Source organism: Hemiscyllium ocellatum, chromosome 7 (assembly GCF_020745735.1).
Source record: "Hemiscyllium ocellatum isolate sHemOce1 chromosome 7, sHemOce1.pat.X.cur, whole genome shotgun sequence".
NCBI lineage: Eukaryota > Metazoa > Chordata > Chondrichthyes > Orectolobiformes > Hemiscylliidae > Hemiscyllium > Hemiscyllium ocellatum.
In genome coordinates, this window is record NC_083407.1 from 74,906,973 (window position 1) to 75,483,688 (window position 576,716).

Consider the following 576,716-nt stretch of genomic DNA (forward strand, 5'->3'; position numbering starts at 1 on the left):
TATAGGATTTTTGGCAACTAAAACGTTTGCTAAGAAGTCCAGATACACCCTTTTCAGAATAGTCCCCATTGTGAAACTCAAGGAACATTCTAAACAGAAAATATGGGCCTTATTTGAAAGCAGAAGTGAGATCACATTTTCCTGTTGGTAGAAAACCATAACATCCATGTTTAACTCTAAGAAATGCCGTGATCAAACAATTCATTCAAAGCCACATGAATCTTGTTCCCAGTGCATCTGTCACACTGTAAGGTGCTATATATGTGTATATGATCTTTAACTTAATTGGATAAAATGGTCCATTTGTAAAGCAGCAATAAGTCACAATTGGAGAGAGGGACTAGTATTAAGAAATATATTTTAAAAATGACAAACCAGGCCAGCAATTTTTAATTAGCTTATGTTAACTTGATAACCTGAGGGTAGAAGTTTCACAGATCACATTATTAGGTGATTTATGTTTAGTGGACTAGGTGATTCACCATTACTATTACATTTTGCTGATGCTGTCACAGAACCTAGAGAAATATCTGATGTAGATAATCATGAAGCATGACGGATAAGCTCAGCTGATTGTTAGCTAAAGTGCTGTACAAGCCATGACATGTCAGGAAGTGAGCAAAAGGACTAATTTAGGCCACAAAAAGATCCTTTCTTTCAAAGTCCTAAGAAGGCACATAACCACAGAAATACGTAATCAGTAAAGTCTGTACAAATGCCTCGCCAAATGTGTGAAATGAGACAAGCACTTATCAATGCCATAAGTGGTCACTGTTGATGAAAAACAGCAAGGGAGCATTAATCTGAAGTCTACCAATCTGGCCTCACCCAACAAGATAAATTACCTTTAAATCTTTGATCTGTCAGCACAACTTCTTTGAGGATGTATCCAATCTCAACAATGGCTACATCTAAGGAGCAGTTTTATGATGCAACAGTCATTGACCATTTGATTGGCTTTCAACTGCCAGAGGTGAAGCTTCCTCCTCAAAAGTAGTAAATATTCACCCTCAAGCCAATTAAAGGCCCAATGGTTGTTAATTTCCTGTAGTAGAACTTACTGAGAACAATTGATCTTTTCACCAGGCAACAGAAATCCAGGTTGCTCAGGTAAAATTCTACTCAAAACGTCTGTAAGAGGAGATTTGAAACAAACACAGAAATTTCTGGAGAAGCTCAGCAGGTCTGGCAGCATTTATGGAGAGAAAACAGAGTCAACATTTCTACAATTCTGAAGAAGAGTTAGACCAGACTTGAAACATTAACTATATTTCCCTCTAATGATGCTGCCAGACCGGTGAGTTTCTCCAACATTCTCTGTGTTTGCTTTATATCTCTAACGTTTGCAGTATTTTGCATTTATACAAAAGGGTATAGACGGGTTAAGTGAGTCGATAAAAAACATTGGATGATGTACCACGATGTGGGAAATATGAGATGTTCACTTCAGTAGTAAAAATACACAGAGTATTATTTAAAAAGAGAGATACCATAGAATGCCTTGTTACAAAGGGATCTGGTTTTCCTCATATAAGAATCACAAAATGTTATCAAGCAGGTGCAGCAAGTATTGGAGGGCATTTGGAATGGAGGTCATTATTCCAAGTGGAGAGAAGTTGTTATGACATGGAGTAAACTCTCCTGCTTAATTTAAACCAGCAACACAGAAAAGATTTATCCCATGCAGAAATCTGTCAAAATTCAAGAGGCCAAGAACTACTTAAAGTAGAAATTAATAACTTTATTTCTTAAAATACAACAGAGAATAATTAGCTAACAACTATTTATGCTCCTTCCTCTAACCTACCTTTCACCTTCCCTCTCAACAAGTCTAGTCTGATAAAACCCCCGATTAAGATTTACAAAACAAAACGTCTTATCTCAAAACCAGGCAGTTTTCGGTTCTTCTCTGAATTCTGGTCTACTTTTCTTCTTCTTGGGTATTCTGCTTCACAGGTTAATGATTGATAAAGGTACTTTTAAGAGAGCTATTTCTTGGGTAGTCTCTACATGCTGGCTTAGCAGCTCTCCTCCCAATTGTTCAATATTCCCTGGTCTTATACGCACAAAGCATCGGATTGTGTCATTGGCTTTTAAGATTGTCAATATGCTAAATTCAAAATTGATTGGAGTTTTGTATCTTTTTTTGTTGGGGGTGTATAATTTAAACTGTTTGGCCTAATTCAAATCTGTTTTTGTCTCCAGGCAACCAGCTACCCTTGCTACCCCAGTAGCTGGACCACATGTTACATCATATCTTATTCAGAATACTTGGTGCTGTTACTGCTAGCTTTTAACTCACTTAAAGGTACAGTACACCCACATTTTCAGAACACCTCCTCCCTTAAGAAAAAAATGAACCATCATAATGAAAAGACTTTTTTTTCTATTTTTTAAGCACATTATCCTAACATTCAGATAAATTTAATGTAAGTTCACCATAACGTCTTCCCATGTACATATATATATATATATGTAATCACAACTCTATCAGTTAAATCCACGATAATGCATCTGAGATTACATTCTTATGACCAGCAATAGGTACAATTTTTAAATTAAAAGTCTGTAATATAAGACTCCAATGAAATAGTCTCATGTTCGTGTCTTGAAAGCATTCTAAGAATGTACGCAGATTGTGATCCCTGTACACAACCGTCTCTGACAAATTGTTTGTGACATACACATGAAAATGTTGTAAGGCCAGTACCAACTCAATAGTTTCTTTTCAATGTGGTGTATTTGCTCTGGTGGATATTGATCTTCTACGAAAAGTAACCAACTGGCAGTTCAATCCCATCCTCATCTTCCTGTAGGAGTACAGCTCCAACTCCTCTGTCATGAGTTGTGATAGTGACTTTGAAAGGTTTTGAAAAGTTTGGTGTAGCTAAAACTGGTTAGGTGGTTAATACTGATTTCAAATTGTCAAATGTCTCCTGGTATTGTTCTATCTACTGAAACTTTGTGTTCTTCTTCAGCAAATCGGTTAATGGTGTCACTATACTGCTGACATTTGGAACAAACTTCTGATAGAATCCGCTGAGTCCTAAGAATCAAAGCACCTCTTTCTTCAAGGTTGGTCACGGAAATTCCTCGATGGCCTTCATCTTTACGTTCCGTGGAGTCAACTTCCACGACCGATGTGATGTCCCAAGAACCTCTGCTTTCGCGAATTTAATTTTATTTAAGTTTATCACTGGTTTTGCTTCTTGTAGTCATTCAAGGAGCTCTGCCAACTGTACCATATGATCTTTTCAGGACTGACTAAAGATCACTACATCGTCCAAATAGACTGGACAGTTTGTTAACCCATCCACAACTCTGTTCCTGAGTCTTTGCAATGTAGCGGGTGCATTCTTCATTCCAAAGGGCATCACTTGAAACTGATATAGCCCATTTGGGGTTACAAATGCAGACATTTCTTTTGCCGTATCTGATAAAGGTACCTGCCAGTAACCATACATTAAGTTCTACTTGGTGATGTAACTCGCTTGTCCAACTTTCTCGATACAGTCCTCCGATCTAGGACTTGGCTATGAATCCGATTTTGTAATGGCATTGACTTTCCAATAATCCATGCAGAATCATTGAGTCCCATCTGGTTTGGGAACTAAAATGATTGGCGAACTCCACTCGCTCTGGCTTGGTTTGATGATGTCCTCGACGAGCATGGCCTCCACCTCCATCTGGACCAGTCTGGTTTTGAAAGGATTATGCCGATAGAGGTGTTGTTTTATTGGAGCAGTATTCCCTACATCTACTTCCTGTAAGCTAGCATTGGTCCTCCCCATCTGATACTTACATCTGTCCTTATACTGCAGTAATAAATCTTTCAACTGTGTTCTATGCTCCTGAGGCAAATTGCTTACTAACCTATCCCACTCCTCAAGGATATTTTAAATCTATTTTGAGGCACATCAAAATCCATATCATCGGGATTTGATTCCTCACTCTGCAGGGCAGTAACTAGCACCTGTTTTGTTAGTTCTTTCTCTCTAGTGTAATATGGTTTCAACATGATCACACGCCACACCCTTTTTTAAATCTGGCTTCATTCCTAAATAGTTCACCTGTCTCAACTTATTCTCAATTTGATAGGAACCACTAAACCTGGCTTTGAAGGGATCTCCTATCACTGGTAACAGTACTAAGATATTATCCCTTTGGGAAAACATCCGAGTCTCAGAGGTTTTACCTGCCATATACTTCATTCTATACTGTGTTCTCCTCAGGTGCTGTTTAGCTAACTCACCTACTTGATTTAATCTCTCCCTCACCTCCGATACATAATCTAAGTGTGAGACCTCTGACTTTGGTCCTGTCAATTTTTCTTCAATTAATTTCAAAGTGCCTCTCATTTTATGATAGAATATTAACTCGGAGGGAAGGAACTGAGTAGATTCATTTGAGGCATGCCCAATGGCAAACAGTATGAATGAGACTTCTTTACCCCAAACATTCAGATAATCCTGACAGTATGCTGTCAACCGGGTCTTCAAGGTCTGATGCCACCTTTCTAAGGCTCCCTGGGATTCAGGATGATACGCACTGGATTTAAATTGCTGTACACTTATGCTATCCATAACCTCCTTAAACAGCCTAGCAGTAAAATTTGATCATTGGTCCAACTGAATCTCTCTGGGTAGCCCATACTGCATGAAGAAAGCTACGACCTCCTCTGCCACCTATTTTGCCTCGATACTCCATAATGGAATTGCCTCCAGAAATCTGTAGACACATCCATTAAGGTTAATAATGTTTAGTTATTGGGAGGGGGCCAACACAATCAATTATAAGCCACATGAAAGGTTCATCAAATGTGGGAATTGGCAACAAAGGTGCTGGTTTTATTACCGCCTGTGGCTTACCTACTATTTGGCATGTATGACACATATGGCAAAAGTTAACCACATCCTTGTGCATTCCAGGCCAATACAAATGTTTTTGGGCCTTCGCCAGAGTCTTTCATACCCCTAGGTGAACTCCTACAGGTAGTTCATGTGCTACCCGTAACACATCCTGTCTGCTACCGGCAACACAATCTGGTACACTTCAGCCCATTGCTCCTCTGCACTAACCTGCCATGATTTCCATTTCTGCCTTAGGATTCTATCTTTCAGATAATAATCCTCCAGGATATTCTCTGCCTCCTTTTCATTGTATGCATCGACATTTTTAAAAAATTGTCTTGTCTTATTGTTGCAAGTCTCTTAAACTTTCAGGACTAAACACTTCTGTCTGACCCTCTACCTGGGTTCAGGTTGTTCCTGCACCATTACATCAAACAGGGTATCTGTCAACTGAACCTCAACTCCTTCATCCTTCTCTTTACTTTTCGCTTTGTGCAGTGACTTATGATAATGGGATCTGGTTACCACACAGTCTGGGAAAATATATTTCTGTTTCAATCATCAGTTTCTTGGTCTTCCTTGGGCTTCTCCACAACATTGGATGTTACTCCCACCTTGGGTCCTGCCAAATCACTTCCAAGAACTGAATTCCTGGAACAATCACTTCCACTGTAACTTCCCCAGTCTTAAGTTGGCACACCAACCTGATCTTACATAGGGGAACCCTAAACTTCTCTCCATTTATCCCACAAATTACCACACTTTCAGGTAACACCTCAGAAAGAGTGCATATTCACTCATCTCTTACTGCCAGCAACTGGTTAGATCCTGTTTCTCAAAATTATAATTTCTTATCCTTCTCCTCCTGCTCTTTCTGAGTAAACTTTACCCACAGAGGCAAATTCTTTGTAGAGATCAGGTACTAACTCCATATCCAGCCCCTGCCTAGGCTGTGCACTCTCCTGCAGCTCCTGGGCTCTTCTTGGGGTCTCCTTTACTACCTTCACTAATGCGAATGGCTTAGCTTCTTTTACCACATCATTTCCCACGCTGCCTTTCTTTAACAACAAGCACTGTGACTTTATGTGTCTTACCTTCTGGAAGTGAAAACACTTTTTCCCAGTGCCCTTCTGAAACCACCAGCACTGTAATTTTCTGTGTCCCACTCCATTACAGTGAAAACACCTGAGACCTTTCACCTCCAGTCTACCCTTGTGGATTTCTTTTTTATCCTTGATAAATTCTTACCAGTGCTCTCTGCTCTTGGTTTCATAGTGTAGGATCTCCCTTTCTGCCAAGTTCTATCCCTCACAGAATGAAATTCTGGCTGGAAGCTTGTGTTTTGTATCAACATATATTCATCTGCTAATTCTGCTGCTCTTCTCACTTGCTGAACTTTCTGTTCCTCCAAGTAAATTCTTACCATCTCTGGAAGTGAGTTTTTAAACTCCTCCAGCAGAATAATCTCTCTTAGACCCTCAAAGGTCTTACTTATTTTCAAAGCACACACCCATTGATCGTTATGATTATGTTTAATTCTTTCGAACTCAACATAAGTCTGACCTGGCTCCTTATTTGTATTTCTGAACCGCTGTCGATATGCTTCTGGTACCAATTCATACACAATCAAAATAGCCTGTTTAACCTATTCATAATCTCTTGACACCGCATCGGATAGTACAGCAAATACCTCACTAGTTCTGCCTACCAGTTGAATCTGATCTAGCATTACCCATAAATCCTTGAACCACTCCATCTGCCTAGCCAATTTTTTCAAATGAAATAAAGAAGGCTTCAAAATCTTTCTCATCAAAATGTGGCAGATTTTTTGACATATTTATATATGTCACTACCTTCTCTTTAAATCTCCATCCTGTTAACTTGACTTTGCTGACTAAATCACAACTTCTCAAGTTCAAATTCTCTCTCTTTTTCTTCAGCTAAGAACCTTCTCTGTTTTTCTCTTTTTCCTCTCTCTCCCTCTCCCTTTCTCTTTCCCTTTGTTTATCTTCTAACTGCATTTTCCACAACTGTAATTTAAGTTTTTCTACCTGTACTGCACTTGTCTGTTTCTCTGACACACCTAATTGTTTGAGTCATTCCCTGACAATTTCAGCTTTACTTTTGTCCTTGGTTAAACCCAAATCTAACTTATTTGCTAATTCTAAATGTATAGCCTTTTTCTTCCTTCTAACCTTTCTTGAAAAAGCTTGAGAATCATCTTCAAATCCCAGAATGTCTTTAGCAATTTTAAGAGTCATTTCTCTCACTTTTAATTTAATCAATTTAAATTAAGACACCGAAAGTAAACAAATTGTCTCACCTACATTTTACTTAAAGATCTAGGACACTAATCTGCAAGTGTTTAAATCTGCTGGGAATTTTCATACCCCAAATTTATTCAAATCTGTCTAAACCAGTTCAAATTCCAACAACAAGCCCCCAAACTGTTATGACATGTGGTAACCTCTCCTGCTTAATTTAAACCAGAAACACAGAAAAAAATTATCCCATGTAGTATTTTGTGAAAATTCAAGAGGCTAAGAACAATTTAAAGTCAAAATTAACAACTTTATTTCTTAAAGTATAACAGAGAATAATTAACTAACAACTATTTACAACTCCTTCCTCAAATCTATCTTTTACCTCTCCCTTCTGTAATGCTAGTCCGATAAAATCTCCAATTAAGGTTTACAAAACAAAACAAAACTCCTTCTCTCAAAACCAGGCAGCTTTCGATTCTTCTCTGTATTCCGGTCTACTTTTCTTCTTCTTGGGGATTCTGCTTCACTGGTTACTGTTTGATAAAGGTACCTTTAAGAGAGCCAATTTTTGGGCAGTCTCTACATGCTGGCTTAGCAGTTCTCCTCCCAACTGTTCAATTTTCCCCAGTCTTATACACCCAAAGCTTCAGATTGTATCATTAGCTTTTAAGATTGTTAATATACTAAATTCAAACTTGATTGGGGCTTGGTATTTTTTGCTTTTTTTTTGGGAGTGGTATAATTTAAACTGATTGTTCTAATTCAAATCTGTTTTTGTCTGCAGGCAAACAGCTACCCTAGCTTTACTAGTAGCTGGACCACATGTTGCGTTGTGTTTTATTGAGAACATTTGGTGCTGTCACTGCTAGCTTTTAACTCTCTTAAAGGTACAGTACACCCACATCTTCATAACAGAGTGGAGTACAAAAATAGACCTTTATTGCTACAACTATTGAAAATATTGATCAGACTATATCTGGAGTGATATATACTGTTATGGTTTCCTTATTTAATGAAGGTTGAGAGTGTGGTGCTGGAAAGAGACAACATCTGCAGTCCTCACTTTCCCTTTTTCTAATGAGGGACATGTTTGCAATTACTTAATTCACAGCAAATTTGCTTTATTGATTTCTAGCCTGAGGGGTTTGTCTTTTGGGGAACATTGAGCAGGTTGGACTGATACACTTTAGATTTTCAAAAGATAAGGATTGATTCTTTTAAAAATTATAGAAATTCTGAGAAAGCTTGGTAAAATAACATGAGAGGATGTTTCTTCCCCCGGTAAATCTAGCGTAGGGGATACCATTTTAGAATGTTTTAGGATAGGCATGAAGAAGATTTTCTTCTCAGGATTGTAACTCTTCGAAACTCTCACCCCAGAGTACACTGGAGGCTGTCCCACTGAAAGATGAGTATGATAGATGTTTGATCTGTAATGGAGTCAAGAGTGATGGAGAAAAGGCTTGAAGTTGAAGTTGAAGCCTTGATCAGATCAGCACTGATCTTGTTAAAATGCAGATCAGGCTTAAGCGGCAATGTGGCTTGGCTTTTTATTATGTCCTCATGTCTAATGTCTTTATGTTTCACATTGGAGCACCATTTTTTACTCTTGGCTTCAATAGGGCACATCTGAGCTATAATCCAAAATGTGCGGCCTGCTGTTCAAATTCACCCCAACCAGATCACAGGAGTTTCATCCTCCAGTCTCTGCCGAAGGGGATCGGTACATGATCTGCAGGTTTCTTTCAATGCATAGCCACATATTCTCCAGCAAAAGATTCTCAGCTGAACTCTGGATGTGCTGGTTGATTTTATTTGAAAGCAACATTGCTCTATTTTAACAGACGAATGAGTTGTGCATTCCAGTTTATGCTGGTCCTGTCATCATAAAATATCATATCCCTGATGACTTACTTTGAATAAAGCCATTAGAGATCAGTTCATATTTTAGTATGTTTCAGGCATATCCTAGTTACAACAGAACTGAAATATTAGCTGTTTCAGCTAGGGTGGGAAACTAAGCAATTCAGATACAAATGCTTCAGGCTCTATTAATTAATAGCATGGTTATATCCATGAAATTAGTTAACATTGGTACTGGGATAACAAATAATGAGAAACCTACTATCATATTGGGAGGACATTATAGACCACCAATAGTGGTATGGCTGGGGATTTTAACTTTCCAGATACAGACTGGAACTGCCATAGTATTAAGGACTCAGATGTCGAGGACTTTGTTAAGTGTGTACAAGAAAAATTTCTGATTTAGTTAGTGGATGTGCCTACGAGTGAAGGTGTAAAGCTTGACCTACTCTTGGGAAATAAGGCAGGGCAGGTGAATGAGGCGTCAGTGGGGGAGTGCTTTGGGGCCAGCGACCATAATTCTATGCGTTTTAAAATAGTGATGGGAAAGGATAGACTAGATCTAACAGTTGAAGTTCTAAATTGGAGGAAGGCTCATTTTGACGGTATTAGGCAAGAACTTTCAAAAGCTGATTGGGAGCAAATGTTCAGAGGTAAAGGACAGCTGGAGATAACAAGATTCCAGAGACAATATATTCCTGTTAGGGTGAAAGGAAAGGCTGATAGGTATAGGGAATGCTGGATGACTAGAGAAATTGCGGGTTTGGTTAAGAAAAAGAAGAAAACAAAGTCATGTATAGACAGGATAGATTGTGTTAATCCTTAGCAGCGTTAAAAGGCAGTCGGAGGATACTTAAGAGGGAAATCAGGAGGCCAAAAAGGGGACATGAGATAGCTTTGGCAAGTAGGGTTAAGGAAAATCCAAAGGGTTTTTACATTAAAGACAAAAGGGTAACGAGAGAAAGAATACGGCCCCTCAAAGATCAGCACGGTGGCCTTTCTGTGCAGCCGGAGGAGATGGGAGAGATACTAAATGAGTATTTTGCATCAGTGTTTACTGTGGAAGAGGGTATGAAAGATATAGAATGTCGGAAAATAGATGGTGACATCTTGAAAAATGTCCATATCACAGAGGAGGAAGTGCTGGATGTCTTGAAACACACAAAGGTGGATAAATCCCCAGGGTCTGATCAGGTGTACCCTGGAACACTGTGGGAAGCTAGAGAAGTGATTGCTGGGCCTCTGGCTGAGATATTTGTATCATCGATAGTCACAGGTGAGGTGCTGGAGGTCTGGAGGTTGGCTAACGTGGTGCCACTATTGAAGAAAGGTGGTAAGGGCAAGCTAGGGAACTATAGGCCAGTGAGCCTGACGTCAGTGGTGGGCAAGTTGTTGGAGGGAATCCTGAGGGACAGGATGTACATGTATTTGGAAAGACAAGGGCTGATTAGGGATAGTCAACATGGCTTTGTGCATGGGAGATCTTGTCACACAAACTTAATTAGGGTGAAATAGCCATTTGGATACAGAACTGGCTCAAAGATAGAAGACCCAGAGTGGTGGTGGAGGGTTGTTTTTCAGACTGGAGGCCTGTGACCAGTGGAGTGCCACAAGGTACTGGGTCCATTACATTTCATCATATACAGAAATGATTTGGACGCAAGCATAAGAGGCACAATGAGTAAGTTTGTAAATAATACTAAAACTGGAGGTGTGGTGGACAGTGAAGAAGGTCACCTCAGATTATAATGGGATCTTGATCAGATGGGCCAATGGGCTGAGGAATGGCAGATGAAGTTTAATTTATGTAAATGTGAGGTGTTGCACTTTGGGAAAGCAAATCTTAGCAGGACTTATACACTTAATGGGCAGGTCCTCAGGAGTGTTGCTGAACAAAGAGACCTTGGAGTGCAGGTTCATAGCTCCTTGAAAGTGGAGTCACAGGTAGATAGGACAGTGAAGAAGGTGTTTGGTATGCTTTCCTTTATTGGTCAGAGTATTGAATACAGGAGTTGGGAGATCATGTTGCGGCTGTACAGGACATTGGTTAAGCCACTGTTGGAATTTTGCATGCTATTCTGGTCTCCTTCCTATTGGAAGGATATTGTGAAATCTGAAATGGTTCAGAAAAAATTGACACGAATGTTGCAAAGGTTGGAAGATTTGAGCTACAGGGAGGGACTGAACAGGCTGGGGATATTTTCCTGGAAAGTTTGAGGCTGAGGGGTGACATTATAAAGGTTTATAAAATCATGAGGGGCACAGGTAGGATAAATTGACAAGATCTTTTCCCTGTGGTGAAGGAGCCCAGAAGTGGAGGGCATATGTTTAGTGTGAGAGGGGAAAGATATATAAGAGACCTAAGGGGCAACGTTTTCACACAGTGGGTGGTACGTGTATGGAATGAGCTGCCAGAAGAAGTGGTGGAGGCTGGTACAATTGCATTATTTAAAAGGCATCTGTATGGGTATATGAAACGAAGGGTTTGGAGGGATACAGGCTGGGTGCTGGCAAGTGGGACTAGATTAAGTTGGAATATCTGGTCGGCATGGATGAGTTGGACCGAAGGGTCTGTCTCTGTTCTGTATATCTCCATGACTCTATGACTCTAATTGGAAAGAAAACAAAGATGAAACTTGCAATAAGTTATATCAGTTTACAGTGATAATTGAACTATTATAAAAGAATGAGCTAATAATCATACTTTAGACTGAGATTAGACAAATATTTGGAGTAAAATAGGACAAATGTTTCGGAATGTACCAATGCATATCTAATAAATTGCACATCCAAGAAGAAAGGATAAAGTACCGTAATCCAATTCTGAATATCTCACAGTGACTTAAGCACTGATTATTCAAAATAAATATCTATACCTCATTCAAAAAACTGGCTATTGCACACACTTATTGTTCACAGCAATAGGTTTTGATATTGGTTTGATTTCAAGATTAATGTTGAAATTGCTTGTGCAAACATTTACATTTTAAAATGTTGATGTGCATGTTAATGTTTATGCACTTGCATCAAACTGCCCCACTGCCCTGTGGCTGCCCACTTCAACTCACCCCCTACTCCACCAAGGACATGCGTGTCCTAGGCCTCCTACACCATCAATTCCTAGCTACCTGACATCTGGAGCAAGAATGCCTCATCTTCTGCCTTGGGACCCTCCAACCAAACAGCATCAACATCAATTTCACCAATTTCCTCATTTCCCCTTACCCCACCTCATCCCAGATCCAATCCTCCAACTCGTCACTGCTCTCTTGAACTGTCCTACCTGTCCATCTTCCTTCCCACCTATCCACTCTACCCTCCACTCCGATATATCATCATCACCCACACCTGCATCTTCCTATTGCCTTCCAAGCTACCATGCCCCTCCCCCCAGCTCCATCTCCCACACCCCACTCCTATTTATCTCTCGGCCCCCTTATGCTCCCCCCACTCCCCCTACATTCCTGATGAAAGGTTTATGCCTGAAACATTGACTCTTCTGCTCCTCGGATACTGCCTGACCTGCTGTGCTTTTCCAGCACCACACTTTTTGACTTTGTGTCTAAGTAGCCTAGTGTTTTCTAAGACCAGATGCCCAAAGGTGAAAGGCCAAAGAGTCAAATGCTGCTACGCTGAGAGTGATTGCATTAGTGTTCACCATTCTATTAGGCCTTGGATTTATAAGCAGACTGATGTATAGGAGGGATCAACTATCAGAAGCTGTCAGGTTCCAAATTCTGCTTATCCCCTTACACGCGTCCCACCCCCTCTCTTCAGTGTATCTATCTCCTTTTCCCCAGCTGACCTTTGAAGGAAGGTCACTGGACCCAAAATGTTGACTCTGGTCTTGCTTCACAGATGCTGCCAGACCAGCTGAGTCTCTCCAGCAATTTGTTTTTGTTTCAGTGGAGTTTGGGAATTGTTTTGTCAGATGCTAACCATTCACTCTTCTATTCCCAGCAGAGATGCAGTCCAAGGATCTATGAGTTTCTGGTACTGGCTATTGACCATACCTTTGGTGTGGCTTTACTACAGACTCAAATAAAGGTGTTATATTCTGCACACATCTCCCGACTGATGGAGAAAAAAGTCTCTAACTTTTGCTGCGAATGATCACTGTCGAATCAAGGGTTGCACTTACCAGTTGCTGTAAATCTTCCAAGACTGAATAATTAGAATAATTCATGAATTACATTTATTAAAGGGTAACTTTCATCATCCTCTGCTCAAAACAGAGAGTTGTACTCAGTGGATCCTGAGTCCGACGTTAGAGTTTCCTGCATAGAGTTCCACCTTTTTCAACCTGAACTCACATCATAGTGTTTCTCCTCTGGGACCCTGGAATAAGTAAATGCCCCCTTTAATGCAAAATACTGAAATGAAAGTAAAAGTGCAGGATCTGTTAGAAGCACAGATCACCTCCCCATTAGTATGATTCTGAAGATAAACTTGTGTAAAATTCATGGTGCACAATTGTTTCCACTATCTAAGTGCTAAGGATTGGGTCTGCTCATAACAAGCTTTTAGTGCTGATTGTGGAACTGATTTGAAATTTACCAGGTTCCATCTTTACTGTCTGTTAGCATGTAGTTACACACTGACATGAGAGATTACCCCACTATTTATTGCTAGTGGTTTTCCTGGTTCAATTGTTCATTGACAGAAAAGTCTGATTGCTCTAGTGTGCAGCCTCTGGCTCCCTGCTAATGGATATTAGGGTGCTGCCGCTCACAGAATAGCAGCTTTCTGTGCAGATACTTATTATCTCATGTACAGTTAAAAAGGGAGGTCATGGCCTTAGGAATTAAGACTGTCTGCTTTGGCTTAGATTTATTGATCACTTGCACATGCACTTCGATTTCTACAGGCAAGTTTCATTATCGCTTAAGGTATCAGTTCACAGAAAAATGGAGTGATCATGTTTTATGTATTTTTATTCTACATTTGAAGTTCGATGATGTCTTCTTCTCTTGATGGGTTCTGGAAAAACTGAATGATAACGTTGCAAAGCTATCTTTAACAGGACAAAGGTAGATATTTTCTCTCATCCTGATCTCAAAAACATGAAAACATGAGATCTTACCAGAAATTGGATGATTATCATTTTCATTGAGTTTCACAAAGCATTTCTCTCCATGAGGCCTACTGAGTTTTCTTACACAATATTCCAAAGCTCACCTTATTAATTAAATATCATGATTCAACTTATCCAACGCTAATGGATTGTCCCATTTGCTGTAGCTGGGAGTACTCATCATTGTACAGATACCCCAAAATTCTTGGTAGTGGAACCATGTTTAAAAGGCTGTTGTGTACCCACTCAATCAAACACTATCCGTCCAAAGCTGTCCTGTAGGTTTGTGCCATTTTTCCCAGACATGACAGACCAGGGGAAACTGGCAACTTGTTTTGAGGATAGTGTCATGGAGGCAGTACAGAGGAAAGACATCAATTTTCTGGAGGATCAGCAAAGGAGGCCACAAGACCATATACTGCCAGCTTAGTCCAAGGTTGTTGTCCATGTCAATGTCATATACATGTTCTGGCACAATGCAGGATGAAGGTGATCGACTTTCTCATCACCGCCAGGGTAAGGGCCACTGTCTGCTGTCTGGTTTGGCCACATTCACTCTATCTTGCCCATCTACCATCAAGGCTCATGTACCACTACAATCACTTTTGCATGCAACATCTCCCCTCATTCTGATTAGATTCCCTACAGTGTGGAATCAGGCCCTCTGGCCCAACCAGTCCACACCGACCCTCTGAAGAGTAACTCACGTAGACCCATTTCCCTCTGACTAATGTATCTCACATTATGGGCAATTTAGCATGCCAAGTTCACCTGGCCTGCACATCCTTGGACTGTTGGAGGAAACCGGAGCACTCGGAGGAAAGGGGGAGAATGTGCAAACTCCACATAGATAGTCGCCTGAGGCTGGAATTGAACCTGGGAACCTGGTGCTGTGAGGCAGCAGTGCTAATCAGTAAGCCACCATGCCGTTCCACCCTCTTTTACCCTTCCCAATCCTCCCACAATACTAATGCTACATGGCCGTCTCACTCACTCAGGACACTCCACAATCTCTCCCCTACCTGCACCACCTTCAACAGCTGAGCCACCCACTTTCATGTCCAGTGTCTCCCCGTCAAACTTTGATGAACAATGGACTCAACTCCCTTCAGTGTAGCTGAAGAACCCAGAATTTCACTGAGATGTCGTGAGAGAGAAAGAAAGAAGACCTTTGGGTGGCACATTGGTTGTACTGGTGACGTGTCAATACAAATAAGTTGTCCCATTTATATGTATATGTCCAGTTTTCCCTTGCATCTCTGTGTGTGTGAGTCTCTGCCCAGCCATAATTGCAACATTGAAGCTAGCCAACCCATCCTTAGTGTTACATGATGTTCGAGGGTCCAAGCTGTGAAGTGAGTAGCTCCTGTACCATTTGCAGGTAATGGGTACATTACAGGTAACTGCTACTTTGTCAACAGGCTCTGTCTTTCCAGGTTGTCTTGCATGATACAGTCAGGTATGTCTGCAGGTATGTTTCAGCATCAGTGTAAGGGTAGGTGCATTAATGTCTTTCCCTTTGAATAGCCTCGCATCATTCAAAAGTGAAGCCCCCACTCTCACAGACTCACCCCACTCTGGATGTTGGTTGCAACCATTTTTATCTTTATTTTGCATTTGTTATTTACACTGAGATGGAAAGAAACGGGCTACTCCTCAATCAGTAAATCTTAGATTCTGTCTCTCTGGCTTGGTAGACTCACAAATGTAAACTTTCCCTTCCTGTTAGCTTTACACCTCAACCCTATAGTTTTTTTGTACTTTCCCATTCCCCATCTGATCTGCCTAAGTCTTTATCTACCCACATTACCCCTGCTAAGTCTAAGTCATATCAAAGTAAGTCCACGCCTGGCTGCTGCCACCACGTCAAGCTGCCTGGCTTTGTGACTACACAAACAGCAAGGTAAGACAGAAGTACAGCAAGCTATTAAAGTGCATCAGACAGGAAACAATACTAAAAGGCAAAATAAGGCAAGACATAGATGCTGCAAGCATATAGGTAGATATAAAGTGAATGAGCAACTGACCCAAAGGAGACCTCGGCTGTGCACACAGATCTTGCATGTACAAACTGGTGAGAGTATCCACAGAAATCTTTAACCTCTCCTTACTACAATCTGACATCCCTACCTGCTTCAAGAAGACCAGCGTCATCCTGGTGCCAAAGAAAAATTATGCACTGTGCTTCAATGGTTACCGCCCAGTGGCTGTGACCTCCATCATTATGAAATGCTTCTAGAGGTTGGTCATGGCTCACATCAACTCCAGCCTTCCAGATTGCCTTGAATCTTTTCAATTTGCCTACCGGTCCAGAGAAGACACCATCTCCTTGCCACTACACACATCCCTGGAGCATCTGGATAACAAGGATACCTATATCAGGCTCCTAACTATTGACTACAGTTCCACCTTGAACACCAACATTCCAAAGAAACTCATCTCTCAACTTCGAAACCTAGGTCTCGGCTTCCCCTCTGTAACTGGGTCCTCAACTTCCTGACCGATAGACTGCAATCAGTAAGGATAGTCAACAATATCTCCTCCTCCTCCTCCATAATCCTCAACACCAGTGCCCCACAAGACTGTGTACTAAGCCCCCTACTCCACTCTTTATATACTCACGACCATGTGGCCAAACTCTGCCCCAACTCCATTTACAATTTTGCTGATAACAACACTGTTGTCGGTCAGATTTCAAACAAATGATGAGACAGAATACAGGAGAATGATTGAATGCTTAGTGGGATGGTATAAAAATAACAATCTCTCCATCATCAGCAAAACGAGGGAGCTAGTCACTGAGTGGAGGCCACGCTCCTGTCTGTATAAATGGTGCAGAGGTGGAGATGGTCAAGAGCATCAAGTTCCTGGGAGTGATAATCCCCAACAAACTGTCCTAGTCCAACCATGTCAATGTGACGGTCAAGAAAGCTCAACAATGTCTTGACTTCCTCAGAAGGTGAAGGACATTCGGCATGTCCAGGACCACAAAAAAAACTACAGAGTCATGAAGACAGCCCAGTCCATCATGCAAACCAGCTTTACATCCATTGACTCCATCTATACTTCCTGCTGCCTCAGGAAAGCAGCCAACATAATCAAAAATCTCTCCCACCCCAGTTATACTCCTTTCCACTCCCTTCTGTCAGGCAGAAGATACAAATGTTTGAAAACACGTAGCAACAACTTCAAGATCAGCTTCTTCTCCACTGTTATGAGACTTTTGAATGGACCTCTCAGATGTTAATTCTCATCTCTCTCTCTCTCTCTCTGCACCTTCTCTGCAACTGTAACAGTGTACAGTAGAGCTTCGATTCTCCAACATCAATTATCCGAATTTCAGATTATCCAAACAAGATCTCAAGATCCCGTAAAAACTGCATTAGGCAACTCAGCATTCAGTTATAAGTTAAACGGCATTACTGCTGGATAACCGAGAAATGTTTGCAAACTGACACTCAAATTACTGCTTATTTCCAGTTATCGGATCGGTCAATTAACCGAACAAAATACTCTCCATCTGTCTTGCTTGGATAATCGAGGTTCTACTGTATTCTGCACTCTGTTCTGCTACCCTGATGCACTTTGTATGGTATGATTTGCCGGTATAGCATGCAAAACAACACTTTTCGCTGTACCTCAATATGTGTGACAACAGCAAATCAATCAATTGTTGAGAGTGTAACTGAGGGGTCTGGAGATGCAATGGTATGGTCTGGTCTGTTAAGCTGGGTGCCTGTCTCTGCACACCATGTGTCCTTGTAATAGCATTGCAATAAAAGATGCTTCAAAGTGCAGCATAAAAATGTAGATGGTTACTGGAAGTGGATCAGAGATCTGCCATGATGATGTGAAGAGGATGCCACGTGCTGGATGCCAAGGTCCATGGATATGGGGGCAGTTGCCCATGGAGCAGTCCTGAGATGTTGGTGCTGAGTTTTCAGAATGAAGATCCAGATGAGCAAGCAGTGAACTGGAGTTGCCAGGTTCCTGCTCTTATTCTAATGTTGGAAATATTCCTGGCACTTAATTTATATTCAGCAGGTGGTGCAATGAGAGAGTGCATATTAATAAGTTGAAATTAAATAATAAGGGTGATAACATGCGCTAATTTCCACTAATAGGCCTTTCATCACTCACTTGCAAGAGACTCATCTCAATATTTGGAACTTTGTTGAATAATGCAACATGTTGTCTCGACATTAAGAAAGGCTTTGCCTGATTGCTCACGTGATTCTGCCAAAATTTTGTCAAAGCACATCTCATTCAGGCCCTGGAAAGATTCTAAAAAGTCCTAAATCTCATGTGTTAGTGTTGTCAAAACGCTAATAATGGAAAATTCAACAGAATTACATTAATGGTGCAAGATAGCAATAGTGTAATTCTTTTGGGCAGACTTGCCATTCAGAATCTTGGTGGGTGAAATGGCAATGTTGAAGATTTAGCATTGTGATGATGGAAGTGAATAATGCAAAGTTCTATCTTGAAAGACGAGTTCAGCAAGTTTCGAAAACAACGGAAGATTTGAGAAATGAAGAACTTATGCATTGCCTAAGCCTGTTCTGTGCTGTACTGTTCTATATTCTATGTTCTGTTATATTCTTGTCAGATATTGTCCACAGTTTACATCATGTCAGGAATTGTCAGCTCCTAATTGGATACAAAATTGCCTGAGTAAAATTGCCTGAGTGATAGGAAACAAAGTAACAATCAATGAGTAGTTTTCAAGCTGGTGGAAGGGTTGTAGCGGAATTCCCTGGGGTACACTATTTGGACCCTTGCTTTTCTTGCAAAACTTGCAGATGACATAAACTTGGAAGAATTGTTAACTGTGAGGATGACAGTGTGGAACTCCAAAAGGACATTGACAAGTTGGTGAAGTGAGCAGATAAGTTGCAAATGAGGATCAGTGCAGAAAAGCGTGAGGTAATATACTTTGCTCAGAAGAATGTTGAAAGACAATACAAATAGAGGGTAGAAACTTGAAGGAGCTGCAGGAGCAGAGGATCTTGGCAATTTATTTGCATACATCATTGAAGATGGTAGGATGGGTATAGAGAGCAGTTAATAAAGCATATATATGGTGTTCTTAGCTTTATTAAGAGGAATATAGAGAACAAGATCAAGGAGGTGATGTTGAAATTGTACTAGCATTTATTAGACTCAGCTGGAGTATTATGTACAGTTGTGGGAGCCACTACGTAGGAAAGATGTGAATGTAATGTAGAGAGTGCAGGGTTTAGATGAAGAGGAATTTGTCAAGTGTGTACAAGACAATTTTCTGATTCAGTATGTGGCTGCATCTACTAGAAAAGGTGCAAAACTGGACAAACTCTTTGGAAATAAGGGCAGGGCAGGTGACTGAGGTGTCAGTGGGGGAGCACTTTGGGGCCAGCAACCATAATTCTATTAGTTTTAAAATAGTGATGGAAAAGGATAGACCAGATCTAAAAGTTGAAGTTGTAAATTGGAGAAAGGCCAATTTTGATGGTATTAGACAAGAACTTTCAAAAATTGATTGCGTGCAGATGTTCGTAGGTGAAGGGACGGCTGGAAAATGGGAAGCCTTCAGAAATGAGATAATGGGAGTCCAGAGAAAGTATTTTCCTGTTAGGGTGAAAGGAAAGGCTGGTAGGCGTAGGGAATGCTGGATGACTAAAGAAATTGAAGTTTTAGTTAAGTAAAAGAAGGAAGCATATATCAGGTACAGACAGGATAGATCGAGTGAATCCTTAGAAGACTATAAAGGCAGTAGGAGTATACTTAAATCAGGAGGGAAAAAATGGGACATGAGATAGCTTTGGCAAATAGGGTTAAGGAGAATCCAAAGGATTTTTGCAAACACATTAAGGACAAAGGTAACTAGAGACAGAACAGGGCCCCTCAAAGAACAGAAAGGTAGTCTTTGTGTGGAGCCGCAGGAGATGAGGGCAATATCAAATGAGTATTTTGCATGAGTATTTACAGTGGAAAAGGACATGGAAGATATAGAATGTAGGGAAATAGATGGTGACATCTTGAAGAATGTCCATATTACGGAGGAGAAAGTGCTGGATGTCTTGAAATGCATAAAAGTGGATAAATCCCCAGGACCTGATCAAGTGTACCCTGGAATTCTGTGGGAAGCTAGGGAAGTGATTGCTGAGCCTCTTACTGAGATATTTGTATCATCAATTGTCACTGGTGAGGTGCCAGAAGATTGAAGGTTGCCTAACATGGTTCCACTGTTTAAGAAGGGTGGTAAGAACAAGCCAGGGAACTATAGACCAGTGAGCCTGATGTCGGTGGTGGGCAAGTTGTTGGAGGGAATCCTGAGGGACAGGATGCACATGTATTTGGAAAAGAAAGGACTGATTAGGGATTGTCAACATGGCTTTGTGCATGGGAAATCATATCTCACAAACTTGATTACGTTTTTTGAAGAAGTAACAAAGAGGATTGACGAGGACAGAAAGGTGGACATGAACAATATAGGCTTCTATATAGACAATATAGAACTGGCTCAAAGGTAGAAGACAGAGGGTGGTGGAGGGTTGCTTTTCAGACTGGAGGCATGTGACCAGTGGAGTGCCAGACGGATTGGTGCTGGGCCCACGACTTTTCATCATTTGTATAAATGATTTGGATGTGAACATGGGAGGTATAGTTAGTAAGTTTGCAGATGACACCAAAATTGGAGGTGTACTGGGCAGCAAAGAAGGTTGCCTCAGATTACAATGGGATCTTGATCAGATGGGCCAATGGGCTGAGGAGTGACAGATGGAGTTTAATTTAGATAAATGTGAGGTGCTGCATTTTGGGAAAGCAAATCTTAGCAGGACTTATACACTTAATGTTAAGGTCCTAGGGAGTGTTGCTGAACAAAGAGACCTTGGAGTGCAGGTTCATAGCTCCTTGAAATTAGAGTCACAGGTAGATAGGATAGTGAAGAAGACGTTTGGTATGCTTTCCTTTATTGGTCAGAATATTAAGTACAGGAGCAGGGAGATCATGTTGCGGCTGTACAGGACATTGGTTAGGCCACTGTTGGAATATTGCATACAATTCTGGTCTCCTTCCTATTAGAAATATATTGTGAAATTTGAAAGGGTCCAGAAAAGATTTTCACAAGGATATTGCCAGGGTTGGAGGACTTGAGTTATAGGGAGAGGCAGAATAGGCTGGAGCGTTGGGGGCTGAGCATCGGTGACCTTATAGAGGTTTATAAGATCACGAAGAGCATGGCTAGGATAAATAGACAAGGTCTTTTCCCTGGGGTAGATGAGCATAGAAATGGAGGCCATAGGTTTAGGGTGACAAGGTAAAGATATAAAAGCGACCTACGGGGCAACTTTTTCAAGCAGAGGGTGGTATGTGTATGGAATGCGCTCCCAGAGGAAGTGGTAAAGGCTGATATAATTGCAACATTTAAAAGACATCTGGATGGGTATATGAATAGGAAGGATTTGGAGGGATATAGGCCGGGTGCTGGCAGGTGCGACTAGATTAGCTTGGGCTATCTGGTTGGCATGGACGAATTGGACCAAAGGGTCTGTTTCCATGCTGTAAATCTCTATGACTACTAATGCAGATACCTCGGGCTAATGCTCCAGAGGCATCAATTCAAATCTTACTAGGTCAGCTTTTGAAGCTTAAATTCAACTCATAAAGTATGGAATGATGCAACTGTCAGTAATAATGGCCATGTGAACATCTGGTTTGTTAATGCTATTTAGAGAAGAAAATTGGGCGCCATCTTTACTTGGTCTGATTTACAACAGACAGCAATATGGTTGACCATTAACTGCCCTCTGAAATGGCTTGACAAGCCACTCAATTTGACAGCACTTCGGGATAACCATCAAACATTGCCCACAAATAAAAGAGTATAAAACAAAAGTCAGAGATATTAAGACAGCAGAATCCAATTGCTGGAAAATGAGATTAGAATAGATACCTCACTGTTTTTTCTGTGCTTTAGACTTCTATTACTCTATGAGAATCAAGCTGCTGGAAGTATTAGATTCCCAAATGGAATAAGAAAGAAATCAGGTATTTTAATTTGAAGGAAGAAGAAAAAAGTTTTTTTATCACTTGTGAAATGATAATATTTTTGTTACACTCAAACTGGTGTAAAGAACAAACTTTTTAACAGGCAAATTTCTTCAGGTAGTGGTTATGGATGCTTTGTTTGTGATTATAAATGAAACCAAGCATGTGGTCTAAACTCTTTCATTTTCAGGTGTTATTGATGTTGCATTATTCATATTAGATTCTGAGGAATTATGCACATGTACCATTTTCAATTCAAATCTACAATTTTTTTTGGGGGGGAGCGGCAGTGGAGTGGGTGCAGCATATACCAATATTTGCACAATTTGTTATGCAATTGTCCCTAATGCCCTTTCTATTGAAGAGGTGTAGATAAAGTTAGTTCATAATACCCACCTGCAATTAACCCCATGTTGCTCTCATTCAGTACCATACACAATATTTTGCAGGCTGCATTGGAGTGATTGCCAAATATTGCCAAAATGACCACCTCTGCATGTGCAGACATGGCACATGATGTCACCTGCCCACAACAGGCCACAGGAAATGCCATTGACATGATCATAGGACTGTAAGACATAGTAGCAGAAATAGACAATTCAGACCATTGCTCTGCCATTCAATAAAGATCATGGCTGATCTGATACTCCTTGTCTTCACTTTCCTGCCTTTTCCCCATAACTTTTGATTCCCTTACTAATTAGAATTTTGTTTCTCTCAGTCCTGAATATATTTTGTAACCCAGCCTCAACAGTACACTGTGGTAAATGATTTCACACGTTCACTACCCCCTGAGAGAAGAAATTCCCCCTCATCTCTGTCTTAAATGTGTAACACCTTATTCCGAGATTATATCCTCTGGTCTTAGACTGTCCCACAAGAGGAAAAATCTTTTCGGCATTAAGCTTGTCAAGTCCCCTAAGAATCTTTAATGTTTCAATAAATTTGCCTGTCACTCTTCAAAGTTCCAATGAGTATAGGCTTAAACTAATCAACCTCTCCTCATCAGACAGTCCTTCCACACTTGATATCAACCTGGTGAACCTTCTCTGGATTGCCTCCAGTTCCAGTATATCGTTATTTAGATTGGGGGTCCAAAACTGTTCGCAATATTCCAGGTGTTGTCTTACAGTCCCTTATATAGTTTTAGCAAAACCTCCCTACTTTTATATTCTCTTCCCTTTGAAGTAAAGGCCCATTTCCATTTACCTTCCCTACTTCCTGCTAAAATTGATACTAGTCTTTTGTGATTCATGGATGAGGACTCCCAAATCTCTCTAGTCTGTAGCTTTCTGCATTCTTTTGTAATTTAAATAATAGTCAGCTTGCTAGGATGTATCTGTGTATGAACTGCTGACATCACCAAATTGGAGGTAGGAGATGCTTGCGGGTAAGGTGGAGGGGGAGGCAGAAACTGACAAAGTGGAGCCTTCCTTACCCAAAGGTGACTGCAGAGCAGCCTTGCTCAGTTGCTGCTCCTTCCTTGCAGTCAGCCCACCACCCAGTCCTCTGCAACTGCTGCAGCTCTTGGGTATGGGGGCTAGAAGGGTTGGGGGTGGGGTGGGAAAGCTTCCTAGAGTGAGGGAGGAGTGCCTGAGGCCAGGCTTGCTGTTGTATCTGATCCTACCCATCTATTGCTGCCACTCACAGTTCCTGCTGAAGGAAGAGTGGGCCTCCACATGCATGAGTATTCATGATCATATGTTCCAGCCAGAGACTACACTGTGCATGCTCCAGTTTCAGTGATATGGTATACCTGCGCAGAAAATTCCTGTCATGTGTATGGGACTGTTATTAACATTTGTAAAGATATCTTTCATTGACAAACGATGTCAGCTTTCTCTTTGCACGTGTGTGCTTCTTGTTTATATAATTCGAAGCCTGCAAGCAAACACAAGAGATGCAATACCTCCCTCTTTGATGGCAAAAGTGTCCCTTTGCTCAAAGTCATCTTTATTCATTACACACCAAAAAAACTTCTTCCAGGAGAAACATTGACTTACATGTCCTTTCTTCATTTCATTATATAGTAGAACTGCTGTACACTGAAGGCTGCTTTACCTTGGGGAGACCAAATGCATACTGCATGACCGTTTTGCTGAACATCTCTCTGCCGCATGACACTGAGTTTCCAATTCCCTGTCATTTTAATTCTCCATTTGTTCTCCTGCTGGCCTCTCTGTCCTTGGCTTCCTGCAGAGTTCCAACAAAACAGTGTTTCAAGGAACAGTACCTCATCTTTTGATTAGACACTTGATACATTTTGGGAAAAAAGAAAGATGTGTTCAACAATTTCAGACTCTAATATCTGCACCATTCTGTTTCCTTTATTTCCTACAGGTTTATCTTTTCCATTAATTTTGCTCTGGCTTCTGCATTTTGCCTGCAGCTGTAACCATCCTTTCATCCACACCTTCTCTAGGCACATTTCTTTTTGAGACTTCTCCCATTTGCACTGCCTTAGCACTACTCCACCAATGCTTTTATAACTTAATCTCTCTTGCTTTCCTCCTTTTTGCAAGCTTCCCCCTTTGTCGCTTTTTTTTTACCCTCGCCTCTTTTATTTGCTTAAAACTTCTGCTGAAAATACTTATAGCATTTCCCAATTCTGATGAAAGGCCAGTGACGTGAAATGTTCTCCCAGCACAAATACCATCCAATCTGCTGAGCATTTCAAGCTTTTTATAATTTTCCTCATCCCAGGGATCAGCCTACTGTCCCTTCTCTGAACTGCCTCCAATGGATGTATTTCCTCCCATCAATATGGATAGATACTTTATTTTTAATTGCTACATAAATCTAGGACGAGTATATATGGTTATTCATTTTGTCCTTGACTCACCAAGTCTCAGTGACTGCAACTATTCTGTGAGCCAGTGACCTGTGAGTGCACCTATTCTGGCAGTGCCTGGGTTGTGAGGCAGATGTGCTACTTGCATTTGGTCATCTTCATTTGGAGAACACTGTCTCACAGAGCTTTGTAAAACCAAAGTAAGATTTCATTTTAAATTCACAGGTTACTAGAACTGGATGTTTTGTGCATGCTCAGTAGCTATTCTTAGAGCAATGGTGTATTTAACATCTCACTTCACATTTTCCCCCAAGTTCTTTTATCATTTCTCTTTTAACCACAAACAACTAACTGCAAATGTTTAACTCTTTATCCCTCCATTCTCAGCCACCCCCTCCTCACCGCAGAAGTCTCTCTTTTTTGAGGGATAATCTCCAATAGCGTTCTCAGTTGTCTTGGAAGACTTACAGGATGTATGTGCTTCTTAATCATTGTCTTGGAGGGTAATCATGCGGTTGGATTGGATGGGCAGTTTCTCTGCAGACAAAAAACATTTCTGGACTCCATCGGGAAGTACACTCTGCCCATTTGTTTCTTTTTCAGCGCTTTTCAAAATATAGCTGGGCATGTGCACGATCACAATTTTTCACAATAAAGGGATGTTTAAATTCACAACAGCATTGTGCCTTTCCATTGCTATGCACTAATAGAAAAAGATCGTGAGTCATGCTTTCAAAAAGACTATAAAGCCTTTTGACATATAATATCTTGAATTATGCGAGACGTTTCTGGATCTAAGTAGTTTCCTTTTGGCAACTGTTACATGAGTAATGATGGAACAGAACATTATAAAGAAACATCCGATGTTTTTGTGTCATTTTATAATTCAGATTATACATGAGAAGAAATATTGAATTTTTTGAAGCACCTTATCAGCAGTAGATCAGCAGTTTCAAAATGCTTTTTAATCATAACTGAATCAAATCATAAGATATTTTTAGCTCATAATATTTTTCTTCTAGACCTCAAATTGATATCTCTCCTCACAGAAGATGGTAAAATGCAGTTAGTTGACATCTGAAAGTTACAAGGTTAACATTGTGGCTAGGATTCTTCATCAATAATTTCTAGCATTTCAGATACAGTTTCTCTTCTTCATCCTAACTCTGAATGGGTATTTATAAAAGACTGCCTGTATATATGATAACATCTTTTAATCAGTATCCAATTGGTATCTTAAAATCAATTGACTGGAAAGTAGTCCCATGTTTACAAATAGTTTCAACTGCTGACTGCTAAATCACCTTCAGTGGACAGAAGTGAAGTACAAAGATGATTACCCTCTGATTTTACACAGTTTGAAGTGTTGCCTGCTGATGTTCTCACAGCATAAACTGTAACTTTAGCCCAAGGGTATGACAAATAGTAACTGCAGATTTCGTTTTATTTTTGCAGGCAAGTGCTGTTTCTTTTCCATCACAACACGATGTCTACAATGCAATACTGATCATAGGACTCAATTGAAGGTGTTGTTCTTTGATCCTTGTTCTCAACAAATTCCCCCACTTTCCTTCTGAGTGCATTGACTTCTTGTGGGCAGCTCCATGAGCATGAGTTCCTTTGGATAATTTGCCCACTTCATTGCTAATAGTGAGTGTTGAGCTGCTATTCCAGCACAGGAGGCATCACAGTTCAGCCCAATCCCTTCCTTTGTGATACATGCATGCTCACTCAAGGCATAGCTGACTGAATAGTAAATTTAATTGGACCATTAACCTGATATTAAAATTAACACTGGCCCATTGTCTCATCCTTAAACCAGAGGTGTGCTGAAGCAATGAATTTTTTCATCACCTCTGGAAAGACCAAACTTAATGTGTGTCATAACATTCCACATTATTTAGTTAATTCTTCAACTATACCTCCAAGTTTAATTTCTTTCTATTCAATTTTTAAAAGTGTCTCATTATGTGCATTGATATGTGTGTGCATGTTTACAAATGTTTGTTTATCACCATCATTGTCATTTCAAGTTTTGATCTGTATCTGATTATTCTTCAACAAATAGTACCATGTTAAGAGGCTCAGTGGTTAGCACAGCTGCCTCACAGCACCAGGATTCCCAGGTTTGATTCCACCCTCGGTTGACAGTCTGTGTAGAGTTTGCACATTCTCTCCGTGTCTGTGTGTATTCCCTCTGGGTGCTCCAGTTTCCTCCAAAGATGTGAAAGTTAGGTGAATTGGCCGTGCTAACTTGCCCGTAGTGTTCAAGAATGTGTGGATCAAGTGCATTAGTCAGGGGAAATGTAAAGTTATAGGGTAAGGGGATGGGTTTGGGTGAGATACTCCTCAGAGGGTTGGTGTGTACTTGAGCCAAACGGCCTGCCTCCACACTGTAGGTGCTCTATGTTCTAAGACTAACCTTCATGTTTGGTACTCTTTCGTTGACTGAAACTTATATAATCATTACACAAGAAGACAGAAGTAGTCAACTGTGATTTGCTGCAGGAGGGCATTGACCAGCTTCAGCCAATGCTGAAACTTATACATACATCCTTCAAATCAAAGCTGTTTTGTTCAAAGTTACCGAAAATAAGAGCTGCTAATGGTCCAACAATAAGGAACCACAACATTAGATAACTGAGTGAACAAAGCAACCAACATTATCTCTTTGTCCAGTGAGATTGCAGGATTGGGAAATAAGCGGAGGAAGGACTCAGAAAGGGATTAAATTAGATTGGGTAACATTAATGCCAGATCAGAAAGAAAAATTAATTGAATGTCCTAATCCAGTTCCTATTGCTTGTGTTCTTATGAAAAAAAAACAGACTGCATAAGAGAGAAAAGGGTAAGTAAAAAGACTTGGACTTATCTAGTGCTTTACATGGCTGCCAGACAATTTGGTGATAGCAACCAATTTAGAAACTGTTGTCTAATTGAAGACGGTGATCCAGCGCTCAGAGTTGCCAGCTCATCAGACAGCGAGCAGTTCAGCAACCATAACAATAGTTAAGAGTGTAGTGCCTTCATCAGGAAGGCTTATGCCTGACCTACTGTGTTTTTCCAGCACTACACTCTCAACTCTGAGCTCCAGCATCTGCAATCCTCGTTTTCTCCAACCTTAACAATATCACTGCTGATACGTTTAGTGAGGCCAGGGGCATGCAGGTTGGGGAGGTGTTAGAACTGGTCCAGAGTACTCTTTGGACACGGGGGTGACCAATGTAGATGTGTTACCTTTCTATGGGCACCAAGGAAGGTCTGCTCTTTAGATTAGATTAGATTACTTACAGTGTGGAAACAGGCCCTTCAGCCCAAGTCCACACCGACCCTCCAAAGAGCAGCCCACCCAGACCCATTCCCCTACACTTAACACTACGGGCAATTTAGCATGGCCAATTCACCTAACCTGTACATTTTTTTTGGACTGTGGGAGGAAACCGGAGCACCCGGAGGAAACCCACACAGACACAGGGAGAACGTGCAAATTCCATACCGACAGTTGCCTGAGGCGAGAATTGAACCTGGGTCTCTGGTGCTGTGAGGCAGCAGTGCTAACCACTGTGCCACCGTGCTTTACTGGAAACCAACTCAGAGGATGCAGGTAAACGGTGGCAAAATGCCTGTTGGGCTTCAAATTAGTGCTTAATTTAGGTTTTAAGTGGCTTGACTGATCACCTATTGGCCAGCTATGCCACGGAGGTTCCTCTTCTGGCAATATGCCATGTATTGGGAAGTTGTCAGCACTACCCTCCCCCACTCCTAATGCTTCTCCATTATTAACTCTCTTACCTCACAAGCTGTCTGCAATGTGTGGGGAACATTCAGCCTAATGTCTTCAAATTGTACATATGCGTGTAATTACTTGCCTTAAATATTTATGGAGAAGCTATTTCTCAAAAACAATGCAAAAACAATGAGTTCACACCACTCATTGCAGGTTAAAAGCAAGCAGATAACTAAATACCATTTTCGTGAAGCTAACACTAGGGCAACACAGTTCAGTCAGCAAAATTTGTATATTTGCTTTTAACTAAACATCTGCCCTTTACATTGAAGCTGCTACATAAATATTGGTGTGCACCATTATCTTAACTGTTATATTGATAAGAAAATCTCGGGGTGGGACCATTCACCACAGCAGGTTCGCCACTGCTGATTAGCCACTGCCCTTTCACCGCCGAGGACGCTTAGCCACCGTCCATTTGCCACTGAAGACAATTCGCCACCGCAAGTATTTGTAACTCATTTTTATATCAAAACTAATAAAATGATATTTATTTGACCTCTTTTCTTTCAATATGTAGTATGTAGTTGTATAAATAAAGGGGACTGAGAAGTATGAAAGGACATGCGGAGGGAAAACAGTCAGTACATAGATATATTTCCGGTGGTGAATAGTCTCCAGAGGTCAAACTACCCCAGTGGAGAAACGCTGGTGGTGAACCGGCAGTGGCTAATTGGCAGCGGTGAATGTGCTGTGGCAAATCGTCACCAACCTGAACATCTGGCCCAGGATTTTCTTATTGAAGCTGCAGAGCATAACTGAAGTTATAGATGTAGCTAACTATATGACTACATACGTGGCTAAACAGAAAAGGCAATCGTTCTCTAAACAAGTAAATAGTTTTGAAGATGACAGGCCCTTTGGGTAGTGTAGTGCAACCATGACCAATGCATCTGAGCTATCTCTACATGCCACATGTAATGAGACACATAAGGGAACCAGGTTCCACAAGGTACAAAGATTTACTTTGTTGAACAAATGTAGGAAATTCATTAATGCAATATCACTCCGGTAGGGCTCCACTTCTAATCTCTGATGAAGTGAATTGGATTAAAATAATAATTCAGTTACCTGTTTATTATGGCAGTGCACCAGTCAGTGGGTATTTTCAGGATGCCCCGAGTAAGTTTTGAAAATCATAATAGCCTGTTGCAAGCTGCACAGTAATTCTGTAAAGTGAAAACTCCATTAACTAAGAAATAATACATGGCATGGGAGGATTGACACAAATGCAAGGTCTTGTCTCAAGCTTTTTTCAGGTACAGCAAAGTTAGTTATTCCCTCTAAATAGTACATTTAAAGGTGTGCACAATAGCCCAATATCTAACAACGCAACAATGTGACATAAGGGAAACACAATAGCATATGTCGTGATTTTAGTTTGATAATTATAGCTTTGTTATTTACAAGTTGGATTCTGGGTAATCCAAAATGGAGGACAGGAAAAATTTCTGGCTGTAAGAGCTGCTCCTTTTTTTGAGGTATTTTAGATGCTGGAGGTGATTTTCTCGAATCCCAGGAGCAGCAATTATTGTTTTACATGCTGTTGCATTGTTTTGGAACTTTGGGAAAAAAAGTCAAAACAACAGCAGTTTTAAAAGGGAGAAGAACAGACAAAGGAAGCACATGGTGAGGACAGTGCAAGAGAGAGAGAGAGAGATAGAGAGAATGAATGAATGAATGAATGAACGAACCTGCACAGTTACCGCCTGTGCTGTTTGAATTCGTGTATCGCTGGACACCGGAGTGCTCCTGGGAAAATTAACAAACAGTGAAATTCACAACTAATCTTGGAGGAACTGTTGGGTGAAGTTCACAGCACAGAATCAGATAAGTTAACTGTTGTTTTAAGTCTGTCCAAGAGAAAGACTGCAGTAGTGAGTATAGTGGATTCTTTCTTGATTATATGTTTTTGGAGATAAGTCTCTTGATTAAACTTAAAATATAAGCCCACAGCTATTAATTTAACCTGGGGCAGTGTTTGTAGAGGAATAAGACGGTGTTATTTTCTGGGTCTTTAGATTGTGAAGGAGCAAAAATGGCCTTTGCAGTGATATGTACCTCTTGTCAGATGTGGGAGTTTAAAGAGAGTTTAAGGGTTACTGCCGATTATATCTGCCATAAATGCTGTTGGATGTGAATCTTATCAGATCGAGTGGATTGGTTGGAGAGACAGATAGAAGCGATGAGGAATTTGCAACAGCAACAGTATGTGATGGATGATAGTGATAGGAAGGGGGGGGGGGTAGTCTCAGATACAGTCACATAGATGGATTAACTCCAGGAAGGGTAAGAAAGGTAGGTAGCTAGTGCAGGAGTCTTTTGTGGATGTACCCATTTCAAACAGGTGTGCTGTTTTGGAAAATGTAGGGGGTGATGGATTCTCAGGGGAACGTAGCACAAACAGCCAACGTTCTGGTATTGAGACAGGCTCTAATGCAATGAGAGGTACGTCAGCTTCCAAGAGATCAATTATGTTAGGGGATTCTGACTAGTACAGACAGACGTTTCTGTGGCCAGCAGAGAAAAGCAAAATGGTGTGTTGTTTCTCTGGTGCCAGGATCAAGGATGTCTCACTCAGGGTGCAGAACATTCTCATGGGGGAGAGGGGTCATATTGGAATCAACGACATAGGAAGGGAAAAGGTTAAGATTCTGAAGGGATATTACAGAGAGTTAGGCAGAAATTTAAAAAGGAGGACCTCAAGGGTAGTAATATTTGGATTACTCCCAGTGCTATGAGCTAGTGAGGGCAGGAATAGGAGGATAGAGCAGATGAATGCATGGCTGAGGAGCTGGTGTGTGGGAGAAGGATTCACATTTTTGGATCATTGGAATCTCTTCTGGGGTAGAAGTGATCTGTACAAGAAGGACGGATTGCACCTAAATTGGAAGGAGACTAATATACTGGCAGGGAAATTTGCTAGAACTGCTTGGGAGGATTTAAATTAGTAAGGTGGGAGGGTGGTGAGGGGAGGTGGGACCCAGGGAGAGAGTGAGGAAAGAGATCGATCTGAGACAGGTACAGCTGAGAACAGAAGTGAGTCAAACAGTCAAGGCAGGCAGGGGCAAGGTAGGACTAATAAATTGCATTTAATTCAATGCAAGGGGCCTAACAGGGAAGACAGATGAACTCAGGGCATGTTTAGGAACATGGGAGTGGGATATCATAGCAATTGCAGAAACATGGCTCAGGGATGGGCAGGACACAAATGTTCCAGGATACAAATGCTACAGGAAGGATAGAAAGGGAGGCAAGAGAGGAGGGGGAGTGGCATTTTTGATAAGGGATAGCATTACAGCTGAGTTAATGGAAGATATTCCCAGAACTACATCCAGGGAAGTTATTTGAGTGGAACTGAGAAATAAGAAAGGGATGATCACATTATTAGGATTGTATTATAGAACCCCCCAGTAGTCAGTGGGAAATTGAGAAACAAACTTGCAAGGAGATCTCAGCAATAATAGGATAGTTATGGTAGGGGATTTTAACTTTCCAAACATTGACTGGGACTGCCATAGTGTTAAAGGTTTAGATGGAGAGGGATTTCTTAAGTTCGTACAAGATAATTTTCAGATTCAGTATGTGGATGTACCTACTAGAGATGTTGCAAAACTAGACCTACTGTTGGGAAATAAGGCAGGGCAGGTGACTGAGGTGTCAGTGGGGGAGCACTTTGGGGCCAGCAACCATAATCCTATTAGATTTAAAATAGTGATGGAAAAGGACAGATGTGATCGAAAAGTTGAAGTTCTAAATTGGAGAAAGGCCAATTTTGACGGTATTAGGCAAGAATTTTCGAAAGCTGATTGGAGGCAGATGTTCGCGTAAAGGGACGGCTGGAAAATGGGAAGCCTTCAGAGATGAGATATTAAGAATCCAGAGAAAGTATATTCCTGTCAGGGTGAAAGGGAAGGCTGGTAGGTATAGGGAATGCTGGATGACTAAAGAAATTGATGGTTTGGTTAAGAAAAAGAAGGAAGCATATGTCAGGTATAGACAGATAGATCGAGTGAATCCTTAGAAGAGTATAAAGAAAGTAGGAGTATACTTAAGAGGGAAATCAGGAGGGCAAAATAGGGTCATGAGATAGCTTTGGCAAATAGAATTAAGGAGAATCCAAAGGGTTTTTACAAATATATTAAGGACAAAAGGGTAACTAGGGAGAGAATAGGGCCCCTCAAAGATCAGCAAGGTGGCCTTTGTGTGGAGCCACAGATAATGGGGGAGATACTAAATGAATATTTTGCATCAGTATTTACTGTGGAAAAGGATATGGAAGATATAGACTGTAGGGAAATAGATGGTGACATCTTGCAAAATGTCCAGATTACAGAGGAGGAAGTGCTGGATGTCTTGAAACAGTTAAAAGTGAATAGATCCCCAGAACCTGATCAGGTGTACCCGAGATCTCTGTGGGAAGCTAGAGAAGTGATTTCTGAACCTCTTGCTGAGATATTTGTATCATCGATAGTCACAGGTGAGGTGCCGGAAGTCTGGAGGTTGGCAAACGTGGTGCCACTGTTTAAGAAGGGCGGTAAAGACAAGCCAGGTAACTATAGACCCGTGAGCCTGACGTTGGTGGTGGGCAAGTTGTTGGAGGGTATTCTGAGGGACAGGATGTGCATGCATTTGGAAAGGCAAGGACTGATTCGGGATAGTCAACATGGCTTTGTGCGTGGGAAATCGTGTCTCACAAACTTGGTTGAGTTTTTTGAAGAAGTAACAAAGAAGATTGATGAGGGCAGAGTGGTAGATGTGATCTATGTGGACTTCAGTAAGGCGTTCGACAAGGTTCCCCATGGGAGACTGATTAGCAAGATTAGATCTCATGGAAGACAGGGAGAACTAGCCATTTGGATACAGAACTGGCTTAAAGGTAGAAGACAGAGGGTGATGGTGGAGGGTTGTTTTTCAGACTGGAGGCCTGTGACCAGAGGAGTGCCACAAGGATCGCTGCTGGGCCCTCTATTTTTTGTCATTTACATAAATGATTTGGATGCGAGCATAAGAGGTACAGTTAGTAAGTTTGCAGATGACACCAAAATTGGAGGTGTATTGGACAGCGAAGAGGGTTACCTCAGATTACAACAGGATCTGGACCAGATGGGCCAATGGGCTGAGAAGTAGCAGATGGAGTTTAATTCAGATAAATGTGAGGTGCTGCATTTTGGGAAAGCAACTCTTAGCAGGACTTATACACTTAATGGTAAGGTCCTAGGGAGTGTTGCTGAACAGAGAGACCTTGGAATGCAGGTTCATAGCTCCTTGAAAGTGGAGTTGTAGGTAGATAGGATAGTGAAGAAGGCGTTTGGTATACTTTCCTTTATTGGTCAGAATATTGAATACAGGAATTGGGAGGTCATGTTGCGGCTGTATAGGACATTAGTTAGGCCACTGTTGGAATATTGCATGCAATTCTGGTCTCCTTTCTATTGGAAAGGTGTTGTGAAACTTGAAAGGGTTCAGAAAAGATTTACAAGGATGTTGCCAAGGTTGGAGGATTTGAGCTCTAGGGAGAGGCTGAACAGGTTGGGCTGTTTTCCATGGAGCGTCGGGGGCTGAGGGGTGACCTTATAGAGGTTCACAAAATTCTGAGGGGCATGGATAGGATAAATAGACAAAGTCTTTTCCCTGGGGTCAGGGAGTCCAGATCTAGAGGGCATAGGTTTAGGGTGAGAGGGGAAAGATATAAAAGAGACCTAAGGTGCAATGTTTTCACACAGAGGGTGGTACGTGTATGGAATGAGCTGCCAGAGGATGTGGTGGAGACTGGTACAATTGCAACATTTAAGAGGCATTTGTTGGATATATAAATAGGAAGGGTTTGGAGGCATATGGGCCGGGTGCTGGCAGGTAGGACTAGATTGGATTGGGATATCTGGTCGGCATGGACGGGTTGGACCGAAGGGTCTGTATCCATGCTGTACATCTCTATGACTCTATGACTCTAATTTTGTCAAATACAGGCTGAGGAAATGGTGAGATAAGGTCAGATATGAGTTGCTAAGTGATCTCATGTCACACAAATTAATGCACGGTGAAACAGTGATGATTACACCACTGATTTCATTACAGTACATTTTGCCTTCATGTAATAATGCAATGTAAAGAATAAGCTGCACTTAACCATGTTATTAGATTCCATGCATTATTTAAACAAAGTCAGTTCAATCATTTAACCAAAGTGAAAACTTGTCCTTGTGCTTTCTGTTTTAAATCCTGTCTGTCTATATCTCTCATTAATTTTTACCTCTTGTCTGCGAAGAGGATTGTGGGACTGGAAAGATCTTTCTGGAAGGATAGTTTTACATTCCTGGGATACTTGGATTGGCTCCGGGGAAGATGGCACCTATATGTGATTAAGAGGTTACACTTGAACAGAACTGGGACTGAATTTCTTGCATGGTGTTCTGCTAGTGCTGTTAGGAGGATAGTAAACTAACTCAGGAGAATCGGTTTAGCTCTGTTGGCTGGATTGTTGGTTGACAGAGCAGTGTGATGCTAACAGTGAGGGTTCAATTTCCATTTACCGGTTTGAGGTTACCATGAAGGACTCTCCTTCTCAATGTCTTCCCTCACCTGTGGTCTGGTGGCCCTCCCGTTAAGTCACCACCAGTTGGTTCTCTCTAATGAGAGAGCAGCCCCTATGGTCTGGTAAGACTATGGTGACACCACAACAACAAACTAACTTACAGGGGATGGGAATCAAGACAGACTATTGGAGAGGAACACCAGGGTGCATAAAATATTTGATGAGACAGATAACACTAGAATAAAGAATAGAAAAGCAGTAGGTGAACTCAGAGTAATTGAGGAAGTAATGAAAACTAAAGCAAGATTTCAGTGAATGTATGTGAATGCATGATTTAGAGATGCTGGTGTTGGACTGTGGTGTACAAATTTAAAAATCACACAACACCAGGTTATAGTCCAACAGGTTTAATTGAATGTACTAGCTTTTGGAGCACTACAGTAGCGCTCTGAAAACTAGTGCTTCCAATTAAACCTGTTGGACTATAACCTGGTGTTGCATGATTTTTAACTATGTGAATGCAGAGAGTTTATTAAATAAGACTGGGGAGTTACAGGTGCAGATTGCTATGTGGAAATATGATTTTGTGGTGACATCACAGAATTAGCTCTATTAAAATTTGATGCTAAATATTCAGGCATTCAGCAAAGAAAGATAAGGAAGTATAGGAGCAAGGTTAGTGGCATTGGTTAAGGAGAGTGTCACAGTGCTGGAGAAAGAGGAAGCCTGGGACGAATCAAGAACTCAATCAATCTGGCGAGAGCTAAGGAACTAAAACTTGTTCTGCTCCGTTGCTTTGTGTATTCTACAGATCATCAACTAATGGAAAGGATGTAGAGGAACAAATTTGGAGGGAATCAAGGTTACACAGGGATGCTTACATTATAGAGTGGTTACTTTTGGGTTTTTTAATTGGTACTGCAAAGGGTGGAGAGGGCCAAATATTCCTAGATTGTGTTCAGGAAACAATTCTATAGCACTATATGTCCAACCTAACAAGAAATTATGCAATGTTAAGTCTGTTTCTTGGAAATGAAAGAGGCCAAATAGATCCAAGTGTCAGTGGCACTCAGTAAGGAAACAGTGAGCATTATACCATTAAGTTCAGGATGATGATAGAAAAGGCAATCTTAAGTAAGCAAGAATAATTGACGAGGATAGAACTGGCTTCAATGGGGGTAAGAGAGAACTGGGCCAGAGAGACTGAAACTAATAGTGGACAAATAAAGCTAAAGATGAACAATGGGTTGCAGTCAAACAGGAAATGGCTTGGGTCAAGACATATTCTCTCAAAGATGAAAGGGAGGGCAAACAAATCCAGAGTTTCCTGGATGACAAAGGAGATTGAATTTAAAATAAAGAAGAAGTTGTGCACTTATGACAGGTACAATTGAGAATCAAGTGAAATAAAGAAGGTTCAAATGGAAGGTCAAAGGCATATCAGAGAAGTAAAAATTATGAAGAGAACAGACTGGAGGCCATCATAATGGAGAATTCCAAAGTCTACTGTAGGCACATCAATAGAAAAAGAGCAGTAAAAGGAGAAGCAGGATACATTAGGTACTAAAAAGGGGATTTATACATGGTGGCAACAGACACAGCTGGGATGTTAAATAAATACTTTGTATCTGTCTTTATCAAGGATATGGACCCTACCATGATGAAACAGGAGGAAACTCTGTTACTAAAAGAATTTAAAATTGATCAGGATGAAATGATGGATAGACTATTGATGTTTAAAGTTGACACGACACTGGGATCAAATGAGAAGCATCAAATAATATTGAAGGAAGTGAGGGTTGAAATTGCATGGATACTGACCATAATCCTTCAGTCTTTCCTAGCCTTTCCAAGACTGATGAAGTGCAGACTTTACGACCTAAAACAACAAAGTTTGTCAGGATAAGCCCTGCGATTACAGGCCAGTCAGTTTAGTTTCAGGAATGAGAAAGCTTTCAGAAACAATTATTTAGGATAGAATTAAGAGTCACATGGAAAAGGGTGAGTTGATTAGGAAGGAGCAGCATGGATTTCTAAAGAGGAAATTATGTTTAATTAATTTACTGGAATTTATTGAGGAGCTAACAGGACAGGTTGATGAGGATCATGTTGTTAATGTGGTGTACATGAACATCCAGAAGGTGTTTGAATTAAGGTTATACAACAGACTTGCGAGTAAAGTTATTGCCCATGGAATAAACGGAACATTAGAAAGTGGAATCAAGATTGGCTGAATAATAGGAAACAGAGAATAGTGAATAGTGGTTAATAGCATTTGTTCAAGCTGGTGGAATGTTTCTAGATGTTGGCATTGGGAAACTTACTTTTCCTATATATATATATAAATGATCTAGATATCGGTATGCAGTTTGGTATAGAACTTCTAAAGGAAAGTCAGTAGAGTGGGCAAATAAGTATCAGATGAAGTTCAATGCTGAGAAATCAGAGGTGATACATTGAAAGAGTATGAAATAAGGGCTACAATACTGAAACGAGCGCAGGAGCAGAGGGACCTTTGTGAATATATGTCAGATAGAGGTGACAGTTAATAGACAGCAGGACAGGTAGAGATGACAGTTAATAAAATTTACATTGTCCTGGTCTTTAATAGGGCATAGAGTACAAAAGCAAGGTCATGCTGAACTTATAAAGACACTTTTTATATCTCTGCTGGAGTATGGTGATAATTCAGGGAACCACACGACAGAAAGCATGCAAATACATTGAAGTGAATGGGCTGAGAGATGAAAATCTTCAGTTATGATGATAGGTTGGAGAGGGTGGGATTGTTTTCATAGAAAAGAAGGCTAAGACTTGATAGATGTTCTTAAAATCATGAGAAGCCTGGACAGAGAGAAAAAACTGATGCACCTCCCCCCCCACACCCTGAAAAGGAATCAACAACAATACCCTGATTTACTAGGATATAATAGTCATTAGGCAGACATTACAGATGCAATAGACTGAATACAGTTCCTCCACACCATAACAATTCCGTGTTGGGAAGATAACACTAGACAAACAGTACTAAGTGACAGAGATCTTCCAACATCATGTATATAATGTGTAAACAAAGAACAAGGCTAGGCATTTTACCCACTCAAGCTTGATCTGTCATTCAGTTACATCATAACTGCTATGTACTTAGCTATTTTGACCCATCTTTTGCTTCACATCCCTTCATGCAGTTGCCTAACAAAACATATAATTCAAAGCCATGACAAATTCACAGCATGCATGGCTTTTCTAAGGAAGATTATTCCAGTTATCTGCCATTCTTTACATGTGAAAGATGGCCCACTCTAAATTCAAGATTATGCCTTACAAATCAACCCTGCCAACCATCTACACAAGTGTGTGAGAGAAGGGTAGTTGGTTGTCCCAGTAAGTTCTGCAAACTGGGCATTATATAATAAAGAAGCAATGGTATATAGATATTGCCATACATGCTTTTAGATTCCTCATACTTCTGAACTGCTTCTGTGCCTGAGGGTCAGGTTGCCTTTAAAATGCTATTAAAATCCCATCATATATATCTGCATTGCTAATACATCAGACAACAATTCTTTCATTGCACTGTTTGTGACTTGGTGACCTTCTGAATTTTTAAATGACTTTTAACGGTGCGGACAGACAGGAGGGAGAAAGAGAAAACTGCTACAGTACGATCACAAGCTGAGAGTAGTTTAGTGAAAGTTGCATGTTACCCACCAGCAAGAGCATGGAGACAGAGCAAGGTTAGCTATGCATGAGGACCCAGGTCAGTCATTACCCACAGCAATGCTGCAAAGAGAACGAGACAAACAATCTTGGTTAAAGGCTGGGATAAATGAAAGCTTTACAGGAACCTAGTCACCAAGGTTACCATGTATGTCCAATAAAAATAACATACCTTTGAGCTGTACCTGATTATAGTCCCATGGTCAAAATAAGAGATGCCAGGAAGTCAGAAGTTTAAAGTATGAGCAAACATCAGACATTGTGTGTGTGATTTTTCTTTTCAATTAGACAATAATGTGATGGGTTTAATAAAATACTGTGATTTTGAACTATAGAAAAAAACACACAAGAATAAGTTACAAACCTGCAGAAGGTGTAGAAGACTTCAGAGAGAATTCATAGAATTCAAAGGATATTCAGAATCAAGGGTTTGAAACTGAGAATTCAGATACCTGTCACCATCATGATTTTCTTCAAGACTTGATAGAGTAACATAATTCTCAATGATACCTTCAGCTGCCACAATATATCATTTTCCTTGTTCTAAATAGCTTTTGATCACTGTCATCATCACAGATCAATCTTGAGTCATTGGCTAGCCAGGCTTCTTAAAAAGAATATCCAACACACTTCAGTTCAGAATTATCATTGGAATTAAGGGATGTTTTCCAGTTTAATCCTAATGTGCCGATATTTATCTTGCAAGTCTCCATGGTCTATTACTACATTAAGTAAAAAATGAGGTCTGCAGATGCTGGAGATCACAGCTGCAAATGTGTTGCTGGTCAAAGCACAGCAGGTTAGGCAGCATCTCAGGAATAGAGAATTCGACGTTTCGAGCATAAGCCCTTCATCAGGAATAATTACTACATTACCAATTTTTATCCAAATATGACCAGCTGAGTGCCAGAAATTTTAATTTGAGACCCATCTGATTATATTTGATTTGATTTTATTGGCACATGTACTGAAATACAGTGAAAAGTATTATTTTGTATCCTATCCACGCAAATCATACCATACATAAGTACATCAGGGTAATAGATCAGAACGCAGATTGTAGTGTTAAAAGATACAGTGAAAGATCGACTCCAATATATAAGAGGTCTGTTAAAAAGTCTGATAACATTGGGTAAAAGCAATTCTTGAATTTATTAGTACGTATTTTCAAACAGAAGAGGGTGATTAGATTAGATTAGATTAGATTAGAATTGCAGTGTGGAAACAGGCCCTTCGGCCCAACAAGTCCACACCGACCCGCCGAAGCACAACCCACCCATACCCCTACATTTACCCCTTACCTAACACTACGGGCAATTTAGCATGGCCAATTCACCTGACCCTGGAAGAGCATATAACCAGGGTGGGAGGGGTCTTTGATTATATTGATTGCTTTCCTGAGGCAATGGGAAGTGTAGACAGAAGCAATGGATAGAAGGCTGGTTTGTGTGATGTGCTGGGCTGTATTCATGACTCTCTGTAATTTCTTGAGGTCTTGGGCAGACCAGTTGCCATACCAACCTGTGATGCATCCAGATAGGATGCTTTCTATGGAGCATCCCTAAAAATTGGTAAGACTCATTGTGGACATGCTGAATTTCCTTAGCCCTCTGAGGAAGTAGAGGCATTGGAGTTCTTTCTTAACTGTAGAATCCACATGGATGAACCAGGCCAGATTGCTGGTAATTTTAACACTGAGGAACTTGGAACTCCTGACCATCTCTACTTCAGTACCAGAACGTCAGATCAGAGGAAGGAGTGGTTAGAAACTGTGAGTACGCTCACCAGATGGTGCAGGATCCAAGTGCATGGCCAGTGACTCCATCTGGGACAGTCACTTTCTGCGGGTTCACCCTCAAGAAGGCTGATCTGACATCTGAGTGGAGACTGTTGAGTACAGAGGCACCCAAGGCTGTTGGAGCAGGTAACATCATTTCACTGGCTTTTTGCTCATAATGACCATAGAATAGAGTCATAGTCATAGAGATGTACAGCACGGAAACAACCCTTCGGTCCAACTCATCCATGCCGACCAGATATCCCAACCTAATCTAGTCCCACCTGCCAGCACCAGGCCCATATCCCTCCAAACCTTTCCAATTCATATACCCATCCAGGTGCCTTTTAAATGTTGCAATTGTACCAGCCTCCACCACATCCTCTGGCAGCTCATTCCATACACGTACCACCCTCTGTGTGAAAAAGTTGCCTCTTAAGTCTCTTTTATATCTTTCCCCTTTCACCATAAACCTATGCCCTCTATTTCTGGACTCCCCCAACCCAGGGAGAGACTTTGTCTATTTATCCTATCCATGCTCCTCATGATTTTATAAACCTCTTTAAGGTCACCCTTCAGCCTCCAATGATCCAGGGAAAACAACCCTAGTCTATCCAACCTTTCCCAATGGCTCAAATCCTCCAACCCTGGCAATATCCTTGTAAATCTTTTCAAGTTTCATTACATCTTTCCGATAGGAAGGAGACCAGAATTGCACGCAATATTCCAACAGTGGCCTAACCAATGTCCTGTACAGCCGCAACATGACATCCCAACTCCTGCACTCAGTACTCTGACCAATAAAGGAAAGCATACCAAACGCCCTCTTCACTATCCTATTCACCTGCAACTCCACTTTCAAGGAGCTATGAACCTGCAGTCCAAGGTCTCTTTGTTCAGCAACACTCATTAAGACCTTACCATTAAGCGTATAAGTCCTGCTAAGATTTACTTTCCCAAAATGCAGCACCTCACATTTATCTAAATTAAACTCCATCTGTCACTCCTCAGCCCATTGGCCCATCTGATCCAGATCCTGTTGTAAACTTAAGTAACCTTCTTCGCTGTCCACTACACCTCCAAGTTTGGTGTCATTTGCAAACTTACTAACCATACCTCTTATGCTCACATCCAAATCATTTATATAAATAATGAAAAGTAGTGGAACAGCACTGCTTCTTGTGGCACTCCACTGGTCACAGGTCTCCAGTCTGAAAACAACCCTCCAGCACCACCCTTTGTTTTCAACCTTTGAGCCAGTTCTGTATCTAAGTGGCTAGTTCTCCCTGTATTCCATGAGATCTAACCTTGCTAACCAGTCTCCCATGGGGAACCTATACATTGAGCTGATCAAGGAGGGATGTATTGTTACCAGCGATTCTACCTGACTTCACTTTGTAGCCCATTATATTGTGTAGGCCTTGCCACACTGTGGTTAGTCTAAGACTCTAGTTTAGTTTGGTATTGTCTCGTGGTGTCCTTGATGACTTTGCAAAGATTGTACCTAGATTTCCTGTGTAGGTCAGGGTCACCTGACTTGTATGCATCAGATCTGAACTTGTGGATCTCCTGGTTCATCGGTGGTTTCCAGTTGGGGAACACTCATATTAATTTCTTTGGCACTCAGTACTCTACACACTTAGTAATAAAGTCTGTGGTGGTAGTGACATTCTCATTTTAGGTTGGCCTCTGAATTCTTGAATATGGACCAATCCATTGATTCCCAGCAGTCACGTAGGAGCTCATCCGTTACCTCACACCAGCAATGTATGACTTTCTGTACCAGATCCTCACACTTCAGTTTCTGCTTGTAAGCCGGGAGAAGGAGCACAGCCTTATGGTCTAATTTACCAAAATGCAGGCAGGGAATGGAATGGTTGGCATCTTTATATCTGTATCAGTGATCCAGGTTGCTTGGGCCGCTGGTGGGACAGGAGATTTGGTGGTGATATCTTGAAAGCACACTTTTGAGGTTAGCTTGATTGAAGTCACTGGCTATAGGCCTGAGGATATTCTGTCTCAAGGCTATAGGTAATATTTCATATTTCATTCAATGCACTTTTTACTTCCGCATGGGGTGCAATGTACACTGCTGTCAGGATAGCCGAAGTGAACTCCTGTGGCAGATAGTAGGGATGGTTAGATATTCCTGGGGAGCAGTAAACTTGCCAGGATTTGTCATGTTCAAGCATCAGACCTTTCACGCTTTGCCTTGCCCTAAGATGCTTTTTGGCCCAGCTGGTGGATCGAGATGTAAGGCACAGTCAGGTGAAGCAGGAGTGAGCCATGTCTCTGTAAAACAGAGCACACAGCAGTCTCTCAATTCTCTTTGGTAGGTGAGTCTAGCTTTAAGTTTGTCCAGCTTGTTTTCAATAGCTTTGATACTTGTCAGGAGTATGCTGGGGACTTGAAACCACATTGTTTCAGTCTCACCTCCCATGCTTCCTGGGTAAGTGGCAGTGTCTGGTCAGGCCTGTGAATTGGTGTGGATAGAGTGCCATTCTGAAAGCTATTTGGGCATGTCAGGTGGGGTTTTGCCCTCATAGTGACCCATAGTTGACACTTTTTGGAAGTTGCAGGGGAGTGATCCTTGATATTAAGACTAATATCATTGTACAAGATTATTTGGTCATTAGGAATTGCAATTTGTTGGAACACACAATGAGCAAATTGCTTGCAATGTTTTCTATGTTACAACAACATATGCATTTCAAAAATATTTCATTAGCTATAAAATGCTTTTGGTTATCCTGAGGTTATGAAAGGACCAATATAAATGCAGTGTGAAACACAACAAACATCATAACCTTCCTGCTGTAACACAGGCATGGCAAGATGAGAGAACTTAAAATTTAAATTTTCTTGCAGGTGTGATAGATGTTGCTTATTATACTTCTGAAAAATTCAGATGAAACTAAAATACATTCTTCTATTTTCTCAGAAACAGCCAACCACATTTTGCAAATCTGAATGGTTTAATTTGTCTGTCAAGGTACAACATTCTGTGCTCTTGTTACTTCCCTCCACAACAATGCGTTTCTGTGGCATTTTTCTAAAGACTCTCAACAATTGTTCTCACCTTTGCTGCATCTCATTGGGAAGGTGGTCATCTAATGACAAAGTCACTGGACTAAAGTTCTCCAGATATGGGTTAAAATTCCACCGTGACAGCTCATGGAATTTCAAACTAATTCATAAATCTAGAATATGAGGTTATTCTCAGCAATGATGTCCAGGAAACTATCATCATTAGTGGCAAAATCCACTTGGTTCACCAGTATTTATTTGGGAAGGAAGTGACTGTCCTTCTCTGATCTGTGCTACATGTGAATTCAAACCACAAAGTAAAATGGTTGACTCTTAACTGTCTTTTGAAATAGTCCAGGAAACAGTTGTACCAAACTGATTAAAAAGAAAAGTTTAAAAGGAATAAAATTGGATACATCATTCGGCATTGACCTAGGCAGCAAAATAACATCAGTACACATTGTCCTGTGGTGACACCTGGGGACTTACACCAAAACTGGAAGAGCTATTTCACAGACTAGGAGAAAGTGAGGACTACAGATGCTGGAGATTGGAATCAAGAGTGTATTGCTGGAAAAGCACAGCAAGCCAGGCAGATTCCGAAGAGCAGGGGAATCGACGTTTCAGCCATTCCTGATGAACGGCTTATGCCCGAAACAACAATTCTCCAGCTCCTTGGTTGCTGCCTGACCTGCTATTTCACAGGCTATGCAAGCAGTAGTCTTATGTAGTCATATTTACAAAATTATACATTACAGTCAATGATCCAGACACCACTGTCACCATCCATGGGTATGTCTCACCCATAGAAGAGACCACTAGAGGTAGTGTTACAGTGGAATACAGGTGGGAAGGTGTCACACTGCATGGTGTCAGGTCAAATGTGGGTAAGGAACCTTCTACTGATTACTTGTTATTGCATCTTCACCTTCAACTGATGAATATGTACTCTTCCGTGGTGAATACCATTTGAAAGAAGCACTGAGGGTGGCAATGAACTTTAATATCCATGACTAACAGTGGCTCAGTAACACCACTACTGATTGAGTTGGGTGAGTCATAAAGGACATAGTTTCATCAGGCAGTGAAAGAAACAAGAGAAAAAAAACCTACTTCTTCCTGACCAACCTCAGTGTGGCAGATTTATCTGTCCATCATACTTCTTTGCAGCATTGAACTCGACACAGTCACTCTGAAAACAAAGTCCTGTCTTAGTCATCGAGTTTCATGCAACATAGAAACAAGCACTCCTAGAAATATAGGCCATGAAAATGCTGACCAACAAACGCCAAACTACACTAATCCCATTTTCCTGGACTTGGTCTATAGCTTACTATGCTCTGGCATCTTAAGTGCTGATCTAGATGCTCCTTAAATATTGTGAGAGTACTTCTGCCTACCACTGTCTCAGCTAGGACAGCCCATATTTCTACCACCCTTTTGGTGAAAAAAACCTTTTCCTCAGATCCCCTCTAAACCACTTACTTCTCACTCATTTTCACATTGGGGATAGATTAGATTAGATTAGATTACTTACAGTGTGGAAACAGGCCCTTCGGCCCAACAAGTCCACACCGACCCGCCAAAGCGTAACCCACCCAGACCCATTTTCCTACATTTACCCCTTCACCTAACACTACGGGCAATTTAGCATGGCCAATTCACTTAACCTGCACATTTTTGGATTGTGGGAGGAAACTGGAGCACCCGGAGGAAACCCATGCAGACACGGGGAGAATGTGCAAACTCCACATCTTGTTGTGTGGAAGAATTGCCAAGCTAAATGGCATAGATTTCAAACAGATATATCAATTCAACACTGAACTTTGAGAAGGGATTGGAGTATTTGTGAAGCTTCTTTCTACTTTTTAGTTGTTCATCACAATTCATGACTGCACTGCAGTGCTTAAGTTTGAATTATTGGTTGTGGGACCTCATAATCCTGACAATCACACTCTGCTTTTGCTGTTTGGCTTACAAATACTTCTGTATTGTAAGTTCAGTATTGTAGGCTGAGATCTCAGTTTTAGATACGCCTGGTGCTTCTCCAGGCATTCTCTCCTGTACTCTCTGTTGAATCAGTGTTGATACCCTGGTTTGATGATATTAGTAGAGTGCAGAATATGTATGAGAGATTGTGGTCTTCAGTAGCATCAGATTTGTATTTAGCCAAAATGGATAACTTTATGGCATGGCATATTCTGCACTCTACTAATGGTGGGAAATAATGCAAAAAGTCTGTCACTGTAATGGTGTATACCAACATGGACAACACCAAAAAGCAGCTGATTCTTAGGAAAGTCCAAAAGCTATATTGCTTTGCAAATGACAACCCCACACAGAATGACACAGTATCACCCTAATGGCCCAGAAAAACCCAATGAATGTCCCATTCATAACTCTGTTTCCCCAGCTGATGCCGCAAAGACCTTTGGGAAGCTCATGGAAAATGCACTGCAGCACAAAAACACAGAAAATGTACTTGACTGTCTATGTTGACGATATGCAAAGTCTTTCAGAGATGGTACTGCAAGCAGAAAAATATTACTCAGTTTTTTTTCAGATCTAGCTCCCAATTATTTACAGTTCCTTTTTATTGTATGATTGTAAAATTAAATGGTAGAGTGGAGAATATGCCATGCCATTGTAAATACATTTTTCATATATTTACTAGATCATTGTGTTTACATACTGTGACATAGAGTGCACATGTATTCAAATTGGTCTACATAGGACATCAAAGCTATCTTGAAGCAACGTGTAACAAATTTGTGGACAGGCTCCCTGCGATTTAGTCTTTATGATTTTACTGTACTTTTTTGGGTGTCTCTGCCAGGTTCTCCATCGTACAGTATGCATAAGAGTATCACAAAGGCTGATGTGAGTCAACATTTCCTCACACCAAAGCCTGTTTGGCACAATGTTAGCTATTTGTATGGACTGTTCCCCTCCCTGAGGGGATATGAGCATCAGCAAGAACAATGGAAAACTGGGAAGAGATTGAAAAATATCTAAATGCCGGTATTTTTGCAATTTTCTCTTCAAGATTTAAACAGCAACTTCAGAATATCACTATTGAGTAGTGAGCACTTTATTTCCATGGAGTAGTAACCTATTAAAGCACAGCCTATCTTATTTATGCACTACTTTAAATTCTCCTCTGTTTCCTTAGGGAATTGAACAGTGCAAAAACCTGACATCTTTATCAGAACAGCTACCTGGTGGCTGCATGTCCTGTTAATCATCCAACTCTTTCTCCAACACAGTCCTTCTGTGCTCCATGGCCACTATCCTGCACAACTCTTCATTCATGTAAGTTGACATCACCAACTATGAGCCTCACCACATCACCGTTTCTACTGTCAGTGCAACTCTCATACTATTTTGGTCCTTCAACACTTACATTTTGAACTCAGAGACACCTAAAACCTGTACACCTCTGCCAGGTCACTTGTCCACAGGGTACATCTTATGGCTGTTGTCTTGCTGTCTTTGTGCTGCCAGTCTCTGTAGGATTCACAATGCTTTCTTGGAGTACACTCACTGACTCATGAGCTTTGTGAGGCCTTTGTGTGGTCTGTACTGCTTCCTTAGTGCATAGAGTGTGACATGCTTAGTTACAGGTTGCAAGCCTCTGTAGTTTACGATGCTTTTTAGAACAGGGGAGAGGCAGATAGCTTGTGATAGTAAGGAGTAATGAACAGTCAATATATCAGTCACATAGGGAGTGAAGATGTCGCTGTATAACATCAACCTTGTAATATGTGCCAGCAGTTTATGTGGCAAACACACCACATGCACTTCAAACAACTGTGGATGCATGATAATCAAAGAAGACCATTCCTTTGACTTGCAATTTCTGTTCAGTTCATAATTTTGATAGTTCTCTACGTGCTTGCTGGTCATTTTTATTCGTTAATTTCCTCTTGTTGAAGAAGGATGTCTCATGATCTTGGAATTGTTAAATAATTGGTTGGTGGTCACTTGTATTGTCTTCTAAGAATAGGTTGTACATGAGATAATAGTCCTTTCTTTACTGTGGCCAGATTTATTCAAAACCTGACCCAAAGTTGACTGATATTATTATATTATTCAGCTTTGTGGGTATAGTTTGTATTTGCTGCACTGTAACTACACTTTGACCTGTATGTAGCCATGGCACCTTTTGGACCATTGATACCTACCAGTAGAAGATTCAACAAGCCAGAATGAAGTTGGGTATTGATACTGCAGTGTGATTGTATTAATTCATGGAACTGGTAACCCATTACATGCTGAGAGACAGTCTCAATGTGTCATTTGTTATGGTACATGTCTTTTAGAAGGTGTAATAGTAATATGCCAGTTCTAGCTTCTATGTCAATTTTAGCTTTCAGGGTTGTGAAAGATGAAAAAAAGACTGTAACTAAAATGTTTCGAAAAGGGAATGAACCTCTGAAAGTGAGAATTGTTGGTGCACACAAAAGACTTAGGAAAGTGACAGATGTGATCGATACTTCCAATTGCAGGAAGAATTGATTACATCATGTAAATATAGGTTAAAGTGATATTATCATAGGGAGGAAGATAAGAAAGAGCAAATATGTCAGGTGATAAGGGAAATGAATGATGACAGGGACAGAAAAGGTGAGTTAGAAGGAGATGTAGACAATTCACCAAGCAAACCTCCCACAATTTGACTAGGCAATACTGAACTACTGGGACAGTTAGACAACATACCTTTATGTTCTGCGGAAGAACATCAGGAAGGTCTAATAGAGTTACTTAGGAAATTCAAATAAATCTGTAGAGATATACCTGGTTGTAACATGTTAGCCAGACATGATGTTGGGATATTAGTTTTGATAAAACAATGGCCTTATCAGTTAAGCATTAAAAACATGAGCAGAAGGAAATAAAGGTTCAATACATTCTACAAAATCACCTGACTGAATCACACCAAAACAATTGGAGTTCATCAGCATTGTTAGTTCCTAAACCAGATGTGTCAAGTAGGCTTTGGAAAAGAATTGAGAAAAGCAAATGCAGGCACAAAAACTGATTCAGAACCACTTCCTTGGTTTGAAGATAACTTACTTGAGCTACACCACAGGTTAAAGGCAATGTTGCCAAGAAAAGCAAAAGTGAAGATTCTACTAGAATTGCTCATTTCTAAAGCAAAAGAGGAAATCATGAACTCACTGAGAAGAGGTTTTCAGAGATTTGTGCCTAAGCTCAGCACAATAGCTCTACCTTTACAAGATTTGTTACAAAGATAGCAAGGGTGGTATAGGCCACAGAGTGCCTTTGAACAACTAAACACAATCCTAAGAAATGAATCGGTTTTAGCTGATTTTCATTGGCAATTGATGCTAGTAACCTGTGGGTGGGCACAGTCTTGTTGCAAAAAGATGAATCAGGAATATATTAGCCAGTGTGATACTTTTCTTAGAAATAAAACAAACATCAGAAAAAAATAGTCTAAAATGGAAAGAGAACCTATGGGACAATTATTTTTCTTCAACATTTTGAAATCTATGTCTGTCATGGTTGAAATGAAGCACTGATAGAGACTGAACACAGTCTGCTAGCTTTTGTTGAGAAATTTATCCCTTAGATGCAAGATTGCTCCGGTGGAGTTTATTAATTGAACCATTTAATGTAAAAAATGTTCACTTTGTTGGAAAAGATAAGGCAATTGCTGATGCATTATCAAAAATAAGACTGTGTTGGAATAGATTAAGTATTTGGGAGTAACATGACAAGAGGTTCTTTAAATTGTACTAGGTATAAGTGATTTGTTTTCCTGTGTTATATTGGCTCTGTGTGTCTGATTTTTATTGATTCCCTAGCTTTTCTAGGACTCCTTGACACTTCATTTGAACAAAATGCTGCTTGGAGCTTCATTTCCCCTCTTGGAGATGAGTCATTTTTCCATGTTTGGATCAAAACTGTTGTGATAGAACATAGAACATAGAGTAGTACAGCACAGGAATGGGCCCTTCAGCCCATAGTGTTGTGCCAAATGTAACAGTGAATTAAACTAATCCCTTCTGCCCGCCCTTGATCCTTATCCCTCCATCCCTTGCATATTCATGTGTTTATCTAAAAGTCCCTTAAACATCCCTATTGTATCTGCCTCTATCACCGCACCTGGCAGCATGTTCCAAACTCCCATCATTCACTGTGTAAAAATCTTACCCCTCACATTTTCTTTGAACTTTCCCTCTCTCACCTTATATAGACTTCTGTTAAGTCTCCCCTCAACCTCTGCCGCTCCGGAGAAAACAACCTGAGTTTTTCTGGCCTGTCCTTATAGCTCATACCTTCTAATCCAGGCAGCATCCTGGTAAACTTCTTCTGCGCCCTCTCCAAAGCCTTCACATCCATCCTGTAATGTGGTGACCAGAACTGAATGCTATTGGGAGATATTAGGAGATCAATGGGCCTGGAACAACTCAAACTGATCATCAGTAAACTGATTAATGTGGAGTAAATGCCATTTGATAATACATTCAATGACATGTTCCATCAAGTTGTTTGTGAGTCGGAGACTCATATTATAGGTTGGTAATTGGTTGGGTTGATTTGTCCTGTTTTTTATGACTAAGACATCTTTGGGCAAGTTTCCATACTGCTGGGAAGGTGTCAGTCAATCTACAAAAGTGATGGCAAGCTAAGTCTACAAGTTCAGTCATGCTCCACAGAGCAGTGGATGCAACATTACATTAATATTCAATAGAGTCAACAAAGGAAAGTGTTCCTTAACCTCCCTTTAACCATCAATATCTACCCATTGTGAAGTGAGTCAGTTCATTTGGGTTTCACATTAAGATAGTCTCGATAAATAATGATTAATTAATACAGTGAAACTAATGTAATTTTGAAAAAGATCCATGCCATCTTATTGCTCTCAAGTCTTAAGTTAATGACAACGGATTTCAGCAGGAAGGAGATGTACATGATGCAGAGCCTCCATGTTTTTCCAAAAGGCTTTTTAATATGTCACCCATTACTGCAGCCTTCTCAGCTATTGGCTGGTCACCACTGAAAAGCCTACCTTGTTGCTGAATCACACATGGTTCTCAACCAAATCACCAAATAAAATTATACCAAAGATTATGCCTTTATCAGTTAGATCAGCACCTTGTGGAAAGCCATTCAACTTACCTCCTTGAATCTTTGATAGAATCAGAATTGAAGAATTGAAAGTAGTAAAGATATCTATTTGGCAAGTAATGTCTCTTTTCTGGATATCTCTTTTTTTAGCTGTCTCACTGAAATTTAGTTAAAAATCACACAACACCAGGTTATAGTCCAACAGGTTTAATTGGAAGCACACTAGTTTTCGGAGCAACAAAACCTTTAAAAAAAAGATTTTGTGATTTACACATGAAAGAAGTGAAACAATCACTGCATTCTGACAGATGAAAGGCTTAACAGACAATCAATTTTTCAATGTATAATTTCAGTTACATCACACTGCAAATTTTTGCTGTAAATTCTGTGTTACGATCGAGCCCTGTACTATCACCTGATGAAGGAGCGTCGCTCTGAAGGCTAGTGTGCTTCCAATTAAACCTGTTGGACTATAACCTGGTATTGTGTGATTTTTAACTTTGTACACCTCAGTCCAACACTGGCATCTCAGAATCATCACTGAAATTTAGTTCATTTTAATACAAAAGTATAAAAGCCACTAATGATTCATTTTAGAGGCACAGTTATTTTGTTAGTAAAACTTGCAGGATAGCAAGATGCTGAAAAAAAGTGCTGAACACATCTAATTATACATGTACTTGTAATTTAATCAAAATTCAATACATTTGCAAACCTTTGAGATCCATAATCTATATAATTTTCAACCCTTTATTTTATCTATATTTAATCATGTACAACTGAATCAATGAGAAAGCAATAATCCTAGTTAGTGAGAACAATAACAAAGTTTTGAATGAATAATGTCAATTATTTATGAATAACTTGCTGCAAAGATAAACATTGGATCAAAAGTACTGAATAAGCTCGCACATATCAGCCATTGTCCTCCAATTATAAAGTAACATGAGAATTTGCTTTTTTAATTTTTTAAAAGGTTATTTTTTCACATGTAATATGTAATTTTACATGGCATCCATATGTTTGTCTATTTTGAATATATGTTACAATATAACTTAATGTCAGGTGAAATGAATCATACATTTTCTTTAAAAAGTAAAACACCTCCAAAGTGGTAGTCATTGATTATAGGAGCCCTTTTGCAAGAGAATTCAAAATTAACTAGTATATCATATGAAGATCAAAGTACATTTAGCCTTCAAAGTAAATGTTGTTTCTGTATTTAAATTATGGAAATGTATAATGCATTAAGCTAAAATTGTAGCTAATTTTTTTTCTGTAGAATGGCAAATTTCCCAAAGCACTTTTGTATGAGGATTTATTAATTCAATCCACTAATTGGTAAATTTTACAATATGCCTTTTATATGATGAATCACATTTCAACTGAAAAGAGACAGTAGGCAATTATAAAAAATGTGAATAGGAATGTGAATACTGTTTAGATGAGGTGTACAAAATATTACATTTAATACAAAATCCAGATTTAAAAAAAAATATAGATTTGTCATTAATTAAAGAAATATATAACATATTTAAGAGCCTTGGGTTGTCTCAAAGGACCATACAGTCATTGACGTTCTTTTTTCTGAATTTAAGTAAGGCAGGAAATACAACAACATTCCACAAACCGAACTAAAATAATAAATGATCAAGTAATCTGTTTCTAATTGATGCTGGCTGAGGAATAAATGTTCATCAGAATACCACCAGGTCCACCAAATTTCTTCAAAGTGTTGTATGAGATCTTTTATATCCCCCTGGGAGGGTAGGTAGAGCCCCAGTATTTTTGTGACATTTGAAAATAGTCCTTGCTCAGTCAACATAGATCATGTGCTGAAGTCCCTGCAGCTGGGTTTATATATTGAGTTTTCTAACTCAAAGGCAAGAGTTCTGTCACTGAATCCAAGATGCCCACCATTAAGAAAGATGCCAATTCATCCGAACATAAGTTTTCTGTTATCTAATTGGGTCTGGCTGATTGGAAACCTGCCTTCATGTACTCACTTCTGATTCATATCCATGAAATCATTTGACCATCAATAAATTGTCAATCTCAGATTTGGAATTGGCAATTGATCCAGCAGCAATTGCCAATTTGTGGAAGAGATTTCTCATCTGCCAAGCCATTTATATTTATAAATGTTTTCCAATGTCATTCTTGAAAGTTCTGATTCTAAATTTTCACAAATAGTCACCCATTATGCTAAACATGGTGCTGCCAACACCTCCACTACCTCCACAGATAAATGGCTGGCTCATGTCCTCTGAGAATAAAAGTACCAAGAACTCAAAGGTAGAATGGACAAGACTGACTCCTTCACCTCCAACTAGCTCTAACACTGACACCTCAGTGAGAATGGTAATATTAAAGAGTGTGTGACAACAATCTGGTGAGCACCTCACTGTGACATTGCCACAGCTGGCTGAGGAAGAATCTCCCCTGGTCTCTGGCACTTGGAGAACTACTGGAGACCAGGCACCAGCTCAGCCCCAGGCTGGAGGGGCACCTCTGGTGTCAGCAATCAGAGACTTTGTCCTCACGCGCAGGGAAGAACAGAAGCAGCAGGCAGGGAAATGGGTTGTAATTGCCTTCATATTCCAAAAGCTGCAGCAGTGCAATGAGTCATAGGATCATCTTTCTGCCTCCATAGACCAGTCGGTGGATGCCATGGAGAGTCAGGTCCAGCATTCTCACGGTCTGATGGAGAGACCCTGCAATCTATTGTTCAGTCATTAGTCCTCAGCAACAAGGGCATGGCAACAGTGGGATGAGGACCCTGACCTGCACTCCAGATTTCCCATCCTCACAAAGAGACAGGCTGGTACCAGGAGGCATCCAGAAATTTCTCCTCATCTCAGCCGTAACATCCTTTCTCAGATAAGAATGACAAAACTACATACAATATAATGCAGCGAGATGCTCCTGACGGCAAGATAGGCTTCACTGGATGTCTCATTTGATTCTGTCATAAATCTTGCCATAGCCACATTGCTCAGATCTCTATAAGATTCTGCTAATATGTATCACACCAATGTATTTTGTATTCATTGCTTCAGCTTACTTCAGAAAAGAGCCTCTACTCATTAGGCCATCAAGTCATTTCCTTCTAGACCAGTCAGACCTTTTAGATTCCAAACTAAAAGGGGAATGATGGCAGCATATGTATCTTAGCAAGGTGACTGTGACAATCTCTCACACATTACCAATATTGGAACCCACACAGTTTTGCCCATTCCCTTAATCTATTAAAACCTCTTTGCATTTATGATTTGGAGATGCCGGTGTTGGACTGGGGTGTACAAAGTTAAAAATCACACAACACCAGGTTATAGTCCAACAGGTTTAATTGGAAGCATATTAGCTTTCGGAGCGACGCTCCTTTATCACTTGATGAAGGAGTGTCTCTCCGAAAGCCAGTGTGCTTCCAATTAAACTCTTTGCATTTAATTTTGCTTCATTGACATTGCTCGCAATAATGCCCAATAAATTATGAACCAGATCTTCTGGTGCTTGGATTGCTGGATGCTGGATGTTCCTCCAAAGATCTGCTTTGGAATCCTCATACTGTCTACATATGGAGTGCCTGGGAAATTTATACTTCTGATGGGAAATTACCATGCATGCATCTGGAACTCACTGAGAAAGCCTCCAGCTCTGACTTAGAGTTAGAGACTTTGGAGGGTGCTGACTCACTCTCTCTAATAGTTACAAAAGATATGCTGGATGCATTCAAACCCTGTTCTCTCCTGAATATCTGTACCACATATCACACTGTTTCTCCACTGGCCTACCCCTGCTCCCTCCAGCCCTCGTCCAACCTCACACCTGAGCCTCTGGCTGTCTTTGAAATTCCTGCTGATCCCTAACCCAAGTAATACCTAGCTCAACACCAATGTCCCCCACCATTCAATCACCCAACAACCTTGTTGACAACTTGTCTGTTCACTCATCCATCCATTGTCCTGCCTTTCCCTCCATCTGTTACTCTATCCTGTCAAGTGCCCAATTGCCAGCTTATCTCCATAACTAGCATCAACCTACCCCCTCGCTTGTCAACCTATTCTTGACCCGCCTGCCTCACCAACCCCTCTTATACCTACCACCCTATACCCTCACTGACCTCTCTGATCCCTATTTACTTACCCACCATCTGCCACCCTTACTCCATCCACTGCCAACATATTTCCCCACCCATTCAGCTACCTCTCACCTACCTCCCAACCTATCCCTTACACATGATGTCATCTTACCTCCACTAACCCACTTACCTTACAGATTTACTTTATATTTCTCAGAGGTTTTGGGCATTTAAACAACGTATTATGCCACAAAGGTGGGTCTTTTGGCATCAATGAAGATTTTCTTCACTGCCTTTTCTTTGGCAGACTGGCTCAGAACACATTCAGAAATTCTCACAAAATACAAAGAGGTAGATTTTATCATTCATTTTCCCCCTCAATTTTATAGAAAGCGTTCATAAAAACTGTACATAAGTTCAAAAACACTTATTTTCACAAAAGTGACCTTACTGATTTAAAAATCTATTGAATGCTTAGAATGAAGAAATTTGGCATGGCATGGATTTAAAGTTATCTTTCTAGAATCAGACAGGTAGTTGGGCAACAATTATAAACAAGTAAGAAATAAAAGCAGGAATAGTTCATTCAACCCTTGACCTTGCTCCATCGTCCAATATGGTGGCCTTAATTCCACATCCCTGCATGTTTCCCATAATCCTTGCCTGGCGTGATCATCAAAAGTTGATCCACCTCAACCTTGAATGTCTTCAATGACACAGCCTCCACTTCTCTCTAAGGAAGAGAATTACTGAATCTCAGCTTTATCTCTGGAGACACTTTATTTTGAAACTGTGCCTCTGAGTTCTATATTCTCACACAAATGAAAACATCATCTCAGCATCTCCCATCAGAAATTATCAGAATCTTACATGATTCAATAAGATAACCAACCAATTCTTCTAAATTCCCATGAATATAGTCCCAGCCAGCTTAAGTCCTCCTGACAAGACAAACACTTAATCCCAGGAATCTGCCGAATGAAACTTTGAACTAGTTCACAAGCAAGCATGTCTCTCCTTACATACTGAGCAAATCTCTACACAATGCTGTAGGAATGGTCTTACCAATGTTTTGTACAAGCAAGACTGCTGTAAATTAATACTCCATCTCCCTTGCAGAGATAAAGTTGACAAAGCCTTACATCCCCCTTACAGTAAAGGCCAGCATCCCATTTGCCTTCCTAACTACTTCCTGTACCGAGGAGAAAATTACTGCAGATGCTGAAATCTATACTGAAAACAACAAATGCTTGGAGATCACATCGGTTCAGACAGCATCCATGGAGAGAGAGCAAGCTTATGTTTCATTCTGATGAAGAGTCATCTAGACTTGAAACATTAGTTTGCTCTCTCTCCATGGATGCTGCCTGCTCCTCTGTGATCTCCAGCATGTGTTGTTTTCAATACTTGCTGTGGCTGCATGTTGATTTTTACTGATTCATCCTCAAGGACAGCCAGGTCCCACTACATTGCAACATTTTTCTGTTTTTATTTGCATAATATTCATAATTTCTATCCTTCCTGCAAAAGTGAACAACCTCAGATTTTCTCAAATTACACTCAATGTGCCAACTTTTTGACAAATCAGTTATCCTCTGTATGTATCATTTTGCAGACTCTCTGCATTCTCCTCACGAATTGATTTCCTACCTGCATTTGCCTCATCAGTCAATCTGACTTGGCAATGTTGGTAATTAACATATATACAAAATAATTGAGACTTTAGCATTGATCGATGTGGTATTCCACCAGTTAAAGTATGCCATTTTGAAAAAACAAACAATTCATCTAAAAGATCTGATTTTTATTAGTTAGCCAGTACTGTGTCTATGCTATTATGTTACATCAGACACCATAAGCTTTTATGTTTTGCAGTGACCTTCCCTCCATCATGAGATCAGAAATGGGGATATTTGCCAATGATTGCACAATGTTTGGCACCATTCACAGAGGCAGGCATGATAGCATCATTTAAGATGTATCTAAACAGATACATGAATGGGCAGGGAGCAGAGGGATACAGATCCTTAGAAAATAGGCTTCAAATACTGAAGCAGCCATGTTCAAATACAACAAATCCTGTTCTGTATCCAAGCTGGGATTGACAATTGGCAAGTTACATTCACATCACACAAATGTTAAGCAATGACCACCTTTAATAAGAAACAATCTAATTACCGTCCTTGATATTCAATGATTTTACCATCAATGAATCTGCTACTATCAGCATCTTCATGGTAATCATTGATCCGAAAATCACCTGGACTCATCATGTAAACACAATGGCTACAACAGCAGGTCAACGGTTAGGAATGCTGCGATGACTAATTCACCTCTTGACTCCCCAGAGCTTGTCCTCCATTTACAAGGCACAAGCCAGGAATGTGATAGAATACTCTCCATTACCTGGATGGGTGCAGCTCCAACACCAATCAAGAAGCTTGACACCATCCATGATAAAGCAGCCCACTCGAGTGGCTCCACATCCACATGTATCCACTCCCTCTACTATCTACTATCTACAAGACGCACGCAGAAATTCACCAAAGATCTTTAGACAACACCTTCCAAGGTCTTGTCCACTTCCATCTCGAGTGACAAGGGCAGCAGATACGTGGGAACACCACCACCTACAATTTCCCCTCCAATCTGCTCACCTGTTTGACTTGGAAATATATTGCCTTTTGTTAACTGCCCCTGGGTAAAAATCCTAGAATTCCCTTCAAAGGGCAATGTGGGTCAATCCACAGTGCATAGACTGTCGTGGTTCCAGAAGGCAGCTCACCATCAAGGGCATCTAGGGTGGGTCCTATGAGTAAATATGTAAAAAAATTACGTTTTATCTTGTTGAATACCTTGTGGAATTTAAAATATGTTACAGCGACTGGTTCGCCTTTACCCTCTCCATTTGTTATATTGCTAAAAAAAAATACATTTTTCGAATCTGCTTATCATTTCACAAAACCATGTTGAACCTGTCCTTTGGTTTTCCAAGTCCTACTCTCTGCCTTATAATGAAAATTCTAGCATTTACCCAACAACAGAAGTTAGGTTAACAGGCCCATAATTTCAATTTTTTTTTCTGCCTCTTTTCTGGAACAGAAGAGTGGCATTTAGGGTTTCCAACCCATTGGTATGTTGCCATAGTCTGGGGAATTTTGAAAGATGACAAACAATGCATTATGAGTCAAAATGCTATTAAAAACAAACTTGCATTTCATTCAATAATACTTTTTCAATAGTTTTTACAATGAGAACAATAATATAAGAAGTGACAGTTCATGTTAATGTGGGGAGGAGTAGGGAATCACTGCCAGTAATTTCAGCACTTCTGTCTTTCATTATGCATGTATGGCCACTGGAAGTTGGTTTCAGCTTCAGATTAATGACAGCCAAAGCTGATAATTTCATCACTGTGACAAGTGCAATCAGAACCCATTTCTACTTTCAGAGTTGCTTTGATAATGTCGACCTAATGTTGTACTTGAATGTATTAACAATCATGGATGACAAATATACACCAGATTCCATTTTTGTAGTGCTTGTGAGGGTTACCAATGGAGCCACTTTTTATGCTACTATCATTTCTCGACCTCATGCTGGAACATCTGCAGGCATCAGTAAGTCAATAGTGCCCACAATCATTTCTCAACTCATTTATGTTTTCCACAGCAGGGAGACTCCTTTTAAAAGGTTCCCTACATTCACAGAACAGCAAAAGAAACAAAGAAACATAATTCACCACTGCTGATTTCAAAATCCATCAACCATACCCCACAATAACTATACATGATAGTTCTGCATATATAAGAAAAAAAATTTCTTCTTTGAGTATCTGATGGTCCATGATGTCAAAACCATTATTACATGCATACATGTGTTAATGACTCTGCCAGTACCCATGACTGATTTATTTTAGAGCAGGAAGAAACCAATGGTTGACAGATGGTAGCTACTACATAAAGTATTAACCTATAGACTTCTCAGAGACTTTGCTTTCTATTTGCGAAGTTTTATATAATGCTGCTTTTTCTTTTGAAACAAATATGCGTTATCACTAAAGCAGAAACTGACAAGTGCACTGCTAAATCATTAACAATACAAAGAAACAGAATAGGATTTATATTAAGGTTTCTCTTTTGAATTGACTAGCTTCCTATTCCATTTGAGTGTCAGTTTCATAGCCCACCTACTTCCTTTCACTGCTCTCGTCTGTCTTTCTTTTGGTTCCTGTCTGAGATGCCAGAATATAAACCTTCCACATCTTTTTTATTTGCTATTCAAGGTATTCCTGTTTCAGTTTGAGACTGTTATGTTTTCCTCTAAATAGATCATGCCTGTTAGTACACAAATCCTTGAAAGAGGTGGAAAAATATTGGAGGAGGGCAATTGATTGTTAGGAACTATTAAACGTGTCATCATGCTAAAGTAGCTGGAGTATTCTCTTGGCTCGAATATGTATTCAACTTTTTCTAAAATTGCATTTAAAATGGTGGGTGCTGCCTTAGCACAAAGGAAGTGGCATAAAGAATAGACCACACAGTCCTTTGGAAACATTTTACCATTCAGTACAATATGGCTGGTCTTGGCATCAACTCCATTGCCCACTTGCTCACCATATTCTTTCTCCCTGAAAGGCCAAAATTCTATCTCAGTCTCAAATGTATGAAATGATGGATCATCCATAACTCCCCAGGTTGGAGAATTCCAAAGATTCTCAGGTATTTGACTAAATAAATTTCTCGTCAAATGACCCATTATCCTGGGGCTGTGCTCTCATGTTCTAGATTTTTCAGCTACTGGAAGCCATACTTCAGTGAAACTCCTCAGAATCCTGTGTGTTTCAGAGATAATTTCTCATTTTTTCTAAACTCTGGAGAGTATAGGCTGCATTCATGCTAGCTTGATACCAACTCAACTTAGGATAGCCTGATATTTCTAAAATATCCTGAAAAAGACATTAAGGCAGTCATCAGCTTATGAAAGGCATTTAATGCTAGTTTTTGAATGTTTATTTTTTTTAATTTAGTTACCATCCTTGATAACTGGAAAATAGTTCAAGGCAATCAAGTCAGGCATTCTTTCAGCTGTTTTATTGAAGCCGCCAATTTTGTTCATCCCAAAATTCAAGATTGTACACTAGTTCTAGCCCAGAAATAGCTGCCCAATATCTAATAACACAATAGCAAAGCCCAGAGGGGTTGCAATAGAATCACCACATGACCTGAATTAGATATTGTTTCTTTCTCACATGCCTTCACTTGCGTTTTTTTAATCCAACTGAACTTGGTTTGATGAACACTTGATGACACAAGACACCATGGAAACCACTAAGCTGCTTTATTTTGCAGACAGCAAATATACAGATGCACAAACAATCAAAGCAAGTTCCCTTGACTTACTTCAACATCAGGACTGTCCATTAAAGATGCTAATAAACCTTCATTCCTATATGCATCCTGCCTTTCTGTCGGTTGAATTTTTGTGTTTTCTTCCTTTCAAGACACAGTCTAATCACAAGATCTGATCTGCTTCATTTTTAGTTACCAGGAGTGGTATACAATCTGTGTCTTATTTCCAGTCCTTCTGTTGCCATATTTACTATGTTTGTATTGCTGGAAACTTCATGGCCCTCTGAGCAATGTGTGCCATTGTGAGAAATTAGTCAGAAGTGTCCAGCAAAGCACTTTTTGACATAATGACCAAACCACCCTATTTCTCAACCAAATGTTAAACGTTGAGATGAGTGACAAGAGGGCTATGGCAAGAGATAATTGCTCATTATCACCCTGTTACAACAAAAACCTACCATATTTATATGTACTCTTTTATTCTATCACCCGCTGAATAAAAACTAGGTACCGAGAGTTCCCGGCATGAACATTAAAGCAGTTACTTGGTGACTCCATCGAGTCACTTACTCCTTCAAACCTTGACTTTGGATACCTGGCACTAACATCTCAGTGAACTCTCCATGGACAGTGACTGCCCACATTCATAGACAATGTCATCTCATAGATACCAGCTTTGACATCATCATCAACTTGACAGATACTCTGGACATCATCATGCCCATCTCCGGTCTACTTAGTCACAGAGTCATAGAGATGTACAGCATGGAATAGACTCATCCACCCTAATCTAGTCCCATTTTCCAGCACTTGGCCCATATCCCTCTAAATGCTTTCTATTCATATACTCATCCAGATGCCATTTAAATGATATAACTGTACTAGCCTCCACCACTTCCTCTGGCAGCTCATTCCATACACACACATCTCTCTGTGTGAAAATGTTGACCCTTGGGTCCCTTTTAAACTTTTCCCCTCTCACTCTAAACCTATGCCCTCCAGTTCTGGACTCCCTCACCCCAGCAAAAAGACCTTGTCTATTTACCTTTTCCATGTCCCTCATGGTTTTATAAATCTCTGTAAGATCACGCCTCAGCCTCCGATGCTCCAGGGAAAACAGTCTCAGCTATTCAGCCTCTCCCTATAGCTCAAATCCTCCAACCCTGGCAACATCCTTAAAAACCTTTTTTGAACCGTTTGAAGTTTTTCAACATCCTTCCAATAGGAGGGAGACCCAAATTACACACAGTATTTCTATTGGATGGTTTTGTATTTCAACCTGTACTTTACCGAACAAATTGTGGGGATGGGTTTTAGGGGGTAAAGGTGAGAGCTGCAACCAGCACCTTTTAATATAATGTCGCAGAAAGGACACCTTACGCACAGGGACAAGCACTCAGCACACAGGTTAGATCAGGGTGTGTCTCAGAACTGCAGACTTGCTCTCTTAATGCTCACTCACTTTGTGTTAACTTTGATGTTCATGTCATCCTTGCCTCCCCTAACTTTCTGGTGTCGTTCCCCCAAACCCCATCCGCAGACAAACTTTAAAGATTCACAACAATTCTGTCTTGCTGTTTGGTATAGACATAATGCCAGGCAGCTTTTGATGCTTGAGGGGGTGGTCATGTTGCTATTTGGCACCATGCTATTTCAGTCTCACTTACAGCATGTACCAGTAACCTATGCAGCAAATACACTGCATGTGCTTCAACCACATGGCCATGCCTTGGGGTCAAATGTATACAGTCCTCAGAAATCAGTCACAAGTACAGTAAAGGGCATGCATTACTCACAGCCCAAAGGCTTCGGCACAGTAAGGGCCGGGAATTCATCTCACTACTGTCTGGGAAATGGACCATGGTCAGTCCTGCAGCTTCCAGGCAGGAAGTCAGGGGATTTGTAGATCGTCATTGCACAGAGAGCAGTCAGGGATCTTGTCAGTCATCAGTCGAGGGTGTTCCTCTATGTTGGTCAGGAGAGGGGCACGGTCAGTCATGGGTGTGAGTGGACTCCGAGGTATTATGAGAGACACTGCTATGTAGGGAAATGGAGGGCTAAATGTTGGGGATTTGATGCAGCTACCTGCGATAAAGAGAGATAAAAGATGGCAAAGGAGGGGACAGTTTGACATATAAAGAAGAATAAGGTAGTGTATTGCAGGACATGGGATGGCCTGAGAACAAGGAAAAAGAAAATTACAACACAGGACGGGCCCTTTGTCCCTCCATGCCTCTATCTAAACCTGTCGCCTATTTTCTAAAGATCTGTATCCCTCTGCTACCTGCTCATTCATGTATCTGTCTAAATACATCTTAAATGACATTATTGTGCCGCCTCTGCCATAACGCTTTCCAGGCATCCAGCACCCTCTGCATAATGAACTTGCCATGCATATCTCCTGAAACATTTCACCTCTCACTTTGAACTCGTGACCCCTAGTAATTGAGTCCTCCACTCTAGGAAAACGTTTTTTGCTATCCACCCTGTCTACACCTCTCATGATTTTGTAGTCATCGATCTCCATCTTCCAAATGAAAATAATCTTAATCTATTCAACCTCTGTTCATAGCTGGTGCCCTCAATACCAGACAGTATTCTGGTGAGCCTCCTCTGCACCCTCTCCAAAGCATCCACATCCTTTTGGTAAAATGGCGACCAGGACTGTACACAGTGTTCCAAATCTGGCTGAACCAAAGTCCTGTACAACTGTAACATGATCTGCCAACTCCTGTACTCAATACCCCATCTGATGAAGGAAAGCATGCAGTATGCCTTCTTGATCACTCAATTGACCTGCGTTACCACCGTCAGGGTACAATAGACCTGAACACCCAGACCTGTCTGTGGGCGGCATGGTGGCACAGTGGTTAGCACTACTGCCTCGCAGCGCCAGAGACCTGGGTTCAATTCCCGCCTCAGGCGACTGACTGTGTGGAGTTTGCACAATTACCCCGTGTCTGCGTGGGTTTACTCCGGGTGCTCCGGTTTCCTCCCACAGTCCAAAATGTGCAGGTTAGGTAAATTGGCTATGCTAAATTGTCCGTAGTGTTAGGTGCAGGGGTAAATGTAGGGGGAATGGATTTGGGTGGGTGTGCTTCTGCGGGTCGGTGTGGACTTATTGGGCCGAAGGGCCTGTTTCCACATTGTAAGTAATCTAATCAATTCTCCCCAGGGCTTTTCCATTTACTGTATAGTTTGCTCTTGAATTGGATCTTCCAAAATGCATCACCTCACATTTACCCGGATTGAACTCCATCTGCCATTTCTCCACCCGTCTCCACTCTATCTACATTCTGCTGTATTCTCTGACAGTCCCCTTCACTATCTGATACTCCACCATTTTTAGGTTCATCTGCAAAGGCCATCTTTATCTTCCTCTAGATTATTTATACATATCACAAACAACAATGGCCCCAGCACTGATTTCTGTGGAACTCCACTGGTGATGGTTCTCCACTTTCAGAAACTCCCTTCCATTACTGCTCTCTGTATCCTGCTGCCCAGTCAGTTCTCTATCCATCTAGCTTGTACACCCTGGGCCCCATGTGACTTCACTTTCTCCATCAACCTACCATGGGGAAACTTATCAAACACCTTACTAAAGTCCATAGATATGACATTTACAGCCCTTCCCTCATCAATCAACTTTGTCACTTCCTCAAAGAATTCTATTAAGTTGGTAAGGCATGACCTTCTCTGCACAAAACCACTGATAAGCCAAATGGGAATAAAACCTTTCCCTCAGTATCTTCTCCAGCAGTTTCCCTACGACTGACATCAGGCTCACTGGTCTATAATTATCTGGATGATCCCTGCTATCCTCTTCCTCTGGGACCACAACCATGTTCAAGGATGCTGCAAAGATATCTATTAAAGCCCCAGCTACTTCCTCTCTTGCTTCCCTCAGTAACCTGGGCTAGATCCCATCTGGACCTGGGGACTTGTCCACCTTAATGACTTTTAGATGAGATTAGATTCCCTACAGTATGAAAACAGGCCCTTTGGCCCAACAAGTCCACACTGACCCTCCAAAAAGTAACCCACCCAGACCCATTTCCCTTCCCTATATTTACTCCTGACTATGGGTATTTTAGCGTGCCCAATTCACCTAACCTGCACATCTTTGGATTGTGGGAGAAACCCTACACAGTCAGTCACCTAAGGCAGGAATCGAACCTGGTCCCTGGTGCTGTGCTAATCACTGAGCCACCGTGCTACCCCAATACTTTAGAATACCCAACACTTCCTCCCTCCTAATGCTGACTTGACCTAGAGACATCAAACACCTATCCCTAACCTCAATATCCGTCATGTCCCTCTCCTTGGTGAATACTGAGGCCAAGTACTCATGAAGAATCTCACTCATTTTCTCTGACCCCACGCATAACTTTCTCCTTTGTCCTTGAGTGGGCCAACCCTTTCTTTAGCTACCCTCTTGCTCCTTACATATGAATAAAAGGTTTTGGAATTTTCCGTAACCCTGTTTGCTCTGGAAATCTCATGACCCCTTTTAGCCTTCTTAATTCCTTGTTTCAGATTGGTCCTACAATCCCAATATTCTTCCAAAGCTTCATTTGTCTTTAGTCACCTAGACCTTATCCCTTTTCCTCTTTGCTAGTCTTACAATTTCACCTGTCATCCATGGTTCGCTAATCCTCCCATTTCTATCACTCATTTTCACAGAGACATGTCTGTAATGCGCTCTAATCAACCACCTTTAAAAACCTTCCATATATCAAACGTGGATTTACCTTCAAACAGCTGCTCCCAATCCACATTCTCCAGCTCCTGCTGAATTTTACTATAGTTGGCCTTCCCCCAGTTTAGCACTCTTCCTTTAGGACCAGTCTCATCTTTGTCCACAACTACACTAAAGCTTATAGAATTATGATTATTATTCCCAAAATAATCCCCTATTGAAACTTCAACCACCTGGCTGGGCTCATTCCCCAACAGCAGATCTCATATGGCTTTCCCAAGTTAGACTATTTACATACTGCTCTAGAAAGCCCTCCTTACAAATTCTGCTCCATCTAGACCTCTAACACTCAGTGAATCCCCGTCAATGTTAGAAAAATTAAAACCTCCCATCACCACCACCCTGTTGCTCCTACATCTTTCCATAATCTGTTTACATATTTGTACCTCTATCTCACGCTTGCTGTAGGGAGGCCTGTAGTGCAGCCCCAACATTGTTACTGCACCCTTCCTATTTCTGAGCTCTGCCCATATTGCCTCGCTGCTTGAGTCCTCCATAGTGCCCTCCTTCAGCATAGTTAAGAGGTTTCAGCAGGCACCATCATCTTGGCCTCATCAGTGGTTGCATTCAAAACAATGAGCCAAGAAACTGTTGAGATGGAGCTCAAGGGTGTAAAGATGAGAACTGCAGCCGTAATTCCAGGTGGTGGGTGGGAAGAAGTGGGGATCAGTGGTGATAGGCTGTCGATGGAGTGCCAGGTGGAAAGGCACTTGGATGTTGGTGGCAGTACCTGATGACCAGTCGAGCCTGGGACTCAGCACACAGCATGATCTGCATTATTTTCCATAACCTCTTGGTTCCTAAATGTGAAATAGATTTTCTGCCCTAACATGCAGGCCCCACCTCTGAGTAACAGGTTTCCATTTAATGGGCAATTGCATCAATCATGCATTTGCAGACCACTTGTAGGTTGTAGCCATTTGGAATATCTCATTGTGCCCATAAAATTAATGTGGTATCAACTGCGTGTGGTACAAATGCTGGTCACAGGCAATTTTGACCATTTTGTTGATTCTTGAAAATTGAAGATAGACATTTCTGTGAGGCAGAAGAAATCCTGGGTGACATTAAAAGTGGCATCCATGGGGCAGAAACACAAACCTAATGCAACACCTCATCAGTTGCATGTGGATATGAAACTGATTCGCTTTTGAACTGAAAGTATAATGTAAGATGATTCTATCTCAACTATTGATTGATGTGGGGCTGGGAGGAGACAGTGTCAGCACTAATTCAGCATTTATAATCTCCTACTTTCTCTTTGCAATATGACTGGTTTTATATTCAGCGGAATAAGGTCAAATGTCAAAGTTCAAAGTTAAGACTTTCCAAGCTTCTCCTTGTCAGAGTTCGCCACTATCTCCCAATGTATGGAGAAGTATGTTGAACTGTTATTTGTGATTGATGTGAATACTGAGTGCTCACATTATTAAGGACCTGTTCTGTTTGTCACATTTACACAGATTCATTATAAGTGTGATTGATGGATCCAGACACAGCAGGGTTTTCCCCTACTGTCACTGCAATACAACAAAGATGTAAAGAAATTGAGGAGCAACAGATGCACCCAGTATGCCCAGAGCCAGCAGCAATTTTCAACAGATGCCTAATGGCCTCCAAATGAAGAGATCACAGATCATGGTTCCCAAGAATGTGTTGGTGATACAAGATTGCTAGATCATTCCATCCTCATGATCGGGTGTAGTGTGGGCTCAGACTAAGGCTGTCCAAGATATTGTTACTGAACTATACCCACTGCAAGAGTGGGTCCTGTTATCCAACCACAAATGAATAAAGATTTAGATTTCGATTTCATTGTCATGTGTGCTCAAGTACAGACATACAGGAGTACAATGAAAAATGTATAATGTCGCCACACAAGGTGCCATTGTAGGTGCCAAGGTACTAAGGTACCTAAGTACAAAAAACGTAGGCACAATGTAGTATGAGAAACAGAGTCATAAAGCTAAGCATTATGACATAGAATAGTAGAAAAATAAAGACATGAGGTAATAGTTACCATTAAAGTCTTTCTTAATTTAAACTATGAAAATAAAGGAATAAGTTAAAGTTCAGAAGTCTTTGATGAGTTCTCCACTTAGTATGCTCAGCGGGAGACCTCAACCCTCTGTTCTTGATGCTGCCGCCACAGATAATGCTGCTCCTGCTGAAGCTGCCACCTATCTGATCTCCCCTGCTACCTTGGGAACATGCCCGGGTTTGACCCACTCGTTCGCTGAGCCGAGACACCATCAGGAGTCACCAAGGACCCAGGTTGAGAGCTGCCAAGAGAACTAGGCCAAGACCTGCTATAGGAGGAACACCAAGAGGGGTAAAATACCAGAAAATGGGAAAAAAAGAGAGAAAGGGTGGAAATGGGGGGTAAGGAAGGAAATGGCTGTAGTCAATGTCATTTATGCCAGATCAGACCATATCAGCTCATTTCCTTATGATGAGGTCAATGCTGCAGCCTGGCCAGTAGAATTCAGCGACAAAGCTGGCTATACCTCAAAGTACAGGGCACAGTAAACTGTGTCCATATCATGTAGAGAGGACCAGTTCATTATGCAGCTAAGTTTATTAATAGAAATGAGTTTCATTCCTTCAATGTGCAAGTCATCTGTGATTGTCAATAGTACATCTTAGGATTTGCATCAGGTGTTATGATACCTGTGTCCTTGAAAACTCTTGTGTTCCTGCTGTGTTTGAGAGGCCAGGTGCCTTCTAAGGATGCCTGTTATGGGACAAGGGATATGGCTGATGACACAGTTATTCATCTCCCCTAAATTAATTTAACAGTAAATACAACGCAGCTCATTTGTTGCCAAAGGCTATGGAGGAAGATGAGGTTCTAATACTTGTTCAGTCCTTTCAGTCCACTCTGAACAGAGTGTGCTACATTCTCTTAGCATGTTGTGCTCCACCCATCTCTAGAGGATTTGATAGAGGGTGATCCATTGGGACAGTAAGATGAGAATGAGGACAATGAGCAGGAGCAACATTATCTTGTGCATGATAAAACACAGCAGTACCAGGCACTATAAGCCGGATAGGACTTAATCGTCACCCGGTTTCAATAGATGAGAACTGATTGCAATGATCATTCATTGACCGCAAAATAGTTAGTGCTGAACAGGCAAGCAGTTCATTTCTGTTCCAAATGCAAATGCATTCTAATTACTGTTCACTTTTGGTGTTGGTGACTTTCCTGTACTTGGTTGTCCCACAGTGAACAATGATAAGATGCTGGGTGTCGATGAGCACTGGGGAAAGAGTTTTCGAGCAGATCACCACCCTGAGTAGGGTCACGGCTGGTATTGGAGGCTGCCTTTGACTTACTGTGTTGGGAATCCCTGTGTGAAAGCTTGCTGACAACTATAACAAGCTTTCTGTCTTTGTATCTGCATTAAATGCAAAGCAGGACCACAGCAATATGGATATGTTATTTCAGGCTGAGGGGGCAAAATGCAAAAGGTTAGGGCAAGGTAATTCAAGACACTATGCTGTGAGCATCTAGGTAAGGTTGAAGCGAGTGAGCACTAAGAGAGCAGACAGAGGCCTGAAGGTGAAACCTGGCCCAGTCCATGAGCTTGATACATGCACAGTGTGTCCTTGCTGTATAGGGAGTCCTTGCTGTAGCACAGCAATCTTAGTTGATTGAGCAGCCCATGTTGCAGTATTGAAGTGCAGGAGCATCATGTAAGTGGATTAGAAATATTCTGTAATGGTTCTTAGAGGCTGGCAAATGACATATGTCAAAGTCTGTGCCCATGGTGTTACCCTGAGAGGTTGGTGCCTAGTTTCCAACATGGTACTATTTGGAATAAGCAGGGACCTGAATTCACTAGGTACATGCTCCAGTTTCCTGGTTGAGTTTCCCACTGTCTAGTTTGTTTGGAAAGCTTGATAAGACTGAATAGTTATGAGGCAAGTTACAGCAATAACAAGGTGTCTAACTTACGATATTTGTTCATTGGCATCTCATAATGATTAGCAAGGCACCAAGGTGCTCGTGAGAAACATACAATGTGGGGCTAGATTATCTCAGTGTTCAGATGAACCTTGCTGCACCAATTTGTGCGTGTGTGTGTGTGTATGTGTGTGTATTTATTTCTGCTGTAGGTCAGGCTATCACTCTCACATATAGGATGTACAGAGTGATGAAACATGAGTGCCAAATTGTAAGGCTAAAATATTTCACAACATAGTCAATTACCTCTACTTACCAACAGTGCCAAGAATCTATTTGGCTAGAGCTAAGAAACAGAGAAGGTGCAATTATATTGCTTGGTGTAGTCTATAGACCACTGATTAGTGGGAAAGGTGTAAGGAACACATTTGCAAAGAAATTACAGAGAGGATCAAAAATTATAGAGTGCCTGCAGTTATAGTGGGGGACTTTAATTATCCAAACTAGTCTGCGATGGTACTAGTTAAAGGGCAGAGAGGAATAATAGTTCTTTTGATGTGCAGGAAAATATTTTACAGCAGTATGTTTTTAGACTAATGTGAAAGGAGCTAAAGCTGGACCTGGATCTTGAGAATGAGGTGAATCAAATGGATCAAATGTTAATTGGGGAACATTTAAGGAAACATGACCATTGCATCATAAAGTTAAGGCCCATTATGGAAAAGGATAAAGAACAACCCAGAATAAGAAGAAAAAGTGTGCTTACAACAGATATAAGGGAGATCTGGGCTGAATATAAACGGTTCAGATGACTGGATGAGATGGAGATCAGGTTTAACGTTCAACCCTGATGTTAAACCTTTACTACATTTGACTAATGAATATTAATCCATCTCCTCAAAATTGTTCAATGACTACCTCCATTGCCTTCTGAAACAGCGAATTCCAAAATCATACAAACCTCAGAGAGAAAAAAGAAACCCCTAATCTCTGCCCTAAAAAGGTGATCCTTGATATTAAAACAATGCACCTTTTTTGGACTCACTCACACTAGTAAACAACCTATCCAGGTTCACCTTGTCCAATCCATTCAGGATCTTATAAACTTCAACAGATCACTGCCTCCTCTTCTAACATTAGTGAAAGTAAGCCCAGCATGGCCAATCTTTCCTCATAAAACCATTTGCTCATTCCGGCATCAGTCTAGTCAACCTCTGAACCACCTACAATGCTTTTACAGCCTCTCTTAAATAAGAAGATCAAAACTGTAAATGGCATTCAAGATGTGGCCTCACCATTGCCTTGTAAAACTGAAGTATAATATTTTTAGGTTCAATTCCTTTCTTAATAAAGGATAGCATCCTATTAGCCTTTGTGATTATGTGCTGTACTTGCATCCCAACCATTTATAACTCATGAACTAGAATAGCTAGTTCATTCCGTGCTTTGATTTTTTTTATGCTTTCATTCTCTGTTTAAGTAATACTCTATTTTTATTCTTCCTGCTGAAGTTAACAGCTTAAAATTTTCTCACATTAAACTGCATCTGCCACATTTTTGTCCACACATTTAATCTATTTATATTGGTCTCAATCCTTGTTATGTTACCTTCACAACAGGTTTTCATGTCTATCTTTCAGTCATCTGAAATTGTAGCTACTGTGGCTCCAATGCCTTTATATAAGTCATTGTTTTATATTGTAAAAATTTGGGAGCCCAACACAGACGCCTCCGAGATCCCAGTTGTCATATCTGTCAATCTGAAACAACCTGAAGCACAATGGCTCAGTGCTTAGTACTGTTGCCTCACAATGTCAGGCACTCAGATTTGACTCAGGCCACTGTCTGTGTGGAGTTTCACATTATCCCCATGTCTATGTAGGTTTCCTCTGGGTGCTCCGGTTTCCTCATTGTCCGAAGATATGCAGCTTAGATGGATTGGCCATGCTAAGTTGCCCTTAATGTGTAGGTTAGATGAGTTTGCAGGGTTACGGGGATAGGGTGGGTCAGGGTGGGATGCTCTTCAGAGGTTCAGCGTGGACTTGACGGGCTGAATGGCCTCCTTCTACACTGTAGGGATTCTATGAAACACCCCAAAGTTTTTGCAAACTCTCTGATTTATGCCAGCCAGTCAGCCATTCTTCTATCCATTCTAATATGTTTCTTCTTACACAATGAGTTCCTATCTTATGCAATAGCCTTCTATGTAGCATCTCATCAAATGCCTTCTGGAAATCCAAAGACAGTATATTTATGAAATTCCGTTTATCCACAGTTACTTCTTTGAAGAATTCCAATAAGGTAGTTAAACAAAGCCACGTTGACTCTTATTCCCTTGAGTTCTTCCAAGTGCCCAGTTATAATCTTCTTAATGATCAATCCTAACAGCTTATTTTAACTGATGCCAGGTTGACTGGCCTAAAATTTCCAATTTTCTGCTCCTTCCCATTTTGAATAGTCTAATGGAATAACTCTAGAATTTAAACATCTTGGTTAAATTAACAATGATGCATCTACAATCTCATTAGCTACCTCTTTTATGATTCCAGGATGAAACTGTTCAGGACCCAAAGACTTATAAACCTGTGACTCCATCAGTTTGTTCAGTATCACTTTTCTAGTCACGATTTGGAGATGCTGGTGTTGGGTGTACAAAGTTAAAAATCACACAACACCAGGTTATAACCCAACAGGTTTAATTGGAAGCACACTAGCTTTCGGAGCGACTCTCCTTCATCAGGTGATAGTGGAGGGCTCAATCCTAACACAGAATTTATTAGCAAAAATTTACAGTGTGATGTAACTGAAATGATGCATTGAAAAAATGACTGTTAAGCCTTTCATCTGTTAAAATACAGTGATAGTCTCACTTCTTTCATGTGTAAATCACAAAACCTTTTTTTAAAAAAGTTGCACTCTCGGTTTGCTGTTAACAATGGTGATAGCTAGACAATATGTTGAAGGTGTTAGCCCCCTGTGTTCTCTGTCTATGCCATGATGTTTAGATTGATTCTAATCTAAAAAGTGAGATAACAGAGTTTTACATAAATTCATGCAGTTTTTGAGCTCAGAGTTCTACATGAATGTATGCAGTTTTTGAGCAAAGTACAATGTAACTCTGCAAGTACAAATTCACCCCACAAAATATATGTGTGCATGTGGGTCTTTGTCTGTCTGTGTGCATGTGTCTGTCTGAGTTGGGGGTTGTGAGTGTGAGAAAGTGTGTGTGTGTGTGTGTGTAGTGAGTGCAGAGTGTCTTAAGTCTGTGAGGGGATGTGTGTGTCTGTAAGGGTGTGTGTGGGTGTTTGTGTGCGCGTCTGTGTGTGTGTGTGTGTGTGTGTGTGTATAGTGCAATGGTGGTCACCTGTAATGTGACATGAACCCAAGGTCCCAGTTGAGGCCCTCCCTATGGGTACTGAACTTAGTTATCAGCCTCTGCGCGGCCACTTTTCTCTGCTGCCTGTCCTGAAGTACACCTTGGAGGATGGTCACCCGAAGGTCTAGTCACGATAGTTTCACCAAATTCCTCTTCCTTCAATCTCTAGATTGATGGGTCCGCCTATTTTTTTAAATTTCATCTATAGTGAAAATGGAAGCAAAATATTTATTCCTTTTACCTATCATTTCTTTATTACCTACTAATGATTCCCCATTGGTACCATCTAGAGGATCCCATGCTTCAATTTATTTGTTCTGATTAACCTTTCAGTCAATTTTGTTGTTCTTTGTATTCTGATCAGGTATCTAACCTCACCTCCACACAATCAAATGTTTTGTTCTTAAGTTTGCTGTGCTCCCTAACTTACCACATTTTTTACCGTGGATATGAGTTTTTTGTGAGACTTCCAAAAAGCTTGAGGAGATTGGTTCCTGTGACAATAAACTTTAATTATGAAAGTAGCTTGGAGATGTTGGAACAGTTTTTCTTCAAGGAAAGCAGGCTAAGAGGATCTAATAAGATATTCAAAATCATGATGGACCTGGATAGAGTAGAAAGGAAGAAACCATTCCCACTCAGGAAAGCATCGAGGACAAAAGGACACAATTTAATTTATTTAATGAAAGAAGCAAAATCAATATGAAAAGCAACTTTTATCACATAATGAGCAATTAAGATCTGAAATACAGCCTGAGAGTACAGTGGAGACAAATGCAATCAAAGAGCTCAAAATAGAATTTTACTGTTCTCTGAAAAGGAAGTGCGTGCAGGACTAAAGAGAGAAGATGGGTGAATTGCTCATTTAGGGAGCCAGTGCAGACATGACAGACTGAACGGCATCCTTCTGCACAATGTTGCAACTGTGAATGGAAGCTATGTTCTAATTTCAGTTATTATTTTAAGGGAAACTTATCCAAAACAAAAATTGCATCAGAAAAAGATGGTGCAGTAGCAGGTGGAGGTAGTGGAGTATAGGTTAATTACTGAGAATGCACATAGCAAGCTGTGCAATTGATGACATGACAACCATATGAAAACAGACATAGTGGAGAGAAGACTCCCATGATGAGGCATTAGAGTACAGTGTAATGTATATAATTAGATTGAAGAAAATAAGTAATTGTTGAAAAGGACCTAATAGGCTGACTATATGTTTACCTTAGAGTAAGACCATAGAACATCAACTAGAACTCAAACCAAACACGACTAGAGTGATGGGGATTAGTGAGCAGAGGGAATGGCAAGGCGATGGTGTAATTGTTGATGATACAGGGTAAATGGAGGGCATTGGTCCATCATGCCTTTTTTGGCTCTTTGCTTGAGTTATTGAATTTTTTGAACTCTGCTTTTCTCCAATGGCTTGAAAATGTTACCTTTTTCATTTTATAGCTTAATACTATGTCTGTTTTCACCATCTTTTCAATCAGTGCATCCTGGTCACAACAATTTGTTGAGAAGGTAAATCTCTCCTCCCCCTCATGATTATTTTAAATCTGCACTACGAGTTATCAACCCCTAAATTTATCCCTATCTGCTGTATCAAAACTCCTCATAATTTTGAACACCACACTTAAATCTCTCCTTAATCATCTCTAAGGAGAATAGATTCAGCTTCTGAAGTTTTTTGAGATAAATAGAAACCTTTCATTCTGGTACCATTCTAATAACTCTACTCTGCAAGTACTCCAAGTTTTTCAAATTCTTACTAAAGTGTAGTTTGGAGAATTGAATTCATGATTCTCATTTTAATTCCAATCAGTAATTTATTAGGATTCAACGTAAAATTCTTTTTACTGTTTCCTATGTGTCTATTGATAAAACCGCATGGTTTTATTGTTTAAATCGTGATTTATTGTTCACAGTTTTCTTATCTTGTCCTGACACCATCAAAGATCTGTTTTCTTAAATTATCTATGGAAAATGAGCTTCACTGGATGAGCCTGCATTTATTGCCCGTCCGTCCCTAGATGTGGAAGGGCCTCAAGTCCTTCTCTTCTTGCATTCCCAATAAAATTGTGTTATTTATGGAATAACACTCTTTATTTTTCCTTCCGAAAGGCATTACCTCACACTTCTGTGTTAAGTTTCATCAGCTATTTCAGTGGCCATTTCACCAGTCTGCCTGCATTCTCTTGAAGCCTGCTATTATGTTTCTCATGGTTTACGATATTTCCAAGCTTTTCCCACATGCTAACTTTGGGGTCTGTCTTTTTTTAAATATGGGTTCAGGTCATTAAAATATATCAGAAAAGATAGTGCTCCTAATAACTTGCAATTGTATACTCCCCTTTAACTGGAAAAGCAACTGTTCAATACTATTCTTTGTCTTATGTTTTGTAGCCAATTTCATGTGCATCTGGTCACTACCCTTGTAGTCCCAACTATTTTGATTTTGTTAAAAAGCATACTTTGTGATACTTTATTAAAATTCATATACACAACAGAAACTGTGCTACCTTTATTGCCACTTTGGCAAAACCACGTTCTCTGATAATGAGAGTTTACTTTTAATGAGCTAAAACAACAACAGAAGTGAGACTTTCTGCAAATGTCTTATTATTTGTGTTACTATCGTTAGGAAGTATAATTTCAAATAGGTAGCATTTAGACAATAGACAATAGGTGCAGGAGGAGGCCATTCAGCCCTTCGAGCCTGCACCGCCATTCAATATGATCATGGCTGATCATTCCTAATTAGTATCCTCTTCCTGCCTTATCTCTATAACCCTTGATTCCACTATCTTTGAGAGCTCTATCCAACTCTTTCTTTAATGAATCCAGAGACTGGGCCTCCACTGCCCTCTGGGGCAGAGCATTCCACACAGCCACCACTCTCTGGGTGAAGAAGTTTCTCCTCAACCCTGTCCTAAATGGTCTACCCCATATTTATAAGCTGTGTCCTCTGGTTCAGCACTCCCCCATCAGCGGAAACATGTTTCCTGCTGCCAAAGTGTCCAATCCTTTCATAATCTTATATGTCTCAATCAGATCCCCTCTCAGTCTTCTAAACTCAAGTGTATACAAGCCCAGTCGCTTCAGTCTTTCAGTGTAAGGTAATCCCGCCATTCCAGGAATTGACCTTGTGAACCTACGCTGCACTCCCTCAATAGCCAGAATGTCTTTCCTCAAATTTGGAGACCAGAACTGCACACAGTACTCCAGGTGTGGTCTCACCAGAGCCCTGTGCAGCTGCAGAATCACCTCTTTGCTTCTATATTCAATTCCTCTTGTTATGAAGGCCAGCATGCTATTAGCCTTCTTCACTACCTGCTGTAAGTAAAAAGTGAGGTCTTCAGATGCTGGAGATCAGAGCTGAAAATGTGTTGCTGGTTAAAGCACAGCTGGTTAGGCAGCATCCAAGGAACAGGAAATTCGACGTTTTGGGCCAGAGCCCTTCTTGATGAAGGGCTCTGGCCCGAAACGTCGAATTTCCTGTTCCTTGGATGCTGCCTAACCTGATGTGCTTTAACCAGCAACACATTTTCAGCTCACTACCTGCTGTGCCTGCATGCTTGCCTTCATTGACTGGTGTACAAGAACACCCAGATCTCTCTGAACTGCCCCTTTACCTAAATTGATTCCGTTGAGGTAGTAATCTGCCTTCCTGTTCTTGCCACCAAAGTGGATAACCATACATTTATCCACGTTAAACTGCATCTGCCATGCATCTGACCACTTACCTAACTTGTCCAGGTCACCCTGTAATCTCCTAACATCCTCCTCACATTTCACCCTGCCACCCAGCTTAGTATCATCAGCAAATTTGCTAATGTTATTGCTGATACCATCTTCTATATCATTAACATATATTGTAAAAAGCTACGTCCCAGCACGGACCCTGCGGTACCCCACTGGTCACTGCCTGCCATTCTGAAATGGAGCCGTTTATCACTACCCTTTGTTTCCTATCAGCCAACCAATTTTCAATCCAATCTAGTACTTTGCCCCCAATACCATGCGCCCTAATTTTACTCACTAACCTCCTGTGTGGGACTTTATCAAAAACTTTCTGAAAGTCCAGGTACACTACATTTACTGGATCTCCCTCGTCCATCTTCAGAGTTACATCCTCAAAAAATTCAAGAAGATTAGTCAAGCATGATTTCCCCTTCATAAATCCACGCTGACTCTGTCCTATCCTGTTACTACTATCCAGATGTGCCGTAATTTCATCCTTTATAATAGACTGCAGCATCTTTCCCACCACTGAGGTCAGACTAGCATTGATACATGTTGTCTTCATGTTTGATATTCTCATTTGCAACTTTATAATTAGGGCTTTTCCTGCTCTGATTCCAGGATCCATTCAGTTTGAAAATTCCATAAGACAGTGACATCACTTCTTTAAACAGAAACTTCATTACATTTAATTGGAAGTACACAAGCTGATGAAGGAGCGGCGCTCCGAAAGCTACTGTGCTTCCAATTAAACCTGTTGGACTATAACCTGATTTTTAACTTTGTACACCCCAGTCCAACACTGGCATTTACAAATCTTCATTACATTTCAATGACTTGTTTTAATGTCTCTAGAACAAATGCATGCCTTTTGTTGTGAATGCATTGATTTGGTTGCTCTTTTGGAGAAATTGACTCAGTTTAAACATTGTTTAGTTGTTTGTAATCTAGCAAAGACTAAGAGCTTTTTATTTTAAAACAAAGCAAACCAAGTTGAATAAACTACAACAAAATGTAAAGGAAAGCTGAACTTTAAAGTTATCCCATTCCAGGATGTGAGCGAAAAAAAAACTGAGCTGACACTTTAGTGCAGTACTGAGGGAATATCACATCAAAAGAGATAAAATGTTAAACAGGGCTCTGACTGCCTTCTCATCTAAATGTAAAAGATACTAAGAGCAGGGGGCTACCCACCCCCATTCACCCAGACAGTTTCTTTGCCAAACATCACAAAAACAGAATCATTAGAGTGGATTGTACTTACTGCAATCGTCTTTCTTAACACTTTCTTACTCATAAACAACAATTATCATGGCAAATTGTTGCATGCAAAAGGCTACCACATGCCACTGGCTATGAAAGGTGTTATCAAAATTCAATTTATTCAAGTCGTTAATTATGTAATTTTAAATGAAGAAGTATTGTTAAAGTTATGGCTGATGAATAACGTCAGTCAGCTTTCTTAACATGTGATACATCTTTCCTTGTCACTAGCAATAACTGAGGATTTATTTCCCAGATCTCAATGTGAGTGTTTTTGACCAGTACTTAAAACCAGGTCAGTAGAAGTGGGACAAAGTATGCAATTGTTAGGATTACTGGAACCATCTAATTCAATTAGGTCTACTCAGCATAGACTTAGAAATAGAGAGAAAGGGAAAAATAATTCCAGAGGTGGGAATAACAGTATTAATGCAGGGATTATTTACATAGTCTAAACTGCACATGGCCATGCAGATGGTAAAATGTGGATAGTTAGGGCAAAACGTTTACCTTTGGGACCACTTAAATGGGAGAGACCAGAAAGTGGTTGGGCAGCTGAAAGGCAACAGAGTTTGCGTGCTTATGGTTTTTAAACTCAACTATGGAATTACCCCCCCAAACCATGTTGCTCAATCAATTGGAAAGTTCAAGTGTGACTGTGAATGATAATGGATTCATTTTGGATACACATTCTGTTAAAAGGACAGGCAGATGGGCAGAGAGGGCCAGGTTGTCTTGTTAGTAGGAAATGAAACTAAGTCAGTATTAAGAAGTGATAGAGTTGGAAGCTAGAATCTGTGTAGGTAGAGTTGAGGAACCGCAAAGGGAAAAAGACCATGTTGAAAAATATGTACAGGTTTCATGGCAGTAGTCTGGATGCGTGGGGAAAAAAATAATTAGGAGATAGAAAAAGCATGTAAGAAAGTTGTTATTACAATGATCATGGGGGAGTTCAATAGGCAGGTGGACTGGCAAAAATCACTTTGATAGCTGATCTCAAGAAAAGCAATTCATGATATATCTGAGAGATGGGTTTTTTGGAGCACTTTGTGATAAACCCCACTAGAAAACAGGCAATTCTTGATTTGGTGATGTGTAATGAGGCTGACTTAATTAGGAAGCTCAAGCTAAAGGAATCCTTAGAGGGCAGTGACCATAAATCTCCATGCAGTTTGAGAGGTATAAGCTGGAATCAGAGATAACTGTATGACAATTCAATAGAGGAAAGTACAAAGATGTGAGTGAGGAGCTGGCCAGAGTTAATTGGAAGGAAAACCTAGCTGGAAAGACAGTTGACCAACAATGGTAGGAGTCTCTGGGGATACTTCAGCATGCAGAGCAGAAATTCATCCTAAGCAAGAAGAATAATACTAAGGGAAGGATGAGACAAGAGAAATCAGGGACAGTTAAAGCAAAAGAAAAAGCATCCAATGTAGTGAAGATAAATGAGAAGCCTTTAAAAACCAGCAGAGGATAACTAAGAAAAGGAAGATGAAATACATGAGTAAGCTAGCCAGTAATATTAAAACAGATTGTAAGAGTTCTTTTTTTTAAGATATATAAAAGGTACAAGAAAAGCAAGAGTGAACATTGGACCACTGGAAAATGAGGCTGGAGAAATAATAATGGGGAATAATAAAATGGTGGAGGAAATGAGTACATACTTTGCATCAGTTTTCACAGTGGAAGACACCAGTAACACGCCAGAACTTCAAAAGAGTCAGGGGGCAGAGGTAAGTATAGTGGCCATCACTAAGATGCTGAGGAAACTGAAGGTTTGAAGGTGAATAAATCACCTGGACCAAGGTGGACCACACCCCAGAGTTCTGAAACAGATAGCTGAGGAGATATTTGCACCATTGGTGGGGATCTTTCTAATCTATGAAATCAGGGAGGGTACCAGACAGCTCAAAAACGGCTAATGTAACAACCCTGTTTAAGAAGGGAGGGAGGGAAGAGGACAGGAAATTATAGGCCAGTTAGCCTGACCTCATGAAGTGGAGATGCTGTTGAACTGGGGTGTACAAAGTCAGGAGTCACATGACACCAGGTTAGAGTCCAACAGGTTTATTTGAAATCACAAGCTTTTGGAGCATTGCTCCTTTGTCAGGTGAAGTCACTTGCTAAGATTAACATATATGTACAATTGGCAGCGAAGAAGGCAAATGAAGTGTTAACATTTATTTCAAGAGGCTTAGAATACAAGAGCGGAGACATACTACTGAGGCCAAATAAGGCTCTGGTCAGATGACATTTTGAATATTGTGAGCAGTTTTATGTGCCATACTGAAGTAAGGACGTGCTGGCATTTGAGGGGATCCAGTTGAGGTCTACAAGAATGAGGCAGGGGATGAAAGTCATTCGAGGAGTAGTTGAGCATTCTGGATCTGTACTTGATAGAGATTAGGAGGATCAGGAAGGATCTGACTGAAACCTACAGAATATTGAGATAGAGTGGATGTGGAGAAGATGTCTCCAGTAGTAGGAGAGACTAGGACCCAGGAGCAGAACCTAAGAGTAAGGGACAATCCTTTGGAATTGAGTTGTGAAGGAATTTCTTCAGCCAGTGGCTGGTAAATCTGTGGAACTCATAGTTGCTCATTGCTCCAGAAGCGAAGTCATTGAAACTTTAAGTCAAAGATGGATAGGTTCTTGATTAGTAAGGGGATCAAGGGTTTTTTTTTAATTAGATTCCCTACAGTGTGGAAACAGGTCCTTTGGCCCAACAGGTCCACACCAACCATCCGAAGAGCAATCCAGCCAGACCCATTCCCCTGCATTTACCCCTGACTAATGTGCCTAACACTACGGGCAATTTAGCATGGTCAATTCACCTAACCTGCACATCTTTGGACTGAGGAAGGGAACCAGAGCACCTGGAGGAAACCCATGCAGACACAGGGAGAATGTGCAAACTCCACACAGCCAGTTGCCTGAGAAGGAATTGAACCCGTGTTCCTGGTACTGTAAGGCAGCAGTGCTAACCACTGAGCCACCGTGCCATCCATTATGGGGAGATGGCAGAAAAATGGGTTTGAGAAATATATCAGCCATGATCGAATGGTAAAGAAGGCTTGATGGGTCAAATGGCTTAATTCTGCTCCTATTGGCCTTTGGCTTTGATATTTGAGTCATCATTGTCTACAGGTTTAGTACCACAGGACTGGTGGATTGCAAATATTGTGCATTTGTTCAAGAAGGGCAGTAGAGATGACTCAGGTAATTATAGACCAGTGGGCCTTACTTCTGTTGTAGGAAAGGTTTTGGAAAGGATTATAAGGGATAGGATTTATAATCATCTAGCAAGCAATAGTTTGATTTCAGATAGTCAACATGGTTTCATCAAGGGCAGGTCATGTCTCACAAACCTCATTGAGTTTTTGAGAAGGTGACCAAGCATGTAGATGAGGTAGGGTAGTTGACTTGGTATACATGGACTTCAGTAAAGCCTGTGAGAAGGTTCCATGTGGTAGGCTGTTGGAGAAAATGCAGAGGCATGAAATTGAGGGTGATTTAGCAGTTTGGATGAGAAACTGGCTTTCTTAAAGAAGGCAGCGCGTGTTGGATGATGGAAAATATTCAGCCTAGAGTCCAGTTACTAGTGGTGTGCCACAAAGATCTGTTTTGGGACCACTGCTGTTTGTCATTTTTATAAATGACTTGAACACAGGCGTAGGTGGATGAGTTAGTAAGTTTGCAGATGGCACTGAAGCCGGTGGAGTAGTGGACAGTGTGGAAGAATGTTGCAGATTGTATGGGGACTTGGATAAACTACAGAATTGCGCTGAGAGGTGGCAAATGGAGTTCAATGCAGCTAAATGTGAGGTGATGCACTTTGGGAAGAATAACAGGAAGGGAGAGTACTGGGTCAATGGAAAGATTCTTGGTAGTGTGGATGTGCAGAGGGATCTTGGAGTCCAGGTACATAGATCCCTGAAAGTTGCCACCCAGGTAGATAGAGCTGTTAAAAAGGTATATGCTGTGTTAGGTTTTATTGATAGGGGGATTGAGTTCCGGAGCCGCAATATCATGCTGCAACTGTACAAAATGCTAGTGGGGCCACACTTGAAATATTGTGTACAGTTCTGGTCCCCATATTTCGGGAAGGATGTAGAAGCATTGGAAAAGGTGCAGAGGAGATTTACCAGGATGCTGCCTGGTCTGGAGGGAAGGTCTTTTGAGGAAAGGTTGAGAGACTTGGGTCTGTTCTCATCGGAAAGAAGAAGGGTAAGAGGGGATTTGATAGAGACATACAAGATGATCAGGGGGTTAGATAGGTTAGACAGTGAGAGTCTTTTTCCTAGGATGATGACGTCAGCTTGTACGAGGGAGCTTAACTACAAATTGAGGGGTGATAGATTTAAAACAGATGTCAGAGACAGGTTCTTTCCGCAGAGAGTGGTAAGGGTGTGGAATGCCCTACCTGCTAATGTAGTCAACTCAGCCACATTAGCGAGCTTTAAACAATCCGTAGATAAGCACATGGATGACTTTGGGATAGTTTAGGAGGACGAGCTGAGAATAGTTCACAGGTCGGCGCAACATTGAGGGCCGAAGGGCCTGTTCTGTGCTGTGTTGTTCTATGTTCTATGTTCTATATCTTATGGTCTTCTGCAAAAGTAGGACAGACATCACAACTGTTTTGGTGGAACAACAGTCTGGGATTTCAGCTCCTAGGCCTTAAAGACTGTCTAGGAGGCAATGTTGAGAATTGTAAAAGTTAGTAGAGAAATGTAGGGGGTGATTGGCAATAGTGAGGTCCTACACTCATGGTTACTACATTGGAAGAGGTTCAATGACCTGTTTAGGACAAGAATGGTATCACTTTTTAGGTGTTAAGCCCTTCACAGTATTTTCCTACTCTCCAGAAATTAAATGGCAGTCTCATTGGATTTTCTCTCTGTCAAGCCACCTTCTCTCCATTTCCAACTGAACACTCAACACTTACACCAATCATCATCCTATTGCTGTTGCACACCATTGTGAATAGCGCCCCTCCACGATGTTGTCATTACAACTCCACAAAACATTCTGGCCCAAACCTTCTCACCTGGGTTGGAATTCTTATTTCCAGCCCAGATTCAGTGCAGAGTTGTACAGCTCCTAACTGTAACTTTTCAAGCTAATCTTCCAATGGAGGATCTTACAAAAGTCTTCAAATGCAGAGACCTTTGCAGAAAAGATCTTTATTACAGAACTAGCTGCCACATGACAGTAAGTAAACATGGTTTAAAAATCCAAAGCCTCTTTGAAAGCCTACAGACAGAAGATTAGTGTTTAAGACAAATGAGTGAGGGGCTGGGATAGTAGATGAGAGGGTAACCACACTTGTGAATGGATGACCATTTTTGTATTCATGTGGCTTCTGTTGTATCTTGCCTTTGCAGGAGTAGTTGAGTCCTCCACAGGTGTCAACCCCATCGTCTTAGAGAGAAGCCATTTTCTCGAGGAACCATCGTTGTCCATATCTAAAGGTTCACATAGCTCTGAGAGACTTGACTGATGCAAAATAATTGAAACATCACATCAGCTTTTTGGTTGCCTTGCATGATACACGCATGCTGATCTTCCAGTGATGACATAGCAGCTGAACATTGAGGGAGTGCAATCCTTTTCAAGGGTGGCACGGTGGCTCATTGGTTATCATTTCTGCTTCATAGCACCAGGGACACGGGTTCAATTTCTGCCTTGAGCAACTGTCTGTGTGGAGTTTGCACATTCTCCCCGTGTCTGTGTGGGTTTCCTACGGGTGTTCTGGTTTCCTCCCACAATCCAAAGATGTGCAGGTCAGGTGAATTGGCCATGCTAGATTGCTCATAGTATGAGGTGCATTTGGCAGAGGTAAATATAGGGTAGGGGAATGGTCTGGGTGGGGTTACTGTTCGGAGGGTTGGTGTGGACATGTTGGGCCGAAGGGCCTGTTTCCATACTGTAGGGAATCTAATCTAATTGGTAATGATTGCCGATTGAGCTGAGATGATGATTGCTATGTTAATGTCCCATGTATCTGTGAAAATCTAAATACTGCAGAAAAACAATGAACCCTCTGTATATAACTGTACTCTATTATAGTAAAGTGGTTATAAGTATCAGCCTTGCCAAAAATGGAATGAGTCACCAAGAAGCTGCATTTGTTAGCTGGATTGAATTTGTCCTGCATTTTTTGAATGGGAGCAACTTGCTAATTTTCCACATTATTGGATGGGTGCCAGAAATGTAGATGTACTGGAACAGCTTGACCAAGGTGTGACTAGTTCTGGGGTTCTTCAATATTTCAGTCACAATGTTGTCAAGGCCAATAACCTTTGCCTTCAGATATTTCTTGTTGTCACATCAAGTGAATTAAATTATTTAGAGAATGACAACAATGATGCTGCGGTCTCAGGAGAAGCAGATGAATGCTCCATTATTCACCTCTGACTGAAGGAAGTTGTATATGCTTTTACAGTAATGTGCTGGTCACTCATCATTGAGAATGGAATACTCATGGAGCCACTTTCTCCTTGTTGTTATTTAATGGTCCACCACCATTTACAACTGCATGTGATAGGACTGCAGAGTTTTGATTTAATCCATTAATTTTGGGATTGCTTAGCTCTAACTGCTGCTTCCAGTGATTAGCATGCATGGAGTGCTGTGTTGTAGTTTCATCAGCTTGACACCTTATTTTTAGGTTTGCATTGTGCTTTATCTTGTATTTTAAGCAAATGTTTGCATACTATTTCTGAACGTTGTGCACTATACCTATACACACAGTCTATCTGAAGCTGCAAGATTATTATCACTAAGTAAGATTTTTTGAACTCATTATATACCTAACACCTTTCTTTACATCTGTAGGTACTCAAATACTGCTCTCTGGTGCAGAATCTGAAATCACCCTCTTCACATGCTCATTTTAGATTGGCATCCTTCTCTTACGGCTGTCAGAATCATGTGATCAGTTATTATCATGATTTACATGAATCTCATTATACCTCACCTAGAGCTGTACTACAATGCTGTCCGACACTCCTGATTGAACCATGGCACTTTATGAATGCCTTGCTCTGAGCTGCTGGATCTTTTATGAATCTATCCTTTTTAGCATGGTGATAGCGACAACCAATTTGCTATCCATTTTGGCCCCAAAAAAGACCTGTAATTGTCTACTGGTATAACCATGGTATTTGATCAAAAGTCAAGTTGATCAGGACAATGCTTAACATGAATAGCAGTTACTGTGTAAGCCACACTACTGTTCAGATGCAATTTGTTGAAGAATTTGAGATAATTTCAGGTTAAGTATACTTCACACAGTTATTTTAATTTCACTATTCAAAAACAGCACAAATGTTACTTTTTAAGTATATTGCATCATGATGATAGTCCTCATTGAGATTTTTCACAAGCACTAATAGGAATAGAATGGTTACATTCGATTGTAATGTAAATTATAAATTAAACTAGCTGTTTAGGTGGCAGAAAAACATTAGTGTAGACAGCTTGGACTGAATGGTCATTTGTGTTGTGTAACTTTTGTTCAACTCTCTACATTAATGTGTTTTTGTTTGCCAATATCCTGGCATCATGTAGACATGCCCAGTCTTAGCAGAGAGCCTGAATTAATTTAACTATCTTATTTGTCTCTGTTAGTGGGATGATCTAAAGGTGATGCCAATACATTTGGGAAACTACAAATGAGAATGAATAGGAACAATGGGGATAATCTTCATTTTGTCCATGGGCAAGAAGTGCACTTTGCCCATTAGTTGCCTGCTTTATTTGAGAATTGGGAAGGGGAAAGTGAGGACTGCAAACTATCTAAACTGAAACATTTCCTCAGTATATTCCAGAAGCCACTCAAATGAAGACACATCTCGAACCTCCTTCAGAATTCCTCCCAATTAGCCACTCTCACTTTAGTGGATGTGTAATGGAAACTCTCCATCCATGTGTAAAAGGGATTTCCCTCACACTTCTTGCAAAATTACAATGGTAGAGCAGGGCTGACTCAGAAAAATCTCAGAGTAAAAGCCCATGTTTGTCTATGGCATATTTATTGCACACTATGTAATATAACGGAACAAGCAAATGATGATAATGTTATGATGTATCTGGAATATCAGTCACAGAATTTGAAAGAATACATCAGAATAGAACAACAATGGAAACAGAGAGGTTGTAGAAACTACTCTAGAGGTTTTTACTCTGTATTGTAGATATATAAATATAAGGTTGTTTGAGTATAGCAAAATGGAAGAGCCTCACTCAAGGATAAGGAGCCAACAGCCGAGTGGAACGTATATGTCGGCACCCACTGCCCTGACATAATAAAGAGAAGTATTTAACTATGTTAGTAGCAGTATTAACTTAAAGCATAAAATAAAATACTTTTTATACAGAATAAACATTTCACATAGCTGGGAATTAAACAGCTTTCAGTTTAAAAGTCAAATTACAGGATTCTGGGTAATCCAAGATGGAGGATGGGGAACATTTCTGGCTGTAACAGCTGCTCCTTTTTTTTTAGGTATTTTAAGTGTTGAAGGTGATTTCCTTGAATTCCAGGAGCAGCAATTACTGTTTTACATGCTGTTGTTTTGTTTTGGAACTTTGGGGGAAAAGAAGTCAAAACAACAGCAGTTTTAAAAGGGAGAAGAACAGGAAAAGGAAGCACATGGTGAGGTCAGTACAGGAGAGAGAGAGGATGAAACTGACACCACAGTGTATCTGCACAGTTACTGCCTTTGCTGTTTGAATTCATGGATCACTGGACATCGGAGTGCGCCTGGGAAAATGAACAAACAGTGAAATTCACAACTGACTTTGGAGGAACTGTTTGGGCGAAGTTCACAGCTCAAATAAGTGAATTGTTTTTAAGTGTGGCTTACAGATAGTCTGTAGTAGTGAGTAGAGTGAGTTCTTCCTTGATTTTTTTTGAGATATGTCTCTTGATTAAATTTAAAAAATAAGCCAAAACTATTAATTTAATCTGGGTCAGTGTTTTGTAGAGGCTTAAGACAGGCATAGATAGGATAGATCAAGTGAATCCTTAGAGGAATATAAAGACAGTAGGAGTATACTTAAGAGGGAAATCAGGAAGGCAAAAAGAGGACATGAGATAGCATTGGCAAATAGAATTAAGGAAAATCCAATGGGTTTTTACAAATACATTAAGGACAAAAGGGTAACAAGGGAGAGAATAGGGCCCCTCAAAGATCAGGAAGGTGGCTTTTATGCGGAGTCGCAGAAAATGGGGAAGATACTAAACGAGTATTTTGCATCAGTGTTTACTGTGGAAAAGGACATGGAAGATATAGACTGTAGGGAAATAGATGGTGACACAAAAAATATCCATATTACAGAGGAGGAAATGCTGGATGTCTTGTAATGCATAAAGGTCGATAAATCCCCATGACCTGATCAGGTGTATCCTATAACTCTGTGGGAAGCTAGAGAAGTGATTGTTGGGCCTCTTGCTGAGATATTTGTATCATCAATAGTCATAGGTGAGGTGCCGGACGACTGGAGGTTGGCTAACGTGGTGCCACTGTTTAAGAAGGGTGGTAAAGACAAGCCAGGGAACTATAGACCGGTGAGCCTGACGTCGGTGGTGGGCAAGTTGTTGGAGGGAATCTTGAGGGACAGGATGTACATGTATTTGGAAGGGCAAAGACTGATTAGGGATAGTCAACATGGTTTTGTGTGTGGGAAATCATGTCTCACAAACTTGATTGAGTTTTTTTGAAGAAGTAACAAAGAGGATTGATGAGGTCAGAGCAGCAGATGTGATCTATACAGACTTCAGTAAGGCATTCGACAAAGTTCCCCATGGGAGACTGATTAGCAAGGTTAGATCCCGTGGAATACAGGGAGAACTAGCCATTTGGATACAGAACTGGCTTAAAGGTAGAAGACAGAGAGTAGTGGTGGAGAGTTGTTTTTCAGACTGTGACCAGTGGAATGCTACAAGGATTGGTGCTGGATCCTCTATTTTTTGTCATTTACATAAATGATTTGGATGTGAGCATAAGAGGTACGGTTTGCAGATGACACCAAAATTGGAGGTGTAGTGGACAGCAAAGAATGTTACCTCAGATTACAACAAGATTTTGATCAGATGGGCCAATGGGCTGAGAAGTGTCAGATGAAGTTTAATTCAGATAAATGCGAGGTGCTGCATTTTGGGAAAGCATATCTTAGCAGGATTTATACACTTAATGGTAAGGTCCTAGGGAGTGTTGCTGAACAAAGATTCACAGCTCCTTGAAAGTGGAGTCGCAGGTAGATAGGATAGTGAAGAAGGCATTTGGTATGCTTTCCTTTATTGGTCAGAGTATTGAGTACAGGAGTTGGGAGATCATGTTGCGGCTGTACTGGACATTGGTTAGGCCACTGTTGGAATATTGTGTGTAATTCTGGTCTCCTTCGGAAAGATGTTGTGAAACTTGAAAGAGTTCAGAAAAGATTTACAAGAATGTTGCCAGGGTTGGAGGATTTGAGCTATAGGTAGAGGCTGAACAGGATGGGGCTGTTTTCCCTGGAACGTAGGAGGCTGAGGGATGACCTTATAGAGGTTTACAAAATTATGAGAGGCATGGATAGGATAAATAGGCAAAGTCTTTTCCCTGGGGTCAGGGAGTCCAGAACTAGAGGGCGTGGGTTTAGGGTGAGAGGGGAAAAATATAAAAGAGACTTAAGAGGCAATGTTTTCACACACAGGGTGGTACATGTATGGAATGAGCTGCCAGAGGAAGTGGTGGAGGCTGGTACAATTCCAACATTTAAAAGGCATCTGGATGGGTATATGAATAGGAAGGGCTTGGCGGGATATGGGCCTGGTGCTGGCAGGTGGGTCTAGATTGGGTTGCGATATCTGGTCGGCATGGACGCGTTGGACTGAAGGACCTGTTTCCATGCTGTACATCTCTATGACTCTATGACTTGGTGTTGCTACAGATCATTGACTTTGATCAGATTAATGTCTGATTTTATCTTGCGCTAAGAGTTTAACTTTCAACAAAAAATGAAACAAAAAAAACGTAAATACTTCCTCTGCTGCCCACACCTACTAATTTTATCTTGTTTGCTTCTTTCGCCTGTTGGGTGGAACCGTGTGAAACTCTCAGAAGAGGGAAATGACGTGAGCAGAGATATCTAACTAAGCAGCTTTCCAATGATGGATATAAATCTGGCAGCAGACTGGGGTTGGCTGAAGCTTCCTCATGGCAAGTGTAAGGAAACTCTTTTTCACACATTTGCATGTCATGCATCCTCACTCAATAAAAAAAACGCTTGTGAGAATTGAATTTGAATCAAGAAATCAGAAAATGAGAAACACATGCTTTCAAATTCACAACTGCTTAAACATAGATTGGAGGAGGCTCCATCGTCTTCCCAATAGAACTGGACTGTGTCAGAGTTGCTTATTCTTGTACAGTGAGAATGGTTCAATCACTGGAGAGGTGGCACTGATGGTTGTGATCGGGTGGTGGCAAGGCTAACAACGAGAGGGATACAGGGACATGGCAGTGAAAATAAACTGAGGCTGACTGAGGGATGGAGGGAGGTGGCAGCCCTACAAAGTCTGACGCGCTGTAGATGAAGGAAGCTGGAACAAATAGAGAAATCCAACATCAAAAAATGTGATTATGCAGGCATCAACGGTCATTCAGGGAAAGTGAATGAATATGTTTTGAGAGATGGGTGAAACAGCGAGAAGTTCACGGATGACAAAGGGAGGCCTTAAGATGATGGATAATAGGCAGTTCAGTTCCAGTGTGTCAGGGAGCCAGCAAGTTGTGATGAGGGGATTCCAGGATGAATAATGATTAGTCAAGGAAGGCATGGATGAACCATAGGTCACCAAAGGTGAGGCAAGAGTCAGTGAGTGCTGAGGGAGAATGAGAAAAGGTCAAAGGTAATTAACAGAGGGGTCAGGGAGATGGCTTCTAGTTCCAGGCTCATGGAGTGTCCACAGACATGGTTTAGGAAACAAAAGTTGTTATGTGGACTCGAACTTGAGGATGGAATTGTCCGTGGTGAAGTAATGGAGAACGGAGTATGACCACTGTTAAGTATGGGCTACATAATCAGTCAAAAATGATAAGGAAAGGGGAGGGAACGGAATGGGCTCAAATACTATGCAAAGCAGATTTTTAACTTTTGTTAATCGTTCACCTTCAAGATAGGACATGTACACTGAGTGATTCTACCAGTGCAGCTGCAGAGAAACTGATCAAGGATGGCCAAGGGACAGGCACAGCAATGGCAAAATCCCCAATAAGGAGTACAGGCACATAATGAGACAGCTCAGAACCTGGCAACCAGAGACCCATGTGACATTGCTGCTCAATGAAATACACCACAAAAACTAGTCATTACAACTAGTTGCTAATGTCAGAGAGACAATGTCTGAGATGGTTGATGATGTCATGGACCTCTGACACTCACCAGCTTCCTTAGGGAGGCCTACTTACCTGGGGAATGGGAGACAATTCTATGATTTAAAATTCACTGTGAATTTCCCCATCAAGTCTTTCCAGGGCTCTGTAAGGAGTACATGTGGAACCTTGCAGGCTGCCACCTACAAATGTATCAGGGTGATCACCAATGGCCTGTTTACAAGAGTGAATGAATTTATATATTTTAGCACCAGTTCTGAGAGCCAGGCATACAGTTCTGGGTTTGCTGCCAGAACTAGATACCTACATGTACAAGGAGCTGTTGAATGCACACAATGGACATTGAGATCCCTGGGACCAGCCAGCAAGCCTTCATAAATCCAAAAGCCTTTTGCTGTGCAGCTGGTGTGTGATCATCACAAATGAATCCTGTGTGTGTGCATGCATGTGTGTCTGTGTCTGTGTGTGTGTGCATGCGTGTGTGTCTGTGTCTCTGTGTGTGTGCATGCATGTGTGTCTGTGTCTGTGTCTGTGTGTGCATGTGTGTGCACATGTGCATTCACTTCTCAAGGCACTTCCATGACTCATACATTCTCACTCACTCTCAGGTGCCACCTGTGTTCCATCTCCCTCAGCAGCTTCAGGAGAGACTCCTAGCCGATAGGGCTGGCTCATGACATCTACATGCAGCCCATAAATCCCAGCAGAGGAGTGGTACAATGTCTTGCATATTTCAACAAGGGCAATAATTGAACAGCACATTGGCCTGTCGAAGATGAGTTTCTGTTGCCTGCTCCACTCGGCTGGAGTGATGCAGTACCCTGCAGAGAGAGTCTCCAGGATCATTGTGCCCTGCCGGGTCTTGCACAACTTCCCGCAGAGAAAAGGTGAGGAATTCACAGTGGAAGAAATGGACGAACTGGGGAGGCAAGATGGGGGTGGGGGGCTCTCAACTGAGGAAGAGGTGAACAAAACAAATGTTCATGTGGGAATGGATAGTGCAGCTGCAGTTGAAGACATCAGTTTGATGAGATGGTGCATCACACAGTTCTTTGATGCTCTTCCTGCATCCAGGTCCTAGCCAGAATGACATTCCTGAAAGATCTCTTGGTGTCCTCCTCAATAAAAATCACAGTGGAAATGACAGAAGAACTGATGCGTTCTTTCTCGTTCAACCTACTTTCCCACCAATCCTTGTACCTAATATGTTGCAGATACATGACATGAGAAAGCCCAAATGCTTGTTTTTGTGGAAGCTACATAAACTTGTGATTTGAAAGGAAATTACACAGGACTTATTAACACATGCTCCAAATGCAACAACACCTTGCTGAAAGCTTCATGCATTCATATATATGAAATGCTGTAGCTACAGACACTGTTTAGGAAACAACTTCTGTTGGATAGTTGGATAAGCCCTGATGGCTTGCCAACTATATTCCCAAGGACCAACTTTAGATCTCTAAAATAATAACCTGCAAGATATTCAGATACTACTACATCTGATGCCACACTATAACCAGTGATTCTAAAGGCCCAAATCACCCATCATTGATTGTCCATAAAATACAATACATTTAAATGCAGCATTAATTGGTACGATTCACAAAGTTATGACGGTCCAACATAAATGGAAATAAAAAGACTGACCATGGAGTACAAAATATGGAGTGGACAGAAACAAGTACCTGGTGACCTCCAGAAATAATAAACATGAGGTAACCATTCATACTGTTCTGTTTCCAAAACAGTAGATCAACCATCTTTCTTCTCAAGGCTAATCCCACAATGGAACAAATTGGGAAATGAAATAATCACAGGCCCATCACTTGAAATCTTCAAAACCCGCCTTTAGGTTATTTCCATTGAAAAGTTTTGATTATTATCTTAGCAAGTTATGGCTGATCTAACTAACAGCACCGATATCTCCCTCCCTCTTAGTTCCTGCAAGTAAGGAGGATACTTGTCATGGAGTATATTTTGTGGACATGGAGAGGCCGGTGCACTGCAGCTTTGCATTAGTTGTCCAGGAGATTCTCTTGCTCTTAGCATCTGTCATTGACATATCAAAAAGATACATAATCAGTTTAGTTATGTCCAGAAAACACTTTCTGTGCCCATAAAGTCTCAGGCTGGGACTTGAACCTGGAGGTACTGGCTTGGAGATATGGAGGCTACCCATTGCACCACAGGATCTTATGCTACCCATGTAACTGTTGGCTGATATCAGTCTGTGATACTAACACAGTAAAAGCAGGAGAAGCCACTTGGTAAAGTCTTTCAGTATATATATTTAAACAATCGTTTTTATATTTTTAGCTGAACTCTTGTGAGCAGGCTCCCACACTACCTCTGTGCCGTTACAATGCTTTAATCTTACATTTCCTAAAACTTTATTTTGATGCAAGCCTGACATTTATAGCTGACATGCAGGAGCCGGCTGAGTGCTGTGCCTATGGCCTGAGATGATGTTCACTGCTTCTGATGGTCTGTGAATTAGGTTCTACTGTGCAGGTACAGGTATACCTTTTGCATCCTGACCTGCTGGATGTGATGGGGCCACTGAGAGAGAGGAGAAGAAGTTGCAGAGCACATTAGATACCTTGAGATGACACTTCCCAGAGGTAACTTTCTGTGCACCTCCTTAGTGTGGATACATACTACAACCTACATAAATCTCCCTACCACTAAATACAGTCCATGACCAGAGTGACAGAATGCAGTTCTGAAAACCAATCTGGAAGAGTCTGTGTGTGCCCTAGACCTGACCCTCCATGGTTGTCACCAACCTTTCTTATGGAGATATCCAAGTGCTCACACATTGGAGGCTTGGCAACGCCCAGAACCTGGATGCATACTCCATCTTTCAAGGATGTGCTTGGCCCGGCATCTCTAACAGATGCTCCCCTACCTGTATCTTCATCTCCAACAGGGTTTCTTAGCCTGATTTCATAGACACATGATTAGCATAGGACTTAGTTTGAGCCTGATCACTCTATGTCTAATGTTTAACACCAGACAGGATGCATCCTCCCTTAGAAGCTTGCAAACTGCATTTTCTCTGTCAGAGCTGATCTTCTTTATTTCATTCCAGGCAATGCCTTAAGTTCCTTTTTGACAGGGACTCAGGATTCTAATGTTGGGACCAACTACACCAGACTTTGAGAGGTTCCTCGAGTGGTGAGATCTTTTGTCCTGCTGGTAGACTAGATTGTGTCATCCCAATGGATGCATAAATGCATTATGGACGTGCAGGCCTGCGATTGCTCCTGTGCTCGCCCTAGTAATTTTCCACACACATCCACTCCTTTAGCACAGCTTTCAAGCGTGAACTGTCTTCGACGCATCAATCTATATGTTCCTTCTGGTTCTGAGCCCAAACTGCTGCCTGGCATACCTCTGCAGTTACTCACTTACATTGTTTTATGCCATTATGAGAGCCATTTTAGAGGTGATTACATGTTGCTACTTATCCTTATAGAGGGCAGCAGATGATTCATCCTATTTCAGTAGTAGATCTGGTTTCTATAATGGCTCAATGGTTGTTAACCTCCAATGCCAGCTCTGTCCAAGCTGCCCTGAACAGGTAGGAGAGGAGCTGTAGCTACTGCTGGGAAACAGGATCTTCTGTCTTTCTCTTAAAATCTGCAAGAGAACCTGCAGGGCGTGCTCCTGCAACACAGGGGCACTTGGTATCGGTTCTGAGCAATCACTCTGGGAGCACCAGTTGGTCTTCCTTGAGGTTGGAAGGTTGAAACATTGCAGCAGCAACTGTCATGCCAAGACCTGCAGTCACACAGAGAGACTGATGCTGTTGTTTTGCAAGAAACAAACATTTGTCTGATGCCCTTTACAAATGCGCTAGACCTTTAATTCTGTGTCGTCCAACTTCACATGCTTTCCCAACTTCCTCATGCATGAATAACTAATTTGTGATCATATGTGGCTCTCATTTCCATTTAATACCCAAGGTATTGAGCACTTTCAGTCCTACTATTGAGACACTGATTTTGGCAGCATCCCTGGACAAAGCAGCCTACTTGACTGGCGTCACAAACCTTCACTTCCTTCATTGACCCTCAGTGACAACAGTGTGCACCATCCATAAGATGCAGTGCAGTAATTCCCCAAGGCTCCTTAGACAGCACCATCTAAACCCATGACTACTGACACCTAGAAGGGCAATGGCAGGTACATGGGAACAGACCACCTGCAAGCAATGTTCCCTCTACTCAATTTTGCTGCCATGTAAACCTCCCCAAGTCTGTGCAGAGTAGCGGCTTTCACATGGATGTTAATGCAACAACATGACAATTGGCATGTGGAGAACCTCCCTGAAAATTATTGCAACCATGAGAGAACTGGGAGATTTGGAAGTATCTTGGAGACTTGGAGAATTGGAAGCTCTTCCTTCAGTGCTATTGAGTGAAAATCCTGGACCTCGGCATGGTGGTTCAGTGGTTAGCACTGCTGCCTCACAGCACGAGGGTCCCAGGATCGATTCCAGCCTTGGGTGACGTCTGTGTGGAGTTTGCACATTCTCCCTGTGTCTGCGTGGGTTTCCTCTGGGTGCTCTGGTTTCCTCCCACAGTCCAAAGATTTGCAGGCCAGATGAATTGGCCATGCTAAATTGCCCCATAGTGTTAGGTGCATTAGTTAGAGTGAAATGAGTATGGGTGGGACACTCTTCGGACGGTCAGTGTAGACTTGTTGGGCCGAAGGGCCTGTTTCCATACTGTAGGGAATCTAATCTAATCCTTTCCTAATTATGGAACCTCCTATAGCAAATGGACTTCAGAAGTTCAAGAAGGCAGCTCATTGCCTCCTCTTCGAGGGTAACTGGATATGGACAATAAATGCTGCCCTAGTCAATGATGCCGACATTGAATGACTGAATGAAAACAAATGTCAAGAAAACATTAAAATTATTCAATATTAAATCAATAGATTGACTTACAGTCATCTTTCTTCAAACAGCAATGTTTGACTACTTGTATTTCCGTATGTCTAGCATTAGATGCTTAAGATATTTAAAATGTCATTTGCTGCTGTGTTGCAGGAATACCTGGAATTTCAATGGAAATGGCTGCCATTGTCTACAGGACACAAAGCAATGCACACACAACACTGTAACATGAAGTCAGTTGATGTTTTACTATTACATACCAGAGTTGAGATTCACCACTTGTTTTCTTGTTTTGACAAACTTGTGATGTCTCATCCATTAAAGCGGATGGGCATAATGATAGCCAACAGGCACATGCAATGTAGAAACTCCTGCCTTGGAAAAGAGATGTATTCTAAGAGTGAAGAGAAGTACAGTGAAGAAATACAAGAGAAAAGAATTTAGAAAGGGATATTTCCTTATCCTGCAACTGTAACTTTGCTCAATTTCACTTTCATTTCCCCCCACTCCAGTGCACACTAAACAATTGGGAATGAATTATCTAGTTCAGAATATAAGGTTCCACCTTTTGCTATTGAAATTGACGTGGGCTGTTAAACAAAGATTTGTATCAGATTGTTATAAGTGGGCTGTCAAAAATCTGTAGTTTCCTAGTGAAGTAGAAGAAGAAGTAAATGAGTCAAGCTGGTAATTTAATACACTCTTGAGCGCAACTGACTGGACACTACCACTGCATAATTCCCTGGAGATTCAATACCACTCATATATTTGATTTAACCTGAATATGATATTTACTGTGACCTGGGGCTATGCAAAACAGCAATGATAATGGAAGGAAAGCGCAACAAAATATTATTCTTTAAAATTTGAAAATTAATAAATGCATTTTAATAAAGCTGGGGAATTCTTACAAGATCATAAACCCTGTGCCATCTAAAACTGGCAAAGGAGCAGAATACATTCAGGATCAAATTGGGATATAAGAACAGAAACAGCACTGTATCTTTAAAAGGGGTTTTTCCTGGCAATGCACATTTGTAATCACAAAAGGCAAAAGAGTCAAACAAGTTATCAATATTTGTTTTCTGTGGAATCTACCATCAAAGTCTGCAGGAAATAAATATGAAGCAAGATCGCCCTTTTCTTGATTACACTTGAATCAATTTGCATAATAACATAAAATAAAAGCAAATTACTGTGGATGCTGGAATCTGAAGTCAAAAGAGAAAATGCTGGAAATCTCAGCAGGTCTGGCAGCATCTGTAAGGAAAGAAAAGAGCTGATGTTTCAAGGCACAATAATATCTTGTACTTTAAAATATTGAATATTATATACAAAAGGAATTTGAACATATTCAACATTTGAGAGATTATATCATAAATATTATTCAGCCAATGCACAATATCCTGAGTAAATATGGACTGGACTAATTGTGTCACGATTAATACTGCAATGTCAAGGGAAATAAATTTCTGCTTTCTTATATTAATAAAACTTTTAAGAGTTTTAAATAAGTCAGATAACAAGTTCATTAAAATACCAAAGAGATGGATTTCACTAAACATGTTAACTGGCTGATTAAAAGTAGCACAGATAAATTTCTATCCCCAATGGATTTATAATTAGGCACACAGCAAATGAGAATTCATGCGGAAGTGATTGCTACGGCTCTACTGTGATGCTTATCAGCAAAGTAGTAAGTGTTAATAATATTGCTCAACTTTTACTTCAGACATGTTGAATATTCCTTCTTAAATTATACAAAATATTGTGCACTATACAAAATCTAACAGATGGATTAGATCATGTTAATTGAAATCCCCACATTTCACACAACTGATAACTGAGCGAAAAAAAAACTGCTGTTAGAGGCTGCAGCCAGAGATGAATTCAATACAAGACCCATATGGCTAGCTGTTTGGCAATTCATAGACTTACTTCCAGGATATTTCAGACACATCAGCCAAATTGCATGAAGAATTCATGTTTAATCAGAAGAAATACATAAGCCGTTTGTAATAAAAAATCAGGTTTTATGAAGACAATGGCTTGTGCTTTGAATGCGAGTTGATTCATAGGAAAATAAAACACAACTATGCAACGGTAAGAATGAGAACTATGATCAAGCATAGTTCACTGTGCAAACAGTAACAGCACACTTCTACTGTGAGTGTCAGTTGGGGAAACAATGTTTGCAGTGGTTGCTCTCTAGTGGCCCTTGTTATGGTAAATGAGATAATTCTATTAGACTTTGCCCAAACAGCAGAATATTTAGTAACAGAAATTATGATTTGCTATTCCTCCTGTGAGACTCCAAACTTAACAGTGCCCACTTTATTATTATACTGATTTGTCAGATCTGAATGTATTAATGTGATTCTGATGTGAAAAATAATATTGTAAATAAATCACCAAATAGAGTGACATACAGTAAACAATGAACTACTAAAAGGTTGTCAAGTGAGCTTTGCCGTATGTTGGCAGCTGTCAAATGATGCTTCAGAAATGTTCTCACCTTGATCTATGTGAAACTATTTTCACTGCACTGATCTCCCAATCATTCTTATGAATGCTGTTGCAGCTGTCTGCTGGTTGGACGAGACTTGCCATGTGCAGGGCTCTGTGAGGCTGAGTCAGTAATGTGTAGAAGCAGCATGTGACATATGTACTTCTCAGACAGCTTTCAGTATTAGGCTAGTGGCTTTCTGCCATTGGCCCAGTGCAATGGACCAGCAGCTCTTTATGATGTATAATGTTATGCCTGTGAGAGACTGAGGTTCAGAACTCACATTCGTGCAGCAGAGATGCAAAGAGATTGGACACACTGTTTTAAGCAGGACGAATCAGCAGCAGACGGAAGAGCTGACTAGCTAATACCTCATTTGCTTATGCTGATGTACGAGTGTGAAACAAGAGAAACGAGGAGCGGCATTCATTGAGTACTGTGTGTTCTCAGCTCAGATCATCAGGAGGCTTCTCGTTTGCAGTCCACTTGAACTGTATGCACTGTGTGCATGGGAGCTACAGCATCATATGGCGTGTTACTATATTGTCATCAGCTCCACACACCTTAGCAATGGCCATTTCAGAAATATCAAGGGAGTTTTTCGGGGACCTCTCTGCAAGAATGGAAACAAGACACTGGTATTTAACTTATTTTAAGCTTATTGCAGAAAGTTAATTGATTGCTGATAGTTTCAACTTTTACTTGCTTATATAGTTGATAAAATAAAATTCAGGGACATATATAATGACATTGACGTACATGTTTCTGTGTGCCGGATGAAATTTAAACAATAGCAATGGTCTTTATCTATAATTTTCCTCAGTACATTTTGGGTTAATGAAGTAATAAAAAGATGACGTACACATTGATTACTTGCTACGACTTTAGATATCAATAGATTGCTGCAATCAAATATGCAGGGTGGCTTAAGAATGCTAGTAATATGCAGCAAAATGTAATTACATGTCTTTCTATTATTTACATTCTTTAGTTGAATTGCTCTTTACTTTAGTGCTTTCCGAGTTCGCCAAATTACCTCGGACCACCTGTCAAGATTGCAGGAGTCTAACGATTTCATGGCAGGCTTGTGTTTAACGATTTGTGATTTTATTGTTAACTAACTAGCAACCACAAATAATTAATACTCAGATTCCTCGCTATTTTCATCTCAACTCTTTCTTTAATCCTCCAATTTGTACCACTAGTAGGCTGCCTGTCAAGAGCAGTATGAAATGAGTGCAAGTTGCCACACCGCCTCATCTGCTCCGGTCCTGCCTGTTCTAAATTTATTTCATCCTAATTACTGGATGAGCTGCAAAGGAATGAGACGTGAAAGTAAAAGGCTTCTGGGTGATCGCTTGAACAAGGAATAATCATCGGGGAAGTCTGATAGCATTCTTTTAGAAACAGCTTTAAGGGAGAATTTGACTCCTAGATGTCATGGCACCAGGGTTGGTCAGTTCAGTCTGTGGAATATTATGTACTAGCGTGTACACAAGCACAATATTTGTTTGGGAGATTTATAAAGTTATACATGAAAGCATCTTAAGACTGCTGGTCTTTACTTTGACGATGTTTCATCAAATTAACAAATTAAAAAGCTAGCTTTCAAGTTCAACTTTGTCTGGATCAACCAATATTGTTCCAAACTTAAACATGAATTTAGTGGGAAATTGGACTGATTTTTCACTAATTTTTCCTAGTTAGGATATTTACTTAAAACTTAGGAATCCTGAAAAATGGTGAAGCCATGCTAACATCAAAACTAACAGTTCTAGTTCATTGTCAGCATGGCAACTGCAAGAACAAACAGAGCAAAACTTCTATAAAGCTTTCAAATGATTTTCTGCAAGAATAGCATTTAATTAAAGATAATGCTGATGGATATTAAATTGATAAGCTATTTAGAGGCATATGAATTGAGTTCCTCACTCTGCACAGCAACTGTTAAGTATGAGGTTCATGGCTACCAATTGTATCAGAAGTTTCATTCGCACTTCAGACTGGTGTCTAGATATCATTAATGTAACAGCCAGTGGAAAAACAATGTGATTGTACTGCATTGTTTTAGTTCTTTAACTTGCATACATATTGTATAACCCTATAGCTCTGATGTACAAGTTCTGAAAACATACCAGAAAGTAAATAGCTTGGAGTGCGGAACATGTTGAGAAACAGAGTGTGTGAATATTTTCTAAACTTGCAGTAATAGTGGGTCAGTAGCATGATATAATAATGACTAGCTGATCAAAACATGTTATAATTTAAAAATTTGGTAATCAAATGTGAAATTTTATGTATTCCTGGAACTTTCTGCTTATGAGGTTGGTGAAAGCAGAACAATGAATGTTTTGAAAACTGAATTGAATGGATACTTTGGTGGAAATAAACTTGCATAACCGCAGGGATAGAACAGAGAAATGGGACTGATTGACTTCATTCGGGCTTTCTATAGAGAGTGATCCAATGGGCTGGCTGTCTTCCTTATGTGCAAGAATGTCTTTGTCTTTGAGTTGAACAAAGCTACAAATCAAAAGGATACAGATTTGCTTCCTGGATGTAGCAAATTGAATGTATCAAATGTAAATATGAACAGTTTGAACACAAGAAGATCTTGCCCAAAAAGTTATCCTGATAGAAATCCTGATTATGCATAAACATTTTAAATAGTAAAAATTGCCAAAAAATGAATATAAAATATTACAAATGGGCATTCTAAAAATAAAAGGCAATAAATTTCCTTAGGTAAGAACAAAGATATTGAAAAATACCCTGAAACGATACATTAGCTTCTGTAATCTTCAAATCTGTTTCAACTAGAAGATGACAAACTAGGAAATGAAACATTGCCTTTATCTCAAGGGGATTGGAATACAAAGGGAAGGGAGTTGTCCTCCAGTGATGCCTCACCCAGAGTACTGCCTTCAGTTTTGGGTACCACATCACATGACAGGGAGTAGCTGACTCACTTGAATTCTTAAAGCATTGAAATTGTGAGGATAATTCATCTATGTTTTTATTCACTTGGGTTTACACAACTAAAGGGCAATCTAACTGATTAAAACAATACAAAAATGTGATAGGATAAATACAGAGATGTTGTTTTGTCATTTGAGGTGCAGTAGAATAATGGGGCATAATCTTAAAATTTCAGCCAAACTACTTAAAAGCATAATTTGGAAATTCTGCTTTAACATAAAGCTTAGTGGAATGATGGAAGGTGTTGCCCAAAAGATTATTTTGCTGGATCAATTGCATATTTGAAAACTAAAATTGCTCAAGAGTTGCTTAGAAAGCATGTGAAGGTGTATGAGACATAGTTGGGAAAATAGGATTGAAGTACAAATTAGAAACAATCTGATTGAATGGTGGTGCAGATTTGAGTGGCCAAATAATTAATTCCTTTCCTACGCTCAAAGAATTTTTAATTTCCACCATTACCTTCACTGAGTAGATAGAGGCTAAATGAAATTAGCATTTCAAGCCAGTTTTGTGTTATACATGCGTTGTGTTATTATGAGGTTTCCATTCACAACTTGAATATTAGACATTTCTACAATTACTGGATATATTCACACCTAAACTATTATATAATGCCAAAGTATTGTATTGGGAGAGCAATCCGGATAAGATACATGGCATAAGGAAGGTTCTATGCTAATGATGTTTTGATAATACACAAAAGACTTGTATCAGCTTCATCAGATCAAAGGGGTTAGAGGTATGGATTCTATGGAAAAGATTAAATTTAATACCAGTTAATTAGTTATTTGTATGTGTTGGTAAATGAAAAAGAAATTAACATTTACATAAAGCACCCATTCTGTGATTTTTGTTATTTAAAAATGAACAGAGAAAGGGGTTCATGATTGAAAAACAGAAGCTGGCGCTTTGAAAAGCAACCAGGCTGTGGCAGCAGACAGCAAGATGAGATGTTTCTTGTGGCCATACAGAACATTTTAAAAACACTGGAAAATACAGGCTGATAAATTACATTTTTTACCTGCCGCAGTAAAGCACATAGAATTCTATCTCGACTGAACAGAGCACTCTTGGCTAACATTCCTCGTAATGATTACCACAGGAATATTTGGCATGCTTCAACAGTTTACAAATAACATTTATTCAAAGAATTGTTTAATTGAGTGTAATATCTCATAAGAGAATCTGCAAAATGTGTTTCCTATAAAAACAAAACCAAGCATTGGTGTATGGTTCATTAGTTAAACTATTTGAGAGGACTACTTTCAGGTAGAAGATAGAACATTCTAGATTTGGGCCATTCACAATAATTTGTGACACTTGAATGAAATTCCTAAGTTTTATTTTGAGTTGCTAGGTGGCGCATCACATAGACAAAGAATCTCATTATACTGAAAGGAGGGAACGTATAATATTGGCCAACTCATCTTGACAAACGATTGGTGTTAATATTGGTTATAGTAAATTGTTACTACCTTTCTATTTGAGGACTACTCAAGATTTCAGAAACTGGGTAAAAATGAACGAAAGGAAAACGGAAGGGGAAAGATTGATACTAATACCTATAATTCTTCTGTACTAAATTATTTGTCTAACTGCGTTCAGCAATTTGGTTCCTTTGAGACATCAGGAACTTTTGATACAGTTAAGAAGGCATCCAATTTGGCATGACTTAAGAGTATGTCCTAAAATAATAATTTAAGAATGTTTTAATCAATATTGTTTAGCTAATCCTTCTTACTCTCACTGGTAATTTCATAATCTTGTGCAACAATATTGCATTTTGTTTAGATAAAAAAAATCAATATTTTTTAAACCTAAGGGTCTAAATTACTAGACCTAAACTGCTAGAAATGTTGCTCACTTGTTTTCTGATTTATTTGAATCCATCGTGATTAAATTTATCAAAATATTTTGGATAATTGCTTCCAACAATGCTTTTATAAAAATTAAGGTCATTAATACTAAGTGAACCTTCAAAGTGGTTGAATTATCTTCAGTTTGAAAACTTGACTTACACTATCTTTCAATTTGACTGTCCATTGACGTAAGAACATTAAAACTTAAGGGCAATGAGCACACTTAAGCAGGACAGGGATCTTGGAACCTTTTTTAAGTAATTAAAACCAGTTGAGGTTGTTAAGAAGGTACATGTGAGAAGCTACAGTCATAAATCCTGTTTTATCTGCCATGGAACCTGTTTCCCAATCTGTTGATGGTGACATGCCAGAGTCACCAAGACAAGTGGACAGCAGAGATTCATCAGTGAACCTAACAAACTAGGAATACTTTGATCAGTTACACTGATGAGTTCCAGCTACAGTCATTGAGAACTGCTATATAAAGAACTTCTTCTTTCAGAGAGTGCTTTCATTGCTTCGCAGCCAGTAAATTCACAGTCCACAGACAGACTAGCAGCTCTCTTGACATTTCTGAGCACCAGCATCTCAAAATGCTTGGTTTCCCACAGCAGATGATCCTGACTGATATTCTTCCTGGACAATTCAGACTGAAATTTAGCTAGCTGGTTCATATTTTGTTTAGCTTTTGGCTTTAATGAGGTAGTGTCACATTGATATAAATGCACACAATGTTGCAGATTTGATTTATGAATAAAGTGGAAGTTATGACACAAAATACATCATATAACTGAGCTGGTACTTTTCTCAGCTTCGAACATCCCTTCAATGTTTTAGAGTCATAGAATAATGGAGATGTACAGCATGGAAACAAAACCTTCAGTCAACCCATCCATGCTGACCAGATATCCCAACCTAATTTAGTCCCATTTGCCAGCACTTGGTTCATATCCCTCTAAATCCTGCCAATTCATGTACCCATCCAGATACCTTTTTAAGTGCTGTAATTGTACCAGCCTCTTCCACTTCCTCTGGCAGCTCATTCCATACACGCATCACCCTCTTTGTGAAAAAGTTGCCCCCTAGGTCCCTTTTAAATGTTTTCCCTCACGCTAAACCTTTGCCCTCTAGTTCTGGACCTTCCCGCCCCAATGAAAAGACCTTGTTGATTTACCCTATCCATGCTGCTCATAGGGTCACCCCTCAGCCTCCGATGCTCCAGGGAAAACAGCCCCAGCATATTCAGCCTCTCCCTATAGCTCAAACCCTCCAACTCTGGCAACCTCTTGAGAAGAGCTGGTTAATTTTTATGATGGAGCCTTAAAGCCAGAAAAGAGGAGGCTTTCAAAGATTACACTCACATACAGAGAGAAAAGAAACCTATTATAACTCCATCGCTTAGCGCCAACTCATACTTCAGTTGAAAACCTACTGGCCCTTTCACATGGATGAACTTTCTGAATGTGTGAGCTTTAGATGTAAATATTATTGCACCAGTATGCCCATTGTAATTGTGTCCAATTACATCTACTTACACATCTAGTAATGATCTTCTGATAATAATCACACTCGCCTCATTAGTCCAAACACCAAAAACAAGTTAACATTATGACTATCTGACTGATATTAGTCCATCATTAAAGTTAGGCATCAAATCTTAGGAACCTTCCTGGTTGGTGTGTGTGGCTAAGACCCATACCAGGCAATGCACTGGCTGAATATCGATTATTCAAATAATAAACCTGTTGAATTTAAGCAAACATTTCTGGTATGGAACTTATACTAAATTCCTTACACATAAGTAACCGTTGTCTCCCTTTCTTGCTTTTTCTCCCTCTCCCTGCTTTACACATCCAGCTTCAGCCAAGAACCCTGCAGAACTGTCCTGTTGAAACCCAAAAACATTTTGTTAAGTTATGATCTTCCCCGTGCCCCCCCCCAAAATTCCAGAATCTTCTCTCTGACAGCTCAAAAAATTACACTGTTCACATTGCTTATAGATTCTCCTAATGGAAGCAAAGCAAACAAAAACAAATCTCTAAAACTATCCCTGTTACATTTTTTATTTGAAAGAAATGGCTGCAGAAATACTTACGAGCTAAAACTTAACCCCTTCAGACACATAGAAAACCCGTATGTCTCTAGTTCAAGATGTAAAAATCTGGACTCAAAAATAAATGATATTGAAATGTATAAATCACACACCTTACTTCACTGTGAGTACATATTGCCAATGCCATCAGGGGTGTCTGTCATTGGAGGGCAACTGCCATCCCAGCACCCCCATTCACACTGTGTCTCTGACCCTCACAAAATGATGTGCTGTCTCTTGCAAGGAGAGAAAGCTCAGAAGTTTGAGTAATTTTGATGGCTGTTGAGTGAGGCATAGCAATGAGAAGGTAGTAGGCACAAGGTCACTGTGAGTGGCTGCTAAGATGGAGATGTAAGGTGCTGGGAGAGGGAACAGAATGAGTGGAATGATACAAAATGTTGATGTGAGGAGTGCTACCTTTGAAAATGCTGGAAAATTGAAAGTGTGGGGTTTGACATCTGAAAGTATCATGTTCTATGTTTCCTGCTCTTTTGAGGTCCTGGCTTATGTTTCGGCTTCCGTTTGGAGGGGGGGGGGGGGATGCTCCTGCTTTTGACTCTCTCAATCATTTCCACCCATGCTGTTTAGTTGATGAAATTGTTCTCTTCCGTTCATCCTTAGCAGTGCTCACCTCACTTCAGCCCTTCAGATCTCATAACAGCACCTGTCTCTACAATAGTGATTATATCAATCCCATATATTTCTATTTGTGCACCTAGTTTACCTATGTGCTCACAAAACTTTGTGCATCTAAATAAAAATAATTTAATTTTCTTTTTTACTGCTACTCATTACAAGAATTTTATTCACCTATATAAAATACTACTGGTAAGCTCTATTTCTTCCTGTCCAACTTTGCATATCATTAATCATATAGCCACACATAGTATTGTTTTGAGATTTCCCTTTTGATTTATAAATTCCCTTTTTCTGATAATTCCCTTTTTAGTTTAAAGCTCTTTCCATTCTCTTGGATATGCCAATTGCCAGGTCATTCATCCCAATTTTAATTGCAGTAGAGGCTATCTCAACTGACCACCACCATCTTTCTTGGGTGCTGATGCCAGTGCCCAATGAATTGAAACATTTTCTTTCCATGCCATTTTTTTTTTGAGCCATGCATGTAATTTTCTAATCTACAAAGCTCTTTACCAGTTTGTATGTTATTCATTTAGGGAGTGTTGCTGAACAAAGAGACCTTGGAGTGCAGGTTCATAGTTCCTTGAAAGTGGAGTCGCAAGTAGATAGGATAGTGAAGAAGGTGTTTGGTATGCTTTCCTTCCTTGGTCAGAGCATTGAGTATAGGAGTTGGGAGATCATGTTGCATCTGTACAGGATGTTGGTTAGGCCACTGTTGGAATATTGTATGCAGTTCTGGTCTTCCTCCTATCAGAAGGATGTTGTGAAACTTGAAAGGGTTCAGAAAAAACTTACAAGAATGTTGGCAGGGTTGGAGGATTTGAGTTATAGAGAGAAGCTGAATAGGCTGGGGTTGTTTTTCCTGGAGTGGCAGAGGCTGAGCGGTGATCCTATAGAGGCTTATAAAATAATGAGGAGCATGGATAGGATAAATAGACAAAGTCTTTTCCCTGGGGTGGGGGAGTCCCAGAACTAGAGGGCGTAGATTTAGGGTGAGAGGGAAAAAGGGACCTAAGGGGTGATTTTTTTTTCTTGCAGAGGGTGGTATGTGTATGGAATGTGCTGCCAGAGAAAGTGGTGAAGGCTGGTACAATTACAAAATTTAAAAGGCATCTGGATGGGTACATGAATAGAAAGGGTTTAGAGGGATACGAACCAAGTGCTGGCAAATGGGAATAGATTAGGTTGGGATATCTGGTCGGCATAGACTAGTTGGACCAAAGGATCTTGTTTCTATGCTGTACATCTCTATGACTTGAAGTAGTAATTCAGGGATTATCATCCTTGAGGTTCTTTTTTATTAACTGCAATCTAAGGGATGGTGCATGCTAAAATGCCCATAGTGTCCAGGGATATGCAGGCAAGGTGGAAAATGCTGGAACCGGGATGTTCTGCTGGGGGTTGGTATAGACCCGATGGGCCAAGTGGCCTGTTTCTACACTGTAGGGATTCTGTGATTTAGACTTCTGCAGCAAGCTGTTTAAAATGCCTTGCACTCTCTGATCATACTCCTGGACAATTTTTGCATGTTGCAGTATGTCATCCTTGGGACACATGATACCTTGAAGACTTTTTGTAAAACATTGGACAAAGTTCAATGAAAATTCTCTGGGTCAAGACAATTTTGAAAGCCAGTCAATTGAAGCAAAACCTCCCAATGGAGTTATTAATGTGATAAGGAATATTAACTGTTCACCCAATCATATCCATCAGAATTTACTGTTTGCATTGAATTTCATGAAAACTCTACTTTTGGATAACTTGGTTAAATTCTAATTAACTGTAGACCTAGGATGGATTTCTCTTACCATTGAGTTGTGTGAGCTCAACACAAATTTGGCTGGACACATTAGGTTGAGATACAGATAAATGCCCAAGCATTAATCAGTGGTTTTATTTCAAGGGAAATGTTACACATCCTAGTCATCTCTTTAAATTGTTTCTCAACTTGTTTCATTAAAGGCTGCAGAAACTTTCTGGTGTGTAGAGACATGATGATCAATTATATTTATTTAGTGTAATGCTGTATTCAGTGTTGAGTTATCCTAATCTATTAAATAATTTAGGGCAACCCTGCACAAAAAAAGCTCCTTACCTTTTGCTGTGAGATCTATATGACACATTTCTTCTCAAGTATGAGAATGTTACATGGTCAAATATGTATAAGTTCTCTTCTATCTGAAATGCTTTATGTCAGCGAGTTGCTTGGAGCATAGCTTTAATCTTAAAGGCTCCCGGATATTCTAATTACATTGACTGTAGGGAATGTTTCTTCAACCATTTTATACTATACAGTGATACTTGCTCCTGTATCAAACTTGAAATTAATGAAACTGCAATTGACATAAATGTCTCCCTGCAAAAAGGCTAGGTCATCTTTTCTCTTAAGAATACCTTTGGCTTTTATCGAGCCAGTGTCATACGGCATTGAAAGCGACCCTTTGGTCCAACTCCTCCTAAACTGATCCAGTCCCATTTGCCAGTATTTGGGCCATACCCCTCTAAACCATTCCTATTCATGTACCCATCCAGATACCTGTTAAATATTATAATTGTACCTGCTTCCTCTGGCAGCTCGTCCCATATGTGCGCCACTCTGTGTGGAAAATATTGCCCCTCAAGTCCCTTTCAAATCTTTCCCCTCTAACCTTAAGCCTATGCTCTGTAGTTTTGGACTCCCCTATCCTTGGAAAAAGGTTTTGGTTATTCACCTGTCCATGCTCCTCATCATTTTATAAGGTCACCCCCTCAGACTCCAACTTTCCATGGAAAAATGCCCCAGCCTATTCAGCTTCTCCCTATAGTTCAAATCCTCTAAACCCTGGCAACATCCTTGTAAATCTTGTCTGAACTCTTTCAAGTTTAACACCAAACTTCCAATAGCAAGGAGACCAGAACTGAATGCTGTATTCTAAACTTGGCCGGATCAATGTCCTACACAGCCACAACATGACAATCCCTACACGTCAGGCACTGACCAATAAAAAGCAAGTGTGCCAAACCCCTTCTTCACAATCCTGTCAATCTGTCATTCCACGTTCAGGGAAATATGCACCTGCTCCCTGAGATCCCTTTGTTCAGTAACACTCCCCACGGCTCTACCAGTTACTATATAAATCTTGCTCTGGTTTGTCTTACCAAAATACAGCAGCTCACATTGATTGAAGTTAAACTCCATCTGCCACTCCTTGGTCCATTGGCTCACCTGATGAAGGTCCATTGTCCATTGCATCACCAATTTTGTTGTCATCTGCAAACTTATGAGCCATACCTCCAATATTCACACCCAAATTATTTATATAAATGATGAAAAGCAGTGAACTCAGTATCGATCCTCGTGGCATACCATTAATCACAGGCCCTGCAGTCTGAAAAACAACCCTCTATCACCACCCTCTGTCTCCTACTTTCAAGAAATTTTTTTTAGATCCAGTTGGTTCGCTCCCTTTCTACTGTAGCTTATTTTAGTTCATGGACTTCTTTTTCTGAATAACTATTTGATTTCTTTATGCTCTGTGTCTATTGTCCCCTTCAGAATCTCAATGTTTATCACTGCTGCCTCACAATTCCAGGGACCTGGGTTCAGTTCCAGCCTTGGGCAATCATTTGTTTAGAGTTTGCACATCCTCTTCCCCTCCACCCCATATGTCTACATGGGTTTCCTCCTGGTCCTAGGGTTTCCTCTTACGGTCCAATGATGTGCTAGCTATGGGAAATGTGGGGTTACAGGGATAGGGTTCGGGGCGTGGATCTGTGTGGGATGGTTTCCAAAGGGTCGGTGTGGATTCAATGGGTCGAAAAGCCTGCTACCACACTGTAAGGATTCTATGACTTCCTGAAAATTACATGTCCTTTTATGGATTAGGTGTTCTTCTTGAATAGCTGGACACTACTTGTGCCTGTGAGATATCCATGCTGCAAGCCCTGACAATGTTGGTTAATATCTGATGTCTTTATACTTACTGTGCTAATTTCTCATGTGATTAAGAACTGAATGGATTCTACTGACTGCCTGTGATAAGATACATCTCCCCTCTTAAGATACATAGAACATAGAACAGTACAGCACAGAACAGGCCTTTCAGCCCACGATGTTGTGCCTACCACTGATCCTCATGTATGCACCCTCAAATTTCTGTGATCATATGCATGTCCAGGAGTCTCTTAAATGTCCCCAATGACCCTGCCTCCACAACTGCTGCTGGCAACGCATTCCATGCTCTCTCAACTCTCTGTGTAAAGAACCTGCCTCTGACATCCTCTCTATACTTTCCTCCAACCAGCTTAAAACTATGATCCCTCGTGTTAGCCATTTCTGCCCTGGGAAATAGTCTCTGGCTATCGACTCTATCTATCCCTCTCATTATCTTGTATACCTCAATTAGGTCCCCTCTTCTCCTCCTTTTCTCCAATGAAAAAAGTTCGAGCTCAGTCAACCTCTCCTCATAAGATATGCCCTCCAGTCCAGGCAGCATCCTGGTAAACCTTCTCTGAACCCTCTCCAAAGCATCCACATCTTTCTTATAATAAGGCGACAGAACTGGACACAGTATTCCAAGTGCGGTCTAACCAAAGTTTTATAGAGCTGCAACAAGATCTCATGACTCTTAAACTCAATCCCCCTGTTAATGAAAGCCGAAACACCATATGCTTTCTTAACAACCCTGTCCACTTGGGTGGCCATTTTAAGGGATCTATGTACTTGCACACCAAGATCCCTCTGTTCCTCCACGCTGTCAAGAATCGTATCCTTAATCCTGTACTCAGCTTTCAAATTCAACCTTCCAAAATGCATCACCTCACATTTATCCAGGTTGAACTCCATCTGCCATCTTCCAGCCCATCTCTGCATCCCGTCAATGTCATGCTGCAGCCTACAACAGCCCTCTATACTGTCAACGACACCTCCAACCTTTGTGTCATCTGCAAACTTGCTCACCCATCCTTCAATCCCCTCATCCAAATCATTAATAAAAATTACAAACAATAGAGGCCCAAGGACAGAGCCCTGTGGAACACCATTCACTACAGACTTCCAGGCAGAATATTTTCCTTCTACTACCACTCGCTGTCTTCTGTTGGCCAGCCAATTCTGTATCCAGACAGCTATATTCCCCTGAATCCCATTCCTCCTGACCTTCTGAATGAGCCTACCATGGGGAACCTTATCAAATGCCTTGCTGAAGTCCATGTACACCACATCCACAGCTCGACCCTCATTAACTTTTCTAGTCACATCCTCAAAGAACTCGATAAGGTTTGTGAGGCATGACCTGCCCCTCACAAATCCATGTTGACTGAATTTAATCAAGCCATGCTCTTCCAGATGGTCATAAATCCTATCTCTCAGAATCCTTTCTAACACCTTGCAGACGACGGATGTGAGACTGACTGGTCTGTAATTGCCAGGGATTTCCCTATTTCCTTTCTTGAAGAGAGGAATTACATTTGCCTCTCTCCAGTCCTCAGGTATGACTCCAGTGGAGAGCGAGGATGCAAAGATCTTCGCAAGTGGTGAAGCAATTGCATTTCTCGTTTCCCAAAGTAGCCAAGGACAAATCTGGTCCGGGCCTGGCGAGTTGTCAATCTTAATGTTTGACAAAATTTTCAGCACATCACCTTCCTCTATCTCTATCCATTTCAGCATGCACACCTGCTCTTCAAAGGTTTCATTCACTACAAAGTTCGTTTCTTTCGTAAAGACAGAAGCAAAAAACTCATTTAGGGGTTCCCCTACCTCCTCAGACTCCACACACAAATTCCCTCTGATCAGCCCTACTCTTTCTTTGACCATTCTCTTATTCCTCACATAAGTGTAAAATGCCTTTGTGTTCTCCCTAATCCGTTCTGACAAGCCTTTCTCGTGTTCCCTCCTGGCTCTCCTCAGCCCATTTTTAAGCTCCTTCCTCGTCTGCCTGTCATCCTGTAGAGCTGAGCTTGACCCTAGCTTCCTCCACCTTATGCAAGCTACCTTTTTCCTTTTGACATGAAGCTCCACCGCTCTCGCCATCCAAGGTTCCTTTATCTTATCACTTCTTGCCTGTCTCAGAGGGACATATTTATTCATTACTTGCAACAACTGTTCCTTAAACAGTCTCCACATGTCTATAGTGCCTTTACCATGGAACAATTGCTCCCAATCCATCCTTCCTAACTCATGTCTAATCGCATCATAGTTTCCTCTTCCCCAATTAAATACCCTCCCATTTTGCCTAATCCTCTCCTTCTCCATAGCTATGTAAAAGCGATCTAGGTTGCATTAGGTTTTCTGTTTTATATATTAATTGAATAGCTTTCTCTTAAGTCAAATCATCTTTTCATTGCAATAAATTTGACAAAGAATCATCAGCAATTCCAACAACAGTTCTATCTCTGATGAATTTTGACTCTGAATCACCATTGTCCTATTTTTCAACTAATGTGAAGAGATCATATATTTAGATGACCTGTCACAGTTAAAATCTTGCTCTTTCAATAATTTCATTTATTTAAGGTGAAAAGGTTTCAATCCTTCTGCAAAAGCTTTTGTTACACCTTTGTATAACTTAGTGAGCTACAACAGCCTTTGTGATACCCTTAATTGTATATAGAATCGATCTTAGTATGTAATTTGGAAGTTGCTTTTTGTCTCAAGAATTGTTTTCTCCAAGATGTCTGGCTGTATGTTTGTTTTTTTTTTAACCATTTATGAAACTAAGTAAACTAAAGTGAATTTCTGAACCTGTGTCTTTCAGTTATGATTATTTATTCCCCTTGCTTTAAAGGTATTTAATTTTGCAGGAGTGCTGCTGCTATGCTGTACCAACAGGCTCTCCTATGTTTCTGCAGTCAAAATGAAGAATTGCTGTCTTCTGCAATTAAAATGGAGGATTACTGCTTTTTTGGACATAAAATGGATGTTTCTGTGGTTTCTCTGGATGACACCTGCTAATTATGGTCTTAACAACCAATTCCTGTTTCCTTAATAGCTTTACGGAGTGAATCCCACTGCCTGCAGCTTCAATAAATTTAGTTCTTTCTAATCACTGTTTCAATAAATGACTCCCATTATTCACCCCATTACATGATGAATCCTATTCCTTTAATAGTTTTTTTCTATGTGATTCCTGCTGTTTGTGGTTTGAATAAATGCTTCCTGTCTTCACTGTGGTTTTATAATGCATCTCCTGTCGTTCTGTGGCCCTGACATTGTCCTAATTTTCTTATTCCATTAGATACTATCTGCTTAGGTTTCTAAAATATTCCTTTTATTGTTTGAATTCTGGCTTTGTGGCATTCCTGGGTTTATGACCTCATTGTTTATATTGCCGGTAATTTCCTTTTATTGTAGCTTTGGCTCATGGCTCTTGCTTGTTATGGTGGCAATGCTTGATATGAGCAGTACTTTTACAATCTGTTCATAAGATGTAAGAATTGATGATTAGAATCTATTTCCTGTCCTTACTTGGACTGGTGAAGATGATCGTGAACTGCCTTAGGATTTATGGACATCACCAAACTGTAAGGAAGAGGGCTCCATGATTTTGACTCATTGACAGCAAAGGAACATCAATGTAATTCCATGTCAGGATGTTGGTCGAGAGACTATTGCTGGAAAAGTGCAGCAGGTCAGGCAGCATCTGAGGAGCAGGAGAATCCACATTTTGGGCGTAAGTCCTTCATTAGAACCCTCCTGTTCTTCGGATGCTACCTGACCTGCTGTGCTTTTCCAGCAACACACTCTCGACTTTGATCTCCAGCATCTGCAGTCCTCACTTTCTCCATGTCAGGATGGTGTATGGTTTGGTGTGGTTTACAGATGTGATGTTCCTATGCATCTGATGGCCATGTACTCCTAACTAATAGAAGTTTTGAGATTGGATGTTGCTGTTGAAGGAGCGTTGTTGAATATTGTATGCATACTGGTTCCACGGTCTGTTGATAGAGAAGGAATTGAATTTTGAAGATGGTAGGTGGGCTGCAAATCAAGCGGGCTGCTTTGCTCTCTATGCTGTCAAGTTGGAGAGTATTACCTCCCACTCCTTACTTGTGCCTTTGTATATTATAGACAGGCATTGGGGATTCAGGAAGTGAGTTATTCATCATAGAATTCCTAGCATCTGACCTGCTCTTGTAGCTAAAGCATACAGTTCAGTTTCTGGTCAATGGCCATCATCAGAAAGTTGTTAGTAGAGATTTAATGATGATAATGCCATTTGACTTCAAGGGGTGTTGGTTAGTTTCTGTCTTATTGAAAATGGTCATTATCTGGTACTTATGTGACGTGAATGTTACTTGCCAATCATCAGTCCAAACCTGAATTGTCAGGTTTTGCTGCGTATAACAGACACTGCTTCAGTAACTGGTTTAAAAAAAAAATCATTGTGTAGTCATCAACAAATAGTCTCACTTCTGATGTTGTGATTGAGGAGTGTCATTGATTAAAGTAGCTGAGGATAGTTGAGCACAGGGGACGACCCTAAGGGATTCCTGCAGTAATGTCCTTGGCGTGAGTTGCTGGACCAACAGCAACCACAACTGTGTTCCTTTTCTGCTGTTTGATTATGACCAATCTTCTTCCTGATTCCCTTTTGACTACTGTTTTCCTTGGGTTAATTCCAGGCTTGGTTGAAAGTTGTCTTGATGTCAAGAGCAGTCACTCATTTGGAGTTTAGCTCTTTTGTTAATGTTTGAACTAAGGCTGCAATGAGATTATGAACTTAGAGGCACTGGCAGAGCTCAGACTGAGCATTAGTGATCAGATTATTCCGTTGCAAGAGCTGTTTGATAGCACTATTGAAGATCCCTTCCATTATTCTACACAGTAATAGTAATCAACATGGGACGTCAGGGGCTGAAAGTCTTCCCTCACATCTTGCTTTCTCAGGCTGTTAATCTAACAGTTTCCCCTTGCCCATAGAGGATTTTAACTTTATTGACAGAGCCTCCACTATCTGCTCGCTCATGGCTGAACCCCAACTTAGCACTGCTCCTCCACTACCAGTCCACAATGAAATCTGTAATTCCCTTCCAGTGACTAATTTTACAGTTGTAGGGAGTTCAAATATTCTCCCATTGCAGTGCATCTCTGACCAGGTCTGAAATGCCTTTACAATTGATTGTTGATTCTGCCTTGATGAATCTTGCCACAAGGTTCTCTTTTGTGGAGTTTATGAATTGGAAATTGTGAAGAGTTTCCACTCTACCTGCTGCTGATTATCTATCCATTATGTATCCATCATAAAGCTCTGTCTGAAGGACCTTTAAAACTCCACTACAGCCAGGGTTTTAAAGGCCAGTTAACTGGAGCCATTACTTGCCACACATGAGCAATCTATACCATGGCTCATCATATTATAGGAGTTCTCTGTACTATAACTCACGGAAAGGTTTATTTGCCACCACCATCATCTTTCAGGGTAGGGTTAAACACTGATTAGTCCAGTGTGAAAAATTACATGGCAGTCTAACAAGAAGAGGCTTTTTATGAGAAGTTGTTTATTACACAATAGCAACTATATGCACGTTAAGATATGATAGACATAGTTTCTGTAATAATGGGGAAGACACAGATAATAGGATTTCCTCTTTAGTGATCCTAAGGTGTTCTCCTATCAAGACCATATAACGTCATCATAGTGGATGGTGTTTAAGGAATTCTTCAGTATTAACCCAGACACTCTTAAACAACAACACACTCATGACTATCCATTAGCTAACGCTAAAATATTATTTATCTAAAGAGTTCGACTGCATCACAACGCAAATATGCAACTGAATATGATATAAAAGTTCAGGTTTTACAATTCTTTGAGTATGACATTAATCTTGAAATGTATTATTTGTATCAGTTCACAGCTGTTACCATTGTTGGATTTTTGCCATCTGAAGTAATTAAATGCTCATGTCACCAACTTAAGTGAACGAGAGAAGAGCTATGGACTGAATAGTATCTGTTCATACTTTTACACATATATCTCCATTGGTGAATAGTGCCGAGAGTTAGAATTTTCTAGGCTGATTAATAACCAGCTTTCAGTCATGAGAATGTTCCTTCCCCGGTTACTAAGTCATAGTGTGGGAGTTGAACCATAGGCTTACTTGTTCAGAAAGAAGATAACTAGCAGCTAAGACACTCATGGCACAAAGAATAAAATTGTTGAACATTGTTTGTAAAAACCCATTATAACCATAAGCACTTTAAAACAATTAACTAGACATAACAATGGAATACAAATCACTTTAAATTCAATGGAACAATCCCTTTAAGGCTGCCTTAGCCAGAAAGTTAGAAATGTGTTTCATGGATAAGGCAGTTGTTGCATAATCTTCTTCTAAATGTGGATTAAACTAAATCCCTCTTTATACATGTGTTAATAATCTTAAATAACACATGTTCATCATTTAATTTAGTCAACAGTAGCTACATTTTAAAAATATTTTTACACGAGCACCAAAACCCATCCTAGATGTATGAGGCATTGATGACAAAATGTTGAAGCTCAAATTAATGAATAAAAATAAGCAACCAAAGCTCAGTTTTTTTTTAAGTCATACAACATGGAAACAGATTCTTCGGTCCAACCATGCCACGCCCAACTAAAATAGTATTAGGACAATGAAATGAACAGCTTAGCTTGTGAATTATATCTATTTATATCTGTATTGTTGCTTCTCTGAAATTTTGGGATTACATCCAGAAGTTTGTGTCTCATTGTTCAGCTCATCCATATGTTATTAAGTCTAGTATAATTAATATTCATAGCATTTCTTTTCTCATCAGCTATTATGGAATCCTCTAGTTTTGAAATTTTTATTCACAAATAGCTTAAAATCTCAGATGTAGTAGTGACATTCTCTGTGTTCAAAGAAAGAAAGCCTCTCAGGATCTTTTAAGTTTCAGTTTAATTGATAATGTGAATCCCAATTTTAACAAATTAAGATCCAATGATTTAAAAATAGCAATATTACATTTAAATAGAAAGTGCCTTTCATGATCTCAGGACACTCAACGTACTTCACAGCTAATCAAGTGCTTTTGAGGCGTAATTGTTGTACAGTATAGGGAAGTGTAGAAGTCCATTTAAACTTATCTATGTTCCACAAAACAATGAGATACTTGAAAGCTATTTTGTTTCTTTGGTATAGGTCAATGGGAAAGAGTTGGTTCAGTAAAACAAAAGAACACTCTCAGACTTCTGTCAATAGTCCCATGGGATGTTAGCTTTTGTCAAGATGAAGGTCCAGCTATTCACAGGTTCAGGCTGATGTTGGAGACCTTTGAAAATGATGGTCAGGACCTAGATGTGATAGTTCTTATTTTTGTTGGCTGACAGAAGAGGGCAGACATGAATCCTTCAAGAGGGAAAGCTGAACTCCACAGTGCCACTTGAACTTAGCGCTGAATTCAATAAGATCCCATTTTGGCTGTTACAAGAAGTCATGAGTGTGAATTACAAATTGATGAAGCAGAACTTAATACTTTTTGAAGGGAGGATAATGTTTGTTTGACTGTCATGCCTATAGAAATAAAGTCAGGCATAAGATGTCAGTGGGAGTGAAAAAAAAATTGCACGCGATTGCTTTGATTTACTGGTCATCTGACGTAGGCTAGAAAAAAAATCCATCAATTCATGAGATCAGCTTTGTTGACATTGCTTACGACTAATATTTTGTTTGTATGAATTTTGTGTTTTTCAAAGACTAAAATTGTCATAGTGAGTGTTCTAAATTCACATTTTAGTTGGCAATTTACAGAAAGTTAGCCATTTTGATGTGGGGTCAGAAGAGACACCTGTCTATTTATTTTCATAAAGAATTAACCACTGGAGGAGATTTAAATCTTTGAATGGGTTTCATGAGTAGACATTTATTTTCTAACAAGTGTGTAAGGATGGCAGCTGTATAAGAACTTTATTTATTTTTATTATACACCGTCCCTGATGTCTTTCCGTGGTGGCTATTGGGTAAGTGGCTGATGGGAGGTGAAGGTCATTAGAGTGGGTGGGATCATCAGTTTGAAAGAATGGGGCCTGTGGGAGAGTGATGTTTGAGTGTGTGTGAGTCGTAAGGTTGAGAGGATCTAAAAGAAACTCTTAAGTAACAGAAAACTGAGGCAGACCTTTTAACCAGCCTTCCTTGGCACTCCGTCATCCCCAAGGTTTATGTTAGGCAATGATAGGCCCAAATGTGTCCTACTCCTACTTCTCAAACCAACTGAAGCTCCCTGTCTCGGTAGCAGAACTCTGGCTTGTATTGTTGGCTTAACAACTTATCTGAAAGACAGTATGTCTGACTGTGCAGCATTCCTACAGTATTAGATGGAAATGTAAACCTGGTCTCAGATCTCTGTAGTGGGATTTGAACCTATAACCTTTTGATTGTTAGGTAAGTGCCATCGCTGCAGCAAGACTGAACAGTTAGATTTGAATTAACTACCATACTTGGGGGGTACATTGCATTTTGGTTGAATGTAAAATTTTAAGACATAATAATACCTCTGTATAGTGATGATGCCCTTACATAACAACTTGTTACCACAGGAGGCAGTGCACAGAAGTAGGCCTAAAAGATTGAAGCCAGCTAATGCAAAGTCTCCAGGTTTTTCCCTTCATTGAAAGGGACAGAAAAGTGCTAAAAAATGGTTGAATTCATTCAATGATGTGCTAAGGTATTCATGCAAGGCTATAATTTTATGGCGCATCCTACTTCAGTCAATTTTAGAGAGCTATACAGTACATATTACTATAAATACATTGTGTGCTGAAGTCAGATGAAATAAATAACATCAAAAGGGGGATATGCCATTGGGAACAAGGCAACCCTCGACACATAATATGTTTGCATTTGTTCTTGTTGGTTAAGTGACATTAGTTGCATCAATTAAAGGACTCATTTTGTGACTTTGTCTTTCAAACAGATGACCTATTCTTAGCTCTTTAGCAAAATGCAAACATGTGTCTGTTATTGCTTAACTATATTAGTTGTTTTTGATAGATGTGATTATTCTGCATTATGATGCTGAGGTGATGAAAGAGCTGTCAATAACTAAGTACAAGCAATTATAATTTCAACAAGTAAAAAAATTATAGAATTTGGAACAATTTTGCACAGAACATAATGAAGCATTATTTGTAACTGCTGTTAGATCACATTGGTAGATGAGGGCTGTTCAATCTTCTATTTAAAAGAAAACACTTTTTTATCTAGATGTATTCATCAATGAAGAATAGTTTAAAAATGGATGACTTTTTTTGTGGATCCTCTTAAAATAGAATTGCATTGGCAAACTGATTTAAATTATTATTTGCAATGAAAACAGAACTTGGTATTCCCTCGTAGTATTTGTGCGTAATGAAGGATAGGTAGTGTTTTGAGTGGTTCAGCAGGAATTAGGATCATAATAAACACAGCTATCTTGTTGAACATTTGCTTTGTTTTACACCTACACAGCATACATAAAAAGGAATAAAACACAGCCATTGTAGACATGAGATGATTGGCCCTACCATTTTAATTAGGAAACAGCAGATCCCTTGATTAATGACATGAGGAAATGCTAGCTCCTTTCCATCAACATTTAAGTTTCCTCCTCTTTCGGAGTACGAATGTAGATATTTGAATTCATATAGCTGTTTCATGCATTCAAGTAACATACTTTTGCCATCATATAGTTAAGATGCTGTTTAACACAGCCCACTTTACTGTCTTCCTCCTCCAAATCCTATATAATGCAAAGCAATCTCTGCATTTTTAACTTTATATCCTTGTTCAAATGATGAACTCCTTTGTGCATGTAAAACAGGCACCAGTGACACTCCAGATTTATTTTTCATCTGAATACCAATACTGATGTCTTCAATGACGTAAAAAATACTGATGTGCTTTCAGAACATCACAATGCCACAGCTGTCACTGCTTTGAAATTTCACAGGAGAACATTACAGGGAAATGTCTGATGACAATGACATCTGCTCCCCCCTTAGACTTTACAGTACTCTGTATTTCATTTGTAAATAAATAATGGCTTTAAAGTGATTATACTGTAAACAGAGGGCTTTGTTTATTTCACTTCCCACTTTCACACCGTTTTAATATATAATTTCTAACGGTGCCACCCACTCATTGAGGAAGCAACTTCAAACTGTTTTCCTGTTTAGGAGCAGTAGAGCATTTAAAACAAAACATTCAAATTCCAAATTAGCAGAGGATTACATTAAGTAGTCCAGTTTCTAGCAGAGAATGAACTGTGTTGTTTGATTTGAATTTCTGAATGGCCTAAAGTCCAGTCAAATAGCACTTTTGATCTCAACTGCATGAAGCGAGCTGTGGATGACATTTGTCCACAGGAATTAAACTAGAAAAATATTTTCTTTTATTTTTGGAGTCAACCTGTAGTTATCTCCTCAAAGCTGATCTACCAGTTCAACCAAACTTGCAACAGGGTCTGCAATTGGCACTTAGACCTCAATTTGCATGTTTATGGAGTTTAATACTAGTCTGGGCTGCTGGTTTCCAACATACTTGAATGGAAAGCTTTGTTTACATTCACAGGGAAGCACAAAGACATTCAGGCTGTCCCCATTCCATATTCTGTGCCTCTGCATTCTTTGGATTTTTCCTTTGAATCACGGTCTAGCTTCAGAGGCTTGGCCATCACATTCAAATGGAGGTTAGAAGTCTGTACAAAGTAGAAAACAGCATTGCTATACCCAGAATAAATCAGATTTTGACCAAAGGTGAACTTGCCATTCAGCTAAGGGCAGTGGGTGAAATCTTGAGGCAATGTGGAAAGAACAGCAAGATGGCGGACATCTAAGTAAGAAAGTGGCGTCTTTTTAAAATGGAAATGTCTTCTGTTTTGCTTTGTCAATGTGAGAATGGCCTTTGCTGAGCCATCACTATGGTAGGGAGTGATGTAATTGATGGAATCTCTCCATTGTACAGCCTGTAGCTGTTAACTCAGGGAGTGCGTCTATTTGTGGAGCTTTGCACTAGTTTGCTACTAATTGCCACCTCTAGGCCGCTAAACTGTCCCAACCACCCAGAAAATCTGATCCAGCTGTTATACAGAACAAAGATCAGGCCGGTTTGGTCCTCCCAGCCTGCGCCAACATATTTTGCTCTTCTATATAAAACTGTCTTCACTTACAGGATCTGTATCCCTCTACTCCAGGGGTGGACAATTAATTCTTCCAAGGGGCCACATGAGAAACCTGAGTTGTGTTGGAGGGCCAACCCAACAATAAGTTGAACATAATTCTGCTTAGTATTAATTTTCTCCCATTGCAAAAAGTACTAAATTATATAGTTTTGCACTGAAACTTATAATCAAAAGAATAAGGATATTCTGTGACAGTAAAGATATGAAATTGTGGAGTTGGTCAAATATAGAAGAAATAAACAGTAAAAACAATTTCAGTATTTCATTTTATTTTTAATATGTTAATCTCACAACCAATAATGAAAAGTTGTTTCATTATTGTTCAGTATTACAAACAATAAACAACTCTATACAAAAAACAATAAGTGCTTTTGATATTTTTCAGTTCATTTTACTTGTTTAGTGAGAAAAATCCAGTCTGTTTTGAGCTTGAACAAGTGCACTGAAATCTGGTTGAATGTCTGAGGTGGATATGCGAAGGATAGCTGAGAGGTGATCAGCAGTGATCGAGGATCTGTATTTTGATGGTATTAGGCAAGAACTTTCGAAAACTGATTGGAGGCAGATGTTCGCAGGTAAAGGGACGGCTGGAAAATGGGAAGCCTTCAGAAATGAGATAACAAGAATCCAGAGAAAGTATATTCCTTTCAGGGTGAAAGGGAAGGCTGGTAGGTATAGGGAATGCTGGATGACTATAGAAACTGAGGGTTTGGTTAAGAAAAAGAAGGAAGCATATGTCAGGTATAGACAGGATAGATCGACTGAATCCTTAGAAGAGTATAAAGGAAGTAGGAGTATACTTAAGAGGGAAATCAGGAGGGCAAAACGGGGACATGAGATAGCTTTGGAAAATAGAATTAAGGAGAATCCAGAGGGTTTTTACAAATATATTAAGGACAAAAGGATAACGAGGGAGGGAACAGGGCCCCTCAAAGATCTGCAAGGCGGCCTTTGTGTGGAGCCACAGAAAATGGGGGAGATACTAATGCATATTTTGCATTTGTATTTACTGTGGAAAAGGATATGGAAGATATAGGCAAAATGTCCAGATTACAGAGGAGGAAGTGCTGGATGTCTTGAAATGGTTAAAAGTGGATAAATCCCCAGGACCTGATCAGGTGTACCCGAGAACTCTGTGGGAAGTTAGAGAAGTGATTGCTGGGCCTCTTGCTGAGATATTTGTATCATCGATAGCCACAGGTGAGGTGCTGGAAGATTGGAGGTTGGCAAACATGGTGCCACTGTTTAAGAAGGGCGGTAAAGACAAGCCAGGGAACTATAGACCTGTGAGACTGACATTGGCGGTGGGCAAGTTGTTGGAGGGAATCCTGAGGGACAGGATATACATATATTTGGAAAGGAAGGACTGATTTGGGATAGTCATCATGGCTTTGTGCGTGGGAAATCATGTCTCTCAAACTTGATTTGAGTTTTTTGAAGAAGTACCAAAGAGGATTGATGAAGGCAAAGCAGTAGATGTGATCTATATGGACTTCAGTAAGGCATTTGACAGGATTCTCCATGGGAGACTGATTAGCAAGATTAGATCTCATGGGATAAAGGGAGAACTAGCCATTTGGATACAGAGCTGGCTCAAAGGTAGAAGACAAAGGGAGGGTTGTTTTTCAGACTGGAGGCCTGTGACCAGTGGAGTGCCACAAGGATCGATGCTGGGTGCTCTACTTTTTGTCATTTACATAAATGATTTGGACGCAAGCATAAGAGGTACAATTAGTAAGTTTGCAGATGATATCAAAATTGGAGGTGCAGTGGACAGCGAATGTGGTTACCTCCGATTACAACAGGATCTGGACCAGATGGGCCAATGGGCTGAGAAGTGGCAGATGGAGTTTAATTCAGATAAATGCAAGGTGCTACATTTTGGGAAAGCAAGCGTTAACAGGACTTATAGACTTAATGGTAAGGTCCTAGGGAGTTTTGCTGAACAAAGAGACCTCGGAGTGCAGGTTCATCCTTGAAAGTGGAGTCGCAGGTAGATAGGATAGTGAAGAAGGCGTTTGGTATGCTTTCCTTTATTGGTCAGAGTATTGAGTACAGGAGTTGGGAGGTCATGTTGCGGCTGTACAGGACATTGGTTAGGCCACTGTTGGAATATTGCGTGCAATTCTTGTCTCCTTCCTATTGGAAAGATGTTGTGAAACTTGAAAGGGTTCACAAAAGATTTACAAGAATGTTGCCAGGGTTGGAAGATCTGAGCTATAGGGAGAGGCTGAACAGGCTGGGGCTGTTTTCCCTGGAGCGTCAGAGGCTGAGTGGTGGTATTATAGAAGTTTACAAAATTATGAGGGGCATGGATAGGGTAAATAGGCAAAGTTTTTTCCCTGGGGAGTCCAGAACTAGAGGGCATAGGTTTAGGGTGAGAGGAGAAAGATATAAAAGAGACCTAAGGGACAGCTTTTTCACACAGAGAGTAGTACGGGTATGGAAGGAGCTGCCAGAGGATGTGGTGGAGGCTGTTACAATTGCAACATTTAAAAGGCATGTGGATGGGTATATGAATAGGAAGGGTTTGGAGGGATATGGGCTGGGTGCTGGCAGGTGGGACTAGATTGGGTTGGGATATCTGGTCGGCATGGACGGGTTGGACCGAAGGGTCTGTTTCCATGCTGTACATCTCTATGACTCTGTTGAACTTCATCACTAAGAACGTCTGTTTGCATATATAGGTAGATCCAAAGATGACTAGAATCTTCTGAGCATGCCTGCTCATGTGTGGAAAGGTCTCCGCTGAGGGAAGAGTAAAAATCAAGCAGTGAGACTGACCTAAAGTACTCTGCCAGAAGTTTGTCAGACTGCAGGTCAATGAGTTCAAGCTGAACATCACTAGGTGCATTCTCCACATTGCATGTAAATGGGGAAAAAAATCATGTGCATTTTATTGCCAACCATTTTAAAGTCTTGAAATGGCCTTGAAAATTCACCATGCAGTGCTTCGAACATAGATGAGTCCCTGTGGAGGTGATCAGCTGAAGGTGCGGCTTCCTTCAGTGTTGGCAAGTGGGTGAGAATGGTGTACTCCATTTGGCTTGAGAGAAACTGCAACTTTCTCATAAAAGCCTTCATCAAGTTGTACATTTCATGCACAAAAAAGGCCCTTGCACTACAGTTTCACATTTAGCTCATACATAAGTGCAGTCACATCAACAGCAAAACCAAGGTCTGCAATCCAGTCTGCATCTGAAAGCTGTGGAATGCCATTCCATTTCTTCACACAGAAATCTTGAATCTCTTCTCTCAGGTCCCATATACTTTTCAGCATTTTGCCCAGGCTGAGCCACCTGACAGCTGTGTGGTAGCCTATGTCACAATGTTCAGTCTCATTTTCCTCCAAAAGTGCAACAAACTGCCTGTGATTCAAACTCTTGCCCTGATGAAGTTAACTATCTTAGTTACAACATCAACCACATGGTTAATTTTTAACACTGACTTACACAACACTTCCTGATGTTTAATACAATGCAAAAATACCAATTTCTGTTCAGGTTCAATTTCTGTCACTTTATCCTACATTCTCTTTAAGAGTCCAACGTTTTTTTCCCATTAGATTTGGACAACCATCCATTGCCACACCCACCAGGTTGTCCCATTTTAGTCCCAACATGTCCAAACATGCATTTACATCCGTGAACAAATTATTACCAGTTGTTGTTCCTTTCATTGACTGCATGGCTGCCAGCTCCTCCGTGATTTTAAAGTCCGTAGTTATCCGACGTACGAAGGTGAGTAGCTGAGCTGTGTCACGTATGTTGCAGCTCTCACCCAAAGCCAAGGTCAAAAAATCAAAGTTGACCGCTCTGTGCTGCAGCTGAAGTTCCAGATTTCTCACCATGTTCCCAGTCCTTCTCATTACAGTGCGTCGGGAGAGGGACATTCTCAAATGCCTCCTTTTTCTCCGGGCATATTAGTTCTGCAGAGTCCAACAAGTACTCCTTAGTAAACTCTCCATCAGAAAATGGTTTACTGTTGCTGGCGATTTTGTGGGATATGACATAACTTGTCTTGGCTTGAGCTGACATTTTGAGGACTAGCTAACAAGCATCACTTTTAGCTGTTCACGCACGCACATACACATGCATGTGCGTCCATACATAAATAAAAAAAGCATCATTTTCAAAACAAAAGCAACACAGTCATGTTGCGTGCATGGCGTAAATACTTTTTCATTTATGCTCTAATTTAAGATTGACCTCATGTGGGCTGGACAGGAATGACCAAAGGGTGGGATATGGCCCACGGCCCATAAAATGCCGAGGTCTGCTCTATTTCCTTCCTATTCATGGATTTATCCAGGTGTTTCTTGAACACTATTTTTGTATCGGCTTCCGCCACCTCTTCTGGCAACGTGTTTCAGACACTCACTACCTTTTTGTGTGAAAATCTTGCCTTGCACATCACTTTTAAAATTGCTCCCCTTGCACTTTGAACTGTGTCCCTTAGTAATTGATCCCTCCACCCTGGGAAAAAGCCTCATTCTTTCCACTCTGTCTATGCCATTCACAATCTTTATAGACTTCTGTCAGGTCTCTCCCTCAGTCTCCTACATTCCAGTGAAAACAAACCCAGTATTCCAATCTTCCTTCATAGCTAAAATCCCCATACCAGGTATCATCTGAGTAAACATTTTCTCTACCTTCCCCAAAGCATCCACATCCTTCTGGTAGTGTGGTGACCAGAACTTTACACACTATTCCAAGTGTGGCATATAAAAAGTACTATAAAGCTGCAGCATAGCTTGTCTATTCTTACAGCCCAAAGATGTGCAGGTCAGGTGAATTGGCCATGCTAAATTGCCCATAGTGTTAGGTGCATTAGTCAGAGGGAAATTGGTCTGGGTGGGTTACCCTTTGGAGGGTCGGTATGGAACTGTTGGGCTGAAGGGCTTATTTCCACATTGTAGGGAATCTAATCTAATCTTATAGTCAATGCCCCTTCCAATGAAGGCAACAATGCAGTAGGCCTTTTTCACTACCTTATTTACCTGCTCTGCCATCTTCAGTGATCTGTGGACCTGCATACCCAGATCCCTCTACAGATCAATACTCCGAAGGGTTCTGCCATTCACCGTACAACTTTCATGTACTTGATCTTCCAAATCACTGCACATTTGTCCAGATTAAACTCCATCTGTCGTTCGTCTGTCCATGCCTTCAACTGAACTGTATCCTCTGATAATCCTACTCACTATCTGCAACTCCACCAATCTTTGTATCGTCTGCAAATTTTCTAATTAGACCAGTTACATTTTCCTCCAAATCATTCATGTAGATCATGAACAGCAGAGGTCTCTTCAGGATTAATTGGTCACCAATGGGGGCAGGAGCTGGAGAACTGGCACACTGAGTCAATGGTGCAAATTTTAGCACCTGCCTGCCTCTGTTCTCTAGCCTGGAGACGGCAGGAGGTTCTGCTCCTGCCGCAAGAGATGAACAAGTGTAACAGTGATGTATGTTATCACAATTTTCTTATACTGACACTTCTGAATGATCTGGCTGATGTTGGGTTGAGGCTTTAGAGACATTAGCCATCTGACAAATCTTCTCAGTGAGTATTCATTACATGTGAATCAGGGACAATGAAGTGAATTACTGTTATCCCACAGCTTCCCTGTCTGAGATTACACCTAACAGGGATCAAACCTGCGATTTCTCTGCTCTACATGACGCAGTGCAACACAATGCAGTATACTTCTCCATTGGCTCTGCTTTCTTTTTCTATTGTGTTGTTATTTCATCAACACTACCATTAGATGACAGCAAGATGAGGATATATGAAGAACAAAAGATTAAGATTGCTCAAAACAGAGGCCAACAAGGACAAGCAGTAGAGGCATTCACAACCTAATAAAACAAACTCATTAAAGCTACTTGTGTTCAATGGAAGCACATTGTGGAGAACTAAGATTTTAGTTTTGGAATCCCTTCTCCAATCTTCAATCCTTTTATGCACAGCTCCAAACAGGAAGATCAGAATTAATGAATTCACTCTTATGCATCATAACTTTAAATAATGATGGAAATTGACTTTGATTCACACAATAGTTATAATTTCTATGTGGCCCATGGATGTACTTAACTCACATTTAAGAAAGTGAAAATATGAAAGAAGCTAACACTAATGAATGAATGATCTTGACTTGATTCTGCATAAAATACTGCATAGCTTTTAGACTGTGCTATTTTGAAATCATACATTACTCTGTGATAGCTTGAATATTTGCTGGCAACCATCTCTTTTCTATAGAAGTAATAGACTACTTTGTTTAAACTAATAATGCCACAAATAATAAAGACACTATGCCAGTGAAGATGTGGGAATAGTGAATAAAATCCCTCCACTTCAGGCATAAAATGCATTGAATGTCTGAAGTAATGTTCTAGCTGGCAAACAGGGGTTAGATGTCATTAAAGCCACTTGCACTATCCTCTCTCTGTTATATCATTTGTATCTTTTAACTAGATTATAGCCTTTTTAAACTGATGCTGGTCATCGTATTACCATTCTGAGTTTTTTGGAAAAAGACGTTAGAAGCATCTGCTGTCAAACTACTTCAATATGAAAGGGTTTTATACTTCTACATTTAAGAAAATCAGATGGATAACATAAACTGAAGTATGAGTCAATGCACTTCAATTATACAAATTACACTGGCACATACTCCTATTAACAAAATGCTCATGTCAAAGGTGGTATGAGTTTAACAAATCTGGGGGTAAACATATTTACAATATTAACACATGATTGTGTCAGTAGCTTCCATCAAGTATTTTGTCAAGCATCTATGAGTGAGAGAAAACATCAAAAATTGTTATGCATTTCTGGACTATTGGGAATTATTTGAGTATGTATAATTTGGCTGCTTGTTTATATTAATTAATCTTAAAATTAGTTTAATTTTCACCACTGCAAGTAAGTCTCATTTTAAAATTTGCAGGAAAGCCTTTCATATTCTAATCCAGAGGTGGTGAGCTGTTTTACCATAAGCTCTCCTTTGAAAACACAGAAATCTGTGAAATAGAACTTGTATTGTTGCTTTCTTGAGCCCATAAAAGCCCAATGATGTTACTTGTAGTCCATGATTGCACCATAGTTATGTTGTGTTTGTACTATGGCCGATCGTGATACTAGTATTGTACAATCAACTTAATATTTTTCTGCAGAATAAAGAAAAATACTTCTAAGAAATATCTGTTATGGAGATTGTGGACGCTGTATAAATATGGAATTAGAAATATTGGTTTCTTATGAATGGAATCTTACAAGGGCCTAGGCAAAAGTGAGGACTGATGATGCTGGAAACCAAAGTTTAGATTAGAGTGGTGTTGGAAAAGCACAGCAGGTCAGGCAGCATTCGAGGAGCAGGATTCTTGATGAAGAGCTTTTGCCCGAAATGTTGATTTTCCTCCTCTTCGGATGCTGCCTGACCTGTTGTGCATTTCCAGCACCACTCCTTACAAGGGCCTGAATGACGTGGACATGGTCAAGATGCTTGGAAGAATCACATGAGAAGGTGGCTCACTGCTGCCTCAGCTCCAGGGAACAGGGTTCAATTTGCACCTCGGACGACTGTGTGGAGATTGCAGGTTCTCTCTGTCTGTGTTGGTTTCATCTGGGTACTTTGGTTTTCTCCCACATTCCAAAGATGTGCAAATTATGTGGTTTGGCTATGCTAAGTTGTCCATGGATGTATAGGATTAGCCATGGGAATTGCAGGGTTACAAGGTTGGGCTGGGTCTGGGTGGGATGCTGTTTGGAGTGTCAGTGTGGACTTGATGGATTGAATGCCCTGCTTCCGCACTATAGGGATTCTATGGTTCGAAGTCGGGCAAGGCCTATCTCAATTTTGGGAGCAACTCGTTACTATTTTCAAACAGAGTTCTAGATATCAAGATGGGATTCACACAAGGCAGTGCCAAGATGCCTAGTAAGGGGGCTTATTGTCTGTTGTCAACCTAATTAATTCACTCATTATGTATGTAGCTCCTTATCCTTCCACCTACATGAGGGAAATAGATGCTGGAGAATACTCAACATGGAAGTCTTGAGTGGTTGCCTAGTGGTTCCAGCTGACCACTTGCTCCTAAGAACCTTCACCTTGAGCATTTTAGTATCAGCATTTCCAGACATGTTTCATCGGTGGCGATTGCATGTCCCCTCACATTCACAGATCTTGGCATCAGACACTTGTTAGTCTCCTATCATGGCACATCTACAATTCACAAGTATACTTAGGGCACACCAGCAACTGTCATTGTAACACTCCTGCAAAGACATTGTATGCTTAGGTTCAGGCACCCAGCTGATGGACTGGACCAGGCTGCATCTCCGAACTGTTCAGTTACTCTCTTAGTACTCACTCAATATGAGCCTACTTGGATACTTGAGGCATCCCTACCTTGCCGTGTGGTACTTTACCCACTCAGTGTTGACTCCTATAACGTTGACTCTGATTTCTTGCCGCAGATGGTGCCAATCCTGCTGAGTTTTTCCAGCAATTTGTTTTTGTTTCAAATTCCCAGCATCTGCTGTTTTTTTTTGTTTTCTGAGTATGGGAGACAGGAAGGTATTAAGTGAGGTGAAATTGGGTGGCCGAACTGATAACACTGCTGCCAATGGTGGAGAAGTTGTTCCGAGTGAGTGAATAAGCCATGTAGGGTGTGTGGTATGTGAAGTTGGCATGGGTGACAGTGATTGGCAGAAGAGATTGCAATCAATAGTGAGAGTGATAGAGTGTGAATCTGGGTGGGAATAGGGTACAGTTACACAGGCGGAAGGTGTGTGAGTAGCAGACAGAAGATGGTGGCACCTCCCTTGGTGGAGCAATGAAGGTCAACGACCTTTGTGCACATTGCTGACATTCGTCAAGATGGCTGATACTGTGCTAACCTGGGTGGTGGTAACCTTGGATCAGGCTGGTGAGGTCTGGTGCTGTGCCCTTCACTGATGGTCCTGGAGGATGAGAACAGCCCAGCTCTGCATCACCTTGTTCACTAGAATCTCCAGGTCCATGTCCATGTCCATAAAATTTGGCACTAATTTCCCCTTACCCAGGACAAATGTCATAAACTGTGCAGGGCAGGTATGGACCGATTAGTGCTTGTTCGAGCGTGCAACAGCCTTTCAAAGATGGCACCAGTGCCAAGGATGCTGGTCATTCCAGGAAATTCAAGCTGGAGCAGTCTTTGCATTAGATGAACATTTTGTCATAGGCCAGGGTAGGTAGTAAATAAGGAGGGATTGATGTGAGTGTGTGTGAAAACTTGCTGAGCCTGATGGAGAGAAAACCCTTCATGAACTTGACAAAATTGACAATTAGCCACAGTAATGTAATATTGAAACATTGGTCTTTCAATAGACGTTGATCTGAGCGCTGGGTAACTACAGCGGGTCATTCCCTAGAACCACCAGTGAAGGGCACAGAACCACACCTGCATTTTTCTCTAAACCCCATCCTTCTGAAAAGACCCATCCAGGATTTCCAACAGGCTTAAGACTTTGTTTTTGCAGGAGGATCTCAGGACCATCAAATTATTTTTCAAATCATTTGATCCATGTATATTACTATGAAGTAAAAGAATACACAATTTAAAAAAAAGTTTCATTTTAAATACAATATGTTCTTAATGGAACCTAAACACACACTGTTGACATTTTTGCTGAATTTACTTATTGGGTTTCGCATTTTGAAAGAAAAGCATGGTATGTATTTGTGCACTTTATCGAGCACTGGTTAACATGCATCAGCAACCAGTGAGCATTTGGGGGAAATGATGTGTGCCCACAAACCAGTATGATATATCATTGATTGAAGCAGCTATTATTACTAAGGATCTTAAGACATGGGGCTTCTGTGGTTTCAGTTCATTTTCTTCGTCTCAAAGTTATGCTACTTCCATTGTTCTTTTACAATAAAAGGTGATAGAAGGAGTAATCATTTCATAATGTGCTGTTTGCCACAGGCACTATTATTATTATAGTCACAGCCTCCTGTAATTAGCAGTACAACCATTGTGATTTTCTTTACCTCCGTGGGGTTCTGAGATAAAAAGACAATCTGATATCTGGAAGATGAATTCAAATAAAACTGTAATATCTGTTCTATTTGCAAAATAATCCTATTGTGATGTAAACGGATTCTAGTATTTCTAAATGTTCCTGTTGTTAAGATGTTGCTGTCTTACTGCATTGTAAGATATAAAGAAATGTCATGAATGTGGGCATTCCAAGGTGGAGGCCATAAATTGTAGAAGGGTGGGAGTGGATAATATTTAAGACAGGTGGTAAACATATGACATTTTAGCTGGTAAGTCCTATTCTGTATGGAATTGGTCCTTATCGCAAAAGATATCCACTATTAGGCAAATTAAAAAGGCCAACATTCAAAGCAGTCAAGAGACTCTAAAAGCCTCCCAAGTAAGGATATTTAATTATAGGAAGAACATAGCTAATGAGTATCTTTTAGTGACTGTGTTTAATTACTACTTGGGAACGTAAGGCTTTATTTTCAGGGAGAAACTGGGCCAGTATTTTTATTAACACTGTATCCATACTGTCACCATGGAAGACACATCAGTAAAAAGCAATGCGTCTCGAGACATATGAGAAGTGACACTATTCAGTTTTCAAGACAAATTGCTGTGTAACAGGAAGGATGCTACAATGAGTATTGATTATTTGGCAAAGAGAATTCATTTTGCTGCACTAGGAACATGCTGTGAATTGTCTCTGTGAGTTGACATTTCATTAAAATTCACCTGGTGTGCCCTCAGTTCCTTTTGCTTTTTATTGGAGCTTTTACACATTTCCCTGCTCTCCTCATTTGTCCTCGGAATATTCCACAAATTATCCCTGATAAATTCAAGCTTGAAGAATGCACTGACCCTTATTAAAATAGAATGGGAGCATTTGTAACGATCATACATACTGATACTGCCCATACAGGGTACTTTGGTTTAACAGTTGAAATGTATGTGTGTTTCAATATTTTGGTTCTCAACCTTGGCTTGCTACTGGAGGCACTTACTACGGCAGTGAGGCAAATTCTAACTTTTAACTTAAATGGATCCCTTATTACCGATCCACTGTCGTCTTTTTATTAAATGAGGTGATCATCCCATTAGATGTTTCCAATTTAAAGTAAGTGCATTTGGTAGTAAAAAAGATGGCAAATTATAGATGTTGTTCATGATTTCCTTCACAGTTCAGCAACATCAAAACAATGTGGACAATTATTAGAGTCATTGAACAACCAATGTTAGTAATTATTATAGTTCCATCATTGATGTGGGTTTTACCTTCAGTCGGGTATTTTGCCAGATGTGAAAGTGCTTATGATATCCCTCATAAGACAGGAAGTTAGTAATGATAACCTGGTATTGAAAGTTTCAAAAGGTATCTTTGAATTAGAAGGCTGTGAGAACAAACCCCCCTCTCTAGAGACTTGGAAGCTGAGGGAGTGCTGCACTGGCAGGAAGTCCATGTTTCACATGAGTAGTGAACCAAGACCAATCTGCTGACTCAGAAGTATAAAGGGGAAAGGTTTAGCTGGAGGCAATCACTGAGGCAGACGATGTAGTTGTGAAAACTAGTTTTAACAAATCTTAACAAGCACTAAGGGCCTGAATGATGATTGCTATCATAAGATTTGTTGCAGAATTGGGCAAAAAGTCTGTGAAGGCCCATCTCCGTGGCAGGAGCATCTCACTGCATTGTTTAAGCATATAGCAAGAGACAAGGTGATTTTATAATTGTTAGCAGCAAATTAAAGATTTTGGGTGATTAAAGTTGGTTGAATGTCTTATTAATGCCACAACTCACCTCATTTTTATTCTGCTTTCTATCTTCCCACATGCACTGAACAAGTTAGCCATCAAAAATTCTCAGTATGGAAGTCAGAGTAAGTAGCTGATGACACTAAAGGGAACCATGTGGAAGACTGGCCTGAGATATTAGGGCCATTCTCCATGGGTACTAACATTATATGCTTCTTCACTTTAATGCTACACCTCAGCACAATAACAACTTCCACTGTAGTGCTGCCACAATGATTCTTTTGCTCATGAATACGAATCCAGCTAATGGACTAGAGCAAGCTGTATCCCCAGCTCATTGTCATACTATGTCTTTTTGGATATTGCCCCCTCAGCAAGAGGTACCAGGCTCACATTACTTTGCCCTTTATGCTGTTTAGGGCATATGTTCAGAACATCTATTCTCCTGGTCCTTGGATACTTCCTGACTGTCTGTGCTTTTCCAGCACCACACACTTTGACTCTGATCTCCAGCATCTGCAGTCTTCACTTTCCCCCTTTTCTGTCAGCAGCCCTCAGTCCAGTCAAGGGGGATAGTCTTTGCTTAGGGGATCCTAGTATAGTAAATCAAGATTTATATCTGATATCAGTCTAAGGGCTGGGACACAGCCCTTGGGGGCAACCAAAGCTAGGATCCTCTCTCCATAAGGGATGAGAGGCTGAATGTTGGGTCGCATATCACTCTTCTTGGAATCTTTCTGCCCTTTTGTGGCCTGTTTTTCACCTGGAGTAAGAGAAAGATAATTGATACATGAAGTGAAAAAGGCTCACATAGTTATTATTTCCTGTACTTGAAGGAAGGTGCCCTGAGTGAATAGGCAGTGAAAATGACATGCAGGGTTATTGTTGTCAAAAGGGTGACATCATGTGAGACCAAGAGAGGGAAGATATTGCAGAAACAGTAAGAGTGATAAGGCATGAGACTTGGTGGAGGTGGATACATTAGCAGAGACAGTGTGTGAGAGGTGTAGGAGAGACAGTAGTCTCTATTGGCTTTCTTTCTAGACTGCTGGACGTTCCTCCAGGTGGATGAAACTCACAGATCGAGGTGGGTATTTTATTTTAAATTCATTCACCGGATGAGGGTATCACTGGCTAGGGCAGCATTTAGTGCCCGCCCTAATTGTTAAGGATCCACCATATTGCTGTGGGTCTTGAGTCACATGTAGGCCAGACCAGGTAAGGATGGCAGTTTCCTCCCCTAAAGGATATTGGTGAACCAGATGGATTTTTCCTGATAATTGATTCATGGTCCTCATTAGATTTTTAATTCCAGATATTTATTCATTGAAAATTCCACCTTCTGCCATGGTAGGATTTATACCCAGCTCCCCATAATATCTAGGATTAACAGTCTATCAAAAATACCACTAGGCCTCCTCCCATGTTTGTACCTGTGGTCTCCATTCTGGTGCTTGTCCTTGGGGAAAAGAATATCCTGCGTCGTCACCAACACATCCAGCAGGAACTCCAAGACCATGCCTGCAGATTGGGGTGCCAATTTTCCTCTGTCTGCCAAGTCTGAAAATAATATCAGGAAGTGTGCAAAGTGAGTCAGAATGGACAGTCCTTGTCTGGGCAGGCAATGGGCTTTTAAAGATGGCAGACACTTGCCAGATATTCGATGATATCTCACTACATTCCCAGATCAAAGAATTCAACATGGGTCGCGCCATCAAATTTTTCTTCGAATGCACTGTTTCCACCCACTTGACCCTCATGGTGTACGTCACTTCCTTTGGTGACATCATTCATGATACCATGACCACACCCACTCCAGAGACAGTCTCCGCCCTCACTGCCAATTCCAGCCCCACACCAGGTCCTAGGCCCCAGCCCTGTCATGTTTTAACTACTCCCCCCCCCCAGACCTCCCCCTCACTGAGGATAAATGGTCAGTCCTCAGTAAAGGCTTCACCTTCAACCGACTACGCTCCCAGATCAACGAATTCAACACACCATTGCAACATCAAATTTTTCTCCTTCTGCCTCCATCTCCGCGGTTACTTTTTCCATCAGGACTCCGTCCCAGCCACCCTCTGAGGACCCCTTCTCCTGCTTCCAACATACTCCATCTATTTGGACACCCTGTGCTGGTCTGTTATCCACCCTCAATCTTTTCATCTCCAACTACTGCCACAACATTGATTGCCTTAACATGTCCATCCCTCTCACCCACTCCAACCATTCGCCCTCACAATGCACCCTCCAGTCCCTCCGCTCCAACCCCAACATCAAACCAGCAGACAAGGGGGGGGAGCGCAGTGATAGTTTGGTGCACTGACCTGTACACCGCTGAAGCCAGGTGCCAACTGATGGACACCTCATCCTACTGCCCCCTCAACCATGACCACTTCACCCATCACCAAATCATCATGTCCCAGACATCCACAATCTCATCACCTCAGGAGATCTCCCATCCACAGCCTTCCATAGTCCTGGAACCCGCACCACCTGGTTATACCACTTACCCAAAGTTCACAAACCTGGCTATTCCGGTCAATCCATTGGCTTAGCTTGCTCCTGCCCCACCAAACAACTCTGTCCTGTCTCCTTCGTTCAGGATATCCACACATACATTCGGGACACCACTCACACCCTCCATCTTTTCCATGACTTTCGGCTCCCTGACTCCCAAAGCCTTATCTTCACCATGGATATCCAGTCCCTATATAATTCCATCTACCATGACAAAGACCTCCAAGCCCTCTGTGTTTCTTTCTCTCTCGCTGATCAAATCCATCCCCATCCACTGACACATGCATTCGATTGGCTGAACCAGTCCTCACCCTCAACAATTTCTCCTTTGAATACCCCAACTTCCTTCAGACAAAAGAGGTAGCCATAGGCACCCATGTGGGCGCCAGCTATGCATGCCTCTTCGGGTACATAGAACAGTCCATCTTCCTCAGTTACACTGGCACCATGCCCCACATTTTTTCCCTGCAACATCGATGATTGACTGTATCGGTGCCACCTCGTGCTCCCACGAGGAGATTGCAAAGTTAATCAACTTCATGAACACCTTCCACCCTGATCTCAAGTTCATCCTGACCACCTTGGACATATCCCTCCCCTTCCTGAACCTCTCCATCTCTATTTCTAGTGACCGACTAAATATGGACATCTCCTTCAAATCCATGGACTCCCATAGCTACCTGGATCATACCTCCACCCACTCGCTCTCCTGTAAAAACACTATCCCTTACTCCCAGTTCGTCCGCCTCTGCCACATCTGATCCCAGGTGGACCAATTCCACTCCAGACTATCACTTGTGGCCTCCTATTTTAAGGTCCACAATGCCTCCTCCCACCTGGTCAACAATGCTCTCTGGAACGTCTCCTCCATTCCCCGTACTTCAGCCCTTGAACCCCACCCTTCCAACCACAGCAAGGACCGAATCCCCCGGTCCTCATCTTCCACCCAGCAACCTCCAGATACAGTGCATCATCCTCTGCCATTTCTGCCACTTACAGTCAGACCCCACCACCAGAGATATATTTCTTTCCCCACTCCTTTCAGCATTCTGCAGAGATAATTGCCTCCACAAATCCCTCATTAGATCCACTTCCCTCTACCAACCCACTCTCCACTCCTGGCATCTTCCATTGCCACCACAAGGGGTGCAAAACCTGTGCTCACACCTCTTCCCTCACCTCCATGCAAGGCCCCAAAGGATCCTTCCACATCTGACACAGATTTTCCTGCACCTCCAAACACTTCATCTCCTGTTTGTTGCTCTTAATGTGGTCTCCTCTACATTGGGGAGACAGGATGCCAACTTGTGGAACGTTTTAGAGAACATCTCCAGGACACACACACCAAACAACCCACCACCCTGGGTTCAATTCCCCTTCCCACTCTGCTGAGGACATACAAGAGCTGGGCCTTCTCCACAACCAAATCATAGCTGTCTGGTGCCTGGAGGAAGAATACCTCTTCTGCTGCCTTGGAACCCTTCAACCACACGAATAAATGTTGATTTCACCTCACATCCCCTCCCTCCACCTTATCCCAGATCCAACTCAGCACCGCCCATTTGAACTGTCTTTTGTGTTCATCTTCCTTCCCATCTATCTGCTCCACCCTCCTCTCCAACCTATCTCCATCATCCCCCAACCCTCATCCACCCATCTCACTCCATGCTACCTTCCCCCAGCCCCGCCCCCTTCCATTTATCTCTCAGTTCTGCCTCCCCCACCACATTCCTGATGAAGAACTTATGCTTGAAACATCGACTCTCCTGCTTCTTGGATGCTGCCTGACGGGCTGTACTTTTCCAGCGCCAACTTCTTGACTCAGATATCCGGTGAATGGCATGTTATTTTAGTAATGATATGTGGTAAGATGGTGATAGAATCAGACATGAGGGATGCCACAGGGCAGGGTAGATAGTTAATGAGGTGCTTTTGTAAAATACGGCGAGAAATCTTATCAGGCGTTATGTCAAAAATCTCAACACAACTTCGGGCTTCATCAAACGAAAAAAACAAGGTTCAGACCTAGGAGGGATACAGAAAGTAGTGTAGATGAACAACAGAAATATTTAAGTGATAAGCCCAAAGAAAAGAGCAGAACTTATTCAAGGTGGGCATACCTGGAAGAGAACTGGCAATGAAGTAAATAATCAAATGAAAACAAAATACCATAGAAGCTGGAAATTGGCCATAAAGATAAAAAGTGCTGGAAAAACTTAACAAGTCTGACAGCATCTATGAAGAGAAAAGGGAGTTGACTTTTCAAGGGCAAAGACTCATCGTCTTCTTTTATCTCTTCTGAACAAATGTCTTTAGATTCAACATTAACTGTGCCCTCTCACCATGTTAATTAATCATCGGAATACCTCCAAGCAGAGATGGGGAACAACAAACTTTATATTTAAAGAAAAAGTTTGCATCTTCTATGTCTCCTTTTGTATACTTGGTACATTCGAAATCCATTACAACCCACAGGTTATCTTTGCTTGACTTATGTCCCTTCATAAAAAAAACAAGAGACAATTTGGTTGGAATTAGTTCCAAAAATAGTCCATAAAAGAATGATCAAATAACTGCCGGGGGTATGTTAGAAGGAGGAACGTTAATCAGGGCACTGGGAGGTTTCCCTGCTGTTCAAAATATTTCCATGGGATATTTTTTGTATACACCTGAGCTGACAGACAGTTTTCATTTTAGCTGAAATTTAGGACGGCGATGAAAGATTTGAAAATGGAACGGGGAAATGTGTGCAATCAGAAGTGTGAAGCAAGAAACAAAATCTTCCATAAATATCAGCATAGACTCAGAGCATTTATAGCATGGAAAGAGACATTTTGGCCCATTGTTTCCAGGCTAATCGTTAATCATTCATATATTCTCACCTCAGTATCCAGCACTTGGCCCATAGCCTTTGTTCAATGGCATTTCAAGTGCTCATTGAAATACTACTTAAATGTCTTGAGGACCCTGCCTTTATTACCCTTTCAGTTCCAAATACCCACCACCCTCTGGGTGAAAAATCTTTTCCTCAAATCTAGTCAAAAGCAGGATGGAGATGGCTACCCAGATATTAATTTTGGATAGGAATGAATGTCATACAGTGAAATAATTTCATGGAGCCATTAAGGTGTACAGCATAGAAACAACCCCTTTAGTCCAACTTGTCCATGTCAACCAGATGTCTTAACTTCATCAAGACCAACTGACAGCATTTGGCTCATATTCCGCTAAACCCTTCCTATTCATATACCCCTCCAGGTGCCTTTTAAATGTTGTACCATCACTTCCTTTGGCAGCTTATTCCATACTTGCATTACCCTCTGTGTGAAAAAATTGCCTCTTAGATCATTTTAAATATTTCTCCTCTCACCTTAAACCTATGTCCCCTAGTTTTGGATTCCGTTACCCAGGGAAAAGACCTTGACTATTTACCTTATCCATGCCCCTCATGATTTTATAAACCTCTATAAGGTCACCCCTCAGCCTCTGATGCTCCAGGCAAGATAGCCACAACCTATTCAACCTCTCCCAATTGCTCAAACCTTCCAACCTTGGCAACATCCTTAAATCTTTTCTGAACCTTTTCAAGTTTCACAATTTCCTTCCAATAGCAAGGAGACCAGAATTGAAGGCACTATTTCAAAAGTGGCCGAACCAATGTCCTACATAGCTGTAATGTGAGCTCCCAAATCCTATATTCAATGTACTGACCAATAAAGGAAAGCATACTTAACACTATCTTCACTATCCTATCTACCTGTGATTCCATTTTCAAGCAATTGTGAATCTGCAGTCTCAAATATCTTTGTTTAGCAATACTCCCCAGGACTTTTCCATTAAGTGCACAACTTGCTGTACCAAAATGTAGCACCGCACTTTGTCTAGATTAAACTCCATCACAGGCTGGTATGCCATCACCAAGTCACCTTTGTTTTGGGGAAAAGTTGTAAACATTGGTCCATCTCCCTCAGAGTCAGCTCTGAGTGTCAGAATGTCTGATATTCCTCGTTTTTATTTGTCAGCCAAGGCTCCCTGATTGGGGTACGTTAATCAGGTTCAGTCAGTGAACTCCTATTCTACGATGTCCACTTGGCTGACATCATTACAATCACTACACATAGGAATAAAATGAGTGAGTCTGAAAGAAAATTTCATCTTAATGGCTTTAAGTTAGTTCTGATTAGAGAAACAGGCTAGAACCTGAGCATAATTGGCAGCTATACATCTTCAGATTTAAGAACCTTAGAAATGACAAAGCAGATAGAAAGGGAAGAAGAGTAGCAACATTGATAAGATTCTTGAACAAGAAGTAGAGATTTCTAAAAGTGATCATGTAGGAAAAATGGAATTGTTTGATTTAGGAAGAACAGACTTAGGAAGTGCAACAGACTTCCACTACAGTGAAATTAAAATGGAAACCAGGGAAGCATTTGCAAAACCAATGTGCCAAAACATGGGCTTATAATATTCATATCGGCTTGAAGATGCCAGACAGTTCAAGCATGTGACTGTCTAAATTTATTTGAGATGCGCATGGAACCAACCATGGCCTGTGTTGCCTAGCAACCAGCTCCAAACCAACCCATCATCCTTCATTAGTGCCTTCTTCTCTCATGTTAACTCTGACTAGGTGCTTCTTTGCCTAAACCAAACCGGTTAACTATCAACCTAATTAATTAATAAAACTAGGTACTCTAGAGAAAGAGGAGTATTGGAATACTACATTCCGTTCTCTTCTCACTGCTATAGGAAAGATGTTGTTAAACTTGGAAGTGTTCAGAAAATAATTAGTGATGTTGCCAGGGATGTGGAGGGTTTGAGCTATAGGGAGAGGCTGGATAAGATGGGGCTATTTACCCTGTAGCATTGGAGGCTAAGGGGTGACCTTATAAAATCATGAGGGGCATGAATAGGGTGAAAAGGTAATGTTAAAAATCATATAGCACCAGGTTATAGTCTAACAGGTTTAATTGGAAGCACACTAGCTTTCAGAGCGCTGCTCCTTCATCAGGTGGTTATGGAATACATTATTGTAAGACAGAATTTATAGCAAAAGTTTAAAGTGTGATGTATCTGAAATTATACATTGAAAAATACCTTGATTGTTAAGTGTCTTTTCTGTTTGAATGACCGTGATAGTTTCACTTCTTTCATATGTAAATCACAAAACTTTTTTTAAAAAAAGTTACATTCTCAGGTTAACTGTAACAATTGGTGTCAGGCCAGATAAGATGTTGAAGGTGTTAGCCACATGTGTTCTGTTGTTTGTGCCATAATGTTTAGACTGATTCTAATCTAAAAAGAGTTAAGAGTCTTACATAGATTCATGCAATATTTGAGCAAAGTACAATGCAACTCTGCAAATACAAATTCACCCCACAAATGTATGTATGTGTATATGTGCATGTAGGATTTTGTGTGTATGTGTGTCTGTGTCTGAGGTGCGGGTTGTGAGTGTCTGTGAAAGAGAGTGTATATGTATGTGTGTGTGAGAGAGAGAGTGTAACGGGGTCTAAGTCTGAGAGAGAGTGCATGTGGGAGTGTGTGTGTCGTAGGAGTATGTGTGTGTGTTTGGGGTGGGGCGGGGAGTGTATATGTGTCCGAGTGTAAAGGGGTCTAAGTCTGTGAGAACGTGCATGTGCGAGTTTGGGAATGTGTGGGAATAGCACTGTCAATATTAAGAACACCCAAGTTGAAGATCGAGGCCCCAGTGTATGATAAGTGGATTAGGAGGGAAGTTAGTATTTAGGGTCGACCCCAGGTCTTGTCTCATGGATGACCTCTGTCTCCGTTGATATCTTCCTTGAGAATGGACCACCTAAGTAGAAGATATATCACCCCTCCATCAGACTGCAGAATGCCTATCAGGGTTAATTTGGCAGGTTGTGAAGGTGGTGTGTTAAACTATCAGCAATGGCAGGATGAGTGTCTTAGGTAAGAGCCTCAACTGGCTTTCATGTTGAATGGTTTCCTTAAGTCTTCCCCTGGGTATAATCAGAGAGATTTGGGATGATGATAGTGTCTCCACCCTGCATCTTCCTGACCAAACAATGCCACATCCCTACCTCCCCTCCAGGGTGAATAAAATTCTGTTCAAGAAAACTACAGATCTGTCTGTTTAACACTAGCAGGAATTTATATTCAGCCTGACTAGCCTCTTGGATGAGTATTAGCTGATTAAAAAGAATTAGCATGGATTTATGAGTCCTAGCATGTCTGAGTAATCTCATTGAATTTTTTAAGAAGATTGTGAGTGTAATATGTAGGGGAGCATCTATAAACGTTACTTAATAGACTTTTAGAAGATCAAAGTTACAATAGGTTATTAATAAAAGGGAGACTATGTGGAAGTGGAGGTAAAATTACACAGTAATTGATTAGGAAAGTGAAAGTAGGTATAAAGGGGTCGTTCTGCGATTGTGCTCTGAAGTGTTCTTGAGGAGTCTCAGCAATGTATCCTATATTTTAATGCATTGGATGATGTAATAGAGATATGCAAATCCAATTTGAAGAAATTGAAGAATCTAGTAAAATTGGAGGCATGGTGAGTTTTGAGGATAGGAAAAGAGTTAAAAAGGGACACATAGTTTTAATGAATGGATGGAATTATGCCAGATGAAGTTCAGTGTGGGTAAAGTGTGAAGTAACCACTTTGAAATTGAGGAATACAGTCAGAATATTTCCTTAATGGTGAAGGACCCAGAACTTTAGAGGAGCATAGAGATGTAGGTGTGTTGTTACACAAATAACAAAGGATTGTCCATGGATATAAAAAATAAATCAGAATCAGATGGTTGTTTTTTTTAATCTTATGGGCAAGAAGGTAAAAGTGGGGAACTTATGATTCTGATAGTGGCGAGACTGGTTATGCAATTAGTGGCAAAGTTAAAGAATTTAGAATGGGTTTTCCTTGCATGAGGTAAGGACAAAAATCTGTAGATCTGGTCCTGTACAAATGCTGTCCTTGACTAGATATCCACCTGGAAGTCAGGTGAGCTGGGAGAATTCCTGGATGTGTTGAAATCCCAGGTAGGGAGTGTATTGAAGCTACAAGTATTTGTTGGTGATCCAAACTCCAACCCTGGGCTTATTTGTATGCAAAAGGGACAAAATAGGGGAACTGGAAGGAAATGGGTAAGAGCAGGCATGCTACTCCTGGCGTGTAAGCAATGCTGTAAAGGTACTTCAACAGCTTTGGACAGAAACACTTTTTGTCTTTCTTGAGCAGTCAGCTTTTCTGAGGTCCAGAAAATCAGGACAGCCATTGTTAAACCTTTCCAATGGGTTGATTCAGAGACTATCCGCATGATCAAAATACGTACGTTGTTAATAGGTCTCCTGGAAAAGGCTTGAAAGTCTACCTCTTGTCCCATCTCTGCTAAACACCAGGGTTGCTGTATTTGAGACAGACTGTGCTCAGCTTTGAGATTTTCAAACACTTTCACATCTGACTCACTCCAGTACACTCTCTGTATTAAAGTTCACACCAATACTTCAGTTATTCAGAACCTTGTCCAGCTTTATCAGATTCTGCACTCAGTTTTAAACACCAAACAGTAGAAATAATAAAGAGGCCGTGCAAGTATTTCCATGGGAGATTTACTAGAATGTTTAACGAATTAAATTATGACGACAGGTCACACAAATGTAGCCCAAATGCCATGGAGTTCAGATGAATGGGTACTATCATTGAAGAATTTAAAATGATTAAATGTAAATACAGAGAATCAAGAATAGGAGAGATTTGGTTTAAAATTAAACATCAGTTCCACAAAGGATGGGGACACCCTGGAACTTCCTCTCCCCAAAACATTGGGATCAATGGAACTTTACAGGACCAGATCTACAGATTTTTGTCAGACAACAATTTGCAAAAAGAAAGTACAAGGAATAGACCAGTCAGGATAGAATTAAATGATAGAACAGGCTAGAAAGTTGAAATGACATATTCCTGCTTTGTGTATAAAAGTGAGCTCTGCAAACATCCAATTCAAGCATCAGGCAACAGTATGTGCTCAGCTTATACTGGAGCTTGAAGCTATAAAAATCTTATTCAGAAGCAGAATACAATTAACAAAGTACCTTTGCTGCATTTTTCTCACTGCACTCTTTCATAGTATTAATCTGGTCTTAATTTGATCCAATTATATAATATTTTCCCAGTTTCTTATTGCTTAAAGACTTTGATATACAACACATTACTTAATGGTTACCTTTCCTCTTCCATCACCAGAAGTTCTTGCTAACATTTGGAACTCAGTTATCAAGATATGCTGCACCCCACGAAATTCATCCATTCCTCTATAATTCATAGTTCCATTCACCTGGCTGAGTCATTCACATCAATGAAAGGGATTGTGAGTTGTTAGCAAATGTATTCATTGGTCAATGTTTACATGTTCACACATATAAATCCGTTTGCATGATATGAAACTAGGTGCTACTGTCTTTTAATTAGTAATTTGTGATTAGGGGCTAATTGAAATTAGCATTATGAGAAGAAATTTGGGGATTTTGTTTTCAGTTATGTTTTCCTTGGTGGCCAAATCTGATTTGATTCGAGTAAGGCATTATGAAGCAAAAACACTTACGAAGCAATTTTTTCAATTGCAGAACACTTACTTTGATTATCCATATGGTGACTAATAACTCTCAGCATCACTTAAAGATTTATATTTATCCCAGCTTTGACATTAAGCTGATTAAATGCTTTTAGAGCAACGAGTTCCAAAGCATATAAAAGCAAGTATTCAGAGAGTTGCTCTTTGGATATCAGTTTAACAGATGATTTTACTTTCTGGAAGGCTCATTGTTTTCCATTTGATACTATACTATGAATTTAAAAAATTAATGCGTTTTGTATGGTTTATTGGCAAAAAATTCCTAAGTTATAATCAGATTCCTTGTTTTTTTTAGCCACGTGATGCCAGATGAAGCTTTTGACATGTACTGCAGTTTAGGTATGCATTACGTGAAAGATTTGTTTGTTTTAACTTAGTGAACTAATGGACTCTGTGAGGTTGCTAAATAAAGCACATTACTTTAATAAATTAAGTAAAGTAACTTTGCTTTATAATTAACAGTATTGCAGGTTCAGATTCTATGTACTTTTGCTTAGTTAAATACAGAATGGTCTCTGGTGCACTAGTAATATACAATGTGGAATAATTTATTCAAAGGTGTCCACTTTCCTTCTTAGTGCCAATTTTCTTCAAAGTTTCCTATTGCTCATAAGTGCCCTACCTTCCTTATTCCAGCAAAGCCCCATTAACTGAGTGCAATGCATTCAGGTTTGCTGATGAAGCAAAACAAGATGTGAGATTAAATTGTGAAGGGGACATGATCCTGGATGAAACCACTGAAATTATGTTATGATCCAGTTAGAAATTGGTACTTCTGACTAAAATAAAAACAATATTTTAAAATTCAGGATTCATGCTAAGAAAGTAAAAACACATTATTTCGCAGTTTTAAGATAAAATTTATTGTACAAAGTCAATAAAGTAAAACTGTTTATAACATTTCTCTCTTTTTCTGAAAGTCTAGAGTTAATGAAAGTTAAATTTGAGTTGACAGGCAAACTGTGGCAAAAAATATCACATCTTATATTGAATGGCACACACGACCAAGACAGATCCTGTGGGTTTGTCATCCAACTGATGGATTGTATCTCCTTATCTACAATGAGCCAGCCTTTGAATTTCCTTCAACTTTGACTTGGACCACCTCTATACACGCTCACTCCTGGTGGTATAATCCCTTCTTCTGAAAGTACATTTCCCTTGAGTCTCAAGACTACACTTCAGTGCTGACTCCCTGGCATTAATTCTATCTCAGTCAGCATCCTGTGTAGAACACCACTCTGTCTGTCCTAATCAGCAGCACCGAGGTAATGAAGTTATGCCATCTTACAGTTGTTTAATCGTTAACTACTCCTTAGACTGAATATGGCAGGACTGATCCAATCTGTTGGTTGTGGAAACCCTTAGCTCTGTCCTATAGTATGGATGTAGTTCTAGAATGTAGCTTCACCAAGTTGTTAACTCATCTGGAGGTTTGCCTAATGATCCCACTTTTTGCATTCCAATTGCCTTTGAAAATGAGTTCACGGAAAGTTTTAGGACATTTAGTAGGGTATGATCAGAGTGGAAACTGATCCACAGAGATGGTGATGTGGTAACTATCTATTAGTGGGCGGCACAGTGGTTAGCACTGCTGCCTCACAGCGCCAGAGACCTGGGTTCAATTCCTGCCTCAGGCGACTGACTGTGTGGAGTTTGCGCATTCTCCCTGTATCTGCGTGGGTTTCCTCTGGGTGCTCTGGTTTCCTTCCACAATCCAAAAATGTGCAGATTAGGTGAATTGGCAACGCTAAATTGCCCGTAGTGTTAGGTACAGGGGCAAATGTAGGGGAATGGGTCTGGGTAGGTGCGCTTCGGCAGGTTGGTGTGGGCTTGTTGGGCTGAAGGGCCTGTTTCCACGCTGTAAGTAATCTAATCTAATCTAATCTAATAGATGAGGGGTGGAGGCAAAAACATACCATGAGGAAATCAAGGGGCAGAATCCTAAATTTGCCTGAGCCATTTGCACAGTGGTGAAATTTGTAGCGGAATCATGACGTTGGAAGCACCTTGCTCCACCTTTTATACTTTTGACAAGCATCTCGGCATGTTTCTCATTGGATACTAGTGAGTTGCAAATTAAGGAGGATTATTCTCCCTGTCAGTGCTGTATTTCAGGTATTACTTTTTCTCAGAGGGTCAAGAGTCTTTGAAACGTTCTTCCTCAAAAGGCGGAAGATGTAAAGTCTTTTGAAAATTTTTTAAAGGCAGAAGTAGCTAGATTCTTGGTTAACAAAAGGGATTCATGGGTTAATCAGGAGTGGAGAGTTGGATCAGCCATGATTTTATTGAATGCTGGACAATCGTGAGGGTCCAAATGGCATTTTCCTGTTCCTCATTCATACATCCGGATGTTGTTTGATTTACTAGAGCAATTGGAATAGTAACAATTGATGATTTTCTCATCCATTGGACAAATTTGTATTGTTTAATCTGCAAAATATTAATACAATGGGAAGTGTCATGTTTTGTGGTAATGTCTGATCACATTATCCAAAGTCAGTACAAGTTCCATTTGCTCTCCTCAAATCTAATGTTTTTAGATCAACACCCGGTATAAACCTTGGATGCTGCCTGAACTACTGTGCTCTTCCAGCACCACTAATCCAGAGTCTGGTTTCCAGCATCTGCAATCATTGTTTTTACCCGGTATAAACAGGCAAGCTGGGTAACAACCAGTTAAGTTTGTGTGTTTAGACAATGGTGTTGCAGTAAGGCACTTGTCTCTGTTATCCTCAAAACATGCAGCAGAGAGGGACGCCATTCATCTATCATGTCAGCACTATCCATATTGTATTGCTCTAGTAGTAGTTTCAAAATCAGGCAATTGAATTTGGACCCAATTTTAACTGCCCCTATTTCGTGTATCCTGGTGAGGGGACAGTTAAAATACAAAGAGTCAGTTACACCCACTGATGCTGCTTCCTACCTGCCAGATCTTCATATGAACCCACTCTTGACCAGATGAGCAGGATGGCTGTAGGAAAGGGAAGTGGGATCCAGTTTTAAAAATGCAGTGAGCATCCAGTACTATCATATGGCTCCCAAGCCAAGGCTGGTCCCCTCCATTGCCTTCTTTCCAGACACTCATATGGTCCAGAGGTTCCATTCTCCACATCAGACTATTCTTACTGAAGCTTGCCCAGTCTTCCTAAGCCAAGATCTTCTGTCTCACTACATTACATAAAACTAAATTAACAAAACATATCATAAATAAATCATCTAGATTCCCAGTGATGTGGCAAAGAACCAAATACAGCAGATTCTGTTCTTCTCCTGATTGCTTTAACATAAAGTTACAAAATATTCCCTAACTGTAACCCTATATGCAGCTGATGTATTTTTGCCAGAGGCTATGGGGAGCTCACCAATGGGTACTACATTGTCATGGAATGTGCAAAGTCAGAAGATCATGTTCCTGGCCATCAACTGGAGGAGCATGTTCTGTGGTGATGAGGATAGGGAGATCCAAACCATTGACATGTCCCGAGTTGGTGGCAGGAATCAAAACCCAAGCCAAAATTTGAAACAAATTAGAGTACGTCCCTTTCATTGATTTACATACCCAGTAGCTATGCAAACAGTTACAAAAAAAAAACATTTTACATCCAGATCCTATGATCCCAACTACTTTATTGTCATAGAATCCCTACAATGTGGAAACAGGCCATTTGGCCCAACAAGTTTACACTGACCCTCCGAAGAGTATTCCCCTATCCTATGACTCTACATTTACCCCTGACTCATGCACCTAACCTACGTATCCCTGAACACAATGGACAATTTAGCACCAATTCAAATAGCACAAACCAGGAACTGCCATTTAAAGTCTGTTATTCAACATCCAGAGGATTCCACAGAGTCAACCAAAGTTGCAACGCCATTTCATGGACTATGGCTTGAAGCTCCTTCTGGGCTTGCTGCTGTGGAAAAGAACCATCTTTCCTTCACAGGACTGTCAATGGAGACCACAGTACCAGACCATGTCAGCATGGAACAAGTTAGCCACATAGGTCAGCACAGAGTCCATGGTCAGAAGAAATGCATAAAAAAGCCCTACTAAGGTCAGTGACTTTCTATACATCTCAACGGTATTGGTTCCATCTTCCCTCTGTTACTTCACATTCAATCTAATCATGGTATTGCACACAAACTGTACCAAGGATGATGTCTGTGATCACAGTTGTTTCAAAGGGATTAATTTGATATAATCAATGACATATTCATTACTTGTGGCCAAGATTTATATTATAAATTGTTGATTAATACACATGCAGAGTAATTAATAGCAGGCATGTGTCATCATTGCATCTAAGGATACCTAATTAACGCAACCACCCCTTAAAGGACCTGACATTGTCCACAAGTGCAATCAATCCTTGAGGCTAAACTAAACAAATATGCAGCATGCACTGAGTGTGCTGACAGTCATTTTCCATCCTTTTTGATGCAATTAAGATTTGATTGAAGATAGAACTCTGTTGAAGGGTTGTGTCCCCGAGAGTGAGTTCCAGGCCCAAGCTGGAAAGTCAAGTTTCTGTCTTAACCCTTCATGTACCCTTTTGTCTAGTTGTCCCTATGAATCCCATGAGCTTTGACACTCCCCAGCCAAGCCTTTTATTTGATGATTAACATCCTTTATTTTCTTCCTCAGCCCCTGGATTACCACAAAGCCATGCCTAATATTGAATTGACTGACCACCTCCTGTCAGGTCCCCATTGAATCCAAGGTGGTCGTGACTTGTGAAAGTTTCCTCTGTCATGCCCCCTGCCTTCCTAGGTTATGTCAGACCCAACCCTTTGAATTTGTCTCCCTTCACAGTTATTATTCCTTATGCATCCCAGAACATTGCTTCTAATCCCAATATTGAAGTTCCACTTTCCCTGACAGTGTTTTCTCTGATAACCCCCTTAACTCTTTGGCCTAAATCCTCATAACTGACTGTAGCCCACCTCACCAGACTAACTTGTGAGGCCAGTCCTGACTCTTAACTGATTTTCTGTACATTCGTTGACTGACTTAGCTGTAATTCATGGACTGGTTGAACCTGGCTTGCAGGACTGAACGTGGCCCTATTCCAAGACTGGAAGAATAGGGATCCCAGATACTGATGACAGAAAATGCATGACTGACTGTGAACACTCACCTGGAATGAGCTGGGAAGATACCCTGGACTGAGGATGATATCTCCAAATGACTAACCATAATCCTTCATTTGATTAGGAATTGTTCCCCTTTTGACTTTTAGACATTGATACTTGCAATGTTTGCTCTGGCAGTAACTGGTACATACTGTAGGAGTAACATTGATGTTGTACAGTAACATGACCATCTCCTTGCCTGTGCTGCACTCACAATCATGACAAGCTGCCTGCCATTCTGTGCTAAACAGTGAGTCAAACTACAGAAGCTGTGAGACTGTAAGGTCTGCAAGAAATAGCAATGCATTAAAGCACAAGGTTGAGCAGAGACTCTTTGAGCCTCCAGGAATGCATTAAGCGTGTGAGCACAAAAACGGCAAGTAAACTTCACTGTGAGATGACCTCTGCATTTGCATGAGTTGGCTATATACTCCAGCATACAGACTGACCTGACAGGAGCCGGAGAAAGAAAGGAATCAGTGAGCCTCCAAAGTGCTATGGTGAAGTATCTTTAGCCAGTCTGAGAGCAGCCAGGAAGGATTTGGTGAGGTTGGTGCTTTGCTGATGCCATCTTCAATTAGTGGTGGGAGAGGTGGTCTCTGCCATGAGGCATTGGTTAATTAAGGTCAACATGGAGGCCCAGAGAAGAAACTCATGAGGTTCATCCTCTCACTTTCAAGTCTGTAATTGGCACTGAATTGTTTCTGAGCAATACCTGGGATATATTTGTACTATATATAAATGAGTGAATTGAGATTAACTAATAGTGATATGTAAATGAATGGAAATAAGGTCCTCACCACTTGCAAGTGAGATTCATATCTAGCCATTTAAAACTTAAGGATTTCCCCTTAAGCAAAAGTTTTCTGAACATCAAGAATTAGATTATTTAATTCTCATTATATTCCCTCAAGTTTCTCACCATTGTTCACGCCATTAAGGGCTGAGAAAATTCTGCTGAACATATCCCTTGGCAATAAAATCCTTTGGACTGCATGTGTATATACTAAATGTAAAACAAACCTGAAAGTTCAGTCTGAATGATTTCATTAATTGCATTATCTAAATAGAATCTTTAAAAACAAATTTCTGTTTAGTTAAAGAATGTGCTTGTGAATTGTAAAAACAACAGATCAGCTACATTCAGTTCTCTTACCTTTTCTATGATTACCTGCTAATTGTGTGATTGAAAATTCTTTCCTTCTCCATGCCTATGAAATCTCTCCTGTTATTCATTGGCACAAAATCCTCTTGGGTTCCAGACTTCTGGCATCTGCAGTTTTGTAATCCCACATGCTCTATGCCTCAGATGTTTCTCAACTTGCTACTTGGTTGCAAACCTCTGAAGCAAATGAAGTTTTCTATTCTGCAGGCAATGTTCAACTAGATCTAAGTTTGCTCACTGAGCTGGAAGGTTCATTTTCAGACGTTTCATCACCATACTAGCTAACATCATCAGTGAGCCTTTGGCGAAGTACTGGTGATATGGCCTGCTTTTTCTTTGTGTGTTTTGGTTTCCTTGGGTTGGTGATGTCATTTCCTGTTCTTTTTCTCAGGGGGTGGTAAATAGGATCCAAGTCAATGTGTTTGTTGATAGAGTTTCGGTTGGAATGCCATGCTTCTAGGAATCCGCACGCGTGTCTCAGTTTGGCTTGTCCTAGAATGGATGTGTCGTCCCAGTCGAAATGGTATCTTTCCTCATCTGTATGTGAAGAAGCTAGTGAGAGTGGGTCATGTCTTTATGTGGCTAGTTGATTTTCATGTATTCTGCTGGCTAGTTTTCTGCCTCTTTGTCCAATGTAGTGTTTGTTACAGTTTTTGCAAGGTTTTTTTAAAATAGGTAATGGTGAGCATCACATTGAAGTGGAGATAAACTTGCATTGGTTAAAATTGAATATATGTATGAAGTATATCCTAAACATTCTGCCATATGATAATAGTTATCCAGAGAAACGTATACAAGAAAAACCAGGAACAATTTGTTTTACACCCTATTTTGGATTTTCAGTTTATTTGTTCAATTCGGCGTGAATGAACAACAACTTTAAACAAGAATAGCAATGAATGCATTGAGTGGGTGCTCTTGCAGATCACTAAAATCATTCAAAGTATCTTAAGTAGCAATGGTATTAAAATATGAAGAGCAAGTCTCATTGATACAAGCATCATACCACTACATGCTGCCTCCTTACATGAGACTAGTATGTACTCCAGCTGGATTCAAGGTCTGCACTGAATGTAATAATGATTTACTCGCTACAAAGGCTGCAATTGGAGGGAAGGGTGATGGATTACCAGAAGAGAAAGACGATTTCACTATTTGTTGAATCATTCTGGAAAGAATTGCATTCATTAGGTCAATAGGGGTAGAGACCTTGAGGATCTCTGGGATCTAAGAGAGTGCCAAAATGAAGGAATAATCAAGTGGCTAGGGAAATGAACTACTTGAGTTGAACTTCAAATTCCTGAAAGACAATCTGGCATCTTCCCCTTTACTAGTCAGCAGATTTCAATCGTCCATGCTGTAGCCACTATGGCAGTGCTGTTTAAGGCAACAAGTTCAGTCAAGGTCACCAACAAGGCAGGCACTAAGGAAAAGCATAGGGATGAACAGTTCATTTCTGTTTTAATGTGGCTGTATTTTTGGATGAAGAAGTTACAGAAGAGCTATTGTTGTGGCTTTTTATGGTAGTTTGTCAGTCAAGATGACGCTGTAATTGTGTGTCCCAGATGAATTGTCAATGGGGACAGTGAATCCTTGGTGGCAAAGGGAAGTAGTTTGCTGAGAAGTATAGTGTGAGCAAGTGCTCTCAAACAAATCCCAATAGAAGATGTTCTGATGTCTCCTCCTGGCTATCTCTTCTCCCACAAGACCTCTTCATCCTGTGTGAAAAAGTACACCGAATAATACAGGGATTGAGTGCTTCATGAACTGCCTGCCACTTTGGTAAACGTAAGTTAGCTCAGTCTTTGTTCCTGACTCAGATTGAGGTATGAGAAATAATCTCAGGAAACCCATGTAGGGTAGCCAATAGAAAGCCCTCCTCCACCTCCCTCTTTACAGAGCTTTCTCTTCTTGGAGCCTTTGGTCAATTTCTTGGTCATTGAAGATGCAGAGACACCAACTATAGTCCTTAAAACTTCCATTCTCCCTAAATGCTCAGGCCCACCAGCAGACTTGCAGAAACAAGACATTGTATTTCCATTAACCTCTTCACAGCAGAAGTTAGGCACAAGCACCTCACCTATGTGCTATTTATTTGATAACTAGTGTTATTGGGAGGACCCTCATGCTGTTGGACACATGTTCAACTGAGATTAACTGTAACAAACATTTAATGGAATGCCATGATCAAAGTTTCAGCAATGGGCCTCAGATCAAAATACCACAACTTAACCTTAACTGGTACTTTTGGTATATACAATAAGGTAAAAGTTGCATAGACCCAGTGGACCATAGGTCTGTACTTCCATTTAGAGAGAGAGATGATTGGTGGTGGTCTAACCTGAGGGTCACCACACCTCTGCAAGGTCTTTTGTGGTAACTTCAGCCAGTGCAGGAATTGAACCCACACTGTTAGTGTCACTGCATCACAAACCAGCCAAATGAGCTGACCCCCAGCATATGTGAAACACCCATGCTGGTGCACATCCTCGCATGTTTAGCTACTTTACCTGTAGCAGACGTAGCCGAAAGCACAGGCCACACCATTTTATGTCTTTTGGGTCATCTGCAGTGCCAGAACTATTGGTGCTTTGGTACATAATTTTGCAGCCTTTATTGTCTAATATAAGTAATATGCACATAGCATGAATACATTGAGTCACTATAATAGGCACGCTCACTGTGATATACTAGAATAGCAACAGTGTCCTTATGATAGGGATATCTGAGTATGTGCTATAAAAGGTGAACTGTTCTCGCATGACTAAACTTGATTGCCAATTTTAACGTGTATCTTTTGAACAGAAATATCAATATATGCACATTGGCAAACTCTATTAAAAGAATGATTTTAAAGTCTCAATTGAATCTTTATTGTAAATTAGAAAGAAAGTTTGCCTGAAGCACAATGTTATTAGAATGGTATTGCAATTTTCAAACCAGTTTTGGTTAGATATTCTTTTTGTATTATGATGCTTTACTCATGATTTCTTAATATTCATACAAATTTGCATAAATATGCAATGTTAAATGAGCATCCTATGACTATACTGAAATACCATATTTGTAATCAAATTTTCAAACTAAAAGACTGCTTAGCTTTCTTTTTTTAAATGTGTAATATATTTTAAATAGGAAATTAAGACATAGATTATGTCAGGGAAATTAAAACAAGGTGTTAATATTGAAAGTCATTTCCATGTTAACATGGAATCTCTGATGTTCAATTGCCCAGTGCAGATTCTCAAGGCAATAGGCTAGATCTTGTTATAGCAGGACCTCTAGCAGAGCTCGCCATTATTTGCATTTGTACCTGCATCCTTCGGGTCAAAACTATTGCCCTCAAAGTTCATGAAATTGGGAGCTAAAAGCAGCACATTGGGGAACAAGGACAATTAAAATCTTTTATTCAGAACAACAAATAAACCTGACTGAATGAGATTTATGGATTGAAAGGGCTGGTAAAGAATTTGAGATCAAACCAGGCACAGAAAGATAAGATTGAGAGAGATAATAAAATAAAGACAAAGAAATGTGTGACAAAAAGTGACTTTTTAAAGTCTCACTAAAAGATTCAAAACCTGAAGGAATGAGACTCCACTTGTAATAGCTATTTTGAAGTTAGCAATGCTGATGACAATTAACATTCAAATTGGCATTAGCTTCGAGAGCCTCCATGCACCTATCATATTTCTTTATATCTAAAATATATTTCTTGCAACATTTAAAATGATTTAATTGAGCTAGCGTCCACAGCTTCATTGTTTAGCGCGAGGAAGTATTTCCACTCGCTTGAATAGTCCGGCACTGATTTAAAGATTATATTCCACTTGCTTAGTGGAAAATATTTTTTCTCGATCTACCATATCAGTTAGTATGGCATATGAACATAGGAATGTACAAATTAGGAGCAAGAGCTGATTTTTCAGCCCGTTGATGCACAGCAATTCGATAAAGTCATGGTTAATCAGATTGTGGTCTCAACTTTCACAATACTAAAAACCTCAATCCAATCGTCTTTTAACCTTTTGTATTCCAGGGAATATAAACCTGATTTGTCTGTATAATCTCTCCGCATGATCAAACCTTCCAGCTTTGATAATATTTTTGTGAATCTGCACTGCCCTTCTGTTTTTTTTCTTCATTTGCTTTTGAACAAGTAAAGACGTGGATCATGCTTATGAAATTGGTTAGTATTGCAAATATATGGCTTCATTTACTAATAAGTTGAGAATTTGATTCAGTATTACAAAGTTGGAGAACCTATACATATATGTGACCTGTTTACTTTCAATTAGCAAACCAAAGCTGTGTTGGAGTTATTTGATATACTTATAGAATTTTTCTTCTGGTGATGTGCACAGAACACTTAACCATACTTCATAAAATTATACCACAACTTCTTCCAAGTTCAGTACAATGTTTTTTTGGACTACTATATTTAGTAATAATATACATGTGGACCTCTAAGTCTCCTCAAACTTCAACTGATTCTAGATTTTATCCTATAAAATTAAACTCAGAACAATCTTGTTTTAGCTCAACTTTGATGATTTCACATTTACCTAGGTTGAACTCCATCAGCTACAATTTTGTCCATTCACTTTGTCTGTATAATTTTGTTCTCCCATATCCACTCCTATTTAATCTGTGATTGGCAAACTTGTGTATAAATTGCTCTTTATAATGTTGTTTTAGTCATTAATAAATAGAGTTGAAGCTCAAGCACTAATCTATAATCAGATGTTACTAGTCACTTCAAACCAATTTGAGCACATATATCGAGTGTCTTTTACTGTCTTCCAAAACTCTTAACCAGATCAATAATCTATTTCAATTTTTACTACAGTCTTGCAGGGTTACCTGAGCTAAACTGAAGCAGGATACAGGTGATAATTAGGTGTTATTTTGGGGATAATTGGGTGAGAATTTACAGTGTATATAAATATGATGAACAAGTAAACAGTGATATTGAAGTTTTGTGATGCATCAGTTGGAATGAAACTCTAACTAGAAAAGATATATGCCTGAATGCTGTCTAAACAACCTTTAATCTGTGTCAACCATTCAATTTCATAACCTGTAACTTTAGTTCTGAATGCCCGATGAGAAATCTTATTTAAAAAACGTTTTCTGGTAACTTGTACAGATAGTTTCAATATTTAAAGATGTTCCCTTATTTGCTACTTTAAATGCTTCCTAAAAATAAAATCAATTAGCTTCATTGAACATGACCTATTCTTTATAAAAGTCAAAAAAAGTGTGGCGCTTGAAAAGCGCAGCTGGTCAGGCAACATCCGAGGAGCAGGAGAGTCAATGTTTTGGGCATAAACCCTTCATCAGTAATTACTGATGAAGAGCTCATGCTAGAAGCAGCGATTCTCCTGCTCCTCAGATACTGCCTGACCGGCTGTGCTTTTCCAGCACCACACTTTTTGACTCTGATCTCCAGCATTTGCAGTCCTCACTTTCTCCTACTCTTTACAAATCCACCTTGGCTGCCTTTAATCTACTCAAATTTCCCTAAATTGGCAGCCATTCTGTCCTTAATTAGAAACTTCAAAAACTTGCTTATAAAGATGTCTTACCAATATATCTATAATTTCCTGGTTGCTCTCTCTCTCTCTCCTTTTCTGAATTTTTTTTTCTCAAATTTTCCAATTTAAAGAGAATTCCTGAATCGAAAGAACCTTAGATTATGGCTAAGCCTCTGAAATGTCTTCTTTTAGTTTCTTTTTTTTGGGTAGAAACCAATAGGCCCTTATTCCTTAAATGATTAGGAATGTATTAGTCATTATTGCCATTATTTTTATGACCACTTTTTATTTTAATGTTATTTTTAGTAAGTTCCAGAACTTGATTCATTATTGTTTTCCCTTGAATGAATGAACCTTTCTCATCCTCTACTGGGAGACCGACTCAAAGCAATTCGTAACAAATCTGTAATTTTCCTAACTTTCACTTTCAGTAGTACCAACAGTATCAAACCTATTCATGAAGGCCGCATCAAGACCTTTCCAGGATGGACGTAATCATGTTGCAAGTGAAAAGGAAATGGAGACCCCACACTTGTCCCCTAGACATCTAACTCACCAACGTTAGTGTAGGGGCATTAAATTCCACTCGCTGTTTCCTTCAGTTTTATCTTTATTGTCAACCATGCCTGTTCGATGTTGTAAGTACAGTCAGTTCCGCTATAACGTGATAGTACCATTCCCATGCAATCCAGTGTTATAAGAAAATCATGCAATAACAGCACCATTTAAACTAATGGGGACAGAATCATGTTATAATCAATGTACACTTTAAAACTTCACGCTTTAGAAACACGTCCCCAGTTCGTCAATCATCTTATAGCAAATTTGTGTTAATGAAATGTGCATTGTAGCAGAATGACCTGTAGAGTCCCTTAATAGCATTTGTTAGGCCTATATGAACAAAATTCCCACTGTCCATCTACAGTTAATAAGAGTTTTGAATTGTTTGCTGTCATCAGTCTCTGTTCCTTCCTGTTAAAATTAGCCCTCTCAAATTTAAAACTCTTGTTATATTTCTCTTTTTACATTATGTATCAATTATGATATAAATAAACAAATGTCACATGTGGAAAATGTACTTTTTCTACCAGTTACCAGGTTTTCATTACATGTGAATGATGAGGTAAATGGCAAAATGGTGTTTTTGTGAAGCTTTCAGTGGGATGGTGGAATGATGCAATGTAGACAGCAATGTTTAAAAATTTGACCATGAATGTCTTTCGCACAAAATGCTGCTTCATTTACCAAGAAATAACAGCAAGCTTAATTAGTACAGTGATACTGTTGAGGTAAGTTATTGATTTTGATTTCTCTAAATCACTATTATTTTCTAATTATATAGAACCAGAGAAATGAGAGAGCTCAGAAAGTGGCCATTTGGTCCATCTTGTCCATGCTGATACAAAGACATCTAGGTGCCCTCTCTAATCCTATTTTCCTGCATATGGTCCATAGCCCTACAGTTTACAGCATTTAAGGGAAATATTCCAGCTATGTTTTAAGAGAATAGGGTTTCTGCCTCTACCACCAACTCAGGCAGCAAATTCTGGACACCCACCACCCTCAAATCGTTTTGCCACATAGCTTGAATCAAGAAACCATGGTTTGTGAACTCTCTGCCAAGGGAAATAAGTTCTTCCTGTCTGCTCTTCCTCTACCCCTCATAATTTTGTATACCTCTATCATGTCACCCCTCAGCCTTCTCTATTCCAAGGAAAAGAACTCCAACTTCTCCAATGTCTCCTCTCCAGCCCTGGTAACATTCTAGTAAATCTTCTCTGCATTCTCTCCAGAGCAATTAAGTCCTTCCTGTAATGTTGTGACCAGACGTGCACAGAGTACTTCAGTTGTGGCCTCACAAGTGACATATACAGTTTCATCATTATATCCCTACTTTTGAATCCCCAAAACTGCCAATGAAGGAGAGCATTCCATATGCCTTCTTTACAACCTTCTCTACCTTTAGCAAGCCAAGATCTCCCACTTCATCTATTCCTCGTTGTATATTCACATTTAGGTTGACCTCCCTAAAAGTCTATCTCACACTTGAATTCTAACTGCCAATTTCCTGCCCACTTTGCCAATCTATCTATATAACTTTGGATCTTACAACTATCCTCCACATGGTTAATTTGTAGATTAGATTAGATTACTTAGATTAGATTACTTAGTGTGGAAACAGGCCCTTCAGCCTAACAAGTCCACATCGACCCACAACCCACCCAGACCCATTCCCCTACATTTACCCCTTCACCTAACACTACGGGCAATTTAGCATGGCCAATTCGCCTAACCTGCACATTTTTGGACTGTGGGAGGAAATCAGAGCACCCAGAGGAAACCCACGCAGACACAGGGAGAATGTGCAAACTCCACACACAGTCCCTTGAGGCTGGAATTGAACCCAGGTCTCTGACACTGTGAAGCAGCAGTGCTAACCACTGTGCTACCGTGCCACCCACCAGGGCTGGAGAGGAGACATGGAGGAGCTGGGGTTCTTTTTCTTGGAATAGAGAAGGCTGAGGGGTGACATGATTGAGGTATGCAAAATTGTGAGGGGTAGAGGAAGAGCAGTCAGGAGGAACCTGTTTTCCTTGGCAGAGAGTTCACAATTTGTGTCATCTGCAAAGTTCCCAGTTATGACCCCTACCTTCAAATCTAAATTAAGTATAAAACAAACAGCAGGGGTCCCAGCACTCAGCCCTGTGGAACACCATTGAAACAACTTTCCATTTGCAAGGTCAGTCATTGACACTTTGTTTCTTGTTACAAAGCTAACTTTAGATCCAATTCAACACATTACCCTGTATTCCATGGACTTTTGTTTTTACCAGTCTGCCGTGTGGGACCTTGTCAATGAATTACTAAAATCCATGGAGACAACATCCACTGCACTACCCTCATCGAGCCTCCTTGTCACTTACTCAGAGAATTCAATCAAATGTGTAAGGAATGACTTTCCCTTAAAACCATGCTGACTATTCCTTAATAGTCTATGCCTTTCTCAGTGACAGTTTATTCATTTTCTCAGGATTGATTTCAACAATCAATAGAGAATAGAGAAGGCTGAGGGGTGACATGATTGAGGTATGCAAAATTGTGAGGGGTAGAGGAAGAGCAGTCAGGAGGAACCTGTTTTCCTTGGCAGAGAGTTCACAATTTGTGTCATCTGCAAAGTTCCCAGTTATGACCCCTACCTTCAAATCTAAATTAAGTATAAAACAAACAGCAGGGGTCCCAGCACTCAGCCCTGTGGAACACCATTGAAACAACTTTCCATTTGCAAGGTCAGTCATTGACACTTTGTTTCTTGTTACAAAGCTAACTTTAGATCCAATTCAACACATTACCCTGTATTCCATGGACTTTTGTTTTTACCAGTCTGCCGTGTGGGACCTTGTCAATGAATTACTAAAATCCATGGAGACAACATCCACTGCACTACCCTCATCGAGCCTCCTTGTCACTTACTCAGAGAATTCAATCAAATGTGTAAGGAATGACTTTCCCTTAAAACCATGCTGACTATTCCTTAATAGTCTATGCCTTTCTCAGTGACAGTTTATTCATTTTCTCAGGATTGATTTCAACAATGTATCCACCAGTTAGTCAGACTAACCAACATATAATTATTTAGTATTTCCTTTTTTGCCCTTGAATTTGGAAGACTTTTTTTGGATTCTTTAGAAGATTTTGTAGTCAGTTTGAAAAGGACAGTTTAAGGCTTGAAGTTGCCTTTCAATCCAAGCATTCCGTGGACTGAAGTTATAATAGTCAGTGTGAGTGGCTCTGAGGAAGTTGGACATGGCAGTTCCCACTGCTGGTTGAAGTGGCCATTTTTAGTTCAGCCCCAACATTGATCCATTTAAAAAAGGAGCTAAGGCAATTAAAATGAGTTCACCTGGGATGACTGGAAGTATTCAGTCAGTAGAAAAGAGTTCTTTGTAAGGGAGAACATGGCAAGTGAAAGTAGGTGACCCCATAAAGCAATATGGGGAAGCCAGCAGTCCAGATTCTTTTAAAACCAATGACTAACTCTGCCCCCATGCATGCCCCTACTTGGAACTTTTGGGCATCATTTTCGGTGATGTAGCAGCTCCATCTTCTCTCTGTCACACTCTCTCACATACACACTCTGTCTTTCTGTCTGTCTGTTTGTCTCTCACTCTCTCTCTCTCTCTCTCACACACGCATATACTTCTGCGTTCTCTCTTTCTCTCTCTCTTTCCGCCCTCCAACCCCTCTTCACCCACATGCTGTACCATGTAGGGCCTCCTATTGATCATCCAGCCACTGAACTTCATTAGACAATGAGTAGTATCCTTTGGTCATTCCTGTGATCTCTGGCATGGTTTCAAGGCAGAACCAGGATTTGATCTCCGAAACAAAGATTCTGCTCCAAGACTGCTGTCTGAAAGACACTTGAAATAATACTTAGGGTCAAGCAGCAACATCTCCAATGATTTTAGTAGTATTATTAATAACTTGCTTCTGATGGCTAAGCAAGGGTAATCAACAGTTTTGAAAATCAGCTCTAAATGTAACCTTCTGTGTCTTTGGCTGGTATTAGCTTTCAAAATTTATATTAGTCATCTTCAACATGCACTTTCTAACAATCAGATCTCTTGTGGCACAGCAGTACTCCTGGATCAGGAGGCCTGGCTTCAAGTCTTACTTGCTCCAGAGGTATGTGATAGCAATTCTGAACAGGTTGATTAAAAATACCATTCGAACCTTGAAATATATTGAATTAATTTTTAGATGCATGAATATGGTTGAAAGTGTCACTAAACATCGTGAAATATTTTTCTTGCACTGTTATTACAAATTGTTCTTTTTTTGGAGCTTAATTTCAATGTAGTTGTTTCCTCGGCAAACATCGCCTCTTTTTTTATATTTGACTTGCAATTTTGTAGTCACAAGAAATGTTCTATATTTCTTTTTGTAAAGTCACTGATGATAATGATGCTTGTAGCATATTACTGCAGCATAGTGTACAACGGAACATTCATTATAAGTAAAGAAGAAATTTAAAGATTAAAATAAAACAAACCTGATTCATGGCATGACTTCAAGCATTTCTATGATACTGACATTCCATCATATCTGTGCACGAGGAAAATTTTTCACACTAACTCAAAACACCAGGGGGCCTTATACATTACAAATACTTTAATTTGATATATACTTTGACAGCAATAACATTGATGTCTGATACTGTCATGGTAATGACCTAATAGTAGATTGATGTTCATATTTAAAATTGCTAGTTTCAATCAGCATTATCTTACGTTTCTGAACATTAAAAGCCATTTGCCAATCATTTATCCAAGTGCCAACTTGCTCTCAAGCCATTTTGGATAATAGCTGCTTCCGTGGAACAATTTGCATTCCCATATTTTAATTTTGCACAATCAGCAAATCATATATCTGGCTTTGAATCACATCAAGGCCATTTGTGAAAATGAAGAGCAGCAGCAGACTTTGCGCAGGCTGGTAATTATTACAAGCCTGTATGTAATTTTCAAATGGCTGTTTTAACCAGCTTTTTAATTTTCTGGAATATGTTACATCTATCACATGCATTTGTTATATTTGATTGCAGCAGCAGATTCTAAGCTATTACAAAGATTTGAGTGTCAGTTTAAAAAAAAAATCCACCCCGTCCCGGACATCAGCCTGTACAAATGCAATAAATCAGTGATTCGTTTACTCTTAAACTGTCAAAGTAGTGTCAAATGCCAAAGATTTATAATGCATGTTGTCATTAGATGATCTAATGGATGTGTGGCACCAACACCCTAAAGTAATGGACAATCAGTCAAACTATTTACTGTTCATTACACCTTCTCAATGAAGTATGCTCATGCTCTTATTTTTATGAAGTTGAAATTTGACATAACCTTATATTCTATAAAGTAGCACATGCTGTTGTGCACATTTGACATACCTGCAATTGCCTTTGATAATAACATAAAACTGATATTGCAGAACTGCAGTTCAGGAACATTCTTCAATAGAAAGACTAGGGGAAGAAGACAGACACAACAAGCTAGTCAGTCAACCTATGCAATTCATTTTTAAACAAAATGTGGGCTATTATATTGCTTTTAAGATGATGACTACCAAATGATTATTTGATTATTTATCGATCTATATCAGAAAATAGGAAGGATTATAGAAATTGGTTTAAGAGTTGTCTAAAGCACAGTGCAGTTGCCCAGATATTTGTCACAATTAAATGCCAAAGAATCACTTCTCTTATCAGTTGTTGAGCATTGTGGCGAGGAGTCACACTGACATCGGACAGTTTTTAGTTTCGCACTTGAATGCTTTCCATACAGTAGCTAATCAGGAAGATTGACGTCTCTCCAATCCAATGTGATGAGTAAGCTTAACATGTGGCATTTGATAAGGACACCTGTGACATATAATAACAAACAGCTAAATGAAACTCTACATAAGCTGTTTATTTGCTGAAAGTAGATGTTGGCATTTACTAAATGATAAAACATCCTGCCAATTATGGATACCTTTTCTTGGAGGCCAATTATATGAATAGACTCTTGTATATCTAAGTTAAGATAATCACCAATGTCCAATTACAGGAATTAAAAAAAAATTGAAGAAGCTGAGTATCTTCCATTTTTGGAATTACTGTTTCATAAGTTCCTGTGGCTCTTCACATCCTATAGGAAAAAAAGAAATGTGTACAGTGTTAATGGGTTGGGGAGCTACCTCACTGCTCATAAGTTCTTGACATCTTTTGTCTGACAAGTAAAGGCCTGTACCCATGTTTGTCAGTTGTCAAATGGATAAATATTGATGATCCTCCTTTTGAGATGCAGTAAGATTGGTCTCTTCAAAAACAAGGTGACTACAAATGGACATATGTAGTGATGGAGGAATGGAACTGAGCCTGGTGCCCACAATATCTAATCGCACTGCTGGTGACTGACCAGGCAGACTGGCTCATTAATAGGACCTGAAAGGATAGGCTTATTTCTGAGAACTGGAATTCTTCTCATGTAGCTGCAAATAATTCTGTCAACCAGAACTTCTATGATCAAATGTAAGCTGTACAAAAAAAAGGGGAAAAAAATTAAATTATTCCATTCCACTTATTCCCTTGGCATCCAATTGGAACTCCCTAGGAATTGGGTAGCAACAATCTGTTCCTCAATTCTACAGATATGAAATTGTGCAGTTCAAACTCTTATTAGCAGAGGCACAGTAACAAATTCTGCACATGTCAGAAAGAAAACAGTGGATTTTACATCTGAGCAGCAGAGGAAACAGTGAACAACTTTAACCGCTTCCCTTCATTTCAATGCTATCTATCCAGCTCCCACTAGAACAGGCATAGAGTGCAGCTGCCTGCACGTCAATATAATGGAGGCCTTAACCATCCATTTTACTTCCAAGTAAGTGGCGTTACAAATGTGGGGTTTTGTTTGTGCCTTTTACAAAGTGTGGACTGCAATGAGACAGAAGTATTTGAAACCCAAAGATTTACACGGATGGCTGCACATTTTGAAAGTCAGGAATTGTGAACACTGTTTGTACCACTGTGGTTTTCAATGCTCTGCAGATGAAAGTGGAACCAAGGGATTGTTTATATAAGAAGCTAACTGGTTTGTGGACTAAAGACCAACTGTCAATGAGGAATGGACCTCAGCTCGCCAAGAATGAGGTCTCAGTTAGTTAAATAGCTTGGGCCATGAGCAAGATAGAGAGAGAGACTTTGTCAGACCAAAACAGAAACCAACGAGTCTCTGGGGTAAAAATAACACACACTCTCTCTGTCTCTCTCTCTCTCTCTTACTCTGTCTCTCCCTCTCTCTCAATTCTCGCAGTAAATCACATTAAAACTGGGTGAAAAAAATCAGCTTAGCAGTCCTTTTGTGGATGCTAATTCTTGTCACTTTGAATTAGGTAAGTAAGAGACCTTTCATAAGTGGCCCAGCCATCTTGTGCCTCTTGCAAACCAATGGAAGCATTTAGAAAGGCTGAGGGAAAAGCAAACAGATCAACCCCAGTCCAAAAGATGCTCACAGTTTTTCCCCATTTATGTTTGTATTTGTAAAGGGGTTTAGAGTTTTACTTTGTAGCATTCACTTAATTTAATTTAATTGCTTACCTGTGGCGAGAATCAAATAACCTGGAATAAACAGTGATTATTGTCAAGTACAGATACCTAGTCTATGCTTTCTATCTGAGTTTGAAAATCTGGTGGTCTGGGGATTTTGCCTATTTCTTTTAAAAAGCTTTAAACTTTTGAGACAACACTGGTAATAACAGGTTTTGGTTGCCGGCGCACTACCCTAATAAGTCTTGACTATGTTTGGTAGGAGGTTTCAATAAAAGAGAAAAGAAGCAGGACCTAAGACTCTAAGATCCAGTTAAAAATGCATGAGTATCCTAAGATATAACATAACATTAAATTATATATATCTGTGCCATTTCAGCAATTAGTTTTTTTGACCCCAAATAAATAATGTTTAACTACTGTTCATGTGGAACCCTTCTACTAAAGGAGATGTGGGAATGTTGAGAGTATGCACAATCATGAGTCCTCAATGTTTGGTGGGTACCCCAATTCACAGTACAATCCTATAGACTATAATTGAAAATAATTGGCATTAAAGAGAGTAAATAGTCTGTTCAGGTTCTATCCAATGGATAAGGTTAAAATTGAGACACAAAGTGACCAAGAAAAATGATCAATTGTTCAATTCCTGATTCACCAAAAGACTGAATTTCTTTGACTAATCCACAAAGGTCTCACCATTATTCCAAATGAAACATTTCGGGTTCTGATTAGAACCAAAGAATCGGTTGACATTTCTGGTGGTGCAGTGTCCATCTTTTGCTTATAAAGCCAAATTAGTCAGAGGTTTAGAGGTAGAAACTCTCTTTATGGTTGCAAAGATTCAATATAAAATTAGAAATTGTTTCACATAGGGTTTATGGTTCCTTAGGAGGGTGCAAGGAGATCCAACTGGAGATTTATTTTTCGATGTTTAGTATTTCACGCCTGCCAAAAGGGCGCAGAGTGGAGTCCTCAGGGAGCTGCTTGGACATGAAATCTCAAATAAATAATAGGCACTGGAGTTTCCAAAAGCATAACCTTTGTGGGCTGCTGAACTGCATAAGTAGCCGCAAGTATAACTGCTGGGCACAAGCAGGTAAAGTGCCTGCTCATAAACTCCTGAAATTACATTTAAGTATAATCTCACTGATTATGCTAGGTGCAGCCAATCCTGGGATCATCATATCTGGATTTTGGTCCTGTAGTATCTCCGGCTAAAAGAATATTTCGGTGAAAGCAACTGCTGTCTTACTTTTTGTATATTCCACATCAATTATGGGAATGATGCAGGAGTGGCTCTGTAGGAAGCTCTCCTGCCTTTGAACCTAAAGCTCTGGATTCAATTCCCACTCCAGGAATTATTTGGTATGGACGAACTCAGACATTCAAGCAGGTAGGCCAATATATAATAGTACTGGCCTTTAGCCTGGATGGTTGATGGCAGGATGGGCATCTGGCAGCAAAATTATGTGCCAAAACTATGGGTAAACCGTATAAACCCAAAATAATGGATGGCGAAGGTGAAGACTGGCATTGTGATGATCCCATGTTACATGGAAAAAGAGAAAGGGAGGACATCAGTTATAGAAATATTGCATAGAAATGAAAAGCAAAACCTTTAAATAAGTGAACTCAAATTTATAATTTTATGCAAAGTATTATTCATTTGACATTGTATTAGATAGTGACAAACAAATAAGAGTGTTCATGTATGCATAATATTATGTAATGGTAAAAGAAGCCTTAGGAAAGTTGAACTTATTAACCATAGCAGATTGTTCTGAATCACAGCTGTGCAGCTTCCATATTTGAGAATCAAATTTCCCTAGCTCAGAATAATTAGGACACCAATATGGTTTTGGTCATAAGATTTAGAAATATGTAATACAACTGACATTAATTTGCAGAAATCTAGATTCACAGTACAATTAAAATAGTTATATCTAAGTCTTTAATTTCAGCACATTTAATAATTTTCTTTGGTAAAACCTAGCATATATATTTTGAGACAGACTAGCATGTTCAAGGATGAAGGCTGGTGTACAGCTCTAATAAGGCTATGAATTCTAATATGAAAATGAAAGAATTCTGATGCTGGTCTCCACTGGGACTGCCCATCTGCAGTCAGAATGAACTCTTCACAATTTTGGTTTATTACATTGTGTGAAACACATTCTCTAGTTCTATTTCATTCTTGCAACTCGAGGTTTTCTTATTCCCACAGTCTCCCTTAACAGAGCTTTCTTTTGGGTGACCCTTATTGATTTTACTTTGTAGTCAATGAGATAGACTGTGTTGACTTGAAATGGTGCACAATGAGTAACTATTAGCCAGTTTGTGCAGATTTACTGTCTTATTTATAGCTGTTTCCCTGGGGCAAGAGTTGGAAATGGTCAAAAAGCAGGTTCTCACTCCTGATGACAGTGGCAAATCTTTTCTTTGCCTTGTTTCACTTGTCAATTATTACTTTTTGTGCTGCTTTGCAATTTTATACATAGTGTGTAATGTATCATAGAGTTTGTGGTAAGCTAACTTTTGTCTTCTAAACATGTGATAATATGCCCATGAAGTTTAACTTTGAACAAAACTATGGACATTCAGAAAAGAGAATCTGTTGTGCACAGAATAAAATCAATAATGTACTCTGATGGTATTGTAGGTCAAAAACAGTAGCCTATCGCTCCTGTTACACAATTCTGTTCCAAAGTCACAATTTACAGAGGAAGAAAATCTCATTTACAATGAAGAGTTACTATTTGTTAATACCCATATTAAATGTAAAAACTCAGTAAAATTCTCATCTCCATTTGGATACATATGTTAACAGCAAGATAGCATTTCTTTAATATTCTAGTTCATGAATGATGTATCCAGCACATTTTATGCTGTTCGTTGGCTACATGCAACAGCAGACAGCTCAGTATCATCATTGGCTTTAAGTAGTGCTTGACAATCTGTCTTTTAAAGAGATTATGCTTTATGGCTATTGGAAGAGCTGAGGAATATTGGGTCGAAAAAAAAATGATGAGCAATAATCAACAATGGCTGACTATAGGATAGAGTGGGCACCCAAGAATTTTGGGAGCTGAACTGAAGATCTTGATGTTGAGGATAAAAGAGCATTTGCAGGTGGATCAGAACCTTCCCAATACTTGAGCAGAAGTCCAATGCACAGGTGTCAAAAGTACAGACCAAGGAAATAGATTCAGTGCAGGAGAAGGGTTAATGATCTCACAAGTGGTCAAGGCTCATAAATTCATCTTTCAATGATACTAACTGAACAACTACTGCCTGCAGCTGTTCAATTGACTATACTCATATGGCCCATCTACCAATTTCCATACACACGTCTCTCTCTTGCAGGAGAAGGTGGCATCAGAAATTAAATGGAAAGGGAAAAAGATACCTTCAACTTAATAAAGAAGAGATCCATTTGGAAGTGTCACTGCTGAGACTGTGACTATGGCTGAGACTGGAACCATGGAAGATGAGGGTATCCATTCATTAATCCACTTGCTTTCTGCCCTCACACTTCAACCTCACCCCATAAAACTGAAGTTTTGGATCACATACACATTAGTTTCCTGCTTACCACAAACCAACATTGTCTCAATTTCCTTTTACATTTAGAGCAAGGAAGAAGATTAGGCTGAAAGTGATAAAGACACAATGATATTTAATTTCACAGTTGCAGCCACCAGCTCTGATAATGATATTGTGTGTATCTCAGGGGTTATCATAGCAACAAGATGTGCATGTGATGAAATATCAAATACAATATAGGAGGGCAAGGAGAAAAGATAACACAGGGTGCCAGTTCGCCAGAGGTCAATGTTGCACATTAGTTCTACCCCAAGGGACACAGATATTGACTTTGAAGCAAATTACAGAGGAAGTCTGATTAGCACTTACACCCACGTGCATAGTCTACTACAAAGCTTGAGTTCAAGGACAAAGAGCATGAAGGAGTCCAACCTCCAACTTGTAACTGGGCACAGGATCCTACCCCACTTAGCTACAGTGTACATGTGGAACCAATGAAGAAGCAGCATTTTATGGCTGATGTTTCAATTTCCATTGCAATGCAAACAGCCTGTAGCCAAACGGTGCTGCTAAGGAAGTTCATACTGCTGCCGCTGCATACCAATATATGAAGAAACTTCCAGGGTATCACAGCACTCCTACAATCAATAATTCAACACATTGATTCTTTATGCACACTGTGGACATGAGTCCTTACACCACCCCACCATCCCCTGCTGCTTCATCCTTCTCCCTCTTCAAACAGTTTTTTTTTGTTAGTCCTGGCCTCTACACATTCTCCCGGTCATGCTCAATGCCAAGAAGAAGAAGTCAGCTCGTGTCAGGAAGGAACCAATCTATACAAAGTGACAAGAAAAGACTGCTGCCTCACCATTCCCTGTAGAGTACTGAAACTTTAAACAACTATTGGATGCACCAACTAGAGGGCAGTTAACAGTGCTGTGGGCCTGGAGTCACACGTGGGCCAGACTAGGTAAGGGTAGCAGTTTCCTTCCCCTAACAGACATTAGTGAACCAGATGTTTTTTTTTGCTGACAACAGGTATGGCTTCATAATCATCATTAGACTCTTGACTCCTCCATGGCAAGATTTGAATCCAAGTCCCCAGAACATGACTCAGTCTCTGGATTAATAGATCCCGTGATAGTACAACTAGGCTATTACTTTCCCTAACTATAGTTGAGATATCTAGTGGCTTCATAATTTTATATCCCAAATGGCAGAACAAATAAAAAGACTTTCAGCAATGGAGCAACAGTGACACCATTGTGTTGGGAATGGAAATTCCTAAAGCAGTTCAGGAGTGTATAACACCTCAAAATGCGGGCAATATTGGAGATTTATTAATGTGTTTGGAGGATTCATCTGTTTGGAAAGAAGGCCATCATAGTCAACCTGCTGCCAAGTGGGCCTTTTGCTGGGCTGGATCTTTGCCTGGCATGAATGGTGATCCACACTGAGGAATCAGCTACAGGACAATTGCACAGTTACCTGGCATACCTTGATGCAGCATGAATTTGCTGGCTTGCTTATCTTCAAAGCTGTCCTGATCTGTGGCAAAATCTAACCCTTATAGTCTTCCAGCAGCTTAGAGAAAGCAGATTATGTTGTCAAGCACTGTGCAATCCTGATTTGATGCCAATGCTATACTTTTGGATTTCAGTGTTCCATCTAATGCTGTTTCTCAGCCTCATGGAGCTGACTATGATATCAAACCACATGCAAGACAACACTCCAGCTTCCTTTAAAGGAATCATCAATTAGTTACATTTTTGTTTATTTTTTCTGGCCATGGCCTTTAATTAGAAGACAAATATGGAAATAGTCTCTGAGTTAACTTATCTCCTGGAAGACTTCAACTGTGAACCCACCTTTGACCTGTGAAGGGTCAAGACTCACAGATGGTCCTGATTCCATTGGGAAAATTCACCGAGGTATTTTTGTGCAAATTCCTCTGTAAGAATGGTGTCCAGTATACTCTCCAACTTAGGGGCTTTGTTGCACACAATAAATGGGCATTACTGAGTCTAAATATTACCCTTGGTGGTTGTAAGATTGCATCTGGTATAAAACAAACAGATTTAGCATTGAAAAACACCACATGATCTTGGAAGACTAGTAGATTAGCAGTTAGTTTTACGAAGTATGTTAGTTTCAATCAATATGGTCAAAAATCTAGTCAAATACACACTGGATATGAGCTATATGCAAATTAAATAGCTTTGTTGTTCTTTTCAAAACCAAACATATCAAGCACTGTAGGTGGCATGGTGGCTCAGTGGTTAGCACTGTTGCTTCACAGCACCAGGGACCTGGGTTCAATTCCAGTCTCAGGCAACTGTCTGTGTGCAGTTTGTATTCTTCCAAGGTTTTCCTCCCATGGCCCAAAGACATGTAGGTATTGTGAACTGGCCATGCTAAATTGTCTGCAGTGATCAGGGATATATAGGTTATGTGTATTATTCTAGGAAAATGTAGGGTAATGGGTCTGAGTGGGATACTCTTCCGATGGGTGGTGTGGACTTGTTGGGCCAAAGGGTCTGTTTCCACATTGTAAGAATTCTAATTCAAATTTAAAGGATAGTGAGGTGATATTCATCTTTTTATGTAGTTCTAGGTATCCATGACCGTATTGTACATGTTGCTCTGGATTCTCATCACTCCATGATCATTTTTGGCATATTTTCCCTGTTTGTGAAAGGATTTAATTTGAGTATGCATTATAAACAAAACCCCCCCAAATATAACAGACCTTAACCTGATACAGTGCAAAATTAGCTCTGACCTACATTCGTAATGGTCGAATATAGAGTAGACTCATTGTGGCAAAACAAAACTGTCTTTATTCATTCATGGGATGTGGATTTCTCTGGCTGAGCCAGCACTTATTGCCCATCCCTAGTTGCCCTTGAGAAGGTGGTGGTGAGCTGCTTTCATTCCTATTTCAGTATAATACAATGATTTACTGAAATTACAAAAATGCAAATAGCTACGTAAAACAAAATCAACATGAAAGAAGTCAGAAAATCCAGGCAGTGTGAGAATATTACCACTTTTATATCACACATATGATTTGGAAGAAATGAAAATTTTGTTAGTGTCATCAGATTGTGCTACCATAGACAAATAAACTTGTTCCTAATTTAGGTAATAAGAATAAGGGCATAAACAGAGGGAAAGCAAATGACTAGGTACAATACAAGTGACAATGAATTAGAATTGACTGTTTTTTGTGAGCTATTTCTCCAATTTTAATTGTAGAAACACATATTTCTCACTTCTGGACATGACATACGCTCATAGCAGCACTTAAAAGAAATGCAGCTGTCTGCAAGCTATTACTAAATATTGACTATATTTTAAAAGGGAAGAATGGGAATTGTCTTTTTAATAACGCTGTGGGATTATTGGTGTGATTATTTTAGGGTCATATTTAACCTTGACATTAAACAAAATGGGGGGAGTTGGGTAATGGATTGGCTGCTCATTATCTACCCGATTCAATTTTCCTCTCTATTGAAGTTGATAATGAGCAGCTGATCTCCCATCTGTTTTGTGACCCCTGACCAAAGCTGAAATCTCCCTCTTGAGATTCAAACAGCAAAATCACTCTTACGTCATTTTTTTTAGCAATTAGTTTAAAGTGAAAATTTAATTTATGTTCCGTCTGACTGGAAAGTGTTCACTACCTGGAACAAATCATAATTTCATTCTTTATAAATGTGTTTATTATTTCATTTAAAATAGCAAATGATGGAAGCCTTGCCCCAATATATGTTCATTTGCACTTGACTATAGTAACTTTGATAGTCTCAGTGGATCATAGAGCTGCTCTCTCATTAGAGAGAGACAACTGGTGGTGGTTTAACCTCAGGGTCACCAAGCCTCAGGCAAGGGGGGTCAGTATGAGAAGATGGGACCTTCATTGTAACCTCAGCTGCTCTGAAAATTGAACCTGCATCATTGGCATCACTCTGCATCACAAACTAATGGTCTCATCAATTAAGCTTGACTGAACAAATTTTGCAGTAGATGATTCCACATTACTGCTTCTTATTTACAGATTAGATAGCTATTGTGAGTTGAATCTTGCATAATATTCCCTATTTCGCTGAAATTCATAGGCAATGCACCAGTGATACCTGCTCCAGGATACCTATAACAAACTTTTGGTTACTGTGGAATTTGAAAAATATGCTTTATGATAGGTGACAGTAACTGTGTTGTGAGGTTATTTGAGGCGGTGATGTTCAGTGCTTTGAACACATGTACAGATGAGGAAGAGGAGAGCCTTGTTAGAATTTGAGTGGCATTATCCAGAAGTTATAGAGGTTTACAAAATTATGAGGGGCATGGATAGGATAAATAGACAAAGTCTTTTCCCTGGGTTGGGGGGAGTCCAGAAATAGAGGGCATAGGTTTAGGGTGAGAGGGGAAAGATATAAAAGTGACCTAAGGGGCAACTTTTTCATGCAGAGCGTGGTGCGTATGACTCTATGTATTGTTGATTGGATTCGGTCAGGAGTGGAACACCAGGAGATAAGTTTCAAGGATTGAATGACTTGGAACAAAATTAAGAAATAGTGCACTGCTGTTAGTGTTACAGAACGTGACCCAGACCAGGGCAGTCTCCATATTGCCAGTTGATCAGAATCCAGACCAAAAATAGCTGCACTAAGACTTTCAGAAGAGGTACATGGCAATGATGCATTTTAGGGTCTCAGAAAAGAAAAAAAACAGTTAATGATGGTATGCTGTGAATGACGGATGAATGAAGCATAGCTTATTTGAGGTGGAATGTTGACAACAGCTTTGAAAGCAAGAGGAATCATGTTTGAGAAAAGGGAGTCATTAATCATTTTCACTCATGCAGCAGCCAGGGAAGTAAATTGAATGCTAAAATACTGAATGGAGCATCAATTGAAGGAGGAAGTAATTGGTCTTATGGAAATGATTAACTTAGATTGGACAGAAGGTAAGATGAGAAACTGCAATAAAGCAGGTGGGTGGAAATGGGAAAGTCAGAAAGGCAAGAGCAAGACTGGCAAATAGTAACTGAGGTGGATAGTCATGATTTTAAAACAAGAAATTAATTAGCTTTTTACTTAGCACTGAAAATACAGAAATCATTTTAAGAATATACTTGTCTTTGGAGAAACATAGACCTGGATTATTCTAGGAATAATGCTTCTCAGAGTAGAGCGAGATGTGGTAATAAATCCTGGTGAAGCTAAATCTCAGAACAAATTATGGCCAGACTGGCAATGTGTCAAATGCAGGTGAGTTTGCAGCCCTTTGACTTACAGAAGTACTGGCTGTGTGCCAGAGGTGGGAGGTGTAGGGTAAATAGATAAGAATGAGGGTGTCAGTGACAGGGTAGGTCATCGGGTCATTTTTGGGAAAAGGGAGAAATGAGAAAGAAGAATTGGCAGTTTGACAGTGAATTCCTGTGACAGATGGTGGAACTTTTTCTCCCCACAGATAAACAATAAGGCCCTAGTTGACATTAGGGAGGTCAAGAAACTTTATAACAGATGCTCTGTCATTGGTTGGTTGTGAATTTTTAATTAACTGTCAAAAATTATACTATTTTAACTTTGTGGAGAACCTGAAATAGAGGATGAGGAGTTCAGTAGAGTACCGGAAACCTCAGAGAAAATGTACCACATTTAAGCAGTGGCTTTTTAATACAGACACTGCATCTTCATGTTATTTCTGGATTTCACTAACTGTTTGTGTGAGTTGATGTGATGATGGACATATCTGTGAAAAATCCAAAATAGATACTGTATAATGACATTTGTAGTTATGAAGAGGGCATAAGGAATTGGTGGAATAAAGTCTAGGATGTCCAAAACTGTTCCTTACGCGAGTGACCCCCACCCTCTTGGATGTGCTGCTCAGGACTGTAACAGCACGAAGATGAAGTTACCAACAGCTGAGAGAATATGTTTGTAGGTGACACAAGGAAGGCATTGTTCATTATGACAACAGCAGAATTGTGGCATTGTACTGACCGAAAGAGAGCAGAAAGGTTTAAAAAACACATGAAAATCCAATGTAAATATCACTCTGACCTTCTCAGAGGAGTCGTTTCTGGAAATGAGAAGAGTATTTATCGGCTGAATTGTACTGGTATTTTGACTAAGTATTGGTTTATTTCTCTGATCACTCCAGACCGGCCTCATTAGCTACCTAACGCTACCCTCTGGTACCCCTCATGTTCGATGCCAGCCTTATTTCCAGTCTTTCAGTTGCCAGAAATTCCTGCCACTGCAATGGCAATCCGGGACCTAGTAAACAGGATGGTATAGAAGAGAGCAGTCCTTTTCCCCAACACCCCATCCAGGCAAGTGGGAAGTATTCCATTACTCTCAGGACTTGCGCTTTGTAGATGGTGGACAGGCTTTGGGGAGTCAGGAGGTGAGTTAGTTACCACAGTATTCCTAGCCTCTGACCTGCTCTGAGAGCCACTGCATTTACGTGGTAAGTTCATTTGATTTTCTGGCCAATTATAAACCCCAGGAAGATTCACTGATGGTAACACCTTTTGACTGTTGTGTGGTTAGATTTGTTCTTATTGGAGAAGGCCATGGCTTGGTATTTGGGTGTCACAAGTGTTACTCGTCACTTGTCAGCCCAAGCCTGGATATTGCCTAGATCTTTTGTAATTGAACATGGACTGCTTCAATATCTAAGGAGACATGAAAGATGCTGAACATTGTTTGCTGATGATTGCACATCCTCACTTCTGACTTTATGATGGAGGGAATATTGTTGATCAAGCAGCTGATGATGCTTGGACCTAGGACACTACCCTGAGAAACTCCTGCAGAGACGTCCTGGTGCTGAGAGGTGACTGACCTCTATCCTCCTATGTACCAGGTATGACTCCAACCACTGGAGAGTTTGCCACCTATATCTATTGATTCCAGCTCTTCTCTGGCTCCTTAATGCCACATTTGGTGAAATGCAGTCTTGAATTCAAAGACAGTCATTTTCACCATATCTCTGGAATTCAGCTCTTATCTCCATGTTTGAATCAACCTTGTAACAAGGTCAGGAGCCAAGTGGCACTGACGGAACCCAAACCCCATAAAGATTATAGTGGTCACTGTTACTAATATTATCATGGACAGATGCATCTGCAGCAGTAAGGATGAAGTTGTTTTTCCTTCTTGGTTCCCTCACCACCTGCCGTTATGTCCAGTAGGATCCAAACAACTCTAACAGTAATGCTACTGCCTAGTCATGCTTAGTGGTGGACATTGAATTTTCGAACCTAGAGAGCATTTTGTGTCCTAGCTATCTTCAATACTTTCTCCAAATGTTGTTCAACATGAAGGAGTACTGATTCGTCAGATGAGGAAAGATGGTATGTTGTAATCAAAGAGGTTTCTTTGCCTATGTTTGACCTGAAGCCATTAGACCTCATTGGGTCTGGAGTCAATGTTAAGGACTCCAAGGGCAACTCCCTCCTGACTGTATACCAATGTAGCACCATCTCTGCTGGGCCTGTCCTGCCGGTGGGACAGGACATTTCCATGGATGGTGATGATGGTGCCTAGGAAATAGTCAGATTCATGGAATTATATATTAAAGACAATGTCAGGCTGTTGCTTGATCAGTCTGTGAGACAGCTCTCCCACTTGTCAGTAAGGAGGATTTTGCAGGGTTGACAGGGCTGTTTCTACTGTTGTCTTTTCCAGTGAAAACATGGAATGGGGAGTTTAATGGGGCTACAAAAGAGATGTCTGGTTATCTTTAGTATTGCTTTGTGCTAGTGTTATTGTGTAGGGAGAGTAGAGGAAGAAATGATTTTTTAAAATTCATTTCCTCTGCCCTGAAGCTCTTCAACCATGTCCTGAAACAAACTCGCCTCATTTCCCCTTCCCCACCTCACCCCAGTTCCAAACTTCCAGCTCAGCACTGTCCCCATGACTTGTCCTACCTGCCAATCTTCTTTTCCACCTATCCACTCCACCCTCCTCCCCCGCCCCTCCCTACTGACCTATCACCATCCCCTCCCCCACTCACCTATTGTACTCTATGCTACTTTCTCCCCACCCCCACCCCCACCCTCTTCTCACTTATCTCTCCACCCTTCAGGCTCTCTGCCTGTATTCCTGATGAAGGGCTTTTGTCTGAAATGTTGATTTTATTGCTCCTCGGATGCTGCCTGAACTGCTGTGCTCTTCCAGCACCAGTAATCCAGAATCTGGTTTCCGGCATCTGCAGTCATTGTTTTTAACCTGGATGAACTATAGTGAAGAGTAGTGTACCGTGGGCAACCAGGGCAATAATGAGAATTGCCAATAGTGCACTGGCTCAACAATGTGCCATCTCCTTCTCCTCTTCAGAAACCTTTGAAGAGGTTCCATGTTCTGAACCTCATTCTTCCTGTGGATCCAAACCTTACTACCTCCCAAAGAGCACGGTACCATCTCCGTTCAGGAGACCCTGCTTGCTGAAGACTGCATCCAAATCTGTCCAAGGACTGGAAGTACATTTTCAGCATACCAAAGACTTGTTCAGTGACACAACCTATTGTTGAATTATCTTTATTGTATAATCCTAATCCTTATTGGTCAGATCCCTAAGAGCGGTCACCCAAATATTTTAAATAATTGGTCCCAAGGTATTTATTAATTTTTTCTAATTAACATGTTCAGTGATATTATGTCACACCTCTGGAATAAGTGGGACTTGAACGCAGGTCTTTTAGCTCATAGACAGGGAACACTACCACTGCACTATAATAGCAACTCCAGCCTTGTCTCAGCCTGTTTTTCTAATTAGTCTGTGCAAAGATATTATTACACATCTCTGGAGCAGGTAGGACTTGAACCCAGGCCTCCTGGTCCAGGGCTAGGGACACTGTCACTGTGCCATAAGAGGGCCTGAGCCTCGTCTCAATTTTTAAACTTTTTTTTCAATTGACCTATTTTTCCTCGTCAACCTGTTCAGAGATGTTATTACACACCTCTGGAGTAGGTAGGACTTGAACGTGAGCTCCTTGGTGCACTACACTGCATCACAACAGCCATCCAAGTCTTGCCTCAAGACAGTAGATGGTAACTGGTTTCAGGAGCAAATGTTTTTGACAGTACAGCCTGCTGCGGGATGAAACGATCTCTGCAGATGCGCAGCAATGCTGCAAACAGCAATGCAGCCACCTTTGGGTGGCTGCACACCAATTGCACATTAATGGGATGGAAACCCTTGCAGTCGGCAAACACTCCTCAGTGATCATTATTAATTCCCTCTTGGAGACAATTGTTAATACCCTCATTCTGACTGGCATCACTGGGTATATAGAGTTGCCAGCACATAACATTAGTCTTTGGCATTTGTAGGATATTAATCATGGGCTCCTGCAAATGTCTCCAGCAGAGCCTAGAAGGAGGGAAAGGCAAAGAAGTCAAAGCCAGTTGTGACTTTGACAGCCAGTGATGAAGGGTGGCCACCAGGTCCACACTCAACACATTTTTGTTTTAGGAGGCTGCAGATATCTGCTACCATCTGCTGCTGTCACCGGTGTTCCCATGTTGGAGAAGGTTATATTCAGCTCATGGAGCTGTGTGGTGGGTGTGGCATCCAGCAAGCTGATTCCCTCTCTCCAATGGAGCTGCAAGTCCATGTTTAGCAAGCAGTTGCTGGTCCTGTTCCTGCTGGCGCTTTTGATGTTGATCATCTTGCTCTTCATTTGAGGTCTGAAGTATCACAACTTGAGTGGCAATCATGCTGATCTAAAAGACCAGAGCTCCAAAGTGCAGTTCAGCTGTGCAGACTTCCAAAGTACTGATGGCACCTTTTGAAATTGTAAAAATCACCTTTCAGCAGTAACACAATGAACAAAGCCTTTTACACTAGTGAAAGTAAACAGCTGAGTGAAGTCAAGGCTTGTTGGTTTGTTTCCCTGACAAATCTTCAGTCCGATGAATCATCACTATACTCTTTGTTTATCTTCATTGCTGAGTTTCAAGAAACCCATGGAGCTTCAATTAAATTGCAAAAGCCATGATTATATCTCTGTAATTGAATGATTAACACATTGAAATTGACACTTCTCCTCCTCTGAAGGTGTCATAGCACTCAGCCTAAAGCAATGGACTGGAATGTATAAGTCATCAGCTGGAGCTGCTTCCTGACAGAATTGATCTTTTACAGAATTTGAGACTGCGCACAGCCAAACCAACAAATGCAAACCACAAGCATTACCCAAACGCAGACACACAGCCATCTATGTTAAAAATCTCCTTGTTAGTTCTTAACATGAAAATAACAACACCAGAAAAATAATTAATTGGCTGTAGCAAATGAAACCAAAGACAGGAACACACTGAAGAAAGGTCACTGGACTCAAAATGTAACTCTGTTTTCTCTCCACAAATACTGAATTTCTCCAGCATTGTCTTTTTTTTGTTTCAGATATCCAGAATTCTTTGCTTTAGATTAATTGGCCATGGTTGGCATTGGGGCATTTTCCAATTATAAGATTCCTATGTAAATACACTTCTCATGTTTGTAAGAATTGTGAGCAAACCAAGCAATGTTTAATACAATCTAGAAGATTCTTACTGCTTCCCATTAACCTTACTGTGGCACATGCTAGAAAATTGGTGTCAAATCACACTATTGAGAGGCAGGTATACAGAGTACAGAACTGAATACAGTTTTTTTTTAAAGCTGCAACTACTAATACTGTTTTTTCATTTAATTGAGCAGAACATCTATTAAAACAATATTTCTAAATTAATGCCAGTTGCCCAAATTACCCACAATACAATTTTCACATCACCATGCTCTCATTTGGAAATATCATCTCGTCCTAAGGGCAACATAATTCAGATGAAGATGACATTTCACTATATTGTTCTGCAATTAGAGCGAGGCAAGTTTTCACAATGGAGGTCCATGTTAACAGATTTGGCATGCCACTTGACATAAAGGGGAAATATTTGTATTTTGATATTTGTCCTTCATCAATATAATGAACACAGAAAAGATCAGAATGCTTTATAAATTACCATAGTTTAGGAATTACTATGTCAGTGTATTACTTTGTATTTTGAAACACACTAGATCATTCTGTCATTTAGATTCTATGCATAAATTCAAACTCATGGGATTTTTGCAGCATAACTGTATACCAGATGAGCTGAATTCTTCTTCACATCAACACTTGTTAGGCAGCCAGTGAACTAATGAACACACAAGAGAGACAATTAATGCTAAAGTTAAGATAATTTAGAAATATTATGAAAGGGTCATGTTCTCTTTTCACATGGGAAATGTAAACATTGCAGATTAAGGGATATTAAAAGACTTGTTAGCAAATTTCAATTTGTGGTATGGTTATTATTATGGTAACCTCTCCTGAAAAACACATTGGCCTTCAGCATGGCTATCTTAGCGTGGTCCTTGCTGCATATTTGTCTTTAATTCTGTAGCTGCTATTATTTTAATAGTGAGCAACTGTGGCAAGTCCAAAGAAAATGTCTCAATAATAGTTTAAATATTGGAGTTTTTTTATATATGTTTTGACTTTGAACATACGTGCTTTAACATAAAGGTTAAAAGTCTGAAGGACAAGGAGAGAGAGGGATTGACATAAAAAAATTCCAACATTATACTAAAACTTAACGATATTCTAGGTGATTGCATTAAGTTAAAATACAAATGGATCTAATTATATATGAGGAAAGAAAATGGTGCAATTTTGGATGTATATAAAAGGGAAGATTTGAAGATAGAAATATGGAAGTGCATTAAAAAAATTGTCAATGTCAGTAAGTTTAAAATAAACTGCAATAAAAATAGAATTAATGCATATGGCTAAAGTAAGTCGGAAGGGATGTTAGCTTGCATTCACAACTGCTCCTTAAAATAGAAAGTCCATGGGCTTAAGCTCTGTAGGCCCCACAATTTCAGTATTATGGAGCAATTTTGGTATCTTTTGACATATGTCAAATTATCATCTTGTTATTGGTATCCAAGCAAACATTCAGAATGCAGCAGAAGTATATGGAGTGGGCAAATGATTATATAGTCAGCATGGAATACTGTTTTGATATCTGTGCTGTCATCTTTGATCTCAGCACTCCAGCTAATACTAATCATAAGTGTGTACAGCAGCCAGAATTACACCTTAAAGACATGAGTTTTATAATCATTAACAAGTTGCAATTTAGTTGCTGATTTATCTTTGCAGGCTGTATTTGGGGTTTTAGTACTGTTTAGTGATGTACACAGGGTCATAGAAACAGGAGCAATCTATCAGTCTCTTAAACCTAAACTGCTATTCATTGAGACTCTGGCTGTCTTTTGCCCCTATCCCTTAAAACATTTAGCAAGAAAAAAAAATCAATCTTAGTTTTTAAACAGATTTACAATGAGCAACATTCTAGGAAATTAATTCTGGACATGTTCCAGCATGAGCACAGAGGTGTTTCTTAATTTCACTCCTGAGATGTCCGGCTCCAATTTTTGACTACATCCTCTAGCCTTCGACACTCCAACCACAGGAAATATTTTTTCCACACACATCCTATCTGTTCCCCTTATTATTGTGAATGTTTTTATCAGATACCCATCCCCTTAATCTTCAAATTCCAGGGAATACAGTCGTGACTTGTGAAAACACTCCTTATAATTTGATCCTTGGAGTCTAGATATCACCTGAGTAAATATATTTCATTTGAGGAAAATGAACCCTTCCTAAAGTGCAGTGGCATAGTATTCCAAATCTTATTTAATCAGAGCTTTTGATATAATTGTAGAATGACGCCCATCTGCTTGTATAGTAGTCCTTAAGCCATTAAGCTTTTTCATTGTTTTCTGTTCCTATTTAAGACATTTTAATGATCTGGCATCAAGATAGTTGTGGAATTTCACTGTTTCCAGCTAAAAATAGAAAGTAATCTGTTCTTTCATTTTTAGGTTTAGAGTAATTACTTCACATTTCCCCACATCAAATCCACGAATGATATGTCTGACCACTTACTTAATCTAGAAAGTTAGTTTTGATATTTTATGCATCCATTTGCATTGTCTATATTATGGCCTACTTTGGGTTCATTGGCAAACTTGGATAAGTACTTCTCTGTCCCATTATCTAAAATGAATAGTGGAATCCAAATCCAGATCCTTGCTGGACATCACTAGTCACATCCTACCAGTTTGATCATTTGCCTAATATTCCTACTGTCTTGCTGTACACCAGTTTCCAAACTAGGTCATGAATTGGCTTTAATTCCATGAGCTTGAACTTTAATAACCATTTCTTATAGAACCATAGAAGCACAGGAAGCCAGTTAGTCCATTGTGTCTATATCCTCTCTTTTGAAGATTAATCACCTTGTTCCAATGCCAATCTCCTCTTTTCTCCAGGGCTAGGTAGATTTCCTTGCTTCAAATTATCCAAATCTCTTCTGAAAACCTTGATTTGAATCTGTCTCCCTAAGCTTTTCCTTGTGTAACTGTTGTTTCTTTATCAGTCACCTTAAATCAGTGTCATCTGGTTATGGATCCTTCTGCCAATGGAAATAATGTGAACCTATCAACAGTCTGTCAGACCCCTGGTGTTTTTATGCATCTATATCAAATCTGCTCTTAATCTTCTCATTTCCAAGGAAAGCAGCCCACGTTTCTCTGACTTGTCTACATAACTGAATCCCTCATCCCTGGGAGAATTCTTGTGAATATCTTCTGCACTGTCTCTAATATCTTCATATGTTTCCTAAAGTGTGGCCAGGAGGCAATGGTCTAGTTGAGAATGGACCAAAACTTTAGTCCACAAATAAATCCAATATTTTCCTAATCAGCCACTTTCTCAATCTATCCTACCACTTTCAATGATTTGTGCTCATATACTCCCAAATTCTGTTCTGTACCTCTTTTGAGATTGCATGCTATGTTTTCCATTGTCTTTCCTACTAAAATTAGTCACTTACGTTCCCATGCATTAAGTTCCATGAACAACTTGTCCCTCAATTTTGCCAGCCTATTGTACCTTTTTTGAAATGCAATGCTGCTGCCTTTGTTGCTTTTTTTTTATTTCTGACATGTCTGTTATCAAACCTTAAGATTTTTCATGTATTCATCAACTGCATCACTCCAGCAACCTTTTCCTCTACCTCACTACAAACCCCTCAAGCAAATTAATTAAACATGATTTGCCCTTAACAAATCTCAGTTGGCTTCCATTAATTAATCCACATTTGTCGAAGTGGCTGTTAACTTTGTCCCAAATGATTGTGTTTCTAAAAGCTTTCCCAACTGGAGCTCTCTTGTGGTACAGTGGTAAGGTCCCTACCCCTGAAGCAAAGCCCCACCTGCTCGAGAGGTGCAGAACAACATCTCTGAAAAGGTTGATTAGGAAACTACCTAAAATTGGGGGAGAAAAGAGATTTTTCCATTATCAAGGTTAAACTTACTGGCCTGTAATTGCTAGACTTATTTGTCATTCTTTAGTCCTCTTGCACTTACGCGGTATCTAAAGGGATCAAAAAATCATGACTGGTGCTTGCATAGTTTCCACCCTTGTTTCCATCAGTATCTTTGTCACTGTGTCATCTGTTATTGGTGATTAATCAATTTTGTGAACTTTCACCCTATCTAATGCAGCCTGTTCAGGTTTTGACCTATTTAGTATCGCAAATACTTCCTCTTGTACTATGATTTAGGCAGCACCTTCGTTCTTGGAAATGGCAAGAAAAATATTCAGTTTATACTTCGTTACCAACCCTACCTCAATGAGAAAAAATACTAAGCTGTGACCATATCCCTCTTACTGCTACTTTAACTATGTATGCATATAGAAGACCTTGATTCCCTTTTGTCTGTCAATTTCTTCTCGTGATGTCCCTTTCTCTCTTTTTTTCCTTTCCTTCTTAAGATTTCATATTGAACCTAACATCTCTCTACTTGTTCTGCTTCGTCCACATGTCTATCTCTTCCAAAAAGGGTTCTGGATTTATTTACCTTACTTTTTTCCAGTGGGAATGTAATTTGGCTGTGCTGTACCTAGCCTATCTTCTCCTTGCAGGTATAACATTGTTCTGTAAGAGTCTTAGATTTTGGTTTATCAGGGCCAAGTCCATGAATGCAGGGTTGGCAAACATTGAAACATGGCATATGTACTGAGATCTGATACCATTATTGCAGCTTCCCTTCTTGCTGAGGTTCATTTGGTTGACCCCTGGTCCTCCCTACACTAATTGGCTGGCTGCTCTGAGACTATGCTTGGACCACTGCTGAACTGCTGACAGAAAATGTCACCAGCTTCCACTGCTGTTGTCTTAAAATTTAGCCCATTGCGTACAAACTCTCCAGAAGATGGCAAAAATAGTGCTCTGAGCATTTGTTGATAGATGCCTTTATGTATTCAGGTTGCTGTAACTGTATGTTTGTTTGTGGTCTTAATAACCTAATTTAAATGTTAGTTAAATATTATATGAAAGAATACTTAAAAGCACAAATACTGTTAGAATGTGGTAAAGATAGTACAAACAATAAATATAACATGTTTTTACTCTTTATATTCTTGGGAATCAATATTAAGGATGAGAAAAAGCCTGAGGAAAGTCTCATTTTCACACGTTCCTTAAAAATCATATCATACGTTTTGAACGTAAGGAGTATCACATGCATGATTACAATTCTAGAGAGAGTCCAATAGATTTATATCACTTATTTTATTGGATAATTAAATTGTGTGGGGGTAGATTTCTAGTATATATTTCAGAACAAATTATTGTTATGCAGCACGAGGTTTGCCATTTATTTGAAGTATTTTGTTAAATTACCTTTTGTTGTTCCATCCAAAATGCTGATTAGAGGACCCCCCACCATAAGATTACATTTTCTGCTGAAATTAAAATTACAGGGACAGTGAAGGAAAGAGATCCTAGATGATGATCACAGAATCCCTACACTGTGGAAACAACCCAATTGGTCCAACAAATCCACTGGTTCTCTGAAGAGTATCCCACCAGACTCACCCCCCAATCCCTGTAACCCTGCATTTCCCATGGCTAATCTGCCTATTCTACAAATTCCTGGACACTACGGTGCAGTTTTGCATGGATAATCCACCTAACGTGCATGTCTTTGGACTATGGGAAGAAATTGGAGCCCCCAGAGGAAACCAATGCAGACATGGGGAGAATATGCAAACTCCACACGGACATTGCTTGAGGCTGGAATTGAACCCGGGTCCCTGGTGCTGTGAAGCGGCAGTGTTAAACACTGACCCACAGTGCTATACCTTACTCCCCCAAACATTTCACAGTCTGACAAATACCCTTCCCTCTATCTATTTCTGTCCTTCTCTTCTCCTGTCACATACTCCTCCCCCCTCCCTTACATTATTCTAACCTCCCCCACCTGTTTCACATCTTCCTCACCTCTATCTCCCTCCTCCTCAGGTCACTCTCTCTCAGACTTATTTGAAAGAAGCTACTACCAGAGGGACAAAGGTATAGGACTTGATCAGCATGTAGCTCTTAGTGTGACAGTGATGCTATGGCGACCATAGCTCTGTTAGTAATACTCTCAACTCTGAATCAGAACAAAATCACCTAGCCCTTCAATTCTGCTGAGTTCAAATGCTGAAAAGAATTGACAATATCCCAAGAAATTTTAACAGAAACTGAAATGATATAAAATGCACCAATTGCTACATTACAATCAATAAGTCATCTTGAATTAAATAGAGTGGTCCTTCTTTTTTTGGAGGAGATAAGTTTTAGAAATATCGGCTGAATACTGAAAGAACGAGAAATGGGGATTTCTTTCTCATAAGAGTTAATTAAGGAATGTTCAGCAACATACTGAAAAAGCAATGTAAGAACGAAATAGCTGAACGAATACTGAAAATTGTTCACGAATGAAATAGGAAGGCATATGGAAAACCATGATTAGCACAGATCATCTATTTACTCTTAAGGTTATTTTCAACATTATGTATATATTAAAACTTAAAACTTATAATTTCAGAAAGAAGGTGATTTCAAAAAGTTTAAAATCCAAATGAAATTTGGAACCCAGGTGGGCAATACATTTATTATTAATTGAACAGTGAATGTTGATCTATTGCAAAGAGAAATAGCACAAAATGTGAAAAGGTCAGAACCCACTAAAATCAATAGTCCATTTAACTTAATACCATTTAGATTGTTTATAGCACTATTCGTGTATTTTCTGACTGCTGCCTATCCTGAAGTACAGGTAACTGGGATCAATAGGGAACTCACCTTTAATTATTAGCTTTTTAAATATTGACTGAATAGACAGGTCATTCAGCAAGACAGTTCTTGCTCAGTCAGCACCCAAGTGAGCTTCTCACTGCAGCCCTATCTGAAGCTTTTTGCACCTAATCACTGCTTTTTCTCCCTTTTAGTTTTCTCTTCTATCCTTTATATTCCTTTTATTTTAAAAGTAGGAATATTTTAACCCAAAGCCAAGATAACTCTTTGTTTATGTGGCCTCCATCTGAAAGTTCAAATTTCAATCTCATGACCTTACTTTTGTGCACTCTAAAACGTTCACCCTAATTACCTAGAAATAAAGCCACAGTGGGTTGGAGTTTTACAGGACCTTCAGGAATAGACTAGGAACTGATAAAATGATATATAAAAGCATTTGTTTAGGTTGGAGTGGGGTGGGTACCCATCATCTTTCTGCCACAATCCCATTTTGCTGGTGATGGAAAAAGTGATACTGCAGCCTAATTGGACCAATTGGGGGTATCTTCCTGTTTCTGCTGGCGTACCAACTGTGTATGGAGACCACTTGGTAAAACTGGCAGAGGTGAACCTGGCATTGATGCATCCAAACTGCAAGCCTGTCCTTAGTGATGCTCTCTGCTAAGATCTGCGTGACTGGCACCAGAAATCTCAGACCTTATTGAACATACTTTGAAGGTACATGTTTCTCAATCCATCCTCTTTATCTAGTATATTCCCAGCACTAACCAGCACTTGGTATTATGTTTGTAGCTACGGAGTTCCCGGCAATCTGATTTAATAGCTCTTTGGAATCATTTAATCATCTTTAATAGTATTTTGGAACTGTCCCAGCAGATGGAGGGTGGCAACTGTAACTGCACTTAGGAAGGAGGGAGAGAACCGGGAAGTGCAGACCAGTTGGCCGAACATCAGTGGGAGAGAAAATGCTGGAGTCTGTTATATAAGATGTGAATAACATGGCACTTTGCATAATTCTAGTGAATTTTTCTGAGTCAACATGATCATATTTGACCAAACTGGTCAGAAAGTAAACTCCTATTTGTGACTGTAACCAATAGAATACATGAAGGATATGCACTGGGTGTGGTGTTTGGATTTCAGAAAGCTTTTGATAAAGTCTCTTTTTTTAAAAAATTACATTGGATTAGTGATAATCTATGGACAAGCATTGAGATTTAGTTAGCATGTGGGAAACGGAAGGAATGATTAGATTACTGTGTGGAAACAGGCCCTTCGGCCCAACAAGTCCACACCGACCCTCCAAAGAGCAAACTACCCAGACCCATTCCCCTACATTTACCCCTTCACCTAACACTACAGACAATTTAGCATGGCCAAATCACCTAACCCTTTCACATTTTTTTGGGACTGTGGGAGGAAACCAGAGCACTCAGAGGAAACCCGCACAGACACTGGGAGAACGTGCAAACTCCACAGCAGCAGTTGCCTGAGGTGTGAGGCAGCAGTGCTAACCACTGTGCCACCCATAAGACCTGTATGAATAAACAGGTCTTTTCATGATAGTAAGTGATGACTATTGGGATACCATAGGAATCAGTCCTTGGCCCCCAGTGACTCACAATATATATCAACAGTTTGCATCAGGGAATCATGTAATATTTACAAGTTTGCTGATGACACAAAATGAGGTGTGATTAAGTATTAAAGAGGCTTCGAGGTGTTTTAGATAAGCTCAGTGAGTGGGCAAATACAGAAAAAACATGGGTAATTGTGATGTGAACCACTTTGGTCGGTTCAGAATATTGGTAGATTGGCAGAATATTATTTAAAGGGTGATAAATTGGGAATTCTTGATGCATGAAGGAATCTGGGTGTCCTTGTGTACAAGTCACTGAAAGTAAGAGTTCAGACTCAGTTAGCAGTTAGTGAGGCAAATGATATGTTGGCCTTTGTTGCAACAGGAGTTGAATAAAGGTGAAAGGATATTTCAGTTCAGCTATGCAGGACCATGTATGACACCACACCTGGAACACTATGTCCAGTTTGGTATCCTGACCTAAGAAAGAATATACTTGTCATAGAGGAAGTGAGTGAGGGTTCCTGAGATGGCAAGATTATCGTCTGAAGAGAGATTGTACTAGCAAGATTTCTATTCACAGGAGTTTAGAAAAATGAATTGAGAGGGGACTTCACTAAAATGGACAGGAATCTGAAAGGGCTGGCATTCTGGATGCAAGGATGATATTGGAAAAGTGCAGCAGGTCAGGCAGCATCCAAGGAACAGGAAATTCGATGTTTTGGGCATAAGCCCTTCATCAGGGCTGACCTGCTGCGCTTTTTCAGCAACACATTTTCAGCTCTGATACTCCAGCATCTGCAGACCTCACTTTCTCCGCAAGGATGATATTCTTTGTTTCCAAAACCCTTGCAACTTCTGAAAAGGTTTATTATATTGAAGTAAACCATGAAAGCTATGGTCTGTGATCTGCTACAATTCTTGGCAATTTAAGTTATGGAAGAGGTCAGGAAAAATCAAGGTCTTCCTGTAAACTTGGCTTCAAATTCCTAGCTATCTTTTGCCATCAAGAAGATGCTTTTGATTGCAGTGACTGTATTGTAAACCCAACTGCTGCCTCTGTGATCTGCTGCTATGTGGATTTTTTTTTTAACAGTCAGCTAATAAGCCTTTCCTATCATTTCTGTGATTGATCTGGTGAAATCTTAATGGAGGTTTGAATAACATTGGCTGTGTGTGGGGAGTTTTGTGGCAGAATCCAATTGCTTGCCTCTGTTTCCCTATTACATAATGACAATCTGTAGTTCTGCAGTGGATACTTGGGACAGGGTAGTGCTGACTTAATGGTTTTTCACTAGGGAAAATGAATAGAAAACTTGCTATTAAAACTCATATTATAATCATTGTTACTTGAAATAGATGCTAGTGTATCTAACTTTCTTCAAGATGTATCCTGTTGTGATATGCCTCACAAATGGCCCCAATTAGTGTACAGTATACCTTTAAGAGACTGCTCCTGATATAACCGTATCATTGCATAAGACTGGAGGATATAAACATCTCATTCTCCATCTTAACTGGGACCACTTGAAGCCTGATAGGCTAATGAAAACATGCTACTCTATATAACTGAACTAGCCCAGTTACTGAAGTGACTATAATATGTGCACATATCAGAGGCTGTAATATTAACCACATTTAGTTCTTAGATTACTGGTGATGCCATAAGTAATGTCTCAGTGGACACAAACACTCCTCTAGAGGCAAAAATCCACACTTCCGTGGTGGATCATATTCACAATAACATAAACAGACTCAGTAGTTTTAAGGACTTCTAAAGATTTTTACGTCACTTTATACTGTAGATTTTTTTCTCTTTAAAATTTTAACATTCAAGATAATTAAACAAATCACCTTTGCCTTTTAAGTGCAACGCTTCTTCTACATTTACATCACTTGTGTGTATATATTTGAACTTATGCCTGATTTGTTCAGTGTAGCAGAGTATCTCTCAGACAATAATGCAAGATCTTTGCTCCTGGTTGATTTTTTGTGATGAGATACTTGTATCAAATGTGATTAAATTGCATTGAATTTGGAATCATAGAATGGCATAGCACAGAAGGAGGCCATTTGTGCCTGTATTAATGCTTTTAAAGCATCTCACTCTGATGTTTTTTCTCCATAACCCCATATTTATTTTCTCCATCAAATATTTATCCTTCAAATATTTATCCAAGTTCCTTTTGAAAGCCATCATTGAATCAACCTCCATCACCTTTTCAGAAGATCATGTTACCTTACTGTATATAGGCACAAAGGCTTCCTCACATCACCTTTTTTTTGACAATTACTTTAAATTTATTTCCTCTGGTGACTAAAATTTTGCGATGGAACTTTTTCTCCTTATTTACTTTATCAACACCATTCATGGTTTTGAACTAATGTCAAAATTCCTAATCTTCTCTTCTCTTTGGAATAATCTCAAGTTCACCATTCTCTCCACTTAACTGAAACCTCTTGTCTGAGTACCATTGCAGTAAATCTACTAAAATCCCATCAAAGTCTTGTCATGCCTGATAACATATTATACCAGAATTCATCATAATACCCAGGCTGAAATCTAGCCAGAATTTTATAAAGATTTTAATATAACTTCATTATTTTGTACACTGTTATCCTATTAAGAAAGCCATGTGCCTTTGTAAAAGCAATTATTATGTGTTCTTCAAAGATTTGTGTCTGTATAAATGTAGCCTTCAAATATTTGTGTGCAAACACCCCCAGGTTTCTGTTCCTGTGTATCTGCTGAAAGACTAATGGAGTTTAAATGACCTTTCTTCAGTCTTCCTAATAATATTTTTTGATTGGTTCATGGGATGTGGGTCTCACTGGCCAGGCTAGCATTTATTGTCCAACCCTAATTCCTCAGAGGACAGCTAAGAATCAATTACATTGCTGTGGGTCTGGAGTCACAAGTAGGCCACAAGAACAGCAGTTTCCTTCCCTAAAGGTCACTTGCAAACCAGATGGGTTTTCTGACTTGGTTTCATGGTCATCATTAGACTTTTAATTTTCGATTTTTATTGAATTCAAATTCCACCATTTTCCATGGTGAGATTTGAATATGGGTCCCCAGAATACTACCTTGGTCTTCAGATTAATAGTCTAACCTTATATTGTGAGGATTCGACCATTACCTTCCCCATGGAAAAGCATGATTTTAATCAATTAATCTGTGGGTAATAGGCCCAGCCCACCCCCCCGTGCCACTCTGCTAACATCCATCATTTCACAACTTTGTGTTAAACTTCATCTGACATTTGTCTTCCCATTTCATTTTAGTTTATATCCTCTTGAAACTATCCTTCACTTTATCTTGACATTTACCAGTTTAATATCACTTGCAAACTTTAAAATGCTATCAATGAACAAAAGTCAAGGTCATTAATGTACAAGTAAAAATGCAATGGTTCATTCACAATATTAGAACACTAATATGAACTTCCTCCAGTTTCAAAACAACCCATTCTCCATTCTGTGCTTTATCCGGGTTTATGTTTATGTTGCCAGTATCCCTGTAATTCTGCTGAGAAGCATATGGTATGACCTTTGACCTTTGAAAGTTCTACCTCTGCACCAACAACCACACTACTCGCATCAACCTTTGCTACTACATCAAAGAACACAACCTAGTTAGTCAAACATGATATATCTTCAAAAAATTCCTATTAGCTTTAATTTATTGGTCCACATTATTTTGTTCCAAATCATTGTTTCTAAAAGATTTCCCCATCACTGATAATAAGCTTATTGTTTTGTTGTTGCCAGGTTTTTGATGTTCCTCTATCTGAAGCAGAAGTCTAATATTTGCAATCCTCCACTCCTCTGGGAAGGTTGAGGTCAGAAGTTTCTCAGTTTTTATACTTACCTTCCAAGTATCATAGGATGAATCAGTTCTAGATTGGGTGTCATTTCTACTCCAAAATCTGCCAAACATTCAAATGTATAGTTTGTTTATTTGTTGATGGGATGTGAGTATTGCTTGCAAGGCCAGTATTTATTGTTCTCCCCAAAATGCTGTTGTGAGATCAGTGGGAATCACCTTGATCAGCTGCAGTTTATGGGGAAGTCATAGAATCATAGAGCAGTACAGTATGGAGATCGATCCTTCAGTCCAACTCGTTCAGGCCGACCACAAATTGTAAATTAATCTAATCCCATTTTCCAGCATTAGACCTATATCCCTCTAAACCCTTCTATGTACCCATCCAGATGCCTTTTAAATGTTGTAACTGTACCAGCCTCCACCACTTCCTCTGGCAGCTCATTCCATACACGTACCACCCTCTCTGTGGCAAAAAAAAACTCAAGCCCTCCAACCCTGGCAACATCCTTATAAATCTTATCTGAAGCCTTTCAAGTTTCACAAATTCCTCTAATAGCAGGGAGACCAGTATTCTAAAAGTGGCTGAACTAATGTCATGTACTGCTACAACATGACATCCTAACTCTTATACTCAGTGCACTGACCAATAAAGGGAAGCATACCAAATGCCGCCTTCACTATCCTATACATCTGCAACTCTACTTTCAAGGAACTATGAACCTGCAGTCCAAGGTCTCTTTGTTCAGCAACACTCCCCAGGACTATTCCATTAAGTGTATATGTCTTGCCCTGGTTTGTTTTTCCAAAATGCAGCACCTCGCATTTATCTAAATTAAAATCCATCTGCCACTCCTCGGCCCACTGGCCCATCTTATCAAGATCCTGTCGTACTCTGAGGTCAACTTCTTCGCTGTCCACTAACCATCGACTTTGGTATCATCTTGCAAACTTACTTACCATACCTCCTATGTTCACATCCAGATCATTTTCATAAGTGACAAAAAACAGTAGATGATACTGTTAGGAAAGTAATTGCAAGATTTTGCCCCAGTGACAGTGAAGGAATTGTAGTATAGTTCCAAGCCAGGATGGCATGTGAGTTGGATAAAAACCTGTGGGTTGTTGCATTCCTATACATCTACCCATATCCTTCTAGGTTGTAGAGGACACGGACATAGTAGGTGCAACTGAAGGATGTGTAGTGAAATGCTGCATTGTGTTTTGTGGATGATACACACTGATGCCTCTATGGTGATACATGGATGCTACTCAATGGCTGTTTTGTCCTGGATGGTGTCCAGCTTCTTGAGTGTAGTTCGAACTGCACTCGCCCAGGCAAATGGAGAATGTCTCATTATACACCTGACTTTTGTGCATTATAGAGAGTCATTTGTGATGAGTTATTTGCTGCAGGGCTCTTAGCTTCTGACCTGTTTTTATATCTGTAGTATTTCTGTGGCTGTCTTCAGTTCAGTTTTTGATCATGGATAATGCCCAGGACGTTGTTAGTTGGAGATTCAGCGATGGTAATGCCTGAATGTCAGGAGGTGATGGGTAGATTCATTTTGTTAGAAATAGCCATTGCTTGTCACTTGTGTGGCACATATGCAACTTACCATTTGTCAATCAAACCTGATGCCATCTGGGTCATAGAGTCATAGAGATGTACAGCATGGAAACAGACTGGTCCAACCTGTCCATGCCGACCAGATATCCCAACCCAATCTAGTCCCACCTGACAGCATCCGGCCCATATCCCTCCAAACCTTCCTATTCATATACTCATTCAAATGTCTTTTAAATGTTGCAATTGTACCAGCCTCTATCCCATCCTCTGGCAGCTCATTCCATACACATACCACCTTCTGTGTGAAAAAGTTGCTCCTTAGGTCTTTTTTAAATCTTCCCCCTCTCACCCTAAACCTATGCCCTCTAATTCACGACTCCCCAACCCCAGGGAAAAGACTTTGCCTATTTACCCTATCCATACCCCTTATAATTTAGTAAACCTCTATAAGGTCACCCCTCAGCCTCCGACACTCCAGGGAAAACAGCCCCAGTCTGTTCAGCTTCTCCCTATAGCTCAAATCCTCTAGCCCCGGCAACATTCTTGTAAATCTTTTTTGAACCCTTTCAAGTTTCAAAACATCTTTCCGATAGGAAGGAAACCAGAACCATTCTGCATTTGGACACAGACTGCTTCAGTATGTGAGGAGTAGAAAATTTATCCTGTCCAATAATGTCACTGCCTGCTGATTTAGATTAGATTCCCTACAGTGTGGAAACAGGCCCTTCAGCCCAACAAGTCCACAACAACCCTTCAAAGAGAAACCCTGTACTTACCCCTGACTAATACATCTAACACTACGGACAATTTAGCATGGCCAATTCATCTGGCCTGCAGATCTTTGGACTAAGGAGAGCTAAGGAGCACCCGGAGGACACGTGGAGAATATGCAAACTCCACACAGACAGTTCCTGAGGCAGGATTTGAACCCTGGTGCCTGGCACTCTGAGGCAGCAGTGCTAACCACTGTGCCACCCACAATTTACATTATGCAGTGAATGGAACTTGCATGAGCTCCCATTCCTAGATTTGTCAGAGTTAGAAAATTCGATTTTCTTAGTGAAAAATCAAAATGAATCCTCTCTCACTTGATGAAATCCACATGGTAGCAGTTGCAGCAGACACGCCTGAAAACCACAAGCCCTAATTCTTCTCAAATGCACCCTTCCTTCAAATTACAACAAGAATGTAATGCATTTCACAAGTAAACAGCATGTGGGTTTAAATCTTCAATATGACTACAGCGAGGTAATAATTTCATAAGCAGATCTGAGAGATTTGTTCTTTTCTTCTTTTGTTCATCCTTGCCATCTGCACCAGCTTTAAGACAAATTAGTATCCTGGAATGACAGTAAAATTAGGGCCTATCTGTACTATATACAGTATTGCACGTTGTTTCACAATTGTTAAATATCTATTGTGCAAATAGTACTTAGTATACAGTGGTATCAAAACTATTCAAAGATGCATTTCTGCTTCAGCCAGCACATACTCAAGAGTAAACAAAGAATCAGTGACAGTGAGTTACTGGGAAAGTTTGCGATGAAATGCTGCTATCACAGCAGGTTAAACTTCTGAAAGAAAAACAGAAATTTCTCATATTACACCCGTGTTTTGTTATTTTAAAACACTTTTCTTATTGCAAACAGCATGGAACACATATTTGGAAACCTTGCAAAGATTTGCTTACGATATATTCTTGACAAATGGTAGTTGATTTGTTGAGTGTTTCTAACATTTGCTTTTTATTGTGACTTAGTGTTCTGCTTAAACCCTGGTTCTTTACCTGGTCTGCACAGAAGATTAAACATTTCTGTTGGAGTGATCTTTGTTGTTTATTTTTCTCTCTCTTACTGAAAGTTTACCCTGAGAGAAGGCAATTTCAGACACTCAAGTGTTTTGAAAACATATTTGAACCTCCAAATTGTACATGTTTCAGATTCCAGACACAGGCTTAGCCTGTCTTACCTTTTCTGATAATACCGTCTGCTTGTTCAAAGTACTTAGTCTGGTAAGCTTCCTCTGAACTGTTTCCAGAGGTTGAAACTCGTTCATGTTGCAACATCTGAAAACGTTAGAACCTAGATTGATTAATAATTTGTACCCTCCCATCCCCACTCCAAGAATGTGAGCTTGATTCTGAACAGAGTGGAAATTGTCACATCGGTGATGTGAAATAGGAGATATTGGGTCAGACATAAATTCCACACAGTACTGATGCTAATTACATTAACTGAAATGGAACTGATTAACAGGTAGTGTGGATTTCTTATATTCATGTCCTGTCAGAATTGCTGACTCCACTCTGTTATGATCCGAGCTGAAACTACTACTACACTCATCAAATTCCAGAATGAAGCCTGGCTTGATATAACGCATCTTGTTCTTCTTTTCAAAATTTAAAGTGGCAGCCTCTCACAAACATAATTATGTGGTTTTCGCGATAAAAAAGTAATTCATTGTGCAAAAGAAAGAAAACTGAATTAGAACAAAACAAGCCAAACAAAACAGTTTTAAAAGATTACAACCATCCAGCAAAACAAAATTCCATCTACTCGTCACCACCACTTTAAAGTTAATCAAAATCCAAGGTAATTTTCCTTGCCTATCAAATCTTCTTGCATGAGTCATTGAGGATTCTGATTCATCCCTGGTCAGTATACAAATTCATATGTTAACTGTCTTGTGCATTCAATACTCATTTGGCCTTGATGTAACATGGACAAGATATCTTGGTATAATGCTTTGGTATTAGTACTTGTTTGACCTCGAAAATGACTTATCATGACATATCAGCTTCATCAGTAAATGGCCAAAATTGAACAAACTCTCTCAGATACATCTTTAATATTGTCATGCCATCCTGAATAACAATCTTCTGATCTTTTCTTGTGGTTGCTCATCTTTGGCAGTTGCCGACTGAAACTGTTCACACTGGCTGTTTCCAAGGGTAACGCATTGACACTGAGAATACCTTCAAGTTCATAGCCAAGAGCATCAGTGTGAAGATCCAGTGAATTTCTTGGTCTTTATGTGTGTTTGATTATCTGCTTAATATATTAGACTTAAATCATCCAGGTACGTGACTTTTATATTCCAATTCAAAGTCACATCCTCTGACCTATAAAAGGTAGACACTGCAAACATTGTAGTGCACTTGTTAGCAGTTTGTGGGATATTATTTCAAAACACTTATGATCTGTTTTGCCTGCAAATTTCTTGCCAAATAATTGTTTGTGGAACTGCATGGTGTGAATGCCATAAACAATGTCTCATACTCTATATCAAAATGGTTGTCTTGCAAACATAACAGGGCCAAAGACATTTGATTTTTTGCTTTGCAAGTGACACACGCCGAGAACCTTTTTACAATGCATCTACTGAGAGAATCATAACTATCCTGAGGTTGTGTAGTCGGTAAGATTTTGTTGACAGAACCTGCTTGAAAGAAGGAAAAAAAGACATATTAATGTCTTTCTAACGTATCTCGCCACACCTGGAGGAGACAACCTTCTTGAGCAATTCTCTCAGCAAAGATATATTCCCAACTTTGCAGATAAAATATGGCAAGAAGAAATATAAAAATCTGAGGCAGTGTCACAGATTGTCTTTGTCTTTATCCTGAGGCTTCAGCATTTGTTTAACATCCTTGATCTTCCCTGGATTAGAACAGACTGCAAGGGTAGAGCAAATAAACCCAAAGAATCTGGCTTTGCTGATCGAGCACTTCATGATGTTAAACACCAATACTGTTCATCGTGCTGCTGTTATCAAGAAGTGAAAATTGTGATCATACTCTGTTTTACCCACAATTGAGATATCATCAGCATTGGCAATATGAGGTATGTTTTAAATAATCCTATCCATGCTCGACTGCAATAAATCTTGGCTACTGGGGATGCAAATAGCAACTGTCAGAAATGGTACTGTACAAATGACATCCTAATACTTGCAGGCTCTTGGAATTCTTTTGCTAAATGGATAAACCAGTACCTATAATTTATATCAAGCTTGGAAAAGAATTTTGCTTTGGAAAATTTAGGATTTAAATCTTCCAGCATTAGCATTTTGAAAGTTAACCTTTTAAGTTAGAGGTTGAGACACTCAATCCACAATACTCTGCTGACCCCATCTTTCTTTAAGACACACGTGATCAAGTTACGCCAACCTGCTTGTCAGTCAGCCTTCTGAAATATGCCATTATGTTCCATTTCATTCAGTTCCACTTAAACCTTCTGCTGAATGTGCACTCTGGGCTCTCTTGAGATCAATAAATGGAGTTGTAATATCTTTGAAATGAAGTATTTCAGCAAACGTAACATTGTCAATTGTGTGAGATTTGTCTGGTTTGGTTTTTTTTGAGATTGGTGACTGTATCATGTGAAGTCTTGTTCATCACAGTGGGTATGTTTCGAATCCTGTGAATTGTGACTGTGCTGAGATCTTGGGACCTGTGCAGAGTGGTAGTTCTACCACTGCTGGAGCATTTGTACCTACCAGGAAAATACTTTGGGAAGTTAAGATGAGTTTACAGATTAATCGTATCACAGAATGATTTTTCCAATGCAAAGAATTGTTGATCCATTATTTGATGTGAGATGGTCTTTCATGGACTTAGCCATGGAGTGCCACTTGCTGGAGTACATATCTCACGGTGGCACAGTGGTTAGCACTGCTGTCTCACAGCGCCTGAGACCCGGGTTCAATTCCCGACTCAGGCGACTGACTGTGTGGAGTTTGCACGTTCTCCCCGTGTCTGCGTGGGTTTCCTCCGGGTGCTCCGGTTTCCTCCCACAGTCCAAAGATGTGCGGGTCAGGTGAATTTGCCATGCTAAATTGCCCGTAGTGTTAGGTAAGGGGTAAATGTAGGGGTATGGGTGGGTTTCGCTTTGGCGGGTCGGTGTGGACTTGTTGGGCCGAAGGGCCTGTTTCCACACTGTAAGTCTAATCTAAGTCATGGCATTACATTGTCTCTAGCTCCTATGTCAATTTTAACTTCTAATGTATATTATTTTGCCATTTCAAGACATATGATATTCAATGTAAATGGTTTTAAGCATCGTATACTATTGACATGGTGTACAAGGCTATTGATATGTAAAATGTAGTCTTCTGAAATTTCGTCTTTCACTTGATTGACTTTCAACCTCATTGTTACATATCTGTCAGTGTATCTTCTTAACACTTTCCATGCTGTCAGTGTTGAAACGTTGTGCCATCCTGTTGGTCACTTGTTTCTGTTCCAGGACGTAGCTTGGTCTTTAGACCCAGATTTCCTGCGCATATATCATTGGGATGGCCTTTTCTTGTTCAAAAGATTCCTAAAGGATTTAATTGGTGTGGAGTCATTGACCAACTCCATTAGCTTCTGCTCCTTTTCTAAGGAGGATCTTTTGAGAACTTACAACTTTTCTTAATCTTTCTGATAAGTCCAGAACTAGAGGGCATAGGTTTAGGGTGAGAGGGGAAAGATATAAAAGAGACCTACGGGGCAACTTTTTCACACAGAGGATGGTACGTGTTTGGAATGAGCTGCCAAAGGAAGTGGTGGAGACTGGTACAATTTCAACATTTGAGGCATTTGGATGGGGATATGAATAGGAAGGATTTGGAGGGATTTGGGCCGGGTGCTGGCAGGTGGGACTAGATTGGGTTGGGATATTGAATTGGCATGGGCGGGTTGGACCGAAGGGTCTGTTTCAAGCTGTACATCTCTATGACTCTATGATTCTATGATCATTTATGGAGAGATCAAATGTGCTACTTCTGCAAAACATTTCTTTGCCAATGGTAAGCAAGCATTTTAGAGCTATTTTCTTAGGTTCATCTATCGCTTAATCTGTGAAATAAAACTGCATATATTGTGTGAGCAACTATAATTCAATAAGGGTGTTATAATTATAACAATTATAATTCATACCCATAAAGAGGTTTCTAATTTAAAAACTTTATAATGTACCACACACTAAGACCATGTAATCCTGTCATTGTGTCAATGTAATATTAAAATTTGTTCTGAACAAAGACTTTCCAGGTTATTGCCAGGAATAGAACAGTCTAGCCTTCTATGCAGCATTGCATTGTCCTCCTGTCCCAGTTCAAGATTTCACTTTAGCTTTTCTTTGTAAATTAAAATAAATTTGTGAGATTGTTTTACCTTGAAAGAATTTACATTTTTGTTTTGCAAAAGTGAATTAATTCTGTTTTATTATTTTGGTAGTTAATGCCCTATCTATGGGTTTCTATGGCTGTCTGTACTCACAAGTGGTGCTACTTGAGGAAGACTCCTTTTGTCTGAATTCTCTTGTTGTCCAAAACTGTTGTCAAACTGACCTTTTAATTAGTTTGCCAAATATCTTCCACAAATGTGTTGGAGTCTTTCATAGATTGCAACCACTACTATTCTGGTGAGTGTTTACCTCTTGCAGGATATTTTATCTGGAACATATATACTTAAGAAATGGTGCATAGATCCTGGTATTGAAGTGAGATAGACACTTATTATAATTAACACTTATTTACAAATCTTACATTCCTCAGTCACACAAGTGTCTGGCTAACCAATAACTTACAGAGAAGCCTTCTTCCAGTGGAGTATCGTACTTCAGGTGATCAGAGGTTAGATGGAATATGATCTATTTATAACCTTTGGTCACATTCTATGTTACAGTGCATGATATCATGATATGCCTCTTAATGATTGTGAGTCATAACAGTAATCGTCATCCTCAAATCTATTTATCTGTCTTTTCCTCTATGTTCATTGATACTCTTAAAAACCAAATCCCTATCTGTCTCAGTCCTTCAATTATTCAAAAATCCAGTGACTGTGGGGGCAACTGATTTCCAGATTTGTGCTATAATAAAAACAATGTGTCAGAAATATTCAATAGAAGAATCATATCAGACTTGGTTTCTCTCTCCACAGATGCTGCCAGACCTATTGAATTTCTCCAGCACTATTCAGATCTCGAGCATTTGCAGCACCTTTCTAGTTATTCTAGATTTCTTCCACCTTTTCTATTTTCAGCACTATTAATTATTAAAGGACAGTTCTTTTGAATGCTTATAATTAGTAGTAACTGTTCCACCCCTTTCAAAAATATTGCAAATTGATGACTTTAGGTGCTAGTTGTTAACCTGGAGTGTTTCTGTAAGGTAATTGCAGCTAATAGACATATCTCAGTAGTTGAAGTTATTTATAAACTACAATTGTAATTGCAGACTTTTCATACTGTAATCGAATTGTTTTTAATCCTGAATATTATAAAGCCTGCCGTGCAACATAGTTTTGCATGCAGCATAGATCAAACTGTTAGACTACTTAATGGATAAACCTAGGGTATTGAGTATAAACTTCAAAATGCACATTTTGCCCTGTGACTGACAATATTTTTATATAAATTACTAGGTATATTATTTGGGTATTTAAAAGAATAGCTTAAAAAAAACTAACCAAGCTAACAGCAGACCAATTTGTGGCTTGAAACCGTCTATGTTACTGACACCAATTATAGGTATGACTTTTGTAAATATGGCAAAGTGATCAACCTGCTAAGAATGTCCATTATGATCACAAAAAACTGCTACTTTGATTTTGAAAGATCCTGCATAACATTTATTTGTCAATCAGATCTTATTTTTTGGACAAACTACTGAAGCTGGTCAATTATACTTTGTTTGTTTTAGATTTGTTGTGACAGTAATAAATACTGAATCTGCATTCCGGACTCATGTAAGATTATTGCAATTCCTGCTCTTGTGAAAATGCCAGGCTGTATCTTCTTTCCAAATATATACAGACTGAGCAGAGGGAGAAAGTAGAACAAAGAACAAAGAAGTACAACTAAGGAACCGGTCCTTTGGCATTCCAAGCCTGCGCCAATCTTCAAATCATTTAGTTAGGGTAAAAACAAACTTTTGGTCCATATCCCTCTATCCCTCCCTATTCATGTAACCATTCAGATGCCTCTGAAATCTTGCCAACTTCCATGCTTTCAACACCTCTTCTGGAAGTGCATTCCAGGCTCCTACTACTCTCTGCCTGAAAAACGTCCCTTGCACATCTCCCTAACCTTTCCTCCTTTCACACTGAACCTGTGGCCCCTTGTAATTGAAACTCCAACCCTGGGAAACAAAAACCTCTGACTATCTATCCTATCTATGTCTTTTATAGACCTCTATCAGGTAACATAGCAATTTGCAGTCAATATGTTTGCACTGTAAATGACTTATTTTAAACAGTTTGTGTAAAGACATTCAAAAGTAGTGACAAGCTTTTCACAAAGATTTCTGCAGTACCCTGAAGATCTATTTCAAAACATTACTGACATCTAGTTTGGCGATATTTTGCATTGAAGACAAGAAGATTGTCCATTTATTAAAGTATAAGACCTATTTCTATTTAGTAAGGAATAAGAATATTATAGATAAAAAGTCAGAGAGAAATTGCTCACCCAGTTAAAGGGCAATTTTGTCAGTAATAAGCTGGTCATTTCACATAAAGTTGTCCATAACATCAGAATATTTTCTTCACATTTCAGGTGGTATATTGGACAGCATTTCCCTGGTGGACAGAACATAGTATAATATGGTGTTTCAGTATCTATAACTTGGCAATTATTACTTTCAATGTTATTGAGTCTTCCTGACATGTGTAAATTTTTCGACATGTATTCCAGAATAGTATTCAAGTTAGTTTCTAAAATATTTTTTGCATGAGTTTAGATTTACCTCTCTGCTTTTTCTTTAGGAATTACAGCTGGCCATATTTTATGAACAACAAATTTTGATACAAAATCTAAAACAAACATATAAATCTGAACCATCTAAACTATAGATGAGGTTGAAAGTGGCCATTTGCTTCCTTATGTACATTTTTTTTCAAAAAAACTCCAAACAAAGCTTTTAATACTGTGATTTCATTTATCACATAACTGCTATGAAAATAAAGGAACTGAACATTGGGAACTTTTAGGTAAATTTTGAATATTGACAAAGCAGATCCTCCTATCAATGAATCTTGACTAAAAAAAAACACCAGTCTTTTATTACACAAGTGACTTATATTATTGGACTATCAGAAGTTTATCTAACTTAGTCCAAAGCAATTGACTTCCTGAGCCAAAGTATAAAATAACAATGTCACAAGTTGCCTATCAGAAGGATGTTGTGAAACTTGAAAAGGTTCAGAAAAGATTTACAGAGGTATTGCCAAAGTTGGAGGATTTGAGCTATAGGGAGAGGCTGAACAGACTAGAGCTATTTTCCCTGGAGCGTCAGAGGTTGAGGTGTGACCTTATTGAGATTTACAAAATTATGAGGGGCATGGATGGATAAATAGACAAAGTCTTTTCCCTGGGGTGGGGGACTCCAGAACTAGAGGGTATAGATTTAGGGTGAGAGGGAAAAGATATAAAAGCGACCTAAGGGGCAACTTTTTCATGCAGAGGGTGGTTCTTGTATGTAATGAGCTGCCAGAGGAAGTAGTGGAGGCTGGTACAATTGCAACATTTAAGAGGCATTTGGATGGGTATATAAATACGAAGGGTTTGAGGGATATGGGCCGGGACTATTGGCAGTTGGGACTAGATTGGGTTGGGATATCTGGTCGGCATGGACAGGTTGGACTGAAGAGTCTGTTTCTGTGTTGTACATCTCTATGACTCTATACTGATTTTCATTTTGTGTATTGTTCACTTTGAGTGAGTTATATATGGCATTTCCTGAGTTTGCATGTCTCCCATGTCAAAATACAAGTGAAATGCCTGTGTTATCAATTGTCTCAAACTGAAACGGTAACAGGAAGCATAGACTTCTTGAAAATTTATATCAGTTCTTACATTTACAGTAATTGCCTGGGGCATATGAGTGCACATGAGAATTGGTTTCGTTTTGCAAAGTTACCATTTATCAATCACTAATAATTTACACACTATGTTAAACAAACATCTGCACTTCTAGTTCCACAGTTCTTTTTAAAGTATTTGAATGAATTAGGATTGTGGCAGTGGAAGCACAAGAATATCGTCTTTAATTTTAATTTTATTCTCAATATTTCAATCTGTTTAAAGTACAAAGTAATTACCTTCCTTCACTGAGGACTCCGTACCAAATGTTCTCTAAATATTAACAGTAAAATGCACCGATGAAAATATACTGAGCAAATATAAATGAAATAACACCTTTAAACTCATCCATCTGTTTACATGTAATGTAAAAGTTATCCACAGAGTTCAAACTTGTATTTTGACTTAAAAACAAAATTCTATGTTGTTGAATCTGGTTTTACAAGCTCATTTCAAATCTATTTATTCTGGATATCATTTATGATGTTGTTCGAAAGTAAAAGTCATTGAAATAACCTCAGTTGTTCTTCAGCATAAAAATAATTGTAGTATTTTACCAGTAATTAATCAATCCACAGAAATAAAACTGATTTTCACAAACCACATCTCCTGGTTAAAATTCTGAATGGAACTTGAAGTCATTCCTGTATATCCAGAGACCCATTAATAATTAGAATTCTCAGAAATGAAACAAATAGTTCTCTCAAAAAGTGCAAATTTATGCATCTATTTGGACTTTAGCACAGCCAAAGTACTTTCATGTAATACATAACTAGCTTTCATTGAAGCACTTACTGTCAAAATAATATGGTGACAATTTTGCATGATGTGCAAATTTTCAGATGGTCAATATATTTAAAAATATATGATAAGATTGTCTTTCTATTTATGGTTCTTCTGTTTCATAATATATCTTGTAGTTTTAGAAACTCAAGTCTGAACTATATAAAATATCTTGTGCAGTAGAGTGATGTGCTGTCCCTGTTTGGATGTGGGAAACCGGGGAGCATTTCAATGTTCCTGGAGTCTATGTCTGCAGGAAGTGTATTTGGTTGTGAATCCTATCTTAACGCATGGATTGGTTGCAGCAGCAGTTAGAGGCAATGAGAAATTTACAGGAATTGGTTGAGATTATGGCAATTTCAGGAAACTGGAAACATTGCAGATATAGTCAGGTGGATGGGTTACCACTAGGAAAGGTTGGACAGATAGGAAAATAGTACAGGAGTCGCCTGTGGCTATACCCATCTGAAACAAGTATGTGCTGTTTTACATAATGTCAGAGATGATGGCCTCTCAAGGGAATATAGCACTGAAAACCAGGTTTCTGGTATCCTGACTGGCTCTACTGTAAAGAGTGGAATGTCAGATTCTAAGCGATCAATTGTGATAGAGCACTGGATTCTGGATCAGTGGTGCTAGAAGAGCACAGCAGTGCACTGTCTAGTCAGAGGAACAATTAGACTTTTTGCAGCCAACAGTGAGACATTAGAATGGTGCTTTGTCTCCCTGGTGCTAAGATCAAGGATGTCTCTGAGTGGGTGCATAATATATTGAAAAGGGAGGATGACCAGCAGAAGGACATTGTAAACATTGGTATCGACATAGGTAGAGAAACAGATGAGCTTCTGCAGAGAGATATACGAAATTAGGCTGTAGATTAAAAAATAGGTTCCTGAAGTTAGTAATATCTGAATTACTTCCAGCACCATATGCTAGTGAGAGCAGGAAAAGGAGGATAGCGCAGATGAATATGTGGCTGAGGAGCTGGTGTAAGGGGGAAGAATTCCCATTTTTGGACCTTTGGGATCTCTTTCGGTGACCTGTTTAAACGGAATGGGTTTCATCTGAATTGGAAGGGGACGAAAATCCTGGTGGGGAGATTTGCTGGTGCAACCCGGGAGGCTTAAAACTAGTGAGGGGGTGGGGGGTACCAAAGACATAGTGAGATGACTAAGGCTGGTGCAGTAAGTAAGAGGAACAAGTCAACTAGTCAAGACAGGCAAAAACACGGCAGAGAACAAGGTAAGACTGATAAGTTAGTCTGTATTTATTTTAAGGAAAGAGTGAGGTCTGCAGATGCTGGAGATCAGATCTGAAAATGTGTTGCTGGTTAAAGTGCAGCAGGTCAGGCAGCATCCAAGGAACAGGAAATTCGATGTTTTGGGCATAAGCCCCCTGATGAAGGGTTTATGCCCAAAACGTCGAATTTCCTGTTCCTTGGATGCTGCCTGACCTGCTGCGCTTTAACCAGCAACACATTTTCAGCTCTGTATTTATTTTAATGCAAGGAGCCTGACAGGTAAGGCAGATGAATTTAGGGCATGGTAAGAAACATGGGACTGGGATGTCATAGCTATTATAGAAATGTGGTTCAGAGAGGGGCAGCTTAATGTTCCAGGATATAGATGCTACAGGAAGGGTAGAAAGAAAGACAAGAGAAGAGGATGATGGTTTTTGGTTAGAGATAATGTTAGGGAGGGACTGCTAGGAGAATGTCCAGTGACATTATATAGATGGAACTGAGAAATGGGAAAGGAATGATCACCGTATAGGGATTGTACTATAGACCTTCCAATAGTCAGTGGGAAATTGAGAAGCAAATATGTAAGGAGATCTCCAATATCTGTAAGAACAACTGGGTTGTAATGAGTACGGGCTTTTAACTTTCTGAACAGAGATTGGGATTGAAGAGAAATCTAAGTGGATGTACTGACTAGAGATGGAGCAAAACTTGACCTTCTCTTGGGATATAAGGCAGAGCAAGTGACTGAGGTGTCAGTGGAAGAGCACTTTGGGGCATGTGATTATAATTCTATGAGTTTTAAAATAGTTTTGGAAAAAGATAGACTGAATCTAAAAGTTGAAGTTCTAAATTGGAACAAGGCCAATTTTTGATGTCATTAGGCAGTGACTTTCAAAAGTTGATTGGGAGAGACTATCCGCAGGTAAAAGGATGGTTGGAAAGTAGGAGGCTTTCGGTTATTAGATAACAAGAGATCAGAGACTATGTTCCTGTTTTTGCAAAGGCCAAGGTGTGAGGAATGTTGGATGACGAGAAAAATTGATGCTCTGGTTAAGAAAAAGGAGGAGGCATATATTGGGTATTGACAGCCACAAGACCTGGATGAGATACTAAACAAATATTTTGAGAAAATAATTCGCAATACCTTGAAAAGTATCTATATAACAAAAGAGGAGGTGCTGGAGATCTTAGAATGTATAAAGGTGGATAAGTACCTGAGATCTGATCAGGTATATCTCAGAATTTTGTGGGAAGCTAGGGCATTGATTGCTGGGCACCTTGCTCCGATATTTGAATCATCAACAGCATGAGAGAGGTGCCAGAAGACTAGAGGTTGGCTAACGTGGTAAGGACAAGCCAAGGGGCCTGATGTCAGTCGTGGGTAAATTGTTGGAGGGAATCCTGAGGGATAGGATTTATGTGCATTTGGAAAGGCGAGGACTAATTAGGGATAGTCAGCATGGCTTTGTATGTGGGAAATTGTGTCTCATGAATTGATTGAGTTTTTTGAAGCAGTAACAAAGAGGATTGATGGAGGCAGAGCAGAAGGCATTGTCTACATGAACTTCAGCAAGACATTTGACAAGTCTGAGCAGGGTTGGATCACTTGGAATCCAAGGGAAACTAGCAATTGGATACCATTTTGGTTGAACTTAGGAGACACAGGGTAATGGTGGAAGGTTGTTTTTTTAGACTGGAGGCCTGTGGCTAGTGGTGTGCTGTAAAGATGAGTGTTGGTCCACTGGCTTTTCATTATTTATATAAATGATTTGGATGTGAACATAGGAGATACAGTTAGTAAGTTTGCAAAATTGGTGGTGAGGTGGACAGCAAAGAAGATTATCTCAGAGTACAATGAGATCTTGATCATATGGGCCAAGTAGCGACAGATCGAGTTTAATTTAGACAAATGTGAGGTGCTGCATTTTGGTAAGGCAAACCAGGGCAGGACCTATGCAATTAATGGGAGGGTACTGGGGAACGTTGCTGAACAAAGAGACGTACGGGTGCTGGAGCACAGTTCCTTGACAGTGGAGTTGCAGGTAGACAGAGTGTGAAGAAGGTGTTTGGCACACTTGCCTTTATTGGTCAGTGCATAGAGTAAAGGAGTATAGGATCTCCTGTTGTAGCTGTACAGAACTCAGCTGAACTGAGTCCACTATTTAAATATCACATTCAATTCTGGTGTCACTGCTATAGGAAAGATGTTGTTAAACTTGAAAGGGATCAGAAAAGATTTACAAGGAGATTGCCAGTGTTGGAGGGTTTGAGCGATAGAGAGAGGCTGAATAGGCTGGGACTTTATTCCCTGAAGTGTTAGAGGCTAAGGGGTAACCCTATAGAGGTTTATAAAATCATGAGGGGCATGGATAAGATAAATAGAGAAAGTCTTTTTCTCAGAGTAGGTGAGTCCAAAATTGGAGGGCATAGGTTCAAGGAGATAGGCACCTGAGGAGCATTTCTTTTCACCAAAGGCGAAGTGTGTGTGGAACAAGTTGTCAGAGGAGATGGTGGAGGCGGATACAACTACAACCTTTCAAAAGGCATCTGGATGGGTAAATGCATAGGAAGGGTTCAGAGGAATATGGGCCAAGTGCTGGCAAATGGGATTGGATCAGTTTAGGATGCCTGGTCAGCATGGGACAAGTTGGAATGAATGATCTATTTTCGTGGTGTATAACTCTATTGCTGAGAAACTGGTAAAAACAGCCCTGAAATAAACGCAATTAATAAAGATTGATGTTTATTATACTTAACCTTTAAGTTAACATTGCTTAAAGTTTTAACAGCTGGAAAGGAAAAATCATAAGCCAGTAGATGGGCTTATTTAGTGCAATTACTGAAGACATTTCTTCGTTGATGTTTGCAGCAAGAATAGTCAGATGAACATTTTTGCTTTGGGAGTGAGAGCTAAACTAGTTTGAATGAATAGTTAAATTTTGAAGGTTTCTAAACTCTATTTCTCTAATCAGAAAGTAAAATGAGCAAGCTTTAACCTAAATGTCTGTTCATGGATGTCTCAGAGAACACTACCTGACCATTGGGGTGTTTGGAACTTAGTGAGGTTCTGCAGTGTCAATTTATGGGGGTGTTGCTGGGACAATTGGTAACAGCTTGTTCTGGTGTATGCAATTCGCAGCCGACTGCGAGAGAATAGCCAATGCCAATAACATTTCATACACCTGCACCATAAGCACAGAAAAGACTAACTTCTTCATTCACTGTTTGGAATCTCAGTATTACTTAATCTTAGTCTGGATCTCCTGAGGAAAAAGAAGCTGAAAGATTGAAGTTAGCAGAATGTCTTAGTGATCGTTAAAGAGTCTTGTGGCAAATAACATCAAGCAGACAAGCTTGAAAGTACTGAGAAGACAACCCGAACAATGGATTGAGGCGGCAAGTCAAGGAGCAAATGCAAGTCGTAATTTTGAAGAACTATCACTGAGGAGTTAAAATAATTCCAAGAAGGCTTTATCATACTTTTGAGTGATCTTGACAATATTAAATAATAAAGATATCATAAAGTACAAGAGAGTTCTTGGGTGAAGTAAGAAGTAAAATTGAATGCATAACATACATTATAAACATAATACATAAAAAGGGCCACAACACACTGCAGTACACCAGAACTGCAAAAAGAGGAAGAAGAACACCTATACAATGTATTCGCCAAAAACGGATACCCGTGCAATTTCATCAACAGATGCCTGAGGGAAAGACAACGGAATGAGGACATACCACAATCCAAAGGACTAGCCACACTATCATAAATCAAGAGCATGTCTGAACTGACAGCCAGACTGCTGCGATCACTAGGACTTATAACAGCACACAAACCAACAGCCACTCTCAGACAACAACTCACCAGAACAAAGGACCCGATACCCAGCATGAGTAAAACCAATGTAGTGTACAAAATCCCATGCAAGGACTGCACAAAACACTACATAGGAGAAACAAGAAGACAGCTAACGATCCGTATTCATGAACACCAACTAGCCACGAAACGACACGACCAGCTATTCTGAGTAGCCACACACACTGATGACAAGCAACATGAGTTCGACTGGGTCAACACTACTATTATAGGACAAGCCAAACAGAGAACAGCCAGGTAATTCCTAAAGGCATGGCACTCATCCACAGATGCAATCAATAAGCACATCGACCTGGACCCAATATACCAACCATTGCAGCGGACAGGTGGAACTGACAACCGGAAACGGCAGATTCACACCACTATAAATGCCGGAGGAAAGATCACAGAAGCGCTTCACAGGAGGCTTCCAAGCACTGAGGATGTCACCTAGACATGGGACGAAACGTCTGCAACACAAATTCCCAGCTCGGCGAACAGAACCACAACAACAAGCACCAGAGATACAAATCTTCTCACAAACTTTGAATTACAAAACAAATCAAATTCAGATTGTATACAATAACATTTGTTTTGTTTAGAGATGTAAAATCTTGGTGTTAGTTTGTTGTTTCGAACTAGGGACTGGTTTTGCATGCTACACACACTTTGAGAGGGGTGTAGTTTATGTAAAGTAGGACACATGTCCATCCCACTTCCTTTCTTCAAACATTCAACAAAATCATGGCTAATCTGCCTGTGTTTCAAATTCCACTTTCCCATCTGTTCCCACTAGTTTTGGATCCAGTTGCCAGACTAGAATCTACCCCTGGCTTCGAGATATTCAGTTACTTTGCCTTAGCCAGCTTTTTGAGGCAGAGAATTTTCAAGTCACACAGACTTCCTTCTGGGGAGATCAATTGTCATTGCTGTGCTAAAAGGAAGACCCTGATTTTAAAATTGTGCTCCACCCCCGCCCCGTGCTGATAATCCAACACTGCTTAAAACCAGACAATCCCTGCCGTTAATGACTGCAGGATAGACTTGTGTCTAAACTCTGGTTTCCAGCATCTGCAGGCCTCACTTTTGTCTTGTCCTTGTTGGCCTGTTGGTGTGCCAATAATATTTCTTCTGGGGTCAGGGGTCAGCACCACTCCCCTGTAATTTCCTGGCCTACACTTTTGAATTTCTCTTTAAATGTTAATGGTCTTTAACTGAATTGTAACACAGACTTCGTAATAATGTAGTGAATTACATAGACAATCATTCCCTGTTTTCAACTTTGTAATGTAGAAACTAAGAATGGCAGTCGTGCACAACACCACAATTTTGTAAAAAGACAGCAATAAACCCCAAAATAAGTGAATTCTACATCAGAGGTTATCACAGGAAAAGACCGAAGGAAGTAATTATGTTTCATAATATAAAGACTAAGGGACCAAATGAGTGACTACAGATGACTGCGCTCGAAGTTTTATTTCAATTAAATGAGAATCAGTAAGAGTAGCAGTAGATCAAAAGTATACAAATGTACATTGTGTGCAATAGAATTGATTAAAAAGTGGGTGGTGGGAAATTGTATGATCAAAAAATAGATTGGACATGAGAAATCAGAGAAGGATAATGAAGTATTCAGCTTTGCTTATAGGTTTTGCCTACAAGTGAGAGAGGGAAATGCTCAAATGCTTCTGGAAACATACGAACTGAAGTCAAGATATGGATGACCTTGAACTTCTCAGAAAGGTAAAAGGTTACTGACAGGTCAAGTTGTGGAAATTATAAAAAGAGAAAATGAGCTTTTTTTGGAGGAAGCTTGATCAATTGAGTGAGGGATACATTGAAGATGGAAGAGAGATTGAGACCAAGAATGTTGATGTATGAATTACTCAGTTTGCACCTATCATTCTCTTGTTCTCTCAATGGATTTTCCTTGTGCTTATAGCAGAAGGATAGATTTCATAAATATAATGAGCCTCTTATCAATTGCAACTTTGTAGGTTGCAAGTAAAATAGTATGTAAATTGCTGACATTTATTGCTTACTCTTAACATTTTAAAGAAATTACCCAGTGAGATGTATTTAAAGATGATTGAGGGACGAGATATTACATGATATAAATGATAATAAAATATAGAAAAAAAACACAAATCATTAAATGTCACAAAAAAATAACAGCTTGTTTTACATTGCATTTTTAAACTATTGAAATGTGTCAAAGTGCTTCACTGGAATGTTATAAAACAAAAGTTCACACCAAATCACTTAAGGTGATATTAGGGTAGTTGGTCAAACACTTGACCAAACGGTCATGTTTAAAATGGATTATGTTTAAAACTGAGTTAGAGAGAGATGGAGTGGTGTAGGGAAGGGGCCCTCAAATGTTGTGCCGAGATAGCTGAAGGTGTGGCCTGTAATGGTTGAACAATTAAAATTGTTGAAGCTTAAGCCCAGAATTAGACGAACGCAGGTAACATGGTCTGTAGCACAGCTGGAGAAGATTACAGAGACCAAAAAGTAGTTGAGCCCCTGAAGATATTTAAAGTTAGAATTTTAAGATTCCACCGTACTTAACTGAAAGTCAAAATGAGTGAAGAATCAGCGGCGGTAAGTAAGTGGGATTTATTGGAAGTTAAGACATGGACAGCAGAATTTTGGATGACTTCAGGTTTATGAAGTATAGAATGTAAGAGCCCAGCAGGAGTCCATAGGATGAGTTAAAATTAGAGGGAACAAAGACATGAATGAGGCAGGAGTAGTGTCATGTAAAGCCACGGAAAGGGAAGGTGACACTGTCGGCCTGTGAGCAGAAGCTCATTTCCGGGTCAAATAAACAAAAATTATGTACCGTGTGAATCAGCCGTTGGCAGTTACTAAGGAGAGGGATGAAGTCAGAAGCTAGGAAGCAGATTGAAACAGGGACTGAAAACAATGGTTTCAGCCTGCCCAATGTTTCATCACATTAAATTTCTACTCATTTAATATTGGATGCCAGAAAAGCAGTCTGATAACAGCAATGGTGAAGAAGTGGAGAAAGTGGTGATGGGGTTGAGCTGGGCGTGAGCGGTTAGCATGTGGAAGCTAACTATATGTTTGGGTGATGTCACTGAAGGCCAACATGTAGGTGAGGAGGAGGAGGGGCCCTCCCTTGGATCTCTGAGATGTGCAAGGCTCATAGTGCAGGAGCAGCAAGAGAAGCCATTACAAATGTTCTCTGGATCTGATCAGATAGACAAGAATGAAACCAGGTAAGAGATTGTAACAAACTGTATAATGATAGGTAGATATTGGAGGAGGATCTTGTAGTCAACCACGTCAAAGAATACATACAAAGAATGCATACAAGTTGAGAAGAATGAAGTGGGCAAGTTCAACATTGCCATAGATGCAGTAGGCTGTCAGTTAAGGCTTTAGAACATAGAACATAGAACAATACAGCACAGAACGGGCCCTTTGGCCCACGATGTTGTGCCGAACATTCCTCCTAGCTTAAGCACCTACCCATGTACCTATCCAATTGCTGCTTAAAAGTCACCATTGATTCTGACTCTGCCACTCCCACAGGCAGCACATTCCATGCCCCCACCACTCTCTGGGTAAAGAACCTACCCCTGACATCCCCCCATACCTTCCACCCTTCACCTTAAATTTATGTCCCCTGTAACACTCTGTTGTACCTGTGGAAAAAGTCTCTGACTGTCTACTCTATTAATTCCCCTGATCATCTTATAAACCTCTATCAAGTCACCCCTCATCCTTCGCCGTTCCAATGAGAAATGGCCTAGCACTCTCAACCTTTCCTCGTACGACCTATTCTCCATTCCAGGCAACATCCTGGTAAATCTCCTCTGCACCCTCTCCAAAGCTTCCACATCTTTCCTAAAGTGAGGCGAACAGAACTGCACACAATACTTCAAATGTGGCCTTACCAAGGTCCTGTACAGCTGCACCATCACCTCACGACTCTTGAATCCAATCCCTCTGCTAATGAACGCTAATACACCATAGGCCTTCTTACAAGCTCTATCCACCTGAATGGCAACTTTCAAAGAGCTATGAACATAGACCCCAAGATCCCTCTGTTCCTCCACCTTACTAAAAACCCTACCATTAACCCTGTATTCTGCATTATTATTTGTCCTTCCAAAATGGACAACCTCACACTTGACTGGGTTGAATTCCATCTGCCACTCCTCAGCCACCTCTGCATCATATCTAAGTCCCTTTGCAGCCAACAACAGCCCTCCTCACTATCCACAACTCCACCAATCTTCATATCGTCTGCAAATTTACTGACCCACCCTTCGACTCCCTCTTCCAAGTCATTAATAAAAATTACAACAGCAGAGGACCCAGAACTGATCCCTGCGGAACACCACTTGTAACTGGGCTCCAGGCTGAATATTTACCATCTACCACCACTCTCTGACTTCGACCAGTTAGCCAGTTCTCCATTCAACTGACCAAATTTCCCACTATCCCATGCCTCCTGACTTTCCGCATAAGCCTACCATGGGGAACCTTATCAAATGCCTTACTAAAATCCATGTACACTACATCCACTGCTCTACCCTCATCCACATGCTTGGTCACCACCTCAAAGAATTTAATAAAACTTTTAAGGCAAGACCTACCCCTCACAAATCCATGCTGGCTGTCCCTAATCAAGCAGTGTCTTTCCAGATACTCATAAATCCTATCCCTCAGTACACTTTCCATTATTTTGCCGAAGTAAGACTAACTGGCCTGTAATTCCTGGCGTTATCCCTATTCCCTTTTTTGAACGGGGCACAACATTTGCCACTCTCCAGTCCCCTGGTACCACCCCCATTGACAGTGAAGATGGAAAGATCATTGCCAACGGCTCTGCAAGTTCCTCTCTTGCTTGCCACATAATCCTAGGATATATCCCGTCAGGCCCAAGGGACTTTAGATTAGATTAGATTACTCACAGTATGGAAACAGGCCCTTCGGCCCAACAAGTCCACACCGGCCTGCCGAAGCAGAACCCATACCCTTGCATTTACCCCTTACCTAACACTACGGGCAATTTAGCATGGCCAATTCACCTGACCCGCACATCTTTGGACTGTGGGAGGAAACCGGAGCACCCGGAGGAAACCCACGCAGACACGGGGAGAACGTGCAAACTCCACTCAGTCTGTCGCCTGAGTCGGGAATTGAACCCGGGTCTCAGGCGCTGTGAGGCAGCAGTGCTAACCACTGTGCCACTGTGCCGCCCGACTTGTCTAACCTCAAATTTTTCAAAATGCCCAACATCTTCCTTCCTAACAAGTGTCTCCTCTAGCTTACCAGTCCATTTCATACTCTCCTCTTCAACAATATGGTCCCTCTCATTTGTAAATACTGAAGAAAAGTTCTCATTCAAGACCTCTCCTATCTCTTCCGACTCAATACACAGTCTCCCACTACTGTCCTTGATCGGACCTACCCTCGTTCTAGTCATTCTCATGTTTCTCACATATGCATAAAAGGCCTTGGGGTTATCCTTGAACCTACCCGCCAAAGATTTTTCATGCCCTCTCTTAGCTCTCTTAATCCCTTTCTTCAGCTCCCTCCTGGCTGTCCTGTATCCCTCCAATGCTCTGTCTGAACCTTGTTTCCTCAACCTTATGTAAGCCACCTTCTTCCTTTTTACTAGACATTCAACCTCCCTCATCAACCAAGTTCCCTCACACGACCATCTCTTTCCTGTCTTTCAGGGACACGTCATATCTGTTCCTTGAAAAAGTTCCACATTTCAATGACATCCTTCCCTGACAGCCTATGCTCCCAACTTATGCTCCTCAGATCCTGTCTTGCAGCATCGTATTTATCCTTCCCCCAATTGTAAAACCTACCCTGTTGCACGCACCTATCTCTCTCCATAACCAAGGTGAAAGTCACAGAATTGTGGTCACCATCACCAAAATGCTCACCCACTAACAAGCCCATCACTTGTCCCGGTTCGTTACCGAGTACCAAATCCAATATGGCCTCTCCTCTGGTCGGACAATCTACATGCTGAGTTAGAAAAGCTTCCTGCACTCACTGCACAAACACCACCCCGTCCAATCTACTTGATCTAAAGAGCTTCCAATCAATATTTGGGAAGTTGAAATCGCCCATGACTACTACCCTGTGGCTTGTGCACCTTTCCAAAATCTGTTTGCCAATCTGTTTCTCCACATCTCTGCTGCTACTGGGGGGCCTATAGTAAACAACCAACAAGGTGACTGCTCCTTTCCCATTTCTGACTTCAGCCCATACTATCTCCAAAGGCAGATCCCCCTCGAACTGTCTTTCTGCAGCCATTATACCATTTCTAATTAGCAACGCCACACCCCCTCCTTTTTTTACCACCCTCCCTAATCTTACTGAAACATCTGTAACCAGGAACCTCCAACAACCATTTCTGTCCCTCTTCTATCCATGTTTCCGTGATGACCACAACATCGTAGTCCCAAGTACCAATCCACGCCTTAAGTTTTCCCACCTCATTTCTGATACTCCTTGCGTTGCTTTGGTTAAAGTTGTTTTCGTATTATGACTTGGAGGGATTTTAACCTGGATTTCTGGGAAATGTGGGATGGACTTGGGAGATGACAATCCGTTCAAGGAAAAGGAAAGAAAGCTTGAAAATGGGGCAACAATTTTCAAAGATGATGGAGTCAAATAATCAATGCTTTAATAGATACTGCAGAGCAGTCAGTTAGTGAAGCATATTGGACTCTTTTATCAAATTGCTCTGTCAAGGTCCTATCATGTATAAACAACAGTGCGATGGTGCTCAACCATCTGACCCAGTTTACTGAAACTCTTAACCCTAAAATCAGCAGAAACAGAGTTGATGGACCTCAGGGCAATTGTAATAGTCACATGATGGCTTCTTTTTAATCTGGTTCTTAGCTGTTGTACCAGCCACATTGTCCTTGTTGGAAATTCATTAATTGTACATTGTGAGCCCTGGACAAGGAAATGATTGGAGATCATGGCAGGATGAGAACGGTGCACAGAAAAGTGGAAATGCAGCACAGTATTTCTTCGACATTTCATTAATGCTTTAGGATGAGAGAGTTATGGATGTTTCCTATTTGACAATCGGACATGGATAATGAAAATTCCTGCTCATCACACAAAGGCCAGCCATCAATTAGTTTGAAATAGAAGAAAGCACATCTCATATAATTCCTGAGATTCTAAAGATAAGTTCTGTTACCTCAGAACAAACACATTATATTAAAGGCTACTGCACATCATAATAATGACCAAGTTGGCATACATCATCTTGGTTGACAATGGGCACTTCTGAACTTCTCTGAGAACAAAAGCCCTATTTCTGATGATTTCCATCAAACTAGCCTCTTTCAGGCAAGAGAAAACTCCTTGACTGGGTCATCAAAAGTGGCAGCTGTTCTGAGAAACATTGAACTCAACTCCGAGTTCGTTCAGGTGGGGAAAGCCAATGTCAACTCTATTGCTCCAATTTCCAGTAACCCTTGACTGGGTTCAATAGAAATCAGACAGACTGAGCACCTGCTTCCTGCTGTCCTGAGATCCACCCAGACCCATTCCTCTACCTTTACCCCTTCACCTAACACTACAGGCAATTTAGCATGGCCAATTCACCTGACTTGCACATTTTTGGACTGTGGGAGGAAACTGGAGCACTCGGAAGAAACCCGCACAGACACTGGGAGAAGGTGCAAACTCCCCACAGTCGCCTGAGGCAGGAATTGAACCTGGGTCTCTGGCGCTGTGAGGCAGCAGTGCTAACCACTGTGCCACCGTGCTGCCCACTCAGGCAATGTTCTGAGGACCCAGGTTCAAATCCTGTCGTGATAGATGGTGGAATTTTAATTCCATAATTATCTGGAATTAAGAGACAAATCATGACCATGAATCAATGTTGATTGTCAATAAAAGCCATCTGGTTCACTGATGTCCTTTAGGGAAGCAAATTGCCATTTTAACCTGGTCTGGCCTACATGTGACTTCCGAGAGCAATGTTGATAGGATGGGCAATAAATGGTAGCATGGCCAACAAAGTTCTCATCCCCTGAAGGAATAAATAAAAATTCCACCAACTCAATTGAACAGTCCATCTCTCAGCATGTTCCAGTTTGGGCAGGTTGAGGCACTAAAGTTTAACATATTTGGTTAATATGAACTACATAATTTTGTATTATTTAATACCTCAATGGTCACATGATCAGAGGTATCAGATGAGATTTATCAAGTTGTTGACTATTAAAATACAAGGTCATTTAAGTCACCTATCTGTTTAATTTTCCTTCATTAATTTAATGAAACTCAAATTTCCCTTCCATTGGTATTAATGGAGATGTACTGAATGAGTTCCTTTGCAAATGCAAGCTCTTGTCTCATCAATTTTCTGATATGTGCTGTTCTTAGATGATCCTGATAAACAGACCCATTAATTTGCAATGGCTGCAGAATAAAAGAAATGGCAAGTCCTAGGAAAATCTGGAGAAGAACATAGTCAGTAGAGGTGCTCAATGCCACCTTGTGTAGCACAGCGCTTCACCATATCCACCTTCAGCAGGATGGTGCTCTGGAGATTGTACATCATGTCCATGTGGGTTTTCAAACTGCTACATTATAGGGGAGAGAGACTTACCCAAGATCACCATTATCCTTGGAGCATACAAACACCATGTGCCACTACATGCTGGGGTTCTATTTGACCCATTGTCATGAAGGATGGGTCCAGCAACGTTGCCAAGGAATGCAACATGCAGTGGTGTGGAAAGATTTATGCAGAAAAGCACCTTTAAACACCCCAGTCCAATCCAGTTGTCAGCATATAAATGATCTTGAAGCCTTGGTGAGGAAAGGAGATGAGGTTCCTGTCAGATGGTTCTCTGGGCAAGCAGATAATCAGGCAAACAGTCATTTGCAGAATTCCACAATGGCAGAACTTTTGAGCAAATACCAAGAGATGGTTCATGTTCACCTTTTCCCTCCTTAACTTCCCTGTGACAACTTTAGCAATGTGATTTCAAATAATAAACCCACTGACTCCCACTGCTAATTTGACTGTTATGGTGTAGCATAGGTTCCAGATCAGAGAGGCCTGTGCTTTAGGACAGGTAGATAACAGTACAATATGCAATAGTCCAGTGTAAAAGGTACCTCCCTCCCTTTCAGTCATTGTGTAATAGGCAGTAATATAGAATAGAGTGTAAGTACATTTGTATTGCTGATGGAATACACAACTCCCTCTCTATAACACAACAATAGCAAGTGAGGTAGATACTTTTTACACTGTACATTCATATCAGTAAATACAGAACCTGGACTGTGTGCACAATTTTGTGATAATGCAGATTTGTAAATAGTTTATTTTGTACATAAACTTAAAAGGCATCTGTCTCTTAAGAACTGCTTATAGTGTATGCTACATGGACTAACATTTAAAAAAAACATGAATTGCAACATGGTGGCAGTGAAAGCTGGTCATGACAGCTAGTTTGTGTCTGTAAGCAGAAACTAAAGCTTGAAATAGTGACATCACAATAGGTAGCTGCATAGTCTTTTATCTAATAATTATCCAGTGATCTCGCCAAGTTCAGATCTGAAGTTAGAATTACAGCAACTGTACAGTGCTAGAAATAGCAATAGAAACCAAAAGGCTACAAACGTGGGCAAAAGCACACTGAGCACTTGACCTCTCTCAAAGAAAGACAAACATGAGGTGTGACAGCTGGTGAAATTCAAAGATGTCCATAAAATGTGCTGAAGGATAGCTCCAATCTAAGGAAATGCTCCTCAAACAAAGTACATATAAAAACACTTAAAACATTTCCTATGTTAACATGATCTTGCCTGAGTCCAGACATTAGTTGATTATGTAACTTCTTTTTTCTGAATGGGTTGGAATTTTGTTTTTAAAAGACCTGTGATGTCACCACTCCTTTTATTACCAAGAAGGTCACCTATGGGCCAAAGAAAAAGGCTGCTATATACTTGCACATTTTAAAGGTTGAACAAGTAAAAGGTAAGAACACAGCTATTTTAAAGCCACAGTAAAAGAAAGAAGAGTCAACCTTTAAATCTACAACAGAAGAAAAGAAAAAAGAATTAAAGCTACCAGCAGTAATTAAAGAAACAGACAAATTACTACTTTACAATTTTCTGTTCTAACATTTGAAGAGCATGATAAAAATATTGAAAGCAAATGGATAACAATGACTGGCACACCTTTGACATTCTTGCAGAACTTCAGTTGTTTAAAGAAAGAATCAATCTTACTTTATGGATCAACTGCCAGCTGACAGGCAGTCAAATATCATCTTAATCCTTTGGGGCCCAGCGTGAGAAAAATAAAATCTTCCAGTATTTCTGACAAAAGCCTCCTAGATCTTGACAAATTTTCAGGGTTTAGATGGACAACTTAGTTAGAATCAATTTCAGTACATACACATTTCAGTTCTTTTCTTATTGGCAATAGCCAGCTTTCAATGGAACTATTCAAAATGTGAGTTCTTTGAACTCAACTTTGGTGACCACTTTCGGAACAATTCTTTGCATCTACACCCATCAATTCCTTCCAAGAGGTCGTCTTTGACAAGCCTAGAAAATATACCATTGATAGTCTGCCAGAGGATACAAATTAAAAGCAATTGCTGCAGATCACCAACATCTGCAAGTTCTTGACTGTGGAACAGCTATTTCAACCATCAACATCCAAATCATGTGCAAAAGTGCCTTGTCTCGCCCATCAAGACAATGTTCAGCATTTCATGGCATAAGACCATAAGACATAGGAGTGGAAGTAAGGCCATTCGGCCCATCGAATCCACTCCGCATATGTGTGCTTTGTTCTGCAAAAGAATATCAGATTTTCCACGTGTTCATGTAATCGCCCAAGAAAACGAAAGTCCACCCCGATGCTGGAACACTTACTTCCAGCCAAGTGATACATCCAAAAGACCTGCTAAATCAACATTGATACCAATGCAAATACCATCTTTTATTCTTCTTAGATGAGATATATTCAGAAAATTGGCAGAGTTTGCACAAGATAGGCTAATTGTTTATGATAGGTCTGACATCCCATGCATTAGCATTATCCATCATAACTGCTAATATGAATCCTAAGAGTAGACCATTTGAAGCTTATCTTGTCGTTGCAATACCTCTATCATCAATCTAATATGTACAGTTCAATGTATTTTTATAGTCCAATCCAGTCAGTTGCAGAGGTCACAATATTGTTCTCATACATTTTGCCCAAAGCCAGTAATTCAGATTCAGCAAGCCATGTTAAAAGATGGAACAGTTGAAGATTTACCACTGGGTGGCATGAACACATCTGTCAGATCCCTGAACTAGTACATTCAATCCAGTCAGAAATAAACTACTCCCCAAATGCAAACAAGCTGTTCATGTCAAATCATGCTAGACCATCTGCATATTACAAACATGGACACAGAAATAAAACAAAAAGAGATTATCACTTGAATCCAACCGCAGATGTCTTTTATTATTGCTGGGCAATCAAATAATCAAGTCAAAGATTACGGATTGCAACATATTGTGCCAGTTTCCCGAGTAACTGTGTAAATAGTTAGTGTTGCAGAACAAACATCAACATTGTCAGGGCCTGTAAGGACTCCAGTTGATTTTCCCAGTTACTCTATTCCCGTCGAATCTGTTTTGATGATGCTACCTGTCACACCTACGTTTCTGAGTTGTCATCTTTTTTGTCTGATGTGCATGCACACTGCATTCCCCATTGTAGTTGTCAGGATCCTTAACTGAGTCCAATGCATTTCTGCTTTCTCCCCTGCCACTCCTCCTTTCCAGTACCACAATTTGGTTCCCCTTGCCCTCATCATCCACCTATATTAACAAAGCACTTTGTGTGATTTACAATACTTCCAACCTGTGCTGCCAAACATATCTTCCCATGCCTTCCTACTTCATATTCTGATTGGACTGTTTTCTCAGTCCAATCGTCAATCCATTGCCCTTCCCAGAGCATCCTTCTCTCAAAACGTAGGAAATGTAACATCTGCCCTGAAACTTCCACACTTTTTACTACCCATGACAGTAAACACTCCTTCCACAAGCAATTTATGTGTTCTTCTTTCAACTTAGTACACTGTGTTCAATGTTTACTGTGTGATCTCCTTTACATTGGAGAGACCAATCGTTGATTTGGGTGATTGTTTTATGTGATACCTCTGTTCAGTTCACAGTATGAGCTACCAGTGCTCTGTTTTTTTAAGTCTCCATCTTGCACTCTTGCTGACACCTTGGCCTTCTGTACTCTTTCAAGGAACTCATGTAAGCTTTCCATGAGGCACTTTTTCAGTCTTCTAGCATCGATATTAAGCTCAGAAATTTCAGATCATACTCTCTGTTGCTCTGCTTTGTTTCTATTACTTTGCACATTTCTGATTTTCTCTCTCTTTTTTGGATTCGGACAGGAGAACATGTGCTGAAGGCATATATTCGGATCCATTTCCACAATTGCTTTGAATCTAAGGTCCAACTTTTTTCTCCTTTTAATTTTCCCTGTCTTTGACCTTTAAATAAAGTTTAAGAAATAACCATAAGACCACAGGAGCAGGAATTAGGCCATTCAGCCCATCGAGTCTGTTCCACTGATCGATCATAGCTGATAAATTTTTCAACCCCATTTTCCTGCTTTCTCCCCATAATGTATGATCCCTTGGCAATCAAAAACTTGTCGATCTCTGTTTTTAACATACTCAATGACCTGGCCTCCATAGGTAACGAATTTTACAGATTCACCACTCTCTGACTAAAGACGTTTCTCCTCATCTCCGTTTTAAAGGGTCTTCCCTTTACTCTAAGGCTGTGCTAATTGATGAGGGTGAGGAGTAGTGAGGGAAAAGGTACAGTATATATTGTAAAACAAAATTTAGGTAATTAATTTTCATATTAGAACTGGCCTATATTATCACATATACTCAATTAATATAGTGAAAAATATATACATAATCAATTACAGAACCCACTTAGATACAAACGTACATCAGCACAGTTTCTTTAGTTACAAGATCTTTAGAAATAACATGTCTAACATTGCAGAAATAAAAGTTCAGTACAATAGACCGTTTGTCACCTAGCTTCCATTCCACACCACAGTTACATGGATATAACTGTTACCCCATGTTTATAAATGAGGGAAATGATTTGTGAGGGATGTTGTGGAAGCATATCAAGACCCTGGAGCAACCATGCAATGATGTTGTGGAGCTGCAGATCAGAGTCTTGAGGGAACCTGGACATGAACATAGAACAGCCCATGGCTATTGTCTCTGAGCATATCTATGACAACCATAGAAACAATATTTAGGATTAATTTGTAATAATGCCACTTTGATGTGTAAGCTTGACTTTGGTTTCTCATGTTGCCTTGGGAATAATTCAGTTTGTTGCCAGGTATCATACTCAGAGTGTAGCGTATCTTGGAGAAGCGACTTGTTTGTTGCTGGATCATTGGTGGAAAGGTTGTGTAGTTATGCCTTCACTGATCTGAAGTTTTGGAATCACACCAGTGACAAGATACTGTGGTATTAGATGCTTTAGCACTTTATGTGAATTGTTGTGCAGACAAGAAGTCTGACTTATCCAATCAGATGGTTTATTGTGCTTTTAAGTAGTCAGACTGTAGAATTTTTAAAATGAAAATTGAATTCTTTTGGTAAAAATAATTCCTGAATGATTTTCTTTACTTTGTATCCAACTGTATGTGGACTACTCAAGCTAGAGTCCAAGTTAGATGATCTTTTGATTGATGATCAGGAACTGGTTTTATTTTTTCAGAGACCAAACAATGCTGGTGAAAATGAGCTCAGTGTAAAAATTTTCATAGCCCCATAGTTCAGATAGTTTCATTAATGACCTGCATGTACGATCTACAGTCTCCCCTGGGTGTTGATATCTGCTCTTGAAATGTAATCTTGCCAGTATCTTATTTGGTCTTGAAGTGAAATATTACATTAAAAGCTGTTGTGAGGTTGTCAAGCATAATTTGTTTCTCATCGACCTGTTGTCAATGTAAGACATGGTCTGATGTTATTCCCATGAAGAGTGCTAACCTTTTCTGCATTCAATTTGTTTTCCAATGCTGAATTTAGTTGAAATCTTGGGAATGGTGCTCTTCACATTTACCAATTCACTGGTCTAGCAAATGGGTATGACATCTTGAATTTATCTTGTGGAAGTTTAGTCCAAGAAATGTTGTTTTCTCATTGGCTGTTTTTGACAGGCATTTGATATTCATTGATTTCTTGCTTTAGAAGATGTTTAGGATTTTGATCTCCCTGTAGTACATTCATCTTCTTGCCTTGTTGTAGTCTGTTTATTAAGGTTGTTATTGAACCTTTGTAGAAAAGATTGTTGCTGTGGTCCTAAAACTCAAAACTGTTAAATTTTCAGCTATTTTAAATGCTGGTTTTAGTACAAAGTTGGGTTTTTCTTTACCAAAATGATGTCTTCATCAAGATAACTGAAGATATTCCTTTTCCAAGATGGCTGAAGGATTTTTAGATTAGATTAGATTGGATTAGATTCCCTACAGTGTGGAAACAGGCCCTTCAGCCCAACCAGTCCACAACAATCCTCCAAAGAGTAACCCACCCAGACCCATTTCCCTCTGACTGATGCACCTAACACTATGGGCAATTTAGCATGGCCAATTCGCCTGACCCACACATCTTTGGACTGTGGGAGGAAACTGGAGCACCTGGAGGAAACCCACGCAGACACAGGAAGAATGTGCAAACTCCACACAGACAGTTGCCCAAGGCTGGAATCAAACCTGGGACTCTGTGGGTAGAATGATCTCAATATGGCTTGATTCAGTAGGATTTTAAAAATTGTATCAAAGATATTTGTTGTGATGGTCATTGGCACCAACATTTTCTGCTTCTGAGATAGTTTTGTGCTGAATTCAAGACCTTGTGATTGGATTTGCATTGTTTTATCTGTTTTGCATTTTAATTAATATTCATTCATTGCCAAATTTAAAAAAAAGTATATGTGTCCTTCAAATTCTTGAAATAAGGATTGCCCTAGAGTTTTGAAACTTTGAATTATGACGATTTCAATTCATTTTTTCCCCAATTTTAATCAATGTTATTTAAGCCGATATCTGAAGAATTATCACAACTTGCTGTTCTTAACTAACTACTCAATGTCAAAGATATGAAACAAACAGAAAATGCTCAAAAAAACTCAGCAGGACAGGTAATATCAGTGGAGAGAGGCCAAGTTAATGTTTTGTCCAGTGTGGTTCTCTTTAAAGCAACATTATTAATGTGAGAAGTTTAACATTGGTTTTGCAGATCTTGTTTCCAATTTAACAGGTTGAATGTACATGAATTGAAAATTATTGCATTTGTGAACAGCACATTATTAGTGATTAGAAGATTGTTGTCAATTCATTACATGACTTGAGATTTGGTACCAATGTTGCTTGGCTAACAGAAAAGGTCAAGAGAAGTGTTTCTGGTGGGTCATTACTGTAAATAGTTAAACACCAGATGTGAAGTTGGAGTCATTGTGTCATCTAGAGGGCTCTTTGGCCCACCATCTATAAGCTGGCCAACAACAAACTACCATCTATTGCACTTGGTCTGTAGACTACTATGCCTTGGCACTTTAAGTGCTCGTTCAGATGCTTCTTGGATATTGCAAGTGTACCTGCACCAAAACCAGCATCTTCCATATTTCTACCACCCTCTGCATGAAAACAAAATCTCTCATCTTCTCTAAACCATTTTATCCTCACCTTTAAACTTATTCCCTCTGGTCTTAGGCATGAATACCACGGGGAAGAGATTCTCACAAACTATCCAATCTATGCCACTCATAATTTTGTATATTTCAATCAGATCCCCCCTCAGCCTCCTGTATTCCAAGGAAAATCATCTCAGCAAGTCCAGTCTCTTCTCAGAACCGAGACTTTTCATTTCAGGCAACATCCTGGTAAATCTCTTCTGCACTCTCTCCTGTGCAATCACATCCTTGAAGTGTGGTGACCAAAACTGCGCACAGTATTCCATCTGTGACCTAACCAATATTTTTAAAATGGTAACAAAACATCTTTGCTTCTATATTCTAAACATCAGCAAATGAAGGCAACCATTCTGTATACCTTCTAAATCTCCCTATCTATATATGCTGACACCTTCAGAGATCTACGGACTAGTACCACAAGGTCCCTTTGTTCCTCAGTTCTCTTTAAGGTATCCCTAGGACACCATACTCCCAAAATCAACAACATCACCAATTTTAATGTGATCTGCAAATTTGCTCATTTATACCTTCCACATTCATATCTAAGTGCATAACAAACAGCAAGGGCCTCAGCACTGAACCCTGTGGTACATCATTGGTCACAGGCTTCAAATCATAAGAACAATCCTTTTCCATTACATTTTGTCTCCTACTTGCAAAGCAATTTTGGATCCCATTTGCTAACTTGCCTTGGATTCCATAGGCTTTTACCTTTTTGGACCAGCCTTCCCTGTAGGACCTTGTCAAAGGCCTTACTGAAATCCATGTGGTTCATAGTAGAGGTTTCCTAAAAAAAAGTGACAATGCAATTTACAGTATATTTTAAATATTACGTTGTCATTGATCAGCTTGGAAGAATCATGTCAGAATCCACACTCTTATAGTGTGGAGTTTGATTGAGATTACACCAAGAATCAGCTTTAAGTTGGCAGAGAATTCCAGATATTTGAGGCACGGTCAGAACCATGTGAGAAAGATCAACTTCTATTGATTTTGAAGGCATATGTTCACTCATTCATTTGAATGGTCTTTTAAAAATGTGTTCAAATTTAGTTAGAATGCTTCGTGCGAACGCTCCCAAAACATTTTTCCATTTAGTGTAAATAAAAAAATCTACAATGAAACAAACCACTATAAAATCTTGTAAAGCATGTTATCTTCAATACACCAAAGTCCGTTACTGATCTGGGAGCTACAGATGAGTGACTTAGATTTGCCAACTAAAGGCTAAAGAACGTCTTGATTGGAGAGAAAGGGTATGATCCCATTCGGACAATCTTCTTTAGAAGATTGTCTCCGCCCAATTTGGATGGAATATTCTCCAGCTAGCACTGCATAAAAGGAAAGTTGAAATAAAGCAGGCTGTGACAAGGACTGGAATTCAAAAGATGAAACCTGTATTGTGTATATGACTTTGCGTAATATCCACTAAAAGAAGACACTTGGATCTTGGATTATGCAATTATTTGTAGAGTTGAAAGGACCTTGGAAGAATAAGTTAAACTCAAGTTCATGTGAATCAACCAATAAGTTGGCATTCATTGACTTGCAATTCAAACAGTGATAGGAAATGTTCTTATTACTTGTAAATTAGTTACCTAGTTCACTGAGCTACAGTATTAATTTTGCATCAATACTATTTTCCAGAGCCAGTGTTACATTCTAATGGATTGGAATCTCTAATCTTTCAGAATCTTGTGTCATGGCTTCCCTTAATTGTTTGTTTAGCAACTCTGATCTTCAATAAGTGAGATGTTAACCACGGACATGATTTTAGAAATGAAATCCTAATATTGTAAACATTTATAATATATTCTTTTACATTAATAAACTAATCCTTCTAATTAACTATTTCAATTGAAAAAGTCTGATCATAAATTCATACAAACTTTCAGTGAAGTCCATATGAAAATAGAAAACCTTTTTGTTGTATTCAATCCTAGTTCTTCTCTGTTTAATGTCCTACCAGGAGATCCTCCTGATTGCTTGGGATTGGTACAATGATTAATACCTACTCCTTTTAAATGGCTGCTGTGTGTGCTTCCCAGGTACTTGCTTTATTTTTTTGTTCACACAAAGTAATTGTCCCTTGGCAGAGCCAGTCTCTGAAATTCTAGCCAATTTATTTGCAATATTCACAAGCACATTCAAGAAGGGGTTGATCAAGTAAGAATCTTCCAATTAACAAGTTAGCTGCTGTTTTAAAAGTCTCACAGTGCTTCATTTCAGATTGGAACACTATCCATCTTATGTAGTTCATAGGAAGAGAAATGGATTATTTAACCCATTAAGCTGTTCTATTTTATTAATCAATGGTTGATGTCTAACAATTCCACATTTGTTCAATGTGTATGGATACCCTTTTCCAAAAACATTAGTAATTCCAGCTTTGAAACTTCCAGATGACTTAACATCAGTCTTTTGAGGGATAGAATGTTCCTGACTATATTCTTAAATGGCCTTGATCTGACTTTGAGTATAAGACCAGAAGACATAGGAGCAGAAATTAGGCCATTCAGCCGATCAAGTTTGCTCCACCATTCAATCATGGCTGTTACGTTTTTCAAGGAGAAAGTGAGGACTGCAGATGCTAGAGATCAGAGTCGAAGAGTTGTCGTGCTGGAAAAGAACAGCCAGTCAGGCAGCATCTGAGGAGCAGGAGAATCAACATTTTAGGCAAAAGCCCTTCACCAGGATGCTGCCTGAACTGCTGTGCTTTTTTAGCACCACACCCTTAGACACTGATCTCCAGCATCTGCAGTCCTCACTTTCACCTAATTGATTATAACCTTATTGTGAAGCCTCTTCCAAGCATGCGTACCTTGAAGAAGTTCTCCTTCTCCCTCTATTAGGATCTCAGTGAGTCTCTCCCTCACTGCACCCCCAGGTCATCTCCTCAGCCTGGAAGCTCTTCAGCCACGTCCTGAAGCAGACTCGCTATCGCAGCCAGATCTCCTTCCTCAGCGCCTGCCTATGGAGCCGACTGATCCCACGTGGACTCTGGACTATATTCAGACCAACACAGTTTGGACCTGAACAGGACAACCAGTACCTACAACAAATCCAAAGCCTCTAGAAATGGTTTTCCTTCCGGATCCTCCGCTCCGCACTCGCAGCTGTGCGCCCCCACCTAGCCTGATGAAGGGCTTGTGCCTGAAATGTCGATTCTCCTGCTCCTCGGATGCTGCCTGACAGGCTATGCTTTTCTAGCACCACACTCTTCGACTCTGATAAGTTTCTCAACCCCATTCTCCCCTTTTCTCCCTGTAACCCTTGATGCCCTTGATACTCAAGAATTTATCTATCTCAGTCTTAAATATACTCAATGACCTGGCCTCCACAGCCTTCTGTGGCAATGAATTCCATAGATTCACCACTCTCTGGCTGAAGAAGCTTCTCCTTACCTCTGTTCTAAAAGGTCTTCCTGTTACTCTAAGGCTGTGCCTTTGGGTCCTCCAAATGGAAACATCTTCCCAACATTTACTCTGTCCAGGCTATTCAGTATTCTGTATGTTTCAATGAGATCCCCCCATATTCTTCTAAACCCCGTCAGGTATAAACCCAAAGCCCTCAAACATTCCTTATCTGTTAAGCTTTTCATTCCTGGGACCATTCTTGTGAACCTCCTCTGAACCCACTCCAGGGCTAGTACATTATTCTTGAGAATGTGGAGCCCAAAACTGAGCACAATACTCCAAATGCAGTCTGACCAGAGTCTTATAGACACTCCAGACGTGTCTCCCTATTTTTCTATTCAAGTCCTCTCAAAGTAAATGCCATCATTCCATTTGCCTTCCTACCTACTGACTCCACCTGCAAGTTTACCTCGAGAGAATCCTGGACTAGAATTCCCAAGTCTTTTTCCACTTTAGACTTCTGAATTTTCTCCCCATTTAGAAAATAATCCATGCCTCTATTTTTCTGACCAAAGTGCATGATCTCACACTTTCTCACATTGTACTCCATCTGCCACTTCTTTGCCCACTTTCCTAACCTGTCCAAATCTTTCTGCAGTCGAGATTAGAGTGGTGCTGGAAAAGCACAGCAGGTCAGGCAGCATCCAAGGAGCAGGGAAATCGATGTTTCCTGCTCCTCAATGCTGCCTGGCCTGCGGTGCTTTTCCAACACCACTCTAATCTTGAATCTGATCTCCAGCATTTGCAGTGCTTACTTTCACCTAAACAAATCCTTCTGCAGCCTCCCTGCCTCCTCAATGCTACCTATCCCTCTATTCCTTTGTTCTAGATTTCCCACCAGAGATAACAACATTTTTTCTAACTATCCTATTAAATCTAAGTCAATTTACACAACCTGATCATCACTCAAACCACTGCCTTATGTGAATACAAGTAGGTTTATGCAATGCGTCCTCATTTTTTAATTCTTTAGATTCCTGCATCATTCTGGGGATATTGGCTGCATACAGTCCGAGACTAATATTTTGTTTGAGTTTCTGTGACCAATATGGTCTGATTAAGGTTCTGTGTAATAGAAGCATAATTTATTCTCTCCATTTTTCAAATACCTTGCAATGCTAGGCAGGATTCCGCTTAAAAAAAACTTAACCTGTTCACAAGCTTTTAGATACTTGTGAATCTGGACAGCTGAATCACCTTGCCCCTATCTGTGATGTATTGTAACATTTTCCTCCCATCTACACAAGTAATTGTATTTAATTTAGTCGGATCTGAAAGTTTTTGGAGTATTTAACTCTCTAATCTTTGGACTGAATTTGGTTAAAAGAGATTCTGAGGCTCCAGTGAGATGTAAATGAAATACCATTTCTCACCAATGCCACAAGGATCCTTCAATCCCTGTACTTCTACTTTTGTTAATAATCTTGTTGTGGAACCTCATCAAATATCTTATGAATTCAACAAATGATATGAACGCAGACACTCCACAAACACTGTCCTAGTGACTCAAAAGCATTCAACCAGAACATGACCTACCCATGAGAAATCCATGCTGACTCTTTGATCAGCTTGTATTTGTTCAACTGCTCAGGTCCTTTGTCCCTGGTAATGTATTTCAGTAACTTCCCTACAACTGAAATTAAATTGACAGGTTTGTGGTTTCCTGATTTCTTACTCACTCCTCTTAAGTAACGAAGTTTTATAAAGTAGCGCCTCGACTTACGAACTTAATCCATTCCGGGACCCGTTTTGTGAACCGAAAAGATTCCAATTTTTTTTTTCCATTGTTCGGATAGCGAAAGAATGCTTGGACAGCTGTTCACAGCGCACGCGCCAAAGACGAACTGAATGAGATCGCGTGGGGTCCGAGAGCTTTTGCGTTCAACAAGCGCGTAGCAAAGCAGAACAATGAAACCATGTGGTCGCACACAGGCTTTTTGCATTTGTACCTTTGTTCGTATCTTGAATTTCGTACGTACATTGAAGCAAAATTTTACGTACAATCCTGTTCGTAAACCGATTTATTCATGAACGGGGTCATTTGTATGTCGAGGCGCTACTGTATATGAATTTTTCCAATCTGAAGGTACAGATCCAAAACCTAGACAGGATTGGAAAATTTGGAATAACACATCTGTAGTTTCTTGTACAATTGCTTTTCCTACCCTGGGGTGGAAATCATCAGGATGTGGAACAGTCTGTCTTATTTTCTTCATCAATTATCATTTTTAAAATTTATTAAATATTAAATCCAATAAGCTCCTATTTGGCTTATTTTTAAGTTCCCCAACTGTTAGTATTTTGACCTTTTCATCCACAATGAAAATATTGATTGAACAGTCTGCAAGTTCCATATTTCATATAATCTGTTGCAAATCAACTACCCCTCCCATTTCTGACTTCCCCACCCCCTTTCATGTACTCTAAATCTTTCCAAAAAGCTTCTATTGAAACATTTTTTATACATTTTGTTTTCAAATTCACACATCTTTACTTTCTTTGAACGTATGTGTGTATTATAAATATAAATCTTTTACATCTCCGATTTTTCATACATCTGAGTAAGCCTTTTAAACCTAGATAAGGTTGAGACATATGGAATATACAGTACAGCAAAAGTGAAAAATAACAAAATGGGTAAATTGACAAAGGAATACATTGATAAACAGGGAAATTGAGAAAATATTTACAGACAAGAAATGTGAAGCAATAAATGATTTGGAGAAATGATTTGGAAAATATTTACAGACAAGAAATGTGAAGCAATAAATGATTTGGAGAAATGATTTGGAAAATATTTACAGACAAGAAATGTGAAGCAATAAATGATTTTTAACTTTGAAGCAACAAAAGCATTTAAACTGACAAAATAGGATAGAAATAAAGAATGAGCCACTGAAATATAACTTCCATTCCCAAAGAAATTTGCATTTAGGCAAGGTTAAGATTTGAAAACCTAATTACCAGTTGCTGGTATTAATTAATTATTTCTGTCCTCTGAGCCTTGCATAATGCATGTGTCCATATACCTTTCAATCATTGAAAAAAGCAATCTGAAATAAGAAAATTTAAACAATCTGAATACCTTTCAATAGAGAGTTTAGAATTTTGTCTCTAGAACTTAGAGCATTTTCAGCATTTCCTTCTTATATTTCAGATTTCTGGTATCTTTGATATTTTCCTTTTCAGATAATGTTACCCTTGATGTTTAAGTAAACATTTTGTATCTCTGTTATACCTCAGAATATTTATCTCTTTTTTTGAAGATGGTTTTCAGTATGTAGGCAAGGCAAGATAACAATTACATTTGTTGTAGAAACAATTTGTTTCATTAGCCATCCTATCATATGAGTTCTCTGTATTTTTGCTCACTCTAAATTAGATTAGATGCTACCATCTTGTTGCCTGGAAGGGATCTACAGGATTTGCTTGGTAAGTAGGGTAAGCTCACCTGGTCGTGAAAAAAGGCTCTAATTTTAAAAAAAGATGTTGTTCATTATCTGTGTATATCAAAAGTGTACAATTACACTAATAAACTAGTTATTTTGACAAAGACAAGGAGGAAATAATGGTTCTCACTCCTCTCCGAGTGCCTAAGCTGTTCTCTCTTCAGGCTTACATGAAATCAGTGAGTAGTATTCAAGGCACTCTTCAACATTAACCCTGTCAGACCTCTGTGCAACGATAACTTTTCCCTAGTTGTCCTGAAAATGAGGTAACAGCTGTGATACAATTGAACGAAATGCAAGGCCACTTGAGATGGAACTAGAATCAAGAGAAAATTCCTGAAGGAAAAAGACATCAGTGACTAATTTGTGTGTTTACAAATATCTAGCAATGTCTGTCCATAAATTTAAGAATCTAGTGCAATAGCCAATAGACTACCTGTGTTATTCCTATTAAGACCAGTGTGTTCACCCCAACAAAGGTACTCCTCTACTTTAAACTCTGAAAATAGTCTCCCAAAATTGTGAAAACAGCTGAAAAATATTAATTTATTTTTCCAGTCAGGCTGCGAGAACAATGAGCTTTCCTTGGACTTCGTAAACAACTGACATTTCCGATCTCCAAGGTTGTGCCTCATTTAGTATTCATGGCAAAATCCCCAGCCTGAATTCAGTTTGGAGCATTATTCTCAGTGCTTCTGTGCAGGAGACTGACAGGTCTATTCATCTGAAACTCAAAAGTAATACCTTACAGGTCTCACACTGTTGAAGTTCAGATGTATGCCATCCATCTTGACCCAAGTCAACATCCAGATTTAACTTGCTGAAAGTGGACTTCTATTTCAAAGGATGGTTTATGTTACAGCTTTGCAAATTAAAAATGATTTGCCCCTTTGCTACCTATTACAGAAATAAAGTTTTTCACTTCCTCCTGGAGAATGGCTTCAGTTCTGTGGATTCTGTCACCTTTTGCAAAATTGCTTATTTTGGGGCAGATGAACAGCAACAACCACAAACTTCTTTTACGTGCTGATGAATCCGACCTGGGCTTCTCCTCAGCTGTTAAGTTGTTTCTACCTTTGGTTTCACAGAACAATCATTCCCCTCCTCCTTGAATGAAAAAAAACACTCACCAATTATAACAGAGTGCTTTTCTTTTTCTTGCAGATTATCTTCATTTCTATACATAAATACCTTCTCTAGACTATTAACTCCCTTGTGGCGAGGATGTTATTTTTACAGACAGATTGTGAGTGACAAGACTAATCTCATTTTCACCTCAAGGCTGTATAGAGACTGAGAGAATGCACTCTCTCTCCATTTCTCCTGATCGGGGCATTAGCTTCCAAGGTTTTGGAGGATGGTGCTTGGGGATGTGAAAGTGTAGGTTTATAATCCTCGTTCACATTCGGGATTGGGTCATCCTGGTGTCTCTGAATAAAACAATTGACTTGTTTGTTTTCCAGGAAAAGGTATGATGAACCTGTTCCTGGGAGAACAAAACTCGTTTGGCTTTCAAGGAGTTTTACCTGTGTGGGCTGCATGTTGAGCAAAGACTCAACTGGCTAGAATTTGCAGCAAGTGTTCCTCTGGGGTCTGCTATGTCCGCTGCTGTGGTATTTCTCTCAGAACAGATGTGGTAGATGTGTTCAATTTCTACCAGCTTTCATTTAGTCTCTCGTGTTTAGACATACAGGCTTGGGATGGGCTCTTCACACTTTTCCTTGTATCCCTTTCCCAAGTGTTGCTCCTTTTTCTACATGTCTTCCATCTCAACCTACTTATTTTGGGACAAAAACCGAAATTGTTGGAGAAAATCAGCAGGTCTGGAAGTATCTCTGGAGAGAAAATGGAGTTAATGTTGCAGGTGCATTGTCCCTTCTTCGGAACTGACAGGAACTAGGAAATGTTTATATGTATGCTGAAGATAGGGGCAGGGAGGAATGAGCAAATATGGGGAGATGGAACAGTGTGAGAGAGAGAGAGAGAGAGAGAGAGAGAGAAAGAAAGAAAGAAATAGTATGCCAGGGAGTAAGAAAAACTGCTAATGGCAACCTTAAGTAAGTGAAAATGGGATGAAAGCAGCTCATGTCATGATGTGACCTGGGTTGTGGGAATGGGAAAAGGTCATAGAAAAAGGTTAAAAATCACACAACACCAGGTTATAGTCCAACAGGTTTAATTGGAAGCACACTAGCTTTCGGAGTGACGCTCCTTCATCAGGTGATAGTGGAGGGCTCAATCCTACCATAGAATTTGAAGCAAAAATTTAGTGTGATGTAACTGAAATTATACATTGAAAAAATGATTGTCTGTTAAGCCTTTCATCTGTTAGAATACATTGATAGTTTCACTTTTTTCATGTGTAAATCCCAAAACCTTTTTTTTAAAGGTTTTGTCGCTCCTAAACCTAGTGTGCTTCCAAATAAACCTGCTGGACTATAACCTGGTGTTGTTTGATTTTTAACTTTGTACACTCCAGTCCAACACCGGCATCTCCAAATCATAGAAAAAGGTGTTCAGGTTCTAAAATTATTGGACTCAATATTGAGACTTGAGGCTACAAAGTCCCCAATGAGATGCTGTTCTTCCATTCACATTGAAACATAATTGGGCAGAAAGACTCCAGACAAGTGGCAAGCTGCCCAATATTCAGCTCCTTATCCCTTTAGAAGGAGAGAATCTTGATTCTGCCTAAACAAGTGGTGGATTGCCACAAGTTGGTATCGGAGGCTGTTCTTGACTTACTGTGCTAGCACTCCCTGAGGAAAGGTGCTCTTCAGTAACTTGACTGAGGACTGCTAACAAACATGATAAGTTTCCTGGTTTTGTGTCTATGCTCAACAGCACTGCAATACATCGTTACCAATACTCTGTTATCTCTGGTTGAGTAAGGAAAGCACAAAAGGGAAAGGCAAGTCAATGGAAAGGAGGGATGCAGTAAACATCCAGATAGGCTACTCTCAACCTACATCCTTAGGAGAATTCATACTCTCAACAAACAGTATTTCAATTCCATCTCAAACATCAAAAACTCTAAGTACAACAAACTTTTATCTACCCACCTCCATAACCAGCCATCCTCAACCATTCCAGAAGATTTCCCCCCTGGCCTCGGAAACGACTCAGACACCATTAGCCATGCAGCTGATGCAGCTACCACCCCCACGCTGATTGATGATTTCACTTCCACCCTCATCATGGCCATTCCCACAACCACTTCCGCCACTCACAATTCCTCATGCATCACACGTGATATCACATCCGCCCCTCACATTATCGCTGATGCCACACGTTCAATGACTTCCGCCACCCCTACTGCCGTGGTCACCACCACTTCCGCCCCCACCAGCGCCACTCACCTGTATTCTGCTGACACGCCCCCCCCCCACAGACCCCACCTTCACTATACCCACCCCCAAGAACCCCGAGGGGAACACTCCCCCTGCTCATGACTCCACCACCATTCCCCCCACCACCACACCCACTCCAGTTACTGGCTCCGACCCCACTCCCAGCTCCACACTCACACCAGATCCCAGCTCCCAGCCCTGCCGGGTTTTCACCATCCCTCCAGACCTCCCCCTCACTGAGGACAAATGATCAGTCCTCAGCAAAGGACTCACCTTCATGCCCCTCTGTTCAGGCATCAATGAATTTAATACATGCCTTAACGTCGAACAATTCTTCCATCGCCTCCGTCTTTGAGCTTACTTTCACAATCAGGATTCCCACCCACCTTCCGAGGACCCCTTCGCCCACCCCCAACACACTGCATCCACCTGGACACCCCGTGCTGGCCTATTACCGGCCCTCGACCTCTTCATTTCCAACTGCCGCTGGGACATTAACCGCCTCAACTTGTCTACCCCCCTCCCCCACTCCAAACTCTCACCCACACAATGCGCAGCCCTCCAATCCCTCTGCTCCAATCCCAACCTCACCATCAAGCCAGCGGATAAAGGGGGCGCAGTGGTAGTCTGGCGCACTGACCTCTACACCGCTGAAGTCAAACGTCAACTTTTTCCTACTGCCCCTCGACCATGCCCCAACCCCATCACCCAACCATTATCTCCCAGACCATACAGAACCTCATCACCTCAGGAGATCTCCCACCCACAGCTTCCAACCTCATAGTCCGGGAACCCCGCACTGCCCGGTTCTACCTCCTTCCCAAAATCCATAAGCCTGACCACCCTGGCCGATCCATTGTCTCAGCATGCTCCTGCCCCACTGAACCCGTCTCTACCTACCTCGACAATGTCCTATCCCCCCAGTTCCAGGAACTCCCCACATGCGTTCAAGACAACACCCACACCCTCCACCTCCTCGAAGACTTCCGTTTCCCCGGCCCCCAACGCCTCATCTTCACCATGGATATCCAATCCCTCTACACCTCCATCTGCCATGACCAAGGCCTCCAAGCTCTGTTTTTTCCTCTCCAGACATCGCCAACAGTACCCTTCCACCAACACTCTCATTCGTTTGGCCGAACTGGTCCTCACCCTTAACAATTTCTCCTTTGAATCCTCCCACTTCCTCCAGACCAAAGGGGTAGCCATGGGCACACGTATGGGCCCCAGCTATGCTTGTCTCTTTGTTGGCTACGTAGAACAGTTGATCTTCTGTAATTACACCAGCACCACTCCCCACCTCTTCCTCCGCTACATTGATGACTGCATTGGCGCCACCTTGTGCTCCCGCGAGGAGTTTGAGCAATTCATCAACTTCACCAACACATTCCACCCTGATCTTAAATTTACCTGGATCACCTCTGACACTTCCCTTCCCTTCCTGAACCTCTCCATCTCCATTAATGATGACTGACTTGACACTGACATTTTTACAAACCCACCGACTCCCGTAGCCAGCTGGATTACACCTCTTCCCACCCTACCTCTTGCAAAAATGCCATCCCGTATTCCCAATTCCACCGCCTCCGCTGTATCTGCTCCCAGGAGGACCAGTTCCACCACAGAACACACCAGATGGCCTCCTTCTTTAGAGACTGCAATTTTCCTTCCCACGTGGTTAAAGATGCTCTCCAACGCATCTCGTCCACATCCCGCACCTCTGCCCTCAGACCCCACCCCTCCAACCGTAACAAGGATAGAACGCCCCTGGTGCTCGCCTTCCACCCTACAAACATTCACATAAACCAAATCATCCGCTGACATCTCCGCCACCTCCAAAAAGACCCCACCACCAGGGATATATTTCCCTCCCCACCCCTTTCCGCCTTCCGCAAAGACCGTTCCCTCCATGACTACCTGGTCAGGTCCATGCCCAACAAGCCACCCTCCCATCCTGGCACTTTCCCCTGCCACCGCAGGAACTGTAAAACCCGTGCCCACACCTCCTCCCTCATCTCTATTCAAGGCCCTAAAGGAGCCTTCCACATCCATCAAAGTTTTATCTGCACATCCACTAATATCATTTATTGTATCCGTTGCTCCCGATGCGGTCTCCTCTACATTGGGGAGACTGGACGCCTCCTAGCAGAGCACTTTAGGGAACATTTCCGGGACACCCGCACCAATCAACCACACCTCCCCGTGGCCCAACATTTCAACTCCCCCTCCCACTCTGCTGAGGTCATGGAGGTCCTGGGCCTCCTTCACCATTGCTCCCTCACCACCAGACGCCTGGAGGAAGAACGCCTCATCTTCCGCCTTGGAACACTTCAACCCCAGGGCATCAATGTGGACTTCAACAGTTTCCTCATTTCCCCTTCCACCACCTAACCCTAGTTCCAAACTTCCAGCTCAGCACTGTCCCCATGACTTGTTCGGACTTGTCCTACCTGCCGATCTTCTTTTCCACCTATCCACTCCACCCTCTCCTCCCTGACCTATCACCTTCATCCCCTCTCCCACTCACCCATTGTACTCTATGCTACTTTCTCTCCACCCCCACCCTCCTCTAGCTTATCTCTCCATGCTTCAGGCTGACTGCCTTTATTCCCGATGAAGGGCTTTTGCCCGAAACGTCGATTTCGCTGCACTTTGGATGCTGCCTGAACTGCTGTGCTCTTCCAGCACCACTAATCCAGAATCTGGTTTCCAGCATCTGCAGTCATTGTTCTTACCTCGTAAGTGAATGAGTGCCATTACAGAAAGCAAACAGGCAGAGATGCAGACTGGTCCAGACCATGAGCTGGGTGCAATGACCCTGAGCACACAGTATCCTTGCTACAACATTGCAATGAAAGATCCTTGTGCAGCATTGAAGTATAGAAATGCATTTGAGGGTATCAGAAATGTACCTCTAAGATTTATTAAAGCCTAACACATTCCAGAGGCTAATGTCTGTGGGCATAGGGTGCCCACACTCTCTCAGCCCCCCAACTCGGGAGGGTTTAAGCTAGCATGGCAGGGTGGTGGGAACTAGAGCAGGAGAGATTGGGGAAGCGCTTGAGACTAAGGCAAATGTAAGTGAGAGGAACAGCAGTCTGGGAGAGGTTGCTGAGCTCAGCAGAACTGGAAGTGTAGACTGTATTTGCTTCAATGTCAGCAGTATAACCGTAAGATGGATGAACTTTGAACCTGGATTAATGCATACAATTACCATGTTGCTATCTCAGAGACTTTGGTGAAAGAGGGATAGGATTGGCAGCTTAGCATTCCAGGATACCGATGTTTTAGATGAAACAGAGGAGAAAGCAAAGGAGATGGTGGAGTTGCATTACTGGCAAGGGAGCATATTACAGCTGTGTTGAGGGACAGTACCCTTGCAGTGAAGCATTATAACTAGAGCTCAGGAATAGGCCGGGTGCAATCACAATGCTGTAAGTGTACCTCAGACCTCCCAGCTGCTAGCTGGAGATAGAGGAAGAGACATGTAGTACAATTCTGGAAAGATGTAGTGGGTGATTTTAACTTGCCCCATATTGACTGAGACTTCCTTACTGTGAGGGATTTGAATGGGGAACAATTTGTGTTCCAGGAGGGTCTTTTGAATGTATATGTGGATGGTCTAAAGAGGGAGAGGGTAATATTGGATATAGTTTGGGAAATTAACCTGGCCAGGTGATCAGAGTTTCAGTGGGGGATAATTTTGGGAATAGTGACCATTATTCTGTAAGTTTTTGATACTTATAGATAAGGACAAGAGTGGACCTCAGATGAAGGTGTTAAATTGGAGGACGGCCAACTATAACTGAATTAGGCAAGATTTGGACAATGTGGATTGGGAGTGGTTGTTTGAGTCTTTCAAATATCAATTGATTAGAGTACAGGAAAGGCACGTTCCTGTGAAAATGAAGGACAGGAATGGAAGGATTCAGCAACTTGGATGACAGGGAAAATTACCTTCTTAGTCTAAAAAAAGGAAGCATGCTTAAGGTCTAAGCAACTAAAAACAGTCCAAGTCCTTGAAGAATATTTGAAATACGAAGGATATTTGGCACTTGCTACCCATTCCAAACTAATGCACAGCTTGTAATACGGCTGATGTACAAATATCTTTGTATACTTTTCATCAACTACTTGAAAAGCTTCACATAAGCTCTTGCCAAATGGACTTTACACAGCAGCATTCATAATATTTTATTTAGGCTCTCATATCCAAACTCATTATCTGCAAATTCTCTTCCATTATCTGAAGAAATTTCATTGGCATTCCAAAGCTATGCCAACCACTATTGCCTGTCTGTCCATATCGATTACTGTGGATATGCTGTATGTAGTTGCCATCTCTAAGTGTAACAGATAAAAAATTCTATCCTTTTCCTATAGCGACCACTTCATTAAACTGCAGATTGATTTAACACTTACAATATTTAATACATGTATCACCATTGAAAAGCAATTTGTTCAGCCAGGGGATTCGTATTATTTATCCATAGCTCCAGCATCTTTAGCAAAAGCTTGAATTTTTCTCATGAAGAATAGGAATATTGTTTATTCAACTTCCAGATAACATTCTGTTAGCCAGAAAAGTCTCCAGAGGTCGATAACACTTCTTGAATTTTTCAATGACAGACACTAGGTTTCCTCAATGGAAAACAATACAATAAATTCTGATCAAGTGAATTACAAATTTACAGCTTTGTCATTTTCCAATCGAAACATACATAGCAATGATGGTGAGTCACTCAGGGCCACATGATGAAATGATACATTCATACGTTTCCACATGGGAAGGACGCTCTCTTTAAAGGCATCAATTGTTATTGTCCCTGAATCTAAAACAGGTAGTTTTTTTCCCCTATTCTTTAACTTTGACCTTATCTGAATTGTCAAACGGTTTCCAAGTAACAGTTTGGAATATCTTCATTCTATTCATTCTCATCATACACAGAATCATATGTATCATAAGTTATAGAAAATACATTAACCGTTTTTTGAATAATTCCTTGCATAATGATACCATGACTCACTGTAAATGTTAATTATTCCCTATGTATTTTTAGGGTTCATTTGTTTTCAGTTGTGCCCCAATGCAGTATTTTGTCTTGATCCACAAAGCTGTTAAGAGTACAACTCTCAACATCTTTCAGCAACACCCTTTATGTACATACACTTGTGATTAGGCCCTTGGCTGTTTTCATAGTCAGTAATCATGGAGTTCCCCATTCTCTGCATTACTGCGGCATTTGCCATTTGTGTCAGAAGGCAGCTGGAAATGTTTTCTCTAAAGTTCCTTCGGGCAGCATAGTTATTTGTTCTGAAAGAGAATTTTTACCAAAAATGGAACCATTGTCAAAACAAAAGATCTGAGAGATTTGCACAAAATAATATAAAATAAGTTGAAAGCAAGTACACTTTGGAATTTGTTTATTAACATTCATTCAGTCTTTTCCTATAAAATTATTAATATTCATGTTATATTGTTTCATGGACTGCTTGTCAATCTTAAAATTTACCAAAGGTCATGTCTATACACCATGTTTAATAGGCCTTCAATAAGTTATCGAATTTTTACAAATTTTGTCAATAGATTGTATTAGAATTGACAATTCCTTCTCCGTTTTAAGTTATATCCAATCTGAAAAAGCTTTACTTCTCAAGTCTGCTTGGGGTGGCACGCTGGCCCTGCAGTTAGCACTGCTGCCTCATAGCAGCAGGGACCTAAGTTCAATTCCAGCCTCAGGCGATTGTCTGTGTGGAGTTTGCACATTCTCCATGTGTCTGTGGGTTTCCTCTGGTTGCTGGAGTTCCCTCCCACAATCCAAAGATATGCAGGTTAGGTGAATTGACCATGCTAAATTGCCCAAAATGTAGGTTATCAGTCAGGGGTGAACATAGGGTAGGGGAATGGCTCTGGGTGGGTTATTCTTCAGAGGGTCAGTGTGGGCTTGTTGGTTTGAAGGGCCTGTTTTCACACTGTAGGGTTTCTAAATCTAATATGTCCTGGTAAAGCCAAAGCCAGACTTTGCTTTCTCTTGGGTAGGGAAGGAACTCAAGTCCATATTTCCTCCTTATTTTTCTGTTGTTTGTATGATTCAAATTCTGAAAAATAAATGCTGGAGCATCATAAGGAGACAGCCTGCAACTTGATTCGACATCCATTGGTCAGAAACAGAATATGACTTAGCACATAAATACTGTGGCTACAACAACAGGTCAAAAGCGAGGAATCCTTCAATGAGTAACTCATCCACTGACTCCCAAAGCCTGTCCACCATCTACAAGGCACAAGTCAGGAGTGTGATGGAATACTCCCCACTTGCCCGAATGAGTGCAGCTCCAATAACACTCAAAGAGCTTGACAGCATCCAGGACAAAGCATTATATTTGATTGTTTGTGAATATGGTATCATTCACTTTCTCCACTATCAACACACACAGGAGCAGCAGTGTTCACCATCTATAAAGTGCACAACTAAAATTCATCAAGGGTCCTTGGTGACAGCACCTTATAAAACTACATCCAATTAAATCTGGAAGGACAAGGGTAGCAGATACATAGGAACACCACCACCTGCAAGTTTCCAAAGCATAGACCATTCTAACTTGGAAATATACCACTGAAGTGGTAGAGGTAGGCATGGTAGATTCATTTAAGATGTGTCTGGACAGATGCATGAGTAGATGGGGAGCAGAGGGATACAAACGCTTAGGAATTGACCGACAGGTTTAAACAGTACATTTGGATCGGTTCAGGCTTGGAGGGCCAAAGGGCCTGTTCCTGGGCTGTAAATTTTCTTTGTTCTTTGTTCTGTTCCTTCACTGTCACTGGGTCAAAATCCCACAACTCCTCCCTAATAGCATTAGGGTTATACCTACACCAAGTGGACTGCAGCAGTTCAAGGAGACAACTTCCTGCCATCTTCTAAAAGACTTTTAGAGGTGGGCAATAAATTCTGGCTCAGCCAGCAAAGTTCACACCCTTGAATGAATGAAAAAGTAACTTTTTCACACAAGGAACTTCCAAAAATATTGGTTTTCTTGCAGACATGAAATTCTTCTTATCTTCCCACCTGAAGAGATTAAATTCTCCATTATAATGCTACACCACTCATCATGCAGTGACCAACGCAAGAATCAGTCTCTTTTCTATAATTGTTTATTTTCATTTCACAGTTCAACACAAATACGAGTCTGCTGTCTCCTCTTACAAACTAATTTCCCACTAAGGAAAAGCAGCCCTTTTATTTTTTTTAATTAAGTCACCACCAAATCATTTATGTCTCTAATAAAAATTTCAAATTGACAAGCACAACCAATAATGAAATGCTGTGGGATACTTTTTAATCAACCTGATCAGAGATGCTATTACATAAAATGTGGGCGGCACGGTGGCACAGTGGTCAGCACTGCTGCCTCACAGTGCCAGAGACCCGGGTTCAATTCCTGCCTCAGGCGACTGACTGTGTGGAGTTTGCACATTCTCCCCATGTCTACGTGGGTTTCCTCCCACATTCTAAAGATGTGCAGGTCGGGTGAATTGGCCATGCTAAATTGCCCATAGTGTTAGGTGAAGCGGTAAATGTAGGGATATGGGTGGATGGCGGGTTGATGTGGACTTGTTGGGCCGAAGGGCTTGTTTCCACACTGTAAGTAATCTAATCTAATCTCTGGAGCAGCTGGACCTTGAACCTGGGAATCCTGTCTCAGAGGCAAGCATACTTTCACTCTATCAACTGCAATTTATTATCCATGGAACATAATCATATTAAATCTTAAAGGGACCTTAAAGGGACTTAAAGGACATCTGAGAGAGTTTGTGGTATAACAACATGGCTCAGACTGTGAACAGTAAAGGGGGGCAGATATGGAGGTATCCAATACACCCACCCCACATCCTGGCACTTTTAAAGTTGTGCCTCAGGCTAGACTACTTCTTCCCCCGCCACTCCTCTGCCTATCCTAGCAGCCTTAAATTGCAACTAGACAGGAAGTGACCCATAAGTGACCAATTAAGTGAGTCTTATAGGCCGTGCCTGCTCCTATATAATTGCTGACAGGTTAAGGATGGGTGGGTAGACAACACCAAGGCTGTCTGGAGATCTTTACCCACTGGTAGGAACTTATAAAATGTCCTTTAGATTCTGAAACAGTAATTTGAGTTGGGCTGTCTTCTCGCCACAGTCTCTCCCATTCTTCAATATAAACATGCTTTTGTCACAACTGTCTGTTCCAACAATGTTCTGTGCTTGCTTCAGATTTTCAACATCTGCAGTATCTTACTTATATCCAAAACCTTTAATTGGTTATCTTGTCATTATTTTTCTAATTTTTTAACTTTTTGAAAGAGACTTTAGAATCAGGATTATAGAATTACTCACATTTCCCCAGTTAGTGGATATGCTGATTTTAGTTAATAATTTCAAGGTTTGATGTTTGATTCCTTTACAAACTATTAATTACCATCCACAATGAAGAAAATAATAAAGTAATTTTTGGGGAAAGTGAGAAAAGCTGGTTTGAGTAAGATAAACTGTCATCGATAAACCGTAGTATAGATCATAAGACTATAAGACATAGGAGTGGAAGTAAGGCCATTCGGCCCATCGAATCCACTCTGCCATTCAATCATGGCTGATGGGCATTTCAACTCCACTTACCCGCATTTTCCCCGTAGCCCTTAAATTCTTGATGTCACAAGGAATTATCAATCTCTGCCTTGAAGACATTTAGTGTCCCGGCCTCCACTGCACTCTGTGGCAATGAATTCCACAGGCCCACCACTCTCTGGCTGAAGAAATGTCTCCGCATTTTTGTTCTGAATTGATCCCCTCTAATTCTAAGGCTGTGTCCACGGGTCCTAGTCTCCTCACCTAACGGAAACAATTTCCTAGCGTCCACCCTTTCCAAGCTATGTATTATCTTGTAAGTTTCTATTAGATCTTCCCTTAATCTTCTAAACTCCAATGAATACAATCCCAGGTTCCTCAGCCATTCCTCGTATGTTAGACCTACCATTCCAGGGATCATCCGTGTGAATCTCCGCTGGACATGCTCCAGTGCCAGTATGTCCTTCCTGAGGTGTGGGGACCAAAACTGGACACAGTACTCCAAATGGGGCCTAACCAGAGCTTTATAAAGTCTCAGTAGCACAATGGTGCTTTTATATTCCAACCCTCTTGAGATAAATGACAACATTACTTTCGCTTTCTTAATCACGGACTCAATCTGCATGTTTATCTTTAGAGAATCCTCGACTAGCACTCCCAGATCCCTTTGTACTTTGGCTTGACAAATTTTCTCACCGTTTAGAAAGTAGTCCATGCTTGTATTCTTTTTTCCAAAGTGAGCAATTGGACAATTAGTCTATTTTGTATTAGACGTGCTATATAAACTAATATATTGGTGTTACTCTTGAAGTATATGTGTGATGTAGTAAAGATGTTCTTGAATCATCTGATCATCATCATAGTTTACAGGAGAAAGTAGAATTACATGCTCTATTTTACAGAAGAAAGTGAGGACTGCAGATGCTGGAGATCAGAGCTGAAAATATGTTGCTGGAAAAGCACAGCAGGTCGGGCAACATCCAAGGAACGGGAGATTCGACGTTTCGGGCATAAGCCCTTCCTGAAGAACGTCGAATCTCCTGTTCTTTGGATGCTGCCTGACATGCTGCGCTTTTCCAGCAACTCATTTTCAGCTCTGCTCTATTTTACACCCAATATACCAGGACAAATAAAAACTTACATAACAATATGAACATGGAATATCACACAGCAACAACAAATTGTATTTGTGTAGTGTATTTTACCATTATAATATATTCCAAGGTACTTCAATGGAATGCAAGAACTGCTGTTGAGATTTGGGATATCCACTAAGCATCGAGCTGTCCTGTGTGATAAACTGGGGAGAAATCAGACATGGAGAATATCATAGGATCAGGGTAGGTAATCAAATTGCAATATTAAGCCAGATGAATGAAAGCTTGATCAAAGCGGTAGGTTTTAAGAATGAGGAAAGCAGGCAGAGAGGTTGAGAATGTAATCATAGAGATCTGAATCATTGAAGACTTTCTAGATTAGCACTTAATGTTGACTTTTTGCAACACTTGTTTTTTCTTCATTGCAATGAAGTAATTTCCTAAGGTTGAACTGTTTGCAATTACTACTATGTGTGAAAAAGATTAGATGTTTGCTTACTTGATTAAATAAGTTCATACCTAACAACTGAAGCCACCTGTCCAAAACAATAGCTGATCTAATTATTTCTGTACATATCCATGCTTAGAAAATCAATCATTGCTTCTTTATGTAGATCAGTGATTTTGAAAAATTTAACCATGGTTAATATTAGATGGTAATAATTCATGTGAACAGTTTTAATTATATATTAATGTTACGTAGGACAATAGAAAGCTGAGCATTCATCACTTAAGAGATACTTATTAGTTTCACTGTGAGATACTTGATTACTGTCCTGACTCATGACCTTGCCACGTTGGAAAGCAGAACTTTGCTGACTAAAGATGGGAGGCATGTTATTAAAGACAAATAATAGCTTAATATATTTTCACAGTTCACTGCTTGATGAAATCTAGAGCAAGATTAAGAACTAAGTTTTCACAAATGTGAAGAAAATTATAACATGTAGCATGCATCAGAATGTTTCTTTCACATTTTAGTAAAAAATATATGTTAAAAATTCATGACATTTTTATATACACATGGCACAGGGAAATTTGCAATTTTTTCTGCTTTTGCATCTGAGGTCATAAGTTGATGAGATACAATTATTCATGGTACACATATTGACTATGTCATTATATTTTTATGAACCAATATAGATAAATGAAAGACAGCTTGTTTTAATTATGTGCATTACAGCGACGTTAGAATGTGAATAATTTTCCATTAGGAAAGCAAAGAAATCAATGCACTAACATAGATTAGCTATTTGGAATTTTTGTATTGAAAATAAGTAATTGAAACTAAGAAATAAATATTATCAGGTATGAAATTCTTTTATAATGAACCGATAATAAACAACAAATTAAATTCCTCCCAAACTCTGGGGGTCATCTAGAAATTTTAAGACAAAGAAGATTGTTAGCTAAATGAAAGTCAAAATGATTTTTCAATTTGTAGAATACAGTTTTTCCTCTTGAGAATTCATATGATGGGCAGATCCAAGAATAAATTATTTGCTGAGAGCTGTGGAAGATCAGAAACATTTATGGAATGAAGCATTGTAACTGTGTACCAGTACTGCAGAGGACTGTTAGCTATTGGATGGATACATTCTATCATAATTAAACATTATTATGGGCTGAATCTTGGGTAGTTTTGGCAAAATCCAAGTTGTGTCAAGTTTTCTGGAGGGATTTCCACCATGAGGCTTAGTTGATTTTTTCATTGTGCCTTATCAAAATTGATTAAATGACTCCCTACCCTGATCCTATAATATTCTTCATGTCTGATTTCTCCCCAGTCTTATCACACGGGACAGCTCGATGCTTAGTGGATATCCCAAATCTCACCAACATTTCTTGTACCTTTGTTGTGGTTCTGTTCGCCGAGCTGGAAGTTTTTGCTGCAAACGTTTCGTTCCCTGGCTAGGGAACATCATCAGTGCTATTGGAGCCTCCTGTGAAGCGCTGCTTTGATGTTTCTTCCGGTATTTATAGTGGTTTGTTCTTGCCGCTTCCGGGTGTCAGTTTCAGCTGTAGTAGGTCTGGTTGAAGATTTGTAGCTCGGGTGTCCGTTGTTGTGGTTCTGTTCGCCGAGCTGGAAGTTTTTGCTGCAAACGTTTCGTTCCCTGGCTAGGGAACATCATCAGTGCTATTGGAGCCTCCTGTGAAGCGCTGACACCCGGAAGCGGCAAGAACAAACCACTATAAATACCGGAAGAAACATCAAAGCAGCGCTTCACAGGAGGCTCCAATAGCACTGATGATGTTCCCTAGCCAGGGAACGAAACGTTTGCAGCAAAAACTTCCAGCTCGGCGAACAGAACCACAACAACGGACACCCGAGCTACAAATCTTCAACCAGACTTTAAATTTCTTGTACCCATGCCATCTTTAAAAGTCTGTTGTGCAACTGCACAGGCACTGTCAGTCTGGAGCTGCTCTGCATACTTCCTTACATTTGCCCCAGAGATGGCAGGCAGGGTGAAACCAGCAGTACCCCTTGTAGACGAGGCCTTGGGGTTAAACATCTCCTTTCCAAAGGACCAGCAGTGGAGGCCATGACACCAGCCTGGTCCAAGGTTGCCCCCTGGGTTAAAGCAGTCTCAGCCATCTGGACAAATGCGCAGCATTGTAGGATGAAGATCAATGAGCTCTTCCACTTCACCAGTGTATGATCCACCAACTTCAGTGCATACCCATCCTATTTTTGATATAGTCCCCTCCTCCCACTAAGCCTCATGTTCTTCCATGCTCACTGATACCTGTAACAACTTCACTGACATATTCTCATCCAGCCCAGTTTCCCACACCACTACCCCTGTGTGCCCTTTGCTCTGCTTGATCACTTGTTTGGGACATTTCCCCATCCACACTCAGAGCAACAGCTGAACCAAAGACTTTCATTCCAAAAAGAAAACAGTACACAATAGAGCAAAAAAAGAGTCAGGAGGAGTGGTGGGCTGCCCAACACACAGCTCTTCACCACTTATTCAAAAGCATCCTGATCCTGAGTGGCAGACTGACTGTGTGTTGGCCCCTTGAAATGCTATAGGTGGCAGATCTTGACATTTTGTACTGGGGCTGAAGGCTATCCTTTTTACTTGACTGACGATTACTGGCAACTATGACAAACTTTTTTTCTTAGTCTCTGCTCTATATGGCAAGACAAGACAGAAGTAAAATGAACTTGGTATCTCTGGTTGAGGGGGAAAGCGTAAAAGTACGAGACAATGAGGGGATGCTGTGGACAACGAGGTAGATTCAGCATGAGTAAGTGCTATAACAGTGAGTGAAGAATCCCAAATGCATTCTGAAGCAGTCCCTGAACACAGCAGGACTACAACAATAGTTGCTGGCACCATGTTCACTGGCACACATTATTAGAATGCCCTCTCTAAACTGCAAAAGCCAATGAATGTTGTAACTACAGAGTTTTCACACAAGGAAAAGAAGAGCTAGGCAGCCGCCATTAGTACACAGTAATATATTAAAAAAAGGACATAATATTCATTTATTTAAATGACTGTCTCTGTTGCTCCAGGCAGAGATAATAACCATTCATCTGCCACATTCTGTCATAATGATCACTGTGTTGATGTGAAAAATACAGTTAGCTGATCTGTTTGTGACAATGTCATTTTTCAACATGGTCACAATTATTCCTGACTAGTCAACATTCATATTCCCAAAGTAACTCTTCCACCCACCGTTGCATCCAATCTAATTTCACTTCAACTGAACCTACAGGTATATTGAACTGTGAACAACAATTTCCATTTATGTGGTGCTTTTGGTGTAGAAAACTGTCAAATGCAGTAAAGGTGAATTATCTTTCAAGAAGTAACATTAGTTAAAAATGAATCTAACCAGTAACTTTGGAAATCTATTAAATAAACTGGAGAGTTCAATTGAATCCAAATTAATTACAGAGGGACCATGTTTGTCTATTTACATAAGTGCCACCCCATTTGAAGCATTTATTGCAATTAAAAACAAGGAGATCCTCCCTCCAGCCTCATTGGATTCAGTTTTCAAGTGACTACATCAAAAAGACAGGAAGTTGATAGAATATACCCACTACTTGGGGTAGTCACTTCAAGATGAGCACCAAATTAGTGATGACACAGATGTCAACAGGAACAGGGTATTAATGTTGTGCTACAATTTTTGTTACATTACAACTGATTTCTGTCTAACAGAGTGACATTTTGCATTCCCTCTACTCAGCTGATTTCATGGAATGGAAGTTCCATCTTCTTCTGCTGGGTGAGTGATCGGGGGAATGAGGGTTTCATAGTGATAAGCAGACATTTGTAAGGTGAAAGAAGCAATGCCTGTCAGGAAGAGTTGGTTTCTCTGTTGGTAGAATGTGCCATCCTTATTTTGATGGGCTCTCTCTGTGACTCCAGACACATGTGATTGACTCTTAACTGTCCTTTGAAATGGCCTAGCAAGCCACTTAGTTGTATCAAATTGCTATAATACCTAAAGAAAGATTAGATTAGATTAGATTAGACCAGATTAGGAAAGAAAATAGTCAAACGAACTGGCACCAACATAACTACCAAAGAGGATGACAACAAATTTAGTCCGATCAACACTTTTAATAAGTCTTTCCTTCTAATAACAAGAGGCTTGTGCAAAAGTTGGGAGAGCTGTCAACAAAATAAGGATGGCACATTCTACCAACAGAGAAACCAACTCTTGTCAAGAATCAAGCAACAGCAAAATAGTGACACTTACTGAATTACACCTGACAGGTAATGTCTCAGACACCACAATCACTATCCCTGACCTGTCCTGACTGCTGGCAGACCAGATTGACAAAAGGTACCAGTGGTGTACAATCGGGAAGGAATATTTCAACATTGAAACTGGAATGCTTGAAATTCTTAAATGGACAAGGAAACCTCCTTCTGATTACTCTTGGTACTCTTTGCTACCTTCTCCCCAGCAAACCTCCTGCCCCTCAATAAGAGTGAAAAATCTACTTGGCATTGTGCTACCTATAGGAGATGCTTCCATCAAACATAGTATTAGGAGGAATGAACCCTGCACAGTTCTCAAGGAGGCAAAGTCCTGCCTTCAGGGCATACCCTCCATCATGCTGAGTGGCATTATGCGTGTGCAAATTGGTACAACTTTGAAAGTATTTAACAATTCAAACATGAGCATCCATTAGGCACTGTGGACCATCAGCAGTGGCAGAGTTGTATTAAAATGCGAACTGCAACCTCACGACCCGACAGATGCCCCATTCTCCCATTAAGGTCAGCCTGAAGATTAACTTTGGTTCAGTGAAGAGTGCAATTGGGCATGCAGCACCAGAACATACCTAAAGATGAGGTGTCAACTGGATCAACTTATGAAACAGGACTATTTGGGCTGAATAGCAAAAGAAGCATGCAACAGATAAGTATTAGCACAATCAATGAATCAGGTCTAAACTGTACAATATTGCCACATCCAGTCATGAATGGTGGTTCTGGTTGTAAGTTTGCTTGCTGAGCTAGAAGATCACAGCAGTTCAGGCAGGATCCAAGGATGCTGCCTGAACTGCTGTGCTCTTCCAGCACCACTAATCCAGAATCTGGTTTCCAGCATCTTCAGTCATTGTTTTTACCTTGCTGAGCTAGAAGGTTCATTTTCAGATGCTTCATCTCCGTACTAGGTAACATCATCAGTGAGCCTCCATTGAAGTGCTGGTATTATGTACCACTTTCTATTTATGTGTTTAGGTTTCCTTGGATTGGTGATGTCATTTCCTGCGTTGGTGATGCCAGTTCCTGTTCTTTTTTCTCAGTGGGCGGTAGATAGGGTCCAAATTGACGTGTTTCTTGACAGAGTTCCAGTTGGAATGCCATACTTCTAGGAAATCTCGTGCATTTCTCTGTTTGGCTTGTCCTAGAATGGATGTATTGTCCCAGTCAAAATGGTGTCCTTGCTCATCAGTATGTCAGGATACTAATGATAGTGGATTATGTCGTCTTGTGCCTAGGTGATGTTCATGTATCCTGGTGGCTAGTTTTCTGCCTGTTTGTCCAATGTAGTGATTGTTACAGTTCTTGCAAGGTATTTTGTAAATGAAGATCTTTTTGCGTGTTTTCTGTATTGGATCTTTTAAGTTCATTAGCTGTTTTTTAATGTGTTGGTAGAGTTGTGGACTACCATGATGCCGAGAAGGCTAAGTAGTCTGGCAGTCATTTCTGAGATGTATCTAATGTAATGGAGAGTGGCTAAGGTTTCTGGGCATTTTTGTTTGCTTGCCTGGGTTTGTTGCTGGGGAATTGGTGGACCGTGTTCATTGGGTACCCGTTTATTTTAATAAGTGGTATTAGGTGATTTTCCTCTACTCTTCACAGTTTCTGAGCTGCAGTGTGTGGTGGCTCATCAAAGTGCTGTTCTAATGCAGCTTCATTTGTAGGTGTTGGGATGATTGCTTCTGTAGTTTAGTATTTGGTCTGTATGTGTTGTTTTCCTGTGGACAGCGGTTTGAAGTTCGCTCTACTGTGACATCCAGGAATGGCGGTTTGTTGTTGTTTTCCTCTTCTTTAGTGAATTTTATGCCAGTAAGGGTATTATTGATGGTCTTGAAGGTTTCCTCTAATTTGTTTCGTTTAGTGATGACTAAAGTGTCATCCAGGTAACAGACCCAAAGTTTGTATTGGATGGTTGTTCAAGCCTCTGCATTACTGTGTCTGCTAAGAACCCTGATATTGGAGATCCCATGGGTGTTCTGTTGTTTTTCTGAAGTTTTTGTTATTGAAAGTGAAGTGAGTGATAAGGCATAGGTCCATTAGCTTGATGATGTTGTCCTTGCTGATGAAGTTAATGGTGTTTGGTGTCTTTGGTTCTTCTCATAGTATAGTCAGTATTTCTTTAACCAGGTTGATGTTGATGGATGTGAACCAGGGCTGTTGCATCAAAAGAGACCATTATTTCTTCCTCTTCTTTCTTGGTGTCTTTGGTGTTCAGGAATTCTTGAGTGGAGTGAATGGAGTGACATGATTCTTCTACTAAGTGTTTTAATCATTGGTGTAGTTCCTTGGCTCCTCTTTACATTGGTGTTCCAGGTAGTGAACTATGGGTCTAGGAGTGGGGTGGGGGGGGGGGGGGGGGGGGCGAGGTTCTAGGTTTGTGAACTTTTGGGTAATCCGTAGAAGCATAGTGTGTTGGATTTGTCTGGTTTCATTTTTTGGAATTCTGTCTTGTTTAATTCTCCAGATTTCTGAAGTTTTCTGAGTAAGTCTGTGATTCAGTTCTCTAGATGTGGTGTTGGGTCTATTGCCATCTGTTGGTAAGTGTCGGTATCTGCAAGCAGTGCGTTTGCTTTCTCAATACAGTCTATTCAGTTTAAAATGACTGTCGAATGTCCTTTGTCTGCAGGTATGATAGCGATGTTTTTATCTTTTGAGTCCTTCTAGAGCTTTCCTTTCTTGTGGATTGAGTGTGTTTCCTTCCTTTTTCCTTAATGCTGGTGCAAATGTCTGATGGTTTGCTGGGTTTTGTCTGTGAATTGCTTGTCTTTCAGTGTTGTTTCTAATGCTACTAAGAAATCCTCCTTGTCTGCATCCTGGAGGTTGAAAGGTGGTCGACAATTAAGCAACTAACTGGAGGTGAGGCTTTACAAATATTTCCATTCTCAGCAATGGGGGAGCATTGAAACATCAGTACAAAAGGATGATGCTGAAGTATTTTGATTCATTTTCAATCACAAATGCCGAGTGTTGATCCATCATGGCCTCCTCTGGAGGTCATTGTTAAAGGTACATAACTTCAGCCATTCAATTCACACCATGTGACACCAAGAAATGACAGGCAGCACTGAATGCTGAAAAGACTATGTGGTCTTGACAATAATCAAGCAGTGTGCTTGAGCTCTTGGTGCTCTAGAACTAGGTGTGCCCCCAGCTAAGACTCTGCCATTTACCAACAATGTGGAAAATTGCACAGATAGGTCCTGTCCACAAAAAGTTGGACAAATGCAACCTAGTCATTTATTATCCAGTGTACCTTTGATCATCAGTAAAATAATGGCAAGTGTTGTTGACAGTACTATCAAGCAGTACTTGCTAACAAATAACTTGCTCACTGATGCTTAAATTTGGATTCCACCAGGGCCATTCAACTCCTGGTCTCATTACAGCCAAGGTCCAAACATGGACAAAAGAAGGGAAAGTCATTACATTTGATATCAAGGCAGCATTTGGGTATGTGTGGCATTAAGAAGCCCTAGCAAAACCAGAGCCATTGGGAATTGTTAGGGGTGAGGGTTCCCTCTGTTGGTTGAGTCATACCTGGCACAAAGAGAGATTGCTGTGGTCTTTCAAGGTCAGTCATCTCCGCTCCAAGGCATTGCTGTAGGAGTTCCTGGGCTTAACCTATCTTTGTTGCTTTGTCAATGACCTTCTTTCTATCATGAAGTGTGAAATGGGGATATTTGCTGATAATTGCACAAAGTTCAGGAACAGTCATAACTCCTCAGGTACTGAAGCTGTCCTTATTCAGATGCAGCAAGATCTGGACATCCTCCAGGATTCTGCTGATAAGTGGGAAGTAATAACTACACCAAACAAGTGTAAGGCAACACCACATCCAACAAGATAGAATCTAACCATGGCCCATTGATGATTTGTAGCATTACCATTGTTGAATCACCAACTATCGACTACCTGGAAGTTACCATTGAACTGGATCTGCTGTAAAAAAAATTATAAGAGGTCAAAGTCTAGGAATCATGCAATAAGTAACTCACCACCTGACTTTCCAAAGCCTTTCTACCATCTACAAGGTATGAGTCTGCAGTGCATTGGAATATATCCCACTGACCTGGTTAGATACAGCTCCAACAATACTTAAGAAGCTTGACAACATCTAGGGCCTTATTGATAGCTTCAACATTCACTTCCTTCATCCCTGATGTACAGCAGTTGCATTATCTACAAGATGCATTGCAGTAACACATTTAAGCTTCCTCCAATATCGTCTTCCAACCCCATGACCACTACCATTGAAAAGGACAAGGACAGCAGATACATGGGAATACCAGCACCTGAAAGTTTCTCTCCAAGGCATTCACCATCCAGACTTGGAAATACATCTGAAACAAAAACAGAAATTGTTAGCAAAACGTGGAAATATATCGTTGTCTCTTCACGCTTGCTGGGTGAAAATCCTGGGATGCTTCACCCCAAGGATTATGGCATTTCAAGAAGGCAGCTTGCCACTATGTTGTCCAACAAATTAGAGATGGACAATAAATGCTGACCCAACCAATGATGCCTGCATACCAAGCAGGAATTAGAAAAACGTAGCATGAAATTAGTTTTTTTATTTACAATTTGTGTGTTGAGATCATAATTTACAGTAACCTAAAATAAATAGTAACAAGTTGGTAAACTAGTTCCTCATTCATCTAATTCTTATTTCTGTGGGGGAAATAAATTATCAGAAAAGAGAATAACGAGGAATGTAAACTGAATTTTGTTGTGGTGATCTTAAAACAGATATTTCTGAATCTTGGTTAGAGTTAATATAGATGTTTTTCAGCATACATTTGGAGATATACCTGCTGAAAGTCCACCAAGGTCTCACCTTGAAACAGTCAGATAAATTAACACTCCAACATTTTTATAGTTCACTTAACATTGACTATCTTACATCACATACCTTTATCAATATACAAAGTGTATATACATATGCACAGTTATATAGATATGCCTTTCATGTTCTTACTAACCATGTGAAACATTGTATTCGATGTACATGTAGCGCTACTTCACCACCTCCACACCCCACCCTCCACTTCCTTATCACTTCAAATGTGCCAAGAAGCTGTGTGAAGTTTGTTACTTTTTTACTTCCATTCTTAGTTAGATTTCCACAGGTAGAAAAACATATCACATCATTCCTATAGTGCTGGCAAATTCCCATCATGCTTTGAAAAAGTGTTCATAGCTCCATTTGTCAGTTCTAAGCCATTTAGTATATACTAAGAAACCAATCTTTATCAATTATCTCACTTCAAGTTCAGACTTTTTCTTTTGTAACCATCCAAGCCAAATTTTATCTCTAAGCAGTTTACAATTAGTTATTTGCTGTCCATCTCAAAATTAGTTCCAGGTTTCAGTCCATAGGAGCACCACTGTCCATGGTGGGCAGGAACCATAGGACAAGGCATCTGCACGCTCATATGCGTTTATTTTTTTTAAAGCAGTTTTATAACAACTTGGAACTATACCACAAATCTTGTTAAGACAGACTATATTGATTCTTTAGTCAAATCAGGATTGGAGTTCACAATTAAACTGTTATTTTTTATAGCTCTCAACACTCAAACTCCTTTTCCAAAAATTGATGATTTTGGAATTGAAAATGCCATACCGATATGAAAAGCATGTCATTGTGATTTTGGCTATGGGTTGGAACAGAAAAGAAAGAAGTTGACTTGACATTAAAACTTCACGATAAACTAAAAGAGTGTTTGATGTTGACAAACATATAAAAGGATTTCAATCTCAATTTCTTTCTGTCCTCAATGATTTACAAAGGAATTTCACAAAATGTAAATGTCATTGTGAATAAGTGCCAATACATGGGTTAGCAGGTTTGAAGAGAGGCTGCAGCATTAAAAAAAGCTATTGGGACTGAATAGGAATGACTGACAGTAGAAAAACAATTTGTTTGTTGTACTGGACTTGTTTTACACCATAAATGTGATTTATGTTTGTTCAATATTTGACACTGTATCAATCTCAATATAATAACGAGCAGGAGCACAATATTTTAATCGACAAGTTGGCATTGTCCCACCAGGTTTTAACAAGTCTCATACTGAGATTGTACTTGCTATGTTTAAACAAATATATGCTCTATGTACCAGTCCAAACAACAATTTAATTATCTTCATCTTGATGTAGAACTAATACATGTGCACTGACTGGTACCACAGCTTGGCAGGGGAGGGGATGGGGAGATTTGAGCATGAGGAACCTACTCAGTAGTGAAGCCCATTGGCCCCAGAGATAGGGTCAGGAAACCCTGGACCCACTTGTGTCTGGATGACCCTGACGTGATAAGGTTTGCTATATTCAACTTGACTCTCCTCTGCATGAATTTCTGAAGGTCATGGGGGGATTGAAGGGTAGAGATGGTGGTCCCAGCTATCTCTGGAGCATCCTCAATGTAGACCTCTGAATGGGATCTGTGTGTTTACTCCTTTGTCTGGATGCCTGTTAACACCACCCTGTCTCCTTATGAAATGCATAAAATTCTGATAGGGCTGATCAGTGTGGGTGCAGGGATGATATTTTGCCTTTGCCAGGAGATCTTGAGACATCATGGTCTCAGGATATGGAATATGCTATTTAAGACTGAGATGAGGAAAGTTTCTTCATTCAGAGTGAAGTGAGGCTGTGGAATTCTTCACAACGTATAGCTATGACTTCCAAATCACTGACTATATACAGGATAAAAATAGATTTCTAGAAACCAAAGGTGTCATAGGTATAAAAGAGAAAGAGGAAATATAGTGTTGTGAGAAAGGATTAGCTGTGATTATGTTGAATGATGGAGTGCTAATCGCATGAAAAACTCAACAGAGTTTCAAATACGCTGTCAGCAACTCTATTTTTATGATGTGATGTTGTGATAGGGGTCTTTTTGCCCCCATCCATCCAGGGGTCATAACTGGTCAAGTACTGCATCATGATGATGACCAACTGGCAGCAGTCAGCTCTTTTGCAAAGGGGGCACCTAAATTCAGTCCCAATGTTGAAGCCCACAGCAAGCTGTTAAAATTCAGTCCATGAGGACCGAGGGCCAGTTCTGTCCGTCAATAAAAAACAGTCTACCTTGAAAGACCTCCCACTAGCAACATCAGGTTATCGAACTATACATAATGTAACAAGAAAACATCCATTACTTTCTCTGCCTGTTTTGCTGTGCATTTGGTAGTTTTGCCTCATGAGCATTGTTCAATTGAAATTGAAACACATCTTTAGATTCCATGAGCACACATGTCTCTGCTTTTATGTGTCAAACATTTCTTTTAACTGCAGTTATTGTTGTGAAACCTGAGACAATTCTTTTGACATGTAACTTCATGCTGTTGATAATTTTGGCGAACTCTTGTAAACCCAGTGAACATGATGGAACATCTTTATCCTGATTTCTTTTCAATTTCTTCTAATCTCATACTGATTAAGGTTATTCCTTGCATCATTTTCCAAACAACATTTCTTTCTTTTGTCCTCTGTTGCTGAAATGAGTTTTGTTGTCAGTGACACTCAGCCATTGCTGTTCAAGCTCAGCTTTCTTTAGACCCCAGCTGTGCTATAGATTTTCTTCCTGTTTAAGCTGGTTCAGCAGTTTCTTTGTTGCCTGAGATGAGCAAAGGTGCTGCTATTGCAACTGTGTCCGATTGAAAGTCTACAGTTAGATTTACTATATTTACAGCTGGCAGCAGAAACTGTACTAGGAATTTACTTCAAAAGGGCACATCCAAACTCTTGTCAGTGGACACTTATTGAGAAAAAAAAATGGCTGAGAAAAATGTGGCTGTAAAGCTTAATAGGTAGACACCAAAACTATTTTTGCAGACATCATGAAAATCGCATTTTTATTTTAATAGCTTAATGCTGGCTAATATTGTTATATTTTGTCATTAAAATTAACCATAAATGTCACCTTGATTAAACAAATATACGACATGGTTTGTTTCTATTCTCCAATCATCATTTAGACTTATTTAAATTAAGGAGAATACACTCTAACAAACTGATTATGATATATCATATGCTTTAATATACTTTTATGCCCATTAACATGAAACAGAACTGTAAAGAGATATATGATCTTAATTTTGATATAAACTTAACAGTGACTATCTTTTAAGTGAGGTTCAACTGTAGCTTTACCATTATTGCATTTCCCCCCAGATCAATCATTTAAGCAAGTGTCCAGCAGTAAAAAAAATTACTCTGCAATATCCATCAAATGAAAATTGAATTTTTAACCCATTAGAGAAGAGATACCTCTCCTGAGTGTTTCACTCACCAATTTGCAATGAAACCACAGCAAACATTAGACAGGCAAATTGTTCGTTACATCTGAATTTTCTGCCCCTATTTGTGTCAGAAAATGATAAATGTATTGCTCCTAACTGTTCGGCAGAGGGATCTGGAAAATTGGCAAACACACATTAATCTCAGAAATGATCAGCTCCGCTGGAGGATATTCCTTTATTAACTCTGATGTGTCTTATTCAGCTGGGGATTTGTTATGTTTATCTTGAAGTCACGGGGAAGTCCTTTAAATACTTTTTTTGCACTTCTATGTCAATTTGTGAGAGCGAATTATTGTGCTTTTTCTACTTAGTGTGTTATGAGTGGACATATTTTTGGACATAACTAAAATATGATGGAAGAGAATACTTAGTGTAATTAGGGAATAAACAACTAAGACCAAAAAGCTGTCTTCTTTACTGATTCACATTGAACACCGTGAACTCCAGAAATATATATTTTGATGATTAAAATTGAAATAGACACATTGCAATAAAATTAAATAGCATAATCACACACAATTTAACAGGTAGTTTCAGTTTAACAGGTAATATCTATACAGACCTGTTTCAACAATTTATGTTCTAAACCAGTGATTCTCAACCATTTTTTGGCCTCTGCCTACCCCCACCCCAAGGAGCTCTTCTCAGGTTCGGCCCCCCACTTTCAAACAGGGGTACAGCACAAACAGACAGACAGAAAATCATTTACTTTGGACACCAAGAAAACTTGATCATTTTGACATACCGGACAATACTTTAAAAAATTGTATGAAATTAAACACCTATCAGGCATAATGTGGGGCACCTTGGTGCTTTTCCGCAAGTTTCATGATATCGGGCTCCAAATTAGACAATGACAGAGGTCACCTCTTGTTGCAATATCAATTCTGTTCCTGGATTTTGTCAGGGAAACTACCTTGAAGAATCTGCACTCAACCAAATATGTTGAGGGAAAGGCAACAAAAAATATTTGGGCTTTTCCCCAGTGCTGTAAATTTATTTGGCAGATCACTCTTGATCCAACAATCTTTTTGAAGCTGAGTGAACTGACGACGTGCAGTTATAGCACTCTGAAGATCAATTAACCTCTCTTGAATTTCTGCCTCAACTTGGGTGGGTTGTACTTCAAGTGGATTCAGAATCCAATCTGGGATACCAAGATTTAACAGACCATTAAATCTTTCTTGCATATCCTTGTGTATCTGCTTTAGATGTTTCAAATAAACGGTAAGGTCATCATCCTTCAGTGCCTCTGCGATCATCTTCAGTTTGGAAACTGTAAAAATTCTCGGTGTTCCACATTGTGCCAATAGACTTCGAGTTTCTTAAGGAAAGAAACAATGGCTTCCTTATAATCGACAAGGTTACTGTTTTTGCCCTGGAAGATCTTTTTTTAACAAATTGTGTTTCTGAAACATTTCTGCCAGATAAAATATGTCCACCTTAGCATCAACGAGTCTTTCTCCATGCTCTTTACCAGATATGAAGGAACCTATGGTGTCCCAGAGTGTAACAAATTGTTGAAGACAGTTTCCATTGGAAAGCCACCTCCTCTCTGTGTGCAGCAGCAATGTCAAGAAGTCGTCTTCATCACACAGCTGACGGAAAAGACTATCCTGAACAGTATGGGATCTATAGAGTCATAGAGATGTACAACATGGAAACAGACCCTTCAGTGCAACTTGTCCATGCTGACCAGATATCCCAATCCAATCTAGTCCCATCTGCCAGATGCCTTTTAAATGTTGCTATTGTACCAGCCACCACCACTTCCTCTGGAAGCTCATTCCATACATGTAGCACCCTCTGTTGAAAAAGTTACCCCTGAGGTCTCTTTTATATTTTTCCCCTACACCCTAAACCTAAGCCCTCTAGGGAAAAGATGTTGTCTATTTATCATATCCATGCCCCTCATGATTTTATAAATCTCTATAAGGTCATCCCTCAGCCTCCGACACTCCAGGAAAAGCTGCCCCAACCTTTTCAACCTCTCCGTATAGCTCAAATCCTCCAACCCTGGCAACATCCTTGTAAATCTTTTCTGAATCCTTTCAAGTTTCACAATATCTTTCCAATAGGAAGGAGACCAGAATTACATGCATTATTCCAACAGTGGCCTAACTAAAGTCCTTAATTCTACACAATCTGATCTGCCACTTATCTTTGCATAATTAGATGTCTTTGATTAAGTTTACAGCCTTTATGACCACTGAAAGTGAAAGATTGAGACATCCTCCTCAGTTTTTAGCTCCCTGTGAATTACGCAATGAATAGTAAATACCGAAGGTATAGTTTTTTGATGGATGATGAATCCTCTGTATTGATCAAGCATTGGAGTGGCACCATCAGTTGCACAAGCAATTATATTCCCCATTGGAATATTGTTCTTGCTTACGTAACTTTTGACTTCTTCAAAAATAGACAGTCCCTTAGTATCCATTTTAATCCTCCTGGCAAACAACATTTCTTCTATTAGTTTGTTTCTGTTCCAGTATCTCTCATAAGCCATGAGAAGAGCATTGTTATCTTATGAACTAGTTTCATCTAGTTGTGAAGCGAATTTCTTGGGTTGTAATGAACTGACCAATCCCTCTTCATGTCCTGTGCCACCTCATCGATTCTTTTGGCAACAGTAGAATTAGTCAAAGGAATTGCCTGAATTGCTTCTTTGGTGCTCAAATTCATGACATCAGAATTCATGAGAATCTAAGCTGTTGGGTTAATTGGTACTTTCACAGCTGTAAGGCAACATGATTCTCAAACATTTGTATGTTTACTGTTCCACCACTTTCCCAAGTTATAGACTTTGAACTTTGGATGGAGAAAGTTGTTACTTAGCAGTTTACAAATTTTGCTGGATTTTGGCAGTGATCCAATGTATGTATCTAACCAAAAAAAAGAGATGTGGGTGCATACAAACCATAGACGATAAAGTTTACAAAAAGTTAAATGTCTTAACTTACATAAATTTATAATTGTTAAGCGATGAAACCATGAACGTTTCAAATGCTAACGCTAGATGGAATTCACTGTAACTGGGTCAAAATCCTGGAACTGTCTCCCTCATTGTTCTATGTGAATGCCTTCACCACAAGGACTGTAAAGATTCAAGAAGGTGGCATAGCACCACCTTTTCATTTGGCAATAAATGCTGTCTTTGCCATTAATGCTCAGTGTTTACTTCAGAAGAATGAATTTTAAAATGAATAAACTGTTCCTCTACTGGATTCACTGTTGTAGTATAGTTTTCACATATTAATTATTTCTGCATTAGTTAACTTGTCATTGATTTAAACTGGCCAGAGACTAGGAGAAATCAGTATATTAAGCCATGACTATTTCTAAACAGCTGTTCTGGCACTGAAAATGAATTTGCTAACTTTGGAGTCTATATTCCTTAGAAGAGCATTTAAAAAATCTCAGACCTCATTGGCCCATTGGATACATGATTTAGAATTCATTTTTTCTGAGTTAGTCTGTCATGTAGCCATTATATTGCCTGTATACCCATTCATTTAAATAGGAAATTTACATACCCAGCAATCCCCGGCCCCGGTTCTGGAACGTTCCCTGTAATGTGTTCGGACTGTGAGTAACTGAAGCCATGGAAACTGACTCGGCGGATAAGGCGGTCGCCCTATACTATAGTACCACTACAGTAAGTCTGAAAACCTGGTACAGAGTGTGACGGCAGTCAGACTAAAAGATCTGGAAAGTTGGAGTGGAGCACAATGGGCAGGCACACTGACTCATTAAATGTTGATCTGTAACTATGAAGTATACATGGGATATATGGAAAATACAAGATTTTTGGCCAAAAATAAAGGGTCGACTTATACATGAGATCAACCTATACATAAGTATATATGGTATCAACTTATAGACATTGTATTGTAGAATTAATGTAATAAGAGAGGAATTAGCTGCCAACATTGATTTTATATTTGTTTCCTATATATTTAAGTAAATACCTTAAGGTAATGCTGGAAACTACTTACATTGCTCATGGATGAAATAATACAGCACTGAAAATTCTGTACCAACGTAGCTATCATTAAAGGTGCACTTCTCCCATATCCTTCAATGTTATGATATTTCAAGTGTTCATCCAAATTTTGTTTCAATGTTGTTGTGTTTTCGGTTTCTACCATCTTTCTAGGCAGCGCATTCCAGATTGCCACCATTCTGAGTGAAATATTTTCTCTCAAATCCTCTCTGAATCTTGTGCCCCTTCCCCCAATACTATGCCTCAACTAAGAAGAACAGCTCCTCTCTATTCACTCTATCCATACCCCTCATACTCTTATCATAGTCTTCACTGCTCTAAAGAGGACAACCTAAGTCCCTCTAATTTGTCCTTAAAGTTCAATTTCTCCATCCCAGGCAACATCCTCGTGAACTTCCTCTGTATCCCCTCTAGTGCTATTACATCTTTCCTGTAGTGAAGTGAGCAGAACTGCAACAAGTACAGTGTGGTCTAACCAAATCTCAGTACAATTCCAACATTACCGCCTTGCTGTTATGCTCTATGCCGTGACTGATGAAAGCAAGTGTCTCATAGATTATCTTAACTATCCTATTCATGTGCTCTGTCAATTTCAGGCTTTTGTGAATAATTATCCCAAGATCTGTCTGTTCCTCTAAGCTACCCAGTGTCCTGCCATTCATTATATACTCCATCATCCTGTTGTTTCTTCCAAAGTGCATGACCTCACACTTGTCAGCTTAAATGCCACTGCTCTACCCATCTGATGAACCCATCAATATTTTCCTGCAACCTACAATCACCTTCTTCAATATTAAGCATCCTTACAATCTTGGTGTCATCTGCAAACTGGCTTGACAGTTCTTGCACATTTTCATCTATATCATTTACAGTACTGATCCTTATGGTACACTATTGAACATTGGCCTCCAGTCACTCGAACAGCCTTCTACCACTATGCTTCGTGTCCTTTAGCTAAGCCAGTTTCTGATCTATCTCATCACATTTTCCTGAATTCCATGTGTTTAACCTTCTCAATCAGTCTCCCAAGTGGACCTTGTCAAAATCTCTGTGAAAATCCACATAAACAATATCAACTGAATTTCCCTCACCAACACACTTGATCATATTTTGGAAATATTTTAACATATTTGTTAGTCATATCCTCCCTCTGACGAAGCCATTCTAACTGTTTCGAATGAACCCATGCTTTTCCAAGTAAATATTAATTCTCTCCTTCAGACTTTTCTCCAATAGTTTCCCTACCAGTGGCATGAGACTCACCAGTTTATAATTTCCTGGTTCATCTCTCCCACCCTCTTCGAAAAGTGACACCACATTAGCCAACCTTCAGTCCTCTGGCACCTCTCCCATGGTCAGAGAAGCATTAGAATTTTGTGGCAGAGCCCCTGCAATTTCCTGCCTTGTGTGGGATGCAATTCATCTGGGCCAGGGTATTTATCCAATGTTAAGCCCAACAGAACCACTAACAGCTCCCCATTTCCTACCTTAAACTGTGCAAACACTTCAGAGACCTTTACCTGAATTCCAAAACTTATATTCTCGTTTTCAAGAGTGAAGGCCGAAGGGAAGTATTAATATAACACCCTTTCAATATTCTGTGGCTTAACACACACACTGCCCTATTACTCCCTAATAGGCCCTACTCTCTCCTTAGTTAACCTTTTCCTTTTGATATGTTTATAAAATACCTTAGGATGCTATGTAATCCTGTTCTTTATCATGCCCCTTTTATTTTTTCTCTTCTAATTGCTTTCTTATGTTCCTCTTGAACTTCCTATATTCCTCTAGTGCTGCAGCTGAATTATGCTGTTTGGACTTGCTAAAAGCCTCTCACTTCTTCCTCATCTAGTGCTGAATTACCCTGGACATGCCAGACATCTCTGAAATTATTGTTGCTATTTTTCCCCTAAAGGGTATATGTCGGACATTTTTGAATGACACCGACAGCTCCGCTGTAGGCTTACCTGCAAGGAGCAGTTCCTAGTCAACTTTGGCCAAATTCTGCTTTATTTCAATAAAATCCTCCCACCCCCCCACCAATCCAAAGTCGTCTTTTGCATGGCATCTTTTTCCTTGCCCAATTTGAACCTTAACGTGTTGTGGTCACTATCACTAAAATGTTCCCCCACTGGCACATCAAACAGTTTCTGGAGAATGAAAGCAAAAGCAAGCTACTCCAAAAGCTCAAAATATGAAATGAAAGCAGGAAAATCAGGAGACTTTCAGCCAATCAGCAGCCATGGAAGGAGAAAAGATGAGGTCTAGTGAATAGTGATGGGTATGAAATGTAAAGCTTTTTTCCTCCAATGTTATCTGACTTGCTGAGTATTCCCTCTTTTTAATAGCATTAACAGAGGCAGGGTCAGTAAATATGACTTCTAATTTTTTTTATTAGAAATGTTCATGATCCTGTCCAAAGGTATGAAAGATAGCTTAATTAATATACAAAAGGTGAAAGTATATTTGTGCAGGGATCATTCACAGTTAAATATATTTATTCTTTGTATTTCCACAGTCACAATGTGAGACTTCCAAAATTAACCAGGTAGGATTGAGTTTTTCAAAGCAATGGGTGCAACCAATTATGATCACAATGTTAAACATTGAAATCAAACATTGTAAAAATTATACAGCAATCAGCCATGGGAGCAAAATTCTATTCCAAATCTTTTTCAGTCATCAAGAAAAGTATGGTAAGCAAGCTGAGGCAGCAGTACGACATTTGAAGCAGATCTTTATTGTACTGTATACTTATTATCAGAAGCAATCATTGATCACGGCTTGAGATTGTACAATAATTTGTTGATTTCTAAAAGGCAATTGAGAGTCTGAAGGAAAGCACTTTAGGAAACCTTTACAAATTGTGGTTGTACTCATCAAAAGCTAAATGCACTCTGTCAGTCAAAGGGTACTCAGTTCTCTTCTGTGAAGAGCAACCTGAGGTGTTTTAGTGAAATACTAGATTTGGACAACTCACTTGTTATTTTGCAATTTATTTAATATCATCTTACAAGACATAATGGCAGAAGCATTTCTGAGGTTTGCAAGTAAAATGGCAGTGAAGTGAAAAGATTATTTCAAATCTCTACTTTCTTGACAGTATTAGTCCACATCTTGAAATGGAAGAAGCACCAGAGGATAAACAGGTCAAGTAAAATGTTAGGTGGTGATGAATGTAAAATGGAACTAAATTATGATCAATAACAAACAATGTTCAGTAGTAAGATCAAACCGAAGATCTTAAAATTTATTCCAAATTTTAGTGAGAACAATCAATCATAATAGTGGTCAGGAGAGTAAGACCAGAGCAACAATTGTCTTAATTGTAAAAGGTGGTAACCTGCTCTGGCACAATGGTACTTTGTGGGACTGGGAGGTCCAGGTTCAAGTTCCATCCACTGGGAGTGCTGAGTAACCCTGTTTTTTTTAATCAACTGAGTCTTTTCCTGGCACTACAATTATTGGGGCAGCACGGTGGCTCAGTGGTTAGCATTGCTGCCTCACAGCATCAGGGACCTGGGTTTGATTCCCACCAAGCAACTGTCTGTGTGGAGTTTGCACACTCTCCCTGCATCTGCGTAGGTTTGCTCTGGCTTCCTCCCACAGTCCAAAGGTGTGCAGTTCAGGTGAATTGGCCATGCTAAATTGCCCATAGTGTTAGGTGCAATAGTCAGAGGTAAATGTAGGAGAATAGTTCTGGGTGGGTTACTCTTCGGAGGGTCAGTGTGGACTTGTTGGGCCAAAAGGCCTGTTTATACACTGTAGGGAATCTAATCTAATTATTGTTAAATGATATAATGAGCTGTATTCAGTTTTTTACAGTGGGTTCATCAAAGGTACCTGACAAGACCATGCGATATCTTCTGCTAGTTGCAGAAACCGTGTAGTGTACACTTCACCCATTGGTAGATAAACACGGCACTGGGAACTACAATTGATATTAACGAATTGAAGTAATATAATAATGCTCAGAAATATCTGGGGAAGAGTTCTAATCACCCATTATGAGGCCCTTTTGTAATTCTTATTGCACAAATCATGGTTGACATACCCTTATGATTTTTCCATTTCTTTTCTTTTTTTTATCAATTTTGCATGATGAGCAGGAAATGATTTCGAGGCAGCTTGAGACAAAAGGAAAAGAACAAACCAGATTTGTTTGTTTATGAGGCCAGGCCTGGAGATTAATTGAAGGCTGAGTCTTGATCAAAAGTGTCCCAACAGACACAGCAGCCCTGAGAAGAGCATTATGTTTAAACAGATAGCGGAAGTTGGCTATTAACGAAGTCAATACCTGGGAATTGTTTCTAATGATTCTAGAAGAGTCACTTTGTTCATGCAGATGGCAGTTTTTGAATGGTAATTGAGGCGTTGGGAGGAGTCGATCAGTCTGTCAGGTGGAACTAGAATAAGTTATTCTTTTGAACTATATTTTCTGTTAGATGGGTCTGGGCTGTTGCTGAGACAGCATGAAGAGTTGAAAGTCCCCTGCCTAATCTGATACACCAGCTTCTGGAAGACAAAAGACTCGAACATTGAGTTGAAAATATTGCTGTCTTTGTCTGGCTGAGCTATAAAGGTGATCCTGATCAGTGTTTCAGAAAAAGCAACCAAGGAGTCCCCATCTATGCCTGTGAAACATTGCTTTATGAAAATCATTTAAGTAATCTGTCCAGTTTTGTTATTTCCTATTTATCCCATAACTTTTTTTGTCTGTCTTTTGAGTGAATGGGGTTGAAAACAAATGTTTTAGATTTAAAACAGACATTGATCAGCTTTGCAGGTTGTTTAATTCTTCCCTTTGCTAAAGTGATTGTGTATTTAACAAATCGATTTTGTATCTTAACCAAAAAAAAATTACTGGAAATTAGTTATTTGCAAAGTCTGGAATTGATTATTCCAAATTCGGGTTAGGAACCACTGACCCTAACTGACAATTTTGGGGGGAAGGGGAAGGGGAATGGTCTTTGACAGTGTAATTTTACTGTGTTGCAAGTACAGAAGTAGAAAGGCTGTTTTGGTTTTGCTGTCTGTCTCCATGCTGTAATGATACATTAATAGTTAGAGGAAATCAGGTTCATACTCTTTAATGTAAAAAAACTATGTTTTTTGTTTGCTTTTATTGAAGGCTTGTGCTAATGTCCAGTTTTGCACCCACCATTCTATAGCATGTGTCTGAATTTGCAGTCTCAGCTGGTCATCCCTTCCATATTGTCTAAGTTACTTGAAATATTGTAGGTGAACTCAAATTCCTAGAAGGACTTGGCCAGCTAATATTCTGAGATGGCCCTACATTTGGAGACTAATGACATGTCTCTTGACTGACTATTCCCATCATTGTTGCATACCCACTTCACCGGGACACCAGGCCATTCTCTCTCTTCACCTATTCAGGTGCCTGACTGCATCTGCTGCCCTCCTCTATATTCCTCCTTCCCTCCTCCATGTCCATTATTGCACTTCATAAAAGACTCATGCCATTCTTTCATCACTGATCACTCTTACTTGCTGGATGTGAATCTCTATGAAAGCTACAATCTCCAGCTCCTCTTCTTTTTGCCAAGAGTAAAAGTGGGAATGCAGCCAACTTATACACAATCACAGAAAGGCAAATGGTACATACCAGCTTCAAGCTATTGTGAACTAAGCGCCATGATATTCTTGCATACAGCAGACTTTATCTTCATCCAAGGTGTTTTGGAGAGCATTTACCGCCACCTTAAATATAAATATATCTTCTGTGAGCTGCTTGAATACCCATTGCTTTTCTTTTTTCAAGACAGTATATCAGCTTCTTGTGATTTGCTTCTACATCTAGACTGCAAATCCCTTGAGCTAGCAAGTAGGTCATGCATCTTGAAATCTATCATTCCCCTGACAGGTGGTGGATCTCCCAGTGAAGAAAGGAAAGGTGTAGAAGTAACTAAATCTCACATTTTCTCTATCATCCTCATTGCATTGTTGACATTTGTGTTATATGCTTGACACACACTGTGTAGAGGTGACACTGCGTTACGGTTATGATTCACAGTGCTTTAAATATATGCTCCATACTTCCAGCAACTTCCATCACTTGTTTACTTTGCTCTGAGTGTACACTCAACATTAAGTGTGCAAGCACAGTGACCATCAATAGTAAACAGACTCACATTATCAAACACAATGCATTTCCAGCATTGAAAAATTAAACATAATTATGGGCATCCACTCTTTTCCTAGGTTGATGCCGGAAAAGAAAATTCAGTTGTGGCAAAGATGGTTAAACAATATAAGAAAATATCAAAATATATACACATAGAAAAATGACAAACGTGAAAGGGCCTCCTGGTTCATTAAACCTGATGCTTGAAGAATTGTGATTAGAGGCATCCTGCCCAGTAGCCATGAAATCTCTCTAGAGAGCTAAACGCAGTCAGAAATGCAAGACATTTAGAGAGATTCTTTTAAAAAAAAAGCTGGAATGTTTCTCCTCTGATCAAAACTAATCAAAAAGACCACAGGAACTTATTGCTTTGAACTCTATTTATCCATTTTTTTTAAGATGTGATCTTTTTCTCCAATTATTTACCTTTCTTTTGAAGAAATGTAAAGTTTTAGCACTCACTGCCCACTATACAAGTTGGCATCTTATTCACTGGTCTACAATCCTTTGGGGAAAAAAAGAATCCACCAGCTTTCAGCCTATGTTTGCTGAACCTCTACAAATCTCTGGTCTTTCCCAATCTCTCAAACTGAAAGAATCAGAAGGAGCACAATGTAGTCCATTAATTATTTTTGAGACAAGTGTGACATCACCCCAAAATCTGTACCTATTTAAAGTGAATACATCTATCTTTATATGTCAAGGTCTACATTTAAAATTGATTAAGTTGTGAAGCATTCTTGTTGCTTTCATTTTGAAGTTTCCCAGACCTCTATGTTACATACTGGGACTGAAACTGGGTGACGTACTCTAAATGTGGTGCAAATAAGCTCTTTTACAAGGACAAAATTACATTCTGTTTTACAGTGATATACAGTCTTGTTCCTGAAACCTAGTACCCTGTTTGATGTGGTTATGACATATTTTCATTAATCTTGATAAGATAGAAATTTGCTTTTGTAACTGACTTTAGTTTTGTTCAACTTAAACGTGCTGAAATGAATAACGCTGCACTTAATTAGGTAATAATCCTATGTCAGAATTTTCCTCATTCTCCCAGTGTAACTGAATCAGCTTGCAGAAGAGGGATATGGGTCAAACACAAGCAAATAGGACATGTTTAGTTTAGGAAACCTGGTCGGCATGGACAAGTTGGACTGAAGGGTCGGTTTCCGTTTTCTATGACCCTACAAGGAAGTCAGGAAGGACCTAAAAAGAGAGCTCAGAAGAGCCAGGAGGAGACATGAGAAGTTGTTGGCGGATAGGATCAGGGTTAACCCTAAGGCTTTCCATAGGTATGTCAGGAATAAAAGAATGACGAGAGTTAAATTAGGGCTAATCAAGGATAATAGTGGGAAGTTGTGTGTGAAGTCAGAGGAGATAGGGGAAACACTAAATAAATTTTTTTTATAGTGTTTACTATAGAAAATGAAAATGTTGGTGAGGAAGATGCGGAGATACTTGTATTTAGACTAGAAGAGATTGAGTAGGAGAAAGTGAGGACTGCAGATGCTGGAGATCAGAGCTGAAAAATGCGTTGCTGGAAAAGCGCAGCAGGTCAGGCAGCATCCAAGGAGCAGGAGAATCGACGTTTCGGGCATAAGCCCTTCTTCAGGGCTTATGCCCGAAACGTCGATTCTCTTGCTCTTTGGATGCTACCTGACCTGCTGCGCTTTTCCAGCAACACATTTAGAAGAAATAGAGGTTCACAAGGAAGAGGTATTAGAAATACTGCAGACTGTGAAAATAGACAAATCCCCTGGGCCAGATGGGATCTATCCTAGGATTCTCTGGGAAGCAAGGGAAGAGATTGCCGAACCTTTGGCATTGATCTTCAAATCATCATTGTCTACAGGAATAGTGCCTGAGGACTGGAGGATAGCAAATGTGGTTCCCTTGTTCAAAAAGGGTAGTAGAGACAACCCTGGTAATTACAGACCAGTGAGTCTCACTTCAGTTGTTGGTAAAGTGTTGAAAAAGGTTATAAGAGATAGGATTTATAACCATCTAGAAAAGAATAATCTGATCAGGGACAGTCAGCATGGTTCTGTGAAGGTTAGGTTGTGCCTAACGAATCTTATTGTCTTTTTTGACAAAGTGACCAAATAGGTAGATGAGAGTAAACCGGTTGATGTGGTGTATATGGATTTCAGCAAGGCGTTCGATAAAGTTCCCCACAATAGACTAATGTACAAAATGCGGAGGAATGGGATTGTGGGAAGCATAGCAGTTTGGATCAGTAATTGACTTGCTGAAAGAAAACAGGGTTGTAGTTGATGGAACATGTTCATCTTGGTGTCCAGTTACTAGCGGCATACTGCAAGGGTCGGTGTTGGGTCCACTGCTGTTCGTCATTTTTATAAATGACCTGGATGAGGGCTTAGAAGGGTGGGTTCGTAAATTTGTGAATGACACTAAGGTCAGTGGAGTTGTGGGTAGTGACGAAGGATGTAATAGGTTGCAGAGAGACAAAGATAGGATGCAGAGCTGGGCTGAGAAGTGGCAAATGGAGTTTAATGTGGACAAGTGTGAGGTGAGTAATTGGAATGCAAAGTACTGGGCTAATAGTAAGATTCTTGGGAGTGCAGATGAGCAGAGAGATCTTGGTGTCCATGTACACCGATCCCTGAAAGTTGCCACCCAGATTGACAGGGTTGTTAAGAAGGCATACAGTGTTTTGGCCTTTATTAATAGAGGGATTGATTTCTGGAACCAGGAGGTTATGCTGCAGCTGTACAAAGCTCTGGTACAGCCACACTTGAGTATTGTGTACAGTTCCATTCACCGCATTATAAGAAGGATGTGGAAGCTCTGGAAAGGGTGCAAAGGAGATTTCCTCGGATGTTGCTTGGTATGGAAGGAATGTCTTACTGAGGCTGAGGGCCTTGAGGCTGTTCTTGTTAGAGAGAAGAAGGTTGAGAGGTGACTTAATAGAGACATACAAGATAATCAGAGGGTTAGATAGGGTGGACAGGGAGAGCTTTCTTCCAAGTATGGGAACGGCAAACATGAGGGGACACAACTTTAAAGTGAGGGGAGATAGGTATAAGACAAATGTCAGAGGTAGTTTCTTTACTCAGAGAGTACTAAGGGTATGGAATGCTTTGCCTGCAATAGTAGTGGATTCGCCAAGTTTAAGTGCATTTAAGTCGTAATTGGACATGCAGATGGATGTACATGGCATAGTGTAGGTGGGATGGGCTTCAGATTAGTATGACAGGGCGACACAACATCAAGGGACGAAGGGCCTGTGCTGCACTGTAATGTTCTATGTTATCAGAAAGCCTGGTGGTCAAGGTAAAACAGGAGTCAATCATCACATACTTCCATAATCTCAAAATACCACCAGACCAAGATGGCCTGGTCCCAAAAATATTCACATCATGCCCAATAATACAAAATATCAATACTCATTTTTTTCATATATAGACAGGATAAAGCAATAGCTTCAAGACCAAGATGGGAATGCTGCCAGTTCTAAATTTATTGGAATACCTTCATATCGAATCTACAAAATACTTCCTAGAATTGATTCTAAAGTAGATGGTGGAACAAAAGTACTAAAGGAAACAATTGAGATCAGTGGATTAACTTATTGGCAGAGCTTTTCTTTGGTCCTGAGTATAAGAAGACTTGATCATTTACTTTGGCTATGGTTCACATCAGTTACCAGACTGAGGTCTGACCACTCAAATCAATCATAATGGGCAACAGATAAGAAAATAGTTCAGAGTGAGACACTGTTTGCAAAACTTGAGCAAACATGTGGGTGACAATTAAATTTTAATGCAATTAAATTTAGCAAACATTTGAACAACAAAGTTGGAATACAAACCAAAATATTGACAATGCTGGAAATCCGAAATCTTTCAGATGCAAAAGAAATATTTCACCACAGATACAAACTGTCAAAAGAGGAGCTGTTATGGAGCCTTACTGATGAAGCGAATTAGGAAATCTGCAAATGGTTGCCAGTCTTCATAATTTCATAGTTTTATTATCATCCATTAATATAACAGCCATCTGATTCACACATTCCTTTGCAGGAAAGAAAGCTCCCATCCCCACCCTGCCTAACATACATGTGGCTTCAGTCCCATAGCAATGTGAGTGCTCTCGAAAATAGATCAGCAAGCCACTCAGGATAATAGGAACACACAACGTATGATGACTTTGTCAGCAAAGCTGCACCATCTGAAATAAGAGAGAAAAGATAAAATGTAGCCTTGCTTTCTTTCATTCATTCTTTTGTGGGAGATAGGGTGTTATTAACAAGCCAGCATTTGTTGTCCATCCATGACTAAAGCCGTGGTTAATGGACAAAATTAAACAATTCTTTTTTATGTGGTGGATCATTTTTGACTGCTGCGGTGAAAATTAAAATTCAAAGAGCATGAACAAGAATTACAATTCCATACTTGCAGAGTATGTCATGTAACAATGAGTCATAATATTTTCATGCTGATGGAGGGTTTAATGTTTTTCTTTGCCTAAGTCTGAGCATAATACTGCATAGTTGTAGCAGAATTGGGTCAGTTTGAAAACACCTCTTCCAATATAATTACCCTGGTGGATGCAGAGCAGACATTTACAAAATAACATGCCTATATGAAATAAAAGAACCACACTTTTTTTATAAATTAGGATAAGCGTAGATTTTACCTATGCACCACTTGTGTCACACTAACCAAAACCACACTCCCCATTTGTTTCTGTCTTATGATTTTAATATTGTCAAATCTGTAAAAGATCCTTATTTATATGGTGTTTTACATGAACATTAGATGTTTCAAATACCTTTACAACAATGACATAGTTTTGAAGTGCAGCCAATTTATACACAGCAAGCTCCCATAAACAGCAATAAGGTAATGGTCAGTTTTAATGATGTTAGTTTAGTAATAAATATTGGTCAAGACACCACAGATACCATGCTTTTCTTCAAAATACTGCCATGGGGTTCATTACGCTAACTTGAGAGAGTAGTTAGGGGTCAGAATTTTACCAAAAATTGACGAAGATTAATTTTGGGCAGTTTTCTAGAGGGTTTCTCTCTGACCTCTGGCAAGTCGACACAATTTTCTGCTGCGCACCTGCATATCTGCATCACATCCCAACAGTGTCTTCCCCCCACTATCACAAGCACACTAACAGCAGAAACGCTCACTTTTACTGCAAGCTATCATTATTACACCACTGCTATCATTATTAAAGCCCATCAGCCCCAGGTTAAATGCTACTCGTACACCCAGTGGGAGAGAAATGAAAATCAAAAGCTTCTGAGGGCAAAAGTTGCAAAGCTCTCAGCCATAAATGCATTGCCACTTTATATCACCATCTGTCTGACTGACTGCTGTTGGTACAGCAGCTAGAAGAATGAAGCTCCAGAGGCTACCCATCTTCTTGTTATAACATGTCTAAAGGAGTGCGATGCTTTTCCTAACACTCAGTGTAGCATAACATCTTGTGATTGTTCAATGTGGGATTATCACTTCAAAAAATTTTTTTTTAAACATTAACTTCTATTGAACAACAGGAAAAGCAAAGAAACAAACAAACAGAAAAGCTTACTTTCATCTGGGAATAAACAGGAGCAGCTTATGTTTTAACCAACAACAAAGTTGCAGTCCATGAATAATGACTTCACCGAACTTACATCAACTGGAACTGTGTGTCATGAAGTCTTGTCTGGCTTCTGACAGCAGATGCTTCACCATTCTATCATGCTGTAGGCAATGTTCTTTCAATGTCCTCGTCTTCTTTCTCAGAAGACTGCTACTACTCTCCCAGCTCTTCAGCTCCCATACATCCCCTCTTAACATACTCCCAAGGTGCAGAGCACAGCAAGCAAGGATTATATGGCATACTGTGTCTCGACTGTCGTGCAAGTCTCACCACCCCCATACCATCCAAGCATCAGCAACCTCACCATTGGAGGCCTATTGTCTGCTCCATGGTGGCCCTAGTGGAAGGATGGGACCAATTGTATCTATGCTCAGCCTCAGGAGTTTGCAAAGTAGAGTCAACAGCATGATTGCAGAATTTAGCCTTGTCTCTCAGCAGCTATCTTTGTAAAGCATATGGCCCCTGCAGCAGAAAGCCGAGAGTTATCAAGGATATGAGCATCAGAGTAACTTGCAGGATACATGGTGTACACATGGTATTGATGATCACAGATGACTTGCTCATTGATCAAATGAAACACTTTTCTATGGACAAAGTAAGCTGCATCATGATATGTCACTCTCAACCAAATGTGTGTACAGTCTACAGCACCTAGCGCCTGAAGGAAGCCAGCCACGTTGGCAAAGTCTACTGTCCAGTTGCAGCAGCATTGACCTTGTCACAGGGAAGGGAGATGAAGTGGTGTGATCTGGTACCAACTGTACTGCCTTGATACATTTGTGGGTTCAGGATTGAGAGATACTACACCAGTTCTCAGTGGATCTTTGGAAGCAGTCACTTGAATAAAACTTCAGTACAGCTGTTACCTTGATGGCCATCAGGATAGGATGGCCAGCCAGTCCAGTTTACAAGCCCTGTTCTAATTGAGGACATCCTGGGAAAGCCTCAGTCTCCAGAGCAATGGGTGTCACTCATTTGGAGGAAATAGGATCAAAGACAATAGATCTGGATCTCCTACACCTCCTCTGCATTCTGAGGAGATGTTTGCTGTGACATCCTCATGGGGTGGCTGTTAGTTGACCATCATCCTCAATGTATTGGGGCATAGAGATCTCCAACAAAGAGTGCCATGGAAATCCTTTACATAGATCTTTGACATAATGGACTTTATTCCAATGTGTGCAGCACAAGCCACACTAAGCAGAGACAGCAACTGCAGTAGGATCACTGAAACCTTGTCTCCCAGTATCCTCACCCCATCCACCACATAACCCAAGAAAGGCAGCATTGCATATAACAGCACATTGTCAAATACATTCAGTTCAAGGTGAGATGAAATCAGTTTTGTGCCTTTATACAGCCTCTGAGCATTTGAGTTACTTTAGTGAATTATGGCCTGAAGGTGATACTTCCAAGGTCACTTGTGTTTACTCCTGCTCTACAAAGATAACGATGATCAAATTGTAATGATCAATGACATGTTCAACACTGCTTATATTTAATGTTGAAAAATGTGGTGCTGGAAAAACACAGTAGGCCAGGCAGCATCTGAGGAGCTTTCTGGCCTGCTGTATTTTTCCAGCACATTTTTCAACTCTGGTCTGCAGCATCTGCAGTCCTCGCTTTCTCCACTGCTTGTATTTAACATAGTTGGTCACATGCAGAATTATCTGTTGACAATTTGCTTGTATGAGTGCCCGATTAATGCCATTGCTCCTTGAAGGTCCTCACAGGTGCAGCCTGCTTCCTCGATGAAAGATGTTAACTTCAAAGAGCAGTACTACATTGATGAGCTGTGTTGCAAGTGAAATGGAGATGTGCCCTGATGATGAGGAGAAGCTGGTGCTTTGTCAACATTGATGTCCATAGATGGATGGTGCAAGTAGTGGCTGCTCAGGAAGTGTGCCCTGAGGTGTTGGGGAGTGCTTGCCAAGGTGGAGGTGCAGAGGGGCAAGCTGCAACTGCCAGGCACCTGCTCAGACTTCATGTCAAGAATTGTCACCCTGTCTCGTTGAAGAAAGGCCAATTTTGATGGTATTAGGCAAGAACTTTTGAAAGCTGACTGGATGCAGATGTTTGCAGGTAAAGGGACAGCTGGAAAATGGGAAGCCTTCAGAAATGAGATAACAAGAATCCAGACAAAGTATATTTCTATCAGAGTGAAAGGAAAAGCTGGTAGGTATAGGGAATGCTGGATGACTAAATAAATTGAGGGTTTGGTTAAGAAAAAGAATGAAGCATATGTCAGGTATAGACAGGATAGATCGCGTGGATCCTTAGAAGAGTATAAAGGAAGTAGGAGTATACTTAAGAGGGAAATCAGGAGGGCAAAAAGGGGACATGAGATAGCGGTGGCAAATAGAATTAAGGAGAATCCAAAGGGTTTTCACAAATATATTAAGGACAAAAGGGTAACTAGGGAGAGAATAGAGCCCCTCAAAGATCAGCAAGGTGGCCTTTGTGTGGAGCCACAGGAGATGGGGGAAGATACTAAATGAATATTTTGCATCAGAATTTACTCTGGAAAAGAAAATGGAAGATATAGACTGTAGGGAGATAGATGGTGACATCTTGCAAAATGTCCAGATTACAGCGGGGGAAGGGCTGGATGTCTCTGAAATGGTTAAAGGTGGATAAAGCCCCAGGACCTGACCAGGAGTACCGAGAACTCTGTGGGAAGCTAGAGAAGTGATTGCTGGGCCTCTTGCTGAGATAATTGTATCATCGATAGTCACAGGTGAGGTACCGGAAGACTGGAGGTTGGCAAACATGATGCCACTGTTTAAGAAGGGCGGTAAAGACAAGCCAGGGAACAATAGACCAGTGAGCCTGACATTGGTGGTGGGCAAGTTGTTGGAGGGAATCCTGAGGGACAGGATATACATGTATTTGGAAAGGCAAGGACTGATCAGGGATAGTCAACATGGCTTTGTGTGTGGGAAATCATGTCTCACAAACTTGAGTGAATTTTTTGAAGAAGTAACAAAGAAGGTTAACGAGGGCAGAGCAGTAGATGTGATCTATATGGACTTCAGTAAGGTGTTCGACAAGGTTCTCCATGGGAGACTGATTAGCAAGGTTAGATCTCATGCAATACTGGGAGAATGAGCCAGTTGGATACAGAACTGGCTCAAACGTAGAAGACAGACGGTGATGGTGGAGGGTTGTTTTTCAGACCGGAGGCCTGTGACCAGTGGAGTGCCACAAGGATCGGTGCTGGGTCCTCTACTTTTTGTCATTTCCATAAATGATTTAGATGCGAGCATAAGAGATACGGTTAGTAAGTTTGCAGATGACACCAAAATTGGGGATGTAGTGGACAGCAAAGAGGGTCACCTCACATTACAACAGGATCTGGACCAGATGGGCCAATGGGCTGAGAAGTGGCAGATGGAGTTTAATTCAGATAAATGTGAGGTGCTGCATTTTGGGAAAGCAACTCTTAGCAGGACTTATACTCTTAATGGTAAGGTCCTAGAGAGTGTTGCTGAACAAAGAGACCTTGGAGTGCTCCTTGAAAGTGGAGTCGCAGGTAGATAGGATAGTGAAGTCTGCGTTTGGTATGCTTTCCTTTATTGGTCAGAGTATTGAGTACAGGAGTTGGGAGGTCATGTTGTAGCTGTACAGGACATTGGTTAGGCCACTGTTGGAATATTGTGTGCAATTCTGGTCTCCTTCCTATGGGAAAGATGTTGTGAAACTTGAAAGGGTTCAGAAAAGATTCACAAGGATGTTGCCAGGGTTGGAGGATTTGAGCTACAGGGAGAGGCTGAACAGGCTGGGGCTGTTTTCCCTGGAGCGTCAGAGGTTGAGGGGTGACCTTATAAAGGTTTACAAAATTATGAGGGGCATGGATAGGATAAATGGACAAAGTCTTTTCCCTGGGATTGGGGAGTCCAGAACTAGAGGGCATAGGTTTAGGATGAGAGAGGAAAGATATAAAAGAGACCTAAGGGGCAACTTTTTCACGCAGAGGGTGGTAAGTGTATGGAATGAACTGCCAGAGGAAGTGGTGGAGGCTGGTACAATTGCAACATTTAAGAGGCATTTGGATGGGTATATGAATAGGAAGGGTTGGGAGGAATATGGGCCGGGTGCTGGCAGGTGGGACTAGATTGGGTTGGGATATCTGGAGAGCATGGACAGGTTGGACCGAATGGCCTGTTTCCATGCTGTACATCTCGATGACTCTCTACCAATGATATAAAAATGAGACAGGGTTAGTTGATAATGAGATGTTAATGGATGTAAATAGGTGTCTCACTGATTACTAGCAAAATTCTCATCTGGCTGTTAAAACCGCAGGTGAAAATTCTTAACATCGAGAATCTCATTTCTCCATTCTTCCCATATTTCCACAACTGACTCGTCATTGCCTATATTTTCCATGGGGCTCTGGTGGTTCCAGCCAGGATCTCCGTTTAGTGTGTTATCCAAAATGTCGATAAAGGTGTTGCAATCCTTTATGCTGAACTGAAGATCAGCCTTAATTTTAATTTGGAACCTGTTCCCAGTAAGCCTCACTGACGCTTAAGTTATAATACCTCTCATTTATTTGTAAACCCTTTGTGAGAGCCAGTTGTCAAGAATTTCCATCTTGGACAGAATTCATGATCTGCAAGCAAATTTAGTTTTCTAAATGGAAATGCTGCTCCAGATCTGTTCAAACTTCATCACATGTCAGCAAATGTAATGTTTTCTGTACAACAATGCAATCAGATAACAATGTAAAAAAAAATTGTTTTAAATTTTATAACAAAAATATTCATAGAACAGTACAGCAAAAGAACAGGCCCTTCAGCCTACCATGTCATTCTCAATTATTCCCAAATGCCTGAATATAGTCCATATCCCTCTATTCCCGGTCTGTTTATGTATCTTTTTCAATGCCCCTTAAATATCGTATCTGCTTCTACCACCTCCACTATCACTGCTTTCCAGGCACTACCATTCCCTATGTAAAAAAGCCTTGCCCTGCACATCTCCTTTTAATCTTTCTCTGTCAAACTTTAAACCTATGCCCTTGAGTATTTGCCATTTCCACCCTGGGAAAAAGACTCTGGCTATCCATCCTATCGATGCCTCTCTTAGTTTTAATTACTTCTATCAGGTCACCCTTCAGCTTCCAATACTCTCACCAATCCAGGTTTGTCCAGACTCTCCTTGTAGCTAATACATTTGAATCCAAGCACCATCCTGGCAAATGTTTTTGGAGAGGGTTCAAGGCCTCCACATCCCTCCTGTAGTGTAGTGACCAGAACTGCACACAGTACTCCAGTGTGGTAGAGGTAAAGCTTTATACAGCTGCAACATGACTTGCCAACTGTTATAGTTGAGAGGGCTTTTGCCCGAAACATCAATTTTCCTGCTTCTCAGATGCTGCCTGACCTGCTGTGCTTTTCCAGCACCATGCTCTCAAATCTAATCAACAGCATCTGCAGTACTCACTTTCGCCTTGCCAACTGTTATATTCAATTCCCCAACTGATGAAAGTAAGCACTTCTTCACCGCCTAACCTACTTGTGTTGCCATTTACAGGGAGCTATAGACTTGGACCCCAAGATCTTTCTGTATATCAGTGCTCCTGATATTTGTTGTATACTTTCTTCTTGCATTTGACCTCCTAAAATGAATTACCTCACACTTGTCTGGATTAAACTCTACCTGCTATTTCTTCAACCAACTTTCCAACTGATCTATATCCCGCTTTATCCTTTGACAACCTTCCTTACGATCCACAATGCTACCAGCTTTTGTGTCGCTCCACAACTCCATCAATTTTCATGTCCTCAGTCTTCAATATATTTGAATGGTTACCTTGGAAAGTATTTCGATAGAAATGAAAATTGATTCATTACATTTTGATCAAATAAATGATGTGGGTTATATTGTGAAATCTGGGAGAATTCTGTTCAGGGAGAGCTTCAGTCACCAGCTACACACACCCCACGTCCATGGGCACTGGAATTGTCACCTGCCAGCCTCTCTGGACCCTTGTGGTAGCTTTCTACTTATAGGATGCACTTGAAAGCTGCACTTCAAAGTGCATTGACAAGAAATGCTGCTGGCCTGACACTTTGCGTGCAGGCATCCAGCTCATGGATTAGACCAGACTGTATGTCAGTGCTGTTTGTCTGCTCTGCTCACTCACCTTGAGCCTACTTGGATGCTGACAGCATCCCTGCCTTGCATTGCATTGCTTTGCTTTTAACACTTTGACCCCTTAGCCAAAGCTATCAGTCTCACATTACTTCTGAGTGGCCTTGCCATTTAGCACAGATAGAAAGCCAGGATTCTTGTCAGTCTTGTCAGCAGTCTTCAGTTAAGTAAATTGTAACAATCTCAGTCAGAGAGCATCAACACTGCAAGTGACGAATCGACTCTGACATCAATCCACAGGCTTGGTCATGGTCAATTGGTATCTGGGCACCAAGGTACAAATCCCACCACAGCAGATAGTCAAATTTGAATTCAATAAAAAAATCTGAAATTAAGAATCTAATAGTGACCATGAATCAGTTGTCAGTTTGTCAGGGAAAAAAAGCCCACCTGGTTCACGAATGTCCTTTAGGGAAGGAAGTTGCCATCCTAACCTGGTCTGACTTATATGTGACTCCAGCAATGTGGTTGACTCTTAACTACCCTCTGGGCAATTAGGGATGGGCAATAAATGCTGGCCTAACCAGTGATGTCCTCATCCCATGAATGAATTTTTAAAAATTGCTTAATGTACCACTTGCACTTTGAATTAGGTAAAGGTCGCACACGTACAAAATAAATTTGTGTGAAACACGTGTTCATGAACACATTTGGAAATTCACAGCTGGAATCAACAAGGCATCTCTACCTTAATAGTAAAATGTTTAAAGGACTTTTAATAGAATAAAAAGTGGCAGATTCAACTTCACATTCAGTTGCAGATCCCCCAAAAGAAATGTGAAATGGTGATTTTTACCCAAGAACCAAGTCAGGGAAGTTGGTTTTCAATAGGAGAAGTATTGGGAACATAGATTTCTTGTGGCTAGCAAACGTGTTTTGGAACAAGCCAATTATTATATAAAATAGAACATGATTTTCCTTGTGTCCGTCATGTGTTTCTGATTAATCCATAAACCACTTAAGCCTTATTCTAAAATTTAAATCGTAATCAGGAGTCGGTGAATGCATTTCTGTCTGTAACGCTGTTCTTGTTTTATTCCCATGGAAGTATTTGTGAATAGAATACACTAAGGAAAGCAATAAAAGATGACTTTTATTCCTGTTTGTGAGACACACCATAACTCGTTACAAAAAAAACCTCCTTGGTGTAATCATTATCTATTAATCTTGGATCTTCAATTAATTGTCATGCTTAATTATACTTGAGATTCAATTTGTAAAAGGACAAAAATATTATTCAACAGGTAACTGTCAATAGCAGAAAACATAAATGGTTTATGCATGGAAGACAGAGAGAGAGAGCATAATAATTTGGTATTAATTTTAACACCCACCTAACACCATGTAATGATGTTCATCTCAGTTTCAATGTGCAGATGGGTGGTGGTAGCTACTGTCACCTTCCATGACATAACTTTAGCAAAGCATTAAAATTATAGCACTCATGGATTAGAAAGACCAATTAAACCAACAGTTGGGGGCAAATCCAATTAACATTTTTCCAGAATTATTAATCACATTCAGGCCAAGTTTTAATTAAACACCAATGGTAGAAAATCACAGATGAAAGTCATTTTTCATCACACAGAATACAGAAGTGAAGAGTGATTATGCTTTATGATTGTGTACAGTAGCATCATCATTAATATGTAAAAGGGCAAATGCATTGTCTGATGCTGCTGAATGTGCTTTGCTTGCATTAGATAAATGTAGCACATGCATAAAACAGATTTGTGTGAAACATGTATCTGAGAATATAATTACACGTTCACAATTAGAATCAGCAAGGCATCCTACATGAATTCTAGAATGTTATTAGGATTGTTAGTGGGGAAAAAAGCACCAAATTAAACTTCACACTCTGTTAGAGTTTCACCCAGATGTGTGAACTGATTAACTACACCCAAGAACTAGGTCTGAAAGCAGGCTTTGAATAGAAAAAGCATTGGGAACAAACATCTCACATATGTCAGCAACATTTTGCAACAGGCAAGTTTAAAGGTGATAACAGACACCGATTATCCTCATACCCAGATAACTTATTTGCATCATACTAAAGGCAAAATTTTCCATGAATCAATGCAAACACACAACATTTTGAAGGATTTTTTAAAAAAAATTCTTCATATTTGGAGGTCTGTTAACTTAGTAAAACATGATTAATATAGCTGAAAGTGCTGTAATCACAAACAAATAAACATTTAAAATCACACTCACTAACCACTACCTGTGAGTGAATTGATTTTAAATAACTGACAATGATTCTGAAAAAGCTTTGTTTCTGATTAAATTGAAATATAGTGGTCACTTTATTTTTTTTTAAAAATATTAAGACAAGTTTCACTCAAAACCTTTCAAAATGCTCTTACTGGTTTTCCCTTTTATCCCCCATGTATTTTTGGAAAACTTTATAAAAATCTCAAACAGTTAGCAGAAACTTCCAGTGGTGATTAATCCATCCTTGGTCTGCAGCTAGTTTTATGGATGGGAACTGCTTTCACCACCTTAAATTAAACAGGAAGATCATGAAAACTCAAAGTGCACTGAAAACAATTTGCTGTAAAAATATCATAATCTTCTGCGCTAATGATTCTATTATTAGGCATATTTCAACAAAAAGAAGAGTCGTAACTCTATATTCACTTCAAATGTCTCCTCAATAAACCGACACATTGAAAGAACCAAATCAGGACAGGTGAACTGTCTACACTCTCCACTTCACTCTTGGTGACAGCAGGAGTTAACCTGAAAAGAGAACTGACATTGCCGATTAAGTAAATAAATAATGGGCATAATTTTGGGGAAGGAATCTTAAGTTAACATGCAAAGACTTAGTTTTACTCCTAAAACCTACCCAAATGAAGATATAGAATTTATGAACAAAAGTTTTAAAATATATAACCATATCCAATTCCAAACAAACACACACACCCCACAAGCATACATAAAAAAAGTCAATGAATTTGATGAAAGCCTTATAGAATCTGGACAGAATTTTTCCATTTGGAGCTCAAGTATTTTCTCAAATGATTTTCAGGGAATCTGGTCCAACCTGTTTCAGAAAGATTTTTTTCTCACACAATTTTCTGCTCTTCATTTCATCATTTATGCGGTGGACTCTTGGATGCCTTTCTCATGGAATAGAGCATCTGGTGATGTGGAAGTGTTCACCACCACTGAGATGTTCTTGTTTCCATGCCTACTAGTACCATATTAAGGCCTAACTGCTTGCCACTTCAGTACTGCAAACCAGGAATGACCCTTACATTGTTGTACTCAACTGTTCTGACCAAAAGCATGGCCCAGGGGAAAGCATAGCTCATTTTCTGCCTTGTGGACTGGGGTGCGGAGGTATTAGTGGAGAGAAGGTCTGTCCTTTCCCTGGAGACCATAGCATCAGACAAAGTGAGGCTGGACCTGGATTTTCTGTGCGCCAAAAGGTTGAGTGACAACATTTTTGCTGTTCCCTCACACCCACAGGGCCACCACTCATTTTGACTCTGCCCTTGCACACACACCTTACCAAGGCTCATGCACTACAATTCTCACTATTACGTCCATTGTGTCCACTCAATGGCTTTCACCCATGTCATCCTTCCAAACGACTCACTCTTCCTGCCCCAGGTGCTTCTGGTTCACTCACCAGGGATGCACTCTTTGACAGTAGTGCCCTTTCATCCTAATAATGACTGCTTCTCTTTGAGTTTCAAACATTACAATATTTTGCTGAAAGCACATGCAGTGTTGTATAAACTACTGATACATGCTGCAGATTTGACATTGACCTAGCATGTACTGTATAGCTATCTGACTGATGTATTGATTGCTTTATGCTTCCCTTCATCATAAGCTCGCTGTGTCTCCCTTTGCATTAAGAAGCAATGCAAATCACAGAGGTTGACAGCCTGTATCTGTGATGTGGAGGTGCTGGTGTTGGTTTGGAGTGGACAAAGTCAGAAGTCACTTCACCTGATGAAGGAGCAGTGCTTTGAAAGCTTGGGATTTCAAACAAACCTGTTAAACTATTACCTGGTGCCATTTGACTTCTGTCTTTAGCCTGTAACTGAGCACTAAAGACTATGTATGCTAAGAAAGCATATTGAACAACACAGAGGCTGGTGTTCTGTAAGTCAGTGCTGAAGCCAATGGGTATGCAGTACAAAAACAATGTAAAGTACACATGTGCTGGCTGCTAATTAGTATTATTGTGAATAAATGCTGAGAAAGTAAGCAAAGAGCCATATGAAGCAGCCTGTGCCATTGCACCTCCCTATATGTACAGTGACCTGGCAGAAGCATGCAAATTACAGCTGTATAGTTAGAGCTTCAAAGTGTCGAAGGACTGAAGTGTTGTCTGAGTTGGTTGAAGAATCAAAACAATACTATGGTGAGACCAGCACCATACTGATGCCAACTTGTGGTGTTGAAGAGGGAGAATGGCGGCCATGTTGTGAATAAATAGTTCCACGATGGCCAGGATAAACATTTTCAAACTGCAGCCTCCAGACACCTGTTTTGATTTACTTGTCAGGAATTTGTATCATCGGGTTTATTGGTGAAGGTGGAGAAAATTGGAAGAGTTGCATAAATAAGGCAAGTTGCGATTTCAGTGACCTTTGGATACATGAATAGGAAAGATTTGGATGTTCATAGGCCAGGGGCAGGCAGGTGCTACTAGTTTAATTTGGGATTATGTTTGGCATGGACTGGTTAGAATGAAGGGGCTGTTTCGGTGCTAAATGACTATGACACAATGGAAATTAAGAAGACGCTGTTCAATGATGAGATTCTGAATTCATCATTTACAGCTTGAGGAGAGAATCAGGAAAACATTTCTTGATGTTGAGATCAGATTTTCTTCTTGTTGTATTTTACCCATTTTCTGACCATCACCCACACTGTATCAGGCATGGAAACATTCCGCCCTCCAACAAGCAGCACAAACACTTCCCATGCCCAACAGTTCAGGGGCTGCAGTTAGTGAACTTTGCTTTAAAAAGTGATCTTTCCAAATCAGCTGATTTTATATCCAGCAAATTACACTCTAAGTTAATATTTTAAATAATACATCTTCCTAACAAAATGAACAATGAAATGGATTGTCAACCAACTGTGTGAATAATTGGAGAGGCCAGTCTGTGGTCAGCAACAAAAAATGGGGTAACAGATTTAGTGTTGTGCATGAATAATTAACCTTTGGTTGTAAAGGTGAGTAATTTAAATCACTTCATATTATATTATAGTGTGATGTGACCAAATGATTTATTTGCCATTATTTTCAATAAACATGTCACTTAGTAAATTCAATTTATATCATATAAATCAAGTATGTATTTAAATGTTTATTAACTGTTCGGAAACATTCCAGCTCTATTCCTCACTATACAGTGGTGCCTTTAGAACACAACTGGCATTAAACAGTCACCCGAAGTAGACTTAGTAGAAGTGTTCTACGTAATTGGGTATCCAACCACATTTCAGCAAGATACCGATGCCAATGCGACAGCTATCTCAGATGGCATCCCTGGTTAGGGAAGATAAATATTGTACCCTTTGATTTAAAGCTGTGTACAGCCACAGGTACTGTTCCTATTTCATACTGACATTCAAAGACCATACAAGTGAGGAGGAAGCAATTCCCATCTGGAACCAAGAATTTCCTCTTTCTTCTCAAATCATGTCTTGCCTTCAATCTGCTACACAGAGCACAGGAACTCTCACATAGCAAGAAAAATATCTTCAGCACCAATATTCTAACTTTTTTATTTGACTGTAAAAACTCTAAACTCTTTATACAATCACTTTAAAAGTTAACACCAAACACCAAACTCTGCAGGCACCTGCCTCTAGTCCTGATGAAGGGCTTTTCCTGCTCCTTGGATGCTGCCTGACCTGCTGTGCTTTTCCAGCACCACTCTAATCTAGACTCTGGTTTTCAGCATCTGCAGTCCTTGTTTTTATCAAACATCTTTTTACACCTGGGAAAATACTTCACATGCTAACAGAAACAGGAAAGAATCAATCAGAGACAGGGTCAATATGGAATTCACAGAATGGTGCTCAGGAATGGCCACAGTTCCTAAGCCGAGTATGAATTGAATGAATCTCACTTCATTCAGTAAAGCAGTTGTGAGAGAAATCATCCAATATCTACAATTGAGAAACTTTGGTGGAGTTTCCAAACAAGAATATTTAGAAATCTGGATGCCAATAGTAGGTTTTAGTAGTTCAATCTTGATTAGAAGTCTTGAATTTCATCACCTTCATCACCCCTTTGGATCTCTCCGAAGTTAACCAACTGCCCCTTGTGATTGTTTTTGCACCAGAGGATTTCCAATGCCCCATGTTCAATATTTATTAGGGACTACATGACATTGTATGCCACACAAATGATATCCTGATACATGCTGAAACTACTCAGCTCCATGAAATAGAATTAGATGATATCCTGAGACATTTTAAAATAGTAATGATTTTTTTGGGGACTCCATTCATTTCCTAGATCAACAAGGATGGGTTTCAACCTAATCCCAAAACAGTCAAAGACATCCAATCCCAAAGTCAGTGCATGACCTATCATGAATTCTGGATGTGCTGAATCAATTGGTGAAGGTTTGGCCATACCTCATCTCTGTTACAGAAGCCTTGAGAAATCTTAAAGAAGTCATGAACATGGTATTGGTGTATATAGCATTAGATAGGCTTTCTGAAGATAATGCATATACTGATCTCCACTGAGGCATTACACCATTACAACCCATCACATAGCAAGGTTATTGCTGCTGATGCGTCAGTTACAGTTATTAGACAAAGTTAAAAATCACACAACACCAGGTTATAGTCCAACAGGTTTAATTGGAAGCACATTAGCTTTCGGAGCGTTCCGAAAGCTAGTGTGCTTCCAATTAAACCTGTTGGGCTATACCCTGGTGTTGTGTGAATTTTAACTTTGTACACCCCACTCCAACATCAGCATCTCCAAATCAGATATTAGATAGATCCTTTTCAGGAACAGCCAGGATGATATCGAAAGCCCAATAGTATACTTCAAGGGATATATGTTTCAGATAGGGAAACTGGTATGCTGTCAGTGAGGAAGATGCTTTAGCAATTAGGTGGGTCTGTAAAACCCTTTCTGATTCTGGGTCTTAAAATCGTGATCAAGACCAATCATAAACCTTTGCTGTCCTTGTCTGATGAAAAAGTGTTAATGAAAATGCTATAAATATTTTGGCCTCAGATTTTTTGAGTTTTTCATACACATCTCATTATTTCGAAGGCAAGTACCAGACATCAGCAGATGCTCTTCTCAGAGTCACAGTTGTACTTAAATAGGACCATGATGTTTGTGGGTCTGAAGTACCGTCTTATGCTCAAACATCCTCACTATCCTGGCCAGTATTGATAAACAAATTTATCAGGGAGGAACAAAACAAAGATTCTGAGTATGTTTTTGTGTACGAGTACTGCACCCGGGATGGCCTGGAGCTCAGCGTGTGGACCATGCCTTGATGACTTACTTTGAACATATACAGCATTTCTTTATTGTTCAACACTTGCTGGTTTTCAGTAATTGATTGGAAATTGCCCGTTTATTGTAGAATGCCATTTTACAGATGATTCACCAAGGACATTGAGGCAGGTGCAGAGTAAGAGCTTATGGGGCTAGTTACTGGGAAGGATTCTTAAAACAGGGGACCTGGCTTTTAAATTTAGTACATATATATGCACAGTAGTTCATGAAGGGAGCCGTTTGTTTCCACAGAATTTCCTGATAGACCCTGAGCCTATTTTGTCATGGATCTATTTATCTAGGAAGATCACTCTTACCTCATTGTAGTCAATTATTCAACAGAATTTATGGTTTTAGAGAAACCATTACTGAAAAGGTTGTGCAAGTGCTGCAGGAGAATTTTGTCACCTATTGTAGTCTGGATGTTGCTGTATCCAACAACAGCCGACAGTTTGCTAATGAAATGTTCAAAGCATTTGCAGACACCGGACTTCTAATGTGTCAGAGGCTGACGGGTGACCTTGGATAGATTTATAAAATCATGAGGGGCATGGAGAGTGTGAATGTCTTAAACCATTTTCCTAGCTTGGTGGAGTCCCAACTAGGTTTAAGGTGAGAGGGCAAGATTTAAAAGGGATCTGAGAAGCAACCTTTTCAGCAGAGATGGTGCATGTATGGAATGAGATGCCAAAGAAAGTGGTAGAGGTGAGTATGATTACAACATTTAAAAGGAATCTGGATGGGTATATGAATAGGAAGGGATATAGGCCAAATGCTGGCAAATGAGACTAGGTCAGATTGGGATGTCTGGTCAGTACAGATGAGTTCCACCAAAGGGTCTGTTTCCGTAATATACGACTCTGTGATTCTATGTCAGCAGTCTGCCTAGACATTCTCAGTCCAATGGAGAGAAAGATGAACTGAAAATCTGCTGAAGAAAAATCCAGATTTTCTTATATCCTGCTCATTTATCCCTCCAATCCACAGCTCTATTTCCACCAGAACTGCTGAAGCTCCTTAGACTGCTGAATAACTCAATCCGAGAGACAGTGCTGGGAAAATCAGAGCGTAGGTGAACACAGAACCTAATAAACATAGATACCCAAAATGTTGCCTACATTGGAATGTGAATAACTGCTCTGGATAAGGGAACTTCATTGGAAAGGTGCTGTCAGCGAACAGTTGCCTGGGAAGCATTGATTGTAATATATAGAGATAAGTAAAGGCCTTAATCCATCACAAAAGCTGTCTCCCAATCTCATTGTTCCAATTTATCCAATTACAATCCTTTTTGCAGGAATCAGCTGATCAACTGGAACAAACTCAAACACCCCTGGCATTTTGTCATGAGTTGCCAGCACCTACAAAGATCGCTGGCTTCATCCCATCTGTTTAGGGCAATGGTCAGGCCTCCGGATTGATTGATCGAATCTCTGATTTAATGGAAGCCAGCAGAGAATAAGCAAATTCACTAACTTTACCTTGCCCAGTCTGCATTCTAGAAAAGCAGGTAAAGCAGCGATTTAGCCACATTTTACTTAACTAGTCTACTGCATTTGCTGCTCACGATGTAGTCTGCTGTACACTGGGGAGGTGAACTGTAGGCAGGATGACCACTTTGCAGTCCTATGTTCTGCCTGCAGAAACAACCCTAAGATTCCTGTTGCCTGCCACTTCAACACAGCACTGTGTTCCCTGGCCAACGTCTCTCTTTCGGCCTTGCTACAGTACTCCAGTGAAACTCAGCACAAACTGGAAGAATAGCATCCCAATTTCTACCTGGTGTCCTTGCGGTCTTCAGGACTCAGTATCGAGTTCAGTAATTTTCAGGCCTGAGCACTTCTCTCATGTCCTTACCACAATCCCCACAGCCGGGCCTTGTCATCATATCGGCTGCGACCACAAACAACTCATTGCTAATTATTAATGGTCCACAATAGCATCTGTTGATTCTGCCAGCCTGAGCTTTACATATTCGGTGAGCTGCACATCATTGAGTTTAATAGACAGAGTGGGAACACCAGACTAAACTACTATTTAGACATCAATACACAAAGAAGGTAGATTAGTTTTTACCTAATGTAACTGTGGGTGAGAATCTGGGATGGTTACCTAGTATGGTGAGAAAATATCTGAAAATGAACCTTTCAGCTCAGCGAGCAAACCTACATCCAGAATCTGGTATTTCTTTGATTATCATGCAGAGCATAATTTAGTATTTGTACAAGATAAATAAAATTACTTTGATTTCTGAGCCTAAAGATGGTCCTTCACTTTGCTTTCTCCTTGACCAGTCTCTAAAGAACTCTTAAAGAACCCAAACACTCACGAGCATGGCATCAGACCACACAATGAAAGTCAAAGGAATACATCTTCAGGGGATAGTAGAACACAACAGTGGCACAGTGGCTAGCACTGCTGCCTCACAGCACCAGACATCCGGGTTCAATTCCTGCCTCAGGCAACTGTCTGTGTGTAGTTTGCATATTCTCCCCATGTCTGCATGGGTTTCCTCCCACAGTCCAAAAATGTGCAGGTTTGGTGAATTAGCCATGCTGAATTGCCTGTAGTGTTTGGTGAAGGGGTAAGTGTAGGGGAGTGGGTCTGGGTGGGTTGCTCTTCGGATGGTTGGTGTGGACTTGTTGGGCTGAAGGACATGTTTCCACGCTGTAAGTAATCTAAAAAAACAGGGAGTCAGGCAATCTTTCCTGTGCAGCCATCCCTGGAGTAGCACAGCTACTGTGAGGTGGTGATGAGCATGACAATGCTAGACAGTTAACATGATCTTGAATACCTTAGGTAGGTTCTTTTTGCTGGCAATAGTCAATCCACTGAAAGCAAATGGGGAAGGATGCCTCCACATCTCAGGCAGAAAATAGGCTGAATCTTGATAAACAGTAGGCAGGGTTAATTAAAAAATACTTAATAGCTATTTACATTACATATAAGATACACAATTGTCTCTCATGAGACATCAGACTCAACTTAAGAGTAAATTCACATTCCTACTTTGACTACATATTATTAACACTAGGCACAATCAATGAAGTACACTGGAGATTATTTAAATGGTAGATTGGGAATTGTTGATGTACAAAGAGACTTGGGTGTTCTTGTACACTGGGCACTTAGAGCAAATGTGCAGGTGCGTAGCAAGCAGTTAGAAAGGCAAATGGTATGTTGGCCTTCATTGTGATAGTGTTTGAATTTAACAGCAAAGAGATCTTACTGTAGTTATATAGGGACTTGGTGAGATCACAGCTGGTGTACTGTGTGCAGTTTTGGTATCCTTACCTCAGAAAAGATATACTGTATTTGTCATCGAGGGAGTGCAGCGCAGGTTCACCAGACTGATGAGTGGAACGACAGATTTCTCTTCTGATTTAAGATTGAGTTGACTGGGCCTGTAGTCACTGAAGTTGAGAAGAACAGGAGGGGATCTCATTGACAATACAACTTTCAGACAGCACTAGAGAGATTGGATGCAGGGATGGTGTTTCTCCTGGCCAGCTGGTTCAGAACAATGGTCACAGCCTCAGAATAGGCACTCAACCAGTTTGGACTTAACATGAGGATTGATTTCTCCTCTTAGAAGGTGGTGAACTTGTGAAATTACCTGCTAAAGCAGTCTGGAATCTGTAAATACTTTGAAGAAATAAATAGATTTATAAAGGTTGAGGGTTCAAAAAGAATGTGCAGAAAGCAAGAGTATGGTCAACTATCAGTCATAATCATATTAAATGGCAAATTGGAACAGATGGCTAAATAGCCTGCACCAGATTCTATTTTCTATGCTTCTATTAGCTGACAAGTACTCAAGCTGGAATGTAAGATGCACAGGAGCAAAACTTTAAATTATAAAAATTTGCACCGTCTCAGAAATGAAAAAGAAATCAGTCAACAGTTAGCTGCAGGAGGCTGTTATCACAGTAGATTGCTTTTTCATGCAGAGAAGAAAATTAAAGTTCTAAAAAAAATCCTGTTCTTCAATCAGCCAGAGTTTTCATTGACAAGATGTCAACATCATTCAAATAATTAACAAAGTAATATGGCATGAAAGGAATTTACAAAATAATCAGTATTTAGCTTTCTTGGACACATAAGGTTCAAAACTACTTTTTAGGTACTAATCAATTATACCTTGATTAATTAAAAACACCAGACATTTCTTAACTCAAAAATGTTACATTTTATTGGAAAATAATTCTTTCAGAGTTGATTATTGGCATTTATCGATATGTCCTCCTCCTGTCTTTAGATAAATAAGGTGCATTTTTGCACAAAACTGACTTACTTCCTGCTAGCTTTGCCATCTGGGCACTTGGATTTCATGCCTAATACTTTACAGTGTAATCTTAAATTGATAAATCCAGCAAACAGCAGGTGAATTGCTGGGTAGTATTGAGCACTGTTCAGCACTGTGGTTTCAGTATGCATTGCCCAGATGGAAGAGAGTAGGTGGTTAAAATAATTGACAAAAATTGGGAAATTAATGCAAAACATAACATCTTAAACCAAATTCAGTATGTGACTTGAATAGGCAAAGCTACATTGATAACTTACATAAAACAGGTATTTCTCCCATGGAAATAATATATTTGTGAAAGACAATGTCAATTCAGAAATGAAGGTCAGTGTTGATTTAAATCACCTCGGGAATCATTGAAATTGCATTTCCTGCGGTGGAATTTGAGTGTGTCTGTAGAAGACTGGAAATGAGTTGAAGTACAGCTTTAAGAAAAATTATATTTTCTTTATTATTGGTGAATATTATTGAATTTTGCTCACTGTGTAGTTTCCTGCAATTTCAGGGATCACTATTGTTTTTGTACATGGTGAAAAATAACTAGAAAACTGCATAGATCAGCTGGACTGAGCACCTATTCAAACGATTGTTGGAAAATCTAGGTATGGTTATAGTTTGAAAACACACTATGAAATTCATTCCTGATGAAAGGCTTATACCTGAAATATCGATTTTTCTGCTCCTTGAATGCTATCTGACCTGCTGTGTTTTTCCAGTGCCACACTTTTCGACTGTGAAAATCATTGTCTCCGATTGTGTGAATGAACCACATTAAATGTTTAAACTATATTCAATAAGAAACGTGGAATATGAAATACTTCTCTTAAAATTATTAGTGATAAACATCATAATAGAATAGCAGAACAGAATGTTATTCAAATAGAGAGAGACTACAGATTGCTAGGGTATGAGATCTGTGTCCCCTTGTACATGAATCACAAAGTGTCAGCATGATAGTACAGCAAGTAATTGGAAAGGCCAATGGAATGCTGGTCTTTATTGAAAAGTGAATGCAGTGCATAAATCGAGAAGTCTTGCTACAATTGTGCAGGGCTTTGGTTAGTACTGTGTACAGTTTGGTTGTCTTACTAATGAGAGGATATGCTTACATTGGAAGCAGTTCAGACAAGACTCTGAATGATGACACTGATTAGCTTTTGGAGCTGGTTGGATGAATGAAAGTGAAATTGAGCTTGGATTGTGATTGGGTTTCAGGGGAAAGCATTTAACTTGCAAAGATCTGAACTCTTCCATGTTACATAGCTCCTGAATTTTAAATGGCTTTAACATTTCGACTGTTCTAGTGAGATGCTGCAAAATGTGACTGATTGATTGCTTTTAAATTAGAATCTAGATGTTGTGATAGTGGCCCATATCCTAATTAACTTTGTAATAACTTTGACCAATTGAAATGATTTTCCCATGACTGCTGATGGTTGCAATATTTCCTTACGTTCAATGGGTTACATTGGAGTAAAATCATGGAATCAATGAATCATTCCCTGATCCTCTTAATTTTCCTCCAACGCAGGCTAACAACACCGCAAGATCAACCGAACTGTACGTAAAAAGATATATTACAGGGGCAAGAAAAATCAAATTTATTGAGAAGATGATCTAAACCTGAATGTTACATCATTCAAAAACTTTAAAGCCTCTGAATAGATTAGCTGGTGATTGACTGGTAGTCTAAGGAATGGACAGCAGTGATTAATATTTTATCAGCTGACTGACAATTCCTCTGAGGTATCTGATAATGAAAGTCATGTTACCAAAATAATTTCACACTTGTTATCTTTTGTTATCTTTTATCTCAACCATGTGAAATTATTCAGCAACACTGCTTCTTATTAAACTAAGCCTTTGCTAATATTAAAGCATCCATTGCTGCATCTAGTTTTGTTAGATGCAACTCCCTTATAAGTGTCAGTTCCATTAAAACTGAGGTCAAACTCATGATGAGAAAGTGAAAAATTTAACAATTTGATGACAAAGCAACAAGATAAAAGAAGGCTACAAATGACAAATTTCAGTTACATTTTAAATGCTATGAAGAAAGTACAGTTCTTATGAATCATTCAAGTGTAACCTAGATACCGTAAAATGAATTAGTGACAAATAAAGTTGCCAGGGAACCAAGAGATCAAGTTTGGAAACTAATGAATAACAGCCACAGTAAAGCTTCAGCATAATTTGGCTGTGAAACTCCTGGTTTAGAGGCAAAAAAGCATGCTCTATCCAATTATCCAGTTGTCATAGAAGTGAATTCAATTGAGGCCTTCTGGGTAGAGCTTACAAACAAAAAAGTAATGATTACCTTGCTCTGCTTATAATGCAGGCCTCCTAACAGTCAGAGGAGCAGATATATAAACAAATTACAGAACAGCATGAGAGTAACAGGTTTATAGTTATAGGGGACTTCAAATTTCCTAACAGTCATCTTACAGCGAAAGGATTAGACGGGGTGAAATTTTTAAAGTGTATCCAGAGAGATGTTTTGATAGATAGTCTTACTAGAGATGCAGCAGTGCTAGACATAATCCGAGAGAATGAAGCCAGTCAAGTGGTTGAACTTTCAGTGGGTGAGCATTTTGTGGACAGAGACCATAACTCTAAGTTTCAATTATGGAAAGGCATAAGGATAGTGCAGAAGTTAAGTGTCTAGATTGAGGGAAGGAGGATTTCAGTATCATTAGAGAGGATCTTACAAACAGAGACTGGGAGCAGCTACTTGCAACTACATCTGAAAAGTGGGAACCTTCTAAAGTGGAATTGTGAGAATTCAGGGTCAGCATGTTCCTGTAAGAGTGAATGCAAGCGCAACTAGTCCAGGGAACTCTGGATGTCAAGGGATATTGCGATTTTCATAAAGAAAGAAAAAGGGTATGTCAGGTACAGTGCACGAAAAAAGGGGGAGACTGTAAAATGTATAGAGAATGTAGGGGATTGCTTAACAAAAAAATTAGGAGGGCCCAGAGGGACTATGAAATTTTGTTGGCAGTTGGGATCATGAAAAATCCCTAGGCTTTTTATAAGTATATTACGAGTAAGGGGAGTTCCAGGGAAGTGGTGTGGCTTATTAAAGACCAAATTGGAAACCTGTGTATGGAGCCAATGGATGCAGTGAGGTATTAAATAAATCTGTACTCACAGAAAAGAAAGACATTGTAGCCGGGAATATCATTTGGGATGGTAAGGTTCCAGAAAATGTTAAGATTAATAATGAGGAGGTATTAGATGTTTTAGCAGGCAGTCATGTGCACAAATCGCCACAGCCTGATGAAATGTATTCCAGGCTGTTATGGGAAGCAAGTGAGGAGCTTGCTGGGTCCCCTGGCAGACAATACTTCATTGGTCACAGATGAAATGCCAGATGACTGGAGGATAGCTAATGTGTTTCCATTGCTCAAGAAGGCAGAAGTGATAGGCCAGGGTGTAGTTACTGACAAGTTAGTCTGAAATCAGTGATCGGGAAATTATTGGAAAGAATTCTAAAGGATAGGATTAATCAACAATTGAAAAGGCAGGCATCGATCAGGGAAAGTGAGCATGGATTTATTAAAGGGAGATCCTGTTTGAATAATTAAATTGAGTTTTAAAAAATATATTGATGTGATGAAAGTAATGATATAGTGGACTTTAGAAAGGCCTTTGACAAGGTCCCATACAGAAGGCCAGTTCAAAAATCTAAGAGGCCATGGAATCCAAGGCAAGTTGCTAAACTGGCTTGCAAATAGGTAGCAAAGGATAAGAATGGAGGGTTGTTTTTGTAATTGGAAGCCTGTGACCAGTGATGTACCACAGCGATTTGTGCTGGGACCCCTGCTATTTGGTATTTACATGAACGACTTGGATATGAATGTAGAAGGCTTAATTAGTAAGTTTGCAGATGACACAAAAATTGGTGGTGGTATTGATATTGCGGAGGATGGTCTCAGGCTGCAGTCTGATATTGATCAGTTGGTAAATTGGGCAGAGCAATGGCAGATGGAATTTAATCCCAACAATTGCGGGGTGATGCACTTTGTGACGTCTGATAAGGGAAGGACATGCACAATAAATGTTGGTGAAGAAAGCATATGGGATGCCTGTCTTCATGAGCCAGAGCATAGAATATAGGATTGAGGAAGACTTTGTTACAACTTTAGAAAAATTGGCTAGGCCTCAGATGGAATACCTTGTGCATTCTGGTTGCCACACTATCAGAAGGATGTGATTGCACTGGAGAGGGTGCAGAAGAGATTCACCAGAATGTTGCCTGCGATGAAAAGTCTCAGTTATGAGGAGAGACTGGATAAGCAGGGACGGTTTTCCTTGGAGTAGAGGTACAGTCTATTCTGCTATAAATTGTGTTTTTTCAACGCGATTTGGCTTTAAAGCATTTGAAGAATTTAGACTGTACTTTGTAGAACATGAACTTTCCTTACCTGTATTGGGTACACTGCGATTCCTGCCTCATTAGTTTAAATGGTGTGGCTATTGCACGATTTTCTTATAACACAAGATCACAAGAGAACGGAACTATTGTGTTAAGTCAGAACTGACTGTATATAAAATTATGAGAGGTATTATAGAGTAGATTGTGAGAATCTTTTCGTGAGAATCAAACGTGTCTAGGAGCAGAAGGCATAAGTTTAAGGTCAGGAGCAAGTGGTTTCAAGGAGGTCTGAGAAAGAATTGTTTCACTCAGAGGGTTGTAGAAATATGGAACATGCTTCCAAAAGGGTGGTGGAAGCAGGCACTCTCTCAACATTTAATAAACATCTGGGTGACTACATAAAAAGCGAGGGCACAGTAGCCTATGGACGAATGGTATTAATTTAATTTGGTGTTTGTTGGTCAATATAGATATAGTGGGCTGAAGGGCCTGTTTCTGTGTTGTATTATCTTATGGCTTAATTATGTGAGATAGCAAAAGACAACCTGAGTAAATGAGAATTGGCTGTTTTTTATTCTTTCACACTGTCATGTTGGGTTTTGAATTCTAATTGTATTTAAATGCTATCTTTATGCATCATACATTTTCAGAAAATTTGCCTCATTGCAGTAAAAGATAGCAAGCAATTTCTGTAACTTTGGAGGAATATTTTAATCTATACATAGATGCAACTCAATGTGGTGAATTGTAATACATATTCTTCATTTTGCTGAGCAGACATTGCTCGGTTGGTGCAGGAATCACTGTGACAAGTGCTATAATGTTTAGATATGACAAGAATTCAGGTCAAAGAGAAGCTGAATGGTTGTTATTGCTATAAAGTGATGAAAAAATCCAGCTAATCCTATGGTCAATGTTTAATTACTATTATGCAAATAAATACTGCGTTGTGACAAAACCCCTTCCAAATCTTATGGTTGCTGTGTTCTGATCAGTATTCGATGGTCCAAGTTTTAAATAAGCGTGTCGAGGTTTGTGCATGTTCAAATGAGTTAATGTATGAGTGAGTGAAGAGGTAGGCAGGAGGATGAGTTGGTGAGTGTGTGGGAGGTGGAAACACAATGAGTTTGTATGAGCTTGCCTTCAGCAGGGTACTTTACCTGATGTGGCAATGCTTGTTATCTATGTTAGTGATGATATCACTATCAATGTTATCAAACTTAAGTTTTCCGACCATGAAACTTAGCACACAAGGTGAGCAGGGTAGACAGATGAATGGCTTGTCAGATGAGGAGTGGTTGAGGACTCTGAGTCTGTACTTAATGGAGTTTGGAAGGTTATGGGGGGTTCTCATCGAAACTTACAGGAATTTGAGAAGTCTGGATAGAATGGATGTGGAGAAGATGTTTCCAGTAATAGGAGAGACTAGGACCCAAGGGGACAGCTTCAGAAGACATGCCTCTTTATGACTGAGATGAGGAGGAATTTCTTCAGCTGAAAAGTAGTGAATCTGTGGAACTCATTGCCACAGAAGACTGTGGAGGCCAAGTCATGGAGTGTAACTAAGACACAGAGAGAGATAGGTTCTTGATTACTAAGGGAACCAAGGGTTGTGGGGAGAAGACAGGAGAGTGTGGTTGAGAAACATGTCAGCCATGATCAAATTGTGGAACAGGCTTGATGGGAAAGTGGGGAGTATTTATTCTGAGTCCTGACTTGTGCCTTATAGGTAGTGGGCAGGCTTTGAGGAGTCAGGAGGTAAGTTACTCGCCGTGGTATTCCTAGCCTCTGCTCCTATATCTTATGGTCTTACAATCTCAAGGAATTGAGAGAGATGTTAAAATGTATCCACATGAGCAGTAAAAAAATTCAGTCAAGTTTGAAGAAGTTAAGTGATGTGCTGTCCTGGCCAAACATGAGCACAGAAATCAAGGACCACAATGGCCAGTGCAGTGCTTGTAGTAATATTTTCCTCAGTCATATATGGGCTGTGGGCATCACTGGTTGGGCCAGCATTTATTGCCCTTCCCAATTGCTCTTGAGCTGCCTTCTTGAACTACTGCTGCAGTCCACCTGCTGTAGTTGATCCATAATGCCATTAAGGATGGAATTCCAAGATTTTAACCCAGTGACAGTGGGAGAAATTGCGATATATTTCCAAGTCAGGATGGTGAATGGCTTGGTGGTGAATTTGAAGGAGGTGGTGATCCCATATATCTGCTGCCCTTGTCCTTCTACATGGAAGTGGTCAAGGGTTTGGAGGGTCCTGTCTGAGCATCTTTGGTGAATTTCTGCAGTGAATCTTGCAGATGGTACACATTGCTGTCACTGAATGTCGGTGGTGGAGTGAGTGGATGCTTATGTAGTGCCAATCAAGTAGGCTGATTTGTCCTGGATGAATTGCATGCAATTCTGGTCTCCTTCCTATCGGAAAGATGTTGTGAAACTTGAAAGGGTTCAGAAAAGATCTATAACGATGTTGCCAGGGTTGGAGGATCTGAGCTACAGGGAGAGGCTGAACAGGTTGGGCTGTTTTCCCTGGAGCATTGGAAGCTGAGGGTTGACCTTATAGAGGTTTACAAAATTATGAGGGGCATGGATAGGATAAATAGACAAAAGTTTTTTCCCTGGGGTTGGGTAGTCCATAACTAGGGGGCATAGGTTTAGGGTGAGAGGGGAAAGATATAAAAGAGACCTAAGGGGCAACCTTTTCACGCAAAGGGTAGTACATGTGTGGAATGAGCTGACAGAGGATTTGGTGGAGGCTGGTACAATTTCAACATTTAAGAGGCATTTGGATGGGTATATGAATAGGGAAGGATTTTGGAGGGATATGGGCTGGGTGCTGGCAGATGGGACTAGATTGGGTTGGGATATCTGGTCGGCATGGACGGGTTGGACCAAAGGGTCTGTTTCCATGCTGTACATCTCTATGACTCTATGTCAAACTTCTTGAATGTTATTGGACCTGCACCCATCCAGGAAAGTGAGGAGTATTCCATGAAATTACTGACTCGTGTCTAGTAGGTGGTGGACAGGCTTTGGGGAGTCAAGAGGTCAGTTACTTGCCATGGTATTCCAGCCCCTGAGTTGCTTTTATAGCCACTGTCTATGTGGTGAGTCCAAGTGAGTTTCTGGACAATGATAATCCCAGGATGTTGACTGTGGGGGATTCAGTAATGGTAACACCATTGAATGTCAAAGGGCTATGGTTGGGCTGTGTTTTATTGGTGATGATCATAGCCAGGAATTTGTGTGGTGTGATTGGTACTTGCCACTTGTCAGCCCAAGCCTGGATATTACCCTGATTTTGTGGCATTTGAACATGAACAATATCCAAGGAGTTGCGAATGGTGCTCAACATTGTGCAAAGATCGGTGAACATCCCCATTTCAGACCTTATGATGAAGGGAAGGTCATTGATGAAGCAGCTGAAGATGGTTGGGCCAGGACACTACCCTGAGCAAGTCCTGCAGAGATGTCCTGGAGTTACAACAGCCATGATCATTTTCCTACGTGCCAGAACGTTTTCCCCCGACACCCATTATTTCCAATTTTGCAAGATCTCCTTCATGCCACTCAGTCAAATTCAACATTGATGTCAAGGGCTGTCACTCTTACCTCTGTATTTCAGCTCTTTTGTCCATGTTTGAACCAAGGCTTTCATGAGGTCAGGAGCTGAGTGGCCCTGACACAATCCAAACTGGGTGTCACTGAGCAGTTTATTTCTGAGCAGGTGCTGCTTGATATCATTGTTGATGACACCTTCCATTACTTTACTGATGATCGGGAGGAGACGGATGGAGAGGTAATTGACTGGGTTGGATTTATCCTGCTTTTTTGTGTACAGGACGTAACAAGGCAATTTTCCACATTGCTGGGTAGATGCCAGTGTTGTAACTGGCTAGGGGAGTGTTAGGTTCTGGAGCACAAGTCTTCAGTACTATCGCTGGAATGTTGTCAAGGCCTATAGCCTTTGCAATATCCAGTGTCTCCAACTATTTCTTGAAATCATGTGGGGTGAATCAAATTGGCTGAAGACTGATATCTATAATGCTGGAGACCATTGGAGGAGGCTGAGATGGATCATTTACTCAACACTTCTGGCTGAGGATTGCTGTGAATGCTTCAATCTTATCTTTTGCACTGATGTACTGGGCTCTTCAATCATTGAGGATGGGGATATTTGTGGAGCCTCCTCCTCCTGTGAGTTGTTTAATTATCCACCACCATTCATGACTGGATATAGCAGGGTTGCAGTGCTTAGGTCTAATCTGTTGGTTGTGGGATCACTTAGCTCGGTCTATCACTTGCTACTTATGTTACTTGGCATGAAAGTTCTCCAGTTTGGTGGCTTCACCAGGTTGACACCACATCTTCAGGTATCCCTGGTGCTGTTCCTGGCATGTCCACCTGCACTCTTCATTGAAACAGGGTTGATCCCCTGGCTTGATGGTAATGCCTGAGTAGGGAATATGCTGGGCCATGAGTTTTCAGATTGTGCTGGGGTACAATTCTATTGATGCTGATGCCCCACAGTGCCTCATGGATGCCCAGTCTTGAGATGCTGGATCTGCTCAAAGTCTGTCCCATTTAGTACAGTGATAGTGCCACACAACATGATGGAGGCTATTCTCAATGTGAAGGTGGAACTTTGTTTCCACAAGAACAGTGCAGTGGTCAATCTTAATAATACTGTCATGGACCGCCCGATCTAACAACCCCATCAACCTCAGAAGCAAATTTGTTTCTTCCTTGAATCTCCAGTTGTTGCGAATTGTCTTATTACAGCGTGTTCACTACCCAGGAAGCTGTCATGATGGTTTTGTCATGTGACAAACTGCCATACTAGTCTCAATAACTAGGAAACATATATCAGGATGTTTAATTAGTGATCAGGGATATTCCCTGCAGACATGGTTTATGACTCCAATTAGACATCTGCAAACAACGGGTGAAAACAAATATAATGAGACTCACAGGACTCTAAGATATTTTAATAGTGCAAGCCATTGGCATTTTGTAGATTTGTTTCAGGTGCTTGAATAAATCTTGATAAATCCAGCCGTGTACCCAGCAAGTCTCCAGAATCATTATTGCTTGATGTATTCTGCATAACATCATCATACTAAAAGAATTCACGCCTCAGAAAACTGAAGAAAATGATGGTGAAAACGTTCCCCCGTTTTCCAATAAAATGTATTCACTTCAACCTCTCTCCAATCACAATTGTATTCCAAATTCCCGCTTTCTCAATGGGTTTAATCTGTACCTTAACTTCCAGAAATCACATTTCATGTATGATATAAACCAAGCCCACTCTAAGTGCAAACATAGAAATGAACAGAGATGGTTGTGTTTTTCTTATTTGGAATAACAAAATCCACCACTCCAATTATTTCTCACCATCCTTGTGCCACAAAACTTGATGTACCTTGTAACCAGTTACTTTTGTGCGATGATGCATGGTGATGTAAGGTTGATAGTTGAGTAGCTGGATCTTTAAGAACTAAGGAGATTCAGTGAAGTTGCTGACCCTATCAGAGAAATTTGTTTCTTGTACCATTTTCTTGGATTGTCCAAGGAGAACCTTGATCCAACTCTGAATCACCAAAACTGCAGACCATGAAAGAGTTATAGGCAAGGCAATGGCCAGACTTGCTAGTCGTGTTGCCAAGTGAACAGTTCGAATAATCCTCACAAGGAACCCTTGTGAATGTGCCATGTTTAGATCTATGCTCAAGGCATTTTGGAAAGAATTAAGTGTCACACTGGTAGCATCAGATGTCCATAGAAGCTGGCTTTGTTGCCACACTAATTTCCTGGACTGATACTCTCTCCAGGGTGTTCTGCAAATCAGTGCAATACGCTACAGCTGAATGTATTGCATTCCTTCCACATATCCATCACAGGAACATAAGAGCAGGAATAGGCCATTCATCCCTTGAGCCTGCCATCCCATTCTAGATCCTGGCTAATTATCTACCTCAATATCGTATTCCCACACTATTCCTTTGATGTCATCAGTAACTAGAAATCTTTCAATCTCTGTCTTGAATTCACTTAATGACTGAACTTCCATCATCTCCTATGGAGGAGAGAATTCCAAAGATTTACTGTCCTCTGGGTGAAGGAGTTCCTCCTCATCTCAGTCCTAAATGACTTGTCTTTTATTCTGAGGCAACCATGTTAAAATTAATCAATGTTTAAAGTTAATATGGATCAGTTATTACTGACAGCACAAGTAATGAATTTTTAGGAAAGTTGACATGTTGTCTATTAAATTGAAGCATTGACTGAAGTTAGCAATTGATTTGCATGACTAAACATACACTTGAGTGGGAAGAAAAATAATTAACGAACATTCTTATAATAATGTCACAGATGGCAAATAAGTCTTAATACTATAGTCTCACGCCTTAATTGTCAATTACTACAAGTGCATTATTGTTGCTGCTAACTTGAATGCGATTGTCATGTGTTATTCTAGAGGGGACGAGAGAACAACAAGAGATTTTAACCAAGTTAATATGGCACTCTCTTTGTATGATATTAATTTAGTGATGCCTTGTCACTTGTTCTATGATAAATCTGTAATTCAAAAAGCAATAATTGGGGTCACTTACTCATACAAACTCGGGGATGATTATTTTATTATGCAGGCACAGAATCAATTCATAAACCCCATAAAGATTGCTAGGGCAATGTTTAAATCCATTCCGGATGTGACCTGAAACTGATATTTTCTGTATCAGAAAATAACCATTATGAATCAGGGATACATAGGTTGAAAAGCAAAGCACTGCAGTATTGAAAATCTGAAATGAGAATAGAAAAATTATGATACGAGGAAATACTGACCATGTCAGGCAACATATGTGACAAGAGAGAAAGGGTCAAAGATTCAGATTCATTATTTTTCATGAAAACTTGAGAAAGGCAGTGATGTAACAGGACTGTGATTGGTCAGAAGACAGGAGAGAACATAGGCCATTCAGCTCATTGAACCTGTCCTGCCGTTCAATATAATCCTGACTGATTGGAATATTCAATGTCTTTTATCCACACAATCCTTATAATGCTTTATACCACTGATAATCAGAAATCCATCAGTCCCTACCTTAAACATACACAAAGGTTATGCTTCTACAGACCTCTGTGATCAGAATTCCAAAGGTTCACAACCCTTTAAGTAAAAGAAAATCCTCCTTATCTTGAACGTAAGTGCTTATTTAAAAATTATGCCCCCTTTCTAGATTCCCCAACCCAGTGAAACACCTTACCTGCATCTACCCCGTCTATTCCTTGGTATTTTGTAGGTTTCAATGAGATAACCTCTCATTCTTCAAAACTCTAGAGAGTATAGACTCAATTTGCCCAATCTTCCCATCATCAGTTCCCGGGAAAAGTCTGGTGAACCTTTATAGCACTTGCAATAAGGAAATTATAACTGCACACAGTACTTTAGATGTGCTCTAAGTTACAAATGAAACTTCATTCCTCCTGTCCTCAAATCCTCTTTCAATAAATGCTAATATTCCATTAGCTTTTGCAATAACTTGCTGAACCTGCATGTTAGCCTTTAGTAGCATCTAGGCCCCTTTGTACACTTACATATTCAAATCAGAAAGAATTGAATGAATGAAAAAAGAATGTGTGAATTGACAACCCAGCTACCTACTTTTCTGGTCCCAAAAAGAAGTGCACATCTGAGTTGTTGCACCTGAAATTCATGGCACATTTTGATAGGCAATATAGAGGTAATGTGAACAAAACAGTACAATGTTAAAGAAAGTGTTTCCCTTTGTTCTTTCATGGGATGTGGAGACACATGTAAGGCCAGCATTTAATGCCCAGCTTTAATGTATGCTAAACTAAAGGTTTAGCTTGGTTCATTTAGAGGGCAGTTCAAATTCTTAAAGAGGATGCAAAAGAGGTTTACTTGAATAGATCCAAAAATGAGGCTTTCCAAAGGCATGAATAGGAGTGAGAACCTGTGGTTATTCGCTTGATAACAGATTAGGAGGACATTTGGTAGAGGTGGTCAAAATTATGAGTGTTCCGGAAAGAGCAAAGAGTGAGAAACTGTTATCATTCACACAATTATCAAGATTACACACAGGATAAAAGAAAGATCATTCTGTTTTATTTGTTTTTATTAATTCAAGTAATGTTAGCTTCATTGGCTATGACAGGATTTATTACCCAATGCTAATTCTACTTGATCAGGTGGCGAAGAGCTGCATTCTTGAACTATTTTACTGTAGGTACACACACAATGCTGTTGGGTGTGGGGGGGGGGGCGCGGGGGAAGGGGGGTGGTGTCGGTTCCAGGATTTTGATCTAGCTAGACTGAAGGAATGACAATATACTTCCAAGTCACCATGATTTTGATTTGATTTATTGTTATCAAATGTACCTAAGTACAGTAAAACACTTTGTTTTGCGAGCAGCACAGGCAGATAATAGCAAACAAGAACATATAGGTCATAGGGTGTTTAGACAGAGCGAGGAGTACAAGATTACAACTGCACAGGAAATGCACAAAGCAAGGTCAACATGAGATCTGAAATTAGAGCGGTCCATTCAGCAGTGTAATAACAGCAGGAAAGAAGCTGCTCTTGTGCTTATTGGTGCATGTATTCAAGCTTCTATATTGTCTGCCTTGTGGAAGACTTTGGAAGAGAGCATTATTGGGGTGCGATCGGTCTTTGATGATGTTGGCAGCCTTTCTACAGCAACAAGAATTGTAGATGGAGTCCATGGATGGGAGTTTGGCTTCCATGATGGTCTGGAGTATGCACACAACCTTCTGTAGTTCCTTACGATTCTGGGCAGTACAGTTGCCATACCAGGCCATTATGCATCTGGATAATATGCTTTCTATGGTGCGTCTGTAAAGGTTGGTGAGGGTCTTTGTGGACATGCTGAATTTCCTAAGCCTCCTGAGGAAGGCAGGGCATTGTTATGCTTTCTTGACTGTCGTATCTATGTGCGAGATCCATGATGAGTAGCTTGGAGATGAACTGACAGGTGATGTTGCTTTCAAGTATATGCTGTCTTTGTCCTTCAAGCTGCTAGTGGTCATGGGTTTGGAGGGGCTATCTAAGGAGCCTGGCAAAATTATACAGTGCACCTTGCAGATGGTGCACATTGCTGCTACTTAATGTCAATGATGAAAAGAGTGAATATTTGTGGATCTGATGCCAATTAAATGGATTGTTGTGTTTTACTGTCAGTACTCATGAATATTAATTTTATTGACATTTACATTCACATTTATGTCCTAGCCACACAAGGTTTGCAATGCTGCTTCTGGTTCTTGTTATTTCTGATCAAGTAGGTTGCTTGTACCCCACAAATTGTGGCATTGCCCCTGTTAAAACATTCAGTGAACAGTCTTTTTATGTATTGAGTGGGTTGTCAAGCTGTGTCTTTGAAAAAGTGAACTGTGTTTCTCTTTCCCCTCCTGTTGTTTGATATCATCGACCCCAGTCTGCAGCCTATTCCTCAATGCCAAGTTCTCCACTTTCATAATGAGGTCCTTCAGTCATTTCCTCTTCGCCTGAGTTATCTGCAATATCTTTCTCAGGTTTTCAATCTCATAATGGAACTGCACCATGACTTGGTTCATTCCCAATTTGGCTGCAGTTTTTTTACAGTTTCTGGAACTGGGCTGTTTTTTCTGGATAGTGTAAAGGTTGTTGAATTGGCCATGCTAAATAGCCCACAGTTTTAGTCAGGATAAATATAGAATAGGGGAATGAGTCTGGATGGGTTACTCTTCGGAGGGTTGGTGTGGAGATGTTGGGCTAAAGGGCCTGTTTCCATACTGTAGGGAATCTAATCTAATCTATTCCTAGCCTCTGACCTGCTCTTGTAGCCATTGTATAATATAGTTAGTTCAGTTCAGTTTTTGGTCAATGGTAACCCAGGATCTTTTATAGTAGGGGATTCAGTAAGATAAAGTCATTGAAAAATCAAGAGACTATGGTTAAATTTTCTCTTATTGGAGATTAGGATTGCCTGGCATCTGTGATACAAATATTGTCCAGTTCTTGCTACATTTTGACATGGACTTCTTAAGTATCTGAGTATTCATTAATGGTGAGGACCATTGTGCAAGCATTGATAAACTTCTCCACTTGTGACCGTATGATGGAGGAAGGTCATTAATGAAGCAGATGAAGATAGGTAGGCCTAGGATACTTTCCTGAGGAACTCTTCCAGTGATGTCCTGGAGCTGAGATGACTGACTCCAATGACCTGAACCATCTTCCTTTGTGTGAGATGTGGCTCCAACCAGTAGAGAGCTTCCCCCCCCCCGACAATTCTCATTGATTCCAGTTTTTCTAGGACTCCTTGATGCCACACTTGATCAAATGTGGTCATGATGTCAATGACAATCAATCTCACCTATGGAATTCAGCTCATTTGTCCATGTTTAAACCAAAGCTGTAATGAGATCAGGAATTGAGTGGTACTGGTAAAACCAAACTGCATATGAATGAGTAGGTTACTGCTAAGCAAGTACTCTCTGATATTTAATAGCACTTCGATCCACCTTTCATCATTTCACTAATGATCAAAAGTAGACTGATTGGGTTGTAATTGGTTGGGTTAAATTTGGTCAATTTAGATCAATTATCTCAGCTGCAAGACATCTTGGTAGGAGTTTGTCAGGGTAGTGTCCTAGGTCCAATCATCTTCAGCTGCTTCCTCAATGATCTTTTGACGATTGTAAGGTCAGAGATGGAGTGTTTACTGATGATTGAATAATGTTCAACACCACTCACAATTTCTTAAAATATTGAAGCAGTTTGTGATCAAGAGCAACAAGACCTGCACAACATTCAGATTTAGGCTGACAAATGACAAGTGATATTAATGCCTTACAAGTGCCAGGCAATCACCATCTCCAACAAAAGACAATCCAACCATTGCTCCTTGACATTCAATAGTATTGCCATTGCTAAATCCCTTGCAGTCAACATCCTAGGATTACTATTAACCAGAAACTAAACCAAACAAGCAATATAAACACTGAAGATACAAGAGCAGGGTCGAGGCAAGGCATTCTCCAGACTCCTCAAAGCCTGTCCACCATTTAGAAGCCACAAGTTACAACCAATATATGATTTTGCATGAACAACATTACAAAATTGTAGAGATGGGTATTACACCAGGTTTTTTTTCATATTTACCATTTCGATTGCTAAAACAAAACATGAAGTCTAATAACCTTAACCTAACCTTGATATTCTGTTAAATATTTAGTTGGGTTATCTTGAAATTATACAGTTAACTGGATGGCTAGTTGTTAATAAATGTTCATATATCTGATTCAATATGAACCTGACTTGTTATGGCATACATTAGATTAACTAACATGAAGAAAAATATAAAGTACATAATGTTGACATAGTAGCAACAAGTGGATAATAGAAAGTGGTGGCAGCAAGCTAAAAGATTAATGAAACTACTTGTTGCATCGATACTTACCAAATTTTTCCAAAATACACTTCCAGACAAATCTAAAGATTACACTATCAATGCATTTCTGTAAGAAGGCTGCAAGTACTAAGCAATTGTACCAGCCCAGAAGCACCTTAAGGTGCTTGATTGTGTAACAAATATTGTAGCTGTCAACAAGAAGAATCCAACTTTCAAATTTGTATAAGATGTCTCATCCACCAAAAAGGTGGCCTTTATCTCATGGTACATGAAGACATGCAGAGAGGTGTGTGTGTGTATGGAATGAGCTGCCAGGGAAAGTGGTGGAGGCTGGTACAATTACATTTAAAAGGCATCTGGATGGGTACATGAATAGGAAGGGTTTAGAGGGATATCAACCAAGTACTGGCAAAATGGCACTAGATTAGTTTAGGATATCTGGTCGGCATGGACGAGTTGGACTGAAGGGTCTGTTTCCATGCTGTACATTTTCCATGACTCTGTATGATAGACATGAGGACAATGGCTAAAATGTGCAAGAAATCTAAGTGCTCATAGAACCCTAGTCTATGTCAAGGGAAATATACGGTTACAGACATAGAGCAGAGGGGTGGATCAGGATGGGATGCTCTTCGGAGGATCAGTGTGGACTCAATAGGACAAATGGTCTGCCTCCATGCTATAGAGATTCTATGATTCTATGAATGGATAACATGTGCTATATGCCAAGATTGACATTGGTGCAAGTACAAACATTATCCTTTTATACATCTCACAGGAGATATACTTAAAAACATGGCACAGTGTTATGTAGTCCATGCATAATAAGCTAACTGCTTGCAATAGGTCTGACATCCAATACATTGGTATTATTTATCTTAAATGTCAATATGTCAATTCCAACACCAGGCTGCAACTCCAAGCCTGTTCATAACCTGATTGATCTCTATCCACACCAACTTTGTTCTTTTGGAAAATACAAACATGAATATGATATATGCAGTAACAGTATTACATCTGAAAGATGATGCCCAAACTAGCACTGACCGTCATCATGAGTATAGTATTCACATTCAAACTAACTGTAAAGTGGAAGTAGATCCCATGATACAAAATGATATCATTCAAAAGTAGAGCAAAAAAACTGACTGGTGCAAGCCCATTACTTGTGTTGTGAAGAAAGGTGACACTCTGCCTGAATGTTTAAATCCGCTGTGATTGAATAAAGGACTAAAGAGACGTCCACACAGATCGAACCCTGAAAGAGCTTAATCCCAAGTTTTCAGATGCAAGACATTTTTCCAAGCACAGTGCTAGGAGTGGGTATTGGTCCATACATCATTCCCCAAAGTCAAAGGAACTAATAGCTTTTAGAACTTCCCCTGGTGGATATTGTTTCTTTCAGATAATCATTTAGATTATCTGTTAGCTAAGACATTTTACAACAAGGCATGGATCATATCATGAAGAATCCACCAGGTTGTCTCCCTATAGTGGATGACATTGCAGATATTGGGAAAACTAAAAAGCAGCTAAACACAAAACCTCATCAGCTCATGAAAGAAGCAAGAAAACAAGGCTTAGTCTTCCACATTTTGAAAAAAAAGCCAAATTAACGCAAGTCGAATCAACTTCCTGACTTATTGCACAAAACAAAGGTGACTTGTAAATGAGTAACTGTTTCTTCAACTTTTTAATCACTGTCCATTCTGAGTTTTGTTAGCAATGCATCTCCATGAGATTTGTTTTGCAAAGATAGACCAGAAAGATTACCAACACATCTTACAATTTCTTGAAAAGATGCTTAATATTCCACAAAATATATTCTTCAATATTATTATCCCTCTGAGCTTATCATGTTGACAGTAGATCAATCACAGGAAGGCCACATCGATTTTGAATTCAAAGATTTCACTTTCACCTACTTGGCAAATATTTCAATGTTCATACAAAGCACGAACTGTTGGAAATAATCTATTGAATTCCTCTCGCAAGTCACTCCATTATTATTCCATGTTTACTTGTGAAGATCCAAGGGTACAATTTAGAAGTACTTTGTAAACCAGGCCAATAAGTATTCCTATTGCTTTTAGCAAACTTTCAAGTCTAGCTAAGAACACTAATATTGTATTAGATTTACAAGTGACTTTGCCACCTTGAGGTTTGAAGGTTGTCTCTAAATTCATCTAAGTCATTTTTGTTCTAGCCAAGCAAAGCAACTTCAGCAAACTACTTGATATGATGACAATCTGTAGCAACCCCAAAAAAGTATCATCATCAGATGGTCTGATCAAACCCAACAGGTCCCTGAGCAAATATGTTCATTCTAGCCATTCAGAGTTCAACTAGCACACATTTAGAATAAAAATTTCAAAGGCAAGCAAGTGATTATACTACCAGCCCTACTTCAGGATATGCTTGAAGTAGCATACAAACATAGGTCACATGGACGCGGGAAAAAAAGAGATTGTCGCATGAATCCACCTGGTGATCCAACATCATTTAGAACATTGATCAACTCATCAAGTTGTGTGAAACTCCAACAACCTCAATAATTGATTGTCTCTCATTCCATGTGAAATTAGATTTGAACATTGCAGCATGTCTACAACTGATATTTTCCATGACCAACAACATGACTACATTTTGGTCACTGACTATTTCACTAAATACCCTTTCACAAGAGAAATCAGAAATCACTCGAACAACAGTTATTGACACATTAACTGGCATGCCTATCAGAGCTGATGTCATATCCTTCAAATGAAGAAATTGAGTACTGTATTATTACAGATCTCAGAAAAGCACTGCACATTTAAAACAACATAATTATTAGTGAACTCCCAGATATCTGATGGATACACATCCAAATCCCTGTGGTATGCATGGACTAACCTTTAGTAACCAGAAAGCACGGGAATGGAGGAACTGAATTGAAGTGTACTGTCACTTGATGAGTAATTTGGATGCAACGAAGACCATGATCCTGCAACAATAACTATGTTTAGCAAATTCTCAGAATGCAAACAAAGGTATTTTTTATGTGAAATCCAGTTTCAAAATCTGAGATGCTATCTGCTAAGTCAATGACAAGCTGTCAGGATTATAATTATAGCTTTTAGCTAGTTCCACTGGAGATGTTATTACCTTGATGTTATCATTAGCCATTACCAGGGTAATGTTTACGCTTCTTATGAGGCCTGTTTTTCAATCTTCCAGTTTTTGTTGAAAAGCAGAGCAGCAGAAAATTCCACCATTCTGAGATTGGACATAACAGGCAAATTGTTTGTTCAGATGGCTGCCCAACTATTATGTGTTAATTGCATCCTGAAAACAGCACTATCATTTTTCTAATAAATTTTTAGCAAGCATTTTAAAATAACAGGCTTTACAATTTACAAGACATCGTAAATGGGAAGGATATTCCTCCCATGTTTACCATGTTGTGAGTACACAACAAGCAGAGAAAACTTTTATCCTCATGTTTGTCAAGTTGGTCAAAGAATTCACATGAAATTGAAAAAGGTATTACTGACATTTTGCTGATGTTTTTCAATTCAGCGCAATTATACCTGAATTATTTTCTAATTTCTGAAGTTGCTAGATAGGTGGCATCCCACCTCAGGCAACTATCTGTGTGGAATTTGTACATTCTCCCCATGTCTGCATGGGTTTGCTCTGGTTTCTTTCCACAATCCAAAGATGTGCAGGCCAGATGAATTGGCCATGCTAAATTGCCCATATTGTGAGGTGCATTATTCAGAGGTAAATATGGGGTAGTGAAATGGGTCTTGTTGGGTTACTGTTCAGAGGGTCAGTGTAGACTTGTTGGGCCGAAGGGCCTGTTTCCATACTTGAGAGAATCTAATCTAATCTAGTATGAATGCAGTCTTAGGATCGTTAATTTTGTCTCTGATGCTGTTATCAATGAAAATACTTTTAATTTTGCAAGCATCTGTCACATTTGGCAAGTCTCATAACATTAGTACAATCTACACTAATGTCTTTTACTGACTTATACCTTTATATTGGGAAATGTATTGATTAAATTTCTTGCCTGATGGATCTTCACATGTCACTTGAGCAACTAATGCATTTTGTTACATTTTTCCTCTAAACTGGTCATTCAAAAAGTAAGTAAAAGCAAGACTAACATTGTCTTCATTGATATTAGAAGTCAAATTGTTGTCGATTCTTGTGAAAGTGGACCAAGAACCAAAGTTCAAATGAATTAGAATTGGTGTTTATTTTGAGAACATTGACTAAATGTGATAAACTAAATATCAAAATTCTGAATGTAAACAATGGCCTACAGCAGGCTACACTTGGACATAGGCCCTTTCATTTTTTTAGATTCTTCCTTTCAATCAATCAATATGAAAATAACATTTCAGGCATCATTTGGTGTAAAGGAAGTTACTTGTACTGCAATTATAAAGATATTAAAGAGGTAGTATTGAAGTAGTTCCATTTCCAAGGATGCCTGAGATGACAAAATGAGAAACAGGAGACCTACTCACTTCAAAAGAGTTTCAATAAATCTCATATCGATTGAAAGTCTGACTAAGAGGCTCTGAACAATAATGGAAATCAAAGTAGTCTTGATGCAGAAATGCAACCGATAATCACAAATGCACGATCAATGTAATTTTGCATGATGTAACAGTAATGACATGCAAATGTCAGGCAATGATCATTTCCAACAAGGGCAAATCTAATATTGTCATGTGACATTCAGTGGCATTGCCATCACTGAATCCCCCACTATCAACATCCTGGGAGTTACCATTGACAAGAAACTCAACTGGATTCACCATAGAAATGCGATACCTACAAAAGCAGGTCAGAGACTTGGAAAACTACAACAAGCAACTCATCTCTTGACTCCCCAAAGTCTGTGTACCACCTACAAGGCACAAGAGTGTGGTGGAATACTCCCCACTTGTCTGGATAAGTGCAGTTCCAACAACCCTCCAGAAGTTGACACCATCCAGGACAAAGCAGCCTGCTTGATTGGCACGACAGCCACAAACAATCAGTCACTCCACCAAGGTGCTCAGTAGCAGCAGTGTGTACTATCTGCACAGCAGAAATTCACCAAAGACCCTTAGAAAACATCTTTTCAAACCCATGACTACTTCCATCTAGAAGGACTAGGGAAGCAGTCACATAGTTCAGCCACCACCTGTACTCACCATCCTTACTTGGAAATAGATTGCTGTTCATTGCTGTTGAACATACATTCCATACATCCCACGCATTCCATACATCCCACACTCCCATCTCCTCACCTCCCCCCCCCGCCCCCCACCCAAACTCAAATGTTCTTTTGAGTTTATAAACAGCATGTGCACTGCAGCAGTTCAAGAAAGCAATTCATCACCACCTTCTCAAGGGCATCTAGAGAGAGGCAATAAATGCTGACCAGCCAGCGACATCTGCATCCCACAAGTGAAAAAAAAGAGAAAAATTACAAACTTAGCCTAGGAATGCTGTGTCTTAAATAATCAATTGATTTAGAAAGATTGTTTTGCTTAACCATTCAAACTATTTAGAATCATCAATAGTCACAGGTGAGGTGCTGGAAGACTGAATTCAGATTGGCTAACTTGGTGTCATTATTTAGGGAAGGTAGTAAGGAAAAGCCAGGGAACTATAGACTGGTGAGTCTGACATCAGTGCTGGGCAAGTTGTTGGAGGGAATGCTGAGGGACAGGATTTACATGTATTTGGAAAGGCAAGGACTGATTAAGGATAGTCAATATGGCTTTATGCATGGGAAATCATGTCTTATGATCATGATTGAGTTTTTTGAAGAAGTAACAAAGAGGATTGATGAGGACAGAGCAGTGGATATGATCAATATGGGCTTCATGAAAGTGTTTGACAAGTTCCCCATGAGAGACTGGTTAGCAAGGTTGGATCTCTTGGAGTACAGGGAGAACTAGCCATTTGGATACAGAACTGGCTCGAAGATAGAAGACAGTGGGTATTGGTTTAGCTTAGATTAGATTCCCTACAGTATGGAAGCAGGCCCTTTAGCCCAAAAAGTCCACACCGACAATCCGATAAGTAACCCACCCAGATTCAATTCCCTCTGACCAATGCACCTAACATTGTGGGCAATTTAGCATGGCCAATTCACCTAACTTGCACATCTCTGGATTGTGGGAGGAAACCGGAGCACCTGGAGGAAACCCACGCAGATATGGGGAGAATGTGCAAACTCCATACAGACAGTCGCCTGAGGCTGGAAATTAGCTGGGTCTCTGACACTGTGAGGCAGCAGTGCTAACCACTGAGCCACCATCCACCCACACGGTGGAGGGTTGCCTTTCAGACAGGAAACCAGTGGTGTGCCATAAGGATCGGTGCTGGGTCCACTGTTTTTCGTCATTTATATAAATGATTTAGATGTGAACATGGGAGGCATACAGAATAAGTTTGTAGATGACACCAATTGGAGGTGTAGTGGACAGTGAAGAAGGTTACCTCAGATGGGCCAATGGACTAGAAGTGGTAGATGGAGGTTAATTTAGATAAATGAGAGGTGCTGTATTTTGGAAAGGCAAATCAGAGCAGGACTTAGGAGCTTAATGGTAAGGTCCTGGGGAGTGTTGCTGAACAAAGAGACCTTGGAGTTCAGGTTCATAGCTCCTTGAAAGTGGAGTCTCAAGTAGATAGGATAGTGAAGAAGGTGTTTAGTATTCTTTCCTTTATTGGACAGAGCATTGAGAAGAGGGGTTGGGAGGCCATTTTGCAGCTGTACTTTGGATGGCCACTTTTGGAATATTGTGTGCAATTCTGGTCTCCCTCCTATCAGAAGGAAGTTGTGAAACTTGAAAGAGTTCAGAAAAAGATTTACAAGGATGTTGCCAGGGTTGGAGGATTTGATCTATAGGGAGGATATAAAGAAGTCAGGAAACTAATGAAGCAGATGGCTATGAAGTTCTCTGCACTCAATGGCTTGCATCCTAGGATATTAAAAGAAGTAAAAGAGACCTTAGAGTGCAGGTTCAGAGCTCCTTGAAAGTGGAGTTGCAGGTACATAGGATAGTGAAGAGGGCGTTTGGTATGCTTTCCTTTATTGGCCAGAGTATTGAGTACAAGAGTTGGGAGATCATGTTGCGGCTGTACAGGACATTGGTAAGGCCACTTTTGGAATATTGCATGCAATTCTGGTCTCCTTCCTATCGGAAAGATGTTGTGAAACTTGAAAGGGTTCAAAAAAAATTAATAAAGATGTTGCCAGGGTTGGAGGATTTGAGCTATAGAGAGAGGCTGAACAGGCTGGGGCTGTTTTCCCTGGAGCGTCGGAAGCTGAGGGGTGATCTTATAGAGGTTTACAAAATTATGAGGGGCATGGAGAGGATGAATAGACAAAGTCTTTTCCCTGAGATCGGGAAGTCCAGAACTAGAGGGCATAGGTTTAGGGTGAGTGGGGAAAGATATAAAAGAGACCTAAGGGGCAACTTTTTCATGCAGAGGGTGATACGTGTATGGAATGAGCTGCCAGAGGATGTGGTGGAGGCTGGTACAATTGCAATGTATAAGAGGCATTTGGATGGGTATATGAATAGGAAGGGTTTGGAGTGATATGGGCTGGGTGCTGGCAGGTGGGACTAGATTGGATTGAGATATCTGGTCAGCGTGGACAGGTTGGACCGAAGGGTCTGTTTCCATGCTGTACATCTCTATGACCCTATGCTCTATGACTTACTTAGTAGGCTGCAGCTGTTTTCGCTGGAGTGTCAGAGGATTTTGGGTGATCTCATAGAGGCTTGTAAAATCATGAGGCGTATGGATAGGGTAAATAGACAATGTCTTTTCTCTGGATTGGGCGAGTCCAGAACTAGAGGGCATAGGTTTAGGGTAAGAGGGGAAAAAGTTAAAAATGACCAAAGGGGCAACTTTTTCACACAGAGGGTGGTATGTGTGTGGAATGAGTTGCCAGAGGAAGTGGTGGAGGCTAGTACAATTACAACGTTTAAAAGGCATCTGGATGGGTATATGAATAGGAAGAGTTTACAGGGATATGGGCCAAGTGCTAGCAAATGGGAGTAGATTAGTTTGGGATATCTGGTCGACCTGGATGAGTTGGACAGAAGGGTCTAGTTCTGTGCTATACGTCTCTATGATTCTATCAGGTCTGTCATTTCAGATACACCCTATTTAATGCAGGCACTACGTTGCACTGGATTGAATTCTTGGAACAAGCAAATGCCCTCCCTGCACAGATGAATTACACACGCAAAGATGCAACGGATTATTGATCGTCCAAGCAGATTAATGTTAGGTCCTACCATTTGATCATAAGACCATGAGATAAAGGAGTGGAAGTAAGGCCATTCGGCCCATCGAGTCCACTCCGCCATTCAATCATGGCTGATGGGCATTTCAACTCCACTTACCAGCATTCTCCCCGTAGCCCTTAATTCCTCGAGACATCAAGAATCTATCAATCTCTGCCTTGAAGACATTTAGCGTCCCGGCCTCCACTGCACTCTGTGGCAATGAATTCCACAGGCCCACCACTCTCTGGCTGAAGAAATGTCTCCGCATTTCTGTTCTGAATTGACCCCCTCTAATTTTAAGGCTGTGTCCATGAGTCCTAGTCTCCTCGCCTAACAGAAATAATTTCCTAGCGTCCACTCTTTCTAAGCCATGTTTCCAAGAGTTCACTAATGAATACAACTACCAAAATAAAATAAAAAATCACATGTCTCTGGATTATAGCCCAAGATGTTTATTTGAAAGCACTGCTCTGAAAGCTAGTGCTTTTGAAGAAAACTGTTGGACTATGACCCAATGTCAATTTTTGACTCTGTACACCATGGCCCAACACCAGCACCTCCATATCATGATTACCAAAATAGAAATAACATCCTTGTCAGATTTTTTTATTAGTATTCTTGAAGGAAATTTGCTTGGTGTAAACGTAGGGCAAAATCAAATTAGTTTCACAATGAAAATCTTGAGAAACTTCCACACATTGTTGTTAATGACATACAGAGATTAAATACATTAACATTTCTACACCTAAGTAACTATGTCAATTTGTTGCATATTTTCCTATCTTAGAATTCTTTGCCCAGTGATACTATAAGAACCTGTACCACATGAACTAGAAGAAGGCCCTCCTGTACCAGCTCTTCAGACACAACTATAGGGGTGCAATAAGAACTGACATTTCCAGTATTGCCCAGATACCAAGAATTAATAAAAATATTACAGACAAATGATAGTATGTCATAGTAAGAAAGCAAGCACACACATCCAGTATGTCTGTGTGTGAAATGTTGGAAACCATAATATCATTGGTACCATCATTGCAAACATTGTTCAGCAAAGTCCAGAAATCATTTTAATAAGGAAACATCAGTGGTCACTGATCTAAGTTCGCCAAGTACAGTATATATATATATATAAAAAACAATCAATGCCTCAGGCTTTTGATTTATAATGGATTGAATGTAAAAGTATTTTGTTCAACTGAAATGACAATGCAACAATGCATCACAGTGGAAAAGTAGTTGGAATGTCCATTGTTTATAAAGCTTTAAATTGGTGAATGCTAAATTTTTGTTGATATCTTAGCAATGCTGAAATTTAATGTGTTATGTAGCAAAGTTGTGACAGTAATACGTGACGATAATAAATCAAATAAAATCAAAGTGCGTTCTTACTAGAGTGAGCATGTTATTTTCTCTTGACATTTGTGAACAGAAATTCGTTAGAAATGCCATAAATTTGACATAGTTTGTAAATATCGAAGTCTACAATGAATTTAATTTAAGGCAACTGCCAAAAGGGGAAATGGTGCATGATAGGAATCAAAGTTTACTTTCAGAATTATTGTTGTGCAGTTTCCTCCAATAGGATCATTGCAGCTTGGATGGGATACAGACAATACATAATATAGTTATAAATGTAACAATAAGTTATATCATAAATTAGAGGTAAAAATCAGTTCATTGAGGTTTTGCATATACAATATATGTGGCTGTTTATTTGGCCTCAGACCGGAGCGTTTGCTCAACTTAATGACTTATGAGTGCTTAAGCGCATGTACTTTGGAATTAACATGAAGCCTCATGGAATGCAACACTCACTATTGAATGCATCATGCTTACTCAACAGCTTTCAGCTACTTCAGTTTGCCAACTTACTAACCCTTCCTGCCCAGGCACTTGCAACTCTTCACTGTGATACCCTCATTCGTCTACATCACCACTTACTGTTACTCTATCTACTTTCATCATATTCAGTTCCTCTCTTTGTATTATAGCAGGAAAGATGGACCCACCCCTTGACTGATGTCTCCACAGTACTTTGACTGACATCTGTAAGCCTCAGATTGTTTGCATTTGTCCTGTAGGACTGACTGTGGCCCATTCCTCAGATTAAACGAATATGGATCCCTGGACTCTGGTAGGATCAACTGACTGGCCAACTCTCTGGACAGGAATAAGATGAGTGACTGTGGTGGGACCTCCTGACCAATCATAATCTCCCTTCACCACACAGTGGGCAGACCTCATTTATCTTTCACTTATGGCCATTTACTTGAAGTACATGCTGCGTCTTTTTCATGCAAAATGTTAGTTCATTCTGAAGGCATAATGTTAATTTAGCAACACATCCACTTCCTTTATTGTTCAGTGTTCCTGTCAATGACAAGATGCCTGTTTTTCTATTTGCACTGTAAAGCAATGCAAACCATAGTGACTGGCAGCCTATAACTGAGCACGAAAGGTTTTGCACAATAAGAAAGCAAGAGCTTAAGATGCATCCTGTGCAGATGCATGACTTAAGTGTGGATCCTTGGGCACAGAGACGTGGCAGAAGCATGCAGCACACAGATGTCCCTCTGCTCCAAAGTAAAGTGTTGACGGGCTGAACTGGTGCATGAGTTGGCTTGAGAATGGACATATGGCTGTGGCAAGGTGAGCAGTTTGTTGCTGCTGACTTGTATGTATGAAGAATTGAGGAGGATGATGGCTATGAATGCAGGGACATTGTGGTGAAGATGCAATGGATGGTTAGGTCAAAAATTTGGTGAGCTGCAGCTGGCAATAACCCACTCAGATGTGCATGCTGGGAATTTGTGCCCTGTAGTTTCTCGGAAAGAGGAGTAGAATTGGAACTGGAGAGTAAATCAGCAAAATTGAAGCTTTAATAACATGAAAATGCATGAATATATGGTACTCGCCACTTAATGGCAAGAGTCTGATGTCGCCATTCAGGCTGTAAGGGAAAATTGTAAAACATTTTCTTAACACTAAGATTCTTAATTTTCATTCTCTCCACATTTTCTTACTTTTCTTACCATTGGAAAAGTCTTTCAAAGAGATATGAAAAGCCAACTACATAATTTCATGTGGGAAGTGGAACTGTCTTCTACTTTATATTAGTAATATTACTTTGCTATCAGGAGGAAGGTTGCAAGGTATTACTCATGCAATCAGTTTCACATGACAAGTACACCATAAGAACTTATTCAAAATTTATTTGCTCAAATAAGGATCAGGTGATCGTTTCACACCATTATAATTTGACTTCAGATCCTGGATTGCTTAATGTTAGCTGTTCATAATTTTAAGAATAATTTTGGAAACAACAACAGGATGCAAAAAGCCTTTCAACATTGGTCAACATAGGTTTCCATGTGGGTATGAATAGCAAGAGAAGATATGGCTTCATCACAAGATGCAAGTAAATTGTCCTTGCTCTGAACAAATAAAATGAGCCACATTGAAAAGGCTATCTTGAATGTAGGGCAATTCATACCCATTGTACATTTGCAGGAGAGACAATGGTAAAGGGAGAAATTTGTGGAAAAATAAAGTTAATAGAATAGCATTACAAGTTCTCCGAAATTTAATAGACATTGGAGTTGAATCTTACCAGGCATTGGCCAAGTCAATTTTGGTGAATTTCATGGACGGTTTCTCTCGGTGAGCCCTGGCATGATTTCTGACAGTATTCTCCAAAACTCACCCCATTTCCTACCCACCATGTATCAATGGCATCCCACTCTTCCTATCTCCCCCCTTGCCACATGCAGAAGCGTTGGTCATTGTTGGGACTTCCCAAGATTCATGGTACTTGTCCTCTCTATATAATCTAGTCATTCATAGATTCAAGCATGGCTAACCCGGAGCTGCCCTTCACCATGTATTTAGTGAGAGGGGACCAAAAGTATTTTTTTGCAGGGCTCATAGATGGCATGGTTAATACCTTATTCCATATACAAGTGCACATTCATAGCTGTATTATTATATAGCTACACAGCTACCTTCCTGTCATTCCATCCTAGAATCCTGCCTAAGGGAGAGCTACTCTTGCCCCAAAGCCTCGTATAGCCTCCAGCTCAGTCAGGCCAACAGACCTTCTATACAGGAGCCCCCTGATTAAAGGTTGTCTTCCTTGGCCTGACCATGGACTACTCCATGTATGGTTTTGACGTAGGCCTTTGGTTTAAACACATGCGATGGTTTTTCCCATGTACATGCTGGCAAATGGTGCAGTTGTGAGATTGATGTAGAGTGGTGTATATTGCAATGTGTCCACCCCTTGACTTATCACTGCAGATGACAATGACAGCTACTTGTGTTTGTGCTAAACAGCAAGGCAAGCTAGACATACAGTGAGCTTCTTGCTGATGGAGCAAAATATAAAAGGCAAAGCAGAGATCCTGTGAGTGTCTAGCTAGGTGGCAAGTGAGTGAGCACTAAAAAAAATATGAGACACACCCTGACAGTGGCAGTCCTGGCAGCAATGTTGTGATGATAGATGCTGCTGAGCTCCAAAGTAGATTGAGGTGCAGGATTGTATTGCAAGTGATTGTAAGTTAGTATAAGCAATTAGGAATATCTTGGAGAGATTCCATGAGGGGACAAAGAGGCTGGCGTATGCCTAATGCTAATATCTGTGGATAGAGTATTTGTGTGCAGTTATGCCATGGAGCATGCCCTGCTGATTATGACTGAGGATGTGATGTTGAGTAGGTATTGCCAAGTACCTGCTCTAATTTGCATATCAGGAATTTTTGCTGTCTAATTTCCAAATGGTGAATGGGAGAATCATAGAATAGGATCATGCAGTAGGGAAGCACACCATTCAGCCCATCGAGTTCACACTGACCCTCCAAAGAGCATCCTACCCAGACTCAACCCACTACAACTCTGCATTTCCCATGGCTAATCCACCTAGTCTGCACATCCCTACATACTGTGGGCACTCTAGCATGGCCATTCCATCTAATCTTTGGACCGTTGGAGGAAACCAGAGCATCAAGAGGAACATCAAGTGCAAACTCGACACAGTCACCCATGGGTGGAATTGAATCTGGTTCCCTGGTAACCTGCTAACCACTGAGCCACCAGGACATCCACAGTGAGAAAGGTGAACTGCATGAGTGAAACCAATGAGGTTCGGTTTGGAATTATAGCATGCTAATAAATACAATTGGATCTGACTCGGTTATTTGATGCTCAGTAGCAAGATTCTTGTTTCACCATTCAAAATTTCATTGGAGAATTGGAAATGTTCCTCAAAACATTGAGAATCTCCTTCCTGCTAATTTCATTCAGTTTTCCCAAATGACTCATTTGTTCACCGAATGCTATGAAGTTTGGGGTTAAGGCTCATGTGATACAATGGTAGTGTCCCTACCTCTGGGCTATGGAGGCCTGGGTACAAGTTCCACTTGCTTCAGGAGTGTATAATAACATCTTTGAACAGGCTCATTTAAAATTTGGGGTTATATATTTAAACAAGTACTTAGTAGTAGAGAATTTAAATATTGTTATAAGGAGAAAAGAAGCTAAAGCTTTTCATCTTGCATTCATCACAATTAGGATACAAAAGCCAAATTTGGGGGAAAAAAATTCATACAGCATGAAAAGAGATTGCTGATTGGCTGGGCCATCATGGAGATACCTCAAGAACTGTTAACAAGAAATCTTAATTTCCAGACCAAAGGTGAATGCTGATTGGTCAAGGCATTGTTGCAGGTGAAGAAGAAATCCAGAGATCATAATGTACTTAAATGTTTCTTTAATCAGTTGAATTGCTTTCCACTGTAGCTAAGTTGATTCCCACAGGGATTAGAATCATCATTCGAGAAGGTAAGACGGGGTAGGGATCATGCTGAAGCTTTCTACTCAATGTTAATTTAAGGAGATTTTACTCCCCACTCAGTGACACCCACCTTTACGTAGCTGGAAAAAACGTTCTTCCCTTTTCTTTGAACATTCTAAGGTATTTGCAAAGGATTCTTGAGATCCACTGCCAATAGCTATACTATAGTCACTAATTTCTGTTATCCCACTGTTGGAAAGGAAGCTTTGAGTTTCAGGAGTTCAACTTCATCATCAAAAGCCAATACGCAGGGAAAGTGCAGAGACAATCCCCTTTCAAATTGGTCAATTTCTTATTACCACGTATCAGAAGTACAATCCAAGTGAAACTTAATAGATCGCATCACTCATGATGTGTGGTACTTTGCTAAAAGTAGGCAATGTTCTTAATGTCAAGACAGTTTCTTGAGAGGAAACAGGAAGGTGAAACCTCTTATTCAAGTGCTTGGCATTGAGAGTTGATAATAATCATATTGCCAATCGCTGGCAATGATACTGACTAAAGTAGAGAAATCCATTAGCTTCTGCCCCCACTCCATATTAATGGAAAATAGACTGATGGATTATGAGGGACATAAAATCTAGCTTATTGCTGTGAGGTGTAGTTTCTTGAAATAAAAGTTTGTAAAAATAATTACTGTTATGAAATTAAAATTAAATCAAGGATACTACAGAGTATTTACAATATATAATGCTTAGTTACAATTTGGAAAAAATGTGAAATTTTAAACTTAGTGACAATTAAGATAATGCAAGTCAAGGAATTGCTAAAATTAGGTTGCAAATTTTGTCATGATTGACAGCAACACCATATTTAAAAATCTTTAAGTCTCAATATATTTATATAAAATTTGAATACCGTATAGTCTAGAGATTATAGCTGATTTAGAAGATGAATTGTTAGCATTTTTATGTAGCACCCTCTGTCGTATATTTTAATGAGGTAATTAACTCAAAGTTTACATAGTTCAATACCTCTGTTAAAATGGTAGTGAAAGTAATTGCTTAGGCAACTTTTTATTAATGTACGTAGCAGATACTACTTTTTGGAAAAAGCAATACAAGATGAAAAGCTAAAGTGTATTTTTAAATATTTGTGCTGCTAGTTTCTTTTGAGATCCTTCGAAAGGATGAGGGCATTTCTGGCTATGCCAGCATTTATTGCCCGTCCCTAATTGACCAGAGGGCAGTTAAGGGTCAACCATATTGCTGTGGGTCTGGAGTTACTGGTAGGCCAAACCAGGTAAAGATGGCAGTTTCCTTCCCTAAAGGACATTAGTATGCCAGTTGGGTTTTTTCTGACATTCATGGTCATCATTGCGTTCTTAATTCAGTTTTTTATTATAGAATTCAAATTCCATCTTCCATGTCTGGATCTCTGGATTAACAGTCCAGTGGTAATACCACTAGACCATCACATTCCCTTATAATGAGGAAGGTTCAAACATTAAATAAGGTGCAGTAATAATTCTCTTAAAAATGTTGCTATTTCACTATCCAAATGAATGAATACATCTAATTATATTTTGCAGTTTTGGAAAATGATTAGCAGACTCAGAACTAACTGTGGTTTTTGTTGGTACAGTGTAAACTTTATGGACTAGATAGGGACTAGCAGCTTTTTTAATCTGGGAAATGGCAAAAAAAATGGGAGAAAGTTGAAGCAAGTATCTGACAATATGATTATGTGGTGCAGACAGGAAGTACGCATGTTAGATTTGAATGACATATTAATCTGGAATTTCTTCATAGATTCTCCTGATCCACTGTACAATTTCAGTGATAAATCTTTTTAAAAAACCTGACAAATCTTTCTTGCAAATTTTTGATATATAAATAGATAAAAATTAAACATTTCAAATTCTCTGATGTTTTTATCAGGGAACTGGCAGCACTACCAGGGAAAAAGGAGCAGTAATCATTTATAACATTTTGCTAATAGGTAGCCTGGTAGAGCTCCAACCGAATTTCAGGTGTATTCTTTTTAAATATAGTTTTTGTTGGAAATCTCAATTGTATTGATGGAGAAATTCAGTTGACAATGGCCTAATTAATGTTTCCCTTAGAGGCACAGCAAATTTATCTCAGCATTATTTGAGTCATTCAGTGAGGTTTGCTGCCTGTTCCATGCTGAGCTGGTTCATCTCATTTGAATGGTGGCAGGAGCTGTCCATTTGACCAAATAGTCTCTGAGCAATGGAAGAGAAATTGTCATCTTACTCCTTAATGCGAAACAATGCCTCCAGCATTGTCCTAAGTTACTTGTATAGAAGTCAGATGAAAAGAAGATTTGGGTTTCACTCTGGTATCTTACGTAATTCAGTACTTTGCCAACACGCACTGTCAAGTCTGGTACCTAAGTAATGGTCACCTGGCCAAGGTACCAGAGGGCAAACATTATTTATGTCTATGTAAGAAGGTAATGTTTTGAGTAGAGAAAGCTGCCACCAAAAATAAACAAAGCAGCATGCCAGTTAGTAAGATAAATTGGCCTGGCTGTCTCTCTACCTCTATCTTTACTGTAGATCAAATGACCTCCTTCTGTACTGTGACAATTCTGGGATTTAGTGATGAGCTTTCTTTCTCCATCTAGCTTTCTGTAAACTGTTGATGTTCCACAGGACAAATGCCTTCTTTTTATATTTAAGAAAAAACACTTTGAAGGAGCTTCTAGGCAGTAAGTAACTAAAGACAAACAACATCAATTTGTGTTTTTGCACATGAATCAGATTCTTCCTGGAATAAGATGATCCTGTTTTTGCTGTTTTGGTCAAAAATAATTTAACTCAATACTTGACCTGATTTCTTTTTAATTCTATTAGCAGCATGGCGTAATTTACATTGAAAGAAGCTCCTCATGTATTTGATGGTTGAGTATTTATTATTCAGTCTATTGTCAAGTTTATAAATTCCTGTTTTTCACTGCAATTGCAATGTCATTGCTGGATTTCAGTCAGTGAATGACATATTCAGGGTGTGTCCAGTCTGTGTTGAATCCACAGCTTTCTGACTCAAGAGGTGAGATTATTATCATGACTCATGACTGACACTTAAAAGAAGATAACATCCAGCATATATCTTTGAAATATCTTCAATGGTAGTAATGAATTTTAATTCTAGATGAAGTACTTGTGGCATGGTTGTGAATAAGGGACCGAAGAAAAACAGGTAAACATGAGAAAAATCAAAAAGAGAAGTGATCATGAATGCTTCATAGAAGTCAATGTGGCTTGCAGAATACACAGAATTGCAGAATGTAGTGACTTTCTGTCCTGACTTGATGCGATACTGCTAAATTCATCAGGGTACTATCCCAGTGGCAAGCTCTAGAAATCAGTTGACAAGGGACTACTAAAAGTTTTCTACCTCCTTTCTTTACTAATGAATGCAATGTGGGCTGAGGAGAAATTAAAATCTAAATAGCAGAATCTATGAAAAATATTTTTTTTGCTGGTAGGCATGGTAAAACTACACATTGGAAATATTTGCTAAGTTCAATTCACAGAAGAACCACTAGAATCTATATGAAATATTAATTCATTGTAATCTAGTTCAGGAAAGTGAAAACATCAAAGCTTTCTGGGTAATCGTAAGTTGATTGATCATGCTGCAATGCAAAATGTGGAAATGGCAGGAAAAGGAGAATATTTCACTTGCTATTTCTTTGGAGAAATAGAACATGACAATAGATTTATTAATTCTTCATCACACCAACTCTCTTGTGAACTCGAGAAAGTAATTGGTGTACAATTCACAGCATTTCAGGCAGCTTTCTTTTGACCTGCTTGGATTGCTGCTGCTTCCTGTCTGAAAGCATTTAAACCATCTGAGATGATAGTATGTTTCCTTCACGTTCAGGGATTCCCTTGTCAACACAAAGATGAACCACTGCTGAACTAAGTTTGGCAATTTTCCCTGGAGCTAACCCCTCTAGAATACTAGTTCAAATATTTTGATAAAATGTCAAAAAGCAAGAAATGCTTTAATGGACAATTAACTTATAAATCCTTGCTTGTTTCATTATATCATATTGGGGCAACAAACTACAGCTTGCTAGGTCATTTGTTGACCTAGAATTATGTAGGTAAAAACAATGACAGCAGATGCTGGAAACCAGATTCTGGATTAGTGGTGCTGGAAGAGCACAGCAGTTCAGGCAGTATCCAAGGAGCAGTAAAATCGACGTTTCGGGCAAAAGCCCTTCATCAGGAATAAAGGCAGAGAGCCTGAAGCGTGGAGAGATAAGCTAGTGGAGGGTGGAGGTGAGGAGAAAATAGCATAGATTACAATAGGTGAGTGGGGAAGGGGATGAAGGTGATAGGTCAGGGAGGAGGGTGGAGTGGATAGGTGTTAAAAGAAGATAGGCAGGTAGGACAAGTCATGGGGGCAGTGCTGAGCTGGAAGTTTGGAATTAGGGTGAGGTGGGGGAAGGGGAAATGAGGAAACTGTTGAAGTCCACATTGATGCCCTGGGGTTGAAGTGTTCTGAGGCGGAAGATGAGGAGTTCTTCCTCCAGGTGTCTGGTGGTGAGGGAGCGGCGGTGAAGGAGGCCCAGGACTTCCATGTCCTCGGCAGAGTGGGAGAGGGAGTTGAAATGTTGGACCACAGGGCGGTGTGGTTGATTGGTGCAGGTATCCCGGAGATATTCCCTAAAGCACTCTGCTAGGAGGCATACGGTCTCCCCGGTCTTTGATGGATGTGGAAGGCTCCTTTAGGGCCTTGGATGGAGTTGAGGGAGAGGATGTGGGCGCAGGTTTTGCAGTTCCTGTGGTGGCAGGAGAAGGTGCCAGGATGGGAGGGTGGGTTGTAGGGGCGCATGGACCTGACCAGGTAGTCACAGAGGGAACGGTCTTTGCGGAAGCGGAAAGGGGTGGGGAGGGAAATATATCCCTGGTGGTGGGGTCTTTTTGGAGGTGGCGGAAATTTCAGTGGATGATTTGGTTTATGCGAAGGTTGGTAGGGTGGAAAGTGAGCACCAGCGGCATTCTGTCCTTGTTACGGTTGGCAGGGTGGGGTTTGAGGGCGGAGGTGTGGGATGTGGACGAGATACGTTGGAAGGCATCTTTAACCACGTGGGAAGGGAAATTATGGTCTCTAAAGAAGGAGGCCATCTGGTGTGTTCTGTGGTGGAACTGGTCCTCCTGGGAGCAGATACGGCGGAGGAATTGGGAATACGGGATGGCATTCTTGGAAGAGGTAGGGTGGGAAGAGGTGTAATCCAGGTAGCTGTGGGAGTTGGTGGGTTTGTAAAAAATGCCAGTGTCAAGTCGGTTGTCATTAATGGAGATGGAGAGGCCCAGGAAGGGGAGGGAGGTGTCAGAGATGGTCCAGGTAAATTTAAGGTCGGGGTGGAATGTGCTGATGAAGTTGATGAATTGCTCAACCTCTTCGCGGGAGCACGAGGTGGCACCAATACAGTCATCAATGTAGCGGGGGAAGAGGTGGGGAGTGGTGCCGGTGTAATTACGGAAGATCGACTGTTCTACGTAGCCAACAAAGAGACAGGCATAGCTGGGGTTGAAAATGTGTTGCTGGTTAAAGCACAGCAGGTTAGGCAGCATCCAAGGAATAGGAAATTCGACATTTCAGGCATAAGCCCTTCATCAGGCATAGCTGGGTCCCATACATGTGCCCATGGCTACCCCTTTGGTCTGGAGGAAGTGGGAGGATTCAAAGGAGAAATTGTTAAGGGTGAGGACCAGTTCGGCCAAACAAATGAGAGTGTTGGTGGAAGGATACTGTTGGGGATGTTGGGAGAGGAAAAAGCGGAGGGCTTGTAGGCCTTGGTCATGGCAGATGTCGATGTAGAGGGATTGGATATCCATGGTGAAGATGAGGCATTGGGGGCCAGGGAAACGGAAGTCTTGGAGGAGGTGGAGGGTGGGTGGTGTCTTGAACGTATGTGGGGAGTTCCTGGACTAGGGGGATAGGACAGTGTCGAGGTAGGTAGAGATGAGTTCAGTGGGGCAGGAGCATGCTGAGACAATGGGTCGAGAATTATGTGGCAATTGTGAGAAAAAATGTCACTTACTGAAGTTTTAGTTTATTGTAATTAACTATTTAAGCATAAATGATAGTAAAACAAACAAATCCTAACACTTCCTTTCAACTTTTAGAAAATTTGTGGATACAACTCAAAACTTCACAAGCTTATGATGCCTAAAGTTGGATTACATTTTGTGGGGTATGTCCTCAGCCTAGTTGAGCAATAATCCTTCACTGTTGAGTAGACTAGGACGAGTGAGGCAATGCAAGTTATGTGGGCTCTGCTGCCCCAAGTGGTACCCATTAATTTCCTTATGAGATTCAGTATTGACTTCACATTGTTTTTGGTGGTCAAGGCATTTTGGCTGTAGGTCAGTGTACAGTCAAGAATGATGTCGTGGTCATGAATTCAGCTCATGCAGAAATCTGAAAATACAGTCTTGGCAGCAAAGATCTGTGATTACAGTAATTGGATAAGAGTCTGCACAAGTCAAAAACAATCCATTGAAGGATTTTTTTTCTGTGCTGTAGATCTCTATGACTCTGTTATCTGTAACTTTATTGGAAGGATGTCTCTTGTGTATATGTATGAAAGGCTGTTGTTGCAAGGCACTGCCACGCTAGCTATTAATCATATCACTCTCAAACTAATTCCTGTAAACTTGGTAACCATATCATTTTTTTTCTCAGGAATGCCCATGTCAATATTTTTAACCATTTATTTTCTGTAATTCAATATGTAAAGGTTTAATTACACAAATAGAAAATCTCTTCTTCTCTCAACAATAAGCTTACTGCCTGGAAATAATCTGGATACAAATTATGGTTGACAGAATTAAATGGTGGGAAGGTCATTGTTAAAAAGACAGGTGGTTTGATATTAATACCTTTACTTGGGAAAGATGCAACAGTAGGATTGATGAGACCTGGGGAGAAATTTCTGTTGGTCTTCAAGATTTTTAAGAGCATGTAGTGGTCCCAAAATATTTCATAGAATCCCTATTGTGTGGAAACAGGCCATTTGAACCATCAAGTCTACACCTTCTGAAGAGCATCCCACTCAACCCTAGTCCCCTACCATAGCCTTGTAACCCTGCATTTCCCATTCCTAACCCACCTATCCCTGGACCTATGGGCAATTTAGAATGGCCAATCCACCTAACCTGCATGCCTTTGGATTTCCAGCCCTAGATTTTAAACTTTAATTAACAAAATTAGCTGGTTTGCAAATAATCTATTATCAAGGGACAGTAGTGATGAAATGGGAATGTAGAAAACATAGAGCATGAATTTGCTTCAAAAGTCATGAAAATGTTTTTTCTTTCAAAAGGTTTTGAAATGGATATTATTGTTGTCTTGTTCAATATTTAAGTTTCAAAGATGATTACCTTCCTTTGTGCAGCCATAAATGGTGATGCTATCACGTTGTATTGTACATATTACTTACAAACTGGGAAAGCATGTTAGAGAGAGCCAAACCAAAAACCCTTTCTGCCTTTGAATTCGCAACACTGTAAAATTAAACTGTCGAAAACCCTGAACTAGTTACTCCAATGGTTCCTAACAGACTTTTGAGTAATCAATGGCATACTTCATGAATAATTAATTTTCAGACACGGTTTTGAGTTTCTGGAAGTTGGTATATTAGGTTAGGCATGGAGCTTTCAAAGCTTTATGCTGTCTCAGCAGCAGCTCAGAACCATATCTCAAAAAAAACATAGTTCAAACTTTAATTTTGGTTCTACCCTGATAGACTGACTGTCTCTGAGCCTCAGTCACCATTCAACAACTGCAGGTTGCTGGAATATAGTGTCTCATTCAGAATTTACTGGAAACAACTCTGAGGTACTGACCTCAGTAATTACTAACTTCTACAATCTGTTTAATCACAGTGCTCTTCCCAGAGGGCTTAGAGCATTTTAATTAATGCTCAGCTTACAATTAGCCTCCAGGCCTAGCCTCCCCCCAAAAAAGCTTTTGTTTTCTTTTTAACCCAATCTGTCCCAAAGTCCTTCAGTCATTTCCAGCTCATAATCCAAAATTAAAGAATAAAATAAGAAATAAAGAAATGTCAGCCACAGTACTAATGGGCACCTTGTCCCTACGGTCAAACTGAATCTGTTACAAAACCTAGCTTGGTAATCCTAAAGAATAGTTTTGTCACAGTTTGTCATTTAACATATTAAAAGGCTGCTTTCATGTTTATTAGCTAGCTTGGAACCCATGTTTTTGATGTAGAATGGAATTTATTGGATTTTTTTTAGGGAGTTTGAATAATGAAGGGTATTATTTACCATGGTGTTGAGGATTCATGTTATGAAGATCACGCCTGTGCACTTTTTTTCTGTTTTTATGTAATCCACATTCATTTCCACATGAACTGATTCAGAAACAAGACCCATGAGCCCATCAACAAGAATATACTAACTGTTTATAACATTCTAGGTGGAGCTGTAAATAAATAAACTTAAATAAAATTATCCTAACTTATTTGTGTATTGAAAATAATGCAAGTATACTTTGACTAATCTAAGTTAAAAATCACACAATACCAGGTTATAGTCCAACTAGTTTATTTTGAAGTACAAGCTTTCAGAGCATTGGCCCTTCATCAGGTAGCTACTGGGGCAGGATCAGAGAACACAGAATTTATAGCAAAAGATCAAAGTGTTTTATAACTGATGCAATGCATTGAACAAATCTAGATTGCTGTTGTCTTTCACCTTTTACAATGGGTTGCAGGTTTAGATTCATTTATATCTCAGAACTTCTTTCAAGTCACATTCCTGTGATAACTTAAGGTTTTATAGAAAAAAGGTGACATCTTGGCTCAGACAATGCATTAAAGGTTAGAGTCTGTCTGTATTCCAATCTTGAGTCAGACTGGTTCTGTTTCCAGAGTAGGAATTTATAAAATGTCACATGGACTGACTGCCTATAAAAATAGAATGTATCTGCAAATATAAATCTGCAATCTGGTGTTGTATGAATTTTAACTTTGTCCACCCCAATCCAACACCAGCATCTCCACATCTTGACTAATCAACGATAGGTTAAAAAGTCATAACAGTTTGAATTAAAATTATGCATATAATTTTAGTAATGAAGGCTCCAGCCCAGTTGTCTAAATTGCTTTGGAATACAGGAGAATAGTTACCTAGAAGTTCTCAGTGTCTGACATGCCCTTGAGGTTGTCGTATTTGTTTAGCTAGTTCAGTTGGGTTTCTGTTCAATAGTAAGTTCCAACATAATGATGGGGGTGGGGGAGGGGGGAGAGGCTTCAGATGTGTGAATGTTAAGGGAAAAAGGTTAGATTCTCTATTGATTATCATGTAGCACTTGTGTGGTGTAGATACTGCTTGCTACTTATCAGCACAAGCCTGAAATTTCTGCCTGTAAGTACAGACTGCTTCAGCATTTAAGGTGTCACAAATTGTACTGAACAACCTCAGACCTTATATTGGAGGGAAGGTCATTCATGAGGCCGCTGAACATGGTTAGACCAAGGATATTATCCTGAGGAATTGCTCCAGATATATACAGGGACTGCAATGATTGGCCTCCAGCAATCTCAATTATTTTCCCTTGTGCTAGTAATGACTCAACTTGCTCCTGACTTCTACACTTAGCCAAACCTTGATGTCAAGGATATTAATTCCTGACACATCTCTAAAATTCTGTTCATGTTTGAATTCTGAAGAAGAATCAGACCAGACCTGAAACGTTAATACTCTTCCTCTGTCCAAAGATGCTGCTAGATCTGATGATGTTTTCCAGCAGTCTTTGTGTTTCTTTTCCAGATTTCCAGCAACTATAGTATTTTGCTTTTATTATTGAGTAGGTATTGCTTGAGAGCGCCATAATGACATCTTCCATCACTTTGCAAATGATTGTGAATAGACTGATGAACAATAGAACAGTAGTCTCTTCAATTGAATTCATTCTTTGTTTTAAGGTTGGGAAATACCTGTGAAATTCTCAACACTACTGGGCAAATGCCTGTGTTGCAGATGTTCTGGTGCAGCTAGCCTAGAAGCATGGCTAAAATTTGGAATAAACGTCTGGAGTAGTGCAGTCACAATGTAGTCTAGGCTATTAGTTAGCTATTGATGGATATCAAATTGAGAGAACAACACTGACTGAAGGCTACCATTTGTACTGATGGGTTTTAAAGAGGAGACGGAGAAAGTCCTTAATTTGTCACTTCTGGCTGAAGATGGCAACAAATGCTTAGGCCTCCTCTTTTGCACTGCCATGCCGGACTTCTCTGCTGCAAAGGAATGGATATTTCAAGAGCTAGTAGTTTAATTGACATCAACCATTTCAAGACTGGATGAGGAACTTTGATTTGATCCTTTCATTGTGGGATTGTTTAGCCTTACCATGCTGTTTCTGTTGTTTACCATGCAAGTAGTCCTATTTGGTAGCTTCACTAAAACTCAATTCAAAACAAATATACCCATCTATAAATTCATTTAAATGATCAATAGTTGTGAATGCCAGCAATACCTTACAAAAGACTTGTTGAGTTTGTAACATACACTGAATCTGAGGGTGATATCTTCCCAATCATTGAATGATGTTGGCTTAGCAAGAAAGTTGAGGGAATTGCATGAGCTCAGCAGAAGGAAGATCCCTGCTTTTGAAAGTGAAATGTTCCATTTTCTATGCAAGTAATGCATGGCAAGAGGTGTATATGCATGTAACCTCATAATAATGTCGTCTCATTTTATTGACATGTGGTTTTCCCATTCTCCCAACCACTGGGACAGAAGCTGAATGGTGATAATTCCTGACATGAAAATCAGAGCTGTTTCCTGGTGACTCAAGCTTGCTGCTTTCTCCTCCAGCCCTCCACCTTGAATAGCAGTCACCACATTTCAGGACAGTCACCACACACATTCCCATCTTGCTAAAGCCCATCCACAGGGATCAGCAGGTTCCCATCAACAAAGTGAGGTGCCAATTTCTACTGTTCAACATGTCTGGGGCATTTGCCATTCACTATGCAGTACAGCTCTGGACTGCCTGCACTTGACCTGGGACACTGTGGGACTATAGAGATGGTACTGGCACCATGAATCCCAGGAGATCCTCGCTATGGCTAGTTCTTCCGCCTTTGGTGATTGGGAGAATATGAAAGAGACTTGGCAGTTGGGTAATGCAACAATTTGGGATGATAACGTGAGAAAATCTGCAAGGGCTCACAGACAGAAACCTGCCATGAAACTCAGGAAAATGGCACTTACCTGATGTCTGGTAAATATCAGCCCCTGATATTTGCTTCTCTCATAGAAGGATAGGATAATGTTTGGATTCAATTGCACTTGAGATTTCACCTTAGAATCACTAAAAGAATATGCAATATTAGAAACCTATTTTTTTCTTGTTATTTTAGTAAAAATAAAGTACTTGGATTTAAAACAAAGCTTGACTTTTCAAGTAAAGTCCTTCTGTAATGTGCCAGGAGTGTGGCTTCAACCGCACTGTGGCAGATTGTGGAAAATTTGAGTTGAATTAATAAAAAGATTTCGAATTAAAAAAAAGAAAGCTGCTCCAGTGAAACTACTGCCAATCAGTATTGTACAAATATACAAATAAACCAGTGTACAAAAAACATCTTGTTCTCTAATGTTTTAGAAACAGAAGTCCACCATCCTCATATGGTCTGGCCTGCACATGACTCCTTATTGACAGCAGTGTTACTATGACAAAGACACACACAGCCCTACCCATTCTAACATCTGGGGGCTTTTGCTAAAATTGGGAGAACTGTCCTATAGACTCATCAGACTAACAGCCTGTCAATCATTTTCTAAAAATTGTACATTACAGGTAATACCTTAGACACCCTGCATCATCGTCCATGGGTATATCTGGTGTCCCTGGTAAGACAAACTGACCAGAGATGGTGGGACATTGACTTACAGTTGGAAGGGAGTTGCCCTGGGAGGGCTAAACATTGACTCCAGTTTCCATGAAATATCATGGCATTAGGTCAATCATGGGATGATTAATACCTAGCACCCCGTCCCTTGACTGATGAAGCAGTTTATCTGCATATGAAACACCACTTGGAGGCAGTACAGAGAGTTAATGTTGATTGATGTAAGACACTAAGATAGAAGAGGATGAAATAATGGTCTCCTTTGATGTAACAACCCTGTTTACATCAATCAACATTAACCTGGCCAAGGAAACACTGACTACACATTAGAAGACCAAAAGACACAAACATCAAACACCACTAACTTCATCAGCAAGGACAGTATTGTCAAGCTAATGGACCTATGCCTTACCACACACTTCACCTTCAACAACAAAACCTACAAACAAATCAACAGAACACCCATGGGATCTCCGATATCAGGGTTCTTAGCAGAGTAATGCAGAGACTTGAACAAACAGCTCTGTCAACCATCTAACCTAAACTTTGGGCCCATTACGTGGATGACACCTTTGTCATCATGAATCAAAACAAATTAGAGGAAATCTTCAAGACCATCAATAATACCCTTACTGGCACATAATTCACTAAAGAGGAGGAAAACAACAACAAACTGTCATTCCTACATGTCATAGTAGAACGAACAGCCAATGGGCAACTTCAAACCAGCATCTACAGGAAAACAACACATACGGACCAAATATTGAACTACAGAAGCAATCACCCCAACGTCCACAAACGAAGCTGCATCAGAACATTATTTCAATGAGCCAACACACACTGCAGCACCAAGGAACTATGCAGAGCAGAGGAAAAGCACCTATGCCGTGTATTCAAAAAGAATGGGTACCCAATGAACGCCGATTTCTCAGCAACAAACAAAACACATCCAGAGACCCTAGCCACTCTCTCCTACATCAAAGACATCTCGGAAATGACTGTCAGACTACTCAGGCCCCTTGACATCATGGTAGCCCACAAATGCACCAACACACTAAAACAGCAGCAAATTAACTTGAAAGACCCTATACAGACAACAAACGAAACTAATGTCATTGACAAAATACCGTGCAAGAACTGTAACAAACACTATTTTGGACAAACAGGCAGAAAACTAGCCACTAGAATACATGAACATCAACTAGCCATAAAATGACATGACCCATTCTCACTAGTAGCCTTGCATACGGATGAGGAAGGACAACACTTCGACTGGGATTACACATCCAATCCCAAGACAAGTCAAACAGACACGTACGAGAATTCCTAGAAACATGGCACTCCAACCTGAACTCTATCAACAAAAACATCAAGTTAGACCCCATCTACCACCCACTGAGAAAAATAACAGGGAATGACATCACCACAGGAAATGACATCACCAACCCAAAGAAACCCAAACATATAAATAGAAACCAGGAATCATGAACAGTGCTTCGCCTGGAGACCCACTGAAGATGTTACCTCGTAGGGTGAAGAAATGTCTGGAAATGAACCTTCTAGCTCAGTGAGTAAACCTCAACCTGAGCTACAAATCTTCATCAAACTCTCTATGGGTGCAGGATGCTAGAAAAGCAGGAACAATCATCTGAATCTTCCTTTTGATTCCATTTTTCATGGATTCTGCTTCTTCAAAACAAGGGAAGCATTTTGCATCGGTGTTCAAAATGAATTCTACAGTAAACTGTCAATCTGTAAAATAGACATGAAATAATTACATCCACTGGCTCCTTCACTATAGAGACAAATATTCCATTGAGACTTTCTAGTTAGGTTTGATGAAATAATTTTTAGCTCACTATTACAATGGACAGTTTAAAGAAGAGGATTTCATATAAACACAATACTTGATGGTATCTTTTGGAAACAACTCCAAGCACTTCAAACAGGATGAATTGCTCTGAAGTACGGTGATTGATTTTATGCACAAAAATGCAAACATTGATATGTACAGGAAGATTCCACAGACAGTAAGATAAATAACCATTTAATCTGTCTATGGCATTATTAGTTGAGGAAAAAATGCTAGTCAGAATACTGGAAGAACTTCCTGCTGTTTTTTGAATAATGTCACGGCGGGGGTGGGGGGGAATGCACCACCCACCTGAGTTGTCCGAAGAGGTGAATGGGTCCGGGTGATTTTAACTTGCAGTATTGGACAGAAATGCGTTATTCTGCATTAGCCATTTTTCGTACACCTCATGTTACTTTGCATTGAAGTTAACATCTAACCTTCAGAGGGCCTGATTTAACACCTCATTCAAAAGGTAATACATTTGATAATGCATCACGATTACAGCCATGATCTTATTAAATGGCAAAGCAGGCTTGGGAGCCACATGTCCTGGATGGTGGTTTATGTGTTCATATTAATACAGCAATACAGCATTAGCGTCAATCCTGGAATTATTTGGTGATTTTGTAATATGGGTTAATAATAAATAAGAACTTAAATGAAAACTCCTCAAATTATTTCACTTCAGAATTTTTGATGCTAACACAATATAACAAGGCATTTATGCATTCTATTCAAATTTGATTTGAAGACAACATGAGACCTAGTGTTCTGGACATTACAGCTGCTCAATCTCAGCACATCTTTGACAGGAACAATAACAGCCTTGGGTTTTGACTGATAGTACCATTGTCGCTCCAGGGATCTGAAATACATTCCATCCATTGGGACTTGACAAACAAAATGTTGGACTTGGTCTATTGGGAACTACTGCATCAAACATCATAATTAATCTTTTACTACAACTAGAAATTCTTCATACAGAGTTGCAAACTGAAAACCTTAACTCTTATGCTACTGAGTCATATTATACTCGGTGTGGTTTTAAGTAAACCTTCACACCAACAGTTGAAAACAAAATGCATAGCTAATAGCTGAATGGCTAGTGCAGAGTTTCTCTAAGGACATGCCTATTTTGGATGTAATGAAAAAATGTTCTCAGATATGCCCAGCTGATTCTCAAAGGCAGTGTCAGAATAATGTATTTCAAACAAGATGCCTTTCAAGGGAAAATGCTTGCAAAGTATTTTCTCTGGCCAATACATTTTATGAGGCTATCTTAAGTATTAACAATGTTTTCACTTTGTTTCTTCTGTAATGCAGTTTATCAGTGATTTTGTCTCTAATGAATGTCTATCTAAATTGGCTGTTTTAATTAAAAGGATTCACCTGAGTTTGAAATATATTAATTGATTAATCTTGTTGGACCGAGCTGACATGAATGTTAAAGCTGTACTAAAAGATGTGCACTTGGTTGTTTTCTTCAAACCTAGTGACTAAATATACATGGCAGGTAATCTCACAAGATATAAAGTGCAGTCAGGAATGATGGATCTGAGAAAACCCAGAGGCAACATGGTGCAACAGATTTATGGTTAAGAAGGGTAATAATGTACAAAGGTCAAATGCAGGAAGAAAATTGTTAATAATGATTTAATTTTTCAACTTGGGTCCAAAGCACAAAACTTTACCAAATTTCACATTTGGCACAAAACAAATACTTTCTGCTTGAGCTAGGGCTAATGTTATGTCCACAGTTCAGCAAACATCTGTGGATCAAGAAATAAATTGTTCAGTCACTTGAAAACCCATGGTAAGAGTTATGACCCTAAGCTGACATCATCCTTGAATTGAGGGACAATTAATTCTTTGGTGTTTGAACATCTCCATATTCGATAATAAAAACCAACTGCTGTGAATTTTGGAAATGTTTTTAAAAAAGAACAAGCCGGAAGCACTCAGGTCTTGTAACATTTGTAGAAAGAGAAGCGTAGTTAACCTTTCAAATTGTTCACCTGACATTGTAGCTTTTGTTACAATAACAGAGAAAAGCAACTATCAGTATGTTTTTTTTTAATCTTTTAGCAGAAATATTGGAGACGTTGTTTAGACTGCAAATTATTTTTAAAATGACAAGTACTAAATGGCATGCCTTTCATTACCTAAGTTCAGTCAAGCTCATGGAATCATCAGTGGACAGTCAGTCTGAGCTGAAATTATCATTGTTATAAATAGGCACTTTACTGTAGATTTGTATCTCCCAGTTGATTCACATCTCTCTGGAAGTTACCCATTGAAAGGAAAAGTTGGTGCAGAGTATTCAGCTTGGAAAAACAATGACGCTGATTACTCCTCCACACCTAGTCATAATGCTTTCAAGGAATTGCTAGTGAAAGGTCATCAACCTGAATCATTTAATTTGAATCTTCTGTTGTCGGATATCTGTTATACTTTACTGTAGTAAATTATGTCAGGTACAATCTAGAAACATTTACACAGGGTGGATTATATTTATTTATGTTAACCAAAGAAAAAATAGTTGGAATAAAGTAGGAACACCATCTCGTGCTCACAACTTTATCAAATTAAACAAATGCTATACATAATTAATTTACACTAAAACAACTTTATAACTTGCTGATGAGATCAAATTACAGTTCGGAAATTGCAGTGATCTTGGGAAATTGCTGCAGGAGGAAATAAATGGACTAGTAGAATGAACACAGAAGCAGCAACTGCAGTTCCATGTTGAAAACAGAGAAGAACCCATCTTGACAGTGAGAATGAGAAAAGAAAACAGTGGACAGAATCTTCCTAGTCCTGATTGACAATTTTGAAAATATGACAGAATTAGAAAATGAGATGCCTGATGTCAAGAGAAAAGAGAATTTGATTTTCCACCCAAGTTTTAACAGTGAGATAAGTTTTTTTTGCTGTCCACTAAAAATGTATGTATTAGCATCTCATTATCACTTACTATCATTTCAGTAATATGCAAGTTGCCGATTTCCCAGGTAGTGGGGAGAAACAAGATAGTGACAATTCCTGCCATGTAAGACTGAGCAGGTACCTGGTGGCTGCAACTTGCTGCTTACTCCTCTGGGTCTCCACCTTGGACGGCACACCCCAACCTCTCAGTGTATGCTCCTTTGGCAGTGACTGTCTGCATCCTTTATCCAAAGATGTTGGCATTGGATGTGCATGAGCCTCAGCACATCATCATGGTGCATCTCTGACTCACTTATAATAGAGTTCACAGAATCATCAAAGTGTTACACTACAGAAGGAGGCTGTTTGGCCTGATCATGCCTGCAACCAACTTGTTATATTAGCATCATTACCTAGTATCAATCTTGGGCATACACATTAGCTTTCCAAATAATCATTTAATGCCATCTTGAATGCCTCAGTTGCTCTTTTAGCACTCACTCACTGCATTTCTACCTTGCCTTGTTTTTTTTTGTGCAATGCTGGCTCATTCAGAACTTACAGCCTTGCAGAATTTTTGTCTTGCCTTGCCTTGTGGTGTAGATACAAAGCCAAGCAGTAGTTGCTGACAATGGTCAGTCAAGAGGGTATTGCTGCATGTTCCTTAACTTCCTCAATATCACATCTGTCCCAGCAGTTATGTGGCAGGCATTCTGAATGTGTTTCAACCAAATGACCCCATCTCCATGTCTAACAAGATCAATTGACACTGCAGGAGCATATAAAAGCATGAGTAGATAAGTGAAGACATTGACTGCCCAAATGACTGGTCTTCATCTTAACAGAAAAATTGTAGAGTTTATGCAATTAAACAGCAGCAAAAATTTCAAACCTGGCAGAAAGATTTACAAAAGCTGTGATGACCCATGAGTCCATAGGAAGATGAAAATGCGCCATGTACCAAACAAGCTGCAGAGCTTGTGGAAAGACAAGTTAGTTAGGAAGGATGGAAGAACAAAGAAAGGAGTTACTGGAGGGAAGAACACCAGGGAAAATGTAAAGTAATTGATAATTCATTGCAAGTAGTAGCCACATTCAGAGGGATACAAAGTAAAATGCATTAACTGTTACTGAAGTGTTACTGAAGACAATGCTCTGGCTATACTGGAGTTGAGCAGTTGTGAAAGATTGCACTTGATGTCAACAAACCATGAGATAAAGGAGGTGACATTGAGAGTTGAAGATAAAACTCACAGCAGAAGGTTGATCACTTGAAGTTCATAGAATAACGAGGGGTATCAATAGAGTTAATAGTAGTCGTCCATTTCCTAGGGTTGGGGATTTCAAGACAAGGGAGCACATTTTTAAGGTGAGGGGAGAGAGATTTAAAAAAATACATGAGGAGCAAATCTTTTACACAGAGGGTGATTTGTGTGTGGAATGAACTTCCTGGGGAAGTGGTGCATGTGGGTACAATTACAGTGTTTAAAGGACATTTGAGTAAGTGCATGAATAAGCAAGGTTTGGAGGGGTAAGAGCCAGGAGCAGACAGTTGGGACTAGATTAGTTGGGATTATGTTCAGCATGGATTGGTTGGATCAAAATGTCTGTCTCCGTGCTGTATGACCCTATGCCTCTATAGCAACCTGGTACAACTCTGGTTTCCAACTGACCTATAACCATATTGTTGGCTGTGTTTGCTATATCTTATCAGGTCATTCTTGCTAAAAGAAGGCCAGCTACTCTTTGGATTTATTTTTCTCTTCCCAAATCTGACTCTGTTTTAATGGTAGAGGGCTGGGTACAAGATGGAAAGTCAGTCGTTCACATCAATAGCTTGAAATCAGCCAAGGCCAAGTATGCTTGTATAAAAAAGGTTTCCCATGTTGTGTATGACAAGAGAAATTCCATACCTTTATCCCAGTGAGAAACTTCATAACAATGAGTAATCAGAAGATTCCCAAGAAAAATAGCCTTGCAAGATTGTAGAGGCTTGGAGCAATGATTTTACTCTGAAATACAAGGAAGAGAAATTGTGCTAGAAGATGCCTTGTTTCAATTGTCATCATATGAGAAAGATGTATAAAAGATCTAAGTGTAAAGGTTCATCACCTAGTGAACATGCAACATTAAAACAGGGAGGAGATCATTATTTAGAAGTGTTGTTTCAGTAAGCGATCCAGGGGTGGCCTGATAAATTACAAAAGTAAACATTAATATGGTTGCTTTGGTCAATTAGAGGTGACATCTTATTGGAAGATAATGTTCTGATGGCTGGATCCAGACTTATCATACTCAAACTCAAAGTGCAGGGACAACTTCTCTTGAAGCGACAAGATGGCCATATGGAAGTGGAGAAGTGAGAGTTCAGAGGCAGATCCATTGTGTCGTGGACAGGAATCTGCAAAAACCTCAGAACAATGATATTTACATGCAAAGTATGCCAGAAGTACTTAAGCAAACAGCAGAAAATGATAGCTATTGAAGTACCACCCAAATAGTGGCATATTGTGAGAGTTGATTTATTCACACAAAGTCAAGAATAGCTTCTCATAGTGACAGACTGTTATTGAAATTTCACTTTTATCAGAAAAGTAAAAGATTTGAGAACTACAGCAATTAACTCAGCAAGTTCTGTTTGTTGTGCAAGAAATTCTGAAAAGAGCAATATGTAACACTGGGACAGTTTGCCTCCAAAGCTTATGGAATTTGTTGAACAGAAAGTGAAAGATAATAAATTACCTTTTACGTTAAACTACTGAATAAATAATGTTTACTTTAAAGAGAAATGTTACCAGAAGGCACATGGAGACTAAACGAAGGATTATGAATTGGTGAGTGGTATTTTGGCTGAGGCTGTAAGCTTAGAGAGATTGTGCCTTTTTAAAAAGTTAACTCACCAGGGTCAGATATTTAAAAAATAAAACTTCATGTTATTTATTTAAGCTTACTCACTTTGAAATTATGTCCTTCTGCAAAATCCAAAGTTAACATGCTTAATGATGTTGAAAAGGGAGACATGATGACGAGCGTTAAGATTCTTCAGTTTTATGTTGCTTTTGAACGTTCAGAAATAAACTTTGTATAAATGTTCTTGGAAAAATAATTGACAGACAAGAAACACAATATCGAGAGTATGGTGCTGGAAAAGCACAGCAGGTCAGGCAGCACCTGAGGAGCAGGAGAACCGATATTTTAGGCATAAGCCCTTCATCAGGAATGTCAGATGCGGCCTCGGATGCTGCCTGACCTGCTGTGCTTTTCCAGCACCACACTCTCAGCTCCGATCTCCAGCATCTGCAGTCCTTACGCTTGACAAGCAACATAATATACCAAACTGTAAATGATGATTTCTACCATCATCCTTTTATCAGGGGTTGGAGTGAAAGGGTACCAATAACCTGAGGGGGACATTTGCTAATGGTGTTTAGGAGGGTTTAAACTAATTCAGCAGGGGAATGGGAAACTAAATTGTAGCTCCAGTCCACAGGAGGTTGAGAGTAGTGAGGTCATAAATAAGGTTTCAAGGTTGCAAGAGGATACTGGCAGGCAGGAAGGTGCTTTCAAGTGTGTCTACTTCAATGCCAGGAGCATCAGGAATAAGGTGGGTGAACTTGCAGCGTGGTTTGGTACCTGGGATTTCAAAATTATGGCCCTTTCAGATATATTGATCGAGCAGGGGCAGGAATGGTTGTTGCAGGTTCTGGGGTAAGAACAGGGAAGGTTATAAAAGAGGGGGAGGTGAGGCATTGTTAAACAAGTACAGTACTTCAGTGGCAGAAAGCTTGATGAGGATTCATCTACTGAGGTAGTATGGGCTGAGGTTAGAAGCAGGAAAGGAGAGGTCACCTTGTTGGGAGTTTTCTAAAGGCCTCCGAAAAGTTCCAGAGATGTAGAGGAAAGGATTGCAAAGATGATTCTGGATAGGAGTGAAAATGACAGAGTAGTTTTGATGGAGAACTTTAAATTTCCAAATATTGACTGGAAATGTTATATTTCAAGTACTTTGGATGGGTCAGTTTTGTCCAATGTGTCCAGGAGGACTTCTGACACAGTATGTAGGTAGGCCAACAAGAGGTGAGGCCTGGATTTGGTACCGGGTAATGAATCTGGCTAGGTGTGAGATTTGGAGGTAGGTAAGCACTTTGGTGATAGTGATCACAATTCGGTTTAACGATGGAAAGAGATAGGTATATATGGCAGGGCAAGAGTAATAGCTGGGGGAAGGTAATTGTAATGCGATTAGGCAAGATTTAGGATGCCTAGGAAGGGGAAGGAAACTACAGGGGATGGGCACAATTGAAATATGGAGCTTATTCAAGGAACAGTTACTATGTGTCCTTGATAAGTATGTACCTGTCAAGTAGGGAGGAAGTCAAACAATGAAATTGTGGTTTAATAACGACGTTAAATCTCTTGTCAAGAGGAAGAAGAAGGCTTATGTTAGGATGAGATATCAAGGCTCAGTTAGAGTGCTTGATAGTTGCAAGTTAGCCAGGAAGGACCTAAAGCGAGAGCTAAGAAGAGCCAGGAGAAGTTGTTGGCAGATAAGATCAAGAAAAATCCTAAAGCTTTCTATAAGTATGTCAGGAATAAAAGAATGACTACAGTAAGATTAGGGCCAGTCAAGGATTGTAGTGGAAAGTTGTGAGTGGAGACCAAGGAGATAAGAGAGACACTAAATGAATATTTTTTGACAGTATTCAAACTGTAAAAGTACAATGTTGTTGAGGAGAATACTGAGATACAGGTTACTGGACTAGATGGGATTGATGTTCACAAGGAGGAGTTGTTAGTATTTCTGGAAAGTGTAATAAAAGATAAGTCCCCTTGGCCAGATGGGATTTATCCGAGGATCCTCTGGGAAGTCAGGGAGGAGACTGCACAATCTTTGGCTTGGATCTTTATGCCGTCATTGTCTACTGGAAGAGTGTCAGAAGACTGGAAGATAGCAAACGTTGTTCCCTTGTTCAAGAAGGGGAGTAGAGACAACCTTGGAAATTATAGACCTCTGAGCCTTATTTCAGTTGTGGGTGAAGTGTTGGAAAGGATTATAAGAGATAGGATTTATAATCAACTAGAAAGAAATAATTTGATTCGAGATGATCAACACAGTTTTGTGAAGGGTAGGTCATGCCTCACAAACCTTATTGAGTCCTTGAGATGGTGACCAAACATGTTGATGAGGGTAAAGCAGTTGATGTGCTCTGTATGAATTTCAGTAAAGCATTTGATAAGGTTCCCCAGAGTAGGCTATTGCACAAAATAAGGAGGCATGGGATTGAGGGTGATTTAGCAGTTTGGGTCAGAAATTGGCTTGCTGAAAGAAGAGAGAAAATGGTGGTTGATGAGAAATGTTCATCCTGGAGTTCAGTTACTAGTGGTGTACCACAAGAGTTTGTTTTGAGGCCACTGCTGTTTGTCATTTTTATAAATGACCTGGATGAGGGAATAGACGGATGGGTTAGTGAATTTGCGGATGACACTAAGGTTGGTGGAGATGTGGACAGTGCTGAACGATGTTGCAGGTTACAGAGGGACATAGATAAGCTGCAGTACTGGGTGGCAAATGGCATTTAATGCAGAAAAGTGTGAGGTGATTCACTTTGGAAGGAGTAACAGGAATACAGAGTACTGGGCTAATGGTCAGATTCTTGGTAGCGTGAATGAGCAGAGAGATATTCGTATACATGTACATCGATCCATGAAAGTTGCCACCCAAGTTTATACGGTTGTTAAGAAGAGATACGATGTGTTAGCTTTTATTGGTAGAGGGATTGAGTTTTGGAGCCATGATATCATGTTGCAGCTGTGCAAAACTCTGGTGCGGCCACACTTGGTGTATTGTGTACAGTTGTGGTTGTCACATTATAGGAAGATGTGTAAGCATTGGAAAGGATGCAGTGGAGATTTACCAGTATGTTACCTGGTATGGAGGGAAGATCTTATGAGGAAAGGCTGAGGGACTTCAGGGATGATAGATATAGAACAGGTGTCAGAGGTAGTTTCTTTACTCAGAGAGTAGTAGGGGCATGGAATACCCTGCCTGCAACAGTATTGGAGTCACCAACTTCAAGGGCATTTAAATGATCATTGGATTAAACACATGAATGAAAATGGAATAGTGTCGGTTAGATGGGTTTCAAATTGGTTTCACAGGTCGGTGTAGCATTGAGGGCTAAAGGGCCTGTACTGCACTGTATTGTTCCATGTTCTATGTTCTATATATTCAGAACTGATCTCAAGTAGGCTTCTCTGAAATTCTGTCTTTCAAAGGGAACAAAATTGTGTGATGCACTCACTTCTGAGTGCATCAGTGACAGCATCAGTGCCCAAGCTGTAAAGGATTAAAATTGTCTCTAATTGATTTCTAGGAGAAAGTGAGGACTGCAAATGCTGGAGATCAGAGCTGAAAATATGTTGCTGGAAAAGCGCAGCAGGTCAGGCAGCATCCATTTGAGCAGGAGAATCAACGTTTCGGGCATGAGCCCTTCTTCAGGAATCTTCGAAACATCGATTCTCCTGCTCCTTGGATGCTGCCTGACCTGCTGCGCTTTTCCAGCAACACATTTTCAGCTCTAATTAATTTCTGCCACATTCAATCAATGGTCAAAAAGGTGGAACTATCACTGTCTGGGCAATGCAGCTCTTTGTTCAGCACCTCATCCAACACCATCAATATTGACTCCCTTCGCCAAATAAGCAGTGGCAGTAATGGTTACCATCTCCAGATGAACTGCAGGAATTCATCAAGGCTCCTTTGACAGCACCTTCCAAATCCATGATTGCTACTACTGAGAACAACAAGAGCAACAAATACATGAAAACATCACCACCTACGAATTTCTCTCCAAGCCATATATTACTCAGATTTACAAATATACAGTTCATTGTAGCTTGGAAAGTAATCTTGAAATTCCTACTTAACAACAGTGTGAGTAGCCCTTCACCTCCAAGAACTGCAGCGGCACCAGACATCAGCTCACTACCACATTTTCTAGGACAATTTCAGATGGGCAATAAATGCTGGCCCAGCTAGCAACACCCACATCCTGTGAATAAATGAACAAAATGGTGATAAGGTGGTCACTGAAGTGGGAATGATTTATTCAATGCAGCCCATGAATTTGTAGCACACAAATATAATCCAAACTTTATAATTTTACTGTTCATCTAATTTAAAGTTTTTTTTGTCATTCTAAGCAGGATAAGTGTAAAACAGCAAAGAAAAACATTAATTCTGATTGTCACTGGCAGTTGTAGATGGAGTATTTAGCCTTCAGATGTGACTATATGCTGAATTATACATCTAACATTTGCAGTTACATCAATCAATAGGCATTTGTTAATTTAAGAAAAACAGTTTAGCCCCAGAGGTCTTTGGTTCAGGATCTTGATTTTGCTTGAATGCTTGATATAAGATTAGTTAAAGATTATAGAGCTCTGATGAAGTAGTCATAAAATACTTTTGGCACCAGTAAATTGATTTCTGTTTTCATTCAAAAATCTTAATGTGCAAATTCAATCTTGTATTTCTGAAAACTCTTTTGTGCTAAGTAACATGGTTACTTGACATTTTCAATACATTTATAAATATTGATGCAAATTATACCCAATGTTTTACCATCTATAACTGAAAGTGTCAATTCAAAGTGTACTACTTCAGACTAAATCATTCAGCATTTTTTTTGTGCACTCAGTTTATAGAGGGACCACCATCATGCTAATGAGAGTGAGTAGTTATTCTTAAATTCAAGTGACATATATGAATGGCCCAGATATGCCAGCAAGGCTGGTGGAAGCAATATGAATGTTACTGTTGAGCATGTCAGTCTTGTCATTGCTAACCTTCTGCATTTCTAATGAGAATACACTACAACAAACATGGTAGTGAATCTCATTAGCAAATATAATGACCAGTGCATTGATCTCGGTGGTAATGGGGCAATTTCTGGACATGTCACCACAATCTTGGTGAGGAGTTTAAACACTTCCAGCTATATTTTTAACTTTTGGAAGATCTATCTCCATCAAATAATTAATATAGATCTGTCAATAAAATGAGCTAGTACAATGAAGTTAAATAATATTTATCCTTCATTTCAATGATACAGTCTGACTGGATGGATTCTTCAATTGACTGACAAAGTTCACAAACTTTACTGCAACATGTAGGGACAGCTTGTATTTATCTATTTACCTGATATTAAATACTTTTGTTAGGAAATTAATGGATCATTATCATGAGTGTTTTCTAAGATTGTCCTCAGAGAAGTTTGAACTGATCTTTTGATTGGAATTCATGCTATGTTTGTTATTTTAATAAAATATTTGAACAATTAACCTCTCCAATTGGATTTATTAGCTTTGCGAGGGGGAAGGTGGATTTTCCTGTCCCCGACTGCTGAGAAATTGATTTAATTCCTACAAAAAGATCATAAGAAGAGCCAAACTTAATTGCTATTTTTCTAAGACTGCTGACAAATATCAATTGATCTACTATGCAAATAATATTGCTTTCACATTTTTAAATTAAAACTCTTATTATCAACTTAGTGCTCAAAGAATTCATATAAAATCCATGTAATGGACAGTTGATAAAGGTGGTAGTGTAAATATGTGAAGCTGGTCTCAATACCTCTAATATAGTCTGAAATAAAAGTGCTTATAAAATTACTTCACATTCATGACTATAGGATGACACCTTCCACCAAACATTAATCAAATGTTCATAAAGGCATAATTTGTTGTCAAGTTATGTTGAATCAGAATTGTGCATTGATGATAATTGTTGCAGCTGGAGTTCTTCTGATAGTTAAGGTGAAATTATTCATCCAGACTGATTTGACTTTTAGTTCCTGGTTCTCATACAGATCATTGAGCAACGGATCATGCTGCTACAATGCCACTTTCACCATCAAGTCTCAGTGGCAACAGCATGAATTGGCTTAAATGCAGGTAAATTGTGATTGCTGGATTTTAAGGGGTTCAGGCAAAAGAACTGTAGTATTACATAAAATATCAACACAAAGTGTGAGATTTTCCCATGCTGGACTAAATTGTCAAGCAGTTTTTCAAAATTGTAGGTGGGACCAAATTTATGGGATTTCTACCCCTATTTCAAGTACTGGTAGTTCTCACTGCTGTGAGTAAAGGGGTGGGTTGGGAGTCTGAATGCTGTTGTCCAGACATTCCTGGCAACATTGCAGAGCTGGACATTTGAGACCATCCACAATTTTGTTTTAGAGTCGAACCGGTTCTGAAAGGCATTATGAGTAATACCTGCTCAGAGGTGCCTGGTTAGGATGAGCCCTGGTTAGGAGGAAGAAGCTATATGAAAAAACAAATAAATAAGGTGTTGCTGGTTCCAGATGTCATAATGAAATGATGTAACACTAATGTTTTTTTCATAGAATCCCTATAGCGTGGAAGCCGGCCATTCAGACCATTGATTCTCCATTGACCCTCTGAACAACATCCCACTCAAACCTACCCCTGTAAGCCTACACTTCCCATGACTAATGCACCTGGTCCCTGAACACCATGGGCAATTCAGCATGGCTAATCCACCTAACCTGCACATTTTTGGACTGTGGGAGGAAACCCATACAGACACAAGGAGAATGTGCAAACTTCACACGGACAGATGCCTGAGGATGAAATTGAACCCAGGGCACAATTTTTTTAATGGAGTAGGAGAATCAAGACCATTCCTGATGAAGAGCTTATGCTTGAAACATTGACTCTCCAACTCCTCGGATGCTGCCTGACTGGCTGTTTTGACCACATGTTTTGGCTCTGATCTCCAGCATCTGCTGTCCTCACTTTCTCCCCGTAATATTTTAATGCAATGAGAGTTCATGTGGCTTCCTTTTGAAGTTTGGTGACCATAGAGATGTACAGCATGGAAACAGACCCTTCAGTCCAACCCATCCATATCCCAACCCAATCTAGTCCCACCTGCCAGCACCTGGCCCATATCCCTCCAAACCTTCCTATTCATATAACCATCCAAATGCGTCTGAAATGTTGCAATTGTACCAGCCTCCATCACTTCCTCTGGCAGCTCATTCCATACATGTATCACCCTCTGTGTGAAAAAGTTGCCCCTTAGGTCTCTTTTATATCTTTCCCCTCTCACCCTTAACCTATTCCCTCTAGCTCTGGACTCCCCGACTCCAGGGAAAAGACTTTGCCCATTTAATAAAAAAATGTGTTTCTAAGTTGTTGCTTCTGAGAGCTGCCAAGCTGCTGAGGGAATGAACAACATTGTGAAAGTGAATGGTCTACTAGCAAAACAGATTCAGTGCACCTAGGGGTTATGATATTATCCAGCTGAAGGCCATGAGTTCAACTCACATCTTGGCAAGTTGTTGGAACTGAATTCAAGAAAACCTTTAATTTTTCGCCTGGCATCAGGAAAATGACCCGCTTGTACTCTGCTGGTTAGACAACACCTTGATTTTAAAATTTCTTAAACTTGTTTTTAACTCCCACTATGGTCCTACACTTGCATAGGGATGTTATGCTTTTTGCTGCAAAGCTCAGTTAGGCTGCGCCTAGAGTACTGAATGCAATTCCAGTTACAATATGACAAAAAGGATGGGGGCATTGGAGAGGGTGTAGAGAAGATTGGCAATGATAGTGTGAGAAATGCATGGATATGCTGATTAGGCACGGATTGATGGGCTGGGTTTCTTCTTTTGAAAAGAAGAGTGCTGAGAGATGACCCAATAGAGGTTGCTAACTTTGTGAAAGGTACTGATACGAAGTGGATAAAAAGAGAATGTTTCCTCAAATGGAGAAGAACTTAACTGGAAACCATCAATATAAGATAGTCACCAAGAAATCCGAAAAGCATTTCAGGAGAAACTTCTTTACCCTAATTATGGTTAAAATGTGAAACTTGTCACTATAGAAAGTGCATGAAATGAACATAATGAATGTGAAGATAGTCAACCATATAAGTGAAAAGGGAAATGAGGGTGAGGGTGATGCATTTAGATATGTAAAGTTGACAGGAAGTTAAAATGGAGCATAAACACTGACAGTTGATTGGTTGGTTTGAATGGCGCATACTATACTATATATCCTTTGTAATCCTATGTTTCTGTATAATTTCCTTTACTCCCACAGACCTGAGATATTTGTGTTGCTCTGATTTTGATCACTCAATTTTTAATCACTCCTCCATTGGAACCAATGCTTTTAGCTGCCTGTTGCCTAAGCTCTGGAATTCTCTCCCTAAATCTTTCCTCCCCTCTGTCTGGGAAACAATCCATTCCAAATCTCCTTAAATTTACCATTTTGACCAAGCATTTAATCATCGGTTCTAATAGCTCCTATATGATGTGGTGTCAAATAGTCTTTTATAATATCCTGAGAAGTACCTTTTATTATATTGAAGGTGCTACATAAATGTGCCTTGTTGCTTTGGTTGCTCACCACTTTGTAGCCTGGCCAAGTATTTACAATTCTACTCAACCTCACTGCTCAGGATGGTAACTAAGCATGAAAATATAGGGTCACAAACAGCAAGTTGTACCTTAATTTGCCTGGTGGATCGTGAGGAGTAATGAGCCCCACAAGAACATTTTAGGAATTCCTCTAAAAATTCCCCGCCTTTTCCAATCATGAAGTCGTCTGAAAATTCTTTCCCTCGATTTAATGAAGTGCTGGGGACTATTATGTGAGTCCTTACCACTGATCTTTTGCTTGCCAACATCTGCTGCTGTACAAAAGCCAGCTGCCTCTTCCTATCAATTTTAGGCAGTTGACCTGGTCATACAGAAAAGGCCTAGGAGTTAAAATTGTAGGGCCTCATCTGTCAAGGTCAACATGACTTGTTAGCCAACTTAGCCCTTAGCTGTCTGATTCCGGAATTGAGTAAAATCAAAATTTAAGCCATAGCTCCTTCACGATCAATTCTTTAACATTATGTATCACTGAAATAAATTATTTTAGAAGGGTTCAAAAATGAAAACACTACAAAATGAGAGGTTACTGTATCCCAAAAAAAGTGTTTGATAATGTTGTTTTTTCTGGTTTGATAAAGTGCACTTATGCATCTCATTTTACTGAAGTCAAAATGAAGTTTGCAAAATGTAAATCAATAAACTTTTAGTGTTGATTAAGAGTTTTTTATTGACTCGTAATGTGGCTATAACAAGAATGAGGACAGAGGAATGGTGCTACATCAGAGACAGCTTGCGGCAGTGAATGAGTTAAACTTTGAGCCTGTATGTTAGTCCTAATGAGAGACTGAGCAACTGGACTTTTGGCAGTTAATCCCATTTCTTACATACTGTTTCCTGAAAGTTTCTCACTTACAGCTCCATAATCCATACTTGTGGGAATATGGCTGCCACAGAAATAACTTTCATGCATTCATCATCTGTTCCAGAAGGTTTCCAATCCCCAGATTTACCTACCCTCAATACCTTACTATGTGTAGCTGATAATCATCAAGACCTGACTGTCATGGTCATGTGCAGGAATAGCAGGATATGTGGAATATTTCAGGTTATATCTTAAGCTTGACAATAGGCCATTAGAGATTCCAACAACAGAAGGAGGTATAAAAAAAATTTTTCTCTCTTCCAGCAAACCACTTTCCACTAAAAAAATCACTAGGGAACCATACACCTTTTGTCTGCTAAATGTATACCATTGTAACGTTAGAAATACCAATTGCTCAAAGTTAAAGAGACACATTCACAGTCTAGTTCCAATGGTTTGAACAAACTTTTAAAGTAAGATTTGGTAGCTGTATGTATGTAAATGTTTATGTTGTTGTGTTGTCAGTTCTTCTGCACATGCTTTACTACTTGATCACAAACACAAGAATTTTCTCCTGAATTATCACATCTAAGTTTCAAGTGAGTGCCAAATCTGCCTCTCTGCCATTTGGCTTATTTTAGTCTACTGTTGCAACTGTAGGATTAATTTATTAAAATGCACTCCCCCTTGGTAGCATGGTCATTATGTTTCACTAATGACAAAAAATAAAAGATAAGCCAAGAATAAAAAGACTTGTTACAATAAGGGACATTTCCTGATAACAAAATTATGCACCCTGCGTACCCAATCATTTGGTACGCAATAGGTACAAGAATGGTCAGTACATGAGTGTTGGAGTAAATTACTACAGATGCCGGAATCTGTGCTGAAAACACCAAATGCTAGAGATCGCCGCTAGTCAGGCAGCATCCATTGACAGAGAGCAAGCTAACATTTTGAAGTCTAGATGACCCTTCATCAGAGGAGTTGGAAGGTCATGTTGTGGCTGTTCAGGACGTTGGCTAGGCCACTATTGTGCTCAGTTCTGGTCTCACTGCTATAGGAAAAATGTTGTGAAACTTGAAATGGTTCAGAAATGATTTACAAGGATGTTGCCTGAGTTAGAGAGTTTGAGCTATGGGGAGTGGTTGAATAAGCTGGGGCTGTTTTCCCCAGAGTGTCGGAGGCTGAGGGATGATCTTATAAATGTTCATAAAATCATGAAGGGCATGGATAGGATGAATAGTCAAGGTCTTTTCCCCAGCATTGGGGAGTCCAATACTAAAGGGCACAGTTTAAGGTGAGATGGGAAAGATTTAAAAAAGACTTAAGGGACAACATTTTCACACAGAGTGGTTCGTGTATGGAATGAGCTGCCAGAGGAAGTGTGGAATCTGGTACAATTACAACATTTAAAAGGCATCTAAGTGGGAATATAGTTAGGAAGGTTTTAGAGGGATATGGGCCAGATGCTGACAAATGGGACCAGAACAATTTAGGATATCTGGTCAGCATGGACGAATTAGACCGAGGGGTCTTGTTTCCGTGCTGTATATCTCTATAACTCTATCCACTGTGCACAGAATTTGAGATATTAACACAAAAAAAAATTGAATGTCTTTAAAATTTGAATGAAACAATTGAGAATATCCATTCACATTCTACAAAGGAAACTTGATTATCCGAATGAGATGGGCAGGCATTATTTTGTTCCGATAATTGATTATTCAGTTAACTGATTTCCTCTGGGGCTCAGGGTTTTCTGTGAAGTCTGCTCCCTTTTCAGGAGACTAGGCAGCAGCACACCATGTTCGAGCTCCCATCCCCATTCCCCACCCGCTCCCAACCCCATCTGCCCCCACCCTGCCCGCCCAACTCAGTTTGCTCCCACCCTGCCCCATCTGCCCCCTCCCCAACCCCATCCAACACCGCCTCCTGCCTGCCCACAACCCAATCTGCTCCTTTAAACCCCCAATTCCGCCCATCCCCCAGTCCCTTCTGCGCCCACCCCATCTACCGTCACCCCTGTCCGCTCCCCAACCCCGTCCAACACCTCCCCCCTCATTTGGAGACAGTGCCTGGACTGTCCAGGATTGCTCTTGGCAGCATTTCAGTGAGCCAAGTTTGTTTTTAATCATTGTACCTGAAAACAAAAGATGCAATCAGGTTGAAACAGCTCTGTGACATAATGTTTCTATCAGGACCTTGAGATTTCCTTTGGATAATTCGAAATTTGGATAATTGATATTCAGATAATCAAGGTTCCTCTGTGCTTAGAAAAAGTTGTTCTGTTTTGAAACTCATAAAGTGCCATTCAATCACACAGCTATTGATACCTTAATGAAAATAAAACTTCTCAGGTCATCATAAATTTGTCAAACTATACAAAATCTCTTTAAAATGCCGGGATAACACATTAAAATCAGATTATATTTATGGTGATTTTGCTACTTTTTTGACAAAGCTGATGTATAACACCATTTTTGTAATAAATTCAATACTGCAAGTTGCTCCCATACTCTAAAGGATTTTTCTTCGCAGTTTGTGCTTTTTCTGATGCCTAAGGAAAGATAATGATTAAAAAGCAAAATAAAAAATGTGAAGATTATCAAAATAAGGTACTTTTATATTAAATGGCAATGATCTCATGACCAGCTTTCCATCAGTATTATTACAAGTTAATACACAAGCCTTTATTCATCTGTCATGTAACTGTCCTAGTTCCACAAAGCATTATGGGATTGTTTCAACTGTTCTATGATCATAAGTGACACAGGGCAGCTGTGGTGCTAACAAGAAGGGTTTTTCAAGGTTAATACTGCATTCCATACATGGTTCTTATTTCTGTTTTGCCTTTCAAACTTCTGGGAAATGCAATTGTTCAAAAACATTTCACAAAACATTTAATAAACACAAAGTAGAACATTTTAGCTATAGTGCAGAGATAATGTTTAATCTGGATTATGTTAATAGAAAAGTAATACTTGCGTTTGCATGATATGCAATGAATCAGAATGAAAAAACAGTAAGTATTGAATGAGCTGCAATGCCCCAGAAAGCGAAACAGTAATTCAGCAAGAAAAACTGAAGAGCTCATTGGCTTCGAATTTCTGTGGAAATAATTCCCTGAGCTGTTGGATGAATCGAGATCAATTCTAATTAAAATCAGATAAAAGCATTGTTCAGTGATTTTTGTTAGACAGGTAAAAGGACATTGCATTAATGATCAGTTGTTACTACATTGCTTCCAGCATAAAAAAAATCAGCTATTATCCAATGAAAATAGTTTAAAGCACTTTATCTAGTGTGGGTAAGAACATGTAGTTTCCATTTTCTAACTGTGTTCTATATCATAATTTGGGAATAATACAAAATGACACTTAAAAATCTGATAAACATGATAGTTCTAAAAGCTAATCAGCATGATGGCTCAATGGTTAGCACTGCTGCCTCACAGTACAAGGGTCCCGGGTTCAATCCAGCCTTGGTTGACTGTCTATGTGGAGTTCGCACATTCTCCCTGTACCTGCGTGGGTTTCCTCCCACAGCTGAAATCATGGAATATCAGTGTCATTGGCAAAGTCGCAATTTGTTATGCATCCTTAGTTGCTTTTAAACTGAATGGTTTGCTCAGACATTTCCAGAGGAGGCTTCAGAGTCAAACACATTGCTAAAGTTACATTTATGCCAAACCAGATAGGGATGGCAGATTTCTTTTCTTAAAGATATTAGTGAACCAGAGGAGGTTTTTTTTAATGTCAACCAGTGTTAGTTTCATGGCCACTGTTACCGAGAATAACTTTCAATTTTGGAGTAGGACTCCCAGTAATTAATCTGAATATTACATGGTCACCTGAATAGGACTATCCAGTAGGGTAAATATCTGATTGGATTGAATGATATAGGAAAAGAAGATCTCAGTATTGAATATTAAAATAGAATGCCAACAGTGTGGAAACAGGCCATTCAGCCCAACAAGTCCATGCCAACTTGCCTCTCACTCAGACTCACCCCATCCCTGTAATTCTGCATATCCCAAGGCAAATCCACCTAATTTACACACCCCAGGACACCATGAACAACCCACCTAACCTGCATACCTTTGGAAAGTGGGAAGAATCCCATGCAGATGTGGGGAGAATGTGCAACCACCACACAGCCAGTCACCCAAGGCTGGAATTGATCCTAGGTTCCTGGTGCTATGAGGCAACAGTGCTATACATTGAGCCATTGTGCAGCCCAATATTCTTGGAATATTGCAATCAAATCTAGAGCTCGATAAACCTATACAAACCAAAAGTGCTTCATTATTATCTGCAGTGAGTACACAATTAGAATTAAAACCAATTTGAAAAAAAACAAAGAATAAATAAATGGGAAGGCAGAAAGAGGAGCAAAATTGACAAAATATTTGAGCAATTTAAAAAGTGAACAATGGAGTGAGAAAGATTAAATCAGAATGACAAAGGGGTAAGGTGTGTAAGACTGCCAAATGGAGGCAAATTACACCAAATTATTCTGAATAAAATTAATGAATCACAATGAAAGATGTACAAAAGTATGATGTAGTTAACAGAGGCAGAGTTTGAGTTTAAGCTGGATTAGGACTAAATATTCTTAAACACAAAACATTTAGGCGAAATAAGGTAGAAAAAAAATGTCTTACTACATTATCCAAAGTTCCATTAGAGTATTTGAATGTAAAAGTCAAATAGATGGTGAACATTGATTTGATTGTTCTTAAAGAATAAAAAAGGACAATAATTTTTTGGGAGTTTATCATAGACTGACAAATAGGGAAAGGAGAAAATGTTTTACATAAATTGAACAAAAGGTACAAACAACAGGTCAGTAATAATGAGTGACTTTAATTATTTATAGATTTGGTTAAAAGTAAAAAGGTTATACAACAAATCTAATACTGCTTTTAGTTTTGGGAATTAATATTTAACAAACAGATAATGAAATGAAAAAGCAATAACTAGGAAGCAGTGACCATAACATTATTAGTTTCAGTATAAATCAGTCCATGATAATCAAATGTAAAAGACATTTTCAATAAACCAATTGTGAAATCAATACAGATAAATTAAAACTAAAATTTAACAGGTAAATTAGAGAATACTTGAATCTTTCAAACAGCAGTAGAAAGAAGTGCTTATGACTGAACCATTGACTCTCCTGCTCCTTGGATGTTGCCTGATCCGCTGTGAGCTTTGTCAGCACCACACTTTTCGACTCTTTCACACAGCAGTCAATTTGGATATTGTCAAGACACACAGAAGTAACACATATTTATTGTATAACAAAATAAAAGAAGATTTAGAAGATGCAGATGAAAAATCCAGGAGTAATATGCAAAAAAAAACCAAACTGCATAGAAAATAGAAGGAAAGTGAAAAAGTAAAAAGTGTGAGAATAGAAGCATTGAGACAACAAAAGAGAAATAAGAGAGGATTTAGAGATGCATATGAAGGAGTGGTGGAAATTTTAAATGAAGAGTTTACTTTTTTTGTTTTTAATGTAGAATGATAAAGTGAATGAAGGAAATGGGGCAATTAGATTAACTGACTAGATGTGAAGGAAGTAGAGAAATACTGATGAAATCAATGTAGAAAAAGTGCTAGGTCTTAATGTAACAAATGCAGAAGATTCAACTTTTAAACTAGACAATTACTGCAAGCTCAATGGCAAAGATGGGTGAATAACTGCCTAACCACAATTATAGATAGTGTTTGGAAACACCCAATTAAAGTATGCTATGCTTTCAAATACTGTAAGAAACAAGCTATATCTGATTGTTCAAAGACCAGAATTGCTTGATTGTCCACACCCATCTCAGACCATTGTAATTCTGTGGTTCTGAAACTTAATTGCATGAACATAAAGATGAAACAACTTACCTAAGACTCCATTTTAAGTTTATGGATGATCAACATTTTGACAGGGTCCAGTATGACCATTCTAACATATGTCTTAAAATCAATTTATTTTTCTTCCTCATATTGTCAAAGTTTTGAAAAAATGGAAAGGACAAATGAACTATTTGTTAAAATATGGCTAGAACTGCTTGATTTTTATTCACTTCTTCTTAAGTCAGGTTTTATCCTGATTCTTGAGCACAATACAGAGAAGTGGTTGAGACTTAAAATATGCAAGTCAGACCCTGTGAAAATACAAGTGCATGAGCATTACCTGACCTATCTATTGAATATTAGTTAATACTGAGACTCAATAAAAATGTCGTGGATATGTTTCAGATAAGTTGCATGGTTATGGGTGGCATTGTGGCATTTGGATGGCATGGTGGCTCAGTGGTTAGCACTGCTGCCTCACAGAGTCCCAGGTTCAATTCCAGCCTTGGGCGACTGTCTTTGTGGCGTTTGCACATTCTCCCTGTGTCTGTGTGGGTTTCCTGCCACATTCCTAGGATGTGCAAATCAGGTGAATTGGCAATGCTAAATTGTCAATAGTTGTTAGGTGCATTTGTCAGAGAGTGGGTGGGTTACTCTTCGGAGGGTCGGTGTGGACTTGTTGAGCCGAAGGGCCTGTTTCCACACTGTAGGTAATCTAATCTAAATTTAGCCTTGATTTGTTATGGATTATTGTGAATACAATGTCTCGCTGGCTCTGTGCCACATTGACACACCAATTTTGAGCTTGAAATTACTTATATTTACTTAATGAGAAAATTTTAATGACAATAGAATTTACATACAAGGTGACAGCATGTTGAAAGCCAAGGGATACAGAATTATTAAATGTTCAGCAAAGGAGTATGAGATTTTGAAATATTTTGAAATGCAATATCCTTTGGAATAACAAATTCTTTGATTTTTTCACAGGACTACGCTGAAAAAGAAAAAGCAATAACAAAGGCCTTGGAGGATCTGAAGGCCAACTTCTACTGTGAATTGTGTGACAAACAATATTACAAACATCAAGAGTTTGATAACCATATAAATTCCTATGATCATGCTCACAAGCAGGTATGGTAACAGTCCTGGTATTGTGATAACTGATATAACTAAGTATTGGAACAGATATATTTAACACATTCATGACTGAAAGTGCTACAAATGGGATTTTTGTTGTAACTCCTGATTCAGTGAATAATGACATGTAATTCTTACATGAGTTAGTTATCGTGGATGCAGAATATGAACTTCGAGTAAAAAGTGAGGTCTGCAGATGCTGGAGATCAGAGCTGAAAATGTGTTGCTGGTTAAAGCGCAGCAGGTCAGGCAGCATCCAAGGAACAGGAAATTCGACATTTCGGGCACAAGCCCTTCATCAGACAGTTGAATACGTATTCACAAGCCCTGCTCATGCAGAATATGAAGACTAGCATCGAAGTGGCATTGAATTAATAATCTCGGTTTCTTTAAGTTAAATATGTATTTTCTGTGCTTGCTTTTTGACAGTACGCTTTAACAGAAAGTTTCTATGCTATTTCTTTTAGTCTGGACAGCAGCATGGTGACTAACTTATGGGCATACTTATGTTTTCATTTGTACAATTAAAATAAAAGAGCCAACAGAACTTAACCATGGATTTATATCAGAAACCACCTAAAGTATACAGTCTCACAACATCAGTCTGAAATATCATGTCATGAATCATCAGCTGGGAACTTGAGGTGGACCAATACCCTTCTGGAACCTTGAACAACTTTACTTTCACTGCATTTAATTTTAATAGAAAAGAGACAGTTGAATACGTATTCACCAACATTAAATATTCTTTATTGTAGTCTGAACATATCCAGGCACAACTGCAGTTGATATTATAATTCAGATTTACCAACTGAACATTGGACTCGGTGGATACCCATCTGAAACTATTTTCAGCATTAGTACGTAATGACAAATTTAGTGACACTCGCACCTAAACAAGGAACAAGAGTAAATCTTTCAGCTATTTTAGCTTGCTCCACCATTGATTGTAACCTCCGATCAGCATTACCAATTGTCCCCAATAATCCTTTGCTTAACAAAAATCAATCTACCTCTGTGTTGAAAGTATTCAAAGACTCTGCTTCTGCTATCTTTTCAGGAAGAGAGTTTAAAAGACGCAAGTCTTCTGACAGAGAGAAAAAAAAATCATCTTGCCTTTATGTTAAATGATTTCTAAAGAGTGACCATTAGTTCTAAATTGTCTTGTAAGAGGAAACAGCCTCACCACATCTACTCTGTCAAGCCCTCTCAGGATCTTATATGTTTAAATCAAGTCATCTCATACTCTTCTAATCTCCAGCAAATGCAAAGCTAGCTCATCCAACCTTTGCTCAAAACAACCCTCTCGTTCCAGGTATTAGTCTGTTCAACCTCTGAACTGCTTCCAATGCATTTATATCCTTCCTTAAATAAAGTGACCAAGACTGTGTACAGAATCTCAGATGTGGTCTCACTAATGCCTTGTGTAACTGAAAAATAACTTCCCTATGTTGCTATACAATTCCCTCACAATAAATAATACATTTTATTAGTTATCCCAATTACTTGCTAAAACTGTATATCAACATTTTGCGATTCACACACTAGAGCCCCCAGACTCCTTTACATTGGAAAGCTCTGCAACCTCTCATCGTTTAGATAATTTGCTTCTCTTATATTCTTGTGCCAGAATGGACAATTTTTCATTTTTCCAATTATACCCCATTTGTCACATCTTTTCTCACTCATTCAACCTTCTTAACTCTTCTTCACAACTTACTTTCAAACTAATCTAGCAATTTTGGCAAGATACCTTTTGTCCCTTCACCAATTTTATGAATATAAATGTAAACAGCTGCAGTCTTGATACCAATTCTTGTCACACCTCACTCCTTACATTGACAATCTGGAAAAAACCATTTACGTCTACACTCTGTGTTTTCAGTTAGCCTGCCTCATAGCTATCTATACAACTGCCGCCGTGACATTAACCGCCTCAATCTCTCCACCCCTCTCACCCACTCCAACCTCTCACCCTCGGAACGTGCAGCCCTCCACTCCCTCCGTTCCAATCCCAACCTCACTATCAAACCGGCAGACAAGGGAGGCGCGGAGTAGTTTGGCGCACCGACCTTTACACCGCTGAGGCTGAACGCCAGCTTGCGGACACCTCCTCCTACTGCCCCTTGACCATGACCCCACCTCCCACCACCAAACCATCATCTCCCAGACCATCCATAACCTCATCACCTCAGGGGATCTCCCATCCACCGCCTCCAACCTTATAGTTCTACAACCCCGCACCGCCCGTTTCTACCTCCTGCCCAAAATCCACAAACCTGACTGCCCCAGCCGACCCATTGTCTCAGCCTGCTCCTGCCCCACCGAACTCATCTCTGCGTACCTTGACACGGTCCTGTCCTCCCCACCTACGTTCGGGACACCACCCACGCCCTCCACCTCCTCCATGATTTTCGCTTCCCCGGTCCTCATCGCCTTATCTTCACCATGGACATCCAGTCCCTATACACCTCCATCCCCCATCACAAAGGACTCAAAGCCCTCCACTTCTTCCTTTCCCGCCGTACCAACCAGTACCCTTCCACTGACACCCTCCTTCGACTGACTGAACTGGTCCTCACCCTGAACAACTTCTCTTTCCAATCTTCCCACTTCCTCCAAACCAAAGGAGTAGCCATGGGTACCCGCATGGGCCCCAGCTATGCCTGCCGCTTCGTAGGATATGTGGAACAGTCCATCTTCCGCAGCTATAGTGGCACCACCTCCCACCTTTTCCTCCGCTACATCGATGACTGTATCGGTGCTGCCTCGTGCTCCCATGAGGAGGTTGAACAGTTCATCCACTTTACCAACACCTTCCACCCCGACCTCAAATTCACCTGGACCGTCTCAGACTCCTCCCTCCCCTTCCTAGACCTTTCCATTTCTATCTCGGGCGACCGAATCAACACGGACATTTACTATAAACCGACTGACTCCCACAGCTACATAGACTACACCTCCTTCCACCCTGCTCCCTGTAAAAACGCCATCCCATATTCCCAATTCCTTCGTCTCCACCGCATCTGCTCCCAGGAGGACCAGTTCTAATACCTTACAACCCAGATGGCTTCCTTCTTCTAAGACTGCAATTTCCCCCACAACATGATCGATGATGCCCTCCACCGCATCTCCTCCACTTCCTGCTCCTCTGCCATTGAGCCCCGCCCCTCCAACCGCCACCAGGACAGAACCCCACTGGTTCTCACCTACCACCCCACCAACCTCCATATACAGCGTATCATCCGCCCTCATTTCCGCCACCTCCAAACGGACCCCACCACCAGGGATATATTTCCCTCCCTTCCCCTATCAGCATTCCAAAAAGACCACTCCCTCTGTGACTCCCTTGTCAGGTCCACACCCCCCACCAACCCAACCTCCACTCCCGGCACCTTCCCCTGCAACCGCAAGAAATGCAAAAATTGCGCCCACATCTCCCCCCTCACATCCCTCCAAGGTCCCAAGGGATCCTTCCATATCCGCCACAAATTCACCTGCACCTCCACACACATCATTTACTGCATCCGCTGCACCCGATGTGGCCTCCTCTATACTGGGGAGACAGGCCGCCTACTTGCGGAACGTTTCAGAGAACACCTCTGGGAATCCCGGACCAACCAACCCAACCACCCCGTGGCTCAACACTTCAACTCCCCCTCCCACTCCAACAAGGATATGCAGGTCCTTGGACTCCTCCATCGCCAGACCATAGCAACACGACGGTTGGAGGAAGAGCGCCTCATCTTCCGCTTAGGAACCCTCCAACCACAAGGGATGAACTCAGATTTCTCCAGTTTCTTCATTTCCCCTCTTCCCACCTTATCTCAGTCAAATCCCTCGAACTCAGCAACGCCTTCCTAACCTGCAATCTTCTTCCTGACCTCTCCGCGCCCCACCCCACTCCGGCCTATCACCCTCACCTTGACCTCCTTCCACCTATTGCGTCTCCAACGCCCCTCCCCCCAAGTCCCTCCTCCCTACCTTTTATCTTAGCCTGCTGGACACACTTTCGGGTTTATGCCCGAAACGTCGATTCTCCTGCTCTTTGGATGCTGCCTGACCTGCTGCACTTTTCCAGCAACACATTTTCACCTTATAGCTGTCCATGCCATTATGCTACACCATACACCATGAACTTTTATTTTCCACAATAACCTTTGATCTGGCACTTTATCAAATGCCTTCTGAAAATCTAAGTACAGCAAATCAATCTGTTCTTTATTCAGTACACAGATTATCTCTTTAAAGATCTCCAACTGATTTGTCAAACATGATTTTCTCTTCACAAAACTCTATTGACTCTGCCTGATTACCTTGAATTATTGTAAGCATTCTGCTATAACTTCTGAACATTATCTCTATGATGAAGGGTGGCCTGTAGTTTCCTGTTTTCTATATCACTCCCTTTTTGAGTATAGGAATTACATTTGCTATTTGCAAATCTAGTGAGGCTATTACCTAGTCAAGAGAGTTTTTGAAAATTAAAACCAGTGCATCAATCATCCCATTGGCCACCTTTTAAAGACCATCCTTAGGATGAAGTCCATTAGGCAGTTGTCAGTCTCCAAAAATGATTGTGATTTTATTGAGCTCCTCTCTCCATTTCATTTCATTTCCTGATTTAATACTTCTTTTGGGATACTACTTATATCTCCTATGGTAAAGACCAATGCAAAAACATCTGTTCAATTCATCTACCATCTCTGTATTTCCCATTATCAATTCTCCAGACAAATCTTCTGTACAAAAACACTTACATTGTAAATTATTTTCTTTTTAAAACATTTATAGAAACTCTTACTATCAGCTTTGTGTTTCTGACTAGCTTTCCCTTGCACTCTAATGATTTACCTGTCAACTTTTTGGTTATTGTTGACTTCTTTTATATTCTGACCAATGACTTGCCATTTGTCTTTGCACCAATATGTTTTCTTTAAGTTTGGTACTATCTTTACCACTTTAGCCTAAACCGACAGAAGAATATTCATCAGCGAGAAGTGCCAATAAATCATCTAACATCAAGTTCTGGGATCAACAAGTCCTGTAAGCAGGAACTCATGGCTCCATCTCAAATGCCATAACTTGCTCATTGAAATAGCTCGACAAAGACTAGTACTCTGTCACCAAGTCACCCTTTATTTACACATGCATAGTGCTTGACACTGACCCAGCTAGCTCAGAGCTGGCTTCAAGAGTGAACATAACCCCTGTCAGCCCTATTTATTTTTTTCTTCTTCTCAGGAAGAAAAGAAACACCCAAGTGGCCAGTGACAAGCAGTGCCCTTCACATCAAAGGGCAATGCTGTGTGAATAAACAGTGAAGGGGAGGACAGGGATTAAATCAAAATAGAATTGGAGGGGAAAATAATGCACTCCACTCCCTGTGGCGCACACCTCTCTCTGAACAGTTCAAGGGTGTTGGTGGACACTGTGTGCTCCCTCTCCAGTGACACCCGGGTTCTAACATAACCATGGAAGAGGGGCACAGCCCTGTTTTTGGTTTTTAATTTTTTTTTTCTTTTACTCCCACACTACCGCCTAACTGCGGTAGTGCTTATTTTTCCCCCACACCCATGTTTGTGTGTGTGTGCGCTGGTGTAAGATACAGTGAAAGACACAAGGTGCACGAATCTTTATTCAATTTCCACCACCAGGAAGAAAACACCCAAGTGGTCAGTGACAAGCAGTGCCTTTCACATCAAAGGGCAATGCTGTGTGATCAAACAGTGAAGGGGAGGACAGGGATTAAATCAAAATAGAGTTGGAGGGGGAAATAATGCACTCTACTCCCTGTGGTGCCCACCTCTCCCTGAACAACTCCAAGTTGTTGGTGGACACCGTGTACTCCTTCTCGGGCTCTAACGTAACCGCGGAAGAGGGGCAGGCAGTCACAGCACTGTTTTTTTTAAATTTATTTTTAATAAAGAGGAGAGTCCTTCACACATTGTCCAGCTTCCTCAGAGGCAGCTCTCAGAGTGAACAGAATCTCTGACATCTCTGTTTATTTTTAAAATATATTTTTGTTTTTAACCCCTACACTACCGCCTAACTGCACTGGTGCTTTTTTTTAACCCCAGCACCCATGTTGTGTGTGTGCAGGTGTGAGACACAGTGAAAGTCACAAGGGGCACAAATCTTTATTCAAATTTCCACCACCAGGAAGAAAAGAAACACCCAAGTGGCCAGTGACAAGCAGTGCCCTTCACAAAAGGCAATGCTGCGTGATCAAACACTGAAGGGGAGCATATGGATTAAATCAAAGTAGAGTTAGAGGGGGAAATAATGCACTCCATTCCCTGTGGTTCCCACCTCACCCTGAACAACTCCAGGGTGTTGGTGGACACCACATGCTCCTTCTCCAGAGACACCCGGGCTCTAACATAACTGCGGAAGAGGGGCAGGCAGTCACAGTCCTGTTTATTTTTTTTTACTTTTTTTTTCTTTTAACCCCCACACTACTGCCTAACTGCGGTAGTGCTTATTTTTTCCCCAGCACCCATGGTGTGTGTGTGCAGGTGTGAGATGCAGTGAGAGACACAAAGTGCACAAATCTTTATTCAATTTCCACCACCAGGAAGATAGGAAAACACCCGGGTGGCCTGTGACAGGCAATGCCCTTCACATCAAAGGGCAAAGCTGTGTGATCAAAACAGTGAAGGGGAGGGCAGGGACTAAATCAAAGTAGAGTTGGAGGGGGAAATGATGCACTCCACTCCCTGCGGGGCCCACCTCTCCCTGAACAACTCCAGGGTGTTGGTGGACATTGCGCGCTCCTTCTCCAGAGACACCCGGGCCCTAGCGAAACCGTGGAAGAGGAGCAGGCAGTCACAGCCCTTTTTTTTTAGTTTATTTTTTTTTCCCTCTTAATAATTTTCTTTATTTTATTAAACAAATACAAAACAGTTTACAATAAACATTTACAGCTGTACAAGAGACAGCAATTTTACAAGGGAGAGGAGCAGCAAAGCTAGGCCCCAAACCCTACCGTTCGACCATTTTACAGGGAGATGAGGATAAACCTCAAATCCCAAATTTTTAGTTTATATCTGCCAACTAGGACTTCCTGATTGGACCAGATTATTCTATGAGGTCCAGCTGGCTGAGCTTATTGCAGTCATTGCACTCATTTGCCAACGAGATAAACTAGTATGATAATGTCTTACTTCCTAGTATTCTGGTAGATTTTGAGATTTGACTATATTCGATCTGACAACACAGTTGTGCCAGTTTGTACCACATAATCTGTAAGCTCCGCTTCTGTCGACCGGACTGCAGAATTTAACAATTTCTGTGTACATTTGCAGAATGGTATAATTATTCACCCTACACTTTGCGTATAGTTCATGCTTTATATCTGAGTACACAAATTGGTCCCTATACATTTTAAGTATTATAATAGGCATTCTTTTTAAATTCTGCAAACATCAGAATTTCAGTTAGTCATTAATTTGCTGGAAAATGCTACAACTATGGCACAAATGCTTCCAACTAAATAACTTACTATTGCTGTAACAAATTAAAATGTTTTCTTGTTTATGATAGCACATCTCACTGGTTAGTTGCACATTTTCTAGATGAGTTTCTTTTTGGCTCACACCCTACAAGGTTTGCACCCAGTAGTTGCAGCTGTCAATATTTGTAGGTGACTGATCCATACATTCATTTGCTTTTCTCTGTTCCTCGTATTAGTGTAATTTCACTAACTGCATGTTAAGATATCACCTGAAGAAATGCCTAGGCAAAGTGATAAGAATCTGACTAAATAACAAGCATTTTTAGATAACTGGTTGTAAGGATTGCCATATTAAAACAAAACCCCATGACCAACTGCGGAAATTACACAAATATAGAAAAAATGTTCAGCCCAAAAATTTTAAATAGCACTCAGTTCCATTCTTTGTTTAATTTCGGGGTACCCTTTGTAATGAGTAGGGAAGGGCCTGTTTAATTTTATAAATCATGCTCACTGTTTCTAATCCACCTACAAGTCCTAAAGGTAAGACCTAGAAAAGTAATATTGAAAATTATTATAAACATTTTAAAAGTGAATATTGTGATATATTTGAAACAATAATAGCTTTTAAATACTGCAAGTTTTTTCATGCATTATTCTGTTTGAAAAGTGTAAGGTATGGCTAATGCATTTAATGGGATAGAATATAATTTTGCAATAATTCTGAGCCATAGTACTGTTGCTCCTATACTTAACAGCTCAAGAACAAAGAGTAAATGCTAGCTTTTCCCTATTCATTTAGGGTTGATGCACTTGTGACCTACAGTTACTATAAAAAAATGAAAATAATGGTTAAATGAATAGCCTGTGCTGCAGTATTGTATTTAATGAGGAGAATAGGGAGAGGTAGTCTATTGAGATCTGCTCCTATTAACACAACATCCATAAGCTTCAGGGATTGATGTCATCTATAACTCAGAGTGTAACTGTTTCTGTGAATTAACTAAAGCATTACACAGCCCTAGTTTTTTTATTCTGTATAGCAGAACTGGGATTAACTTGTTCCAAGTTGCAGGCTTTGAGTTATGACTTGGCCCAGATTTCCCTTGGGAGCTGCTTCTCTGAATTTGGTTCAGTCACAAGCACTGGGAAAACTTGACCAATGAACATAGCCTGTGGCATACTTGGCTAAAGGTTGGAAAATCCTGCTGTAAAGGATCAGCTTTAAAGGGTATCAGGTACATGTGAAAGACCAAGTTGTAGAGAGGATAGGACAACAAAGACCAGATCAGGAAGTCCCAGTGGAAATGTACACGTAACAATGCTCGCTTTGTTCCTGAATTGTTGGAGGTTTTCTGGATGAAGGAGGAAGAGGATGCTCTCTGAATATATCACTGTTGTCCTTTTTTTTACCATCCGGAGATTGTCCAGGTGGACATAATCCAGAAATAGGAATTTCCACATCCCCTTCATGAGGTCCCATTTCAGCACAAACTTCTGTCACTTCTCATACACTTCCATTTTTGTACAATATATTGAATATTCTCCAACAAGTGTATGTGAGAAATGTACATGATTTACCAGATGCCCAGGTTTTCAGACAATACTGTCGGCTGCTTTCTCAGTAGTCTCAGCAAACATATAGGGAGAAGGCATTCCTCTCCAATAAAGCTCATTACCCATTCAGTATTATATCCTTTCCTTTCAAAGATGCAGACACTGGACCATTGCCTCATATCATCAACCTACTTCTTCCTGGATAACAGCCACTGACAGGCAGAATAATATATCCATGGTCTAATAACACCCAAATATTGGTTAACAACAGCTCTTCCTTGCTAATTGACTAATCTAGATGAAGATAACATAGATAATTTTACTTCTTGAAAGATTGACGTTTGAATCCATTTGCACCCAAGTGATGATTCCCTATATCCATTGAACACTTTTTCTGATTAATGCCTCTATTTCACAAGGAATGTGTCACAGTTTAATATTTGATGATTGAATAAATGGCAATATTTGATTACCTGACAGTCAAACATCTATTTCCAGAAATGAAAAATCTGTAAAGCCAGTCCAACATCGCCTGCTTAACACAACATCAAAATAGAAATTACTTCCAAAATCTATCACATGCTTACATCACTACAGGCCATCAGATATGGTATATTTCTGAGGTGATTAATTTTGCAGAATCTAGCAGCACAAAAGTCTTGTGCTGTTGTAACATTCAGATATAGAAGGTCAGTTATCTTCTTTCTAAGTGTTTTCTGAAAGTCATTCTGTAGCAGACTAATGATGATATCACAAGAAGGAGCTGTAGAAGACAACTGCAGCATTAGTGTGCTCCTAACAGTCTCTGTAGTATTGTCGGTCATGCTCATGTAATCTGTTCTTAGCTGCAGTAATACAACAAAGATTGTTTAGACAATGTAATACTTCTTGTTAGACCAGACAGGTGGATATCCCAATCCATTATAAACCACTTTGGGCTTGATGTAACCCAGACACAAAATGGAGGCAATGATGAGTCCCTGCCACCACACAGTAAGAAGTAGTGACTATCAATATTTCTACGTGGTGCGAACTAAGAGAAATTAGAAATTAGGCATTCGAAACTCAAGATAAAAGGACCCAGAAGATTTCAATGAAAACAGGTAGTTGGTTGCTGCTGACAGTAAACCCTACGAATCACATGGTAACATTCAATGTGGAAGAAAGCTTCAGTGAATGACACTGAAATCGTTTGAGACCTGACAGGCGAGCTGCTTGGCTCTCTCTCTTATTCCTGATGAAGGGCTTATGCTCGAAACGTCGAATTCTCTATTCCTGAGATGCTGCCTAACCTGCTGTGCTTTGACCAGCAACACATTTGCAGCTGTGATCTCCAGCATCTGCAGACCTCATTTTTTACTCGAGGAGATGCACAGGAACAGAAGAAGTCTGGAACTCTGTTAGAGTGATACTGGCTACATCGTGAGACAGTGGTCTGTGCAAATGGTCCTGAGTCCAGGTTGAGCCAGTGAGCCAACCTTGCATAAGTCAAAGCCAAAATTCCTATGTACCCAAGGAGAAACCTTAAACAGCACAATAATTCAGGCTGAAAAAGCAGTCATTTTTTAAAAAAAGTCCAGCTTTGACAATTATTTTAACCTTAGAACTAATAAAATTCTAAAAGACAAGATTTTGCGAAGGTTACAGTGTCCAGCTAGACTCTAGATAATTTAATTCATGATCTTTAGAGTGTACTATGGTGATTTAAAGTTTGAATTCATAAGAGACAGATTGGTGGAAGCATTACTAATGTACCTTTGTCAGATTATTTTATTACAGCCTAATGAAGACCTCACTCAAAAGAAAACAATTCAGGTAGGAAGTGAAGCAGAGATTCAGAAGCAAAACAAGTCAGTTCTAAGAGAGATTAAAGTTGCCACAAGGGATCTATTTAGTTTTAAGGTTAAAAAAAACCGCAAAAGATACACTAGAAAAGCCAATAATGTAAATTGGACAGTAACCAAAAAATAGGTTATAACTGCCAGGCTATCATCACAAAGGGGAGCAACCTTTTAAATGGATGGTGTGCTGGCATTTTGAGTCCTAGTCAGAAGGCTTCCTAACAGGATGGAGCAGTGCCTTCTCTGGTCTACTGCCACGATCTCCATGCCTTTTATGTGAAATATATTTCCCACCACACATACCTCCTTCCCCTCAAATGAGGAAAACCCAGGAAATTATTTTTGAATCCCTCAAAGTGCATTGGAGGAGGTGGAATTGATCAACAAGAAACATTCATATATAGCTGTGGAAGAACGTGTCATGAAAGTTGCTTAAACAATCTAGCCATTTTCGTTATTTTCTTCTTCTTAACTTTATCCCTTAAAGGCGTTTGTCTGGTTGCCTTCTGTGAGAATAATAATGAAAACCAAAGTTATTGGATTTAAACCATTAAATCATATGGAAGATGATGGCCTAGTGGTATCATTGCCAGACTATTAATCTAGAAACTCAGCTCATGTTATGGAGACTCGAGTTTGAATCCCACAATGGCAGATGGTAGAATTTGAATTCAATTTTTTTTTAAAAAGCTGAAATTAAGCATCGACTCATGGCCATAAAACCATTGCTGACATCACCAATGTCCTTCAGGGAAGGAAATCTGCTGTCCTCACCTGGCCTGGTCTACATGTGACTTCAGACCCATAGCAATATGGTTGACTCTCAACTTTGTTCTGAAGTGACCTGGCAAACCATTCAGTTCAAGGGAAGCTAGGGAGGGCAACAAATGCTGGCCAGCCCCATGAGTGAACGTGTGTGTGTGAGATAGATATATATAGATATATATATATATATATATATATATAAAGATTGTTTTGTTGCTTAGGTTTGCTCTCCTAAAGTTACTGTACTGTTAATAAACTATGTAGTCTATTGTTTAAGCTACAAATCTGATGTTTGGAATTGATTATTGGCAGAGTTTAGCATTAAGTAATCAAGAAATGTCTGGGTAGGACCATTGGGGTTAATTTTGAGTGCTCTAATTTTTATTGTTGTAATTACAGAGATACCGAGGCTGATTCAATCAGCTGGCTGTCTTTGTGTCATAACAGTAAGGTTGACTGAAGTGTATAAATGTTTTCTAGTATTCAAAGTCAAGAATTCTCTCCCCTGATGAGAAAGGAGAAAGGTCTCAAAATTATTTGAAACTGCACAAGGTCAAGGAATCACTTAAATTTAACTTGATTGTGAGAGTAAAGAAACTGAATCTTCTGAAGTTAATAATGTAAGAATAAAAAACATTATTTCATCAAGTAGATGTAATGGAAAGCTGTGACTATAGTGATTTGGCTGCACTGCTTTGTATACACATTAAATCTGTACAGAGAGGAGATTGAAACTGGGAACAAGGTTCAGCGGAAAGTGCAAACAAAGGTGCAGCAACTGGACTGTCTGAACCACTGAAGAGGATGTAAAGTAATAGAGAGAGAATGGAAGTATCTGCATTTGAAGAGTCAGAGCATCATATAGTTTAGTGAAGAACAATTTACTCCAAGTTCAAGTATGCCATTAGTGGCTTTGTGATTAGGAAATGACAAGATCAAGGTAATGTCCAAACTTCCCCACTTGTCAAAGACTTACCAACATTTTTCATCAAGCAAGAGTGAAGCTCAAGGTGACACAATCAAGGAATGAGCAAGCTGCTATCATTACTAATTCAATCACTGATAGGAAAGGAGAAAGCTCAAAATACTTAAGAAGTCAAAGAAATAAGTTTGCCTACTTCTATATAAACCTATACTCAAAACAAGAAAAGCATTCTACTGACTCCAGTTGAAAATATGGCAGATACAACCTTACCGAAGATACCACAAAGCAGAACGTTTCTTGGATCTTTGCACTGCAGTAATAAAAGCCTGCATTGCAGCAACTGCACAAACAATCCTCTGTGAAAGAAATATGAGGTTTAAGTCCCTCCAGTTCAAAGGAGAACTACAGGCTCCAGTCCAGCAGGAAGACAGTCCAAGTATTCTACCTTCTTCCCAACAAACTATAATCCTTCTATGTCCAAAGAGCACAGTTTAGGAGAAAATAGTAAAACTCCCAGACAATCTGAGTTTGTAAAGTGCAAGGTTTGGGGGTGAGATGGGATTGTGTTAAATGTAAATACTATATCTAAATGTATAACAAAATAATAATTACAAGAAGAATGACTTGAATAGAGATGTCTGAAATGGTTAATACTTGATTGGGATACACTTCCCACCTTAGTGATGTCACAGAGACTTTGGACAGAGCAAAAAAGGAGCTTATGGGACACAGACCTGGGGTCTGTGAGCTTCTAATAATCTCTGCAGTAACGTAGGTCATATTCATCTCATCTGTAAATTGTTGCAATAATGCAGTAAACCTGAAATTGTTTGTTCAACAAGACTTTGAAATATAGTTATTTTAATGCATACTACCTCACTGTGAGCTTGAAGGAATCCACACACAACATTAAGTTCATTTTCATTCAGTTGAAGCATCCAGCACATTGAAAATGCAGCAACGAGTATTCTCATTTACCATTTTGAAAGAAATTCTGCAAATGACCACACCTACCAATAATAATGAAGAAAAATATTGAATGAGATGATTGTGCACGATAAAACTACATATTTTTGAACACGGCTGGTTAACCTGATCAGCATTATTAAAACCAGTGTGCATAATCCAACTTTTCATTTGATCTAATTGGATATTTAGACAGCATCTTGGTAATCAAAACATTATGCCATGTTCATGAGGACCATTTCTGCTTTAGGTTTATATGCAACTCACACTGAGGGTAATGTCTGATTGATTTTCTAGCAGTTTTGCATACCACTATCCAGCCAGTGTGGATGTCGTCAGAATCATTCAGAGCTAAAACTGCTTTTCTTGCCAGTTATGTCAAGCTGTTATACTGGTTAAAAAATTAACAGTTAACACATATGAAGTAATTGAATTGCATATAAATGCTCTGAAATTAGCACTGTCCATAACTAATTTACTTTTGCTAAATCAGGAGTATAAGTTTATGAGAAGCAAGAGCAGTGGTCATAGGACAGCTTATACTGTTTTGAATAATTCACGAAATACAATTTGTACTAGTTAGAATCATGTATGTCAGTAAATAATGAACTGCAAAACTAACACGTTTAAATGAATGATTAACGTATTCTCATCAGTCAAAGTAAGAGTGGTGTCATATTGCTGTCTAGTCATGCTTTAAATGTAGTGACTTCAAATATTATTCATATTCTTATTGTTGTCCACTCAAGAGGAGTTGTATACTCTTTTATTTATTTTAAAATGTCAAATGTATGTGTACATATTCAAAGAACGAGATTTTACGAATCTATCTAATACATAACAGATTATCAAAGGACTTGACAAATTTGAAATGTTTACCCAGTTAGAAGAAGGCAGTTTTATATTTGGAGAGGTACCTGGAATGTGTGTTCCTGATCAGTTAATTCAATTTCTGTGAGGCCTCTCCTTGACATTCTAAGGGCCCAACCCAACAAAGATTGGAATTGAATACCTCAGATTGTCAGGGAGCTTCACTGTTTTCTCCTAAACTGTGCTCTTTGGAAGGATTATGGTTTGTTGGGAAGAAGGTAGAATACTTGGACTGTCTTCCTGCTGGATGGGAGTCTGTAGTTCTCCTTTGAACTGGAGGGACTTCAATCCTGTTCAATCCAACATGAATAGAAGCTCTGGAAAAATAGTAAATTGCCATTTTAGCTATTCACAGCACTTCTAGCTGGCTTTCTAAGAAACTACACCAGAAGGTTCCCAACAGGTGGTTATCTGCAGGGCACAAAGGCACTTACTGGAAAGAAAAGCACTTAACTTACACAGTCACAAGGTGAATCAAGATATAGAGAGAGGGCTAGTGAGGAATTACCCTACTTAAAGCATTGAACCCTCCTGTCTGATACCATTCATTTAGATTCTAACCATTTGCCTAGTCCACCATAGAGTAGACATCCAAACAAACCTCTCTCATGCATACAAATCACACTGGAAGAAACCCAATGTTTTTGTCTTCATTGTTCTAATCCTGATTTGGTATGAAAAACTTCTTAACATTGGCTTTCATGTTATGACTATTGTTGTATTGTCTTGACTTGTCTCAAGTTGATGCTCTAACGTAACTTCTGCATTATTTAATAGGTAAGACCTCCTCTTAATTATCTCCTGCATGATTAAAATTGCCTTGTTTCTGCGACCTTTTCCCTTAACTCAATCCTTTAATGTTCTGGCTTCACGTCAATGGTCTGAATGTGTCCATTATATCACAGTATTGAAAATGGAAATAATACTAAAGCAAACTTTTACCAGAGCTCTTTACATTTTAAGCATATTGTGTTGCCACTTAGTTTACCAGTTTGTCTTATTAGTAATCTATTTGCTTGATTTATTGCAACCCTATAGTAACTTCGTATGTTGTGCACAGAATTTACTTTGATTACCAATCCATTCCAATTTACTGATATTAATTTCTACAATATGTATTGTTGTAACTTTCAACATTTTATGGACCTTTTAATGGTAATTGTATCCATAGCCTCATTAGGTTAGAAATGAGCTGCGATGGGGGCTGATTCTCTAATACATATAATTGAAATTGCCACAAATGGCATTCAACATTTTACTCAAAACTGGCAATGTAGAGTAGACACTTATTGATTGATTCAATGTAGCATGCATACAACTCTGATCACCCAAGGGCTCACTTTTGAATGTCTTCATCCCTCTAAGAATTCGGATGTGGACCACTTTGGGTTTGCATGACCTTTTAGCGTGGAGATATCACATTTGTGATTGGAATTAAACAGATGAACCATTCTGTCAACTAAGAACAGCCATGCATTGTCACCAACAAAATTGCTAGTTATTAATCTTTTTTTGTCCCCAGCCTGGGTGAGGTTTTCCATGTTGAGTCTACTCCTGGTGGTGCTCATCCTTCAATTCCTTTAAGTTTCAGCTATTATCTCCGAGGCGCAAAGCCAGAATGTGATTTAGAATAATGGCTAATAATGAATAATCTAATCTGACAGATTAGGTTACTTACAGTGCGGAACCAGGTCCTTCGGCCCAACAATTCCACACCGACCTGCTGAAGCGCAACCCACCTAGATCCATTCCCCTACATTTACCCCTTCACCTAACACTACCGGCAATTTAGCATGGTCAATGACCTTCACATCTTTTGGAATTTTGGAGGAAACTCACGCAGACTTGGGAAGAATGTGCAAACTCCACACAGTCAGTCACCTGAGGCGGGAATTGAACCCGGATCTCTGGCGATCTGAGGCAGCAGTGCTAACCACTGTGCCACCGTGCCGCCCACTTACATTCAACATTGACTTTGAACTGTTCTTTGCATTAACCTTGCTGTAACCTGCTTTGATTATCTTACTGTTAGCTAGTGAGGAATTACCCTACTTAAAGCATTGAACCCTCCTTTCTGATACCATTCATTTAGATTCTAACCATTTGCCTAGTCCACCATAGAGTAGACATCCAAACAAACCTTTCTCTCTATTGAAGTATATTTTAAAATCTTCCCTCACTGAAAAACTTTTCAATACCTCCATTATGTCTCCCTCACTCATTCCTTCCAAGTCCATCTCAACTTCACTAACCTGGATTTTGATCTCCCTCAAGGTAGTTAATTATCTCATTTTCACACATGGATATGGTTACCTATACTCCCTCCTCCTTAACTGATATGCCTCCTCCTTCCCATCTCCATCTGTATCTCATCTTCTCCCTTTCCTTCGACATTTACTTCGCTGCCCTATCAACATTGTCTATGACATCATCTTGCTGTTCATTTCTTATTTATCCTTTTTTGCCTTGGTCAAAGTAATCCATCCTCTCTCAAATTTTGCTCTATCTGAAAATTCAGTTGACTCTGTGTGCATCGCTATGAAAAGTCAAATACGTTCTACATGCATTTGATAGCTATGCATGTTCTTCAAATGTATTACTGTGTTCATGATGTATTATATTCCATTTACCTTATTCTGTCCATTTACAGCTTTTACCTAACTAATTTTATCGGTCCATGTGTTTCCCTCTAAATCATTGTTAATCACCTGTAAACATCACCAATTAAAATTGCTTATTGAATGTAAGTCACACACACATATATATATATATATAATATATATACATATAAAAGCAACAATAGGAGCCCAACAATTTATCCAGAATTGCTCTCCCACACCAACAATATTCCCTTAATGAGTCCATATTGCTTCCAGCAATTTTGAATTCACCTGCAGCGTTTTCAATAAATTCATGCTGACTTCAGCTATTGTAGGAGTCTTTGGTGAGCATTTTTAACAAACACTTATGACAGCAAATCTCAAAGATTTCCATTTGCAGAATTTTGCGGTGAGGGGAATGTACTGCTCACCACTAACTCCAACGTTCCTCCTCTCCACAATGCCAGGAAAAATGTCAGTCCTGCACAGACCAATATTGGACCAGGCTGCCTGGCAACCATAGGGAGATAAGGATTGGATTTCACTCTTTAGTGAGGTGAAGTCCTGCCCTCTAGAGCTGCTAGTCAACATGATTGGTTGGCAGCTTTAGAAGTCCCAGCAGTGCTAGTACAGAATTCTTAGATCTGCTGGGCATGCAGGGGGCTCATAAACATTGACAATGGAGCTCAGAACCAGAAAAGTCCTATGCTTCTTGGGAGCAGAGATATCAGGAAGCTGGGAGGCAGGGGATATTTAGTTGGTTAGATTGGGTGTGTTTACGGGCCAAACAGGTACACACAAAAAGAGGGGTAGCACTTTTCAGGGATGCCTTCAATACCCATAGAACATCTGTAGAATTTCCTCTCCCCCTAGTACCCCCAAACCCTGTGTATTAAAAATATGGCTTTTCCAACACCTGTCTGTTAGTAATATGTGCTGGGTCAGCTAATATTGCCCATAGCCTAAAGGTGAGTAAAACAAGTATATTTATGAAAATCTATTTTAAATATGCTAAATATTGACATCATCTGATGCTGGGAAATCAATATCAGACCTGTAAGATAACAGTGGGTGTAGGCTCTAAGTTGCATGATAATATGTGAAAAATTGCACAGACCTACCAAGGGGACTATTCAACAAGATCTTATGTACCAGTTGCTGAAAGTAAACATGCAGGTGCAGCAGCTGGTGAAGAAGGCAAACTCTATGTTGGCTTTCAAGGCGAGAGGATTGGGGTACAAGATCATGGATGTCTTATTGATTTTATACAGGACCTTGGTGAGGCCACACTTGGAATATCGTGTACAGTTTTGGTTGCTTTATCTGAGGAAGGATGTTCTTGCTACAGAGGGAGTGCATTGAAGGCTCACCAGATTGATTCCTGGGATGGCAGGACTGTTGTGAGGGGAGAGATTGCATATTAGGATTATATTCACTGGACTTTTGAAGAATGGGAGTGGAGGGATCTCACAGAAACTTATAAAATTCTGACAGGATTAAAAAGGTTAAATGCAGGAAGGGCATTCCGACAGTGGGGATTCTAGAACCAGGGGTCATAGTTTAAGGATAAAGGGTAAACTTTTTTAGACTGAGATGAGGAGAAGTGTCTTCACCCAGAAAATGGTGAGCCTGTGGAATTCACAATCGTAGAAAGTGGTTGAGACCAAGATATTACTTGTTTTAAGAAGGAATCAAGGGATATGGAGAGTGAACAGGATTAGGCTGTAGAGCTCAGTGATCAGCCATGATCATATTGAATAGTGGAGCAGACTCAGAGTCAAATGACCTACTCTTGCTCCCATCTTCTGTGTTTCTATGTTTCCGTGTAATTGCAGCAATTTTCCTTTGCTTCTAATCTTTCAAAGTGCCTTTCTTTGTCTTCTAAATTGCCATAAAATATCTCAGTGAAATTTAAAAAAGAATTTTAAAAACTGAGAATCACAAAAAAGAACATGGGCAGACACCACCCATACTGAAATCCTGTTTATGTGGGATTGTCCAGGGCTTGATGTTTTGATTGCCTTGCCCTGTTTGCATGCACAGCATGAGTAGATGATTATGGAATGTTGCCATCCTTTACACACAGTAATGCTCTTTTTAACTGCTATACTTTATAAGTCACCTAAGAGGATTGTAAATCACCAGAACTACCCTGATGCCCATTTAAAATGATGGGACAGTGTAATCAGGAGGTTTACCTCTAGCATTGAAGGTCAATGGCCAGGCTATTTTTATTGAGCTATTGATGTTGTCTTTATTCTACAATTTATAGCACTTAAAATCTAGGTCCTGAACTAATAAGTCATTACTTTTTGCTTTACTTCATCTTGCCACCTCGTTTATCATTTGCTCTATTTTCTTTCCATTTCTTCCTTTTTCAAATATTTAAATAATTGTTGAATGCAACGTAACATTGATCACTGTCGAATATCTTCTCTGAGTGCTATTATTTATGCCTGTATAAGGCTTGATAGCATGTGAAATCTTCTACCAGGTATAGATGTGCACATTCCTGCTGAAGGGCTCCTGCCTGAAACATCGATTTTCCTGCTCCTCGGATGCTGCCTGACCTGTTGTGCTCTTTCAGTAGCACACTCTCAACTCTGATCTCCAGCATCTGCAGACCTCACTGTCTTCTAGATGGGCACACTTTCAGTGAGGGGTTACTGCATAACAATCAGAAACAAAGCAATCTGATCAACTTACCCTCCTTAAATCTGAGGTAGTAAGGCTCTTGTAATGTTTTCTTGCTGAAATCAGCCAATCAATGAGCTCTACACCCTAATCCTGCTCACTCTCCCATATCTCTTGATTCCTTCTTAAAAAAATTATATCTTGGCCTCAACCACTTTCTACGATTGTGAATTCCACAGGCTCACCATTTTCTGGGTGAAGACCTTTCTCTTCAACTCAGTATGAAAAAATGTACCCCTTTTCCTGAAACTACGATCCCTGGTTCTAGCATCAGGGATCAAATAGGGATCATAGGGATCAAATTTGAGACTTTCTTAGTTGACATGACTCAGGTATTCACTGGATATTATCACTAAGAAATTAGTAGGAGTGTTTTGCTCTTTTCAACTTTTATTGTATCCTTTATCATTGCACTTTCTAATTCCAGCTTTTGGTAATAGTAAAATAAAACACTACATTGTAATAAATATAGATATCTTTCGAGGGTATGAATTTTTGTTCCTGTTCAAAAATGATCTGAAATCAGAATAATTTGAATCTGTGTCCAAAGATACAGCAGCTGCTATGATCCCAGCTGAGGGTAATACCGAATGTGACAGATTGCAGAATGAAACCTGACTTGACAGGCCAGGAGTATTAGTTTTCTTTTGTTTACCATAGAGGTCTCTCACTGAACGCATCCACAGGGGTTGCTAATGTACTTATAACAAAGGAACTTCAAGATTTATTACACAAAAAGAGAGAAACAAGAACTATTGTGACAACCTCACGATCAAACATCAAATATCAACCCCACTTTCAGGCATTCCAGCCTCAGTGAAGATCAACCCCTTTCTCAATGTTAAAACCTCTCTGGTCAGCTGTCTACTTTGTTTCAGCTAAGTTCTCTTAAGCAATCACTCAATGTTATTCTCTTTAACTAATGTCTCTCCCCCAGACTTTAAAATAAGCTGCTGATCCTACATTCCCAAGTCCTGATTGGAAACAGCTAACAATAATATCTCTTTTGTCATAGGCCTCTCTTCTCTGAATTAACCTGCTTTGTGGCCTCTCTCTCTCTCTCTCTCTCGGTCCTAAACTCAAGTCAGCAAATAACTTAATAAGTATTTCCACAGGTGGATTGCTGGTCATTTAGCTGAAATCACGTAATGTTTTGAAAATGTTGTTATGAATTCAAGTTAGAAATGACTTTTTGACCTAACAAAGGGCCTGTTTTTCACAGTACTAAAAAACTAAAATCCATTGCTCCTCCATCTTATAACCCTCATATAATAGCAACCTTCCCATTACAGTGGATTCAGATATCCATATCCAAGGCAATAAATAACATTAATCTTGAATTCATTACTCAGTGAAGATATGTACAACATTTGGGCTAGTATCTTCCTGTTTATTTTGAAGTGTGTGGTAGTGGACACCACGATACACAGAATACATCTCACCAACTTTTGTTTTTGTTTTGATCATGCATAGGATGTCAGTATCATTGGCTGAATCAGCATTTATTGCCCATCCTTCATTCTCCATGAACTGAATGACTTGTCAGACCACTTCAGAGGGTGGTTTAGAATCAGTTAATTTGTGGGATCTGGTGTCATGTGTCGGCCAGACCAGGTAAGAATGGCAGAATTTCTTCTGAAAAGGACAGCTGTGAACCAAATGGTTTCTTTTAAGACCATCAATGGTGCTTATATGGTCACTATTAGACTTGAGGTTAATTCCCGATTTTTACCAACTGAATCTTGATGTTACCATCCTCCATGGTGGGACTCAAAGCATGCAGCTTGAACATTAGGTTGTGACTCTAGATTACTACTTCAGTGGCATTATCATTGTGCCATTTCCTCCTAAATGAGAAAGTCCATCAAATCTTATAGCTAAGTTGCAAACAAATATTCTTTTCAACATGTCCTTTCCTGGTACACTCGTGTCCCACTTTACCTGAAGCTATCCACCAAGCAAATATCAGCAAAGCCAATCCCAGAGGTTGAGGCTACTAGTGGGCTAGCAATGCTGAGTTCCCAGAGCAGCGGGCAATGTGGACGACTTATTCAGGAAGGGCTTTGTGAGGTGGCTGCTGTGGGGAGACATCAGTCGACTTAAGGATGCGAGGAATGAGTTTGATCACAGCAATGGTGTGAAAAGACCCTGAAGTGTTTGTTAACCACTTACGACCTTCAACTGGCAGTGAGTCTGAAATGTGAGCCTTGGCCCTTCACATCTAGAACTTAATTTCTGTGCTCATGGAAGGGTGATGTGTATCTCCCAACCTTCCCAATTATCTTTCCTTCCAGGCACATCATCACTGCTTGTCATGAGGTTAATATTCTGCCCATTAGCCCAGTTGGTGAAATATTGACCATGTGATGCAGAATGATGCCGATGACTTGTGTTCAATCCTGGCTGTGGTAGTTCCCAGATGCCTGTTCCTCACCTAGTCACAAGCCTTTGTCGTCCACACTATATGTAATCATCTGCATTTCTCTTTTTGAGAGAGAGAGAGAGAGAGAGAGAGAGAGATGCTTATGATCCTTTGTGGACGATAGTTAGTTATTTAGCTTCACTAATATTTATGGCCAGTGATACCATTTGCTACTATACTCCCTTCATCCAGTGTAAAGCTAGTTTGGCCTCTTCATAATCATCAGTCTGTAAGAGGCTCAGTCTGCGGAAATAAATTGCATTCGCTGATTCGATCTGAATTGAGAAGAACTGATTCAATAAACAAAAATGATCAGTTTCAGAAATGTTTTAGGTAAATCAATTCACCAAATGACCTCTGTTTATAACATATCAAGTAACACACTGTCAATTGAACTTATGAGGAATTTTAGATTGTTTATAGATGCAACCCTGCTCATCTATAGGATTATTGATTGTAATACTACTTTCCTTAAAGCCAGACCACAATTCAGCTGTTGTGTAATACCATAATAGTAATTTGATAGTACATTTATCTTCAAAAGAATATACTTCACTTGAGATGCGATGTAAATCTCAAGTCAGACCTATGAGGCAATGTATTTCATTCAACTGCTGCCAGTTAAGGGCATTATACAGCAGGAGTCTTGGCTTCACCGCTGGGGTGATGACATGAGCAATGTCACTTTCTGCTCTGTGTGATTCCTTCAATCCAATACTGTAGTTGTCGTGCCAGACATATCGTAATCTTTTGCCTAATAATACATGTGTGCAAGATTCATAGCTTGCTGAAATGCTACATGCAAATAAATTTCTCCTGACAGCTCAGTTAGTTTATTGTTTTCTTACCAAATTTAGAAGACACCTGCTCTGTGCTTAGCTATATCTCAGAACAATTCAACAGATGAAGCTTTTCAATAAATGGACAGAAGCAGTTTCAAGTATTGCTCAGCTTCAATCTTTATTTCAGACAAAGCATTTATCTTTATCCTTAGTATTTTACAAACTTAGATATTCCTATTACTTTATAGCTACAAAGCTCTTCAATGCTCATTTCATGATGTTTTCTGGCTGTCTAATCTTTCCTCTAACCCGGTTTCCAGGAAGGCTCAGCTCCATTTTACCATCTGTTCTTAATCTACTTACAGGGTTCTGATGACCAACAAGGATGACAAAAAAAATTATGACTGACAGAATGTATTACAGCTTAGTTATAACCAATCAATCAGACTACAGCAGTGACCTCACTTAAGCACTCAGGCATGGATTTGTTTTCTCCCTGCTAGGGTTATTAACTTGCTTTAAAATGGAAATGGTAAATGGTCCTTTTCTAGGGTTTGATCTTGGTGACCTAGGTTACTAAGTGAATCTCTGCAAGGCTAGCACTCTATAATTCCAATAAGATAATCAATTAGCCACTGAGCAAAACATGTGTTGAATGTTTTGAGACAAGAGTATATACTGGAAAATGACTGCTCCCCTTAATGTAATTACTTCAGTTCTTTTTTGTTGTCAATAACCTCAAGCATGATTTCTAACACAGTATTTTAAGATACTATATAATAATTTAGGGCAGATCCAACAAAATATAAAATTATGTGTGTCAGACTACCTTGGCAGATAGTCCGTGAAGATTCTATTTTTAAATTTTCATCCCTGTTTTTAAATCCCTCAATGGTTCTTCACAACCTCATTATTATCTGTTATTATCTCCAATGTTACAGTACTCTAACCTCTTTGCATCCCTCCAATTTTCACCTTTTGAAAACTCCACTTTTTAAAATGCTTTTAGCTGCCTATGCCAAAGATTTGTAACTTCTTCTCTCCTTCTCCACACACTTTCAAAAAAGTTCTTCTTAAAGCCAACATTTCAAGCAAACTTTTCATTATCTGTCCTGATATCTTCTTTTGGCTACTTTTATCAGTCTCCAGCATTTGATCTACAATTTTCTGCAGCAGCAAGAATGAGTAAAATAGTAACTGATATTATTAGAAACTGTAGGTTTTCTCAGTATTGTGTTGTTTCAACAATTTTATAAGGAGTCTTGTTACTGGCAGTGCTAAAACCTTTTGGGAGGTGTACATCATTTCTATTTAATAAACGTGCATTAGCGACAGTAGTGCAGGTGATGTTCTGTTCTTGCAGTATCTGAGAACGTCTGGATCCTGTTGTGATCTGAGGCAATGTATCTTCAGTAAGTGCTTGGACTGCAGGGATTTCAACTCAGATGTATTGAGCAGGAGGCTGAGCTGCAGATATAGGCACATCAGAAAAGGGGACTCGGATACTTTATTCCAGAAGACGGGCACACTCATTAATATAGTGTTTTCTGATTTGATCCATGATCAAGGACTGGGTGTGACTGAAACTGAGGTAGGTAAAGGGGCCCAGAGGCCAGGAACCCAGGAGCTTCACTCAGACTTTGCAATTATCTCACAAGTTTGATGCTTTCATATCTTGTTTGGATGACACTTCTCATCAAAAGTGATATTTGTGCCGTGTTAGAAATGATCTTGGTTCAGGAAATCAGGATGTGGAATCAGTTTGGGTAGAGCTGAGGAATAGTAGGCAAAAGAAGTCACTTGTCACAGTGATCCATAGGCCCCAAACTGTAACAAGATACAGGAAGTAGTACACAGCAATAAACATTGGTGATAAAAGGATGTCAATAATTAGGAGAGATTTTAATTTACTTTTAAAATGGAAAAATCATGTTGGTAATAGTAGCGCAAATAAATGATTTACAGGATGCTTTCATGGTACTAAAGCAGCATGATCTAGAACTGATCAAAGAACAGGCCAATCTAAATTTGATATTCTGTAATGTGAGAAGATTAATAAATGACCTCTGAGAAAAAAGTATCTCTAGATAGCAGTAATCATAATATGATTGAATTCTACCTTCACTTTGAAAGGGAGAGGAGTGAGTCCAAGAGTAGAATATTAAACTTAAAGAACAATTACATAGGTGTGAAAACTGAAGTGAACTGGAATATTAGGTTAGGAGATAGATCAGTAGAGTGCAGTGACAAACATCTAAAGTGACATTTCAGACTACTCAAAACAAGTATACTCTTACTTTAAAACTAAAAAAAAGGGACCATCAAATGTCAAGAAAAAGATATATTTTTGCAAAGGTGATTCGGATGACTAGTCAGAACACAAAGAATAGTCGAGAATGACCAAGTGGTTAATTAGGACAAATAAATCCCTGTTCCTTCACCATCACTGGGTCACAATTCTGTAATTCTCTCCATGCATAATTCTGCACTCTGGGTCAGCATGTGGGCTGGAGCAGTTCAAGAAGACAACTCACACCACCTTCTGAAGGGGCACTAGGGATGGGCAATAAATGTTGGCCAGCCAGTGATGGTCTTGGCCAATAAATAATTTTTTTTGTTTAAAATTAGAGCAATGGGGAAAAGTAATGAGAATTTTTTTAAAAAACAGGTAACAGGAGTTTCTATAAGTTGCTAAAAAAGAAAAGATGAGTAACAGTTGTAAATCTGGTGGTTTGAAAGAAGCTCAGAATATGGTGAAATTAGAATCACAAGGGGAGTTGTGCTGAGCAAAATGATGGAGTGGTGTATCGATAAATCCTTGGGTCCTGATGGGGATATGGGTTCTTAAAAGAAGTAATGGGATGGTAAATGAGTTGGTATTAATTTTACAAAATTTGCTAGTTTCTGGAAAGGTTCAATTAGACTGGAAAGTAACATATACGATGCTCATTTCAAGAGAATTGGGAGGACGAGGGCAGGAAACTATGAGTCAGTTAGCTGTCCTGGACAGCGTGTCACAATTGATGGTGTAGGAGGTTATAATGGGACATTTGGGAAATGTCAAGATAATCAGGAGAAGTCAGCAAGGTGTATGAGAGAGAAATCCCATTGAACAAATTTATTGGAATTCTTAGAAGAATTAACAAGCATAGAAGGGATCCCATTGATATACTGTACTCTGATTTCTGAGGACATTTGGCAAAGTTCAACATAAATAGGTCATCACACAAAGAAGGAGTTCATGGTAACATAAGAACAGAGAGTAGCAAGGGTAGTAAGGATATGGAATGCTTTGCCTGCATTGGTAGTAGATTCGCCAAGTTTAAGTGCATTTAAGTCATCATTGGACAGGCAAATGGGCGTACATGGAATAGTATAGGTGGGATGGGCTTCAGATTAGTATGACAGGGCGGCGCAACATCAAGGGCCAAAGAGCCTGTGCTGCGCTGTAATGTTCTATGTTCTATGTTCTAACACCGATGGAAATTGGCTGCATGAGCAGAAAATAGAGAGTATGAATAAATATGTCTCATTCAGATTGGCAGGATGTGACAAGGTAACATGCTGGGCCCTGTGCTGGATCAAAGGCAGAGTGGCTAAACTTGAAACAAAAGTAGGTTAAATAAAAACCTGTGGTAAAGATAACATAACACAGACGCAGACCAATATAAATAGGTTGAGGGAGTGGGCAAAAAATCTGGCAGGTGAAGTTTAATGTGTGAAAAAGCAAAACTGTTCACTTTGACAGGTAAAATTTTAAAAAAAATTATTTAAATAGTGAAAGACTGCAGATTTCCAAAGCGTAAGAGGTGTTCCAGTGCATAAGTCACAAAAAGATAGTGTGCAGGTACAGTAAGGATTAATAATTTAAATGAAATGCTATTTCTATTGTGTGAGAAGTCAAACATAAAAGTAAGGATGTTAGGCTTTTGTTATATAGGGCGAGACCACATCTCAAATGCAGTTTTTCTCCTTACCTATAGCAGGTGTAAATGCATTGGAGATGGATCAGAGGAAGTTGACTAGATTAATTCATGGGATGCCTGGGTTGTTTTATGAAGAAAGATTGTACAGTTTGGGCTTGTTTTCCCTGGAGTTTAAAAGAACAAGGGATGATTTGATTGAAATGTATAAGATCCTGAAAGATCTTGACAAGGTGGACATGGAAAGGATTTTAACTTTTGTAAGTGAGTCCAGAACTAAGAGACTTTTTTTTAAAAATTAGGTGGAGTCATTCTATTACAGAGTGAGGGGATTTTCTTTTCCTCTCTCAGAGGATTGCTGACTTTGGGACTATCTGCCTGAGATAATTGTGGAATTAGCATCATTAAATATTTTTAAAGTGGAATCAGATAGATCTTGTTAGGTGAGAGAATCGAAGAGTACCACGAACAGAACCACCATATTCTTATTAAATGGTAAAGTAGACATGATGAGCCAAATGGCCCACGTCTGTTTCAAATTCATTTATTGTTGTACACTCATATTGTAGAGACCAAGTACCATTTTCATATTGAGGATACCTACTGTTGCATTTTCGAGCATGATCACTGTGCTAAATCAGATGGACCCCAAACAGATGTAGCAACTCAAACTGGGTATCCATGAGACACTGTGGGCCATAATAGGAGATTTTGGTGGCATAGCAATTTCAGTAGCCCAGTCATCCAGAATCCCAGGTCAATGTTGGGGTCATGCTTTCAAATCCCACCATGGTAGATGGTGACATTTAAATTTAATAAAAGTCGGGAATTTAAAAAGAAATAGTCTAATGGTTACCATGTAATCCCTGTTGCAAGTTGTTAAAAATGTATCTGTTTCACTAATGCTGTTTAGCAAAGGAAATCTGCTATGCTTACCTGGTCTGGCCCACATTGATTCTAGACTTAAAGCAATGTAGTTTGCTTTTTACTGTCTTCTGGACAATTGGGTATGGGCAATAATTGGTGGCCTAGCCAGCGACACCCACATCCTATGAATGAATATAAGAAAGGTCTGCATTTTTATGGCCCAGCACATTCCCCACTCTACCATTAAGCTGCAGGATCAGCCTGTTCAATAAAAAGTATAGGAGGATATGTCAAGGGCAGTACCAAGCATAGCTGAAAATGAAGCGTCAGCCATGTGAAGTTACAAGACAGGGTGAACTGCATGCCAAACAGTGAAAGCAATCCCACAATCAAACTGATTAGATTTAAGCTCTGCAGTGCTGCCAATTGGATGATCAATCTTGGCCTCGATCAGAAGTCTCCAATATTGTACACTTTATCTAACTTGTCACAGAAGCGTTTGAAGGCACTGAATACTGCAAAAGGCGATGGTTTCTGGTAATATTCCAACAATATAATGGAAGACTTGTGCTCCACAATCAGCCTTGCTACTAACCAAACTGTTCATATGCAGCTACAACACTAGCATCTACCTAAGTGTAAAATTTCTCAGGTATGTCCTGTTCACAAGAAATGGGACAAATACAATCCAGACAATTATTATCACATGAGTCTACTTACAATAGTCAGCAAACCAAAGGGAGGGATTGTTAATAATGATAAAAAGCCACATTTGCAAAGGCATAAACTGGTCACTGATGCTCAGTTTGGGTTCTACCAAAGCTACTCAGATCCTGACTTTGTCAAAACATGAAGAAAAAAGACAAACTCTAGAGCTGAGGTTAGAGTGACTACCCTTGACATCAGGACAGTATTTGAATAAAAGTGACATCAAAGAGCTCTAGAAAAGCTGAAGACATTGGGAAACAGGGGCAAAATCTTCACTCGGAATCCTAGCTATCACAAAGGAAAATGGGTGTAGTGTTAAAAGTCAATCTTCTCAGTCCCAAGGCCTTCTCTGTCGAATTCCTTAGGGTAATGCCCTAGGCTCAAGCATCTTCAACTGCTACATCAGCAATCTTCCCTTCATGATCAGATCAGAAGTGCAAATATTCACTGCCAATTACACAATGTTCAGCATCGTTTGTGATTTATTAGATGCTGAAGCAGTTTGAGTCTATCTGCAGCAAGACCTGGACAATATTCAGGCATTTTTGATAAGTAAAATCCATTCTCCATAAGTGCTAGGCAATGACGTCTAACATGAGAAAATCTAATTATTGCTCCTTGATACAGAAAGGTACTGCAGTCACTGAATTCCCCTCTAACAAAATATTTGAGATTATCATTAACCAGAAACTGAACTAGACAAGCCAATTAATGACAGCTGCTACAAGTGCAGATTGAAACTTGGAATTCTGTGATGAGTAACTCACCTCCTGTCTTTCCATTGCCTGCCCTTCATCTACAAGACACAAATCAAGAGTGTGCTGGAAAAGACTTCACTTGCCTGGATAGATGCCATTTCAATAACACCCAAGAAACTTGATAATCCTATCGCCTGCATTGATCAGCATTCCATCTGCCACCTTCAACAGTCACTCTCTTCACTGCTGATGCACACTGGCAGCAGTGTGTACTACCTAGAAGATGCACTACCATAACATACCAAAACTCCTTAAGCAGCAAACCTGCAACCTCTATTTGCTCGAAGGACAATGATAGCAGATTCCAGAGTGTGATGCTGGACAAATACAGCAGGTCAGGCAGCAGCTGAGAAGCAGGAGAATCAACATTTCGGGCAAGAGCCCTTCATCAGAAATGATAGTGGAACCATCACCTGGAAGCTCCTCTCCATTACACACATCAATCTGATTTATAAATATATCACTGTTACTTCACTGTCGCTGGGTCAAAATCCTGGAACTGCCTTCCTAAATAATATTCTGATATCACTACAACAAAAAAAGACAACTCACCGGAACCTCCTCCAGGACAATTAGGGAGAGACTGTGTCACCCATATCCTATGCAATTTCTTTTCACACAATGGATTATTGGCTATTATCAGCAGTGTTAACGTGTAAAACTTGCTGGATTGCTTGCTGGAAAACATGACTGGATTGGCAGAATGTTCTCAGTTTATGCTTACAGCATAAATTATATTTCTCCCACCAACATTACAAATCTCGCTGAATTCAGTCTTCTGTTTGGGTTCTGCCATATGTCTAAGCAGCCCTTTAAAGTCTTCTGTCAGATGACTTTTGACTGTTCATAACTGAAAGATTATGAACCTGTTGTTTGACTAGTTTGACTCCTTCTGCCATTTGAAAAAAAGCTGAGTAAAGAGTGAGAGCTCTTGATTGTGAAGTCCTATCGATTCTTTCATATCTGATGTGTTGGATAGTTGTTTGTAGCACAGCTTTATTCTTCACTGCATTATTATTTGCTATAGATAATGTGTTTTCAACCATGGTTCACTATTCAATCATGTAATGACAAATCCCTGTACCAAGCTTGAAATTAGTAAGAAGTCTATTGATGTAAATATCCCAGACCAGACTGGATCTGATTCGCCTATCTTCCCTAAGAACACTTGCAGCTTTTCTTCTGTTATAGACTATTCTACCTCATATCCATCTTTGTGTGGATAGCTATTTTACATTATAATTGTCATTGATTGTGTTCTACCTTTGCACATTTTCTGCAAGTGACCTAATATGAGACAGATAAGGCATTCACTTTTAATAGATTGGCATTATCTTAACCTAAGAGGTTTCTTTGCTCCACAGCACCGATGGTGACTATTAGTCTCTTGTATCTGTATTGGGAACTTGCATGTCTCTCTACTAATTTTGTCCTTCAAGAACTGAATGGATTCTATTGATCTTCTGTGATAAAGTTAATCATTTCCACTTAGGATTGATTTGTGCTATTCCAGCTTCATTCACTATCCTGGATTGGCTTCTCTAGAGATAAATCTTCCTTGTACTGCGATAAATCTGACAAAGGCTCTTCAGCAATTTCAAGAACAATTAAGTTACCATGTCACATTTTTTCACTAATCTGTATTATTGCTGTGGTACATTCCCTGCTACTGGAGTCACCACAATTTGTTATGGCCAGAATGGAGGATTCCTGACATTTTCTCAGCTTCCCCGGATGAATCCTGCTATTTGTGACCTAAGTAAATGATTAGATTAGATTAGATTAGACTTACAGTGTGGAAACAGGCCCTTCGGCCCAACAAGTCCACACCGACCCGCCGAAGCGCAACCCACCCATACCCCTATATTTACCCCTTACCTAACACTACGGGCAATTCAGCTTGGCCAATTCACCTGACCCGCACATCTTTGTGACTGTGGGAGGAAACCGGAGCACCCGGAGGAAACCCACGCAGACACGGGGAGAACGTGCAAACTCCACACAGTCAGTCGCCTGAGTCGGGAATTGAACCCGGGTCTACAGGCGCTGTGAGGCAGCAGTGCTAACCACTGTACCACCGTGCCGCCCACCGTGATCTCTGTTTCCTTCACGTCTTTACCGAATGATTTCAATTGTCTGAAGCTACAATAACAATGCCCACTTTAAAAATATTTTTCTGGCCACTTTCTGTTATATGCGGCTCTCAAAATAATATCTTTGATATGTTCACTTAAATTTCCCATTGTCTGCGTTTTAAAAAATTATCTCCCATCAATTAAAAAAACTCACTTGAGGAAAAATGCTTCACTAATATCCCATTCTTAATGATGAAGGTGTCCAGGACATCATTGTAAAAGATAAGGCTGAAACGCTCACAACAATCTTCAGCCAGGCATGCTCAGCAGATGATTGATTTTGACCTCCTCCAGTGCTTCTCTACATCTCAGATACCAGCCTTCGGTCAATTTGATTTGCTACACATGATAAAGCAATGGCAGGGGGCACTAGACACTGTGAAAGCTGTGTTCCCAAACAATATTTCAACAATAATACTGAAAACATGTTCCTAGAAATTGCCACATCTCCAACCAATCTGTTCTAGGACAGTTACAAAACTGGCTTTTATCTGACGTTACGGACCAGACCAGAACCTGATTTTTGCTTACTTTAAAGGCAGGTGTGAAATGGATATTCCTGGTATGATGCAGCCAGTCAAACCACTTGGCTTTAGACAAAACAACTTATTTAATCACTGCAGTTGAAACACAAAGAAAAGAAAATGGAACTTAGAAAAATTTAACTATTGGAAAACTTAACCTACCCAATACAGCAACATAACTGAGGAAAGCCTTTGATAAAGTCCCACATGGGAGGTTAGTGAGCAAAATTAGGGCATATGGTATTGGGGGCAAAGTACTAGATTGGATTGAAAATTAGTTGGCTGACAGGAAATAAACAGTAGTGATAAATGGCTCCCTTTCGGAATGGCAGGCGGTGACCAGTAAGGTACCGCAGGGATCAGTGCTGGAACCGCAGCTTTTTACAATATATATTAATGATATAGAAGATGGTATTAATAGTAACATTAGCAAATTTGCTGATGATACAAAGCTGGGTGGCAGGATGAAATGTGAGCAGGATGTTAGGAGATTAAGGGTGACCTGGACAGGTTAGGTGAGTGGACAGCTGTATGGCAAATGCAGTTTATTGTGGATAAATGTATGGTTATCCACTTTGGTGGCAAGAACAGGAAGGCAGATTACTCCCTCAATTGAATCAATTTAGGTAAAGGGGCAGTACAGAGAGATCTGGGTGTTCTTGTACACCAGTCAATGAAGGCAAGCATGCAGGTACAGCTGGTAGTGAAGAAAGCTAATAGCATGCTGGCCTTCATAACAAGAGGGATTGAGTATAGAAGCAAAGAGGTTCTTCTGCAGCTGTACAGGGCACTGGTGAGACCACACCTGGAATATTGTGTGCAGTTCCGGTCTCCAAATGTGAGGAAAGACATTCTGGCTATTGAGGGAGTGCAGCGTAGGTTCATGAGGTCAATTCCTGGAATGGTGGAACTATATTATGTTGAAAGATTGGAGCGACTGGGCTTGTATACCCTTGAGTTTAGAAGACTGAGAGGGGATCTGATTGAGATGTATAAGATTATTAAAGGATTGGACACTCTGGCGGCAGGAAACATGTTTCTGCTGATGGGTGAGTCCCGAACCAGAGGACACAGCTTAAAAATAAGGGGTAGTCCATTTAGGACAGAGATGACGAGAAACGTCTTCACCCAGAGAGTGGTGGGTGTGTGGAACGCTCTGCCCCAGAAGGCAGTGGAGGCCCAGTCTCTGGATTCGTTTAAGAAAGAGCTGGATAGAGCTTTCAAGGATAGTGGAATCAAGGGTTACGGGATAAGGCAGGAACAGGATACCGATTGAGGATGATCAGCCATGATCATAATGAATGGTGATGCAGGCTCGAAGGGCAGAATGGCCTACTCCTGCACCTATTGTCTATTGTCTATTGAACTGTTCCAATCCAGTAACATCCCATAAATACAACCACATCAAAAAAGTAAATTGAATCACAGATTCTTACAGGCAAGAAGGAACAGGTTCCAAAGAGATTTCAGAGAGAAAGTCAGTTAGGAATCATCTACTGAAGCTTGCAACCTTTCCTGGACTCCAACTTCTTGTGACTGCCACAGTGAAACTAAGCTAGAAAAAAACCTGAACTGGGAGATCTGGCCCCTCCACCGCCATTGTTATTTGATACTCTTTCTAGACCCTTCGGCACTTCTGCCTTTACAACCTCTCAAAAAAAAGCCCAAAGATAATATAACCTTGTTAAGTGTCATTACACCGACAATGTGGAAAATGGCCCATATACATCCGGTACACAAAACCCAGGACAAATCTAAGCTGGTCAATTTTGCCTCATCAGTTTATACTCGATCTTCAGTAAAATGGTGGAGCATTTCATCAATAGTGCATTCAAGCAGTACTTACTTAACAACATTGTACTGACTGCCATCCAGTTTGGATTCTGACAAGACCATTAAGTTGTGACCTCAGTATGTCATGGCTCAAACATGTATAGAAGAGTTGAATTCCCACAGGTGAAGGGAGAATGACTGCCTCTGATAGCAATGCTGCATTTGACTGAATCCCTTGCAAAACTAGAGTCAATGAGAATTGGATTTATTCTCCATTGGTTATAGTTATATTGGCACAAAAGGAGATGTTTTTGTTAGAGATTGTTGGAGGTCAATCTCTCAGCTCCAGGACATCTCTACAGGTGTTCCTCAGGGTAGTGTCCTCGGCCCAACCATCTTCAGCTGCTTCATTAATGTCCTTCCTTCCATCATACAGTCAGAAGTGGAGATGTTCAGTGATGATTACACAATATTCAGCACCATTCACAACTCCTCAGATACTGAAGCAATCCATGTGCAAATGCAGCAAGATCTGAACAATATCCAGGTTTGCAAGTAGCATTCGCATCACACAAGTGCCTGTCAATGACCTCTCAACAACAGAAAATCTAATCGTCATCACTTGACATTCAGTGATATTGCCATCACTGAATCCCCCATTATCAACATCCTGACTGTGAGCTGAATCGAAACTGGGCTAGGTATATAATAATTTAGCAGGTTAGAGGCTCACTGTAATAAAGTAAGTAATTCACTGCTTGAATCCCCAAAGCCTGTCCATATTTACGAGGCACAAGCTAGAAGTGTATTAAAATACTCCCTTATTGCCTGGTTGGATATAGCTTCAACAACACTCAGACAGCTTGACATCATCCAGTACAAAGCAGCCCACCTGATTGACACTATATCCACAAACTTTCATTCCCCAACCACTGATGCTCAGTTGGAACAATGTGTGCTGTCTGCAAGATGTACTGCAGAAATTCACAGTGGCTCCTTATACAGCCATTTCCAATCTGATAACAACTTCTATCAAGACAAGGGCAGTAGATATATGGAAAAACCACAACCTGCATGTTCTCCTCTAATTCATTCACTATCCTGATTTGGAAATATTTCATTCCTTCAGTCCGGCTGGGTAAAAGTCATAGTACTCCCTCACTAACATCATTATGGGTCTACCTTTAGCATATGGACTGTAGTGGTGCAAGAAGACTGCTCAACACTACCTTCTCAAGGGCATCCAGAGATAGGCAATACATGCCAGCCAATAATGCCCCATTTCCCATGAACAATAAAAACAAACACTTCTAACACCTGAATGAATTAAATCTGAGTATTTACTTTTAGAAAAGTGCTAACGCTGATGTATAAAAGTGGTAATGCAGTAACACACACAAACAAAACCATTGTGAACAAAGTATTTTTTTAATGTAAAGGTTAGTACAGATATAATGTTGGGATGAACACACATGATAAGTTTTAGATTTCAGACCATAGGTGAGCAAGTTCACCCACTAGGAGCATCTATTTAGAAAATCTGAGTGCTCACAGAATGCTGTAATTTTCTAAACAATTAAATGATGAGAAAATTATGCAAAGTGTGTGCCTGAATTTCTGTAATCCACTGCCCATGTGCAGCCAAAGGCTGTAAGACAGTAAGAAAGAAGAAATTTGAATTGGATTTTAAGAAAACCTGTCAAATATGCAATTGCAACATTCACTCAATATTGTGTGGAACCATTAGTCTGAATTATGTGCTTGAATCTTTAGTAACACAGAAGTAAACACAAAGGAAATAGAATAGTTACCTATGTAAAAGGAGTAGAGACATAATGAACACAAAGAGGAACAGTGAATCAGTATTGTAATATTGAAGAATAAAGCTTTCTCAATCTTTCACAGAATGTGAGTGTCACTGGCTTGGTCTGAAATTTTTGGCTGTTCTTAATGGCCCAGAGGGCAGATGGGTTGTTATTCCAATAATCAATAATGGTTTTAAGGTTAATTCTGGATTTTTATTGAATTCGAATTCCACCATCTGCCATGGCAGGATTTGAATCCAGTTCCCCAAGACATTACTTAAGTCTCTGGATTATTAGTGTTGCTCTCATACCAGCAGGTCATTGCCTCCATTTAATGCATTGTGATATTATGTTTATCTACGACAACATAAGTATATCACTTTAAGAGAGTCAAGTGATGGCATCAAGATGACATCTTGTTACAACTCACTGGGATAGCACACTGGAAATCAAGCTCCATGATTCCTGCAGTTGTCACAAATGTTAAAGGTTTAAAAAGTTCCACAATTTACCCAAGTTTCAGATTGAGGTTAATAGAAAGCATCGTCCAAGCTTCTGCATTGAACAAGAATCACTCATTTATTACAAGTAATTTGATTCTAACTACAGATAAACATTTATAAATCATCTACAAATTAGAATACTACTAATTTAAAAACTCTAATCCCCTGATAAACTCCTACTTGTACACACAGTATGACAGGCGGGGTTATGGACAGAGAGGGTAAGTGGAAAATCAGTTCAGTAGTTTTGGTTTCCATGTTTTGTTGTTGAGATAGCCCTTATGGCTCTTACGCTGGCCAGCACATTGCTTCAGTTGTCTTTCTCTTCCTGCTTCCACTGGCTGATAAGAGACATAAGTTGTCGGTTCACTCACAAAGAGTTTCTAACTTATCAGTTAAAACTCACATCTTCTAGCAGCTGTTGCAAGAAAAAAGTAAACTGCTTTTTTTTTCAGATTTACGGTCAGTTTGGACTGCAGCGAACAGAAAGATTGATTCCATGCTAGTAAAGAACTGAACATTTTTCCCTCTCTGTAACTTGTTCACTGCTCCAAATAGCTCAGTTACCTGAGAACTAATTACACCCTTCTTGTGGGCAAAAGTTCTCAGTCATCAATAAGTGGTATTTGCCCATAGACCAATTAACTTCTTGCTCCCAACAAAAGCTGCTTCATCACATCCCTTGGCTACAAATCATCTTCGATTCAAATTTCAATTATTAAAGGTTCTTTACTTTCAAAACATGTGACAACCCTTTCAAACACTGGTTTGAAAATAGCTCTTTCTTCATTTTGGTGCATTGTTTACAAAAAAAAACAAAACAAAAGTCATGGTCTTTACAATGTCATGTTATACAATGTTATAAAATGTTAAATAAAGATATCAACACCATCTTGAAGAATTGTTGGAGCCATCACTGCTGTACTGTGTATAATGCATCAGAAAAGTCAGTTATCAAGTTCTTCTAATATTTTATGCTCACTGGTTCGACTTCTATTTGACTGTATCAATTGAAACAACATTTTAAAACAGAAAATTAAAATGTTAAACACTGGGTATACAGTTCAGTTCTGAAAATCTATTCTGCAGCATGTGCCTTTGCCATCAACTTCCCGTATGAGGTTGCAAATATTGTGGGATATATCACGTCAAAATCAAAGAATCTCAAAATTTGGTAATACTCAAAAACAGGAGTGGGGATTATGCTGTTTCATATACAGCCGGTATACCAGCACCACTCATTCAAGAGGGCTCTTATGACACAGTGGGTTCACCCTGGACTGGGTTCAAGTCCTACCTGCTCCGAAGGTGTGTAAGAACATCACCTAACAGGCCGATGAGAAAAATATATTAGATTATAAAAAAAATTAACATTTGAGGGGCTTTTGTGTTGCAGTGGCAGTGTACAAACCTCTGACCAAGGAAGCCTGGCTTCAAGACCCATGTGCTTGTGAGGTGTGTCTGAAATTTTTGACTAAAATAAGTCTTCAAGCCAATGGTTCACCAAGAAACCTGTGATTGCTCACTTATCAGCTTATAATGAGCTGATTGGCGGGTGATTGAACAAAGTTAAAAAAAACACTCCATTTTGAGAGTTCTTGTTATGCAGTGAAAGTGTCCCTACACCTAGGCAAGCCCGGATTCAAGACCTATCTGCTCCAGATCTGTGCAATGACATTCCAGGACCGGTTGATTAAAAATACCAAACCCAACTCATTTAGAGGACTATAGCATGAAGTCAATTCTAAGTGTGCTGTCGATTGGCCAGTGATAATGCTGAAACCATTGAAATTGTCAGTATGTTGATAACCAGTCCTGCTTCTCCCATCCCACTCCTCCCTTATTCTATCGTCTCATCTAGTATACATGTTTCAAATGCACTCCCTCTAAGCATCTACATGGCGTTCTTGCTCTTACTAGAAAGTGTTAGAAGTGGAAGAACTGAAGGAACAGAATAACAGTGACAAAGAGGAAATACTGTCACTTATATTCACACTTGCAATCGCCAGTACATAAACTGTGTGTTTTAGATGATAGTTTAGATGTGCAACTGGCTGCGTTGAAACACTGATCTGTTAACCAGGCTGGGAGATTAAGTATCAGCTTGCTAAAGGCCGGGGTCACACATGAATTATGACTGTCTGAGATTCAGATGAGGTCTTCCTTGGCCTACAGAAGAAGATTATTTGATATCACAATGAAATTTTTGTGCAGAAAACCTAGGTCAAGGTAAAGGAATCTCCCTTGAGGATATTCTTTCCAGGGAGGTAATAATGGCCACTTCCATACGAATATTTACAGACCCAACCATGATGTTGTGGAATGAGGACTAATGTCTTAGCTTCTATTGCGGCACAAACAGAAGCCATTCTATATCTAAGTGCTGCAATGGAAATTCAAATTGAAGCCATGAAAGCTCAGTAGTATGGCATGAAAATTCCTGAAGAAGTGTTATACCTGAAACGTTGTCTTCTCCACCTCCTGATGCTGCCTGGCTTGCTGTGTTCATCCAGCCTCTGCTTATCTGTTTTGGATTCCAGCATCTGCAGTTTTTCTGTCTCTATGAAAGCTCATGCAGTTTTCTTGTGAGCTGAGCTTGCTGCCACGCAGGAACAGACTGCTACCATAATAGTTGCAGAGGCTAGTGTTTACAGGGACTTGCAGCATGACTAAGCCATGAAACAATCTGTGCTCCAATAGATTTACTGAGGCACTGCTTCTGGGGGTGACGTTGGCTACATTGAGAATGGGCATACTGGCCTCTCTAATGTTGAGATTTTTTAGTCCTTTCATAACTGAAACTCCTTCAATGCCTTTGCAGTTGCTGGTTAGTCAGCCCAAAAAACAGATGACTTTTGTTGGAATGGTACAAAGTGAACCTACACTTTAGGAAAGGAGCTGCTTGAGGTCATCCTGCAAGGTCATCTGTATATCTTCCCCAGTGAAAGGCAACCACATTGCAGAAGCAATGCTATAGCCATGGTGGGATTGCATAAGAGCCGAAAACAGGCAGACGAAGACAGGTATGAGAGAAATGATTGAGTGATTAGTTGACTTTTGTCTGCAATTTGACATAGAGTCTAGAGTCCTAGAGATGTATAGAACAGAAACAGACCTTTTGGTCCAACTCATCCATGCCGACCAAATATCCTAAACTAATCTAGTCCCATTTTCCAGTATTTGGCCCCTATGCCTCTGAACCTTTCCTATTCCTATAACCATTCAGATGCCTCTTAAATGTTGTACCAGCCTCCACCAATTCGTCTAGCAGCTCATTCCATACACGCACCACCCTCTACATGATAAAGCTACCCCTCTTAACATAAACCTATGCCCTCTAGTTTTGGACTCTCTTACCCTGGGAAAAAGACTTTGACTATTCATCCGATCCATGCCCCATGGTTTGATGTTGAAATTTAATTTGGAAGGCTTTGAGTTGGTATTTATTTTTGTAATGTAGCCAAGTGAAATTTGTGGTGGTCAGTGACACAGAGAAGGAAAGATATGGACTCACTGGTGATTGGATGAACCATATTGCTCAGATAAAAGCTTTGTTGGGTACCTCTAATCTTTCTCCTTCTCTTCCTCCTTCTGCACATTTTTCTCTCCCTTTGATCCTTCTAAGCCAATTTCTGTATACTTGGAAGCAAGAACAGTTCTCTCATAATAGTGAAGTTGTACAGCATGTAGCAGACTACAATGAATGTAGACACACATGCCAATAAATATTGCAGTGTTGCTCCACTCCAGTTCAGGCAACAAAGTTATTGTCTAAGCACCACAATGGTTAATTCCATCACATTTCATGTGGCAGCATAGCTCCCATGCCCCGCTAAGGGTTTTGCACCAGATTCATGAGTCATATTGCCAAAGGAAAACTTTTGTTATCCAGTAGCCATCTTCTGATTTGTCTCAAAAGCATATGTAAAAGTGGACTGCTGCAGTCAGTATACTAGATAATGAATTTCATGATGTTTTGTGCAGGGTAACACATCAGTTGGGTTTTGAGAAACTGGAATGCTTTTTATTTGTGATGCCTCTCAGAGTCAAGGGCATTAGCTGGAGTATTAAACTCCAAACAGCAGCATTAGAGTCAAGTTGACATTATGACCTACCTACTCTGCCCACTTTTGAAAGACTTCCCTTTGCGCAAGTTAATGTCTTCACCAAAGTAATGGCTACCCTTGGGCACATGCATGTATGCTGCAGATGTCACTTTGAATTTAAAATGGAATTGTGTCACGAAACACCAGGTGTTATGAAGCCAAATTTCTTGACAAAATAATCTTGGCCCTTTTTACTTGGAAAACTGGTGCATCTAGAAAAGTTAAAAATTTCCCAACAAAGGTTTCAAAATAGAGCAGTTAAAATAAAGGCACTGAACAATTGTCCCCAGCAGCTGAACAATACTGAGATTTGGGTGAAGAACACATTCTTGTTTTGAAGTTGGTGGATTTGTAGGAGACAAACATGCAATGAATGATCTGTCAACACATGAGGAATGTTTGAGCAATCTGGGTTTATACTTGGAGTTTAGAAGGATATGGGGGAATCTAACTGAAACATACAGAATACTGGATGACCTGGACAGAGTGGATGTTGGAAAGGTGTTTCCATTGGTAGGAGAGACTAGGACCCGAAGATATAACCTTAGAGTAAAAGGAAGAGCTTTTAGAATAGAGATAAGGAGAAACGTCTTCAGCCAGAAAGTGATGAATCTATTGAATTCATTGTTACAGAAGGCTGTGGAGGCCAGGTCATTGAGTATATATAAGACTGAGATAGATAGGTTCTTGAGTAGCAAGGAGATCAAGGGTTATGGGGAGAAAGCAGGAGAGAGGACTTATCAGCCATTATTGGTTTACGCAGCAAACTCGATGGGCTGATTGGCCTAATTTCTGCTCCTGTGTCTTATGGTCTTATTTTTATAAAATGCGAACAAATTATATTTAAGTTACACCATTGATAGTTAAATGGGATTCGATTTTAGAATGAATGAGATAGTTATTTCAATGACCCTGCAGAGAACAATTTAAGATTCTAAATGTTATTGCTCATCTTCAAAACAGGAATTAAGCCACTGGATAAATGAATTGTTAATGTTATAATTGTAAGTACAGCAAAAAATATAGCAGTTTAAGTATTAAAAGTTAACGTCAACTGATTTAACTGCTTGATGTGTTCAATATATGCAACTTAAGATATAGAATATTAGTGTAATGGAGAGTTCATCAATGCTTTCAAAATAAAATGCACTAGCCAACTACCAGTATATATTCAAAAAGAGAGATAGATGCAAGTGTTGTGGGGAACATCACCAGCCTCGGCGTCAGAGTAGGGGTTCAACGACAGAGTACAAGGAAATATCGGAGCTCCGGGGAGAGAAAGACACCAACAGCACAGTGGTCAGCTGCGATTCTTCTCTCAACCTGGAGCATATGTCAAGATACTTTTATACATTTAGTGATATAATAGGTCAGCGATGAGGTTATTGTCTTTGTAACATAGTTTGTTTATGGTAAACATTGCAGAATTGTTAATAGTTTCAGTGCAGTCACTGTCAATTCCAGCGCAGCCTTTGTTAATTTTAGCGCAGTCGTTCATTGCAGACATTGTCAGTTTCAATGTCTGCGTGGATGTCCATTGCTGTAGTAATGGGTGCCAATCGCTCTTCCTGAGAAGGAGGATTACTGCAGCCCTGGCTATTATCACTCTGTATGGAGTCCGTATCAAACTGTTAACATTTCTATCAAAGGTGTTGGCTGGACCCAGACACTTCGGCGGGCAGTATACGCTACTCATGTGTATTCTTTCCCCCACCCGCCTTAAACTAAACTGAATTGTGAGTACATTGTGCTGGCATTCTGGTGACCCCAAGCAGTGTCTGTGTTTGCTCTGCTGTCTGTCTCCATATTGTGGTCCAGCGGCCATCTTGTGTGTCAAGTGGCCAACATATGGCTCAGTGGACATCTTGTGTGTCTGTGTGCCTAGTGTCACCCTGCCCCCGCCATCTCTCACTTCACAAGAGACTGTGCACTTTCAAATTGATCCTGAGCTGCAATTTACATAGTTGCCAGCCAGAGAGATAGCACTAGCTGTAAAAGAGCTGGTCAAGAAGCTCATTAATGATGGGAAGTTTATTCCACCAATCAATGTCACTACTGATTGGGGCTCTTCAGTGACAGTGATAATGAAAGGGAATGATTAAAGTGTGCCAGGCATTGAAGCGAAGACAAAGCCTTCAAACATAATTACTACTGTCTTAAGATTGTAGATGATGTCTGCCTGAGCTTGTAAAAGTGAAAATATCCACAAATGCAGAAGCAAAAGCTGAATTTGGCATGATGAAGAGATGACTACTTTGGCAGTACCTTTTGGAAGATGAAGATAATTATGCATGCTTTTCATAAATTACCCCAAGCTATGAGAAATGTCAGAAAAACACTTCATAAATTGCACTCAATTCAAATATCAGAATAATTGTCACTACTGAACTCAATCAAATATTTACAGCAAACCCAAATTAAAATCAAGGAATTTTTAATACATGGAAAATTATTTTCCCTTTCAGTTCTGTAAACAAATTCAACACATTTTCAAGAGTAGAAGTCTATTGAAATGTTTTAAAAACACAGATCAAAAATGAGCACAAGAAACTGTTCTTTAGAAAGAATTGTTATATTTTCCCATCTTGAACTTACATCTATTGAAAATAATGCCTGTAGAGTGAGGATAACTCAAATAAAAACAATTTAGTTTATGAATTCTCACAGAAGAAGAGTATTTTCACATGGGAGAAATGATTGCTCAAATTCCTCCATAGCATCCAAATAGGGTTACTCCAGCCAGAATCAACACAAAACCATCTGTTCTATCAAAGCCATATTCAATTCTTTGTTCAGTATATTCTGTCAATTAGAGAGAGAAAAATGCCTGCATTTAGAATTTTGATTACCTCTATCTGATATTTCGAAAGCAAATTGCTCACATCTGAGTGCCATTGAATTAAATCCATCATACAGAAGATTAATCTTATTAGAATAAATGTTCAACTTATGTTGTTTATTCTATAAGCCTTGACTTTTGGGGGAAAAAAACAATGAAGGCATTACTAAATTCCTTTAGGACCACAGATAATCAAAAATTATGTTGTTAAATTACTCTAAAATGTTGATTGTTTACAATTATCTCTTAAGATTTTGTGTTGCAATTTGGCACCTTCAACTAAAGGATGAATTGTGTTGGAGCTAATACCTAAACTTGCAATTTTCTGCACAGCAATTACTGTCACACTCTTCTCCAAGTTCTATACTGACCAGATAAGCAGCATTGTAAACAATTTTGAAGATTTCTCTGTTTTTATGGTTTATCTGACTTCTCATGTTTGGCTACTCCTGTATATGTTGCTATTCTGTTCTTTGTAGCAGACTGGTGATTGAAAACAAATTCTTTGCAGCAATTAACACTGCTAAAATAACGATTCATATCCCCAATATCAGATGGGCATTTTTAGCACTTAATTCCAAAGTGTGATTTTTGTTTCCCGAATTGGACTGCTACAGAGACAAGATAACTGCAAGTATAAAAAAAGTGTGGGACAGGCGGAATGTAAAACTACAAGGTATCAAAGACTCTTTGGTGATCTTATGTACATTTAAGAAAACAAGGGGCTCACAACTCCCTGTTGAGCAGAAAACACGCCCTGAAGGTTATGTCCATAAAATGCAAATCCATTTTGTGTTCTTTCCTTTGAAGAATATGCAAGCACTGGGTTTAAAAATGTCTGTTTCAATGCCACTAGAGTGGACTAGACTTACTCACCATTCTTTGTGTACCCACCTGGTACCTACAGAGGGACAAATTAAATACCATCATCATCACTAGAGAAGTGGTATTCAACAAACTAATGGAGCTAAAGCAGATAAGTCCTTGGGCCCTAACATCCTAAAAGAGGTAGCTACAGAAGTAGTGGATGCATTGATTTCAATTTTCCAGAAATCCTTGGATTCTGGAGAACTATCAGAGAATTGGAGGCGGCACGGTGGCACAGTGGTTAGCACTGCTGCCTCACAGCGCCTGTAGACCCGGGTTCAATTCCCGACTCAGGCGACTGACTGTGTGGAGTTTGCACGTTCTCCCCGTGTCTGCGTGGGTTTCCTCCGGGTGCTCCGGTTTCCTCCCACAGTCACAAAGATGTGCGGGTCAGGTGAATTGGCCATGCTAAATTGCCCATAGTGTTAGGTAAAGGGGTAAATGTAGGGGTATGGGTGGGTTGCGCTTCGGCGGGTCGGTGTGGACTTGTTGGGCCGAAGGGCCTGTTTCCACACTGTAAGTCTAATCTAATCTAATTACCATTGTGACATCCCTATTCAAACGAGGTGGGGGGAGCAATAAATGGAATGGCAATAAATAAGCAAAAAATGTGAAGCAATAAATAATAGACTAATTAGCCCAACATCTATTGTTGGAAATATATTGGAATCAATTATTAAGGAAGTAATCACAGATCATTTGACAAATCATCATCTAAACAAGGAGAGTTAGTATGGCTTCATGAAAGGGAAATGGTGTCTGACTAATTTATTAGAATCTTTGAGGAAGTCTCAACTAGAGTAGATAAAGGAGAACCAGAAAAAACATGCTGCATTTGGACTTTCAAAAGGTGTTCAACAAGGTACCTCACGAACTTAAGCCTTAAGATAGATCCATGGTGTGGGAGGTAGTATATTGGCATGGATAGAGAACTGGACAGGTAATAGCCAATAGGAATATGTTTTTTTTCAAATTGGTGACCAGTAACCAGTTGGTTCCAGAGGAATAAATGCTGGGTCTGCACTTATGTTTGCAATATGTAATAATGACTTGGAGGAAGAAACCAAACGTACTGTAGCCAAGTTTGCAGATGATACAAATATAGATGGAAAGGCAGGTTGTGAGACAGGTACAAAAGGATAACAGAGGTATTGTTAGGTTTAAGTAAGTAGGCAAAAAGTTAGCAAATAAAGCATAATGTGGGAAAGTAGAAAGTTGCTCAGATTGTAAGGGAGAACAAAAGATTACTAATTATATAAATAGAGGAAAATTGCAGCAAACTGCAACACAAAGGGACTTCAGTGCACTTGTACATAAAACACAGAAAGCTATTACACAGGTACACTAGGTAATCAGGAAGGTTAATGGAATCTTAACCCATATTTCAAGGAGGTTGGAGTATATGCGGAGGGAAGTCTTACTACAACTGGACAAAGTGTTGGTCTGCTACCTGCCCTTGATCTCTTTATTTCCAACTACCACCAGGGCATTGACAGCCTCAACCTATCCACCTCCGTCTCCCACTCCAACCTCTCATCCTCACAATATGCAGCCCTCCATTCCCTTCACTCCAACCCCAACCTCACCATCAAACCAGCAGGCAAGGAGGGGGCGCTGTGGTAGTTTGGCACACTGACCTCTAAACCGCTGAAAACAGGCATCAACTCGAAGACACCTCCTCCTACTGCCCCCTTGACCATGACCTCACTTCCTATCACCAAACCATCATCTCCCAGACCATACACAACCTCATCACTTCAGAGGATCTCCCACCCACAGCTTTGAACCTCATAGTCCTGAAACCCCCCACCACCCGGTTCAACCTCCTATCCAAGATTCACAAACCTGACTGCCCTGGCTGACCTATTGACTCGGCCTGCTCCTGCCCCACTGAACTCCTCACCTGCGTTCACGACACCACCCAAGCCCTCCACATCCTCCATGACATTTGTTTCCCCAGCTGCCAATGTCTCATCCTCACCATAGATATCCAGTCCCTATAGACATCTGTCCACTATGACCAGGGCCTCCAAGCCCTCCGTTTCTTGCTGTCCTGGTGTCCCCACTAGTACCCTTCCACTGACATTCTTATTTCGTTTGGCTGAACTGGTCTTCACCCTCAATAATTTCTCCTTTGAATCCTCCCACTTCCTCCAGACCAAAGGGTAGCCATGGGCACTCGCATGGGCCCCAACTATGCCCGTCACTTTATCAGTTACGTGGAACAGTCCACCTTCCACAGCTACACCGGCACCATTCCCCATCTTTTCCTCACTACATTGATGACTGCATTGGCACCACCTTGCGCTCCCACAAGGAGGTTGAACAGTTCATCAACTTCACCATCACATTCCATCCCGACCTTAAGTTCACATGGATCATCTCGGCCACCTCATCCCCCTTCCCGGACCTCACCATCACCATCAATGGTGACTGACTCAACATGGACATCTTTTACAAATCCGACTCCCACAGCTACCTGGGCACCTCATCGCACCCTACTTCCTGTAAAAACGCTATCCTTATTCCCAATTCCTCTGCCTCCACTGCATCTGTTCCTAGGCGGACCAGTTCCACCACAGAACACACCAGAAGGCCTCCTTCTTCAAAGACTGCAATTTCCCCTCCCACATGGTCGATGATACCCTCTAATGCATCTCATCCACTTCTTGCATCACCGCCCTCAAACCCCACCCCTCCAACCTCAACTAGGATAAAACCCCCCGGTCCTCACCTTCCACCCCACAAACTTCCATATACATTGTATCATCCACCACCATTTCCACCACCTACAAATAGACCTCACACCAGAGATATATTTCCCTCCCCACCCCATCTGCGTTCTGTGAGGACCATTCCCTCCGCGACTCTCTTGTCAGGTCCACGCTCCCCATCAGCTCACCCTCCCCTCCCAGCACTTTCCCATGCCACTGCAGGAATTGCAAAACCTGCACCCACACCTCCCCACTCACCTCCGTCCAAGGCCCCAAAAGGAACGTTCCACATCCATCTGAGTTTTAGCTACACTTCCACACGTCATTTACTGTATCCATTGCTCCCGATGCAGTCTCCTCTACATGGGAGAGAAAGGATGCCTACTTGCAGAACACTTCAGACAACATCTCCAGGACACCTGTACCAACCAACCCCACTGCCCCGTGGCCAAACACTTTAACTCCTGCTCCACTCCGCCAAGGACATGAGGTCCTAGGCCTCCTCTATCACAGGAGGAAGAATGTCTCACCTTCTGCCTTGGGACCGTCCAACCACATGGGATCAATGTGGATTTCACCAGTTTCCTCATTTCCCCTCCCTCACCCCATCCCAGTTGCAAACTTCCAGCTCAGCACTGCCCTCAGGACCTATCCCATATGTCCGTCTTCCTTCCCACCTATACGCTCCACCCTCCTCTTCAACCTATCACCATTACCTCCACCTTCATCTACCTATCACACTCTCAGCTATCTTCCCCCTCAGCCCCACCCCCTCCCATTTATGTCTCCACCCCCTTGGCTCACATGCCTCATTCCTGATGAAGAGCATTTGCCCGAAACGTCGATTCTCCTGCTCCTTGGATGCTGCCTGACCTGCTGTGCTTTCCCAGCACCATACTTTCAACTCTGATCTCTAGCATCTGCAGTACGCACTTTCTCCAAGATGCTGGTCAAACCACATGCACAGTAACAAGAACAATTTTGGTCCCTACTGACGAAAATATAGTATTTCATTGGAGACAGTGCAGTTAAAGATCGTGTGTATAATGCCCAGTCAGGAGGGAATGTTTTATGAGGAAAGATTAAACAGGTTGGGACTCTACTCGCTGGAGATTAGAACAGTGAGAGGTGATCTCATTGACACACAGAATTCTTAAGCAGCTTGACAGGGTAAATGCTGATAGGATGTTTCCCTTCATGGGAGCATCCGGGACCAGAGGACATAGTTTCAGAATTACGGGGTGCCAATTTAAGACTGAGGTGAGCAAGAATTTTGGAGTCTCTTTGAAATTGCTTGCCACAGAGAGCTGTGGAAGTTGAGTCCTTGTGTATATTTAAGGCTGGGATATATAAATTCTTGATCAGTAGGGAACTCAAGGGTTACAGGGGAAAAAAGCAGGAATGTGGATGTGAGGAGTGTTGAATCAGCCATGAATCTATTGAATGATGGAACAGGCTCGAGGGCTGAATGGTGTATTCTTGTTCCTATTTCTTATGGTCTTATAATTCAAATGTAAGCATGCTGCAAAGCTTGCAGTAGAAGAACTATCCCCCAGTTATCCCTGTGATGCAAGTAAAGACTTGCTGTCACTCTGAGTGTAGCAAACCAGTTTTTATAAAAAAGGAAACAAGGCAAAAGAAATTCAGTTTAGCCTACAAAATCCAGAAGCTAAAATAAAAAGCCTGTGTAACTGATAATGTCAATGCTACCAGTAACCTTCTCTGTCAGGGCTAATATTCAATCATCTACACTTTGCAAACAATTTAGCAACAATCTATTTTCTTTAACTGTCATAAGTTTTGTACTCCTCTTTCATTTCTAATCTATGTCTATATGCATTACAGTATTGATTCTTCTTGTATTTAGTAATTTTTTAAAAAATCACTTTTTTTTGATAATTTATAAAGCCTGGATAAATTGGCTCTGTTTAAAACACAAGTTCATTTGATCTTGGGAGAAAGGTATCAACATCACAAGGAATCTTTTCGAAATGAATCTTGTTGCAAGCAAATGGGAGCAGGTTGAAGGGGAGGAGGGTGGGATGGAGTAGGGAGGTGACTGAGAAAAGGGAGCCAGTTCATCCCTCCTTACCTAGGGGATAAAGGTTTGGGGCATCCCATCTGGCACAGAGATGAATTGGGGACTCTGAGCCAGTGTCTGCTTGTAACAACATACTTCATGTAGAAAGCCTTAATTGTTTTAGAAATATTGTATATAATGTGCAGCATTGCAAAATGCAGGTTTTCTTATTGTAATTATTTTGTGGCATACATCAACAAAAGTGGAATTGAACTGATTAGATGGGAACAATTTTAACTTTGGAGGATCGGCATTAATAGATCAGCAGGTCCTTAAAAATGGTAATGCCTTCCCACTCTGTAATGCTGCCTGACCTGCTGTGCTTTTTCCAGTACCACCACTTTATTGACTCCCCCACTCTGTAAACCCTAACAATCCACAATTGTGTGTAATTTTCGAAGAGGCCTGCGGCTGGGCAGCTAAGGCACCTATCTGACTCAAGTAACAGGTCTCTTTCCCATGCAAAGTAGGTCCTACTGATAGATAAAACCTGAATTATAATTTTAAAGGCAAGGTTTTATGATGAGAATGCTGTTGTGTTATGTCTCATGGTCAATATCTGATTGCTATATGATAGCATGTGACCAGAGGACATAATGGTTTCATATTCCGTCTTACCTTAAATTACTTGAAGCATGTCACTCAATTGAAAAGATGGCCCTCTGATGGAAACTAGCATCTTAATTAAAACTCAGAGTCATATATGCCTGAGGAATTTTATGTTTGTACATAATAGTTAACTGTAATAAAAGTCTGTTGGATTCTTCAATACCAAGATATCAAAGCTCAGTTTATTGTGTTAAAACAGTAGCTTAAGCATTGCCGCATCAAGTAAAATGCCCCATGAGAGGCAAACTCACACCACCTGCTCCATCCATGTGTTACTAACACTCAGATCAGAAACCAGCCAGAAAGATTGTAAACACTGAGTTTTTATAGGGCAAGTTGAGCTCCTGGTTGCACAAAAGTACAGCAGGTTACTATCAGCACTGCTTCAACCCACCTTGTGTGGCTGAAACAGAGTCTTGCCCTCGGCTGAGTACTTTCAGGTATCGTGTTAGTCCTGGTTTCACAACATTCTGAAGGCAAGGAGGAAGAGGTATTTGTCAATTGTAGCTACCTCATCAACTGACACCCATGAGTCAAAATCAAACACGTTGAATGCTGTTAATAAATACATTACTGTTATACTTATTCTCTTGTTACAATGTTTTTGTCTGTAAAAAATAACAATTGAACAAAGAGACTTTGGGCTGAAATTTCCCAGGCACTAAAGGACTGAGCAATGATAAGCCAGTTGGAAAAATAATGCAAAAGTGAAACAAAATTATATTCTCATTGTGAAGAAAAATACAACAATTTTCCACTGAAGGTTTTAACAGCTAGGTGAGAATCCCATTAGTGAGTGTTGGGGGGCCTATTTGTGAGCATGAACATCTTATTTGTATGCATTTTGCTACTTATCCAGGCAGTGGAGAGAAAAGAGATGTTGTTAATTCCCAACATGCAAGTCTCAGCAGATACCTGGAGGTTGTAGATTAGAACTGTATTCTCTGGACACCCATCTTGACCAACATTCCCCAACGTCACAGGGTGCAATCCAGTGGCAGTGATTCCATCCATTGAGGTTTGTGTCAGCAAAGTACTAGCCTCACCCCTTCTTCACAGCATGTGTGGGACTCACTTTTAATAGAATTCAACACTTCAATACGGCATCTTGATGTTCGCTGATACCTTACCTTGCTATGCTGCTGCTAGGCCAGTTTGCACACAGTGCCAGCCACTCATCTTGTTCAATTAAACAGATTGCATCTCAGGGTTCTTAACTTGTGTCCTTTGTGCTCTTTCACTTTATATCTACTTTGATTTTCATAGCACTTCTGCTTTCCTTTGTCTAACCTTGTGTGTGTATACAGATAATCAGGCAACAAGGAATAGTCAAGGAGGACTATGGTCAGTCAGGGGCTAGTCCCTCCACAGTCAAGAAAGGTGATAAGATGTCTCAAGTGAGTGAGTAGGAAGAATAGAGGGCCAGAAAGCTTGTAACCTGAGCAATTGGAGTTGGTGAGAATCACTGGGGAAGATGCTGCATCTAATATCGAGAGTGGTAAACAATGGTGGGATGTGGGTGCAATGGCAGAGTTAGAGTGAATGTAAAGTAACAGCAAGAAGATACTTACCCTTGCCAGACCCAGAAGGTTCATTGACATTCTTTCAGCATCGCTCTGTATCATGGTGACAAGACTGATCTGGTGGCTATGTCCAACTACGCCGACAGTATATGGGATAGAGTGAGAACAGTGTCGTGGGGATGGAATGTATACTTAATGTCAGTGAGCAGTGTGAAATTGCGTTAGAACAGTCACTAGAACGTTTGGAGGGAAACCTGAAATTGTCACTTAGCTGATTTATTTGGGAAAATTAGCTCAAAATTTAAATTTAATTGGCCATTAACAGAAGTTGTATATTCCCAAACAGTTTTCAATGAATTCACAACTTGCCTTTTTTGGCTTTCAACTGATTTAATAATCCAAAACACCACAGGTCTTGTAACGAGACAGAAAAATGGAGACTGTTTTTGCTTCAGTGCGAATTGTATTTTTCACCAATAGAATCCTCATTTTATGTTATTTAACTAATAACTAGTCACTCTTCCATGTGTTGTTGGTGGGTAGTGAGGTTTGTAGGTTACAGCTGCAATGGATAGGCCTCAACCTGTTCCTTTCATAACTGTGTTCTTGTGATTTCTGTAAGTGGCTTAAATAGATAAATCCAGATAACTCTAACCAATAACGAAACATTCAAGACCACTTGTAACTCTGTATAAAATATTGACTTATGAAGAACACATCCTGAAATTACTAGCTGTCTTATTTTTAAAAACAATTCTCAATTGGAAAAGCATTTGTAGTATGTGATTCTTACATTTGTGATGTCTAAAATGACATTAGAAATAACACTCTCTCTATATATATGTAATATATGTGTAGAATGTAGATCCATACACTATATCGACAGGCACACAGGGCTGAAATTTTCAATTTCCAAAGAGCTGAGGAAAAGTTCAGCTTTCATTATATATCCTCAGCAGAGCAATGTTTCCCAAAATCTATTAAATGAATTCATGAAATCCACTGCCCTGACTTTCAAAGGTTTCGCATGTTTATGTATATTATGCTGCATCTTTGCTATAAAAGCTGAAAGTGAGCTGTTCCAAAGAAATTCTTGGTAAGTATGTATAAATATTCATACAATGGGAAACAAGCCAAAGTTATGTCTTCAAGGTTTAGTGTGTAGGAGATAATTGAACTTGCATACAAGAAGGAATTAATCGAGACATAATGGCCATTTTGAACAATGCATGCAGTTGTTATTTGAACATAAATTCTCATGTCAACATTTATAAACCAGCTACGTAAACTTGCCATGCTGTAATTATGTGATTAATAGTGCATTTATACAATATTTAACACATTGCAGTTGAGTTTCCATGAGTATTCTCTCGCACTCCCATGCTAATCTTGATGGAAGTGCCTGGAGAAATGGCCCGAAGAGCTATTTTTGCTATTTTCTTATCATAAAAATCTCACATAAATAGATAGTAGGAATATGTTTGGACTGGCTATTGAGAATTACAGGTGATGTTCTGGCATCTACTTGAAAGGTGAAACTATATTTTGAACTCCAGCCAACCGATGGATTATCCTACAAATTGCTAAACTCTCACAAAACTATTCCAGTACAGAGGGTTCTCTTTATTACAGCCGAGACCACCTAAGAGTGAAAGTTTATTTGTAAGATAATCTGAAGATTTGAAATTAATATCATCATAAAGAATATCATCTACAAAAGATTTCAAATTGGTTTCTTAACCCTCCAGCTGCATACAGGGTTTCTATTTCTCCAAGAGCAGTGTAAAAATAGTTATTTAATGTCAACTTCTGTGTTACTTGTTCAACTGTAAATGCACACTTTTTTCAGTGATTATTTGAGCATCTTTGTACCATTTGCAATTGTATCAAATCATTTCTTTACTTTTCAAACTATACAAATCGTGGCACACTGCAAATAATAATGATGAATGCAAGACTTTGCTGAAAAATGCATTTTGTCTGGGATTTTACAACTCAAGATTATATATTGGAGCATTCTGAAGGTTTCACCTTTTTTGAAAAATAGTTCACTTTTAGTGATGCAGATGACTGCCGCTTAAGTTGTTACATTTAAAAACAAATAAGTGTGAAAACAAAGGGTAGTTTTAGTTCACAGGAGTACGAAGCAAGAAAATGGGAATGCTAGAAGTTAACTGACATGCAAGTCACAATATATTTTGTCATTGAATTTAATCATTTACAAGGTCTGGGTATTGTAACCATTGATTAAACCCCCTTCTCCCCACCCCCCCCCCCCCCACCCCCACCCCCCCCACACACATTTGTCTTCTAAAAAAGGTGATGATAAGTTGCTATCTTGAATTACTGCAGTCCATGTATTTGAGGTACTGCCCACAGTCCTATTAGGTGGGCAGTTCCAGGATTTTGATTCAGCTGTGATGAAGAAAAATGTAGTGCAACTTGGAGCAATATTGTACTGGTGATGGAGGAATGGAATGTTTAAGGTGGTGAATGTGTTGCCAATTTAGAGGATAGTGCTGTGCCCTTTGGGTGTTATTGGGAGTGCATTCTAACAAGCAAGTGGAGAGTATTCTGTCACACAGGGGGAGGTAAGGCTTAGTGGTTTAATTGCTAGACTATTAATCCAGAAACTGAGCTGATGTTCTGTGGATCAGGATCAAATCTGACCATGGCAGACAATGGAATTTGAATTCAATTTAAAAAAAATCTGGATTTGATTCCCTATAGTATGGAAACAGGCTCTTTGGCCTAACAAATCTACATCGACCCGCTGAAGAGTGGCCCACCTAGACCCATTCCCTACCCTATATTTACGCCTGACTAATGTATCTAACACTCTGGGCAATTTAGCATGGCCAACTCACCTAACCTGTACATCTTTGGATTGTGAGAGGAAACCCACGTAGACACAAGGAGAATGTGCAAACTCCACACAGTTGCCTGAGGTGGGCAACGAACCTGGGTTTCTGGTGCTGTGAAGCAGCAGTGCTAGCCATTGTGTCGCCAAATCAACAGATCAGATCTAAGTGCTGCGGTCCTGCCACGTCCAGTCATGAATGATGGTAGACAATTAAACATGTCACTGGAGGATGAGGCTTCTGAAATATCCCCATCCTCAATGATGGAAGAGCCCAAAACATCAGTGCAGAGGATAAGGTTGAAGCATTTGCATCAATCTTCAGCCAGAAGTGCCAAGTTGATGGTCCATCTCAACCTCCTCCATTGGTCCACAGCATTACAGGTACCAGTCTTCAGCAATTCAAGACACTTCATATGATATCAAGAAACAGTTGGAGGTACTGAATACTGAAAAGGCCATGGGGTCTGACAACTGTCCGGCAAAAATACTGAAGAGTTGTGGTCCAGAATGTGCCACTCCCCTCACCAAGCTGTTCCAGTACAACACTTGCATCTACTGACCATGTGAAAAAATGCCCAGGTATGTCCAATCTGACCAATTACCACCCCATCAATCTGCTGTTGATCATCATGAACTCTTGATTTGCAATTTTTAACCAGCTACAAAGCACAAATCCAGAGTGCTTTTTTCATTCAGTCATGGGATGTGGGCATCACTGGCTGACCAGCATTTATTGCCCATTTCTCGTTTCCCTTCAGAAGATGGTGGTGAGCTGCCTTCGTGAATTACAGCAATACACATTTTATAGGTTGAGTCACAATGCTCTTAAGGAGTTGAGTTGTTCTGGCCTCCCACAAACTGAGCATTATTGAGAAGATTAGTGATGTGTTGGAGTTAATACAGCTCGCTAACATTATTGACAGTTTTATCTCCACAATCACCTGATGAAGGAGCATCACTCCGAAAGCTAGTGTGCTTCCAATTAAACCTGTTGGACTATAACCTGGTGTTGTATGATTTTTAACTTTGTACGTGCTTATACATTGCAGTAATATAAACAAAACCATAAAGCAGGGCACCCATCTCACTGATCACCAATTAAAATTGTGATACTTTCCAATGGACTATTTGCTTGCTTAATGATAACCTTAAAAGAAGAAAAAATAGAATTATGACTTATCAGGTTCCAGAAGATTATAAATTAGCTAAACCAATTAATGACAATAGAGAATTTTTTATTTACTGTGAAACATGGTATTTGAGTATATTGGCATAAATTGGCCCTTGATCCTTATAAATAAATAAATTTGAATAAAAACTAATTTTACATCCTAGAGAGACACAAGTTGATGCCCTTTCATGTTTTAATATTTCTATCCATTTCACAAGGAAGCAATTCCTGATTTTATTCAATGAAATTAATCAAATCTTGAATCCTAAGATTTAATGCATAAAATTTCAGCAACTTTATAATTCTAAATACAGGTGAACAGACATGAACAATGTGACTAGATTTGATTAATTGTCCTGATACATATAATTTGTAAACCATCTTCTGAATTTTATACAATCACCTCATTAAAATGTGATACGCCTGCTTTACAGAAGGCAGAAGGAACAGAGGTGGAGGAAAATGCGAGAATTACAATGTCCAGTTCTTTTAACACAGTGCCTTATTTTGGAATCATAAATGCATATGGCTCATTTAGCTTTTTGTACCAATTCTGCTCTTTGATATAGCTGTCCAATTAGGCTCACATCTCTGCTCTTTCACAATGGCCTTGTATATGTTTCCTCTTTCGGTTGTTCTTATCAATATATGCAATAGAGGGCCTACTTTTGGGAAGGATCAGTAATGGTGACTCTAACAGAATAGCTAGAGCACACTCAAAATTTGTAACACGTAGGTTTTGACTATAATCCATAAATGCCAGGCAGAAAAAAACACAGGAATCCTGCTGAGATCATAACATTTAGCCTGTTTCATCTGAGCACGCTCCCCCATGCTCTACTTCAATGATACCATCTTCCATGTTTCTGATCTGCCCAATTCTATTCCACACATTTTAGATATGAGGTTTGGAATGTAATGAGTTTTCCCACTATAAAGTGATACACAGCAGGACTTCAGTAACATGCGTAATGTGCAACTTCAAGGCGACGGAGAGTGGTATTGGGTCAGCCATTGTGTGCACTGTACCTGATTTCCCTTCCTTCGCTGATGTTGAAATTGCAATTTGCTCCTGGTTTGGCTTTTCAAAGTCATGCCATAGCTTTGATTGACATGCATTTCTGCAAGTCACTCTGTTACATCCCTATTTAAGTAACCCTTAAAATTCTGCACTGGTTTGATTCACTACAGGTAATTACATCAGTGGAAATTTAAAAACAAAATGAACTGCATGTGCCAGTAGCTATATTGCCGTATTTTGCTGTAAGATGCTGCAATTTATAGAGGAATAAAATATGCTTACACATTGCACCTTTCTCACTGCAGGAAGGGCTTTGGAGGCAGCCAATTTCTGTTAGATCTCCATAGCAATACACTGACAAGTCAGAGTTAACTTGCCTAGTTTGAATTTAATCAGTTAACAAAGACGGTCAACATTTCCCTCTGCATTGTCATACCTCGATTTGGAGGTGCTGATGTTGAACTGAGGTGTACAAAATTAAAAATCACACAACACCAGGTAATGGTCCAACAGGTTTATTTGGAAGCACTAGCTTTTGGAGCGCTGCTCATTCATCAGATGGTTGTGGAGTAGAAGATCGTAAGACACAGAATTTATAGCAAAAATTTACAGTGTGATGCAACTAAAATTATATATTAAAAAACCTGGATTATTTGTTAAATCTCTCAATTTTTAGAATGACCACCTTGATTTCACTTCTTTCATATGTAAATCCCAGAATATTTTTAAAAATTATATTCCCAAGTGAACTTTAACAATAGGTGCCATGTCAGCCCAGATAATGCAATGAAGGTGTGAGGTGCCCTGTGTGAGGCTGACTGTGCCCCAATGTTCAGACTGATTCTATTTCCAAAATAAGGGATTTACAGAATCTCCATACCAACCATAGTCCAAGCAATCATTACCCTCTTCTCATTCTGCGTAAACTGATCCTTCCTTTATAAAATTGGTTTTCTTCTATTTTCATCAAGACAAAATACTTCAACATCTCAACTCTTTGTAGCAACGTTTAAGATAATAAAATCCAGGGGACAAAAAGTTTTCACTTGTTTTACATTATCACACAACTGTAAATGTACACTCAACTTGTCAGAAACTTTGAGCTATAAAATTTATAATAAGGCTGAGTTAATAAAAAGAAATGAAAACTCTATCTTTTCTTTTCCATTTCTATTAAATATTGGATATTCCTGTACATTTTATTGGTATCTACAAATATAAAAATAGCTTAACGAGGTCAGGTCTCAACTATAATTTGTTCAACTTGGGATTTTCAAAGGAAAGGGATTTTTCTCTTAGCAACTTAGAATAGTAAGATTTGGCTCATCCAGACTCTGATGTCCATGCACAACAAGTCACCTCACTGTTGTGTCCACTGATCCAGTCCAACAAATCCTCAATTTTAAAATTCTCATCCTTTTTCCAAAGCCCTCCATGTCTTCACCCCTTTCTTTCTTTGTCCACCTCCAGCTCGTCAACCCTGTATTTGCTTCTCCAATTCCATGTATTTTTACATTCCAATTTCCATGACTGCCACTTACAAAGGAATAGCAAACATGAGTAGTTTTTTCAATATCGAATGCATTTTGTTTCCTTTTCAGGTGGAATCTTTGGAAAAGCATTATTTCTCCTCAACCCAATGCCCATCTTGCCAATCTCTGCATTTGAGATGGAGCAACACCTCTTTTGTGGCCAATTTCAATCCATCCAGGTTGGCAGGGGTCTTGGCATGAATATTTTCCTGCAAACATAGTGAGAGAATGAGTTAGACTCCATTGCTACTGAGGACAACCTCGTACTGTTGGATTTCTCTCTGGTACAATGATGGGTTACCATGTTGTGTTGAAATACCCCTTCCAATCATACAATCTCATGGGATGTGAATGAAACAGAGTGAGATGCAAGTGTCGGTGATACATACGCATATAGTACTTTTAAGGTAACTGGTGCAGGGACAAAATGTACACATCAATGCCCATCTAAAAGCAATGCCCATTAGGAGCAGCATGGTGGCTCAGTGGTGAGTACTACTGACTCACAGTACCAGGGACCTAGGTTTGATTCCAGCCTTGGGCGACTGTCTGTGCAGAGTTTGCACATTCTCCCCCTGGCTGTGTGGGTTTTTGCCCACAGTCCAAAGATGTGCAGGTCAGGTGAATTGCCATGCTAAATTGTCCATAGTGTTAGGTGCATTAGTCAGAGGGAAATTAGTCAGAGGGTGGGTTATTCTTCGGAGGGTTGTGTGGACTTGTTGTGCCGAAGGGCCTGTTTCCACACTGTAGGAATCTAAACACTTAAAATTTAAATGACTCTTCTGTTCCCTTCACTATTCAGTTTGCATTTCCTTCACTCAGTCTTCCCTCCAAGTTTAGAGTAGGTGATATACATTCTTCCCTCACTTATCCCATTCTAGAGGCTGCATTCCACCTCCATGATGATCTTGGTCCAGGACTCTGGTTAACCAGGAAGGTATTTTGTGATTATCAGTTGGGAGCAATGTATAACACTGTTTGCACATGCCTGGAGGAAGTCACATAGCGAGACATTTCAAAACCATAGAGTTATTCTCTGACTGGCCTGTGGCGTACCTTCATCTTTCTGGTATGCAAGATATGACTTTTACTCTCCTTGTGTGGATGAAGAATGGAGGCTTCATCTTTCAAATGTTCTCTTCCACAATGATACCTCACAGTCCTTTGATATTCAAGTTTTTCAGGTTTTGTTATATGTGAGTATCTCTTTCATTTCATAACAACAATAAATAAGTCGAAGACCCTTACCAAGAAAGTTGGTGGTCAATCTAACTGGCAGCTCCATATGATATTCAGGAAATGAGGATCTAATTTGAATTTGACAGAAGACTTCTGACAATAGGCATTGGGATATAGCCATCCATGCATTTTCTTTGAATTTATCAGCTGTTTGGGATTGGCGCATAGAACTTTAGGTAGTACATTCTTCAAGTCTTAAATGCCTCTAAATATTGTAAACCAGATTCATTGAGGTGCTCAGTACTATTCACAGTTCTTCGGATCAGAAGCAGCCTGTGCTCGCATGAAATGTGAGCTGAATAAGATTCAGGCTTAGCCTTAGATGGGACAAGTAACATTGAGCTACCATGTCTAGGCAATGCCCATCTCTAACAAGAGGGGATCTGACCACCATTTCTTGAAATTGAACAGCTTCATTGAGTTCACTAGTTTATTACCATCAAATTGACCAGAAAACATAACTGAACCAGCCATATGGATACTGTGATTACAAGAGTAGATCAGAGAAGTGACCTTTGATCAATTAATCTTCTGACTCCCCAAAGCCTGACTATCATCTATGAGCCACAAGTCAGGGGTGTCATGGAGCATTCTGCACTTGCCTGGTAAGTGTAGGTCCAACAATATTTGGAAGCTCAACGTCATCCAGAATAAAACAATCCACTTGATCAGCATCACATCCACAATCTCAAACAATCATTCCTTGTACAATTGGGCACAGTGTAAAATATAGAAGATACACTAAAGTGACTCTCCAAGATTCCTTTGACAGTATCTGCCAAACTTGTCCACACGACCACAAGAGCAGTAGATGCATGAAAACAACACGACCTGAACATTTCCTTTGATACCACACAGTATTCTGATTGTGTTGCTGTTCCTTCAATATCCATGCGTTAACATCCTGGAACTCCCTTTCTAACTGTGACTCTACCTACATCACATAAACTGAACCAATCAAGAAGGCAGTTTGCCCGACATTATGACAAGTGATTTGGGATGGGCAACAAATGTGCTGTAACCAGTGATGCTGTGATCACAAGAATAAATATTTAAAAATAATGTAACTAGTCCCGGATTTTCAGAAAGAAGCTCGATCAGCCACCCGTCGGCGTACTACGAAGGTAACAGCAGGCTTAATGGGCACCAACTCCATTTTTAGGCCCCCAAGTGCAAATCAGCCGTCATGGTCAGAAAAATAAAATGTATTTTTGGCTATTGTGAGGTGGAAACAATATTTGTGCTGCTAGGATAGACACATAACTAGTCTCATGTCTTTTTGAAAGTAATTATTTATTTACACCTTGTGAACTATTTACATTACAACTCTGCATGTCGTCTAAGCTGCTGTTACTTCTCTAGAGTCTCATTATCAATGCATGATTACAACATCATCATTGTCATAGCTTCTAATATTTGTGATCAAGAGTCATAGAGTCATAGAGATGTACAGCATGGAAACAGACCCTTCGGTCCAACTCATCCATGCCAACCAGATATCCAACCCAATCTAGTCCCATTTGCCAGCATCTAGCCCACATCCCTCCAAACCCTTCCAATTCATATTCCCATCCAGATGTCTTTTAAATGTTGTAATTGTATCAGTCTCCACACTTCCACTGGCAGCTCATTCCATACACGTACCACCCTCTGAGTGAAAAAGTTGCTCCTTAGGTTCCTTTCAAATCTTTCCCCTCTCACCCTAATTCTATGCCCTCTAGTTCTGGACTCCCCCACCCCAGGGAAAAGACTTTGTCTATTTATCCTGTCCATGCCCCTCATGATTTTATAAACCTTTATAAGGTCTAAGCCTCAGCCTCTGACACTCCAGGGAATACAGCCCTAGTCCATTCAGTCTCTCCCTATAGCATAAATCCTCCAACCCCAGCAAAATCCTTGTAAATCTTTTCTGAGCCTTTTCAAGTTTCACACCATCCTTCCTAGAGCAGGTAGACCAGAATTGCACACAATGTTCCAAATGTGGCCTAACCAACGGAACATGACCTCCTAACTCCTATACTCAATGCTCTGACCAATAAAGGGAAGCATACCAAATGCCTTCTTCACTATCCTATCTATCTGTGACTCCACTTTCAAGGAACTATGAACCTGCACTCCAAAGTCTCTTTGTTCAGCAATATTCCCCAGGATCTTTCCATTAAGTACATAAATCCTGCTCTAATTTGCTTTTCCAAAATTCAACACCTTATATTTATCCAAATTAAACTAACATTTTACTCTGTGAATTTCTTTCCAGGCTCAAATAGTGCATGCTTTATTTCATATGCTACAATATTTTTCTTCCCCCCCCCCGCCCGGTTCACAGATAAGTTTGGCATTACTGACCCTCAGTGAACATCAATGTAGATGCTATCATCGTGAATTACCTTTCTGACGGATTATATTCAAATGGAAACCAAAATGAAGAAACAATTTTTTAGATTTTAGCTGCTGATCAGGTTTCATGAGTGTCTTAAATATGCCATCAGGTTCCAGGTTTTATTGGTTTGCACCAGTTTTTATCTTCAGTTGCTACAATTATTGGCAACTCACTGGAGGGAAAGAAAGAATATATCTCAAAGCATTTTACTTAATGTCAGTGCAAATCTCAATTGCATTGTTACAATAACAGAATTCTGTTTCAATTTCAATTTAGTAATCAGAACAAAATGCATCATAACAATAGCAACAATATAAAATAAGGTGCTTGTTGGAAGTCTAATGGGACACTGAATTTCACACCTTAAAATATGATTTGTCAGACAAAAGAGCTGATTTTCTATTCATTTGCTTTAGCAATTTGCCTTTCTCCATGACCTCTAAATTCCATTACAAAGTAACTCTTTTCACAATGGGATTTGTTTGTGCGCATTGGATTACTTTACAATTGTTTTCTGTATATCAAAGAGGCAGCTTCTCCAGGGCAATTAGGGTTGGAAGATAAATGCTAGCTAAGCCACCAATACCCACATTGCAGAAACGATTTTTTTTAAAAATGCAATCACATTGCATCCACAGCCTTGTAACTAACTTTTGTAAATTGGATGTTTTTTGGTGAGTTTTCATAGAATCCCTACAGTGTGGAAACAGACCATTTGCCCCAACAAGTCCATATTAACTCTCAGAATATCTCCCCCAGACCCATTCCCCTACGCTATATCTACCCCTGACTAATACACCGAACCTACACATCCCTGAGCACTATGGACAATTTAGAATGGCCAATTCACCTAACCTGCACATCTTTGGATTGTGGAAGGAAACTGGAGCACCCGGAGGAAACCCATGCAGACACAGGGAGAATGTGCAAACACCAGACAGACAGTTGCCTGAGGCTGGAATCAAACCCAGGTCCCTGGCACTGTGAGGCAGCAGTGCTAACCATTGAGATACTGCACCACACCTTACAAAAATCTTTGTAAGAAAGAATACCTTTACATATTGCGTTTCTAAAAGCCGAACATTTTAGCACAAATAAAAATAGAGTCGAAGACTGTGGTGCTGGAAAAGTACAGCCAGTCAGGCAGCATAAGCCCTTCATCCAAAACGTCAACTCACCTGCTCCTTGGATGCTGCCTGACCAGCTGTGCTTTTCCAGCACCACGCTCTTCAACTCTGACCCCCAGCATCTGCAGTCCTCACTTTCTCCAATTAATAAAAAGGGATAAGATTATGTGGTTAAATATAAATAGTGTCAGCCCTAGCTAAATTTGTAATGTTCTCACCTCTGAGTCAGAAGATTCTAGGTTCAAAATGTTGTTACAGTGATGGTGAAAAGCACAGTCAGGATAATGTGCAGCTTGGAGGGAACTTGCAGATGATGCCAAAGTACAAAAGAGGTCTGTTCAGTTCTAGGACTCTTCCTGTGCCTCAAATATATGTAAATAGTATCTTGCATAAGTCAGGAATGCCTTTGGGTTTGTTGGAACTGTTGGAAAAGTCAAACACCAATGTTTGATTGTATTCCATGTGTAAAGACTGTATAGAACTGAACTTCCCCAATAACTGTACGTGTATTTTTATAAAGTTTTTTTATGAATAAAGTATATTAGTGATTTTTGAGAATAAAGTATATTTTTGAAATAAAGGAAAAGACCGAGGTGGCCACTTCAGACCCTCCTCGCAGTGCTTGAAATGGTGCAAACCTTAAGTTTTAAAATGGCCCCTCTCGCATGAATGCCTGAAGGTACGAACACCAGCAAGCATTTCTGCCACTGTTGAATGCAAGAATGTATGTGGGGTGCATGCTTAATGAGGTGAGCAGGATAAAACTGGAAGAGAAAATTTGCTAGGTCTGACGAAGGAACCTCTCCATGAAACTCCCCGAGATTGATAGTTAGGCATATTCTGAGAAAATTCACCCATATGTCCAATCATATGAGTTTGTTTCTTGTTATGTGAGATAGTATTGACTGAGTTTTGAAAATTATGATCTATTATACCCACTGGTTGTCTTGGATCTACTGTGCTATTTATATCCTCAGTCTGAATTGGAAAGCAGAAAAAGTCAATTGAACTTATGTAAAGTTTTAGTTGTACTGTGGAATGTTCTAGACCCCATATTATAAAAGAATAAAGAAGAATTGGAGAAAATGCATAAAAGATTTACTAAATGCTAACAGATCTATCAGTGTAGAGGTCACTAAAATTATGATTGTGCTTAATAGGATAAATGTAGACAAACTGTCAGATTTTCATGTTCCTCAGCAGAAACAGATGACTTTGCCTCGTTTACAATCATTAATAAAACTGTAGCATAAGTTGTGTCTGTGTTAAGTCATGATACATTTGGAAGATTAATACACTTTAAGCAATGTGTTTGGCAAATTGTTATTTCTACCAACTAGCAAATGGTTAAATAAAGGGTTACTGTTGTAAAATCTAAAAAAGAAATCATGAAATGAACCAGATGGGAGAGTATATTTTACAGTTTTGAAAGTGTAATGATAGCAGACTAGAATGTTTAATTGTTTACTCTTTTCCCATTGTTTACATGTATTCAGTGCAGATATCTTTTTTTTAGATTAGATTACTTACAGCATGGAAACAGGCCCTTCAGCCCAACAAGTCCACACCGACCCATTCCCCTACATTTAACCTAACACCATGGACAATTTAGCATGGCCAATTCACCTAACCTGCACATTTTTGGATTGCGGGAGGAAGCCCACGCAGACACAGGGAAAACGTGCAAACTCCACACAGAGAGTCACCTGAAGCCGGAATTGAACCCGGGGCTCTGGCATGTGAGGCAACAGTGCTAACCACCGTGCCACTCTAAGACAACAGTTCTAAAGCCAGTTTGTTACTGTGAAGAGTTATGAGTGCTTGGCTGCATTTTAATTAGCTAATAGTTTTACAAGTGCTTGACCTTATTTAGACAGATGTTTTGAAGGGTTAGTTTGTTTAACTGTAGACTTTTGGGCTGTTCAGAGGCTTCCAACTGTTCTAACAGTTTTGTTCATCAGTGAACAATAGGTGAAGGACTGAGAGTGAGCGTGGCTGGAGCGGTGTTGAGAGTGAGAGTGTAAGGTGGGGGGAGTGTTTACAATGTTTTTGGATAAGTGGTGCTGGAAGAGCACAGCAGTTCAGGCAGCATCCGAGGAGCAGCTTTGCTGTGCTCTTCCAGCACCATTAATCCAAAATCTGGTTTCCAGATCTACAGTCATTGTTTTTACCTACCGGAGTGTTTGCAATGGACAGGAGGACCAACTATAGATGAACTGCCGATTCCATTGGAAGAACTGGGCCAAGATATTTTGGGATATGTCAAGACCTGTTAACATAACTGTGCCCACTTCAACATTGGGCAGCTGGCCAATTTCTAGAAAATCCTGCACTCTGGAAATCTTGAGTGTCAGAAGGTGTCTACCTTCTGACGTGAAAGTCTGGTCTCAAATGTTTTTACTTGTATGGAAGTCCAGAATTGGATTGATAGAGCGAAGACAGTCAGCAATTAATCCAATAAGAAATTCAGGAGAAAGTTCTTTACCCAGAAACTTATTGGAATGCCTACCTTGCTACTATAAGAAATAATTAAAGTTCAAGGGGTCACTAGATAAGCACATGAGGCAAAAATGAGTAGGATATGTTAAAAAGGTTAGATGAAGGATGTGAGAACAAATACCAGCATGGACCTGATGGACTGAATAGCCTGTTTGCAAATATTTTTGACCCTTTATCTGCATTGAACAGCAAGAGATGAAACTGAAAGATGGATGCAGGCAGTTTTTCTTTGAAACTGAATCTGCAGACAGGTTGGACAAGTTGAGCCAAGCACATCTGATATAGCTCTTCCTCTGTATGTTCAATCACTGTGAACTAAAGTATTTCACCAATTCCTATCAATACTCAATTGAATGATTGTTGGGTATACTTTGGGAAAGATTGAAGAAGGATATTTCAGCAGAATAAAAATGTTTCCTCAATCAGAAGTAAGGACTATTGTCACATTCCCACTTTAAACAAATGTGCACATCGCTTATGGAATACTGTAAACTCCGATTGAAGTAAAATGCTATAAGACTGTTTGTGGGAGTGACAGCTGGCATTAAATGCGAAAAAGTAATTAAGACAGTTTTGAAATGTTCTCGGAATATGCTTAATATATGCAAGAAATGAAAGACAATAACCATGTCTGAGCAATTCATGAAAAAATATAGGTGGCGTTAAGAAATAGCAGGAGCAAGTGAAATATCTGAATATCATCAATTCTTCATGTCTGCACAGAAGCAGGAAGGATAGAATCAGATAATTTACCCTCAGTGATTGAAAAAACAGCAGAATAAAATTTACTCTGAATTAAACTGACATGGATCTAACAAAGATTATTGGCTGTTCAAGCTCCACATGGAATCATTCATGTCCTAGCATGCCCCAAAAATAAGTTTTTGATCTTTTGAAAATAGAATTACCCATTTACTTATGAATTAAAAACATAAATACAAGAATGCATTATATTCAATTGATAATGGTAACTGTTTCCAGATAAAACTTCTGCCTCTCATATACTGAGGCAGAATTAAGTTTTGAATTAAGAATTGGTTGTCTATGTTACACACATAGCTTGTGGAAATTTTTAAAAAAGGAATACAACAGCAAATGATATGGTGAGATTAAAAATGACCTGTGATTTACAGCAGTTTGTATGAACTGAACTTGCTGCATCTCTAAAGTATGCTAAGTGACTGATAATGCTGATCAATGTACTGCATTTTGTTGCAATGCGTTTATAACATCTTCACTGGAGCAGTCAATACTTTGGATGTAACCTTAGCCATATGTAAATTTAAAGTAGAAATAAATAGGCATCAGGCAGAAAACAAAAGGAAAAGAAAGGCTTTCGAAGGGCTTTGTGAGAAAATATCAGAACAATAAATAACAGAATATTAGGTTGACTAAAGTGTCTATGATGTCTGATCTACTTGTAAATTTTACAGAATTATCTCCACTCTTACCAAAGGTGACTTTATTCAGTGATGGTGCATGAAGTAGCATTTAGGGAATTTTAACAAAACTCAGCTAAGTGTCAATTTTGGGAAGTTTCATGGAGGATTTCTTGCCCTGAATTCCAGTGAGTTAACTCACCCCATTCACCGCTGCTCACTTCATTATGTATGCACCACGCGTCTCTGTGGGGAGCCATGTTATCTTGTGCTCACCAGTGATAGAAGTCTTTGCTGTTGTTGGCACCTTCCAGGATTCATGCAACTGGCAGCATATTTAAAGGCCAGCTGTTCACCTGGTCATGATAGAGATGGAGCAGTGTCAGGCATTACAAGCCAGACAGGACTTAATTGACACCCACGCCCAATAAACCTGATTTGGATGACATGATCAATCATTGTTAGGACCCTGTCTGAAGACTTGTCACACTTCCCTAATGCTCCATGTGGCTAACATCTTGCCATTGGTCAATGTGGGTGCATCACATTTTGGAAGGTCTTCAAACAATTGTTCAATGTTAACCATTATTAATAGCAGGATCAACAAAGATACAATCAACAAAAAGGTCATATTTGCTTCTGGCAATGAACAGACATTGCTTGCCTTTCAATCAACAACAAAATTCCAGCCTGAATGATGATTTCACCCAACTCAAATCAATTGGAACCAGTTATCAATTAAGAATTGTTTGGCTTGTTGTGCCTGACACTGCGCCTTGCTATCATACTGAAGGTACAAAGTTAAAAATCATACAACACCAGGTTATAGTCCAACAGGTTTAATTGGAAGCACACTAGCTTTCGGAGCGACGCTCCTTCATCAGGTGATTGTGGAGGGCTTGATCGTAACACAGAATTTATAGCAAAAATTTGCGGTGTGATGTAACTGAAATTATACATTGAAAAATGTAACAGGCAATCAATTTTTCAATGTATAATTTCAGTTACATCACACTGCAAATTTTTGCTATAAATTCTGTGTTACGATCAAGCCCTCCACAATCGCCTGATGAAGGAGCGTCGCTCCGAAAGCTAATGTGCTTCCAATTAAACCTGTTGAACTATAACCTGGTGTTGTGTGATTTTTAACTTTGTACACCCCAGTCCAACACTGGCATCTTCAAATACTGAAGGTAATATTCTACTGGCTTAATGTCCTCATCTTCATCCTCGGAAGACTGCTGCTGCTGTTCTCCCAGGTCTTTAGCATCCAGCCCACCTCTCTCTTTGCCTGTACCAATTGAGATAAGCACAACACGCAAGTATAATGTGGCACAGTCTGTCTGGACTGAACTGTAAGATCCTCCCCAGACTAATCTAAGCATCGGAATCTCATCTCAGGAGCCCTGTTTTCTGCTGCATGATGGTCCCCTAGAGGAAGAACGGGCTGCATTGTATCTACATTTAGCCTTAGCCAGGGTCATTGGCCATGATTGAAGAAAGTAGCCTTGGTTTCTCTGCAGCTGTCCTTGCAAGGCATTCAGCATTTGAAACAGAAATATTGACAGTTCTGCAGGAGAGAGGCATTCTGATTAGAAACATAGAAGTTAGGAGCAGGAGTAAGCCATGCAAACCCTTGAGCCTGCTCCACCATTCAATATAATCATTGGCTGATCATTGAGTTCAATGCCCTAATCCCACCTTTTCTCCATACCCCTTGATCGCTTCAGTTGAATGAGCTATATTTACCTCCTTCTTAAGTACACAATGTTTTAGCATCAATCATTTCCCATGACAGTAAATTCTGCAGGCTCACCAGTCTCTGGTTGAAAACATTTCTCTTCATCTCATAACAGGTTTACCCCCCATCCTTAAAACCTGGTTCTGCCACCACTGCGAACATCCTTCCTGCACTTAATCTGTCTAGTGTTGTTCAAATTTTATATATTTCATAGAGATACCTCCTTGTTCTTCTAAACTCCAGTGAATACCATTCTAACTGACTCAATTTCTCCTCGTACATCAGTCCTGCCATCCCAGGAAACCATTTGCTGAACCTGCATGCACTGCACTCTGTCCATAGCAAGAACATCCTTCCTCAAGTAAGGAAAGCAAAACAGCACACAATGCTCCAGGTGTGGTCGCAACAATGCCCTGTCTAATTGCAACAAGACATCCTTGTTCCTGCATTCGAATCTGCTCACTATGAAGGCCAACATTCAGTTTGCCTTTTTCACTGCCTTCTGTACCTGCTCACTTTCAGAGACTGGTGTGCACCCAAATCCTGTTGAGCATCCCTCTCTCTCAACTTACAGCCATTTCAATAATAATCTGCCTTTCTATTTTTGCCCACTTAGTCAGCCTGTCCAAATCAAACTGCAACATCTTCATATCTTCCTCTCTGATCTCCCTGCCACCCAGTTTTGTTTCACCTCCAAACTTTGAGATAATTCTGTTAGCTTTCTTATCTAAATTATTATCATATTGTGAATAGCTGGGGTTTTAGTACAGATCCCTGCAGTACCCACCAATCATTCAGAAGAAGACCCATTTATCCCTACTCTTGTTTCCTGGTTGCTAACCAATTTTCTTTCTATCTCAACACACTACTTCCTATCCCATGCATTTTAGTTTTACACAATTAGGACTTTGTCAAGTGCCTTCTCAATATCCAAATAAACCACAACCACTGACTCCTCCTAATCAATTCGATTAGTTATGTTCTCAAAGAATTCCAGTCGATTTGATTTCCCTTTTGTAAATCCTGATGTTGACTGTATCTGATTCTATCACTGCTTTCTAAATGCTGTGCATCTTTCCCACTACCAACATCAGAGTCACTGTTCTATAATCCTTTGTTTTTCTCTCTACCTCCCTTTACAAATAGTGGGGTTAGATTAGCTGTCCTCCAAACTGCAGGAACTGTTCCAAAAAAGAATCATGGGAGATGACTACCAACACATCCAATATTTCTAGGACCACTTTTTTAAGTACACTGGTATGTAGATTAGCAGGGCCTGGGGATTTATCAGTCTTCAGTCCCACCAATTGTTTCAACAACATTTCTCCACTAGTACAGCTTCTCGGGTACCTAGCTTCTAGGATGTGGCTCTGAAAATTGCAGATGAGTTGCACATTAACCAAACGGACCTCTTTTCTTTGGTGAAGTCAGCCACAATGATATAATGGTCTCAATGCAATGTGCATATGTCCATAACACCCTGCGTCTGGGAAAGCCAGCTATGTTGGCAAAGCCTACTGCCCAAGCTGCAGCATTGAACTCATCATTATAAATGAGTCAAAACAGTGTGCTCTGGTACAAATTGCAACTTGGCAACTTGGTGCATTGAGAGATCTCATACAGGTCCCCAGTGGTTCTTGGAAGTGCCGGTTGCATAACAATGTAGTACAGCTGGGTTAGAGTGGTGCTGGAAAAACACAGCAAGTCAGACAGCATCCGAGGAGCAGGAAAATCGACGTTTTGGGCAAATGCCCTTCATCAGGAATGAAGGCAGGGAGCCTCCTAGGTGGAGAGATAAATGGGGAGGGCAGTGGTGGGGCTGGGGAGAAGGTAGCCAAGAGTATAGTAGGTGGATGGAGGTGGGGATGAAGGTGATAGGTCAGAGAGGAGGGTGGAGCAGATAGGTGGGAAGGAGGATTGGCAGGTAGGACAGGTCATGAGGGCGGCGTTGAGCTGGAAGGTTGGAACTGGGATAAGGTGAGGGGAGGGGAAATGAGAAAACTGGTGAAGTCCACATTGATGCCCTGGGGTTGAAGTGTTCCGAGGCAGAAAATGAGGTGTCCTTCCTCAAGGCGTCGGGTGGTGAGGGAGTGGCGTTGGAGCAGGCCTTGGCAGAGTGGGAGGGGGAGTTGAAATGTTGGGCCATGGGGTGGTGGGGTTGATTGGTGTGGGTGTCCCGCTGACAATCACTGGGTTAGGATGGCCACCCACCACTGCCATTCACAGATTGTGCTCCAGCAGATGACAACTTTGTTATGGTGTCCCAGAAACACCTTTAAATATCTGCACTTTGCTCATCTGAGGAAAATAATATGGGATTAATAAATTCTGGGCCCTCAGCTGCGACTTTATGTCCACCTCCTTAATGGTCTTTCTGGTAAACATGACCACCTGCCTGGCTTTGTGGTTGCCCTAAAATGCAAGGCAGAGATGTGAGAGCACCAACTAGATATAAAGTGAGTGAGCACAAAGAAAGCAAAGAGCCCAGAGATGCACCTTGCTCCAATGCACGAGGTGGATGCCTGCCCCTGTGCTCGAAATGGCCTCGCTGCAATATTGCAAATGGAATGCCACATGAATGGGGGAGAAGGGTACCCAGAGAAAGTCACTGACAGCTAACAGAGTGAATAGAGGATTTGATTTGATTTATTATTGTCACATGTACCTAGTACAGTGAAAAGTGTTTTTTGTGTGTGCAGGCAGATCATAACATACAAATCCATTTGGGTAATAGAACAGAGTGAAGAATACAATGTTACATGATTAGATTACTTACAGCGTGGAAAAAGGCCCTTCAGCCCAACAAGTCCACACCGACCCGCCACCCACCCTGACCCATTCCCCGACATTTACCCCTTCACCTAACACTACAGGCAATTTGGCATAGCCAATTCACCTAACCTGCACATTTTTGAATTGTGGGAGGAAACCAGAGCACCGGGAGGAAACCCACGCAGACACAGGGAAAATGTGCAAACTCCACACAGAGAATCGCCTGAAGTAACAGTGCTAACCATTGTGCCACCATGCTGTCCACTGTTACAACTGCAGAGAATATGCACAAAGAACGAGATGAACATTAAATTTGGGGTGGCACGGTGGCTAAGTGGCTAGCACTGCTACCTCACAGCACCAGGGACCCAGGTTTGATTCCAGCCTTGGGTGACTGTCTGTGTGGAGTTTGCATGTTCTCCCTGTGTCTGTGTGGGCTTCCTCCGGGTGCTCCGATTTCCTCTCACAGTCCAAAAGATGTGCAAGTCAGATGAATTGGTCTTTCTAAATTGCCCATAGTGTTAGGTGCTTTAGTCAGAGGGAAATGGGTCTGGGTGGGTTTCTCTTCAGAGGGTCGGTGTGGACTTGTTGGGCTGAAAAGCCTGTTTCCACACCGTAGGGAATCTAATCTTAAATTTAAAATTTGAGAGGTCCATTCAGGATTCTGATAACAGCAGAGAAGAAGCTGTTATTGAACCTGTTGATGTTTAAGCTTCTGTATCTTCTGCCCAACAGAAGAGGTTGGAAGGGTTTATAACTGGGGTGGGAGGGGTCTTTGGTTATGTTGTTGCCTTCCCCAGATAGTGTGTAGTGTAGACAAAGTCAATGGATGGAAAATTAGTTTGCATAATGGACTGGGCTGTATTCACAACTGTCTGTATTTTCTTACCGTCTTGGGCAGGAGCACCATGTGTTTCTGAAACAGCATGAAAGAGAGAGGAGTGAAAGTGAGGTCAGCAGCTTCAGAAAGAGGAGAGGTGACCTGCCAGTGAAGGGCAGTTGATGGTGGGAGATAAATCCAGCAACAAATGCCTCTTCAACCAGTTTCGACCTGTCAAAGCCAGTGTGTGGCATCACAGGAACATGTATAGGTGATCTGTGTGTATTTCTTTTCATTAGCCAAGTGGATTATTGAAATTTCTGACCACAGTTAGGGAATTCACTCCTAAAATATTTAACATGCAAATTTCTTCATTAAATATAGATAGCTGCTTGCATTGCAGCTGAAGTATGTGGGAGCAAGAGGATGCCAATGCGATTGACAATGACTATATCCCCAGTAATTGTTCACTGCTCAGAGAACTTCGGCTCAGAGTTAATGCGCTAGAGGCCAAGCTGTGGACACTGTAACACATCAGGGATTGGAAAAGGTTCCATAGATTCAGAAGGCAGTCACATTCCTCACATTAATGACATCAAATTTGGTTTGCGGTCAGGAGGGTGTGACTGTAAGCAATGCAGGTATGAAAATCCAGAATTTAGCTATGGAGGAGCCTCACCAATAGGTTCAAGCTTTTTGTTCTCGGTGTGGACAAGGTTGCAGGAAAGGTAAGTGAAGTGACCATTGCAGCATGGTGCAGAGCGCTATTCAAGTGGAGAGAAGGGAGAAAAGAGAATTGTCATAATAAAGGGAATAGCATAGTTAGAGAAATACATTCTCATCTCTGTAGCAAAGACAAACAGTCTCAAAGTCTGCGTTACCTTGCTTGTTCAGGGCATTCATTCTGGGCTGGAGAGGAACTTGAAGTAGAGGGGAAAGGATCCAAAAAGGACTAGGAAAGTGGTTCCACTGAAGAATTATGAGCAATTTGGGCTAAATTTAAAGCAGAGGCTGAAGGTAATAATCTTTAGAGTCGCCACATGCAAAGTGGAGTGGGGCAGCTAGAGAGGCACAAAGTTGGCTCAAAGATTGATGTGGGCGCAAAGGTTCCAACTGATACCAGGACAGGGGAAAGAAAGTGCTCTTCCGTCGGGATGGGTTTCACTTGAACCATGTTGGGACCAGTGTCCTGGCAAATTGTGTAACTAGGTTTGGAGATGGGGTTTTAAACTAATTAGCAATATGGAAGGGTTTAATTGAAGGGAGGTTTGAAAGAACAAAAAGAAATGTGGGAGCAGAGGTACAAGGTAGTCAAGAGGCAAGCAATAATCAAAGTGTGACAGGAAGCAGGCGAATACTGTACATGCACAGAAGAGTTCAGTAGAAATTAGAATCCTGGTGGAGGAAGATAACAGATAAGCAAGTGCTAATGGGTGAAAAAATCTTGTGACAGTCACTATCATGAGGGATAAAGTATTTGACAAACTAATGGGACTAAAGGCAAACAAGTAACCAGAACCAAATGACCTGATTCCAATGGTTTTAAAAGGGTCCAGAGATAGTAGACATTTCTGTCAAAATATTTCAGGACTCACTGGGTTTCAGCAGGGTTCTAACAGATTAGAAAACCATTAATGTGATGTATCTACTCAAAAGGAGAGAGAAACAGAAATCGGGAAACCATGGACTAGTTCATTTAACATTTGTCATTGGGAGAATGTTGGAATTTGTTATTAAGGATGAAATTGAAGGACATTCAGAAAAGCTGAGCATAATCAAACCAATTAAATTGAAAGGGAAAACATATTTGACAGATTTGGCAATGCCATGGCTTAGTTGGTTAAAGCAGCTGTCCAGTAAACAGGAAACTGGGCTCCGATCCCAGCAGTATCTGTACCTACCTTTTACTGGGATGGCTCAGTGGCTCAGCAGTTAGCACTGCTACATCACAGCACCAGGGACCTGGGTTTAATTCCACCCTCAGCTGACTATGTGGAGTTTGCACATTCTTCCCGTGTCTGTATGGGTTTCCTCCATGAGCTCCATATTCCTCCCACAGACCAAGGTGGATTGGCAATATTAAATTTCCCATTATGCAAGCATGGAAACCGACCCTTCAGTCCAACCCATCCATGCTGACCAGCTATCCCAACCCAATCTATTCCCACCTGCCAGCCCCCGGCCCATATCCCTCCAAACCCTTCATATTCATATACCCATCTAAATGCCTCTTAAATGTTGCAATTGCACCAGCCTCCACCACATCCTCTGGCAACTCACTCCATACCCGTACCACACTCTGTGTGAAACGGTAGCTCCTTAGGTCTGTTTTATATCTTTCTCCTCTCACCCTAAACCTATGCCCTCTAGCCTCTATGCCCAGGGAAAAGACTTTGTCTATTTAACCTATCCATGCCCCTCATAATTTTGTAAACCTCTATAAGATCACCCCTCAGCCTCTGATGCTCCAGGGAAAACAACCCTAGCCTGTCAGTCTCTCCTTGTAGCTCAAATCTCCAACCTTGTCAACATTCTTGTGAATCTTTTCTGAACCTTTTCAAGTTTCACAAAATCTGTCCCTTAGGAAGGAGACCAGAATTGCATGCAATATTCTAACAGTGGCCTAACCAATGTCCTGTACAACCGCAACATGACCTCCCAACTCCTGTACTCAATACTCTGACCAATAAAGGAAAGCATACCAAATGCCTTCTTCACTGTCCTATCTACCTGCGACTCCACTTTCTAGGAGCTATGAACCTGCACTCCAAGGTCTCTTTGCTCAGCAACACTCCGTAGGACCTTACCATTAAGGGTATAAGTCCTGCTAGGATTTGCTTTCCCAAAATGCAGCACGTCACGTTTATCTGAATTAAACTCCATCTGCCACATCTCAGCCCATTGGCCCATCTGGTCAAGATACTGTTGTAATCTGAGGTAACGATCTTCGCTGTCCACTACACCTCCAATTTTGGTGTCATCTGCAAACTTAATAACTATACCTCTTATGCTCGCATCCAAATCATTCATGTAAATGACAAAAAGTAGAGCACCCAGCATCAATCCTTGTGGCACTCCACTGGTCTCAGGCTTCCAGTCTGAAAACCAACTCTCCACCACCACCCTCTGTCTTCTACCTTTGAGCCAGTTCTGTATCCAAATGGCTAGTTCTTCCTGTATTCCATGAGATCGAACCTTCCTAATCAGTCTCCCATGGGGAACCTTGTTGAACGCCTTACTGAAGTCCATATAAATCACATCTCCCGCTCTGCCCTCAATCCTCTTTGTTACTTCTTCAAAAATCTCAATCAAGTTTGAGACATGATTTCCCATGCACAAAGCCATGTTGACTATCCCTAATCAGTCCTTGCCATTCCAAATACATGTACATCCTGTCCCTTAGGATTCCCTCCAACAATTTGCCCACCACCGATGTCAGGCTCACTGGTCTATAGTTCCCTGGCTTGCCCTTACCACCCTTCTTAAACAGTGGCACCACATTTGCCAACCTCTAGTCTTCTTGCACCTCACCTGTGACTATCGATGATACAAATATCTCAGCAAGAGGCCCAGCAATCACTTCTCTAGCTTCCCACAGAGTTCTCGGGTACACCTGATCAGGTCCTGGGGATTTATTCACCTTTACCTGTTTCAAGACATCCAACACTTCCTCCTCTGTAATCTGGACATTTTGCAAGATGACACCATCTATATATCTACAGTTTATATCTTCCATATCCTTTTCCACAGTAAAAACTGATGCAAAATACTCATTTAGTATCTCCCCCTTTTCTGTGGCTCCACACGAAGGCCACCTTGCTGATCTTTGAGGGGCCCTATTCTCTTCCTAGTCACTCTTTTGTCCTTAATGTATTTGTAAAAACCCTTTGGATTCTCCTTAATTCTATTTGCCAAAGATATCTCATGTCCCCTTTTTGCCCTCCTGATTTCCCTCTTAAGTATCCTCCTACTTCCTTTGTACTCTTCTGAGGATTCACTTGACCTATCCTGTCTATACCTTACATATGCTTCCTTCTTTTTCTTAACAAAACCCTCAATTTATTCAGTCATCCAGCATTCCTTATACCTACCAGCCTTTACTTTCACCCTGACAGAAATATACTTTATCTGGATTCCCGTTATCTCATTTCTGAAGGCTTCCCATTTTTCAGCGTCCCTTTACCTGCGAACATCTGCCCCCAATCAGCTTTCGAAAGTTCTTGCCTAATACCATCAAAATTGACCTTTCTCTAATTTAGAACTTCAACTTTTAGATCTGGTCTATCCTTTTCCATCACTATTTTAAATCTAATAGAATTATGGTCGTTTGCCCCAAAGTGCTCCCCCACTGACACCCCAGTCACCTGCCCTGCCTTATTTCCCAAGAGTAGGTCAAGTTTTGCACCTTCTCTAGTAGGTATATCCACATACTGAATCTGAAAATTGTCTTGTACACACTTAACAAATTCCTCTCTATCTAAACCTTTAACACTATGGCAGTCCCAGTCTATGTTTGGACCTATCATAACCTATTATTCTTACAGACAGCAGAGATCTCCTTACAAGTTTGTTTCTCAATTTCCCTCTCACTATTAGGGAGTCTATAATACAATCCCAATAAGGTGATCATCCCTTTCTTATTTCTCAGTTCCACCCAAATAACTTCCCTGGATGTATTTCCGGGAATATTCTCCCTCAGCACAGCTGTAATGCTATCCCTTATCAAAAGTGCCACTCCCCCTCCTCTCTTGTCTCCCTTTCTATCCTTCCTGTAGCATTTGTATCCTGGAACATTAAGCTGCCAGTTCTGCCCATCCCTGAGCCATGTTTCTGTAATTGCTATGATATCCCAGTCCCATGTTCCTAACCATGCCCTGAGTTCATCTGACTTCCCTGTTAGGCTGCTTGCATTGAAATAAATGCAGTTTAATTTATTAGTCCTACCTTGTCCCTGCTTGCCCGGACTGTTTGACTCACTTCTGTTCTCAGCTGTACCAGTCTGAGATTGATCTCTTTCCTCACTATCTCCGTGGGTCCCACTCCCCCACCGCACTAGTTTAAATCCTCCCGAGCAGCTCTAGCAAATTTCCCTGCCAGTATATTAGTCCCCTTCCAATTTAGGTGCAATCCGTCCTTCCTGTACAGGTAACTTCTACCCCAAAATTAAGTAAATGCTTCCATTAGTGAGGGAATCTCAAACTGAGTGAATAGTTACATGATAAGGATATATTCATTAAAAATGGATATCTGAAGGAATCTCTTCTCTCAGAGGGTACAATGAAGAGTTACAAGGTTGGGGGTGTGTCTGGGTGGAATCCTATTTGGAGGGTCAATGTGGATTTGATAGGCTGAATTGCCTGCTTCTATACTATAGTGATTCTAGATTTGCTGGATGTTTTGAGGTTGCAGCAAGAAGAGTTCATAAAGAGAAGCAGTATCTGCAGTGTATATGGACTTTCAGAAGGCACTCAATAATTTTCATGTAAAAGGTAACTGCACAAGATAGGAGCTCATAGTATTGATGGTAATATATTTGCATGGATTGAGGATTAGCAATAATAATTGAAATATTGTGTATTGAGGGCTTTGATGAAAGTGAATTTAAGGCCTGGGACAGATCCACCACGATCTTGTTGAATGGTGGGGTAGGCTTCAGGATGTGCATAACCTTTCCTCTTTCTATTTCTCACGTTCTTTCACTGTGCCAATGTGTTCTAAAGTTCAGTATTGATGTGATGTGTGATGATGCAACTCCTTGAACAAGGTTATGTTATCCTTGATTTTTTTGTCAGGAGGTCATAAAAGATACAGACAAGTCTGAAATTAGGTGGGTTTTCGGGCTAGTTTGATGATAGCTAACAGATACTGCCTCAGAAAAAGGCTTTCAAGTTAAAAAAAAACACTTGTACAATGAAAGGGGAATGGCCAGGTCTCCCAGTTCAGCTTTTCTCTGGTTTGGTCTGGCTGTTCACTGAAAGCAGTCAGGACAGTTGAAAAGCTGCTAGATGCAAAGAAGCGGGTCCATGCTGATCCCCCTCTCTCTCTGACATCTCTCCTGTGAGACCCTGTGTTTGATTTTACCTTTTATGCCAAGGAGTGTTTATGGGGATTGTTATAAGTATTTGGAACAGCATCATTGGGATGATCTGTTGGGATTTTGGATAGGTTAGGTTATTCTGTATTCTGTTCTCTTTTGTTCATGTTTCATTTGATAATCTTGTAAATAAGTTCTGTTTTGTTTGAAACTAAGTGGTTTGATCAGCTGCATCCCTCCTGGAATCTCTGCTTCAGACAACCTGCAAAGTTAGGGTCTGGGCTATTTTCTTGAAATGTTTTGAGAAGATCTGGCTGGGTCCATAGCAGATGAATAATATCATAAGGGTGTTGCAGATGTGTTATGATGATATGGTGATGCCAAATTCCATGGACGATGAAGGGGCAAAAGCAGGCGGTTGCTGCTCATGAAGCAAAAGCTAAGATATTGGACAAAACTGGCCAACATGGTGGTCCCAGGAGCAAGCAGCCAGCTGGAGTTACCAGAGACTTTTACGATGTGATTTATCATCAACTAGCTTTTCTCCACCATCTAGCAAAATAGCATGCTACAGATAACTGGGTGAGATTAAATAATAATGAGATGTTAATGCATGCAAACTAGTGAGATTCACGTTCCACCATTATAACCTTCAGTGAAAATTTGGCATATTTAATTTGCAAGGCCTGATTTCTCCATATGTTCCCTCCCAACATGTCATTATCGGTATCATTCAAGGCCTGGGAAGCTTCCTCCCATAATTTCAGCTGCTGTTCTTGGGAAAATTGGCAACTGAGAGAGAATTCTATTCTGTCCAAAATAACTTCTTCATGGTTTATCAAAGAGAGGGTTTTTTTTATTTTCCTTTAGGCTTCCCAAAATTTGCAAATGCTTTTAACCCAGAAAAAAAACCTAAAACAGGAAAATGACATCAATAGCATCATTTTGAGCACAAAGGTGTGATATCGAGTTACCAATTGTGGAGCCCAAAAAAGATTTAGTGTCTTGTTGAAATACTCTTAGATATGTTTAACACTTAATTGATCTCAGTTGGAATGGGATATCTTGCAATAATTTAAAATGTTGTAGTCTCATACAAAGTTAAATGTATCCTTTATGCATTCTTGCTTTGTATTATTGGCTGAAACAGATGCTAGAAACAAAACCACTTGGATTTCAAGTACTTTGTTCAATTAATCTGTTTCTCTGCGATCAGGATGTAAATCTCCTTTACAAGATGCATTGAATATTAACATATGAGACTTCTTTCTGCCATTCATGGTGCTACCTGTAATTAGATTGGTCATTGATAATCTTAGCTTTTTTCCCTAATGTAGATCCTGTCCAAGTTCATTGATTTTATTAAAATTAAGAATTTGTTATCTGTGCCACACAAATGCATTGTGCAAATAAGACAAATGGAATCCTAATCAATACAGCTTTTAATCTCTAATGTTTATTAATCTGTGTTTTGTTCCCTGTTGATGACATCTTGATACAGAAATTGATTTTCTTTTTAGAAACATCATTGGATTCCATTACTGCAGTGCTTGAAGCAGATTTGCTCTTGTAAACCCTGCAGATATTCCAGCCAGTGTAAATGTAAACCCCAGTGGCAAATCCATTGCTTTACTTCCATTTTCCTCTCCAGCTACAAATTAGCTAAGAGGCAAAATTAAAGAACTAGAAGACTTGAGTAAGAAGTAATGATCAAATTTTCAGTATGTCAAGAGTTCAGGATTTCTTTTTCTTATGTACTCAGAAAATTAATGGACAACTTACTTTTTGGATCTGTAGTCAACTTATTTTTGTTTGAAGATATAGATTTGATCCCCTATAATATGGAAACAGGCCTTCGGCCCAACAAGTTACCCACCCAGACCCATTCCCTTATCCTATATTTACCCCGACTAATGCACCTGAAACTATGGGCAATTTAGCATAGACAATTCACCTAACCTGCACATTTTTAGACTGTGGGAGGAAACCCATGCAGACACAGGGAGAATGTGCAAACTCCACACAGACAGGCACCCAAGGCTAGAATTAAACGTGGATCCCTGTTGCTGTGAGACAGCAGTGCTAACCACTAAGCCACTGTGTCACCCCCTTTAAGTACAATACAGATTAAGATCAATTATTTTTAAAATGGGAAACTGAATTAAAGAGTTTTCTTGCTCCTGCCTTGGTGAAATTTATTCTTGACTAGGTCATTGACATGTTTACATGAGTGACCCAAGTTTGCAACAGTAAGTTAGGAGTCAAGTTAACAATGTCAGCAAACTTTTGAAAGTGTTATTATACCTGTCAATTTACAAAAGTGTCTACTGACTTAATTTATTTTGGTCTTCTGGAATGCATCAAGTTAGGTTTTGGCCACCTGCAGTGAGTCTAACTCAATATCACTAATAGTAGACCAAATCCTGACTCCAGATTCAGATCGCAATTACACCATAAAGACAGATTACTGCATATGCTGGAATCTGTACTGAGAACAATAAATGCTGGATATCACAACGGGTCAGGCAGCATCCATGAAGAGAGAACAAGCTCACATTTCAAGTCTAGATGACTCTTGATCACAGCTGATGAAGTGTGGAGGGGAAAGAATTTTTGCTATAGTTTGGAGTGCAGGGGTGTGGGGGTAGTGGGCGTAGGATACCTGTGGAGAACAGATGTTGATAGTTCAGATTAAGTAACTGGAATGTGAGAATGGCAGAACAATAATGTGTCTCCTGCCAGACTTGAAAGTGCGTACAGTCCCACTTGGATGAAGGAGGGGCGGGAGGACTCGATACCAGGTTGTAACAAGCTAAAAGAAAGGAAAGGAGTGGGAGTTCGTTCACAATTTGGAGGTGTTGAAATCAATATTAAGTCCAGAAGGCTGTAAAGTACCTAGTCTGAAGATGAGATGTTGTTCCCCAGTTTGCACTGTGATTTACTGGAACACAGTGGCATGCTGAGGATGTGCACGTGGGCAAGCGAGCAGGACGGCGTGTTAAAACAACTGGCTATGGGAAGGTCAGGGTCATGTTTGCACACAGGCTGGAGGTGTTGTGCAAAGCGGTCTACCAATCTCTCTGTGGTTTCTCCAATGTAGAGTAGGCCACATTGGGTGCAACGAATACAATACACAAGACTGGAGGAAGTATAGGTGAAATGCTGCTTCACCTGGAAAGACTGCTCAGGCTCTTGTTTAGTGAGCAGGGACGAGGTGAAAGGGCAGGTGTTGCACTTTCTGCGGTTACATGCGAATGTGCTGTGGGGAGGGGATTGGTGTTGGTGGTTGTGGAATGGACTAGGGTGTCCTGAAGGGAATGATCCTAACGAAATTCAGACAGGGCAAGTGAGGGGAAAGTGTGTTTGGTAATGGCATTCTGCTGGAGTTGTCTATCCTTTCGAACCTGGCAGTTAGACACACCATTGTTCTGTCATTCTCACAGTCTGATCTTTTCTCCAAAAGACAGACTCATGTTGCACCATTGGCTCAATTGTAGTGAGTAAATATTAGCCTAAAATCTGCTAGGTTAGCTGAGACATCAATATCTTGGGCAATTCCTGTGGAGTCTACTATAATGAGGATTCTGTAGAGTCCCCATGTACAACTGCCATCTACATTTCAGAAAGGACTCTCTGGCTATTAGAAAATGAAACCTTTAAAACCAACATTGTCTATGACAGGTCCAAGTATTAAAAATCATATAATGGAAGATTGTTTGTCCATTTTTACCACTATCAGGAAAAAAAACTCTATCAGAGTACCCTCCTATAGGGGTCCAGAAGGCAGTGCATATGGGTATATACATTTGTATGCATGTAGGTAGTCAGCATCTGCCTGTTTCCAATGGAATCACTGGGCACTTAAATTGAAACTTCTGGGAAATTATATAGGGAGGCTTTCGGTTGTAAAGCCCATGCATTTTCTACAAAAAAAAAATTGATCTTACCACCACAATATAAGGCAGTTGTCAGCCCAATATGGCTCTGGCCCGAAATGTCGAATTTCCTGTTCCTTGGATGCTGCCTAACCTGCTGTGCTTTAACCAGCAACACATTTTCAGCCCAATATTATCCCTTGTTTCTTTAATAGTGCAGGTTGTTTGAATACTTGGATGCTGGCCTGAGGACAAACAGAGGAAGTTGTAGTAATTAAATGGGGAAAGGCATGAGTAATGTATTGGATATAATTAAGCATTTAATACTGACCAGAACTACTGATGAGAATATGTAAATTAGGTGCTGCGGAATTAACATGAATTTGTTCACTCGGTGCCAATGTTTTCTTAATACCACTTAGACAACCTTCCAGGTTAACTCTGGCAGCTGCTGAGAACAAGGGCTAAATGGAATTTTAGTTTTGTTTTCCACCATAATGAGAAGTCTTATAATTAGAAATTTCATCACTAATGCTTCGGAATCGTTTTCCCCCCCAAGTGTGTTTTTTTATTGTAGGCTTTGACTACTTTCACTGAACTTGAGAGAAGAGTGATATTGAATTTACTTCGGACATAAAATAGAAACACCACACAAAGATAAGGTTATTTTCTTAGCTGAAAAAAATTAAAATTCTTGCTTTCTTTATCTTCAAAGATACTTAGAATTATCTAAGTAAGTAATCATCTCTTGGCAAGTTCACCTCCATGCATTCAGTTAATCTCCTTTACATATGAACTAACCAGCAAATGTTAATAAGACCAGAAGATCGTGAGAAATAGGAACATGAATATCCCTCCACAGTTCAATAGGGTTATGACTGATCTGACAGTCCTCACTTCTCCTTTTTCCCATATGGAAGATATAGACTATAGGGAAATAGATGGTGACATCTTGCCAAATATCCATATTACAGAGGAGGAAGTGCTGGATGTCTTGAAATGGGCAAAAGTGGATAAATCCCCAGGATCTGATCAGGTGTACCCTAGAACTCTGTGGGAAGCTAGAGAAGTGATTGCTGGGCCTCTTGCTGAGATATTTGTATCACCGATAGTCACAGGTGAGGTGCTGGAAGAATAGAGGTTGGCTAACGTGGTGCCACTGTTTAAGAAGGGCAGTAAAGACAGCCCAGGAACTATAGACCACTGAACCTGACATGGGTGATGGGCAAGATGTTGGAGGGAATCCTGAGGGACAGGATGTACATGTATTTGGAAAGGCATGGACTAATTAGGGATCATCAACATGGCTTTGTGCATGGGAAATCATGTCTCACAAACTAGATTGAGTTTTTTGAGGAAGTAACAAAGAGGATTGATGAAGGCAGAGTGGTATGATGTGATCTATATGGACTTCAGTAAGGCGTTCGAAAAGGTTCCCCATGGGAGACTGATTAGCAAGGTTAGATCTCATGGAATACAGGGAGAACTAACCATTTGGATACAGAACTGGCTCAAAGGTAGAAGACAGACGGTGGTGTTGGAGGGTTGTTTTTCAGACTGGAGGCCTGTGACTAATGGAGTGCCACAAGGATCGGTGCTGGGTCCTCTACTTTTTGTCATTTATATAAATGATTTGGATGCGAGCATAAGAGGTACAATTAATAAGTTTGCAGATGACCCCAAAATTAGAGGTGTAGCGAAGAGGGTTACCTCAGATTACAACAGGATCTGGACCAGATGGGCCAATGGGCTGAGAAGTGGCACATGGAGTTTAATTCAAGTAAATGTGAGGTGCTGCATTTTGGGAAAGCAAATCTTAGCAGGACTTATACACTTAATGGTAAGGTCCTAGGGAGCGTTGCTGAACAAAGAGACCTTGAAGTGCAGGTTCATAACTCCTTGAAAGTGGAGTCACAGGTAGATAGGATAGTGATGAAGGCATTTAGTATGCTTTCCTTTATTAGTCAAAGTATTGAGTACAGGAGTTGGGAGGTCATGTTGCGGCTGTACAGGACATTGGTTAGGCCACCGTTGGAATATTGCATGCAATTCTGGTCTCCTTCCTATTGGAAAGATGTTGTGAAATGTGAAAGGGTTCAGACAAGATTTACAAGGATGTTGCCAGGGTTGGAGAATTTGAGCTATAGGGAGAGGCTGAACAGGCTGGGGCTGTTTTCCCTGGAGCATCGGAGGCTGAGGGGTGATCTTATAGAAATTATGAGGGACAAGGATAGGGTAAATAGGCAAAGTCTTTTCCCTGGGGTTGGGGAGTCCAGAACTAGAGGTCATAGGTTTAGGGTGAGAGGGAAAAGATATAAAAGAGACCAAAGGGGCAACTTTTCCACACAGAGGGTGGTACGTGTACGGAATGATGTGCGGATGTGTGGAAGCTGGTACAATTGCAACATTTAAAAGGCATTTGGATGGGTATATGAATAGGAAAGGATATGGGCTGGGTGCTGGCAGGTGGGACTAGATTGGGTTGGGATACCTGGTTGGCATGCACGGTTGGACCGAAGGATCTGTTTCCATGCTGTATATCTCTATGACTCTATAACTCTTGATTCCCATACTGATCAAGAATGTGTCTATCTCAGTCTTAACTCTACACAAAGACCCTGCCTCACAGCTCTCTGTGGCTAGGAATTCCAAAGACACAATGCCTTGTGAGATGAAATTCCTCTTCATCTCAGTCTCAGAAGTAAGACTGTGCCTTTAATCCTGGACTCTCCCATGAGGGGAAACATCCTGTCAGTATTTACTTTGTTAAGTTCCTTAAGAATCCTATGTGTGTCAATGAGATTATCTCTCATTCTTCTAAACTCCAGTGAGTTGGGTCCCAACCTGTTTAATCTTTACTCAGAATACAATACCTCTATACTGGGCATCATCCTAGTGATTGTTCCCTGCACTGCCAACAATGCAATCATATATTTTCTGAAATAAAGGGAACAAAACTGCACACAGTCCTCAGATGTGGTCTCACCACCACCTTGTCCAGTCGCAGTAAGACTTCCTTACTCTTAAACTCCAAACCCATTTAAATAAGGGCGAACATTTCATTGAACTCCTGATTATTTGCTACACTTGTGTGCAAGCTTTCTGTGTTTTGTGCACAAATATCATGAAATCCCTTTGGGTTGCAGCTTTCTGCAGTTTTTCTCCATTTAAATAATTTTTTTATGAACTCCCTTCCAAAAAGAACAGCTTCACATTTTCCCACATGATGCTCCATTTCCCAACTTTTTGCCTACTTACTCTATTCATATCTTTCTATAAACTACTTATATCCCTCTCATAACTTGCCTTTCCAAATATTTTTGTGTTGTCTGCAAATTTGGCTATAGTACATTTGCATCTTTCCTCGAAGTCATTAATATATATTGTAAACAGTTGTGGTCCCAGATCTGATCCATGTGGAACTCCACTGGTCACAGGTCACCAACCTGAAAAAGACTCTCTTATCTCCACTCAATTCTGCCCACGAGCCAATTCTCTGTCAATGCCAATATAATACCTTCAACCCCGTGGGCTATTATCTTATGACTTAACTTTTAGTGAGGTACCTTATTGAAGGCCTTCTGTAAGTCCAAATACAACCCATCCCCTCTATCCACTTTGGTTAAGACTGCCTCAAAAATCTCTCATAAGCTAATCAGACATGTTTCTTCAGACATGGAAGCAGCATGGTGCCTCAGTGATTAACACTGTTACCTCTCAGCACCAGGAACCCAAATTTGATTCCAGCCTTGGGTGACTGGTGATGTGGAGTTTACACACATTCTCCCATTGTCTGTGGGTTTCCACTGTGTGCTCTGGCTTATTCCCAGAACCCAAAGATGTGCAGGTTAGGTGTATTAGCCATGCTAAATTGCCCCATAGTGTCTAGGGATGTGCAGGCTAGGTGGGTTAGCAATGGGAAATAAGAGGTTAGGAGATATGTTGGTTGGTGGGTGGGTTGGGGTGGGAGCTCTTCAACCCTCACGGGGGGGGGGGGGGGCGGGGGGGGTCAGTGCAGACTCAATGGGCCAAATGGCCTTCTCCAATAGTCTAGGAAATCTATGGATGCCCTTTCATGACACCATGCTGATTCTGCTTGATGAGTCATGATTTTCCAAACGTTCTGCCGTTACTTTCTTAATAATAATTGATTCCAACAATAGATGCTAGGCTAATTGGCCTATAGTTCCCCATTTCTTGCTTCCCTCCCTTTTTGACTAGGACATCACATTGGCAGTTTTCCAATCATTTGGTACTTCTTCAGAATCCAGAGGATGTTTAGGAAGTTACAATTAATGCAACCACTATCCCTGTAGCCATAGTTTTTAGGATCTTGGGATACAAGCCTTCAGGGCCAGGGAAGTTATCTGCCTTTAACCCCATTAGTTTGTCTAATACCCACTTCCTTAGTGATGGTGATGGTGATGGCATTTAATTCCTCCCCCATATCCTTTAGTATTAATTCGATATTAAAGTATCTTCTACTGTAAAGATTGATGCAAAATATTTGTTTAACATCTCTGCTATTTCCTTGTCCCCCATAACCATCTCCCCAGATTCATTTTCTAAGGGGCGTTTGTTCTCTTTGACCTCTGTCTTCTTTTTATATATTTAAAGAAGATCTTACTCTCGGCTTTTACATTCCCTCACTAGGCTGCCCTCGTAGTCTATATTTTTTCTCTTTATTAGCTTTTCAATTCTCCTTTTCTGGATTCTGAATTTATCCCAGTCTTCGGACCTATCACTGACTTTTGCCTCCTCTATTTTTTTTGGTCTACTAAATATTCTCCTTAACTTCTTTGGTTAGCCATGGTGGGTTTATCCCTCTGTTAGGATCTTTCCTCCTTACTGGTGACTATTTTTGCTGAAAGTCATTAATTACCTCAAAAAAACATATTGTTTACTATCCACCTACTAATCTATCTCCCAATTCACTTTAACTAACTCTATCCTCATTTCATTGAAATTCCCTTGATTGAGGTTAAACATGATTGTTTTCAAACAAAGTTTCTCACTCTGGGACTGATCACTACTTCCTAACAGATCTTTTACTCCAATATTATTCTATTACATATGCATTATTATCCATATCAGATCGAGGATAGCCTGTTTCCTGGTTGGTCCATGGCATATCGCTCAAGAAATCTATCCCTGTGCAGTCTATGAATTTGTTGTCGTAGCTGTGCTTTCCAATTTTATTAACCTAGAAATCATGAAGATTAACTATTGCTCAATTCTTTTTGCATGCTCTTACTATTTGTTGATTTATAGCTTTTCCTGCAGAATGATTACTGTTTGGGGGTCTGTACAATTCTCTTACCAATATCTGCTTTCCCTTGCTGCGTTTTTACCTCCAGCCAAATGGACCGTGCATCATCTGAACCTCGGTCATCTCTCACAATTGTCCTCATCTAATCTCTTATTAACCGTGCTATCCTACCATCTTTTCCATTCCTCCAGTTTTTCTGAAAGATCAAACATCCCTAAAGATTAAGTTCCTAGTCTTGACGTCCTTGTAACCATGTTTCTGTAATGTCTAGAAATCTTATTCATTTCCCTCAATTTGTGCCATCAGGTTTTTCTTCCTTATTCTGAAAACTTTGTGCATTAAGATATCAAACCTTTTTGCTTGTTCTATTACCAATTTCCATGTACTTTTATGCTTCCTTAATGCAATATGACATTCACACATTCTATCCCTTCCAGTAACAATCCACCCCATCACTAACCTGCAAGCCTACCTTCTACTTTGTTTTGGTTATATTGGTGGATTCTGACAAATAGTTTGCAGCCTGAATTTAATTGGTATTGCCAATGTCAAAAATTTCCAATGTTAGCTTGCATTTGGTTTATATACAAGTTAAATTTAAATTTAAGCTTTTTTCTTTACATGGGGTAATGCTAGGTAATACTGGTAACACAAAATATCCACCCACTACCCTGCTGTTCCATAAGAAAAAGAAAACACAATTAGATTACCTACAGTGTGGAAACAGGCCCTACGGCCCAACTAATCCACACCAACCCTCTGAAGAGTAACCCACCCAGACCTGTTCCCCATATTTATCCCTGACTAATGCACCTAACACTATGGGCAATTTTGCATGACTAATTCACCTGACCTGCACACCTTTGGACTGTGGGAGGAAACCGGAGCACCCAGAGGAAACCCATGCAGACACAGGGAGAATGTACAACCTCCACACAGACAGTTGCTTGTGATGGGAGTCGAACCCAGGTCCCTGGTGCTGTGAGGCAGCAGTGCTAACCACTGAGCCACCGTGCCACCCCAAAAGTGTTTAATGCAATGACAGTTATTTTGCAAGAACTGGTAGATTTAACCCAACTGATTCACAGACCTGCATTTCTGCCATTCTGTAACCCCTCAGCCTCAGAAAGGTCATCGCACTTATACTATGAAGACCCAACAGAGGACTGCTCAATAACCATTGGCTGGAATCCTGTATAATAAGAGGTCTTTACATGGCTAACATTCCACTGTCAAATAATGCACAAACAGTATGCAATACCCCAATATATTTTAAAACTAATACTTAGTCATCGACTCATTGCAGATGAGTGCAATTAACTTAGTGCCGCTTTTTTTATGAACTTGTATGTTCATAGTGAAGAATATTAGTGCTCATGAACAAAATAGTCAATATCAAGCACCCTCAGGTCAAGTAGATCACAGATCTAAAGAAATGAACTTTAAAGTTCCCTCTTTCAGTTCCAGTAAGGTATCTCATCATAACTTCAAAATAGAGGAACAAACTGCTACATTCTTTCCTATTTTCTACAGCAGCTTCTCTTAGAAATCTGTCAACGATTCTCATCTGTATTTTCACCCATTTCATTTGGTTTGATGTTCTCAGCCCTGCCTATAGAATGCCAACTTCCTCAAACTCATTTCATACAGTTATTGGTAACCAGAAGACAGATCCTACCAATCTGAGTTGGATTTGTAAATAGATGGAAGGTCAGTCACTGATCCACTGTGTCACCCTCACTACATCTGCCAAATACAGCTATTACAGAAAGAAAGTGGATTCATAATACAGTATGATTAAGGTTAGAAGCCTTGTAATTTAAATTTATGACTGTTCTATTTTTCAGAGACTTAAAGAATTGAAGCAGAGGGAGTTTGCCCGGAATGTGGCCTCCAAGTCAAGAAAAGATGAAAAGAAACAGGAGAAGGCTCTCAAACGTTTACATGAGCTAGCTGAACTCAGAAAGCAAATTGTGTGGTGAGTAAATAAATAAAGCTGTCATAGTCCGACTAGACCATATGAGGCTTGCTCATTAGAGAAAGCCGAATGATGATGGTTTAACCCAAGGCTAAGCACACATCGGGACTTGCTGGAACCTTCTTGGTAATCTCAGTTGGGTTTGGGAATTGAGCCCATGGTGTTGGCATCACCAACCAGCCGACCAGCAAACTGAGCTAACTGATGCTGAAAAGTACTTGAATCTACGTGAAATGAACACCTTTCCTAGCATAGATGCACAAAAAGGAGCCTCTTTTTTTCTTGAGACCAATGATAGGTCTGATCCACTGCATTGTAGACAGGGCAAGAAACCAGTAAGCCCCAAATTGATCCCAACCAGAATTGGGATTAACCCTATGGCACAAATCTGATCCACACCAGCAATCCAGCTACCAGAGCTCTGAAGGAGTTTGATGTACAATGGCAGAGTTTGATGTACAATGGCAACGTTGTAGTTCAGAGTTATGAGTAACAAATGGAAGAGGTCCCAATTTCTTTCTAATGCTTGACAGTGAAGAAGGATTTGTTAGAAGGATTTAAGGTTGATACTCAAGTTGCTTTGCCATGTTATGAATTGACCATTAAGCCCTGTAATATGACTTCATTCTAGATCTTCTGGCTTAGAGGAAGGTTGCAACCTCCTTAAAGGGAACCTGATGACAAATTTAAATGTTTTTGTTTTAAATCTCATGAAAAATTTAAACTCTTGAACAATTTAAACTTGTTCAATTCCTTGATGGTTCCAGATAATATATATTAACATATACAAAATAGGATCACAGTGTTTCCCAAAGCTTAAGGGCAATCAAAGTGAACTAACAGAGATCAGGGAAAAACATATGGGACATAGGGAAGTATCAATTCTAATCATCAAACAGTATTGATTTTGCTTTAACTAATACCAGTAAATATATATTCTAAACTAATAGAGAGGTCAGTTGTGATTGTATATGATGGGGCAAGTCCAGGTGAAATGAAGGAACAAACAGATTTTGAAGTGCTAATGGATAGTCACTAAACATTGCAGCATAGTTTAGCGAGTCCATTTAAAAAAAAAATCAAGCGCTAGGCTATATCATTTAAAGGTATGGAATTCAAACGTAGGTAATACAAAACCTGTATTAAACCTTAGTCTGACTAAACTTGGAGTAATGTTTACAATTGTGGCCATTTTATCCTAAAAATGATTTGGAGGCATTGAAGAAGATGCAGAAACTTACAAAGATCTCATCAGAAACGTGTGGATTTACATTATTAATAAAGGAGTGACAGATAGGGTCTCAATTCTCTTGAAAAAAGGCTGAATGGTGATCCAGTAGAGGTCATTAAAAATTGAAAGACTTTAATGAATTGAATACAGGGAGAACGTTTCCTCTGGTGGGCAAATGTATAACTAAACGAAAGTGAGGTCTGCGGATGCTAAAGATTAGAGTTGAGAGTGTGGTGCTGGAAAAGCACAGCAGGTCAGGCAGCATCCAAGGAGCAGGAGAGTTGACGTTTTGGTCGGCCCTTCCTTGTGTAACTAAAGACTATCAATATACATTAATCACCAAGAAATGAGGGGCATGGATAGTGTGAATAGCCAAGATCCTTTAGCTGGTTGGGGGAGTCTGAAACTAGAGGGCATAGGTTTAAGGTGGGGAGGGAAATACTTAAAAGGGACCTAAAGAGCAAAATGCAGAGGGTGGTATGTGTATGGAATGAGCTGCCAGAGAAAGTGGTAGAGGCTGGTACAATTACAACATTTAAAAGGCATCTGGATGGGCATATGAGTAGGAAGGGTTTGGAGGATTCTGGGCCGGGTGCTAGCAAATGCAAAAATCACACAACAGCAGGTTATAGTCCAACAGGTTTATTTGGGACATCTGGTCAGCATGGAAGAGTTGGATTGAAGGGTCCATTTCCATGCTGTTTAACTCTAAATCCAATTGATAATTTAGAAGAAACTTCTTTGTGTAAAGAATAGTGAGAAATGTAGAACTCACTACCACAGAGACTTGTTGAACATAGTTGCATTTAAAAATAAATTAGAAAATGAGTGAGATGGGAGTCAAAGTTTACCATGATAAATTTGGAAATGGATTGATAAGCAGAAGCTTGAGTAGAGCTTAAACACCAGCGTGAGCTAATTAGGCCTGTATCTGTGCCATATATCTATGCAGATCATAAATCAGTGGTTAATGTCAGGATAATGCTCAACTTTTGCTCTAGGTATGGTCATATTCCAGGTCCAATGTCACTTGTACAACAGAAGAATATCTGCCTTAGTTATGAGCAAGATATATAATAAATGGGAAGATTCCTTTTACGAAAGGTTTTCTTGAAACCTAAAATATTCTAATTTAAATATCCATTTATTAATCATTTGCATACTATGGTAAAATTTCTGCTATGCAACTAATTACATTTGAAATTGACCTTGTTTTCCGAAGGGAATTTGTGGTTTAGGTTTAAACTCAAATCTCTTTACATAATCACAAACATGAGACCTTCATTCAACCAGCAGTAGGTCACACTGTAGAATATTACTGTTTATTGCATTGGTAAAAAAAAACCTCGATATGTTTAACAGTAAACTGTTACTCTTTAGTATTACAGCTGAAAATGTTTATTTCGCAAAAGTAAGCTTTTTTTTAATCCCCCTCAGAGTAGCATGCCAAACATCTGAGATTATTGTCAAAAACAAAAATAACTTTAAAAGCTAAAAGTATTTGTGATTTGGAGGTGCCGGTGTTGGACTGGGGTGTACAAGGTTAAAAATCACACAACAGCAGGTTATTGTCCAACAGATTTATTTGGAAGCACTAGTTTTTGGAACGCTGCCCCTTCATCAAGTGGTTGATGAAGGAACAGCGCTCCAAAAGCTAGTGCTTCCAAATAAACCTATTGGACTATAACCTGGTTTTGTGTGATTTAAAACTATTTGGTAATTTAGTTGGTATACATTAGTCAGTATTTTGTTTGCAAAATATAATATTTTTCAATACCCATGGCTTTTAAAAATGTTTACTAGCCTCCTTATGCCAAAAAGAAAAACTGCATTTGAAGACCCTCCTCAATGGTCTGCAAACATGTGTAATTAGTTAAAACTTACTTTGCTGATTACTTAAATCTATAGTGTTATTTTCTGGACAGCACAATCATTTTCAAGCCTGCACAAAAAGAGTGTAGAAACTCAATTTGCACTGGACATGAACGGCAATTGAAATTCTTGTCTTTTATCCTGGCTTGGACCCAAGGGAAACTTCACACAGAAGTGTAATTGGGGAATCCATCCAAGCAAATGTAATATTTCTGTTCAACAATTCCATATCTCTGTTGCTGTGGAAGGTGTTTCCTGAATTTCTTGATTAGTTATTTCTCAATTCTCTGAAACTTTGATGAACTTTAATGATATATCCACGTTAAAATTATACAATGTAGAGATAATTATTTTGACAATACCTTCCAATTCTTCAACCAAACCAAGTTGACCTGTACACTTTCTTTCTTTAACCCAGATTTTAATATATTTTCTACTATTTACCTTCTTGCCATTCTCTACTGATGCCATACACATATATCCTTAAGTGCTTAGTACAAAAGGTGTTATTTTTAAACTAATTATCATTCTGCAAAACAATAATTCTCCAAGATTGAGACATAGTGTTAACATTTTTGGACTAGTAGCCTGAAGGAGAAAGTGAGGACTGCAAATGCTGGAGATCAGAGTCAAAAAGTGATGCTGGAAAAGCACAGCATCTAAGGAGCAGGAGAGTCAATGTTTTGAGCATAGGTTCTTCATCAGCCATCATTCCTTATGTTTGAGATGTTGACTCTCCTGCTCCTCAGATGCTGCCTGACCAGCTGTGCTTTTCCAATGCCATACTTTTTCACTAGCAATCTGGAGGTCCAAACTAATTTTCTTGGGTTCAGAGCAAAGTTACCAGCCTCAAAATATTTACTGTATCTCTGTCTCTTCACAGAGGCTGCCAGACCTCCAGGCTTCTCCAACACTTTCTGTGTGTCCGCTTCACAATCCCAGCATCTGCAGTATTTTGCTGAGTTGGGTTGCTGATTATAAAAACTGTCAGCTAGAATTTTGCTTAACTATGTAACCTGCACAGAACCTAATGCTGTTAGTTATTTCAGAAATTCGAGCATTGTCAGCCTTATCCTTCTAGAAAGAAATACAACTACCTACACATGTTATTATGTCTTTCTTTGCTGTTGATGGTAGAATTGACAATAATGGTATATCTATGTGTTGCTCAGAGTTTCAGATTGTCTTGTTTGTTGTGCTTTAGTGCCCCAGGGAGTGGTCCAATGTTCAAGTCCACAACTGTTGCTGTTAAAAATGCTTCAGGGACAAATCAGCAACTTGGCAGCCTGAATGGTGGAAGAGCAGACAGTAAATCAGCAGATCCAGAAACTGGCTTGGCAAACAGCACAGAAGATATTAATAGAGAAGAGAATAAACTTTCTGTAAGCAATACATCTGACATCTGTAAGGCTGAACATTGTTTACTGGGAAAACAAACCTGTGGTCAAAAAATAGGATTCTCCTTTTCCTTTCCCAAGAAAACTCCTGTCAAATTGGAATCATCGGCAGCAGTTTTCTGTGACAGCACTGAAGAAGGATCAAACAAAATGAATACAAGCCTCAAACGCAAAATCAATTGGAATACTTACAGTACGCAAACAAATTCCAGCATAGAAACAGTTGCAGACTTTGAAGTAAAGCCAGAAAGCAGTAAGCACGAACTGGGAAGCAATTTCTGCACCAATGCAACATCATTGACTAAAGAAGGGGTGCAGGATTTGATAATGAAGGAACACAACAGTACAGCAGAAAGCTGTTTAACTTGCTGTGTGTCTCAAGTTCAATGTAAGAATAAGCCAAAGTTTCCCTTCTGCGCTTCTCTGCCAGTCGATAAACAAGATACACTCTATAAGGTTGTAACTAAGGACGAAAAAACTTCAGAAAATGACACTTCAGTATGTTTTAATCCTGATGAGAACAGACATGGAGTTGGTACGTTATGTAATGAAGTATTAAGTTCACCAGTGGAAGATGAAACATCTAAATCAGCTAAAGAGTTAACACAAAATGGTGATATCACTGAAAAATTCCTTCGTGGTTTGACTGAGAATTGTTGCTCTCTACATTTAGAGACAGAAAGTGCCGACACACAAAACAATCCTTGTGTATGCAGAAGACCAGATGTACCTTTCTTTCCTGTTGTCAGCAAGGATGAGTCAACTGTCCTTCAGTGGCCTTCAGAGATGTTGAATTTTACTAACACTGAGCCTTCCATATCTTTTTGCTGCAACCCTCTATATTTTGACTTTAAGTCATCCCGAACTAAAAGCTATGTGGAGGAGAGTAAATCCAAAGCAAATTATTTAAAGACATCCCAAACCTCATCAAAAGAATTAAGCAGACCTGCCAAAAGGAATTTTTTAAGTGGATTTTCTGAAATGAAACCAGTTGGCTCTAGCCTCAATGTACAAGGTGCTGTCAATGATTTTGAAAAGACACTGGATATTTGTGATGAACAAGTGGTTGGATTAAACATCTACTACAATGGAACTGACGAGGAGGAACCAGTTAAAGAAATTACACCCTATTGCAAACGTAAAAGATGGAAAAAGCACAAGAAGTCTTACAGGTGTTTAAAGCGGAAGCAACGGGAAAAAGAAACTGAAAAAGAAAGTTATAACAACAGAAAAGAGAGAGAGCATAACTGCATCACTAAAAAAGTGAAAAGGAGAAAATTGTCAGTGGTGTCAAAAAAGGAGGCAAGTGAGAGGGCTGATGAGCTATTTAAACAGGAGAATACTACAGACATGGTGGAATGCAAACACAGACAAGAACAACAACAAAAAGAATATTCAGAAGGACACCTGGAACAATTTGAAATAAAATGTGATCAACATAATGCAGTCTCAGAAAAACTGAGTAAAACTCAGAGAATAATTGATTACAATAATGTAAAAAGAGACACTTGGCAAAGTAAATGTCATAACAGAATATGCAATACGAATAAAGAATTGAGAGAGAAAAGAGAGGGTAGTGAGGGATATGGAGAAGATGGTGATTTTCTTACAGGCAGTGAAAGAATTGATTGCAAACAACACAAGCTATGTTTGTTGTCTGGGGATTCTTTAAGAGACTGCCATTCATCATGTACCACATGGTCTTGTACAAGTAAGCAAAGAATAAGAAGCAATGGCTACAATTCTTTTTCAGACATTGAGTATTCAGATCAACAAAGTGAAGAAAGACATTCTTGCCAGAATCTTTCAGTGAAGAGAAGGTATGACTCTCTGAATGGCAAGCCTGTCATTGTCGATCACAAACGCAGCAGACATAGACTTCCTTCATCTCCAGATGAAGATCACAAACAAATCCCAAATTCATCAGGCAACCACTTGAGCCAAGTGGGTAGTTCTAACTCGGATTGTAGATATGGTCAGAGAGAACAATCTCACCGACGAAAGAAGCAACGTAAAGCCAGGCATAATGTAAAGAGCAAAATATCAGTAAGAGAAAAGAGTAAAAGTTTGTCAGCTGATGAGTTGCAGCCTTGCGATTCATCATGTCAAGAGAATCTCTGTGAAAATTCTGCACCAAATACTCCAAGGCAAGATACAAATATGATAAATATCTCTCACCCTGCTATACAGAAGGCAGAGGAAAGCTGCAGTTCAGTATTCAAGCTGTCAACAGGAACACTTGCGGAGGATTACCATTCAAAGATAAACAACCATTTTACAGATGCAGAAGCATCTAAAATGACACATGACAGACATGAATTTGATGAGCACACAAAAAACAGTTTTTCAGAAATGTGGATTAATCACAAAGATCCTTCAGAGAATATTTTGCTTCCCAGGCTTTCATTTGTCCTAAATGATGGCACTATGTTGGCACAGAGTGAAAAGGTACCGACTATGAAGACTCTATCACAGAGAGATGTAATTCATCAGAAACAGACAGATTTATATGACGATAACAAAGATATCAAGCCATCTCTAAATGAGGTATTTCTCTGTCATTATGAAACTGCACCTGAGACACACGCAAAAGGAGCATCATGGCTTCAAGATAAATCAAATATTCCACCCTGCAACACCCAGCAAGCTCTGCAGAATGGAGCACCAGTGACAATTGACAATCAAAATGAAAGTACTGAACAAACGCACAAAACTTTCTCTCCACTCTCTCAAACAATATCATTCACACCAGAGGAAATTGAGAAATACAAGCAACTGCAGATTCAAGCTCAACAGCACGTAGAACAGCAGAAGCTAGTCAGCAAAGTGAAGACATCTTCACCCATTGCAGCAATTCCCATGCAGCAACCAGTCCCTCGTCAACAATCGGTGACGACTGCATCAATTACAACAATTCATCACACTGTGCTCCAACATCACGCTGCCAATGCAGCTGCAGTGTCTGCAGGAGTATTCATGCAACCACACTCACAGTCTGTTCCACATGCCCATCCTCTCCCTCCACACTTAGCACATATTTCATTAACCCCCGGACTTTATCAAGGAGGTCACCCGACTTTTCTAGCAGCTCCACAACTACACATTATTCCTGCTTGTGCTCTTCTCCCAGGCCATTTTGCCCTCCATCCCTTGCCAGCTACTACATTGTTCCCCCCATTACTAACGCTGCACACACCGACTATTCCACTCCACCATTTACTTCATTCCAATTTTACCACCTAAACCTTCCTGCATCTGACAGGTCGCAACACATGAAATATGAAATGAACAATATGTTTACCTAAATAGCCTGGAATCCAGGCCTGGATTTTCAATAAGCCTGTAAAATATTATTGGCATTACCTATTTTGGGTGTGTTTACAATCTTTTTACAAAGTGGTGGAGAGAATAATAAGGATGCCCTTTGTAATGTGTCACACAAATCCTTTTTTTTTGCATCTTATATTGGAATGTTCCCTTCTTGCTGCAGAACCTGCGACTATACTTGAAGTTGACAGAACATTAATATCAATGTACTGCTGATAGTGTTTACAGCAATGTAAATAAATATCCATAAATTTGGTCCAAAATACACACAAAACTTTTAAAATATATTAGGTATGGACTTTCTTTATACTTTGTTGTAATTATTTGTTGTATGCTATGTTTTTTTATGAAGTGAATGTTGTGTGTATACCTGATGCACCTTGTCACTGAATTTTGTACTGATATATGTTACTGCTAGATCAAAATAGCTGTTTAAAATTGGTATGCGCATACACACACATACAGGTATTTATGCAATCCATGATGAACTAAACTGTCAGAATTTGTATTAAATTGTCTAGAAACATCATTTAACCCACAATTATTTTGACATCTTATAACTTACTGTTATCCATCTATTTCCACTATTGTATATTCTCTATCTTCATTACCAAATGATGTCAAAGAATACAAGATGAAAATTTGCTACGTGGCTAAAAGTAAGATATTGACAATGTAACTGTTTTACTGGATAATGGCACAATACATGGTATTATGTGAATCTTTGTTTATACCTTGGAAGGTTTAAGTTAATATGACATGTTTGTATCACTTAGCTGGAAAATTTGTGCACTTTGACAAGTGTCTCCATAAAATTGCAACCAGCAATGGTAACAATCCTATCTTAAGAGCAGTAATACCAGGATATTTCTCCATCAAAATTAAAATAATTTTGGACAGATCCCATTTAATTTTGGATAGATGTAACATTGCCTAAATTAGAAAATTACTTTAATTCAGCAGTAACTGCTACTAATTAAGTAGTCTTGCACAAAGACTTCATAAATAAAGAGCGTATGGATAATTACAGTGTTTTGGTAGTGTGGTTAAAGGCTGTTTTCATAAGATAGTTGATGAACCTCATCAAGACCATGATGCACTGCACTGCATCTTATCTATATCATTATCTGACCTGGGAGGCTTAAAGCTGTCACAGGGCATGAAATAGAAAAATGATTTTCCTTGAGCACTTTCTAATGAGGACACATACATAAGAGCATTGTTTCTGAGGTTACAGCATCATTTGACAGTGAAAATAAATTTTGTGTATCAAAACAAGCCATTTAAGATGATTTAAATTCAGTCTTTATAATGATTTAGAGAGGACTCCATCTTTGCACCAGAATGTAAAAAAAATGATCATTTTGGCCATTATCCTGCCACACAGTGTGAATGATGCAGTCAAGCGAATTGTAATATACATTGTTGTGTATAAATGAGGTCAGAAACTAAAAGATCATAACCCTTTATATTTAATTGTATTCAATATTATTTAACAAATTTTATTCATTCTTATGCTAAATACAGTTTTCATTTCCCTAAGCCAATAAGAACATCATGAATTGCATTTCCAGAAGTTTGCATCAAAATATTTGGCCCAATCTTGTTTTACACACAAACTGCTTATATGTGAAATCAGAATCACAGCTGGGCACTGATACCTATCATCATCTATTCACATGACCTTGGTCTGAATTTTACGATCAGCGATATAGTAACAACTCTCATCTCTGACCTCGAAGAAAGCTTTTCACAGAGATCTAATAAACACTTTGGAGTGGTTTGCTTTTTCTAAATCTGAATCTGGCACAAAGTGAAGGAATGTCCAATGGCAGTGATGTCATCATGCAGATGAAGTGGCTTGAGTAATAAAATTGAAGAATCTCCACAGACAACAAATAAAATTTCTTTATACTTCACTTTCAATTAAATTTTATGGGAATATGCACATAGGATTAAAGCCGAAGCTGGAATAACATAAACAGACTTTTGAAAATGTGAAAAACTATTACATTCAACAAACATCAAATTAGTTTTCAGGGTGAGTGATGCTATTAATAAGAACTGTGAATTTAGTATGCCATTACAAACCCAGTTACACTACATTCAATAAGCTGTAACCTTTATAAATCTAATTTTTAATCCGAATTAATGACACATGACAAGTAACATTTGCACCACACAAATTCCAGGCAATGACCATCTCCAATAGAGACAATCAAAACACAACCCCTTAACATTCAATGGTGTTACCATCACTGAATTCCTTACTACCAACATCCTGGGGGTTACCATCAACCAGAAACTCAACTGGACTCATGACACAAACTCAGTGGCTACAAGAACAGTTCAGAGGCAAGGAATACTGCAGTGACTAAATCTCCTGCTGACTCCTCAAAGTATATCCACCAGGATATCTACAAGGTACAAGTCAGGAATGTCATTGAATATTCCCCACTTGTCTGGATGAGCACAGCTCCAACAACACTCCAGAAGCTTGACACTGTTCAGGACAAAGCAAGCAGTTTTATAGGCATCTTATGTATAAACATCTATTCCCTCCACCACTGATGCTCAGTAGCAGCAGTCTGTATTATCTATAAGGTGCACTGCCGAAATTCAAAGATCCTTTGAGAGTACCTTCCAACCCCTTGACTACTTTCATCTAGAAGGACAGGTACAATAGGTACAGGACAATGCCACCATCTGCAAGTTTCCCTCCAAGCTGCTCAGCATCCTGAACTGGAAATATGTTACCATTCCCTTACTGTCGCTGTGTCAAAATCCTGGAATTTTCTCCATTAGGGCATTATCAATCTACCTACAACATGTGGACTGCAGCAGTTCAAGAAGGCAGTTCACCACCACTTTCTCAAGGGCGACTAGGAATTGGCAATAAATGGGCCTGTGACATTAACATTCCAAGAGTGAATCATAACAGAAAAGGGGGCAACATCTTTATCTATTTAGTGATTTTTGATTGATTGCACATCCATGGAACTCAACAGAATACTTATTAGAAAAGCATAGAATCATTGACAGCAATGTTTAGGTTTCCACAATGAACAGTATATATACAGACAACAGAAATTATTGCAGTTTGTGAAGAGTATCGATTTTGGATACTATCAGTTTCATCATAATTACTACCACAAAATCTGGGCCTTTGGTAACTTTATAAATTAACATCCAAAAATGATAAGGAGTCATATTTATAGATGAACGGCTGTGCTCACCAAACAGCAACAAGCCAATTGCTATTACTGGTTTGCTCTAATTAATTGTGCATTGCAATTCTTTAATCACAGATTGATATGCATTTTGGATGTTCTTAATACCTCTTCTCATTTAGTGGTGTTAAAGATAAATAATATAAAATAGTATGTGTAGCTAGCTGAAGAGGAATAAGTGCAGTTCACATCTGTAGAATATCTCAATGCTGTCCTTATGCAGCTATATTTATATTGGAAATGCTCATCTTGAAACTCTACCTCATGTTCAACATATTGCAAAAACTATGAAAAACAATTCAGCAAAGCAGCAATCTTATTACATCTATGGGGTTTCTAAGTGCAATGTGAGCAGCTAAGCAACCAATCAGCATGCAGCTCAAAGGTGAATGACCCTGCCTTCATCTCTCCATCCAGATTCAGCTGAGTTACAGATGCACAAAACCAAAGTGCATGTGGAATCTGACAGAATTTTGAAGGCTGTGGTAAACTTAATGGACAGATGTAACACACACCACTGAGGCTGTGCTCATTCTGATCCTGTCATGGTTTTGTTTTGTTAATTCTGAGACGACACTTGGTCATAGTTGTTAATGAATTATCAAGGCAATCATGAATTGCTGCAGGAAAAGCATTAAAATGCAAAATAATCTAACATCTAACTTCTCACATCTAGGAATTAGAGAGAAAATTAGAATTATTTTGGAGTTCTCACTCTAAAAGAGTGAAAGAAGTGTATTTATTATTGCAGATTTCTAAGGAACTAAATAATTGTGTGCCAGGGGAAACAATGCAGGTTATCGAGAAAGTAAAAGGACGAAGGCTAATTGAATAGCTCTTTCAGAACCTGGCACAGACATGGTGGGTCAAATAACCTTCTGTGCTATGTGATTTTATGATAATTCTTAATTGATTTATAATACAGAGGCTGAAAACTGCTTTAAAACAGATATGTATGATTGTTTTCTTGTCTTGCTAATTCCAAAGCTAAGAGTAGATAAGGAGATGCATTATCCTTGTGATTTCACCATATTGTGCTCCCAGTTGTTCAATTCATTGCACATTATGACATTGTTTATAGGTCGACAATACTAGCTAAATTCTGGAAAGTTGTACACAAATAAATTTTCAAAACCATATTTTTTGTTTAAATGTAACTATTTCATTAAAGAATCCATTTTCATTATATTTCATTGATAGAACTTGTATTAGTTCACTAAACAAATACATTACCCTACTTTTATGGATGATTACCCAAGACGCCAATAATAGAGTGAGTAATTAAATTATGCCCTGACGAATAATTTTGTAGTGGATTTCCAACTACAGTACTTCACATATTTGTGTTTTCACTCTTAATTCTGGCAGAAAAAGAAGCTCCAAATAGAAGCTAAGTATTTCCCTAGACCAGTGAAGAGGAATTAATTGGCAATGCACTGGATTCTGCTCACATGCTAACCTTAGCAGGTTTTGCGATATGTTTCCGGAATAGGAATGGATGCAGATAGACTTCCTACAAGTTCATCCATTATCCTGTTCATCATATGGCCAAGTCAGAAGGTCAAACAGAAGATGGAGGGAAAAAATTAATAATTTCATAATACTTGGCTGAATCAAAGGTTACATCTTCTGTTCATTAAATACACAGGAATCAGCCCCATATGTTGATTATATCACCACTGAGTGGAGAAAATGATCATTTGGGAAAAAAAATGGAGAGGCTGTCAATTTAATATAATTTAATTTAGCGAAAGATATTGAAACGTCTTCCTAATAGCCACATTATAAACATTAATTTGCTGTTGAATAATGATTAATACATTTGATGTACGTGTAATAACAACTGAGTAGCTCTGGGAGATGAAATGTTCTTGAGCTAACCAGAACTTACTTAATTTGCTCTTTCAACCAAATGTTTAATTTATCTAAGCAATCATTGTTTATTCTCTCAACATGCTTATTCAAAGTGTTCTCAATAGTGGAAAATATAGAAATGACAAGACCATGAGAAATAGGAGCAGGAATAGGAACTTTGGCCCTTCACGCCTGCTCCACCATTCAGTAAGATAATGGCTGATCAGACATTCCTTACTTCGATTTTCCTGCCCTTTCCCCATAACCCTTTATTCCCCGACTGATCAAGAATTTACCTCAGTCTTAAATATACAGAAGGACTTGCATGCCTCCCCTCCCCCAGGTCTCTGTGCCAAGGACACTCAAGCCTCCGAGAAGCAATTATTTTTCATCTCAGTCATAAATTAGTGCCCCTTTATTCTGAGACTATGCTCTCTGGTCCTAGACTGTGCCATGAGGGGAAACATCCTTTCAGCATTTACCATGACAAACCCCTAAAGAATCCTTTATGTCTCAATGAGATCACCTTTCATTCTGTTAAACTCCAGTGAATAGTTTAATCTTCGCTCATAAGACAATCCCACTGTACAGGGCCTCATCCTAGGGTATCTTCTCTGAACTGCCTCCAATGAAATGATATCTTTTCTTAAATAAAGGGACCAAAGCTGCTCACAGTATTCCAGATGTAATCTCACCAGCATCTTGTACAGTCACAGAAAGAATTTCCAGTTCTTATACTCCAATACTCATTCTGTGTCAAACAATGGAAATGCATTCTCTTTTCATTACTGATGCCAATCCAATACACACTAGCTAAAATAGTGAATTTTAGTTCAAGATTAAACCTTTGTAAATCATAAAACTTCAGTATTTGTGTGTCCTTACCCTTCTGACACTAATTGTGCAACAAAGTGAGCTTGCTAATTCATGCAGTTCTTTTCCTTATGGAATCTCTTCCATTTCAACATTTCATTTTTCTTTTCCATAGTAACTGAAAATAATTCTAATGGGATTTAACTGCAAACAGATTATGTCTTTTTTGCAGTTTTGAACTTTACAAAACAAAATTGCAGCTAGAAAGTAATGTAGTTTGATGTATAAGGATTAGTTCTTCTTCAACTTTTAACAATAAATTAAAGCTAGTTAATGGAATTTTTTCACATTCCAATCATTTCTTGAATAACACCTATGGAGCACCAAAAAGAAGGAAGATTAATATGTTCCTGCAAGATGAAGTATGAGTTGCTTATGTCCTTGCAGGCTTGCCTGGATTTTGACCTTCCTGCAGACATATCCAACAATACACAGTGATGTGTCAAAATAGAGCTCTCCTATATGAAAGTTAATGGTTCATGTGGTCTAAGTTTCTCTATCTGATTTATTGTTAATACTGTTTCATTATATGACACTATGTAACAGTGTGATAATTTGAAAATAAAAATATGAGAAAACATTTTGCTTGATTAATTCTAATTATTTAAACCAGAATTGTTGATGGCTTCAGCCCTGAGCTCAATTCTGCAACGTTCTCTGTTTCTATCCAGAAAGCACTCTTTCATGTGGATCACAGCCCTGCATATACTGTCATTCCCTGTAATTTTCCCATAAAGTCCTCCTTCATCTGTGAGTCTAGATAATAACTCTCAGCCTGGAGCACAGTCCTTCATATTCTTGCAATGTAACACAGTGCCACATTGAGTCACCTTAACTATGCCTTCGTTCATGCAGAGCAGAGAACAGAGACAATCAGTGTGAGTAACAGAAAGTTCAATACCAATAGTAGGGCATAATTCAGCAAGGAATGGCCCAAATGTATCCAGTTTATTTCTGGTGTCAACTCACAGGCACACTATTGTCTCATTTGAGAATGTGAAGCTGGAAAAGCACAACGGGCCAAATAGCATCGGAAGAGCAGGAGAATCGATGTTTCGGGCATAAGCCTTGTCTCAGCTTGGTATCTGCTCACTGCTTCAGGCTGGTAGAATTGATACTATCTTCCCCAGAACTGGCTAATAATACTGGAGCCAGCAATAGGGTGCTGAGGTGCCCACTGCTTTGTGAGAAACCTCACTATTCCCACCTAATGTCTTGACAGGCATGGTTCCAACTATATCTTGGTTTGATTCTGCAACAGGAGAAAGGATCACAACCAATCCTGATTCCTGTTCATTTCTCAATTTCTGAAGAGTAGGCATACTTTTATATAAAATCTTTCTCAACTCCCAAAGAATTTCACAATCAATTAACGTGTAGTTACAGCTGTAAATTAAAAAAACACACAGCTGCCAATTTTCACACTGCAACATTTCATAAACAACAATGTGATAATGACAATCTAATCTATGTTACTGATGTTGATAGGGGGTTATAGATTTTTCAGAACACCAGCATAACACACCTACTCCCCTTCAAATAATAGTGCAAGCTCTTTTTGGCAGCACAGAACCTTGGCTTAACATTTTATCCAAAAAAAAGCATCTTCATCAAAGCAGCATTCCTCAGCAAGTTTTACAGAGGACTGGGTATTTACATCTTTCATGTGGGACTTCACCCCAATTTCTAACACAAGGTAACTGTGTTACCACTACAACTAATGCACTAATTCTTTCATCCTCAAAGGCCACAAACACATATTTGTCAGCAGAAAACAAACTATGTCGCAACCAGTAATGGAAATACTGCCTGGCCTTTTCCCTTCTTAGCTCTGGAGTATTTGGATCTAATTTCACCACATCAACGGCCATCTTGGGCTTTTTAAAGGAATGAGTTTTCCTCCATGTATTATTCTGTTCCACATTAGGAATGGATTTAGTATCTGAGCCCCTAAATCCATAACTGTGTGTAATATTGCATGGTCTGTTATTTAGTGGAGGTATTAGCCTAATTAAAATAAACATGTATCCATCAGAATTACAACATATGTATTCTTTACGCACAGCATGGAAATGGACAATTTTTCTCAACTGGTTTGCACTCTTGTTTATATTCCATATCGTTCCATATGTTCTATGTTCTATGTTCTATTCTTTTCCCATTCTATCTGCCTCATCATTTTCTCAGTTCATTTTTACTATTCTCATTTCTCTCATGTATCATTGTTTCCTTTTGAACCTATCAGCTCTTTGGCTCAACCACATCCTGTTGTAGGAAGTTCCACATTTTGCCCTCTGTGAGTAAAGAACATTTTTCTTTCAGGACTACATTAATAAGTAACTGACTAAGCTCCTTTCCAACCCATTTGTACAATCAAAGATGCCTATCAGATTACTTCTTAGTTTGTATCTCCACAGAAAAAACTTCTAATCAGTTCAATCTTTCATGATAACTGTAATTTTTTAGTTCTCACACCACCGTTGCAAATATTTTCTGCAAGTTTGGATTTTATTATGCTTACATAGTGTCTACGCGATTTGCAAAACAGTCACTAGGTTCACTAATTTCCATTAAGGAAGAAAATCTGCCATCCTTGCTTGGTCTGGCCTACGTGTAATTACAGACTCGTACCAATGTGGTTGAAGTTTAATGGCCTTCTGGACAATTGAGGATGGTGAATAAATGCTGGCCTGGCCAGTGATGCCCACATCCTGTGAATGAAATTTTTAAAAATTTCCCACTGTGAGCCTTCAGCTGAGATCCTGGGGCAATGTGAGAGTTGCTAGACAATGGTTTTACGGCCATCATTACACTCTTAATTCCAGATTAATTTCACTGTCTGCAAATTGAACCTCAGTTCCCAGAACATTACCTGGGTCTCTGGATTAATAGTTTAGCTGTATTAGCACTAGGCCATTACCTTCCTGATTAACTGCCATACTTGTTCCTTCGATATCTTGCACACATCCTTCAAGTTGAGGTTGCATTAGCTGTCCAGGCAGCAGTTTGTGGGTATTTGAAAGATATTGTACAGAAGGAATGAGTTGGACTAAGGAAAAAGAGTTGGGTAGAAAGTAAGAGGCCTGTGGTCACATTTCACCATTTGCTGATGTCAGGGAGCAGGATGAAAATGGAGAGTGAGTTGAGAATGTGGATAAGGTAGGGGCTACCTGAATGTTCTTATAGTATTTTGTGCAACAACATCAGTCAAAGTTCCCATTGTGATGAACAGTACCATCTCCTGTAAAGGGCTCAGAATATGCAATTGAGCCTGACCTCCAGCAATTCTCTTCTATTGGCTGTGTTATTATGCAACATCGTATGATTGTGCATACAAGAGCAGACTACTCGGCCCTTCGAAACCTTCAATAAAATCATGCTGATCTGAATTGAACTTCAACTCTACATTTTTGCATATCCCTGATAACCTCTCATACTCTTGGTAATCAAGAATCTATCTCCCCAACCTTTATAATATCTAAAGATTCTGTATCCACTTCCTTTCGAAGGAGAAAATTCCAAAGAATCACAACCTTCAGACAAAAAAAGTTTCCTCATCTCACTTTTAAATGGGTGACCCCTTAATCTTAAGCTATGATACCTAGCTCTCAATTCTCTTGCAAGAGGAAACATCTTTCAACATCCTGGTCAAGTCGCTTCAGGATCTGATTTGTTCCAATTAAGTCATTCCTGAGTCTTCTGAACTCCACAGGATAGAGGTCTAACCTGTCTAGCCTTTCATCATTAGGCACAGTCTGCAAGAAGGAAGGAGAAGTGACAGTGACAGTATGCCAATATCTTTCAGTGATGTGCTTGCAAACGTTGAATAGGTGAAAGTTGAGAGATGAAGCTTGCGGTTTTCATAAGTGAGAGTGACCTTGACAACTCATGTGAGATCATTGAATGCTTTTGTCACTGCAACTAGATGGGGCTTGGGCCAGACTCTGGGATTTGATATCCATATTCACTTGTGAAATAGTTCCATATGGGCTGGTATCCTGTCACCAAGTCACCCTTTACTTACATATAGAAAGTCACTGTTAGTGGTCCAGCTCCCTTAGAGCCAGCTCTCAGAATGGCAGAATGTCAGACACTCCTCTTTTTATTTGATGGCAAGATAAAACACTGACTGGATCAGATTAACATCCCTAATCAGAGAAGCCATTCACCTGGTTGACCTTGTTGTAATCACTACATAGTAGGTACATTCAAGTATGTGTAATGTACCATCATGTTCTATTGAACATGTTCTTACATCTGTGCTTATTTTCCATGCCTGACTGAGATCGCAAACTTATCAAAAGATTTTCCCAGTAAGCATTCTGTTTTGACAGCAGGAGAGAGCTGTTACTTCATTTGATAGACATTTCTAAGTAATTATAATAAACTATTCTTTCCGGGATCCATTTTGCCAATGTCTCAAAGTTTACTTGCATGGGATTAAGAGATGCAAAGTATTTGAAGCCTTTACTATTGACACTTTAAAGTTATGTCTGATAAAAGTTTTTATATAAGTGTAGGAGTAGCATTTTTGTTTTTAAAAAAAATTGTAAATGAATTGAGAGGGATTCTAAGAGAATCCACAATATACCATTGTTATTATTTGGTTCATCAATTATGTACATCATCTACCTTAGATGAATGGACATGGAAAGGCCATGAGTTAGCATGGAGGGTACAAGGGGCAACAGAAGATGGTGAGAGGAATGAGTTGATATGGATGGACATGAGGGCTATAAGGGGCCAAGGGTGAATAATTAGCATGAGTTGATAGCATGGCTATGCCATGGGTAGTGGGTGGAGGCCTGTGAGAGGAGTGGGCTAGAGGAACTAACAGCATTTAATAAAATTAAATCTCAGTGAATCAAAATAGCTTCTCTGACCAGCTCTGTTGGAAGTTAGCTGTCCCTGTGACCGCCTACAATTTGCCTCCAAGTTCAGTTGGCCTGACTCAATCCTTTATCTAACTTCCCAGAATGATGATTGTGACAGTCTGTGTCAGCCTTTCCCACAAGTTCATGAGTCAGGGAATTTATAGATTCAAAATATTCACTTTGATTGCCAACTTCCAATATGTATTGAATTGTGGTTTACTATGAGATAAAAATACAGATTAAGAGTTAGGATATCACTTTTTCCTTTATGGGTAATTTATTCTAGGTAAATAATTGCATGATAAATGAGCAGATGCTTTGGTTGATCATGATTCTTCTCTGCCTGGCAAAATTGTCATCTTCAGATTATTACTACCAGGGTCAGAAAATGTACTCAAATATCCAGTTGGCAAATCATTAAAAAAAATTGCCCAGGAGACAGAAGCTAGATCAAGTTAACTGAAAGCGGTATTCAGTCAATGACCTAGCCAATCAGTCAACATGAGGACAGGATTGGAGGAATGCTGATTCACCAGTTTCTGCTGCTTTAATATGTGGCACCATCTCAAATCTCAAATTCACATGTGTGAATAGAAATACCTTCAATCATTGTAAGTACAAAAGTTTGGAAAGTTTGATTGTATTGTGAGAGAAGTGTCAAAGTCCAACTAAATAATTTATTCATGTTACAGCTTCCATTCAAAATTTCACTCTTTTTGTGTGTTGTTTCTCATCAAAACAAGCAAAAGCTTTTTTTTATATATGTTGGCTGATTGCACAACTTTTAGTTTTTCACTAATAGGAATAATAGAACAGTCCTGAAACGTTTCTGATCTCTCTCTTCTGTGCTCCAAGATGTGGTTGAGTAACTGAGTCTCAGCTGTGCTGCAGATCAGTTTCACATTTCCAATTTTAAGTTATTCACTATGTCCCTTCAGACTTCTTCATTGATTTCCCTGCCTTCATAGCAGGAACAAAATCTACTGATGGCTGCTTTCAAGAAATCTGACTACCTAAAATATTTTCAACTCTAGGCACACACTGCAGCGATTTCATTCTCGTCAATATCAAAATCATTACAAATTGAGTCAAAGTTGAAACATTCAAACATCAGATAGGAAATAACAATTGAACTGTGCTTGCACTAGAAGCATTAATTGCCACATACTTGCAGTGACTCTAGATATCCTGATTTAAAATTTTAGGAAATTGAACTGGTTAAAGGATGAACTGTTAATACAAAAAAAGCATGTGTTTTCTTTTGTTTGTTTCTTATATTTAAGTATTTCACTGGAACAATTTTAATTAAAAATTCTGTTTGAAGGGATAAAATAAAGAAAGAATATGGCATAACGTCTATGTGGCTGCTGTCAGGACAGTTCACAGAGTGGTAGATAGTCTATTTTTTCTAATAAACAGCCATTTTTGCTCCTTGACTCTATTCCAAGTCTACCACTGATTTTTGAAACTCTGCTTGAATGGAATTTTGAAACAATGTAAAAAAGAAACATAATTTTATAACAAAAGCCTGAAGATAGGTTAGCAAACTGTTCTTGATGCAATCAGTGATAGATGTGTGGAAATCCTTTCCTATAGAAAGCAGTAGGTGCTAACCCAAATTGTAAGTAAGGTATCAATAATATTTGCTAACCAAGTGCTTTTGTGGAAAATTAAAAACAAGACAGATGAATGGGACTGAATGGCCTACTCCCACTCCTCTGTTCTTCTGTTACTGCAGGTATCAGGGACTTGAGCTGAAGAGGCAAAACAAGTCCCAGACTTGATCCCAAGAAACAAACGAATGTTGGGTGACCTTCAAAAGATTCTTACTCCTGTCCGACTTGGCCCAGTGAGCCATTCAGTTGTATTAAACTGCTGCAAAGAATAATAAGAACAAAACTGGATGAATCACACAACTGTGATGCAGACCTCAAATCAGGAAACAATGATGGGTTCCCCAGCCTTATCAACCCTGCAAAGTCTAATGTGTGGGAATTACTGCTAAAATATACCTTTAAAGCAATAACCTCACAGAGTCATAAATTAATATAGTCAAACCTATCAGCCAATGTTCCCAGTTATTCCACTACTATCCCTGGATATACCCGATCTCATCAGTGGGGCAGAACCATAAGCAGTGCAATATAGTCAATGGCTCAAAATCTTGCCTCACAGTAGAGTGGAGATTACTTCGCCATCCAGATTCTAATGGTTTAAGAAGGTGAATCACCAGCACATTCTCATTAATTAGCAGAAGCAAACTAAATGTTAGACTTTCCTGCAACATCTACACCTCAAGAATGGATTTAAAAGGCAAACGTATAAAATGCATCTAACAACTCTCCAGGATGATATATTCAACTACATGCAGGATGCAAATAAAACTACTTAGAGGAGAGGGTGAGGAATGCTATCTACAGCTACAAATGAAACACCTTAAACATAATTTTGATAAGTAAACACTATTCCTTTATTCTCAAAAACAATCACACATCTAGTTCATCTTTATAATTTATAAATGTAGTCCCCTCCATTCATATGAACTGTCAAAAATGGGGTTGAATAAGCTACTGCCATGTAAAAAACATAACAATAACATTTATGTCTACATTGATGTTATGAAAGCAAAATGCACTAAGGCACTTCACATGAGTGCTATCAAACAAAATGTGACCTGGAAGCACAGAAGACGACCAAATTCTTGGTGTGATGGTTTCAGCTGAAACTATTTGGGATGCATTGGGTAGATTCATTGTCACTAATCCTCCTTATTGGTATAAGCTTAAGCTACTAAGACTGTGTGGAGAAGAATGCTCACATGAACACTTTCTCTGAATGTAGACTCAGACTTGATAAGCAACATATAGTTTTATTACATATTACTTAGTGGTAAGTTGTATTACCTCTAAAAAATATAACAGACTCAATATAAGATTGACACACGACTACTTCAGCTGCATACTATTAACTCTTACACCTCTTTGTGAACATATGCAGAACTCATAAGACACACAATACTCTGGTTAGATCTTCCTAGAAACAGTTCATTATGTTCTGCTAAGTACAGCTTATCTTGTGATGTCAAGTAACCGTTTCAGTTTCTAACTGCCTTCTATAACAGAGCTTGGGTTTCAATTGAACTTTGTTATTCATTAAACATCTTTCCATCACAGTCTTAATTATAATCAATAGTAGAGCATCCACAACTCTTGTCGGTGGAACATTTCAAAGGTTCAGAACACTTTGACTGTAATTTCTTATCTTTATCCTATGATCAACCCTTATTTTGAGACTATGGCCTATCTTCCGGATTCCCTAAACAGTAGAAACAATCCAATCTACTTAGCAAATTCCTTCAGAACCTTCTGCATTTCAATTAGATTGACCCTCATTCTTCTAAACTCCATAGAATACAGGCCCAGATTACTCAGTATTTCCCTATAGGTCCTCATCCCAGGGACCAATTTTGTGGACATTCACTGTACCATCTGCAAAGTATATCCTTATTGCATGCAGAAAAAAAGTCTTTACACAGCATCCCAGATGTGGTCTCACCCAAGCTCAGTTCCAGCAAGACTTCTTTATTCCTGTACATCAAGGCTATGCAATAACAGTCAACATGCCATATATCTTCCTAATTGGTTGGTGTATCTCCAGCCTAACTTTGTGACCCATGTACAAGAACATCTGAGCATCAACATTTACAAGTTTCACACCTTTTGAAAAATATTATGCTTTTCTATTCTTACGACCAGAATGAATAACCTCACACTTCCTGACATTATACTCCACCTGCTACCCTCTTGCTCATTTGCTTAATCCAGCTGTATCTCTTTGCCGTTTCTCTTTGTTCCCCTCTCAGCTTACCTTTTCAGTTAGCTTTGTATCATCAGAAAATTGCTGTTCCTTCATGTAAAGCAAAAATAGATCATAAATAGCTGAGTTCTCAGCACTAAACTTGCAGCACTCCACAAATCAGAGCCTGCCAATTTAAAAAAAAACCCTGTTTAAAAGGAATCAACCAGCTTGGACATGTTATAACACTCTTCCAGAGCAGCTCAAACTTAAACCCAGATGGAGGGATACTACCATTGTATCATAAAGCTCTTTTGGAAGTATCTTGCTTATGCACACTCTGTTTCCTTCCAAACCCAATCATCTATCTATGCTAATATATTCTCCTCAACTCCATGAGCTCGTATCTTGTCTATCAACATTTCCACCTTATTGTGGCACCTTATTAAATGCCCTTTGAAAGCCATGCACATGACATGTACTGTTCACCCTTTATCTGTTCCATTAGTTAAATCCACAAGAACCTCTGGAAACATCAAATCCAGGAGTGAAAATGGCCATTTGGCCCTTAGAGATTGCTCCATCATTCAATATAAACATTGGTGATTCTCTATCTGAATATCATATTCCCACTTCCTTTCCATACCCCTTGATAACTTTAATATCTAAAGTGGCAATCAATCTCTTTCTTGAATATACTCAGGGATCCAGCCTTCTGTGGTAAAGAGGTCTATATGTTGATCACTCTTCTAGTTAGGATATATTTTCTTATCCCCAAACAAAAATAACCTACCCTGATTCCTGAGTATATAATAAATTTGTTAAACAGGATTTCCATCTTGTAAACCATTTTGATCTAGTTCCAGATATATTTACTTTTCTAAATATATTGCTAACCCTTTGTAAATCAGAGTTCCCAGAATTTTCCCAATGCTCTGCTAACTGACCTGTAGATCTTGCTTTTTCTCTCTTTCCTTTCTTGAAAAGCAGTGTTATACTTGCCTTACTTCAAAACTGAAGGGGACCGTTTCAGAATTTCAGATTAAGCAGAAGCATACAGTACTGTTTAGGATGTGGGCAGTATTGTTTGAATGAGGTCAAAAGAAGAAAAAAAGACTTGCATTTGTATCATCTTGTTGACAATCACCAGATGTCACAAAGTGCTTCAGAGCCAATGGATAACTTTCTAAAGTGCACTCACTGTTGAAATGTAAGGAATGCAGCAATTAATTCCTTCTCAGTAATTTCCGACAAACAGCATGTGATAATGATCAGGATTGTTTTTATGTTTTGATTCTGATTGCAGAATAAACATTGGCTAAGACATTTGGGATAATGCTCCTGCTCCTCTATGAATAGTGGAATAGAATCTTTCACATCTTCCTGGAGCAAGCAGAAAGGGCCTTGGTTAAACAAGTCATCCAAAAGGCAAACCCCCCTAACAATACAGCAGTCCCTTAGTACTGCACTGGAGTGTCAGACTTTACCTTCGGTGCTCTAACCCTGAAGTAGGGCTCGAACCCTAGCTCTTAGCCTACAGAAACAAGTATGCTAATAATTGAACACCAACTGGCACATTGAAGATGATGAGGTTCAGGTTTATGAAGGGTGAAAGATTGGATGTAGCCAAGACAGTACTGGAACAGACAAGGTTATAAGAGCTGAATGGAGAAAGTGAGGACTGCAGATGCTGGAGAGTCAGAGCCAAAAGTGTAGTGGTGGAAAAAGCACAGCAAGTCAGACATTATCTGAGGAGCAGGAGAGTCGAAGTTTCGGGCATAAGCCCTTCATCAGGAATATAAGAACTGGATCCCTATTCACACAATGGTGTGAGTACATACAAATCAGAATTTTGACTTCATTTTTTGTATTCCGAAGTTTTTGTGAAGTGTGAACCTGTAATGATGCCATAAAAACTCATTGACATATTCTGCACTTAAGTTGTAACTATGAGCAAAATAAAGATGAAAGCTGCTCTTACAATGGTCTTAGAGGGAGATTGCATTGTAGATAATTCTGCAGACTTGGAAGGTGGATATATTTGTCTTGTGTTCCAGAGTGATATGTGACTCTTGTTGTCATTTCTGTCAAAAGTTCTAAAGCAATTTTCTTTGTATTGCTTGAAGATTTGTACTTCTAGTTTCCACAAGCAATGCCAATCTTCTTACATTGGTTAAAAACCAGTGATGAGAAACAGAAGATCACATTCTGTTTTTGTTTCACTCCACAAATCAATCTTAAGTACTTGCACTGGGAAATTCCTGAGGCATGCCTTGATTATCTTCTGTAACTGTGGCAGAATGAGCAGAATCTCCCAAGTTAAATGTGCAAGCACGACTTCCACCGATATTTCATTTAAACGTACAGCAGCTCCCCATCAAAAACCCTGTATAGATCATGAATATGAGATCCGCTGCTTGCTGTAATCCATTTCCACTTTGAACTCATCTGCATACAGCTGTATTGTAGTGACATGTTCCACTTCAAAGCTTGAACAGCTGCCTCATGTTTCTAACAAATGCTGAACATGATTGCAGCTATTGTTTCATTAGCTGGCCCATCTTTATAACACATGCCTTCTCAAATGAGACAAAATAAACTAAAATTGCAGATTAATGCATATGCCTCATAAAAGTTCCCAGTATAATTGGATAAGTAGTAACCTTGGGAGTTGGTAAGAATTGATATGCACCACAACATAGGAATTTGTTTCTACAAAATTGGCTAACAAAGTGTGGATAGGAGTGGTGTTTCCCAGAATGTTAGAACATTTTTCAACTTTATTTTATTCATGACTCAATCACAGGAAACAAAGTGTCCACAAATGTCATATTTCAACTCTTCATACTTTCGAACAACTCTGTTAAATTTCTCAGCCTACTCTGCTCCCTGAAGTTAAAATTAAAAGTCAACAATTAATGTTTTTAACACAATAAATTCTGATTGGATAATCAGCAGTGATTAGTTCCCAATTCATTGGACTGAATGTGAAATACTTGAAGAATTGACAGAAAAGAACAGAAAAAAGAACATTCAGAGGATTTTGCACAGAAAATAATTTTAGAAAAATATTTGCATAAAATACATTTAAAATTGTCACAAATTAAACCCAGTGTTAATGACTATTGTGGAGAGTGAGTAGGTTCCTTAAATTGCATGAACTATGAAATGAACACCAGTACTATGCATGTTTTTAACCATAGAGAGAAGATTTTCTTCATGAATTATGCAAAAAGGCTTTAGAATCTTGTTCTGCACTAAGACATTACTAATGCTATATTAGGTGTAATTTAATGGTCACAGCAGTGATTCTACTCATCATCAGGAGGGCTAGTGTTAATTTACTGTGGCTGTTTCCAGGATCCCTGTCAAGATTTAATCTGAATCAGGCAATCTGTTGACTGCTGTATGTGTCTCCTGTGTCTGTGGGGTGAAATTCCTGACAGGATCGAGGTCCCGCCTCTGGGAGCTGCAGTCAGTGCCACATGGAGTGATGGTCAATGCCAGTATTGCAGTGGGCCTGGTGGCACCCAAAGTGTCTTGAAAGAAATTAATTCTCCTCTTCAGATGGAAAAGGTATCGAAGTGGTGACACCCTCTATGTCCATCTTAGATTCGGAGGCATTTTCATCACTTGACAGAGAGGGTTCAATTGGAAACGCTGTTGAGGAGGAAGACACATTTTGCTCCCGCATTGTTTGTGAGTTTGCAACTTTCATATAGTACATGTGTTTGTTCAGGACCATCACCCCTACCCAAACTTTACATGTCACTGGACCAGATCTCATGTTGAGCATGCCTCTTATCCACATAGGGCCATTCCCATTATTCCTACACCCAATTCTGTCCCTGAAGTAAACTGTTTCTCTTGCCTAGTGGAGTCTTGTGTCTGGCATTGGTGTTCCTTACACCGTTTCACCCTGCCCACTTCAAGGTCTGGGAAGAACAGATTTAACTTGGTGCAGATCTTCTCTCCATTAGTGATTCTGATGGAGCTATCCCCGCAGATGCATGAGGGGTGGTCCTATAATTAAATAGAAACTGGAACTAGGTAAAAACAATGACTGTAGAAACCAGATTCTGGAATAGTGATGCTGGAAGAGCACAGCTGTTCAGGCAGCATCCAAGGAGCAAAAGCTCTTCCGGCACCACTAATCCAGAAACTGGGACTGTTTGGTGAAGCTTGTTTCTTTAAGCCTGCCTTTAAGGTTTGGACTGCTTTTTTCTGCCAGACTATTGGATGATGGATCCCAGGGAGATGCCCTTATATGTCAAATTCCATTCAACTTCAGAAAATACTCACATTCCCTGCTGGTAAATATTTCTGAGGGTCCACATATTACAAAAGATGCACACCCTGTATCTATCATCATCCCCGTGTTTGAATGAATAAACTCTATTCTCAGCCAGTCTCTTTGAGTGGGCATACACAATGACCAGAAACATTGATCCCATGAAAGGTGTTCAAGGTGTAACCAAGTCCAGAGTTTGCCCAACTATTCCCATGAATGTGGGAGCTGCTGGTGGTAAAATTTGTCCTTGTCGGCACTGCGTCACCAATGCAGCTATGCCTGGATCCAGTCCTGGCCATCAGACAAAACTTCTCACCAACATCTTCATTTTGGAAACCACTGGATGACATTGATGGAGTTCAGCCGGTATCTGGTGGTGAGCATTGCTCAGGGCAATCACTCACTCCCGATAATAATATCCTCTACTGTGATCTGGTCTCTCTGGGTCCAAAAAGGTTTTAATTCTGGTCGTGACGGCCCTTTGGCTTTCCACATCACTATCAGTTGCCTCAATTTTGCCAGGACTGGATCTTTCTGCCTCTAAAATCTGATACTTCCAGCTGAGACAGAAAGTGTGTCCAGAAAATTTAAAACCATGAACAGAGTCTTGCTATGGTGTACCCCCAGTGGTGTATCTGCCAGTGAGAGGTGGCTCAGTGCGTCTGCATTTGCTACTTTGAAGTGTTCCAACTTGTAATAATACACACTTAATACTAGAGGCAAACACTGAATTCAGCCTGAAGTTATGTATGGTACTACCTCTTCCTGTTTGAGTAGATCTGGCAAGGGTTTGTGGTCCATCATTATTCCAAATTATATCTGTATTGGGAAAACTGCCTGACACTAAATCTTCCTTCTCCATCTGGGCATATTTATGCTCTGTATTGACCAAAGTCCTGGATACATTTGCTATTGTGCCTCTTATGAGCTAATACCCCCTTAAGCTGTGTGGGGAGGCATCACATGTCAGTACCAGATCTTGCTTGAGACTATTGTGTACCAATACCTTAGAGAGTGATAGTTGCTTTTTCACTTTCCTGAAAGCTATGGCTTGGCCACATGACCATTTCCAGGCTTGACTCTTTTTTAAGAATTGATACAAAGATGCCAGGATAGAGGCCAGGTTATATATGAACTTCTTGTAATAATACACCAACCCAAGGAAAGACTAAATCTCTAGTACAGACATGGGAGCTGGGACACCTTTGATCGCCATCATTTTAACCTCCAGCTGTGAGCTGACATAGAGTCGCTCTGCTCAGGATATGTCCTGAGTGTATCTACGCAATTGCCTTTATTCAAATGGTGTACCCCACGCTCAGTCAGACTGGTGAAAGTGCGCACTTCTATCGGACTACCCTGCAACTTATATGCTCTACTTGCCACATTCTTGTCAAAACTCCCAAAACGGACTCCCCAATCTCAAATTGCCAAATAAAACCGATAATGTCTCAAAATTGGAGGAGGCTTCGGTCTTAATATTCCTAAACTAAATCTGTAAACTCTGAAAAGGTTTTAGTATCTAGAGAATGTTTGGGACTGGTCGGCTCCTCATAACCTGAAAATGTGGGTCTGCAAGCTGTCAGGAGAATTACTCTTCACTTTTCATCTACCCCAATGTCAGTTGCCTGGGACAAATGATATATTCTTTTCACATGCTAGGCCTGGTCTTTGACGGCAGAACTGGACAAGTCAAGCTTACCTATTTCAAAGATGACTGTTGAGAGTGAATTTCTTTAGGAGCATGCTTTTCTCTCATTGTCACTGAAATAACTCCACAGAAACAGGTATCCTGTCACCAAGACACCCTTTATTTTTACATGGAGAGTCCTTGATACTGACCCAGCTCCCTCAGAGCCAGCTCTCAGAGTGAACATAATGTCTGACTCGCTTGTTTATATCTGTCAGCCAGGGCTCCCTGAGTGGACCAGGTTAACAGCCCCAATCAGAGAACTCATAATTTATGAGGTCCGCTTGGCTGACCTTGTTACAACCACAACAGTTATGTCAAAACTTTCATTTCCAATACAATCCAGAGCTTCCATCTTTTGTACACAACTTTGCGGTTCTTCAAAACTCAGCTGCCTTTGTCCTGACTCAGACCAAATCCTGTTCATCCCCCATCTCTGAATACTCCTTACCTGTTGCTGATGGGAAAGTTTTAACCATGTTAAACTATTTGTTTGAAATTACTTTGATTTGATGCTTATGAATCCTCCAGAGATCACAAAGGTAGTCAGAGACTTAAACATTTTCTTACAGGTTTAAATTTAATAGATTTATAGGTGCAGATCCATTTTATATATAAGTAAGGTCAGTGTTTGTTTTCTAAGCTTGTAAAACTCCCAATATACAAACACAAAGACACATTCATTTATTGTATAAATGGGCACCCATGACCTGTTCACACCGTTCAGCTTTTCCCTGTGCTTCTCGATTACATTATAAAACTTGATGGATCATTCATGACAGTTTTATTGGAATTTGTGAAAAGCTTTAAATAACCTATCAAGAAGTCTTGCTCAATTTTTGTTTTACAGCATTAAAGGGTCAATGTATGAAAAATTATTTAGTGAACTTTTCAGAATGAATTACATATTTATATCATGTGCTGGTAAACTAAAAAGATTGTTTGTATGAAGATGGTTCCCCTTTCAATTTGCTCATAGTTCAAATCATTATAAGGTTTTTGAGTGCATTTCAACAGTGATCGTAGGGGATGTAAGTACATTGGGTCAATCAACACTGCCAGCTGCTTACCTTATTTCTTACATTCAGCTGAAAAGTACAACTATTGTTCATATAACTCTGTAGCCAAGCCAAGCAACAGAACACGGCCAATCTTTACAAAATGCAATGTTTTAAATGTGAAAAAGTGTGAATCAATTCTTCTAGTAATGGGTGACAATCCATATCAAAAGTGAATGGTGTTGTTTTACCAGATTGGTCCAGTGATCAATAACTTGAATCAGAAATAAATGACATGCTGCAGATGGTTTTGCTTTCATCTTTTGACTTTGAAATGAAATGGTGGTTCAGGAAGAATGGTCAGCAAAAAACTGCACACTGTGCACAAATGCTTCATGGAATATTGGTTGTCGTGTGCTGTTTGTTGCAAAGTGAATGTATAGCACTGAACAAAATCAATTCTGTTTTGTTCCATGTTTTGCAGGCATTTTGCTGTCCTAGATTCTTACGAACAAAAATATACTGCAAAGAATGCAAAACCATATCTGTTATTTCATTCCCCTCTCAGGGCTAAAAAGGTTTGCAATATAAAAATATAACTAAGGGATCGATTAGAAAATAATTCCTCAAGCAACGTTGAACACTAATAAATACATCTTATTTTCTTTACCTCTTTGCATGTTACTTTACTTTGTAATATATGTGTTATGACCAGGTGAGGAGGGAGAAATCAACTTACACTTTTAAACCTTTCAATCAGCCAAGTATTGTTTCATTTTAACAACTACCAGATTTCAATTAAACCATAGTTTACTAGAAAATGAAGGAGCTATTCCAAGGTTTTCTTATGCAAAAGAAAGAAGAATTTTATTAGCTACTGACCCCAACAGAAGATAACAGAATACAAAACTATACACACACAAACATAGGAAAAAGTGAGGACTGCAGATGCTGGAGATCAGAGTCGAGAGTGTGGTGCTGGAAAAGCATAACAGGTCAGGCAGCATCCCAGGAGTAGGAACATTGACATTTCAGGCAAAAGCCCTTCAGCTCACAAAAACATAGGCAATATGTTTAAATGAAATGGGGTAGGGTGTTTAATAGCAACAAGAGGATAAAAAGAAATGTGATTTACTCACTGCAATTAATTCTTTAATTCTTTGAGTTCTTCAGTTCATGATGGTTTAGCTATACCTGTTTCCTCAGCAGCACTGAAATTTGTGAAATTTTAGCGTTCTTAGTGTATGGATTTTTAAAAAAATGCATTTTTAAAGAAATGATGAGGAAAAGGATGGAAAAAAGAACACAAGGAAAAGTAGGTCTTCTCAGCTCTGTTGTTAGACACCCATCATCTTCTCTCTCTGTTCTGTTATGCAAGTTACTGAGATATGGTTCATTTGTTTATTCTGAGTCTAACTCCATTGTTTTCCAAGCTAATTACTTCAGTGGCAACCTTTATCTCCCTTAATGTGAACTTAAAGTGAAATGAATTAAATTAGAAATATGAATTTCTTGCTGCTGGTTTCACTGTCTTTGGATGAAATGGCAATTTCTTGAAGTGAGTTCAACAAATTCTGTATAGGTTCCTAGATCTGCATCGATTTATGATCAGGTAATCACAGGAGCCATTTTAAATTAGTATTTGTTTTTATTCAAAATCATTTTATTGCATGAATATTTCAGGTATTAAGTTCAGATGATCGAAGTTGAACTAGTCCACGTTTAATCTAATAGCAATGCATATTTACCAAATGTCTCCATGAAGCATTAAGGACAGAGTGACCTTCCCCAAGGGTTATGGTTCATTTTCGTTGTGCTTGGCAGACAGAAAATGTACTTACTGTCAGGCCACTGAATTGCCAGTATTTTATCCTCCCTCAATTGCAGAAATCACACCAAGATCTAATGCTGTTGTTGATTTGAAGATAAAAACAGATGCTCTCAACAATGCCAAGTTATCAGGGGATTTCAAATACGTGGGCCATCTGCTAGGACTTTGAGAGATAGGAGACAAAGGCATGGGTGGGTATTGGGTATAGTATTATGTTAACCAGAAGATGGTCTTGAGCTGAACTTTGTAAAATTATCAATGAGCTCTAATTTCATTTACAATTCTGCCTGTTTATCAGCTGTCAGTAAGCTCCAATATTGCTGCTTTAATAATCTGTGGAGGGAAATGTATATTATAGTTTTTTGATCAAAAAACTATCAGCAGCTTTTAAAATTTCAGTATTTTCTGTGGCTTTCTTTTGTTTGAACTGATCTTAATGCATCTTGCATATATGGTGTATTTCAGTTTCTTTCCTTTATTATTTTGTGATGTGTCTCCTACTTTAGGAATAATACTTTCAAAGGCATTTTATTATATCTGAAATGTATGTTCTAGCAGCTTGTTTTACTGCATAGTAAAATAAATTATGAGAAGAATCCAGCATATCAGAGACCTGTAAGCACTAAAAAAATCTGTCTTTCACTACACAGTGTGGAGATATATTATTGGTTCTTAATGTTCTATTGTGAGAATGTATTTTATATGGGTTAACTCTTTTCTCTCCACAGATGCTGCCTTACCTGCTGAATTTCTTCAGCAATATCTGTTTTTGTTACAGATCTTTCGCATTCACACTTCTTTGTTTCATGAAATATTTTGTTTTACCACCTACAAAATTTTCCCAGTTCTTCATTTCCTCATGGAAAGGGAAACAATGATTCAAATCTACTCAAGCTCCCAAAAGTATCTAACAGTCAGATAATACTCAGAAACACATGTCTGTGTGTGGTACAGATCATACAATCAATTCTGAATGTCTGTGCAACATGTGTTTGTAGACTTATGTTGCAATTGAGCTAAGAACAGCTGTAACAGAGGTTTCAACTTACTTTCCAGCACATGGCTGACCAATATATACTATCTCACTCTTACCATCTACCATTGGTGTATTTTGGAAAGATTTGAAACTTGATAATCAGCTTACTTGGTTGTGCTATGAGTTCACATTCTTAGATCGGGGACACGACTCAAACGAGGACCTTTCTGGCTCAGAGACAGGAAGCCTACCAACTCATCATAACACCTTCATTATAATGCAGTTACAGCAGGATTAATGGCAAATCTCTTTTCACAGCATTGAATTAAAATCAGTTGAGAGAGAAAGCAGTCTTGCTGTTATTGTTTATAACTCTCTGCAGGTTCATGAACATAGAAGCCATTGTCAAAGCACACAAGCTGTCAGGTTGAAAAAATAATCAAAGAATTAAAGGCAGCAGTTCTTTAGGAGCCTGATGCTAGGCATTGAAAGTACATAGCTGAGGGAATCATGGCAGAGGTCTGGGCAGGTTGGCTTGGTAACCCCTAGGCCAAATACAATGGGTTGTTGAGGACTTCAACTGTTTATGCAGCTCGACTTCAACAGTTTCCTCATTTCCCCTTCCCCCAACTCACCCTATTTCCAAACTTCCAGCTCAGCACTGTCCTCATGACTTGTCCGGACTTGTCCTACCTGCCTAGCTCCTTTTCCACCTATCCACTCCACCCTCCCCCCCCACCCCCGACCTATCACCTTCATCCCCTCCCCCACTCACCCCTTGTACTCTATGCTACTTTCTCCCCACCCCCACCCTCCTCTAGTTTATTTCTCCATGCTCCAGGCTCTCTGCCTTTATTCCTGATGAAGGGCTTTTGCCCGAAACATTGATTTTGCTGCACTTTGGATGCTGCCTGAACTGCTGTGCTCTTCCAGCACCACTGATCCAGAATCTGATTTTCAGCATCTGCAGTCATTGTTTTTACCTCAAAACATCAGTGGCCATGTTCAGCAAAATTCATTTATGGCTTGTCTTTATTCTAACTTAGTCAATCCCTCATTCCTTTGCTTATCAGGAATCAAGGCTAAGGGAATTACTCAGGTCATACAGTGTTGGAAGCTGGAAGAAAAGCTGAATTAGTACAAGGGGTGAGGGTTTCCAGATTTTGAAAGGTTGTTCATGAAGGGACAAGTTGTCAACATGTGCACAGTGAGGATTGGGGACAATTGCTCAGAAGACGTTCAGTGAGGGTTCAGGGAGCTTTGTTAAGAAGATGCTTAGTAATGTGTCAATGGGCCAGTTACTTAGAAAAGCTGAGTGAGGTGCAAGGAGGCTGTTACTAAGCTGATTCTCAGTGAGATGTGATCAGACCAGATGTTCAAAAGACGTTCAGTAGTTTGGGAGGGATTCCAGTTGTTGAAAAACGAAAATGTGAACATGATTTGAGATTTGAGAATATAATGGCTTATTTCAGTGGAAGTCTAATGTCTTTGCCTGACAGTTCAGTTTTCTTATAGTAGCTAGACCTCTAGACTTATATGTCTACTGCTGCAAGCATGTACAGTCTTTGCATTCAGTATTCTCTTCTGGTCTCTTATTTCTCATGCTTTCATATTATCCCTAAAGTGGTGAGTAGGTGAGTTCTATTTACTTTTCATTTACTTGCTTTTACTAAGGTGACCAGTGTTCATGTGTAAATGCAGTGCATGCCACCAAGTGGCAATGTTTATTTATTGCTGTTTGCTTAAGCATAAAGGACTTTTGTTCAATTGATTGATGGTCATGTGACATCAGATAGCACGGTATTCTGCTCACCAAATCACCTGTAGATATAACTCCATTCTAACATTGCAATAATACATCATTTTAATGGAAATTAGGTGTACATATTTACCTAAAAGCAATGACTGAAGTGCATTATTCCACCTCATCTTCGAGCTACTTTCATCTTTTGATGCAGCTGATTATACCATTCACCTCCAAAGCCTTTATTTTACTGAGCAGATGAGGAGGGACTGCACTCAACAGGATCTACTCTTACACATCAAGAGGTATCCAGAAAATCTCCACCAATGGCTATTCTTCCCACGTTAGTCCACTTACTCAAGAGTTCCCAGGGATCGATTTTTGGTCCCTTTCTATTTGCCATCTATGCAACCTCATAGACACATCATCCCAAGACATGACATTACGCTTATGTTGTGTACGATGATACACAACGTATCCGACATTCAAAGTTTCTCCACTAAACAGAGAATAAAGTTGACAGTAGGTGTGTGTGTGTGTGTGTGTGTGTGTGTGTGTGTGTGTGTGTGTGTGTACGCGAGCGCACACATGCTGGAAGATGGGGATGGGAGATTGGGGAGCAAGGGTGAACTCAAACCTGCTGGCTACCAATTTAATTCACACACATAAGGTTGTAACAGGTTTGGAAGAGATATGTTGCCACATACCATATGTTAATTACTCATTTAGAGCCAGAACAACCCTCACCCAATCTAGTAGGCAAAACAAGGCAAGTACACAGCAGCAATTGAGGTGTTAATGAAACAATCTCAGGAAAATGTTCAGAATTATGCAGTACTCAATGGTTTTCCTATCTACTTGTGGCAATGAGCTGATTCACAATACTTTTAAGAGCAGTTTCTTTTTGCACGAGTACCATTTCAGCTTTCTCAGAATGAACCGCTGATGACGACCATGATGACCAGCAACAGCAGCCATATCAGTCAGCCCAACAGCCAAACATTCTTACAGGAAGACACAGGAAGCAGCAAAGAGAACAACTGCAGAGAGGGGAGGAGCAAAGAAAGGGGCACCAGTGGGGTGTAGCTTCCTAGTCTCTCAGCAGGCTTAGGGAGCCATGCCAGCTTTTAGCAAACATCTGCAGGCTCCATGAAGGTGGCCTGCTAGACTATAGAGTGGTAATAGATGCCTAAGTCACCACTGTCTTTCATAACATTGCTGCCAGATCTTTCCATCTGTTTTCCACAGACAAATTAAGGATTTCCCTTAAATGACCACCCACAAATGCAAAAGACAAGCGTATTCATCAATAAACTCCATTGACATGTAGCTGGCGTGCAAATACAAAAATATCAATACATGGGCATGGGTGAGATTCTCAGCGGCTACAATGTTGCTTTCATTATCTTCTTACAGTCCAAGCTCATTACAACTAGAAGCAAACTCGAAGAACTGCAGAAATCAGATGACAACAATTCAAAAGTGCCACAATATCATTCTCAGTTGTGCGTTTGAATAGACCATCAGCTATCAATGATACACTTACAATGACGGGACAGATCTGAAGTGCCTTCCCTTATTCAGCAGTTAAGCTCTCTAAAGTGTCTGTGGTATGCCACATTCTGCAAAACATTGCATGGCTATGAGATTAAGACATGCAGGAAAGGCTACTCTGATCCTCCTTAGATATATTACAGGTGGAGGATGAGGAGTTGTATGATAAGGAAACAGTACTCCTATGTTTGCAAGGGTCACTTAGGTGGCACCAGCAGACCCACATCTTTGCCATTCCCCAAGCAATGCCACTGACAAGATAGCCCTGCAACTAAACAATCACCTCTTTATCAATGTCCCATTGGAACACTTCTCAAAACCATTCAGCATGTTTCTGTGTAGTATGAGTCCCACCCATTGAGAGCTGAGGTAATACATGGGTTACTGTATAAGAAGTGATAAACACTTTGAGTTGAGTATCCACATCAATGTTTACTTTTACCAGCATCCTTGCTGAAATTCACTGTTACCCCTCTTCTGTAGAACACTTTAAGACCAAAGCTAGAGGTAACTGTCGAACTGTTTAAGATTACAGACTTGCTGAAATCCAGAATGCACACAGTGATGTTAGAATCATAACTTGAGATTTTTGTTTGGAAAATTTGATGGTTCATAGTGTGAATTTAAAAGTGTAGTGCTGGAAAATCCCATCAGGTCAGGTAACATCTGAAGAGCAGGAGAGGAGATATTTTGGGCATAAGCCCCTCATCAGGAATTTGGAGGGGGAAAGGGGCTGAGAGATGAATAGAGGGGTGGGAGTGGGTCTGGGGGAAGGAAGGTCGGAAGGTGATGGGTGGATGCAGGTGGAGGGTAATTTTGATAGGTCAATAAAAGGTAGAAGACAGAGGGTGGTGCTGAAGGGTTGTTTTTCAGACTGGAGGCCTGTGATCAATGGAGTGCCACAAGGATCGGTGCTGGGTCCTCTACTTTTTGTCATTTACATAAATGATTTAGATGCGAGCATAAGAGGTACAGTTAGTAAGTTTGCAGGTGACACCAAAATTGGAGGTGTAGTGGACAGCAAAGAGGGTTACCTCAGATTACAACAGGATCTGGACCAGATGGGCCAATGGGCTGAGAAGTGGCAAATGGAGTTTAATTCAGATAAATGTGAGGTGCTGTATTTTGGGAAAGTAAATCTTAGCAGAACTTACGCACTTAATGGTAAGGTCCTAGGGAGTGTGGCTGAACATAGATACCTTGGAATGCAAGTTCATAGCTCCTTGAAAGTGGAGTCGCAGGTAGATAGGATGGTGAAGAAGGTGTTTGGTATGCTTTCCTTTAGTGGTCAGAGTATTGAGTACAGGAGTTGGGAGATCATGTTGTGGCTGTACAGGACATTGGTTAGGCCACTGTTGGAATATTGCGTGCAATTCTGATCTCATTCCTATCGAAAAGATATTGTGAAACTTGAAAGGATTCAGAAAAGATTTACAAGCATGTTGCCAGGGTTGGAGGATTTGAGCTATAGGGAGAGGCTGAACAGGCTGGGGCTGTTTTCCCCGGAGCATCGGAGGCTGAGGGGTGATCTTATAGAGGTTTGCAAAATTATGAGGGGCATGGGTAGGATAAATAGTCAAAGTCTTTTCCCTGGGGTCGGGGAGTCCAGAACTAGAAGGCATAGGTTTAGGGTGAGAGGGAAAAGATATAAAAGAGACCTAAGGGGCAACTTTTTCACGCAGAGGGTGGTACGTGTATGGAATGAGCTGCCAGAGGAAGTAGTGGAGGCTGGTACAATTGCAACATTTAAAAGGCATTTGGATGGGTATATAAATAGGAAGGGTTTGGAGGGATATGGGCTGGGTGCTGGGAGGTGGGACTAGATTGGGTTGGGATATCTGGTCAGCGTGGACAGGTTGGACTGAAGGGTCTGTTTCTGTGCTGTACACCTCTATGGCTCTAAGTGGGTGGAAGAAATAGCTGGGAAGGAAGATGGACAGGTGGGATGAATCAAGAGAGTATTGCTGAGTCGAAGGGTTGGATCTGGGATGAGGTAGGGGAGGGGAGATTTGGAAACTAGAACAGTCACTGTTAGTGACTTGGAGGAAGGACACTCAGTAGTCCATAGCATCAACCAACTCATCAGAGTGGTGAGCCCTACCAATCTCTTTGCAATCATGCACATTTTACAGTAAGCTCTGCCAAACCTTTACATGCTAACTGCAGCAGATCAATGATTCTCCTATTTATCAATGGTTCCAGCACACAGCATCTGTATTCCAATGGGCAGAGATTGGAGGACACTGTGTCCTCCAATGTAGATTCCCTACTATCTATTCTTGCTCACTTGTGAATCATCATATGAAAAAACAACCATGTTAATTCTTCCATTGGAGTCTGAGTACTTGAGCTAACATACAGCGTTGTGTTCTGGTGACCAAACAAAGGTGGAAATGGAGGCTATTTGGCATGTAATTTCCCATGACGCCAGCCATTGTCCTGGCATGCTGAGGAGAGGGAATGTGGGATCTGGAAACCACCCCAATTCACAGCAATGCCCAATGAAATCTCATAAGTTTGCTCTCATCCCATTGAATACTAGTCTGCACAGAATCTACACTGGATCCAGAACAATTCTGGCAGAGACATGTGATCAAGCACATATCAGGATGTGGATATATGTACCAAAGGTCTTACCTTTCACAACCTGCTTAAATCATTAAATTGCTTTCTGTACTGAATGTAGGATCATGGCACCAAGCCTGAAACGTCGACTCCTGCTCCTCAGATGCTGTCTGCCAGAACATCAGAAATATTTCTAGATCCTGACCTTTCCCCAAGATGCAAGCAGTCAATGATTACAATTTTAATGGAAGATGCCATTAAGAATGAAGGAAACTAGAAGACAATCAACTTAACATCTATTGTTGGAAAATGTGATCATCTGTTATTCAGGAAATAGGAGCTGAAAATTTTTTAAAAATCATAAATCAGTCAAGCAGTCACAAAGGTCTGTGGCCTTGTGGAAAGGAAGTGTTTGATAAATCCATTCAGGTTGTTTGAAGATGCAAAAAGCAGGTGGGATAAAGAGTAAACCTTGATTTTCCAAAAATTATTTTCTAGGGTGCTACATAAAAGATTATCACAAATTCTAAGAGCTCATGATGTTTGAGGTGATATATTAGCATTGATAGAGGTTGAACTGAATAACAGGGAACAGAGTTGCATTAAGTGAATCATTTTAGGTTGGTAAACTGTAATGAGTTGATTGCCACATGAAACAGTGCAGGGCCCAAGTGTGTTGTACCAGATTTGCTGTTGTTGCAAAGACAGATGGGAAGGCAAAATGTGATGAAGATAGAAATAATTTGCAAACCATTTAGTCCCCTGACCAGCAATGGACTTACATCCACCTCTTCACAAACCTTGAAAGCCTTCAACCACAATTCCTTTATCCCCCTATCATTGATCCCAATTCTTCTCATCTACAATAAATCCCCAGTATGTTTAGCACACCCATTCCTCTGCAATCGGGAGACCTCAAACACCATTTGATGCCTAACCCTCCCATACCCTTCCCACACTTACTTCCCTTATGTCCAGTAGATCATACCACACCTAGATTGTCTCCCACCACAATGTCTGATTTGCCCAGTTACAACCTTATCTTCTGGTTTTTCTCAATCAATTGATTTATAATCAACATGAACAGGAAAAGAATTGACATGCTTGCAGCTAAAAGCTACAGGGCATTTAGAAATCCTATTCTGCTGGCTTTCTGACTTCAAATTATCCATTCCCCTCCTGGCACTTCCCCTCTCCTCCATCAATCCCCACCACCACCACCCAACTTAGAGCTCACAATTGGCTATTGCAGCTGACTCCAACTCTTGTTATCAAGCCAGGTGGAATTTTCCCTCCTGGTATGACAGAGTAATGGTGAGTTTGGTCAAAATAGGGTGAAAATGAAAAAAAAAGATTCTCAACTTTAAGAAAGATTTCTCTGATTTTCCTCTCAAGCCTAGAAGGCGATGGTAGAATCTTGCCCTTGTGTGGCTAAAGCCTTATTTCCACCTATCCTCACCTCACTGAGGCCACATCTCATCCTATTTATAAAACACTTCCAATTTCCTTCTCCTCCACTGAAAAATTAGGCAAGCTCCTGACCTGTAAAACAAGAGTGGGTACCTGGTGACTGCAGCTCATCAAATGCCTGTCCCAGCCGTACGACTACTGTTTCACTGTACAACGCCACTACTTGCTATTGGCCTACCATTCTCCTCGAGACTTCACCACACAGTTCTGTAAATGGCAAATTTCTAGCCTCACTACAACATCACGCCTTGTTCTGGGATCAACTCAGGCACCATCTTAGGCCATGCAGCAATTTGGAGCAGATGGACACCGATGACTTATGAGTTGCTGCAGGTCACCCAGTGGACAGCTATGGTTCACATGCACATTTTTGCAGTGACACAGGCACACCCATCTCATGGCCCTTAGCATGCTTTCTTAATGTTCACTTACTTTAGACCTTACTTGGAGGCTGTGAGCCTCTCTCTCCCTCATGTTGTTTTCTTAGTGCACATTGACTTTAGCACTGAGTTACGGGCTGTCAACCCCTGTAGTTTATCTTTTTTTTTAAGCACAGAGGGGTAGGCAGGCAGCTTGTGATAATAGGAGCATTGGACAGTTAATCTGTCAGTTGGCCAGGGCTAACACTGTGCTCCATCACCATAGCTGCAACACATACCAGCAGCTTACACAGTGAACACACTGCATATGCTTCAAGTAAATAGTGATATGTGAAATTCAATAGTGAAGATTCCTTAGAGGGGTGATGGTGTCGAAGTGGGATATTGGCCAAACAGTGAGGGACTTATCTGATCACTCTACAGGTGGTTGGCTTTGATCAGTCCTGCAGGTCAAGAGTAAGCAGTCTGGGGATTACAGGTAAGTCAGATGAGGTGTTATGGAGACATCAGTTTGGGAGGTTGGAAAAGTTGTTCCGGCCAATAGATAAAAGCGAGGGATTCTGTTTGGGATGGGAGTGAATACGAGAGCAGTTAGTGGTGATGCACAAGCAAGAGAGTGAGTTAGGTGTCCCCAGTGAGTGAGTAGGAAGCAGAGTAGGCAGGAAGGGTTAGTCTTTCCAGTCAAGTGGAAAAGATGCATGTAATAATGAGTTGGTGAGATGGGGCGAAGTGGCAGAGTTAGAGTGAGTGTTGGTCCTGTGACTGTCAGATAGCAGAGTGAAGATGGTGGCACTTACCTTTTGTGCAGCACAAGTGATCATTGACCTATGTGCAACACTGTTAGGAGGCCCTTTTGAAGTGGGACATAGCACTGATACTTGCGATAATTTCTGGCCAGCTTGGCTAGGACTGATGGGGTATCATCTTTTCGGCAGTCAGCAGGAAAAAAAGGATTTCCTCTTCACCACATCTCTGTCCACCAGCAGCTCGAGGTGCCTGTGCTATAAGCAGATAGCTGGCTAGCCTTTTCTGTGAGACATTTTTTGGGTCAAGCACTGGAGTTTTAATGGCAGTCCTTGGCTTGCAGTATCTGACAAAAGTCTCACCATCAGGGAGCACTGCCACCTCTTTGGCACTCTAATTTCCCAAGAAAAACACCCAACAGCTCAGCTGTGTCAGTAATGAGGTGAAAAGTGAATAATCGTGTGAGAAAATTTGCCCAGGTCCACAGTGGACCCAACACCAGGAAACTCAGATGCCATCACATTAACTGGAAATGGGAAAGTTCAGTTTGCAATATCCACAAGTAATCTGCAGCAAAGGTAATTACTATAATTAGAAGAAGCTTCATAGCCACAGTTCATAACCCATGGTTGCCTCTGGATATATGGAACTTTGATGACAAATGTGCTTTTCAAAAACAAAACAGCCAAAGGTTGAGTGGAGATGTGATTTCAGTGGCTGCCTGGAGAAAGAGACTGTGAAAAGTCACATCTGACAAGTGATTAAAGGGATTAAATGCATTACAAAACTGAATTTGTAATCTCCTGAGAGTATCTCAGACTATGAAAATGATGGTTAAAAACAAGACAGCATCTTTTGGGTGAAAGACAAATTTGCATTTACCCTTTCAAGAATACAGAGAGCAGGCTTCAACCTGGCCTGTTGTGTGTAAGTGGCTAGATTTAAAAGTGCGTCGACTCCTGTGATGTGAGGGTCACATTCCTGAGAACAGCCTGAGTGCTCCCAATTTGCCACTGTTAAAAGGAATCAGGACAATCCTGGTGTTGTGAGATTTTTAATTTAATCAATCTACACAGCCAAGAACCTCAACATCAACTACAAATGATGACATTACTGGTGCTCTTCACTGTAGTTGCCATAATGTTCAAACTATCCACTGGTCACAAATAACTCAGAGACTCATTCATTTTTTACTACTTTTATCTTTCTGGACTCGCCTCTGAATAACCTGTAAGCATATATGTGTTGTGTTCCTATTTCTTCTCACTTTTAGTAGTTAATAAACTCACTCTTTTTGTTAACTCAAGAAAGCCTGCTTAAAATTGGTCTCTTTTAAAACATAAGATCACTTGGGTTTCGGAGAATGATACCTACAGGGATCTTTTTAAAACTTGACTTTGTTGTAACTAACTCAGGGAATAGGTGAATAACCAAGGAATGGCCAGTTCACTCCTTCTCGCCTGGGCATTTAAAGGTTTGAGTACACCATTTGGATCTGTGACAAATTGGGGAAAACTTGTCTAGAGACTGGTTACCACAGTACGAAACAATAAATACATTTTCACTTCTTTAAAAATATCCAGAGTACCTGAGTTAATCAGATCTTCACTTGTGAGAACCCCGAAACAGATACTTCTACTGAAATGTTGAAAGACCTCATGATGCTGTTGTTTAGCCCCTGACTAAACATGAGGTAACATTTGTGAGGAATTTTATAATCATTTTTCTTTGTCATAATCTAAACGATGAATGTGAAAATGGTTCATTGTGTGTCCTCATGTTTTGTATTGATGGGAACTGCATGCTAGCCATCTGTTGCCTCAAAGACTCTTGGGAAAGCTGCCAGTCTGAATGTGCTTAAAAACCAGAAACAAAATGTAATTATATTTTACTCAATATCCCCTAGATTATGTGATCTGTTCATTTGAGTTTCAGTAGCTTAAGTGTAATGACAATCAGTGAAATAGAAGATATTTAAGGAAGCTAATAAAGAGATATTTCTGCAATTTAGTCAGTATAAAATAATTAACAGCAAAACTGTAATATTTCACATTTGATAACAGCTAATGATCCATCACAAACAGAAAAGGAATGTAAAATATTTTAATGACATTTAATTCTCACAATTGCAACCACTAGATTGATCAAATAGATTATTTTATACCTCCAATATTTCTGTTTCAAATCAACATAGGAAAAGTATTCTGGCATTGTGTATTTCCTGTTACAAACTTCAGGAAACCTTATTTGCAATTAGCAGATTATTCCTGCATATGAAAAATTTATATTTGTTTTATAACCATTACATTTGGAGATCTATTCATTCTTCAGGAGATTCATGCCACATTGTGTATCCAAAAGCCTAACAATGTTACCTCTTCTTTAAGTTTTACTATTCATAATAGAATTGAATTACTTTTATTGCTATTTTCAGTTTGAAGATAACAACAAAACCAATAAACATTATGTTGGACTGACTACATTTCTCATTAATGATTTGAGTATCATTTGCTTATTGTAATGAAAAGATACACACTTTTTTTTATTTTAAATAGATCTGCAGTGAAATGCACCTGACTGGAAACACTGAAGAATGTTACAACCACTATCCTGTATTTTCTTGTTTTTTAATTCTGTACTTTTTGACATCAGCTAAGTCGTTTTTAATACCTCAGTTGGCAGCCTGTTTGAAAATGTTATGGTATAACAGCATAATGGTCCTAACCTATTCTTATCACTCCCATTTGTGACATTTTACAGATGCCCTTTTAATAAATCATCCCTCACCTCTACAAAAATCTAATAAAATTTTCCCCAACAAGCCATGGCTTTTTGCCTTAGCACAAAAGAAAAAGCACCCAATCCCTTGTCAATCTTCAACTAGGACTAGCAATGGATTATGGAAATCTAAGCACTTTTAGTAAGATAGAGGCTTAGAGAAGTGTTTTCTATTATTTTAGATTGAATTGCTGAATGAATTGATTAAAGGAGACATGGTGTAAAGAGCAATCAACTATCTACTTTACTTGTAATTTGTAGAAATCCGGATTCAAGATACCTTGATGTCCATGTATTACTCTACTAATACCTCAATTACAGAACTTGATAAGTTTTCTTTCATTGCCGGAACGTTTGGGAGGTAAATTGTGGAGGTATAACACTCCCCACAAGACAGACAAAATGCACCATCTGCCAGCATCTGAGTGGCATCAGCAGAAACAAGAGAACAGATTGCCTACCTAGCCTCAGTGAAAAGATCATGCCAGTAGTGAGGGTATATGATGAGAAAATAACGCCAGTTACCTTCATTACAGAAAAAGAACAGCACTTCACAGGACGGTATTTCCTTTGTCAACAAGCATGATTTGTGCACCTTTTTGTTTTAAACAGCTGGTAAAAGCTGACTTTAAATAAACATTTGCAATGTGGCTCATACATGTTTCAATAAAATGCAACATCTTAATATTTCAAACTAAAAGTTGAATTTTCACTCCTGGCTTAAGAGCACAGAGTGGAGATATTTTCCAGCTTCACAAAACCAGATACAGAAGGAATGAGCTAGGGTGGTCACGTTTCCTTGGTGATCAGGTCAGCTGACCTTGGAAAGGGAATGGAGACTGCTGGGTGCAGAAGTAGGCTGATCTTGAGTCATACTTTAGTCCTCAAGTACCGTATCAAATCATTTGTTTTAAAAAATCTAAATTAACTCTTCTTACAGCCTTTCAGCTGACAACACTTCACACCACAGTGTTTTCTATGCCAATTCCTACCAATCTGTATGCCCCATCCAGCTGATTTCCCCTCACTCATTCCATGCAGACCTATGGCCCCCATCCACTCACAGGTCCCTTTTTTAAAGTGTGTATGCCATTTCATGCCAAGTCAATATCAATACATCATTTTTTGATTCTCACCAACCATGTAAACTCACCCAGTATCCATCATGGGCATACCTCACAACCCATGCCAACATGAAATGAAATAAAATGTAAACATATTTATTACAGACTTTAATTTCAAAAAGCTGTCTTCAATAAAAAAAATACTAAATTTATAATCCTTCAACCATACGATGCATTATAACAACTAGCATTTTATTCAAGTGCACAATATATTATAATAACATTTTTAATATATCTGATAGCTTTTTAAAGATTTGAAGTGCTGGGGTTTTAGATGCTTTGTCATTTTTGGCTGATCCTTATGATAGTTTATCAGTTGCTTAAAGCAGTTTTGTTGACAATTTCAATAAATGTAACAGTTTATGAATCTACACAAATTAATCCCTACTTTTAACTTTTGAAAAGCACACCTTCCCTCGCCCAAAGGTGTTCCACAACAATAACAAAACAATTGATTTACATCTTCAAACAGGCTCCTGGCTATCCAAAGATGTTTGCAAAATTCTGCTCTGACCAGGTCTAAATGTACTTTGTGTTCCATTCACCTGGGTCACGAAAATTAGACATGAGCAAAGACAGCTGGTGTACGAGTAAAATGATACTCAACCCCATTCCTGCCCCAGAGATGATACATATAAATGCACACGTTAACCTACAGGGACGAGAAGTAGGCCAGTTACCCTTCAAGTCTCTTCTGCCATTCAATAAGATACAGAGACAAACCATTGTAAACATTTAGAACCTTAACAAAGAAAAAGAGATGACATCAAAACGATACACATAAAGTCATTATAAAGAATGGGAGGGATACACAGAGAGAGACAATATGTGAAAGTGACTGATGATGAGGGTAGAAGACAATTTTGGAAAGTATGAGCAGAAATGAATATGATAGAGAAATAATCAAATATGTTTAATGCAAATTGACACAAAACGTAGTGTAAGCATGAAATAATGAAACATTATTAATGTGAATATGTATATTAAAAATCATAAGACAGCTTTTACGAATGCTTACTGCCATCTTCTATCCCTCTCTCTAAAGCATGTTTAATAACCTTCTATGTAAATTAGATATTCAGACACAAGAATAGTGCTGTTATATGCATGAAATATTAAGTAGTTTGTAGCAGTTAATTGTCATAAAATATGATGAACATATATGTTTGAACAAAACAAATGTTGCAAATTTTTTTTGTGCCATTTACTGCCTCATGCAGAGACTTTTCACACTCACTTATGACCTTGCACATCATGTAAAAGGTTTTGTTCACTTTGGAACAATGAAGGGTTTTCTGTACAAAATTCAATCCCTCGTCTCTATAGCGTGTTGTGTTTTACCCTCACAGGAAATTAAGAAAAAGGTTGCCAGCTTAGTTTATACAAGCTGGCTGGCAGAGGTTTAGTGGTTTTATCATTACACCTTCTGTTATACACAGTTACTGAGGTAGCATGTTGGCAATTCAAGTTGGATACTGCTTGTCCTGGGAAATTACAGGAGATTAGTTTCCTCCAGTGAACCTGCTGTGCTCACTGTCATGTGATGCACAGTTTAGCAACAGAAGTGCTGACTCTCAGATTTCATTTATGGCTGTATGTGGTTCGCAGTTGGCACTGCTTCACAGTCCAAAAAATACATCAAATGTTGAGTGTTAGGTGGGAGTTTGGGGACTTCACAAAAGAAAAACTGTTGAACATGTGGAGAAGGTGTTAATGAAAGGAAGGAGCCATAGAATCATAGAATTCGGCCCATCAGGTATACAATCGAATAGTCCAAACTATTTCTTAGTACCGGAAATAACTACTCACCAAAGCTGTCAAAATGAAATTATTGGCATCACAGGTAACCTCTCTATTTGAAAAAAAGACCTCTATTTCCTTTTCATTCTTAGTGATCTTATTTCTGTGCTTTTATTGGTTCTAGACATAGTATTAAACATTTTTGGGGCATTAAAAACACTCACTTCATATGCAGTTAACATTCAGCCAAAGAAGGAGAGATGATCAGTCAATGAGGTTAGGTTTAAGGAGAGTCTCAAAGGAGAAGAGACAGGTGGAAGGATGGAGAGTTTTAGGAAAGGAAATTCGGAGCCTGGGGACCAGATAGCTGAACTTCAATGGTTGTCAAGGAGTGCAAAGATTGAGCATGTCCAGATTTGGAGGGAGTCAAGTTTTTCGATCGTTGAAGGAAGTGAAAGAGAAGAAAAACACGTTCATGGAGGGACCAGGACAAGAAAGTAAAAGATTCTTGAGTGTCAATGTAATTGAACAAGCACAGAAGGGACAAAAATGTGGTTTGATCTCAAGGAGGAATGGATGGAAAATGGCAGGCCAGCTCAGATAGCACTGTAATAAGTAAAGATCAACTACAACAAAATCATGGAAGTGGATAAGCTGGGGCAGGACAGTGCTAGACAATTTTATAGAGATGGAAGCCGTGTGCCTTTGTGATGGAGATGTTCTGGGATTAGAAAGTCAGTGCAGAATCAAATAGAACTCAGAAGCTGTAAAAGGATCTGCTCAATCTGAGGCAGTGTACTGGAGGAGGATGGAGTTAGTGACTTTTTGGAGTTTGAGGTGATTCCCTAGCCAGACTGTGCAGTGCATTCACACACTTACACCAATTGGTAACATGGAAAATGGCCCACAAGTCTACCTATCAACAAATTCAGCAAGGCGGACTTTATGTGCAGCCGCAGGAGATGGGGGAGACACTAAATGAGTATTTTGCATCAGTGTTTACTATGGAAAAGGACATTGAAGATATAGAATGTAGGGAACTAGATGGTGTCATTTTGCAAAATGTCCAGATTACAGTAGAGGAAGTGCTGGATGTTTTGAAATGCATAAAAGTGGATAAATCCCCAGGACCTGATCAGGTATACCTTAGAACTCTGTGGGAAGCTAGGGAAGTGATTGCTAGGCTCCTTGCTGAGATACTTCTATCATCAATTGTCACAGGTGAGGTGCCGGAAAACTGAAGGTTGGCTAATGTGGTGCCACTGTTGAAGAACGGTGGTAAGAACAAGCCAGGAACTATAGACCGGTGAGTCTGACATCGGTGGTGGGCAAGTTGTTGGAGGGAATCCTGAGGGACAGGATGTACATGTATTTGGAAAGGCAAAGAGTGATTAGAGATAGTCAACATGGTTTTGTGCATGGGAAATCATGTCTCAAGCATGAAGAAGTGACAAAAGGGATTGATGAGGGCAGAGCGGTAGATGTGATCTATATGGACTTCAGAAAGGTGTTCAACAAGGTTCCCCATGGGAGATTGGTTAGCAAGGTTAGATCTCATGGAATACAGGGAGGACTAGCCATTTGGATACAGAACTGGTTCAAAGGTAGAAGACAGAGGATGGTGGTGGAGGGTTGTTTTTCATATTGGAGGCCTGTGACCAGTGGAATTCCACAAGGATCAGTGTTAGGTCCACTACTTTTCAACATTTCTATTAATTATTTGGATTTGAGCTTAAGAGGTCTTTTAATAAGTTTACAGATGACACTAAAACTGGAGGTGGACTGGACAGTGAAGAAAGTTCTCTCAGAATACAACAGGATCTTGATCAGATGAGCCAATGGGCTGAGGAGTGGCAGATGGAGTTAATTTAGATAAATGCGAGGTGCTGCATTTTGGAAAAGCAAATCTTAGCAGGACATATGCATTTAATGGTAAGGTCGTAGGAGCGTTGCTGATCAAAGAGACCTTGGAGTGCAGATTCATAGCTCCTAGAAAGTTGGAGTCACAAGTAGATAGGATAGTGAAGAATGTGTTTGATATGATTTCCTTTATTGGTCAGAGTATTGAGTACAGGAGGTGGGAGGTCATGTTGCGGCTGTACAGGACATTGGTTAGACCATTTTTGGAATATTGCGTGCAATTCTGGTCTCCTTCCTATCGAAAAGATGTTGTGAAACTTGAAAGAGTTCAGACAAGACTTACAAGGATGTTGCCAGGGTTGAAGGATTTGAGCTATAGGGAGAGGCTGAATAGGCTGGGGCTGTTTTCCCTGGAGTGTCGGAGGCTGAGGGGTGACATTATAGAGGTTTATAAAATCATGAGGGGCATGGATAGAATAAATAGACAAAGTCTTTTTCCTTGGATGAGGGAGTCCAGAACTAGAGAGCATAAGTTTGGAAGTGGTGGAGGCTGGTACAATTGCAACATTTAAAAGACATCTGGATGGGTATATAAATAGGAAGGGTTCGGAGGGATATCGACTGGGAGTTGGCAGGTGGCACTAGATTCGGTTGGGATATCTGGTTGGCGTGGATGAGTTGGGCCAAAGGTTCTATGACTCTATGAGTCTATGAGTCTAAATCCAACGTAGCCAAGTGCTTTCCCTTAAAGGTCCTCTCAATCATTAGCACAGTGATGGAAAGAGTCATGATAGTGCTGTCAATAAACAGTTTCTCTACAAAATCCTGCTCACTAATGCTCAGCTCCTGTCATTATTACAGCCATGGTCCAAATATGGATTAAAAGAGCTGAATTCCAGTGAGAGAGGCTGTCCTTGACATCAGTGTAACATTTGACTGAGTGTGACATCAAAGAGCTGTCACAAAGTTGGAGTTGGTGAGACTCAGGAGTAAAATTCTGCACTGTCTGGGGTTTTAACTAGCTGCAAAAATATGATTGTAACTGTTGAAAGTTAATCATGCCAGTCCTAGGAATCACTGCAGAAGTTTCTCAGGATAGCATCCAACAAACAACCATCTTCATCTGCTTCATCATTGACCTTTCCTTCATCACAAGATCAGAAGTGGGGATATTTGCCTCCTAGTGCACAATATTCACCACTACCCAACTTCTCAGAACTTAGACAATTCAAGCAGCAAAATCTGGCCAAGATCTAGGATTGAGTTGATCAATGGTAAGTAACATTTGCACCACATAATAACCGTATAATGATCATCTGCAACAAAAGAGAATGTAACCATTGCTTCTTGACATTCAATAGTTATACCATTGCTGAATCTGCCACTATCCTGGGGACTAGCATTAATTAGAAACTGAAATGGACCCGCCAAATATATGCTGTCGATAGAAGAGCTGATCAATGGCTTGGAATCTTATGCTGCAATTCACCTCTTAACACCCCATATGCCGAGATGGATGCAACTCCAGTAAACACTCGAGACCTCAACATCATTGAGGATGTAACAGCCCACTGTATTGACAGCCTACCGTTACCTTAAACATTAATTTCTTCAAGCATTGGCACAAAGTGGCAGCAGTAGCTGGGGTGGGGGACTCCAGAACTAGAGGGCATAGGTTTAGGGTGAGAGGGGAAAGATTTAAAAGGGATCTAAGGGACAACCTTTTCATACAGAGGGTGGTGCGTGTATGAAATGAGCTGCCAGAGGAAGTGGTGGAGGCTGGTACAACTACAACATTTAAAAGGCATCTGGATGGGTATAAGAATAGGAAGGGTTTAGAGGAATATGGGATAAGTACTGGCAAATGGGACTAGATATAGGTTAGGATATCTGGTTGGCTTGGACAAGTTGGACCAAAGCGTTTGTTTCCTGCTGTACATTCTATGATATTTTATGGGTTGCACGGTGGCATGATGGCTAGCACTGCCGCCTCACAGCACCAGAGACCCAGGTTCCATTCCCACCTTGGGGAACTGGCTGTGTGGAGTGTTTACATTCTCCCAGAGTCTGTGCGGGTTTCCTCTGGGTGCTCTGGTTTCCTCCCACAGTTCAAAGATGTGCAGGCTAGGTGAATTGGCCATGCTAAATTGCCTGTAGTGTTAGGTGAAAGGGTAAATGTAGAAGAATGGGTTTCTCTTCGGAGGGTTGGTGTGGACTTTTTGGGCTGAAGGGCCTGTTTCCACACTAAGTAATCTAATTACTGACTTACAAGATGCACTGAAATCATTACTTCAACAGCACCCTCCAAACTACCACCCCCTATCACTCAGAGGGACAAAAGGAGCAGACTCATGGGAGTGCTACCAACTGCAAATTTTCCTCCAGATTACATACCACCCTGACTTGGAACTTTATTATGGTTCCTTCACTGTCACAGATTCAAGATTCTGGAATTCCCCCCCGAACAGCATTAAGATGCACCTATCTTATATTCAGGAAGGTGAGTGTCTGACACCTTCTCAAGGGCAGTCAAGGATGGGCAATAAATGCTTGTCTAATCAGCAATGGTTAAGTGCTGCAAACAAATGAAAAAAAAACGTCTTATTAAAAATGCCACGATGGTTACTGGGAACAGAGTAAAACTTGGAATATAAATTATAGTAATTCTCAAAGTAATTTTCTCAAATATATATTGGTAAATCTGTTTCAGAAAGCAGCGCATAACCGTGTTTCTATTATTAAATAAAAGGAATTGTTTATTTTAATGAAAGGAACAAAATATTAACAGTGCCTTAAGGTAAGCAAATGCATTGTGTATTACTTCAACAATGGTATTCTGTATGGGTTTTTTTTACAAAATTTATTTATTATTGAAATGTATCTGTGCTCAACTTAATCTCTGTGAACTTGTTTGCCACTGAAATAATATGTTACAGTTAAAGTCTCTTTGAATCTGTAACTAGGGATGCAAATATCTTATAAAGTGTGGATATATTTTAGCCTACATTCAAAATTAGTGTAAATTATTTACTTTAATAAAGCTTTTCTTCAATAGCACAGAAATGCTGCCATCAATCATTTGCTAGGCAGGTCATTACATTGAGAAGAATGTATATTATTTTATGTTTCTCTAAACTTGACATCAGAAATAGCAACGGCAAATATATTATCAGTAGTTTTCTATGGGGATGGATCCATTTTATTGAAGATATGTAGTATTGAGTGAACCTTCACCAAATTAAATCATTTTCTGCAATGGTAAGGGATTCAATTCAAGACATGTGCAGGCAATTTCTAATACTGGAAGTATTGTCACACCTGTCAGCTAATCTCTCAGGTCCTATTCAAGGCAGATTCATCTGATCTCAATTTTCTCTCCAAAGGAGGTTGGAAACAGCTCAGAATGAACAATTATATTGGGATTACCACGTAAGGATGTCTTTAAGCCAGCAACTTGATTTAAACTTTTTGTTTAACACTGCAAAAATATATATTTGTTAAATATATATATATATTTAATACTACAGAAAGCAGTCTATATTCATACATTTTATTTGTTTCCATTTCCTTTTTTTATTGTAGATGTTTCTGCTCTTGCATCTTAACTGAATCTCTGAAGCAAGTCCCAACTCCCTAGTGATGGGACTTTGTATTCACACATTCATGACCAAACTATTAATTCTTCTTTTTACAAATCCACAACAGCCATACCCAGGCATGATGAGTAACAAAGCTCAACCCAGGTTTAAAACATTAACTTCTATCTATATGAGCGTATTAAGTGAAATATTAAATAGATAACAGAACACATTCTATGCATAGATACGCACAGTTATAATGGAAATTCTACCTTTCTACTCAAAGGTCAAAGTAGTAGAACATAGAACAGTAGAACATAGAACAGTACAGCACAGAACAGGCCCTTCAGCCCACGATGTTGTGCCGACCACTGATCCTCATGTATGCACCCTCAAATTTCTGTGACCATATGCATGTCCAGGAGTCTCTTAAATATCCCCAATGACCCTGCCTCCACAACTGCTGCTGGCAATGCATTCCATCCTCTCACAACTCTCTGTGTAAAGAACCCACCTCTGACATCCCCTCTATACTTTCCTCCAACCAGCTTAAAACTATGACCCCTCGTGTTAGTCATATTTGCCCTGGGAAATAGTCTCTGGCTATCGACTCTATCTATCCCTCTCATTATCTTGTATACCTCAATTAGGTCCCCTCTTCTCATCCTTTTCTCCAATGAAAAAAGTCCGAGCTCAGTCAACCTGTCCTCATAAGATAAGCCCTCCAGTCCAGGCAGCATCCTGGTAAACCTCCTCTGAACCGTCTCCAAAGCATCAACATCTTTCTTATAATAGGGCGACCAAAACTGGACACAGTATTCCAAATGCGGTCTAATCAAAGTTTTATAGAGCTGCAACAAGATCTCATGACTCTTAAACTCAATCCCCCTGTTAATGAAAGCCAAAACACCATATGCTTTCTTAACAACCCTGTCCACTTAGGTGGCCATTTTAAGGGATCTATGTACTTGCACCCCAAGATCCCTCTGTTCCTCCACACTGCCAAGAATCCTATCCTTAATCCTGTACTCAGCTTTCAAATTCGACCTTCCAAAATGCATCATCTCGCATTTATCCAGGTTGAACTCCATCTGCCACCTCTCAGCCCATCTCTGCATCCTGTCAATGTCCCGCTGCAGCGTACAACAGCCCTCTATACTGTCAACGACACCTCCAACCTTTGTGTCATCTGCAAACTTGCTGACCCATCCTTCAATCCCCTCATCCAAGTCATTAATAAAAATTACAAGCAATAGAGGCCCAAGGACAGAGCCCTGTGGAACACCACTCACCACTGACTCCAGGCAGAATATTTTCCTTCTACTACCACTTGCTGTCTTCTGTTGGCCAGCCAAATCTGTATCCAGACAGCTATGTTCCCCTGAATCCCATTCTTCCTGACCTTCTGAATGAGCCTACCATGGGGAACCTCATCAAATGCCTTGCTGAAGTCCATATACACCACATCCACAGCTTGACTCTCATCAACCTTTCTATTCACATCCTCAAAGAACTCGATAAGGTTTGTGAGGCATGACCTGCCCCTCACAAAGCTGTGTTGACTGCATTTAATCAAGCCATGCTCTTCCAGATGGTCATAAATCCTATCCCTCAGAATCCTTTCTAACACCTTGCAGACGACATATGTGAGACTTACTGGTCTGTAATTGCTGGGGATTTCCCTATTTCCTTTCTTGAAGACAGGAATTACATTTGCCTCTCTCCAGTCCTCAGGTACGACTCCAGTGGAGAGCAAGGATGAAAAGATCTTCACAAGTGGCGAAGCAATCACGTTTCTCGTTTCCCAAAGCAGCCGAGGACAAATCTGGTCCGGGCCTGGTGACTTGTCAATCTTATTGTTTGACAAAATTTGCAGCACATCAGCTTCCTCTATCTCTATCTATTTCAGCATGCACACCTGCTGTTCAAAGGTTTCATTCACTACAAAGTTTGTTTCTTTCGTAAAACTTCCACCACCACCGCTGGCAACGCATTCCATGCATTCACAACTCTCTTTTGTTTCTTTTAATAAGAGAATGCAAAGCAAAATGCGTCTTATACATCAAAACATAATTGGACAAATAGTTGCAGTGGACATGATCAGAGATATTAATTCTTAAAATTCTTAATTCAACCACTGCTGTCAGTTAAATAATGTTGCAGCAATGACTCAGGCATTTAACATCCTGATGAAGGCCTTTTGCTCGAAAAGTCAATTTTCCTGCTCCTCGGATGCTGCCTGACCTGCTGTGCTTTTCCAGCACCACTCTAATCTAGACTCTGATTGCCACATCTGCAGGCATCACTTTCACCATTTACCATCATCCCCATTGTCTGAAGCAGACATCCCAATTAAGACACAAATCATTGCCATGAGCTGTCCAGAAGCAATGGCCTCTAATATGGCTGTGTGCAACATTCTATTCAAATAATTGGCTCTGTTCACCCATCACCTAATTTCATTGACCTTTAGTAACACCTTGTCATCAACTATGTTGATTTATCATTTATTTCTCCCATACTTCAGTAAACTCCTCCATCTGACACCCTGAGCCACATCAACAGCCTGAACATGGTTTATTTTGCAGGCCTCATCTCCAATTTAGACCCAGCCATACAGCTGCTCTCTGGAATTCATTCCTTAAGGCTTCACCTTGCCATATATCTCTTCTTATCTTCAAAAGTTGGTGTAATCAATAAAACCTTAGATCACTACACCTCTCCTAACTCCTGCCAAGTAGGTAATATTCTCTTTGAGTACCCAAGAAGTCTCGCTACTTTGAAGTTATTAATGCTGAGTGGGCTCTGAATATAACTTGACCAGGTTTAAGTTATAGATACTTATAATGGAGGAGGGAGCTGACCCTCAGATCAGATGCTCATTCCCAGCACCAACTGGAAAACAGCAGATCCAGAACCTGACTTTTTCCCTAACTCATTTCATTTGCATAAAAAGACTGGTTGATCGATAAAATAGTGGCACAATAAACATGTTTGTTAAGAAAGATGTCACTGTCCGAGGATGCGAAAGATCCACCAAATAGTCCAGGCAAAAATGTTAAATATGCATGATTAGTAACAAGGACTGGGATATAATAATGATTACAGGAATGTGACTCTGGAATGGACAGGATTCACAGCTTAATGTTTCAGGATATAGATGCTATAGGAAGGATAGAAAAGGAGGCAAGAGAGGAGAGGGAGTGGCATTTTTGATTAGGGATAACATTATGGTTGTACTTAGGGAGGATATTCCTGGGAATAGAACTTAGAAAAGTACAGCAGAGAACAGGCCCTTCGGCCTACAATGTTGTGCTGAGGATTAATCCTAATGTAAAATAAAATAACTTTACTTACCACCCCTCAATTTACTGCTGTCCATGTGCATGTCCAGCAGGCGCTTAAATGTCCCTAATGACTCTGCTTCCACCACCACCGCTGGCAACGCATTCCATGCATTCACAACTCTCTGCGTAAAGAACATACCTCTGACGTCTCCTCTATACCTTCCTCCTATGACCCCTCGTGCCAGTCAATCCTGCCCTGGGGAAAAGTCTCTAGCTATTGACTCTATCCATACCTCTCATTACCTTGTATACCTCGATCAGGTCACCTCGCTTCCTCCTTCTTTCCAGAGAGAAAAGTCTGAGCTTAGTCAACCTCTGTTCATAAAGCAAGCCCTCCACTCCAGGCAGCATCCTGGTAAACGTTCGTTGCACCCTCTCAAAAGCCTCTGTATCTTCCTTATAGCAAGGCGACCAAAACTGGACACAATATTCCAATGTGGTTTCACCAGGGACATGTAGAGCTGTAGCAAAACCTCTCGGCTTTTAAACTTGATCCTCCTGTTAATGAAAGCCAAAACATCAAATGCTTTCTTAACTTTGAGGGATCTATGTACTTGAACACCATGATCCCTCTGTTCCTCCACACTGCCAAGAATCCTGTCTTTAATCCTATATTCAGCACTCAAGTTCAACCTTTCAAAATGCAACACTTCACATTTATCCAGGTTGAACTCCATCTGCCATTTCTCAGCTCAGCTCTGCATCCTGTCTATGTCACGCTGCAGCCTGCAATAGCCCTCAATACTATCAAGGGCATCTCCCACCTTTGTGTCGTCTGCAAATTTACTAACCCACCCCGCAATCTCCTCGTCCAAGTCATTTATAAAAAGTATGAAGTGCAGGGACTAAAAACAGAGCCCATTCAACACTAACCTCCAGGCAGAATACTTTCCATCTACAACCATTCTCTGCCTTCTGTCTGCCAAACAATTCTGAATCCAGGTAGCCAAATTTCCCTGTATCCCATACCTCCTGACTTTATGAATAAGCCTATCATGGTGAACCTTATCAAATGCCTTGCTGAAGTCCATATACACCATATTCACTGCTCAACATTCATCTACCTATCTTGTCACCTCCTCGAAGAACTCAATAAGATTAGTTAGTCACTACCTGCCCCTCACAAAGCCATGCTGACTGCCTTTAATCATGCTATGCTTTTCCAAACAGTCATAAATCCAATCCCTCAGAATCCTTTCCAAAACCATGCTGACCACAGATGTAAGACTGACTGCTCTGTAATTGCAAGAATTTCCCTATTCTCCTTCTTGAAAAAAGGAACAACATTCGCCTTCCTCCAATCGTCTGGTACAACTTCCGTGGAGAGTGAGGAAGCAAAGATCTTCGCCAACGGCTTAGCAACCTCCTTTCTCCCTTCCTTGGATAAATCTGGTCTGGCCCTAGGGACTTATCAATCTTAATGTTTGCCAAAATTTCCAGCACATCAACCTCATCAATCTTGATCTGTTCAAGCCTACATCCCAGCTCCTTAAAGTTCTTATGCACAACAAGGTGCCATTCCTTAATGAAGACTGAGGCAAAAAACTCATTTAGGGCTTTCCCTATCTACTCAGGCTCCATGCACAAGTTCTCTACGCTATCCATGATCAGCCCTACCTTCTCCCTGATCATTCTCTTATTCCTCATGTATGAGTAAAATGCCTTTGGGTTCTCCCTAATCCTTCCTGCCAAGCCTTTCTTGTGCCCCCTCATGGCTCTCCTCAGTCCATTCCTGAGCTCCTTTCTAGCAAACCTGTAATCCTCTAAAGCTGTGCTGGACCCTTGCATCCTCCACCTTACATAAGCTGCCTTCTTCCTTTTGACAAGAAGCTCCTCTGTTCTTGTCATCCAAGGCTCCTTCATCTTACCTCTTCTTACCTGTCTCAGGGGAACAAATTTGTGCATCACTCGCAACAACTGCTCCTTAAACAGTCTCCACATGTCTGCTGTGCCCTTTCTGTGGAAGAATTGCTCCCAGTCTGTACTTCCCAACTCCTGTCTGATAGCGTCATAATTTCTTTTTCCCCAATTAAATATTTTCCCTTGGTGACTGCTACTTTCCCTCTCCAAGGCTGGAGGGGGAAGTGTGAGGCAGTTGTTGTCACTGTCACAAAAATGTTTATTCACCGCAAGATCTGACACCTGTCCTGCCTCATTGCTGAGCACCAAATTCAAAATGGCCTCTCCCCTCATCGGCCTGTCTACATACTGAGCAAGGAAACCTTCCTGAACATACCTGACAAAAATGGCTCTGTCCAAACCATCTGCACTAAGGAAGTTCCAGTCGATATTGGGAAGTTGAAGTCACCCAAAACAACAACATTGCCACATCAGCATTTTTCCGAAATCTGCCATCTCATCAGTTCTTCAGTCTCTCTATTGCTATTTCGGGGTCTGTAGAAAATGCTCAATGAGGTGGCTGTTCCCTTGCTGTTCTTAACTTCCACCCATACTGACTCAGTAGGCAAACCGTCCTCAATAACCTCTGTTTCTGTAGATGTGATGCTTTCTCTGATTAGCAACGCTACACACCCTCCTCTTTTTCCACCCTCCCTGAAACTTTCTTTTTAAACATCTAACAACTATTCCTTTCCCTGTGAAACCCACGTCTCTGTTATAACCACAACATCTTATATCCAGGGAAGCTATTTGGGTGGAACTGAGAAACAAGAAAGGGAAGATGACATTGTTGGGATTGTGCTATAGACGCCCTAATAGTCAGTGGAAAATTAAGAAGCAAATTTGTAAGGAGATCTCACTTATCTATAGTAATAATAGGATGGTAATGATCGGGGATTTTAACTTTTGAAGTGAATTGAATTGAATTGAATTTATTGTCACGTTTACCGAGGTTCAGTGAAAAGCTTTGTCTTGTGAGCAGGCAGATTACATAGTTAAGTAGCATAGATAATAAATAATAAGTTAACAGCAGCAAAAACAAAAACACAGGTACAGGTGAATGTTAAGAGTTTGTGAGTCCATTCAGTATTCAAATAACAGTAGGGTAGAAACTGTTACGAAACCAGCTGGTGCGTGTGTTTAGGCTTCTGTACCTTCTCCCCGATGGTAAAGGTTGTAGAAAAACATTGCCAGGATGGGATGGACCTTTAAGAATGCTGGCGGCCTTTCCTTGACAGCGGGCCTGGTAGATGGATTCTATAGATGGGAGATTGGCCTTTGTGATTGTCCGGGCCGAGTTCACCATTCTCTGTAACTGTCTCCCATCTTGAATGGTATAGTTGCCATACCAGGTAGTGAAACATCCAGACGGAATGGTCTGAATGGTACACCTATAAAAGTTGACATGGAGATTCGCCATCATGCCAAATTTCCTCAGCTGCTTGAGGAAGAAGAAACATTGTTGGGTCTTTGTAACCAGTGCATTGACATGAAGAGTCCAAGAAAGTTGTTGCGGATGACCACTCCCAGGAACTTAACACTCTCCATTTGTTCCACCTCTGCGCTGTTAATATGTAGGGAGCATGAGTAACATTGCGCTGAAAATCAATAATGAGTTCCTTGGTTTTGCTGGCATTGAGAGCTAGGTTGTTCTCAGTGCGCCATTTTTCCAGGTCTTGCACCTCCCGTCTGTAGTCTGTTTCATCGCCATCTGCGATTCGACCGACTTTGGTGGTGTCATCAGTGAACTTGTAAATGGCATTAGTGTGGTACTTGGTGACGCATTCATGGGTATACAGTGAGTACAGTAAGGGGCTGAGTATGTACCCTGGAGAGCTCCAGTGTTGAGTGTTAGTGAGGATGAAATATTGTCCCCAGTCTTCACTGATTGTGGCCTGTGGATCAGGAAACTGAGGATCCAGTTGCAGAGAGTGAGGCTTAGTCTGAGATCAATAAGTTTCATAGTCAGTCTCAAGGAGATAATAGTGTTGAAGGCTGAACTGTAGTCATTGAGTAGGATTCTTATGTAGGTGTTCTTGGTGTAAAGATGGTCTTGGGAGGAGTGATAAGGCAAATTATGATTTCCAAATATAGACTGGGAGTGCCATTGTACTAAGGGCTTGGATGGAGAAGAATGGGTGTTCAAGAAAATTTTCTGATTCAGTATGTGGATGTATCGATAAGAGAAGGAGCAAAACTTGACTTATTCTTGGGAAATAAAACAAGACAGATGTCAGTGAGGGAGCATTTTGGGCTAGTGATCATAATTCCTTAGTTTCAAAATAATGATGGAAAAGGATAGATTGGAACTAAAAGTTAAAGTTCATAATTGGAAGAAGTCCAATTTTGACAACATTAGGCAAAAACTTACAAAGATTGATGGGGGGAGGGGAGTACGTTTGCAGATAAAGGGATCGCTGGGAAGTGGGAGGCCTTCAAACATGGGATAACAAGAGTCCAGAGACAGTATTGTCCGGTTAGGTTGAAGTGCAAGGTGAGATGACCAGAAAAATTAGTCAAGAAACAAGAGGAAGCATTTGTCAGGTATAGACAGCAGAGGTCAAGTGAATCTTTAGAAGATTATAAAGGCAGTCAAAGTATACTCAAGAGAGAAATCAGGAGGGCAAAATGGGTTAAGAGAATCCAAAGGGACTCTCTAAATACATTAAGGATAAAAGGGTAACTAGGGAGAGAATAGAGGCTTTAAAGATCAGGTCACCTATGTTTGGAACTGCAGGAGATGGGGGAGCTACTAAACAAGTATTTTGCATCAGTGTTTACTGTGGAGAAGGAAATGGGAGCTAGAAAACTTTGGGAAATAAATACCTACATCTTGTAAGATGTCCATATTATAGAGGAGGAGATGCTGGATGCCTTCAAATTCAAAGGTGGATAAATTTCTGGGACCTGATCAGGTGTATCCTTGAACATTGTGGGAAGTTAAGGAAGTGATTGTTGGGCCACTTGCTGAGATATTTGTATCATCGATAGCCACAGATGAGATGCCAGAAGACTGGAGTTTGGCTAACATGATCCTAATGTTTAAGAAAGGTGGTGAGGAACTATAGACAAAGGAGCCTGACATCGGTGGTGGGCAAGTTGTTGGAGGGGATCCTGAGGGACAGGATTTACATGCATTTAGAAAGACAAGGACTGATTAGGGATAGTCGATATGACTTTGTGTGTGGGAAATCATGTTTCCCAAACTTGATTGAGTTTTTTCAAGAAGTAGCAAAGAGGATTGATGAGGGGAAAGCAGTGGACATGATCTATATGGACTTCAATATGGCGGTCAACAAGGTTCTTACGGTGGACTGATTAGCAAGGTTAAATCACATGGAATATAATGAGAACTAGCCAACTGATTACAGAGCTGCCTTGAAGGTCGGAGACAGAGGGTAGTGGTGGAGGATTGCTTTTCAGACTGGAGGCCTGTGACCAATGGTGTGCCATAAGGATTAGTGCTGGGTCCACTGCTGTGTGTAATTTATATAAATAATTTGAATGCGAACATAGGCGGTATGGTTAGTAAGTTTACAGATGATACCAAAATTGGAAATATAGTGGACAACGAATACTACTTGACTTTGATCAGATGGGCCAATGGGCCGAGGAGTGGCAGATGGCATTTAATTTCGATAAATGTAAGGTGCTGCATTTTGGAAAGGCAAATCAGAGCAAGACTTATACACTTAATTGTCAGGTTCTGGGGAGTGTTGCTGCACAAAGAGACCTTGGAGTGTAGGTTCTAAGTTCCTTGAAGTGGAGTCGCAGGTAGATAGGATAATGAAGAAGGTGTTTGGTATGCTTTCCTTTATTGGTCAGAGTATTGAATACGGGAATAGGGAGGCAATGTTGCAGTTGTGCAGGACATTGGTTTGGCCACTTTTAGAAGATTGTGTAAAATTCTAGTCTCCCTACTATAGAAAGCGTGTTGTGAAACCTGAAAGCGTTCAGATAAGATTTATAAGGATATTGCTAAGTTGGAGGGTTTGAGCTAAAGGAAAAGGCTAAATAAGCTGGGGCTGCTTTCCCTGGAGTGTTGGAAGCAGAAGGGGGACCTTATAGAAGTTTATAAAATCATGAGCAGTATGGATAAGATTAACAGACAAGGTCTTTTCCCAGGGATTATGGAGTCCAGAACTAGAGGGCATAGGTTTAAGGTGAACGGGAAAAGATTTAAATGGGGCTTAAGGGGCAACTTTTTCAATACAGGGTGTTGTGTGTATGGAATGAACCATCAGAAGAAGTGGTGGAGGCCTGGTACAATTACAGCATTTAAAAGACATCTGGATGGGTGCATGAATAGGAAAGGTTTAGAGGGAAATTCTGATAAAGGGACTAGATTAGTTTAGGATATCTGGTCGACACAGACAAGATGGACTGAAGGGTCTGTGTTTATGCTGTTAGCTCTATGACATTATGACTTATGCAAGTTAGACTGAAGAAGCACCACAGCTGTACCCAATGCTGTTCATATTCAATGACCATTTCCAAATGTCTTACAACAGGTCCCATGAGTGACTGATCAAGGATGAAATCATCACACACATTGTTATCACCAGACAAGGATCAACAACTTTGCCCCTTCTGCAAGTTCATCTGAGTCTGGAATAACTAATAACATTTATACTTGCAAAAAAGACAAAACATCAGGTAGCTAACATATTCAGAGATGTACACAACAATTTTGGTGATTGGAAACATGGCAGGATTAGATATGTCAGTAACTAATAGCTTGTCTTTCCCTACCAAAATTACTGTGAACCTGGTCGATTGTTCATTTATGAACTAAAAATAAACAGAATGCTCCATACTTTTTATTCAACCGAAATGCAAAATTACTTTCTTCTAGTCTTCAAAGACTAATAAGCTATAAATGATTCACATGAAAGTGCTTTCTCTCGAGCTTCATCCTGATCAGTGTGAAAGCACAGGTTATTGAAAATGAAATGAAGTGCTTAACAGCATGAATAGCAGTTCCTCAATCTATCGGGTTTGATACCTAAGACTTGGGAAGGCATCAAAGTAATTACACCAGAAAAAAAGATACAAGGCTTTCTGGCTGAATTCTCATAAGCAATGTTTCTTATTCCTATGTTTGAATAATGTTCAAAGAACATACTTCTGGCTAAGCTTATTAACAATAGATTGTGAGATGCTGGTATTGCATCTACCTTCCAATCAGTTGTCTTAATCCATGCACATGACCACATGTGGAGTAATGCTTTTGACCAAAAATTGGAAGGTGGAGATAACTTACTTAATCAACTTATATTCCTTAAGCAACACACTGACATTATGTTGATGTTGCTTTATGTTACATTGCAGATAAATGATCTAGAAAATACATGGCACTAGTGAACTTTAAACACAATGGAATCGACTTGCCATTATTTTGCTCTGGTAATGTCAGCACAATTTAAGTGAAATCAAGTGAAACCATGTAAAAGATGGAGGAATGTAATATAAGTTATGCCCAAAACATATATTCTTGTTTAATGCAAGAATTCACACTCCACATTATAGGGCTGTGGTGAGTTTAACCTGACCACAACACCTCAGGCAAGGGCAAGAGGTTGAGATTAACGTTCTTCATGGTAACATCAAGTGAGGCAGGGTTGAACCTATACTGTTGAAGGTACTCTGCATTTTAAAATCAGTGTCCAGCCAATTAAGCTAAGTGACCTCTTAAATTCTACCAGCTCCTATGATGGGATTTAAACCAGTCCACAGACAGCCTGCAGTTTGGATGTCCAGTGACATTAGTGCCATGCCACCAAGTGCTTTTCAAAATGATTTCATCAGAAGTGTGTTTGCAGGATATATTTTCAACCAATCTGCTCAGGTACATTGTAACACAACACTTGAATGTGGCAGTGGCTCAAGATCCCTTGGGAAAGGGTAGTTGTGGTAATTTTTGACCATCACAGACTCAATGAGGCCGATGAGCCTTTTCCTTTGTGGTAGACCTCTAAGATTTTATGGAACAGGTGGCCCTTGAACCTTGGTTTTCTGGCTCAGAGGTAGGGACACTAGCATTGCAGAGTTCTGCGGGAAAACACAAATGGCTTACAAAGGAACACTGATTTATAGATATTTAATGAAACAACTTGCTCAGATATGTTAACACATAGCTCTGCTTCAGAATTAGGGACATTACCAATGTGCCACTGAAGCCTGATGGGAAACGGTATACTGAACATTTAGCCATTGAGAGTTTGTACTGCCATTCCAGTGTGGTGGTGAGGATCTTGTGGGACAGTGGTAGTGTCCCCATATCTGACATAGGTGACCCAATTTCAAGTGCCCGAGCTTCAGGTATGTGTTATAACATTTTTTATTAGAAAATATCTACATTGACATTCAATAAGATTACAACTGATCTGGTAGTGGGCAGAATCACGAACATTGGCGGTGTAGTGGACAGCGAAGGAGGTTACCTCAGATTACAAGTAAAAAGTGAGGTCTGCAGATGCTGGAGATCAGAGCTGAAAATGTGTTGCTGGTTAAAGCACAGCAGGTTAGGCAGCATCCAAGGAACAGGAAATTCGACGTTTCGGGCCAGAGCCCTTCATCAGGAATGAGGAGAGTGTGCCAGGCAGGCTAAGATAAAAGGTAGGGAGGAGGGACTTGGGGAGGGGCGATGGAGATGTGATAGGTGGAAGGAGGTCAAGGTGAGGGTGATAGGCCGGAGTGGGGTGGGGGCGGAGAGGTCAGGAAGAAGATTGCAGGTTAGGAGGGCGGTGCTGAGTTGAGGGAACCCCCACCTCGTCTCACTCAGCACCGCCCTCCTAACCTGCAATCTTCTTCCTGACCTCTCCGCCCCCACCCCACTCCGGCCTATCACCCTCACCTTGACCTCCTTCCACCTATCACATCTCCATCGCCCCTCCCCCAAGTCCCTCCTCCCTACCTTTTATCTTAGCCTGCCTGGCACACTCTCTTCATTCCTGATGAAGGGCTCTGGCCCGAAACGTCGAATTTCCTGTTCCTTGGATGCTGCCTAACCTGCTGTGCTTTAACCAGCAACACATTTTCAGCTACCTCAGATTACAATAGGATCTTGATCAGATGGGCCAATGGGCTGAGAATGGAGTGGCAGGTGGAGTTTAATCTAGATAAATGCGAGGTACTGCATTTTGAGAAAGCAAATCTTAGCAGGATGTATATAGTTATTGGTAAGGTCCTAGGGAGTGTTGCTGAACAAAGAGACCTTGGAGTGCAGGTTCATAGCTCCTTGAAAGTAGAGTTGCAGGTAGATAGGATAGTGAAGAAGGTGTTTGGTATGCTTTCCTTTATTGGTCAGAGTATTGAGTACAGGAGTTGGGAGGTCATGTTGCGGCTGTACAGGGCATTGGTTAGACCACTGTTGGAATATTGCATGCAATTCAGATCTCCTTCTTATCAGAAAGATGTTGTGAAACTTGAAAGGGTTCAGAAAAGATTTACAAGAATGTTGCCAGGGTTGGAGGATTTGAGCTGTAGGGAGAGGCTGAACAGGCTGGGGCTGTTTTCCCTGGAGTGTTGGAGGCTGAGGGGTGGGGGAGTCCAGAACTAGAGGGCTTAGATTTAGGGTGAGAGGGGAAAGATATAAAAGAGACCTAAGGAGCAACTTTTTCATGCAGAAGATGGTGCGTGTATGGAATGAGCTGCTAGAGGAAATGGTGGATGCTGGTACAATTGCAACATTTAAGAGGCATTTGGATGGGTATATAAAGAGGCAGAGTTTGGAGGGATATGGGCTGGGTGCTGGCAGGTGGGACTAGATTGGGTTGGGATATCTGGTCAACATGGACGTGTTGGACCGAAAGGTCTATTTCTGTGCTGTACATTTCTATGACTCTATGACTCTATAACGCCACTTTCCTGTCTATTCAGAAACTCTTGTTAGTCAAGAATCGATCTATTGCCATCTTAGAGACATCTGATGACCTTGCCTGGAGAAGTGAGTTCTACAGACTTCCATCCCACCTCTGTTAGTCCCTGCCATGAGGGGACAAATCCTTTCAGAATCCATCCTGTCAAGTACTTTCAAGATCTTATATACTTCAGTTACATTAATTCTCATTTTTCTAAATGCTAATGGATTTCTTCTCATCCCAGAATCAGTTAATTAATTAATCCCACCACAATTAATTGAACCACAGATGCAGAAGTAATTCTAAATTGTCTGTTGGTTATAAAATTGAGCCACAGCCACACCTCTAACCCAGAAATAATTCCCAGCCTTGAAATGTTTCCAAAGACATTGGTGTTCAATTTACTGAGACTAAGCCAGAAATTAGGAATTAGAATGCGTTAGAAAATGTAAAATCAGGTTCAGAAAGTGAAATCATGTGGGAGAGAGAATGACAGAATTAATAAAGAGAAAGATTAAAGGCAAAGGAACTTGAATAAAAAAAAATTAACTTCCTTATAAATATCAGCAGCAATAAATATGTTGTATAGAAATGACACCACACTTGAAAAAGTAAGATCTTTGGGTCAGAGAGTTGTTTGGAAGCAATTAAGACTTGCAACACTGCTCCTCTTCTCCTGAAATCTTCATGAATAACTTTACTGTCTCTACAGTCAATTATTCCAATGTGCTCCTGGATGGCTTCCCATCTTTTGCTCACTATAAATTTGGGCTTATCAAAAATAATAGTCTGTATCCTAATGTCCCCTATGCTCACTGATGTAGCGTGAGGATTAGAGTTTTGTTTTGTAACTCTGATTCTTACTTTCACCCCTTTTCATGGCCGTACCTTTGAGATATGTGTGCTCTTCTAATTCTGGCTGCTGCAAATTCACAGTTTTACTTGGCCCACAAGTGGTAAGAATGCTTTCAGCTGACTGGATGCTAAGCTCTGGAATTCTATCCCTAAATTTATCTGCATTTGAACTTCTTTCCTCTTTTAAGATGTTCCTTAAAATTATCTTCTTTGAGAATCTTTTGCTCATCTGCCCTAATAATCCCTTAAGTTATTTGATGTCAAAATTTGTTTCATAATTCTCCTGAGTAATTAATCCAGACTTCATACCATAATATTGGCATTGCTGAATGCAAATTATCTGTTTCACTTGAATGTATCAGCCCTCATTTTTCTGGCATGTCTGGCGAGTATCTTGTGCAAATGTTGGAGCTCCGCATCTTGCATTTTAAAGCCAGATCTTTCTGCAAAAGCGATTGTGCAGCAAAGCTTGTGAAACAGCATGGAAAATCAGTCAGCAAATTATTGATTTCTGCATTCATATTCAAGCACAGATGTCAGAAGATGCTAATAATGTGGAATAAAACCTGAAATAAAAACAGAAGGAGCTGGAGAAACTCAGCAGGTCTGGCAGTATCCTTGGTCAGAGAAACAGAGGTAACATTTAGAGTTTGAAATGGCTGAGAAAATAATAATGGACTTGGAACATTAACTCTGCCTCCCTCACCTCAAATGCTATCAGACCTGCTAAATTTCCCCAGCTCCTACTGTTTTTGATGCCAGAAATGCTGTTGGTTTCATTCATTTATGACAATATGCATCATAGCCTCAACATTACTTCCATTTCAACATCTCAACCAAAGAAATTTTGCTTGTCATAAGTCTTAAAGATCACCACCAACATTAATTCTAGCCTTATAATTAAATTACAATCAAAAACTTCTAATGACACAAAAGATATGTCAAATATGGAGAACATAAATGCAGATATCAAACACCTAAATGATTCCTAATTTTTGGGACTATCATGTTTCCTTTTTAATACAACAGTTTAGAAAGTTTCATCAGCTGCCTAAGGATGATGCACATAAACAGATTCATAAATATGTGGGTGGCTATTTTGCTATTTGAGATATTTGTTCCAGATGGGCTGTTGTGTCTATTGATCCCTAACATGTGACTTCGAAAGGTAGAATTCCAGATTTTTTTCTCTCAAAACTTCTATAATTTGTGCAGACAAAGTGTCATTGTACATTTCACCACTTAGTTATATGTGATAGAGAGTAAAAAATTAGGTCTGCAGATGCTGGAGATCACAGCTGCAAATGTGTTGCTGGTCAAAGCACAGCAGGCCAGGCAGCATCTCAGGAATAGAGAACTCGACGTTTCGAGCATAAGCCCTTCATCAGGAATAAGAGAGAGAGCCAAGCAGGCTAAGATAAAAGGTAGGGAGGAGGGACTAGGGGGAGGGGCGATGGAGGTGGGATAGGTGGAAGGAAGTCAAGGTGAGGGTGATAGGCCGGAGTGGGGTGGGGGCGGAGAGGTCAGGAAGAGGATTGCAGGTTAGGAGGGCGGTGCTGAGTTGAGGGAACCGACTGAGACAAGGTGGGGGGAGGGGAAATGAGGAAACTGGAGAAATCTGAATTCATACCTTGTGGTTGGAGGGTTCCCAGGCGGAAGATGAGGCGCTCCTTCTCCAGCCGTCGTGTTGTTGTGTTCTGCCGGTGGAGGAGTCCAAGGACCTGCATGTCCTCGGTGGAGTGGGAGGGAGAGTTAAAGTGTTGAGCCACGGGGTGATTGGGTAGGTTGGTTCGGGTGGCCCGGAGGTGTTCTCTGAAGCGTTCCGCAAGTAAGTGGCCTGTCTCCCCAATATAGAGGAGGCCACATCGGGTGCAGCGGATGCAATAGATGATGTGTGTGGAGGTACAGGTAAACTTGTGGCGGATATGGAAGGATCCCTTGGGGCCTTGGAGGGAAGTGAGTGTGGAGGTGTGGGCGCAAGTTTTACATTTCCTGCGGTTGCAGGGGAAGGTGCCGGGGGTGGAGGTTGGGTTGGTGGGGGGTGTGGATCTGACGAGGGAGTCACGAAGGGAGTGGTCCTTGCGGAACGCTGATAGGGGAGGGGAGGGAAATGTATCCTTGGTGGTGGGGGATAGGGGAGGGGAGGGAAATATATCCTTGGTGGTGGGCTTGGCTCTCTCTCTTATTCCTGATGAAGGGCTTATGCTCGAAACGTCGAATTCTCTATTCCTGAGATGCTGCCTGGCCTGCTGTGCTTTGACCAGCAACACATTTGCAGCTGTGATAGAGAGTAATCCAGTTGGCAGCATTAAACTTTTGACCTAAATTGGCATCTCATGGAATAGTCTGTTTCAATTAGAGTGCCGTCCACAATTCCTTCTCATCAAATATCCAGTCACTTTCAAACAAATCAAACAAGTCTGGCACAGCCACAGTTATGCTAAGTGTTTGCTAACAGCTCGGAAGACGCAATTGCTGAATGCAAATCACTCATAATTCATCCAAACATCTAAGTTGCTAATGACCTCTGTGATCACCTCACTATCTAATTTCTTTCTTGGCCTGTATACCTGTAAGCTTCACCTCCTGTCATATGTCTACATCAGTTCACAGGACTAACTCAAACACAACAAATGTTATCTAATCTTCAACTAATTTTAACAGAAATAAGATAGACATGAGGAAATTTTCTTTTGCTCAGAGGATCACTAATTTGCAGAATTCTCTTCCCCAGAGAGCAGGGGATGCAGGGTCAGTGAATAATTGTAAGGCTGATGATATGCTCTCTGATATTATGCTCAGTCTCACAAGCATGAGCTTCGAGATGGGGTTCTTGCTGAGAAGTCATGAAGTGACAAAATATGTGAAACTTACATTGGCCTGAACAATGTGGGATAGGGTGAGAATTGTGGCAGAATTACAAGCAGCAAGGCCTAACAACACGCTAAATCTTTTTAGTGTGTTCCAGGCGTTGAGAGAGGATTCTCACAAGTGAGCAATGAGTTTCCTATTAAGAGGCATTATTATTTGTAAAAGGCCTCATTAGCTGCATATCTCACCTCAGTACTGTGCAATTTCCCATTCTATCAGCGGAACTAGACAATGAGAATTCTTGACAAGGTAGGCAGAACGGTTACCTGGCAACATCAACCCACCAATGACTGTGAAGAGCCTCCAAGGACAGGCTGCATATCAGTCAAGATCTGTCCGGATAGGGGCCGGGGGGAGCATTTTCATATCCAGCAAAGTGTCAATCTAACACCTAAAACATGTGCCAGCTGCCTGTGCAGCAAACACACTGCACATGTAATCAACTAAATGGCTTCATCGGAAAGTGAGTCTGGGTTCGTACTCAGTCAAGATGGGCACCTGGAGTATGGGGGGTGGAGGGTTGGAGGTTCTGCTGTTGGTCAGGGGATTCCAGTACTGTCACTCACAGGCACAGTCTTGACCATACTCAGTCATTCGTTGGGCCGATCAAGGACAGGGGTTGGGTCTGGCTACAATCCAGGCAATGGCCAACAGTCAATCCTGTAGGTCTATCATAATGAGTTGGGAATCATATATTATTAGTCAGGAAGCTACAAAGACAGCTAAGAGGGATCTGGTCTTTCATGTCTAGGGGCTGTCCATTAAAGTCAGTCAGATATCTGGGGTGAATATTGTCCCAGGGTCCATGCATTGATTGTTGTAGTGAGTACAGTTAGTGGATGGCTGCAGGAACGAATGGGGCTCACTGGCAAAAATGGGTGGGGGCAGTCAAGGCTGAGGAGTGGAAACAGAGTCACATATCGAAGTGGGGACAATGATTGATGGGGGAATCTCAATGAACAATTAGAGACATGGGCTGTGGGAGAGGGCTCTTAGTAGTGACTACCACTGTGGCTTCCACACGAGAATGCATAGGACCAGGGCAGATTACCATCAAGGTTTAATGTCAGAGCTAGGAGGCAGAAAGAACAGTTGGGGGCAAAGCTCAATGTGTTGGGTCTCCACATCGTGGGGATGGGTGGAAATGTGCAGTTGGGGTAGTGCCAAGTCAAGAGAGGCTCTGTGGTTGGTGGGATGGTGATTACTTGGTGACTAGGCAGGGCCTAGTGCTGACTGTATCCATCCATGACTTATTGTTCTGATGATTAGATTAGATTACTTACAGTGTGGAAACAGGCCCTTTGGCCCAAAGTCCACACCAACCCGTGGAAACGCAACTCACCCCAGACCCCTACATTTAGCTTTGCCCCTAACACGACAGGCAATTTAACATGGCCAATTCGCCTGACCTGCACATCTTTGTGACTGTGGGAGGAAACCGGAGCACCCAGAGGAAACCCACACAGACACAGGGAGAATGTGCAAACTCCATACAGTCAGTTGCCTCAGTCGGGAATTGAACCCGGGTTCTCTGGCACTGTGAGGCAGCAGTGCTAACCACTGTGCCACCGTGCTGCCCACATTCTCTAGCTGCTAAATGCAACTGGAAATGCAACTAGGACAACAGATCTGGGTGGGCAGAGTCAGCGTTTGTGTAATGAATGAAAGCACAGAATCCACCTTGACTGGATGCCAAGACATTCCAGCTACTGTTTGTTTACGATCATTTCATCATTCTAAATGTAATGTATGCAGTGTAGATATGCTTAGAGTTCAAATGCTGGTAAAAGGTGATTTGCCCAGTGTACTGATGCTTGCAAATTGAATACTGTTGTCTCAGTGATTTAGCAGCAATGACTTAAGTGGAGTGATTGCCAGCTCAAACTAACCCACAACTTGTGGAATTTCCAAGAATGCTGTGGGAGCCAGAGATCATGGTGTCATCATCTGTTATGTCAGTTCTACAATGGACTCTACTGAACGCAATGAAAGGTTTAATGGTTGAGGTGGGTCTGGGATGGGAAAGGGTTCGGAGCACAGGAGCCACCCCTCTTCATGGTAATGTTTTCATCGTACAGCTGGAGCAGCATAATATCCAAGTTGGTGTACTGTCTGTGGCTGAAGCTGAATGAATGATGATGACAAGCCCTTTATTATCAGGGTGCTGCACATCTCACTGTATGGATGAGTGTGAGCAGCCCTCATCACATTGTGCAACCATTGATTTATCTGAGACCTAAGAATCTATCTTCTCCTATGTTCATAGGACCTTTCCATCAAAAGTACTGCTGGGGTTTAGAGGAAAAGGATGTGACCTGGTGAAACAAAGAAAAATTTAAAAGGACCTAATGGGGTAGGCGCACAACATTTCTGTCCCCTGTGGGAGAGTCTAAGACCAGAGAGTACAAGCTCAGAATAAGGGGCCATCTATTTAAGACAGAGATGAGAAGGAATCTTTTCTCTAAAACATTATGAATCAGTGGAATCCTTTACCACAGAGGGCTGTAGATGATGGGTCATTAAATTATGTATGTAATGTTCTCCTCATGGACAGTAACAAGATACACATCTACAATGATCATTGGGGATCGAGTAATGGTGACTCAGAGAGGGTGTCCAGATGGGATGTAGCTACAGACAGATAAACTGTGTGGCCTGATGGTTAAATAGTGACTTGGGTGAGAGAATGGGTTTGTTTGTGTGAGAGAGAATCATCTATGCTGGCTATATGCTGTAAGTACTGTGGCTTTGCAGCTGCTGTGCCATTATGTGGTCAGTGAGGGACAGCAGCAGATTACCAACATTCATCCAGTTGCACACTGGCCTTCTCAGGTGCAGATGGAAGGAATGCTAGTCTTTCAGCAGATATCTGGCAAGTGGTGAGTTGTTCTGGGAGTCACAAATTATGAGACAGGGCTAGATGTGAGGGGTGCCATAAGGTGGGATAGGTAGTTAATGAGCAAGTTTGGTAAAATACAGTATCAGGATGTAGATTAGAGTGGTGCTGGAAAAGTACAGCAGGTCAGGCAGCATCCGAGGAGCAGGAAAATTGACATTTCGGGCAAAAGCCTTTCATCAGGAATAGAGGCAGGGTGGCTGCAGAGTGGAGAGATAAATGAGAGGAGGGTGGGGGTGGGGAGAAAGTAACATAGAGTACAATAGGTGAATGGGGGTGTGGATGGAGGTAATAGGTCAGAGAGGAGGGTGGAGTGGATAGGTGGAAAGGAAGATAGGCAGGTAGGACAGGTCATGGGGATGGTGCTGAGCTGGAAGGTTGGAGCTGGGGTAAGGTGGGGGGAGGGGAAATGAGGAAACTGGTGAATTCCACATTGGTGCTCTGGGGTTGAAGTGTGCCGAGGCAGAAGATGAGGCGTTCTTCCTCCAGGCGTTGGGTGGTGAGGGAGTGGCGGTGGAGGAGGCCCAGGACCTGCATGTCCTCACCAGAGTGGGAGGGGGAGTTTGAAATGTTGGATTACAGGGCAGTGGGGTTGATTGGTGCGGGTGTCCCGGAGATGTTCCCTAGAGCGCTCTGCTAGGAGGCGTCCAGTCTCCCCAATGTAGAGGAGACCCATCAGGAGCAACGGATACAATAAATGATATCGGTGGATGTGCAGGTAAAACTTCACCAGTTTCCTCATTTCCCCTTCCCCCACCTCACCCCAGTTCCAACCTTCCAGCTCAGCACCGCCCTCATAACCTGTCCTACCTGCCTATCTTCCTTTCCACCTATCCATTCCACCCTCCTCTCTGACCTATTACCTCCATCCCACCCCCACTCGCCTATTGTACTCTATGCTACTTTCTCCCCACCCCCATCCCCCTCTCATTTATCTCTCCACTCTGTATGCACTCTGCCTCTATTCCTGACGAAGGGCTTTTGCCCAAAACGTCGATTTTCCTGCTCCTCGGATGCTGCCTGACCTGCTGTGCTTTTCCAGCACCACTCTAATGTAGACTCTGGTTTCCAGCATCTGCAGTCATTGTTTTTACCTAAAATACAGTATCAGTTCATCCTAGACCTCACAGCTAATCACCTTCTAAATATCTCCATACACCTGGTATTTCACAAAAAATATAAGATTCTTCACTTAGCAAGCTTGTTAAATAAGCAAAAGTGAGGACTGCAGATGCTGGAGATTAGAATCAAGAGTGTGGTGCTGGAAAAGTACAGCAGGTCAGGCAGCACCCAAGGGTCAGGAAATTCAATATTTCGGACAATAGCCCTTCATCAGGAATCTTGTTGAATAACTGACTTCCTTCGTGGACTATCATGCACAGCAATAGTTATTCAACAAGGGACTAATATATTTATACAAGATTACACATGGCCAATGCCACACTTATATCAACACATAGATCTCATAAAGGTACATGCTTACCAAATCATAAGTACAGGCAATATTACAACGCTGATTTAGAATTTTGACTGACAAGGGAGTTAAAGGTTACATCGAGTAGACAGGAAGATAGAGAGCACGATCAGATCAGTTATACTCATGATTGAGCGGCCAAATGATCTACTCCTGTTCCTATTCATGTGTTCATATGTTGTAATTTTCTAGATTCATGAAAGGATGAAACCAGAAATTAGACAAAACAACAAAACATCATCAGTTTTTCAGGTGTAATTATTTTCCTGATATATAATCTGCGAATGTCTCACATAAATTTAGCTTTGGTTTAGTGGAGGATGTGTTTTTTAATATGTAAATTAATAGATTCTTCATTCAATACATTTTTTAAAAGTAGTAACCTCCTCTATTTAATTACACTTTCCAAAAATGCTTCATCTACTTACTTCACATATATTTAATCGTACATCAGGTAAACAATGTATATGTATAGATTCATTTCAATCCAACTTCGCTTTCCTCTTTATCAGAACTCTCACGAATCATGTTTGGATATATATATCAGATTATATAATCTGTGGTTGTCTCCCTGTACATCTCAGCCCTCTCATCCTGTACAAGTAACAAATCAAATTTACAAACATCTAATTGAATGTGCATATTTCCGTGAGCACTTAGGCTTGTTTCTGAGAGGGGTCAGAGGTCAAATAATATTAACCCAATACTACATGAAAACATAAAAATGTCACAATAATTAGGATTTTGGAAAAGTAACAACATTATTGAGAATATTTCTCTTCAGATCCAAATAAACAAATAAAAATTAGCATATACCACTTGTAAAATTCAAGTAATTGAAGAAAATTTCATTTTGAGGATATACTAAAACTTGATAACACAGCTAAGAAGTTAGGTAAATATATTTCATCACTAATTCATAAGAAATAAGATAGATATTTTGCATAATCCAGGATTAAAATTTAATTGGGTGTTCTTCATAGGAGCTATCTGAAAGCCCCCAGCCACAGACAGTATGCCATCAAAGAAATCCTACAGAAATATAAGATCACCTATACTTTAAATACAAAACTGTCGTTTAAGTCCATTTTAGAATTTTTTTCTGATCTTCAATTCCGTTTCTTTCTCCACAGATACAGCCAAACCTACTGGTTTTATTTTGTGTTTTTAGTCCAGATTTCCAACATCTGCAGTATTTTAATTTTATTTGTTTTAGGCTGCCAGAGGATGTTTATATTGTGAACTGAGCTCGTTCCATTAGACAGTTTCGGTAAATAATTTTATAAACTGACATGAAGTCTGAAATGCAATATTATGCAATTTTCATCTCAGTGCAGGAAGAGTTCTCTCATATTTATGTTTATCACTACGAGTCTGATGTACACATCTCTTCAGATCAATTGGATGTTACCATAACAAAGCTATTTCAATGGCATGTTTTCTTTTAGCCTGTATAACTGTTCCAAATATACCTGCATAGAACAGCATGAGAAATGAAACCTTTGTATCAAAACAATAGCTTGAGAGTCTTTTCAGAAACTTTTCACTTTGACAGATAAGAAGACAGGTACAGAAAAAGATAAATAGCTCAACCTCTCATCGAACACATTCCCTTTAAAAATTGGCACTGTTCTTATTCAAATAAGTTATTGTTAGCCATTTCTTCCCCAATCCTCTTTACAGTGATAACATAATACAGTAATTTGGTTTTCTTTTAGGCTGAGTTGAGACAAACGCTCAAACATGATCACATTGCATAACAGGGTGCAGGGTGGTTCAGGGTGCATGTAGGCCACTCATGGTAAATGTTATCATGTTATGCTCACAATCACTTAGCGACTCCTTTACAAAAAGGTTTTTAATTAATTCTACTTCTTTGCTCATTTTCTGATCTAGTATTGTCTATTCCTTGGTTGGATCTAGGAAATATCTCTCGGAGAAAATGTCCTGAATACACCCTGTGAGCTCATTTTCCACTCAGCTTTTGCCAATCTGTTTCATCGAATCAACATTTAGGTTGAAGTTACCAATGATCATTGTGTTCCTATATCTCATTCAGGTCTTCCCACAAAATCTGTCCTACATTGTAACTGCTGTTAAAATGCCTATAAACTACTCCCACAAATAACCACTTCATTTTCCTATTCCTTCCCTCTACACAAACTGATTACACATCTTGGCTGAAAATGCGTTGCTAGGAAAGCGCAGCAGGTCAGGCAGCATCCAAAGAGCAGGAGAATCGACGCTTCGGGCATGAGCCCTTCTTCAGGAATGAGGAAAGTGTGTCCAGCAGGCTAAGATAAAAGGTAGGGAGGAGGGACTTGGGGGAGGGGTGTTGGAAATGCGATAGGTGGAAGGAGGTCAAGGTGAGGGTGATAGGCCGGAGTGGGGGTGGGGGCGGAGAGATCAGGAAGAAGATTGCAGGTTAGGAGGGCGGTGCTGAGTTCGAAGGATTTGACTGAGACAAGGTGGGGGGAGGGGAAATGAGGAAACTGGAGAAATCTGAGTTCATCCCTTGTGGTTGGAGGGTTCCTAGGTGGAAGATGAGGTGCTCTTCTTCCAGCCATCGTGTTGCTATGGTCTGGCGATGGAGGAGTCCAAGGACCTCCTGGTGGAGTGGGAGGGGGAGTTGAAGTGTTGAGTCACGGGGTGGTTGGGTTGGTTGGTCCAGGTGTCCCAGAGGTGTTCTCAAACGTTCCGCAAGTAGGCGGCCTGTCTCCCCAATATAGAGGAGGCCACATCGGGTGCAGCGGATGCAGTAAATGATGTGTGTGGAGGTGCAGGTGAATTTGTGGTGGATACGGAAGGATCCCTTGGGGCCTTGGAGGGAAGTAAGGGGGGAGGTGTGGGCACAAGTTTTGCATTTCTTGCGGTTGCAGGGGAAGGTGCCGGGAGTGGAGGTTGGGTTGGTGGGGAGTGTGGACCTGACGAGGGAGTCACGGAGGGAGTGGTCTTTTCGGAACACTGATAGGGGAGGGGAGGGAAATATATCTCTGGTGGTGTGGTCCGTTTGGAGGTGGCGGAAATGACGCCGGATGATACGATGTATATGGAGGTTGGTGGGGTGGTAGGTGAGGACCAGTGGGGTTCTGTCCCGGTGGTGATTGGAGGGGCGGGGCTCAAGGGCAGAGGAGTGGGAAGTGGAGGAGATGTGGTGGAGGGCATTGTCAATCACATCTGGGGGGAAATTGCAGTCTTTGAAGAAGGAGGCCATCTGGGTTGTATGGTATTGGAACTGGTCCTCCTGGGAGCAGATGCAGCAGAGATGAAGGAATTGGGAACATGGGATGGCATTTTTACAGGGGCAGGGTGGGAGGAGGTGTAGTCTAGGGAGTGGGAGTCGGTCGGTTTATAGTAAATGTCTGTGTTGATTCGGTCACCCGAGATAGAAATGGAAAGGTCTAGGAAGGGGAGGGAGGAGTCTGATACGGTCCAGGTAAATTTGAGGTCAGGGTGGAACGTGTTGGTAAAGTGGATGAACTGTTCAACCTCCTCATGGGAGCACGAGGCAGTGCCTATACAGTCATCGATGTAGCGGAGGATAAGGTGGGGGGTGGTGCCAGTGTAGCTGCGGAAGATGGACTGTTCCACATATCCTACAAAGAGGCAGGTATAGCTGGGGCCCATGCGGGTACCCATGGCTACTCCTTTAGTTTGGAGGGAGTGGGAGGATTGGAAAGAGAAGTTGTTCAGGGTGAGGACCAGTTCAGTCAGTCGAAGGAGGGTGTCAGTGGAAGGGTACTGGTTGGTACGGCGGGAAAGGAAAAAGCGTAGGGCTTTGAGTCCTTCGCGATGAGGGATGGAGGAGTACAGGGACTGGATGTCCATGGTGAAGATAAGGCATTGGGGACTGGGGAAGCGGAAATCATGGAGGAGGTGGATGGCGTGGGTGGTGTCCCGAACGTAGGTGGGGAGTTCTTGGACTAAGGGGAACTGGATCGTGTCGAGGTATGCAGCGATGAGTTCACTGGGGCATGAGCAGGCTGAGACAATGGGTCGGCCGGGGCAGTCAGGTTTGTGGATTTTGGGCAGGAGGTAGAAACGGGCGGAGCGGGGTTGTGGGACTATGAGGTTGGAGGTGATGGATGGGAGATTCCCCTGAGGTGATGAGGTTATGGATGGTCTGGGAGATGATGGTTTGGTGGTGGGAGGTGGGGTCATGGTCAAGGGAGCAGTAGGAGGTGGTGTCTGCGAGCTGGCATTTGGCCTCAGCAGTGTAAAGGTCAGTGCGCCAAACTACTACTGTGCCTCCCTTGTCTGCTGGTTTGATAGTGAGGTTTGGGTTGGAACAGAGGGAGTGGAGGGCTGCATGTTCCGAGGGTGAGAGGTTGGAGTGGGTGAGAGGGGTGGAGAGATTGAGGCGGTTAATGTCATGGAGGCAGTTGGCAATGAAGAGATCAAGGGCAGGTAAAAGGCCAGCATGGGGTGTCCAGGTGGATGGGGTGTGTTGGAGGTGGGAGAAGGGGTCGTCAGAGGGTGGGCGAGAATTCTGGTTGAAGAAGTAGGCGTGAAGGTGAAGGCGACGGAAGAGTTGTTTGCTGTCTCGCCACGTGTTGAACTCATTAATCCGAGAGCGTAGGGGAATGAAGGTGAGGCATCTGCTGAGGACAGTTCAACATGCAGCGAGACATTGAACAGTTCAACACGTGCGAGACATTGAACACACCAGGTCCTAGCTCCCAGCCCTGCCGTGTTTTAACCATCCCTCCAGACCTCTGCCTCTCTGAGGATGAAAGATCAGTCCTCAGCAGAGGCCTCACCTTCATTCCCCTACGCTCTCGGATTAACGAGTTCAACACGCGGCGAGACATCGAACAATTCTTCCGCCCTCCAGCATCTGCAGTCCTCATTTTCTCCCTGATTATACATCTTGGTCAGGTTGTAAGTTTTCTCGCTGAGCTGGTGGATTTGTTCTCAGATGTTTCATCACCATGCTAGATAACATCATCAGTGAGCCTCCGATGATGCGTTGGTGTTCTGCCCAGCTTGCTATTTATCTGTCTCAGTTTGTTGTGGTAGCTGCTACCACTTCCAGTTCTGTTTGTGAGAGATTGGTAAATGGGGTCCAAATCTGTATGTTTGTGAATGGAGTTCCAGTTTGAAGGCCAAGCTTTTGGAATTCCTGTGCATGTCTTTGTTTAGCCTGTCCCAGGATGGATGTATTGTCACAGTCAAACTGGTGTCCTTCTTCGTCTGCATGTATGGATACCAGTGGTCATGTCTTTTGGTGGCTAGTTGGTGTTCATGTCTCATGATGGTTAGCTTCTTGCCCATTTGTCTAATGTAATGTTTGTTGCAGTCCTTGCAGATTATTTTGTATGTGACTTTTGTTCTGCTGGATGTTGGTACGGGCTCTGTTAAATTCATCAGGAGCTGCTTCAGTGTGGTGGTAAGGTGGTGGGCTACCATGATTCCTTGGAGTCAGAATAGTCTGGTCGTCATCTCTGAGATGTATGGTAGGGTGGCTAGAATCTCTGGGCATGTTGTGTCTTCCTGTTTAAGTCTGTTGTGCAGGAATCAGCGGATTGCATTGAGTACACGTTGTTTCTGAGTACAGGTGCTTTTCCTCGGTTTGTCTTGGTTCCTGGGTACTTCAGTGTGTTGTGGCTTGTTTCAATAATGTCTTGATGCAGCTCCATTTGTGGATGTTGGAATGATTGCTCCTATAGTTGCTTTCCTGTAAACACTGCTCTGTAGTTCTCCATTGGCTTTTCGTTCTGGTCTGACATTTAGGAAGGGGAGTCAGTTATTGTTCTCTTCCTTTTTGATGAACTTTATCCCGATAAGGAAGTTGTTTAGGTGTTTGTGGGTTTCTTCTAATTGGTTGCGTTTCATGACAATGAAGTTTTCACCTACATAACAGTTCCAAAGCTTGGGCTGGATAGTGGAAGGGCTGTTTGTTCTAACCTCTGCATAATTACTTCTCTAAAAGTCCTGATATTAGTGATCCCATAGGCATACCATTGATTTGTTTGTAGGTCTTGTTGTTGAAGGTGAAGTGAGTTGTGAGGCACAGGTCTACTTATTTGAGGATGCTGTTCTTGCTGATGGTGTTGGTACTGTCAGGTGTTTGTGTTTTTAGTTCATCTAGCAGTGAGGCCAGTGTTTTTTTGGCTGGGGTAATGTTTATTGATGTGAATAGGGCCATCACGTCAAAGGAAACCATGATCTCGTCATCCTCTACTTTGATGTCTTTGATGATGTTAAGGAATTCCTTGGTCAAGTGGCTGGAGTAGGTTGTGACTTCTACCAGGTGTTTCAGTTTGTGTTGCAGTTCCTTTGCTAGTCTGTATGTTGGTATGCCAGGAAATGAGACGTTTGGGTCTGAGGGGAGCCCTTTGTTTATGTATCTTTGGTAATCCATGGAAACGGGCTATGTAGGCTCCTTCAGGTTTTATTCATCTTCTCCAAAATCTTGGTCCTTTGAGCTAAAGTTATTTTTCACTTCTGGTACTGATGACATAATAAATTATATGAGCTACTCCACACCATTTTCTAGCTCATCTTCTTAAAATATTAAATACTGTTCTAATTTCAAGCCCCAGTCTTGGTCAATTATCAACCATGCCTCTGGAATGGCTGTCAGATTTTGCATATTGATCTGTGCTAGCAATTCGTTCTTTTTTAATTTACAAATGCTACGCACATTCTGACATAGAAACCTTAACTCTCTCATTTTACCCTTTTCTTGTAATCTCTGTCATTATTTTCAGGTGCACTATTAAGTTTACACTCACTGCCCCTTCCCACTATTATTGAAATTATACCTTTCTCTATTACCTCACTGTTTTCTTTGATTTACCACCTCTCCTCTCACACGATTCTTTTCATCCACGAAACCTCTCTATCACATACCAATGATCAGAATATCATCTCCAGTATGGTTCAGGTGAAGACTGTCCTAATGGTGAAGCTCCCACAGTCCCTAGTATTCATGTCAGTGCCCCATAAATTGAACCCCATTTCTCCCACACTAGTCTTTGATTTGTGCATTCATGTCTCTGATATTATTTATCCAGTGCCAATTTTCTAGTGACTTAAAATGATAAAGCAGAACATATTACCTTTACAGCTCTTCTTTAGAATCTTACCCCTTGCTGCTCATAATCACTAAGCAGAATCTCCTTCTCAGCCCTGTTTATGTTATAGGTTCCATTACGGATCTTGACAAGTGCCTCAGTTTCTGTCCAGCCGCAAGCTGATGTTCCAAACACTGGTACTGAGCAGACAATACAGCTATCTGGACTCATGCTATTGGCTGAAGAGAACTGTGTCTATTCCTCGTATTATATTTTATCACCACTGCTACTACATTACTATATCTTCACCCCATTGGAGTAGTTTCCTGTAACACAATGTCTTGCTCTGTCTGCTCATCCACTTTGCAACTTGTGCTGTCATCCAGACAGGCTGTAAGAACTTTGAACCTGTTTCATCAGGGAAAGGAATCAGACTCTCTACTTTATCTTGCGGTCACCTTACATGACTCACCAGCAGTCATACACTCTCAAGCCTGACCCGATCCTAAGGGATCTGACTGCCTTCTAGAAAATAAATGGATGGGTTACTTGCCCCTTTACTGTTGCATTGTAGTGTCTGGAACTCCACTTTTGGCTCATTGACATTGGGCCAAAGAGCCTTGAGCTGCAGGCTGTTACTGCAGATGTGGTTTCCTTGGATCACACTGTTTCCATTAGCATTCACATACTGCAGCTGCAACAATCATCTGTTCCATCATCCTGCCTATACTCTTTTGTTCTAATTTACATTTAACGTCTTAACCCCGAGACTTATTTTGTTTTTGCATAACATCTTTTCATATCACTCAAAAGAGCATCAGTTTTAGAAGTGCCCTCAAATAATGCAACCAGATCAAATTAATTGGACATCCATTCAATTCACTGTGAAATGTGGCTTTTCAGAAATTGACTGTTGCGGTTGCCTACATGAAAGAAATCACTGGACTTAGAAATAATTGATTGTATGCTTTGAGACAATCGAGAAATGTGATGCCAGTGCATAGTGCATATCCCTTTTTTCTTATAACTTAAATAAAATATCTCTATGGTGTCTAGCTGGTGGTTGTAAGTATATGGTATGCCAATGGTGGCTGATGTGGAGAAGTTGAAAGGTCAATTGATGAGGCTGTTATGTTATTGATCTTTCCTTGTTAACATAACAACATAAATCAGTTGCTGAATTGTCAGCTTCAAGACATATAGTGATTTCTCTTCTGTCACAAAATCTGCTTTAGTAAAAGCAATTCACACAGGGGATGAAATACTTTTATATGTATGGATTTTATTTTATGGTTTTTGCTATTAAACTTCCAGAAATTTATTGCAAGCATTCAACCTTAATCCAAATAAATTAGAAAAATACTGTAACTCATCAAAAAAATGCAACCATTTATATATTTATTGTTTTTGATGAGTTACAGTATTCAATTCCATATTTTATACTTACTTCAATAATAATTATTTTCCATCTGCTTTTCCCTTTTTAATTTTATTTAGTTTGATGTGGCCACTCATAAGACTGATGGTGTTTTGCGAGTTCTTGATTTGGGCCTAAAGGACTTGGGGGCATTGGATGAGAAACTTGGATGAGAAACACAAAGTAAGACATTTGTTTATGTTCAGAGCCCGTTGAAAACTTACAAAACTGTGCTACCAACAGTTGTAAAGAGCAACATAACATGTCTTTCTTCATTCTGACCTACAATGTTGCAACCTCACCACAGGGATGGCAAGGAGACATGTCCTGAATCCATGCCAGCCTGAATGGCAAAATTAAACTCCATGCTATTGGCACCAAACAGCTGCCCAGCCAATGGAACCAATTGCCCCCAATGAGTTTGAGTTTCTATGGCAATGTGCACTTTTACAGACATGTTATAATCTGGTCTATGGACAAAAAAAATGGACATTACAATTTTTTTCCCAGTAGTAGGTAGCAAGCCATTTTGCTACACGTAATCCTCCCATTACACCCACAATTACACACACTAACTGCTGTGTGCAAGGTAGCAACATCCTCAAAAAAAAGAAAATTGAATTTTGACAAAAACACTTCAGACATTTTCAAAATGATACTTTATCCTGTCATTCGCAATGCAGAAAACATTGTTGTTTTGTTCCACAAGGCCAATGTGTTTCAGTAATTATATCAGCAGTTATTCACAAACAGCTGTTTTAGTGTTCTGGTGATCAAATAGAATTAAAATTGCAACATCATGAAGCCAATTAATGCAGCTTTGTTCCACTGCATCAACAACGGCTGCTGAGAATTAATAATGACAGTAGCTATTAGGGTGGTTTTGGCATTTCACCAGAGCAGAATAATGGCCTTATCCTTATGCCACTGCATATTCAGAATTCCATTTCTTACAATAAAGTATTTGAGCCCCACAATTACAAAAATGACTGTACATCCTACTGGACATCAGGTTTGAATATTTAATGATTTTAAAGCAAAATTAAAATGAACTTGAAATCAAATATCGTTCTTGTATTACTTAATCACTTGAACAATATAGAACTTGCTCTGGATAGAAGGTAAACCAATATTACATAAGGTAACTAACATCTTCCATGTCAAAAATAACCAGAAGACATTTTAATTTTTAACGGTAGGAGAAAGGCAACCATTTTGAATGATTTTTATTCCAAGCACTGTAGCCATTAGTATTCAAGTCATAAATTGGAATAATGAATTGAAACAATGTCTACAAGAATGATATCAGAATGAAATATGTGAGCTAAGCTGACCCCAAAAATATTTATCAGCTTGAGGCATCACGCTTTATCACACACTAATGTAAAAATTATTACTCTTGCCATAACAACACAGATATACTTGTCTGTTAATTTATAGCACTTATTGGTGGCAAGAGTGTAATTCTTGGAGCATCAGGCAAAACATAGGCTTTACTGTAAATGCAATTATTATATGCGAGATGTAACTGTGTACAATTCCCATATTTCATATACTGGCCTGTGAATGGAGATCATGTACTCTACGTTCTTTATTGCCAGGTAATTTACCTCCAGCTGGTTGAAGAATGATGAAAAGTCTCACATTGTTTTACAGGGATTCATTAGTTAATTAACCTTTAGCTTTCCTGACCCTAGAGGAAAACTACTTCCTAGTTAATATGCGGCTGTCACTATTGTAGGTGGAATAGTAGCGGGTGGGCCATGTTAACAGTCTCTATGATTTATCTCAAAATTTATCCTAAGATTTACACCACAATTGAAAGACCAGAGTATATATTTATTATGACCACATCTAACACATTAAAAACAAGGAATGATTTGTTTGTTGTAAGAAGATCAGTGAAGATACATAGAGACGTAACTATTGAGGATGAGTTGCTAGCATTCATTCTTACGTGACTGAGTGACAAAGGCTCTCATACATCGGATAGAACAGGTTATTAGGGAAGCCTTTTCCTTATGAATGCTTTCTGAAATATATCACAGCTTCTAAGTTAACAGTACATTTGTATATAGATTGAGAGCTGTTAGACAGTAATTCATATCATTATATTGGTTTTATATGATTGGTTTGAATAATAATTTTTTGAGCAACCTAACGCTGGGAGAAAAGTTTCGCGGTGTTTATTACATGATGTTGCATGGCTTGATTTTCTAAATCACAAACACTCTTCTGCTTTCAGTCCCTACTTGGGCTGGATTTTTAGGACAGAAACAAAAAATGGTGACAATGGCAGGGGGTGGAGTGAAGGGGAGAGATGTAGGTTTGTCCTTACTTGAGAAAAGATGGACCGTCACTGCACAGGATGTAAAGGAGGTTCACTAAGTTGATTCCACAACTGACAGCATTGCCTTTTGAAGAGAGAGTACACTGGGACCATATTCACTGGAATTGACAAGAATGAGGGGTGGGGGTGGGGGGGGGGGGGGTGGATCATATAGGAACATATAAAATTATGAAGGAAACTGATAAGATAGAAACAGGGAGGTTATTTCCATTGGCAGATGAAACTAGAACTAGGAGGCATGGCCTCAGAATAAGAGGGAGCAGATTTAAGACTGAGTTGAGGAGGAACCTATTCACCTAAATGGATGTGAATCTGTGGAATTCCCTGACCAATGAAGCAATTGAAGTTACCTCGTTGAATGTTTTTAAGGCAAATATAGAGTTTGAAAAGTAAAGGAATTAAAGGTTATGGTGAGTTGGCAGGTAAGTAACGAGGAGTCCAAAAAAAGATCAGCCATGACCTTATTGAATGGCGGAGCAGGCTCAATGGGCTGGATGGCCTACTCCAGCTCCTGTTTCTTATGTTCTTATATCCTGAAAACAGCCAACAAAACTGAGGAGGATGGAGAACACATGATGGACATTTCACCTTTCCTCTGATGCTGCCCAATGAAATCTGTTGGAAGTCTTGTTTCAAACTTGTTAGAAGGGCCGACTGGGACTGCACGTGGTGACAGCCAATGTGTGGAAGCTGTCAGCTTCTGAACAATTGAGTGGAGTCAGGTACACAGTTCCATAGAATACTGCCCCAATCTCTAAGTGAACAGCAAGGAAAATGGTGACTTAGTAATCAGTTAAAAGCTGCCCTTGATACTGCACAAATGGATCACAAAGTGGGCACTTAGCACTTTGAACACAGTCAGAAACATCCTGGCATTATGGAGAGCAGAATGAAAGTTCCACCTGGCAATGGAGGCATGATCGTGAAATCATGGGGCATGTGGCGATGAGTTGTGACAGTCTTCAAGCAAAAGGCAGCATCCTGAGCATTAGAAGGGCAGGGAAGAGGAGAGAGCCACAGAAAAGCATCAGAATCCAGACCCGCAAAATAGGATTGACAGCTGGAGACAAGGCTATCTGGAGATGACTGAGAATCAATGTTATCAGCAACTGTGACCTTCTGGATGATGATTACAAATGTTTGAATATTGTTAAATTACAATATTGTTGAAATCACCACACCACTGAACATCATGCCTCACCAGTGGCTGTTGGAATCACGGTGCGTTTGCCCTTTCTTGTTTGTAGGTCCGTTCTCGGATCAGCAGAGGTGTAGGGACATCCACTGTGTTGTTAGGAGGGCTCCAAATTTTGACTCGCAACAATGAAAGGACAGCACTATTCTAAGTTCTAAGTCAGGTTAGTGTGTGGTTTGGTGGAGATTTTGCTGTTGGTGATGTTCCCATACATCTGCTGCCCTTGTCTTTCTAAGTTGTGGAGGGTGGTGTGTTGGAAGATGCTATCCATCAGCTTCAATATTTTACCTACTTCACAGCAGTGCACACGTGGATGGTACACACAGCCGTCACTGTGCATTGCTGGTGAGGTAGGTGAATATTGAAGGTGATGGATGAGATAACAATCAATTGGCTTGTATTTGCCTGGATGGAATCAAGCTTCTCAGGTGTTGTTGAAGCTGCACTCATTGAGGAGAGTGGAGAGCATTGCATCACATTCCTGACATATGCCTTGTAGATGGTGGACAGATAGTAGACTGATAAGAGGTGAGTAATTTGCCTCTGAATTGCTCTTGAAGCCATAACATTTATATGGCTGATCCAATTCAGTTCCTAGTCAATAATAAGGCCAGCGATTCACATTGACTCCAGTTTTGCTAGAGAACTTTGATGGAATACTCAGTCTAACTTAGCAATTTTTACAGTGTTGGGTGGATGTCAGTGTTGCAACTGTATTGAGAGAAGCTTGGCTAGGGCCATAGTTGGTTCTGGAATACATTGCTGGGTTATTGGCAAGACTCAAAGCCTTTACAGAATCCAATGTCTTCAGCCATTTCTTGATATCATGTGGCATGAATAGAATTGGCTGAATACTGACATTTCTGATGCTGGGGACTCAAGAGAAGATGAATCATCTACTCAGTATTTGTAGCTGAAAATAGACACAAATATTTTAGCCTTGTCCTTTACACTAATGTTCTGGGGTCCCTCATTATTGAGGTTTTAATGTTTGAGGAATCTACTTGTCCTATTAGTTATTTAGCTGTACACTATATATGACTGGATGTTACAGGACTGCAGAGTTTAAATCTGATCTATTGATGGTGGGCCTTGCAAGCTACTTCAGCTATTGGACATACAAGTAGTCCTAATTTGTAGCTTCACCAGGTTGACAACTCATTATTAGATATGCATGGCACCACTCCTGACATGTCTTCGCAATGTTCATTGATCAGGCTTAGGAACATAAGAACAGAGGAGTGTAGAACAGGAGTTAGCTATTCAGCCCTTCAAGCCTGTTCTATCATTTAACATGATCCAGGTTGATTGTACACCTCAATGTCCTTTACCCACATAATTGCTATAATTCTTCAAGTCATTGATAATCAAAAATGTATCAAATTCTATTTTAAATATACTCAAACAAATAGTTTCTATAACCTTTTGGGATAGAGAATTCCACAGATTTACCACTCTCTGAGTAAACAAAGATCCTCTGATCTCAATCTTAAATGGCATCCCCCTTATCTCTAAATTGTATCCCCTTGAGTCTAGCCTTCCCAACCAAAGGAAACATCTTATTCCTATCTGTCTATTTCTTTAAGTATTCTATAGGTTTCAATGGGATCACCTCTTGAGAGAATGCAGGCCCAGTTTGCCCAATCTTTCTTCATAGGAAGTTCTGCCAGCCTGCGAACAAGTCTGCCGAACCTCTGGTACACTTCCTCTGTGACAATAATATCTTTCATGCGATAAGGAGACCAAAATGCACACATTATCCCAAGTGCAGTCTAAGACTTCATGACTCTCTCATCAAATCCTCTTGCAATAAAGGCTAATGTCCCCTGGCTTGACAATAATGGTAGAGTGACCATGAGGTTACAGATTATGGTTGAATATGATTCTGCTCCTGTTGTTGGCCAATAGTGCCTCATAAATTCCTAACTTTAAGATCCTACATCTGTTTGAAGTCTGACTGAATTAGCACAGTAGTAATGCCACACAATACATTGGAGAGTGTCGTCAGTAACAAAGACAGCACTTAATGTCTATACAAAGTCCATGTGGTAATCATTCCTATAGTTTCCTTTAAGCTACCTTTTAATTCCAGATTTTATTAAATTCCCATTTTACCATCTGCCTTGGTGTGACTAAAACCCATGTCCCCAAAGCACTAGCCTGAGGTTCTGGACTACTATTCCAGTGTCATTATCACACTGCCAACATGTTCTCTTCAATAATTAATTATTAAAACGGGGTACGGGTGTCCCCAATTTATGAATGCCTGCCTTACAAATGCTTGTACTTATGAATGTGCTTATGAACCTGGCATAAGAACATTTCCTGAACTTGTGAACAATTGTATTCCATGATCCTGCATTGTGTTCCAACCTGTGAATAAATTGACTTTGTGAATGGATTCCAGAACAGAATCCACTCTCTGCTCTTCCTCCTCTTCCTTTCTCTGGTCCCCATCTCTCCTCCCTAATCCCTAATTCTCCCCTCCTGTCCATGTTGCTTTACTTCTCTCTCCCTCCATCTCTGCTGTCATGACAGATAGCCCATTGGTTAGCTTGTCTCATTGATACTCTCTATGGAATTCATACTCTTATTGTTAGAATGTTCAATACACTATTCAGGTAGATGGGTTGCAATGTGGATTGTTGAAAAAGTTGACTATGATTGGTTATTACATGCTTTCATAGAACTAGAGATGAAAATACAAGATACCCCACATTATGGATAGCTTATCTCCCTGTTTGTAAATATCATTGCTCAAAGCATGTTAATGATCTGCTTGCCATGCAATAGTAGGTGAGTCACCTGTTATGTCTTTCTGCACAATAGCCTCTTGAGTTACATCCGTGATTAACTATGTTGTTTCCTGAGTGTTGAAGTAAATATTTGAGCAACTTATTAATAACTATCATTTTATCTCTTTGACAGCATGGTTTCGTCCATTTCCATCTGGTGGTGTCTTTCAGCAGATTGTGCAGAGGGGCAGATAATGTAATGTGGTCAGGAAGGAAGTGACTTCATTAACTGATGAGCCTGAACAAACTTTAGGCTTCCCATACATTTGTAGGGTTTGCAGCATTTGCAGTGACTTTAACTTTTTGTGGATCAAATGATACACCTTCAATGCCGAACACATGGCTGAAGAATTTGATTGGACTTCCATTAACAAGCACTTACTATCATTCAAAGTGAGGTTGCAATCTGTAAGACCTTAAATGAGAATGTCACCATCGATGTTCATCATTCTTTCAAATCTTTAAGGTGCAGACCGAAACATGTGCTGAAACATCTCAATTGCTGAGTTAACTCCAAAATTGGGTCTCCTTCATTGGAAGTGTCAGGTTTGAGTGGAAAATATTACAAGATACCTCAATTCTTCTCCAAGCTTGATTTGATATCCTGGATCGGGGTCAAATTCAGCAAAGTGCTTCACACCATTCACTTTGTCTACAATGACTTTGAGGATTAGCTTGGTGATTGCAGTTTCTAAACCTCAATCTCATTCTTGATTTTCTTGATGGTTCATATCAGGAGGAATGCAAGGATTAGGCATGATATGGAGATGCCGGTGTTGGACTGAGGTGGACAAAATTAAAAATCACACAACACCAGGTTATAGTCCAACAGGTTAGTTTGGAAGCATTAGCTTTTGGAGCGCTGCTCCTTAGTCAGGCAAGGGTTAGTCTCATCTGTGCTCCCATCATAGTTGTGAGGTCATGTAAATGCTGCTATTCCTTCTCTATCTGCTTTCTGACATGAAATTGTATTTGTCATTGTTGATCAGCTCCTGTGGTACGATTGAGTTATGTGCAGTTTTTCATCCAATGCCTTTCAGCTGGCTGATGCCAGTGAGGTTAAAGCTGAAACGAATATGTTGATGGTCTGCATAGGAAGAACTTAACTGACTGCAGTCATGTGCAGGTCCGTCATTGAGTAGAAGCTTAAATCATTTCAGTGTTTTGAATGATATTGGATTTTAAAAGTATGCAGAACTTCCAGTAATTTGTTACTATTACATGGGAAAGTTGTAGCATTCCCCACTTTGCAGTGAATGGGTTCATCTTAAAATTAGTTGAATGTTTTGTTTCCCGTGACATTAAGAGAGACTTCTGCGTCTATGAGGGCATTGATGTCTGAGCATCCAGCATTCACGGTCTGGTGTCTGGTCCATATGTCTAAAAGAGAGCACAAATATACATTCAGATTCATCCACCCCTATACTGGTTATATTCTGTCATCTTTCTGTTGAAGTATGAGGAAGTATGGAAAAGGGAACAGAGAAAGGAATGCCAATGATCTCAAGGCCAAGGACCACTTCCATCTCCGGAAATACCTACCAAATATGTGGTTGGAGGTGCAGCTCTAGGATGGAGTTCGTCAGCAACTTAAAAGGCCCACAGAACCCCTGATCATTGACACAGAATGTCTTAGATGGACAATCATACTTATCAGCGAGTGATTGTCAATGATAATATGGGATTTCCCTGCTGTTGGAGTTAGTCATAGTAACAAATGTTGCAAATGAGCGACTAAAGTTTTATGTAGTTTGCCGGTAGCAGAACATGATGTCCAATGTGGGTAAGAACATTTGAAATATTGCCTAGAAATTGCAAGTCTGTTTGTGATGGTTGGTTAACAAATGTTTTCCTGGCCTGGCAATGAGCAATGAAACACTTTCACAGGAGTTGAGCCTCGTGTGGTTTTTACTACTGAACTTTGAGAGCAATACTGATCCAGCTACCTCTAATAGCTCAGATAAATGTTTGCCTTTCTCAAGCGCTTTTCAGATTAGTTGACGACAGAGCCAACCTTCGATTATTTGTGTTTTGATTTCCCATTTGACAAGATCAACATCACCAAAGTCAAATGGTTTTGGATCGGAGTTGCCTAACTTGCTTACAGTATTGATCAATTGGCTTGCTTGTTTCTTGCTTACTACGGCAGAAGCATATTGTTTTGCAAATCATATTTTTCTTGGCATGAATTATGTTATCAGCACAGTTTTTGCTGAGCTGTAGTCATTTGTTCAGACATAAGGTAACAAAAGTGGTCTTCCAATCCTTCACCTCCATAGTGAAGTAAGACTTTTTTTTCCTTTGTGTAATGTAATGGCCATTGCAGCATTGAAGTGTCAGAGCCATTTTTGTGAACATGGGAATATAGATGACTCATCAAGAGGTGTTACATTGTTGATTGCACAATTTCATATTGATGGCATGTAATGTAGTGAAAGCCTGGGATCAATAATCCAGGATTACATTTCAAGAATCATTGGATCCCTACAGTGTGGGAGCAGGTGATTTGGCCGTTCGAGTCCACCCCAACCCCCTGAACAGCATCCCACCCAGACTCACCCACCTACTCTTTAACCCTGCATTTCCCATGGCTAATTCCACATCCCTGGACATTATGGTACGGTTTAGCATGGCCAATCCACCTAACCAGAGCACCCAGAGGAAACCGATGCAAACACTGTGAGAATATGCACACTCCACACAGTCAGTCAGTCACGTGAGGCTGGTATCAAACCAAGGTTCCTGGTGCTGCAAGGCAACAGTGCTAACCACTGAGCCACCATGCTACCCTTTCAAAGGAAAACTTTTCTCTAGTCATATAAGAAAGTGGTTGAGTGGATCATTATTATTATGAGATTTATGCACATATACACTGAGCAAGCTTTCCTGTTGCCAATCCCTATATGGAATGCTGAACATAACCTCAAAAGTATTCCCTAAATCTTCAACTTAAAATGTTGCATTGTCTCCAGAAAGTGGACAATTGACTTCCAAAAGTTTTGTAACTGAAAGCAACATTTCTTCATCTTCACCATTTTTCTTACTGTTGTGATGTTCCTGAGGTGGTGGGGGAGCACTGCAAACTATTTAATAAAAAGCATTCAGAATCAGAACTGCATTTGCTGTAAAAAACAATTAATTCTTTAGTACCTGCCAGACTCCCTCTGCTGATATATGTGTATATGTTTGCCTTACGTGAACAAAATGCACAAGATAATTTTCAAAACATATACACACAATCAGCATTCTCATGCAGGCTGCCTCATTGATCCTCATGTGAATATTTAGCAGCAGAAAATACCTCCAATCTTATGATTCAGTGAGCTGGCACATGCTTTATCTTAACCAAAGGCTTGGATGTAGCCCAGAGACGCACCATGTGCTGAACCCCACTGTGTGTTACACTATAAAATATTGACCTGTATCTCAAACGGTGGCTGAGAGCATCAGATCAAGTAATGGTGCTTTTTCAACAAATGCTTTCCCTTGCTTTTCATGAGAAATCTGTACTGGCTGGTTAGATGTCAGATCATGAGTATCTGAAATTACAAAGGCAGAGGGAGAAGGAAGTGAGGGAGAGGGAAATGGAAAGCCGAAGGTTCACAGTGAAATGACCTGTGGCTAACACTTGATGCCAGATAGCATTGCAGGGATGAAAGGGGATTTGAGAAATTACACATGGTAGGAACACACTGTCATTCTGAATGAACTCAGTGATACCAGTGATGATAGGTTTGATTATTGTTAGCCATATAGTCCAACACATTATTTCTTCAAAAGCTCAGGACATTACTTTTGTGCCTGTTCACAGCCGGTTCTCTGCTGCTGGTTCTTGACCTGTGTGATTGTCACACTGGAAAGGGTAGAGTGTCAATGTTTGTTTTGTGCCATAATTGAGTGATGAGCCTGTCACAGCTGAGCAGCTGGGATTACCTGGAAGCTGTGAGGTGTGGATATGAGGCTTGCAACAGTGGTAAGTTCCTGAAGGTGAGGTGAAGTTGAATACTAGGCATGAATTCTGAATGCTGCTTACTGAATGATGGGGCATTTAGCAGCATGAGAGGTTGGTGCTGCTGTACATAGGAGGTGGAATTATAAGATGCACACATACTTCTGGACCACTTGTGCAAAGCCATTGAACTTTTTGGAATATTGCAGACAGGTTCTATTATTCATGTCCATGATTAGCTGCTCCAATTCCCTTCGCAGAGTATGTTTTGAGAACCTCCTCATTCCTGAGGAAAGAAAACTCTCTCTTTCTTTCATTGTTTTGGGTAAAGGTTTCCAGCGGAGCATCAGATATCCTGGGAAGGGTTGGTTTAGCTTGTTGCCTGGGAAGGGTTGGTTTAGCTTGTTGCTCTATTTGAATCTTCTTCCTTCTCACTAAAATGTTAACTAAAAAAATGTAACCAGTTGTTGCCAGCTGAACACATCTCCACTTTAAGAAGAGTAAGAAAGTGCTGTCTAGCTTTAAGTCACGTTGACAGAATATGCACCTGGACATCATACTGTGTGACATGTCACAATCTTAGGATAAGTCAGCAGCATGAAGTTTGCATGTTTACTGCATCATCTCAACCAGGTGCAAGACTTTGACAGATTGTCGTTATCTCGATTATAAATTTTTAGCTTTGATTCCCTGTTCTTTTTCTCAGGTCCCCTTGCTTACAAGCAGCGTCATTGTCTTAATTATCAGAACCAAAATAATAACATCAGACATTAGGGGCTGACATTTTCTTAGCCTCGTGTGAAATGTGTCTTTTGTTTTGGAGGGAATCTTGCCATGATGCCCAGTGAGATTTCTCAATGCATCTTACCAAATGCACCTCATTAACAACCTACCATGCCTTTATGGTCACCCTCATGTGCAACTCTAATGCCATCTTACACCATGCTGCTCCCCACACAAGTTGCCACTTAGCAGATGTGCCGTTACCATCATTAAAACCTCTCCTGCAGCAGACAAGCACTCTCAATCCAAAGCTGCCCTGCAGAGTTCCTGACATTTGTCCTGGATGTGGCAGACAAAAGGGAATTGACACCTTGTTTGCAGACAGGTACCTCAAAGTCCAGCTGGAGAAGGTGGCACTGATGTGGGACATCCTCTTCCACCGTGACCAGCGGTCGAGGCCACGTCATGAGACCAGCCAGCCAGGCCCAGGGTTACTATCCAATCTCAACCAGCTGCAGGAATGCCCAGGTCTGTAGGAAGAGGGTCAGTAATCTTCTTTGTGTCATTGTCCAGTAAAAGAAAAGGCTGAGTGCTGGTGTTTGTTTTTTATACTGACTGAGTGACGATCTTGCCAGTTGAGTGGCTGATACTACATGGAAGCTGTAAGTTGCAGATGTGATGTTTGGAAAAGGGCTCAGTGCATGAAGGTGAAGTCAGCAGAAATGCCACCATCTTCACTCCAGTGCCTCACACTCTATTTCTCCTACTGCACCCAGTTAGGGCATTGAGTGTAGAAGTTACGATGTTATGTTGCAGTTATACAGGATGTTGGTGCAGCCACACTTGAAGTATTGTGTTCAGTTTTTGTCACCTTGTTATAGGAAGGATTAGATTAGATTAGACTTACAGTGTGGAAACAGGCCCTTCAGCCCAACAAGTCCACACCGACCCGCCGAAGCGAAACCCACCCATACCCCTACATTTACCCCTTACCTAACACTACGGGCAATTTAGCATGGCCAATTCACCTGACCCGCACATCTTTGGACTGTGGGAGGAAACCGGAGCACCCGGAGGAAACCCACGCAGACACGGGGAGAACGTGCAAACTCCACACAGTCAGTCGCCTGAGTCGGGAATTGAACCCGGGTCTCAGGCGCTGTGAGGCAGCAGTGCTAACCACTGTGCCACCGTGCCGCCCACTAATGTTATTAAACTGGAAAGAAGACAGAAGAAATTTACAAGGTTGGTGCCTGGACTCAGTGGTCTGAGTTATAGGGAGAAATTGGACAAGCTAGGACCTCTTTCTTTAGAGCATTGGAGACTAGGGTGTATAAGATCATAGGGAGAAGGCACTCAGTCTTTTTCCTTGGGTTCGGGAATTGAGGACTAGACAGCATTGGTTTAAGGTGAGAGGAAAAAGAATTACATGGAACCTGGAGGGCAACATTTTTACACAGAGGGTGGTACACATTTGGAATGAGCTGCCAGTGGAAGTGGTTGAGGCAGGTACATTAGCAACATTTAAAAGGCGTTTGGACAAATACATGGATAGGAAATGATTAGAAGGATATGGGCCAAGTGCAGGGAAAGGGCGTTAGCGAGGTCAGACATTTTAGTCAACATGGACCAGTTTGGGCCAAAGGGCCTGTCTCCATACTGTAGGACTCTATGATTCTGTGACCATCCACTGACTCTTATGCTCTACCACTCTCATTTTTGCCTGCAATACTTTCCTGCATTCACTCTCACCCACTACAGCATCTTTGCTCTGACCACCCCAAGTGGCTGATTAACTGTTACCAAGTCCCTGGATCCATATCTGAGGCTGCCTTTGATTTACTGTAGCAGCACCTCTATCTTCTCCACCCCCATTGTCTCCCCTGCTTCCCACCCCTGGAACTTCTCACCCTCCATGGCCTACTGTTTCCTGAAATACAAAGGACACTTGTTCATATAGAGAGTCGTCATATCCGGACTGCGCTCCCTGATCGGTTTTCACAGTAACTTTCAAGAGGCTGTGTCATTGAAGGGGACTACTCTGCAGATCTCTGATATAAAAGCTGGGATGTGGGACGTTTAAAGGGCTGGCACTGGTTCAATTTCAGCATGTTGGAGTGCTGCTGCACAATTATGCCCCACTGAGCTACAGGGAGAGGCTGAACAGGCTGGGGCTGTTTTCCCTGGAGCGTCGGAGGCTGAGGGGTGACCTTACGGAGGTTTACAAAATTATGAGGGGCATGGATAGGATAAATGGACAAAGTCTTTTCCCTGGGGTCGGGGAGTCCAGAACTTAGAGGGCATAGGTTTAGGGTGAGTGGGGAAAGATATAAAAGAGATCTAAGGGGCAACTTTTTCACGCAGAGGGAGGTACGTGTATGGAATGAGCTACCAGAGGATGTGGTGGAGACTGGTAAAAATTCAACTTTTAAGGGGCATTTTGATGGGTATATGAATAGGAAGGGTTTGGAGGGATATGGGCCGGGTGCTGTCAGGTGGGACTAGCATGGGTTGGGATATCTGGTCGGCATGGACGGATTGGACCGAAGGGTCTGTTTCCATGCTGTACATCTTTATGACTCTATGACTCTATGACTCTATGACCGAGAACTGCTGAAAAAACACAACAAGCTTCCTGGCATGGAGTGTGCATTAAACTGCACAGCAATATGTCTGGTACCTCTGGATTAGGGGTATATTACAATAACGCAAGACAGGGATGCTGAGCATCCAGACATCTTGAGAGTGGTAAGTGATAAATGTACAAGCAAACAGACTGGAAATGCAGCTTAGTCCCATCAATGAGCACACAGTGTTGTTGCTGCAGCATTACAAGGACAGTTGCCAGTGCAGCCTGAGGTACAAGATTGAAGTATTGAAGTATTCTTTGAGGAGATTAGAGATATGCCATGAGGGGTCTTACAGGCTGGTACACGTTTCACGCCAATGACCATGGACATGGTCTGCAGATAGCCTGTGACCAAGAGGATACCTGGACATGTTGGTACTCAGTGACCAATATGGAGGTCCTCTGGAGCAAGGACTGAGCTGGTCTCACCTAGCACCTGCTCTGATTTCCACGTCAAAATTTCTCAATGCCTAGCTTGTTGGTGCATTTGGCAAGATGGGATTCTGAATATTAATGAGGTGAGTTGCAGTGTCAATGAAGTGTTTAACATGCTTTAATCTTCGTTAACCTGAAACTCGCTAGTTAGCAAGTGAGAATCTCATCATGCCACCAGGCGAAAGAATAAAAGATGGACCATAAAGGTCCCGATGTAGAGGTAAGCATCGCCGGACTTCTCATCAGATTCTGCCACAATCCTCAGCATGTCGACGTCACTCAGATCCTGTGGGATTCTACCCAGCTGCCTGTTATTCTTCCATACCTTGTTTTAAGTCATCCACAGGATTCATTGCCTTTTTTCGCTATCCATTATTTTCAAGAGTTAGTCACACATTTTATGACAGCAAATCCCTCCCTGCCTGCAGTCATCTTCACCAACCACTGATATCCTTCATTCTTCCTCGACAATTTACAATGCCAACAGAACTATTTGTCCATTTCATCATTCAAGTCACAATTAACTCTCTGAATAATACTATTTGAATGTAGGTAGAAGATAACTTTGGAGGATTGTGATAGCCTATCTGCCACCCATTTCAGTTTTTCTCTCCCAATTTTTATTTCTATTGTGGTTGTTCACCTATTTTACAATGTTACGCAAAGTCAAAATCCATCCCTTTGTTTTTTGTCAGGAACATTCTTGGTGCAAACACTCATTTGAAATATTATACAGCAGCCCACGCTCTTCCTTTGTGTAATTTAATTGATATGGGTATTTCACCTTTATCCCCACAGTCCATTTTTGACTGAAATTTAATTAGCTATAAAAAAATAGCCATCACAAAAATGGACACGAAAGAATTACTGGGAAGTTTGGGACGCAGTGCATCCAGATCCTGCTGACTCAGCTCTAGAGCTGTCCTCCTGCCAGCTTTAAGATGGAATGCACCAAAACAGGAAAATGTTTTTCATTTATAAATATACAGTGCATCAGAATATCATCCCTGATAAATAAGAAGATACAAGAAAATAAATATTATTGAGTACAAATAGGCCATCTAGATATATTATTGGGTAAAAATAAGCTATTCCATTTGTATTGTTTGCAATAATGAAGAGCTGCCAGCAGATGGGAGGCTGTAATTCACTCAAGAGGATTCTGCTGACTCGTGGCTTATGATATCATCAGACTACTTGATTGAATTACTGCCTTGTAACTGACTGCACTCTATTTATTAGCATACATTTACTTTTTACTTATGTGAATTACAAGCCTACTCAGCAGAAAAGAAGCACTGTTCACTTCCACAGAATAAACACAGATATTAACTGTTTTCACTCAAAATAAATTTATCACTCCAAAGCCAAGATTTAAACTGAAAAAGCCATTTCCTTTCTTTCCTCTTTCTTGCCTCGTGTGGGCATATTGCTGGGTTATTGTAACTGAGCTAATGAAGCCCTTGGTACCTTTTACAGATGCTCATAAATGGCTCATCAATGATCATCAGTGCATTGGCAAAGTTGTTGAATTGAAATCAAGAGTTGGAATTATTGTGAACTTTTTCTCCTTCCTAGTGAAGGAACAATATTATCATCCTAGCAGCTATTCCAGCAATAGTTTAAAAAAATGGTTCATACAGTTCATAGGTGATAATTTTTAGATTAGATTACTTACAATGTGGAAACAGGCCCTTCAACCCAACAAGTCCACACCGACCCTCCGAAGAGCCACCCACCCAGACCCGTTCCCCTACATTTACCCCTTCACCTAATGCTACGGGTTCACCTAACCTGCAATTCACCTAACCTGCACATTTTTGGACATTTAACTGTTGTATTATAGCATAGGTTCTGGTTCATAGTGTTCTGTAACTTTAAGACAGTTACGTTACAGTACAAAATGTGATGTTTTACTGGAAAGGTACATAAATTTCAGTCTCACTCTGTTTAATAGATTTAATGTCAGTTACCTTTGTCTGTGTAATTCCAGTAATAAACAAATCATAGAACTTAGACTGTGTATGTAAATCTGTCATGCTATGGCTTTGTAAATAAATAGTATGGCAAATAAAGCTCAAGATATCTAAATATAATCAATCTGATTATCTGTAGTATACATTATGTGACTGTGTCATAGTGACAGTAAATGAGCACTAAATGCTACTCATGTTAGCCAGCTAAAAGGCTGAAAAGATGACAGAGGTGTGGCAACTACGGAAGGTCTTTTTCCTGACAGTCAAACATCAATCCATCAAAATTCAAAGTTCAAGTTACAACTACAACCAAGACTAATGTTGTACAACCTAAACAAAAACAGGAAAGTACATGCTGAAGCATATTGAGTACCAGACTCTCTTTCACTTTCCAAACATCCAGCAGTTTATAAGAGATCAATGACCGCATCTAATATTTTTTTAAAAGTCTGAAACAACAGCTCCCAGTCAAACTTTAATTACCCCTGGAGTATAAAAAATGCAGAAAAAAGAACCAAGAAAATGCTTTCTATATTAAACCCCAATAGTAAACCTTTCAAAAGCAAGTTACCTGACAGTCATCGTACTGCTGTTTGAGCAGTGGGAAGGGTGACTGCAGATGAGCAGGGAGTATACTTGAGAAGACATTCAACTGGCACCATGTAGTCTGTGGAATGGTGACCAGTTGTCAACGATAAATAAAATCTGCCTCCCAACAAACAGGTGATTGGCTCCCATGTAGGCAGTCCAGCTTATGGCTGTGAATGATTGGTCAGAAGTCATCAGACCTCCAAAAAGGAAGGAGCTGGCATTTTCTCTGCAGTAAAAACACCTCAAGCCTGAAGAAAGCCAGTTTATTTTCCCTCATCAGTTGTCATAAGCTATGGCTTTTAACCAATAAGTCAGGAACTTTATAAATGTGAAACAGTAACTCTGTGCCTCCTACAAGCAAGTGAAAGTACCTGGGAGCAGTATGTCCTGACAAGTCAATAGGCTCATCTCAACAAAACCTGTGAACAGGGACGATTGAACTCTTTCCTTTCCCAGTCTTTCCTTCCACCCATAGCACCACACTTTTTGCGTGTCTTTCTGTGTTAGCTTATACATATGATTGAAGGGGAGAGTTTTAAAGAGTGTTGAAATTTTAAATGAGTAGAAGTATATGGTGACTGTTCACAATTGTTTACAGAGATGTGTGGCTTTTATTTATGATAAATAGTAATTCATGTTAAATAGAGAAACCTGGTCCATCCTCTCTGTCAAAACAGGTCTAAATGTCTATAAACTGAGGTATTTTGCATACTTTCATAAAATCTTTAACTTCTGTGACAATCCAGAAATAACAGCTTTAATTTCCAATACATTACATCAGTGAGGAATAACGTCATTCACTCTTTTTGGCATTGCTACCACCTTGTGGCACAAGCCTGCTATTGCAAGTCTCCAACCTTTAAAGTTTCAGCAAGAGAAGAAAGAAATAAGCCAATTACGACTTTTATAGGAGCAAGAACTTTTCAATCAGTAACGGATATGAATAGAAAAGAGGAGAGCAGCTAAGGGAAAAGAAAGGAAGAATTTTCCACAGCAGCAAAGATTTTTACTCTGGAATTTTAGAGAACATAAAGCTACACAAAAAAAGATAGAAAGCTTTTTATAGGATGGACTGGCATACCTTTGACATTCTGTCAGAACTTCAGTTATTTAAAGGAAGGATAAAAATAAAATACTTTGGATGTGAGAGATCTGAAATAAAAGCAAGAAATGTTGGAGAAGAATCACAATGGACTCAAAACAATAATTCTGTTTTTCCAACCACAAATTCTGCCAGATCAGTTGAGTGTCTCCAGCAAATGCTGTTCTTATTTAAAGAAAATGTGAAGTTTTAATTTATGGATCAGCAGATACCTAACAAATAATGACAGCAAATCAAATATTGCACTTAGGCAACAAGATGTTAAAAAGAATAGGATTCGCTGGTATTTCTGATCATGAATGCCAAGATTCTGAAAAAAAAGTAATAAAATTTTACAAGCTCAATTTAAAGTTGCACTCAATTTTAGGATATACAAGATTGAATTAGTGTCATACAGACAGCAGCCCTGTGAAACACTTAACTAATTTGTAGGCAGGTCTCAATACAATAGTATAAAATCTTATTTCATCAAAGCTCTTTAGCTAAAAGGCTTATAGAACTGAGCATTGTCTCTACACTCATTATGTTCTTCAGAAAAGCAGCTGAAAGTGCTTGATTCTAGTCACAGTATTCACGGAAACAATAAAATCTTGGATGAAGTGTGGCTTGTTTAATCCACAAATCCACAGTGTCCAGTATAACACAACCATGTTAATATTCCACAGAGGACATTGACATTTTAGTCCAAGGAAGTCCAATTGTCCAGAGAAACCTAAAGCAGCAGCATGTGAAGAAAAGCCAAGCAAGGAACAATGTCAAAGAAGTTTCTGTCTTTGGCAGGCAAGTATCTCAACAAAGTCTAAGAGATAACCACAATGTCTCAGATTTTAGACCGGAGTCATATAGGAAACACAACATGAAGCTGTCAGAAAAGCTGAAGTCTTTATCTTCACACAAGTGTTGTACAACAAACAGAATAGAAAACATGCCAGGATTGACACTGGTGCTAGTGCAAATTTCATCCCTTTAATTCATCTCACATCTTACATATCCGGGACGCTAGCACAAATTGGTGCAGTCCATACAGGATAAGGCTAACTGCTTACATTGGGTCTGCTATCCCATACTTTAGGACTCTCCACCCTAATGTCAACACATATACTCAGCATTTGTTTTGTTGAAACAGATGGGCCACCAATTATCGGGCTGCCAACATACACGCATCGACATAATCTCATGATGCATGAGGTAACAAATCTATCAGCTGCAATAACAAAGATTCCAGTTGCAACTTTGGTCTCAGGTATTTTGGTCAGGACCAACCAGAACCTCAACAAAAGATGACGACCAAAGACATCATTATCAGTGTGTGGCCTGAATGCATCCAACAGGTCTCCAGACTAGTATGTTCTATTTTGGTCAGAGACAAACGGGAACTCTCCAAAAATGTAAACCTCAAAGGCAACAAATCACAGTGGCATACAACCAAGGAGCAGGAATAGGCCATTCAGCCCTCTGAGCCAGCTTCTCCATTCAATGCTATCACGGCTGAACTGTCTCTAACCTCAAATTCACATTCCTGCCTATCCATTATAACCTTTTGCCACAAGCTTCCCACATTCTAACTGCCTTGGTCTTAAAAAATATTCAAGGACTCTGTTTCCAATTCCCTTTCAGGAAGAAAGCTCTAAAAATTCAACACTCTCTGAGAGAGAGAAAAAAGCCTCATCTCTATTTTAAGTGGGAGACTGCTTATTTTTAGTGGGTGACCCCTCATTCTAGACTTTCTCACATCCTCTCCATTTCCAACCTGTTAATGCTCCTCAGAAGCAATCAAGTCATCTCTTACCTTCTCATCTTCAACCTTTCCTGGAAAAATAGCCTGACCATTGGCTTTGTTCATGGGAATCATGTCTCATGAATTTGTTTAAGTTTTTTGAAGGGTAACCAAGAAAATAGATGAGGGCAGTTGTTGTAAACAACAGATGTTGTTTCCCTAGACTTTCGCAAGGCCATTGACAAGATACCACACGGTAGGTTGTTAAGTAAGGTTAAATCTCACGGGATCCAGGGAGACTGAGTGAGATACAATATTAGCTTGATGGTAGAAGAGAGAGGGTGGTGGTAAAGGGTTGTTTTTTCAGATTTGAGGCGTGCCACAGGGATTAGGTCCACTGTTATTCTTCATTTACGTAAATGATTTGGATGAGAATTTAGGAGCAATGGTTCGTAAGTTTGCAAATGACACCAAGAGTAGTGGTATAGTGGATAGTAGAGAAGATTATCTGGGAATACAGCAATATCTTGATTGTCTGGGCCAGTGGGCTGAGGAATGGCAGATGGCTCTGTGAGGCAGCAGTACTAACCACTGAGCCGCCATACTGCTCCTACAGGTATAAGTTCATAGCTCCTTGAAAATGGAGTCACAGATAGACAGAGTGGTGAAGAAGGCTTTCAAGCTTGCTAGCTTTCATGGTCAGAACATTGAGTATGGGAGTTAGGATGTCTTGTTGCAGCTGTTCAAGACATTGGTGAGGACACATTTGGAGTACTGCATGCAGTTCTGGTCACCCTACTATACACAGGATATTATGAAACTGGAAAAAGTGCAGACAAGATTCACTGGGATGCTACCTGGATGGTTTGTTTTATAAGAGTTTGGATAGGCCTGGGACTTTTGTCCCTGGAGTGTAGGAAACCGAGGGGTGACATCATAGAGACATATAAAATCATGAGAGGCACAGATAAGATAGACAGAAGACAGCTTTTCCCCACAGTAGGGGAGTCTAAAACTAGAGGGCATAGGTTTAAGGTGAGAGAGGAGAAATGCAAAAGGGTTAAGGGGGGAGTTTTTTTCACAAAAGGGTGGTGTGCGTCTGAAAATGGCTGCCAGAGGTAGTGGTGGAAGCGAGTGCAATTTCATAATTTAAGAAACATTTCGACAGATATCTGGATAGGATAAGCATAGAGGGACATGGACCAAACACAGGTAAATATGACTAGTTTAAGTTATGAAAAATGGGTGTCATAGGCAAGTTGGACAGATGGGCCTGTTTTCATGCTGTTGACCTCTAGGATTACGGGGTTTTTTTTGTAAAACCTCTCTGAACTGCTTCCGATGCATTTACATCTTTCCTTAACTAAGGAAACTAATACAGTCACAGTCCTCTGGATGTGGTCTCACCAGCGTCCTGTATAACTGAAGCATAACCTCTCCAGTTCTGAATGCAGTTATACTTAACAATAAATGAAAACCTTCTGTTAGCTTTCCTAGTTAGTTGCAATACCTGCATACTCACCTTTTGTATTTCATGTACCAGGATGACTAGGTCCCTTTGTATCTCGTGGCTCTACAATCTCTCACCATTCAGATTGTAGGCATATTTTTACTCTTTATGCCAGAGTGGATAACTTCCAATGTATTCCCACATTACACATCATTTGCCTTATCTTTGTCTACTCATTTAACCTATCTGTGTCTTTTAATAGCTTGATGCACTTTTCAGAACCTTATTTTCTCCATATCTTTGTGTCATCAGCAAATTTAGCAACTATACCTTCATGCCTTCATACAAGTCATTTAAATAAAGAACATAAGAACTAGGAGTAGGAGCAGGTAATTCATCTCTGCAACCCTGTTCCACCATTTCATATGACCATGGCCAATCTCATCTCTGCCTCACCTCCTGCCTCTCTTCTCCAAAACCTTTCAACCCATTACTAAATAAAAATCTCTCTATCTCCTCCTTAAATCCACTCAATGTCCCAGCATACTTTGGGGTATGGAATTCCACAGGTTTTTGACCCATCTCTGTTACATCTGCTACCCTTTATCCAAAAAATATGACCTCTCATTCTAGATTTCCTCACACAGAGTTATAGAGTCATACTGCATGGAAACAGATCTTTCGGTCTAACTAGTCCATGCCAAACATTCTCTGAAACTAAACTATTCACACCTGCCTGTTCTTGGCCTATATCCCTCCAAATCTTTCCTATTCCTATATTTATCCAAATGTCTTTTAAACATTGTAATTGTACCCACATCCACCACTCTCTCAGGGACCATGTGGACTATCCTCTGTGTAAAACATTTGCCACTCGTGTCTCTTTAGAATCTTTTGCCTCTCCCTTTAAAAATGTTGCCCCCTGTCTTGAAATCCCCCATTCTAGGGAAAAGACAACTCTATGTATATCATGAGGAAACTTCATCTCTATGTCCAAATTGTCAACCGTCAATAGCATCTTATGTACATCACCTAGAATCTGTTCTCATTCCTCTGACCTCCAGACAGTATAGGCCTAAACAGCTCGATCCCATTTCATAAAACAGATGCTTAATCTCTGGAATGACTCTAGTGAACCTCCTCTGTGTTGTCTCCAAAGCGATCTCAGTCCTCCTCAAGTAGGGGAACCAAAATTATACACGTTACTCCAGGTGCAGTCTTACTAGTGCTTTGTAAAGTTGTATCAACACTTCCTGATCTTTATACTGTATTCCTTTAGCAATAAATGTCAAAATTCCATTTACCTTCCTGTAATAACTTGCTGTACCTGTATACTAATTAATACTTACAATTTATACTGCACATAAATTGTAAACAATTGAGATCCCAGCACTGATCCATGTGGCACAACATCTTGCCAACCTGTAAAAGATTCATTTATAATATCTGTTGGTCAGTCTAATCCACAAGCTCTATGTTGAAGTATCCCAGATCATAGGCCTATAGGTCACTAGATGCACAGAAAAATCAGAGAGTTCAGGGAGCAACACATTGTTAAAATACCAAACCAAAACAAAATATGATCGACGAAACCATGTTTCAGTCTAGGATTTGACTTGTCTAATAATAACATCAGCTGGAATCATAACATGTGGAGGCTCTTGTTAGGATTATTAAATTCACCAGATTTAAGAGGAATTGGTGTCTTTCTTGTTAAAATAAAGGCTATGTTGTGGTTTTGGACAGAATGCATCTGTGTTGTGGTGATGTTTATTGCACAGCAATTAATGATGGCTTTGAATGTTGCTAAGATCTTTCAGGAAGTGGAAATGGATAATTTAAAAACCTCGACAAAAACTAAACTGAAAGAGCTAGCAGATAAAAGTTAAAGTAAAAGCAGGATCTTTTAAGGATGAATTGCTTCAAGTGATTATAAAACATTTAGAATTGGAAGGAAGGAAATCTTGACCAGACTGGCACAGCTGAATTAACCAAGATACAGATAAAAAGGAAGAAACTCAACTTAGAGAAAAAGAAAGAGAAATTGAAAAATTTGAAATCCATGAGAGTGAAAAACCAAAGGAAAAAGAGCTAATTAGAATCCCTACATCACGCAAACGGCCCTTCAGCTGAACAAGTCCACACCAATCCTCTGAAAAGGACAATTTAGCATGGCCAATTCACATCTTTGGACTGTGGGAGTAAACTCACCTAGACACAGAGAGGATATATAAACTCTACACAGATAGTTGCTCAAGGCTGGAATCGAGCCTAGATCCCTGGTGCTATGAGGCAGTAGTGTTAACCACTGAGCCACCGTGCCAACCAAAGCCCCATTGAAAACTTCAAATGGAAAAAGGGGGAAATCAAAAGCAGAGGGAAATGGGATTTAAAATATTTGAACTCCAAAGAGAAAAAGAAATTTTAAAAGTTGATAAGCAAGACAAAAGTAGACGATAAAGAAGGAAGAGAGAGGTGTTAACTCTAATGATGATTCTGATTGCAATGAGGTATTCATTTCACCAAGAATCTCCACTTAGTACCTAAATTAAATAAGGGTAGAGCCAAAAAGGTATTTTACCTTATATGTGAAAATAGCTAGACAGATGTCATGGCCAAAAGAGTTTGGACCTTAATGCTACAGTGTGCTTTGACAGAAACAGCTAAGATCATATGCACCAGTTTATCAGAAGAACAAGCCACAGACTATGAAACTGTCAAAGAGGTAATACTCAGTACTTAGGACTTTGAGTCTGATGTTCATCAATTGAAATTTAGGACTACAATCAACAAATCTAATCAGACATCTGTCGAATTTGCAAGGCAGAAACGAATACTTTGGGATCAGTGGTTTAGATGACTCAATCTAGACAAAACAAAATGAGAATGAAAGGGAAATTATAATCATTGAAGAATACAGAAGAAGTGCTCTTCGCTAAATTTACAAAATAAATGTATTTAGATGAGCATTAGCTATTCTGGATCGGAGAGATAGCAATTCTGGCTTATGTCAATGATTTTGGGTGGCACGGTGGCACAGTGGTTAGCACTGCTGTCTCACAGCGCTTGGAACCCAGGTTCAATTCCTGACTCAGGCGACTGACTGTGTGGAGTTTGCACATTCTCCCCGTGTCTGTGTGGGTTTCCTCCGGGTGCTCCGGTTTCCTCCCATAATCCAAAGATGTGTGGGTCAGGTGAATTGGCCATGCTAAATTGCCCCTAGTGTTAGGTAAGGGGTAAATGTAGGGGTATGGGTGGGTTGCGCTTCGGCGGGTCGGTGTGGACTTGTTGGGCCGAAGGGCTTGTTTCCACACTGTAAGTAATCTAATCTAATCTAATCTCAATTACAAGTGGGGAGTCAGTTATATGGAAATCAACAAGGGAATTGGAGAAATAGAAGAGGTATTCACCTTAGGGAACCAACAGAAGGACAGCAAATTAACAAAGGTGGAAGGCTATAGCCAAAAAGTCATGGAAAGAAATTAACATGTTCTCATTGTAATAAGATTGGACATACCAAAGTCAATTGTTAGAAATTAAATGGGAGATAGAGTTCAATGGTAGGAAAGTCTAAGCAGTTTTCAGAAAAGAAGGCCTCCAGAAATAAAATAGGTCAAAGTGTAGCAGTGGTACAAAGAGAATATGTTTTCTTGGAAGGGAGGGAGGCGAGGCTCAGGACAATCATAAGCATTGATTTTTATCGATTGGTGTGTGGTATTTCCTTATGCTTCAAATCAAAGAGGTATACCAATAAAGATATTGAGAGACACTGGAGCGTGTCGTCACTGATGCTAACTGATGATGCTATTTGTCTTCCAGAGGGTTGATGAAGGAGAAAATATTAATTGGAAAATATACATGGAGTTTACAAACCAATCTTATTGTAAAGAGATGGATTAAAGGGTGACTTAGAAAGGAGACTTTACAATGGAAGTAGTGTATTGAATTCCTAGAGAGAGAATTGAATTTACTTTGGGGATTGACCTGGAAGATTCAAGAAAACTGGCTTCATCTAAGATAATGGAACAACCAGTGGAAGTAAAATAAATTGTACTATTACAGAAACTTCCTGGATTGTTCTTGACTGTGTCTTGACTGGATCTTAGGTACATAAAATTAGACAAGAAAAAGAGGAGTCTAAGAAACAGGGAGGTCATTTGAAAATGTAGTTACCAAATATAATTTCTGAAAATTTAACTAAAATTTACAAAGGTAGAAAGAATGATTTTGAGATCTTTGGTCCATTTTCTTCAGTAGCGGTGAAAAACATACTCGATATTGAAATAATTATACTAAAATCAGAAACTAATGTTTTACTCTACCTTACTTAATACACCTCATAAACTATCTACGGACAGCTGTAATACCCCACATTGTCTGATTCTATTTCCACCTCACGATGCATCATTCCTACAACAACTTTCCATTCAGCAAATATCTGCCAAACTATTGGTATCCCTTGCCCCCATGCCATCCTTGCAAGATCATTATGTACTTGAACAAGAGTTGGCAATCCGGCATTCTCATCGGCAACATAATGATACTGCAGCTACTTGGTCATGCTGCTCATGGCAAATAGCTAGCATGATTGACACTTCCTCACAAATTCAACTCAACTCTCTCACTCTATTGCTATGTAATCATCACACAGCCACCTGTCCTTAGATGCACCTTATCTAAACATATTTTCTGACTCATTGCTACAGTTTCCCCATTGCTCATGGACACCAAGAGTGGGATATCACATATGGCAAGCATTCAGACAATTCTAAGTGTGAACTTTAATGAGAATCAGCAAAAATTAATATAAAGGAAAAGAATTACAGGTTTCAGTTTACCCTCATAACGTAAAATGAATGCTGGCATGATGACGTTGACAGTCTGTGATGGTCTTTTGCTCCGAGCCAGCATCTAATGGCCCCAGTTGTCAGCCAAGTCCTGCCCACCTTACACAGTGCCCAATGCAGCTGAGCTTTCTTTAAGTCAATGTCCTCATCACTTCCCTTGGATCACTTCTCTTGTTAGCCCATCACTTTAGCATCTGTTACCTCATTGCCTGCTCCAATTGTACAGAACACGGCAAAGCAGGATATTTCGGAACACCCTATGCTGACTTCAATGGAGGGAGTTTCCCAGACTGTCCAAGATGAGAAAGTGCAACTTCAGCAGTCCGATCACCTGGTTGCAGCATGTACACTGACTTGGCGAAGATGTCACGTCTTCAATGTGTAGCCACAAGAATTAGCTGACCAAACCTGACCTTAACACTGCCTTTGCAGCTCCTCACTGGATGGTATGTGATTGCCCTGACTAGTCCAATAGGACAGACCTTGGTCCAATCTCTAGAACCGTGATCAGACATATTCCTTGATAGCGAGAAGCACAAGTTGATGAATGACCATGGCCAAGCCACCAGACAGTGGCCCTTGTTAACGGTACCGGGACACGTCCCCCCTCCCCAGCCTACCATTAACTAGACTGAGGACGAGTCCATATCCACTTTCTGATATAGTCACTTGGTTGAATTGACATGCAGTATGCTTGCCACACAGGCAGCTGGCACATGCTCTAGATTTGAAACTGATATCTTGATGTGCCACTTAGCAAGATGTTCCTCAATCCTGGAACAGATCCTTACTGAAAAGCATGACAGGCACCCTGTCTGTGTGTCTGCACAAGGAGCACCTTAATATAGCAGTAAGTGATGCACCAACATGCTAAAAGGTAGGGCATGGCAAACCATGGATGCTGTGAGCAGGCAGATAAGTGCTTAGCGAGTGAGTGCTAAGACAGCAAGTAATCAATCCTGGGATATAACCTGTTCCAATCTATTAGCTGGGTGTCTGTCCCTGGTTGAAGAGTGTTCCAGCTCCAGTCTTTGCTAGCTACCATTGGACCTGCACTGCAACTCCGTACTTCCTAAGCTGCCTGCAAATGTATCAGGGAGATGCCATGATTTTCATGAGAGATTGGTAAATGTCAGATGTCAACATCCACTGACAAGAGTTGTATGTGATTGGTACCTATACACCACGCTTTGTGAGTTTTTTTGGTGCTGAGCAACCTGGAGATTCTTGCAGCCAGCAGCAAACTCAAGTTCACCGGTGACAATCTGATTTCCAAGTTGCAAATTCTCAATGCCAGCTTGAGATAACTTGGTGAGATAGAAGTTAAATACTAATTCAGTGAATTGTAGCATTAACAAGTCATTTAACAAATGATAATTCCCCACGCTCACTGCTGCCTAGTAGGAAACTTGCCTTGCCACTTGGCAAAAGCATTAAAGATGCAGCGAGATGCTCCTAATTTCATGATTAACCTTCCTGAACTTTTCATCTGATTCTGTCACAAATCCTGCCATTGCCAACATCATGGACAGAGCTGTTACTTATATGGATCAAAATCCACGACAAGAACTTATGACTTTTTTGACAGAGCTTAATTTTCCAATCACATGGTTGGAAAATTGTTCATGTGTCTGAAAAAGTTTTGTTGTGTCCAAAGTCAATAATTAATTATTTCAGTACTGGGGTGATTTCTTTTTAAACATCTAAGGGCGGCACGGTGGCACAGTGGTTAGCACTGCTGCCTCACAGCGCCAGGGACCTGGTTTCAATTCCCGACTCAAGCGACTGACTGTGTGGAGTTTGCACGTTCTCCCCGTGTCTGCGTGGGTTTCCTCCAGGTGCTCCGGTTTCCTCCCACAGTCCAAAGATGTGCGGGTCAGGTGAATTGGCCATGCTAAATTGCCCGTAGTGTTAGGTAACAGGTAAAATGTAGGGGTATGGGTGGGTTGCGCTTCGGCGGGTCGGTGTGGACTTGTTGGGCCGAAGGGCCTGTTTCCACACTGTAAGTAATCTAATCTAATCTATGAGGCCTAATCGTTTTTTTTGTTTACTTCAGAACTTGAATGCCTGAGCAACACAGTTAAATGCACCTCAAGGTGTTTGTTAAAATGTCTGAACAGGAAGTTTTTAGCTTAAAGAAAATATCCAAAGGAAAGAGAAAACTTTGGTTTCAGTTTTATGTTGTTTTGTGCAGTTCTGTGAAGTCCTTGCACAGAGTGCTCCTGAGAAGGAGAGAATATCATAAACTGAATTATTTTAGAGTAACAAGTTAGTGATATTCCCAGACTGGATGCTTGCCCAATATTAAATATATCCATTTGGTGAGATTTAAAAGGGCCAAGTTCTTGGATTCCTCTAATTAATTTAATGTGATTTTAAATTATAATTTAATTTACTACTTAAAGATTGCAAATTAGTTTTTAAAACCATTGCTGCAAGTAAAAAAAATGAAAACCATTCCTTATTGAATAACTCATAAGTATTTGTATTTTGAAAGGAATCTTACTTCAGTTGTTGGTAAAGTGTTGGAAAAGGTTATAAGAGATAGGATTTATAATCATCTAGAAAAGAATAATTTGATTAGGGATTGTCAGCACGGTTTTGTGAAGGGTAGTTCGTGCCTCACAAACTTTATTGAGTTCTTTGAGAAGGTGACCAAACAGGTAGATGAGAGTAAATCGGTTGATGTGGTGTATATGGATTTCAGCAAGGCATTCAATAAGGTTCCCCACAGTAAACTGTTGTACAAAATGCGGAGGAATGGAATTGTGGGAGATATAGCAGTTTGGATCAGTATTTGGCTTGCTGAAAGAAGACAGAGGATGGTGGTTGATGGGAAATGTTCATCCTGGAGTCCAGTTACCAGTGGTGTACCGCAAGGGTCATTGCCCGTAGTGTTAGGTAAGGGGTAAATGTTGGGGTAAATGTAGGGGTATGGGTGGGTTGCGCTTCGGCGGGTCGGTGTGGACTTGTTGGGCCGAAGGGCCTGTTTCCACACTGTAAGTAATCTAAAAAAAAGGGTCGGTGTTGGGTCCACTGCTGTTCGTCATTTTTATAAACAACCTGGATGAGGGCATAGAAGAGTGGGTTAGTAAATTTGCAGATGACACTAAGGTTGGTGGAGTTGTGGATAGTGACAAAGGATGTTGTAGGTTATAGAGAGACATAGATAAGCTGCAGAGCTGGACTGAGAGGTGGCAAATGGAGTTTAATGTGGACAAGTGTGAGGTGATTCACTTTGGTCAGAGTAACCGGAATGCAAAGTACTGGGCTAATGGTAAGATTCTTGGTAGTGTAGATGAGCAGAAAGATCTCAGTGTCCAGATACACAGATCCTTGAAAGTTGCCACCGAGGTTGACAGGGTTGTTAAGAAGGCATACAGTGTTTTAGCTTTTATTAATAGAGGGATCGAGTTCCGGAACCATGAGGTTATGCTACAACTGTACAAAACTCTGGTGCGGTTGCACTTGGAGTATTGTGTACAGTTCTGGTCACCGCATAATAGGAAGGATGTGGAAGCTTTGGAAAGGGTTCAGAGGAGGTTTACTAGGACGTTGCATGGTATGGAGGGAAGGTCTTACGAGGAAAGGCTGAGGGACTTGAGGCTGTTTTCATTACAGAGGAGAAGGTTGAGAGGTGATTTAATAGAGACATACAAGATAATCAGAGGGTTAGATAGGGTGGACAGGGAAAGCCTTTTTCCAAGAATGGTGACAGCGAGCATGAGGGGTCATAGCTTTAAATTGAGGGGTGATAGATATAGGACAGATGTCAGAGGTAATTTCTTTACTCAGAGTAGTAAGGGTATGGAATGCTTTGCCTACAACGGTAGTAGATTCACCAACTTTAAGTACATTTAAGTCGTCATTGGACAAGCATATGGACGTACATGGAATAGTGTAGGTTAGATGGGCTTCAGGTTGGTATGACAGGTTGGCGCAACATTGAGGGCCGAAGGGCCTGTACGGCACTGTAACGTTCTATGTTCTATGTTATAGAGACCTGAATAATGTGGAATATATAAAGAAATGTGGCAGAATTGTGCAAGAAGTCTAGCAAAGCATATCTGAATATCAAGAACAACTCATTACATCTACTAACTATATTCTGGGCAAGCGGTGAGATCTCGCTCAGCAGCAGTTCATTGCCTATTCAGGGGACTACTGCTTGTGACCAACTGTATTACTGATAGATCTCAGCTCAATGATATGCAGCTTCCTGTCCTCCCACACGACTCAAACTGGACACTGAGAGTTCTCAGCATGGAGGTGAGAGCAGCTATAAAAGACTCAGCTTGAAGTCTCATAGATCGGAGGAGGGTAAGTGGGTGGAGATAGAGGTCCTGGGAGGAGACTCTGATGGGCCTGCATGTTGTTCCTTCTCCAGCCAGATGCTTTCTGCCAATGACCCATGTCCTTGTGAGGAAGAGATATCTTGAGAGCGCTGAAGGTCCTTGCCCTCCCTCAACAAATGCAATGCATTTATTCATGAGGACCAATGGAGCAGAAGTCTATGTGGATATCCAGCACACCCTGAGCATGCTGGACCTGGCTGTGCATGGCAGATGCCAACCTGTCCATAGCAATGAGGGCTGCTACCCTTCCACACATTTGTCTGCTACGCCTGCTCCTCCATCTACATGTGGATAAAGTCCTGGATTGCCAACTCCACCGTCACCTGGGCCTAATTTCCAGCGGCTGGCCAACAGCCAATGGCCTGGCCTGTTTCTCCCTTAGCCAGGTGCAGAGCTGTTCAGTGAGGTACTCACTATAGCGTGCTCCCAAACGTTTCTTCAGCTTTTTAAATATGGTGCAGGTGAAAGAGTTGCTGGTCTTTCAGGAAGTATCTGCTGCATGACAACTTGTTCTGGAAACATCGGGTGGTAGAATAGGGCCACTGTGGACGAGGAGGGCACCATGGGGATGGGTAAGTAGGTAACAAGGCAAGTTTGATAAGATGTGTGAGAATGTTTACTAGACATCGCGGACAAAAGGTCTCTATGAAACTCAACAAAACTGACACTTAATCAAAAAGACTTAAGAATCAGCCCCTTAAACTGCAATAGGCACAAGACAATTGCTTCACCACAGTCTTTCTTCTGCATTACTGTCTGGAGTCTGATAAATTCTGAGACACTAAGGAATCTATAGATTTGTAGGTTTATTTTATTTAAGGTGATCATAATCAAACAAAAGACCATGTGATCATTGAGCAGCGTCTCTGCCTAAATTGGAAATATCCAAGCTTTGAGATTCAGCACCAAGCTCTCTGTCCCATTCCAACACAGTACTACATTAGTCTCCATGGACAGATACATTGCTAACTTTAAACACCAGACACGAAGAATTTCAAAAGTCACATCACAACCTGTAAATTTCTTAGCTGCTGGGGTATCCATTACTGGATTTAAGTTTGAAAGTCTGTATTCTGCTCAACAATAAAATGTAAACACACCAGGATAAAATCAATTTGAATGTCAGGAGGTTGATGAGCTTGAGGTATGTAGGTGATTGGATTAGATTGTGATCAATAATAAAATTCACATTGTTAATGGAGCTAGCTTACTGCATGAACCAACTTTAATTAATTTGCATACGACAGCGCACAGATCTGATGTTATTATGCAGGTAACTGGAGCTGTTTTGCAGAATCTATCAAATATTTTCAGTGATGATACCTCCTTAGGGCTGTCTCCTGGGATTGGAGAGTATTTCAGGGCAGCTTCTTGCTTGATGAGACCCTTCTTGTTTGGATGATGTTCTGATCAGTATTCTCACCATTTCATGAGATCAAGCTGTGGAAGATCTTGTAATTAAATTCCCCTCAGTTTTTCCTACCTGTGGTGGCAATAGATATAATTGCTACCTTTTACTATCCAAAAACATACTTATCTTTGTTTGATTCAGACATTGATGCTATTGCACATTGGTTTCAATTTTTATTCCTTTTTTTTCATCTTTCATCCTGAAGGCAGTGATTCCTAGAGTTCCAAAATACCATAAGCACTCACATGCATTCTTCATACAAAGGCCCAAACAGTGTGTGTTGTGATTACTTTATCATGGGGACTGTGTGATTGGTCCTCCCTTTGGTCTGATTTGCACGCATTAGGGTAAATCTGCTGTCTGCTGACAACTCTTTATGCCAGCAGCACCACCAGTAACGGTGGCCACTTCTGGGAATGTTTCAGGCCCAGAACTGCATCTTGGAAACTACTTCAGAACAGAGGAAAGTGCCTTACGTCAGTAATGCAGGCACAGCCGAGTGGGGATTGGTGGTCATTGCCAGGTAGGGGGCTTCTGCAGGCCACGGGATGTCCACTCAGGAGGCCTGCTCACCCTCAAGGAGCAGGGAAGCCACACACTTTCACAGCACAGTCACCATTTCACATATACACTCATTTCACATACACGCTCATTCCATGTACACGCTCATTTCAGATACACACTCATTTCACATACCTCAGTACCCAGTAGTTTAAAGTGCTCACCTAAACAAACGAGAGGGGCACAGCTGCCAGGTTTGCACACTGCTGCCACAGAATGATTCAGGATGTTGACCTTCACCATCAGATTGAGGACAGAAAAACTGACCATGTTTCTAACACTTGATATCAATTCAACAGCATTTGTGAATATGCAACTACTATTCATTTTTAGGTCTCATAATAAGAATGAGCACATGTACAAGACACCGGATGCTTTAATGCTTCTAACAAAGCCACTTAAATGACATCCCCACCTTTCCCACTGTGGAGATGATTTTGCACATTAGGAAGGTGATGCCAAGTTACTGCACACTGATTCTACAGCACTGAAATGCCCAACCTCACACTCCTCCATTCCTGGCCCCATTAAAATTTGCCTTAATATCAATAGGCACCATGGCATAGCACAAGAGATTAATTGCAATGGACCCAATACCAAATGTGCTAGAACACATGAATGGAGATTGAGCCATAACCCTTTAGCCTTCGTCAGATCCATATTATAGGGCCACGTATCACTCCACCAACTAGATGTACACTTAAAATAGTTGTTAACCATTAAACAATTATTGTCACTGTGCCGAGAATTTTTATGGTGACTCTCAATCTGACCAGCTCTCAACATTTTATCAGTATGAGTCTTTGTTAATCAACAGCACAAAATGGATGCAGAATTCAATCTGCTGCAACTTGTAAGTTCTGCACTGCAGACATGGTGTCTTCAGTCTTGAACCTCCTAAAACTAGAATGAAAATGAAGAATTTACAGTCACAGGTTCAGTTAAGATGATTTTTGCATCATTATACACAGCTGTATACACAACCTTGATAACCATGGTAACAACCTTTTGAATGTAGAATGTGAATATACAAGCATATGTCAAACTTCTTTCATCATCATATGTGGAGACATTGTCTGCATTTTAGAAATCGCTATGGCATAGTCGATGAACTAGTAAAGAGGCAAAGTGTCATGGCCATAAACAGGATGTAAATTAGGGTAGCTATAGATTACCACTTCTTCTGATTACATACAACAAAGATTTCATTAGCTGTTTATGTTAGAATTCTGTAAATGAATCATAGAATCCCTCCAGTGTGCCAGCAGGCCATTCGGCCCATCAATTCTGCCTCTGAAGAGCATCCCAACCCCCACCCTATCCCTTTAACCTTGCATTTACCATGGCAAATCCAACTAATTCACTCTTCCCTGGGCATTTCAGCAATCCACCTAACTTGTGCATCTTTTTGTGGGAGGAAACCAGAACATTTGGAGGAAACCTATGCAGACACAGGGAAAATGTGCAAACTCCACACAGATCCAGTCACCTGTGGGAAGAATTGAACCCAGGTTCCTGATACTGTGAGGCAGCAGTGCTAACCACTGAGCCACTTGCCATCATGAATTTCAGACAATAATTAGAATGTGTATATTACACTAATCAGATAAATAAGTGAAACATTTGGAAAATGGTAGATGTGTGACAACCAGATGAGAAAGGGAAATCAACTCCCCTCTTTTTAATCCTCTTCATTCAGTTGCAACGTATATTTTTATTCATTCTTTAGCATGCACCAATATAATTAAGTAAAGTGTAAATCATTAGAAAATGAGTAAGCAAATGAATGCTACGGATACCATTCTTTCAGCTGGAGTTTATAGGGAATGCCAAAACCAACAGTTTTCCTTTACATGGAATGGTTTCCAATGTGTCTCCCATCAGGATCTCTTCTACTACCATTGGGACCAGTCTGTTTCCACTGCCTGGGTTTCTTTTTTTTTCCTCCAGCTTATCCCAGAGCTACTTATGGCCCTCTCTGATCAATGACTGCTTCCACGCCTCAGCTTTCCTGAGTTTATAGGCTTGTACCTTAACTCAGTCAGCAGCCAGAATTGCTGCCTTTCTGGGCCATGCTAGCCACTGTTCTTCTACATGAATCTGGATTGAAAAGGGTGGTGTGTGCTTGAACTCTTTGTGATGAACTGACTCAGAAAGATTTGTGTAGATAGCTTAAATTTTAAACATCACAAGCCACTGGTCAAAATCAAATTGCTTGAACCATTTGAATTTCAGTTAGTTCTGCTCAGGGTTTCAGAATTTTACCTATATTTCTCTGGCATTGGATGGCACTTAGAACTGCTATTTCTGTTGCCTCTTCATAAGTTTCATTCTGCTCAGGAAGGAGGCAGTAAACGTGAGCTTTTCCTGCCAATTTTCTCTCCAATGACAATGGCTATTGTTCAGATGACCATTTAAGAGGTAATTACAACCATTGAAGAGATTAAAAAAAGGTATCCATCTCTTCCTCATCAAATTTGTGGACTAAGTGGGGTAAACATTGATTTTTTTTTCAGCCCTTTAGTCTGAGTTAGATATGTTTCTCCAACCAGAGCTATTTGTTCTTCTCACCTCAACCTGCCTCAATTTAAACTCCCTTCTTTGGAATTCTCTTTCTGCTTTCTTTTTCTCCTTTTCTTTCCTTCCTCTTTCTCTCTATGTGAGTCACTCTTCCTTTCATTCCTGCAAATTCAGTTTCTAATCTTATCTGTTCCAATTTTACTTTATTTGTTTCTCTATCCTGGGGTACCACCTCTGGATATCTCACCACTCTTTTTACAGATTCTCTTTTTTTCAGGCAGGACCCATCCCGACATGCTTAGGTACCAGTTTTAATTCTGACGGCAAGGCTTTTTAATTTTTCAGAATTTACTTTGTTCTGTTCTGTGAAAGTATTAATATCGAGCATGAACAGCTGAGCATTTGTCATCATAGAGACTCAAGAAATCTTTTACACAGTGTTTTCTAAAACAAACACATAGATGTAGAAGAAACAATTTATTTCCCCACTTAAGTCTGTCGTTCATTTATGGAAATATCAGGTAGTCTGTTGTGGTATCTGTAGAAATCTTAAGTCCTCAGTGCTTTCCCAGTTTGCGTTGCCATCAAGCACTATATTCCAATATGATGAAAGAAACAGCTTGAGAGTGAAATTTCCAGCTCTTCCTGTCACAAACTCACTTTTCCTTCCCTCTGCTCTCTGTTACTTTACAGCTGCTTTTGAATCTGAAATCGAACTCCATTTTCTTTCCAAGCTGTCTAGCAATCAGATAAGCTTTTCATTTTCTAATGTGAAATTATTACACAGCTGTGAATTAAACAGGTGTGTAAATTTCCTACACTGACTTAGTTATCTGGTTTCAATATCTTCAGATAAAAATGGTAAATTTGGTGCAATTAGCTTCACTTATTCCATGTGCTTCTTCCAGAATGTGTCTCAATCTTTGGTGAGGTGACCAATGTTAGGCCAGTCTAGTGATTGGAACCAGGTGGATCTCAATAACTATGGAATCCTTGATTGGGGTTATTAACCTGAGCCAATCAGGAAAGTTCTGGTTGATCAAGATAAACACAGGATTTAGAATCTCCTTCGTTCAGGAGAATGACTCTCAGCTGGCTGGCCATTGCCAGGGTACTGTACACAAGTAAATAAAGGATGACTTGGTGACTGAAATCTGGTCTGTGCAGTTTTCACCCATGTTTATTTCTTTTTAAAGAAACATTTTAGTCTGTTAAATATCTCAGTTAAATCCATTGGTTGCTGGAAATTAAATTTTGGTCATCCATATTTACAACTGTTATCACAGTTAAGAAATGGGAGAAACAGATGACGTGAAAATATTCAGACAAATAAAAGAAACTGATTTTTACATTTTGCTAAACCCAATGTGGGGAATTTCTTAAAGTTAGCTATATTGGTTTGACAGTGGAAACTTGCCAAATGGAGTTGGAGGGAAATTGCATGACTTATTAATAGTTAAATGTTGGTAACCAATATACAAAGGGATGCAGCCCTATAACACTAAGCGAGAGCTTAAGAAAATTTTAGTTTCTCAAAGATTACAAATATTTGATTTGCATTTTCTCAGTCTTTCCAAAGGTTGCATACAGTGGAGTTTGGGGTGGGGTGGGAGAGGTTGAGTAGGCAGCACAAGATGTTGGGGTGGAGAGGAGGGCAATGAATGGAGAGAGAAGTTGACAAGATAATAGGGGAGGAGCAAGTGATTGTAAACAAACATTGGGGTGAAGCAGCCTTTTGTTGATTAATGGTGATGTACTGTACCGAGAAGATCTGAGAACAAATATAAAAGAAAACAGTGTATCTTAAAGAAACTGCCATAGTAAATTACATGACCATACTATATCCTAGCTAGAACAGCCACTTAGACATGCCACACGAGTATCAACTGTCAAAATATTCAATATTTAGTCTTGACTCATATCAAGACCTTAAACAACTTTGGCTTATATTTGCTATTTCTCACACATTCCAATAGTCCAGCAAGCCACATGTTCAAGTGATAAGTGCAATGGAAATAATTACTTAAAGATTCTAGTGATTACACTTAGCAGGATATTCTAACACAGACTGACTACCTGATGCATAGTTACATATTGCAATCAGGATGGACCTTAGTTGATTACACATCTTCCATTTCACCACAAATTACATTAGAAAATGCATTTGACTATTTACAAGACAAGCTATCACAAATAATGGACACAAACTGGAGGAGGGCTTGGAATTACAGATTCAATATTTCCTCAGAAGAATAGATCCTGGTTCAAAGAGTCAGTAAATAAGTTGTCTTCAGGCCTTCACTAAGCTCTGGGTGGTGCAATCCAACTTTCATGCTTAATTGGATTCTTTTCAGTCCTTTGTAAGGAATATATAAAAAGCAGCGAAACTACAAGAGACCTACAAAGGAAGCAGGTATGGATCTTGACAAGGCAGTATCAGCGAGATATAATGCAGTTGTAAAGAGTAGGGTGGCACGGTGGCTCATTGGTTAGCACTGCTGCCTAACAGTGCCAGGGACCTGGGTTCAGTTCCAGCCTTGGGTGACTGTATGGCGTTTGCACATTCTCCCTGTGTCTGTGTGGGTTTCCTCCCACAATCCAAAGATGTGCAGGTTAGGTGAATTGACCATGCAAAATTGCCCATAGTGTTCAGGGATTTGTAGGTTAGGTGCATTATTCAGGGGTAAATGTAGAGGGACGAGGAATGGGTTTGGTTGGGATACTCTTCAGAGGTCAGGATGGACTTGTTGGGCCAAATGGCCTGTTGCTACGCTGTAGGGATTCTATGATAACTCAAAGTCTTGGCAACAGAAGAGAAACAGGAACCTTTTGCCCTGAATGGTCCCTTGTACTTTGGAAAAGTAAGCAATGTAGTGATATTGGATAGTAACGTTACACTGCTGCTGTTCTTGAGATGAAAATACTGATCATACTGACTAATACATCCATCACTGATCTAATATATGTTAAGGCAGTAGATTAGACAACTCAAATTTAATCTGGAAGAAAGAAAAGATAGAGAATAAAGAAGGTGATCCTGATTCTTAACATGACAGGGCTAACCCTTTGATGCAAGTTTTTCTTTCCATGAGATGTGGGGGTCGCATTTAGGACCCATTCCTAGTTGCCATTGTGAAGGTAATGGTGAGCTGCCGTCCTGAACCGCTGCAGTCCATCTGCTATAGGTAGACCCACAATGCTGTTAGAGAGGGTTTTCCTGGATTTTTATTCAGCGACACTGAAGAAAAAGTGAAATATTGCCATCTCAGGATGGTGAGTGGCTTGAAGGAGAACTTTCATGTGATGGTGTTTCCATGTATCTGCTGCCCTTGTTCTCTTAGACAGTAGCAGTCATAAGTTTGGAAGGTGCTATCTAAAGATTTTCGGTGAATTTCTGCAGTGCATTATGTAAATGATGCACTGCTACTGAGCTTCAGTGGTGGAAGGAGTGGATAGTTTATGTATGCGATGCCAATTAAGTGCTCTGTTTGTCCTACATGATGGGGCATTGTTGGACCTTCAGTTATGCAGGAAAATGGGAAGTATTCTGGACTTGTTATTTGTAGATGGTAGACAGGATTTGGGGAGTCAGGAAGTGAGTTACTCGCTGAAGTATGAATTACTTGCTTCTGACCTACTCTAATAGACACAGTATTGAAATGGCTAGTGCAGTTCCGTTTCTGGTCAATGGTGGCCCTAACATGTTGATAGTAGGGGATTCAGCAATGGTAACATTGAATGTCAACAGGGGATAACTAGATTATCTCTTATTGGAGATGGTCATTTTCGGATTTTTCTATGACTCATTACTTATTAATCCAAGTTGACTTGTAGTATCCTCTTGCTGTTCTTCCTACTCAACTTTATTACACCCTATTTCTCTGCTACTTGTCTGCCCATCCCAACAGTCTGTTCGCATCCTCTTAAAGTCTATCACTATCTGTGCTCCTTGCTGGTCATGATATGGAGATGCTGGTGTTGGTCTGGTGTGTACAAAGTTAAAAATCACACAATGCCAGGTTATAGTCCAACAGGTTTAATTGGAAGCACTAGCTTTCAGAGCACTGCTCCTTCATCAGGTGGTTCAGAGCAGTGCTCCGAAAGCTAGCGCTTCCTATTAAACCTGTTGGATTATAACCTGGTGTTGTGTGATTTGTAACTATGCTCCTTGCGGTTCACAATTCTTCCAAGTTTTGCATTGCCTATAAATTTTGAAACGGCATGCAGTGTACTCAAATCCAAGCCAACAGTACATATAAAATACAACAGCAGTCTTAGTACTAACCCTTGTGAAATTAATGTGTACAGTTTTCCAGTGCAAAACAAAAACTGTTAAACACTACTGTTTTCTATCTTTAGCCAATATTTTGTCCAAACTGTCATTGCTCCTTTTATTCCATGTGCTTAAACTTTACTAACAAGCTAATTATAAGTGAATTTATCAAATGCCTTTTGGAAATCTGTATTTTCCACATTGTCGGGTAGATGCCAGCATTATAGCTTACTGGAAGAGCTTGGTAGTTCTGAAGCACTCACCTATTGCTGGAATGTTGTCAGGACCCATAGCCTTTGTAGTATCCTGTGCCTCCAACCATTTCTTGATATCACATGGAATAAATTGAATTGGCTAAAGACTGGCATCTGTGATGCTGGGGATGTCTGGAGGAGGCTGGGGTAGACCATCCGCTTGGTACTTTTGGCTGAAAACTAATGCAAATGATTCAGTCTTATTTTCTGCACTAATGTGCTGGACTCCCTCACTGTTGAGAATGGGGATATTGGTGGAGCTTCCTTCTCCAATGAGTTGTTTAGCTGTTCATCAACATTCACGACAAGGGCAGGAGTGCAGTGCTTACATCTGATTGGTTGGTTGTGAAACTGTTTGGCTCTGTCTATCACTTGTTGTTTATGCCGTTTGGCATGCGTGTAGTCCTTTCACCAGGTTGGCATCTCCTTTTTAGGCATGCCTAGTACTGCTCCTGGTACACACTCCTGCTCTCTTCATTAAACCAGGGTGAATCCCTTAGGTCAGTGGTCATGATGGGGTAGGGTACATGGCGGGCCATGACGTTTGCAGAATGCAGTACAATTCTGTTGCTGCTGATCTCCCACAAAGTCTCATTGATGTTCAGTAGTGAGTTGCTAGATCTCTTCTACCTTTATCACAGTGAAAATGCCATACAATATGATGTCGAGTTTTCTCAACATAAAGGTGGGACTTCACCTCCATAAGGATTGTACTGTGATCACTCTCATCAATAGTGTAATGGACAGATGCATTTGTGGCAGGCAGATTGATGAGGATGAGGTCAAGTATGTATTCAGTTTTGCTGGTGTCTTTATCATCTACTGCAGTCTCGTAGTAATGTCCTTCAGAAATCAACCATCTCTATTGGTAGTGGTACTGTCAAGCCACTCTCAATAATGAACATTGAAGTCCCCAACCAAGAGAACAGTCTGCATCTATAATACCCTCAGTGCTTCCTCCAAGTAGTGTCTGAAATGGAGGAGCACTAATTCATTAGCTGAGTGGGGGTAGTACATGATAATTGGCAGGTTTCCTTGTCCCTGTCTGACCTAATACCTTGATACTTCACGGAGTCCAGAGCCAATGTTGAACACTCCCAGGGCAACATCCCTCCCAACTTTAAACTACCATGCTGCCACCTCTGCTGGGTCTGTCCTGCCAGTGGTACTGAACACACTCAGGGATGGCGATGGCATGGTCTAGAATAGGATCTGTTAGGTGTGATTCCTTGAGTATGATAATGTCACATTGCTGCTTGATTAGTTTGTGAGATTAGTTTTCAGTGCTTTAGTCAATGCTGGTTGATCCATATGGTTTCTTCATTTTTGAGACTTTCTAGCGATTCGTACAAATGAGTTCCTTTTCTCAGCCATTTTAGAGGGCAGTTAATCGTCAATTATATTGCTGTGGATCAGGAGTCACATGTAAGCTAGACCAGGTGAGGACAGCATCCTTCCTTCTGCCATAATGTTGGTCTTTCTACAAGGTTACTATACCCTTGAGTTTTGATTTTCTAGAGAGGGAGTAATTGGCCAGGCTCCTACTAGGCTGGGTTTGAAAGGTTTATTGGGGTCCTTTTTGTTCACCCCTAACAGATAATGCCTCTGGCCTAAGCCTTTCGTGTCTCAAAAAACTGGTATAATCAAAGGGGAGTGGCCAGCTAGTTGTGTAGGTAGCCTTCATTTAGATTAGAGTTTTTAATTCAGTTCAGCAGCAGTGTGTGTGAAAAAAGGTTGCTGGTTCTCTCCCTCCTTCAGCCCTTCTGAATTCATAACCTGCAAGCTTTTTGTGTCATTTTTATTCTTTGTGCTAAGGGGTCTGTTTATGGAGATTGTTGTGAACATTTTTTGGAACAGCATCATTAAGTTGGGTAAAAGCAAATTACTGCGGATGCTGGAATCTGAAACCAAAAGAGAAAATGCTGGACAATCTCAGTTTATGTCAAAGCTTTGACAAAGGGTCAGTTAGACTTGAAATGTCAGCTCTTTTCTCTCCTTACAGATACTGGCAGACCTGCTGAGATTTTCCAGCATTTGGTTTCAGATTCCAGCATCTGCAGTAATTTGCTCTTATCCAGTGTTTAACCCACTGCCTCCTCTCTTCCAGGAATGCCTACCCTGAAGAAGAAGTACTACTTTTCTCTCCGACAAGATTTTCGTTTGTCTCTCTCTCTCCCCCATCCACCTTCACTGCTTTCCTTTTCTCTCTCAGTGTTAGACAAGGTATTTACTAAGACTCGCTTCCACAGCCATATTTCCTTCCTCAGTGACTGTCTTCACTTCCGACTTACTCCACATGGATATCAACTCAAATTCCATCCTGCATGCAGCCTCCAGGATTACAGGTACTTGCACAATATACAACATTTTTCCAACTGCTGTTCTCGCCGCATCCTAAAAGCCACACTCAGGGCCATGCACCGCCACATGAAAGCACTCGACACTTCTCTCCAGCAGCACCGACTTACTCTCTCTCAAAGCTATCCTGGTCCACAGTTTCATTTAATCCTTCGTATTATTCAATGCCTTAACTCCAAGCTTTTCCTATTTCTTGCAGATGTTAAGGAATGCAAGCTTCAACTTCTCATCCACATCCCTGCCCACCCTCCACCTTCCAACAGTCCCAATCCCTCGAACCCCATCTCTTCCAGCCCCAGCCCTTGCCGTGTGTTCACCATACCCTCTGACCTTCCCCTCTCTGAAGTTGAGCGTGCTGTTCTCAGCAAAGGACTCAGCTTTGTACCCTGAGTCTCCACCTCAATGAATTCTGGGTTCAACATGATGCTGAGATCTTCTTCCATCGCCTTCGCTTTCGTGCTTACTTCTTTGGGCAAGGGTCCTCCCCCCACTCCACAGATCCTTTCACATCCCTCCAACATTCCACCTCTAATTGGACACCCCCGACAGGACAATTTCCTGCCCTTGATCTTTTCATTGACAATTGTCGACGGGACATTGGCTGCCTTAATTTCTCTGCCCCTCTTACCCATTCCAACCTCTCTCCATCCAAACTTTCTGCCCTTCCCTCCCTTAGGTCCCGCCCCAACCTTGTCATGAAACCTGCTGACAAAGGGGGTGCTGTTGTCGTCTGGCGTACTGACCTCTACCTCACAGAGGCTGAGCGCCAACTCTCAGATTCCTCCTCCTACCTCCCCCTGGAGCATGACCACACCACTGAGCATTAAACCATTGTCTCCAACACCATGACTAACCTAATTTCCTCCAGATGCCTCCCCCACAAAGCTTCCAACTTCATAGTCTCCCAAACCCAGACAGCCCGTTTCTACCTACTCCCCAAAATCCACAAGAAGGACTGTCCCGGCAGGCCCATTGTGTCAGCATGCTCCTGCCCCACTGAACTTATTTCCTCCTACCTTGACTCAATCCTTACTCCTCTGGTTCACTCCCTTGCCACCTACATCTGAGATTCCTCTGATGCCCTGCGACACATTGACAGCTTTCAATTTGCAGGCCCTAACCACCTTGGACAACTTGAAAGCTCTTTGCTTCTTTCTCGAACATGGACCCGAACAATCTCCATCCACCACCACTCTCCTCCGCCTGGTTGAACTTGTTCTCTCTCTCAACAACTTCTCCTTCAGCTCATCCCATTTTCTCCAAATCAAAGGTGTAGCAATGGGTACCCGCATGGGTCGTAGCTATGCCTGCCTTTTCATGGGGTATGTGGAACATTTCGTGTACCAGGTCTACCCGGGTCCCCTCCCACAACTCCTTTATCAGTACATCGATGACTATTTCGATGCGGCTTCATGCTCTCGTCCTGATCTGGAAAATTCATAAACTTCGCTTTCAGTTTCCATCCCTCCATCACCTTCACCTGGTCTATCTCCGAGACTTGCCTTTCTTTCCTTCACCTTTCTGTCTCCATTTCCGGCAATAGTTTATCCACTAATATCCACTACAAGCCCACTGACTCCCACAGCTATCTGGACTACAGCTCTTCTCACCCTACATCCTGTAAGGACTCTATCCCTTTCTCTCAGCTACTTCACCTCCGCTGCACTTGTTCTGATGAGGCCACTTTCCAAAGTGGTGCTCTTAATAAGTGCTCCTTCTTCTCAAACCGTGGCTTCCCACCTACAGTTATTGACAGGGCTCTTGACATTGTGCGGTCCATCTCCTGTGTCATGACCCTCACCCCCTCCCTCCCCTCCAAGAACAAGGATAGGGACGCTCTTGTTCTCACCTTTCACCCCACCAGCCTTTACATGCAAAGAATAATCCTCCACCATTTTCGCCAACTCCAACACAACGCCACCACTAAACACATCTTCCCTTCCCTCTCCCTGTCTGCGTTCCACAGAGATCATTCCCTCCAGGACAACCAGTTCACTCCTCCATCACACCTAACACCTCTCCCTCACACACGGCACCTTCCCATCACACCTAACACCTCTCCCATCACACACAGCACCTTCCCATGCAATTGCAAAAGGTGCAACACCTGCCCCTTGACCTCTTCCATGCTCACCATCCAAGGCCCCAAATACTCATTTCAGATTAAGCAGCGTTTCACTTGTACCTCTTTCAATTTGGTTTATTGCATTCGTTGCTCCCAATGTGGTCTCCTCTATATCGGAGAGACAAAACACCGACTGGGTGATCGCTTTGCTGAGCACCTTCGGTCTGTACGTGATCAGGTCCCGACCTTCACATGGCTCACCCCTTCAACATACAACCCTGCTCCCTTACCCACATGTCTGTCCTTGGCCTGCTGCAATGTTCCAGTGAAGCTCAACACAAACTGGAGGAACAGCATCTCATCTTCCGACTAGGCACTTTACAGCCTGTCAGTCTCAACATTGAATTCAACAACTTCAGATGATTATCCCACCTCGAACCCTCTGTTTTCATTCTGCTCCGTAATTTTATTTCATTTATTTTACTTCTGCCTTTTTAAATATTTTTTCACAGTTCTGTACCTCTTATTTCTTGATTGTCTCTCTTTTTCTCGCTCCCCACTTTCTCATAACCTTTTTCCTCTTAAAAAAAACAGCTTTGACAAAGGGTCAGTTAGACTTAAAATGTCAGCTCTTTTCTCTCCTTACAGATGCTGCCAGACCTGCTGAGATTTTCCAACATTTTCTCTTTTGGTATCATAAAGTTGGGATAGTCTGTTGGGCTTTTGGATAGGATAGGCTATCCGGTATTCTATTTTCTGTTCTTTGTGATTCATTCTGTAATTTTGTAACTAAATTCTGTTTTTTTAAAACTTAGCAGTAGAATCAGTTAATTCACTCCGGGAGTATCCACTGTACAAGTACCTAAACAAATAGTAAAGTTACGGTCTGGTTTACCAGCATAAGAATGTTTTGAGGGGTCGGGCCTGGTACATTACAAGTTGGGGACTCTACAGAATTTTAACAATGAGTGGTAGGTGTTAGTGTCTTTAACTTCAAGGTTGGTTTAAACAGCACTCAGATAGCAAAGTCTCTTTCAGCCACCAAGGATGTACTGGAGGTAAAAGAAGTGACCTGGGAGTTTTAAAAAAAATCAAATAAGACCAAGCTGCAGGAATTAGTAGGCAAGCTGGAGTTGAAGTTACCTCCTAACGTGAAGAATGATGAGGGATGATTGCAGCAGTAGCTCAGCATTTACATTTGTTGCAAACGCCATCAGGATCGGTAGAGATGGCAAAACTTCAATCGGAAATAAAGCAGCTTGAGTTAGAGGTGAAAGATAAGGGAAGGGCAGCCGAGATTAAACAGTTTGAGTTACGATTAAAATTGGAAGAGAAAATAAGAGAACAAAGGGCTTTAGCAGAAGAGAGAAAAAGAGAGTTTGGTCTTCAGGAAATGATACTTAGACAGGAAAGTTAGCTTAAAAGGATGGAGATAAAGGCTAAAGTTAAGCTTAGTGAGGAAGTAGGGCAAACTCATGTGGAAAAGCAGAGATTAAAATGGCATGGTTAGCAACTGAAGTGGCTGATGAGTATAAGTTGGTCCATAAAACACAGTTTGGCTTCCAGAATCAATTTCAGTCAATGAGGGATTGAAGTTGGGAAAAAGAGAAATCCTCATATGGAAAGGGAAAGGTAGATCTCAATGAAGATCATAAGGATTACTTACCACAGGGTAAGTAAGAAATCCTTGAGGGGAGTGAAGAGGTTAAAAAGCTCCGGTGTTTTCATTGTAATATAGTGGGCTTCATGAAATCACAGTGTTGGTGGACTAGGAAAAAGCCAGATTTAGGAAAATAGGATAAGCCTGGGAGTTTTGTTGGAATGGTAACAGAAAGCACAGAGGAAGCTAGAAAGCTGCATCAGATTGTACAATCTGATTGGAGGTTGGTTGGTTGGTCGGAGGTTGGTTAAGGAAGAAGTGCCGGATCTCATCAAGTAGATGAGAAACTGGCAGAAATTCATCAAATTGTCAGTGGAGTATAGAAAGGAGGTGTTGTGAGTGGCACATGAGCTACCACTTGGAGGTCATTTAGGAGTGAAGAAAACACATGCTAAAATACAAAGACATTTTTACTGGCCAGACTGCATAAGGATGTAATTGAATTTTGCCAGATGTGTCACACGTGTCAGGTATTTGGAAAACCACAGGCAATAATAAAACTTGCACCTTTAACACCTATTCCAGCATGTGAGGAACCTTTTACAGGAGTCTGAACTGATTGCAATAGTCCCCTACCTCAAACAAAAAGTGGGAATCCGTATTTGTTAACAATAATGGATGTATCGAGTAGATTGCCAGAGGCTGCCCCATGACACAACATCACAGCTAAAAGGATTGGAGAGGAATTACTCAATTTATTTTTACTAGGTATGGACAACCAACAGAGATACAGTCAGATCAAGGGTCAAACTTCACATCCAAACTATTCAAGGAAGTTATGGACAGCTTCGGCATAAAACAATTCAAATCTACTGCGTACCATCCAGAGACACAGGAAGCGCTAGAAAGGTGGTATCAAATATTAAAGACCATCTTGAGGGCTTATAGTGTCTCTATAGGACTATCCAGCTGATTAGGATAATGGAATTCCGTTTGTGTTTTTTGCGATCAGATGCACCAAATGAATTGACAAAATTCAGTCCATTTGAATTCGTTCTTGGGCATGAAGTGAGAGGACCATTAAAATTGATTAAGGAGAAGTTATTAGGTCAGAATTCAGAGACCACCCATTTGGACTATGTGTCAAATCTTAGAGAACGATTTAATAGAGCTGGGGAGTTAGCTAGACAGCGTTTAAAAATATTGCAGCATGCAATGAAACAAGGAGCAGACAAGTAATTAAAAATTCACAATTTTGCTCTTGGGGATAAGGTATTAGTGTTCCTTCCAGTAATAGGTAAACTTTTAAAAGCAAGGTTTAGTGGGCCTTATTAAATCAAAAGGAAATTGAGTGAGGTGAACTACTTGATAGGGACTCCAGACAGGAAGGAATCTCAGAGTGTGTCATGTGACTCTGCTCAAAAGGTATTTTGACTGGGAAGGAAAGCAGGAAGAGAAAATGTTAATGATTACAGCACAGAGGGAAGAACCAAGTTCAGAGGATTCTGAATTAGATATTCCTCAAATTAAACTGGACAATGAGGAAGTTGTCAAAAATCAGGATAAGTTATTGAGTTACCTTCTTGAGAAAAATCAAATGACCTGAAAGACTTATTACTTTATCATAGGGAGATATGCAGAAATAAACTGGAAGTACTAACCTAATTGGATATGATATAGACATAGGAGATGCTGTTCTGATTAAGCAACATCCTTGTAGGCATAACCCTCTAATGTTGGCACAGGTTCAGAAGGAAATTGAACGCATGCTCCAAGATGGCATAATCAAAGTGAGTCACAGTGACTGGAGTTCACCCATAGTCATGGTACCAAAGCCAGATGGTACCCAACGGTTATGTGTGAACTATTGCAAAGTCAATGCAGTTACAAAGACTGATGCGTATCCAACTCTGCGGTTGGAAGACTGTTGAAAAGATGGGACAAGCAACTTACATTTCTAAGTTGGACCTGCTCAGAGGCTACTGGCAGTTACCTTTGTCAGAAAGAGAAAAGGCAATTTCGGCTTTCATAACGCCAAATGGACTGTATTAGTTTGAAATCATGCTATTTGGTATGAAAAATGTTCTGGTCACGTTTCAGAGACTAGCAAATAAGAGCATTGTTGAGTGGTGTATATTGATGACCTGGTGATTTTTAGTCACTTATGGAAGGAACATTTACAATATTTATCAGACTTGTTCGATTGACTCTGGAAGGCAGGCTTGGTGGTAAACCTATAAAAAGTGAATTTGCCAAAGCCCAAGTCACCTTCCTGGGCCATGTTATTGGATAGTCAAATGGCCCCATGGGATGCAAAAATGAAAGTAACTGGGGAATGTCCCATACCATTGACAAAAAAAGCATTACCATGATTGAATGGATTTTATTGAAAGTTTGTGCCGAATGTTAGCGGTGTGGCAGCTCCACTCACTGAATTGCTTAAAAAAAGGCAAGACATTTCATAGACAGTAGACTGTCAGAAGGTTTTTGACAGCCTGAAGACTGTGTTAACCACTGCCCTGATATTAGCCACACCTGAATATGCAAAGTCTTTCAAGGTGGCTATCGATGCGAGTGATGTGGATGTCAGTGCTGTGCTCCTGCAGGAAGATAACAAGAAGACAGAAAGATCTATTTTTTCAGGAAATTCCTGATGAAGGGCTTTTGCCTGAAATGTCGTTTTTCTTGGTCCTTGGATGCTGCCTGACCTGCTGTTCCAACACCACCCTCATCTTCTCTATTTCTTTGTGAAGTTGAAAGTTCATCTGCATAAATATTTGACAGTTGAGAAAGAGACTTTGAGCTTGGTGTTGGCACTACAACAGTGTTTATATATTACCAGCAATGCATCTGAGACAGTCTAACACATTGATCATAACCCTTTGAAATTTGTGGCAAAATTTAAGGGCAAAAATACTAGACAGTTTAGATGAAGCCTGTCATTACAGGCATTCAATTTGAAAATAGTGCATATGGCAGGACGAGATAACGTGATTGCTGATGCATTATCGAGACTTGAATGAGAGATGGAGGTGTTTGGTGCTGTGAGAAGCATAGACTGAACCCAAATGTAGTTGTACATGCTTGCATGTTTATAGTCAGTGAATGTATATGTGTGTTTACCGGCACTAACAACTATTTTTTGGGGTTTTGAAAAATTAATCCATCTTTTGATATTGATGGTACATTATTTTAAAGGGGGAGGTATCACAATGCTGGTCTTTTTACAGGGTTACTATCCCCTTGAGTAATATTCCAACAGTGGCCTAATCAATGTCCTGTACAGCCGCAACATGATCTCCCAACTCCTGTACTCAATACTCTGACCAATTAAGGAAAGCATACCAAACGCCTTCTTCACTATCCTATTTACCTGCGACTCCATTTTCAAAGAGCTATGAACCTGCATTTCAAGGTCTCTTTGTTCAGCAGCATTCCCTAGGACTTTACCATTAAGTGTATAAGTCCTGCTAAGATTTGCTTTCCCAAAATGTAGCACCTCGAATTTATCTGAATTAAACTTCATCTGCCACTTCTCAGCCCATTGGCCCATCTGGTCCAGATCCTGTTGTAATCTGAGGTAACCCTCTTCGCTACACCTCTAATTTTGGGGTCATCTGCAAACTTATTAGTTGTACCTCTTATGCTCACATCCAAATCATTTATGTAAATGACAAAAAGTAGAGGACCCAGCACCAATCCTTGTGGCACTCCACAGGTCACAGGCCTCCAGTCTGAAAAAACAACCCTCCACCACCACCCTCTGTCTTCTACTTTTGAGCCAGTTCTGTATCCAAATGGCTAGTTCTCCCTGTATTCCATGAGATCTAACCTTGCTAATCAGTCTCCCATGGGGAACTTTGTTGAATGCCTACTGCTCTTCCCTCATCAATCTTCTTTGTTACTTCTTCAGAAAACTCAATCAAGTTTGTGAGACATGATTTCCCACGCACAAAGCCATGTTGACTATGCTGAATCAATCCTTGCCTTTCCAAATACATGTACATCCTGTCCCTCAGGATTCCCCTCAACTTGCCCACCATTGAGGTCAGGCTCACTGGTCTATAGTTCCCTGGCTTGTCTTTACCGCTCTTCTTAAACATTGGCGCCACGTTTGCCAACATCCAGTCTTCCGGCACCTCACCTGTGACTATCAATGATACAAATATCTCAGCAAGAGGCCCAGCAATCACTTCTCTAGCTTCCCACAGAGTTCTCAGGTACACCTGATCAGATCCTGGGGATTTATCCACCTTTAACCATTTCGAGGCATCCAGCACTTCCTCCTCTGTAATTTGGACATTTTGCAAGATGTCACCATCTATTTCCCTGCAGTCTATATCTTCCATATCTTTTTCCACAGTAAATACTGATGCAAAATATTCATTTAGTATCTCCCCCATTTTCTGTGGTTCCACACAAAGGCCGCCTTGCTGATCTTTGAGTAGCCCTATTCTCTCCCTTTTTACCCTTTTGTCCCTAATGTATTTGTAAAAACCCTTTGGATTCTCCATAATTTTATTTGCCAACACTATTTCATGTCCCCGTTTTGCCCTCCTGATTTCCCTCTTAAGTATCCTCCTACTTTCTTTATACTCTTCTAAGGATTCACTCGATCTATCCTGTCTATACCTGACATATGCTTCCTTCTTTTTCTTAACCAAACCCTCAATTTCTTTCGTCATCGAGCATTCCCTATACATACCGGCCTTTCCTTTCACCCTAACAGGCATATACTTTCTCTGGACTCTCGTATTCTCATTTTTGAAAGCTTCCCAATTTCCAGCCCTCCCTTTACCTGCGAACATTTGCTTCCAATCAGCTTTTGAAAGTTCCTGCCTAATACCACCAAAATTGGCCTTTCTCCAATTTAGAACTTCAACTTTTAGAACTAATAGATAGTGACTTCGGCCTAAGGCTTTCATGTCTTTAAAAAACTGGTATAATCAAAGGGGAGTGGCCAGATAGCTGTGTTTAGATTAGAGTTTTTAATTCAGTTCAGCAGCAGTGTGTGGGAAGAAAGGCTACTGCCCTTCTGACTTTATAACCTGTGAGCTTTATGTGTCATTTTTACTCTTTGTGCTAAGAGGTTTGTTTATGGGGATTGTTGCAAGTATTCCTGGAACAGCATCATTAAGTTGGGTTTTCGGATAAGATAAACTATCGGATATTCAATTTTCTGTTCTTTGTGTGTCATTCCATAATTATGTAAATAAGTTCTGTTTGTTTCAACCTTGACAGTGCAATCAGCTCATTCATTCCCAGAATATCCACTGTCCACTTACCTAAGTAAATAGCAAAGTTATGGTCTAGGCTACCTGCTTAAGAAGGTTTTGAGGGGTTGGGCTTGGTCCATAACACTTCCGAATTCATGATTAATAATTAATGCTTTCTTTTTAAAACAACGTCCGACAATGGTTTCACAGCAATCATTAGATTTTTAACTACAGACATTAATTGATAGTCTAGATAGACCGGGGAAACCCAGTGGATGTGGTCTATCTAGACTTTCAAAAGGCATTTGATAAGGTGCCACACGGGAGGCTGCTGAGCAAGGTGAGGGGCCATGGTGTTCGAGGTGAGCTACTGGGATGGATTGAGGGTTGGCTGTCTGACAGAAGGCAGAGAGTTGGGATAAAAGGTTGTTTTTCGGAATGGCAGCCGGTGACGAGCGGTGTCCCGTAGGGTTCAGTGTTGGGGCCACAGCTGTTCGCATTATATATTAATGATTTGGGTGAAGGGATTGGGGGCATTCTAGCGAAGTTTGCAGATGATACAAAGTTAGGTGGACAGGCAGGTAGTACTGAGGAAGTGGGGAGGCTGCAGAAGGATCTAGACAGTTTGGGAGAGTGGTCCAGGAAATGGCTGATGGAATTCAACGTGAGCAAATGCGAAGTCTTGCACTTTGGCAAAAAGAATAAAAGCATAGACTACTTTCTAAACGGTGAGAAAATTCGTAAAGCCAAAGTACAAAGGGATCTGGGAGTGCTAGTTGAGGATTCTCTAAAGGTAAACATGCAGGTTGAGTCCGTGATTAAGAAAGCGAATGCAATGTTGTCACTTATCTCAAGAGGATTGGAATATAAAAGCAGCGATGTGCTACTGAGACTTTATAAAGCTCTGGTTCGGCCCCATTTGGAGCATTGTGTCCAGTTTTGGTCCCCACACCTCAGGAAGGACATACTGGCACTGGAACGTGTCCAGTGGAGATTCACACGGATGATCCCTGGAATGGTAGGTCTAACATATGAGGAACGGCTGAGGATCCTGGGATTGTATTCCTTGGAGTATAGAAGATTAAGGGGAGACTTAATAGAGACGTACAAGATAATACATGGCTTGGAAAGGGTGGATGCTAGGAAATTGTTTCCATTCGGCGAGGAGACTAGGACCTGTGGACACAACCTTAGAATTAGAGGGGGTAAATTCAGAACAGAAATGCGGACACATTTCTTCAGCCAGAGAGTGGTGGGCCTGTGGAATTCATTGCCACAGGGTGCAGTGGAGGCCGGGACACTAAATGTCTTCAAGGCAGAGATTGATAGATTCTTGTTGTCTCGAGGAATTAAGAGCTACGGGGAGAACGCTGGTAAGTGGAGTTGAAATGCCCATCAGCCATGATTGAATGGCGGAGTGGACTTGATGGGCAGAATGGCCTTACTTCCACTCCTATGTCTTATGGTCTTATGGTCTTAAATTCTACCAGCTGCTCTTGTGAGGTTCAAACACAAGTCCCCAGAATATTACTTGGGTCTCTGAATTAATAATCCAGTGACCCCCTACCGCTATACCATCACCTCCTCCTTTCTTTCCTAATAATTCAGAGGTAGAGCCATGCATATCTCGGCAGGAATTACGCAGCATTGGACCATATACTGATAGTTTTACAGCATTCATTGAGTATATTAAAATAAAGTACTGATATCTGTATGATCCTTGGTTACAACAAGCTAACCTGATTACTGAACAATTGCCTGTCCGATCTCTGTCCTCCCTACTGCAAAGGTTTATCCATTTGCCTTTTAAAGGATGCAAGCATTTTCTACCTCAACCATTCCCTAAGGACAAGTATTCATAGAATTATAGAATCCCAGTTCAGAAGCAGACCATTTGGCCCATTAAGTCCCACTGACTCTCCAAAATTCATCCCACCCAGACTCAACCCCCTACACCATCCCTGTACTTTTCATCGCTAATCCACATAGCTTGCACATCCCTGGACACTACTTAGCATGGCCATTCCATCTAACCTGCATATCTTTGGCT

General features: G+C 40.2%; 1 protein-coding gene across 1 annotated transcript; it reads left to right on the forward strand.

Moving 5' to 3' along the window:
* The first annotated feature begins 97,629 nt into the window (after positions 1–97,629).
* znf804a (zinc finger protein 804A) lies at positions 97,630–450,621 on the forward strand. Its single transcript, XM_060828122.1, has 4 exons — positions 97,630–97,740; positions 354,417–354,560; positions 442,748–442,878; positions 447,186–450,621. The coding sequence occupies exons 1-4, from the start codon at positions 97,630–97,632 to the stop codon at positions 450,619–450,621; spliced, it is 3,822 nt and encodes a 1,273-aa protein (XP_060684105.1).
* The last annotated feature ends 126,095 nt before the right edge of the window (positions 450,622–576,716 follow it).

Coding starts and splice junctions, on each gene's coding strand:
- znf804a (XM_060828122.1), top strand. CDS start 97,630: ATGGCGTGTTACTATATTGTCATCAGCTCCACACACCTTAGCAATGGC. Junction 97,741..354,416: donor AGAATGGAAACAAGACACTG/GTATTTAACTTA, acceptor ATTTTTTCACAG/GACTACGCTGAAAAAGAAAA. Junction 354,561..442,747: donor ATGATCATGCTCACAAGCAG/GTATGGTAACAG, acceptor TCTATTTTTCAG/AGACTTAAAGAATTGAAGCA.